Below are 487587 nucleotides of genomic sequence, written 5' to 3'. Positions count from 1 at the left end.
AGCCTGGCCAGGGCTACACCCAAGATGGAGCAAAAGTGGTCACAAAAATGGACAACTGATCACAAAGTCCCACATTTTTAGAAGTTTAGGTTAATCTGCATATTGGGGTTCATTGTCCAATTACAGCTTCAGATGATGAAGTCCCATCCTTCTTGTTTTCTTTCTTCAGTCCACCCTTGTTTATGCTTTTGGGCCTGGAACTTGTAACAATTGTCCTTGGTATCAAGATAGAAAAGGAATTGTTTTGTCTACCTACTCTGTGAAGAGAGCTCACTAACACTTAACGTGAAGTTCAAAACTACAAACGTAGGCAGCACAGAATATGAAAAATATGAAAGCTAAAACTTAAGGCAACACACCCTGAAGGGCTGTGAAACTAAATAATTTTGGAGAGGGACTGAGTAGGATTCAGTAGCATAGAGTGGTTTTGAGGAGACAGATAGAAGCCTCTCGTCTCTTTGAGTGCCAAGAAACGGAGACAATTACACCAAATAACCCCACAACTCCCAAATCCTCCGAAGTATCTCCCAGATTCCCTTGAAGCACTAGTAAAATGTGAGGCTCTAGATGCCTTTGATGAATTTGTTGATTTTTACCACTCTGTTATTTCTCTGTTTTAAATAGATGAAGATGAAGCAAAAGATAATTGAAACCAAAATAAAACGATCTCCAGCCCAGCATGTTCCCAACACAGATCACTGGGAACGTGGGTCATCAGGGCTCTGCCCAACGTGGGTCCTCCCATGGGGGATGGAGCTGGGGCAGCACACGAAGCTCTTCCGGCACTTGGGGCACTCGCAGGGCTTCCCTTACCGGTGCCTCCGTTGGTGTCTGGTCAAGTGAGAGCTCCTGGAGAAGCTCTTCCCACACTGGGGACACTCATAGGGCCTCTCCCCAGTGTGGATGCGGTGGTGCCTGATGAGGTGGGAGTTTCGCTTGAAGCCCTCCCCGCAGTCGGGGCAGCGGAAGGGCCTCTCATCTGTGTGAATCTGCTGGTGCCTGAGGAGATGGGAGCTCCTCTGAAACCTTTTCCCACACTCAGGACACTCGTAGGGCCTCTCCCCTGTGTGGATCATCTGGTGGATGGTCAGCTGGGACCTCCGGCTGAAGGTCATCCCACACTCCCGACACTCATAGGGACGTTCCCCAGTGTGGATCCTCTGGTGGCAGATCAGGCTGGAGCTGTGGCTGAAGCTCTTCCCACACTGGGGACACTCGTAGGGCCTCTCCCCAGTGTGGATGCGCCGGTGCCTGATGAGGGTGGAGTTGTGCTTGAAGCCCTCCCCACAGTCAGGGCAGCGGAAGGGCCTCTCATCCGTGTGAATCCGCTGGTGCACAAGGAGATGGGACCTGGTCTGAAACCTCTTCCCACACTCAGGACACTCGTAGGGCCTCTCCCCACTGTGGATGCGCTGGTGAATGATGAGCTGGGAGCTGCAGGTGAAGCCCTTCCCACATTCCCCACACTGATAGGCCCATTCCTCAGTGTGGATCATCTGGTGGCAGATCAGGCGGTTGCTCTGGCTGAAGCTCTTCCCACACTCCAAGCACTTGTAGGGCTTCTCCCCATCCTGAAGCTGCTCATGGACCACCAGCTCAGAGCCCTGGCTGGATCTCCGGCCACCTTCCCGGCACAGGGTGGGTCTTTCTTCCTCAGAACACCCTGGGATGGGTTTGGAGCCCCTCCTCCTGCAGGATCTCTGGGGCTTTTCCTCCCCGTTGTATTCCTGCACTGTGGAGCTGCTCAAAACAGCCTCTTCCACGAGGTTCTGCTGCGGGGATTTGTCCTCCCTGGTCTCCATCCTCAGCTCCTTGTCTGGAGGAGGAAGGACAAGGAGAGGATGGGATTTGCCTCCGTGCCAGAGGGAAGGGGAAGGAGATCCCCCCAGTGCGTCCCCGGCAGGACGGCGTCGGCAGCGGGGTTGTCCTGCAGCCGGGGGCCATGCTGGGCTGGGAGATGGAGCAGGAGAGAGGGGGAAAGGGGCACTGACTTCCTCCTCACCTGCCTGGGTGTCCTGGGGCATCTTCCTCTTCCTCGCAGCCTCCATCTCCATCCAGCCAAGGTCTGGGATTGGGAAATCCTGGTCTGGGGAGAAATACAATTCACAAGCACATTGGATTAGAGGGTTCCTCCTGCCCAACTCCATCTCTAGAAATCCCAAGCTATCCGTAAAAACCTCCCAAACACCAAGATTCAGCCCTGAAAATGCCTCCCAGGAGTTCCCCATCTCTGGTGTCTCCCCTTTTGGTGTTCAGTGGTTCCCCCCATCCCAGCTGCTGGGGGTCACGCTTGTACTGGGGGTCCCCTGTCTGCTCGGTCCCTGCCCTCCCCAGGCTGCTGGGTGTCGTTCTAATTGGGAACGGCAGGAAGAACGACACGGACTCTCAAAGGAGTCAGAACAGGAGAGAATCTCTAGTTTATTGTTACAGTCATGTTATATAGACTAGTTCGTCGAGAGTACAGAAAGGAAACTCTTATTGGTTAGTAAAGTACTACATTACCATCATTGGTCAGTGGGGTTCACCACCCCCCTGACCCTCTCCTGCAAGGAAAACACGGGAATCAGAAAACAGCACCTGCAGGCTGTTTTGTGTCTTTGAGGATTGTTTTGAATCCTCCCATGAATTTCCCAGGCTAGCTTCTTAGGCAGGGCTGGCAGGCCATGGGCCTACAGCCTGCTCCAAAGCTAGCCTCCATAGCTGGGAGTGCCAGGAATCTGAAAAGTTCCCCCTGTTTCCATCTCCCCACTCTGGGATGCTGTGACCCCCAATGTCTTCACAAGGGGCATTTTCCGGTCAGCTTTGCAGTCCTTAATTCTTAAATATCCCCCCCAAAAAAATTCAACCCAGGGACCCCCCAGGATATCTGGGCTGAGCTCCCCCTCTCGGGGCACCTGTGGGATGGGGGGTGATGATCCCACAGGTGGGGGACTGTAAATTCAGGGAGTTCTTGACCTCTTGATTCCTTCTCCTTTCCCTGATCCTCCTTTTTCCTCCTCTTCCTGTTGAAGTTCATTTAAAAAATTATGGTCTGTCCCAAGGGAAGAACTCACCCTTGGTGTTGTATAAGGTCAGTCCCTACCTAACCTCCCTTTTCTTTTCCCTATCCCATTGGCTGTAACCCCCCTGTATCCCCTGGCCACCCCCTCCCCCAAGTTTAAGAGAGCACCCGAGGAATCTCAGCCTCTTTCTTGCCCCGGGTGATCCACATACAATGAACCCAGGACCACGTCTCGTAAGTCTGAGCCTTCTTTGTCTAAAATACCTTAGGTCCATGTTGGATATATTTTGAGACCCCTTCCTGCCCGTGTTCTGTGAAGGGCGGACACATCCCCATGGGGGACAAGAATGAAGGGGTTTGTGGAGTATTTACAACATCTTCCTCCCTCTCCTCCCCTTCCATCCCTCCTCCTTCTCCTCCCTAACGCCACCTCCTGATCCTACTTCCATCCCTTCTCACTCTCCTTCTTCATCCCTCCTCTTCCATCCCTCCTCCTCCTCCCCCAGGAGCAGTGACACCCTCGGTGCCCCGTTCCCGAACCCCTCACAGCCCACGGCAGGAGCGGGGATGGAGCCGGGACAGGTCGGGATGGGCAGCGCGGGGCTCTCCGCTGCTCCCACCCGCTGGGGATGGGGGGAACCCGGCCTGGGGAAAAGGAGAGGGAAACTGGGAAAATTGGGGGCTGCAGATCCAACCTGGGGCTGGCTGGGGACCCTGGCTGGGGACTGCCAGCCCTTGGGGCTCCTCTGGGGAGATGCGGGAGGGGGGAACACAGAGAGGGCTGGGGGATCCCAGGAGTGGCAGCACTGGCAGGGACTGGTTTGTACTGGGATCATGCTGGCAGTGGCTGGGATTGCACTGGCTGTGTACTGACATCATACTGGGATCATACTGGGAGCAGCTGGGTCCATGCTGGCTGAGACTGGGATCCCACTGAGGGTGACTGGAGTCATACTGGGATTGACTGGGAGTGGCTGTGAGCAACTGGAATCATGCTGAGAGGAACTGGGAGGAGCTGGGAATGACTGGGAGCATGCTGGGGCTGACTGGGATATACTGGGAGAGACAGGGAGTCCCAGGGATCACACTGGAGGCTACTGGGGTCATACTGGCAGTGACAGGGAGCAACTGGGGCCACTGGCCTCATACTGGGAGTGACTGGAATTAGACTGTAAGCGACTAGGATCAGACTGGGAGTTACTGGGATTAGATTGTGACTGGGATGAGACTGGGAGTGTGAAGGAAACTGGAAAATTGGGGAAAAAATGGAAAAAAACCCCAGGATAAATTCAAGGAAAATGGAAGGGAAAATTCAGGGAAAAAACACAAAAATATCAGGGTACAATCCAAAAAAATTTGGGAAAAATCAGGAAAAAATTGGGAAAAATTTGGGAAAAATGGGAAAATTTGAAAAAAATTGGGGAAAATCAGAAAAAATGGGGAAAAAATCAGGAAAAAATAGGAAAAGAAGGAAAAATCATGAAAAACCAGGGAAAATTGGAAAGAATATTGGGCAAATCAGGGAAAAAACTGGGAAAGAACTTGGAAAAATTGGGGAAAATCCAGAAAAGAAAGAGGAATAAAATCTGGAAAGTAATAGGAAAAAACCCAGGAAAAATCAGGTAAAAACTAGGGAAATTTGAGAAGAAATTGGGAAAAAGCTAGAAAAAATCTGGGATAGGAAGAGAGAAGAATCAGGAAAAAATCGGAAATACATGAAAAAAATTGTGAGAAATCAGGGAAAATATCAGGAAAAAAAAGCCAAGAAGACCCTGGGAAAAATCAGGAAAAAATATTGGAAAAGTATTGGAAAAATGAAGGAAAAAACAGAAATATTTGAGAAAAAATTGCAAAAAAATAAGGAAAATAATTTGGAAAAAATCAGAGAAAAAATGTGGGAAAAAAAGAAAATCAGGGAAACAAACAGGAAAACGATAAAAAAATCTGGAAAAATCAGAAAAAAATAATGAAAAAAATCAGGAAAGAATTGGGGAAAACCAGAAAGATTAGGGAAAGGAAAAGGGAAAAATCAGGAAAAAAAATGGGATTAAAACAGGAAAAAGCACAAAAATCAAGGAAAAGTTTAAGAAAATAATGGGAAAAATTAAAAAAAAAAAATCAGAAAAATAAAAAAATAATGAAAAAAAAAATTAAAAAAATCATAAGAAAAATCAATAAAAATCAGGAAATAATGGGGAAAATCTGGAAAAATATTGAGAAAAAACTGGGAAAAATCGAGAAAAGAGAGGGAAGAAACCTGGAAAAAATCAGGAAAAATCAGTAAAAAAATTAGGAAATACAGGGAAAAATCAGGGACAAATTGTGAAAAAAAAAATGGGGAATAACCAGGAAGAAATGGTGAAAAGAAGAGGGAAAAATACGGAAAAAGTGGGGCAAAAGCAAGAAAAAAATTTAGGAAAAAAATTGGGAAAAAACAAGGAAAAATCAGGAAAAGAAAGAGGATGAAGACCGGGAAAAAATTGGGAAAAAACAAGGAAAAAAGTCAAGGAAAAAATGAGTAAAAGAAACTGGGGAAAAAAATTTTGGAAAAATGGGGAAAAAATTGGGAAAACGCCAGGAACTATCTAGGAAACAAACAGGAAAAAATCAGGAAAAATTAGGAAAAAAAGGGGAAATATTGGGACAAATCAGAGAGAAAAATCAGGAAAAAAATTTGAAAAATATGTGAAAAAAATTGTGAAAAATGAGGAAAAATAATCAGGAAAAGAAAAATGGAATAAAACCTGGAAGAAATCAGGGGAAAAAATCAGTAAAAAAAAAAGAAAAACATTGGGGAAAAATCAGGAAAAAAATGGGACAAACAGGGGAAAAAATCGGGAAAAAAATGGGGAAAACCAGGAAAATTACGGAAACATTTGAGAAAAAGTTGGGAAAAAGACAGAAAATTTTGGGAAAAGAAGAGGGAAAAACCAGGAAAAACAAAAACATCAGGAAAAAAATGGGAAAAAACTGGGAAAAATTCAGGGAAAAATGAGGGAAAAATCAGGAAAAAAATAAGAAAAAAAAAATAGAGACAAAAATTGAGGAAAATAATGCAAAATATCAGGAAAATAACAGGATTAAATCCCCCTATCTCATTTTTAAATGGAATTTTAGGAATTGCCTACCTGGGAGGTCGTAGAAGAATTTCCAGACCTGGGAATCCAGGGAGTGGGGAAAGGTGGAATTGCAGATGAGCTGGTCAAGATTTTTGGGAAGGTAGATGGCCTGGTCCTATTCCAGCTTCCAGAATGTTCAGATGAATCCCACTCCCCCTTCTGGCTAGAAATCATGGAAAAATCATGGAAAAATCATGGGAAAGCTGTGATTCAAATTCATGGAGTTTTGCCCCCAGAGCACCCTTTTTTCCCACCAAAATGTCTATTTTTCCCTGCCAAAATATTAATTTTTTGGAATAATTAAATGGGGAAGATTAGGGGGAAAAAGGGAAAAATAGGATGGAAATGGAGCAAAAATGAGGGAAATTGGAGCCAAAATGGGAAAATAATAGGGGAAAAAATGGGATAAAAATAAGGAAAAATGGGATGGAAATGGAGGAAAAATTGGGAAAAATGTGAGAAAGGAATGAAGGAAGATGGGGATAAAATGATGGAAAAATGAGATAAAACCAGGATAAAAATGGGGAAAAGCAATGAGAGAAACTGGGAGAAAAATGAAGGGAAAATGGGAATAAAAATGGTAAAAATGAAGTGAAAGTGGGAGAAAAATAGAAGAAAACGGGGAAAACAGGAGAGAACATGGGGAACAAACTGGGGAAAAATTAGAGGAAAAAGAGGGTAAAATGGGGAAATGGGGAAAAAATAGATTAAAAATGGGAAAAAAAATTGGGAAAAATTAGGACAACATGGAGAAAAAATTAAATAAAAACGCAGGAAAAAATAGGAAAAAATCAGAAAAATTAAGAAAAAATTGACGAAAAATGAGATTAAAAAAGGGGAAAATGAAGGAAAAAAAATGAGTAAAATTTTGGGGAAAAAATAAAAAATAGGATAAAAATGGGGAAAAATTATATGAAAATGGGATAAAAATGAGAAAATACAGCAAACCAGGAAAAAATAGGATAAAAATGGGGAAAAATTGGATAAAAATGGGGAAAAAATGGGATAAAATGGAGACAAATTGTACTCTAATAGGGAATGACTGGGAGTGATTTGGCTTATCGTGGGGCGCAGAGGAAACTGGAGCCACACGGGTGGAACAACCGGGTAATGCTGGGAGCAGCCACTGCCTGCACCGGGAGCCCCGAGCCCCTTTCCCGGCCATGCCGGACCCGCATCCCCCCGGCCCCTTTGCCGGGGCTCTGCCGCCACCGGGACCCCCCAAAAACACCTCCCGGGGACCCCCGGGGTCCCCCCGAGGGGCATCTGCGGCTCGGCTCTGGAGCCCTGCCATCCCCAAACATCCCCCCCAAAAACCCCAAACCCAGGGAGCCCCGGGGTATTTGGGGCGAGCTCCCCCTCCCCGGGCACCTGCGGGATGGGGGGCGATGGTCCCGAAGGAGCTGCAGATCCAGAGAGCGGGGAGCGCACGTGGAGCCTCCTCTGCCTGCTCCAGCTCTTCCTCCTCCTGCTCCTCCTCTTCCTCCTCCTCTGTCCCTCCTCTTCCTCCTCCTCTGTCCCTCCTCTGTCCCTGGGCGTGGTTCGGAGCCCTCGGGTGAGCGGGGCCGGGCCGGGACACGATGGCAAAGGGCTGGGTCCCCCCCCAAACCGAGCTGGGGGCAGCGGAGGTTTGGGGGAACAATGGGAACGGGGCGGGACAGGGGAACAGGGGGAGGTGGGAGCACTGAGGGTCCCCCAGTTCACCCCAGGACCCCCAAGCCCCGTCCCAGCCCCCCCAGTTCCCCCCGCAGCCCCGGCTGAGGGGGGCTCAGCCCAGGAGCCGCCGTCGTTCGGGGCTCCCCCGAGTGCAGGAACGGGAGAGTTCCCGGCTCGGGGAGGCCCCAGCAGAGGAGGGGATCTTGTCCCTCTTCCAGGGCCTTTCAGGGTCTTCAGGCCCCTCTCAAGAGGAGTTTTTCTCTTTTTCAGGTTTTTTGGAGGGATCCCACCACTACAGGGGTGCTTTTTCCTCCCCATTTTAAGGTGTTGGTGCGGCCGCAGCCCCACAAGCCCCTTTTGAGGGGGGGATCATGACGGCTTTAAGTGACATTTTTAGGGGTGTCCCCACTCCAAGCCCCTGTAGGGGATATTTTTTCCCCAAGGTTGGATTTTGGGGGTTCTCTCTACCATGGCCCCCGGTATTGTCGGGTCCCACTGTAACTCCTCTTAAAAGGGCAACACCACTCCCGTTGGTTCCGGCAGCGGAGCCCCGGGAGGGGTTGGGGGTCCCGGGAGGGGTTTGGGGGTACCTGGGTGATGCCAATGAAGGTGATGGGGTCCCCATGCTGGGTATAAACCTTTGTGAGGGGTTCCTGGGGGTTTTCAGAAGTTCTGGGTGGTTTTGGGGCCACGGTTGTTTTTTGGGGTTCTCAAGGGGGTTTACAGGGGTCCAGATGGGGGAATGCGGGTGATCCTGGGGGTGGAATTGGGGGTCCCAAGGCTGTTTTGGGGAACCTGCTGGTGATGGAGATGGGGACCCCATGCCAGGTATGAACCATCTCAATGTCCGTATGGGGTTTTGCGGTCTTGGGGAGTTTTTGGAGCATCCAGGGCTGTGTTTGGGATCAGGGGAGGTTGGGGTGTCCCGGGGGGTTTGGGGGTTCTTGGCAGGTTCGGGGGTACCTGGGCGATGCGGGTGGCAGTGCTGGGGACCCCGTGCCGGGTTTGAACCTTCTCACTGTGCACGGGCAGCGTCAGCGTGTTCAGGGAGATCCTGGGGGGCCCGGGGGGTCACCCCAAATCCCAGGGACCCCAAATGCTGAGGGACCCCCTGAACTGCCCTCACCGCTGGATCTGCTGCAGGCAGGGGGGCACCAGCACTCGGCCCCCACCCTCCACCATCACAGGGGGGCTGTGGAAGAAATCTGGGGGTGCACGGACAGGTTGGGTGGGACCCCAGAGTCCTGGGGGAGGGGGCACAGGGGGACTCCCAGGAATTCCCGTTGTGGGGGGATGAGGGGGGACCCAGGAAGAGTTTGGGGGGGCTGGGTGGGTCATGGGGGGACCCCCAGGAGTCTTGCGAGGGGTGGGGCGGGCAAAGAACAGGATGACCCCCAGGATGGGTTTGGGAGGGAACCAGACTGGAACTCCCATGGATCCACCTACAGAATTCCCATGGGAATGGGACAGCAGTAGAATCCATCCGTGGAGGTCTCACGGGAATGGGATGTCTGAGATCCATCCATGGAGCTTCCATGGATTTCCCACCCATGGATTTTCCCTCCCTAATCCCACATTCCCATTCCCATATTTCCATGGGAATTCTGCTCTCCCCACCATTACACTCCAGCGCCTCCTGCCCATATCTGACATATTTCCGGAGACATTCCCTGCAGCTGTGAGCCAGGGAATTTGTTAATCCCTCAGCCTGGATCTCAGGGATCCCCATGGCGGTGCCACAGTTGCCATCGCAGCCCCACAGATCCCCCAGCCCCGGCTTCCCCCGCTCAGCCCCGCTCTGGCTGTGCCGCTGCTGCAGCATCTGCAGCTCCCCGCTGGCCCCGTGCCGGTGCCGCTCCTTGTGCCGGCTCTGGCTATCCCAATATCCCAGCCCTGGCTATCCCAATATCCCAGCCCTGGCTATCCCAATATCCCAGCCCTGGCTATCCCAATATCCCAGCCCTGGCTATCCCAATATCCCAGCTCTGGCTATCCCAAGATCCCAGCCCTGGCTATCCCAATATCCCGGCTCTGGCTATCCCAATATCCCGGCCCTGGCTATCCCAATATCCCAGCCCTGGCTATCCCAATATCCCAGCTCTGGCTATCCCAAGATCCCAGCTCTGGCTATCCCAAGATCCCAGCTCTGGCTATCCCAATATCCCAGCCCTGGCTATCCCAATACCCCAGCTCTGGCTATCCCAAGATCCCAGCCCTGGCTATCCCAGTATCCCAGCTCTGGCTATCCCAATATCCCAGCCCTGGCTATCCCAATATCCCAGCCCTGGCTATCCCAATATCCCATCCCTGGCTATCCCAATATCCCAGCCCTGGCTATCCCAGTATCGCGGCTCTGGCTATCCCAATATCCCAGCCCTGGCTATCCCAATATCCCAGCTCTGGCTATCCCAATATCCCAGCTCTGGCTATCCCAAGATCCGGGCTCGGTTCCGGCCGCCATCCCCGGAGCTGCGGCTCCGCCCGGCCCCGCTCGCTGCGGCGGCGCTGGAAGGGGATCCCAGCCAGGGACCCCATGGACATGGACTGCGGGAAGCCCGGGCCGGGCTCCGACAGCGCCGCGTGCAGGGAACGCAGGGAGAGGAGAACTGGGGGGACATTTGGAGATTTGGGAGCGGGGGGATCACGGCTGAAGGAAAGGGGGAACGGGGAGAGCCGGGAAGGGCATTTGGGGATGCCAGGACTGACAAGAGGGGAGGCTGGGGCTGGCTAGATGTGGCATGGCTGGAGTTCAGGGCGTTCCTGTATCCAGGAAAGGGAGCTCCAAGGGTCCTCGGTGTCCTCATTGCCAGGACAGGGCAGGGAAAGCCGGGATGGCTGGGAATAGGGGTCCCGGGTGTCCTCAGTGCTGAGGAAAGGAGGGGCTGGGTGCAGGGAGAGGCAGGAATAGGGGTCCAGGGGGTAAATGGATCAAGGAGAAGGGGGCTCTGGGGGCTGCGAGAGGCGGGATGGCCGGGAAAGGGGTGCAGGCGTTCCTGGTGCCGGATAAGGGGGTGCAGGGTGGGACCCACGGCCGGGAATGGGAGTTCGGTGGGATGGCGGCGCCCAGGAATGGGGGTTTAGGGGCCCCTCGGCGCTCCGGAGTGGGCGATCAAAGAGCCCCTCGGCGCTCCGGAGTGGGCGATCAAAGAGTCCCGGTGCCGGGGGTCCCCCTCACCTCTCGCCGCCCCCCGGGAGCGCCCCCGGCCCCAGCGCTGGAGCCATCGCGCTGCTCCGCTGCGGCCCCGCCCACAGACCCGGCCCCGCCCCCAGAGCCGCCTCTGGCCCCGCCATTGGCGCCGCTGTTTGCTGCCCGCCAGTGGCAGCCCGAGGCTGCAGTGACGTCACCGGTCGCCGGGCAGATCCCGGCGGCGCAGGGCGGCCAAGGCGGAAGCGAAAGTGCCCGAGGGAGCGCGGGGGGAGGGTACGGGGCAATTCCAGGGAATTCCCCGGGATCCCCTCCCGGGATCCCCCGGGACCCTCCTCGGCCGCGCACTGCGGGACCCCCGGGACAAACTGGGCTCAACTCCCGGGCCCTGCGCTCAAACTCTGCCTGGAACCCGCCGGCTTCGGCCCAAAGCGGGGAAAGCCCCGGGATCCGCGGATCCCATTTTTCCTGCGGCTGCGGCTCCCCAGCCCCGGCGGAGCAGGAGCGGGCGCTGGGAGCCCGAGCCCCGATTCCCAATCTCCTTCTCTCTCTCTCTGCTGCTCTCTGCCTCTCCTTTGGGTGATCAGAAATCCCAGAGCGGCTGGAGAGCCCCGTGCCCAGCTCGGCTTTCCCTGGAAAGGGTGGCCTGGGGGTGCGGTGCCCCGGGATGGCCGGGAATGGGGCTCCGGGGGTCCCCGGGCTGACGGAACCGGGGGATCCAGGGGCTGGCAGGGGAGGATCCCCGGGAAAGGGGGTGCAGGGCGCTGTTGGTGCAGGAGAAGGGGGTGCAGGGGGTCCCGGAGCTGGGGAAGGAGATGCGGGGGGGTCCCAGGGCCCAGGAATGGGGATCCAAGGGGGTCCCAGGGGGGCTCCCCAAAGCCCCTCCCAGGGCACAGCAGGAGCTGGGTCAGGAGCTCTGGCAGAGACAAAAGGGGGTGAGCCCGGCATGGGGGGGACATGGGGGAGTCACAGGCGCTCCCAGGGGGGGACACGACCCCCGGGGACCCCTCCTCACCTTCTCCCACGCACCCCAACAGAGCCTCTAAATGGATGAGCAGAGCTCGGTGACTGCAGTATGAAACTTGTTCAGTGGCACAGGAGGATTTAGAATTGAGGACAGGGGAAGGGTTTAACCCAGCCTCCTGTTTGAACAGCCTGGAGAGGGGGCTGGGAAGAAACCCATGACTGCACTGAACTGAGAGAGATCCAGACCCGGGCTGGGAGAGATTTGAGACACACCCACCTTTGGACTTTGCTGTCCGTAACACCCTGTCACATAAAGGTAAAACCTTACAAAAGAAAGGACTTGGAAAATCATGGTTTAGGATTTGTTACGTGGGCTTAGTGTAGCTAGCAGCTGGCCTGATAAGTTCCCAGGCAAAAACATCTTGAGAATGAAAAGTTTGTTAACATAACAAACTATTCTTGGGGAGAAGAACAAGTGCACCTGTAGTAACAAGGGATCTGTCCCATGGGAATCAGTAGAGAAAGTATGTAAACATTGTTAGAGAGAAAAGTTTGGATTGACGTGTACACTCACCATTACCAACCAGTGAACTGAGTTCCCAACCAACTGGAATTAAGCACGGTGCCTTCTGATAACCATGTAAATATAAGCTGTGTGCAATAAAGCTTTGGCTGTGATGGAAGAAGAAACAGGTGTCATTGTCCATCTCTACTACGACACACCCAACCAGGACATCGGGTCCTGCCGAAGCAGAGGAAAGAAGCAGCTCTGGTGGCCAAGTGGCACGGCCCATTCCAAGTGTCCCTGAGCACAGAAACAGCCCCAGCACAGCTGAACACGGGGGGACCCCTTTCAGAATCAAGTAATGCTTTATTTCTTTAATGACACTGTTGGAGAGTTTTTGCTTTTCACAGTTTCAGTGAAAGGATTACACCATTAGAAGAATTTTTCATAATAATTCTACTTTTATATTGGCAGTTCTGTTTGGGCCAGAGGTGTGAGAATCAGTTTTTAGTCAGAGGAGAAGAAGAAGAAAACACTTGATTGCTTTCTAATTTTTGTTTCTATGTTTGTGCGTGACTCTTAGTGATAGCAAAATTATGGTATGGGTTTTTTCATGTTCACCATTAAGCTGCATTTTGAAAACTAGAAGAGTTTGAAAGGAGGCCCTTTAAAATGGAAAGAGTTAATAGAAAATCGTTAAAATAAAAAAAAAAAAAAGCAGATGGGGAGGGAGCCCTTCATGTGAGTCATCCCATGGCTCCCCAGGAAGAGAAGATTCATTCCTGGCAGCCGGGAGAGGAGCTTTAGAAATGGAAATTAACACCTCTGGGGCAAAGCCTGGACAATGTACCAGGGTCTTCCTGCCTGGGGGAGGAATTGGGCTGAATTCCTCTGCCCCTCACCCCAAGCTCTGCCTGGTGGCACAGACAGAATTTGCACAGCTAAAGGCAGAGCCCATAGTGAGGATATCTGACTCTGCAGCAGAAATCGGTTAAGCTGCAAAGGAAAACTGCAAATGGAGATTGTTGTGAAAGTTTCACTATAAAAAAATGGGGGGATCATCCCACTCCCCACCTCAACTTGTGCTCTCACTTTCTATGTTATCCAGGGTGAATTAGAGCACTGGGGTTTTTTTGGCACCCCAAGTTAAGGGAAATCAGTTGGGAATCCAAGTATGTGCTGATTTAATTAGAGAAAAGCCCAAAATTGATGCAGCCCTGGCTGGAGGGAGCACCCAAAAATGGGGAAAAGATGAACGGCCACCAGAACAAATCCTGCAACACCATGGACCAGGCCCTGGGAACCCTAACAAGTTCATATCAGGAGCCAGAGAACCCATTTATCATTTCCATGGCATAATTAGACTACAGGATGTCCTCAAAATAATACCCAACCAGACAGCTCCAGTTCCTGACTTTCTTCCCAACCAATCCACTCAGATGAGGAACACAACATTTCACCATGGGATGGAGTCAGATTATCTTTTAGCAGGAAAAGGAAGCAGAGTTTGTGAAAAATTAAATTACTCAAACTACTGTTGGCAAACAGATCACAAAGGAAAAGTGGAGAAACAGATAACAAAGGATATAAGAAAAGAGCTCATATACCGGTCCAAATGTGGGAAGGATGGGCATGGGCAACTTTTTTGTGATTCCCTGGTACACCATGGGTTAAACGAATGAAAGAGGAACATGTGGCCGGGAAATGAGGACAAAAACGAGGCCGCGTCCTCCAGCAACTGGAGAGAGCGCATGGCAAATGCCCCATGGCCTCTCCCTTTGGGCAGCAATAAAGTCACTTTCACACCACTCCTCTGGCTCCTTTGGCCACACAAACCTCTGGCGCCGGGAATTTTCCCGCCCAGCCCCGGGCACAGCGCAGCCACCTCCGGGCTACCGACACGAACCGGGACGAGCCAGCGCTGCTCCGGCACCGGCTCCTGCCGAGGCCCCAGCGGGAAGGAGACCGCGGGCAGCCGCTCCCGCAGCGCCCTCAGCCCAGGGCCAACACGGGCCGTCCACGGCACAACCCACCCGCCACAGCCCCCTGCCGCCCCCTCCCGGGCCCGCAGCGAGCCCCGAGCCCCCGCAGAACCGAGCGCGGCTCCCACCTGCGATGGCCGGGGCCGCCTCCGAGCTCCGCCGCCGCCTCACCGGGCTCCGGCCGCTGCCGCCGCTCCCGGGCCCGCACAGACGCTCCGGCAATGGCGGCTCTCCTGCCCCACGGCCGCCCTGGGGGCGCCAGCGGGGCCGGGCTTGTCCCCGCTCTGCCCAATCAGAGCGCGCCAGAACCACGAGTGACGGCAGCAGCAGCCAATCGCAGCCAGCGGCGGGCTCTGCACACGGCGCAGCCCCGCCCCTCGCCCTCAGGGCCCCCCGGGCTGTGTGAGGGGAAGGGCGGAGATGAGGAACAGCCCTGGAAAGTGCCCGGCCCGAGCTGCCATTGAGCTCCCAACACAAACAAAGTTCTCCGCAGCTCCCGGCCCGCCTTTCCCTGCCCTGGGTGTTCGGTGGCTCCAGCTCAGCGGGAAGACCTGGAGCCTCACTTCTTCCACCTGTAATTAGGAGGCATCAGTGCATAGCTCGTATTTCCCCCTAAAAGGGAAAACTGCCCCAAATCCCTGTGGATGAGTGGGGGAGCAGAGAGATTTCTTTCAGAAAACTCCAAAAACTCAGAGCAGGATCATGAGAAGTAAAGGAAGATCCTTAAAACCAGCTCCCCCCACCCCTCCCTCCTCCCAGCTGTGCCTCCTCCCCTGGCAGTGCAGGGACACAGGGAATGGGGCCATGGTCACTCCATCCCCCGGGGCTTTTCCCCCTGCTCAGGGACAGGAGTCGTTCCCCTGCTGCACCCTGGGCTCTCTGCCACCGGAGACTTCTCCAGGAACTTCTCCAAGCTGGGTCCATCCCATGGGGAACAGCCCCCTCACAGTGCTGCAGCGTGGGTCACTCTGCCACGGGCTCAGTCCTTCTGAAAAGAACAGGCAAGGAGAGCAGCTCCTTTTTAATGCCTTTATTGAGGGCAGTTCTAGGTGGGGGAGCTCAATGCTGCTCCCGATGGATGACCCAGAAGAGGAGATGTTCAGCTTTACCACAGGGCAGAGCTGGGGATTCTGTCTTCAGTAGAGTCTCTAGAAGGACTCTGGTTTACTGTAAATCTTGGGTAGTCGTGGAGAGCAAATGTTGTTTAGTTATGGTGACAAAGTCCAGAACATCAGCCAGTTGCTCAATGTTCTCCCTTGCTCATCAGTGTAGTTTGGAGTCCAGTTTGTGCCATGGCTCCCTGATTCTAGAGGTCTTTGGATGTTAATCCACTTCTCCTGGGTGCTACCCCCCATGGGAGTTGGGCTCATCTACACACTGGATGCTGCCATCGGTGCCATTGGGGGGTGCCGGGAGCAGCAGAGGCAATAGACAAGGCCAGGTGGCATTAACAAGCCTGGTACAACAACATTGGTATTTACCAAACATGACACAACATGAGGTACATTAACAAAGAAGGCCCCTTACACTGACAACATTCTACTGTTCAAACTGTAAAACATCCTTCTGTACTGATCAGGAGGTCACGATTTACTCTTTACAATCCTGATGCTGAATGTCTCCTGAGGAGGTCTGGTCACAGAGAAGAATGAGCCCCTTGTGGGCTGCCCCTGTTTGGACAACCTGCTCCTCACCCCGAGCCTCAGCATGTCTGACATCGCCTACGTGGGACTGACATCCCAAAACATTGAGAACATTTATCAATTTTTCTTTATCATTAAAATCTAATTAATTTATAAAAATAAAATTTTACTTTTTATAATAATATTATTCTGTATTCTTATAACCTTGTTTTTGCATTTATATAAAAGAATTGATACATTTTCAGGAACAAAACATTATTGTTCTCTGGCTCTAAGTACCACAATTCCCTTCATTAATTAACTGACCACTATTTCTCCCTCTTTATGCTAATTACTGCTATTTTTAGCCCGTTACTCATAATTTTGAAGTTATTCTCAGACAGGGTAAAAGGAACCACTTTGGGGTCCATGGAAACTTTTCTGGGGAACATTTGGGGCAGTTTCAGGTCTGGGAAGGGATTTAGAGGGCACCTGGGGGTCTGGAGGACACTTGGGGGAGCCGGGTGGGCACTTGGAGGGGCATTTAGGGATTCTGTGGGACAATTTGGGGTCCGGGGGAGCACTTGGGGGTCCAGGGGGGCGCTTGGAGGTCAGGGAGGAGAATCTGGGGGCCCTTCGGGGTCCGGGCGGGCACTTGGGGGGCTGTAACAGGGAATCTATGGGCCGCGGGGGATGATGGGAGTTGTAGGCGCCGGTATAATACGGTTTAATGGGGCCGCGGAGCATCACGGGAGTTGAAGGCGCAGCTCCAATGGATTCCGGTGAGCCGCGGGGCATGACGGGAGATGGAGTCCCGGCTGGAATAGCGCTCTATGGGCGCCGCGGAGCATGATGGGAGCTGTAGTCCCGGAAGTGGCTCGGAAGGCGCGTTTGGCGGTGCGGGAAAGACACTTGGAGAACACTTTTGTGTCCGAGCCGTGCTGCAGGTGCTCGGGGCGAATGTATACGGCTCGGGAGCACTTGGGGGGAGCCTGGGGAGCTGTAACCGGGCTCTTTAGGGCGCGGGGCACGGCAGGAGGTTTGGGCGTGGAACTGTGTTCCGAATGGCTCAAATAGCACGAGGGATTGAGCGGGAGATGGGGTTAGGGAAGAAGTGGAGGAGGGAGGAAGAGGGGGAGCAAGAGGAAGAGGAAGGACAAAGGAGGATCAGGGAAAGGAGAAGGAACCACGAGGTCCAGCACTCCCTCAATTCACAGCCGCCTACCTATGGGATCATCACACCCCATCCCACAGGTGACCGGGGAGGGGGACCTCAGCCCAGATATTTTAGGTGCTCCCTATTTTGGGCTGCTTGAGGGGACGTTTGGAGAATGAAGAAATCCAAACCTGAGCAGAAAATGCCCCTTGGGGGTAAATTGGGGGGTCCTGGCATCCTTAAGTGGGGAGCTGGAAACCGGGGGAACTTTTTGGATTCTTGGCACTCCCAGCAGCCTGGGGAGGGCAGGGACCGAGTAGACAGAGGACCCCCAGTGCAAGAGTGACCCCCAGCAGCTGGGACAGGGAGGAACCCCTGAACACCAAAGTGGAGAGATCAGAGACAGGGAACTCCTGGGAGACATTTTCAGGGCTGAATCTTGGTGTTTGTGAGGTTTTTATGGACTCCAGATGCCCGGTGACTTCTGGAGATGGACTTGGGTAGAGGGACCTTCAAACTCAATGTGCTCATCCCCTGTTCGCCCCAAACCAGGATTTCCCATTCCCAAACCTTGGCCAGATGGAGAAGGAGGCTGCGAGGAAGAGGAAGATGCCCCAGGCAGGTGAGGAGGAAGTCAGTGATCCTTTTCCCCTCTCTCCTGCTCCATCTCCCAGCCCAGCCTGGCCTCCGGCTGCAGGACAACCCCGCTGCCGACGCCGTCCTGCCGGGGACGCACTGGGGGGATCTCCTTCCCCTTCCCTCTGGCACGGAGGCAAATCCCATCCTCTCCTTGTCCTTCCTCCCCCAGACAAGGAGCTGAGGATGGAGACCAGGGAGGACAAATCCCCACAGCAGAACCTCGTGGAAGAGGCCATTGTGAGCAGCTCCATGGCTGAGGAATGTAATGGGGAGGAAAATCTGCAAAGATCCCGCAGGAGGAGGGGCTCCAAACCCATCCCAGGGTGCTCTGAGGAGGAAAGACCCACCCTGTGCCGGGAAGGCGGCCGGAGATCCAGCCGGGGCTCTGAGCTGGTGGTCCATGAGCAGATTCAGGATGGGGAGAAGCCCTACAAGTGCTTGGAGTGTGGGAAGAGCTTCAGCCAGAGCTCATTCCTGATCCGCCACCGGATGATCCACACTGGGGAATGGGCCTACAAGTGTGGGGAATGTTGGAAGGGCTTCAGCTTCAACTCCGAACTCATCATCCACCAGCGCATCCACACTGGAGAGAGGCCCTACGAGTGTCCTCAGTGTGGGAAAAGGTTTCAGACCAGCTCCACTCTCCTCTGGCACCAGCGCATTCACACGGATGAGAGGCCCTTCCGCTGCCCTGACTGTGGGGAGGGCTTCAAGAGAAACTCCAACCTCATCACCCACCGGCGCACCCACACTGGGGAGAGGCCCTACGAGTGTCCCCAGTGTGGGAAGAGCTTCAGTGAGAGCTGTCACTTGAGCAAACACCAACGGAGGCACCGGTAAGGGAAGCTCTGCAAATGCCCCAAAGTGCAGGATGAGCTTTCTCCACAGCTCCAGCCTCATCCCCCCTTGGAGGACCAACATAGGGCAGAGACCTGGTGATCCATGTTCCCTGTGATCCATGATGGGAAGACACCTGTCCCTTTTCTTGCCCGTGGCAATGACATGATTTGGGATCAAAGAATGTGAGAGTGTGATCATGGCCCATTATATTCAGTCCCACCTCAGGTCACTGCCAGGGGCAGGAAAAGGACTCCCTGTCTCTCACCAGAGGAGAAGGGTGTCCTTTCCTGGCAGGAGGAAATACGTGGCCAGGAAGAGCCGGTCGATGACATTTTAGTTTTCCCTGTAAATAGATTGTCTTATCCCTTCTGTTATCCAAATTGTTTCTGTACCTATTTGTTCCTTATGCCATTGCTGTTCTCAATAAATTGTTCTTATCCCAGCCTGGGATCTTTGCCTTTTCTGCTTTCCATGGGAGGTGGGAGAGAAGCGAGCGGCAGAGCCGTATTAGCAGGAACAGGAAATTGGGGAATGCCATTCCTGAAGCCCAGCCCATGGAAACCGAGCATCCCAGCTGGTGCCAGGCCTGGTTGCCATGGGCAGCAGCCTTGGGAGCGGGTCCCTGGCTGGGGGCTGTGGGAACCTCTTCCCTCTGGTGCCCAGGGACAGGAGTGGAGGGAGCGGCTGGAGCTGAGGCGGGCAGGTTTAGGCTGGATGTGAGGAAAAGGTTTTTCCCGCGAGGCTGCTGGGGCACTGAACAGGCTCCCCAGGGAAGGCTCCCAGCTCCAGGGCTGGCTGAGCTCCAGCAGCGTTTGGCCAGCGCTGCCAGGCCCAGGCTGGGATTGTTGGGGTGTCCTGTGCAGGGCCAGCAGTTGGACTGGAGGATCCCCATGGGTCCCTCCCAACTCAGCCAATTCTGTGGCTCTGTGATCCCATGAGCCTGGGGATGGGACTGCAAATGGTTGCCATGGCAATGGACTCTGGCTCCAGGCCTGAGCTGGTGTCCATGGCAACCACCCCTTGCATGGGGCCATAGCAACAGGGGCTGTGATGGTTGTCATGGAAACAGACCACAGCAGGGAGACAGCTCTGGCCAGGAGCAGCTCCTGAGCACAGCCCAGCAGGGCTGGGGCCCTGCCAGGGCAGCTCAGGGACACGAGCAGGCCCAGACAGAGCTCCCAGGGGCTCAGCACTGGCAGGGGCTGTGGGATGTCCCAGAGGGGGCTGTGTCACAGCAGCACCTCTGTGGCTGTGTCCTGGAGCCCCAGAGCAGCTGTGATGTCAGAAAGGGGCTGTGACATCACAGAGTTTGTTGTGTGAGGTCACTGTGCAGCTATGGCATCATAGAGGGGACTGTGTGACATCACAGAGAAGGCTGTGACATCATGGCATGGCTGTATGACATCATTGCACCACGTATGACATTGGTGCCGCAAAGAGCGGCGCCAATGGCGGGGCCGGAGGCGGCTCTGGGGGCGGGGCCGGGGCTGTGGGCGGGGCCGCAGCGGAGCAGCGCGGTGGCTCCAGCGCTGGGGCCGGGGGCGCTCCCGGGGGGCGGCGAGAGGTGAGGGGGACCCCCGGCACCGGGACTCTTTGATCGCCCATTCCGGAGCGCCGAGGGACCCCTAAACCCCCATTCCTGGGCGCCGCCATCCCACCGAACCCCCATTCCCGGCCGTGGGTCCCACCCTGCACCCCCTTATCCGGCACCAGGAACGCCTGCACCCCTTTCCCGGCCATCCCGCCTCCCGCAGCCCCCAGAGCCCCCCAGAGCCCTCTTCTGCTTGACCCTTTTACCCCCTGGACCCCTATTCCTGCCTCTCCCAGCAGCCAGCCCCTCCTTTCCTCAGCACTGAGGACACCCGGGACCCCTATTCCCAGCCATCCCGGCTTTCCCTGCCCTGTCCTGGCAATGGGGACACCGGGGACCCTTGGAGCTCCCTTTCCTGGGTACAGGAACGCCCTGAACTCCAGCCATGCCACATCTAGCCAGCCCTAGCCTCCCCTCTTGTCAGTCCTGGCATCCCCAAATGCCCTTCCCGGCTCTCCCCGTTCCCCCTTTCCTTCAGCCGTGACCCCCCCGATCCCAAATCTCCAAATGTCCCCCCAGTTCTCCTCTCCCTGCGTTCCCTGCACGCGGCGCTGTCGGAGCCCGGCCCGGGCTTCCCGCAGTCCATGTCCATGGGGTCCCTGGCTGGGATCCCCTTCCAGCGCCGCCGCAGCGAGCGGGGCCGGGCGGAGCCGCAGCTCCGGGGATGGCGGCCGGAGCCGAGCCGGGATCTTGGGATAACCAGGGCTGGGATCTTGGGATAGCCAGGGCTGGGATATTGGGATAACCAGGGCTGGGATATTGGGATAGCCAGAGCCGGGATATTGGGATAGCCAGGGCTGGGATATTGGGATAGCCAGAGCTGGGATATTGGGATAGCCAGGGCTGGGATATTGGGATAGCCAGAGCTGGGATATTGGGATAGCCAGGGCTGGGATATTGGGATAGCCAGAGCTGGGATATTGGGATAGCCAGGGCTGGGATCTTGGGATAGCTAGGGCTGGGATATTGGGATAGCCAGAGCTGGGGTATTGGGATAGCCAGGGCTGGGATATTGGGATAGCCAGAGCTGGGATATTGGGATAGCCAGGGCTGGGATATTGGGATAGCCAGGGCTGGGATATTGGGATAGCCAGAGCTGGGATATTGGGATAGCCAGGGCTGGGATATTGGGATAGCCAGGGCTAGGATATTGGGATACCCAGGGCTGGGATATTGGGATAGCCAGAGCTGGGATATTGGGATAGCCAGAGCTGGGATATTGGGATAGCCAGAGCTGGGATACTGGGATAGCCAGGGCTGGGATATTGGGATAGCCAGGGCTGGGATATTGGGATAGCCAGGGCTGGGATATTGGGATAGCCAGGGCTGGGATATTGGGATAGCCAGGGCCGGCACAAGGAGCGGCACCGGCACGGGGCCAGTGAGGAGCTGCAGATGCTGCAGCAGCGGCACAGCCAGAGCGGGGCTGAGCGGGGGGAGCCGGGGCTGGGGGATCTGTGGGGCTGTGATGGCAACTGTGGCACCGCCATGGGGATCCCTGAGATCCAGGCTGAGGGATTAACAAATTCCCTGGCTCACAGCTGCAGGGAATGTCTCCGGAAATATGTCAGATATGGGCGGGAGGTGCTGGAGTGTAAAGGTGGGGAGGGCAGAATTCCCAGGGAATATGGGAACGGGAATGTAGGATTTGGGAGGGCAAATCCATGGGTGAGAAATCCATGGAAATTCCATGGATGGATCTCAGACATCCCATTCCCGTGAGACCTCCAAGGATGAATTCTACTGCTGTCCCATTCCCATGGGAATTCTGTAGATGGATCTCACTGCCATGCCATTCCCATGGAATTCCATGGGCAGATCTCCCCATCCCGCAGCCATGGGAGCTCCAATCCGGTTCTCCCCCAAACCCATCCTGGGGGTCGTCCTGTTCTTTGCCCGCCCCACCCCCCACAAGACTCCTTGGGGTCCCCCCATGACACAACCAGCCCCCCCAAACTCTTCCTGGTTCCCTCTCATCCCCCACAACGGGAATTCTTGAAAGTCCCCCCGTGTCCCTGCCCCCAGGACTTTGGGGGTCCCACCCGACCTGTCCGTGCACCCCCAGATTCCTTCCACAGCCCCCCGGTAATGGTGGAGGGTGGGGGCCGAGTGCTGGTGCCCCCCTGCCTGCAGCAGATCCAGTGGTGAGGGCAGTTCGGGGGGTCCCTCAGCATTTGGGGTCCCTGGGATTTGGGGTGACCCCCCGGGCCCCCCAGGATCTCCCTGAACATGCTGACGCTGCCCGTGCACAGTGAGAAGGTTCAAACCGGGCACGGGGTCCCCAGCACTGCCACCCGCATTGCCCAGGTACCCCCAAACCTGCCGAGAACCCCCAAACCCCCCAGGACACCCCAACCTCCCCTGATCCCAAACACAGCCCTGGATGCTCCAAAAACTCCCCAAAACCGCAAAACTCCATACAGACATTGAGAAGGTTCATACCTGGCATGGGGTCCCCATCTCCATCACCAGCAGGTTCCCCAAAACAGCCTTGGGACCCCCAATTCCACCCCTGGGATCACCCAAATTCCTCCATCTGGACCCCTGTAAACCCCCCTGAGAACCCCAAAAAAACCACCGTGGCCCCAAAAACAGCCAGAACTTCCCAAACCCCCCAGGAACCCCTCACCAAGGTTTATACCCAGCACGGGATCCCCATGGCCATCATTGGCATCTCCCAGGTGGAGATCTCCCATTCGCATCTCTCCAACCCCTCCCGGGACCCCCAACCCCTCCCGGGGCTCCACTGCCGGAATCACCAGGAGTGCTGTTGCCCTTTACAGTGGTACCCAAAAATACCGGGGTCCTTAAAGCAGCCATGGTAGAGAGAACCCCCAAAATCCACCCTGGGGGACAAAACATCTCCTACAGGGGCTTGGGGTGGGGACACCCCTTAAAATGTCACTTAAAGCCGTCATGATCCCCCCTCAAAAGAGGCTTGTGGGGCTGTGGCTGCTCAAACACCTTAAAATGGGGAGGAAAAAACACCCCTGTAGTGGTGGGATCCCCCCCAAAAAACCTGAAAAAGAGAAAAACTCCTCTTGAGAGGGGCCTGAAGACCCTGAAAGGCCCTGGAAGAGGGACAAGATCCCCTCCTCTGCTGGGGCCTCCCCGAGCCGGGAACTCTCCCGTTCCTGCACTCGGGGGAGCCCCGAACGACGGCGGCTCCTGGGCTGAGCCCCCCTCAGCCGGGGCTGCGGGGGGAACTGGGGGGGCTGGGACGGGGCTTGGGGGTCCTGGGGTGAACTGGGGGACCCTCAGTGCTCCCATCTCCCCCTGTTCCCCTGTCCCGCCCCGTTCCCATTGTTCCCCCAAACCTCCGCTGCCCCCAGCTCGGTTTGGGGGGGGACCCAGCCCTTTCCCATCGTGTCCCGGCCCGGCCCCGCTCACCCGAGGGCTCCGAACCACGCCCAGGGACAGAGGAGGGACAGAGGAGGAGGAAGAGGAGGGACAGAGGAGGAGGAAGAGGAGGAGCAGGAGGAGGAAGAGCTGGAGCAGGCAGAGGAGGCTCCACGTGCGCTCCCCGCTCTCTGGATCTGCAGCTCCTTCGGGACCATCGCCCCCCATCCCGCAGGTGCCCGGGGAGGGGGAGCTCGCCCCAAATACCCCGGGGGTCCCTGGGTTTGGGGTTTTTGGGGGGGATGTTTGGGGATGGCAGGGCTCCAGAGCCGAGCCACAGATGCTCCTCGGGGGGACCCCGGGGGTCCCCGGGAGGTGTTTTTGGGGGGTCCCAGTGGCGGCAGAGCCCCGGCAAAGGGGCCGGGGGGATGCGGGTCCGGCATGGCCGGGAAAGGGGCTCGGGGCTCCCGGTGCCGGCAGTGGCTGCTCCCAGAATGAGCCCAGTTGCTCCCCCCGTGTGGTTTCAGTTTCCTCGGCAGCAGGATGAGCCAAATCACTTCCAGTACAATTTGTCTCCATTTTCCCCAAATGTTATCTCAATTTTTCCCCTCATTTTTACTCTATTTTCCCACAGTTTTATCCCATTTTCCCTCATTTTTATCTAGTTTATCCCAAATTTTCCTTATTTTTATCCGAATTTATTCCTTATTTTTGCTCTATTTTTCCTTTATCTTATTTTCATATAGTTTTCCTCCATTTTTCTCATTTTCCCTGCATTTTCCCCTTTCTTATCTCATTTTTCCTCAATTTTTTCCCAATTTTTCTGAATTTTTTTCTTATTTCTCCTCCATTTTTACTCAAATTTCCCCCATGTTTTCCTATATTTCCTCAATTTTTTCCCCATTATTAATCTATTTTTATGCATTTCCCCATTTTACCCTCTTTTTGCTCCATTTTTCCCCAGTTTTTTTGCCGTGTTCTCTCCTGTTTTACCCATTTTCTTCTATTTTTCTCCCACTTTCACTTCATTTTTACCATTTTTATTCCCATTTTCCCTTCATTTTTCTCCCAGTTTCCCTCATTTTTTTCCCTATTTTTATCCTGGTTTTATCTCATTTTCCCATCATTTTATCCCCATCTTCTTCCATTCCTTTCTCCCATTTTTCCCAATTTTTCCTCCATTTCCATCCCATTTTTCCCTATTTTTATCCCATTTTTTCCCTATTATTTTCCCATTTTGGCTCCAATTTCCCCCATTTTTGCTCCATTTCCATCCTATTTTTCCCTATTTCCCCCTAATCTTCCCCATTTAATTATTCCAAAAAATTAATATTTTGGCAGGGAAAAATAGAAATTTTGGTGGGAATAAAGGGTGTTTGGGGGCAAAACTTCATGAATTTGAATCACAGCTTTCCCATGATTTTTCCATGGTTTTTCCATGATTTCTAGCCGGAAGGAGGAGTGAGATTCATCTGAACATTCTGGAAGCTGGAAGAGGACCAGTCCATCTACCTTCCCAAAAATCTTGACCAGCTCATCTGCGATTCCACCTTTCCCCACTCCCTGGATTCCCAGGTCTGGAAATTCTTCTACAACCTCCCAGGTAGGCAATTCCCAAAATTCCATGGAAAAATTGGATAGGGGGATTTCATCCTGTTTTTTTCCTGAATTTCCCCATTATTTTCCCCAATTCTTTTCTCTCTTTTTTTTTTTTTAATTAATTTTCCTGATTTTTCCTGAATTTTTCCCAGTTTTTTCACCATTTTTTTTCCTGATTTTTTTGTTTTTCCTGATTTTTCCCTCTTTGCAAAATTTTTTTGTCTTTTCCCCAACTTTTTCTCAAATTTTTCCATAATTTTTCTGGTTTTTCCCATTTTTTTCCAATTTTTTCCCTTGTTTTTCCCATTTTTTTTCTGATTTTCCCCCAATTTTTTTCATTTATTTTCTGATTTTTTCCCTGATTTTTTCCAGGTTTTATTCCCTTTTTCTTATTTTTTTCCTGATTTTTCACAATTTTTTTCAGAATTTTTTTCACATATTTTTCAATTTTTTTTTCCTGATTTTTCCCTCTGATTTGTCCAAATACTTCCCTTTTTTTCCTAATTTTTTCTGATTTTTTCCTGTTTGTTTCCTTGATATTTCCTAGTTTTTTCCCAATTTTTTTCCCAATTTTACAAAGTTTTTCCCCACTTTCTTGTACTCTTTTTTTTTTTCCTTGATTTTTCCCAATTTTTTCCCAGTCTTCTTCCTCTTTCTTTTCCTGATTTTTCCCTGGTTTTTTCCCAGTTTTTTCCTAAATTTTTTTCTTGATTTTCCCTTAGTTTTTCCTGATTTTTCCCTCTTCTTTTCGCAATTTATTCCTGGTTATTCCCCATTTTTTTTTCACAATTTGTCCCTGATTTTTCTCTGTATTTCCTAATTTCTTTACTGATTTTTCCTGATTTTTTCCAGGTTTCTTCCCTCTCTTTTCTTGATTTTACCCAATATTTGCTCAATATTTTTCCAGATATTCCCCATTTTTTCCTGATTTTTTTTCTTTTTTTTTTTTTATTTTTCTGATTTATTTTCAATTTTTTCCCTTTTTTTTTCTTAAACTTTTCCTTGATTTTTGTGCTTTTTCCTGGTTTAATCCCATTTTTTCCCCTGTTTTTTCCCTTTTCCTTTCCCTAATCTTTCTGGTTTTTCCCAATTCTTTCCTGATTTTTTTCTTTTTTTTTTTTCTGATTTTTCCAGATTTTTTTATCCTTTTCCTGTTTGTTTCCCTGATTTTCCACTGATTCTCTTTTTTTTCCACATTTTTCCTCTGATTTTTTCCAAATTATTTTCCTTATTTTTTTTTTCAATTTTTTCTCAAATATTTCTGGTTTTTCCTTCATTTTTCCAATATTTTTCCCAATTTTTTCCTGATTTTTCCTGATTTTTCCCAGGGTCTTTTCGGCTTTCTTTTCCTGATATTTTCCCTGATTTCTCACAATTTTTCACGATTTTTTTCATGTATTTCCCATTTTTTCCTGATTCTTGTCTCTTCCTTTCCCAAATTTTTTCTAGCTCTTTCCCAATTTCTTCTCAAATTTCCCTAGTTTTTATCTGATTTTTCCTGGTTTTTTTCCTATTACTTTCCAGATTTTATTCCTCTTTCTTTTTTGGTTTCCCCCAATTTTTCCAAGTTCTTTCCCAGTTTTTTTCATGATTTCACAAATATTCTTTCCAATTTTCCCTGGTTGTTCATGACTTTTCCTTCTTTTCCTATTTTTTCCTGATTTTCTCCCCATTTTTTCTTACTTTTCCTGATTTTTCCCAGATTTTTTCCACTGTCTTTTCCTGATTTTTCCCCAATTTTTTCACATTTTTTTCCTTGAGTTTTCTCTTTTTTTTCCCCAAAATTTTTCCTGGCTTTCCCCAATTTTTTGTCAGATTTTCCCCTGTTTTTCCCATATTTTTCCCAATTTTTTCCTGATTTTTCCCTGATTTTTTTGGATTTCACCCTGATATTTTTCTGGTTTTCCCCTGAATTTTCCCTTCCATTTTCTTTGAATTTATCCTGTGCTTTTTTCCATTTTTTTCCCCAATTTTCCAGTTTCCTTCACACTCCCAGTCTCATCCCAGTCACTCCCAGTATGAGGCCAGTGGCCCCCAGTTGCTCCCTGTCAGTTCCAGTATGACCCCAGTAGCCTCCAGTGTGATCCCTGGGACTCCCTGTCTCTCCCAGTATATCCCAGTCAGCCCCAGCATGCTCCCAGTCATTCCCAGCTCCTCCCAGTTGCTTTCAGCATGATTCCAGTTGTTCCCAGCCACTCCCAGTCAATCCCAGTATGATTCCAGACACCCTCAGTGGGATCCCAGTCTCAGCCAGCAGGGACCCAGCTGCTCCCACTGTATCCCAGTATGATCCCAGTTGAGCATGATCCCAGAATAGTTGTAATTCTTCCCAGTTCCTACCAGTATGATCCCAGTTGTCCCTGGAATAGTCCCAGTCCATCTCACCATGGTCCCACTCACTCCCAGTTTCCCCCAGTGTGGTTCCAGCTGTTCCCAGTATGGTCACAGACACTCCCAGTATATCCCAGTTGCCCCAGTAAGGTTTTAGTTACCTCAGAATGATCCCATTCTTTCCCAGTTACTCCCAGTTGCTCCCAGTATGATCCCAGTTGTGGTCTCAGTCCCCTCAGCATGGTTCCAGTACCTTCCAGTTGATCCCAGTTGCTCCCAGTGTGTCCACATTTTCCTCCCTACATGGGCCCAGTAGCTCCCAGTAACCCCCAGTCAGGTTCCATTTGCTCCCACTGTAATCCCAGTGGTTCCCAGTGCTATCCCTGTAGGAGCCATTGTCACTCCCAGTATGGTTCCAGTCACTTCCAGGATGATCCCAGTCACTCCCACTACAATCTCAGTCACTCCCAGTATGAGCTGTTGCACCCAGTCACTCCCAGTACGGTTCCAGTCACTCACAGATATTCCCAGTCTGATTCCAGTCATGGCCAGAGTGACTCCCTGTCACTCCCAGGATGGGCCCAGTTGCTCCCAGTCACCTCCACCATGGTTCCAGTCCCAGACAGCACCTTTCCATTCACTCCCAGTATGATCCCAGCTAGTTCCAGCAGGATTCCAGTATGACCCCAGCATGGGCACAGCTTCTCCCAGGATTATCCAGTTGTGGTTCCAGTTGCTCCCATTTACCTGCCCTGTGGTTTCAGTCTCTCCCAGTCTATCCCAGTTGCTCCCAGCCACTCCCAGTCACCCTGAGTGCAGTCCCAGTTGCTGCCAGTATGGTCACAGTCTTGCCCAGCATGGCCCAGCTGCTCCCACAGTGATCCCAGTAGGATCCCAGTTGCCCTCAGGATGGTTCCAGTTGCTCCCTGTTCCTCCCAGTTGCCCCCAGTGTAGTCCCAGTCACTCCCACTCACTCCCAGTTGTCCCCAGCATGGTTCCAGTTGTTCCCAGTGTGTTCCCAGTCATCCCCAGAATAGTTACAGACACTCCCAGTATATCCCAGTTGCCCTCAGCATGTCCATAGCCATTCCCAGACACTCCCAGTGATCCCAGTCCAGCACTCCCTGAAATCGGAGCCCCCCACCTGTGGGATCATCACCCCCCCCTTCCCCCAATCCCAGAGGTGCCCAGGGAGGGGGAGCTTGGCCCAGATATCCTGGGGGGGTTCCTGGGTTGGGTTTTTTGGCGGGGGGGGTGATGTTGGAAGATTAAGAACTCCAAAGCTGAGCAGAAAATGCCCCTTGGGGGGACACTGGAGGATCTCACCATACCTAAGTGGGGAGATGGAAACGGGGAACTTTTGGATTCCTGGTACTCCCAGCAGCCTGGGGAGAGCAGGGACCGAGCAGACAAAGGACCCCCAGTGCAAGCATGACCCCCAGCAGCTGGGACAGGGGGGAACCCCTGAACACCGAAGGGGAGAGACCAGAAATGGGAAAGGCCTGGGAGACATTTTCAGGGCTGAATCTTGGTGCTTGGGGGTTTATATGGGCACCAGCTGCCCAGTGACTTCTAAAGGTGAGCTTGGAGAGAAGAAACCCATTAATCCTGTGTGCTCATGCACTGTGTTTTCCCCAAACCAGGATTTCCCATTCACAAACCTTGGCTGGATAAAGGGGGAGGATGTGAGGAAGAGGAAGATGCCCCAGGACACCCAGGCAGGTGAGGAGGAAGTCAGTGCCCCTTTCCCCCTCTCTCCTGCTCCATCTCCCAGCCCAGCATGGCCCCCGGCTGCAGGACAACCCCGCTGCCGACGCCGTCCTGCCGGGGACGCACTGGGGGGGATCTCCTTCCCCTTCCCTCTGGCACGGAGGCAAATCCCATCCTCTCCTTGTCCTTCCTCCCCCAGACAAGGAGCTGAGGATGGAGACCAGGGAGGACAAATCCCCACAGCAAAACCTCGTGGAAGAGGCCGTTTTGAGCAGCTCCACAGTGCAGGAATCCAATGGGGAGGAAAAGCTGCAGAGATCCTGCAGGAGGAGGGGCTCCAAACCCATCCCAGGGTGCTCTGAGGAGGAAAGACCCACCCTGTGCCGGGAAGGCGGCCGGAGATCCAGCCAGGGCTCTGAGCTGGTGGTCCATGAGCAGGTTCAGGATGGGGAGAAGCCCTACAAGTGCTTGGAGTGTGGGAAGAGCTTCAGGTTGAGCAACAAACTGATCCGCCACCAGATGATCCACACTGGGGAATGGCCTTACGAGTGTGGGGAATGTGGGAAGGGCTTCAGCTTCAGCTCCCAACTCATCATCCACCGGCGCATCCACACTGGGGAGAGGCCCTACGAGTGTGGTGAGTGTGGGAAGAGGTTTCACAGCAGCTCCAATCTCCTCCAGCACCAGCGGATTCACACGGATGAGAGGCCCTTCCGCTGCCCTGACTGTGGGGAGGGCTTCAAGCGAAACTCCAACCTCATCACCCACCGGCGCATCCACACTGGGGAGAGGCCCTACGAGTGTCCTGAGTGTGGGAAGAGGTTTCAGACCAGCTCCAGTCTCCTTGTGCACCAGCGGATTCACACAGATGAGAGGCCCTTCCGCTGCCCCGACTGCAGGAAGGGCTTCAAGCAAAACTTTCACCTCATCAGGCACCGGCGCATCCACACTGGGGAGAGGCCCTACGAGTTTCCCCAGTGTGGGAAGAGCTTCTCAGTCACGTCTAACTTCACTAAGCACCAACAGAGGCACCGGTAATGGAAGCCCTGCAAATGCCCAAAAGTGCAGGAAGAGCTTTGTGCACTGCTCCAGATTCCTCCTACCTTGGAGGATCCACATTGGGAAGAGACCTGGTGATCCATGTTCCCTGGGATCCATGCTGGGAAGACACCTGTACCATTTCCTGCCCATGTTAATGACATGATGTGAGATCAAAGAACATGAGAGTCTGACCATGTCCCTGTCATTATATTCAATCTCATCTCAGGTCATTGCCTGGGGCAGGAAAAGGACTCCCTCTGTCTCACCAGAGGAGAAGGGTGTCCTTTTCAGGCAGGAGGAAATGCATGTCCAGGACGAAACAGTCGGTGGTGTTTTAGTTTTCCCTATGAATAGTTTGTCTTATCCCTTCATTTACCAAAATTGTTTCTATTCCTGTTCATTCCTTATCTCGTTGCTATTCTCAATAAATTGTTCTTACCCCAGCATGGGATCTTTGCCTTTTGAGCTTTGCATGGGAGGTGGGAGGGAAGTGACCAGCGGCACGGTTTTAGCAGGAACAGGAAATTGGGTAATCCCATTCCTGAAGCCCAGCCCATGGAAACCGAGCATCCCAGCTGGTGCCAGGCCTGGTTGCCATGGGCAGCAGCCTTGGGAGCGGGTCCCTGGCTGGGGACTGTGGGAACCTCTTCCCTCTGGTGCCCAGGGACAGGAGTGGAGGGAGCGGCTGGAGCTGAGGCGGGCAGGTTTAGGCTGGATGTGAGGAAAAGGTTTTTCCCCCGTGGCTGCTGGGGCACTGAACAGGCTCCCCAGGGAAGGCTCCCAGCTCCAGGGCTGGCTGAGCTCCAGCAGCGTTTGGCCAGCGCTGCCAGGCCCAGGCTGGGATTGTTGGGGTGTCCTGTGCAGGGCCAGCAGTTGGACTGGAGGATCCCCATGGCTCCCTCCCAACTCAGCCAATTCTGTGGCTCTGTGATCCCATGAGCCTGGGGATGGGACTGCAAATGGTTGCCATGGCAACGGGCTCTGGCTCCAGGCCTGAGACAGGCACAGACAGGGGTTCCATGGAGACCTCCCAGGGGTTTCTGGGGATGCTGAAGAGCCGTGTGGTCAGATGCAGTCACAGCAATTCCATGGTGACATCCCAGGGGACCTTGGGCTGCAAAGGCACTGCTCTGTCACAGGCACTCCCGGGGGCTCCACGGTGACATCCCAGGAGTCCCCAGGCTGCCAAAGAGCCGGGATGTCACAGACACTCCCAGGGCTTCCTGTCATGGGCAGAGTGGGAGCTTCAGGCAAAAGCTTTATTTCTTTATTGGAGAAACTCCTGCTGAGTCATGAGGTGGAGAAATGACACCCAACAGCCACCAGGAATCCTCTAAACCCTCTAAGATGCCTAGACTTTTAAATTCCTTCTAAGAGAGGAGACTGGGGTGGCTGTCCACTCCAATTCTGGTCCCAGGCTTTGTTTATGTGTAAAAGACTTGACAGGTGGAATTGAACCATAATGCAATTTGTCCCACAGGTTTAACAATGGAATACCATCTGTCTTTTCTAATGCCCATTGCCAAAACTGGTACTCTCCCTTTAACATTTCTTTTATTCAAGGGTATCTCCCAGAAAAAACCTGCTAGCTCGGGCTGGCCTTGGCCTCTGGTGGTCACCTCACATCAGTCCCTGAAACAGTGCGGCTCTGTTCCTTCCTATGGAAAAGCTCCAGCCTCCTTGTCCAGGGACCATTTAGAATTTGGCATCCCAAATTCCATAGATCTAAGAATTGGTTCAAGACAAAAGCAGCCAGGACAGATGGGTTAGGTTGGCCTTGTCCTCTTGTGATTTTTAGACTATAAGCAGCCTGTTTTCATTTGAAAACCCCTTGGAGAGTGCCCAGAGATCTCCCAAGGTGGGGTTTTGAGGCCTCAGGCACATGATCACTCTATAGGGACAAAGGAGCTCTGTGCTCCGTGGGGTGGAGACTGAGGACAGCGGAAGAGAGCCATGAGAGTGTTTAAAGAGTGGTTTCAGAGATGGTGGATCCTTTTGACGTAGTGGAAAAGAGCCAGAGAAAGAAAGAATTGATGCCAAGTGCAGCTGGGGAGGCCCAGAGTGAACACCAGGAGGAAGGAATTTGTGTCCCAGGACAGGGCTGTGGTGCAACACATCCCCCAAAAGGAGTCTGGAGCAGCCCAAGGCTTTGTGTGGCCAGGCAGAGGCAGGCAGGACGCAGAGCTGTCAGCAAAGGAAGGGGCCAGCGAGGTGGGGCAGCCAGGGGATGACGACAGCCTGCAGGGACAGAGGCGCAGGGCATGGACACCACAGGGCAGCCTGGGCTGGAGAGGGCACAGGGATGGGCAGCAGCTGCAAGGCCCTGCCAGAGGCAACTTGTGCAGCCCTTTGGCCATGGCTGCTGGCCCTGGGCCTGAGGCCAGCAGGGGACAAGTGACCCTGGCAGCCCTGGGGCCTCATTGCCTCCTTGTCCCTGCTCAGCAGCCTGGCAGGGGCTGCCCCATGGTGCTGCCCTTGGCATTGCACATCCCCACATGCCAGTGCCCCGGGAAGAGCCCTGAGCAATGAGGGAGGGACAGCATCTGCCTTGCCAGGGGCTGGAGCTCAGCCCTTGGCCCTTGGCATTCCTGAAACACATCCAGCTTTGCTCAGCACCACAGACACCTTTCCCTTGCTTGTCCCCAGCTGCCATCAGGGCCTCCAGTCTTCTGCTCTACCTGGAACCTGGGGACGCTTTCTCACTCGTGTCTCTCATTTCAACTACAAGAAATTTCAGTGTTTCCATCTGACTTGGAGCTCTTGAGAAGTTTTTGGAGCACACTCTGAGGGACTGAGTGTGATGCCAAGAGCCCCAAAAGCCCGAGAGGGTGATGAAAGTGCTGGTGCTGTGTCTGTGCTGATGAGCTGGGCCGGACTCCTGGCCCAGAGGCAGCTCCTGGCAAGGGCAGCGCTGCAGAGAGACAGCTCTGGCCAGGAGCAGCTCCTGAGCACAGCCCAGCAGGGCTGGGGCCCTGCCAGGGCAGCTCAGGGACACCAGCAGGCCCAGACAGAGCTCCCAGGGGCTCAGCACTGGCAGGGGCTGTGGGATGTCCCAGAGGGGGCTGTTTCCCAGCAGCACCTCTGTGGCTGTGTCCTGGAGCCCCAGAGCAGCTGTGATGTCAGAAAGGGGCTGTGTGACAGCTCCGAGTGGGCTGTGTGAGGTCACGGATGGGGCTGTGACATCACAGAGTTTGTTGTGTGAGGTCACTGAGCAGCTATGGCATCACAGAGTGGAATGTGTGACATCAGAAAGCAGGGTGTGACGTCACAGTGTGGCTGTATGACATCACAGCATGGTCTGGGTGATATCACTTAGTGGGTTGTGACATCACAGAGCAGACTGTGGCACCACATGGTTGTGATATGAAATCCTAGAGTGGGCAGTGACATCATAGAAGAGCCATGTGACATCTCAGGAGAGGTTGTATGACATCACAGTGCCAACTGTGAGATCATAGAGGGAAATATGACATCAAATATTGCTGTGTGATATCACAGAATGCTATGTGACATCACGAGGTGGTTTTGTGGCATATAGGAAGAGATGTGACATCACAGAAAGGTGGTGTGACATCCTGGGGCAGGTTGTGTGACACCACTGAGTGGGCTGTGACATCCCAGGTGGCTGTGTGACATCTCGAGGTCACTGGGGAGGTCACTCTGCTCCGACCTCCCTCACTGTTTTCCCCAGAGAAGGCCAATGCTGCCCTTGCAGCAGCCTGTCTGCACAGAAACACTTCCAGGGCTCTCTGCATTTCCCTTCCCTCACTCTTGCTTCACTCACTCACCTCCCAAAAACACACTTGGTGCTTTCAGCTGCAAGGAGTTCAAAGCTTCTCTGTCCTTCAGCAGCTGCTCTAATTCTGCCTTCAGCCAACTCTGCATTTGTCTTTATTGTAGAACTCCCTGTGTGTCTGAAACATTCCTTGTGTGGTTCTGCCTTGGGGAAGGGGAACCTCCTTGGTGGCACCTTGGGCTTGGCACACACTTGAGGAGGGTGTCTGTTTTCCATGGGGAAACTCAGCAGTTTTAGATTGCTGAAATACAAGAAGGAAAACCCCTCATTGCCTGAGTGCAGCCAGTTCTGTGAGCAAAGCAGGTCCCAGGTGAGGGAGGAGAGACAGGATGGGGCTGGGGAATGTGGAGCAAGGTTGTCCCCACTGGGTCAGACCTCAAGGCACAGCTTCTCTGACCTGGCCAGACCTCCTTAGGAGAGACCCTGGATCAATATCCATCACTGAATGCTGCAATCATCTCTGCTCTAAAGAGAACAGGAATAAAAGACACCCTTTAAAATAGGAATACACATTTCTTAGAAGCTCTTTGAACTATTTCTCCATAACTATTGTAGGAAACTTTCCTAAGAACTGTACCAGACCAGAGGGAAATCAAGGCACAGCCATGGTTTGTTAGGACTTGCTTGATCCTAATGAGCCCCGTGGTGTATTTGGAGCTGAGCCCTTGAACCTCAGAGCCTGAGAGGAGATTGCACAAACCTTTCCAGGAGTCCAAGTCAGAGGAAATACCCAAAGTTTCTCAAGGCACTAATGGATCCCACTGTGGTCCATCCCAAACACAGGCTCCTCATGGACTCCTTGGAGGACAGAACTGGAGGCCAGGATAGCACAAAAACCTCCCAGAGACTCAGTGTGGAAAGGAAAATCCAAAGTAGCTGAAAAACCCCTGAGTTTTTCAGCTACTCAAAGTATTGATGAGTTTTTCAGCTACTCAAAGTATTGATGAGCCCCACTGAGTGTCAATGCAAAGCTCCCAAGGGACTCATTAAAGCAGATAATTGGGGCCCTGATTGCACAAACTTCTCAGAGACTCAGTGTGGGAAGGAAAAAGGAAAGTGCCTTAAGAACCTGAAGTACCTTGAAGCATTAATGAGCCCCACTGAGTGTTGTTACTGCCAAAGCCTCTCAAGGGACTAATTACAGCAGATAATTGGAGGCCAGGATTGCACAAAGCTCTCAGAGACTCCAATGCAAAAGCCAAAGTCCTTTGAAAAAGCTGCAGTCCCTGGGAGCATGAAGGAGCCCCCCAGGGCCATTCCTGAGCAAGGCTCCCCAGGGACTCCTTCCAGCAGATCCCTGAGGCCACTGGCATGTGGGCTAGTGGGGATGCTGAGGGCAGGCCAAGGGGGTGACAGTGGCCAGCCTTGCTGGGGCTGTGCCAGGAGGCCCCAGGGCCTCAGGACAAGGTGTCTCCTCACAGCCCTTGCTGGCACAGCACTGGCTGCTGTGGCCCAGGGCACCAAGACTTGGCTTCTCTTTGTCCCCAGCTGTCATCAGTGCCTCCAGTTCTCTGCTCTGCCTGGGGCCTGGGGACACTTTCTCAGTCACGTCCCTCAGTGGGACCCATTAAAAGTGAAAGAAACTTTGGAGTTGGATTCTGACTTGGAGCTCTTGAGAGCTTTCTTCCCCTCCCTCTCAGGGACTGATGTTCCTGGCCTCAGCACAAAGCCCCAAGAGGCTCATTAAAGTCCTGCTGCTGTGTCTGTGCTGCTGAGCTGGGCCAGGCTCCTGGCACAGAGGCAGCTCCTGGAAACCAAGAAGAGCTTCAAAAGCAAATTTCCCTTGCTGAGCAGCTCTTCTGCCAGCCCAGCAGGGCTGGGGCACTGCCTGCAGCCACCCTGGGCACAGCCCAGAGGCACAGAGAGCTTCAATCAGTCAGGGCTGGGAAGGTGCTGAGAAGTGCCTGGGGCAGAATCACTGCCAGCCCTTGACACAGGAAGCCTCTGGCTGCAGGACAATGCAGCTGCAGCTCCTGGAGGCATCTCCTCAAGCTGGAACATGCCAGTGCCTACAGACTCTGTGAGTACATTCTCTGCCTGTCCCTTGTGTAGAGCAGCCAGGGGCGCCCAGGGCTGTCCTGCAGAGCAGGGTCCTGCAGCCCAGGGCGCTGTGCTGGGGCAGGGACTCTGCTGCCTGCCAGGGACAGCTCTCAGCCGGCTCGGGGAGCTGCTCCCAGCGCTGGGGAAAAGCTGTGGGGGGAAGGAGCCACCCTGAGCAGGGCAGGTGCTGCTGCTGAGAGGGCCTGTGTGGGGCAGGGCTGCTCCCAGCTCCAGACCTGCCTGGGCACAGCTCTGGAGGACACTTCCCAAAAGAAGGTGAGACTCAGATTGCTGTCAAGATCAGGAGCTTTCCTGAGATTGTTTTGAATTTCTTGCTTTAAGCAGGGTGGGAGAGTTGAGATGATGACAAAAATATTTTTGCTTTTTATATATTTTTAATATATTTTTAGATCTGTAAACTACTATTCTATGATTATAAAATTATAATCCTTAATTAACTCTATTAAACTGCTATTATATACTTATGTAACAATTATCCTTAATTAACTCTAGTATGTTTCCTAACCTTTCTCTTAGATTTTAGAAGAATAACCTGATCTTCTGAATACATTTCTGAAATTCTATATAGTCTTATCATCCGGGAGAGGAGCTACAAGAAGAACATTTTGTTTTGTAACCAGAATGTGAGCAGTCATAACAAAAAGTGGGGCAAAGAAACCCTTGGACCTACTCCAATGGGTTGACCCAGGGGTGTGTAACTGGGGCAACTGAATCTCCTATTGAATGTTTCTGTTAAATATCCTAATTAATCAACATTAATAAATTATTGAAACAAGGGGCCGGGTGTGCCACATCCCCACTGGGACACCTGGAAACTTCCAATAAAGTTCTGGTTTCTTACTTTACTGTTCAAAAAGAGGGTTTTTTCCTCTTTTGATTATAGACAAGAGGAGGATGAGAGAAGCAGAAGAGGAATTGTAATCCCAGAATCACAGAACATTCTGAGTTGAAGGGGACACACCAGGAATATCAAAGCAATGTTGGAACATTTACAGAGATGCCAGAATTGTAAGTCTGGGTGCTCAGTCTCTCTGCTGGGAGCCTCCTAAACAGCCTAAATGCACTGCTCTGATATTGTCATTGGTATCTGGGGCTCTCAGGGAACCTCTGGCATCTGCAGCAGCTGAGTCCGGCCCTGCCCTTGGGATTGCTGCCAGGCAGGTGTGTCCATGGGAATGGGGTGTCCCAGCTTCCCTGTGACCTGTGGGGCTGTGGGCAAAGCAGTCCATGGGAAAGGGGAAGGAGCTGAGTCCCCTCCCTGAGATCCCATCATGGGCACACCTGGGGATCTCCTTGCTGTCTTTCCAAGCTCTGAGGTGCCCTCCTGGCTTCAAATCTGTGCCAGAGCCTCTCAGAGTTCCCTGAATGTCCCACAGGGAAGGGCAGAGATGCCACAGGTGAGGAAATGCTGTTGGCTCTGCCAAGGGAGCCGTGAGTGTCCTTGGCAGAGGGGGGTGCTGAGACCTTGCCCAGAGACCTTTAGAGAGGGTGAGACATTCAGGGATCCCTCTGCTCTGGGCAGGGTCTGGTTTATGCCAGGGTGACACAGGAGTGGGATTGTGCTCTGATTCCAGCCAAAGGTGCAAACCCAGGGCAGTTGGGAACAAGCCCATCCAGCCCCTCACCTTCCCTAAGCCACAGGGAATCCTTTGCCTCTCCCATCTCTCAGTGGGAAACTCTGAGTGCAGCAGAAATGCTGGGGATTTCTGACCTCAGAGAACCCAGAAAGATTTGTGGGTAGGAAAATATTCTGAAAACCAACTCCTGCTATACTTTAGAAGTGTGTGTGCAGATGGCAAGAGGCCTATCTGCATTAGGAGTAATGCCCCGACATATCCTGAATTTCCAGCCTTGTCCCTCTGCCACATGGCCACAAACTGAGGGCAGCAGGGCAGGGATGGTTCCTGGAGAGCCCCCAGGCACAGGCCTGGCTGCTCCTGGCACACTCAGACAGCAGAGCTGGAGCTCAGGCGGGGACCTGGATGAAGTTTTCCCAGAGCAGGAACAAGGGTGGGTGAGTCCCAGAGGGACAATCTACAGGGAATGGCCCAGGTTTGACTCAAAGCAGCCTCTCCTGACTTGCCACTGTCCTTTGTCCATGAACAGGTCCCCATGTGCAGCCACAGCAAATGTCCAACAGCAGCTCCATCAGCCACTTCCTCCTGCTGGCATTGGCAGACACGCGGCAGCTGCAGCTCCTGCACTTCTGCCTCTTCCTGGGCATCTCCCTGGCTGCCCTCCTGGGCAACGGCCTCATCATCAGCGCCGTAGCCTGCAGCCACCACCTGCACAGCCCCATGTTCTTCTTCCTGCTCAACCTGGCCCTCACTGACCTGGGCTCCATCTGCACCACTGTGCCCAAAGCCATGCACAATTCCCTCTGGGACACCAGAGACATCTCCTACACAGGATGTGCTGCACAGCTCTTTTTCTTTCTCTTCTTCATCTCAGCAGAGCTTTCCCTGCTGACTATCATGTGCTACGACCGCTACGTGTCCATCTGCAAACCCCTGCACTACGAGACCCTCCTGGGCAGCAGAGCTTGTGCCCACATGGCAGCAGCTGCCTGGGCCAGTGGCTTTCTCTATTCACTGCTGCACACAGCCAATACGTTTTCCCTGCCCCTGTGCCATGGCAATGCCCTGGGGCAGTTCTTCTGTGAAATCCCACAGATCCTTAAGCTCTCCTGCTCCAAATCCAGTCTCAGGGAACTTGGGCTCATTGCAGTCAGTGTCTCTTTGGTACTTAGTTGTTTTGTGTTCATTGTTTTCTCCTATGTGCAGATCTTCAGGGCTGTGCTGAGGATCCCCTCTGAGCAGGGACGGCACAAAGCCTTTTCCACCTGCCTCCCTCACCTGGCTGTGCTATCCCTGTTTATCAGCACTGGCACATTTGCCTACCTGAAGCCCCCCTCCATCTCCTCCCCATTCCTGGATCTGGCAGTGTCAGTTCTGTACTCGGTGGTGCCTCCAGCCCTGAACCCCCTCATCTACAGCCTGAGGAACCAGGAGCTCAAGGCTGCAGTGTGGAGAATGATGACTGGATGGTTTCAGAAACTGCTGGCCAATTTCTGCAAATCACTTGTAATAAAGTTATTTTTAATCACTTGTAAATGACTTGTAATAAAAGTAATCTTGGGTACTTCTTGTTGGTTTGGTTGGTTTTTTTCCATTGTTTTGGTTTTCTCATAGTGTCTGCAAAGAAATGTCATTGTTTGTGCCATTTCTCATTTTGTTTCTCTCCACAATCCCTGTGGACACAGGCTGTGTCAATGAAAGGCTGTGCTCTTGGTGGTTTTAAAGGAACTAAAGGATCTCCCAGCATAGTTTTCACCAGAGATCCCCCTTTTGTTCCCTTCTCTGGAGCTGCAGCAGCAGTGTCTGTGTGCAGAGCTGGGGGCAGATCAGTGCTGGCACAGCAGCTGTGCCCAGGAGCAGCAGCACTTGGTGTTGCCAGTGCTGCTCCCGTGCCACTGCCCCGCTGCCCTCCTGGCCCTGGTGTTGCTGCAGGGCCTGAGTGCTCTCGGGGCCGGGCACAGCCCTGGGGGTGGCAGTGCCGGGGCTGCAGCAGGGACAGGCCATGGGCACTGCTGGGGCAGCGCTGACGCCTCAGGCCAGGGCCTGGGGGCTCCAGGCTCCTTGCCCAGGCTCTCTCAAGAACACTCCCAGGCCAAAGCTCAGCACAGAAAACCCCCGTGAGCAGCCCCAGGGTGGCCGTGGGCAGGCTGGGGGCAAACAGCATGGCTGGGGCTCTGCAAGGTCCCTGGGGGAGATGGGAAGGAGCAGCAGAGCAGGGGCTGATCCATCCCCACTGTGCTGGACACCCCAGGGCAGCGTCCCAGAGCGTCCTCATGGAGCTGCCAACAACATCCCCCCTGTGCAGCCCTGGCCTCTCCCCCAGCTCAGAGAGGTGCCGCATCCTTGCAGGCACAGACACGGCAGCACTGGCCCAGGAGCCCCTGTTTGCACTGCCCAGAGCAGGCGTCAGCACCCTCATGGTGCTGCTGTGGGGAGATGAACCTGAGGGAGCACAAATGCCATCAGCCCCTGGGGCCAGGAAGGGCTGGGGGACGGGAGGGAAACCACTCAGGGTTGTCGTGGCCTCTGAAGTCACACAGAAAGTTTGTTCCCATGAGCTGTGAGTTTCCTGTGCTACTGCAGATGTTGTAGCTCAGAGCCAGGGCTGCCTGGCAGCCACCCCCAAACTGCCCTGAGCATTTTTTTTGCTTCCCTTTTGCTTTCTTTACTCTTCCTGCTCTAGATTTCTTCCAATTGCCCACCCCTGTTCCCTGCCCTGCAAACAGCCCATCCCTGTTTGCCCTTTCCTCTCTGGCCCCACTCCCCATTTCAGTTCCCCAGTTGGCACCATGGGAACATCCCTTGGGGAGCAGGATCATCCTACAAGTGCTCCAGGAATTGTCTGCAGGGTCCTGCAGTTCCCCGTGCTGCTCCCTTGCCGGAGGCAGCACAGGCCAGGGGGGCACATCTGGGCTGCTGTGTCTGGCTGTGGGGCTCCCTGTTCTGGGCAATGTGGAGGAGCTGGAGAGGCTCTGCAGGACTGACAGGATGGGCTTTGGGGCCTGTGTGGAGAAGCTGAGGGCCCTGGGCTGCTGAACCTTCTGAAGAAGAGGCCCAGGGCTCATCTTGTACCTTCTCCAAGGGTGGTTTCAGAGAATCACAGAATCAGCAAGGTTGGAAAAGACCTTGGAGATCATCAAGTCCAGCTTGTGCCCTGACACTGCCTAGTCTCCTCTGAGCCTTCTCTTCTCCAGGAAATACAATCCCAGCTCCCTCAGCTGCTCCTCACAGGACCTGTGCTCCAGACCCCTCACCAGCCTTGTTGCCCTTCTCGGGACATTCCCCAGCCTCTTCATGTCTTTCCTAAATTGGGGGCCCAGAACTGGACACAGCACTCGAGGTGCTGCCCAACCAGTGCAGAGCACAGGGGAAGAATCCCTGCCCTGCTCCTGCTGGCCACACTGTTCCTGATCCAGGCCAGGAGCCATTGGCCACCTTGGCCACCTGGGCACACTGCTGGCTCATGCCCAGCCTGCTGTCCATCAGTGCCCCAGGTCCCTTTCTGCCTGGCTGCTCTCCAGCCACTCTGTCCCCAGCCTGTAGCACTGCAGGGGTTGTTGGAGCCAAAGTGCAGGACCTGGAACTTGGACTTGTTAAACCTCACCTTGTTGGGTTTGGGCCCTAGATCCAGCCTGTCCAGCCCTCCTACCCTGCAGCACATCAACACTCCCAGCCAACTTGGTGTCACCATGGTTCCATGGGGCCCTAGAGTGTCACAATGTTGTCCAGGATTCCATGAGGCCTCCCAGGGTCATAATGTCACTTTGGTTCCATGGGACCTCTTGGTGTCACAATGTCCCTTGGATTCTTGGGCCCTGCAGTGTCCCAATGACCCAATCATGACACGAGGCCCTGCTCTGTCACAATGCTCTGCATGGTTCCACAAGGCCCTGCAGTGTCACAGGGGCCTCTTGGTTCCATGAGCCCAAGAAAGAAGAGGCAACTGTAGTGTCAAAATGCATCAGCAACCTCCAGGTGGCTGAGGATCCCTCCTCATCAGAGCAGGAAGGAACAGAAATGGGCACAGCTTTCTGGCTGGCCCAGCTTTGGGATGGGCCCTGGGCCTGGAGCAGGAGCAGCTCCTGAGGGCCCCAAGGCCGGTGCTCTTGTGCTGGCCTGGGCAGATGGGATGGCAGGAGGGGCTGCAGAGCTCTCAGCACCTCAGGGAGAGGGGAGCAGGGCACCCAGGGAGCCTCCTTTTCCCTTGGCCAAGCACCTTCCCCCATGGCTGGGGCTGAGGCCTCTCTGAGCTGCAGCTGCTGCTGTGCCCTGCAGAGGGGCTGAGGCCGTGGGGCAGTGCCCAGAGCAGCCTGCCCTGAGCAGAGCTGTGGGGCCAGAGCCGGCTGGGCTGTGCTGGGGAGAGGCCCTGGCTGCTGCCGAGAGCTCAGGGCAGCTGGGACAGCTTGGAGGGAGCTGGGCTGGGCTCAGAGAGCCTGCCAGAGAAACCAGCAGTGTCCATCTCAGCCTGCAGGACTCATTGGCTCAACAAAGCCACACATTGTCACAATGGTGTCCATGATACCATGATGCCCCACAGTGTCACAATGGACCCTTGGTCCCATGGAGCCCCCAGTGTCACTGTGGTCCCCTTGCCTCCATGAGACCCTGTTGTATCACAATGGATCCTTGGTTCCATGGAGCCACACTGTGTCAGAATGTTCTGCTTGGTTCCATTGGGCCCTGTAGTGTCACAATGGTCCCTTGGTCCCACGGGCCCTGTGCTGGTGCATTCCCCCCTCCCCTTCTCAGGCTGCCCTGCCAGCTGAGAAATGCTCCTTGGGCCTGGGCCTTGGCCAACAGCCCCTGGGCTCAGCTCCTCTGCAGCTCATCAGAAACACTGTCTGCTCCCAGGCACTGCTGCTGCCCAAGCAGCTCCTGCTTGCTTCAGGAGCAGCCCTGGGAACTGTTTCTGTTCCCTGCGTGGCACAACATCCCTGTTCTCAGCCTTGCAAAGAAAGCTGTTGATGCCAAGTGCGGCCAGGATGAAACATTGCTGTGCCTGAAGCCCCTCTCTTGGGGCCCTACAAACAGCGCTCCAAAAGGAGCCCCTTGCAGCTCTCCTGGGCCAGCCACCTCCCTCTGAGTGGGGCCTCTGTGAGCCGGGAACTCTCCCGTTTGCTGCACTCGGGGCATCCCCAAACAAGGACGGAGCCTGGGCCGATCCCCCCACTCCTCCAGGCTCAGCCCTTTGCCCACTGGGGAGATGCCAGAGCATCCGCAGGGAGCATTTCCCTGCCCTGCAGGGGAATTTCTCACAGCTGCCTTGCACTGCCTCTTTGTGTCTGTGTGCACACGCCAGTGCTGTGCCCTGGCAAATATGGCAGAAATGCTGCTCTCAGAGGGGTTGGAGTGCCTTGGAGATCTGAGTCAGTCAGGCCTGTGAGCGAGGGTAAGTCATGAGGTACAAGCTAATGGTGCTCAGTATTGTTCTTTTTTAAGTTAAGATCAATATAAGTTAGAAGCTAAGTTGAATATTGTTAAGTGTTAGTCCACTATTAAATAATAAAGTCATAGGTTATAAGTTAGGTTACCTATTGTTAAGTCCTGATTCTTTGCTAAATTGTGACATTTGAGGTATAGATTAAGGTACAGGTGAAGTCCTGTTAAGATTGAGCTCTGTTAAGCTTTTAGGCTGTATTCCTTCAATCCTTGAGCTCACTGTCCTTTGTCACACACACACACACACACACACACACACACACACATACACACACGGACAGTTCTGGGTTCATTTCTGGTTGAATTGTCTGGATTTTGTTTGGTTTTGTTGTTGCTTTGTTTCCTTGCTGTGCCTGAAGTGTCCAGTCAGGAGCAGAGTGACTCTTGCCAAGGAACTTTGTGCTGCTGGAGCTTAATATTAAACCTGGTTTTTGCTGCTCCCTTGACGGGGATTTTTTTAAGCGCTCTCAAGTCATTGTTGGTGACAGGGTGAAGGAGCCCTGGCCCAGACTTTGGCTCTGGGGGACACAGGGATGCTGCCAGGGGTTCCCTGTCCCCCTGTCCCAGGCCACACAGCACTTGACAGGCCCCACAGCACTTGACAGGTCCCAGAGCCATTCTGTGATGTCCCAGCTCCTCTGAGATGGCAGAAGTCACTCTCTGATGTCACAGCTTTATTTCTGTCATCACACACTCTCGTCTGTGATGTCACAGGCAACATGGTGATGTCACACAGCTTCTCTGTGATTTAACAGCCTGCTGTCTGATGTCACAGAGCCACCCTCTGCGATTGCTCAGTGACATCACACCCCACTCTGGGATGTCACAACACAGTTTCACAGCCCACTCCGGGATGTCACATCACCACCATGTGACTTCACAGCCTGTTCTGTGATGTCTCAGAACCAACCAGTGATGTCATAGTCCATCCTGTGGTGGCTCTGTGATGTCAAACAGCAACTCTGTGATGTCAGAATCCTCTCTGTGATGGGCATTCAACCTCTGATGTCGTAGTCCTCTCTGTGATGTCACAGCCCACTAAGTGATATCACCCATCCCACGCTGTGATGCCACACCCTGCTTTCTGATGTCACACAATCCCCTCTATGATGCCATAGCTGCTCAGTGACCTCACACAACAAACTCTGTGATGTCACAGCCCCATCTGTGACCTCACACAACCCACTCGGAGCTGTCACACAGCCCCTTTCTGACATCACAGCTGCTCTGGGGCTCCAGGACACAGCCACAGAGGTGCTGCTGTGACACAGCCCCCTCTGGCACATCCCACAGCCCCTGCCAGTGCTGAGCCCCTGGGAGCTCTGTCTGGGCCTGCTCGTGTCCCTGAGCTGCCCTGGCAGGGCCCCAGCCCTGCTGGGCTGTGCTCAGGAGCTGCTCCTGGCCAGAGCTGTCTCTCTGCAGCGCTGCCCTTGCCAGGAGCTGCCTCTGGGCCAGGAGCCCGGCCCAGCTCAGCAGCACAGACACAGCACCAGCACTTTCATCACCCTCTCGGGCCTTTGGGGCTCTTTGCATCACACTCAGTCCCTCAGAGTGTGCTCCAGAAACTTCTCAAGAGCTCAAAGTCAGATGGAAACACTGAAATTTCTTGTAGTTGAAATGAGAGACACGAGTGAGAAAGCGTCCCCAGGTTCCAGGTAGAGCAGAAGACTGGAGGCCCTGATGGCAGCTGGGGACAAGCAAGGGAAAGGTGTCTGTGGTGCTGAGCAAAGCTGGATGTGTTTCAGGAATGCCAAGGGCCAAGGGCTGAGCCCCAGCCCCTGGCAAGGCAGATGCTGTCCCTCCCTCATTGCTCAGGGCTCTTCCCGGGGCACTGGCATGTGGGGATGTGCAATGCCAAGGGCAGCACCATGGGGCGGCCCCTGCCAGGCTGCTGAGCAGGGACAAGGAGGCAATGAGGCCCCAGGGCTGCCAGGGTCACTTGTCCCCTGCTGGCCTCAGGCCCAGGGCCAGCAGCCATGGCCAAAGGGCTGCACAAGTTGCCTCTGGCAGGGCCTTTAAGCTGCACAGCCCAGAGCCCTCAGCCTCTGCCTGCTGCTAATGTGATGAGGCCTCCAAACCCCATCCTGGGAGATTTTTGGGTCCTCTCCATGGTCTGTGAAAATGGAAGCACTGGTCAAAGTTATTTTCTCCCAAATCTTGCAGTGACAGGGATGAATATCTTTAAAGTGATCAAGAGTTAATTTATATTTTTTAGAAGGAGGAAAAAATTTAATCAGGTGTTTTATGAGAGTGGCACAAAACTGCAACTGCTTTTCCAGACAAGTCGATGCCCCATCCCAAGAATGCTCCAAGAGCAGGAGCTCTGTGCAACCTGACACGATGAAAGCCCCTCCCATCCCCAAGGATGGAATTCCTGTTGTGTGGGTTCTCTGATGTGCTGGGTGACCTCACAGTGCTCCTGGCCAGAATGTCTGCTGAGGGCCAGCCAGGCTGCTGCAGTGGCAGTGACCTCACAGCCATCACCATTGCAGCCATGTCCCCTGGGCCTGGCTCTCCTCTTTCCTCTGCCCCTGCCTTGTCTCTGCTGGCATGAAGAGCTGTTTCATTATTATCTTGTCCCCAAGGTGCTGGGGCCAATTGCTTCCCAGTCAGGCTCCTGGAGCAGCAGTGGCTTTTCAGAGCCCAGCCAGAAATGAGCCCTGAAGCAGCAGCTCTGCAGTGCTGGCCACCAGGCCGGGGTGCCAAGGGAGCCTTCTGGCCATGGCCTGGAAGCAGCTGCTGCTGCCAAGGTGCCTTTGGTGCCTCAGGCTGTCCCTGGCACAGCTCCCAGCACGGCACTCTGCACTTGTGCCTGAGCCCTTCCCTGGGTTGGGGCTGGCCTGGGGCTTTTCCTGCAGCAGGATCTGCCCTGGCCATGGCACAGGAAAGGCAGTTCCTGCTGGAGCAGGAGGCCGTGCCTGGAATGGGCTCAAACAACTCCAGCAAGGCCCTGTTTACTTCAAAATTGCTTCCTAGGGCACTATAGTCTAATAATTGTTATAGCTCCTCTACTCTGGAGTAAATAACTCTATTTTATGTTTGCTCTGTAGAGTAAATAAATCCTCCTGTCTAATCATGATCAGAATTAATCACAGCTGTATTTATAGAAATACATCTGGTGTTCTATCGTTAATCCTGTTGGACAAACTGCATTATGGTTCTATTCCACCTGCCCAATGATTTATACATAAACATTTGACAACATCTGGGGCTGGGATTGGATCCTCCGGCTCCCAGTCTCCTGCCTAAGAAGGAATTTAAAAACCTAGGCATCCCGGGGAGGTTGGACAATCCATGGTGGTTGTTGAGTGTCATTTCTCCACCTCAAGTCATAGCAGGAGTTTCTCGAATAAAGCAATAAAGCTTTTGCCTGAAGCTCCCACTCTGCCCATGACAGGAAGCCCTGGGAGTGTCTGTGACATCCCAGCTCTTTGGCAGCCTGGGGACTCCTGGGATGTCACCGTGGAATTGCTGTGACTGCATCTGACCACACGGCTCTTCAGCATCCCCAGAAAACCCTGTGAGGTCTCTCTGGAGCCCCTGTCTCTTCCTGTGACATTCCAGCTCTTGAACAGCCTGGAGACTCTTGGAATGTCCCCATGGAGCTCCTCTGAGGGCCTGTAACAAATCTGATCCTTGATAGGCAACCATCACGATGACCTTTTGCTATGGTCTGTTTCCATGACAACCATCAGTAGCCCCCTGTTGCTATGGTCAGTCCCTTGGCAGCTCCATGGAGACCCCATGCCAGGGGTGGTTGCCATGGACACCAGCTCAGGCCTGGAGCCAGAGCCCGTTGCCATGGAAACCATTTGCAGTCCCATCTCCAGGCTCATGGGATCACAGAGCCACAGAATTGGCTGAGTTGGGAGGGAGCCATGGGGATCCTCCAGTCCAACTGCTGGCCCTGCACAGGACACCCCAACAATCCCAGCCTGGGCCTGGCAGCGCTGGCCAAACGCTGCTGGAGCTCAGCCAGCCCTGGAGCTGGGAGCCTTCCCTGGGGAGCCTGTTCAGTGCCCCAGCAGCCTCACGGGAAAAACCTTTTCCTCACATCCAGCCTAAACCTGCCCGCCTCAGCTCCAGCCGCTCCCTCCACTCCTGTCCCTGGGCACCAGAGGGAAGAGGTTCCTGCTGCCCCCAGCCAGGGACCCGCTCCCAAGGCTGCTGCCATGGCAACCAGGCCTGGCACCAGCTGGGATGCTCGGTTTCCACGGGCTGGGCTTCAGGAATGGCATTCCCCGATTTCCTGCTCCTGCTAAAACCGCTCTGCCGCTCACTTCCCTCCCACCTCCCATGGAAAGCAGAAAAGGCAAAGATCCCAGGCTGGGATAAGAACAATTTATTGAGAACAGCAATGAGATAAGGAACAAACAGGTACAGAAACAATTTAGATAACAGAAGGGATAAGACAAACTATTCACAGGGAAAACTAAAATGCCACCGACTGGCTCTTCCTGGCCACATAGTTCCTCCTGCCAGGAAAGGACACTCTTCTCCTCTGGTGAGACAGAGGGAGTCCTTTTCCTGCCCCTGCCAATGACCTGAGATGGGATTGAGTATAATGACAGGGACATGGTCAGACTCTCATGTTCTTTGATCTCACGTCATGTCATTTCCATGGGCAGGAAAAGCTACAGGTGTATTCCCAGCATGGATCTCAGGGAACATGGATCACCAGGTCTCCTCCTAACCTTGGTCCTCCAAGCGCAGATGAAACTGGAGCAGTGCACAAAGCTCTTCCTGCACTTGGGACACTCGCAGGGCTTCCCTTACTGGTGCCTCCATTGGTGTCTGGTCAAGTTAGATTTGACTGAGAAGCTCTTCCCACACTGGGGACACTCGTAGGGCCTCTCCCCAGTGTGGATGCGTCGGTGGTTGATGAGGGTGGAGTTGAGCTTGAAGCCCTCCCCACAGTCAGGGCAGCGAAAGGGCCTCTCATCTGTGTGAATCCGCTGGTGCAGGAGGATATTGGAGCTGCTGTGAAACCTCTTCCCACACTCACCACACTCGTAGGGCCTCTCTCCAGTGTGGCTACGCTGGTCGATGATGAGTTGAGAGCTCCAGCTGAAGCCCTTCCCACATTCCCCACACTCGTAGGGCTTCTCCCCAGTGTGGATCATCCGGTGGCAGATCAGGGTTTTCCTCTGGCTGAAGCTCTTCCCACACTCCATGCACTTGTAGGGCTTCTCCCCATCCTGAAGCTGCTCATGGACCACCAGCTCAGAGCCCTGGCTGGATCTCCGGCCACCTTCCCGGCACAGGGTGGGTCTTTCCTCCTCAGAGCACCCGAGGATGGGAGAGGAACCGCTCCTACTGTGGGATCTCTGAAGATTTTTTTTCCTCCTTGACTCCTGTGCTGTGGAGCTGCTCAAGGCGTCCACTTCCATGAGGTTCTGCTGTGGGGATTTGTCCTCCCTGGTCTCCATCCTCAGCTCCTTGTCTGGGGGAGGAAGGATAAGGAGAGGATGGGATTTGCCTCTGTGCCAGAGGGAAGGGGAAGGAGATCCCCCCAGTGCGTCCCCGGCAGGACGGCGTCGGCAGCGGGGTTGTCCTGCAGCTGGGGGCCATGCTGGGCTGGGAGATGGAGCAGGAGAGAGGGGGAAAGGGGCACTGACTTCCTCCTCACCTGCCTGGGTGTCCTGGGGCATCTTCCTCTTCCTCACAGCCTCCTTCTCCATCCAGCCAAGGTTTGGGAATGGGAAATCCTGGTTTGGGAAAAAACAAGGAATGAGCACGTTGTATTTGAAGGTCTCTCTGTCCAAGTCCCTCTCTAGAAGTCACTGAGGATCTGGGGTGTCTTAGTTTGATAGGAAAGGTATTTGCTAAGGAAAGCAGAAACCTCCATTGAATTTGATAAAAATGTAACTAACAACCCCCTCTGAATAATTACAATCTTGATTATCAAATTGCTCTCAGACAGAGATATAGGAACAGGAATAATATTTCTTTACTAAAGAAAGAAAAATGAAAATGCAGCAGTCAAGAAAAAAAAAAAAAAAGACAGCAAAAAAAAACCCCACCAACAGAATCAGAATACAACCTTATACCCTGTTGGTCAGGGTGTTGGTAGCTGTCTGATTAAATGGTGGCTGCAGTCCTCCTGGGGTGACTGATGTGGTTCTGTTGAAGCAATGATCCCACAGAATTGTATATATTACCTCTCAAGTTGTGCTGTAGATGGGTCTGGTCTCTCCTCTGGGAATCCAGTGGAGAAAGGCTGCCTGTGGTGTTCTGATGCTCAGATTATATCCATGTAGGAATGCTTGGCTCCTCCCCCTGGGTGGAGCAGCTCACAATGGAATGATGTCATTTTATCAGTCCTGCAGTGAGACTCAATGGCCCATTAACAGAAGATATCCCCCTGGAGGGAGGATGGGTGATGGAAGAGATAAAGAACACTGCCCCACCTGGTTTTAACAGCTGGCCCATTAACAGAAGACATCCCCCAGTTATGAGGGATGGGTCATGAAAGAGATAAAGAAAACTGCTCTACCAGGTTTTAACAGATGGTGATAGAATACACACTTTTGGTTACATTTTGCATTGCAACCCAAGACATGGGGTCCATAAAAACCTCCCAAACACCAAGATTCAGCCCTGAAAATGCCTCCCAGGACTTCCCCATGTCTGGTCTCTCCCCTTTGGTGTTCAGGGGTTCCTCTTTGTCCCAGATGCTGGGGGTCACGCATGTACTGTGGGTCCCCCGTCTATTCAGTCCCTGACCTCTTCTGGCTGCTGGGAGTGCCAGGAATCCAAAAATTTTCCCCTTTTTCCATCACCCCACTTAGGGATGCTGGGACCCACAGTGTCCCCCCAAAGGGCATTTTCCACTCAGCTTTGGAGTTCTTCATTTTTCAGACATCCCTCCCAGAAAACCCAACCCAGGGACCCCCCGGGATATCTGGGCTGAGCTCCTTCTGTCCGGTCACTTGTAGGATTGGGGGTGATGATCCCATGGGTGGGAGGCTGTGAATTCAGGGGGTGCTCGACCTGGTGGTTGTTTCTTTCTTTCCCTGATCCTCCTTTGTCCCTCCTTCAGGCTGAAGAAGCTGCTCAAGGAGTCAGAAACAAAACTTCAAGTCCCTTGGAGCTTCAATCGGCCCCACTGAGGGCAGGGACTGCCAAAGGCTCCCCAGGGAATGGTGAGAGCAGATCCTGGAGGCCAGAACTGCCGGGAGCCAAAGGCTCTGAGCAGGGAACTGCAATGCTGAGCCAGCCTTGGCTGGGTTGGAGGAAGCAGAAAAGCCAAGCCCTGAGCCCAGGCCTGGCACAGCAGGGCCTGTCCCTCACGGGTGGCTCGGGGCTCTTTGTGGGGCAGTGGGATGTGAGGGGCAGCAAGGACAAATGCCATAAACCTGTGTGACACTCCAGATCCTTATAGAACCAAGGGGCCAGAGTGACACCATGGGAAGTTGTGGAACCACAGGGATCATTGTGGCACTCTTGGGCCCATGGAACCAAGGGGACAGTGGGAAACTGTTAGGCCTCATGGAAACAAGAGGTCACTGTGAGCCTGCAGGGCTGTAACACCTCAGAACACTTCAATGCTGGCGTTAGCCAAAGGTTCCTGTACTTGAATTTGGTTCACAGGAGAAACACCCACCAGATCTTCTCAACATGGACAGATGCAAAGAATATTCTTGGTAGGAAGGGACCGACAAGGACCATCAAGTCCAACTCTTAAGTGAATGGCCACACAAGGATTGAACCCACAGCCTTGGTCATACTGGCACCATGATCTGACCAACTGAGCTAAGAGGTCAAAATGACACAAAATTTAACTGGCAAAATATAGACAATCAAGGAACTATGGCAAAGGGTTTAATACAACATCCAACTGAACATAAAATACTTACCATAGCATTAACTTTGCAAGCTTAGCTCCTTTAACCGAAAAGTGTTAACCTTAAGATTTTGGGAAACATTAAGATATCCAAAAATGTTCCAGGAACGTAAGATAAGAAGGAGAATAAAAGGAGACCAGAAAGACAGAAGATCTACAGAAAAATACTTCCCAGATGATCCCAGTCACTCTCACTGCAATTGCAGTCATTCCCATGAATGAGCTGTTGCACCCAGTCACCCCCAGTATGGTTCCAGTCACTCCCAGATTCTCCCAGCATGATTCCAGTCATGGCCAGAGTGACTCTCTGTCACTCCCAGGATGGGCCCAGTTGCTCCCAGTCACCTGCAGTATGGTTCCAGTCACAGCCAGCACCTTTCCATTCACTCCCAGTATGATCCCAGCTAATTCCACTAGGATCCTTGTATGTCCCCAGCATGGGCACAGCTGTTCCCAGGATTATCCAGTGTGGTTCCAGTTGCTCCCATTTACCTGCACTGTTGTTTCAGTCTCTCCCAGTCTATCCCAGTTGCTCCCAGCCATTCCCAGTCACCCTGAGTGCAGTACCAGTTGCTGCCAGTATGGTCTCAGTCCTTCCACACATGGCCCACCTGCTCCCACTGTGCTCCCAGTAGGATGCCAGTTGCCCTCAGCGTGGTTCCAGTCACTCCCTGTTCCTCTCAGTGTGATCCCAGTTGCACCCAGTTGCCCCCAGTATAGTCCCAGTCCCTCCACAGATTATCCCAGCTGCTCCCAGCACAGTCCCAGTCATGCCCAGTTGCTCCCAGTGCAGACCCAGTCACTCCCAGTTGTTCCCAGTTGTCCCCAGCATGGTTCCCATTGTTCCCAGTGTGTTCCCAGTCATACCCAGTATGGTCACAGACACTCCCAATATGTCCCAGTTGCCCTCAGCATGTCCATAGCCATTCCCAGACACTCCCAGTAATCCCAGTCAGGTGCTTGTTATCCCAGTATGATCTCACGCCCAGTATATCCCAGGGGAGCTGGGATTCACTGCCTGAATTTACAGCCCCCCATCCGTGGGATCATCACCCCCCCATCCCACAGGTGACCAGGGAGGGGGAGCTCGGCCCAGATATCCTGGGGGGGTCTCTGGGTTGGGTTTTTGAGCGTGATGATTGGAGAATGAAGAACTTCCAAAGCTGAGTGGAAAATGCCCTTTGGGGGACATTTGAGGTTCCCAGTGGCAGCTCCTGGCAGAGGCAGCCTGGAGGAGCAGAGCCCTGTGTCCCCCAGGACACCAAAATTTGGAGCCCAGAGAGGGGGAGCGCCACAATTCGCGGGAGCCTCAATTGCCTGGAGAGGGGCAGGGGGCCCTCAATGGACCCCCTGCAACCCCAAGAAGGGAATAAGGGGAGCAGGGACCCTGGGACCCCAAAATCTTTCAGCATCCCTAAATGGGGAGATGGAAATGGCGGAAACTTTTCAGATTCCTGGCACTCACAGCAGCCTGGGCAGGGCAGGGACCGCCTAGATGCGGGACCCCCAGTACAAGCGTGACTCCCAGGAGCTGGGAGAGGGGGGAAACCCTGAACACCAAAAGGGAGAGAACAGAGATAGGGAAATCCTGCGTGGCCTTTTTAGGGCTGAATTTTGGTGGTGTAAAAGTTTTAAGACCCCATGTCTTAGGTTGCAATGCAAGATGTAACCAAAAGTATGTATTCTATCACCATCTGTTAAAACCTGGTAGAGCAGTTTTTTTTATCTATTTCATGAGCCATCCCTGGGGGATGTCTTCTGTTAATGGGCCAGCTGTTAAAACCAGATGGGGCAGTGTTCTTTATCTCTTCCACCACCCATCCTCCCTCCAGGGGGATATCTTCTGGTAATGGGCCATTGAGTCTCACTGCAGGACTGATAAAATGACATCATCCCATTGTGAGATGCTCCAGCCAGGGGGAGGAGCCAAGCATTCCTGACTGGATATAATCAGAGCATCAGAACACCACAGGCAGTCTTTCTCCACTGGATTCCCAGAGGAGAGACCAGACCCATCTACAGCACCGGAACTTCAGAGGTAAGCTACAATCTTCTACGGGATCATTGCTTAAACAGAACCACATCTGTCACTCCAGGATAACTGCAGCCACCATTTAATCAAACTACTTCCAAAACCCTGACTAACAGGGTGTTAGGTTGTATTCTGACTCTGTCAGCAAGTTGTTTTTTTGTTGTTGTTTTTTTTCTTTTGTACCACTGCATTTTCATTTTCCTTCCTTTATTAAAAAACTATTATTCCCAGTCTTGTATCTTTATCTGAGAGCACTTTGATATCAAGATTATAATAATTTGGAGGGGGTTGTTGTTTACATTTTTATCAATTTCAATTGAGGCTTCTGCCTTCCTTAGCGAACACCTTTCCTTTCAAACCAAGAAACACCAGCGGCACTGGTGACTTCTAGAGAGGGACTTGGACAGAGAGACCTTCAAACTCAATTTGGTCATTCCTTGTTTTCTCCTAAACCAGGATTTCTGAATCTCAAACCTTGGCTGGATGGAGAAGGGGGCTGTGAGGAAGAGGAAGATGCACCAGGACACCCAGGCAGGTGAGGAGGAAGTCAGTGCCCCTTTCCCCCTCTCTCCTGCTCCATCTCCCAGCCCAGCCTGGCCCCCGGCTGCAGGACAACCCCGCTGCTGACGCCGTCCTGCCGGGGACGCACTGGGGGGATCTCCTTCCCCTTCCCTCTGGCACAGAGGCAAATCCCATCCTCTCCTTATCCTTCCTCCCCCAGACAAGGAGCTGAGGATGGAGACCAGGGAGGACAAATCCCCACAGCAGAACCTTGTGGAAGAGGCCGTTTTGAGCAGCTCCACAGTGCAGGAATCCAACAGGGAGGAAAATCCCCAGAGATCCCGCAGGAGGAGGGGCTCCAAACCCATCCCAGGGTGCTCTGAGGAGGAAAGACCCACCCTGTGCCGGGAAGGCGGCCGGAGATCCAGCCAGGGCTCTGAGCTGGTGGTCCATGAGCAGGTTCAGGATGGGGAGAAGCCCTACAAGTGCTTGGAGTGTGGGAAGAGCTTCAGCCGGAGCAACAGCCTGATCTGCCACCAGATGATCCACACTGGGGAATGGCCCTATCAGTGTGGGGAATGTGGGAAGGGCTTCAGCTGCAGCTCCCACCTCATCACCCACCAACGCATCCACACTGGGGAGAGGCCCTACGAGTGTCCCGAGTGTGGGAAGAGGTTTCACAGCAGCTCCACTCTCCTTGTGCACCAGCGGATTCACACGGATGAGAGGCCCTTCCGCTGCCCCGACTGTGGGGAGGGCTTCAATCGAAACTCCAACCTTATCAGGCACCAGCGCATCCACACTGGGGAGAGGCCCTACGAGTGTGGGGAATGTGGGAAGAGCTTCTACCACAGGTCCAACTTCAATACTCACAAACGTATCCACACTGGGGAAAGGCCCTACGAGTGTCCCCAGTGTGGGAAGAGCTTCTCAGTCAGCTCTAACTTGACCAGACACCAACGGAGCCACTGGTAAGGGAAGCCCTGTCAGCGCCCCAAGTGCAGGAAGAGCTTTCTCCACAGCTCCAGCTTCATCCCCCCTTGGAGGATCCACATTGGGAAGAGACCTGGTGATCCATGTTCCCTGTGATCCATGCTGGGAAGACACCTGTACCTTCTCCTGCCTGTGGCAATGTCATGATGTGGGATTAAAGAACATGAGAGTCTGGCCATGTCCTTGTCATTATATTCAATCCCGTCTCAGGTTCTTGCCAGGGGCAGAAAAAGGACTCACTGTCTCTCACCAGAGGAGAAGGGTGTCCCTTCTTGGCAGGAGGAGATACGTAGCCAGGAAAAGCCAGTCTGTGGTGGTTTATTTTTCCCTGTAATGGTTTTTCTTATCTATTCTGTTATCAAAATTATTTCTGTGTCTGTTTGTTCCTTATCCCATTGCTGTTCTCAATAAACTGTTCTTATCCCAGCCTGGGATCTTTGCCTTTTCTGCTTTCCATGGGAGGTGGGAGGGAAGCGAGCAGCGATGCAGTTTTAGCTGAAGCAGGAAATTGGGGAATGCCATTCCTGAAGCCCAGCCCATGGAAACTGAGCATCCCAGCTGGTGCCAGGCCTGGTTGCCATGGCAGCAGCCTTGGGAGCAGGTCCCTGGCTGGGGGCTGTGGGAACCTCTTCCCTCTGGTGCCCAGGGACAGGAGTGGAGGGAGCGGCTGGAGCTGAGGCGGGCAGGTTTAGGCAGGATGTGAGGAAAAGGTTTTTCCCGTGAGGCTGCTGGGGCACTGAACAGGCTCCCCAGGAAAGGCTCCCAGCTCCAGGGCTGGCTGAGCTCCAGCAGCGTTTGGCCAGCGCTGCCAGGCCCAGGCTGGGATTGTTGGGGTGTCCTGTGCAGGGCCAGCAGTTGGACTGGAGGATCCCCATGGGTCCCTCCCAACTCAGCCAATTCTGTGGCTCTGTGATCCCAGGAGCCTGGGGATGGGACTACAAATGGTTTCCATGGCAATGGGCTTTGGCTCCAGGCCTGAGCTGGTGTCCATGGCAAGCACCCCTGGCATGGGCTCTCCATGGAGCTGCCAAGGGACTGACCATAGCAACAGGGGGCTGGTTAGGGTTGCCATGGAAACAGACCATCGCAACAGGTCCTGGTGATGCTTGCCTACCAAGGACCAGATTTGCAGGCCCTCTGAGGGGTTCCATGGGGACATTCCAAGAGTCTCCAGGCTGTTCAAGAGCTGGAATGTCACAGGCAGAGACAGGGGCTCCACAGAGACCTCCCAGGGGTTTCTGGGGATGCTGAAGAGCCGTGTGGTCAGATACAGTCCCAGCAATTTTATGGTGACATCCCAGGGGACCTTGGGCTGCAAAGGCACAGCTCTGTCACAGGCACTCCTGGGGGCTCCATGGTGACATCCCAGGAGTCCCCAGGCTGCCAAAGAGCCGGGATGTCACAGACAGTCCCAGGGCTTCCTGTCATGGGCAGAGTGGGAGCTTCAGGCTAAAGCTTCATTTCTTTATTGGAGAAACTCCGTCTGAGTCATGAGGTGGAGAAATGACACCCAGCAGCCACCATGGATCCTCAAACCCCTCCAGGTCACCTACACTTTTAAATTCCTTCTAAGAGAGAAGTCTGGGAGCAGCTGGATTCAATCCCAGCCACAGAGTTTGTCAAAGGTTTATGTGCAAAGACTAAACAGGTGGAATTGAACCGTAATGCAATTTTCATTACAGGATTAACAATGGAATATCAGATATATTTATACAAATACAACTGTGCCTGATTCTGAAGATGATTAGGCAGATTTATTTACACCACAGAGTAATTAAAGAGAAAGTGTTATTTACTCCACAGTATAGGAGTTATAACAATTATTAGACTATAGTGCTCTAGGAAGCAATTTTGAAGTGAACAGGGCCTTGCTGGAGTTGTTTGAGCCCATTCCAGGCACAGCCTCCTGCTCCAGCAGGAACTGCCTTTCCTGTGCCATGGCCAGGGCAGATCCTGCTGCAGGAAAAGCCCCAGGCCAGCCCCAACCCAGGGAAGGGCTCGAGCACAAGTGCAGAGTGCCGTGCTGGGAGCTGTGCCAGGGACAGCCTGAGGCACCAAAGGCACCTTGGCAGCAGCAGCTGCTTCCAGGCCATGGCCAGAAGGCTCCCTTGGCACCCTGGCCTGGTGGCCAGCACTGCAGAGCTGCTGCTTCAGGGCTCATTTCTGGCTGGGCTCTGAAAAGCCACTGCTGCTCCAGGAGCCTGACTGGGAAGCAATTGGCCCCAGCACCCTCGGGACAAGATAATAATGAAACAACTCTTCATGCCAGCAGAGACCAGGCAGGGGCAGAGGAAAAAGGAGAGCCAGGCCCAGGGGACATGGCTGCAATGGTGATGGCTGTGAGGTCAGTGCCACTGCAGCAGCCTGGCTGGCCCTCAGCAGACATTCTGGCCAGGAGGGTTGTGAGGTCACCCAGCACATCAGAGAACCCACACAACAGGAATTCCATCCTTGGGGAGGGGAGGGGCTTTCACTGTGTCAGGTGGAACAGAGATGCTGCTGCTCTTGGAGCAATCCTGGTATGAGGCATACATTTGTCTGCAAAAGCAGTTGCAGTTTTGTGCCACTCTGATTGTACAATATTTCCTCCTTCTAAAAACAACCAAATCCACTCTAGTTCACTTTAAAGATATTCATCCTTGTTCTGTCACTGCAAGATTTGGGAGAAAATCACTTTGACCAGTGTTTCCATTTTCACAGACCATGCAGAGGACCCAAAAATCTCTCAGGATCAGGTTTGGAGGCCTCATCACATAAGCAGCAGGTAGAGGCTGAGGGCCCTGTGCCTGAGGCCAGCAGGGGACAAGTGACCCTGGCAGCCCTGGGGCCTCATTGCCTCCTTGTCCCTGCTCAGCAGCCTGGCAGGGGCCGCCCCATGGTGCTGCCCTTGGCATTGCACATCCCCACATGCCAGTGCCCCGGGAAGAGCCCTGAGCAATGAGGGAGGGACAGCATCTGCCTTGCCAGGGGCTGGGGCTCAGCCCTTGGCCCTTGGCATTCCTGAAACACATCCAGCTTTGCTCAGCACCACAGACACCTTTCCCTTGCTTGTCCCCAGCTGGCATCAGGGCCTCCAGTCTTCTGCTCTGCCTGGAACCTGGGGACGCTTTCTCACTCGTGTCTCTCATTTCAACTACAAGAAACTTCAGTGTTTCCATCTGACTTGGAGCTCTTGAGGAGTTTCTGGAGCACACTCTGAGGGACTGAGTGTGATGCAAAGAGCCCCAAAGGCCCGAGAGGGTGATGAAAGTGCTGGTGCTGTGTCTGTGCTGCTGAGCTGGGCCGGGCTCCTGGCCCAGAGGCAGCTCCTGGCAAGGGCAGCGCTGCAGAGAGACAGCTCTGGCCAGGAGCAGCTCCTGAGCACAGCCCAGCAGGGCTGGGGCCCTGCCAGGGCAGCTCAGGGACACGAGCAGGCCCAGACAGAGCTCCCAGGGGCTCAGCACTGGCAGGGGCTGTGGGATGTGCCAGAGGGGGCTGTGTCACAGCAGCACCTCTGTGGCTGTGTCCTGGAGCCCCAGAGCAGCTGTGATGTCAGAAAGGGGCTGTGTGACAGCTCCGAGTGGGTTGTGTGAGGTCACAGATGGGGCTGTGACATCACAGAGTTTGTTGTGTGAGGTCACTGAGCAGCTACGACATCACAGAGAGCAATGTGTGACATCAGAAAGCAGGGTGTGGCATCACAGTGTGGCTGTATGACATCACAGCATGGTCTGGGTGATATCACTTAGTGGGTTGTGATGTCACAGAGAGGACTGTGACACCAGAGGTTAGATGTACAACATCACAGAGAGGATTGTGACATCACAGACCAGGCTGTGAAGCCACATGGTTGTGATATGAAATCCTAGAGTGGGCAATGACATCGTAGAAGAGCCATGTGACATCTCAGGACAGGTTGTATGACATCACGGTGCCAACTGTGACGTCATAGAGTGAACTATGACATCAAATGTTGCTGTGTGACATCACAGAACGCTATGTGACATCATGAGGTGGTTTTGTGGCATTTAGGAAGAGATGTGTCATCACAGAAAGGTGGTGTGATATCCCGGGACAGGTTGTGTGATGTCACTGAGTGGGCTGTGACATCCCTGATGGCTTTGTGACATCTTGAGGTCACTGGGGAGGTCATTCTGTCCTGACCTCCCCTCACAGTTTCCCCCAGAGAAGTCCAACGCTGCCCTTGCAGCAGCCTGTCTGCACAGAAACACTTCCAGGGCTCTCTGCATTTCCCTTCCCTCACTCTTGCCTCACTCACTCACCTCCCAACAACCCACTTGGTGCTTTCAGCTGCAAGGAGTTCAAAGCTTGTCTGTCCTTCAGGAACTGCTCTAATTCTGCCTTCAGCCAACTCTGGGGTTGTGTTTATTGTAGAACTTCCTGTGTGTCTGAAACATTCCTTGTGTGGTTCTGCCTTGGGGAAGGGGAACCTCCTTGGTGGCACCTTGGGCTTGGCACACACTTGAGGAGGGTGTCTGTTTTCCATGGGGAAACTCAGCAGTTTTAGATTGCTAAAATCAAAGAAGGAAACCCCTCTTTGCCTGAGTGCAGCCAGTTCTGTGAGCAAAGCAGGTCCCAGGTGAGGGAGGAGAGACAGGATGGGGCTGGGGAATGTGGAGCAGGGTTGTCCCCACTGGGTCAGACCTCAAGGCACAGCTTCTCTGACCTGGCCAGACCTCCTTAGGAGAGACCCTGGATCAATATCCATCACTGAATGCTGCAATCACATCTGCTCTAAAGAGAACAGGAATAAAAAACACCTTTAAAATAGGAATACATATTTCTTAGAAGTTCTTTGAACTATTTCTCCATAATTATTGTAGGAAACTTTCCTAAAACTGCACCAGACAAAAGGGAAATCAAGACACAGCCATGGTTTCTCAGAACTTGCTTGATCCTAATGAGCCCCATGGTGCATTTGGAGCTGAGCCCTGGAACCTCAGGGCCTGAGAGGAGATTGCACAAACCTTTCCAAGAGTCCTAGTCAGTGGAAAAGCCCAAAGTTTCTCGAAGCAGTAATGGGTGCCACTGAGGTCCATCCCCAACATAGGCTCCTCATGGACTCCTTGGAGGAGAGAACTGGAGGCCAGGATTGCACAAAAATCTCTCAGAGATTGGCTTTCCTTCAGTGTAGAAAGGAAAATCCAAAGGAGCTGAAAAAACCCCTGAGTATCTCAAAGTATTGATGAGCCCCACTGAGTGTCAATGCAAAGCTCCCAAGGGACTCATTAAAGCAGATAATTGGGGCCTTGATTGCACAAACTTCTCAGAGACTCAGGGTGGGAAGGAAAAAGGAAAGTACCTTAAGAACCTGAAGTACCTTGAAGAATTAATGAGCTCCACTGAGTGTTGTTACTGACAAAGCCTCTCAAGGGACTAATTACAGCAGATAATTGGAGGCCAGGATTGCACAAACCTCTCAGAGACTCCAAAGCAAAAGCCAAAGTCCTTTGAAAAAGCTGCAGTCCCTGGGAGCATGAAGGAGCCCCCCAGGGCCATTCCTGAGCAAGGCTCCCCAGGGACTCCTTCCAGCAGATCCCTGAGGCCACTGGCATGTGGGCTAGGGGGGATGCTGAGGGCAGGCCAAGGGGGTGACAGTGGCCAGCCTTGCTGGGGCTGTGCCAGGAGGCCCCAGGGCCTCAGGACAAGGTGTCTCCTCACAGCCCTTGCTGGCACAGCACTGGCTGCTGTGGCCCAGGGCACCAAGACTTGGCTTCTCTTTGTCCCCAGCTGTCATCAGTGCCTCCAGTTCTCTGCTCTGCCTGGGGCCTGGGGACACTTTCTCAGTCACGTCCCTCAGTGGGACCCATTAAAAGTGAAAGAAACTTTGGAGTTGGAATCTGGCTTGGAGTTCTTGAGAGCTTTCTTCCCCTCCATCTCAGGGACTGATGTTCAGGGCCTCAGCACAAAGCCCCAAGAGGCTCATTAAAGTCCTGCTGCTGTGTCTGTGCTGCTGAGCTGGGCCGGGCTCCTGGCACAGAGGCAGCTCCTGGAAACCAAGAAGAGCTTCAAAAGCAAATTTCCCTTGCTGAGCAGCTCTTCTGCCAGCCCAGCAGGGCTGGGGCACTGCCTGCAGCCACCCTGGGCACAGCCCAGAGGCACAGAGAGCTTCAATCAGTCAGGGCTGGGAAGGTGCTGAGAAGTGCCTGGGGCAGAATCACTGCCAGCCCTTGACACAGGAAGCCTCTGGCTGCAGGACAATGCAGCTGCAGCTCCTGGAGGCATCTCCTCAAGCTGGAACATGCCAGTGCCTACAGACTCTGTGAGTACAGCTCTGAGTATTTGTGGTGGAGGGGAGGTGAATGCTCATGAAGCTCTGACATGCTGAGGGTTTCTGATCAGTCACAGAATATTTCCAAGACAAGGATTTTGATAAAAATGAGGACATTTCTTAAGACTTTGTATTCACTTTCCTGCTATTGGAGATTGGTAGGGAGAAGGGATTAATATTAAAGGTATTGTGAATTTTATCAATGCCTGAGGTATCTGAACTGTTATTTTCAGTGATCAGTAGGTTTACAGGAGATTCCTAATGTGTTTTCAGCCACTCTGCCAATGGACTGCACCAAGTAAATTATACAGGGAGCACAGCAAGTCAGGGGCTGCATAAAAGGAAAGTTTGTGCTTTTTTAATCTAGTGCTTTCGGTTTCCTGGATGGGAAATTGCACATAGATATTCATCTCTCATTTCATTTCTCTATTCAACCTCTGATGACAGGTTGCGATAAATTAAAAAAAGTAAATTCTCAGATCTTAACCAGGCAGTGACAGAAATCAGCACAGGGCCCCTTCCAGGCAGCATCAGTGCCACTTTTCCAGCCTCCTCAGGTTTGCTCTGCCATTGCCATCAGAGCCTGCAGTGCCAGAGCTTCCCCTGGGCAGTGTCCTGAGCTGGGAAGGCTCTGCAGGGCAGAGCTGAGCACCCAGGGCTGGGCTGGGCTGGGGCAGCACTGGCAGGGCCCAGCCCTGGGCACAGGGCAGCAGCTGCTGGCAGAGACAGCTCCAGGCAGCAGAGCCCTGGGCAGGCAGTGGGGGGAAAGTGCCACCAAGCTCTGCTGGGATGTTTAAAGTCTTTTCCCAGACTAACTATTCCATGATTACTTTTATACAGATCCCCATGCCAAGACACAACAAATGTCTCAATGCAAATGCCTGAGGGTGACTGTCCTGCACTGGTGCTGCCTGGCAGGGGCTGGGCAGGGCTGGGCAAGGAAAGGCTTTTCCTCAGGGCCTGGCTCTTTCTCTCCTTGCCTTGCCCAAGAGCTCCTGGCATTGCTGACAGCTCTCTGGAAATGGCAGCTCCAGCTGCAGGGTCAGGCCCAGCCCTTGGGCTCCTCCTGTGCAGGCTGGGCACAGCAATGGGATGTCCCACCTCCCTCTGCCCTGGGGAGCTCTGGGCAGGGCAGGCTGGGAGGCTGGGAATGACCCAACTCTCCTCCAGCAGTGCCATGGACAGGACCCTTGGTGTGTCCTTGGGATGCCACCCAAGCTGTGAGCTGTCTCCAGGGGACACTGGGGACAGGAGTGTCCTTGGCCAGGAGTGGGGCTGAGGCTCTGAGAAACGCTGAACCAGTTTGCTCTACTGTGGGTTCCTCTGCTCTCAGCTGAGTCAGGCTGATTTCCAGGGAAACACAGTGCCTGCCCTCGATCTCAGGGCAGCTGGGGAGAGATGGAGCAACAGAGCAGCTCCCCTCACCCTCCACTGAGTTACAGCCAATGCTCCTGCATTGCACAGTTCTCTCTGATCTCTCTGGGCACAGCAGGAAACCCTCACAAACTGCCTTTGGCCATCACCATTCCTGAGCCCTGGGACAGGAGATGCTGCCAGACTCCTCTGCCTCAGGAGCAGTTTGGGATGATGCAGTCCAAACCCAGGACCGGCCCCTGACCCCATTCCCATGACCCCACTGCTGCAGAGCAGAGCTGACTCCTCAATGTCCATGGGCAGAGCCCCTTCTCATCACGGCAACGGGACCAGATCCCAGCAGAGCTCCAGGCACGGGACTGAAGGAAGTGCTCTGAGGAAAGGAAAATGGGGTGGCACAGAGCAGCAGGAGGAGGGCTGGGAGAAGGGACTTGGTCATTATACAGCAAAGTCTCTCCTGACTTGTCACTGTCTCCTCCTTCAACAGAACTCCATGGCCAGAGTGAAGAAATGTCCAACAGCAGCTCCATCAGCCACTTCCTCCTGCTGGCATTGGCAGACACGCGGCAGCTGCAGCTCCTGCACTTCTGCCTCTTCCTGGGCATCTCCCTGGCTGCCCTCCTGGGCAACGGCCTCATCATCAGCGCCGTAGCCTGCAGCCACCACCTGCACAGCCCCATGTTCTTCTTCCTGCTCAACCTGGCCCTCACTGACCTGGGTTCCATCTGCACCACTGTGCCCAAAGCCATGCACAATTCCCTCTGGGACACCAGAGACATCTCCTACACAGGATGTGCTGCACAAGTCTTTTTCTTTCTGTTCTTCATCTCTGCAGAGCTTGCCCTGTTGACCATCATGTGCTACGACCGCTACGTGTCCATCTGCAAACCCCTGCACTATGAGACCCTCCTGGGCAGCAGAGCTTGTGCCCACATGGCAGCAGCTGCCTGGGCCAGTGGCTTTCTCTATTCACTGCTGCACACAGCCAATACATTTTCCCTGCCCCTGTGCCAGGGCAATGCCTTGGGCCAGTTCTTCTGTGAAATCCCTCAGATCCTCAAGCTCTCCTGTTCAGACGCAAACCTCAGGGAACTTGGGCTCATTGCAGTCAGTGTCTGTTTAGCACTTGGCTGTTTTGTGTTCATTGTTTTCTCCTATGTGCAGATCTTCAGGGCTGTGCTGAGGATCCCCTCTGAGCAGGGACGGCACAAAGCCTTTTCCACCTGCCTCCCTCATCTGGTTGTGGTCTCCTTGTTTATCAGCACTGCCTCATTTGCCTACTTGAAGCCCCCCTCCATCTCCTCCCCATCCCTGGATCTGACAGTGTCAGTTCTGTACTCGGTGGTGCCTCCAGCCCTGAACCCCCTCATCTACAGCCTGAGGAACCAGGAGCTCAAGGCTGCAGTGTGGACACTGATGACTGGATGATTTCAGAAACTGCTGGCCAATTCCTGCAAATCACTTGTAATAAAGTGATTTTTAATCACTTGTAAATGACTTGTAATAAAAGTAATCTTGGATACTTCTTGTTGGTTTGGTTGGGTTTTTTCCATTGTTTTGGTTTTCTCATAGTGTCTGCAAAGAAATGTCATCGTTTTGAGCCATTTCTCATTTTGTTTCTCTCCATCTTCCCTTTGGCCACAGACTGTGTCAGTGAGGAGCTGTGCTCTTGATGGCTTTAAAGGAACTAAAGGATCTCCCAGCAAAGTTTTCTGCAGAGATCCCCCTTTTGTTCCCTTCTCTGCAGCTGCAGCAGCAGTGTCTGTGTGCAGAGCTGGAGCAGATCAGTGCTGGCACAGCAGCTGTGCCCAGGAGCAGCAGCACTTGGTGTTGCCAGTGCTGCTCCCGTGCCACTGCCCCGCTGCCCTCCTGGCCCTGGTGTTGCTGCAGGGCCTGAGTGCTCTCGGGGCCGGGCACAGCCCTGGGGGTGGCAGTGCCGGGGCTGCAGCAGGGACAGGCCATGGGCACTGCTGGGGCAGCGCTGACGCCTCAGGCCAGGGCCTGGGGGCTCCAGGCTCCTTGCCCAGGCTCTCTCAAGAACACGCCCAGGCCAAAGCTCAGCACAGAAAACCCCCGTGAGCAGCCCCAGGGTGGCCGTGGGCAGGCTGGGGGCAAACAGCATGGCTGGGGCTCTGCAAGGTCCCTGGGGGAGATGGGAAGGAGCAGCAGAGCAGGGGCTGATCCATCCCCACTGCTCTGGACACCCCAGGGCAGTGTCCCAGAGCGTCCTCATGGAGCTGCCAACAACATCCCCCCTGTGCAGCCCTGGCCTCTCCCCCAGCTCAGAGAGGTGCCGCATCCTTGCAGGCACAGACACGGCAGCACTGGCTCAGGAGCCCCTGTTTGCACTGCCCAGAGCAGGCGTCAGCACCCCCATGGTGCTGCTGTGGGGAGATGAACCTGAGGGAGCACAAATGCCACCAGCCCCTGGGGCCAGGAAAGGCTGAGGGATGGGAGGGAAACCACTCAGGTTTGTCGTGGCCTCTGAAGTCACACAGAAAATTTGTTCCCATGAGCTGCGAGTTTCCTGTGCCACTGCAGACATTGTTGCTCAGAGCCGGGGCTGCCTGGAAGCCAGCCCCAAACTGCCCTGAGCATTTCCTTCGCTTCACCTTTGCCTTCTTTACTCTTCCTGCTCCAGATTTCTTCCAATTGCCCACCCCTGTTCCCTCCCCTGCAAACAGCCCATCCCTGTTTGCCCTTTCCTCTCTGGCCCTACTCCCCATTTCAGTTCCCCAGTTGGCACCATGGGAACATCCCTTGGGAAGCAGGATCATCCTACAAGTGCTTCAGGAATTGTCTGCAGGGTCCTGCAGTGCCTCGTGCTGCTCCCTTGCCAGAGGCAGCACAGGCCAGGGGGGCACATCTGGGCTGCTGTGTCTGGCTGTGGGGCTCCCTGTTCTGGGCAATGAGGAGGGGCTGGAGAGGCTCTGCAGGACTGACAGGATGGGCTTTGGGGCCTGTGTGGAGAAGCTGAGGGCCCTGGGCTGCTGGTCCTTCTGAAGAAGAGGCCTAGGGCTCATCTTGTACCTGCTCCAAGGGTGGTTTCAGGGAATCACAGAATCAGAGAGGTTGGAAAGACCTTGGAGATCATTAAGTCCAACTTGTGCCCTGACATCACCTTGTCTCTCCTGAGCCTCCTCTTCTCCAGGATAAACAATCCCAGCTCCATCAGCTTGTCCGCACAGGACTTGTGCTCCAGACCCCTCACCACCCTTGTTGCCCTTCTCTGGACATGTTCCAGCCCCTCCATGTCCTTCCTAAATTGGGGGTGGGCAGAACTGGACACAGCACTCGAGGTGCTGCCCAACCAGTGCAGAGTAGAGGGGAGGAATCCCTGCCCTGCTCCTGCTGGCCACACTGTTCCTGATCCAGGCCAGGAGCCATTGGCCACCTTGGCCACCTGGGCACACTGCTGGCTCATGCCCAGCCTGCTGTCCATCAGTGCCCAGGTCCCTTTCTGTCTGGCTGCTGTCCAGCCACTCTGTCCCCAGCCTGTAGCACTGCAGGGTTGTTATGGCCAAAGTGCAGGACCTGACACTTGGACTTGTTAAACCTCACCTTGTTGGGTTTGGGCCCTGGATCCAGCCTGTCCAGGTCCCTGTGCAGAGCCCTCCTACCCTGCAGCACATCAACACTCCCAGCCAACCTGGTGTCACCACAGTTCCATGGGGCCCTAGAGTGTCACAATGATCTCCATGATTCCTTGAGGCCTCCCAGGGTCACAGTGTCCCTTTGGTTCCATGGGACCCCTCGGTGTCACAAAGTCTCTTGGATCCTTGGGCTCTGCAGTGTCCCAGTAGATTCTTGATTCCATGAGGTCTCACAGTGCAGCAATGCTCTCCTTGGTTCCACAGTGTCACCATGGCCTCTTGGTCCCAAGGGGCACCACAGTGTCAAACAAGTTTCCTTCATTCCATGAGTCCCTGAGGAGCAACACTGGCCCCTTGGTTCCATGGGGCCCTGCAGTGTCCCAATGGCCCCACCATGACACGAAGCCCTGCTCTGTCACAATGCTCTGCATGGTTGCACAAGGCCCTGCAGTGTCACAGGGGCCTCTTGGTTCCATGAGCCCAAGGAAGAGGTGGCCTCTGGAGTATCAAAATGCATCAGCAACCTCCAGGTGGCTGAGGATCCCTCCTCATCAGAGCAGGAATGAGCAGAAATGGACTAAGCTTTCTGGCTAGTTCAGCTTTGGGATGGGCCCTGGGCCTGGAGCAGGAGCAGCTCCTGAGGGCTCCAAGGCTGGGGCTCTTGTGCTGGCCTGGGCAGATGGGATGGCAGGAGGGGCTGCAGAGCTCTCAGCACCTCAGGGAGAGGGGAGCAGGGCACCCAGGGAGCCTCCTTTTCCCTTGGCCAAGCACCTTCCCCCATGGCTGGGGCTGAGGCCTCTCTGAGCTGCAGCTGCTGCTGTGCCCTGCAGAGGGGCTGAGGCCGTGGGGCAGTGCCCAGAGCAGCCTGCCCTGAGCAGAGCTGTGGGGCCAGAGCCGGCTGGGCTGTGCTGGGGAGAGGCCCTGGCTGCTGCCGAGAGCTCAGGGCAGCTGGGACAGCTTGGAGGGAGCTGGGCTGGGCTCAGAGAGCCTGCCAGAGAAACCAGCAGTGTCCATCTCAGCCTGTGTGTGCGTGCAGGACTCATTGGCTCAACAAAGCCACACATTGTCACAATGGTGTCCATGATACCATGATGCCCCACAGTGTCACAATGGACCCTTGGTCCCATGGAGCCCCCAGTGTCACTGTGGTCCCTTTGCCTCCATGAGACCCTGTTGTATCATAAGGGATCCTTGGTTCCATGGAGCCACACAGTGTCAGAATGTTCTGCTTGGTTCCATTGGGCCCTGTAGTGTCAAAATGGTCCCTTGGTTCCATGGGCCCTGTGCTGGTGCATTCCCCCCTCCCCTTCTCAGGCTGCCCTGCCAGCTGAGAAATGCTCCTTGGACCTGGGCCTTGGCCAACAGCCCCTGGGCTCAGCTCCTCTGCAGCTCATCAGAAACACTGTCTGCTCCCAGGCACTGCTGCTGCCCAAGCAGCTCCTGCTTGCTTCAGGAGCAGCCCTGGGAACTGTTTCTGTTCCCTGCGTGGCACAACATCCCTGTTCTCAGCCTTGCAAAGAAAGCTGTTGATGTCAAGTGCGGCCAGGATGAAACATTGCTGTGCCTGAAGCCCCTCTCTTGGGGCCCTACAGACAGCGCTCCAAAAGGAGCCCCTTGCAGCTCTCCTGGCCCAGCCACCTCCCTCTGAGTGGGGCCTCTGTGAGCCGGGAACTCTCCCGTTTGCTGCACTCGGGGCATCCCCGAACAAGGACGGAGCCTGGGCCGATCCCCCCACTCCTCCAGGCTCAGCCCTTCGCCCCCTGGGGAGATGCCAAAGCATCCACAGGGAGCATTTCCCTGCCCTGCAGGGGAATTTCTCACAGCTGCCTTGCACTGCCTCTTTGTGTCTGTGTGCACACACCAGCGCTGTGCCCTGGCAAATGTGGCAGAAATGCTGCTCTCAGAGGGGTTGGAGTGCCTTGGAGATCTCAGTCAGTCAGGCCTGTGAGGAAGGTTCAGTCACGAGGTATAAGCTAAGTTAAACGCTGTGTAGTGTTTTCCTTTTGCTCCATTGTTGTTTAATATAAATTATAAGCTAATTTAAATACTGTTTAGTATTATTCCTCTGTTAATTCGCTCAGTCATAGGTTGTAAGTTAGGTTAAATACAGTAAATGCTGTTGTTTTGCTAAATTGTGACATTTGAGGTTTCAGTTAAGGTTAAGGGATAACTGAAGTCCTGTTAAGTTTGAGCTCTGTTAAGTGAGACAACTCTGGGATGTTGTCATGTGTTGTCATACAGCTGTACTGCGATGTCACAGAAGACTATGATGTCAAAAATTCAACCTGTGATGTCACAGTCTGGTCTGTGATGTCACATCCTGGTCTGTGATGTCACAGAGCCAACCTCTATGATGGCAATCTCTGCTCAATGGCCTCACACCATCCTTCATGATGTCACAGTCAGCTCTGTGATGTCATACAGATACCCTATAATGTCACTGCACATACTTTGACATCACAACCAGGTCTATGATGTCATACAGCCATGCCATGATCTCACAGCCTTCTCTGTGATGTCACACAGTCCCCTCTATGATGCTGTAGCTGCTCAGTGAACTCACACAACAAACTCTGTGATGTCACAGCCCCAGCTGTGACCTCACACAACCCACTCGGAGCTGTCACACAGCCCCTTTCTGACATCACAGCTGCTCTGGGGCTCCAGGACACAGCCACAGAGGTGCTGCTGTGACACAGCCCCCTCTGGCACATCCCACAGCCCCTGCCAGTGCTGAGCCCCTGGGAGCTCTGTCTGGGCCTGCTCGTGTCCCTGAGCTGCCCTGACTCGATCTTCTCGAGTGGCCCGGCTAGCTCAGTGATGAGGTTTCTCTTCACTCGAGTTTCGAGCCAGCATATGTTTGTGGGGTTCACTGATTTTCTTCAAGAATCCAAGTCTATAGAGCGAGTAAAGAAATCAGGGGGGGACTCTCTCTCTGGTTTGCATTCCACAGTTTATTTCTGTGAAGGGGAATCCAAAGGACGAGAGACCCAGGATTTGGGGTCTGGGGGGTTTCTTTTAACAGGGTTTCTCGGAGGGTGGGAACATCAGAGAAAGAACCAATTATTTTTCTCAGTTAGTACATCTTACAAACTTTCTACAAATCAAGGTTACACACACCAAGATAAGAAATAACAGACACCAACTTCTTCAAATGCCCACAGAGGTGTAGGAGTATTCTCCACAGAGGGACAGAGGGGGAGAGGGGGGGCTTGGTTTCCTGGCAACACAGGGGGGAAATAAAGGGAAGGTAAGCATGCCCTCCCAGCTTCCATAGCTCAGAGGCATTCTGGGACAGAAAAAACAAAGTTACAAACTTCCGTGTTGGAAAGAGGGGTCTCTCTTCTCTCAACCCCGTGCTTTCCTGGGCTAAAGAAACTTCAAGCAGCTGGAAATGCCAGCACGGTCTTCTCTTTACTCTATCCGGCCTCTCGCCGTGGGGCTGAGGAGAGAAACTTCAGTAACCATGGTAACTTGACGCCAGGTAAACAATTAAGAGAAAGAGAAGCTGGGGGGGGGGAATCACAACTAAAAGATGAGAAAAATACATTTCAGGCTATCAACTACAACATCTCCCCCTAATTTTTTCTAAAAGAAGGAAGGGAACTCGGTTTTACTTCTTCAAACCAAGGGGAAGGGGTTTGGGGTGTGTTGGGATTTGGGAAATCCACAGCATTTATCTGAGGTGCAGGAGAAATTAACTTGGTGGTGGTGGTAACACACCAACGTTACAAAACAGAAAACATAATCAAAACAACAACAACAATTGCAAAAAACCCTAAAACAGTCCGAAAAACAGAAGACAGCCATCCCGAAAATCCCCGCTGGGGATGGTTTCTTCCTAAAATACAGGTTAACAAAAAACAAAAAACATTAGCTGAATTCATCAATAAACAGATTCAACAGAGGAAAATCAGGGTAGAATGGAGAATCTGGATTTCCTTCTCCACCCAAATACCTGTTTGTTCTTTTAACTTCTGCCACTGAAATATCAGGGGGTCTTGTGGGATGTTTTTCAATGTACGGTTTTACCCACCTCTGTGGGACCCACCGTAAACCCAGGGGTGTTGATATACAAGCGTATCCTCTTCCCCATGTCACTAATTTGTAAGGACCTTCAATTTTTCCACTCTCAGGGTCTCTCATCAACACTGGTGGATGTTCCTTGAGCTTGTGTTTGCTATGAGGGGAGAAATGCTTAACCACTGGGGGGTTTTGATCTTCCATAGAACAGTTTAAAAAACTGAGAGTGAACAGGGCTTTGCATAATCTTTCTTGTGGTGTTAACTTTACTTTGTCTTTCCATTGATTTTTCAAAACTCTTTTGAGTGACTGGTGTGCTCTCTCTACTACTGCTTGACCTGTTGGAGAGTGGGGGATTCCTGTCTTGTGTCTCACTCCCCATTCTTGCAAAAATTCCTTAAACACTTTCGAAATATATGCTGGTCCATTATCTGTTTTAATTTCTTTAGGGATTCCTAGCACAGAAAAAGCTTGCAACAGGTGCTTTGTGGCATGCACACCTTTTTCTCCTGCATGGGCTAAGGCAAAAATTGCTCCTGAGAAGGTATCAATAGATACATGTACATATTTTACCTGTCCAAATTCAGGAATGTGTGTTACATCAGTTTGCCATACTTCACAGCTTTCAAGTCCCCTTGGATTGACTCCAGCACCCAGGGATGGCAGAGCTGTGCGCTGACAGTGGGGACATGTGGCCACAATGGCTTTGGCTTGATCTCGTTTCAGATTAAACTGTCGAATCAAACCTGGTACATTTTGATGAAACATTTCATGGCTTAATTTTGCCTGTTGAAACAGGTCAGGGAGTCTGGCCAGCCCAACAGGGGCAGCAGCCAGGGAATCAGCTCTGTCATTCCCTTCTGCTATGAAACCAGGTAATTCCGTGTGCGACCGGGTATGCATAACAAAATAAGGATGTTCTCGATGGGACACTGCATAAATCAATTTTGAAAGCAATTCAAACAAAGTTCTGTTTGAGATCTCCTTGAGGACTGCATTCTCTGCTCTGGAAACTACTCCTGCTACATAAGCTGAATCAGTGACCAAATTGAACGGTTCTGAAAATCTCTCAAATGCTCTAACCACTGCTGCTAACTCAGCAATTTGAGGGGATCCTTCTACATAATCAACATCTGATTCCCACTGCTGCGTCTGAGGATCCTTCCAGGTCATTACTGACCTTCCGGATGCTCCAGAAGCATCAGTAAAAACAGTCAAAGCCTCAAGGGGTTTCTGACTCCTCTTATCTTTTGGTACCAAATTAAATTTTGAATTAAACAATTTGTGTGCAGGGGCATGAACTGAAATCTGCCCAGTAAAATTCTCCAGAGCAATTTGCAGGGTCTCTTGATTCCTCAAGAGGTGCTCAAACATTTCCCTGGTCATCTTCACTGAGGAGGTTTCTTCGTCAGAGAGACTTAGGGGCAAATGTATACATGAAAAATCACAGCCAGCAAGTTCTCTCAGTCTCAGCCTGGCCTTTCCAACCAGCTGGGCCATTAATTCCTGTGGCCTTGTAATATTTTTGGATCGATGGTGACTGAGAAAGACCCACTCTATGATAATCAAATGGTCTTTCTGGTCCTTGTCCCACTGAAAAATCAACCCCTGAAGGTGTGGCAATTGCCCCATTACAATAAATTTGAAAGGCAGCTCTGGATGGCATCTATGTGCCTGTCTCTTCTCCATCATGCTGCTTACCTTCTCTAAAGCATCCCTGGCTTCTGGAGTCAGTGTCCTTGGAGCACTCAGCTCATCTCCCCCTTTCAATAAATTGAAAAGAGGGGCTAGATCATCAGTGGCAATGCCTAGCCAAGGCCTAACCCAATTCAGTGTTCCACATAGAGAGTGCAAGTCGGCTAAGGTTTTGGGATTGCTGTTAAAAGCCAATTTCTGAGGAACAATTGTTTTTGCAGTGATTTCCAGACCTAGGTATTTCCAAGGAGGTATCTTTTGTACTTTTTCCTCCTGAAGGGTGAGTCCTGCAGTTGTTAAAACTTCGGTCACCCGGTCCAGTGTGGACTGGAGCAGTTTTTCCTGGGGGGCACACACTAGCACATCATCCATATAATGCAGGATGATGGCTTCCCCCACCTCAGCTCGCACAGGGGATAACAAGGCGGCAACATACCATTGACAAATCACAGGTGAATTTTTCATCCCTTGAGGGAGGGATTTCCAATGAAACCTTCTCATTGGGGCTTCTCTGTTGAGGGAAGGCACAGAAAAAGCAAACCTGGGGGCATCGATAGAGTCTAGAGGAATTTTGAAAAAGCAATCTTTGATGTCAATCACAGCCAATTCCCAATCTTGAGGAAGCATGGCAGGAGACGGCATTCCTGGTTGAAGAGGTCCCATGTCCACAATGACTTTGTTAATTTCTCTCAGATCATGAACCAATCTCCACTTGTCTTTCCCTGGCTTTTTAATGACAAACACAGGGGAGTTCCAAGGGCTAAAAGTAGGTTCAATATTGCCTTGGGCTAATTGCTCATCTACTAACTCGTTTAGCGCCTTTAATTTCTCTTTACTCAGCGGCCACTGGGGTAACCAAATTGGGGAATCTGTGGTCCATTCTAGTTTCTGTGTCTGGCGCTTCTCAGTGGCCGCAATCAAAAATCCCGAGGTGTTTTCGGAATTTCAATGCGGACTCCCCATTGGGACATGACATCTCTTCCCCACAGGGGAACCTGGAAGTCAGTGACAATGGGGCGAATAGATGCTATTTTCCCATCAGGTCCTCTAATCTGAATGGGTTCCTTAGATATCTTGGCCAATTGGGCTCCCCCTATACCTTGGATGTGGTTAACCATCGGTTGCAGTTCCCATTGCGGTGGCCATCTCCTTTCAGGGATGACAGTCACATCTGCTCCTGTGTCTATCATGCCTGTCATTCCCATGCCTTCACTACCTTTTTTCAAATGGCATGAGATGATGGGTTTGTTTTCTCCCACTGCTTGAGCCCAGTAGATCTGAGGTGCTACATCATCTACTGGGATCCCTGATGGAATGGGAATAGCTTGAGCAATTACTTGCCCTTGTGCCAGGTAGAATGGGGGGTTGATGCACCGTGCCAAAAGGATGAGTGCATCCAAGTCAGCTGAAAGAGTGACAGGAGAAATTTCAATCTCTGGGGGTGTGTTTTTTGTGTCCCCAATAACAAGAAACTTACAATTCAGGTCAGGGGTCAGTTTTTCCCTCAGTGGGTCAACGGAAACAACCGTCCAGTGGCGAGATCTAAAAAAATGATCTTTCACAGTGAACAATTTGAGAGGTAATTTTGGCTTCCAAACCTCACAACCCTTGGTGTTATTTCGGTGGCAGAAGTCAGACCTGTGAGAAATGTCACATTTAAGAGTGTTATCGCATTCAATTTTCCCTCCACCTGTGACCTCTATTCCACTTGTGTCTCTGCGCGGAATAGACTCGCGCTGTGTATCTAGTTTTTTTGGTTCTGAGGACCCCCTCCCTTTTCCCGGTTTCCCTGCCCTTGCTTGTTAGGATATGGCACTTGGCAGAACTTTGCAAAATGTCCTGGCTGTCCACACCGATGACAGGTGAATGGTCCCTTCGGCTTGGCTGGCGATGGCAGAGTAGGTACAGCTGTGGCTGCAATCCTTCCTGGGGTTCTCTGGGAATCCTCAGTCCTTGGCATTGAAGTGCTGATTACATCCGTACACATCTCAATCAAAGTTGTCAAGGTCGGTGGTGGATCCTTCGGCAGCACCCGAATCAGTGCTTTGCAGGCTTCATTCGCATTGACCCGAGCCATTTCCAACAGCAAGTCAGAGTGCAGGGTGGTATTCTGCACTTGTCTTTCAATCTGTACCTTTAATCTATTCACAAAATCTACAAATCTTTCATCAAAACGTTGTTTAACTTGAGCATAGGGAACAACAGATTCAGAAAGAGGAATATTGAAAAATGCTTTCTCTGCAGCCTTCTGTATTTTCTCTCTAACTCCTTTTGGCACATTTTGGGCCTGGTCAATAGGTTCACTCCAATCACCTTCACCACATAAATGATTCATGGTAATTATTTTACCCCTTTCATCTAAAGCTTCAAAATCACTGCTCAGTAATTCTCCCAAAAGGGTTTTCAACAATCTTTTCCAAGCCCCTTCCCAGAGCAAATATTCTCCTGGGGATAAAAGGCAGGAAAACAAATCCTTCAAATCATGGGGGACCAATTGGTTGGAGGAGAGGGTTGCCTTTAAAAGACTCTTAAAAAATTGGCTTTCCTTTCCAAACTCTTTTGCTGCTTTGCATAATTCCATTTTCAACCGAAATGACATTGCATTCCATTCTGGTAATGCTCCTCCCCTCCCAGAAGTTACAGGTGCTGCAAAGAAGGCAGGCCTCTGTTCCTGGTTTGTCCCTTCACCCCCTCCCTTCTCCACACTGTGTGAGCTGGAGGGGGTGACCTGGGAGCCAGCAGCAGAGAGAGGGCAGGCGGGGTTGCAGGGGGGGTAGGAGGGGTCAGGGGCGGGGTGCCTTGGGAGGGAGACACCCCTGAGGGGTGGAACGGAGGCAGAGGAGGGAGGGTCTGGAGGACCAGGAGGGGGGAGGTCTTGAGGGAGGAAAGGGTTGAAGGGGGGAGGGGAAACAAAGGGATTGTGGGAAAAAGAAGCAACTTGGGGGTCGACCATGTGCTCACCACCATTTTGAAGTTCCTGGGCCCTTTGTGTAACACTTGGGGGGAGACTCACCATGTGGTCTCCTCCATCTTGTGTACCCAAAAGATCACCAGGAACAAAAGGAGAGGGACACTCAGGATAAAGAGGGGTAGGAGAGGGAGCTGGGATGGGTTTTAGGGAAAGGTTTCCAACAGCTTGGCCAGAGCTCCTGGAACAGGGGTGCTGAGAGGACTCCCCCAGCTTAGGGTAACAGGGTTGAGGTAAAGAAACAGGGTTATCAGGGTTAGGATTGGATAACCTTTTTTCTTCTTTCTCAATAAGGGTTAGTCTAATCAAAACAAACAAATGGATTACTTTCTCTGCTGAACTATCTCCAGCATTCACAGATTCAGTCAATTTTGTCCCCACTCTGTTCCAAAAGGAAACAGAAGTTACATCTGCAGGAGACACTTGAGGAAAATTTAAAAAAATCCAATTCACTAATTTTTTCACTTTTTTCTTAGAAAATGGTTTCTCTCCAATTTGCAAAATGCCAATCACTTGATTAAAAATCCCCCTTTGTGCTACAGACAGTCTTGCACCCATCTCTGTGATCTCACCTGTCCATCGCAGCTATTTCACCAACGGCTCCAAACTGCTCTGCATCCAGAAGTTTCACCTGGGATGGGACTCTTCTCTCACCCACTCCCTCTTTACCACTTCCCCCCTTTGGGGAATTCAGTCTTCAGAATGCTCCTGCTGTTGTCTCGCTCTCAAAAGCAGCCCCTCGGTGCTAAGGAGTTCTTGCTTTTCTCCCCAACACATCTTCCACTTAGAACAGCGAAGAGACGCTTCTGGGGTAGATGTCGTCCCAGCGGTGGTCAGAATCTCACCATCCGTGGTTCTTCTGTCCCCTGTATTGAGGGACAGGCCAGCCTCACGTTCTGGGTGTCACCCGACTCGATCTTCTCGAGTGGCCCGGCTAGCTCAGTGATGAGGTTTCTCTTCACTCGAGTTTCGAGCCAGCATATGTTTGTGGGGTTCACTGATTTTCTTCAAGAATCCAAGTCTATAGAGCGAGTAAAGAAATCAGGGAGGACTCTCTCTTTGGTTTGCATTCCACAGTTTATTTCTGTGAAGGGGAATCCAAAGGACGAGAGACCAAGGATTTGGGGTCTGGGGGGTTTCTTTTAACAGGGTTTCTCGGAGGGTGGGAACATCAGAGAAAGAACCAATTATTTTTCTCAGTTAGTACATCTTACAAACTTTCTACAAATCAAGGTTACACACACCAAGATAAGAAATAACAGACACCACCTTCTTCAAATGCCCACAGAGGTGTAGGAGTATTCTCCACAGAGGGACAGAGGGGGAGAGAGGGGGGGCTTGGTTTCCTGGCAGCACAGGGGGGAAAGAAAGGGAAGGTAAGCATGCCCTCTCAGCTTCCACAGCTCAGAGGCATTCTGGGACAGGAAAAACAAAGTTACAAACTTCCGTGTTGGAAAGAAGGGTCTCTCTTCTCCCAACCCCGTGCTTTCCTGGGCTAAAGAAACTTCCAGCAGCTGGAAATGCCAGCACGGTCTTCTCTTTACTCTATCCGGCCTCTCGCCGTGGGGCTGAGGAGAGAAACTTCAGTAACCATGGTAACTTGACGCCAGGTAAACAATTAGGAGAAAGAGAAGCTGGCGGGGGGGGATCACAACTAAAAGATGGGAAAAAATACTTTTCAAGCTATCAACTACAACAAAAAAATCCACAAAATTCGACAAAAATCCCACAAAACTCCCTAAATCTTAAAACCCCACCAAATTCCAGAAACATCCCACAAAATCTCCACAAAATTCCACAAAATCTAAGAAAAATCCCCAAAAATTCAAGTCTCCACAAATCCCACGAAATGCAAGAAAAATCCCACAAAATTGCAGAAATCTTCTCAAAACCCCACCAAATTCCAGAAACATCCCATAAAATCTCCACAAATTTCCACAAAATCTAAGAAAAATCTGACAGAATTCTTCAAGTCTCCTCAATATCACACAAAATTTTAAAAAAAGCCACAAAATTCTTCAAATCTTCTCGAAATTTTTCCAAAATCCAGAAACATCACACATGATCTACTCAAATTTCCACAACATTCCAAAAAAATCCCACAAAATTCCAGAAACTTCCCTCAAAATTCCAGAAAAATCCTACAAAATTCAAGAAAAATCCTACGAAATTGCAGGAAAATCCCATAATATCCCCGAAAAAACCCACAAAAATCCCTAAGAAAAATCCCATATAATTCCAGAAAAATCCCAGACAATACAAAAAAAATCCCACAAAATCCCAGGAAAATCACAAAAATTCCTTTAAATTGTCTGAAAATCTCACAAAATTCCAGAAAAATCCCACGAAATTACAGAAAAATCTCCAAATATTCCCTAAATCTTTTCATGTGTCCATAAATTTCCACAAAATTTAAGAAAAATCCCACAAAATTTTCATGTCTCCTCAAAACCTCTCAAAATTCCACAAAACCCCCCAAAAATTCCAGAAACATTGCACAAAAATCCAGAAAAATCCCACACAATTTCCTAAATGGTCTAAATACCCCACCAAATTCCAGAAACATCCCACCAAATCTCCACAAAATACCACAAAATCTAAGAAAAATCCCACAAAATTCTTGATGTCTCCTCAAGATCCCTAAAAATTCCATAAAAATCGCACAAAATTATTTAAATTTATGCAAAATCCCACAAAATTGCAAAAAAATCTCAAGAAATTGAAAAAAACTAAAAAAAAATCCCTAAATCTTCCCAAAACTCTACCAAATTCCAGAAACATCTCACAAAATTTCTTGAATATCCTAGAAAAATCAAGAAAAATCTCACAAAATTCCAGAAACATCCCTCCAAATTGCATCAATCTTCACAAAACCCCACCAAATTCCAGAAACATCTCACATCTCCAAAAAATACCACAAAATCTAAGAAAATACCTCAAAGTTCTTCATGTCTCCTCAAATTCCTCAAAATTCCACAAAACTCCCACAAAATCTCAATATCCTACAAAGTTCAAGAAAAATCCACAAATTTGCAGAAAAATCCCACAGAATTCCCGAAATGTTCTGAAAACCCAACCAAATTCCAGAAACTTCCCACCAAATCGCCACAAATTTCCACAAAATCCAAGAAATATCCCACAAAATTTTTCAAGTCTCCTCAAAATCCCACAAAACACCAGAAAATTCCACAACATTAAAAAAAATCCCACTAAATTCCAGAAACATCACACAAAATTCTTCAAGTCTCCATAAAATCCCACAAATTCCAGAAAAAAATTCCACAAAATTGCAGAAATCTACTCAAAACCCTACCAAATTCTAGAAACACCCCACCGTATCTCCACAAAACACCACCAAATCTAATAAAAGTCCTTCAAAATTCTTCAAGTCTCCTCAAAATCCCTCAAGATTTCAGAAAAATCCCACAAAATTATTTGAACTTTCGCAAAATCCCAGTCGCAAAAAAAATCTTCACAAAATTAAAAAAAAAAAAATCTAAGAAAATACTTCAAAATACTTCATATTTCCTTAAAATCCCTGAAAATTCCACAAAACTCCCACAAAATCTTCTCAATATCCTATAAAATTAAAAAAAAACCCTTCCCAAATTCCAGAAGCATCCCACCAAATCTCTACAAATTTCCAAAAAATCTAAAAAAAATCCCACAAAATTTTTCAAGTCTCGTCAAAATCCCACAAGATACCAGAAAAAAATCCCACAGAATTCCCTAAACCTTCCCAATACCCTACCAAATTCCAGAAATATCCTACCAAATCTCCACAAAATACCACAAAATCTAAGAAAATACCACAAAATGCTTTATGTCTCTTCTAAATCCCACAAAATTCCAGAAAAATCCTACAAAATTCTTTCAATTTTTTCAAAGTTCCAGAAAATTGCAGCGAAATTGCACAAAACCTCCACAAATTTCCACAAAATCTAAATCCCTCACCAAATTCTTCGTGTCTCCTCAAAAAACCTCAAAATTCCAGAAAAAAATCCAAAAATTGCCTAAATCTTCTCAAGACCCCATCTAATTCCATAAATGTCTCTTAAAATCTCCACGAATTTCCACAAAATCTAAGAAAAATCCCATAAAATCTAAAAAAAATCCCACAAAATTGCAGAAAAATCCCACAAAATTCCCTAAATCTTCTCAAAACCACACCAAATTCTAGAAACATCCCACAAAATATCCTCAAATTTCCACTAAATTCCACAAAAATTCCATAAAATTCAAGAAAAATACCACAAAATTCCAGAAAAATCCCACAAAATTATTTCATCTACATTTGTCTTGGCAGTTGTAGATCCTGGCTGCTCTTGCCCCTCTTCTGCTTGCCACTTGAATTTTAGCAGTACAGCTGCAATTGCCTCTTTCAATCAGTGCTACCCACTTTGCTTTTGTCACAGGGAACTCAGGATTTTTGTTTCAGGCATCACGATCAGTAGCAGACATCAAAATGCTCCCACGTCCCTGAGCAATAAATCAAGGAGAATTAAAGCCACACAGGTCACATTTGCAGTGCTCAAACACAGCCCTGTTGCTGCTGCTGCTGCTGAAATAGAATCAACTGACAGAGGCCATCACAGAAATTGCCTCTGCACTGGCAAATAAAAAGAAAAAATCCATCAGGAATAGGAAAAACCAGAACTTCCCAACTCACTTCATTGTTTCTTCTGAGCAGCAGAAGAAAAAGGAACAGGGCACCTTTCAGGCAGTTCCACAAGCTCAGGGTTCTCATTTCGTGGGGAATCTGAGATGCAATTTGCCTTGTTAAAAGGATAAAAGCAAAGGGAATGAATTGGGAATTATTAAGAAAAAATGACCCTTCTTACACACAAAGTTCACCAAGTCATTCCCTGCATTTCTCCTTTTCACATTCTTTCTCTCATCCACTGAGAGCTCCAGCTTATCATGTTCTGGTGCTTATCATCAGCTGATTGTGCTCTTGATTTCTACCACTGCAAGACATGTAGAATCATCTAAACTGAACACAGAAACAAAATCCCTCTGTCAGCCCATCTTCACATTCCAGATCACTTTCAAGATGTCCATGGGGCTGTTGGAATGATGAGCTCTCCACTGCTGGCTGCAGGCTCTGGAGATTCTTTCTCCACATTCAGCCAGGCTTGTATTCCCCAACAATTCCTGGTAGCCCATCATGTTTTCTTTGGCTAGAAGAGGAACAATGAAAACCTTACCAATGGCACAACTCCCCAGTGCACAAGGAAAAGAAAGAACAAGTTGTCAAGTTCTTCAGATATTTGTCCTGCTTTGCTGCAAGAGTTGTGCTGCATTCACAGTGTGGGAAGCCAAGAGAAGCTGCAGCTGGGGGCACATCTTGTGACAGGAGCTGCGCCTTGTTCTCCAGGACAGGTTTTTGGAAAGGACAGGCCTGGGGAGGAGATTCTGGGAAAATTGAAACAACTTTTTTAAGAAATGAAAATAAAATCCAAAGAAACAACCAATATGTTTTTTTCTATTTTTCTCTATTTATTTTTATGTTTCCCTTTTCCATCTTGCACTGTTTCTCCATCCCATTCATTCCAAATGGATCTCACCTCTAAGATCTGAGACTTGGCAAGTTTTAGACACTGTAAAATACCATGAGCTACACCCAGTTTGCCTTCCCCTGTTTTACTTGGAAAGCAATGCTGGAGACACAAGTGCAGTGCTTGGCTCAGGTACAAATTCTGCATTCAGGGAATGCGCTCAGACATTGTCTGACCCTCAGCAGGGACAAGGCACAGCAGCAGCCAAGGGCATTGCTGTGCCCCTGTGCAGGAGCCAAGACTCTGGCTCTTGGCTCACCAGGGCAAAGTTCCCGTGTTTGGCCAGGCTCAGGGGCTGCCCGGGGAGCGCGGGGCTCGGGGCGGGGCCGAGCGGGCAACGGACAAACGGACACGGGGACAAACGGTCCCGGTGCTTCAGTTGCAGCGGCAGCAGCGGCAGCAGCGGCAGCAGCGGCAGCAGCGGCAGCAGCAGTGGAAGCAGCAGCTTTAGAAACTTCTTTGATTCTTCTCCTCCTCTCCCTCTCCCTCTCTCGGTCTCCCTTCCCCTGCGTCCCCTCATCTCCTAGTCGAATTCTTCGACTCCCTTGAGTCCCTTGTCCCTCTCCCGTGGTCCCGCACCCTATCCCTGTCTCCCTTTCCCGGTGTCCCCCTCCTCTTCCAGTTTCCCTCTCCCCGTGCCCACCCGGGCCATGCTCCCGGTCCGCCCCCGGCCCCGGGCGGGGCTGCCCCGGCCCCGTCCCCGGCACCGAGCATCCCTCCGCGGTCTCGCCTCCGCCCAGCTCTGGCTGTGCTGGCACTGGCGCTGCTGGGCGGGCATCATTGCCTGGGGCTGGGGCAGCATCACTGCCCTTTGGCTCCGCCTGGCCCGGCCCCGGCCCCGGCCCCGGCCCCGGCCCCGGCTCCAGCTCCGGCTCCGGCTCCGACCCCGGCCCCGGCCCCGGCCCCTCCCGGGGCCCGCGGAGGACACAGGCGGCGCGGCCGCTGCCGCCACCTCCGCTGCGGCTTCCCCGGCCCGAGCTCCGCCGCTCAGCAGCGCGGCCGCCGGCCCCGAGCCGCCGCTGTCGCGTTCCAAAGAGCGAACGCCTGCGGATGCCCGGCCCGGGGAGGTCGGGGAGCGCTCGGGGGCCGTTCCTGGCCCCGGGCCGAGCACTGACGGCCGCGTCTCTTCCCCAGGGAAGGCGCAGGAGGCCCTGCAGCAGCGCTACCGAGTGGGTTCACTGCTGGGACGCGGCGGCTTTGGCAGAGTTTTCGCAGCCACTCGGCTCTCGGACGGACTCCCAATGAGCGGTGGGGCCAGCGGCGGGCGGAGGAGGAGGAGCGGGCGGAGGGGGCGGAGGATGAGGAGGGGGCGGAGGAGTAGGATGGGGCTGGACACGGCAGGCGCTGAGCTGAATCCGCTGTTCCCTTTGGCTTACAGGTGGCCATCAAAAAGGTGCCACGGAACCGCGTCCGGCACTGGGGCGAGCTGGTGAGTGAGCGGGGCCAGCGGCAGAAGCCGGGGCGTGCCGGGCGGGGATGAGCCGGGACCCGGCAGGGTGGGAGCTGCCAGGACACCTGGAGGGAGAGCGGGCATGGGGCCAGTGGAGGGCACAGAGCATCCCGGGCTGGCTGAGGGCTTCCCGAGCCCTGGCACGGCCTCAGCCCCACTGACCGCACCGTGCTCCTCCCGCAGCCCGACGGCACCAGCGCACCACTGGAGATAGTGCTGCTGGACAAGGTGTCCACAGGCTTCCCCGGTGTGGTGCAGCTGCTGGAGTGGCTTGAGCTCCCCAGCTACATTGTTATGGTGCTGGAGCGCCCAGAGCGGTGTCAGGACCTGCGGCACTTCATTCGGGCACGGAGGTTCCTGTCCGAGGAAGAGGCGCGGGAGCTGTTCCGGCAGGTCCTGGCAGCCGTGCGGCACTGCACCAGCTGCGGGGTCCTGCACCGAGATATAAAACCAGAGAATATCCTGGTAGACCTGGACACCGGCGAGGCAAAACTGATAGACTTCGGCTGTGGCACCTACCTTCAGGAGACAGCCTACACTCAATTTGCAGGTGAGCCCACACAGGGGTAGGCTTCTGGTCCCAGCATCTCCTGGCCCAACATCTCCTGGCGCAACAAGGGTGTGGCAGGAGGGATTCTCCCAGGACTGGGGCTGGGGCAGCCAGCCTGACAAAATCCTCCATGGGTAGGGGTGGCAGAGAGAGGGAGGCAGAACCTGTGCACCAGCTGGTTTGGTGTGCAGTTGAGAATGGGCTTGGACTCCTCTGCTCACCTGGTTTGCCTTGGTTCATAATGATTTTTGGGCAATGCCAGCAGGGAGGATGTGGGTATGGTTTTTCCCCAGCACTGAGTGGGTATTTCCCTTTGTGTGTCATGGTCGGGCCTTGCCAGGGTTTCTGCTGCCCTCTTCCAGCACCAGTGACTTCGTTTCCAGCCACAGATTTGTACCCAAGTCCCAGGTGCTGGCGAGAGAGCAGCAGGTCACCCCATGGGCCACTGGGGAAGCCCCCACATGCCCAGGGATGCTGGGGTCAGGCTCTGGGAGCAGCAGCATCCCCCTGATGAGCTCCATCCATATTCCATAGGAACACCATCATACAGCCCCCCGGAGTGGAACGACTTTGGGTGGTACCATGGCGAGGCAGCGACCGTCTGGACCCTGGGCATCCTGCTGCACGAGATGGTCTGCGGGGAGCACCCTTTCAGGAGGGGCAGGAACATCAGATGGGGCCAGCTCCCGCTGCCACAACGGCTCTCCCAAGGTGAATCCTCATCTCTGGGCACAGGGGGAACACCAGTGTTGGGAGACAGCAGCGGGCTCGTGAGCATCCCGCTCTGGCAGCTGCTGAGGAGGTGGCACATGTCCTGCTCTGCTGCTCTCCTCCAAAACAAAAAAAATTAATGGGAAAGTTTAGGCCCAGCTCTGAGCACATCCAGCGTGGCCTGGGCACGGGAATAGTGGGACAAAGTAGACAGGAGGCTTCTCCAACTGACCAGTGGTTTGTGGTTTCTCTCCCCAGACTGCCAGCTTCTGATCAGGTGGTGTTTATCCCTGAACTCCTTGGACAGGCCCTCATTAGAAGACCTGTTCCATGATCCCTGGATGCAGGATATTCATCAGCCCTAGAAGAAGGGAGAGAGCCACAGGCACAGTGATGCAGGGACCTGGTAAGTTACAGCTCCACACATGCCCTGGCAATCAGCAGCCAAGAAACCCAGACTTTTTTGTCCTACCTGTGTCACTGCACTGGGCTCATCAAATGGGAACACACAGCCCTTGTGCTGGAGCTGAGCTGCTCTGCCCAGCACTGGTGGGCACCATCTGAGCTGGTTTTGCTTGTCCTGGTTCACTGACAGCCGGGCCCTGGGCAGAACCCTGACAGCCTGGTGTCCCCCCAGGGAAGAAGGAGCCCCTGGAGAAGCTGTACCAGGTGGGGCTGCTGCTGCTGCTGGAGACATGGAGGAAAACAGCAAGGATGACATCCTCTTCCTCCACCTGGCCAGCGGCAGCTGGCGATGATGGACTTTGATTCTGGCACCTTCTTCAAAGCCAGGCTCCACAGTGAATTTTCAGGTAAGTCCAGACCCAGGGGGATGCTCCCAGATTTGAGCATTGGCCGGGAACCAAAGGTTTCCCCTTTGCTGGGGCAGATGCAACTGATTCCTCAGTGGCTGCCCAGCTGGTTTTTGGCAGGGCTGGGGACATGGGCTGGGGTGGTTACGAAATGGGAGTGGGATCCTGGCCCTGCCAACAGCCCCCACCACCCACCATGCCCCGGGCTGGGGCTGGGGCAGCCAGCCCGACACAAACAAACCCCCATGGCAGGAGCACAGGTGGGACTCCAGAACCTGAGCACGGCTGCTTTGCTGGGCAGGCAAGGAAGGGCTTGGGCTGCTCCACTCCCCTGCTTTGCTTTGGGATCACCGTGATTTTGGGGGACAGTGCAGGGGGAAAGGGAGAAAGCATGGGCTTCCCTCACCCATGGGTGGGTTTTTCCCCAGAATGTAGGGGTTGGGCCTTGCTCAAGCTTCTGACAGAGATAAGATTTTTTACCATTTTTCTTGTTTCCCCTTTCTGTCTGTAATCTATTTTCATTAATTTGTTGTTTGTTTTTCTAAAGGAAGCGTTCTAGGTGGGGTCCAGTCTGGATCGGGAAGTGCTTGGGACCAGCTGTGGCGTGGATGGGCCGTGCCCTTGGAGAAGACTGAGGACATCGTTTGGGACCAGCTTTTCTTCTGGCAGTGGATGGTGTGAGGTGGGTCCTCATCTCCCTGGCATGGGTGGGACAAGAGCTTTTGGGAGATGGCAGCGGGCACAGGAGCATCCCGCTCTGGGCAGCTGCTGAGGGGCTGGATCTGCCGTGGCTGGCTGCAGGCTGGGCACATGTCCTGCCCTCCTGCTCTGCTCCCAAAGGCAGCAGTGATGGGCAGCTTTGGGCCCAGCTCTGAGCACGGCCAGCATGGCCTGGGCACCGCGGCTGGCTGGGACAAGGGGACAGGAGCCTTCAGCTGACGGGCGGTTTCTGCTTTCTCTCCTTGCAGCCGGGCTCTGCGGATGCTGAGGCTGCTCTGGGCTCTGCCAGGGCTCTGCTGGGCTCAGCACCGGGCCGGGATCAGCCAAAGAAGAAACGGTGTGACCTGCAGCAGAGACTGGAGCATTTTGGCAATGCAGCTCGAGTCTGCAGAGTGTCCACCTCCAAGGGAAAACATGACACCCCCCAAAAATTAAACTTGTTCCATAAGTTCTGAAATGAAATCCATCTGGGATGACCCCAAATGACATTTTTCATCTTGCTCAAGCTGTAGCTCCGAACAGTTCTATTCTTTGAAGGAGTTCTGTCCCCCACCTACCTTTTACTTCACAACTGCTCCCTCCTTTCCCCCAGTGAGTTCCCAGCCCATCACAGTCTCCATCACACTGCAGCCTTCCTTGATTCCCCTCACCACGAGGAAGGCCAAGCCCCAGTCTCAGGGACTCATCCTGTCACTGGCTGACGAACAGCAATGTTTCAGAAGTCCGGTGGGATTTTGGTATCATTCAGAGCTGCTCTCCAGCCCTCAGCTCTCCTCACTGCTGAGTTCCCACTCCCTTTTCCTCATCCATCAGGATGAGCTCCCTGAATCCCCTTGTGATAAATGGAAATGATTCATGTTAACTAAATTGTAACTGTTTGTAAATTATTATTTGAAATTAGTTATTATTAGAAGCAATCAAGGGAATTAGTGTTACAAAGCAGATATATGTTACATGTTAAAATTAAATACAGGATGTAGTTCTAGGATAAGTAATGTCCCAAGAGAAAACTGACCGTGAGATGGATAAAGTTGGAACGGCTTTAGGCATAGGGCCTGAAAATTATCAAGTGTAATGCTAATTAGTGGAGCACAATGCTCACTTACATAACACAACACTTAGTACACACGCAGAGCCTGTAAGGTTATCCAGAGAACAACGAGGATGAGTGTAAGCCTTCGTCCAAAATAGCACTGAAAGAAGACTGAAGACCCCCTAGCAACAAGTGAAACATGCGCCATGAAGAACAGTGATGTAAAATTAAAGAATCATAAATTGGAGGAGACTTACTGGAAACATGAACAAATATGTATAAGCATATAAGTTTAGTTTGAATTGCTTTGTTTTGTACGTGAGGCAGGGTGAGAAGCCCTCCCCATACCCTGGTCAGTCTTGCTTATGCTTTAATCATACTTAATTACTGGCAAGCTACATTCATATATATGTATATATGTATATATATTTTTTCACATATATATGTATATACATATATTAATATATTCACTAAATTGAACTTTTTACTAAATTGTATTCCTTCTATATCAAATTGCTATTAAATCCACTAAATTGTATTCTTTTATTAAATTGGATTCTTGTATTCAATTCACTAAATTGTATCATTTTTTTTCTTGTTATTAAACTGCTGTTTACTCAATAGACCTAGTCGTCCAAATTTCAGTTTCATTTATGACACTGCCCTTGGGTGAGTTACAGCCACAGCGAGAGGGAGGAGGAGATGATCCCACCCATGGCTGCTGCTGGGTCCAGACATTCACTGAGATAAAGCTGAGCCAGAGCTTCAGCATCTCCCCCAAAATCACGGAATCACAGAATGCCTTGGGGTGGAAGAGACCTTAAACCTTAAGTGAACCTTATCATTCCACCAACTGCCATGGGCAGGGACACCTTCCACTATCCCAGGCTGTTCCAAGCCCCTTCCAACCTGGCCTTGGACACTTCCAGGGATCCAGGGGCAGCCACAGCTTCTCTGGGTAAGCTCTGATCTCTGCCCAGGTGAGCAGGGACAGGAGCCGAGGGAACGGCTGGAGCTGGGCCAGGGCAGGGCTGGGCTGGAGATCAGCAAAAGCTTCTTCCCCCACAGGGGGCTGGGGCACTGCCCAGGCTCCCCAGGGAATGGGCACGGCCCCGAGGCTGCCGCAGCTCCAGGAGCCTTTGGCCAGCGCTGCCAGGGATGCACAGGCTGCGATTGTTGGGGTGTCTGTGCAGGGCTGGGGGCTGGACTCCATGATCCCAATGGGTCCCAGATCCCAGCTCAGCCCCTTGTGCAACTCTCAGCCTTTGGCTCAGCCTTTGTGTCCCCTGGAGGCGCTGGCAGAGCTGATGGGGTGGGGCAGGAGCGGGGCAGCCCCAGCGTTCCCCTGGCAGTGACACCACAGCCGGGGCAGCCCCAGCGTTCCCCTGGCAGTGACACCACAGCCGGGGCAGCCCCAGCGTTCCCTCCCTGGAGATGCTCCAAGGGAAGCGTCCAGAGCCGCGTCCAGTCAGCGGAACTGAGCGGCCACTGAGCACCCCCGGCCTGGGCTGCTGTGGATTCCTCTGCAGACAGCTCGGGGAAGGTCCCCTTGGCCACCCCCACAGTGCCACAGACAAGTGTCACACACAGTTACAGAGCTCTGCCCAGAGCTGACAGGGGGAGTTAATTTAAAAAAACAAACAAGCACAGCACTGGGAAGGTCTTTGTGCACCGAGGCTTTGATGCAGCCAAGGAAAGCTCTTGGTTCAGGGTCACCTTTCCTGCTCAGCAGAGCCCCGAGTGCCCCAGCAGCAGCAGCAGCAGCAGAGAATGGCAGCATTGCCACGGGCTGGCTCAGGAAGGGGAGATTTCCCCCTCGAGAGAGGCTCCTCTGCCAGGTTTTGCATTCAGGCAGCTGCAGATCACTCAGCTCTGGTTGCACAGCAGCTGGAAATGCAAGTGCAGGAGCTCTGTTCATGGCCAGCCACAGCAGGTGACAGCAAGGACAGGGCCCTGGCAGTGTGACATTTGCAGGGAGCGGCTGCAGCAAGCGCTGGGGGCTGGAAGTGTGTGCAGAAAACAGCCCGGGGGTCTCCGGCCCGAGGCAAAAGGAACAAAGTTTCAGTTCTGGCCTCCCCAGGGAGCACCAGAATCGTTCCTTGGCACTGCGAGGTTCCACTGGCGGGTGTTGTAGGGCCCCCAGAGGAGAGCCCAGGGTGTTCCAAGTGCCTCGGCTGGAGCAGCTTTCTGTCCCGCTCCGGGGGCATTCCTGTGGGCTTGGGATCCCTGGGAAGGCGCAGGAGGAGAGGCTGGAAGCGGTCGGTTTGTGGGTTTGGGGTTTGGATTTTTTTTTGTGGGGGGGTGATGGCCGGTTGTGATTTTGGTGTTTTTGTGGGGCTGGGGGAATGTTTTTCTGTGAGCTGTGCCCAGCGGTTTGCAGCCCCGCGGGTGCGGGGAGCGCTGGCGCAGCCCCGGCCCGGGCGGGGCGGCCCCGGGCGGGCTGTGGGAGCCGGGAGCGGCCGGGCGGGCCCGGAGCCGCCGCCTTGGGCCGGGAGCCCCCCGGGCAGAGCTCTGTGCTCGGGGCCGAGGCCCGGGCAGCGCTGGGCGGCCCGTGGGCCCCCGGCACAGGCGGGTCCGTGTGGCCGGGCCGGCGCCGTGTCCGCAGCGGGCTCCGAGGGGAACGGCCCGGGCCGGCCGTGGCCGTGCGGGGCCTGGCGGGGCTCGGGGGGCCGGGCCGGGCCGGGCAGAGGCTGAGGGAGAGCGGGACAAGCGCTGGCACAGCGGCCCCGGGCTCGCCGTGCCCCCCTGGCCACGCAGCCGGGCTCGGGGGCCGCCTGGCTCAGAGGCAGCCCCGGCTGCGGGGGTCCCCGGGGGTCTCTGGGGAGGGGGCGGCAATGGGGGCTGCCGGAGCTCTGTGCCCGGGGCTGGGCGCGGCTGCCGAGGGAGCGGAGCATGCAGGCTCCCCCCGTGCTGGGGCTTGCTCTGCCCGCCTCAGGGGCTGCATTGTCAGCCCGGAGCCACATGGGGATCGCCCGGACCAGCAGGGCTGGCAGGGAAAGCGGCAATGGGGACAGCAGAAACGGGCAGTGCCAGAGCTGGGGGTGCTCCTGAAGCCTGCAGATGTTGGGAGCATGAACAAGGGGGCCCATGGATACCCCAGGAGCCTGAAACAGGGAGCGCAGACAGTGCTGACCATCCAGGACTCCTGGGATGCCAAAATGGTGAGGCCAGAGAGGGGGAACCTCCTGGCTTGCCAGGAGCCCCAGCAGACAGAGAGGGGGAACACCAATACAAACTTGACCCGCAGCAATCAAGACAGGGGAACCTCCAGGACACCAGAGTGAAGAGACCAGAGTGGGGAAAATCATGCTTGGGTGTTTTTGCTGAATCTTGGTCATTTGTGTATTTTTGGAGACTGAATCTTGCTGTTTTGTTGGTTTCTATGGGCACCAGATGCCTGGTGACTTGTTGAGATAGCTTTTGAGAGAAAGAAACACTTAACCCAATGTGTTCATGCATTGCATTTTCCTCAAACCAGGATTTCTTATTGCTAAACTTTGGCTGGATGGAGAAGGAGGCTGTGAGGAAGAGGAAGATGCCCCAGGACACCCAGGCAGGTGAGGAGGAAGTCAGTGCCCCTTTCCCCCTCTCTCCTGCTCCATCTCCCAGCCCAGCCTGGCCCCCGGCTGCAGGACAACCCCGCTGCCGACGCCGTCCTGCTGGGGACGCACTGGGGGGAATCTCCTTCCCCTTCCCTCTGGCACGGAGGCAAATCCCATCCTCTCCTTGTCCTTCCTCCCCCAGACAAGGAGCTGAGGATGGAGACCAGGAAGGAGAAATCCCCACGGCAGAACCTCATGGAAGAGGCCGTTTTGAGCAGCTCCACAGTGCAGGAGTCAAGGAGGAAGGAAAAGCTTCAGAGATCCCACAGGAGGAGCGGTTCCTCACCCATCCTAGGGTGCTCTGAGGAGGAAAGACCCACCCTGTGCCGGGAAGGCGGCCGGAGATCCAGCCAGGGCTCTGAGCTGGTGGTCCATGAGCAGCTTCAGGATGGGGAGAAGCCCTACAAGTGCTTGGAGTGTGGGAAGAGCTTCAGCCAGAGCTCATTCCTGATCCGCCACCAGATGATCCACACTGGGGAATGGGCCTACGAATGTGGGGAATGTGGGAAGGGCTTCAGCTGCAGCTCCCAACTCATCATCCACCAACGCATCCACACTGGGGAGAGGCCCTACGAGTGTCCTGAGTGTGGGAAGAGGTTTCACAGCAGCTCCACTCTCCTCCAGCACCAGCGGATTCACACGGATGAGAGGCCCTTCCGCTGCCCTGACTGTGGGGAGGGCTTCAAGCGAAACTCCCACCTCATCACCCACCAGCGCATCCACACTGGGGAGAGGCCCTACGAGTGTGGGGAATGTGGGAAGAGCTTCTACCACAGGTCCAACTTCAATACTCACAAACGTATCCACACTGGGGAGAGGCCCTACGAGTGTCCCCAGTGTGGGAAGAGCTTCTCAGTCAGCTCTAACTTGACCAAACACCAACGGAGCCACTGGTAAGGGAAGCCCTGTTAGCGCCCCAAGTGCAGGAAGAGCTTTCTACACAGCTCCAGCTTCATCCCCCCTTGGAGAATCCACATTGGGAAGAGACCTGGTGATCCATGTTCCCTGTGATCCATGCTGGGAAGACACCTGTACCTTTTCCTGCCCGTGGCAATGTCATGATGTGGGATTAAAGAACATGAGAGTCTGGCCATGGCCCTGTCATTATATTCAATCCCATCTCAGGTCATTGCCAGGGGCAGAAAAAGGACTCAGTGTCTCTCACCAGAGGAGAAGGGTGTCCCTTCTTGGTAGGAGGAGATACGTGGCCTGGAAGAGCCAGTCTGTGGTGGTTTATTTTTCCCTGTAATGGTTTTTCTTATCTATTCTGTTATCAAAATTATTTCTGTGTCTGTTTGTTCCTTATCCCGTTGCTGTTCTCAATAAATTGTTCTTATCCCAGCCTGGGATCTTTGCCTTTTCTGCTTTCCATGGGAGGTGGGAGGGAAGAGAGCAGCGATGCAGTTTTAGCTGAAGCAGGAAATTGGGGAATGCCATTCCTGAAGCCCAGCCCATGGAAACTGAGCATCCCAGCTGGTGCCAGGCCTGGTTGCCATGGGCAGCAGCCTTGGGAGCGGGTCCCTGGCTGGGGGCTGTGGGAACCTCTTCCCTCTGGTGCCCAGGGACAGGAGTGGAGGGAGCGGCTGGAGCTGAGGCGGGCAGGTTTAGGCTGGATGTGAGGAAAAGGTTTTTCCCGTGAGGCTGCTGGGGCACTGAACAGGCTCCCCAGGGAAGGCTCCCAGCTCCAGGGCTGGCTGAGCTCCAGCAGCGTTTGGCCAGCGCTGCCAGGCCCAGGCTGGGATTGTTGGGGTGTCCTGTGCAGGGCCAGCAGTTGGACTGGAGGATCCCCATGGGTCCCTCCCAACTCAGCCAATTCTGTGGCTCTGTGATCCCATGAGCCTGGGGATGGGACTGCAAATGGTTGCCATGGCAACGGGCTCTGGCTCCAGGCCTGAGCTGGTGTCCATGGCAACCACCCCTGGCATGGGGTCTCCATGGAGCTGCCAAGGGACTGACCATAGCAACAGGTGGATGTGATTGCCATGGAAACAGACCATAGCAAAAGGTCGTGGTGATGGTTGCCTATCCAGGATCAGATTTGTTACAGGCCCTCAGAGGGGCTCCATGGGGACATTCCAAGAGTCTCCAGGCTGTTCAAGAGCCGGAATGTCACAGGCACAGACAGGGGCTCCACAGAGACCTCCCAGGGGTTTCTGGGGATGCTGAAGAGCCGTGTGGTCAGACACAGTCACAGCAATTCCATGGTGACATCCCTGGGGACCCTGGGCTGCAAAGGCACCGCTCTGTCACAGGCACTCTCGGGTGCTCCATGGTGACATCCCAGGAGTCCCCAGGCTGCCAAAGAGCCGGGATGTCACAGACACTCCCAGGGCTTCCTGTCATGGGCAGAGTGAGAGCTTCAGGCAAAAGCTTTATTTCTTTATTGGAGAAACTCCTACTGAGTCATGAGGTGGAGAAATGACACCCAACAGCCACCATGGATCCTCAAACCCTTCCAGGTCACCTAGACTTTTAAATTCCTTCTAAGAGAGAAGACTGAAAGCAGCTGGATTCAATCCCAGCCCCAGACTTTGTCAAAGGTTTATGTATAAATATTGGACAGCTGGAAGTGAACCGTAATGCAATTTGTCTCACAGGATTAACAGCGGAATACCAGATATATTTATACTAATACAACTGTGACTGATTCTGAAGATGATTAGACAGATTTATTTACACCACAGAGTAAATAAAGAAAAAGAGTTCTTTACTCAACAGTAAAGGAGCTATAACAATTATTAGACTATAGTGCTCTAGGAAGCAATTTTGAAGTGAACAGGGCCTTGATGGAGTTGTTTGAGCCCATTCCAGGCGCAGCCTCCTGCTCCAACAGGAACTGCCTTTCCTGTGCCATGGCCAGGGCAGATCCTGCTGCAGGAAAAGCCCCAGGCCAGCCCCAACCCAGGGAAGGGCTCGGGCACAAGTGCAGAGTGCCATGCTGGGAGCTGTGCCAGGGACAGCCTGAGGCACCAAAGGCACCTTGGCAGCAGCAGCTGCTTCCAGGCCATGGCCAGAAGGCTCCCTTGGCACCCCGGCCTGGTGGCCAGCACTGCAGAGCTGCTGCTTCAGGGCTCATTTCTGGCTGGGCTCTGAAAAGCCACTGCTGCTCCAGGAGCCTGACTGGGAAGCAATTGGCCCCAGCACCCTGGGGATAAGATAATAATGAAACAACTCTTCATGGCAGCAGAGACAAGGCAGGGACAGAGGAAAGGGGAGAGCCAGGCCCTGGGGACATGGCTGCAGTGGTGATGGCTGTGAGGTCAGTGCCACTGCAGCAGCCTGGCTGGCCCTCAGCAGACATTCTGGCCTGGAGCACTGTGAGGTCACCCAGCACATCAGAGAACCCACACAACAGGAATTCCATCCTTGGGGAGGGGAGGGGCTTTCACTGTGTCAGGTTGCACAGAGATCCTGCTCTTGGAGCAATCCTGGTATGAGGCATACATTTGTCTGCAAAAGCAGTTGCAGTTTTGTGCCACTCTGATTGTACAATATTTCCTCCTTCTAAAAACAACCAAATCCACTCTAGTTCACTTTAAAGATATTCATCCTTGTTCTGTCACTGCAAGATTTGTGAGAAAATAACTTTGACCAGTGTTTCCATTTTCACAGACCATGGAGAGGACCCTAAAAATCTCTCAGGATCAGGTTTGGAGGCCTCATCACATAAGCAACATAAGAGCTGAGGGCTCTGGGCTGTGAAGCTGCAAGGTCCTGCCAGAGGCAACTTGTGCAGTCCTTTGGCCATGGCTGCTGGCCCTGGGCCTGAGGCCAGCAGGGGACAAGTGACCCTGGCAGCCCTGGGGCCTCATTGCCTCCTTGTCCCTGCTCAGCAGCCTGGCAGGGGCTGCCCCATGGTGCTGCCCTTGGCATTGCACATCCCCACATGCCAGTGCCCCGGGAAGAGCCCTGAGCAATGAGGGAGGGACAGCATCTGCCTTGCCAGGGGCTGGGGCTCAGCCCTTGGCCCTTGGCATTCCTGAAACACATCCAGCTTTGCTCAGCACCACAGACACCTTTCCCTTGCTTGTCCCCAGCTGCCATCAGGGCCTCCAGTCTTCTGCTCTGCCTGGAACCTGGGGACGCTTTCTCACTCGTGTCTCTCATTTCAACTACAAGAAACTTCAGTGTTTCTGCCTGTGTTTGAGTTCTTGAGAAGTTTCTGGAGCACACTCTGAGGGACTGAGTGTGATGCCAAGAGCCCCAAAGGCCCGAGAGGGTGATGAAAGTGCTGGTGCTGTGTCTGTGCTGCTGAGCTGGGCCGGGCTCCTGGCCCAGAGGCAGCTCCTGGCAAGGGCAGCGCTGCAGAGAGACAGCTCTGGCCAGGAGCAGCTCCTGAGCACAGCCCAGCAGGGCTGGGGCCCTGCCAGGGCAGCTCAGGGACACCAGCAGGCCCAGACAGAGCTCCCAGGGGCTCAGCACTGGCAGGGGCTGTGGGATGTCCCAGAGGGGGCTGTGTCACAGCAGCACCTCTGTGGCTGTGTCCTGGAGCCCCAGAGCAGCTGTGATGTCAGAAAGGGGCTGTGTGACAGCTCCGAGTTTGTTGTGTGAGGTCACAGCTGGGGCTGTGACATCACAGTTTGTTGTGTGAGGTCACTGAGCAGCTACAGCATCATAGAGGGGACTGTGTGACATCAGAAAGCAGGGTGTGATGTCACAGTGTGGGCTGGGTGATATCACTTAGTGGGCTGTGACATCACAGAGAGGACTGTGACACCAGAGGTTAGATGTACAACAACACAGAGAGGGTTGTGACATCACTGAGCAGACTGTGACACCACGTGGTTGTGATATGAAATCCTAGAGTGAGCAGTGACATCATATAATTGGCAACTGACATCTGAGGACAGATTGTATGACATCACAGTTCCAACTGTGACATCACAGAGTGAACTATGGCATCAAATGTTACTCTGTGACATCACAGGAGGCTGTGTGACGTCATGAGGTGGTTTTGTGGCATATAGGAAGAGATGTGACATCACAGAAAGGTGGTGTGACATCCTGGGGCAGGTTGTGTGACATCACTGAGTGGGCTGTGACATGCCAGGTGGCTGTGTGACATCTCCAGGTCACTGGGCAGGTCACTCTGCCCCAACCTCCCTCACAGTTTCCCCCAGAGAAGTCCAACGCTGCCCTTGCAGCAGCCTGTCTGCACAGAAACACTTCCAGGGCTCTCTGCATTTCCCTTCCCTCACTCTTGGCTCACTCACACACCTCCCAACAACCCACTTGGTGCTTTCAGCTGCAAGGAGTTCAAAGCTTCTCTGTCCTTCAGCAGCTGCTCTAATTCTGCCTTCAGCCAACTCTGCATTTGTGTTTATTGTAGAACTCCTGTGTGTCTGAAACATTCCTTGTGTGGTTCTGCCTTGGGGAAGGGGAACCTCCTTGGTGGCACCTTGGCCTTAGCACACACTTGAGGAGGGTGTCTGTTTTCCATGGGGAAACTCAGCAGTTTTAGATTGCTAAAATACAAGAAGGAAAACCCCTCTTTGCCTGAGTGCAGCCAGTTCTCTGAGCAAAGCAGGTCCCAGGTGAGTGAGGAGAGACAGGATGGGGCTGGGGAATGTGGAGCAAGGTTGTCCCCACTGGGTCAGACCTCAAGGCACAGCTTCTCTGCCCTGGCCAGACCTCCTTAGGAGAGACCTTGGATCAATATCCATCACTGAATGCTGCAATCATCTCTGCTCTAAAGAGAACAGGAATAAAAGACACCTTTAATATAGGAACAGATATTTCTTAGAAGCTCTTTGAACTATTTCTCCATAACTATTGTAGGAAACTTTCCTAAGAACTGCACCAGACCAGAGGGAAATCAAGGCACAGCCATGGTTTGTTAGGATTTGCTTGATCCTAATGAGCCCCGTGGTGCATTTGGAGCTGAGCCCTTGAACCTCAGGGCCTGAGAGGAGATTGCACAAACCTTTCCAGGAGTCCAAGTCAGAGGAAAACACCCAAAGTGTCTTGAGACATTAATGGGTGCCACTGAGGTCCATCCCCAACACAGGCTCCTCATGAACTCCTTGGAGGAGAGAACTGGAGGCCAGGATTGCACAAAAACCTCTCAGAGACTCAGTGTGGGAAGGAAAATCCAAAGTAGCTGAAAACCCCTGAGTATCTCAAAGTATTGATGAGCCTCACTGAGTGTCAATGCAAAGCTCCCAAGGGACTCGTTAAAGCAGATAATTGGGGCCATGATTGCACAAACTTCTCAGAGACTCAGGGTGGGAAGGAAAAAGGAAAGTACCTTAAGAACCTGAAGTACCTTGAAGAATTAATGAGCCCACTGAGTGTTGTTCCTGACAAAGCCTCTCAAGGGACTAATTACAGCAGATAATTGGAGGCCAGGATTGCACAAAGCTCTCAGAGACTCCAAGGCAAAAGCCAAAGTCCTTTGAAAAAGCTGCAGTCCCTGGGAGCATGAAGGAGCCCCCCAGGGCCATTCCTGAGCAAGGCTCCCCAGGGACTCCTTCCAGCAGATCCCTGAGGCCACTGGCATGTGGGCTAGGGGGGATGCTGAGGGCAGGCCAAGGGGGTGACAGTGGCCAGCCTTGCTGGGGCTGTGCCAGGAGGCCCCAGGGCTCAGGACAAGGTGTCTCCTCACAGCCCTTGCTGGCACAGCATTGGCTGTTGTGGCCCAGGGCACCAAGACTTGGCTTCTCTTTGTCCCCACCTGTCATCAGTGCCTCCAGTTCTCTGCTCTGCCTGGGGCCTGGGGACACTTTGTCAGTCATGTCCCTCAGTGGGACCCATTTAAATGAAAAGAAACTTTGGAGTTCCATTCTGACTTGGAGTTCTTGAGAGCTTTCTTCTCCTCCCTCTCAGGGACTGATGTTCAGGGCCTCAGCACAAAGCCCCAAGAGGCTCATTAAAGTCCTGCTGCTGTGTCTGTGCTGCTGAGCTGGGCCAGACTCCTGGCACAGAGGCAGCTCCTGGAAACCAAGAAGAGCTTCAAAAGCACATTTCTCTTGCTGAGCAGCTCTTCTGCCAGCCCAGCAGGGCTGGGGCACTGCCTGCAGCCACCCTGGGCACAGCCCAGAGGCACAGAGAGCTTCAATCAGTCAGGGCTGGGAAGGTGCTGAGAAGTGCCTGGGGCAGAATCACTGCCAGCCCTTGACACAGGAAGCCTCTGGCTGCAGGACAATGCAGCTGCAGCTCCTGGAGGCATCTCCTCAAGCTGGAACATGCCAGTGCCTACAGACTCTGTGAGTACAGCTCTGAGTATTTGTGGTGGAGGGGAGGTGAATGCTCATGAAGTTCTGACATGCTGAGTGTTTCTGATCAGTTATAGAATATTTCCAAGACAAGGATTTTGATAAAAATGAGGACATTTCCTAAGACTTTGTATTCAGTTTCCTACTACTGGAGAATGGCAGGGAGGGGTGGATAAATATTAAAGGTATTACAAATTTTGACAAGTGCCTGAGACATCTCAACTGTTACTTTTAGTGATCAGTAGGTTCACAGAAGATTCCTGATGTGCTTTCAGCAATTCTACCCATGAACTGCACCAAGTAAATTACACAGGGAGCATGGCAAGTCAGGGGCTGCATAAAAGGGAAGATTCTGCTTTTTTAATCTAGTGCTCTGGGTTGCCTGGATGGGAAACTGCACATTGATATTCATCTCTCATTTAATTTCTCTATTCAACCTCTGATGACAGCTTGAGATAAATAAAAAAAAAATTCTCAGATCTTAACAAACCAGGCACTGACAGAAATCAGCACAGGGCCTCTTACAGGCAGCATCAGTGTCTCTGTTCCAGCCTCCTCAAGGTTGCTCTGACATTCCCATCACAGCCTGCAGAGCCAGAGCTGCCCCTGGGCAGTGCCCTGAGCTGGGAGGGCTCTGCAGGGCAGAGCTGAGCACCCAGGGCTGGGCTGGGCTGGGGCAGCACTGGCAGGGACCAGCCCTGGGCACAGGGCAGCAGCTGCTGGCAGGGACAGCTCCAGGCAGCAGAGCCCTGGGCAGGCAGTGGGGGGAAAGTGCCACAAAGCTCTGCTGGGATGTTTAAAGTCTTTTCCCAACCTAACTATTCCATGATTACTTTTTTACAGATCCCCATGCCAAGACACAGCAAATGTCTCAATGCAAACGCCTGAGGGTGACTGTCCTGCACTGGTGCTGCCTGGCAGGGGCTGGGCAGGTCTGGGCAAGGAAAGGCTTTTCCTCAGGGCCTGGCTCTCTCTCCTTGCCTTGCCCAAGAGCTCCTGGCATTGCTGACAGCTCTCTGGGAATGGCAGCTCCAGGTGCAGGGGCAGGCCCAGCCCTTGAACTCCTCCTGTGCAGGCTGGGCACAACAATGGGATGTCCCAGCTCCCTCTGCCCTGGGGAGCTCTGGGCAGGGCAGGCTGGGAGGCTGGGAATGACCCAACTCTCCTCCAGCAGTGCCATGGACAGGACCCTTGGTGTGTCCTTGGGATGCCACCCAAGCTGTGAGCTGTCTCCAGGGGACACTGGGGACAGGAGTGTCCTTGGCCAGGAGTGGGGCTGAGACTCTGAGAAATGCTGAACCAGTTTGCTCTGCTGTGGGTCCCTCTGCACTCAGCTGTGCCAGGCTGATTTCCAGGGAAACACAGTGCCTGCCTTCAGTCTCAGAAAGGGCAGCTGGGGACAGATGGAGCAACAGAGTAGCTCCCCTCACCCTCCACTGAGTTACAGCCAATGCTCCTGCATTGCACATTTCTCTCTGATCTCCCTGGGCACAGCAGGAAACCCTAACAAACTGCCTTTGGCCATCACCATTCTTGAGCCCTGGGACAGGAGATGCTGCCAAGCTCCTCTGCCTCAGGAGCAGTTTGGGATGATGCAGTCCAACCCCAGGACTGGCCCCTGACCCCGTTCCCATGACCCCACTGCTGCAGAGCAGAGCTGACTCCTCAATGTCCATGGGCAGAGCCCCTTCTCATCACGGCAACGGGGCCAGATCCCAGCAGAGCTCCAGGCACGGGACTGAAGGAAGGGCTCTGAGAAAAGGAAAATGGGGTGGCACAGAGCAGCAGGAGGAGGGCTGGGAGAAGGGACTTGGTCATTATACAGCAAAGTCTCTCCTGACTTGTCACTGTCTCCTCCTTCAACAGAACTCCATGGCCAGAGTGAAGAAATGTCCAACAGCAGCTCCATCAGCCACTTCCTCCTGCTGGCATTGGGAGACACGCGGCAGCTGCAGCTCCTGCACTTCTGCCTCTTCCTGGGCATCTCCCTGGCTGCCCTCCTGGGCAACGGCCTCATCATCAGCGCCGTAGCCTGCAGCCACCACCTGCACAGCCCCATGTTCTTCTTCCTGCTCAACCTGGCCCTCACTGAGCTGGGCTCCATCTACACCACTGTGCCCAAAGCCATGCACAATTCCCTCTGGGACACCAGAGACATCTCCTACACAGGATGTGCTGCACAAGTCTTTTTCTTTCTGTTCTTCATCTCTGCAGAGCTTGCCCTGTTGACCATCATGTGCTACGACCGCTACGTGTCCATCTGCAAACCCCTGCACTATGAGACCCTCCTGGGCAGCAGAGCTTGTGCCCACATGGCAGCAGCTGCCTGGGCCAGTGGCTTTCTCTATTCACTGATGCACACAGCCAATACATTTTCCCTGCCCCTGTGCCTGGGCAATGCCCTGGGCCAGTTCTTCTGTGAAATCCCACAGATCCTCAAGCTCTCCTGTTCACACGCAAACCTCAGGGAACTTGGGCTCATTGCAGTCAGTGTCTGTTTAGCACTTGGCTGTTTTGTGTTCATTGTTTTCTCCTATGTGCAGATCTTCAGGGCTGTGCTGAGGATCCCCTCTGAGCAGGGACGGCACAAAGCCTTTTCCACCTGCCTCCCTCATCTGGTTGTGGTCTCCTTGTTTATCAGCACTGCAGCATTTGCCTACTTGAAGCCCCCCTCCATCTCCTCCGCGTCCCTGGATCTGACAGTGTCAGTTCTGTACTCGGTGGTGCCTCCAGCCCTGAACCCCCTCATCTACAGCCTGAGGAACCAGGAGCTCAAGGCTGCAGTGTGGACACTGATGACTGGATGATTTCAGAAACTGCTGGGCAATTCCTGCAAATCACTTGTAATAAAGTGATTTTTAATCACTTGTAAATGACTTGTAATAAAAGTAATCTTGGATACTTCTTGTTGGTTTGGTTGGGTTTTTTCCATTTTTTTGGTTTTCTCATAGTGTCTGCAAAGAAATGTCATTGTTGGTGCCATTTCTCATTTTGTTTCCCTCCACCTTCCCTGTGGACACAGGCTGTGTCAATGAGGGGCTGTGCTCTTGGTGGCTGTAAAGGAATTAAAGGATCTCCCAGCAAAGTCTTCTCCAGAGATCCCCCTTGTGTTCCCTTCTCTGGAGCTGCAGCAGCAGTGTCTGTGTGCAGAGCTGGGGTCAGATCAGTGCTGGCACAGCAGCTGTGCCCAGGAGCAGCAGCACTTGGTGTTGCCAGTGCTGCTCCCGTGCCACTGCCCCGCTGCCCTCCTGGCCCTGGTGTTGCTGCAGGGCCTGAGTGCTCTCGGAGCCAGGCACAGCCCTGGGGGTGGCTGTCGCCCTGAAAACTCAGCTTCTGAGCTTGCTGACATAGTTTTCTAAAGACTTTCCCAGGACAGTAACTGTAAACATAGATATGTGTACATTCTTTCTGTTACACGTCTTGTGATGGGCATCTCTCATGGCCAGTGCAGTGAGAAAGTGTTATCCTGACCATCCAATCCCTGGCCATGGTCAGAAACCTATAAATCCTGGGAGGAAAAATAAACTCTCTCTTTCCTTCACCACACCTCGACCTGTGTCCGCGTGATCTATTCATCTTCAGCAGCAACAGGTGGCAGTGCCGGGGCTGCAGCAGGGACAGGCCATGGGCACTGCTGGGGCAGCGCTGACGCCTCAGGGCAGGGCCTGGGGGCTCCAGGCTCCTTGCCCAGGCTCTCTCAAGAACACGCCCAGGCCAAAGCTCAGCACAGAAAACCCCCGTGAGCAGCCCCAGGGTGGCCGTGGGCAGGCTGGGGGCAAACAGCATGGCTGGGGCTCTGCAAGGTCCCTGGGGGAGATGGGAAGGAGCAGCAGAGCAGGGGCTGATCCATCCCCACTGTGCTGGACACCCCAGGGCAGCATCCCAGAGCGTCCTCATGGAGCTGCCAACAACATCCCCCCTGTGCAGCCCTGGCCTCTCCCCCAGCTCAGAGAGGTGCCGCATCCTTGCAGGCACAGACACGGCAGCACTGGCTCAGGAGCCCCTGTTTGCACTGCCCAGAGCAGGCGTCAGCACCCCCATGGTGCTGCTGTGGGGAGATGAACCTGAGGGAGCACAAATGCCACCAGCCCCTGGGGCCAGGAAGGGCTGGGGGACGGGAGGGAAACCACTCAGGTTTGTCGTGGCCTCTGAAGTCACAGAGAAAATTTGTTTCCATGAGCTGTGAGTTTCCTGTGCCACTGCAGATGTTGGTGCTCAGGACCAGGAAATCCCAACACTCTGAATTGCGCTTGGGAGAGATTCGTGGAACTGCCAGGATGACGAGGGCTGGAATGCTGGTAGAAAAGCCTGCACTTTAATTAACCCAATTTCCTATGGAAAATAATCCAGGCATTTCCTTGGAAAAGCAAGGACATGTTTTTTTAGGAGGTGTCATAGGCACTCCCAGACTGGGGGACTCCCTAACCCATCCTTTCCGGATTGAGGAATGGAAGTTCCTGGGATGAGCCAGGATTAACAAACACCTCCCTCAGGTGTGTGTTCCAGGATTTTTCTAGGTTTTCCCAGCCCAGGTGAGCCATGTGCAGCATTCCAAAGGGATTGGTTAAAACCAGGAAGGATTTTGTTCCCCATGGGAATAAAACTGGCTCCAAAACCCTCCCAGAAAGGCCAAATCCCAATTTTAGCAGCTTTTTCCACCTCCACTGGGTGAACAAAAACTGCTGGGCATGGTGTCACCCACCAACTGGTCCTTCGGGAGATCTTCTCCTCGTTCCCCAGGTGGTCCTAGGAGGGTCCCGGTGTCCCCTTGGATAGCCCTTGCTAAAACGCGAGGGGGTTTCCTCAGGGAAGTGACAGACCCGAGAGTGACTTGCTTTCTGCAGCTGGTGCTGCAGGAGACACTTCTCCCGGGAGCCAGGGAACCAGGGAACCGCTGTCAGAGCTCCCTGTTGGGGCACCACTTGTCGCAGTGAGCGGAGGTGGTCAGGGTGCCGCGACCTTCCCAGGGAAGCGTCTCCTGTGGCACTTCCCCTGGGCGCACAGGCACGCTTGCCTTGCCCCCGTGATTCAGCTGCGAGCCCTTCAAAGGGCTTTTGGAATGGCCGCTGTTCCTCGGGTGCTGCCAAAGAAAAGAGACGGGAGGCACCGTGTGGGGTTCCAAGGAGGTCTTTATTCTTCTCTCCAGAAGGGTCCCAGAGACAACAACTGGCCCGGGCTCAGTGAGAGCAGGGATTATATAGGAAAAGCAGGGGGTGGGGTGGAGCAACAGGGACAATGGTCAGAGGATTCAGGGGCGGAACAAGGGAGAAGGGCCAACAGGGTAAAAATAATATGCATACAGGGGGAAAACATGTTGGGAACCACTTAACATGTGGCTGTAAAAATAAAAGCTCCCCATCGAGGCCTTTAGCCTCTGGGGGAGAGTGGTAAGTGAAAGCGTCCTATGGGCTCTTCCTCCAGGGGAGAGTGGCTACAGTATTGGCTGCTTCCTTGGCCCCCACAGTTCCCAGTATCTAGTTAACATCTCATAGTTGTTTGCATCATTCGGGCCCAACAAAGGGTTTACAATAGGAAACAACTGGTCCACTGTACCTTGTAAGGCTCCACTAGCAGTTTCTCCCTGCACATGTGCTCTGACCATCTTCATCACCAACTTTTTATCTGTTTTCCTTAGCGCTGTCATGAAATCACCTCAGTCTGGGTCTCGGTTCTTGACTATTAACTTCAATCTTTTTGCCACTTTGCTAGGGTTTTCTCTATAATTATGAACTTCTTCCTGCCAGTTATTCAGGTCACCAGTAGAAAAGGGGATCTTCACCCACACAGCTTCTCCTGTGGGACCCACTTCTTGCCTTAAGGGGGTGACTAAAGGCAAAGCTTTCTTGGTTTTATTCCTTGAACATGTTGTCACTGGCATCCCCGCACTTGTCCCCTCACCAGGATTATTCATCTCATTCTCACTTTCATTTAATTGAGGGAGAGGAGTGGTTGCTTGAGGGGGAAGGTAGAGCTGGCCTGGAATAACTCGGCTGTGAGTCTTGGACATCTATAACAGCGTCTTCCTCGCGCTTTTTTGCCAATTTCAAACATCTCTGCCCTAAACTACACGCTGAACAACATCTCTTTATTTTCCACCTGTTATCTCTTTCCAAAGGAAGGACCAAAGTCTCCTGGGCGTCCAAATCAAAGCCATATTCTTGGTGCCACTCAGGTTTATTCTTCAGGGTAAAAAAAAGTGTCTGCACATATCACTTGGTCTCATTTGTCTTCTTTTTTTAAAAAATAACATCAACTGTAACAGTGGATGATCATTTAAAGTTCCATTAGGCATCCATTTTCACCACTTTCTAATTTTTACCAAGCCTACCATTGGTTATAGTATTTAATCAGATCACTTTGCTTCAAAAAATGACCCTCTGGGATTCCTCCCAAGTCTTTCTAATGTGCTAAAATACATTCTAGTGGACTCTTCATGCCTTGGCCCAGATGTTCCTTGTCTGTGTCACACCCTGTGCGGGTTTGGAATGGCCACCAGCCAGGATGTGTCCTAAGGAGGCCGTGCCAGCTTCTGTGCAAGGCCCCGTTCCCTTCCTGCTGTGGCTGCGTTGGCAGCCCTGGGGGCTCCTTCTGCTGCCGTGAGCCTGCAGAGCAGGGCAGCGTTTGCTGATGGTTTGAGCTGTTCCTAAAGATCCTGTCAGGCTGTCTTAGACACTTTGGGCAAGGGATTCCTTCCAACCTGGGCCACTCAGGGGGGGATGGGGGTGGCCCCAGGGCGGGTGGCAGTGTGTGCAAGGGCCCTTTGTGACACATGGTCACCATGGGATGGAAATGGACAGGGTGTCAAAGGGCCCTTTGTGACACGTGGTGACATAGGAGCTGGCGGTGACAGGGCCACACCACAGTGCTCGGTGCACGTGACGGGACACGACGCGCCAGAGCGGTGCTGTGAGGAGCCCCCGCACAGCGCTCTCGTTTGTGTCTGACCCGGAGCTTTTCTGAGCCGTCATTCCTGCAAGTACCATAAATCCAGTCCCTGCCATGGAGCAGCGACCCCCAAGAGTGCCCAAGTTGGCCTGGGTGGAGGAGGAGGAAGAAGGCGGCCCTGGAGCTGCCCCAGCACAGGAGACTGAAGAGGTGCAGGAGTTCCAGCCACTGCAGGAGGGTGAGTGGCAGAGCTGGGCCAGTTTGGCCACATCCCATCCCATCATGTCCTGTCCCTTTCTGTTCCCTCCCGCCCCTTCCCATCCCCTGGGGACGTGCCCACAGAAAGGATGGAAGAAGGCCTGGGGCTACCCCCCCAGCAGTGGCCACACTCCATCCCCTGGGGCATCCCAGGGCTGTCCCTGCCTGGGGAGTGCAGGGCTGGGCTGTGTTCTCCGGCCTCTCCCGCAGCCCCTCAGCTCTGGCTGCTCTTTGACAGATGCAGCCATGGACGGGACACAAGAGCAGGACCTTGCCGGTGGCCTCTTCCACAGAACAGCGCAGGTACCTGCAGCCATCCCTACCTGGGCTGGGCCTGCTGGCACTGCTCAGCCCAGCACCATGCTTGGAGCTCTCCATGCAATATCCCTCTCTTCCCACCCTTCCTTCTCCTGCCTAACTTGCAAATTCATCAAGTGCATTTGGCAGGAAGAGACCAGTGCCATGGGCACTGGGTCCATGGAAAACGGTGATGTCTACACCACCGACACCAGTGCTGCCATGCTGGAATTGATTTTGGAGGAGGGTGTTTCCATTCCAGAGCAAGTAAGCAGCCTGTGGCCAGGCTTTGATCCTCCAGGGATCGCTTGGCCTCCCAAGCCATGCCTGCTGATCACTCTAAGCCTTTGAGGCCATTGCAGTGTGGCGAGAAGGGAAGCACTTCTCTGGGGAAGCTGGGGACATTCCTGACTCCCTGTGGCAGCTTTCCAAGTCTCCCTGTGCCTTCTCCAGGTGCCTGCCATGGTGAGGTACATCCACCAGTGGCTCATGGCCAATGAGTCTGCTGAGCACAGGCTGGGCAGGACACTGCTGGATCTGACTGAGGCACAGCCTGCTGATGTGGTCATTGCTCTCCTGCGTGTGGCCCCAACGTGTGACAGGTACGGGGCCCACGTGCCCAGAGGGCTCAGGGCTCCCTAGCCCATCACCCTGAACAGCCTGGCCCAGGTGTCTGACCAACAGAGAGTTCCAGGGCCCTCTGGCTGCTCCCTTTCCCAGCCCTGCTACATCAGCCCCTGAGCCTGCTGCCATGCCATGCCCCCTCAGGGCCCTGTCCCCACAGGGCTGGGCTGCCTGGGTGCTGCTGCTGGTGAGGGGCAGCGGGCAGAGGCAGAGCTGGCAGCCAGTTCCCCCCCCCCACTGCTGCCCAGGCCACGGGGATGTGTCTGAGACCCCCGTGAGACAGAGCTGTCACCCCACAGAGCTGCCATGACCATGTGGAAGACGATCATGTGCTCGAGCAGGACTGTGGAGCCAGTGGTGCAGATACTCCTGGATGTGCTGGGGAACTGGCCAGAGCACAGCACGTGCACCTCCGATGGGGACAACACGGGTGTCTTTGCCCTGGCTGTGAGTTTCTGCAACTGGCCTTTGCTCACCCCATGGCCAGCCGTGTCTTCAGCAGCTCTGTTTCCTCCTTCCCCCACTGCATCTCCCTGCCTCAGGCACTGGGCTCAAACCTGGCCTAGGGGCAGCTTCAGGGGCACCAGGCCCGATGCTCCCCCTGTGTCTCCCCCAGCCTCTCCCTGCCACGCTCAGGCCCTGCCACAGAGACACCTCGGCACTGAGCGCTGTCTCAGGGTGCTTTGTCCTCTGCAGGCAACTGTGGTGATGTGGAAGTTCCTTCAGGTGCCCTGTGTCCCACGTGTAGTGAATGGGTATTTCCCCCACCTCTTTGTGCATCTGCTCTTCCAAGTGTTCTTCAGCACTTTGGATATGCCAGAGGAAGTTGATACCTTCTGGAAGAGATGCCAGAAGCAACACGGCCTTGCCACCAGCCCCAGCAGGTGCTCCATCCCAGTCCTCCTGTCCCTGCCATGTCCCCATGGCAGGAGCCCGTGCTCCCAGCGTGACGTGGGCCTTGCTGTGCACACAGGTTTGCAGTGCAGACCCTGAAGTCCCTGCTCTGCCTTCTCCGGTGTGACCATGTGGTTCTGGAAGTGGAACGCAAGTGTGGCTGGGACACGCTGCTCTGTGCTGACACCCACCACTATGCCGTGGGTCTGCTGGCCAGGTGAGACCCCCTTCTCCCCACTGCCTCTGGCATTTGTGCCCTGTGTGTCCAGGTGACCCACACCATCCCAGTGGTTGTGGGCACCAAGGAACAACCAAGGAGACTTCAAAAGGCTGGGAGAGGAGGGTGCCCCAGAGCTGCACCTCCCCAAGGGCCCACGTCCCCTTGCAGGCTGGTGGGGAAAGATCAGCCCTCTGTGAGTCATTCCTGGGAGAGCTTTACTGCTGCTGGCTCAGAGTTTTGCTTCATTTTTCCTCCATTCAGAGAAATGTGCTCTTCATCTGTACACTTGTGCTCTGGGGTAGCATTCTACCTGCTCAGCCTGCTCAGCAAAGAGATGCCATTCTGGGATTTTGCTGCCCTGGCATTCCTTGTAGAGGTGAGCCTGAAGACCAGCTGCTTTCCAGCTCTCTGCCCTCTCACAGCTGCAGCTGCCTGGGATTTGGCTGCCCGTGCTCTGTGCTGCTGCCAGGGCCCAGCTCTGTGTGGTTCCGGTCTCCTGCCAGCCAGCTCCCCTGTCACTGCCCTGTGCCTTTCAGGTCCTGGAGTGCCTGGACTTGACTGAATGCAGTGACAGCATCCTGGACATCCTGTCAAACCATCTGCAGAGCGAGTGCAGGGAGAGGCAACGCTTGGCACTCAGAGGCCTCCTAGTGCTTGGCAAGAATCCCCTGATGGTGAGAAGGGGGCAATGGCTGAAGCCATGCGGGCAACGTAGGGACGGGGAACGCAGTCCCTGGGCTTAGCTGAGCTTCAGACACTGAGGCAGCTGCTCCCAGCTCTCCTGCCTCCTGGCTCAGCTGCCCGAGTGCTTTAGGACCAGCCTTTGGCCTCTGGGCCCTGCAGCAGCAGGGTGGGGTTTCACAGACTTCTCTTCCCCACAGGCCAAGAAAATGTGGAGCCTGACTGAAAACCTGCCGGAGCTCCTGCAGGAAAATGATAGTGACGTGGTCAGGATGACCATGGTTCTACTCAAATATTTGTTCCTGTATAATAGTGCCCTGATAGCCATCCCCATAGCCCGGCAGCTGGCTGAGGTGCTCCTGCCACTGTTTGACAATGTAAGGTTCTGTGCCCTCAGCCACAGCCACTGGGTGCTGCCCAGACACTTTGTGCCCTGTGTATTCACAGGCCAGACCAAAGGCGGCCCGAAGCACCCAGTGCTGAAGTCTTTTTTCCTTCCTTTCATACAGGATGATAGCCAGGTGCAGCTGTGCTCCATGTTTGTATTTAAAAAGATGATAGATTTATTAATGGAAGAGGGAAGAAAGGCCCTGAAGTCACACGTGCGCCAGAGCCTGCTCCCACTCTTCTTCCACTGCCATGAGCAGAACCAGCATGTGGCAGAGGTGAGGACACCTGGGCTGCCGGTGGCACCCTGGGAGAGGGCTCGGCTGCCTCCTGCCCTGGCACCTCCAGGCCTTGGCACACGAATGCGGGTCCTGTGCCTGGCCTTGTGGGGCCATCTCCAGTCTCTGCTGCTCTCCAGGTGTCCCAGGAAACGCTGCATTCTTCAGCCAGATTCCTGAAGAGGAGAGATATTGAACAGATGCTGCAGCTGGATAAGAAACTCTGGAAGTTCAGCGAAGGCCTGGTAAGGACGGCCTGGACGGCCCAGCCTCAGCGTGGAGAAGCTCCCTGTCCCCGGTGCCCAGTGTGTGGGGCTGGCAGCTGCGCCCCTGCCCGGTGCTGCACCCGGGAGCAGCACGGCTTCTTCTCCAGGCTCCTGTGGCCCCGAGCTGGGTGCCGATGGAGCCCTGGCCCACTGGGGCTGCGGGGCAGGGCGGCACCGCGGCTCCCCGGGCAGCAGCCGGCCCTCTGCCCCCTCCAGAGCCCGGCGCCAGCGGCTGCTGGCCGGGCCTCAGGGCTGGGCGGGCACGGGAGGCCGGGGCTGGCCGCAGGCAGTGCCCGGCCGAGGGGCAGAGCCCGCACCAACCCTTCCCTCCTGCCGCTCTCTCCAGCTGGCACAGGACAGGAACCGAGCGGCCGAGCAGCTGCGCCGGGCCCTGCCGTACCTGCAGAGCCCACAGGAGCCCCTGCGAGAGGCGGCCATCAGGTTCATCGGTGAGCCACGAACCCGGGCTCCCTCCCCGCCCCGCCGCAGCTCGGCCCCGGCCCCGGCTGCTGCCCCGGCAGCGGCACCCGGGCCCGGCGCCCTGGAGCCCCGGCTGCCCTCGGGGCTGCTGCCGGCCTCTGGCAGCCGTGCCCTTGGGCTGAGTCAGGATGCGGCAAGGGCCCGGGCTGAGCCCTGCCGGGGCGGGAGGGCGTGTGGCCACAGGGCTGGCAGCGCCGCTGGCAGGGAGCTGTGCCGCCGGGGCCCTGACAGGCTCTGTGTTCCCAGGGATGGCCGGGGAGCACCTGAGGGGGCAGAAGAAAGAGATGCTGCTCATTTGTGAGGGTGAGTGAGGGCAGCGGGCTGTCAGCGGGGCTGTCGGGGGGAGCTGCAAGCCCTGGCCTGGCTGTGGAGGGCTCTGCTCCCTGTGTGGATGAGGGGCGGTGTGGGCAGAGCACACCGAGATTTCAGGGGCACGTGGGGCATTCGTGGTCACAGCTTCGGGCTGATCCCCTCGGTCCCTGCTCCCTGCTGGCCATGGCAAGAGCCGGCTGGGATGGCCCTGGCAGGGGGCTCTCTGTGGGCCCCCGCAGGTCTGGGATCTGACCGTGGCTCTGTCCGTCTCTCTTCCAGCCCTTGAAGACACAGCATGTGACAGCAGCCTGGAGGTTGGAAGCCTGGCACTTCAGACTTTGTGCCTTCTCAGGGCAGGAGACCACGCTCCTATTTCCACCTTCCAGAGGCTGCGAGATCAGCTCCGCAGGGCATGGAGGTCACGGCCTCGTCTGTCGGGCCTCAGCTGGCTGCGCTGCTGGAGCTCTGCAGAGAGCTGATCTGGGAGGCTGTGTCTGCTGGGGCCACATGAGCAGACAGCAGGGACTTTTTTTCCTTCAAAGATTGTTCTTTTCTTTTTTGTTTTGCTTTAGGATGTAAATAATATAGGATATGTTATAATAGACAGACTCCCAGGAGCTTTCTTTTGCTGCCCAGGGTGTGTGGGGCATAGGGGAAGAGAGGGAAAAGGGGGCTTGTGCTCTGCAAGCTGCCCAGGCATGCAGTGGTGCAGGGAAAATGGCCAGAAACCCCTTGGCCTTTGGTGGTTCTGCTGAAGCCACAAGCCCTGTCCCAGCCAGGAAGTGCCCTCTGTGTCCTCCTGCCTGTGTTGCTGCCTGGATTGCTGAGGGCTCTGTCATGATCCGCTAACACCGGCGGGAGTCATGAGAGATTCGTTTGATCTCACAGTGCAAAAGGACACAAAGGGATTTCAGTTTAAATCACAGCAATAGTGCACTTTTATTTTAGTGCCAACAACAGGAGTTCTAGCTGCTATGGTTTTTTGAAGGAAAATTGCTGTAGGTTTATGTGATTCTGGAAGGGCTCAAATTAAAGGGGTCATCATTTCACAGGTAATTGCATTGGTGATTCATAGCCAGTAGTTAATTTTCTGTCATGTATCATTTGCAAGCAGGCAGCTTTGTGCATGTCTTCCAGTAGTTGGTCAGGAGTACCAACTATAGCTACAGGGTCTCCCCTTTCCAATGGATTAAGCCCTGCTGCCCAATGAGCTGCGTGCTGAGTTAGGGACCACGGGTTACATCTGTCTCCTGCTGTTGAGAAGACCCCATGTCCCCAGTACCCACTGGCTTCTTGTTCTGTCAGTCAAATCTGATCTCCTCCGGTGAGAGATGCAGTATGTGTTCTGTCTCTGACTCGTGAGGGAGACGCCCGTGCTCCTTTTTCAGCTCAGCCAATTCAGCAGCAGTGTACGGGATTTCTTTAGTGGTTGTATGCAAATCAAGATCTTCATCATTGATATGATTATATTCTGTTTGAATTAAAGGTTTCAAGCTAGGACAGCAGTGCTCCCCACAATTTTTCATCAGTTAGTTCTTTCTGAGGGTAAATTTGATTAATGAGAAGGGTTTCCCTCTCCACTGTTTCTTTGGTGAGTAAGCATTCTTTGAATTTTTAACCCATTCCTCTCTTTGGGCCACTGGCTACAGATGGATCTCATTCCTTTCTTCATCTAATTGTTTTTGCAAAATTTCAACTAGGTTTTGAAAAGAGTCCATTCTAGTTCTTTCCTCACCTTTTTGCTTAAAGCAAGTTTCTCTAGCTGCTGTAAGACAAGCTCCCAAAACTGAGCAGAGTATACATTTTTGCCGAGTAAAAGCCTTTGGAACCCATACTGGAGATCTCCTCCTCATCCTTGTCTCCATCATGTGCCTACCAATATCCTTGTGCCGTGGAGCATTTGCTCTAAGCTGCACCTTGGGTCACCCCGCTGCCGAGTGTCACAATCCCCTAACACAAGTGGAAGTTGTGAGAGGTTCGTTTGATCTCAGAGTGCAAATAGGACACCAGGGGATTTCAGTTTAAATCACAACAGCACTAATGCACCTTTATTTTAGTGCCAGCAACAAGGGTTACGTGATAGATGAGAGAGAGAGAGAGAGGGAGAGAGAGGGGTAAAGAGCCAATGTCAAGAGAGAAAAGAGGGGGTTATAGCTACCAACAGACGAGACAGGGTCGCTGGTGTCTTCTTCCATGGGGAGATCTCTCTTGAAGAAAGTAACTTGGAAAAGTCATTTTTACAGTCTGTTTCAAAGCAAGGGGGAGCTGGCCAAGAGGTGGGGAAATTCCTCGGCTGTTGTGATGACACCCCTTGCTCTGGGAAGCAGGTGTAAGGTACAGAACAGGCCGCTCCTTACAAGTCCCTGCTCAGCAGCAGGAATGAAGGCAGTGTACCTTGACAGCACAACAAGCACACCTGCAAACCATCACCTGGCAAGCTTCCACCTCAACCAGGCCAGAACCCCTGCACAAAGTCCCTTGGGGTCTTCAGGGTCTCGGTCTCTGTTCTTGCGATGGTTGTGAGGCAGATGAGGGAAACTTTGGACTTTCTCTTACACCCTAGTAACCCCAAATGACACCAATGACCCCAAATTACCACAAATAACCCCAAATTACTCTAAAGGACTCCTCTGACCCCACACCTGACCCCAAATGACCCTTCTGGCCCCACACCTGACCCCACAGGACACAGACATTTACCCCCTGCTGAGCTTGGTCCTATACAACCCCAAATCCTTCAAAAATCCCCAAAATTTGACCCTGGGAACTTCCTGGATGAGCAGGGTCAGTTCCAGCGCAACGAGGCCTGTGTGCCCTTCTCGGCCAGTGGGCACCCCAAAAATCCCATAAATCCTTGGGGTGGGGTCCTAAATCCTTCTGGAATCCCAAAAATCCCCAAATTCCTTTGCGGTGGGGCCCTACATTCTTTTGGAATCCCAAAATTCCTTGGGGTGGGGACCCCAGACCCATTTGGGACCCCCACCCCTGAAACCCCCAGACCATTTTTGGACCCCAATCCCAAAGCTCCCAGACCCTTTAGGGACCCCCCAGACCCTTTTTGGGGTAGCCCAGACCCTTTTGGGAGCTCAGACCCTTTTGGGATCTCGTAGCCCCCAGAGTCCCCAGACCCTTTGGAATCCCCTCGGCCCTTTTGGGATCCCCAATCCCTGAAACCCCCAGCCCCTTTTGGGACTCCCAGCCCCTTTGGGACCCCAGACCCTCTGGAGACTCCCAGCCCCTTTTGGGACCCTCGGACCCTTTAGAGATCCCCCAGACCCTTTTGGGACCCCCGACCCTTTTGGGACCCCCGACCCTTTGGGGTGGGGCGGTGCTGACGCCCCCTCCCCACAGGGCAGTGGCTGTGCCTGGGGGAGGCGCTGGCGCGGGCAGAGCTGTTCCTGTTCCTGACCTCGCTGCTGCAGCGCCTGCGGCCGCGACCCCCGGCACCCCCCGAGGAGCTGCCCACGGCCCCCCTGGAGAGCGGCTTCGCCATCACCGTGCCCCGCTTCCAGCCCCTCCTGCTGCCCCAATGAGACCCCCCCCAAATTCCAGACTGCTCCCCAAATTCAGGAACTGCCCCAGGACCGGGACCCTTCCCCATGGCTGGAAAATCTCCCCCCAGATCCTCCCCAGATTCCACTCCCAACATCCCCCCCGCTTCCAGCTCAGGATGGGGCTCTGATGAGACCCCTCCCCAAATCCCATCCCCAAGATGCCTCCCCATCGCTGGAAAATCCCCCTAAATCCACCCCAAACCCCACCCCAAAATGGGGAATCCTCCCTGAGACCCCCCCCCCCCAAATTCAGGTCTCCCCAAAATGCCCCTTCTCAATGGGACTAGGACCCCTCCCCATCAATGGAAATTCCCCCAAAACCTAAAGAATCCTCCCCAAATCCCCTTCCCAAAATCAGAACCCCCCCAGGACCTCTGAATTTCCCCCCAAAACCACCAAATTCCTCCACAAAAATACCAAAATTCCTCACAAATCACCCCAAAAACCCCAAAACCCCTATACTCCCCCCAAAGTCCCAAATCCACCCAAGACTCAAAATCCCACCCCAACACTCCAAATTCCCTCCCAAACCCAAATTTCCCCTCAAAACCCCAGAATTCATCAAAACCCCCAAAATTTCCCCGGACCCCCAAATTTCCCCCAAAACCACCAAATTTTCCCCCCAAACCCCAACTTGTTTCCCAAACCCCCAAATCCTCCCCCTAAGAAACCCAAAGTTCTCCCTAAAACCCTAAATTTTCCCCCCAAACCCCCAAATTCCCCCTAATTTCCCATATTCCACCCCAAAACTCGGGAGATCCCCTGCAAAAAACCAGTGACCCCTCCCAAGAAGCCCCCCAAAATTGCAACTCCTTCCCCAAAAAATCACCAAAAAGCTGAGAATGTAAATTTTTTATTTCACATTTTTCACACTTTGGGTAGGGGAATCCCAGAATTCCCAGGATTTTTCCCGTTTTTTTGAGGAGGGGAGTGCCACCAACTTTTCCAGCACCCTGGGAGACACCTCTCCAAAATTCCTGCCCCTCAGCCCCCCCAAATTAAGTGCACATAAATAAAAAGAGGGGGAAAAAAGGGAGGGGATAAAAAGGTAAAAATAAAAAAAAAAAAAGAAAAAAAAGACCACCCCCACCCATATTTGGGGAAAGGGGGACAGAGGAAAACTTGAGGGAGGGGGTGATTCCCCTCGAAGAAACTGAGGGACCCCTCAAAAAAATTGTGGAAACCCCCTCCAAAGAAAGCCCACTTTGAAGAATGCCAAAGCCACCAAAAAATAGGAAAAAAAACCACCAAAAAACAAAAAAGGATAAAATTTGGGGGAGAACCCCCAAAAAATGTGTCAAAAATGGGGGAACTCCTCCTTGAATCCAAAGAATTTTTGAAATTTTTTTTCCCAAAAGCAGCAGGTTTTTGGGAGTGGCAGGGGAGGAGAGACCCCCTCCAAATTCCTGGGGCTGTCCCTGAGATCCAGCCAAGGCACCTGGTCCTGGAGGGGGACAAAAAGGGCATTTTAAGGAAATTAAAGGAATTTTGGGGGACTTGGGTGAATTTTAGGGAATTCTGGGGGGCTCTGGGGGCAGGTCTCAATTTTGTGGGGTCTTGCTTTCTGGGGCTGCAACATCATGTCTACGGAGGCCACAGTTACCAGGGACAGGCATGGGACACCAACGAGATGGGATTCTGCTCAGGAAAACATTTATTCAGCTCAGGAACAAACTCAGATCCAGAGACAGCCCCAAACAGAGGCAGGGAGATGGGGTTTGAGAACCAGGGTGGAGTTCAAGGTCAGGGACCACTGGGAACACAGCAAGGGAGAAACCCCAGGGGCCCAAACCCAATCAGAAATCCCTGGGCTGCCTCCCCACGAGGGGCCCAGGGTGAAGTTTGTTCCTGGGCTTACAGGGCCAAACCTTCGAGGCAGAGGCTTCCCTTACCAGTGTCTCTGTTGGTGTTGGGTCAAGTTAGAGATCTGTGTGAAGCTCTTCCCACACTGGGGACACTTGTAGGGCCATCTCCAGTGTGAATGCGCCGGTGCCTGACAAGGGTGGAGTTGTGCTTGAAGCCCTTCCTGCAGTCGTGGCAGCGGAAGGGCCTCTCATCCGTGTGAATCCGCTGGTGCACGAGGAGATCAGAGCTGGTCCGAAACCTCTTCCCACACTCAGGACACTCGTAGGGCCTCTCCCCAGTGTGGATCATCTGGTGGGTGGTCAGATGGGACCTCCGGCTGAAGGTCATCCCACATTCCCCACACTCATAGGGACGTTCCCCAGTGTGGATGCGCCGGTGGATGGACAAGTTAGAGCTATTTCTGAAGCTCTTCCCACATTTCCCACATTCGTAGGGCCTCTCCCCAGTGTGGATGCGCCGGTGGGTGACAAGGGTGGAGTTGTACTTGAAGCCCTCCCCACAGTCAGGGCAGCGGAAGGGCCTCTCATCCGTGTGAATCCGCTGGTGCTCGAGGAGATGGGAGCTGATCCGAAACCTCTTCCCACACTCAGGACACTCGTAGGGCCTCTCCCCAGTGTGGATGCGCTGGTGGATGATGAGTTGGGAGCTGCAGCTGAAGCCCTTCCCACATTCCCCACACATGTAGGCCCATTCCCCAGTGTGGATCATCTGGTGGCGGATCAGTTTGGTGCTCCGGCGGAAGCTCTTCCCACACTCCAAGCACTTGTAGGGCTTCTCCCCATCCTGAAGCTGCTCATGGACCACCAGCTCAGAGCCCCGGCTGGATCTCCGGCCGCCTTCCCGGCACAGGGTGGGTCTTTCCTCCTCAGAGCACCCTGGGATGGGTTTGGAGCCCCTCCTCCTGCGGGATCTCTGAAGCTTTTCCTCCCTGCTTGACTCCTGCGCTGTGGAGCTGCTCAAAACGGCCTCTTCCATGAGGTTCTGCTGTGGGGATTTGTCCTCCCTGGTCTCCATCCTCAGCTCCTTGTCTGGGGGAGGAAGGACAAGGAGAGGATGGGATTTGCCTCCGTGCCAGAGGGAAGGGGAAGGAGATCCCCCCAGTGCGTCCCCGGCAGGACGGCGTCGGCAGCGGGGTTGTCCTGCAGCCGGGGGCCAGGCTGGGCTGGGAGATGGAGCAGGAGAGAGGGGGAAAGGGGCACTGACTTCCTCCTCACCTGCCTGGGTGTCCTGGTGCATCTTCCTCTTCCTCACAGCCTCCTTCTCCATCTGGCCAAGGTTTGGGAATGGGAAATCCTGGTTTGGGGAAAAATACAGTTCATGAGCACATTGGGTTAGGGCGTTCCTCCAGCCCAAGTCCATCTCTAGAAGTCACCGGTCATCTAGGGTCCATAAAAACCTCCCAAACACCAAGATTCAGCCCTGAAAATGCCTCCCGGGAGTTCCCCATCTCTGGTCTCTCCCCTTTGCTGTTCGGGGGTACCCCCCTGTTTCAGCTGCTGGGGGTCATGCTTGCACTGGGGGTTCCTCACCTACTCAGTTCCTGCCTTCCCCAGGCTGCTGGGAGTGCCAGGAATCTGAAGAGTTCCCCCCATTTTCACTTCAACACGTAGAGATGGTGGGGGGTTTTGGAGTTCCAGTGTCGCTTCTCCCCTTATTCTCTGCTTCGGGCTGCAGGCAGTACAAGGAGTCCCCCCTTCCCCTCTCCAGGCTGTTGAGGGTCCCGTGAATTGTGGCACTCCCCCTCTCTGGGCTCCCCACTTTGGGGTCCTGGGGGTCACAGGGCTCTGCTCCTCCCGGCTGCCTCTGCCAGCAGCTGCCACCAGGGCTCCCAAGGGGCATTTTCCGCTCAGCTTTGGAGTTTTTCATTCCCCAAACATACCCCCTAAACAACCCAACCCAGGGACCCCCCAGGATATCTGGGCCAAGCTCCCCCTCCCCGGCCACCTGTGGGATGGGGGATGATGATCCCATGGGTGGGGGACTGTGAATTCGGGGAGTGCTTGATATAGTGGTTCCTTCTACTTTCCCTGATCTTCATTTGTCCCTCCTCTTCCTCCCGCTCCTCCTCCCTAACTCCACCTTCTTCTGCCACTTCCATCCCCTCTCTCTCTCTCCTTCATCCCTCCTCTTCCATCCCTCCTCCTCCTCCTCCCCCAGGAGCAGTGACACCCTCGGTGCCCCGTTCCCAAACCCCTCACAGCCCACGGCAGGAGCGGGGATGGAGCCGGGACAGGTCGGGATAGGCAGCGCGGGGCTCTCCGCTGCTCCCACCCGCTGGGGACGGGGGGAACCCGGCCCGGGGAAAAGGAGAGGGAAACTGGGAAAATTGGGGGCTGCAGATCCAACCTGGGGCTGGCTGGGGACCCTGGCTGGGGACTGCCAGCCCTTGGGGCTCCTCTGGGGAGATGCGGGAGGGGGGAACACAGAGAGGGCTGGGGGATCCCAGGAGTGGCAGCACTGGCAGGGACTGGTTTGTACTGGGGTAACTGGAACCCTACTGGGACAACTGGGAATCCTTGGGAATGAGCACAAGCATGCTGAGGGCAGCTGGGATATACTGGGAGTGACAGTGACCATACTGGGGAAATTGAAATTACGCTGGGAACAACGGGAACCATGCTGGGGACAACTGGGAGCGAGTGGAAGTGACTGGGACTATACTGGGGGCAACTGGGATCAACTGGAAGGTACTGGAACCATGCTGAGGGGACTGAGGCAACAGCTGGGATCTTACTGGGAACAACTGGGAGTAACTGGAAAAGAATGGTATCATTCTGAAGTAACTAAAACCTTACTGGGGCAGCTGGGATATACTGGGAGTGTCTGTGACCATACTGGGAACAGTTGGAACCACACTGGGGACACCTGGGGGTGAGTGGGACCATGCCGAGATGGACTGGGATTATTCCAGGGACAACTGGGATCATACTGGTAGGAACTGGGAAGAATTACAACTATTCTGGGATCATACTCAACTGGGATCATACTGGGATCACAGTGGGAGCAGCTGGGTCCATGCTGGCTGAGACTGGGATCCCACTGAGGGTGACTGGAATCATACTGGGATTGACTGGGAGTGGCTGTGAGCAACTGGAATCATGCTGAAAGCAACTGGGAGGAGCTGGAAATGACTGGGAGCGTGCTGGGGCTGACTGGGATATACTGGGAGAGACAGGGAGTCCCAGGGATCACACTGGAGGCTACTGGGGTCATACTGGAACTGGCAGGGAGCAACTGGGGCCACTGGCCTCATACTGGGAGTGACCGGGATTAGACTGGGAGTGTGAAGGAAACTGGAAAATTGGGGAAAAAATGAAAAAAAAAAAAAAACAGGATAAATTAAAGGAAAACGGAAGGGAAAATTCAGGGAAAAAACAGAAAAATATCAGGGTGAAATAAAAAAAAATTGAGGAAAAACCAGGAAAAAATTGGGAAAAATTTGGGAAAAACAGGGGAAAATCTGACAAAAAACTGGGGAAAACCAGGAAAAAATTTTGGGAAAAAAAAGAGAAAACTCAAGGAAAAAAATGTGAAAAAATTGGGGAAAAATCAGGAAAAGAAAGTGGAAAAAATCTGGGAAAAATCAGGAAAAGTCAGAAAAAATGGGGAGAAAATCAGGAAAAAATAGGAAAAGAAGGAAAAGTCATGAAAAACCAGGGAAAATTGGAAAGAATATTTGTGAAATCATGAAAAAAACTGGGAAAGAACTTGGAAAAATTGGGGGAAACCAAAAAAGAAAGAGGAATAAAATCTGGAAAGTAATAGGAAAAAAACCAGGAAAAATCAGATAAAAACTAGGGAAATTTGAGAAGAAATTGGGAAAGAGCTAGAAAAAATTTGGGAAAGGAAGAGACAAGAATCAGGAAAAAATGGGAAATACATGAAAAAAATCGTGAAAAATTGTGAGAAATCAGGGAAAATATCAGGAAAAGAAGCCGAAAAGACCCTGGGAAAAATCAGGAAAAATCAGGAAAAAATTGGGAAAAATATTGGAAAAATGAAGGAAAAAACAAATATTTGAGAAAAAATTGAAAAAAAAATAAGGAAAATAATTTGGAAAAAATCAGAGGAAAAATGTGGAAAAAAAAGAGAATCAGTGGAAAATCAGGGAAACAAACAGGAAGAGGATAAAAAAATCTGGAAAAATCAGAAAAAAAAAAAAGAAAAAAATCAGGAAACAATTGGGAAAAACCAGAAAGATTAGGGAAAGGAAAAGGGAAAAAACAGGGAAAAAAATGGGATTAAACCAGGAAAAAGCACAAAAATCAAGGAAAAGTTTAAGAAAAAAAAAGGGAAAAAATTGAAAATAAATCAGAAAAATAAAAAAAAAAAAGAAAAAAAATCAGGAAAAATCAGGAAAAAATGGGGAATATCTGGAAAAATATTGATCAAATATTGGGTAAAATCAAGAAAAGAGAGGGAAGAAACCTGGAAAAAATCAGGAAAAATCAGTAAAGAAATTAGGAAATACAGGGAAAAATCAGGGACAAATTGTGACAAAAAAATGGGGAATAACCAGGAATAAATTGCGAAAAGAAGAGAGAAAAATCAGGAAAAACTAAGGGAAAATCAAGAAAAAAATTTAGGAAAAAACAGGGAAAAAAACAGGGAAAAATCAGGAAAAGAAAGAGGAAGAAGACTGGGAAAAAATTGGGAAAAATCAAGGAAAAAAAAAATGAGGAAAAGAAAGTGGGGAAAAACTTTGTAAAATTGGGAAAAAAATTGGGAAAAAACTAGGAAATATCAAGGAAACAAACAGGAAAAAATCAGGAAAAATTAGGAGAAAAAGGGAAGTATTTGGACAAATCAGAGGGAAAAATCAGGAAAAAAAAATTGAAAAATATGTGAAAAAAATTCTGAAAAAAATTGTGAAAAATCAGGAAAAAAATAAGAAAAAGGGAATAAACCTGGAAAAAAACAGGGAAAAAATCAGAAAATAAATGAAAAAAATTGGGGGAAAATCAGGAAAAAAATGGGAAAAACAAGGGAAAAAAATGGGAAAAACCAGAAAAATTATGGAAAAATTTGAGAAAAAGTTGGGGAAAAGACAAAAAAATTTTGGGAAGAGGGAAAAATCAGGAAAAACAAAAAAATCAGGAAAAAAATGGTGAAAAAACTGGGAAAAATTCAGGAAAAATCAGGAAAATTAATTAAAAAAAAAAAAAAGAGAGAAAAGAATTGGGGAAAATAATGGGGAAATTCAGGAAAAAAAACAGGATGAAATCCCCCTATCCCATTTTTCCATGGAATTTTGGGAATTGCCTACCTGGGAGGTTGTAGAAGAATTTCCAGACCTGGGAATCCAGGGAGTGGGGAAAGGTGGAATTGCAAATGAGCTGCTCCAGATTTTTGGGAAGGTAGATGGCCTGGTCCTATTCCAGCTTCCACAATGTTCAGATGAATCCCACTCCTCCTTCTGGCTAGAAATCATGGAAAAATCATGGAAAAATAATGGGAAAGCTGTGATTCAAATTCATGGAGTTTTGCCCCCAAAGCACAGTTTTTTCCCGCCAAAATTTCTATTTTTCCCCCCCAAAATATTAATTTTTTGGAATAATTAAATGGGGAAGATTAGGGGGAAATAGGGAAAAATAGGGTGGAAATGGAGCAAAAATGGGGGAAATTGGAGCCAAAATGGGAAAATAATAGGGAAAAAATGGGATAAAAATAAGGAAAAATGAGATGGCAATGGAGGAAAAAATGGGAAAAATGGGAGAAAGGAATGGAAGAAGATGGGGATAAAATGATGGAAAAATGAGATAAAACCAGGATAAAAATGGGGAAAAAATGAGGGAAACTGGGAGAAAAATGAAGGGAAAATGAGAATAAAAATGGTAAAAATGAAGTGAAAGTGGGAGAAAAATAGAAGAAAATGGGGAAAACAGGAGAGAAGATGGGGAACAAACTGGGGAAAAATTAGAGGAAAAAGAGGGTAAAATGGGGAAATGGGGAAAAAATAGATTAAAAACGGGAAAAAAATTGGGAAAAATTAGGACAACATGGAGAAAATATTGACTAAAAATGCAGGAAAAAATAGGAAAAAAATTCAGAAAAATTAAGAAAAAATTGAGGAAAAATGAGATTAAAAAGGGGAAAATGAAGGAAAAAAAATGAGTAAAATTGTGGGGAAAAAATAAAAAATAGGATAAAAATGTGGAAAAATTATATGAAAATGGGATAAAAATGAGAAAATACAGCAAACCTGGGAAAAAATAGGATAAAAATGGGGAAAAATTGGATAAAAATGGGGAAAAAATGGGATAAAATGGAGACAAACTGTACTCTAATAGGGAATGACTGGGAGTGATTTGGCTTATCCTGGGGCGCAGAGGAAACTGGAGCCACACGGGTGGAACAACCGGGCAATGCTGGGAGCAGCCACTGCCGGCACCGGGAGCCCCGAACCCCTTTCCCGGCCATGCCGGACCCGCATCCCCCCGGCCCCTTTGCCGGGGCTCTGCCGCCACCGGGACCCCCCAAAAACACCTCCCGGGGACCCCCGGGGTCCCCCCGAGGGGCATCTGCGGCTCGGCTCTGGAGCCCTGCCATCCCCAAACATCCCCCCCAAAAACCCCAAACCCAGGGAGCCCCGGGGTATTTGGGGCGAGCTCCCCCTCCCCGGGCACCTGCGGGATGGGGGGCGATGGTCCCGAAGGAGCTGCAGATCCAGAGAGCGGGGAGCGCACGTGGAGCCTCCTCTGCCTGCTCCAGCTCTTCCTCCTCCTGCTCCTCCTCTTCCTCCTCCTCTGTCCCTCCTCTGTCCCTGGGCGTGGTTCGGAGCCCTCGGGTGAGCGGGGCCGGGCCGGGACACGATGGGAAAGGGCTGGGTCCCCCCCAAACCGAGCTGGGGGCAGCGGAGGTTTGGGAGAACAATGGGAACGGGGCGGGACAGGGGGACAGGGGGAGGTGGGAGCACTGAGGGTCCCCCAGTTCACCCCAGGACCCCCAAGCCCCGTCCCAGCCCCCCCAGTTCCCCCCGCAGCCCCGGCTGAGGGGGGCTCAGCCCAGGAGCCGCCGTCGTTCGGGGCTCCCCCGAGTGCAGGAACGGGAGAGTTCCCGGCTCGGGGAGCCCCCAGCAGAGGAGGGGATCTTGTCCCTCTTCCAGGGCCTTTCAGGGTCTTCAGGCCCATCTGAAGAGGAGTTTTTCTCTTTTTCAGGTTTTTTTGGGGAGATCCCACCACTACAGGGTGTTTTTTCTTCCCCATTTTGGGGTGTTTGTGCAGCTGCAGCTCCACAAACCTCTTTTGAGGGGGGGATCATGATGGCTTTAAGTGACATTTTTAGGGGTGTCCCCACCCCAAGCCCCTGTAGGAGATGTTTTGTCCCCAAGGTTGGATTTTGGGGGTTCTCTCTACCATGGCCGCTTTAAGGGCCCCCGGTATTGTCGGGTCCCACTGTAACTCCTCTTAAAAGGGCAACACCACTCCCGTTGGTTCCGGCAGTGGAGCCCCGGGAGGGGTTGGGGGTCCCGGGAGGGGTTGGGGGTCCCGGGAGGGGTTTGGGGGTACCTGGGTGATGCCAATGAAGGTGATGGGGGATAATGCTGGGTATAAACCTTTGTGAGGGGTTCCTGAGGGTTTTCAGAAGTTCTGGGTGGTTTTGGGGCCACGGTTGTTTTTTGGGGTTCTCAAGGGGGTTTACAGGAATCCTGATGGGGGAATTTGGGTGATCCTGGGGGTGGAATTGGGGGTCCCAAGGCTGTTTTGGGGAACCTGCTGGTGATGGAGATGGGGACCCCATGCCAGGTATGAACCATCTCAATGTCTGTATGGGGTTTTGCAGTTTTGGGGAGTTTTTGGAGCATCCAGGGATGTGTTTGGGATCCCGGGGAGGTTGGGGTGTCCTGGGGGGTTTGGGGGTACCTGGGCAATGCGGGTGGCAGTGCTGGGGACCCCGTGCCGGGTTTGAACCTTCTCACTGTCCACGGGCAGCGTCAGCGTGTTCAGGGAGATCCTGGGGGGCCCGGGGGGTCACCCCAAATCCCAGGGACCCCAAATGCTGAGGGACCCCCCGAACTGCCCTCACCGCTGGATCTGCTGCAGGCAGGGGGGCACCAGCACTCGGCCCCCACCCTCCACCATCACAGGGGGGCTGTGGAAGAAATCTGGGGGTGCACGGACAGGTCGGGTGGGACCCCCAAAGTCCTGGGGGAGGGGACACAGGGGGACTCCCAGGAATTCCCGTTGTGGGGGGATGAGGGGGGACCCAGGAAGAGTTTGGGGTGGATGGGTGGGTCATGGGGGGTCCCCCAGGATGGGTTTGGGGGGAACTGGATTGGAGCTCCCATGGCAGTGGGATAGGAAGATTTGCCCATGGAATTCCATGGGAATGGCATAGCAGTGAGATCCATCTACAGAATGGGACAGCAGCGGGATCCATCCGTGGAGGTCCCGTGGGAATGGGATGATGTCTGAGATCCATCCATGGCATTTCCATGGGAATTCAAATGTTCCCAAATTTTACCCTCCCCGATTCCACATTCCCATTCCCATATCCCCTGGGAACTCTGTCCTCCCCACCTTTACACTCCAGCGCCTCCCGCCCATATCTGACATATTTCCGGAGACATTCCCTGCAGCTGTGAGCCAGGGAATTTGTTAATCCCTCAGCCTGGATCTCAGGGATCCCCGTGGCGGTGCCACAGTTGCCATCGCAGCCCCACAGATCCCCCAGCCCTGGCTCCCCCCGCTCAGCCCCGCTCTGGCTGTGCCGCTGCTGCAGCATCTGCAGCTCCCCGCTGGCCCCGTGCCGGTGCCGCTCCTTGTGCCGGCTCTGGCTATCCCAATATCCCAGCCCTGGCTATCCCAATATCCCAGCCCTGGCTATCCCAATATCCCAGCCCTGGCTATCCCAATATCCCAGCTCTGGCTATCCCAATATCCCAGCCCTGGCTATCCCAATATCCCAGCCCTGGCTATCCCAAGATCCCAGCCCTGGCTATCCCAATATCCCAGCTCTGGCTATCCCAATATCCCAGCCCTGGCTATCCCAATATCCCAGCTCTGGCTATCCCAATATCCCAGCCCTGGCTATTCCAATATCCCAGCTCTGGCTATCCCAATATCCCAGCCCTGGCTATCCCAATATCCCAGCCCTGGCTATCCCAATATCCCAGCTCTGGCTATCCCAATATCCCAGCTCTGGCTATCCCAATATCCCAGCTCTGGCTATCCCAATATCCCAGCCCTGGCTATCCCGATATCCCAGCCCTGGCTATCCCAATATCCCAGCCCTGGCTATCCCGATATCCCAGCCCTGCTATCTCAATATCCCAGCCCTGGCTATCCCAATATCCCACCTCTGGCTATCCCAATATCCCAGCTCTGGTTATCCCAATATCCCAGCCCTGGCTATCCCAATATCCCGGCTCGGCTCCGGCCGCCATCCCCGGGGCTGCGGCTCCGCCCGGCCCCGCTCGCTGCGGCGGCGCTGGAAGGGGATCCCAGCCAGGGACCCCATGGACATGGACTGCGGGAAGCCCGGGCCGGGCTCCGACAGCGCCGTGTGCAGGGAACGCAGGGAGAGGAGAACTGGGGGGACATTTGGAGATTTGGGATCGGGGGGGTCACGGCTGAAGGAAAGGGGGAACGGGGAGAGCCGGGAAGGGCATTTGGGGATGCCAGGACTGACAAGAGGGGAGGCTGGGGCTGGCTAGATGTGGCATGACTGGAGTTCAGGGCGTTCCTGTACCCAGGAAAGGGAGCTCCAAGGGTCCTGGGTGTCCCCATTGCCAGGAGAGGGCAGGGAAAGCCGGGATGGCTGGGAATAGGGGTCCTGGGTGTCCTCAGTGCTGAGGAAAGGAGGAGCTGGGTGCTGTGAGAGGCAGGAATAGGGGTCCAGGGGGTAAATGGGTCAAGGAGAAGGGGGCTCTGGGGGCTGCGGGAGGCGGGATGGCCGGGAAAGGGGTGCAGGCGTTCCTGGTGCCGGATAAGGGGGTGCAGGGTGGGACCCACGGCCGGGAATGGGGGTTCGGTGGGATGGCGGCGCCCAGGAATGGGGGTTTAGGGGCCCCTCGGCGCTCCGGAATGGGCGATCAAAGAGTCCCGGTGCCGGGGGTCCCCCTCACCTCTCGCCGCCCCCCGGGAGCGCCCCCGGCCCCAGCGCTGGAGCCATCGCGCTGCTCCGCTGCGGCCCCGCCCACAGCCCCGGCCCCGCCCCCAGAGCCGCCTCCGGCCCCGCCATTGGCGCCGCTCTTTGCTGCCCGCCAGTGGCAGCCCGAGGCTGCAGTGACGTCACCGGTCGCCGGGCAGATCCCGGCGGCGCAGGGCGGCCAAGGCGGAAGCGAAAGTGCCCGAGGGAGCGCGGGGGGAGGGAACGGGGCAATTCCAGGGAATTCCCCGGGATCCCCTCCCGGGATCCCCCGGGACCCTCCTCGGCCGCGCACTGCGGGACCCCCGGGACAAACTGGGCTGAACTCCCGGGCCCTGCGCTCAAACTCTGCCTGGAACCCGCCGGCTTCGGCCCAAAGCGGGGGAAGCCCCGGGATCCGCGAATCCCATTTTTCCTGCGGCTGCGGCTCCCCAGCCCCGGCGGAGCAGGGGCGGGCGCTGGGAGCCCGAGCCCCGATTCCCAATCTCCTTCTCTCTCTCTCTGCTGCTCTCTGCCTCTCCTTTGGGTGATCAGAAATCCCAGAGCGGCTGGAGAGCCCCGTGCCCAGCTCGGCTTTCCCTGGAAGGGGAGGCCTGGGGGTGCGGTGCCCCGGGATGGCCGGGAATGGGGCTCCGGGGGTCCCCGGGCTGACGGAACCGGGGGATCCAGGGGCTGGCAGGGGACGATCCCCGGGAAAGGGGGTGCAGGGCGCTGTTGGTGCAGGAGAAGGGGGTGCAGGGGGTCCCGGAGCTCGGGAAGGAGATGCGGGGGGGTCCCAGGGCCCAGGAATGGGGATCCAAGGGGGTCCCAGGGGGGCTCCCCAAAGCCCCTCCCAGGGCACAGCAGGAGCTGGGTCAGGAGCTCTGGCAGAGACAAAAGGGGGTGAGCCCGGCATGGGGGGGACATGGGGGAGTCACAGGTGCTCCCGAGGGGGGACACGACCCCTGGGGACCCCTCCTCACCTTCTCCCACGAACCCCAACAGAGCCTCTAAATGGATGAGCAGAGCTCGGTGACTGCAGTATGAAACTTGTTCAGCAGCACAGGAGGATTTAGAACTGAGGACAGTGGAAGGGTTTAACCCAGCCTCCTGTTTGAACAGCCTGGAGAGGGGGCTGGGAAGAAACCCATGACTGCACTGAACTGAGAGAGATCCAGACTCGGGCTCGGAGAGATTTGAGACACACCCACCTTTGGACTTTGCTGTCCGCAACACCCTGTCACATAAAGATAAAACCTTACAAAAGAAAGGACTTGAAAAATCATGGTTTAGGATTTGTTACTTGGGCTTAGTGTAGCTAGCAGCTGGCCTGATAAGTTCCCAGGCAAAAACATCTTGAGAATGAAAAGTTTGTTAACATAACAAACTATTCTTGGGGAGAAAAACAAGTGCACCTGTAGTAACAAGGGATCTGTCCCATGGGAATCAGTAGAAAAAGTATGTAAACATTGTTTACATTGAGAAAAGTTTGGATTGACGTGTACACTCACCATTACCAACCAGTGAACTGAGTTCCCAACCAACTGGAATTAAGCACGGTGCCTTCTGATAACCATGTAAATATAAGCTGTGTGCAATAAAGCTTTGGCTGTGATGGAAGAAGAAACAGGTGTCATTGTCCATCTCTACTACGACACACCCAACCAGGACATCGGGTCCTGCCGAAGCAGAGGAAAGAAGCAGCTCTGGTGGCCAAGTGGCACGGCCCATTCCAAGTGTCCCTGAGCACAGAAACAGCCCCAGCACAGCTGAACACGGGGGGACCCCTCAGCCTCGGCTCAAGGGCTCTGAAGCCCCGGAGATTTGGATTTCCCGGCTGCAGCAGGAGGATGGGAGGCCGCCCCCGAGCCTGCACTGAAGGCAAGGCAGCAGCAGCCAGGGCTCCCCAGTGGGGGAAGCCCCTGGGCCTGCCCACAGATCCTCTGCTCAAATCCTCGGCCTGGGCACCCTCCTTTGGCATCTCCAGCCCCTGCGGGACAATCCTGGCTGGCACTGCTGGAGCTTCAGGGCTTTCTGTGCCTGCCCTCGCCACAGCTGCTGGGGAAGGCACCGGGAGAATTCCACTCTGGCTCTCAATTACACTCTGGGCTGGCTGGGATTAGAGTATTGGAAAATAGACCAAGTGTAAAATTATTTTTTATTGGATTTCTGCAGTCAGGCTTCGTTTGCATTTGCCTTGGGGAAAGGAATTTTAAAGGTTTTTTTTAAGGGATGTTCCACCACTCAGCAGAGATGAGCTTAACATCTCAACAGACTGGGAAGAGCCCAAAAGATTCCCACAAAGACAACGACCATCAACAAAACACCAAGGCCCAGCAGCAAACATCAACCAACATCTACCCCAGACACTGCCCTGGCACAGCTGGAGACACCTGGTCTGGAAAAGGCTGAGCAGGAAATGCAGGAGTGCAGACCTAATTCACATCAGAGACACAGAAATCCGGGTGCAACAGGAAACCAAACACTAGAACTCCACAACTTGGAAACAATGAATATTAAACCCATGGATTTCTATAGGTTCAGACTGTATAAAGTTTAGGAAACATCTGGTAAAACTCACATGTCATGGAATGATTTTCTCTGCACATGCAGACTATGTGTGGTTGAAATGATTCTGTTCAGAATCAAGTAATGCTTTATTTCTCTAAAGACATTGTTGGAGAGTTTTTGCTTTTCACAGTTTCAGTGAAAGGATTACACCATTAGAAGAATTTTTCATATTAATTCTACTTTTATATTGCAAGTTCTGTTTGGGCCAGGGGTGTGAGAATCAGTTTTTAGTCAGAGGAGAAGTAAAAGAAAATACTTGATTGCTTTCTAATTTTTGTTTTTATGTTTGTGCGTGGCTCTTAGTGATAGCAAAATTATGGGATGGGTTTTTCCATGTTCACCTTTAAGCTGCATTTTGAAAACTAGAAGGGTTTGAAAGGTAGCCCTTTAAAATGGAAAGAGTTAATAGAAAATTGTTAAAAAAAAAAAAAAAAAAAAAAAAAGCAGATGGGGGAGGGAGCCCTTCATGTGAGTCATCCCATGGCTCCCCTGGAAGACAAGATTCATTCCAGGCAGCCAGGAGAGGAGCTTTAGAAATGCAAATTAACACCTCTGGGGCAAAGCCTGGACAATGTACCAGGGTCTTCCTGCCTGGGGGAGGAATTGGGCTGAATTCCTCTGCCCCTCACCCCAAGCTCTGCCTGGGGGCACAGACAGAATTTGCACAGCTGAAGGCAGAGCCCATAGTGAGGATATCTGACTGACACAGAAATTGGTTAAGCTGCAAAGGAAAACAGCAAATGGAGATTGTTGTGAAAACTTCACTATAAAAAATGGGCGGGAATCATCCCAGTCCCCACCTTAACTTGTGCTCTCACTTTCTGTGTTATATAGGGTGAATTAGAGCACTGGGGTTTTTGTTACCCCAAGGGAAATCAGTTGGGAATCCAAGTATGAGCTGATTTAATTAGAGAAAAGCCAAAAATTGATGGAGCCCTGGCTGGAGGGAGCACCCAAAAATGGGGAAAAGATGAACGGCCACCAGAACAAATCCTGCAACACCATGGACCAGCCCCTGGGAACCCTGACAAATTCATATCAGGAGCCAGAGAACCCATTTATCATTTCCATGGCATATTTAGATTACAGGATGTCCTCAAACTAATACCCAACCAGACAGCTCCAGCTCCTGACTTTCTTCCCAACCAATCCACTCAGATGAGGAACACAACATTTCACCATGGGATGGAGTCAGATTATCTTTAAGCAAAAAAAAGAGACAGCTTGTGAAAAGTTAAATGACTCAAACTGCTGTTGGCAAATAGATCACAAAGGAAAAGAGGTGAAACAGATAACAAGGAAATAAGAAAGCAGCCCGTGTACTGGTCCAAACATGGAACAGATGGGAATAGAACACATCTCCATGTTTCCCTGGCAGACCATGGGTTAAACGAATGCACTTTCTCCTCTTATGTTCTACAGCAACTCTCATCTTTTCACCATGCAGGACACCTTGCTGAGTGCAGCTCATTCAGCAGCTGAGCAAGGGGATGCAGGGGGCAGCCAGGCCTCCTGAGCCACAAACAGCTACAAAAGGACAGCGAATGAGGGCACTGAGAGCAATCCCAAAACCAAAGAACACCCAGGAAGAAAAAACAGAGTCAGTGAGTGAATCTGCTTGCAGATATGGATTTGTACATAAGGAAGCAATGGGAGAAAGCATCAGTTTCAGAAAATGTTACTAATTGACAAGGATTGCTGCTCTGACAAAGTCCCGCTAAATTCCTGAACTTCCAGAAGAACAAAGACTTAACAGAGCCATCAATATCGGATGTTATACAAAAGCGGGGGGTACCGGGACATGCAGGAGGCAGATCGGGAAGTCTGAACCTTCCAAGCACCTCCGCCAGTGGGGAAAGGGACAGGGACACGCGGCCGGGAAATGAGGACAAAAACGAGGCCGCGTCCTCCAGCAATAGGAGAGAGCGCACGGCAAATGCCCCATGGCCTCTCCCTTTGGGCAGCAATAAAGTCACTTTCACACCACTCCTCTGGCTCCTTTGGCCACACAAACCTCTGGCGCCGGGAATTTTCCCGCCCAGCCCCGGGCACAGCGCAGCCACCTCCGGGCTACCGACACGAACCGGGACGAGCCAGCGCTGCTCCGGCACCGCCTCCTGCCGAGGCCGCAGCGGGAAGGAGACCGCGGGCAGCCGCTCCCGCAGCGCCCTCACGCCAGGGCCAACACGGGCCGTCCACGGCACAACCCACCCGCTACAGCCCCCTGCCGCCCCCTCCCGGGCCCGCAGCGAGCCCCGAGCCCCCGCAGAACCGAGCGCGGCTCCCACCTGCGATGGCCGGGGCCGCCTCCGAGCTCCGCCGCCGCCTCACCGGGCTCCGGCCGCTGCCGCCGCTCCCGGGCCCGCACAGACGCTCCGGCAATGGCGGCTCTCCTGCCCCACGGCCGCCCTGGGGGCGCCAGCGGGGCCGGGCTTGTCCCCGCTCTGCCCAATCAGAGCGCGCCAGAACCACGAGTGACGGCAGCAGCAGCCAATCGCAGCCAGCGGCGGGCTCTGCACACGGCACAGCCCCGCCCCGCGCCCTCAGGGCCCCCCGGGCTGTGTGAGGGGAAGGGCGGAGATGAGGAACAGCCCTGGAACGGGCCCGGCCCGAGCCGCCATTGAGCTCTGGATACAAACAAAGTTCTCCGCAGCTCCCGGCCCGCCTTTCCCAGCCCTGGGTGTTCGGTGGCTCCAGCTCAGCGAGAAGACCTGGAGCCTCACTTCTCAGCAGCGCTAATTAGGAGGCATCAGGGCATCGCTCGGATTTCCCCCTAAAAGGGAAAACTGCCCCAAATCCCTGTGGATGAGTGGGGGAGGAGAGAGATTTCTGGCAGAAAACTCCAAAAACTCAGAGCAGGATCATGAGAAGTAAATGAAGACCCTTAAAACCAGCTTCCCCCCACCCCTCCCTCCTCCCCTGGCAGTGCAGGGACACAGGGAATGGGGCCATGGTCACTCCATCCCCCGGGGCTTTTCCCCCTGTTATGAACGGGGGAAAAATGGGCCAGGAGACCGGCTCATTTTAAAAAGGCCTTTATTAAACAGGACAGCTCTGGGGTGGGGGCCCAAGGGGTCACGCACACCGCCACTGCTCCCAGAACACCGCAGAAGAGGAGGATCCGTGCAGTTTTGTCACTGGGACAGAGCTGGGCCTTCCGTTCTCACAGGAGTCCCTAGGAAAATTGCTTTCACGGGCTCGTAGTCCAGGGGGTCAGTCCTTTCTATCTCTTTGCGGTCATGGTGACCACTTCTAAGCATGTTCAGGTGGTGTAGAAAGATGGTCCTCCTTCTTACTACATCAGGATATGTTCTCTTGGTCCTTTATTTTCCTTTTGGCTCGTTGTTGTTTGGGGTTTTTGTTTCCCGGCAGCACTCAGTCCAGCCCCATTTGCGTGCAGCCTCAGGCGCCATTTTGGGGAGCAGTGGCGTCACTACCCAAGGGAAGGGGATACAATGTGAGGGAGAAATAACCACGGGTGAAGCACGGAGAAAGCAACCAGGGGTAAAGGCACTAAAAACTCCAGCAATTGATCAGTCAAATATTAACAACAACCAGCTCTTAATTTAACAACTAATAACCTCAGAACTCCATTTCCCACAAGATGTTTCTGGAATTTAGTAGAGTTTTGAGGACATTTCTGCAATTTTGTGGGATCTTTCTGGAATTTTGTGGGATCTTTCTTAAATTATGTGGGATTTTGTGAGGCCTTGAAGAATTTTGTGCGATTTTGCTTAGATTTTGTGGAAATTTGTGGAGATTTGGTGGGATGTTGTGGAAATTTGATAGGGTTTTCTCAACAATCAGGAAATTCTGTGGGATTTTTCTGGAATTTTGTGGAATTTTCTGGAATTTTGTAGGATATTGAAAAGATTTTGTGGGATTTTTGTGGAATTTTTTCAGGGATTTAGAGGAGACATGAAGAATTTTCAGGTATTTTCTAAGATTTTGTGGAAATTTGTAGAGATTTGGTGGGATGTTTCTGGAATTTGGTGGGCTTTTGAGAAGATTTCTGCAATTTTGTGGGATTTTATGGGATTTTTCTTGATTTTTGTGGGATATTGAGGAGATTTTGTGAGATGTTTCTGGAATTTGGTAGGGTTTTGAGAAGATTTCTGCAATTTTGTGGGATTTGTCTTGAATTTTGTAGGATATTGAGAAGATTCTGTGGGAGTTTTCTGGAATTTTGAGGGATTTTTAGGAAACATGAAGAATTAGGGGGTATTTTCCTAGATTTTGTGGAAATCTGTGGGGATTTTGTGGGATGTTTCTGGAATTTGGTGGGCTTTTGAGAAGATTTAGGGAAATTTTGTGGGATTTTTCTTGAACTTTGTGGGATTTTGTGGAGACTTGATGAATTATGAGGTATTTTTCTTAGATTTTTTTGGAATTTTGTGAACATGTTCTGGGATGTTTCTGGAATTTGGTAGGATTTTGAGAAGGTTTTGTGGGATTTTTTAAAATTTTTTGCACTTATGTGGGATTTTTTGGGAATTTTGTGGCATTTTTCTTGATTTTTGTGGGATATTCAAGAGATTTTGTGAGATGTTTCTGGAATTTGGGAGGGTTTTGGGAAGATTTAGGCCTTTTTTTTTAGTTTCTCTCAATTTCATGAAATTTTTTTTCAATTTTGTGGGATTTTGCAAAAGTTTAAATATTTTTGTGGGATTTTTTTCTGGAATCTTGAAGCATTTTGAGGAGAGTTGGAAAATTTGGTGGGATTTTTCTTAGATTTTGTGGAAATTTGTGGCGATTTGGTGGGATGTTTCTGGAATTTGGTGGGGTTTTCAGAACATTTAGGGAGTTGTGTCAGATTTTACCGCAAATTTGTGGGATTTTTCTTGAATTTTGTAGGATATTGAGGAGATTTTGTGGGAGTTTTGTGGAATTTTTTGGCATTTTGAGGAGACATGAAGAATTTTGAGGTATTTTCTTAGATTTTGTGGTATTTTGTGGAGATGTTGTGATATGTTTCTGGAATTTGGTGGTATTTTGAGAAGATTTCTACAATTTTGTTGGATTTTGTGGAATTATGTGGTATTTTTCTTAGATTTCTCTAGGATATTCAAGAGATTTTGTGCCATGTTTCAGGAATTTGGTAGTGTTTTGGGAAGATTTAGGGATTTTTTTTATTTCTTTGCAATTTTGTAGGATTTTTTTGCACTTTTGTGGGATTTTGCAAAAGTTTAAATAATTTTGTGGGATTTTTCTGGAATCTTGAAGGATTTTCTGGAGACTTGAAAAATTTTGTGGGATTTTTCTTAGATTTTGTGGAAATTTGTGGCGATTTGTTGGGATGTTTCTGGAATTTGGTGAGGTTTTCAGAACATTTAGGGAATTGTGTGGGATTTTTTCTGCAGTTTGGTGGGTTTTTTCTTGAATTTTGTAGGATATTGAAAAGATTTTGTGGGAGTTCTATTAAATTTAGAGGAAGTTGAGGAGACATGAAGAATTTTGAGGTATTTTGTTAAGATTTTGTGGAAATTTGTGGGGATTTTTTGGGATGACACTGGAATTTGGTGGCATTTTGAGAAGATCTCTGCAATTTTGTGGGATGTTTCTGGAATTTTTGTGGGATTTTTCTTGATTTTTCTAGGATATTCAAGAGATTTTGTGAGATGGTTCCGAGATTTGGTAAGGTTTTGGGAAGATTTAGGGATTTTTGTTTTTGTTTTTTCAATTTTGTGCGATTTTTTTGAGTTTTGTGGGATTTTGCATAAGTTTCAATAATTTTGTGCAATTTTTGTGGAATTTTGAGGGATTTTGAGGAGACATGAAGAATTTTGTAGGATTTTTCTGGAATTTTATCGAAATTTCTAGGGATTTTGTGGGATGTTTCTAAAATTTCGTGGGGTTTTGGGAAGATTTCTGCAATTTTGTGGGATTTTTCTTGGATTTTGTGGGATTTTGTGGAGACTTGAAGAATTTTGTGGGATTTTTATTGGATTTTGTGGAGATTTGGTGAGATGTTTCTGGAATTAGGTAGGGTTTTGAAAAGATTTAGGGAATTTATGGAATTTATGGAACAAGTTTAATTTTTGGGAGGTGTCATGTTTTCCCTTGGAGGTGGACACTCTGCAGACTTGAGCTGCATTGCCAAAATGCTCCAGTCTCTGCTGCAGGTCACACCGTTTCTTCTTTGGCTGATCCCGGCGCGGTGCTGAGCCCAGCAGAGCCCTGGCAGAGCCCAGAGCAGCCTCAGCATCCGCAGAGCCCGGCTGCAAGGAGAGAAAGCAGAAACCGCCCGTCAGCTGAAGGCTCCTGTCCCCTTGTCCCAGCCAGCCGCGGTGCCCAGGCCATGCTGGCCGTGCTCAGAGCTGGGCCCAAAGCTGCCCATCACTGCTGCCTTTGGGAGCAGAGCAGGAGGGCAGGACATGTGCCCAGCCTGCAGCCAGCCACGGCAGATCCAGCCCCTCAGCAGCTGCCCAGAGCGGGATGCTCCTGTGCCCGCTGCCATCTCCCAAAAGCTCTTGTCCCTCCCATGCCAGGGAGATGAGGACCCACCTCACACCATCCGCTGCCAGAAGAAAAGCTGGTCCCAAACGATGTCCTCAGTCTTCTCCAAGGGCACGGCCCATCCACGCCACAGCTGGTCCCAAGCACTTCCCGATCCAGACTGGATCCCACCTAGAACGCTTCCTTTAGAAAAACAAACAACAAATTAATGAAAATAGATTACAGACAAAAAGGGGAAACAAGAAAAATGGTAAAATATCTTATCTCTGTCAGAAACTTGAGCAAGGCCCAACCCCTACATTCTGGGGAAAAACCCACCCATGGGTGAGGGAAGCCCATGCTTGCTCCCTTTCCCCCTGCACTGTCCCCCAAAATCACGGTGATCCCAAAGCAAAGCAGGGGAGTGGAGCAGCCCAAGCCCTTCCTTGCTTGCACAGCAAAGCAGCCGTGCTCAGGTTCTGGAGTCCCACCTGTGCTCCTGCCATGGGGGTTTGTTTGTGTCGGGCTGGCTGCCCCAGCCCCAGCCCGGGGCACGGTGGGTGGTGGGGGCTGTTGGCAGGGCCAGGATCCCACTCCCATTTCGTAACCACCCCAGCCCATGTCCCCAGCCCTGCCAAAAACCAGCTGGGCAGCCACTGAGGAATCAATTGCATCTGCCCCAGCGAAGGGGAAACCTTTGGTTCCCGGCCAATGCCCAAATCTGGGAGCATCCCCCTGGGACTGGACTGACCTGAAAATTCACTGTGGAGCCTGGCTTTGAAGAAGGTGCCAGAATCAAAGTCCATCATCGCCAGCTGCCGCTGGCCAGGTGGAGGAAGAGGATGTCATCCTTGCTGTTTTCCTCCATGTCTCCAGCAGCAGCAGCAGCCCCACCTGGTCCAGCTTCTCCAGGGGCTCCTTCTTCCCTGGGGTGACACCAGGCTGTCAGGGTTCTGCCCAGGGCCCGGCTGTCAGTGAACCAGGACAAGCAAAACCAGCTCAGATGGTGCCCACCAGTGCTGGGCAGAGCAGCTCAGCTCCAGCACAAGGGCTGTGTGTTCCCATTTGATGAGCCCAGTGCAGTGACACAGGCAGGACAAAAAAGTCTGGGTTGCTTTGCTGCTGATTGCCAGGGCATGTGTGGAGCTGTAACTTACCAGGTCCCTGCATCACTGTGCCTGTGGCTCTCTCCCTTCTTCTAGGGCTGATGAATATCCTGCATCCAGGGATCATGGAACAGGTCTTCTAATGAGGGCCTGTCCAAGGAGTTCAGGGATAAACACCACCTGATCAGAAGCTGGCAATCTGGGGAGAGAAACCACAAACCACTGGTCAGTTGGAGAAGCCTCCTGTCTGCTTTGTCCCACTATTCCCGTGCCCAGGCCACGCTGGATGTGCTCAGAGCTGGGCCTAAAGTTTCCCATTAATTTTTTTGTTTTGGAGGAGAGCAGCAGAGCAGGACATGTGCCACCTCCTCAGCAGCTGCCAGAGCGGGATGCTCACGAGCCCGCTGCTGTCTCCCAACACTGGTGTTCCCCCCGTGCCCAGAGATGAGGATTCACCTTGGGAGAGCCGTTGTGGCAGCGGGAGCTGGCCCCATCTGATGTTCCTGCCCCTCCTGAAAGGGTGCTCCCCGCAGACCATCTCGTGCAGCAGGATGCCCAGGGTCCAGACAGTTGCTGCCTCGCCATGGTACCACCCAAAGTCGTTCCATTCCGGGGGGCTGTATGATGGTGTTCCTATGGAATATGGATGGAGCTCATCAGGGGATGCTGCTGCTCCCAGAGCCTGACCCCAGCATCCCTGGGCATGTGGGGGCTTCCCCAGTGGCCCATGGGGTGACCTGCTGCCCTCTCGCCAGCACCTGGGACTTGGGTACAAATCCGTGGCTGGAAACGAAGTCACTGGTGCTGGAAGAGGGCAGCAGAAACCCTGGCAAGGCCCGACCATGACACACAAAGGGAAATACCCACTCAGTGCTGGGGAAAAACCATACCCACATCCTCCCTGCTGGCATTGCCCAAAACATATTTTGAACCAAAGCAAACCAGGGAAGCACAGCAGTCCAAGCCCATTCTCAACTGCACACGAAACCAGCTGGTGCACAGGTTCTGCCTCCCCCTCTCTGCCACCCCTACCCATGGAGGATTTTGTCAGGCTGCCTGCCCCAGCCCCAGTCCTGGGAGAATCCCTGCTGCAACACCCTGGTTGGGCCAGGAGATGCTGGGACCAGAAGCCTACCCCTGTGTGGGCTCACCTGCAAATTGAGTGTAGGCTGTCTCCTGAAGGTAGGTGCCACAGCCGAAGTCTATCAGTTTTGCCTCGCCGGTGTCCAGGTCTACCAGGATATTCTCTGGTTTTATATCTCGGTGCAGGACCCCGCAGCTGGTGCAGTGCCACACGGCTGCCAGGACCTGCCGGAACAGCTCCCGCGCCTCTTCCTCGGACAGGAACTTCCGTGCCCGAATGAAGTGCCGCAGGTCCTGACACCGCTCCGGGCGCTCCAGCACCATAACAATGTAGCTGGGGAGCTCAAGCCACTCCAGCAGCTGCACCACACCGGGGAAGCCTGTGGACACCTTGTCCAGCAGCACTATCTCCAGTGGTGCGCTGGTGCCGTCGGGCTGCGGGAGGAGCACGGTGCTGTCAGTGGGGCTGAGGCCGTGCCAGGGCTCGGGAAGCCCTCAGCCAGCCCGGGATGCTCTGTGCCCTCCGCTGGCCCCATGCCCGCTCTCCCTCCAGGTGTCCTGGCAGCTCCCACCCTGCCGGGCCCCGGCTCATCCCCGCCCGGCACGCCCCGGCTTCTGCCGCTGGCCCCGCTCACTCACCAGCTCGCCCCAGTGCCGGACGCGGTTCCGTGGCACCTTTTTGATGGCCACCTGTAAGCCAAAGGGAACAGCGGATTCAGCTCAGCGCCTGCCGTGTCCAGCCCCATCCTACTCCTCCGCCCCCTTCTCCTCCTCCGCCCCCTCCGCCCGCTCCTCCTCCTCCGCCTGCCGCTGGCCCCACCGCTCACCGGGAGTCCGTCCGAGAGCCGAGTGGCTGCGAAAACTCTGCCAAAGCCGCCGCGTCCCAGCAGTGAACCCACTCGGTAGCGCTGCTGCAGGGCCTCCTGCGCCTTCCCTGGAGAAGAGACGCGGCCGTCAGTGCTCGGCCCGGGGCCAGGAACGGCCCCCGAGCGCTCCCCGACCTCCCCGGGCCGGGCATCCGCAGGCGTTCGCTCTTTGGAACGCGACAGCGGCGGCTCGGGGCCGGCGGCCGCGCTGCTGAGCGGCGGAGCTCGGGCCGGGGAAGCCGCAGCGGAGGCGGCGGCAGCGGCCGCGCCGCCTGTGTCCTCCGCGGGCCCCGGGAGGAGCCGGGGCCGGGGCCGGGGCCGGGGCCGGGGCCGGGGCCGGGGCCGGGGCCGGGGCCGGGCCAGGCGGAGCCAAAGGGCAGCGATGCCGCCCCAGCCCCAGGCAATGATGCCCGCCCAGCAGCGCCAGCGCCAGCACAGCCAGAGCTGGGCGGAGGCGAGACCGCGGAGGGATGCTCGGGGACGGGGCCGGGGCCGGAGCCGGGGCCGGGGCAGCCCCGCCCGGGGCCGGGGGCGGACCGGGGGCATGGCCCGGGTGGGCACGGGGAGAGGGAAACTGGAAGGGAATGAGACACAGGAAAAGGGAGACCGGGATGGGGTGCGGGACAGTGGGAGAGGGAGAAGAGAGACAGGGAATTGATAAATTCGCTGCTTTTGCTGCTTTCTCTGCTGCCGCTGCTGCTGCTGCCGCCGCTGCCGCTGCAACTGAAGCACCGGGACCGTTTGTCCCCGTGTCCGTTTGTCCGTTGCCCGCTCGGCCCCGCCCCGAGCCCCGCGCTCCCCGGGCAGCCCCTGAGCCTGGCCAAACACGGGAACTTTGCCCTGGTGAGCCAAGAGCCAGAGTCTTGACTCCTGCACAGGGGCACAGCAATGCCCTTGGCTGCTGCTGTGCCTTGTCCCTGCTGAGGGTCAGACACTGTCTGAGCACATTCCCTGAATGCAGAATTTGTACCTGAGCCAAGCACTGCACTTGTGTCTCCAGCATTGCTTTCCAAGTAAAACAGGGGGAGTAAAACTGGGTGTAGCTCATGGTATTTTACAGTGTCTAAAACTTGCCAAGTCTCAGATCTTAGAGGTGAGATCCATTTGGAATGAATGGGATGGAGAAACAGTGCAAGATGGAAAAGGGAAACATAAAAATCAATAGAGAAAAATAGAAAAAAACATATTGGTTGTTTCTTTGGATTTTATTTTCATTTCTTAAAAAAGTTGTTTCAATTTTCCCAGAATCTCCTCCCCAGTCCTGTCCTTTCCAACAACCTGTCCTGGAGTACAAGGCACAGCTCCTGTCACAAGATGTGCCCCCAGCTGCAGCTTCTCTTGGCTTCCCACACTGTGAATGCAGCACAACTCTTGCAGCAAAGCAGGACAAATATTTGAAGAACTTGACAACTTGTTCTTTCTTTTCCTTGTGCACTGGGGAGTTGTGCCATTGGTAAGGTTTTCATTGTTCCTCTTCTAGCCAAAGAAAACATGATGGGCTACCAGGAATTGTTGGGGAATACAAGCCTGGCTGAATGTGGAGAAAGAATCTCCAGAGCCTGCAGCCAGCAGTGGAGAGCTCATCATTCCAAATGCCCCATGGACATCTTGAAAGTGATCTGGAACGTGAAGATGGGCTGACAGAGGGAGTTTGTTTCTGTGTTCAGTTTAGATGATTCTACATGTCTTGCAGTGGTAGAAATCAAGAGCACAATCAGTTGATGATAAGCACCAGAACATGATAAGCTGGAGCTCTCAGTGGATGAGAGAAAGAATGTGAAAAGGAGAAATGCAGGGAATGACTTGGTGAACTTTGTGTGTAAGAAGGGTCATTTTTTCTTATTTTGTGGAATTTTTCTTTATTTTTGTGGGATATTCAGGAGATTTGATGGAATGTTTCTGGAATTTGATAGGGTTTGGAGAATTTTTATGGATTTTTTTTTAATTTTTTGAAATTTCATTGGATGTTTTTCCAATTTTGTGGGATTTTGCAAAAGTTTAAATATTTTGTGTGATTTTCATGAAATCTTGAAGGATTTTGAGTAGAGCTGAAGGATTTTGAGGAATTTTTCTTGATTTTAAGGTATTTAGTGGAGATTTGGTTGGGTGATTCTGGAATTTGGTAGGGTTTTCAGAACATTTAGGGAACTGTGTGGGATTGTTCTGCAATTTTCAGGGATTTTGTAGAGACTTGAAGAATTTTGAGATATTTTCTTAGATTTCATGGAAATTTGTAGGGATTTGGTGGGGTGTTACTGGAATTTGGTGAGGTTTTGAGAAGATTTCTGCAATTTTGTGGGACTTTTCTGCAATTCTGCGGGATTTTGTGGAGACTGGAAAAATTGAGAGGGATTTTTCTTAGCTGTTTTGGAAATTTGTGGAGATTTTGTGGGATGTTTCTGGAATTTGGTAGTGATTTCAAAACATTTAGGGAATCGTGTGGGATTTTTCTGCAATTCTGCGGGATTTTTCTTGAATTTTGGAGGCTATTGAGGAGATTTTGTGGGAGTTTTGAGGGATTTTGAGCAGACATGAAAGATTTTGAGGTATTTTCTTAGGTTTTGTGGAAATTTGTGGAGGTTTTGTGGGATGTGACTGGAATTTGTTGGGGTTTTGAGAACATTTAGGGAATTGTATGGGATTTTTCTGCAATTTTTTGGGATTTTTCTTGAATTTTGTGGGATATTGAGGAGATTTTGTGGGAATTTTGAAGGATTTTGGGGAGACATGAAGCATTTTGAGGTAGTTTCTTGGGTTTTGTGGAAATTTGTGGGGGTTTTGTGGAATGTGACTGGAATTTGGTGAGGTTTTGAGAAGCTTTCTGCAATTTTGTTGGAGTTTTTTCTGGAATTTGGTGGGATTTTGTGGAGACTTGAAGCATGTTGAGGGATTTTTCTTAGATTTTGTGGTATTTTGTGGAGATTTGGTGGGATGTTTCTGGAATTTGCTGGGGTTTTCCGAACATTTAATGAATTGTATGGTATTTTTCTGAAATTATGAGGGATTTTGTGGAGACTTGAAGCATGTTGAGGGATTTTTCTTAGATTTTGTGGTATTTTGTGGAGATTTGGTGGGATGTTTCTGGAATTTTGTGACATTTTATTGTACAGGTGTGGAATGTTCTCATATTTTGTGGGATTTTGAAGAGACTTGAAGAATTGTGAGGGATTTTTCTTAGCTTCTTTGGAATTTAGTGGCGATTTGATGGGATGTTTCTGGAATTTGGTAGGGTTTTGGGAAGATTTAGGGAATTTTGTGAGATTTTTTCCTGGAATGTTTAGGGATTTTGAGGAGACTGGAAGAATTGTGAGGAATTTTTCTGATATTTTGTGGAAATTTGTGGCAATTTGGTGGGATGTTTCTGGAATTTGGTAGTGATTTCAGAACATTTAGGGAATCGTGTGGGATTTTTCTGCAATTTTTGGGGATTTTTCTTGAATTTTGTAGGATATTGAGGAGATTTTATGGGTGTTTTGTGGAATTCTGAATGATTTTGAGGAGAGATGAAGAATTGTGAGGGATTTGCTTAGATCTTGTGGAAATTAGTGGGGATATTTTGGGATGTTTCTGGAATATGGTACGGTTTGGGGAAGATTTCTGCAATTTTGTGGCATTTTTCTGCAATTTTGAGGGATTTTTCTTGATTTTGTGGAATTTTTTGGAGATTTGGTGGGATGTTTCTGGAATTTGGTCGGGTTTGGGGAAGGTTTAGAGAATTTTGTGAGATTTTTTTCCTGGAATCTTGAGGAATTTTGAGGAGACTTGAAGAACTTTGTGGGATTTTTCTTACATTTTGTGTCATTTTCTGGAGATTTGGTGGGATGTTTCTGGAATTTGATAGGGTTTTGAAAACATTTAATGAATTGTGTTGGATTTTTCTTGAATTTTGCAGGATATTGGGGAGATTTTGTGGGAGTTTTGTGGAATTTTGAGGGATTTTGAGGGGACATGAAGGATTTTGAGGTATTTTCTTAGATTTTGTGCAAATTAGTGGGGGTTTTGTTGGATGTTTCTGGAATTTGGTAGGGTTTTGAGAACATTTAGGGAACTGTGTGGGATTTTTCTGCAATTTTGTGGGATTTTTCTTGAATTTTGTAGGATATTGAGAAGATTTTGTGGGAGTTTTGTGGAATTTTGTGGGATTTTGAGGCAGCATGAAGGATTTTGAGGTATTTTCTTAGATTTTGTGGAAATTAGCGGGGATTTGGTGGGATGTTACTGGAATTTGGTGAGGTTTTGAGAAGATTTCTGCAATTTTGTGGGACTTTTCTGCAATTCTGCGGGATTTTGTGGAGACTGGAAAAATTGAGAGGGATTTTTCTTAGCTGTTTTGGAAATTTGTGGAGATTTCGTGGGATGTTTCTGGAATTTGGTAGAGATTTCAAAACATTTAGGGAATCATGTGGGATTTTTCTGCAATTTGTTGGGATTTTTCTTGAATTTTGGAGGATATTGAGGAGATTTTGTGGGAGTTTTGTGGAATTTTGAGGGATTTTGAGCAGACATGAAGCATTTTGAGGTATTTTCTTAGGTTTTGTGGAAATTTGTGGGGGTTTTGTGGGATGTGACTGGAATTTGTTGGGGTTTTGAGAACATGTAGGGAACTGTATGGGATTTTTCTGCAATTTTGTGGGATTTTTCTTGAATTATGTGGGATTTTGTGGGGACTTGAAGAATTTTGAGAGATTTTTCTTAGATTTTGTGGTATTTTGTGGAGATCAGGTTGGATGCTTCTGGAATTTGCTGGGGTTTTCAAAACATTTAATGAACTGTATGGGATTTTTCTGCAATTTGTTGGGATTTTTCTTGAATTTTGTAGGATATTGAGAAGATTTTGTGGGAGTTTTGTGGAATTTTGTGGGATTTTGAGGCAGCATGAAGGATTTTGAGGTATTTTCTTAGATTTTGTGGAAATTAGCGGGGATTTGGTGGGATGTGACTGGAATTTGGTGAGGTTTTGAGAAGATTTCTGCGATTTTGTGGGAATTTTCTGCAATTCTGCGGGGTTTTGTGGAGACTGGAAAAATTGAGAGGGATTTTTCTTAGCTGTTTTGGAAATTTGTGGAGATTTTGTGGGATGTTTCTGGAATTTGGTAGAGATTTCAAAACATTTAGGGAATCGTGGGATTTTTCTGCAATTCCGCGGGATTTTTCTTGAATTTTGGAGGATATTGAGGAGATTTTGTGGGAGTTTTGAGGGATTTTGAGCAGACATGAAGGATTTGGAGGTATTTTCTTGGGTTTTGTGGAAATTTGTGGGGGTTTTGTGGGATGTGACTGGAAGTTGTTGGGGTTTTGAAAAGCTTTCTGCAATTTCGTTGGAGATTTTCTGGAATTTTGTGGGATTTTGTGGAGACTTGAAGAATTATGAGGGGTTTTTTTTTAGATTTTGTGGTATTTTGTGGAGATTTGCTGGGATGTTTCTGGAATTTGGTAGTGATTTCAAAACATTTAGGGAATCATGTGGGATTTTTCTGCAATTTTTTGGGATTTTTCTTGAATTTTGGAGGATATTGAGGAGATTTTGTGGGAGTTTTGTGGGAGTTTTGAGGGATTTTGAGCAGACATGAAGGATTTGGAGGTATTTTCTTGGGTTTTGTGGAAATTTGTGGGGGTTTTGTGGGATGTGACTGGAATTTTGTGGGGTTTTGAGAACATTTAGGGAATTGTATGGGATTTTTCTGCCATTTTGTGGGATTTTTCTTGAATTTTGTGGGATATTGAGGAGATTTTGTGGGAATTTTGAGGGATTTTGGGGAGACATGAAGCATTTTGAGGTAGTTTCTTGGGTTTTGTGGAAATTTGTGGGGGTTTTGTGGAATGTGACTGGAATTTGGTGGGGTTTTGAGAAGCTTTCTGCAATTTTGTTGGAGTTTTTTCTGGAATTTGGTGGGATTTTGTGGAGACTTGAAGCATGTTGAGGGATTTTTCTTAGATTTTGTGGTATTTTGTGGAGATTTGGTGGGATGTTTCTGGAATTTGCTGGGGTTTTCCGAACATTTAATGAATTGTATGGTATTTTTCTGAAATTTTGAGGAATTTTGTGGAGACTTGAAGCATGTTGAGGGATTTTTCTTAGATTTTGTGGTATTTTGTGGAGATTTGGTGGGATGTTTCTGGAATTTTGTGGCATTTTATTGTACAGGTGTGGAATGTTCTCATATTTTGTGGGATTTTGAAGAGACTTGAAGAATTGTGAGGGATTTTTCTTAGCTTCTTTGGAATTTAGTGGAGATTTGGTGGGATGTTTCTGGAATTTGGTAGGGTTTTGGGAAGATTTAGGGAATTTTGTGAGATTTTTTCCTGGAATGTTGAGGGATTTTGAGGAGACTTGAAGAATTGTGAGGGATTTTTCTGCTATTTTGTGGAAATTTGTGGCAATTTGGTGGGATGTTTCTGGAATTTGGTAGTGATTTCAGAACATTTAGGGAATCGTGTGGGATTTTTCTGCAATTTTTGGGGATTTTTCTTGAATTTTGTAGGATATTGAGGAGATTTTATGGGTGTTTTGTGGAAATCTGAAGGATTTTGAGCAGACATGAAGAATTGTGAGGGATTTGCTTAGATCTTGTGGAAATTAGTGGGGATTTTTTGGGATGTTTCTGGAATATGGTACGGTTTGGGGAAGATTTCTGCAATTTTGTGGCATTTTTCTGCAATTTTGAGGGATTTTTCTTGATTTTGTGGAATTTTTTGGAGATTTGGTGGGATGTTTCTGGAATTTGGTCGGGTTTGGGGAAGGTTTAGAGAATTTTGTGAGATTTTTTTCCTGGAATCTTGAGGAATTTTGAGGAGACTTGAAGAACTTTGTGGGATTTTTCTCACATTTTGTGTAATTTTCTGGAGATTTGGTGGGATGTTTCTGGAATTTGATAGGGTTTTGAAAACATTTAATGAATTGTGTTGGATTTTTCTTGAATTTTGCAGGATATTGGGGAGATTTTGTGGGAGTTTTGTGGAATTTTGAGGGGACTTGAAAGATTTTGAGGTATTTTCTTAGATTTTGTGCAAATTAGTGGGGGTTTTGTGGGATGTTTCTGGAATTTGGTGGGGTTTTGAGAACATTTAGGGAACTGTATGGGATTTTTCTGCAATTTTGTGGGATTTTTCTTGAATTATGTGGGATTTTGTGGGGACTTGAAGAATTTTGAGAGATTTTTCTTAGATTTTGTGGTATTTTGTGGAGATCAGGTTGGATGCTTCTGGAATTTGCTGGGGTTTTCAAAACATTTAATGAACTGTGTGGGATTTTTCTGCAATTTGTTGGGATTTTTCTTGAATTTTGTAGGATATTGAGAAGATTTTGTGGGAGTTTTGTGGAATTTTTTGGGATTTTGAGGCGGCATGAAGGATTTTGAGGTATTTTCTTAGATTTTGTGGAAATTAGCAGGGATTTGGTGGGATGTTACTGGAATTTGTTGGGGTTTGAGAAGATTTCTGCAATTTTGTTGGATTTTGTGGAATCTTGTGTGATTTTTCTTGATTTTTGTAGGATATTCAGGGGATTTTTGGAGATGTTTCTGGAATTTGGTAGGGTTTTCAGAAAATTTAGGCAATTGTGTGGGATTTTTTTCTTGAATGTTGTGGGATTTTGAGGACACTTGAAGAATTTTGTGGGATTTATCTTAGATTTTTTGGAAATTTGTGGCAATTTGGTGGGATGTTACTGGAATTTGGTGAGGTTTTGAGAAGATTTCTGCGATTTTGTGGGAATTTTCTGCAATTCTGCGGGGTTTTGTGGAGACTGGAAAAATTGAGAGGGATTTTTCTTAGCTGTTTTGGAAATTTGTGGAGATTTTGTGGGATGTTTCTGGAATTTGGTAGAGATTTCAAAACATTTAGGGAATCGTGGGATTTTTCTGCAATTCTGCGGGATTTTTCTTGAATTTTGGAGGATATTGAGGAGATTTTGTGGGAGTTTTGAGGGATTTTGAGCAGACATGAAGGATTTGGAGGTATTTTCTTGGGTTTTGTGGAAATTTGTGGGGGTTTTGTGGGATGTGACTGGAAGTTGTTGGGGTTTTGAAAAGCTTTCTGCAATTTCGTTGGAGATTTTCTGGAATTTTGTGGGATTTTGTGGAGACTTGAAGAATTATGAGGGGTTTTTTTTTAGATTTTGTGGTATTTTGTGGAGATTTGCTGGGATGTTTCTGGAATTTGGTAGTGATTTCAAAACATTTAGGGAATCATGTGGGATTTTTCTGCAATTTTTTGGGATTTTTCTTGAATTTTGGAGGATATTGAGGAGATTTTGTGGGAGTTTTGTGGGAGTTTTGAGGGATTTTGAGCAGACATGAAGGATTTGGAGGTATTTTCTTGGGTTTTGTGGAAATTTGTGGGGGTTTTGTGGGATGTGACTGGAATTTTGTGGGGTTTTGAGAACATTTAGGGAATTGTATGGGATTTTTCTGCCATTTTGTGGGATTTTTCTTGAATTTTGTGGGATATTGAGGAGATTTTGTGGGAATTTTGAGGGATTTTGGGGAGACATGAAGCATTTTGAGGTAGTTTCTTGGGTTTTGTGGAAATTTGTGGGGGTTTTGTGGAATGTGACTGGAATTTGGTGGGGTTTTGAGAAGCTTTCTGCAATTTTGTTGGAGTTTTTTCTGGAATTTGGTGGGATTTTGTGGAGACTTGAAGCATGTTGAGGGATTTTTCTTAGATTTTGTGGTATTTTGTGGAGATTTGGTGGGATGTTTCTGGAATTTGCTGGGGTTTTCCGAACATTTAAGGAATTGTATGGTATTTTTCTGAAATTTTGAGGGATTTTGTGGAGACTTGAAGCATGTTGAGTCATTTTTCTTAGATTTTGTGGTATTTTATGGAGACTTGGTGGGATGTTTCTGGAATTTTGTGACATTTTATTGTACAGGTGTGGAATGTTCTCATATTTTGTGGGATTTTGAAGAGACTTCAAGAATTGTGAGGGATTTTTCTTAGCTTCTTTGGAATTTAGTGGAGATTTGGTGGGATGTTTCTGGAATTTGGTAGGGTTTTGGGAAGATTTAGGGAATTTTGTGAGATTTTTTCCTGGAATGTTTAGGGATTTTGAGGAGACTGGAAGAATTGTGAGGAATTTTTCTGATATTTTGTGGAAATTTGTGGCAATTTGGTGGGATGTTTCTGGAATTTGGTAGTGATTTCAGAACATTTAGGGAATCGTGTGGGATTTTTCTGCAATTTTTGGGGATTTTTCTTGAATTTTGTAGGATATTGAGGAGATTTTATGGGTGTTTTGTGGAAATCTGAAGGATTTTGAGCAGACATGAAGAATTGTGAGGGATTTGCTTAGATCTTGTGGAAATTAGTGGGGATTTTTTGGGATGTTTCTGGAATATGGTACGGTTTGGGGAAGATTTCTGCAATTTTGTGGCATTTTTCTGCAATTTTGAGGGATTTTTCTTGATTTTGTGGAATTTTTTGGAGATTTGGTGGGATGTTTCTGGAATTTGGTCGGGTTTGGGGAAGGTTTAGAGAATTTTGTGAGATTTTTTTCCTGGAATCTTGAGGAATTTTGAGGAGACTTGAAGAACTTTGTGGGATTTTTCTCACATTTTGTGTAATTTTCTGGAGATTTGGTGGGATGTTTCTGGAATTTGATAGGGTTTTGAAAACATTTAATGAATTGTGTTGGATTTTTCTTGAATTTTGCAGGATATTGGGGAGATTTTGTGGGAGTTTTGTGGAATTTTGAGGGGACTTGAAAGATTTTGAGGTATTTTCTTAGATTTTGTGCAAATTAGTGGGGGTTTTGTGGGATGTTTCTGGAATTTGGTGGGGTTTTGAGAACATTTAGGGAACTGTATGGGATTTTTCTGCAATTTTGTGGGATTTTTCTTGAATTATGTGGGATTTTGTGGGGACTTGAAGAATTTTGAGAGATTTTTCTTAGATTTTGTGGTATTTTGTGGAGATTAGGTTGGATGCTTCTGGAATTTGCTGGGGTTTTCAAAACATTTAATGAACTGTGTGGGATTTTTCTGCAATTTGTTGGGATTTTTCTTGAATTTTGTAGGATATTGAGAAGATTTTGTGGGAGTTTTGTGGAATTTTTTGGGATTTTGAGGCGGCATGAAGGATTTTGAGGTATTTTCTTAGATTTTGTGGAAATTAGCAGGGATTTGGTGGGATGTTACTGGAATTTGTTGGGGTTTTGAGAAGATTTCTGCAATTTTGTTGGATTTTGTGGAATCTTGTGTGATTTTTCTTGATTTTTGTAGGATATTCAGGGGATTTTTGGAGATGTTTCTGGAATTTGGTAGGGTTTTCAGAAAATTTAGGCAATTGTGTGGGATTTTTTTCTTGAATGTTGTGGGATTTTGAGGACACTTGAAGAATTTTGTGGGATTTATCTTAGATTTTTTGGAAATTTGTGGCAATTTGGTGGGATGTTACTGGAATTTGGTGAGGTTTCGAGAAGATTTCTGCAATTTTGTGGGACTTTTCTGCAATTCTGCGGGATTTTTTGGAGACTGGAAAAATTGAGAGGGATTTTTCTTAGCTGTTTTGGAAATTTGTGGAGATTTTGTGGGATGTTTCTGGAATTTGGTAGAGATTTCAAAACATTTAGGGAATCGTGTGGGATTTTTCTGCAATTCTGCGGGATTTTTCTTGAATTTTGGAGGATATTGAGGAGATTTTGTGGGAGTTTTGTAAAATTTTGAGGGATTTTGAGCAGACATGAAGCATTTTGAGGTATTTTCTTGGGTTTTGTGGAAATTTGTGGGGGTTTTGTGGGATGTGACTGGAATTTTGTGGGGTTTTGAGAACATTTAGGGAATTGTATGGGATTTTTCTGCAATTTTGTGGGATTTTTCTTGAATTTTGTGGGATATTGAGGAGATTTTGTGGGAATTTTGAAGGATTTTGGGGAGACATGAAGCATTTTGAGGTAGTTTCTTGGGTTTTGTGGAAATTTGTGGGGGTTTTGTGGGATGTGACTGGAATTTGGTGAGGTTTTGAGAAGCTTTCTGCAATTTTGTTGGAGTTTTTTCTGGAATTTGGTGGGATTTTGTGGAGACTTGAAGCATGTTGAGGGATTTTTCTTAGATTTTGTGGTATTTTGTGGAGATTTGGTGGGATGTTTCTGGAATTTGCTGGGGTTTTCCGAACATTTAATGAATTGTATGGTATTTTTCTGAAATTTTGAGGAATTTTGTGGAGACTTGAAGCATGTTGAGGGATTTTTCTTAGATTTTGTGGTATTTTGTGGAGATTTGGTGGGATGTTTCTGGAATTTTGTGGCATTTTATTGTACAGGTGTGGAATGTTCTCATATTTTGTGGGATTTTGAAGAGACTTGAAGAATTGTGAGGGATTTTTCTTAGCTTCTTTGGAATTTAGTGGAGATTTGGTGGGATGTTTCTGGAATTTGGTAGGGTTTTGGGAAGATTTAGGGAATTTTGTGAGATTTTTTCCTGGAATGTTGAGGGATTTTGAGGAGACTTGAAGAATTGTGAGGGATTTTTCTGCTATTTTGTGGAAATTTGTGGCAATTTGGTGGGATGTTTCTGGAATTTGGTAGTGATTTCAGAACATTTAGGGAATCGTGTGGGATTTTTCTGCAATTTTTGGGGATTTTTCTTGAATTTTGTAGGATATTGAGGAGATTTTATGGGTGTTTTGTGGAAATCTGAAGGATTTTGAGCAGACATGAAGAATTGTGAGGGATTTGCTTAGATCTTGTGGAAATTAGTGGGGATTTTTTGGGATGTTTCTGGAATATGGTACGGTTTGGGGAAGATTTCTGCAATTTTGTGGCATTTTTCTGCAATTTTGAGGGATTTTTCTTGATTTTGTGGAATTTTTTGGAGATTTGGTGGGATGTTTCTGGAATTTGGTCGGGTTTGGGGAAGGTTTAGAGAATTTTGTGAGATTTTTTTCCTGGAATCTTGAGGAATTTTGAGGAGACTTGAAGAACTTTGTGGGATTTTTCTCACATTTTGTGTAATTTTCTGGAGATTTGGTGGGATGTTTCTGGAATTTGATAGGGTTTTGAAAACATTTAATGAATTGTGTTGGATTTTTCTTGAATTTTGCAGGATATTGGGGAGATTTTGTGGGAGTTTTGTGGAATTTTGAGGGGACTTGAAAGATTTTGAGGTATTTTCTTAGATTTTGTGCAAATTAGTGGGGGTTTTGTGGGATGTTTCTGGAATTTGGTGGGGTTTTGAGAACATTTAGGGAACTGTATGGGATTTTTCTGCAATTTTGTGGGATTTTTCTTGAATTATGTGGGATTTTGTGGGGACTTGAACAATTTTGAGAGATTTTTCTTAGATTTTGTGGTATTTTGTGGAGATCAGGTTGGATGCTTCTGGAATTTGCTGGGGTTTTCAAAACATTTAATGAACTGTGTGGGATTTTTCTGCAATTTGTTGGGATTTTTCTTGAATTTTGTAGGATATTGAGAAGATTTTGTGGGAGTTTTGTGGAATTTTTTGGGATTTTGAGGCGGCATGAAGGATTTTGAGGTATTTTCTTAGATTTTGTGGAAATTAGCAGGGATTTGGTGGGATGTTACTGGAATTTGTTGGGGTTTGAGAAGATTTCTGCAATTTTGTTGGATTTTGTGGAATCTTGTGTGATTTTTCTTGATTTTTGTAGGATATTCAGGGGATTTTTGGAGATGTTTCTGGAATTTGGTAGGGTTTTCAGAAAATTTAGGCAATTGTGTGGGATTTTTTTCTTGAATGTTGTGGGATTTTGAGGACACTTGAAGAATTTTGTGGGATTTATCTTAGATTTTTTGGAAATTTGTGGCAATTTGGTGGGATGTTACTGGAATTTGGTGAGGTTTTGAGAAGATTTCTGCGATTTTGTGGGAATTTTCTGCAATTCTGCGGGGTTTTGTGGAGACTGGAAAAATTGAGAGGGATTTTTCTTAGCTGTTTTGGAAATTTGTGGAGATTTTGTGGGATGTTTCTGGAATTTGGTAGAGATTTCAAAACATTTAGGGAATCGTGGGATTTTTCTGCAATTCTGCGGGATTTTTCTTGAATTTTGGAGGATATTGAGGAGATTTTGTGGGAGTTTTGAGGGATTTTGAGCAGACATGAAGGATTTGGAGGTATTTTCTTGGGTTTTGTGGAAATTTGTGGGGGTTTTGTGGGATGTGACTGGAAGTTGTTGGGGTTTTGAAAAGCTTTCTGCAATTTCGTTGGAGATTTTCTGGAATTTTGTGGGATTTTGTGGAGACTTGAAGAATTATGAGGGGTTTTTTTTTAGATTTTGTGGTATTTTGTGGAGATTTGCTGGGATGTTTCTGGAATTTGGTAGTGATTTCAAAACATTTAGGGAATCATGTGGGATTTTTCTGCAATTTTTTGGGATTTTTCTTGAATTTTGGAGGATATTGAGGAGATTTTGTGGGAGTTTTGTGGGAGTTTTGAGGGATTTTGAGCAGACATGAAGGATTTGGAGGTATTTTCTTGGGTTTTGTGGAAATTTGTGGGGGTTTTGTGGGATGTGACTGGAATTTTGTGGGGTTTTGAGAACATTTAGGGAATTGTATGGGATTTTTCTGCCATTTTGTGGGATTTTTCTTGAATTTTGTGGGATATTGAGGAGATTTTGTGGGAATTTTGAGGGATTTTGGGGAGACATGAAGCATTTTGAGGTAGTTTCTTGGGTTTTGTGGAAATTTGTGGGGGTTTTGTGGAATGTGACTGGAATTTGGTGGGGTTTTGAGAAGCTTTCTGCAATTTTGTTGGAGTTTTTTCTGGAATTTGGTGGGATTTTGTGGAGACTTGAAGCATGTTGAGGGATTTTTCTTAGATTTTGTGGTATTTTGTGGAGATTTGGTGGGATGTTTCTGGAATTTGCTGGGGTTTTCCGAACATTTAAGGAATTGTATGGTATTTTTCTGAAATTTTGAGGGATTTTGTGGAGACTTGAAGCATGTTGAGTCATTTTTCTTAGATTTTGTGGTATTTTATGGAGACTTGGTGGGATGTTTCTGGAATTTTGTGACATTTTATTGTACAGGTGTGGAATGTTCTCATATTTTGTGGGATTTTGAAGAGACTTCAAGAATTGTGAGGGATTTTTCTTAGCTTCTTTGGAATTTAGTGGAGATTTGGTGGGATGTTTCTGGAATTTGGTAGGGTTTTGGGAAGATTTAGGGAATTTTGTGAGATTTTTTCCTGGAATGTTTAGGGATTTTGAGGAGACTGGAAGAATTGTGAGGAATTTTTCTGATATTTTGTGGAAATTTGTGGCAATTTGGTGGGATGTTTCTGGAATTTGGTAGTGATTTCAGAACATTTAGGGAATCGTGTGGGATTTTTCTGCAATTTTTGGGGATTTTTCTTGAATTTTGTAGGATATTGAGGAGATTTTATGGGTGTTTTGTGGAAATCTGAAGGATTTTGAGCAGACATGAAGAATTGTGAGGGATTTGCTTAGATCTTGTGGAAATTAGTGGGGATTTTTTGGGATGTTTCTGGAATATGGTACGGTTTGGGGAAGATTTCTGCAATTTTGTGGCATTTTTCTGCAATTTTGAGGGATTTTTCTTGATTTTGTGGAATTTTTTGGAGATTTGGTGGGATGTTTCTGGAATTTGGTCGGGTTTGGGGAAGGTTTAGAGAATTTTGTGAGATTTTTTTCCTGGAATCTTGAGGAATTTTGAGGAGACTTGAAGAACTTTGTGGGATTTTTCTCACATTTTGTGTAATTTTCTGGAGATTTGGTGGGATGTTTCTGGAATTTGATAGGGTTTTGAAAACATTTAATGAATTGTGTTGGATTTTTCTTGAATTTTGCAGGATATTGGGGAGATTTTGTGGGAGTTTTGTGGAATTTTGAGGGGACTTGAAAGACTTTGAGGTATTTTCTTAGATTTTGTGCAAATTAGTGGGGGTTTTGTGGGATGTTTCTGGAATTTGGTGGGGTTTTGAGAACATTTAGGGAACTGTATGGGATTTTTCTGCAATTTTGTGGGATTTTTCTTGAATTATGTGGGATTTTGTGGGGACTTGAAGAATTTTGAGAGATTTTTCTTAGATTTTGTGGTATTTTGTGGAGATTAGGTTGGATGCTTCTGGAATTTGCTGGGGTTTTCAAAACATTTAATGAACTGTGTGGGATTTTTCTGCAATTTGTTGGGATTTTTCTTGAATTTTGTAGGATATTGAGAAGATTTTGTGGGAGTTTTGTGGAATTTTTTGGGATTTTGAGGCGGCATGAAGGATTTTGAGGTATTTTCTTAGATTTTGTGGAAATTAGCAGGGATTTGGTGGGATGTTACTGGAATTTGTTGGGGTTTTGAGAAGATTTCTGCAATTTTGTTGGATTTTGTGGAATCTTGTGTGATTTTTCTTGATTTTTGTAGGATATTCAGGGGATTTTTGGAGATGTTTCTGGAATTTGGTAGGGTTTTCAGAAAATTTAGGCAATTGTGTGGGATTTTTTTCTTGAATGTTGTGGGATTTTGAGGACACTTGAAGAATTTTGTGGGATTTATCTTAGATTTTTTGGAAATTTGTGGCAATTTGGTGGGATGTTACTGGAATTTGGTGAGGTTTCGAGAAGATTTCTGCAATTTTGTGGGACTTTTCTGCAATTCTGCGGGATTTTTTGGAGACTGGAAAAATTGAGAGGGATTTTTCTTAGCTGTTTTGGAAATTTGTGGAGATTTTGTGGGATGTTTCTGGAATTTGGTAGAGATTTCAAAACATTTAGGGAATCGTGTGGGATTTTTCTGCAATTCTGCGGGATTTTTCTTGAATTTTGGAGGATATTGAGGAGATTTTGTGGGAGTTTTGTAAAATTTTGAGGGATTTTGAGCAGACATGAAGCATTTTGAGGTATTTTCTTGGGTTTTGTGGAAATTTGTGGGGGTTTTGTGGGATGTGACTGGAATTTTGTGGGGTTTTGAGAACATTTAGGGAATTGTATGGGATTTTTCTGCAATTTTGTGGGATTTTTCTTGAATTTTGTGGGATATTGAGGAGATTTTGTGGGAATTTTGAAGGATTTTGGGGAGACATGAAGCATTTTGAGGTAGTTTCTTGGGTTTTGTGGAAATTTGTGGGGGTTTTGTGGGATGTGACTGGAATTTGGTGAGGTTTTGAGAAGCTTTCTGCAATTTTGTTGGAGTTTTTTCTGGAATTTGGTGGGATTTTGTGGAGACTTGAAGCATGTTGAGGGATTTTTCTTAGATTTTGTGGTATTTTGTGGAGACTTGAAGAATTATGAGGGATTTTTCTTAGATTTTGTGGTATTTTGTGGAGATTTGGTGGGATGTTTCTGGAATTTTGTGGCATTTTATTGTACAGGTGTGGAATGTTCTCATATTTTGTGGGATTTTGAAGAGACTTGAAGAATTGTGAGGGATTTTTCTTAGCTTCTTTGGAATTTAGTGGAGATTTGGTGGGATGTTTCTGGAATTTGGTAGGGTTTTGGGAAGATTTAGGGAATTTTGTGAGATTTTTTCCTGGAATGTTGAGGGATTTTGAGGAGACTTGAAGAATTGTGAGGGATTTTTCTGCTATTTTGTGGAAATTTGTGGCAATTTGGTGGGATGTTTCTGGAATTTGGTAGTGATTTCAGAACATTTAGGGAATCGTGTGGGATTTTTCTGCAATTTTTGGGGATTTTTCTTGAATTTTGTAGGATATTGAGGAGATTTTATGGGTGTTTTGTGGAAATCTGAAGGATTTTGAGCAGACATGAAGAATTGTGAGGGATTTGCTTAGATCTTGTGGAAATTAGTGGGGATTTTTTGGGATGTTTCTGGAATATGGTACGGTTTGGGGAAGATTTCTGCAATTTTGTGGCATTTTTCTGCAATTTTGAGGGATTTTTCTTGATTTTGTGGAATTTTTTGGAGATTTGGTGGGATGTTTCTGGAATTTGGTCGGGTTTGGGGAAGGTTTAGAGAATTTTGTGAGATTTTTTTCCTGGAATCTTGAGGAATTTTGAGGAGACTTGAAGAACTTTGTGGGATTTTTCTCACATTTTGTGTAATTTTCTGGAGATTTGGTGGGATGTTTCTGGAATTTGATAGGGTTTTGAAAACATTTAATGAATTGTGTTGGATTTTTCTTGAATTTTGCAGGATATTGGGGAGATTTTGTGGGAGTTTTGTGGAATTTTGAGGGGACTTGAAAGATTTTGAGGTATTTTCTTAGATTTTGTGCAAATTAGTGGGGGTTTTGTGGGATGTTTCTGGAATTTGGTGGGGTTTTGAGAACATTTAGGGAACTGTATGGGATTTTTCTGCAATTTTGTGGGATTTTTCTTGAATTATGTGGGATTTTGTGGGGACTTGAAGAATTTTGAGAGATTTTTCTTAGATTTTGTGGTATTTTGTGGAGATTAGGTTGGATGCTTCTGGAATTTGCTGGGGTTTTCAAAACATTTAATGAACTGTGTGGGATTTTTCTGCAATTTGTTGGGATTTTTCTTGAATTTTGTAGGATATTGAGAAGATTTTGTGGGAGTTTTGTGGAATTTTTTGGGATTTTGAGGCGGCATGAAGGATTTTGAGGTATTTTCTTAGATTTTGTGGAAATTAGCAGGGATTTGGTGGGATGTTACTGGAATTTGTTGGGGTTTTGAGAAGATTTCTGCAATTTTGTTGGATTTTGTGGAATCTTGTGTGATTTTTCTTGATTTTTGTAGGATATTCAGGGGATTTTTGGAGATGTTTCTGGAATTTGGTAGGGTTTTCAGAAAATTTAGGCAATTGTGTGGGGTTTTTTTCTTGAATGTTGTGGGATTTTGAGGACACTTGAAGAATTTTGTGGGATTTATCTTAGATTTTTTGGAAATTTGTGGCAATTTGGTGGGATGTTACTGGAATTTGGTGAGGTTTCGAGAAGATTTCTGCAATTTTGTGGGACTTTTCTGCAATTCTGCGGGATTTTGTGGAGACTGGAAAAATTGAGAGGGATTTTTCTTAGCTGTTTTGGAAATTTGTGGAGATTTTGTGGGATGTTTCTGGAATTTGGTAGAGATTTCAAAACATTTAGGGAATCGTGTGGGATTTTTCTGCAATTCTGCGGGATTTTTCTTGAATTTTGGAGGATATTGAGGAGATTTTGTGGGAGTTTTGTAAAATTTTGAGGGATTTTGAGCAGACATGAAGCATTTTGAGGTATTTTCTTAGGTTTTGTGGAAATTTGTGGGGGTTTTGTGGGATGTGACTGGAATTTTGTGGGGTTTTGAGAACATTTAGGGAATTGTATGGGATTTTTCTGCAATTTTGTGGGATTTTTCTTGAATTTTGTGGGATATTGAGGAGATTTTGTGGGAATTTTGAAGGATTTTGGGGAGACATGAAGCATTTTGAGGTAGTTTCTTGGGTTTTGTGGAAATTTGTGGGGGTTTTGTGGAATGTGACTGGAATTTGGTGAGGTTTTGAGAAGCTTTCTGCAATTTTGTTGGAGTTTTTTCTGGAATTTGGTGGGATTTTGTGGAGACTTGAAGCATGTTGAGGGATTTTTCTTAGATTTTGTGGTATTTTGTGGAGATTTGGTGGGATGTTTCTGGAATTTGCTGGGGTTTTCCGAACATTTAATGAATTGTATGGTATTTTTCTGAAATTTTGAGGAATTTTGTGGAGACTTGAAGCATGTTGAGGGATTTTTCTTAGATTTTGTGGTATTTTGTGGAGATTTGGTGGGATGTTTCTGGAATTTTGTGGCATTTTATTGTACAGGTGTGGAATGTTCTCATATTTTGTGGGATTTTGAAGAGACTTGAAGAATTGTGAGGGATTTTTCTTAGCTTCTTTGGAATTTAGTGGAGATTTGGTGGGATGTTTCTGGAATTTGGTAGGGTTTTGGGAAGATTTAGGGAATTTTGTGAGATTTTTTCCTGGAATGTTGAGGGATTTTGAGGAGACTTGAAGAATTGTGAGGGATTTTTCTGCTATTTTGTGGAAATTTGTGGCAATTTGGTGGGATGTTTCTGGAATTTGGTAGTGATTTCAGAACATTTAGGGAATCGTGTGGGATTTTTCTGCAATTTTTGGGGATTTTTCTTGAATTTTGTAGGATATTGAGGAGATTTTATGGGTGTTTTGTGGAAATCTGAAGGATTTTGAGCAGACATGAAGAATTGTGAGGGATTTGCTTAGATCTTGTGGAAATTAGTGGGGATTTTTTGGGATGTTTCTGGAATATGGTACGGTTTGGGGAAGATTTCTGCAATTTTGTGGCATTTTTCTGCAATTTTGAGGGATTTTTCTTGATTTTGTGGAATTTTTTGGAGATTTGGTGGGATGTTTCTGGAATTTGGTCGGGTTTTGAGAAGGTTTAGAGAATTTTGTGAGATTTTTTTCCTGGAATCTTGAGGAATTTTGAGGAGACTTGAAGAACTTTGTGGGATTTTTCTCACATTTTGTGTAATTTTCTGGAGATTTGGTGGGATGTTTCTGGAATTTGATAGGGTTTTGAAAACATTTAATGAATTGTGTTGGATTTTTCTTGAATTTTGCAGGATATTGGGGAGATTTTGTGGGAGTTTTGTGGAATTTTGAGGGGACTTGAAAGATTTTGAGGTATTTTCTTAGATTTTGTGCAAATTAGTGGGGGTTTTGTGGGATGTTTCTGGAATTTGGTGGGGTTTTGAGAACATTTAGGGAACTGTATGGGATTTTTCTGCAATTTTGTGGGATTTTTCTTGAATTATGTGGGATTTTGTGGGGACTTGAAGAATTTTGAGAGATTTTTCTTAGATTTTGTGGTATTTTGTGGAGATCAGGTTGGATGCTTCTGGAATTTGCTGGGGTTTTCAAAACATTTAATGAACTGTGTGGGATTTTTCTGCAATTTGTTGGGATTTTTCTTGAATTTTGTAGGATATTGAGAAGATTTTGTGGGAGTTTTGTGGAATTTTTTGGGATTTTGAGGCGGCATGAAGGATTTTGAGGTATTTTCTTAGATTTTGTGGAAATTAGCAGGGATTTGGTGGGATGTTACTGGAATTTGTTGGGGTTTTGAGAAGATTTCTGCAATTTTGTTGGATTTTGTGGAATCTTGTGTGATTTTTCTTGATTTTTGTAGGATATTCAGGGGATTTTTGGAGATGTTTCTGGAATTTGGTAGGGTTTTCAGAAAATTTAGGCAATTGTGTGGGATTTTTTTCTTGAATGTTGTGGGATTTTGAGGACACTTGAAGAATTTTGTGGGATTTATCTTAGATTTTTTGGAAATTTGTGGCAATTTGGTGGGATGTTACTGGAATTTGGTGAGGTTTCGAGAAGATTTCTGCAATTTTGTGGGACTTTTCTGCAATTCTGCGGGATTTTTCTTGAATTTTGGAGGATATTGAGGAGATTTTGTGGGAGTTTTGTAAAATTTTGAGGGATTTTGAGCAGACATGAAGCATTTTGAGGTATTTTCTTAGGTTTTGTGGAAATTTGTGGGGGTTTTGTGGGATGTGACTGGAATTTTGTGGGGTTTTGAGAACATTTAGGGAATTGTATGGGATTTTTCTGCAATTTTGTGGGATTTTTCTTGAATTTTGTGGGATATTGAGGAGATTTTGTGGGAATTTTGAAGGATTTTGGGGAGACATGAAGCATTTTGAGGTAGTTTCTTGGGTTTTGTGGAAATTTGTGGGGGTTTTGTGGAATGTGACTGGAATTTGGTGGGGTTTTGAGAAGCTTTCTGCAATTTTGTTGGAGTTTTTTCTGGAATTTGGTGGGATTTTGTGGAGACTTGAAGCATGTTGAGGGATTTTTCTTAGATTTTGTGGTATTTTGTGGAGATTTGGTGGGATGTTTCTGGAATTTGCTGGGGTTTTCCGAACATTTAATGAATTGTATGGTATTTTTCTGAAATTTTGAGGAATTTTGTGGAGACTTGAAGAATTATGAGGGATTTTTCTTAGATTTTGTGGTATTTTGTGGAGATTTGGTGGGATGTTTCTGGAATTTTGTGGCATTTTATTGTACAGGTGTGGAATGTTCTCATATTTTGTGGGATTTTGAAGAGACTTGAAGAATTGTGAGGGATTTTTCTTAGCTTCTTTGGAATTTAGTGGAGATTTGGTGGGATGTTTCTGGAATTTGGTAGGGTTTTGGGAAGATTTAGGGAATTTTGTGAGATTTTTTCCTGGAATGTTGAGGGATTTTGAGGAGACTTGAAGAATTGTGAGGGATTTTTCTGCTATTTTGTGGAAATTTGTGGCAATTTGGTGGGATGTTTCTGGAATTTGGTAGTGATTTCAGAACATTTAGGGAATCGTGTGGGATTTTTCTGCAATTTTTGGGGATTTTTCTTGAATTTTGTAGGATATTGAGGAGATTTTATGGGTGTTTTGTGGAAATCTGAAGGATTTTGAGCAGACATGAAGAATTGTGAGGGATTTGCTTAGATCTTGTGGAAATTAGTGGGGATTTTTTGGGATGTTTCTGGAATATGGTACGGTTTGGGGAAGATTTCTGCAATTTTGTGGCATTTTTCTGCAATTTTGAGGGATTTTTCTTGATTTTGTGGAATTTTTTGGAGATTTGGTGGGATGTTTCTGGAATTTGGTCGGGTTTGGGGAAGGTTTAGAGAATTTTGTGAGATTTTTTTCCTGGAATCTTGAGGAATTTTGAGGAGACTTGAAGAACTTTGTGGGATTTTTCTCACATTTTGTGTAATTTTCTGGAGATTTGGTGGGATGTTTCTGGAATTTGATAGGGTTTTGAAAACATTTAATGAATTGTGTTGGATTTTTCTTGAATTTTGCAGGATATTGGGGAGATTTTGTGGGAGTTTTGTGGAATTTTGAGGGGACTTGAAAGATTTTGAGGTATTTTCTTAGATTTTGTGCAAATTAGTGGGGGTTTTGTGGGATGTTTCTGGAATTTGGTGGGGTTTTGAGAACATTTAGGGAACTGTATGGGATTTTTCTGCAATTTTGTGGGATTTTTCTTGAATTATGTGGGATTTTGTGGGGACTTGAAGAATTTTGAGAGATTTTTCTTAGATTTTGTGGTATTTTGTGGAGATTAGGTTGGATGCTTCTGGAATTTGCTGGGGTTTTCAAAACATTTAATGAACTGTGTGGGATTTTTCTGCAATTTGTTGGGATTTTTCTTGAATTTTGTAGGATATTGAGAAGATTTTGTGGGAGTTTTGTGGAATTTTTTGGGATTTTGAGGCGGCATGAAGGATTTTGAGGTATTTTCTTAGATTTTGTGGAAATTAGCAGGGATTTGGTGGGATGTTACTGGAATTTGTTGGGGTTTTGAGAAGATTTCTGCAATTTTGTTGGATTTTGTGGAATCTTGTGTGATTTTTCTTGATTTTTGTAGGATATTCAGGGGATTTTTGGAGATGTTTCTGGAATTTGGTAGGGTTTTCAGAAAATTTAGGCAATTGTGTGGGATTTTTTTCTTGAATGTTGTGGGATTTTGAGGACACTTGAAGAATTTTGTGGGATTTATCTTAGATTTTTTGGAAATTTGTGGCAATTTGGTGGGATGTTACTGGAATTTGGTGAGGTTTCGAGAAGATTTCTGCAATTTTGTGGGACTTTTCTGCAATTCTGCGGGATTTTTCTTGAATTTTGGAGGATATTGAGGAGATTTTGTGGGAGTTTTGTAAAATTTTGAGGGATTTTGAGCAGACATGAAGCATTTTGAGGTATTTTCTTAGGTTTTGTGGAAATTTGTGGGGGTTTTGTGGGATGTGACTGGAATTTTGTGGGGTTTTGAGAACATTTAGGGAATTGTATGGGATTTTTCTGCAATTTTGTGGGATTTTTCTTGAATTTTGTGGGATATTGAGGAGATTTTGTGGGAATTTTGAAGGATTTTGGGGAGACATGAAGCATTTTGAGGTAGTTTCTTGGGTTTTGTGGAAATTTGTGGGGGTTTTGTGGAATGTGACTGGAATTTGGTGGGGTTTTGAGAAGCTTTCTGCAATTTTGTTGGAGTTTTTTCTGGAATTTGGTGGGATTTTGTGGAGACTTGAAGCATGTTGAGGGATTTTTCTTAGATTTTGTGGTATTTTGTGGAGATTTGGTGGGATGTTTCTGGAATTTGCTGGGGTTTTCCGAACATTTAATGAATTGTATGGTATTTTTCTGAAATTTTGAGGAATTTTGTGGAGACTTGAAGAATTATGAGGGATTTTTCTTAGATTTTGTGGTATTTTGTGGAGATTTGGTGGGATGTTTCTGGAATTTTGTGGCATTTTATTGTACAGGTGTGGAATGTTCTCATATTTTGTGGGATTTTGAAGAGACTTGAAGAATTGTGAGGGATTTTTCTTAGCTTCTTTGGAATTTAGTGGAGATTTGGTGGGATGTTTCTGGAATTTGGTAGGGTTTTGGGAAGATTTAGGGAATTTTGTGAGATTTTTTCCTGGAATGTTGAGGGATTTTGAGGAGACTTGAAGAATTGTGAGGGATTTTTCTGCTATTTTGTGGAAATTTGTGGCAATTTGGTGGGATGTTTCTGGAATTTGGTAGTGATTTCAGAACATTTAGGGAATCGTGTGGGATTTTTCTGCAATTTTTGGGGATTTTTCTTGAATTTTGTAGGATATTGAGGAGATTTTATGGGTGTTTTGTGGAAATCTGAAGGATTTTGAGCAGACATGAAGAATTGTGAGGGATTTGCTTAGATCTTGTGGAAATTAGTGGGGATTTTTTGGGATGTTTCTGGAATATGGTACGGTTTGGGGAAGATTTCTGCAATTTTGTGGCATTTTTCTGCAATTTTGAGGGATTTTTCTTGATTTTGTGGAATTTTTTGGAGATTTGGTGGGATGTTTCTGGAATTTGGTCGGGTTTGGGGAAGGTTTAGAGAATTTTGTGAGATTTTTTTCCTGGAATCTTGAGGAATTTTGAGGAGACTTGAAGAACTTTGTGGGATTTTTCTCACATTTTGTGTAATTTTCTGGAGATTTGGTGGGATGTTTCTGGAATTTGATAGGGTTTTGAAAACATTTAATGAATTGTGTTGGATTTTTCTTGAATTTTGCAGGATATTGGGGAGATTTTGTGGGAGTTTTGTGGAATTTTGAGGGGACTTGAAAGATTTTGAGGTATTTTCTTAGATTTTGTGCAAATTAGTGGGGGTTTTGTGGGATGTTTCTGGAATTTGGTGGGGTTTTGAGAACATTTAGGGAACTGTATGGGATTTTTCTGCAATTTTGTGGGATTTTTCTTGAATTATGTGGGATTTTGTGGGGACTTGAAGAATTTTGAGAGATTTTTCTTAGATTTTGTGGTATTTTGTGGAGATTAGGTTGGATGCTTCTGGAATTTGCTGGGGTTTTCAAAACATTTAATGAACTGTGTGGGATTTTTCTGCAATTTGTTGGGATTTTTCTTGAATTTTGTAGGATATTGAGAAGATTTTGTGGGAGTTTTGTGGAATTTTTTGGGATTTTGAGGCGGCATGAAGGATTTTGAGGTATTTTCTTAGATTTTGTGGAAATTAGCAGGGATTTGGTGGGATGTTACTGGAATTTGTTGGGGTTTTGAGAAGATTTCTGCAATTTTGTTGGATTTTGTGGAATCTTGTGTGATTTTTCTTGATTTTTGTAGGATATTCAGGGGATTTTTGGAGATGTTTCTGGAATTTGGTAGGGTTTTCAGAAAATTTAGGCAATTGTGTGGGATTTTTTTCTTGAATGTTGTGGGATTTTGAGGACACTTGAAGAATTTTGTGGGATTTATCTTAGATTTTTTGGAAATTTGTGGCAATTTGGTGGGATGTTACTGGAATTTGGTGAGGTTTCGAGAAGATTTCTGCAATTTTGTGGGACTTTTCTGCAATTCTGCGGGATTTTTCTTGAATTTTGGAGGATATTGAGGAGATTTTGTGGGAGTTTTGTAAAATTTTGAGGGATTTTGAGCAGACGTGAAGCATTTTGAGGTATTTTCTTAGGTTTTGTGGAAATTTGTGGGGGTTTTGTGGGATGTGACTGGAATTTTGTGGGGTTTTGAGAACATTTAGGGAATTGTATGGGATTTTTCTGCAATTTTGTGGGATTTTTCTTGAATTTTGTGGGATATTGAGGAGATTTTGTGGGAATTTTGAAGGATTTTGGGGAGACATGAAGCATTTTGAGGTAGTTTCTTGGGTTTTGTGGAAATTTGTGGGGGTTTTGTGGAATGTGACTGGAATTTGGTGAGGTTTTGAGAAGCTTTCTGCAATTTTGTTGGAGTTTTTTCTGGAATTTGGTGGGATTTTGTGGAGACTTGAAGCATGTTGAGGGATTTTTCTTAGATTTTGTGGTATTTTGTGGAGATTTGGTGGGATGTTTCTGGAATTTGCTGGGGTTTTCCGAACATTTAATGAATTGTATGGTATTTTTCTGAAATTTTGAGGAATTTTGTGGAGACTTGAAGAATTATGAGGGATTTTTCTTAGATTTTGTGGTATTTTGTGGAGATTTGGTGGGATGTTTCTGGAATTTTGTGGCATTTTATTGTACAGGTGTGGAATGTTCTCATATTTTGTGGGATTTTGAAGAGACTTGAAGAATTGTGAGGGATTTTTCTTAGCTTCTTTGGAATTTAGTGGAGATTTGGTGGGATGTTTCTGGAATTTGGTAGGGTTTTGGGAAGATTTAGGGAATTTTGTGAGATTTTTTCCTGGAATGTTGAGGGATTTTGAGGAGACTTGAAGAATTGTGAGGGATTTTTCTGCTATTTTGTGGAAATTTGTGGCAATTTGGTGGGATGTTTCTGGAATTTGGTAGTGATTTCAGAACATTTAGGGAATCGTGTGGGATTTTTCTGCAATTTTTGGGGATTTTTCTTGAATTTTGTAGGATATTGAGGAGATTTTATGGGTGTTTTGTGGAAATCTGAAGGATTTTGAGCAGACATGAAGAATTGTGAGGGATTTGCTTAGATCTTGTGGAAATTAGTGGGGATTTTTTGGGATGTTTCTGGAATATGGTACGGTTTGGGGAAGATTTCTGCAATTTTGTGGCATTTTTCTGCAATTTTGAGGGATTTTTCTTGATTTTGTGGAATTTTTTGGAGATTTGGTGGGATGTTTCTGGAATTTGGTCGGGTTTGGGGAAGGTTTAGAGAATTTTGTGAGATTTTTTTCCTGGAATCTTGAGGAATTTTGAGGAGACTTGAAGAACTTTGTGGGATTTTTCTCACATTTTGTGTAATTTTCTGGAGATTTGGTGGGATGTTTCTGGAATTTGATAGGGTTTTGAAAACATTTAATGAATTGTGTTGGATTTTTCTTGAATTTTGCAGGATATTGGGGAGATTTTGTGGGAGTTTTGTGGAATTTTGAGGGGACTTGAAAGATTTTGAGGTATTTTCTTAGATTTTATGCAAATTAGTGGGGGTTTTGTGGGATGTTTCTGGAATTTGGTGGGGTTTTGAGAACATTTAGGGAACTGTATGGGATTTTTCTGCAATTTTGTGGGATTTTTCTTGAATTATGTGGGATTTTGTGGGGACTTGAAGAATTTTGAGAGATTTTTCTTAGATTTTGTGGTATTTTGTGGAGATTAGGTTGGATGCTTCTGGAATTTGCTGGGGTTTTCAAAACATTTAATGAACTGTGTGGGATTTTTCTGCAATTTGTTGGGATTTTTCTTGAATTTTGTAGGATATTGAGAAGATTTTGTGGGAGTTTTGTGGAATTTTTTGGGATTTTGAGGCGGCATGAAGGATTTTGAGGTATTTTCTTAGATTTTGTGGAAATTAGCAGGGATTTGGTGGGATGTTACTGGAATTTGTTGGGGTTTTGAGAAGATTTCTGCAATTTTGTTGGATTTTGTGGAATCTTGTGTGATTTTTCTTGATTTTTGTAGGATATTCAGGGGATTTTTGGAGATGTTTCTGGAATTTGGTAGGGTTTTCAGAAAATTTAGGCAATTGTGTGGGATTTTTTTCTTGAATGTTGTGGGATTTTGAGGACACTTGAAGAATTTTGTGGGATTTATCTTAGATTTTTTGGAAATTTGTGGCGATTTGGTGGGATGTTACTGGAATTTGGTGAGGTTTTGAGAAGATTTCTGCAATTTTGTGGGACTTTTCTGCAATTCTGCGGGATTTTGTGGAGACTGGAAAAATTGAGAGGGATTTTTCTTAGCTGTTTTGGAAATTTGTGGAGATTTTGTGGGATGTTTCTGGAATTTGGTAGAGATTTCAAAACATTTAGGGAATCGTGTGGGATTTTTCTGCAATTCTGCGGGATTTTTCTTGAATTTTGTAGGATATTGAGGAGATTTTATGGGTGTTTTGTGGAAATCTGAAGGATTTTGAGCAGACATGAAGAATTGTGAGGGATTTGCTTAGATCTTGTGGAAATTAGTGGGGATTTTTTGGGATGTTTCTGGAATATGGTACGGTTTGGGGAAGATTTCTGCAATTTTGTGGCATTTTTCTGCAATTTTGAGGGATTTTTCTTGATTTTGTGGAATTTTTTGGAGATTTGGTGGGATGTTTCTGGAATTTGGTCGGGTTTGGGGAAGGTTTAGAGAATTTTGTGAGATTTTTTTCCTGGAATCTTGAGGAATTTTGAGGAGACTTGAAGAACTTTGTGGGATTTTTCTCACATTTTGTGTAATTTTCTGGAGATTTGGTGGGATGTTTCTGGAATTTGATAGGGTTTTGAAAACATTTAATGAATTGTGTTGGATTTTTCTTGAATTTTGCAGGATATTGGGGAGATTTTGTGGGAGTTTTGTGGAATTTTGAGGGGACTTGAAAGATTTTGAGGTATTTTCTTAGATTTTGTGCAAATTAGTGGGGGTTTTGTGGGATGTTTCTGGAATTTGGTGGGGTTTTGAGAACATTTAGGGAACTGTATGGGATTTTTCTGCAATTTTGTGGGATTTTTCTTGAATTATGTGGGATTTTGTGGGGACTTGAAGAATTTTGAGAGATTTTTCTTAGATTTTGTGGTATTTTGTGGAGATTAGGTTGGATGCTTCTGGAATTTGCTGGGGTTTTCAAAACATTTAATGAACTGTGTGGGATTTTTCTGCAATTTGTTGGGATTTTTCTTGAATTTTGTAGGATATTGAGAAGATTTTGTGGGAGTTTTGTGGAATTTTTTGGGATTTTGAGGCGGCATGAAGGATTTTGAGGTATTTTCTTAGATTTTGTGGAAATTAGCAGGGATTTGGTGGGATGTTACTGGAATTTGTTGGGGTTTTGAGAAGATTTCTGCAATTTTGTTGGATTTTGTGGAATCTTGTGTGATTTTTCTTGATTTTTGTAGGATATTCAGGGGATTTTTGGAGATGTTTCTGGAATTTGGTAGGGTTTTCAGAAAATTTAGGCAATTGTGTGGGATTTTTTTCTTGAATGTTGTGGGATTTTGAGGACACTTGAAGAATTTTGTGGGATTTATCTTAGATTTTTTGGAAATTTGTGGCAATTTGGTGGGATGTTACTGGAATTTGGTGAGGTTTCGAGAAGATTTCTGCAATTTTGTGGGACTTTTCTGCAATTCTGCGGGATTTTTCTTGAATTTTGGAGGATATTGAGGAGATTTTGTGGGAGTTTTGTAAAATTTTGAGGGATTTTGAGCAGACATGAAGCATTTTGAGGTATTTTCTTAGGTTTTGTGGAAATTTGTGGGGGTTTTGTGGGATGTGACTGGAATTTTGTGGGGTTTTGAGAACATTTAGGGAATTGTATGGGATTTTTCTGCAATTTTGTGGGATTTTTCTTGAATTTTGTGGGATATTGAGGAGATTTTGTGGGAATTTTGAAGGATTTTGGGGAGACATGAAGCATTTTGAGGTAGTTTCTTGGGTTTTGTGGAAATTTGTGGGGGTTTTGTGGAATGTGACTGGAATTTGGTGAGGTTTTGAGAAGCTTTCTGCAATTTTGTTGGAGTTTTTTCTGGAATTTGGTGGGATTTTGTGGAGACTTGAAGCATGTTGAGGGATTTTTCTTAGATTTTGTGGTATTTTGTGGAGATTTGGTGGGATGTTTCTGGAATTTGCTGGGGTTTTCCGAACATTTAATGAATTGTATGGTATTTTTCTGAAATTTTGAGGAATTTTGTGGAGACTTGAAGAATTATGAGGGATTTTTCTTAGATTTTGTGGTATTTTGTGGAGATTTGGTGGGATGTTTCTGGAATTTTGTGGCATTTTATTGTACAGGTGTGGAATGTTCTCATATTTTGTGGGATTTTGAAGAGACTTGAAGAATTGTGAGGGATTTTTCTTAGCTTCTTTGGAATTTAGTGGAGATTTGGTGGGATGTTTCTGGAATTTGGTAGGGTTTTGGGAAGATTTAGGGAATTTTGTGAGATTTTTTCCTGGAATGTTGAGGGATTTTGAGGAGACTTGAAGAATTGTGAGGGATTTTTCTGATATTTTGTGGAAATTTGTGGCAATTTGGTGGGATGTTTCTGGAATTTGGTAGTGATTTCAGAACATTTAGGGAATCGTGTGGGATTTTTCTGCAATTTTTGGGGATTTTTCTTGAATTTTGTAGGATATTGAGGAGATTTTATGGGTGTTTTGTGGAAATCTGAAGGATTTTGAGCAGACATGAAGAATTGTGAGGGATTTGCTTAGATCTTGTGGAAATTAGTGGGGATTTTTTGGGATGTTTCTGGAATATGGTACGGTTTGGGGAAGATTTCTGCAATTTTGTGGCATTTTTCTGCAATTTTGAGGGATTTTTCTTGATTTTGTGGAATTTTTTGGAGATTTGGTGGGATGTTTCTGGAATTTGGTCGGGTTTGGGGAAGGTTTAGAGAATTTTGTGAGATTTTTTTCCTGGAATCTTGAGGAATTTTGAGGAGACTTGAAGAACTTTGTGGGATTTTTCTCACATTTTGTGTAATTTTCTGGAGATTTGGTGGGATGTTTCTGGAATTTGATAGGGTTTTGAAAACATTTAATGAATTGTGTTGGATTTTTCTTGAATTTTGCAGGATATTGGGGAGATTTTGTGGGAGTTTTGTGGAATTTTGAGGGGACTTGAAAGATTTTGAGGTATTTTCTTAGATTTTATGCAAATTAGTGGGGGTTTTGTGGGATGTTTCTGGAATTTGGTGGGGTTTTGAGAACATTTAGGGAACTGTATGGGATTTTTCTGCAATTTTGTGGGATTTTTCTTGAATTATGTGGGATTTTGTGGGGACTTGAAGAATTTTGAGAGATTTTTCTTAGATTTTGTGGTATTTTGTGGAGATTAGGTTGGATGCTTCTGGAATTTGCTGGGGTTTTCAAAACATTTAATGAACTGTGTGGGATTTTTCTGCAATTTGTTGGGATTTTTCTTGAATTTTGTAGGATATTGAGAAGATTTTGTGGGAGTTTTGTGGAATTTTTTGGGATTTTGAGGCGGCATGAAGGATTTTGAGGTATTTTCTTAGATTTTGTGGAAATTAGCAGGGATTTGGTGGGATGTTACTGGAATTTGTTGGGGTTTTGAGAAGATTTCTGCAATTTTGTTGGATTTTGTGGAATCTTGTGTGATTTTTCTTGATTTTTGTAGGATATTCAGGGGATTTTTGGAGATGTTTCTGGAATTTGGTAGGGTTTTCAGAAAATTTAGGCAATTGTGTGGGATTTTTTTCTTGAATGTTGTGGGATTTTGAGGACACTTGAAGAATTTTGTGGGATTTATCTTAGATTTTTTGGAAATTTGTGGCGATTTGGTGGGATGTTACTGGAATTTGGTGAGGTTTTGAGAAGATTTCTGCAATTTTGTGGGACTTTTCTGCAATTCTGCGGGATTTTGTGGAGACTGGAAAAATTGAGAGGGATTTTTCTTAGCTGTTTTGGAAATTTGTGGAGATTTTGTGGGATGTTTCTGGAATTTGGTAGAGATTTCAAAACATTTAGGGAATCGTGTGGGATTTTTCTGCAATTCTGCGGGATTTTTCTTGAATTTTGGAGGATATTGAGGAGATTTTGTGGGAGTTTTGTAAAATTTTGAGGGATTTTGAGCAGACATGAAGCATTTTGAGGTATTTTCTTAGGTTTTGTGGAAATTCGTGGGGGTTTTGTGGGATGTGACTGGAATTTGTTGGGGTTTTGAGAACATTTAGGGAATTGTATGGGATTTTTCTGCAATTTTTTGGGATTTTTCTTGAATTTTGTGGGATATTGAGGAGATTTTGTGGGAGTTTTGTAAAATTTTGAGGGATTTTGAGCAGACATGAAGCATTTTGAGGTAGTTTCTTGGGTTTTGTGGAAATTTGTGGGGGTTTTGTGGAATGTGACTGGAATTTGGTGGGGTTTTGGGAAGCTTTCTGCAATTTTGTTGGAGTTTTTTCTGGAATTTGGTGGGATTTTGTGGAGACTTGAAGCATGTTGAGGGATTTTTCTTAGATTTTGTGGTATTTTGTGGAGATTTGGTGGGATGTTTCTGGAATTTGCTGGGGTTTTCCGAACATTTAATGAATTGTATGGTATTTTTCTGAAATTTTGGGGAATTTTGTGGAGACTTGAAGAATTATGAGGGATTTTTCTTAGATTTTGTGGTATTTTGTGGAGATTTGGTGGGATGTTTCTGGAATTTTGTGGCATTTTATTGTACAGGTGTGGAATGTTCTCATATTTTGTGGGATTTTGAAGAGACTTGAAGAATTGTGAGGGATTTTTCTTAGCTTCTTTGGAATTTAGTGGAGATTTGGTGGGATGTTTCTGGAATTTGGTAGGGTTTTGGGAAGATTTAGGGAATTTTGTGAGATTTTTTCCTGGAATGTTGAGGGATTTTGAGGAGACTTGAAGAATTGTGAGGGATTTTTCTGCTATTTTGTGGAAATTTGTGGCAATTTGGTGGGATGTTTCTGGAATTTGGTAGTGATTTCAGAACATTTAGGGAATCGTGTGGGATTTTTCTGCAATTTTTGGGGATTTTTCTTGAATTTTGTAGGATATTGAGGAGATTTTATGGGTGTTTTGTGGAAATCTGAAGGATTTTGAGCAGACATGAAGAATTGTGAGGGATTTGCTTAGATCTTGTGGAAATTAGTGGGGATTTTTTGGGATGTTTCTGGAATATGGTACGGTTTGGGGAAGATTTCTGCAATTTTGTGGCATTTTTCTGCAATTTTGAGGGATTTTTCTTGATTTTGTGGAATTTTTTGGAGATTTGGTGGGATGTTTCTGGAATTTGGTCGGGTTTGGGGAAGGTTTAGAGAATTTTGTGAGATTTTTTTCCTGGAATCTTGAGGAATTTTGAGGAGACTTGAAGAACTTTGTGGGATTTTTCTCACATTTTGTGTAATTTTCTGGAGATTTGGTGGGATGTTTCTGGAATTTGATAGGGTTTTGAAAACATTTAATGAATTGTGTTGGATTTTTCTTGAATTTTGCAGGATATTGGGGAGATTTTGTGGGAGTTTTGTGGAATTTTGAGGGGACTTGAAAGATTTTGAGGTATTTTCTTAGATTTTGTGCAAATTAGTGGGGGTTTTGTGGGATGTTTCTGGAATTTGGTGGGGTTTTGAGAACATTTAGGGAACTGTATGGGATTTTTCTGCAATTTTGTGGGATTTTTCTTGAATTATGTGGGATTTTGTGGGGACTTGAAGAATTTTGAGAGATTTTTCTTAGATTTTGTGGTATTTTGTGGAGATTAGGTTGGATGCTTCTGGAATTTGCTGGGGTTTTCAAAACATTTAATGAACTGTGTGGGATTTTTCTGCAATTTGTTGGGATTTTTCTTGAATTTTGTAGGATATTGAGAAGATTTTGTGGGAGTTTTGTGGAATTTTTTGGGATTTTGAGGCAGCATGAAGGATTTTGAGGTATTTCTTAGATTTTGTGGAAATTAGCAGGATTTTGGTGGGATGTTACTGGAATTTGTTGGGGTTTTGAGAAGATTTCTGCAATTTTGTTGGATTTTGTGGAATCTTGTGTGATTTTTCTTGATTTTTGTAGGATATTCAGGGGATTTTTGGAGATGTTTCTGGAATTTGGTAGGGTTTTCAGAAAATTTAGGCAATTGTGTGGGATTTTTTTCTTGAATGTTGTGGGATTTTGAGGACACTTGAAGAATTTTGTGGGATTTATCTTAGATTTTTTGGAAATTTGTGGCAATTTGGTGGGATGTTACTGGAATTTGGTGAGGTTTTGAGAAGATTGCTGCAATTTTGTGGGACTTTTCTGCAATTCTGCGGGATTTTGTGGAGACTGGAAAAATTGAGAGGGATTTTTCTTAGCTGTTTTGGAAATTTGTGGAGATTTTGTGGGATGTTTCTGGAATTTGGTAGAGATTTCAAAACATTTAGGGAATCGTGTGGGATTTTTCTGCAATTCTGCGGGATTTTTCTTGAATTTTGGAGGATATTGAGGAGATTTTGTGGGAGTTTTGTAAAATTTTGAGGGATTTTGAGCAGACATGAAGGATTTTGAGGTATTTTCTTAGGTTTTGTGGAAATTCGTGGGGGTTTTGTGGGATGTGACTGGAATTTGTTGGGGTTTTGAGAACATTTAGGGAATTGTATGGGATTTTTCTGCAATTTTGTGGGATTTTTCTTGAATTTTGTGGGATATTGAGGAGATTTTGTGGGAATTTTGAAGGATTTTGGGGAGACATGAAGCATTTTGAGGTAGTTTCTTGGGTTTTGTGGAAATTTGTGGGGGTTTTGTGGAATGTGACTGGAATTTGGTGGGGTTTTGAGAAGCTTTCTGCAATTTTGTTGGAGTTTTTTCTGGAATTTGGTGGGATTTTGTGGAGACTTGAAGCATGTTGAGGGATTTTTCTTAGATTTTGTGGTATTTTGTGGAGATTTGGTGGGATGTTTCTGGAATTTGCTGGGGTTTTCCGAACATTTAATGAATTGTATGGTATTTTTCTGAAATTTTGAGGAATTTTGTGGAGACTTGAAGAATTATGAGGGATTTTTCTTAGATTTTGTGGTATTTTGTGGAGATTTGGTGGGATGTTTCTGGAATTTTGTGGCATTTTATTGTACAGGTGTGGAATGTTCTCATATTTTGTGGGATTTTGAAGAGACTTCAAGAATTGTGAGGGATTTTTCTTAGCTGTTTTGGAAATTTGTGGAGATTTTGTGGGATGTTTCTGGAATTTGGTAGAAATTTCAAAACATTTAGGGAATCGTGTGGGATTTTTCTGCAATTTTTCGGGATTTTTCTTGAATTTTGGAGGATATTGAGGAGATTTTGTGGGAGTTTTGTGGAATTTTAAGGGATTTTGAGCAGACATGAAGGATTTTGAGGTATTTTCTTAGGTTTTGTCGAAATTTGTGGGGGTTTTGTGGAATGTGACTGGAATTTGGTGGGGTTTTGAGAACATTTAGGGAATTGTATGGGATTTTTCTGCAATTTTGTGGGATTTTTGTTGAATTTTGTGGGATATTGAGGAGATTTTGTGGGAATTTTGAGGGATTTTGGGGAGACATGAAGCATTTTGAGGTAGTTTCTTGGGTTTTGTGGAAATTTGTGGGGGTTTTGTGGAATGTGTCTGGAATTTGGTGGGGTTTTGAGAAGCTTTCTGCAATTTTGTTGGAGATTTTTCTGGAATTTGTTGGGATTTTGTGGAGACTTGAAGAATTATGAGGGATTTTTCTTAGATTTTGTTTTATTTTGTGGAGATTTGGTGGGATATTTCTGGAATTTTGTGACATTTTATTGTACAGGTGTGGAATGTTCTCATATTTTGTGGAATTTTGAAGAGACTTCAAGAATTGTGAGGGATTTTTGTTAGCTTCTTTGGAATTTTGTGGCGAATTGATGGGATGTTTCTGGAATTTGGTAGTGATTTCAGAACATTTAGGGAATCGTGTGGGATTTTTCTGCAATTTTGGGGGATTTTTCTTGAATTTTGTAGGATATTGAGGAGATTTTATGGGTGTTTTGTGGAATTCTGAATGATTTTGAGGAGACATGAAGAATTGTGAGGGATTTGCGTAGATCTTGTGGAAATGAGTGGGGAATTTTTGGGATGTTTCTGGAATATGGTAAGGTTTGGGGAAGATTTCTGCAATTTTATGGCATTTTTCTGCAATTTTGAGGGATTTTTCTTGATTTTGTGGAATTTTTTGGAGATTTGGTGGGTTGTTTCTGGAATTTGGTAGGGTTTTGAAAACATTTAATGAATTGTGTTGGATTTTTCTTGAATTTTGCAGGATTTTGTGGGAGTTTTGTGGAATTTTGAGGGATTTTGAGGGGACATGAAGGATTTTGAGGTATTTTCTTAGATTTTGTGCAAATTAGTGGGGGTTTTGTTGGATGTTTCTGGAATTTGGTGGGGTTTTGAGAACATTTAGGGAACTGTATGGGATTTTTCTGCAATTTTGTGGGATTTTTCTTGAATTATGTGGGATTTTGTGGGAACTTGAAGAATTTTGAGAGATTTTTCTTAGATTTTGTGGTATTTTGTGGAGATCAGGTTGGATGCTTCTGGAATTTGCTGGGGTTTTCAAAACATTTAATGAACTGTGTGGGATTTTTCTGCAATTTGTTGGGATTTTTCTTGAATTTTGTAGGATATTGAGAAGATTTTGTGGGAGTTTTGTGGAATTTTTTGGGATTTTAAGGCGGCATGAAGGATTTTGAGGTATTTTCTTAGATTTTGTGGAAATTAGCAGGGATTTGGTGGGATGTTACTGGAATTTGTTGGGGTTTTGAGAAGATTTCTGCAATTTAGTTGGATTTTGTGGAATCTTGTGTGATTTTTCTTGATTTTTGTAGGATATTCAGGGGATTTTTGGAGATGTTTCTGGAATTTGGTAGGGTTTTCAGAAAATGTAGGCAATTGTGTGGGATTTTGTTCTGGAATGTTGTGGGATTTTGAGGAGACTTGAAGAATTTTGTGGGATTTATCTTAGATTTTTTGGAAATTTGTGGCAATTTGGTGGGATGTTACTGGAATTTGGTGAGGTTTTGAGAAGATTGCTGCAATTTTGTGGGACTTTTCTGCAATTCTGCAGGATTTTGTGGAGACTGGAAAAATTGAGAGGGATTTTTCTTAGCTGTTTTGGAAATTTGTGGAGATTTTGTGGGCTGTTTCTGGAATTTGGTAGTGATTTCAAAACATTTAGGGAATCGTGTGGGATTTTTCTGCAATTTTTTGGGATTTTTCTTGAATTTTGGAGGATATTGAGGAGATTTTGTGGGAGTTTTGAGGGATTTTGAGCAGACATGAAGGATTTTGAGGTATTTTCTTAGGTTTTGTGGAAATCTGTGGGGGTTTTGTGGGATGTGACTGGAATTTGGTGGGGTTTTGAGAACATTTAGGGAATTGTATGGGATTTTTCTGCAATTTTGTGGGATTTTTCTTGAATTTTATGGGATATTGAGGAGATTTTGTGGGAATTTTGAGGGATTTTGAGGAGACTTGAAGCATTTTGAGGTAGTTTCTTGGGTTTTGTGGAAATTTGTGGGGGTTTTGTGGAATGTGACTGGAATTTGGTGAGGTTTTGAGAAGATTGCTGCAATTTTGTGGGACTTTTCTGCAATTCTGCGGGATTTTGTGGAGACTGGAAAAATTGAGAGGGATTTTTCTTAGCTGTTTTGGAAATTTGTGGAGATTTTGTGGGATGTTTCTGGAATTTGGTAGAGATTTCAAAACATTTAGGGAATCGTGTGGGATTTTTCTGCAATTCTGCGGGATTTTTCTTGAATTTTGGAGGATATTGAGGAGATTTTGTGGGAGTTTTGTAAAATTTTGAGGGATTTTGAGCAGACATGAAGGATTTTGAGGTATTTTCTTAGGTTTTGTGGAAATTCGTGGGGGTTTTGTGGGATGTGACTGGAATTTGTTGGGGTTTTGAGAACATTTAGGGAATTGTATGGGATTTTTCTGCAATTTTGTGGGATTTTTCTTGAATTTTGTGGGATATTGAGGAGATTTTGTGGGAATTTTGAAGGATTTTGGGGAGACATGAAGCATTTTGAGGTAGTTTCTTGGGTTTTGTGGAAATTTGTGGGGGTTTTGTGGAATGTGACTGGAATTTGGTGGGGTTTTGAGAAGCTTTCTGCAATTTTGTTGGAGTTTTTTCTGGAATTTGGTGGGATTTTGTGGAGACTTGAAGCATGTTGAGGGATTTTTCTTAGATTTTGTGGTATTTTGTGGAGATTTGGTGGGATGTTTCTGGAATTTGCTGGGGTTTTCCGAACATTTAATGAATTGTATGGTATTTTTCTGAAATTTTGAGGAATTTTGTGGAGACTTGAAGAATTATGAGGGATTTTTCTTAGATTTTGTGGTATTTTGTGGAGATTTGGTGGGATGTTTCTGGAATTTTGTGGCATTTTATTGTACAGGTGTGGAATGTTCTCATATTTTGTGGGATTTTGAAGAGACTTCAAGAATTGTGAGGGATTTTTCTTAGCTGTTTTGGAAATTTGTGGAGATTTTGTGGGATGTTTCTGGAATTTGGTAGAAATTTCAAAACATTTAGGGAATCGTGTGGGATTTTTCTGCAATTTTTCGGGATTTTTCTTGAATTTTGGAGGATATTGAGGAGATTTTGTGGGAGTTTTGTGGAATTTTAAGGGATTTTGAGCAGACATGAAGGATTTTGAGGTATTTTCTTAGGTTTTGTCGAAATTTGTGGGGGTTTTGTGGAATGTGACTGGAATTTGGTGGGGTTTTGAGAACATTTAGGGAATTGTATGGGATTTTTCTGCAATTTTGTGGGATTTTTGTTGAATTTTGTGGGATATTGAGGAGATTTTGTGGGAATTTTGAGGGATTTTGGGGAGACATGAAGCATTTTGAGGTAGTTTCTTGGGTTTTGTGGAAATTTGTGGGGGTTTTGTGGAATGTGTCTGGAATTTGGTGGGGTTTTGAGAAGCTTTCTGCAATTTTGTTGGAGATTTTTCTGGAATTTGTTGGGATTTTGTGGAGACTTGAAGAATTATGAGGGATTTTTCTTAGATTTTGTTTTATTTTGTGGAGATTTGGTGGGATATTTCTGGAATTTTGTGACATTTTATTGTACAGGTGTGGAATGTTCTCATATTTTGTGGAATTTTGAAGAGACTTCAAGAATTGTGAGGGATTTTTGTTAGCTTCTTTGGAATTTTGTGGCGAATTGATGGGATGTTTCTGGAATTTGGTAGTGATTTCAGAACATTTAGGGAATCGTGTGGGATTTTTCTGCAATTTTGGGGGATTTTTCTTGAATTTTGTAGGATATTGAGGAGATTTTATGGGTGTTTTGTGGAATTCTGAATGATTTTGAGGAGACATGAAGAATTGTGAGGGATTTGCGTAGATCTTGTGGAAATGAGTGGGGAATTTTTGGGATGTTTCTGGAATATGGTAAGGTTTGGGGAAGATTTCTGCAATTTTATGGCATTTTTCTGCAATTTTGAGGGATTTTTCTTGATTTTGTGGAATTTTTTGGAGATTTGGTGGGTTGTTTCTGGAATTTGGTAGGGTTTTGAAAACATTTAATGAATTGTGTTGGATTTTTCTTGAATTTTGCAGGATTTTGTGGGAGTTTTGTGGAATTTTGAGGGATTTTGAGGGGACATGAAGGATTTTGAGGTATTTTCTTAGATTTTGTGCAAATTAGTGGGGGTTTTGTTGGATGTTTCTGGAATTTGGTGGGGTTTTGAGAACATTTAGGGAACTGTATGGGATTTTTCTGCAATTTTGTGGGATTTTTCTTGAATTATGTGGGATTTTGTGGGAACTTGAAGAATTTTGAGAGATTTTTCTTAGATTTTGTGGTATTTTGTGGAGATCAGGTTGGATGCTTCTGGAATTTGCTGGGGTTTTCAAAACATTTAATGAACTGTGTGGGATTTTTCTGCAATTTGTTGGGATTTTTCTTGAATTTTGTAGGATATTGAGAAGATTTTGTGGGAGTTTTGTGGAATTTTTTGGGATTTTAAGGCGGCATGAAGGATTTTGAGGTATTTTCTTAGATTTTGTGGAAATTAGCAGGGATTTGGTGGGATGTTACTGGAATTTGTTGGGGTTTTGAGAAGATTTCTGCAATTTAGTTGGATTTTGTGGAATCTTGTGTGATTTTTCTTGATTTTTGTAGGATATTCAGGGGATTTTTGGAGATGTTTCTGGAATTTGGTAGGGTTTTCAGAAAATGTAGGCAATTGTGTGGGATTTTGTTCTGGAATGTTGTGGGATTTTGAGGAGACTTGAAGAATTTTGTGGGATTTATCTTAGATTTTTTGGAAATTTGTGGCAATTTGGTGGGATGTTACTGGAATTTGGTGAGGTTTTGAGAAGATTGCTGCAATTTTGTGGGACTTTTCTGCAATTCTGCAGGATTTTGTGGAGACTGGAAAAATTGAGAGGGATTTTTCTTAGCTGTTTTGGAAATTTGTGGAGATTTTGTGGGCTGTTTCTGGAATTTGGTAGTGATTTCAAAACATTTAGGGAATCGTGTGGGATTTTTCTGCAATTTTTTGGGATTTTTCTTGAATTTTGGAGGATATTGAGGAGATTTTGTGGGAGTTTTGAGGGATTTTGAGCAGACATGAAGGATTTTGAGGTATTTTCTTAGGTTTTGTGGAAATCTGTGGGGGTTTTGTGGGATGTGACTGGAATTTGGTGGGGTTTTGAGAACATTTAGGGAATTGTATGGGATTTTTCTGCAATTTTGTGGGATTTTTCTTGAATTTTATGGGATATTGAGGAGATTTTGTGGGAATTTTGAGGGATTTTGAGGAGACTTGAAGCATTTTGAGGTAGTTTCTTGGGTTTTGTGGAAATTTGTGGGGGTTTTGTGGAATGTGACTGGAATTTGGTGAGGTTTTGAGAAGATTGCTGCAATTTTGTGGGACTTTTCTGCAATTCTGCGGGATTTTGTGGAGACTGGAAAAATTGAGAGGGATTTTTCTTAGCTGTTTTGGAAATTTGTGGAGATTTTGTGGGATGTTTCTGGAATTTGGTAGAGATTTCAAAACATTTAGGGAATCGTGTGGGATTTTTCTGCAATTCTGCGGGATTTTTCTTGAATTTTGGAGGATATTGAGGAGATTTTGTGGGAGTTTTGTAAAATTTTGAGGGATTTTGAGCAGACATGAAGGATTTTGAGGTATTTTCTTAGGTTTTGTGGAAATTCGTGGGGGTTTTGTGGGATGTGACTGGAATTTGTTGGGGTTTTGAGAACATTTAGGGAATTGTATGGGATTTTTCTGCAATTTTGTGGGATTTTTCTTGAATTTTGTGGGATATTGAGGAGATTTTGTGGGAATTTTGAAGGATTTTGGGGAGACATGAAGCATTTTGAGGTAGTTTCTTGGGTTTTGTGGAAATTTGTGGGGGTTTTGTGGAATGTGACTGGAATTTGGTGGGGTTTTGAGAAGCTTTCTGCAATTTTGTTGGAGTTTTTTCTGGAATTTGGTGGGATTTTGTGGAGACTTGAAGCATGTTGAGGGATTTTTCTTAGATTTTGTGGTATTTTGTGGAGATTTGGTGGGATGTTTCTGGAATTTGCTGGGGTTTTCCGAACATTTAATGAATTGTATGGTATTTTTCTGAAATTTTGAGGAATTTTGTGGAGACTTGAAGAATTATGAGGGATTTTTCTTAGATTTTGTGGTATTTTGTGGAGATTTGGTGGGATGTTTCTGGAATTTTGTGGCATTTTATTGTACAGGTGTGGAATGTTCTCATATTTTGTGGGATTTTGAAGAGACTTCAAGAATTGTGAGGGATTTTTCTTAGCTGTTTTGGAAATTTGTGGAGATTTTGTGGGATGTTTCTGGAATTTGGTAGAAATTTCAAAACATTTAGGGAATCGTGTGGGATTTTTCTGCAATTTTTCGGGATTTTTCTTGAATTTTGGAGGATATTGAGGAGATTTTGTGGGAGTTTTGTGGAATTTTAAGGGATTTTGAGCAGACATGAAGGATTTTGAGGTATTTTCTTAGGTTTTGTCGAAATTTGTGGGGGTTTTGTGGAATGTGACTGGAATTTGGTGGGGTTTTGAGAACATTTAGGGAATTGTATGGGATTTTTCTGCAATTTTGTGGGATTTTTGTTGAATTTTGTGGGATATTGAGGAGATTTTGTGGGAATTTTGAGGGATTTTGGGGAGACATGAAGCATTTTGAGGTAGTTTCTTGGGTTTTGTGGAAATTTGTGGGGGTTTTGTGGAATGTGTCTGGAATTTGGTGGGGTTTTGAGAAGCTTTCTGCAATTTTGTTGGAGATTTTTCTGGAATTTGTTGGGATTTTGTGGAGACTTGAAGAATTATGAGGGATTTTTCTTAGATTTTGTTTTATTTTGTGGAGATTTGGTGGGATATTTCTGGAATTTTGTGACATTTTATTGTACAGGTGTGGAATGTTCTCATATTTTGTGGAATTTTGAAGAGACTTCAAGAATTGTGAGGGATTTTTGTTAGCTTCTTTGGAATTTTGTGGCGAATTGATGGGATGTTTCTGGAATTTGGTAGTGATTTCAGAACATTTAGGGAATCGTGTGGGATTTTTCTGCAATTTTGGGGGATTTTTCTTGAATTTTGTAGGATATTGAGGAGATTTTATGGGTGTTTTGTGGAATTCTGAATGATTTTGAGGAGACATGAAGAATTGTGAGGGATTTGCGTAGATCTTGTGGAAATGAGTGGGGAATTTTTGGGATGTTTCTGGAATATGGTAAGGTTTGGGGAAGATTTCTGCAATTTTATGGCATTTTTCTGCAATTTTGAGGGATTTTTCTTGATTTTGTGGAATTTTTTGGAGATTTGGTGGGTTGTTTCTGGAATTTGGTAGGGTTTTGAAAACATTTAATGAATTGTGTTGGATTTTTCTTGAATTTTGCAGGATTTTGTGGGAGTTTTGTGGAATTTTGAGGGATTTTGAGGGGACATGAAGGATTTTGAGGTATTTTCTTAGATTTTGTGCAAATTAGTGGGGGTTTTGTTGGATGTTTCTGGAATTTGGTGGGGTTTTGAGAACATTTAGGGAACTGTATGGGATTTTTCTGCAATTTTGTGGGATTTTTCTTGAATTATGTGGGATTTTGTGGGAACTTGAAGAATTTTGAGAGATTTTTCTTAGATTTTGTGGTATTTTGTGGAGATCAGGTTGGATGCTTCTGGAATTTGCTGGGGTTTTCAAAACATTTAATGAACTGTGTGGGATTTTTCTGCAATTTGTTGGGATTTTTCTTGAATTTTGTAGGATATTGAGAAGATTTTGTGGGAGTTTTGTGGAATTTTTTGGGATTTTAAGGCGGCATGAAGGATTTTGAGGTATTTTCTTAGATTTTGTGGAAATTAGCAGGGATTTGGTGGGATGTTACTGGAATTTGTTGGGGTTTTGAGAAGATTTCTGCAATTTAGTTGGATTTTGTGGAATCTTGTGTGATTTTTCTTGATTTTTGTAGGATATTCAGGGGATTTTTGGAGATGTTTCTGGAATTTGGTAGGGTTTTCAGAAAATGTAGGCAATTGTGTGGGATTTTGTTCTGGAATGTTGTGGGATTTTGAGGAGACTTGAAGAATTTTGTGGGATTTATCTTAGATTTTTTGGAAATTTGTGGCAATTTGGTGGGATGTTACTGGAATTTGGTGAGGTTTTGAGAAGATTGCTGCAATTTTGTGGGACTTTTCTGCAATTCTGCAGGATTTTGTGGAGACTGGAAAAATTGAGAGGGATTTTTCTTAGCTGTTTTGGAAATTTGTGGAGATTTTGTGGGCTGTTTCTGGAATTTGGTAGTGATTTCAAAACATTTAGGGAATCGTGTGGGATTTTTCTGCAATTTTTTGGGATTTTTCTTGAATTTTGGAGGATATTGAGGAGATTTTGTGGGAGTTTTGAGGGATTTTGAGCAGACATGAAGGATTTTGAGGTATTTTCTTAGGTTTTGTGGAAATCTGTGGGGGTTTTGTGGGATGTGACTGGAATTTGGTGGGGTTTTGAGAACATTTAGGGAATTGTATGGGATTTTTCTGCAATTTTGTGGGATTTTTCTTGAATTTTATGGGATATTGAGGAGATTTTGTGGGAATTTTGAGGGATTTTGAGGAGACTTGAAGCATTTTGAGGTAGTTTCTTGGGTTTTGTGGAAATTTGTGGGGGTTTTGTGGAATGTGACTGGAATTTGGTGAGGTTTTGAGAAGCTTTCTGCAATTTTGTTGGAGATTTTTCTGGAATTTGTTGGGATTTTGTGGAGACTTGAAGAATTATGAGGGATTTTTCTTAGATTTTGTTTTATTTTGTGGAGATTTGGTGGGATATTTCTGGAATTTTGTGACATTTTATTGTACAGGTGTGGAATGTTCTCATATTTTGTGGAATTTTGAAGAGACTTCAAGAATTGTGAGGGATTTTTGTTAGCTTCTTTGGAATTTTGTGGCGAATTGATGGGATGTTTCTGGAATTTGGTAGTGATTTCAGAACATTTAGGGAATCGTGTGGGATTTTTCTGCAATTTTGGGGGATTTTTCTTGAATTTTGTAGGATATGGAGGAGATTTTATGGGTGTTTTGTGGAATTCTGAATGATTTTGAGGAGACATGAAGAATTGTGAGGGATTTGCGTAGATCTTGTGGAAATGAGTGGGGAATTTTTGGGATGTTTCTGGAATATGGTAAGGTTTGGGGAAGATTTCTGCAATTTTGTGGCATTTTTCTGCAATTTTGAGGGATTTTTCTTGATTTTGTGGAATTTTTTGGAGATTTGGTGGGTTGTTTCTGGAATTTGGTAGGGTTTTGAAAACATTTAATGAATTGTGTTGGATTTTTCTTGAATTTTGCAGGATTTTGTGGGAGTTTTGTGGAATTTTGAGGGATTTTGAGGGGACATGAAGGATTTTGAGGTATTTTCTTAGATTTTGTGCAAATTAGTGGGGGTTTTGTGGGATGTTTCTGGAATTTGGTGGGGTTTTGAGAACATTTAGGGAACTGTATGGGATTTTTCTGCAATTTTGTGGGATTTTTCTTGAATTATGTGGGATTTTGTGGGGACTTGAAGAATTTTGAGAGATTTTTCTTAGATTTTGTGGTATTTTGTGGAGATTAGGTTGGATGCTTCTGGAATTTGCTGGGGTTTTCAAAACATTTAATGAACTGTGTGGGATTTTTCTGCAATTTGTTGGGATTTTTCTTGAATTTTGTAGGATATTGAGAAGATTTTGTGGGAGTTTTGTGGAATTTTTTGGGATTTTGAGGCGGCATGAAGGATTTTGAGGTATTTTCTTAGATTTTGTGGAAATTAGCGGGGATTTGGTGGGATGTTACTGGAATTTGTTGGGGTTTTGAGAAGCTTTCTGCAATTTTGTTGGATTTTGTGGAATGTTGTGTGATTTTTCTTGATTTTTGTAGGATATTCAGGGGATTTTTGGAGATGTTTCTGGAATTTGGTAGGGTTTTCAGAAAATGTAGGCAATTGTGTGGGATTTTGTTCTGGAATGTTGTGGGATTTTGAGGAGACTTGAAGAATTTTGTGGGATTTATCTTAGATTTTTTTGAAAGTTGTGGCAATTTGGTGGGATGTTACTGGAATTTGGTGAGGTTTTGAGAAGATTTCTGCAATTTTGTGGGACTTTTCTGCAATTCTGCGGGATTTTGTGGAGACTGGAAAAATTGAGAGGGATTTTTCTTAGCTGTTTTGGAAATTTGTGGAGATTTTGTGGGATGTTTCTGGAATTTGGTAGAGATTTCAAAACATTTAGGGAATCGTGTGGGATTTTTCTGCAATTCTGCGGGATTTTTCTTGAATTTTGGAGGCTATTGAGGAGATTTTGTGGGAGTTTTGAAGGATTTTGAGCAGACATGAAGGATTTTGAGGTATTTTCTTAGGTTTTGTGGAAATTCGTGGGGGTTTTGTGGGATGTGACTGGAATTTGTTGGGGTTTTGAGAACATTTAGGGAATTGTATGGGATTTTTCTGCAATTTTTTGGGATTTTTCTTGAATTTTGTGGGATATTGAGGAGATTTTGTGGGAATTTTGAAGGATTTTGGGGAGACATGAAGCATTTTGAGGTAGTTTCTTGGGTTTTGTGGAAATTTGTGGGGGTTTTGTGGAATGTGACTGGAATTTGGTGGGGTTTTGAGAAGCTTTCTGCAATTTTGTTGGAGTTTTTTCTGGAATTTGGTGGGATTTTGTGGAGACTTGAAGCATGTTGAGGGATTTTTCTTAGATTTTGTGGTATTTTGTGGAGATTTGGTGGGATGTTTCTGGAATTTGCTGGGGTTTTCCGAACATTTAATGAATTGTATGGTATTTTTCTGAAATTTTGAGGAATTTTGTGGAGACTTGAAGAATTATGAGGGATTTTTCTTAGATTTTGTGGTATTTTGTGGAGATTTGGTGGGATGTTTCTGGAATTTTGTGGCATTTTATTGTACAGGTGTGGAATGTTCTCATATTTTGTGGGATTTTGAAGAGACTTCAAGAATTGTGAGGGATTTTTCTTAGCTGTTTTGGAAATTTGTGGAGATTTTGTGGGATGTTTCTGGAATTTGGTAGAAATTTCAAAACATTTAGGGAATCGTGTGGGATTTTTCTGCAATTTTTCGGGATTTTTCTTGAATTTTGGAGGATATTGAGGAGATTTTGTGGGAGTTTTGTGGAATTTTAAGGGATTTTGAGCAGACATGAAGGATTTTGAGGTATTTTCTTAGGTTTTGTCGAAATTTGTGGGGGTTTTGTGGGATGTGACTGGAATTTGTTGGGGTTTTGAGAACATTTAGGGAATTGTATGGGATTTTTCTGCAATTTTGTGGGATTTTTCTTGAATTTTGTGGGATATTGAGGAGATTTTGTGGGAATTTTGAGGGATTTTGGGGAGACATGAAGCATTTTGAGGTAGTTTCTTGGGTTTTGTGGAAATTTGTGGGGGTTTTGTGGAATGTGACTGGAATTTGGTGGGGTTTTGAGAAGCTTTCTGCAATTTTGTTGGAGTTTTTTATGGAATTTGTTGGGATTTTGTGGAGACTTGAAGAATTATGAGGGATTTTTCTTAGATTTTGTTTTATTTTGTGGAGATTTGGTGGGATATTTCTGGAATTTTGTGACATTTTATTGTACAGGTGTGGAATGTTCTCATATTTTGTGGAATTTTGAAGAGACTTCAAGAATTGTGAGGGATTTTTGTTAGCTTCTTTGGAATTTTGTGGCGAATTGATGGGATGTTTCTGGAATTTGGTAGTGATTTCAGAACATTTAGGGAATCGTGTGGGATTTTTCTGCAATTTTGGGGGATTTTTCTTGAATTTTGTAGGATATTGAGGAGATTTTATGGGTGTTTTGTGGAATTCTGAATGATTTTGAGGAGACATGAAGAATTGTGAGGGATTTGCGTAGATCTTGTGGAAATGAGTGGGGAATTTTTGGGATGTTTCTGGAATATGGTAAGGTTTGGGGAAGATTTCTGCAATTTTGTGGCATTTTTCTGCAATTTTGAGGGATTTTTCTTGATTTTGTGGAATTTTTTGGAGATTTGGTGGGTTGTTTCTGGAATTTGGTAGGGTTTTGAAAACATTTAATGAATTGTGTTGGATTTTTCTTGAATTTTGCAGGATTTTGTGGGAGTTTTGTGGAATTTTGAGGGATTTTGAGGGGACATGAAGGATTTTGAGGTATTTTCTTAGATTTTGTGCAAATTAGTGGGGGTTTTGTTGGATGTTTCTGGAATTTGGTGGGGTTTTGAGAACATTTAGGGAACTGTATGGGATTTTTCTGCAATTTTGTGGGATTTTTCTTGAATTATGTGGGATTTTGTGGGGACTTGAAGAATTTTGAGAGATTTTTCTTAGATTTTGTGGTATTTTGTGGAGATTAGGTTGGATGCTTCTGGAATTTGCTGGGGTTTTCAAAACATTTAATGAACTGTGTGGGATTTTTCTGCAATTTGTTGGGATTTTTCTTGAATTTTGTAGGATATTGAGAAGATTTTGTGGGAGTTTTGTGGAATTTTTTGGGATTTTGAGGCGGCATGAAGGATTTTGAGGTATTTTCTTAGATTTTGTGGAAATTAGCAGGGATTTTGTGGGATGTTACTGGAATTTGTTGGGGTTTTGAGAAGCTTTCTGCAATTTTGTTGGATTTTGTGGAATGTTGTGTGATTTTTCTTGATTTTTGTAGGATATTCAGGGGATTTTTGGAGATGTTTCTGGAATTTGGTAGGGTTTTCAGAAAATGTAGGCAATTGTGTGGGATTTTGTTCTGGAATGTTGTGGGATTTTGAGGAGACTTGAAGAATTTTGTGGGATTTATCTTAGATTTTTTGGAAATTTGTGGCAATTTGGTGGGATGTTACTGGAATTTGGTGAGGTTTTGAGAAGATTGCTGCAATTTTGTGGGACTTTTCTGCAATTCTGCGGGATTTTGTGGAGACTGGAAAAATTGAGAGGGATTTTTCTTAGCTGTTTTGGAAATTTGTGGAGATTTTGTGGGATGTTTCTGGAATTTGGTAGAGATTTCAAAACATTTAGGGAATCGTGTGGGATTTTTCTGCAATTCTGCGGGATTTTTCTTGAATTTTGGAGGCTATTGAGGAGATTTTGTGGGAGTTTTGAAGGATTTTGAGCAGACATGAAGGATTTTGAGGTATTTTCTTAGGTTTTGTGGAAATTCGTGGGGGTTTTGTGGGATGTGACTGGAATTTGTTGGGGTTTTGAGAACATTTAGGGAATTGTATGGGATTTTTCTGCAATTTTTTGGGATTTTTCTTGAATTTTGTGGGAATTGAGGAGATTTTGTGGGAATTTTGAAGGATTTTGGGGAGACATGAAGCATTTTGAGGTAGTTTCTTGGGTTTTGTGGAAATTTGTGGGGGTTTTGTGGAATGTGACTGGAATTTGGTGGGGTTTTGAGAAGCTTTCTGCAATTTTGTTGGAGTTTTTTCTGGAATTTGGTGGGATTTTGTGGAGACTTGAAGCATGTTGAGGGATTTTTCTTAGATTTTGTGGTATTTAGTGGAGATTTGGTGGGATGTTTCTGGAATTTGGTAGGGTTTTGGGAAGATTTAGGGAATTTTGTGAGATTTTTTCCTGGAATGTTGAGGGATTTTGAGGAGACATGAGGAATTGTGAGGGATTTTTCTGCTATTTTGTGGAAATTTGTGGCAATTTGGTGGGATGTTTCTGGAATTTGGTAGTGATTTCAGAACATTTAGGGAATCGTGTGGGATTTTTCTGCAATTTTTGGGGATTTTTCTTGAATTTTGTAGGATATTGAGGAGATTTTATGGGTGTTTTGTGGAAATCTGAAGGATTTTGAGCAGACATGAAGAATTGTGAGGGATTTGCTTAGATCTTGTGGAAATGAGTGGGGATTTTTTGGGATGTTTCTGGAATATGGTACGGTTTGGGGAAGATTTCTGCAATTTTGTGGCATTTTTCTGCAATTTTGAGGGATTTTTCTTGATTTTGTGGAATTTTTTTGAGATTTGGTGGGATGTTTCTGGAATTTGGTCGGGTTTTGAGAAGGTTTAGAGAATTTTGTGAGATTTTTTTCCTGGAATCTTGAGGAATTTTGAGGAGACTTGAAGAACTTTGTGGGATTTTTCTCACATTTTGTGTAATTTTCTGGAGATTTGGTGGGATGTTTCTGGAATTTGATAGGGTTTTGAAAACATTTAATGAATTGTGTTGGATTTTTCTTGAATTTTGCAGGATATTGGGGAGATTTTGTGGGAGTTTTGTGGAATTTTGAGGGGACTTGAAAGATTTTGAGGTATTTTCTTAGATTTTGTGCAAATTAGTGGGGGTTTTGTGGGATGTTTCTGGAATTTGGTAGGGTTTTGAGAACATTTAGGGAACTGTATGGGATTTTTCTGCGATTTTGTGGGATTTTTCTTGAATTATGTGGGATTTTGTGGGGACTTGAAGAATTTTGAGAGATTTTTCTTAGATTTTGTGGTATTTTGTGGAGATTAGGTTGGATGCTTCTGGAATTTGCTGGGGTTTTCAAAACATTTAATGAACTGTGTGGGATTTTTCTGCAATTTGTTGGGATTTTTCTTGAATTTTGTAGGATATTGAGAAGATTTTGTGGGAGTTTTGTGGAATTTTTTGGGATTTTGAGGCGGCATGAAGGATTTTGAGGTATTTTCTTAGATTTTGTGGAAATTAGCAGGGATTTGGTGGGATGTTACTGGAATTTGTTGGGGTTTTGAGAAGATTTCTGCAATTTTGTTGGATTTTGTGGAATCTTGTGTGATTTTTCTTGATTTTTGTAGGATATTCAGGGGATTTTTGGAGATGTTTCTGGAATTTGGTAGGGTTTTCAGAAAATTTAGGCAATTGTGTGGGATTTTTTTCTTGAATGTTGTGGGATTTTGAGGACACTTGAAGAATTTTGTGGGATTTATCTTAGATTTTTTGGAAATTTGTGGCGATTTGGTGGGTTTTTACTGGAATTTGGTGAGGTTTTGAGAAGATTTCTGCAATTTTGTGGGACTTTTCTGCAATTCTGCGGGATTTTGTGGAGACTGGAAAAATTGAGAGGGATTTTTCTTAGCTGTTTTGGAAATTTGTGGAGATTTTGTGGGATGTTTCTGGAATTTGGTAGAGATTTCAAAACATTTAGGGAATCGTGTGGGATTTTTCTGCAATTCTGCGGGATTTTTCTTGAATTTTGGAGGATATTGAGGAGATTTTGTGGGAGTTTTGTAAAATTTTGAGGGATTTTGAGCAGACATGAAGCATTTTGAGGTATTTTCTTAGGTTTTGTGGAAATTCGTGGGGGTTTTGTGGGATGTGACTGGAATTTGTTGGGGTTTTGAGAACATTTAGGGAATTGTATGGGATTTTTCTGCAATTTTGTGGGATTTTTCTTGAATTTTATGGGATATTGAGGAGATTTTGTGGGAATTTTGAGGGATTTTGAGGAGACTTGAAGCATTTTGAGGTAGTTTCTTGGGTTTTGTGGAAATTTGTGGAGGTTTTGTGTGATGTGACTGGAATTTGGTGGGGTTTTGTGGAGACTTGAAGAATTATGAGGGATTTTTCTTAGATTTTGTTTTATTTTGTGGAGATTTGGTGGGATATTTCTGGAATTTTGTGACATTTTATTGTACAGGTGTGGAATGTTCTCATATTTTGTGGAATTTTGAAGAGACTTCAAGAATTGTGAGGGATTTTTGTTAGCTTCTTTGGAATTTTGTGGCGAATTGATGGGATGTTTCTGGAATTTGGTAGTGATTTCAGAACAATTAGGGAATCGTGTGGGATTTTTCTGCAATTTTGGGGGATTTTTCTTGAATTTTGTAGGATATTGAGAAGATTTTATGGGTGTTTTGTGGAAATCTGAAGGATTTTGAGCAGACATGAAGAATTGTGAGGGATTTGCTTAGATCTTGTGGAAATGAGTGGGGATTTTTTGGGATGTTTCTGGAATATGGTAAGGTTTGGGGAAGATTTCTGCAATTTTGTGACATTTTTCTGCAATTTTGAGGGATTTTTCTTGATTTTGTGGAATTTTTTGGAGATTTGGTGGGTTGTTTCTGGAATTTGGTAGGGTTTTGTGAAGATTTAGAGAATTTTCTGAGATATTTTTCCTGGAATCTTGAGGAATTTTGAGGAGACTTGAAGAACTTTGTGGGATTTTTCTTACATTTTGTGTAATTTTCTGGAGATTTGGTGGGATGTTTCTGGAATTTGATAGGGTTTTGAGAAGCTTTCTGCAATTTTGTTGGATTTTGTGGAATGTTGTGTGATTTTTCTTGATTTTTGTAGGATATTCAGGGGATTTTTGGAGATGTTTCTGGAATTTGGTAGGGTTTTCAGAAAATGTAGGCAATTGTGTGGGATTTTGTTCTGGAATGTTGTGGGATTTTGAGGAGACTTGAAGAATTTTGTGGGATTTATCTTAGATTTTTTTGAAAGTTGTGGCAATTTGGTGGGATGTTACTGGAATTTGGTGAGGTTTTGAGAAGATTTCTGCAATTTTGTGGGACTTTTCTGCAATTCTGCGGGATTTTGTGGAGACTGGAAAAATTGAGAGGGATTTTTCTTAGCTGTTTTGGAAATTTGTGGAGATTTTGTGGGATGTTTCTGGAATTTGGTAGTGATTTCAAAACATTTAGGGAATCGTGTGGCATTTTTCTGCAATTCTGCGGGATTTTTCTGCAATTTTGGAGGATATTGAGGAGATTTTGTGGGAGTTTTGTAAAATTTTGAGGGATTTTGAGCAGACATGAAGGATTTTGAGGTATTTTCTTAGGTTTTGTGGAAATTCGTGGGGGTTTTGTGGGATGTGACTGGAATTTGGTGAGGTTTTGAGAACATTTAGGGAATTGTATGGGATTTTTCTGCAATTTTGTGGGATTTTTCTTGAATTTTGTGGGATATTGAGGAGATTTTGTGGGAATTTTGAGGGATTTTGGGGAGACATGAAGCATTTTGAGGTAGTTTCTTGGGTTTTGTGGAAATTTGTGGGGGTTTTGTGCGATGTGACTGGAATTTGGTGGGGTTTTGAGAAGCTTTCTGCAATTTTGTTGGAGTTTTTTCTGGAATTTGGTGGGATTTTGTGGAGACTTGAAGCATGTTGAGGGATTTTTCTTAGATTTCGTGGTATTTTGTGGAGATTTGGTGGGATGTTTCTGGAATTTGCTGGGGTTTTCCGAACATTTAATGAATTGTATGGTATTTTTCTGAAATTTAGAGGGATTTTGTGGAGACTTGAAGCATGTTGAGGGATTTTTCTTAGATTTTGTGGTATTTTGTGGAGATTTGGTAGGATGTTTCTGGAATTTTGTGACATTTTATTGTACAGGTGTGGAATGTTCTCATATTTTGTGGGATTTTGAAGAGACTTCAAGAATTGTGAGGGATTTTTGTTAGCTTCTTTGGAATTTTGTGGAGATTTGGTGGGATGTTTCTGGAATTTGGTAGTGATTTCAAAACATTTAGGGAATCGTGTGGCATTTTTCTGCAATTTTTCGGGATTTTTCTTGAATTTTGGAGGATATTGAGGAGATTTTGTGGGAGTTTTGTGGAATTTTGAGGGATTTTGAGCAGACATGAAGCATTTTGAGGTATTTTCTTAGATTTTGTGGAAATTAGCAGGGATTTGGTGGGATGTTACTGGAATTTGTTGGGGTTTTGAGAAGATTTCTGCAATTTTGTTGGATTTTGTGGAATCTTGTGTGATTTTTCTTGATTTTTGTAGGATATTCAGGGGATTTTTGGAGATGTTTCTGGAATTTGGTAGGGTTTTCAGAAAATTTAGGCAATTGTGTGGGATTTTTCTGCAATTTTTTGGGATTTTTCTTGAATTTTGGAGGATATTGAGGAGATTTTGTGGGAGTTTTGAGGCATTTTGAGCAGGCATGAAGGATTTTGAGGTATTTTCTTAGGTTTTGTGGAAATCTGTGGGGGTTTTGTGGGATGTGACTGGAATTTGGTGGGGTTTTGAGAAGCTTTCTGCAAGTTTGTTGGAGTTTTTTCTGGAATTTTGTGGGGTTTTGTGGAGCCTTGAAGAATGTTGAGGGATTTTTCTTAGATTTTGTGGTATTTTGTGGAGATTTGGTGAGATGTTTCTGTATTTTCCTGGGGTTTTCAGAACATTTATTGTATTGTATGGGATTTTTCTGCAATTTTGTGTGGTTTTTCTTGGATTTTGTAGGATATTAATGAGATTTTGTGGCAGTTTTCTGGATTTTTGAGGGATTTTGAGTAGACATGAAGAGTTTTGAGGGATTTTTCTTAGATTTCGTGGAAATTTATTTAGATTTTCAGGGATGTTTCTGGACTTTAGTGGGGTTTTGAGAACATTTAATGAATTATGTGATATTTTTCTGCATATTTGTGGGATTTTTCCTGGATTTTGTAAAATATTGAGGAGATTTTGTGGGAGTTTTTTGGAATTTTGTGGGATTTTGAGGAGACATGAAGAATTATGAGTGATTTTTCTTAGCTTCTTTGGAATTCTGTGGAGATTTGGTGGGATGTTTCTGGAATTGGTTAGGATTTTTGGAAGATTTAGGGAATTTTGTGAGATTTTTTCTGGAATTTGTTGGGCTTTTGAGAATATTTCTGCAAATTTTTTGGGATTTCTTGAATTTTGTGGGATTTGGTGGAGAGTTGAAGAATTGTGAGGGAGTTTTCTTAGATTTTGTGGAAATTTGTGGCGATTTGGTGGGATGTTTCTGGAATTTTTGGGGATTTTTTTGTACTGTTGTGGAATTTTCTGGAATTTTGTGGGATTTTGAGGAGACTTGAAGAATTGTGAGAGTTTTTCTTAGATTTTGTGGAAATTTGTTTAAATTTTGTGGGATTTTTCTGCAATTTTGTGGGATTTTCCTTGAATTTTGTAGGATATTCATGAGATTTTGTGGGAGTTTTATAGAATCTTGAGCGATTTTGAGGAGACATGAAGAATTTTGTGGGATTTTCTTAGGTTTTGTTGAAATTTGTTTAGATATTCTGGGATGTTTCTGGAATTTGTTGGGCTTTTGAGAATATTTCTGCAAATTTTTTGGGATTTCTTGAATTTTGTGGGATTTGGTGGAGAGTTGAAGAATTGTGAGGGAGTTTTCTTAGATTTTGTGGAAATTTGTGGCGATTTGGTGGGATGTTTCTGGAATTTTTGGGGATTTTTTTGTACTGTTGTGGAATTTTTTGGTATTTTGTGGGATTTTGAGGAGACTTGAATAATTGTGAGGGATTTTTCTTAGATTTTGTGACATATTTGTGGTGATTTGGTAGGATGTTTCTGGATTTTTCTGGGGTTTTCAAAACATTTTTGGAATTGTATGGGATTTTTCTTGAATTTTGAAGGATATTGATGGGATTTTGTGGTAGTTTTCTGGAATTTTGAGGGATTTTTAGGAGACATGAAGGATTTTGACCTATTTTCTCTAATTTTTCAAGTTTGTTTATATTTTCTGTGATGTTTCTGGAAATTGGAAGGGTTTTGAGAAGCTTTCTGCAATTTTGTTGGAGTTTTTTATGGAATCTTGTAAAATTTTGTGGAGACATGAAGAATTTTGAGGGATTTTTCTTAGATTTTTTGGTATTTTTTTTTGAGAGTTTGTGTGATGTTTCTGGTATTTTGTGGGATTTTTCAGAACATTACTGTAATTGTATGGGATTTTTCTGCAAGTTTGTGGGATTTTTCTTGGATTTTGTAGGATATTGTGGAGATTTTGTGTGTGTTTTGTGGAATTTTGAGGGAATTTGAGGAGACATGAGGAATTTGGAGGTATTTTCTTAGATTTTGTGGAAATTAGTGGGGATTTTCTTTGATGTTTCTGGAATTTGTTGCGCTTTTGAGATTTCTGCCTTTTTGTGGGATTTTTCTTGAATTTTGTGGAGACTTGAAGAATTATGAGGGATTTTTCTGGAATTTTGTAGAAATTTTTTTGAGATTTGGTGGGATGTTCCTGGAATTTGCTGGGGTTTTCAGAACATTTAATGAATTGTGTGGGATTTTTCTGCAATTTGGTTGGATTTTTCTTGGATTTTATAGGATATTGGGGAGATTTTGTGGGTGTTTTGTGGAATTTTGAGGGAATTTGAGGAGACATGTAGAATTTTGAGGTATTTTCTTAGATTTTGTGGTATTTTGTGGGGATTTTCTGGGATGTTTCTGGATTTTGGTAAGGTTTTGAGAAGATTTAGGGATTTTTGTGGGTTTTTTGTTGAATTTTGTGGATTTTTTCTGGAACTTTGTAGGATTTTGTGAGCATTTGGAGCATTTTTTATGAAGAGTTTGTTGAAAAAATCAGGAAAATAAAAGGAGTAAATCTGCTGAAATTTCCGTAAACAAAAGTGAAAAGCAAAACCATCCAAAGTTACCTGAACTCCGCGTTAAATCCGCACGCTTTGGCCTAACATCAGCCAAATGGGGTTAAAATCATCCCAAGGGGTCCAAAGTGCAACCAAAAGGGCATAAAAATGCCCAAACTGGTGTAAAACCCACTCCAAATGGCCTAAAATCACCCTTGAATCTCCCAAATGGGTGCAAGATCCACCCTGAAAGTCACTGGTTTTGCCTCAAATCACCCAAAGGGCCCCAACATCCCCCAACCTGGCTTGAAACGCCCAAAAGGGACCTGAAATCACCCGAAAAGGGCTCGGTTCGAGCGGCACCGGGACTGGGAGCGAGACTGAGACTGAGACTGAGACCGAGACTGAGACCGAGAGCGGGCCTGAGACTGGGAGTGAATCCGGCACCGACACCGAGACCGGCACCGCTCCGGGACCGGGACTGAGACCGGGACCGGGACTGAGACCGGGACCGGCACCGCTCCTCCATTGAGATCGACACTGAGACCGGAATCGGCTCCGGGAGTGCCCCGGGACTGCTCTGAGACTGAGACCGAGGCCAGCACAGGGACTGGGATCAACACCAGGAGCGCTCTGAGACCGAGACTGAGATCAGAACTGGGATTAGCACTGGGATCACTCCAGGACCAGCACTGGGGTCAGTACTGGGATCACTCCTGGAGCAGCACTGGGGTCGTCAGTACTGGGATCACTCCTGGAGCAGCACTGGGATTAGCACTGGGATCACTCCTGGAGCAGCACTGGGATCAGCACCGGGATCACTCCAGGACCAGCACTGGGATCAGCACTGGGATCACTCCTGGAGCAGCACCGGCATCAGCACCAGGATCACTCCAGGACCAGCACTGACACTGGGACAGGAACAGCTCCAAGGCCAAGACTGAGACCAGGACTGAAACCAGCCCTGGCACCGGCACTGAGACTGGCACCACTCCGGGACCGAGACCGGGACTGAGAGTGAGATGGAGACAAAGACTGGGAATGGGAGCGCTCTGGGACTGACACTGGGACCACCACAGCTTCGGGACAGAGATCGACACCGGGACCGGAATCAGCTCTGGGATCGCTCCGGGACCACCGCGTTCACTCTGGGCAGTTTTGGCCCTGCCCCCGGGCGAGACTGGGAAGGGCTGGGAGGGACTGGGAAAGAACTGGGAGGGAACTGGGAGGGAACTGGGAGGGAGCCCTGGGCAGGGCAGGACCGCCTCGGTTCGCATCGTTCTGGTGCAGCCATCCCGGTCCATGTGGTCCCGGTCCATGTGATCCCAATCTCTGGTGCTGATCCATACGGTCCCGGTCTGTGCAATCCCAGTCTGTGCAATCCCAGTCTGTGCAATCCCAGCCCATGGATCCCAGTCTGTGTGGTCCTGCATGGCACACACTCCAAGAGTCTGGAATTCCAGTTCCCAGCAAGGAAAAGCTGTTCCTGCCCTTGAAGGCAAAGCTCTTGAGAAGGGGCCGAGAGCCAAGTGCAGCAAGATCTTACAGTGACATTTCCCTGCCAGCCCCCAGAACTTCACCCATGCTTGTTGTAGCTCCTGGACTGGGAATTAAATCAGGGGAGGGTCTCTGGTGGGAGCTGCCCTGGGTGCAGGGAGATGCTGATGTCAGCGTTCAGGAACACACATAATCACAGATTGATTATATGCAGATGCTTGATTGAAGCACACGGGAATTAGGGGTATCAGCAACCCAAATCTAGCTCCATCATCTTTGTCCAAAGTGCACATATTTATACAATTTCAGCTGTAGCAGTAATCACTATAACAACCTTATCAATATTGCCTCATTAATATTGCTTGATTAGCTTTATCAATATTGCTTCATGAGAGTTAGCTCATCCTTGTATGAACATGTATGAATCTTATCTCTGGGTGGGTATCTTGGAATTCCCAAGTACCAGTTCCCGTTACCGTAAACATTTCAGCTTGCTAGACCATCCCCAATACCAGACATTCTTGTGGCCTACTTCTTCATGGTTTTAAGAAACATTTTCAGAAACATTTAACCTCATAATAACAAGGCTTTCACTGCTGTGGTGTCACAGACAGTGGAACACCGGGGCTGTCACTGCTGTGGTGTCACAGAGAGGGGAGCACTGGGGGTGTCACTGCTGCGGTGTGTGATAGATTGACATTTAAGTGAAAAAGAGAAACAGCTAAAGAATTTAAGGTTGCTGGAGGCTGATGGAAGTTTTTTCTCCTGGCCTATAACTGGTCATTTCCGAGAACTGACAGTAGTTTTGACCATTGAAAAGTGGTATCAACCTGTGAACATCACCCTTTGAATCTTAAGCCCGGGAATTTCTCTTTTTCTTTGGTTTCTGGCTTTTGAAGAGCTAACAGGGCTCTGGTTCATCCTCCTCCCCCCCAGGTCGGACAAGGCCACAGGGAGAGTGGGGCTGGCTGGAGTTCTGCAGTTCCTGGTGGGGGATAGAGACTGTGAAGTGACAGGAGCCCCTTCCCAGAGGGAAGTACTCCCATCTGTCCTACTGGTCTGGTCTTAATGTAAATCTTTGAGTTCATCAAAGGGTCATTGCTAAACAAAACCTTGGTTTTGCCTGCTGACATTGCTGGTCAGGCGGTGTCCCAGGAGATGCTCTTGATGGTTGCCTCTTTTCCTGGGCATGGCACTGGAGGAGGTCCAGGCCCAGGTGATGCCACTGAAGGAAATGTGCCCTCATCCCAGGGATGCTCAACACAGACTCCCCCAGCCCCTCAGTGCCCTGCCGCTGGTCACAGCAGCCCCTGCCTGGCTCCTGCCTGCCCACACCATGGTCAGCCCTGCCTGCTCCTGGACATGGAGCTCAGCCAGGGCTGGTGCTGTGTGGGCTTTGCTGGTGGTACCAGCCAGACACTGGGGTGAGAGCTCCATCTCTTTATTGGAACAGAAGAGCTGTGCTGGGCCCTGCCCTGGCAGGAGGGACCCACCTTCAGTCCAGGCCACAGAGCAGGGCGGGTCCCTTCAGGGACACAGGGCCTTGCTTTGGCTGGTGGCAGCATCTGCACAGCAGCAAGCTGGTAATGCAGCTGTGACAGGGACATCACGTATGGGCATGGAGATGTGAAATGTGTGGTGCAGGTGTCCCTGAGGGAGGTGTTTGGCTGGACTTGTGAAGCTGCAGAGGGGAACCTGTTGAGAGAGGAGATGGCTGAGGCCCCAGCTGCAGCTGGCACACAGGGACCCTCTTGCACACTGGGAGATTCTCACTGTGCTCAAAGTTTCCCTCTGAAGACTAAGAGGTGAATGTGGATGGGCTTAGCAGCTGATCTGCTGGCCAAACAATTGAGTTAGCAAAAGAAGAAATTGAGAAAATACAAGTTTATCCATAGCAAGGAGGAAAGCAAGGCCATTAGCATGGAAACCAATAAAAAGGTTCATAAGGGGTATTTGCAGTTGTAATAAATGGAATTGGTTCGTGCTAACTAAATTGTAATTGTTATTAAAGTTATTATTAGAAACAATCAAGAATCAGTGTTACAAAGCAGATGTACCCCTTTGCAGATGTTACATGTCAAAATTAAGGTACAGGATGCAGTTTAGAAGATAAATGGTGTCTCAAGGCCAAAATGGCCTTGAGATGGACCAAAATTAGAACAAATTTAGGCATTGGGCCTAAAGATTAGTAAACATAAGGCTAATTAGTAGACTAACATAACACAAGGCTTAGTTCGCATGCGCAAACCTGTAAGGTTATCCAAAGGACAATGAGGAAGAGGAGAAGCCTTTGGCAAAAGACCACCAGAAGAAGACTGAAGACCTCCTAACAACAAGTGAGGCGTGCGCTGTGAGGAATAGTGACGTAAAGTCAGAAAAATCGGAAATAGGAGGAAACTTACAGGAAATATTAATGAATATGTATAAGCATACAGTATATAAGTTTAGCTTAAAGTGCTTTGTTTTCTATGTGAGGCAGGGTGGGAAGCCTCTGTACCCTGGTTGGTTTTTCTTATGCTTTAATCATACTTAATTACTAGCAGATTATATATAAATTTTAAATTTTATTAAACTGTATTATTTTACTGAACTGTATTCTTTTATACCACATTACTCTTCAATTTAGTAAATTGTATTCATTTTTAATTAAACTGCCATTAACCAAAGGGACCTAGTTGTCAAAATTCTAATTTAATTTATAACAATATTTTAACAAAGAAGGCTGGTACAACAACATTTTTTATTTAACAAACATGACACAACATGAGGTATATTAACAAAGAAGGCCCCTTACGGTGACAACATTCTACTGTTCAAACTGTAAAACATCTTTGTGTACTGATCAGGAGGTCACGATTTACTCTTTACAATCCTGATGCAGAATGTCTCCTGAGGAGGTCTGGTCACAGAGAAGAATGAGCCCCTTGTGGGCTGCCCCTGTTTGGACAACCTGCTCCTCACCCCGAGCCTCAGCATGTCTGACATCGCCCACCTGGGACTGACATCCCAAAGAATTGAGACCATTTATAAATTTTTCTTTATAATTAATATCTAATAAATTAATTAAAATAAAAATTTAATTTTTACAATAATATTATTCTGCATTTTTATAACCTAATTTTTATATTTATATGAAAGAATTGATACAATTTTAGCAACTAAAAACATTATCGCTCCTTGGTTCAAAGTACTACAATCCCCTTCATTAACTGGTCACTATTTCTCCCTCTTTATCCTAATTACACCTATTTTTAGTCTTTTGAGCATATTTTTTTATAATTTTCTCAGACAGGGTAAAAGGGGCCACTTTGGGGTCCATGGAGACTTTTCTGGGCAACATTTCGGGCAGTTTTGGGTCTGGGGAGGGAATTTAGAGAGAACTTGGGGGTCTGGAGGACACTTGGGGGAGCCGGGAGGGCACTTGGAGGGGCACTTAGGGATTCTGTGAGACAATTCGGGGTCCGGGGGAGCACTTGCGGGTCCAGGGGGGCACTTGGAGGTCAGGGAGGGGAATCTGGGGGCCGTTCGGGGTCCGGGCGGGCACTTGGGGGGCTGTAACAGGGAATCTATGAGGCGCAGGGGATGATGGGAGTTGTAGGCGCCGGTATAATACGGTTTGATGGAGCCGCGAAGCATCACGGGAGTTGAAGGCGCAGCTCCAATGGATTCCGGTGAGGCGCGGGGCATGACGGGAGATGGAGTCCCGGCTGGAATAGCGCTCTATGGGCACCGCGGAGCATGATGGGAGCTGTAGTCCCGCAAGTGGCTCGGAAGGCGCGTTTGGCGGTGTGGGGAAGCGCTTGGAGAAAACTTTTGCGTCCGAGCCGTGCTGCAGGTGCTGGGGGCGAATGTATACGGCTCGGGAGCACTTGGGGGGAACCTGGGGAGCTGTAACCGGGCTCTTTAGGGCGGGGGGCACGGCAGGAGGTTTGGGCGCGGAACTGTGTTGTGGGATGATGGGAGATGAATTCCCAGGAGTGGCTGGAAGGGGAATCTGTGGGGTCGGGAGAATTCAGGGATCCAGGGACGCTTTGGGGGGTCCCGAACGGGCAATGAGGGGGCACTCGGGGATCCTGAAGGGTTTGGGGGAGACTTATGGGACCTATGGGGGGCGATACCGGGGTTCTGGGGAGCGCAGGGCATATTCCCAGTTCCTCACAACCTGGTCTCAATTGCCCCCTGGAGGCTCCTGCTCACTGCCAGTATGATCCCAGTATGATCCCAGTATGATGTCAGTACACAGCCAGTGCAATCTCAGCCACTGCCAGGATGATCCCAGTACAAACCAGTCCCTGCCAGTGCTGCCACTCCTGGGATCCCCCAGCCCTCTCTGTGTTTCCCCCTCCCGCATCTCCCCAGAGGAGCCCCAAGGGCTGGCAGTCCCCAGCCAGGGTCCCCAGCCAGCCCCAGGTTGGATCTGCAGCCCCCAATTTTCCCAGTTTCCCTCTCCTTTTCCCCGGGCCGGGTTCCCCCCGTCCCCAGCGGGTGGGAGCAGGGGAGAGCTCCGCGCTGCCCATCCCGACCTGTCCCGGCTCCATCCCCGCTCCTGCCGTGGGCTGTGAGGGGTTCGGGAACGGGGCACCGAGGGTGTCACTGCTCCTGGGGGAGGAGGAGGAGGGATGGAAGAGGAGGGATGAAGAAGGAGAGTGAGAAGGAATGGAAGTAGGAGAAGAAGCTGGTGTTAGGGAGGAGGAAGAGGAGGAGCCAGAGGAAGAAGAAGAGGAGGGACAAAGGAGGATCATGGAAAGGAGGAGGAAACACCAGGTCGAGCACTCCTGAATTCACAGCCCCTCACCTATGGGATCCCACCCGTGGGATCATCACCCACCATCCCAGCAATGACCAGGGAGGGGGAGCATGACCCAGATATCCTGGGGGGTACCTGGGTTGGGTTTTTCTGGGGGAATGTTTGGAGAATGAAGAACTCCAAAGCTGAGCAGAAAATGCCCCTTGGGGGGGACATTGGGGGGTCCTGGTGGTGGCTGCTGTCAGAGGCAGCCTGGAGGAGCAGAGCCCTGTGTCCCCCCAGACCCCAAAGTGGGGAGCCCAGAGAGGGGGAGCGCCACAATTCACGGGACCCTCAACAGCCTGGAGAGGGGCAGGGGAGACTCCTTGGACCTTCTGCACCCCAAAGCAGAGAATCATGGGACAAGGGACCATAGGAATCCAAAAAGCCCCATCATCCCTAAATGAGGAGATGGAAACAGGGGGAACTTTTTGGATTTCTGGCACTCCCAGCAAGCTGGGGTGGGCAGGGAGCAAGCCGACAGGGGGACCCCAGTGCAAGCATGACCCCCAGCAGCTGGGACAGGGGGGAATCCCTGAACTGCAAAAGGGAGAGAACAGAGATGGGGAACTCCCGGGAGGCATTTTCAGGGCTGAATTTTGGTGTTTGGGAAGTTTTTATGGGCCCCAGATGCCCGGTAACTTCTAGAGATGAACTTGGTCAGGAGGAACACCCTAACCCAATGTGCTCATGCATTGTATATTTCCGCAAACAAGGATTTCTCATTCCCAAACCTTGGCCAGATGGAGAAGGAGGCTGCAAGGAAGAGGAAGATGCCCCAGGACACCCAGGCAGGTGAGGAGGAAGTCAGTGCCCCTTTCCCCCTCTCTCCTGCTCCATCTCGCAGCCCAGCCTGGCCCCCGGCTGCAGGACAACCCCACTGCCAACGCCGTCCTGCCGGGGATGCACTGGGGGGATCTCCTTCCCCTTCCCTCTGGCACGGAGGCAAATCCCATCCTCTCCTTGTCCTTCCTCCCCCAGACAAGGAGCTGAGGATGGAGACCAGGGAGGACAAATCCCTGCAGCAGAACCTCGTGGAAGAGGCTGTTTTGAGCAGCTCCACAGTGCAGGAATCCAACGGGGAGGAAAAGCTGCAGAGATCCCTCAGGAGGAGGGGCTCCAAACCCATCCCAGGGTGCTCTGAGGAGGAAAGACCCACCCTGTGCCGGGAAGGCGGCCAGAGATCCAGCCAGGGCTCTGAGCTGGTGGTCCATGAGCAGCTTCAGGATGGGGAGAAGCCCTACAAGTGCTTGGAGTGTGGGAAGAGCTTCAGCCAGAGCAACAGCCTGATCTGCCACCAGATGATCCACACTGGGGACTGGCCCTACGAGTGTGGGCAATGTGGGAAGGGCTTCAGATGGAGCTCCGAACTCATCCGTCACCAGCGCATCCACACTGGGGAGAGGCCCTACGAGTGTCCCGAGTGTGGGAAGAGGTTTCAGACCAGCTCCAGTCTCCTGCGGCACCAGTGCATTCACACGGATGAGAGGCCCTTCCGCTGCCCCGACTGTGGGGAGGGCTTCAAGCAAAACTCCCACCTCATCAGTCACCAGCGCATCCACACTGGGGAGAGGCCCTACAAGTGTGGGGAATGTGGGAAGAGCTTCAGCCAGAGCTTTAGCCTGATCATCCACCAGAGGACCCATACCGGGGAATGTCCCTATGAGTGTGAGGAATGTGGGAAGGGCTTCAGTCAGAGGTCCCAACTGACCATCCACCAGCGCATCCACACTGGAGAGAGGCCCTACGAGTGTCCTGAGTGTGGGAAGAGGTTTCGCAGTAGCTCCAATCTCCTCCTGCACCAGCGGATTCACACGGATGAGAGGCCCTTCCGCTGCCCTGACTGCAGGAAGGGCTTCAAGCACAACTTCACCCTCATCATCCACCGGCGCATCCACACTGGGGAGAGGCCCTACGAGTGTCGCCAGTGTGGGAAGAGCTTCTCCTGGAAATCTAGCTTGACCCAACACCAACGGAGGCACCGGTAAGGGAAGCCCTACAAGTTCCCCAAGTTCAGGAAGAGCTTTGTGCACTGCTCCATCTTCATCCTGCCTTGGAGGACCAAGGTTAGGAAGAGACCTGGTGATCCATGTTCCCTGTGATCCATGCTGGGAAGACACCTGTACCTTTCCCTGCCCATGGCAATGACATGATGTGAGATCAAAGAATGTGAGAGTCTGACCATGTCCCTGTCATTATATTCAATCCCATATCAGGTCATTGCCAGGGGCAGGAAAAGGACTCCCTCTCTCTCACCAGAGGAGAAGGGTTTCCTTTCCAGGCAGGAGGAGATACGTGGCCAGGAAAAGCCAGTCTGTGGTGGTTTATTTTTCCCTGTAATAGTTTTTCTTATCTATTCTGTTACAAAGATTATTTCTGTGTCTGGTTTTTCCTTATCCTCTTGCTGTTCTCAATAAATTGTTCTTTATCCCAGCCTGGGATCTTTGCCTTTTCTGCTTTCCATGGCAGGTGGGAGGGAAGCGAGCAGCGATGCAGTTTTAGCAGGAACAGGAAATTGGGGAATGCCGTTCCTGAAGCCCAGCCCGTGGAAACCGAGCATCCCAGCTGGTGCCAGGCCTGGTTGCCATGGCAGCAGCCTTGGGAGCGGGTCCCTGGCTGGGGGCTGTGGGAACCTCTTCCCTCTGGTGCCCAGGGACAGGAGTGGAGGGAGCGGCTGGAGCTGAGGCGGGCAGGTTTAGGCTGGATGTGAGGAAAAGGTTTTTCCCGCGAGGTTGCTGGGGCACTGAACAGGCTCCCCAGGGAAGGCTCCCAGCTCCAGGGCTGGCTGAGCTCCAGCAGCGTTTGGCCAGCGCTGCCAGGCCCAGGCTGGGATTGTTGGGGTGTCCTGTGCAGGGCCAGCAGTTGGACTGGAGGATCCCCATGGGTCCCTCCCAACTCAGCCAATTCTGTGGCTCTGTGATCCCAGGAGCCTGGGGATGGGACTGCAAATGGTTGCCATGGCAATGGGCTCTGGCTCCAGGCCTGAGACAGGCACAGACAGGGGCTCCATGGAGACCTCCCAGGGGTTTCTGAGGTTCAAGAGCCGTGTGGTCAGACGCAGTCCCAACAATTCCCTGGTGACATCCCAGGGGACCTTGGGCTGCAAAGGCACCGCTCTGTCACAGGCACTCCCGGGGGCTCCACGGTGACATCCCAGGTGTCCCCAGGCTGCCAAAGAGCCGGGATGTCACAGACACTCCCAGGGCTTCCTGTCATGGGCAGAGTGGGAGCTTCAGGCTAAAGCTTTATTTCTTTATTGGAGAAACACCTGCTGAGTCATGAGGTGGAGAAATGACACCCAACAGCCACCATGGATCCTCAAACCCTTCCAGGTCACCTAGACTTTTAAATTCCTTCTAAGAGAGAAGACTGAAAGCAGCTGGATTCAATCCCAGCCCCAGACTTTGTCAAAGGTTTATGTGTAAAGATTGGACAGCTGGAACTGAACCGTAATGCAATTTGTCTCACAAGATTAACAGCGGAATACCAGATATATTTATACTAATACAACTGTGACTGATTCTGAAGATGATTAGACAGATTTATTTACACCACAGAGTAAATAAAGAAAGAGTTATTTACTCAACAGTAAAGGAGCTATAACAATTATTAGACTATAGTGCTCTAGGAAGCAATTTTGAAGTAAACAGGGCCTTGCTGGAGTTGTTTGAGACCATTCCAGGCACAGCCTCCTGCTCCAGCAGGAACTGCCTTTCCTGTGCCATGGCCAGGGCAGATCCTGCTGCAGGAAAAGCCCCAGGCCAGCCCCAACCCAGGGAAGGGCTCGGGCACAAGTGCAGAGTGCCGTGCTGGGAGCTGTGCCAGGGACAGCCTGAGGCACCAAAGGCACCTTGGCAGCAGCAGCTGCTTCCAGGCCATGGCCAGAAGGCTCCCTTGGCACCCCGGCCTGGTGGCCAGCACTGCAGAGCTGCTGCTTCAGGGCTCATTTCTGGCTGGGCTCTGAAAAGCCACTGCTGCTCCAGGAGCCTGACTGGGAAGCAATTGGCCCCAGCACCCTGGGGACAGGATAATAATGAAACAACTCTTCATGGCAGCAGAGACAAGGCAGGGGCAGAGGAAAGGGGAGAGTCAGGCCCAGGGGACATGGCTGCAGTGGTGATGGCTGTGAGGTCAGTGCCACTGCAGCAGCCTGGCTGGCCCTCAGCAGACATTCTGGCCAGGAGCACTGTGAGGGCACCCAGCACATCAGAGAACCCACACAACAGGAATTCCATCCTTGGGGAGGGGAGGGGCTTTCACTGTGTCAGGTTGCACAGAGATCCTGCTCTGGGAGCAGTCCTGGGATGGGGCATCCATTTCTCTGGAAAAGCAGTTGCAGTTTTGTGCCACTCTGATTGTAAAATATTTCCTCCTTCTAACAAATCTAAATCCATTCTTGTTCTGCTTAATGATATTGATCCCTGTCAATGCAAGACTTGGTAGAAAATAACTTTGACCAGTGTTTCCATTTTTACAGACCACGGAGAAGACTAAAAAATCTCCCAGGATGGGGTTTGGAGGCCCCATCACATAAGCAGCAGGTAGAGGCTGAGGGCTCTGGGCTGTGCAGCTGAAAGGCCCTGCCAGAGGCAACTTGTGCAGCCCTTTGGCCATGGCTGCTGGCCCTGGGCCTGAGGCCAGCAGGGGACAAGTGACCCTGGCAGCCCTGGGGCCTCATTGCCTCCTTGTCCCTGCTCAGCAGCCTGGCAGGGGCCACCCCATGGTGCTGCCCTTGGCATTGCACATCCCCACATGCCAGTGCCCCGGGAAGAGCCCTGAGCAATGAGGGAGGGACAGCATCTGCCTTGCCAGGGGCTGGGGCTCAGCCCTTGGCCCTTGGCATTCCTGAAACACATCCAGCTTTGCTCAGCACCACAGACACCTTTCCCTTGCTTGTCCCCAGCTGCCATCAGGGCCTCCAGTCTTCTGCTCTACCTGGAACCTTGGGACGCTTTCTCACTCGTGTCTCTCATTTCAACTACAAGAAATTTCAGTGTTTCCATCTGACTTGGAGCTCTTGAGAAGTTTTTGGAGCACACTCTGAGGGACTGAGTGTGATGCCAAGAGCCCCAAAGGCCCGAGAGGGTGATGAAAGTGCTGGTGCTGTGTCTGTGCTGCTGAGCTGGGCCGGGCTCCTGGCCCAGAGGCAGCTCCTGGCAAGGGCAGCGCTGCAGAGACAGCTCTGGCCAGGAGCAGCTCCTGAGCACAGCCCAGCAGGGCTGGGGCCCTGCCAGGGCAGCTCAGGGACACCAGCAGGCCCAGACAGAGCTCCCAGGGGCTCAGCACTGGCAGGGGCTGTGGGATGTGCCAGAGGGGGCTGTGTCACAGCAGCACCTCTGTGGCTGTGTCCTGGAGCCCCAGAGCAGCTGTGATGTCAGAAAGGGGCTGTGTGACAGCTCAGAGTGGGTTGTGTGAGGTCACTGAGCAGCTACGGCATCATAGAGGGGATTGTGTGACATCAGAAATCAGGGTGTGGCATCACAGTGTGGGCTGGGTGATATCACTTAGTGGGCTGTGACATCACAGAGAGGACTATGACATCAGAGGTTGAATGCATGACATCACAGAGTGGGTTGTGACATCACAGAGTTTCTGTATGACATCACAGAGCCACCACAGGGTGGGCTGTGACATTACTGAGTGGGCTGTGAGGTCACAGAGCAGATACCACAATCCCTGAGGGCAGCTCTGTGACAACAGACAGCAGATTGTGACATCACAGAGCAGCTGTGTGACATCAGAGAGAAGAGTGTGTGATGTCAGAGAGAAGGCTGTGACATCAGAGAGTAGGTTCTGTTATCTCAGAGGGGCTGGGACATCACAGTCCAGACTGGGACATCACAGAATAGCTGTGGGACATCCCAAGGTCTGTGGGGCATGGGACAGGGGGACAGGGAACCCCCGGCAGCATCCCCATATCCCCCAGGGCCAGAGCCTGGGCCAGGGCTCCTTCACCCTGTCACCAACGAGGGCTTGAGAGCGCTTAAAAAATCCCCAGCAAGGGAGCAGCAAAAACCAGATTTAATATTAAGCACCAGCAGCACAAAGTTCCTTGGCAAGAATCACTCTGCTCCTGACTGGACACTTCAGGCATAGCAAGGAAACAAAGCAACAACAAAACCAAACAAAATCCAGGCAATCCAAATCCAACCAGAAATGAACCCAGAACTGTCCGTATGTGTGTGTGTCTGTGACAAAAGGACAGTGAGGTCAAGGATAAAAGGAATATGGCCTAAGAACTTAACAGAGGTCAAACTTAACAGGACTTCACTTATACCTTAACCATTAATTGATACCTTCAACTTCACAGTTTAGCAAAAGAACAGCAGTTATACAGTATTTAATCTAATTTTTAACCTATGACTTTTTGATTTAACAGAGGAATTACACTTAGAAATATTCAAATTAGCTTCTAATTTATATTAAAAGTGACAGTTTATGTTGGGGAAGATGAAACAGGGAAACCTTGCGAATATGATTGTTTAACAACAGATTCTGAAGGTATGAAGCCTAGAATTGAAATAGAAATGAAAGCTTGCTTTGAGTCATAAGATACTGAGTACTAGTTACTATATGACCAAAGAACAATAGCCTAGCCAGCTAAAGGAGAATCCCTGATTGGTAAAACAATGTCCTTCTGCTGATAGAAAGTCCAAAGGTCAAGAAACAAGGAAAGAACTTGTAAAGCTTTTTAGAGTTTAAAATGCAACACTCTATGTTAAATGGGGAAGTGTGGGTACGGAGGAGCCCGCTGGGCCCGAGATACTGGCTCTCCCCTGGCGAGGAGATACTTCTCTGTAATAGCGACACGATGTCGCTCCCAGGGGTCTTTGAGTTAGTTATGTTAAACTGTTGTGTTTCATTGGTGTTCCCCCCTGCTGTCCCACCCCGATACAGGTATCTCGGGCTTCCCCCCGCCCCTCTCCTTCCCCATAAATATCCCGAGTTTTCCTCTGTTCGAGAGATTCGCTGTTACCGGCACCCTTTGCCGAAGCTTTGCCTGAATAAAGGCTTGTGCCTCGGTGGAACGCTGGACCAGCTGTCTCGTCCCTGCTTCCTGTGTTGCCTGCCGCCGCCGCTGCCGAGCTGAGCTGAGCTGAAATCACTATACTATTACTGAGCTGATCTGGAATCACTATACTATTACTGAGCTGAGCTGAAATCACTATACTATTACTGAGCTGAGCTGGAATCACTATACTATTACTGAGCTGAGCTGAAATCACTATACTATTACTGAGCTGAGCTGGAATCACTATACTATTACTGAGCTGAGCTGAAATCACTATACTATTACTGAGCTGAGCTGAAATCACTATACTATTACTGAGCTGAACTGGAATCACTATACTATTACTGAGCTGAGCTGAAATCACTATACTATTACTGAGCTGAGCTGGAATCACTATACTATTACTGAGCTGAGCTGGAATCACTCGACTGCTCGAAGCTGCTCGCATGCGCTTCGGGCCAGCCTTTCTCAAGGCTGCTTCTGGAGAAGTCGCGGTGCTCCGGGCTTTCCGCCGCCGCGGCAAGAAAACCCTATCAGATTTCTACGACATCCCACAAAATCTCCACAAATTTCCACAAAATCTAAGAAAAATACCACAAAATTCTCCAAGTTTCCACAAAATCCCACATAATTTAAGAAAGATCCCACAAAATTCCAGAAAAATACCACAACATTGCAGTAATCTCCTCAAAACCCTACCAAATTCCAGAAACATCTCACAAAATCTCCTCAATATCCTACAAAAATCAAGAAAAAACCCTATCTAATTCCAGAAACATCCCAGCAAATCGCACAAATTTCCAAAAATCTAAGAAAAATCCCACAAAATTCTTCAAGTCTACACAAAATACCACAAAATTCCACAAAAATCACACAAAATTATTTAAACTTTTGCAAAATCCCACAAAACTCAAAAAAAATCGCAAAAAATTGAAAAAACAAAACACAAAAACCCCTTAATCTTCCCAAAACCCTACCAAATCCCAGAAACATCTGACAAAATCTCTTGAATATCCTAGAAAAATCAAGAAAAATCCCACAAAATTCCACAAAATCCCACAAAATTGCAGAAATCTTCACAAATACCCACCAAATTCAAGAAACATCCCACAAAATCCCCACGAATTTCCACAAAATCAAACAAAATACCTCAAAATTCTTCACGTCTCCTCAAATTCCCTCAAAATTCCACAAAACTCCCACAAAATCTCATCAATATCCTACAAAATTAAAGAAAAAACCCACCAAATTGCAGAAAAAATCTGACACAATTCCCTAAATGTTCTGAAAACCCCACCAAATTCCAGAAACATCCCACCAAATCGCACAAATTTCCAAAAATCTAAGAAAAATCCCACAAAATTTTTCAAGTCTCCAGAAAATCCTTCAAGATTCCAGAAAAATCCCACAAAATTATTGAAACTTTTGCAAAATCTCACAAAATTGCAAAAAAGTCCCACAAAATTGCAAAAAACTAAAAAATACCCCTAAATCTTCCCCAAACCCTACCAAATTCCAGAAACATCTCACAAAATCTCTTGAATATCCTAGAAAAATCTAAGAAAAATACCACAAAATTCCACAAAATCTTACAAAATTGCAGAAATGTTTACAAAATGCCACCAAATTCCAGAAACATCTCACAACATCTCCACAAAATACCACAAAATCTAAGAAAATACCTCAAAATTCTTCATGTCTCCTCAAAATGCCAAAAAATTCCACAAAACTCCCACAAAATCTCCTCAATATCCTACAAAATTAAAGAAAAATCCCACAAATTTGTGGTAAAATCTGACACAACTCCCTAAATGTTCTGGAAACCCCACCAAATTCCAGAAACATCCCACCAAATCGCCACAAATTTCCACAAAATCTAAGAAAAATCCCACCAAATTTTCCAAGTCTCCTCAAAATCCCTCAAGATTCCAGAAAAAAATCCCACAAAAATATTTAAACTTTTGCAAAATCCCACAAAATTGCAAAAAAATCCCACGAAATTGAGAGAAACTAAAAAAAGGCCTAAATCTTCCCAAAACCCTCCCAAATTTCAGAAACATCTCACCAAATCTCCTGAATATCCCACAAAAATCAAGAAAAATGCCACAAAATTCCCAAAAAATCCCACATAAGTGCAAAAAATTTAAAAAAATCCCACAAAATCTTCCCAAAATCCTACCAAATTCCAGAAACATCCCAGAACATGTTCACAAAATTAAAAAAAAATCTAAGAAAAATACCTCATAATTCATCAAATCTCTACAAAATCCCACAAAGTTCCAGAAAAGTCCCACAAAATTTCCCTAAATCTTCTCAAAAGCCCACCAAATTCCAGAAACATCCCACAAAATCCCCACAAATTTCCACAAAATATAAGAAAATACCCCATAATTCTTCATGTTTCCTAAAAATCCCTCAAAATTCCAGAAAACTCCCACAAAATCTTCTCAATATCCTACAAAATTCTAGACAAATCCCACAAAATTGCAGAAATCTTCTCAAAACCCTACCAAATTCCAGAAAAATCTCACAAAATCTCCTCAGCATCCCACAAAAATCAAGAAAAATCCCACAAAATTATTTCAATTTTCTGAAAATTCCAGAAAATTCCAGCGAAATCACACAAAACCTTCACAGAATTCCACAAAATCTAAGAAAAATCCCTCACCAAATTCTTCTTGTCTCCTCCAAAGCCCTCAAAATTCCAGAAATATTTCACAACATCTCCTCAATATCCCACAAAAATCAAGATCCCACAAAAATCCAGAAAAAAATACCACAAAATTGCCTAAATATTTTCAAAACCCCGTGAAATTCCAGAAGCAGTACACAAAATTCCAGAAGCATCCCACAAAATTGCAGAAATCTTCTCAAAACCCCAACAAATTCCAGAAACCTCACAAAATCTTTACATATTTCCACACAATTTAGGAACAATACCACAAAATTCTTCAAGTCTCCTCCAAATCCCTCAATATTTCCAAAAAACATCCCACAGAATTCCAGAAAAATCCCTTAAAGTTCCACAAAACTCCACCAAATTCCAGAAACATCCCACAAAATCCTTTCAAATTACTACAGCATCTAAGAAAAATACCATCATTATATCATCCATATCCCACAAAATTCCAGAAAAATCCCTCAAAATTCCACAAACATCCCACACAATTCCCTAAATCTTCTCAAAACCCCACCAAATTCCAGAAACATCCCACAAAATCTCCTCCAATTTGCACACAATTAAAAAAAAAATCTTTCAAAATTGTTCAAGTCTCATCAAAATCCCTCAAAATTCCAGAAACATGCCACAAAATTCCAGAAAAATCCCACAAAATTCCAGAAACATAGCAACAAACTCTCTAAATCTTCTCAAAATCCTCCCAAATTCCAGAAACATCCCATAAAATCTTTACAAATTACCACACAATCTAAGAAAAATACCTCAAAATTTTTCATGTCTCCACAAAGTCCTTCAAAATTCCAGAAACATGCCACAAATTTCCACAAAAATTGCACAAAATTCCAGAAAAATCCCTCAAAATTCCACAAACATCCACAAAATTCCACAAACACCCCACACATTTCCCTAAATCTTCTCAAAACCTCACCAAATTCCAAAAACATCCCACAAAATCTTCTCCAATTTGCAGACAATCTCAGAAAAATACCTCAAAATTCTTCAAGTCTTGTCAAAATCCCTCAATATTCCAAATAACATCCCACAAAATTCCAGAAAAATCCACAAAATTCCACAAATAAACCAACAAATCCTCTAAATCATCTCAAAACCCTACCAAATTCCAGAAACATCCCACAAAATCTTGAAAAATTTCCACACAATCTAGGAAAAACTACTCAAAATTCTCCAAGTCTCCTAAAAATCTCACCAAATCCCAGAAAATTCCACAACATTCCAAAAAAATTGCACAAAATTCTAGAAAAATCCCTCAAAATTCCACAAAAATCCCACGAAATTCCAGAAACGGTCCACAAAATACCAGAAGCATCCCACAAAATATCAGAAATCTTCTCAAAACCCCACCAAATTCCACCAACATCCCACAAAATCTTTATATATTTCCACACAATTTAGGAACAATACCTCAAAATTCTTCAAGTTTCATCCATATCCCACAAAATTCCAGAAAAATACCACAAAATTCCACAATCATCCCACCAAATACTCTAAATCTTCTCAAAACCCCACCAAATTCCAGAAATTTCCCACAAAATCTCCTTTAATTTCCACACAATCTAGGAAAAATCCCTCAAAATTCTTCAACTCTCCTCAATATCCCAGAAAATTCCATAAAAATCCACAAAATTCAAGAAAAAAATCCCTCAAAATTCCCTACATCTTCTCAAAACCCCACCAAATTCCAGAAACATCCCACAAAAATCCCTTCCAATTTCCACAAAATTTAAGAAAAACTTTTCAAAATTCTTCAAGTCTCGTCAAAATCCCACAAAATTCCAGAAACAGCCCATAAAATGCCACAAACATCCCACAAAATTGCAGAAATCTTCTCAAAACCCCACCAAATTCCAAAAACATCCCACAAAATCTTTACAAATTTCCACACAATCTAAGAAAAATCCCACCAAATTCTCCATGTCTCCTCAATATCCCAGAAGATTCCACAAAAATCCACAAAATTCAAGAAAAAAATCCCTCAAAATTCCCTAAATAATCTCAAAACCCCACCAAATTCCAGAAACATCCTACAAAATCTTTACAAATTACCACACAATCTAGGAAAAATCCCTCAAAATTCTTCATGTCTCCTCCAAATCCCTCAATATTCCAAAAAAAATCCCACAAAATTCCAGAAAAATCCCACAAAGTTCCACAAACATCCCAACAAATCCTCTAAATCTTCTCAAAACCCTACCAAATTCCAGAAACATGCCACAAAATCTTTACAAATTACCACACAATCTAAAAAAAACTCCTCAAAATTCTTGAAGTCTCCTCAAAATCCCACCAAATTTCAGAAAATTCCACCACATTCCAAAAAAATTGCACAAAATTGCACAAAAATCCCTCAAAATTCCACAAAAGTCTACAAAATTCCGCAAACATCCCAGAAAATTGCAGAAATCTTCTCAAAACCCCAGCAAATTCCAGAAACATCCCACAAAATCTTTACAAATTGCCACACAATCTAGGAAAAATCCATTAAAATTCTTCAAGTCTCCTCAATATCCCAGAAAATTCCAGAAAATTCCACAACATTCAAAAAAAATTGCACAAAATTCCAGAAAAATCCCTCAAAGTTCCACAAAAATCCCACGAAATTCCAGAAACAGCCAACCAAATTCCAGAAAAATCCCTCAAAATCTTTAGAAATTTCCACACAAACTAAAAAAAAAAAATCCCTCAAAATTCTTCAAGTTTCATCCATATCCCACAAAATTCCACAAACATCTCACAAAATTCCACAAACATCCCAGCAAATCCTCTAAATCTTACTAAAACCCTGACAAATTAAGAAACATCCCACAAAATCTTTACAAATTACCACGCAATCTAAGAAAAATCCCTCAAAATTCTTCATGTCTCCTCAAAGTCTTTCAAAATTCCGGAAACATCCCACAAAATTTCACAAAACTCCCACTGAGTTCCACAAACATCCCACCCAATTCCCTAAATCTTCTCAAAACCCCACCAAATTCCAGAAACATCCCACAAAATCTTTACAAATTTCCACGCAATCTAGGAAAAATCCCTCAAAATTCTTCAAGTGTCATCCATACTCCACAAAATTCCAGAAAAATCCCTCAAAATTCCACAAACATCCCACACAATTCCCCAAATCTTCTCAAAACCCCACCAAATTCCATCAACATCCCACAAAATCTTTATATATTTCCACACAATCTAGGAAAAATACCTCAAAATTCTTCAACTCTCCTCAATATCCCAGAAAATTCCACAAAAATCCACAAAATTCCACAAACATCGCAACAAACTTCCTAAATCTTCTCAAAACCCTACCAAATTCCAGAAACATCCTACAAAATCTTTACAAATTTCCACACAATCTAAGAAAAATACCTCCAAAATCTTCAAGTCTCCTCAAAATCCCAGAAAATTCCACAAAAATCCACAACATTCAGGAAAAAACCCTCAAAATCCCCTAAATCTTTTCAAATCCCTACCAAATTCCAGAAACATCCCACAAAATCTTTACAAATTGCCACACTATCTGAGTAAAATACATCAAAATTCTTCAAGTCTCCTCAAAATCTTACCATATTCCAGAAAAGTCCACAACATTCCAAAAAAATTGAATAAAATTCCAGAAAAATCCCTCAAAATTCCACAAAAATCCCACAAAATTCCAAAGCCAGCCCACAAAGTCTTAGAAACATCACACAAAATTACAGAAATCTTCCCAAAACCCCACCAAATTCCAGAAACATCCCACAAAATCTTTACAAATTGCCACAAAATCTAGGAAAAATACCTCAAAATTCTTCAAGTTTCATCCATATCCCATAAAATTCTACAAACGTCCCACAAAATTCCACACACATCCCACCAAATCCTCTAAATCTTCTCAAAACCCTACCAAATTCCAGAAACATCCCACACAATCTTTACAAATTACCACACAATCTAAGAAGAATACCTCAAAATTCTTCAAGTCTCCTCATTATCCCACAAAATTCCACAAAACTCCACAAAACTCAATCAAAAACCCCTCAAAATTCCCTAAATCTTCTCAAAACCCCACCAAATTCCAGAAACATCCCACAAAAATCCCCTCCAATTTCCACAAAATTTAAGAAAAATTTTTCAAAATTCTTCAAGTCTCGTCAAAATCCCACAAAATTCCAGAAACAGCCCATAAAATGCCACAAACATCCCACAAAATTGCAGAAATCTTCTCAAAACCCCACCAAATTCCAAAAACATCCCACAAAATCTTTACAAATTTCCACACAATCTAAGAAAAATCCCTCCAAATTCTTCATGTCTCCTCAAAGTGCTTCAAAATTCCGGAAATATCCCACAAAATCTCCTCCAATTTGCACACAATCTCAGAAAAATACCTCAAAATTCTTCAAGTCTCCTCCAAATCCCTCAATATTTCCAAAAAACATCCCACAAAATTCCAGAAAAATCCCACAAAGTTCCACAAACATCCCAACAAATCCTCTAAATCTTCTCAAAACCCTACCAAATTCCAGAAACATCCCACAAAATCTTTACAAATTACCACAAAATCTAGGAAGAACTCCTCAAAATTCATCAAGTCTCCTCAAAATCTCACCAAATTCCAGAAAATTCCACAACATTCAAAAAAAAATTGCACAAAATTGCACAAAAATCCCTCAAAATTCCACAAAAGTCTACAAAATTCCACAAACATCCCAGAAAATTGCAGAAATCTTCTCAAAACCCCAACAAATTCCAGAAACATCCCACACAATCTTTACAAATTACCACACAATCTCAGAAAAATACCTCAAAATTCTTCAAGTCTCCTCCAAATCCCTCAATATTTCCAAAAAACATCCCACAAAATTCCAGAAAAATCCCTTAAAATTCCACAAAACTCCACCAAATTCCAGAGACATCCCACAAAATCCTTTCAAATTACTACAGCATCTAAGAAAAATACCTCAAAATCCTTCAAGTCTTTTCAATATCCCACAAAATTCCACAAACGTCCCACAAAATTCCACAAACATCCCAGAAAATTGCAGAAATCTTCTCAAAACCCTACCAAATTCCAGAAACATCCCACAAAACCTTTACAAATTACCACACAATCTAAGAAAAATACCTCCAAATTCTTCATGTCTCCTCAAACTCCTTCAAAATTCCAGAATCATCCCACAAATTTCCACAAAAATTCAACAAAATTCCAGAAAAATACCACAAAATTCCACAAACATCCCAACTAACTCCCTAAATCTATTCAAAACCCTACCAAATTCCAGAAACTTCCCACAAAATCTTTACAAATTACGACACAATCTAAGTAAAACTCCTCAAAATTCTTCAAGTCTCCTCAAAATCTCACCAAAATCCAGAAAATTCCACAACATTCCAGAAGAATTGCACAGAATTCCAGAAAAATCCCTTAAAATTTCACAAAAATCCCACGAAATTCCAGAAACAGCCCACAAAATTCCACAAAAATTCAACAACATTCCAGAAAAATACCACAAAGTTCCACAAACATCTTACAAAATTCCCTACATCTTTTCAAAACCCTACAAAGCTCCAGAAACATTCTACAAAATCTCCTCCAATTTGCACACAATCTAGGAAAAATCTCTAAATTTTTCAAGTCTCCACAATATCCCACAAAATTCCACAAAAATCCACAAAATTCATTAAAAAATACCGCAAAATTCCCCAACTCTTCTCAAAACCACATCAAATTCCAGAAACATCCCAAAAAATCTCTACAAATGTCCAGACAATCTAAGAAAAATCTTTCAAAAATACTCAAGTCTGCTCAGAATCCCACAAAATCCCAGAAAAATTCCACAACATTCCAAAAAAATCCGACAAAATTCTAGAAAAATCCCACCAAATTATTTAGATTTTCTCAAAATGCCACAGAGTTCCAGAAAAATCCCACAAAATTCTAGAAATGTCCAAGAAAATTTCCACAAAATCCCACAAAATTCAAGAAACATCCCACATAATTCCACAAAAATCCCATGAGATTCCAGAAACACCCCAACAAATTCCCAAAATCTTCTCAAAATTCTACCAAATTTCAGAAACATCCCACAAAATCCCCACAAATTTCTACAAAATCTAAGAAAAATCCCTCAAAATTCTTCAAGTGTCCCAAATATCTCACAAAATTACAGAAAAATCCCACAAAATTCTTGAAAAGCATCACAAAATAGTGAAAAAATCCAACAAAATTCCCTGAATCTTCTAAAAACCCTACCAAATTCCAGAAACATCCCACAAAATCCCAACAAATTTCCACACAATCTAAGAAAAATCTTTCAAAAATTACTCAAGCCTTCTCAAAATCCTACAAATCCCAGAAAATTTCACAACATTCCAAGAAAATCCTAAAAAATTCCAGAAAGATCCCACAAAATCTCCACAAATTTCCACAAAATCCCAGAAAAATCAAGAAAAATTTTTCACGTCTCTTCAAAACACCCCACAAAATTCCACAAAATTCCACAACATTCCTAAAACATCCACAAAATTCCAGAAACATCCCACAAAATTCTTTAATTTTTCTCAATATCCCACAAAATTCAATAAAAATCCCTCAAAATTTAAGATAATCCCACAAAATCCAAGAAAAATCCCACAAAATTATTTAAATTTTCTCAAAATCTCATTAAATTCCAACAAAATCCCATGAAATTGCTGAAGAATTAAAAAAAAACCCTAAATCTTCTCAAAACCCTATCAAATTCTAAAAACATCTTACAAAATGTCAAAAAATCCCCACAAAATGTAAGAAAAATCCCTCAAAATTCTTCAAATCACCTCAAAATCCCACAAAATTCCAGAAACATCCCACAAAATCTCTTCAATGTCCCACAAAATTCTACAAAAATTCCACAAAATTCCACAAGTATTTCACAAAATTCCAGTAAAATCTGATGAAATTGTTAGCATTCAGGAACACACATAATCACGAATGATTATATGCAGGTGCATTATTAAGAGATCTGGGTGTCAGGGGTACAAAGACCCAAATCTGACCCATCTTGGTTTGGAACTGAACATGTTTTATGCTCTATCATTATGTAACTCACATATTAATTATTAAACTTACATTGTTCTATTGTATGCATTGTTTTTACCCAAGCATGGATTTCTCGTGATCCCCCCCAGCCCCCTAACATTGTTCCTCATGTTCTTTAAACAATAATTATATCCAATCATATCTAACAATTGTATCATGATCATCTACTGATTACTCAGGTGCAGTTTGACCTGATCTTTAGCAAATACAAGGCCTAACATTTCCCAGGGCCTACTTTTCCAAGGCCTTTCCAAACCTAACTTTCTTTCTAAGTCCCCGAATTTTCTAAGATTTTGAGACCTTTTACTATCGCTTACAGGACTTGTGCTCCAGACCCCTCACCAGCCTTGTTGCCCTTCTCTGGACACGCTCCAGCCCATCCATGTCCTTCCTAAATTGGGGGCCCAGAACTGGACACAGCACTCGAGGTGCTGCCCAACCAGTGCCAAGCACAGGGGAGGAATCCCTGCCCTGCTCCTGCTGGCCACACTGTTCCTGATCCAGGCCAGGAGCCATTGGCCTTCTTGGCCACCTGGGCACACTGCTGGCTCATGTCCAGCCTGCTGTCCATCAGTGCCCCAGGTCCCTTTCTGCCTGGCTGCTCTCCAGCCACTCTGTCCCCAGCCTGTAGCACTGCAGGGTTGTTATGGCCAAAGTGCAGGACCTGGAACTTGGACTTGTTAAACCTCACCTTGTTGGGTTTGGGCCCTGGATCCAGCCTGTCCAGGTCCCTGTGCAGAGCCCTCCTACCCTGCAGCACATCAACACTCCCAGACAACCTGGTGTCACCACGGTTCCATGGGGCCCTAGAATGTCACAATGGTCTCGAGGATTCCATGAGGCCTCCCAGCAATCCAATTTTGGATCATACTGGGAGTGACTGGACTCATACTGGGAGTATCTGAGGGTGACTGGGAACACACCATGCACATCATTCCCCATACTGGGGGTGACTGGGAGCAACTGGGAGCATGCTGGGAGCCAATGGCATCATACTGGGACTGACTGGGTTGATCTAGCCAGAGGCAACTGGGACCATCCTGGGAGTGCTGCCATGTGAAAAGGATCATACTGGAGCTTACTGGGCTCATATTGGTGTTGAAAGGGAAAAACTGGGATCTCTGAACACCAAAGGTTCCTTTCCTGCTCACTGAAGAAGGAGCTTCCCAGTGTCCATGTGTGAGGGGACCTTCACCTGAACCAGATGCTGTTAGGAGAAAAAGCTGCCTGTGCTGGAAAATCCCACACAACAAGTCAATGCCAAGAGAGAGCATTTTGCTTTCACAACTTCCCTCCTGGAGCCACAGTCCTTTTGGATCACACAGCAAGCAAGAGAACAGCACAAAATACAAGGCTGTGTCCAGTTTTTGGCTGGATGAGCAAACAGAGGGAATGCCAGGGTTCACTGCCACAGACTCTCCTCTTGAGGAACAGAACCTCCCCAGGCTACATTCCAAATGCTGTGCACACCCTGCTGGCTAAAAACAACCCTTTTTTAAAGAAGTTGTTGGCAGGAGCTCTCCCAAATAATTGGAATCTTAATGGAAATATTCTTTCAAAATCAACTCCATTCCAAATGAAGAACAATGAGCCCACAGCAATCCCAAAGGCACATATGGTGCACCTGGGGAAATCTTCGACTTAGGGGCCCAGTGGGTTAAAAAATACCCATAAGAAGCCACAGAGTCCAGAGTGCAAACTGCAGCAACCACTTGCTGGATCATTTTGGCTGTGCTGCACACATCTGCAGACTGTCTGTCCCCCTGCAAGGACAGAAGGACACCCGTCAGGGGCTGAGCTGGCTGCTGAGAATGCCTCAGGCAGGAGGATCCTCAGGCAATGAGCAGGTGCCCAGAGCCGCTCTGACACTGAGGCCTCTGTGCCCCACAGCAACGGGAACACCACAAGGACACGGCAACGTTCCTGTGACATCACAGCAGCAGCTCCCCCAAAAACTGCCTGGAAGGTTCTTCTGGGTCACCAAGGAGCACAAAGGATCTTCAGAGGGCACAACCTATTGCTCAAAGGACACAAGAGGAACTCAGAAAATGCAGCAAATGAGGACACCCCACAGCCCAGCCTGAACACTGAGAAGGAACAAAGATGTGACCAAACCAAAGGAAACACAACTTTTGGGCACTAATGCTTCTGACTAAAACCAGTGTCTCGGTTCTAGAAGACAGGTGTCTGCTAGGGAAAGCAGGAGCCTCCACTGGAATGAAAATGTAGACCCCCTCCCTTTGAATTAGTATAATTCTGAAATCAAGGGGCAGTCAGGCAGAGATCTGGGGATAGGAATAACAGTTCTTTATTAGTATTTATAACCAGGCAAACAAACAACAATAACTACAGCATAAGCAAGAAAACCGAACCAGGGGCCCCGTGACAGCTTTCTTGGCTGAGACGGGATGGAGAAGAGGCTTTGTTTCACAAACCCCCTCGGGCGGGCATTCCCGGTGCTCCTGCAGGGCTCTGAGGAACACTCAGCTGGAACAGCAGGGACGAGCTGAGATCCTGGGCTGGTGGCTGAGGTGTATCAGCAGCTCTGCAGCGGTGGCTGGCACTGCCACACGTCCCGGCAGGACAGGGGGTGTGAGGCCACCAACAAAGAGGGAAGGAGGAGAAGAAGCAGCAGCTCCGTCTGGGTGATGGCAAAATTCCCTTGTCTCCACTGCAACAGCTCTGCGACCAAAGTGTCCTTCTCTGAAGCAGAAGAAAAGTCCACCAAACTGTCCCCACCCTCCTCCTTTCCTGCCCCCTTCCTCCCCTGGGCACAGCCAAACTCTTTGTCTTTTGTCAATCACCCACCAAGTACCCACAGTTAGGTTGTCCCCGCAACTAAGGGGTAAAAAATCCACAGGCAAGCCAGAATAAAAAAAAAAAAGACACCTAATCCCCAATACCTGCCCCTGGCAACGATCTGAGATGGGATTGAATATAATGACAGGGCCATGGCCAGACCCTCATATTCTTTAGTCCCACATCATGACATTGTCATAAGCAGGAAAAGGTACAGGTGTCTTCCCAGCATGGATCACAGGGAACATGGATCACCAGGTCTCTGCCAAACTTGAATTTTCCAAGGGGGAATGAAGCTGGAGCAGTGCACAAAGCTCTTCCTGTACTTTGGGGCATTTGCAGAGCTTCCCTTACTGATGCCGCCGTTGGTGTTGGGCCAGGGTACATCTCCAGGTGAAGCTCTTCCCACACTGGGGACACTCATAGGGCCTCTCCCCAGTTTGGAGGCGTTTGTGAGTATTGAGGCTGGAGCTGCAGCTGAAGCTCTTCCCACATTCCCCACACTCGTAGGGCCTCTCCCCAGTGTGAATGCGCCGGTGGGTGATGAGGGTGGAATTGTGCTTGAAGCCCTCCCCACAGTCGAGGCAGCAGAAGGGCCTCTCATCTGTGTGAATCCGCTGGTGTACGAGAAGATTGGAGCTGCTGTGAAAGCTCTTCCCACACTCAGGACACTCGTAGGGCCTCTCCCCAGTGTGGATGCGCTGGTGGATGACGAGTTGGGAGTTGAAGCTGAAGCCCTTCCCACATTCCCCACACTCGTAGGCCCATTCCCCAGTGTGGATCATCCGGTGGCGGATCAGGGTATTCCTCTGGCTGAAGCTCTTCCTACACTCCAAGCACTTGTAGGGCTTCTCCCCATCCTGAAGCTGCTCATGGACCACCAGCTCAGAGCCCTGGCTGGATCTCAGGCCGCCCTCATGGCACAGGGTGGGTCTTTCCTCCTCAGAGCACTCTGGGATGGGTTTGGAGCCCCTTCTCCTGCGGGATCTCAGAAGCTTTTCCTCCCCATTAGATTCCTGCACTGTGGAGCTGCTCAAAATGGCCTCTCCCATGAGGTTCTGCTGTCGGGATTTGTCCTCCCTGGTCTCCATCCTCAGCTCCTTGTCTGGGGGAGGAAGGACAAGGAGAGGATGGGATTTGCCTCCGTGCCAGAGGGAAGGGGAAGGAGATCCCCCCAGTGCGTCCCCGGCAGGACGGCGTCGGCAGCGGGGTTGTCCTGCAGCCGGGGGCCATGCTGGGCTGGGAGATGGAGCAGGAGAGAGGGGGAAAGGGGCACTGACTTCCTCCTCACCTGCCTGGGTGTCTCGGGTCATCTTCCTCTTTTTTGCAGCCTTCTCATCCATCTGTCCAAGGATTGGGATTAGGAAATCCTGATTTGGAAGAAAACAAGGAATGAGTACATTGAATTTGAAGGTCCCTCTGTCCAAGTGGCCGTCTAGAAATCGCTGGGTATCTGGAGTGTCTTGGTTTGAAAGGAAAGGTGTTTGCTAAGGAAAGCCACCATTGAAATTGATAAAAATGTAAGCAACAACCCCCTCTAAATTTTTATAATCTTGATATCAAAGTACTGTCAGATAAAGATATAGGAATAGAAATAATAGTTCTTTACTAAAGAAAGGAAAATGAAAATGCAGCAGTACAAAAGAAAAAAACCCACAAAATCCAACTTGCTGAGAGAGTCAGAATACAACCTGACACCCTGTTGGTCAGGGTGTTGGTAGCAGTCCGATTAAATGGTGGCTGCACTCCTCCTGGAGTGACAGATGTGGTTGTCTTGAAGCAATGATCCCATAGAAGATTGTAGCTTACCTCTGAAGTTCCAGTGCTGTAGATGGGTCCGGTCTCTCCTCTGGGAATCCAGTGGAGAAAAACTGCCTGTGGTGTTCTGATGCTCTGATTATATCCAGTCAGGAATGCTTGGCTCCTCCCCCTGGGTGGAGCATCTCACAATGGGATGATGTCATTTTATCAGTCCTGCAGTGAGACTCAATGGCCCATTAACAGAAGATATCCCCCTGGAGGGAGGATGGGTGATGAAAGAGATAAAGAACACTGCCCCACCTGGTTTTAACAGCTGGCCCATTAACAGAAGACATCCCCCAGTTATGAGGGATGGGTGATGGAGGAGATAAAGAAAACTGCTCTACCAGGTTTTAACAGATAGTGATAGAATACATACTTTTGGTTACATCTTGCATTGCAACCCAGGACATGAGGTCCATAAAAATTTTGCGCCACAAATATTCAGCCTTGAAAATGCCTCCCAGGAGTTCCCCATCTCTGTTCTCTCCCTTTTGGTGTTCAGTGTTTCCCTCCTGTCCCAACTGCTGGGGGTCACGCTTGTACTGGGGGTCCCCTGTCTATTCGGTCCCTGACCTCTCCAGGCTGCTGGAAGTCCAAGGAATATGAAAAGTTCCTCCCATTTCCATCTCAACACTTTGGGATGCTTGGGGTTTTTGGGGTTCCGGTGTCAATTCTCCCCTTATTCTATATTTTGGAGCGCAGGGGGTCCAAGGAGTCTCCCCTGCCCCTCTCCAGGCTGTTGAGGGTCCCACAAATCGCGGTGCTCCCCCTCTCTGGGCTCCCCACTTTGGGGTCCTGGGGGTCACAGGGCTCTGCTCCTCCAGGCTGCCTCTGCCGGCAGCCACCACTGGGACGCCACAGTGTCCCCCCAAAGGACATTTTCTACTCAGCTTTGGAGTTCTTCATTCTCCAAACATCCCCCCCAAAAAACCCAACCCAGGAACTCCCCCAAGATACCTGGGCTGAGCTCCCTCTCCCTGGTCACCTCTGGGATGGGGGTGATGATCCCACGGGTGGGGAGCTGTGAATTCAGGGAATGCTCAACTGGGATATACTGGGAGTGACTGAGATCATAGTGGGATAACAAGCACTTGACTGGGATTACTGGGAGTGTCTGGGAAGGGCTATGGACATGCTGAGGGCAACTGGGATATACTGGGAGTGTCCGTAACCATACTGGGGATGACTGGGAACACATTGGGAACAATGAGAACCATGGTTGGGACAACTGGGACCTCATGCTAACGACAACTGGGAGCGAGTGGGAGTGACTGGGTCTGCACTGGGGGCAACTGGGCATCACTGAGACCATGCTGGGAGCGGCTGGGATCATCTGGGGTGGGACTCGGACTATACTAGGGGCAACTGGGTGCAACTGGGATCATACTGGGAGCAACAGGGAGCAACTGGATCCATGCTAAGGGCAACTGGCATCCTACTGGGAGCACAGTGGGAGCAGCTGGGCAATTCTGGGCAAGACTGGGACCATATTGGCAGCAACTGGGACTGCACTCAGGGTGACTGGGAGTGGCTGGGAGCAACTGGGATCAGCCTGGAAGCACCTGAGGAGTGACTAGGAGCAACTGGGATAGACTGGGAGAGACTGAAACCACAGTGCAGGTAAATGGGATCCACACTGGATAATCCTGGGAGCAGCTGTGCCCATGCTGGGGTCATACTGGGATTCTACTGGAAGTAGCTAGGATAATATTGGATGTGATGCAAAAGGGGCTGGCTGTGACTGGAACTGTGCTGGAGGTGACTGGGAGCAACTGGGCCCATCCTGGGAATGATAGGGAGTCACTCTGGCCATGACTGGAATCATACTTGGAGGATCTGGGATTGACTGGAACCACACTGGGGGTGACTGGGTACAACAGCTCATACTGGGAGTGACTAAGATTGTAGTGGGAGTGACTGGGATCATCCTGGAAGTATTTTTCTGTAGATCTTCTGTCTTTCTGGTCTCCTTTTATTCTCCTTATTATCCTATGTACCTGAAACATTTTTGGATACCTGAATATTACCAAAAATCTTAAGGGTTAATGGTTTTTAGGTTAAATAAGCTAATTTTGCAAAGTTAATGCTATGGTAAGAGTTTTATGTTCAACTGGATGTTGTATTAAACCCTTTGCGAAAGTACCTTAATCATCTATATTTTAACAGTTAAATTTTGTCTTATTTTGACCTCTTAGCTCAGTTTTTAGAACATGGTGCCAGTATCATGGAGGCTGTGGGTTCAATCCTTGTGTGGGCCATTCACTTAAGAGTTGGACTTGATGGTCCTTGTGAGTCCCTTCCTACCAAGAATGTTCTTTACATCTGTCCACAATGAGAATATCTGGTTGGTGTTTCTCCTGTGCACCAAACTCAAGCACAGGAACATTTGGTTACCACCAGCATTGAAGTGTTCTGGGGTGTTACAGCCCTGCAGGCTCACAGTGGCCTCTTGTTTCCATGAGGCCCCAGAGTGTCCCACTGGTCCCTTGGTTCCATGGGCCCAAGAGTGCCACAATGATCCCCTTGGATCCACAACTTCCCATGGTGTCACACTGGCCTCTTGGTTCCATAAGGATCTGGAGTGTCACACAGGTTTATGGCATTTGTCCTTGCTGCCCCTCACATCCCACTGCCCCACAAAGAGCCCCGAGCCACCCATGAGGGACAGGCCCTGCTGTGCCAGGCCTGGGCTCAGGGCTTGGCCTTTCTGCTTCCTCCAACCCAGCCAAGGCTGGCTCAGCATTGCAGTTCCCTGCTCAGAGCCTTTGGCTCCCGGCAGTTCTGGCCTCCAGGATCTGCTCTCACCAGTCCCTGGGGAGCCTTTGGCAGTTTCTGCCCTCAGTGGGGCCGGTTGAAGCTCCAAGAGACTTGGAGTTTTGCTTCTGACTCCCTGAGCAGCTTCTTCAGCCTGAAGGAGGGACAAAGGAGGATCAGAGAAAGGAGAAGGAACCATGAGGTCAAGCAGTCCTTGAATTCACAGGCCCCCACCCATGGGATCATCACCACCCAATCCCACAGGTGACCGGGGAGGGGGAGCTCGGTCCAGATATCCCGGGGGGTCCTTCTTGGGTTGTGTTTTTCGAGGGGGACGTTTGGAGAATGAAGAACTCCAAAGCTGAGTGGAAAATGCCGCTTGGAGGGATAGTGGAGGGTCCCAGCATCCCTAAGTGGGGAGATAGAAACAGGGGGAACGTTTTGGATTCCTGGCACTCCCAGCAGCCTGAAGAGGTCAGGGACCGAGTAGACAGGGGACCCACAGTACACACGTGGCCCCCAGCAGCTGGGACAGGGAGGAAGCCCTGAAGACCAAAGGAGAGAGACCAGAGATGGGGAAGTCCTGGGAGGCATTTTCAGGGCTGAATCTTGGTGTTTGGGAGATTTTTATGGACTCCATGTCCTGGGTTGCAATGCAAGATGTACCCAAAATTATGTATTCTATCACTATCTGTTAAAACCTGGTGGTGCAGTTTTCTTAATCTCCTCCATCACCCATCCCTCACAACTGGGGGATGTCTTCTGTTAATGGGCCAGCTGTTAAAACCAGGTGGGGCAGTGTTCTTTATCTCTTTCATCACCCATCCTCCCTCCAGGGGGATATCTCCTGTTAATGGGCCATTGAGTTTCACTGCAGGACTGATAAAATGACATCATCCCATTGTGAGATGCTCCACCCAGGGGGAGGAGCCAAACATTCCTGACTGGATATAATCAGAGCATCAGAACAACACAGGCAGTCTTTCTCCACTGGATTCCCAGAGGAGAGACCAGACCCATCTACAGCACCGGAACTTCAGAAGTAAGCTACAATCTTCTATGGGATCATTGCTTCAACAGAACCACATCTGTAACTCCAGGAGGAGTGCAGCCACCATTTAATCAGACTGCTACCAACACCCTGACCAACAGGGTGTCAGGTTGTATTCTGACTCTCTCAGAGAGTTGTTTTTTTGTTGTTTTTTTTTGTTTTGTACTGCTGCATTTTCATTTTAATTTTTTTAGTAAGAATTATTACTTCTATTCCTATATCTTTATCTGAGAGCACTTTGATATCAAGATTATAATAATTCGGAGGGGGCAGGTTGCTTACATTTTAATATATTTCAGTGTAGGTTTCTGTCTTCCTTAGCAAACACCTTTCCTTTCAAACCAAGACACCCCAGATGCCCTGGTGACTTCTAGAGAGGGACTTGAACAGAGAGACCTAAAAACTCAATGTGCTCATTCCTTGTTTTCTCTCAAACCAGGATTTCCTAATCCCAAACCTTGGCTAGATGGAGGAAAATGCTGCAATGAAGAGGAAGATGCACCAGGACACCCAGGCAGGTGAGGAGGAAGTCAGTGCCCCTTTCCCCCTCTCTCCTGCTCCATCTCCCAGCCCAGCATGGCCCCCGGCTGCAGGACAACCCCGCTGCTGACGCCGTCCTGCCGGGGACGCACTGGGGGATCTCCTTCCCCTTCCCTCTGGCACGGAAGCAAATCCCATCCTCTCCTTGTCCTTCCTCCCCCAGACAAGGAGCTGAGGATGGAGACCAGGGAGGACAAATCCCCACGGCAGAACCTCATGGGAGAGGCCGTTTTGAGCAGTTCCACAGTGCAGGAGTCAAACTGGGAGGAAAAGCCCCAGAGATCCCACAGGAAGAGGGGCTCCAAACCCATCCCAGGGTGCTCTGAGGAGGAAAGACCCACCCTGTGCCATGAGGGCGGCCTGAGATCCAGCCAGGGCTCTGAGCTGGTGGTCCATGAGCAGCTTCAGGATGGGGAGAAGCCCTACAAGTGCTTGGAGTGTGGGAAGAGCTTCAGCCACAGCAACCGCCTGATCTGCCACCAGATGATCCACACTGGGGAATGGCCCTACGAGTGTGGGGAATGTGGGAAGGGCTTCAGCTTCAACTCCCAACTCGTCATCCACCAGCGCATCCACACTGGGGAGAGGCCCTACGAGTGTGGTGAGTGTGGGAAGAGGTTTCAGACCAGCTCCACTCTCCTCAGGCACGAGCGGATTCACACGGATGAGAGGCCCTTCCGCTGCCCTGACTGTGGAGAGGGTTTCAAGCACAACTTTAACCTCATCAGGCACCGGCGCATCCACACTGGGGAGAGGCCCTACGAGTGTCCCCAGTGTGGGAAGAGCTTCAGCCGGAGCTCTCACTTGACCCGACACCAACGGAGGCACCGGTAAGGGAAGCCCTGCAAGTGCCCCAAGTGCAGGAAGAGCTTTGTGCACTGCTCCATCTTCATCCCCCCTTGGAGGACCGACATTGAAAAGAGACCTGGTGATCCATGTTCCCTGGGATCCGTGCTGGGAAGACACCTGTCCCTTTTCCTGCCCATGGCAATGTCATGTTGTGGGATCAAAGAACGTGAGGGTCTGGCCATGGCCCTGTAATTAGATTCAATCCCATCTCAGGTTGTTGCCAGGGGCGGGAAAAGAACTCCCTCTCTCTCACCGGAGGAGAAGAGTGTTCTTTCTTGGCAGGAGGAAATATGTCGCCAGGAAGTAACTGTGAGTGGTGGTTTAGTTTTCCCTGTAAACAGTTTTTCTTATCTATTCTGTTACCAAAATTATTTCTGTTCCTGTTTGTTCCTTATCCTGTTGCTGTTCTCAATAAATTGTTCTTATCCCAGCATGGGATCTTTGCCTTTTGTGCTTTCCATGGGAGGCAGGAGGGTAGTGAGTGGCAGCGCGATTTTAGCAGGAGCAGAAAATTGGAAAATCCCATTCCTAAAACCCAGCCCGTGGAAACCGATCATCCCAGCTGGTGCCAGGCCTGGTTGCCATGGCAGCAGCCTTGGGAGCGGGTCCCTGGCTGGGGGCTGTGGGAACCTCTTCCCTCTGGTGCCCAGGGACAGGAGTGGAGGCAGCGGCTGGAGCTGAGGCGGGCAGGTTTAGGCTGGATGTGAGGAAAAGGTTTTTCCCGCGAGGCTGCTGGGGCACTGAACAGGCTCCCCAGGGAAGGCTCCCAGCTCCAGGGCTGGCTGAGCTCCTGCAGCGTTTGGCCAGCGCTGCCAGGCCCAGGCTGGGATTGTTGGGGTGTCCTGTGCAGGGCCAGCAGTTGGACTGGAGGATCCCCATGGGTCCCTCCCAACTCAGCCAATTCTGTGGCTCTGGGATCCCAGGAGCCTGGGGATGGGACTGCAAATGGTTGCCATGGCAATGGGCTCTGGCTCCAGGCCTGAGCTGGTGTCCATGGCAACCACCCCTGGCATGGGGTCTCCATGGAGCTGGCAAGGCACTGACCATAGCAACAGGGGGCTACTGATGGTTGCCATGGAAACACACCATAACAATGGGGCAGATGTTGCCATGGGAACAGACCACAGCAGAGAGACAGCTCTCGCCAGGAGCAGCTCCTGAGCACAGCCCAGCAGGGCTGGGGCCCTGCCAGGGCAGCTCAGGGACACGAGCAGGCCCAGACAGAGCTCCCAGGGGCTCAGCACTGGCAGGGGCTGTGGGATGTGCCAGAGGGGGCTGTGTCCCAGTGGCACCTCTGTGGCTGTGTCCTGGAGCCCCAGAGCAGCTGTGATGTCAGAAAGGGGCTGTGTGACAGCTCCGAGTGGGTTGTGTGAGGTCACAGATGGGGCTGTGACATCACAGAGTTTGTTGTGTGAGGTCACTGAGCAGCTATGGCATCATAGAGGGGACTGTGTGACATCACAGAGCAAGCTGTGACATCATGGCATGGCTGTATGACATCATAGACCTGGTTGTGAGGTCAAAGTACGTGCTGTGACATTACAGGGTATCTGACATCACAGAGATGGTTGTGTGACATCACTGATGGGGTTATGACATCACGGAGTTGGCTGTGACTTCATAAATGATGGTGTGAGGCCATTGATCAGAGACTGCCATCATAGAGGGTGGCTCTGTGACATCACAGACCAGGATGTGACATCACAGACCAGACTGTGACATCACAGGTTGAATTTTTGACATCATAGTCTTCTGTGACATCACAGTACAGCTGTATGACAACACATGATAACATCCCAGAGTTGGCTCAGTAAACAGAGCACAAACTTAACAGGACTTCAGTTATACCTTAACCTTAACTGAAACCTCAAATGTCACAATTTAGCAAAACAACAGCATTTACTGTATTTAACTAACTCACAACCTATGACTTAGCAAATTAGCAGAGGAATAATACTAAACAGTATTTAAATTAGCTTATAATTTATATTAAACATAACAATGGAGCAAGAGAAGAACACTAGGCAGCATTTAACTTAGCTTATACCTCATGACTTACCCTCACTCACAGGCCTGACTGACTGAGATCTCCAAGGCACTCCAACCCCTCTGAGAGCAGCATTTCTGCCACATTTGCCAGGGCACAGCGCTGGTGTGTGCACACAGACACAAAGGGGCAGTGCAAGGCAGCTGTGAGAAATTCCCCTGCAGGGCAGGGAAATGCTCCCTGCGGATGCTTTGGCATCTCCCCAGAGGGTGAAGGGCTGAGCCTGGAGGAGTGGGGGGATCGGCCCAGGCTCTGTCCTTGTTCGGGGATGCCCCGAGTGCAGCAAACGGGAGAGTTCCCGGCTCACAGAGGCCCCACTCCGAGGGAGGTGGCTGGCCCAGGAGAGCTGCAAGGGGCTCTTTTTGGAGCGCTGTTTGTAGGGCCCCAAGAGAGGGGCTTCAGGCACAGCAATGTTTCATCCTGGCCGCACTTGGCATCAACAGCTTTCTTTTCAAGGCTGAGAACAGGGATGTTGTGCCACGCAGGGAACAGAAACAGTTCCCAGGGCTGCTCCTGAAGCAAGCAGGAGCTGCTTGGGCAGCAGCAGTGCCTGGGAGCAGACAGTGTTTCTGATGAGCTGCAGAGGAGCTGAGCCCAGGGGCTGTTGGCCAAGGCCCAGGCCCAAGGAGCATTTCTCAGCTGGCAGGGCGGCCTGAGAAGGGGAGGGGGGAATGCACCAGCACAGGGCCCATGGAACCAAGGGACCATTGTGACACTGTGGGGCACCATGAAATAAACAAAGCATTGTGACACTGTGAGGCCTCATGGAACCAGTGAGACCACTGTGGTCCCCACAGAACCAAGAGGACCATTGGGATACTGTGGGGCCTCGTGAAACCAAGAGACCTTTGTGACACTGCAGGGCCCAATGGAACCAAAGGTCCATTGTGACATTGAGGGGCTATAAGAAACGGTCTGAAAATTCCCTCATCTGTCTCACAACCATCTCAAGGACAGAGACTGAGACCCTGAATATCACAAGGGACTTGGTTTGGGGGTTTGGGCCTAGCTGAGGTGGATGTTTGCTAAGTGATTGTTTGCAGGTGGTTGCACGGTACACTGCTCTCGTTCCTGCTGGCGAGCAGAGGTTTGTGTGTGGTACCCTGTGCAATGGGTTTCTACGACTCATGGCCCTCATTCCTGCTGGTGGACAAAGGCTTGCAAGGTGTGGTTTGCTCTGTACCCTACACCTGCCCCCTGCACCATGGAATTCATCACAATGCTCATCAAACTCCTCTGGTTTTGGCCCTGCGCCCCTCGCTTTGCGAAAGACTATAAAATTATACCCCAAACTTACCTTCCTTTGAGATCTCCCCAACAAACAGAAGATTCTGTGTCGTTGGATGGCTGAGTGGACTTCAACTCTGGTAGCTATAATCCGCTTACTCTCTGTTCCTTATGCTTTGCTTTCTCTTCTTTTAGCTCTATTGCATATTAGTGTTGATGAGCACTCAATAAAGTGTGTTTTCTTGTTTAAGTCCCTGGTTTGCTGATAATCTTTTGTACTCTAAGATCCAATAAAAGAATCCCACTTTGCAGATTGTGACGGGGCCACTGTGGCACCGTGGAGCTACATGGAAGCACAGAGTCCATGGTGACAGTGGGGGTCCTCGTGGAACCACAGAGGCCACTGTGACACTGCTGGGCCTTGTGGAACCAAGGGGCCACTGTGGAACCAAGGAGACCCTGGTGAGACCCTGCTGGGGCCCAGTGGGATCAAGGGGCCATTGTTCCATTGCAAGGACTGCTGGAACTAAGGGAACACCTGTGACACTGTGGTGTCCCATGGAACCAAGTGACACTGCAGGATCTTGTGTAACCAGGCCCCATGTCCTGGTGACACTGCAGGATCTTGTATAACCAGGGCTCCATTGTGGCACTGCACCACCAAGGAATTCATTGTGACACTCTGAGACCTCATGGAACCAAGAGGCCCCTGTGACACTGCAGGGCCTTGTGGAACCATGCAGAGCATTGTGACAGAGCAGGACCTCGTGTCATGATGGGGCCATTGGGACACTGCAGGGCCCCATGGAACCAAGGGGCCAGTGTTGCTCCTCAGGGACTCCTGGAATGAAGGAAACTTGTTTGACACCGTGGTGCCCCTTGGGACCAAGAAGCCATGATGACACTGTGGAACCAAGGAGAGCATTGCTGCACTGAGAGACATCATGGAACCAAGGATCCACTGGGACACTGCGGAGCCCAAGGATCCAAGAGACTTTGTGACACTGAGGGGTCCCACGGAACAAAAGGGACACTGTGACCCTGGGAGGCCTCATGGAATCCTGGAGACCATTGTGACACTCTAGGGCCCCATGGAACTGTGGTGACACCAGGTTGTCTGGGAGTGTTGATGTGCTGCAGGGTAGGAGGGCTCTGCACAGGGACCTGGACAGGCTGGATCCAGGGCCCAAACCCAACAAGGTGAGGTTTAACAAGTCCAAGTGTCAGGTCCTGCACTTTGGCCCCAACAACCCCTGCAGTGCTACAGGCTGGGGACAGAGTGGCTGGACAGCAGCCAGGCAGAAAGGGACCTGGGGCACTGATGGACAACAGGCTGGGCATGAGCCAGCAGTGTGCCCAGGTGGCCAAGAAGGCCAATGGCTCCTGGCCTGGATCAGGAATGGTGTGGCCAGCAGGAGCAGACTTCAGTACCACCCCTGACTTGCCCCCAGCTCTGCACACAAATATTGCTGCTGCAGCTCCAGAGAAGGGAACAAAAGGGGGATCTCTGGAGAAAACTTTGCTGGGAAACCCTTTAGTTCCTTTAAAGCCACCAAGAGCACAGCCCCTCATTGGCACAGTCTGTGGCCAAAGGGAAGATGGAGAGAGAAACAAAATGAGAAATGGCAGAAACAATTATATTTTATTTTGGACAAAATCTAAAAATTAAAACAAAGAAAACATCCAAAATGAGACCAACAAGAAGTATCAAAAATGAATTTTATTACAAGTGATTTGCAGAAATTGGCCAGAAGTTTAATGTTTCTGAAACCATCCAGTCATCAGTGTCCACACTGCAGACTTGAGCTCCTGATTCCTCAGGCTGTAGATGAGGGGGTTCAGGGCTGGAGGCACCATTGAGTACAGAACTGACACTGTCAGATCCAGGGATGGGGAGGAGATGGAGGGGGGCTTCAGGTAGGCAAATGTGCCAGTGCTGATAAACAGGGAAACCACAGCCAGGTGAGGGAGGCAGGTGGAAAAGGCTTTGTGCCGTCCCTGCTCAGAGGGGATCCTCAGCACGACCCTGAAAATCTGCACATAGGAGAAAACAATGAACACAAAACAGCCAAATACCAAGCAGGCACTGACTGCAATAAGCCCAAATTCTCTAGTGTAGGAATTGGAGCAGGAGAGCTTGAGGATCTGTGGGATTTCACAGAAGAACTGGCCCAGGGCATTGCCCTGGCACAGGGGCAGGGAAAATGTATTGGCTGTGTGCAGCAGTGAATAGAGAAAGCCACTGGCCCAGGCAGCTGCTGCCATGTGGGCACAAGCTCTGCTGCCCAGGAGGGTCTCATAGTGCAGGGGTTTGCAGATGGACACGTAGCGGTCGTAGCACATGATGGTCAGGAGGAAATACTCTGTTGCAGCACAGAAAACCAAAAAAAATACTTGGGCAGCACATCCTGTGTAGGTGATGTCTCTGGTGTCCCAGAGGGAATTGTGCATGGCTTTGGGCACAGTGGTGCAGATGGAGCCCAGGTCAGTGAGGGCCAGGTTGAGCAGGAAGAAGAACATGGGGCTGTGCAGGTGGTGGCTGCAGGCTACGGCGCTGATGATGAGGCCGTTGCCCAGGAGGGCAGCCAGGGAGATGCCCAGGAAGAGGCAGAAGTGCAGGAGCTGCAGCTGCCGCGTGTCTGCCAATGCCAGCAGGAGGAAGTGGCTGATGGAGCTGCTGTTGGACATTTGCTGTGGCTGCATATGGGGACCTGTTCATGAGGAAAAAGAGCAGTGACAAATCAGGAGAGACTGGGATTCACCCACCTTTGTTCCTGTGCTGGGAAAATCTTCACCCAGGTCCCTGTCTGAGCTCCAGCTGTGCTGTCTGACTGTTCCAGGAGCAGCCAGGCCTGTGCCTGGGGGCTCTCCAGGAGCCATCCCTGTCCTGCTGCCCCGGGTTTGTGGCCATGCAGGAGAGGGACATGGCTGGAAATTCAGGATTTGTCAGAGGATTCACTCCTAATGCAGAAAGGTTTGTTGCCATCTGCACACACACTTCTAAATTATGGCAGGAGTTGCTTTTAGGAATTGTCTTCTTACCCACAAATCATTCCTGCTTCTCTGAGGTCAGAAATCCCCAGCATTTCTGCTGCACTCAGAGTTTCCCACTGAGAGATGTGAGAGGCAAAGGATTCCCTGTGGCTTAGGGAAGGTGAGGGGCTGGATGGGCTTGTTCCCAACTGCCCTGGGTTTGCACCTTTGGCTGGAATCAGAGCACAGTCACACTCCTGTGTCACCCTCGCATAAACCAGACCCTGCCCAGAGCAGAGGGATCCCTGAATGTCTCACCCTCTCTAAAGGTCTCTGGGCAAGGTCTCAGCACTCCCCTCTGTCAAGGACACTCACAGCTCCCTTGGCAAAGCCAACAGCATTTCCTCAGCTGTGGCATCTCTGCCCTTCCCCATGAGACATTCAGGGAACTCTGAGAGGCTCTGGCACAGATTTGCAGCCAGGAGGGCAGCTCAGAGCTTGGAAGGACACAGCAAGGAGATCCCCAGGTGTGCCCATGATGGGATCTCAGGGAGGGGACTCAGCTCCTTCCCCTTTCCCATGGACTGCTTTGCCCACAGCCCCACAGGTCACAGGGAAGCTGGGACACCCCATTCCCATGGACACACCTGCCTGGCAGCAATCCCAAGGGCAGGGCCTGACTCAGCTGCTGCAGATGCCAGAGCCTCCCTGAGAGCCCCAGATACCAATGACAATATCAGAGCAGTGCATTTAGGCTGTTTAGGAGGCTCCCAGCAGAGAGACTGAGCACCCAAACTTACAATTCTGGCATCTCTGTAAATGTTCCAACATCACTTTGATATTCCTGGTGTGTCCCCTTCAACTCAGAATGTTCTGTGATTCTGGGATTACAATTCCTCTTCTGCTTCTCTCATCCCCCTGTTATCTAAAATAAAAAGAGAAAAAACCTCTTTGCAACAGTGTTAGAACAGTAAAGTAAGAAACAGACTTTTATTGGAAGCTTCCAGGTATCCAGTGGAGATGTGGGACACCCGGCCCCTTATTTCAACAATTAATTAAGGTTGACTAATTAGGATATTTAACAGAAACATTCAATAGAAGATTCAGTTGCCCCAGTTACACACCCCAGGGTCAACCCACTGGAGCAGGTCCAAGGGTTGCTTTGCCCCACTTTCTGTTATGACTGTTCATATTCTGGTTAAAAAACAATATGTTCTTCTTGTAGCTCCTCTCCCTGATGATAAGACTATTTAGTATTTCAGAAATGTATTTAGAAGATGAGATTATTGTTCTAAAATCTAACAGAAAGGTTAGGAAACATACTAGAGTTAATTAAGGATAATAGTTATATAAGTATATAATAGTAGTTTAATAGAGTTAATTAAGGATTATAATTTTATATCTATATAACAACAGTTTACAGATCTAAAAATATATTAAACATATATAAAAAGCAAAAATCTTTTTGTCATCTTCTCAACTTTCCCACCCTGCTTAAAGCTAGAAATTGAAAACAGTCTCAGGAAAGCTCCTGATCTTGACAGCAATCCCAGTCTCACCTTCTTTTGGGAAGTGTCCTCCGGAGCTGTGCCCAGGCAGGTCTGGAGCTGGGAGCAGCCCTGCCCCACACAGCCCCTCTCAGCAGCAGCACCTGCCCTGCTCAGGGTGGCTCCTTCCCCCCACAGCTTCTCCCCAGCGCTGGGAGCAGCTCCCCGGGCCGGCTGAGAGCTGTCCCTGGCAGGCAGCAGAGTCCCTGCCCCAGCACAGCGCCCTGGGCTGCAGGACCCTGCTCTGCAGGACAGCCCTGGGCACCCCTGGCTGCTCTACACAAGGGACAGGCAGAGAATGTACTCACAGAGTCTGTAGGCACTGGCATGTTCCAGCTTGAGGAGATGCCTCCAGGAGCTGCAGCTGCATTGTCCTGCAGCCAGAGGCTTCCTGTGTCAAGGGCTGGCAGTGATTCTGCCCCAGGCACTTCTCAGCACCTTCCCAGCCCTGACTGATTGAAGCTCTCTGTGCCTCTGGGCTGTGCCCAGGGTGGCTGCAGGCAGTGCCCCAGCCCTGCTGGGCTGGCAGGAGAGCTGCTCAGCAAGAGAAATGTGCTTTTGAAGCTCTTCTTGGTTTCCAGGGGCTGCCTCTGTGCCAGGAGCCTGGCCCAGCTCAGCAGCACAGACACAGCAGCAGGACTTTAATGAACCTCTTGGGGCTTTGTGCTGAGGCCCTGAACATCAGTCCCTGAGAGGGAGGGGAAGAAACCTCTCAAGAACTCCAAGTCAGAATCCAACTCCAAAGTTTCTTTTCCTTTTAATGGGTCCCACTGAGGGACATGACTGAGAAAGTGTCCCCAGGCCCCAGGCAGAGCAGAGAACTGGAGGCACTGATGACAGCTGGGGACAAAGAGAAGCCAAGTCTTGGTGCCCTGGGCCACAGCAGCCAGTGCTGTGCCAGCAAGGGCTGTGAGGAGACACCTTGTCCTGAGGCCCTGGGGCCTCCTGGCACAGCCCCAGCAAGGCTGGCCACTGTCACCCCCTTGGCCTGCCCTCAGCATCCCCCCTAGCCCACATGCCAGTGGCCTCAGGGATCTGCTGGAAGGAGTCCCTGGGGAGCCTTGCTCAGGAATGGTCCTGGGGGGCTCCTTCATGCTCCCAGGGACTGCAGCTTCTCCAAAGGACTTTGGCTTTTGCTTTGGAGTCTCTGAGAGCTTTGTGCAATCCTGGCCTCCAATTATCTGCTGTAATTAGTCCCTTGAGAGGCTTTGTCAGTAACAACACTCAGTGGGGCTCATTAATGCTTCAAGGTACTTCAGGTTCTTAAGGTACTTTCCTTTTTCCTTCCCACCCTGAGTCTCTGAGAAGTTTGTGCAATCAGGGCCCCAATTATCTGCTTTAACGAGTCCCTTGGGAGCTTTGCATTGACACTCAGTGGAGCTCATCAGTACTTTGAGATACTCAGGGTTTTTCAGCTACTTTGGATTTTCCTTCCCACACTGAGTCTCTGGGAGGTTTTTGTGCAATCCTGGCCTCCAGTTCTCTCCTCCAAGGAGTCCATGAGGATTCTGTGTTGGGGATGGACCTCAGTGGCACCCATTACTGCGTCAAGAAACTTTGGGCTTTTCCACTGACTTTGACTCTTGGAAAGGTTTGTGCAATCTCCTCTCAGGCCCTGAGGTTCCAGGGCTCAGCTCCAAATGCACCACGGGGCTCATTAGGATCAAGCAAGTCCTAACAAACCATGGCTGTGCCTTGATTTCCCTCTGGTCTGGTGCAGTTCCTAGGAAAGTTTCCTACAATAATTATGGAGAAATAGTTCAAAGAACTTCTAAGAAATATGAATTCCTATTTTAAAGGGTGTCTTTTATTCCTGTTCTCTTTAGAGCAGAGATGATTGCAGCATTCAGTGATGGATATTGATCCAAGGTCTCTCCTAAGGAGGTCTGGCCAGGGCAGAGAAGCTGTGCCTTGAGGTCTGACCCAGTGGGGACAACCTTGCTCCACATTCCCCAGCCCCATCCTGTCTCTCCTCACTCCCCTGGGACCTGCTTTGCTCACAGAACTGGCTGCACTCAGGCAAAGAGGGGTTTTCCTTCTTCGATTTTAGCAATCTAAAACTGCTGAGTTTCCCCATGGAAAACAGACACCCTCCTCAAGTGTGTGCCAAGCCCAAGGTGCCACCAAGGAGGTTCCCCTTCCCCAAGGCAGAACCACGCAAGGAATGTTTCAGACACACAGGGAGTTCTACAATAAACACAAATCCAGAGTTGGCTGAAGGCAGAATTAGAGCAGCTGCTGAAGGACAGAGAAGCTTTGAACTCCTTGCAGCTGAAAGCACCAAGTGGGTTGTTGGGAGGTGAGTGAGTGAGGCAAGAGTGAGGGAAGGGAAATGCAGAGAGCCCTGGAAGTGTTTCTGTGCAAACAGGCTGCTGCAAGGGCAGCGTTGGACTTCTCTGGGGGAAACTGTGAGGGAGGTTGGGGCAGAGTGACCTCCCCAGTGATCTAGAGATGTCACACAGCCACCTGGGATGTCACAGCCCACTCAGTGGTGTCACACAACCTGCCCCGGGATATCACACCACCTTTCTGTGATGTCACATCTCTTCCTATATGCCACAAAACCACCTCGTGATGTCACATAGCGTTCTGTGATATCACACAGCAATATTTGATGTCATATTTCCCTCTATGATCTCACAGTTGGCACTGTGATGTCATACAACCTGTCCTGAGATGTCACATGGCTCTTCTATGATGTCACTGCCCACTCTAGGATTTCATATCACAACCATGTGGTGTCACAGTCTGCTCAGTGATGTCACAACCCTCTAAGTGATATCAGCCAGACCATGCTGTGATATCATACAGCCATACTGTGGTGTCACACCCTGCTTTCTGATGTCACAGAATCCCCTCTATGATGCTGTAGCTGCTCAGTGACCTCACACAACAAACTCTGTCATGTCACAGCCCCATCTGTGACCTCACACAACCCACTCGGAGCTGTCACACAGCCCCTTTCTGACATCACAGCTGCTCTGGGGCTCCAGGACACAGCCACAGAGGTGCTGCTGTGACACAGCCCCCTCTGGGACATCCCACAGCCCCTGCCAGTGCTGAGCCCCTGGGAGCTCTGTCTGGGCCTGCTCGTGTCCCTGAGCTGCCCTGGCAGGGCCCCAGCCCTGCTGGGCTGTGCTCAGGAGCTGCTCCTGGCCAGAGCTGTCTCTCTGCAGCGCTGCCCTTGCCAGGAGCTGCCTCTGGGCCAGGAGCCCGGCCCAGCTCAGCAGCACAGACACAGCACCAGCACTTTCATCACCCTCTCGGGCCTTTGGAGCTCTTGGCATCACACTCAGTCCCTCAGAGTGTGCTCCAGAAACTTCTCAAGAACTCAAACACAGACAGAAACACTGAAGTTTCTTGTAGTTGAAATGAGAGACACGAGTGAGAAAGCGTCCCCAGGTTCCAGGGAGAGCAGAAGACTGGAGGCCCTGATGTCAGCTGGGGACAAGCAAGGGAAAGGTGTCTGTGGTGCTGAGCAAAGCTGGATGTGTTTCAGGAATGCCAAGGGCCAAGGGCTGAGCCCCAGCCCCTGGCAAGGCAGATGCTGTCCCTCCCTCATTGCTCAGGGCTCTTCCCGGGGCACTGGCATGTGGGGATGTGCAATGCCAAGGGCAGCACCATGGGGCGGCCCCTGCCAGGCTGCTGAGCAGGGACAAGGAGGCAATGAGGCCCCAGGGCTGCCAGGGTCACTTGTCCCCTGCTGGCCTCAGGCCCAGGGCCAGCAGCCATGGCCAAAGGGCTGCACAAGTTTCCTCTGGCAGGGCCTTTCAGCTGTACAGCCCAGAGCCCTCAGCCTCTGCCTGCTGCTAATGTGATGAGGCCTCCAAACCCCATCCTGGGAGATTTTTTAGTCTTCTCCGTGGTCTGTGAAAATGGAAACACTGGTCAAAGTTATTTTCTCCCAAATCTTGCAGTGACAGAACAAGGATGAATATCTTTAAAGTGAACTAGAGTGGATTTGGTTGTTTTTAGAAGGAGGAAATATTGTACAATCAGAGTGGCACAAAACTGCAACTGCTTTTGCAGACAAATGTATGCCTCATACCAGGACTGCTCCAGGAGCAGGATCTCTGTGCAACCTGACACAGTGAAAGCCCCTCCCCTCCCCAAGGATGGAATTCCTGTTGTGTGGGTTCTCTGATGTGCTGAGTGCCCTCAGAGTGCTCCTGGCCAGAATGTCTGCTGAGGGCCAGCCAGGCTGCTGCAGTGGCACTGACCTCACAGCCATCACCACTGCAGCCATGTCCCCTGGGCCTGGCTCTCCTCTTTCCTCTGTCCCTGCCTTGTCTCTGCTGCCATGAAGAGTTGTTTCATTATTATCTTGTCCCCAAGGTGCTGGGGCCAATTGCTTCCCAGTCAGGCTCCTGGAGCAGCAGGGGCTTTTCAGAGCCCAGCCAGAAATGAGCCCTGAAGCAGCAGCTCTGCAGTGCTGGCCACCAGGCCGGGGTGCCAAGGGAGCCTTCTGGCCATGGCCTGGAAGCAGCTGCTGCTGCCCAGGTGCCTTTGGTGCCTCAGGCTGTCCCTGGCACAGCTCCCAGCATGGCACTCTGCACTTGTGCCCGAGCCCTTCCCTGGGTTGGGGCTGGCCTGGGGCTTTTCCTGCAGCAGGATCTGCCCTGGGCATGGCACAGGAAAGGCAGTTCCTGCTGGAGCCGGAGGCTGTGCCTGGAATGGGCTCAAACAACTCCATCAAGGCCCTGTTCACTTCAAAATTGCTTCCTAGAGCACTCTAGTCTAATAATTGTTATAGCTCCTCTACTCTGGAGTAAATAAATATTTTTTTTATTTACACTGTGGTGTAAATAAATCATGTTCAGAATCAGTCACAGTTGTATTTGTATAAATAAAACTGATATTCCATTGTTAATCATGTGGGACAAATTGAATTACGGTTCAATTCTACCTGTCCAATATTTAGACATAAACCTTTGACAAACTCAGGCTGCGATTGAATCCAGCTGCTCCCAGGTTCCTCTCTTAAAAGGAATTTAAAAGTCTAGGCATCCTGGAGGGGTTTGAGGATCCATGGCGGCTCTTGGGTGTCATTTCTCCACCTTATGACTCAGCAGGACTTTCTCCAATAAAGAAATAAAGCTTTTGCCTGAAGCTCCCACTCTGCCCATGACAGGAAGCCCTGGGAGTGTCTGTGACATCCCGGCTCTTTGGCAGCCTGGGGACTCCTGGGATGTCACCGTGGAGCCCCCGGGAGTGCCTGTGACAGAGCGGTGCCTTTGCAGCCCAAGGTCCCCTGGGATGTCACCACAGAATTGCTGTGACTGCATCTGACCACACGGCTCTTCAGCATCCCCAGAAACCCCTGGGAGGTCTCTGTGGAGCCGCTGTCTATGCCTGTGACATTCCGGCTCTTGAACAGCCTGGAGACTCTTGGAATGTCCCCATGGAGCCCCTCTGAGGGCCTGTAACAAATCTGATCCTTGGTAGGCAACCATCACCAGGACCTGTTGCTATGGTCTGTTTCTATGGCAACCATCACAGCCCCTGTTGCTATGGTCAGTCCCTTGGCAGCTCCATGGAGACCCCATGCCAGGGGTGGTTGCCATGGACACCAGCTCAGGCCTGGAGCCAGAGCCCATTGCCATGGCAACCATTTGCAGGCCCATCCCCAGGCTCATGGGATCCCAGAGCCACAGAATTGGCTGAGTTGGGAGGGAGCCATGGGCATCCTCCAGTCCAACTGCTGGCCCTGCACAGGACACCCCAACAATCCCAGCCTGGGCCTGGCAGCGCTGGCCAAACGCTGCTGGAGCTCAGCCAGCCCTGGAGCTGGGAGCCTTCCCTGGGGAGCCTGTTCAGTGCCCCAGCAGCCCCACGGGAAAAACCTTTTCCTCACATCCAGCCTAAACCTGCCCGCCTCAGCTCCAGCCGCTCCCTCCACTCCTGTCCCTGGGAACCAGAGGGAAGAGGTTCCCACAGCCCCCAGCCAGGGACCCGCTCCCAAGGCTGCTGCCCATGGCAACCAGGCCTGGCACCAGTTGGGATGCTCGGTTTCCACGGGCTGGGCTTCAGGAATGGCATTCCCCAATTTCCTGCTCCCGCTAAAACCGCGCTGCTGCTCGCTTCCCTCCCACCTCCCATGGAAAGCAGAAAAGGCAAAGATCCCAGGCTGGGATAAAGAACAATTTATTGAGAACAGCAAGAGGATAAGGAAAAACCAGACACAGAAATAATCTTTGTAACAGAATAGATAAGAAAAACTATTTACAGGGAAAAATAAACCACCACAGACTGGCTCTTTCTGGCCACGTATCTCCTCCTGCCTGGAAAGGACACTCTTCTCGTCTGGTGAGAGAGAGGGAGTCCTTTTCGTGCCCCTGGCAATGACCTGATATGGGATTGAATATAATGACAAGGACATGGTCAGACTCTCACATTCTTTGATACCACATCATGACATTGCCATGGGCAGGAAAAGGTACAGGTGTCTTCCCAGCATGGATCCCAGGGAACATGGATCACCAGGTCTCTTCCTGACCTCGGTCCTCCAAGGCGGGATGAAGATGGAGCAGTGCACAAAGCTCTTCCTGTACTTGGGGCATTTACAGGGCTTCCCTTACCGGTGCCTCCGTTGGTGTTTGGTCAAGCTAGATTTCCAGGTGAAGCTCTTCCCACACTGGGGACACTCGTAGGGCCTCTCCCCAGTGTGGATGCGCTGGTGCCTGATGAGGTGGGAGTTTTGCTTGAAGCCCTTCCTGCACTCGGGGCAGCGGAAGGGCCTCTCATCCGTGTGAATCCGCTGGTGCAGGAGGAGAGTGGAGCTGGTCTGAAACCTCTTCCCACACTCAGGACACTCATAGGGCCTCTCCCCAGTGTGGATCATCTGGTGGATGGTCAGCTGGGACTTCTGGATGAAGCTCTTCCCACATTCCCCACACTCATAGGGATATTCCCCAGTGTGGGTCCTCTGGTGGATGGTCAGGGAGGAGCTGTTTCTGAAGCTCTTCCCACATTCCCCACACTCGTAGGGCTTCTCCCCAGTGTGGATGCGTCGGTGGGTGATGAGGGTGGAGTTTCGCTTGAAGCCCTCCCCACAGTCAGGGCAGCAGAAGGGCCTCTCATCTGTGTGAATCCGCTGGTGCCTGAGGAGAGTGGAGCTGCTCTGAAACCTCTTCCCACACTCGGGACACTCGTAGGGCCTCTCCCCAGTGTGGATGCGCTGGTGGGTGATGAGTTTGGAGATGAAGCTGAAGCCCTTCCCACATTCCCCACACTCGTAGGCCCATTCCCCAGTGTGGATCATCTGGTGGCGGATCAGGGTTTTCCTCTGGCTGAAGCTCTTCCCACACTCCAAGCACTTGTAGGGCTTCTCCCCATCCTGAAGCTGCTCGTGGACCACCAGCTCAGAGCCCTGGCTGGATCTCTGGCTGCCTTCCTGGCACAAGGTGGGTCTTTCCTCCTCAGAGCACCCTGGGATGGGTTTGGAGCCCCTCCTCCTGCAGGATCTCTGGGGATTTTCCTCCCCATTTGACTCCTGTGCTGTGGAGCCCCTCAAAACGGCCTCTTCCATGAGGTTCTGCTGTTGGGATTTGTCCTCCCTGGTCTCCATCCTCAGCTCCTTGTCTGGGGGAGGAAGGACAAGGAGAGGATGGGATTTGCCTCCGTGCCAGAGGGAAGGGGAAGGAGATCCCCCCAGTGCGTCCCTGGCAGGACGGCGTCGGCAGCGGGGTTGTCCTGCAGCCAGGGGCCATGCTGGGCTGGGAGATGGAGCAGGAGAGAGGGGGAAAGGGGCACTGACTTCCTCCTCACCTGCCTGGGTGTCCTGGGGCATCTTCCTCTTCCTCACAGCTGCCTCCTCCATCCGGCCAAAGGTCTGGGAATGGGAAATCCTGGTTTGGGGAAATACAAGGGATGAGCACATTGAGTTCATGTCCCACACTGTCCACACATTGATGTCCCTCTGCCAAAGTCCATCTCTAGATGTCACCGAACATCTGGGGTCTATAAAAACCTCCCAAACACCAAGATTCACCCTGAAAATGCCTCCCAGGAGTTCCCCATCTTTCCTCTCTCCCCTTTGGTGTTGAGGGGTTCCCCATGTCCCAGCTGCTGGGGGTCACGCTTGCACTGGGGTACCCTGTCTGCTCTGTCCCTGCCCTCCCCAGGCTGCTGGGAGTGCCAGGAATCCAAAAAGTTCCCCGTTTTTATCTCCTCACTTTAGCATGCTGGGACCTCCCAATATCCCAAGGGGCATTTTCTTCTCAGCTTTGGAGTTTTTCATTCTCCAAACATCCCCCCCAAAAAACCCCAACCCAGGAACCCCCCAGGATATCTGGGCTGAGCTCCCCTTCCTCGGTCACCTGTGGGATGGGGGATGATGATCCCATGGGTGGGGGGCTGTGAACTCTGGGAGTGCTCGACCTCATGGTTCCTTCTACTTTCCCTGATCTTTATTTGTCCCTCCTCTTCCTCCTGCTCCTCCTCCCTAACTCCACCTTCTTCTTCTACTTCCATCCTTTCTCTCTCTCCTTCTTCATCCCTCCTCTTCCATCCCTCCTCCTCCTCCCCCAGGAGCAGTGACACCCTCAGTGCCCCGTTCCCGAACCCCTCACAGCCCACGGCAGGAGTGGGGATGGAGCCGGGACAGGTCGGGATGGGCAGCGCGGGGCTCTCCGCTGCTCCCACCCGCTGGGGACGGGGGGAACCCGGCCCGGGGAAAAGGAGAGGGAAACTGGGAAAATTGGGGGCTGCAGATCCAACCTGGGGCTGGCTGGGGACCCTGGCTGGGGACTGCCAGCCCTTGGGGCTGCTCTGGGGAGATGCGGGAGGGGGGAACACAGAGAGGGCTGGGGGATCCCAGGAGTGGCAGCACTGGCAGGGACTGGTTTGTACTGGGGTAACTGGAACCCTACTGGGGTAACTGGGAATGACTGGGAATGAGCACAAGCATGCTCTGGGCAGCTGGGATATACTGGGAGTGACTGTGACCATAACTGGGAACAGCTGGAATCACAGTGGGAGAAACTGGGAGTGAGTGGGACCATGCTGTGATGGACTGGGACTATTCCAGGGACAACTGGGATCATACTGGTAGGAACTGGGAAGAATTGCAACTATTCTGGGATCATACTCAACTGGGATCATACTGGGATCACAGTGGGAGCAGCTGGGTTCCTGCTGGCTGAGACTGGGATCCCACTGAGTGTCACTGGAATCATACTGGGATTGACTGGGAGTGGCTGGGAACAACTGGAATCATGCTGAGAGGAACTGGGAGGAGCTGGGAATGACTGGGAGCGTGCTGGGGCTGACTGGGATACACTGGGAGAGACAGGGAGTCCCAGGGATCACACTGGAGGCTACTGGGGTCATACTGGAACTGACAGGGAGCAACTGGGGGCCACTGGCCTCATACTGGGAGTGACTGGGATCAGACTGGGAGTTACTGCGATCATGCTGGGAGTGTGTAGAAAGCTGGAAAATTGGGGAAAAATGGGAAAAAAACCAGGATAAATTCAAGGAAAATGGAAGGGAAAATTCAGGGAAAAAACAGAAAAAATATCAGGATGAAATTCAAAAACATCAGGGAAAAATCAGGAAAAAATTGGGAAAAATTTGGGAAAAACAGGGGAAAATTTGATAAAAAATTGGAGAAAACCAGGAAAAATTTGGGGGAAAAAAAAGAGAAAACTCAAGGAAAAAAATGGGAAAAAATTGGGGAAAAATCAGGAAAAGACAGTGGAAAAAATCTGGGAAAAATCGGGAAAAATCAGGAGAAAATGGGGAAAAAATCAGGAAAAAATAGGAAAAGAAGAAAAATCATGAAAAACCAGGGAAATTTGGAAAAAATATTGGGGAAATCAGGAAAAAAACCTGGGAAAATCAGGAAAGAACTTGGAAAAATCAGGGAAAATCCAGAAAAGAAAGAGGAATAAAATCTGGAAAGAAATAGGATAAAACCCAGGAAAAATCAGGGATAAACTTGGGAAATTTGAGAAGAAATTGGGAAAAAGCTAGAAAAAATTTGGGAAAGTAAGAGAGAAGAATCAGGATAAAATGGGAAATACATGAAAAAAATTGTAAAAAATTGTGAGAAATGAGGGAAAATATCAGGACCAGAAAGCCAAAAAGACCCTGGGAAAATCAGGAAAAATCAGGAAAAAATTGGGAAAAATATTTGAAAAATGAAGGAAAAACCAGAAATATTTGAGAAAATTTGCAAAAAAATCAGGAAAATAATTGGGAAAAAATCAGAAAAAAAATGTGGAAAAAAAGGAAAAATCAGGGGAAAACCAGGGAAAAAACAGGAAAAGGATAAAAAAATCTGGAAAAATCTGAAAAAAACAATGAAAAAAATCAGGAAAAAATGGGGAAAACCAGAAAAATTAGGGAAAGGAAAAGGAAAAAATCAGGGGAAAAAATGGGATTAAAAACAGGAAAAAACACAAAAATCAAGGAAAAGTTTGAGAAAAAAAATGAAAAAATTTTGAAAAAAACCCCCACAAAAATAAAAAAAATAATGAAAAAAAATCGGGAAAAATCAAGAAAAAATCGGGACTATCAGGAAAAAGATTGAGAAAAAATTGGGTAAAATTGAGAAAAGAGAGGGAAGAAACCTGGGAAAAATCAGGAAAAATCAGTAAAAATTTAGGAAATACACGAAAAAATCAGGGACAAATTGTGAAAAAAAATGGGGAATAACCAGGAAGAAATGGTGAAAAGAAGAGGGAAAAATCCAGAAAAAGTGGGGGAAAATTAAGAAAAAAATTTAGGGAAAAAATTGGGAAGAAACAGGGAAAAATCAGGAAAAGAAAGAGGATGAAGACCGGGAAAAAAGTGGGAAAAAACAAGGAAAAAAGTCAAGGAAAAAATGAGTAAAAGGAAGCGGGGAAAAAATTTTTGGAAAAATGGAGAAAAAATTGGGAAAACGCCAGGAACTATCTAGGAAACAAACAGGAAAAAATCAGGAAAAATTAGGAAAAAAAGGGGATATACTGGGACAAATCAGAGAGAAAAATCAGGAAAAAAATTTGAAAAATATGTGAAAAAAATTGTGAGAAATGAGGAAAAAAAATCAGGAAAAGAAAAATGGAATAAAACCTGGAAGAAATCAGGGAAAAAAAGCAGAAAAAAAAAATTAAAAATATTGGGGAAAAATCAGGAAAAAAATGGGAAAAACAGGGGAAAAAATTGGGAAAAAAATGGGGAAAACCAGGAAAATCACGGAAACATTTGAGAAAAAGTTGGTGAAAAGACAGAAAATTTTGGGAAAAGAAGAGGGAAAAACCAGGAAAAACAAAAACATCAGGAAAAAACTGGGAAAAAACTGGGAAAATTTCAGGGAAAAATGAGGAAAAAATCAGGAAAAAATAAGAAAAAAAAAAATAGAGACAAAAATTGGGGAAAATAATGCAAAAAATCAGGAAAATAACAGGATGAAATCCCCCTATCTCATTTTTAAATGGAATTTTAGGAATTGCCTACCTGGGAGGTCGTAGAAGAATTTCCAGACCTGGGAATCCAGGGAGTGGGGAAAGGTGGAATTGCGGATGAGCTGCTCCAGATTTTTGGGAAGGTAGATGGCCTGGTCCTCTTCCAGCTTCCAGAATGTTTGGATGAATCCCACGCCTCCTTCTGGCTGGAAATCATGGAAAAATCATGGGAAAGCTGTGATTCAAATACATGGAGTTTTTCCCCCAAAGCACCCTTTTTTCCCGCCAATATTTCTATTTTTCCCCCCCAAAATATTAATTTTTGGGATACTTAAATGAGGAAGATTAGGGGGAAATAGGGAAAAGTAGGATGGAAATAGAGGAAAATTGGCAAAAAGTTGGGGAAAACTAGAAAAAAATGCAGGAAAAGAGAGAAAAATGGGAGGAAAAATAGGAGAAAAATGGGGGGAAATGGAGTGAAAATGGTAAAAAAAATAGGGGAAAAAGTGGGATAAAAATAGGGAAAAATGGGATGGAAATGGAGGAAAAATTGGGAAAAATGGGAGAGAAAAAATGGATGAAAATAAAGATAAAAAGATGGAAAAATGAGATAAAACCAGGATAAAAATGGGGGGAAAAATGGGGGAAACTTGGAGAAAAATGGGGGAAAAATGGGAATAAAAATGGTAAAAAAATGAAGAGAAAGTGGGAGAAAAATGGAATAGGGGAGAACATGGGGGAAAAATGAGGAAAAATGGAGCAAAAAGAGGGTAGAATAAAGAAATGCATAAAAATAGATTAATAATGGGAAAAAAATTGGGAAAATGTAGGAAAACAGAGGAAATTTGAGTAAAAATGGAAGAAAAATAAGAAAAAATTCAGAAAAATTGGGAAAAAATTGAGGAAAAATGAGATAAGAAAGGGGAAAATGCAGGAAAAATGAGAAAAATGGGGGAAAATGATATGAAAATAAGATAAAAATAAGGAAAAATAGAGCAAAAATAAGGAATAAATTGGGATAAAAATAATGAAAATTTCGGATAAACTGAATAAAAATGAGGGAAAATGGGATAAAATTGGGGGAAAATAGAGTAAAAATGAGTGAAAAAATGGAGATAACATTTGGGGAAAATGGAGACAAATTGAACTCTAATAGGGAATGACTGGAAGTGATTTGGCTCATCCTGCTGCCGAGGAAACTGAAACCACACGGGGGGAGCAACTGGGCTCATGCTGGGAGCAGCCACTGCCGGCACCGGGAGCCCCGAACCCCTTTCCCGGCCATGCCGGACCCGCATCCCCCCGGCCCCTTTGCCGGGGCTCTGCCGCCACCGCCACCGGGACCCCCCAAAAACACCTCCCGGGGACCCCCGGTGTCCCCCCGAGGAGCATCTGCGGCTTGGCTCTGGAGCCCTGCCATCCCCAAACATCCCCCCCAAAAACCCCAAACCCAGGGACCCCCGGGGTATTTGGGGCGTGCTCCCCCTCCCCGGGCACCTGCGGGATGGGGGGCGATGGTCCCGAAGGAGCTGCAGATCCAGAGAGCGGGGAGCGCACGTGGAGCCTCCTCTGCCTGCTCCAGCTCTTCCTCCTCCTGCTCCTCCTCTTCCTCCTCCTCTGTCCCTCCTCTTCCTCCTCCTCTGTCCCTCCTCTGTCCCTGGGCGTGGTTCGGAGCCCTCGGGTGAGCGGGGCCGGGCCGGGACACGATGGGAAAGGGCTGGGTCCCCCCCAAACCCAGCTGGGGGCAGCGGAGGTTTGGGGGGAACAATGGGAACGGGGCGGGACAGGGGAACAGGGGGAGGTGGGAGCACTGAGGGTCCCCCAGTTCACCCCAGGACCCCCAAGCCCCGTCCCAGCCCCCCCAGTTCCCCCCGCAGCCCCGGCTGAGGGGGGCTCAGCCCAGGAGCCGCCGTCGTTCGGGGCTCCCCCGAGTGCAGGAACGGGAAAGTTCCCGGCTCGGGGAGGCCCCAGCAGAGGAGGGGATCTTGTCCCTCTTCCAGGGCCTTTCAGGGTCTTCAGGCCGCTTTAAAGAGGAGTTTTTCTCTTTTTCAGGTTTTTTGGGGGGATCCCACCACTACAGGGTGTTTTTTCCTCCCCATTTTAGGGTGTTTGTGAGGCCGCAGCTCCACAAACCCCTTTTGAGGGGGGATCATGACGGCTTTAAGTGACATTTTTAGGGGTGTCCCCACCCCAAGCCCCTGTAGGGGATGTTTTTTAGGGGTGGGTTGTTTTGGAGAACCTGCTGGTGATGGAGATGGGGACCCCATGCCGGATATGAACCTTCTCAATGTCTGTATGGGGTTTTGCGGTTTTGGGGAGTTTTTGGAGCATCCAGGGCTGGGTTTGGGGTCAGGGGAGGTTGGGGTGTCCCCGGGGGGTTTGGGGATTCTCGGCAGGTTTGGGGGTACCTGGGCGATGCGGGTGGCAGTGCTGGGGACCCCGTGCCGGGTTTGAACCTTCTCACTGCGCACAGGCAGCGTCAGCGTGTTCAGGGAGATCCTGGGGGGCCCGGGGGGTCACCCCAAATCCCAGGGACCCCAAATGCTGAGGGACCCCCGAACTGCCCTCACCGCTGGATCTGCTGCAGGCAGGGGGGCACCAGCACTCGGCCCCCACCCTCCACCATCACAGGGGGGCTGTGGAAGAAATCTGGGGGTGCCCGGACAGGTCGGGTGGGACCCCCAAAGTCCCTGGGAAGGGGATACGGGGGGACTCCCAGGAATTCCCGTTGTGGGGGGATGAGGGGGGACCCAGGAAGAGTTTGGGGTGGATGGGTGGGTCATGGGGGGTCCGCCAGGATGGGTTTGGGGGGAACCGGATTGGAGCTCCCATGGCAGTGGGATAGGAAGATCTGCCCATGGAATTCCATGGGATTGGCATAGCAGTGAGATCCATCTACAGAATGGGACAGCAGCGGGATCCATCCGTGGAGGTCCCGTGGGAATCGGATGATGTCTGAGATCCATCCATGGAATTTCCATGGGAATTCAAACGTTCCCAAATTTTGCCCTCCCCGATCCCACATTCCCATTCCCATATTCCCATGGGAATTCTGCCTTCCCCACCTTTACACTCCAGCGCCTCCCGCCCATATCTGACATATTTCCGGAGACATTCCCTGCAGCTGTGAGCCAGGGAATTTGTTAATCCCTCAGCCTGGATCTCAGGGATCCCCATGGCGGTGCCACAGTTGCCATCGCAGCCCCACAGATCCCCCAGCCCCGGCTCCCCCCGCTCAGCCCCGCTCTGGCTGTGCCGCTGCTGCAGCATCTGCAGCTCCCGGCTGGCCCCGTGCCGGTGCCGCTCCTTGTGCCGGCTCTGGCTATCCCAATATCCCAGCCCCGGCTATCCCAATATCCCAGCCCCGGCTATCCCAATATCCCAGCCCTGGCTATCCCAATATCCCAGCCCTGGCTATCCCAATATCCCAGCCCTGGCTGTCCCAATATCCCAACCCTGGCTATCCCAATATCCCAGCTCTGGCTATCCCAATATCCCAGCCCTGGCTATCCCAATATCCCAGCTCTGGCTATCCCGATATCCCAGCCCTGGCTATCCCAATATCCCAGCTCTGGCTATCCCAATATCCCAGCCCTGGCTATCCCAATATCCCAGCCCTGGCTATCCCAAGATCCCGGCTCGGCTCCGGCCGCCATCCCCGGCGGCTGCGGCTCCGCCCGGCCCCGCTCGCTGCGGCGGCGCTGGAAGGGGATCCCAGCCAGGGACCCCATGGACATGGACTGCGGGAAGCCCGGGCCGGGCTCCGACAGCGCCGCGTGCAGGGAACGCAGGGAGAGGAGAACTGGGGGGACATTTGGAGATTTGGGATCGGGGGGGTCACGGCTGAAGGAAAGGGGGAACGGGGAGAGCCGGGAAGGGCATTTGGGGATGCCAGGACTGACAAGAGGGGAGGCTGGGGCTGGCTAGATGTGGCATGGCTGGAGTTCAGGGAGTTCCTGTACCCAGGAAAGGGAGCTCCAAGGGTCCCCGCTGTCCCCATTGCCGGGACAGGGCAGGGAAAGCCGGGATGGCTGGGAATAGGGGTCCCGGGTGTCCTCAGTGCTGAGGAAAGGAGGGGCTGGGTGCTGGCAGAGGCAGGAATAGGGGTCCAGGGGGTAAATGGGTCAAGGAGAAGGAGGCTCTGGGGGCTGCGAGAGGCGGGAGGGCCGGGAAAGGGGTGCAGGCTTTCCTGGTGCCGGATAAGGGGGTGCAGGGTGGGACCCACGGCCGGGAATGGGGGTTCGGTGGGATGGCGGCGCCCAGGAATGGGGGTTTAGGGGCCCCTCGGTGCTCCAGAATGGGCGATCAAAGAGTCCCGGTGCCGGGGGTCCCCCTCACCTCTCGCCGCCCCCCGGGAGCGCCCCCGGCCCCAGCGCTGGAGCCATCGCGCTGCTCCGCTGCAGCCCCGCCCACAGCCCCGGCCCCGCCCCCAGAGCCGCCTCCGGCCCCGCCATTGGCGCCGCTCTTTGTGGCACAAATGTCATACATGGCGAAATGATGTCATACAGCCATGCCATGATGTCACAGCCTTCTCTGTTATGTCACACAGTCCCCTCTATGATGCCATAGCTGCACATGACGTCACACAACAAACTCTGAGCTGTCACACAGCCCCTTTCTGACATCACAGCTGCTCTGGGGCTCCAGGACACAGCCACAGCGGTGCTGCTGTGACACAGCCCCCTCTGGGACATCCCACAGCCCGTGCCAGTGCTGAGCCCCTGGGAGCTCTGTCTGGGCCTGCTGGTGTCCCTGAGCTGCCCTGGTAGGGCCCCAGCCCTGCTGGGCTGTGCTCAGGAGCTGCTCCTGGCCAGAGCTGTCTCCCTGCTGTGGTCCGTTCCCATGGCAACATCTGCACCATTGTTATGGCCTGTTTCCATGGCAACCATCAGTAGCCCCCTGTTGCTATGGTCAGTCCCTTGGCAGCTCCATGGAGACCCCTGCCAGGGGTGGTTGCCATGGACACCAGCTCAGGCCTGGAGCCAGAGCCCGTTGCCATGGCAACCACTTGCAGTCCCATCCCCAGGCTCATGGGATCACAGAGCCACAGAATTGGCTGAGTTGGGAGGGACCCATGGGGATCCTCCAGTCCAACTGCTGGCCCTGCACAGGACACCCCAACAATCCCAGCCTGGGCCTGGCAGCGCTGGCCAAACGCTGCTGGAGCTCAGCCAGCCCTGGAGCTGGGAGCCTTCCCTGGGGAGCCTGTTCGGTGCCCCAGCAGCCTCGCGGGAAAAACCTTTTCCTCACATCCAACCTAAACCTGCCCGCCTCAGCTCCAGCCGCTCCCTCCACTCCTGTCCCTGGGCACCAGAGGGAAGAGGTTCCCACAGCCCCCAGCCAGGGACCCGCTCCCAAGGCTGCTGCCATGGCAACCAGGCCTGGCACCAGCTGGGATGCTCGGTTTCCATGGGCTGGGCTTCAGGAATGGCATTCCCCAATTTCCTGCTCCCGCTAAAACTGCATCGCTGCTCGCTTCCCTCCCACCTCCCATGGAAAGCAGAAAAGGCAAAGATCCCATGCTGGGATAAGAACAATTTATTGAGAACAGCAACGGGATAAGGAACAAACAGGAACAGAAACAATTTAGATAACAGAAGGGATAAGACAAATTATTTACAGGGAAAACTAAAACACCACTGAGTGTTTCTTCCTGACCATGTATTTCCTCCTGCCTGGAAAGGACACCCTTCTCCTCTGGTGAGAGAGAGGGAATCTTTTCCTGCCCCTGCCAATGCCCTGAGATGGGATTGAATATAATGATGGGGACATGGTCAGACTCTCACATTCCTTGATCCCACATCATGACATTGCCACGGGTAGGAAAAGGTACAGGTGTCTTCCCAGCATGGATCCCAGGGAACATGGATCACCAGGTCTCTTCCCAATGTGGATCCTCCAAGGGGGGATGAAGCTGGAGCAGTGCACAAAGCTCTTCCTGCACTTAGAGCACTCACAGGGCTTCCCTTACTGATGCCTCTGTTGGTGTCTGGTCAAGTTAGAGCTGACTGAGAAGCTCTTCCCACACTGGGGACACTCGTAGGGCCTCTCCCCAGTGTGGACACGTTTGTGGGTATTGAGGTGGGAGCTGCAGCTGAAGCTCTTCCCACATTCCCCACACTCATAGGGCCTCTCCCCAGTGTGGATGCGCCGGTGGGTGATGAGGTGGGAGTTCTGCTTGAATCCCGCCCCACAGTCAGGGCAGCGGAAGGGCCTCTCATCTGTGTGAATCCGCTGGTGCAGGAGGAGATTGGAGCTGCTGTGAAACCTCTTCCCGCACTCAGGACACTCGTAGGGCCTCTCCCCTGTGTGGCTACGCTGGTGGATGATGAGTTGAGAGCTCCACCTGAAGCTCTTCCCACACTGGGGACACTCATAGGGCCATTCCCCAGTGTGGATCATCTGGTGGCAGATCAGGCTGTTGCTCCGGCTGAAGCTCTTCCCACACTCCAAGCACTTGTAGGGCTTCTCCCCATCCTGAAGCTGCTCATGGACCACCAGGTCAGAGCCCCAGCTGGATCTCAGACCGCCTTCCTGGCACAGGGTGGGTCTTTCCTCCTCAGAGCACTCTAGGATGGGTGAGGAACCGCTCCTCCTGTGAGATCTCTGAAGCTTTTCCTTCCTCCTTGACTCCTGTGCTGTGGAGCTGCTCAAAACGGCCTCTTCCATGAGGTTCTGCTGCAGGGATTTCTCCTCCCTGTTCTCCATCCTCAGCTCCTTGCCTGGGGGAGGAAGGACAAGGAGAGGATGGGATTTGCCTCCGTGCCAGAGGGAAGGGGAAGGAGATCCCCCCAGTGCGTCCCCGGCAGGACGGCGTCGGCAGCGGGGTTGTCCTGCAGCCGGGGCCATGCTGGGCTGGGAGATGGAGCAGGAGAGAGGGGGAAAGGGGCACTGACTTCCTCCTCACCTGCCTGGGTGTCCCGGGGCATCTTCCTCTTCCTTGCAGCCTTCTTATCCATACAGCCAAGGTTTGGGAATGGGAAATCCTGGTTTGGGAGAAAACAAGGAATGAGCAACAATCAGTTTGAAGGTCCATTTTTCCAAGTCCATCTCTAGAAGTCACCGGATATCTGGTGTGTATTGGTTTGAAAGGAAAGGTGTTTCCTAAGGAAGGCAGAAATCTCCACTGAAATTGATAAAAATGTAAACAACCCACCCCCTCTGAATTTTTATAATCTTGATATCAAAGTGCTCTCAAATAAAGATATATGAATAGAAATAATAATTCTTTATTAAAGAAATTAAAATGAAAATGCAGCAGTACAAAAAACAAGAACAACAACAACAAAAAATAAAAAAAAAAAACCCAGAAACAACCCACTGACAGAGTCAGAATACAACCTTACATCCCATTGGTCAGGGTTTTGGAAGCACTCCGATTAAAAAGTGGCTGCACTCCTCCTGGAGTGACTGATGTGGTTCTGTTTAAGCAATGATCCCGTAGAAGATTGTAGCTTACCTCTGAAGTTCTGGTGCTGTAGATGGGTCCAGTCTCTCCTCTGGGAATCCAGTGGAGAAAGACTCCCTGTGGTGTTCTGATTCTCAGATTATATCCAGTCAGGAATGCTTGGCTCCTCCCCCTGGGTGGAGCATCTCACAATGGGATGATGTCATTTTATCAGTCCTGCAGTGAGACTCAATGGCCCATTAACAGAAGATATCCCCCTGGAGGGAGGATGGGTGGTGGAAGAGATAAAGAACACTGCCCCACCTGGTTTTAACAGCTGGCCCATTAACAGAAGACATCCCCCAGTTCTGAGGGATGGGTGATGAAAGAGATAAAGAAAACTGCTTTACCAGGTTTTAACAGATGGTGAAGAATACTTTTGGTTACATCTTGCATTTCAGCCCAAGACATGGGGTCCATAAAAACCTCCCAATCACCAAGATTCAGCCCTGGAAATGCCTCCCAGGACTTCCCCATGTCTGTTCTCTCCCCTTTGGTGTTCAGGGGTTCCTCCCTGTCCCAGCTGCTGGGGGTCCGGCTTGTACTGGGGGTCCCCTGTGTATTCAGTCCCTGACCTCTTCTGGCTGCTGGGAGTGCCAGGAATCCAAAAATTTTCCCCCATTTCCATCTCTCCACTAAGGGATGCTGGGACCCCACAGTATCCCCCAAGGGGCATTTTCCACTCAGCTTTGGAGTTCTTCATTTTTCAGACATCCCTCCCAGAAAACCCAACCCAGGGATCCCCCGGGATATCTGGGCTGAGCTCCTTCTGTCCGGTCACTTGTGGGATTGGGGGTGATGATCCCATGGGTGGGAGGCTGTGATTTCAGGGGGTGCTCGACCTGGTGGTTGTTTCTTTCTTTCCCTGATCCTCCTTTGTCCCTCTTTCAGGCTGAAGAAGCTGCTCAAGGAGTCAGAAGCAAAACTCCAAGTCCCTTGGAGCTTCAATCGGCCCCACTGAGGGCAGGGACTGCCAAAGGCTCCCCAGGGAATGGTGAGAGCAGATCCTGGAGGCCAGGATTGCCGGGAGCCAAAGGCTCTGAGCAGGGAACTGCAATGCTGAGCCAGCCCTGGCTGGGTTGGAGGAAGCAGAAAGGCCAAGCCCTGAGCCCAGGCCTGGCACAGCAGGGCCTGTCCCTCACGGGTGGCTCGGGGCTCTTTGTGGGGCAGTGGGATGTGAGGGGCAGCAAGGACAAATGCCATAAACCTGTGTGACACTCCAGATCCTTATGGAACCAAGAGGCCAGTGTGACACTGTGGTAAGTTGTGGAACCACGGGGATCATTGTGGCACTCTTGGGCCCATGGAACCAAGGGGACAGTGGGACACTGTTAGGTCTCATGGAAACAAGAGGTCACTGTGAGCCTGCAGGGCTGTAACACCCCAGAACACTTCAATGCTGGTGGTAACCAAAGGTTCCTGTGCTTGAATTTGGTGCACAGGAGAAACACCCACCAGATCTTCTCAACATGGACAGATGCAAAGAATATTCTTGGTAGGAAGGGACCCACAAGGACCATCAAGTCCAACTCTTAAGTGAATGGCCTGAAAGGATTGAACCCACAGCCTTGCTGATACTGGCACCATGGTCTGACCAACTGAGCTAAGAGGTCAAAATGACACAAAATTGAACTGGCAAAATATAGACAATCAAGGAACTATGGCAAAGGGTTTAATACAACATCCAATTGAACATAAAGCTCTTACCATAGCATTAACTTTGCAAGCTTAGCTCCTTTAACCCAAAAGTGTTAACCCTTAAGATTTTGGGAAACATTAATATATCCAAAAATGTTCCAGGTACGTAAGAGAAGAAGGAGAATAAAAGGAGACCAGAAAGACAGAAGATCTACAGAAAAATACTTCCCAGATGATCCCAGTCACTCTCACTGCAATTGCAGTCATTCCCATGAATGAGCTGTTGCACCCAGTCACCCCCAGTATGGTTCCAGTCACTCCCAGATCCTCCCAGTATGATTCCAGTCATGGCCAGAGTGACTCCCTGTCACTCCCAGGATGGGCCCAGTTGCTCCCAGTCACCTGCAGTATGGTTCCAGTCACAGCCAGCACCTTTCCATTCCCTCCCAGCTAATTCCACTAGGATCCTTGTATGTCCCCAGCATGGGCACAGCTGCTCCCAGGATTATCTTGTGTGTTTCCAGTTGCTCCCATTTACCTGTGGGACTGTGGTATCAGTCTCTCCCAGTCTATCCCAGTTCTTCCTACTCACTCCTCAGGTGCTTCCAGCGTGATCCCAGTTGCTCCCAGCCACTCCCAGTCACTCTGAGTGCAGTCCCAGTTGCTGCTGGTATGGTCCCAGTCCTTCCATACATGGCCCAGCTGCTCCCAGTTGCTCCCAGTAGGATGCCAGTTGACCTCAGCGTGGTTCCAGTCACTCCCTGTTCCTCTCAGTGTGATCCCAGTTGCACCCAGTTGCCCCCAGTACAGTCCCAGTCCCTCCACAGATTATCCCAGCTGCTCCCAGCACAGTCCCAGTCATGCCCAGTTGCCCCCAGTGCAGACCCAGTCACTCCCAGTTGTTCCCAGTTGTCCCCAGCATGGTTCCCATTGTTCCCAGTGTGTTCCCAGTCATCCCCAGGATGGTCACAGATATTCCCAGTATATCCCAGTTGCCCTCAGCATGTCCATAGCCATTCCCAGACACTCCCAGTAATCCCAGTCAGGTGCTTGTTATCCCAGTATGATCTCACGCCCAGTATATCCCAGTGGAGCTGGGATTCACTGCCTGAATTTACAGCCCCCCATCTGTGGGATCATTACCCCCCATCCCACAGGTGACCAGGGAGGGGGATCTTGGCCCAGATATCCTGGGAGGGTCCCTGGGTTGGGTTTTTGAGCGTGATGATTGGAGAATGAAGAACTCCCAAAGCTGAGTGGAAAATGCCCTTTGGGGGACATTTGAGGTTCCCAGTGGCAGCTCCTGGCAGAGGCAGCCTGGAGGAGCAGAGTCCTGTGTCCCCCAGGACACCAAAATTGGGAGCCCAGAGAGGGGGAGCGCCACAATTCGCGGGAGCCTCAATTGCCTGGAGAGGGGCAGGGGGCTCTCAGTGGACCCCCTGCAACCCCAAGAAGGGAATAAGGGGAGCAGGGACCCTGGGACCCCAAAATCTTTCAGCATTCCTAAGTGGGGAGATGGAAATGGGGGAACTGTTTAGATTCCTGGCACTCCCAGTAGCCTGGGCAGGGCAGGGACCGAGTAGATGGGGGACCCCCAGTACAAGAGTGACTCCCAGGAGCTGGGACAGGGGGGAAACCCTGAACACCAAAAGGGAGAGAACAGAGATAGGGAAATCCTGCGTGGCCTTTTTAGGGCTGAATTTTGGTGGTGTAAAAGTTTTATGGACCCCATGTCTTAGGTTGCAATGCAAGATGTAACCAAAAGTATGTATTCTATCACCATCTGTTAAAACCTGGTAGAGCAGTTTTCTTTATCTATTTCATGACCCATCCCTGGGGGATGTCTTCTGTTAATGGGCCAGCTGTTAAAACCAGGTGGGGCAGTGTTCTTTATCTCTTCCACCACCCATCCTCCCTCCAGGGGGATATCTTCTGTTAATGGGCCATTGAGCCTCACTGCAGGACTGATAAAATGACATCATCCCATTGTGAGATGCTCCACCCAGGGGGAGGAGCCAAGCATTCCTGCCTGGATATAATCTGAGAATCTAAACACCACAGGCAGCCTTTCTCCACTGGATTCCCAGAGGACAGACCAGACCCATCTACAGCACCAGAACTTCAGAGGTAAGCTACAATCTTCTATTGCTTCAACAGAACCACATCTGTCACTGCAGGAGGACTGCAGCCACCATTTAATCGGACTACTTCCAAAAGGATGACCAATGGGGTGTAAGGTTGTATTCTGACTCTGACAGTAGGTTGTTATTTTTTTGTTGTTGTTGTTTGGATTTTTTTGTACCTCTGCATTTTCATTTTTCTTTCTTAAGTAAAGAACTATTATTCCTATTCCTATATCTTTATTTGAGAGCACTTTGATATCAAGATTATTATAATTCAGAGGGGATTGTTGCTTACATTTTTATCCATTTCAATGGAGGTTTATGTTTTTTTTAGCAAACACCTTTCCTTTCACACCAAGACATTCCAGATGCCCGAGTGCCTTCTAGAGAGGGACTTGGGCAGAGGGACCTTCAAAGAAAATATGCTCATTCCATGTTTTTTCCCAAACCAGGATTTCTTAATCCCAAACCTTGGCTGGATGGAGAAGGAGGCTGTGAGGAAGAGGAAAATGCCCCTGGACGCCCAGGCAGGTGAGGAGGAAGTCAGTGCCCCTTTCCCCCTCTCTCCTGCTCCATCTCCCAGCCCAGCATGGCCCCCGGCTGCAGGACAACCCCGCTGCCGACGCCGTCCTGCCGGGGACACACTGGGGGGATCTCCTTCCCCTTCCCTCTGGCACGGAGGCAAATCCCATCCTCTCCTTGTCCTTCCTCCCCCAGACAAGGAGCTGAGGATGGAAACCAGGGAGGACAAATCGCCACAGCAGAACCTCATGGAAGAGCCTGATTTGAGCAGTACCGGGGCACAGGAATCCAATAAGAAGGAAAATCCCTGGAGATCCCGCAGGAGGAGGGGCTCCAAACCCATCCCAGGGTGCTCTGAGGAGGAAAGACCCACCCTGTGCCGGGAAGGCGGCCGGAGATCCAGTCGGGGCTCTGAGCAGGTGGTCCATGAGCAGGTTCAGGATGGGGAGAAGCCCTACAAGTGCTTGGACTGTGGGAAGAGCTTCAGCCGGAGCAACCGCCTGATCTGCCACCAGATGATCCACACTGGGGAATGGGCCTACGAGTGTGGGCAATGTGGGAAGGGCTTCAGCTGCAACTCTCAACTTGTCATTCACCAGCGCATCCACACTGGGGAGAGGCCCTACGAGTGTGGTGAGTGTGGGAAGAGGTTTCAGAGCAGCTCCACTCTTCTCAGGCACCAGCGGATTCACACGGATGAGAGGCCCTTCCGCTGTCCCGACTGTGGGGAGGGCTTCAAGCACAACTTTACCCTCGTCAGGCACCGGCGCATTCACACTGGGGAGAGGCCCTACGAGTGTGGGGAATGTGGGAAGAGCTTCAGCTGCAGCTCCAGCCTCATTACCCACAAACGTGTCCACACTGGGGAGAGGCCCTACGAGTGTCCCAAGTGCAGGAAGAGCTTCTCAGACAGGTCTAACTTGACCAGACACCAACGGAGGCACCACTAAGGGAAGCCCTGCGAGTGCCCCAAGTACAGGAAGAGCTTTGTGCCCTGCTCCAGCTTCATCCCCCCTTGGAGGACCTAGGTTAGGAAGAGACCTGGTGATCCATGTTCCCTGGGATCCATGCTGGGAAGACACCTGTACCTTTTCCTGCCCATGGCAATGTCATGATGTGAGATCAAAGAATGTGAGAGTCTGATCATGGCCCTGTCATTATATTCAATCCCATCTCAGGTCATTGCCAGGGGCAGGAAAAGGACTCCCTCTCTATCACCAGAGAAGGGTGTCCTTTCTTTGCAGGAGGAAATACGTGGCCAGGAAGAAACAGTCAGTGGTGTTTTAGTTTTCCCTGTGAATAGATTGTCTTATCCCTTCTGTTATCTAAATTGTTTCTGTTCCTGTTTGTTCCTTATCCCGTTGCTCTTCTCAATAAATTGTTCTTATCCCAGCATGGGATCTTTGCCTTTTGTGCTTTCCATGGGAAGTGGGAGGGAAGAGAGCGGCAGCACGGTTTCAGCGGGAGCAGGAAATTGGAAAATCCCATTCCTGAAGCCCAGCCCGTGGAAACCGAGCATCCCAGCTGGTGCCAGGCCTGGTTGCCATGGCAGCAGCCTTGGGAGCGGGTCCCTGGCTGGGGGCTGTGGGAACCTCTTCCCTCTGGTGCCCAGGGACGGGAGTGGAGGGAGCGGCTGGAGCTGAGGCGGGCAGGTTTAGGCTGGATGTGAGGAAAAGGTTTTTCCCGCGAGGCTGCTGGGGCACTGAACAGGCTCCCCAGGGAAGGCTCCCAGCTCCAGGGCTGGCTGAGCTCCAGCAGCGTTTGGCCAGCGCTGCCAGGCCCAGGCTGGGATTGTTGGGGTGTCCTGTGCAGGGCCAGCAGTTGGACTGGAGGATCCCCATGGGTCCCTCCCAACTCAGCCAATTCTGTGGCTCTGTGATCCCATGAGCCTGGGGATGGGACTGCAAATGGTTGCCATGGCAATGGGCCCTGGCTCCAGGCCTGAGCTGGTGTCCATGGCAACCACCCCTGGCATGGGGTCTCCATGGAGCTGCCAAGGGACTGACCATAGCAACAGGGGCTGTAATGGTTGCCATGGAAACAGACCATAGCAAAAGGTCATGGTGATGGTTGCCTATCCAGCATCAGATTTGTTACAGGCTCTCAGAGGGGCTCCATGGGGACATTCCAAGAGTCTCCAGGCTGTTCAAGAGCTGGAATGTTACAGGCAGAGACAGGGGCTCCACAGAGACCTCACAGGGGTTTCTGGGGATGCTGAAGAGCCGTGTGGTCAGACGCAGTCCCAGCAATTCCATGGTGACATCCCAGGGGACCTTGGGCTGCAAAGGCACCGCTCTGTCACAGGCACTCCCGAGGGCTCCATGGTGACATCCCAGGAGTCCCCAGGCTGCCAAAGAGCCGGGATGTCACAGACACTCCCAGGGCTTCCTGTCATGGGCAGAGTGGGAGCTTCAGGCAAAAGCTTTATTTCTTTATTGGAGAAACTCCAGCTGTGTCATGAGGTGGAGAAATGACACCCAACAGCCACCATGGATCCTCAAACCCTTCCAGGTCACCTAGACTTTTAAATTCTTTCTAAGAGAGAAGACTGAAAGCAGATGGATTCAATCCCAGCCCCAGACTTTGTCAAAGGTTTATGTGTAAATATTGGACAGCTGGAACTGAACCGTAATGCAATTTGTCTCACAGGATTAACAGCGGAATACCAGATATATTTATACTAATACAATTGTGACTGATTCTGAAGATGATTAGACAGATTTATGTACACCACAGAGTAAATAAAGAAAAAGAGTTATTTACTCAACAGTAAAGGAGCTATAACAATTATTAGACTATAGTGCTCTAGGAAGCAATTTTGAAGCAAACAGGGCCTTGCTGGAGTTGTTTGAGCCCATTCCAGGCACAGCCTCCTGCTCCAGCAGGAACTGCCTTTCCTGTGCCATGGCCAGGGCAGATCCTGCTGCAGGAAAAGCCCCAGGCCAGCCCCAATCCAGGGAAGGGCTCGAGCACAAGTGCAGAGTGCCGTGCTGGGAGCTGTGCCAGGGACAGCCTGAGGCACCAAAGGCACCTTGGCAGCAGCAGCTGCTTCCAGGCCATGGCCAGAAAGCTCCCTTGGCACCCCGGCCTGGTGGCCAGCACTGCAGAGCTGCTGCTTCAGGGCTCATTTCTGGCTGGGCTCTGAAAAGCCACTGCTGCTCCAGGAGCCTGACTGGGAAGCAATTGGCCCCAGCACCCTGGGGATGATATAATAATGAAACAACTCTTCATGGCAGCAGAGACAAGGCAGGGGCAGAGGAAAAAGGAGAGCCAGGCCCAGGGGACATGGCTGCAATGGTGATGGCTGTGAGGTCAGTGCCACTGCAGCAGCCTGGCTGGCCCTCAGAAGACATTCTGGCCTGGAGGGTTTTGAGGGCACCCAGCACATCAGAGAACACACACAACAGGAATTCCATCCTTGGGGAGGGGAAGGGGCTTTCACTGTGTCAGGCTGCACAGAGCTCCTACTCTGGGAGCAGTCCTGGCATTCGGCATCCATTTCTCTGGAAAAGCAGTTGCAGTTTTGTGCCACTCTCATTGTAAAATATTTCCTCCTTTTAACAAATCCAAATTTACTCTAGTTCACTTTAAAGATAGTCATCCTTGTTCTGTCACTGCAAGATTTCTGAGAAAATAACTTTGACCAGTGTTTCCATTTTCACAGACCATGGAGAAGGCCCAAAAATCTCTCAGGATCAGGTTTGGAGGCCTCATCACATAAGCAGCAGGAAGAGGCTGAAGGCTCTGTGCTGTGCAGCTGAAAGGCCCTGCCAGAGGCAACTTGTGCAGCCCTTTGGCCATGGCTGCTGGCCCTGGGCCTGAGGCCAGCAGGGGACAAGTGACCCTGGCAGCCCTGGGGCCTCATTGCCTCCTTGTCCCTGCTCAGCAGCCTGGCAGGGGCCGCCCCATGGTGCTGCCCTTGGCATTGCACATCCCCACATGCCAGTGCCCCGGGAAGAGCCCTGAGCAATGAGGGAGGGACAGCATCTGCCTTGCCAGGGGCTGGGGCTCAGCCCTTGGCCCTTGGCATTCCTAAAACACATCCAGCTTTGCTCAGCACCACAGACACCTTTCCCTTGCTTGTCCCCAGCTGCCATCAGGGCCTCCAGTCTTCTGCTCTACCTGGAACCTGGGGACGCTTTCTCACTCGTGTCTCTCATTTCAACTACAAGAAACTTCAGTGTTTCCATCTGACTTGGAGCTCTTGAGAAGTTTCTGGAGCACACTCTGAGGGACTGAGTGTGATGCCAAGAGCTCCAAAGGCCCGAGAGGGTGATGAAAGTGCTGGTGCTGTGTCTGTGCTGCTGAGCTGGGCCGGGCTCCTGGCCCAGAGGCAGCTCCTGGCAAGGGCAGCGCTGCAGAGAGACAGCTCTGGCCAGGAGCAGCTCCTGAGCACAGCCCAGCAGGGCTGGGGCCCTGCCAGGGCAGCTCAGGGACACCAGCAGGCCCAGACAGAGCTCCCAGGGGCTCAGCACTGGCAGGGGCTGTGGGATGTGCCAGAGGGGGCTGTGTCACAGCAGCACCTCTGTGGCTGTGTCCTGGAGCCCCAGAGCACCTGTGATGTCAGAAAGGGGCTGTGTGACAGTTCAGAGTGGGTTGTGTGAGGTCACAGATGGGGCTGTGACATCACAGAGTTTGTTGTATGAGGTCACTGAGCAGCTACAGCATCATAGAGGGGACTGTGTGACATCAGAAAGCAGGGTGTGGCATCACAGTGTGGGCTGGGTGATATCACTTAGTGGGCTGTGACATCACAGAGAGGACTATGACATCAGAGGTTGAATGCATGACATCACAGAGTGGGTTGTGACATCACAGAGTTTCTGTATGACATCACAGAGCCACCACAGGGTGGGCTGTGACATTACTGAGTGGGCTGTGAGGTCACAGAGCAGACACCACAATCCCAGAGGGCAGCTCTGTGACATCAGACAGCAGATTGACATCACAGAGCAGCTGTGTGACATCAGAGAGAAGAGTGTGTGATGTCAGAGAGAAGGCTGTGACATCAGAGAGTAGGTTCTGTTATCTCAGAGGGGCTGGGACATCACAGTCCAGACTGGGACATCACAGAATGGCTGTGGGACATCCCAAGGTCTGTGGGGCATGGGACAGCAGGACAGGGAACCCCCGGCAGCGTCCCTGTGTCCCCCAGGGCCAGAGCCTGGGCCAGGATTCCTTCACCCTGTCACCAACGAGGGCTTGAGAGCGCTTAAAAAATCCCCAGCAAGGGAGCAGCAAAAACCAGATTTAATATTAAGCACCAGCAGGACAAAGTTCCTTGGCAAGAGTCACTCTGCTCCTGACTGGACACTTCAGGCACAGCAAGGAAACAAAGCAACAACAAAACCAAACAAAATCCAGGCAACTAAACCAGAAATGAACCCAGAACTGTCCTTGTGTGTGTGTGTGTGTGTGTGTTTGAGCTTAACAGAGTTCAAACTTAACAGGACTTCACTTATGCCTTAATTTATACCTCAAACATCACAATTTAGCAAAAGAACATAACAGTAGTTAAGCTAACTTACAACATATGACTTCAGGATTTAACAGTGGAATAACACTTAACAATATTCAACTTCGTTTACTGTTGTAATCACAGGCACTGAGAGTGTGCCCTTATCTCTGATACCTGGCTCTGACATCCAAGAAAACTCTGAATTTCATATAACACCCTGAAAACAACTGTTAAATAGAAAAACCAGGAGTGTAAGTGTGTAGATTAAAGAGATTTCTTATGTCACTGCATGAAGAAGTTAAAGTTTGGAGTTTAAACTAGTTTAGAAAATAGAGGACAAGATGGAGGATTCAGGGTGTTGTCTCTTGTCCTTCTTTCTTCTTCATCTTCTTCTTCTAGAGGTTTTTGGGTAGTAGTAGGTGATTGGATAGAGAATGCTGCAGTGCAGCACACAAGTGTTGGGTCATTGGGTCACTAAGAAAAATAATTTCCTTGGCATTTGTTAATTGGGTAAATGAACATATAAAAAACCTTGAAGAAGATCTTTGTTAGTCATTTTGCACTTTTCTATCTTAGTGCACATAGCTGCTTGTGGCTCCTTGTACCCTGTATACATGTAATGGAGATAAAAGAAGAATAAACAACCAAGTCCAAACAAGAGAAAACTGCCTCTCTCTCGTCAATCTTCAGTCCAAGGGGGAAAAAGAACCCAACCACAAGTGTCCCATCAGGACACCAGGGCCACACTGCACCACTGCAGATGGGAGCAAACCCTTGTGGACTGCGTGCCTTACAAATCTGCTAAACCCATGTCACACACATCCCTGAATTCAGACATTTAAAATATGTACATTTATCCATAGATACCTTTCATCAGCAATATGGGCTGTAAAACACACAAGAGAAAAGGGTCGGGATGCCATTGCACACTGGCAGTCAGCCTTTGCTGTTTTGAGCATCCCTCATAGCATCAAAACAACACACATCTCACAGAAAACAAAACATTTCCTGCAGCCCTGGAGTGTAACACACCACACTGGCGTTCCTCAAATAACAATAAAACAGGCCATTGTGGAAAGAGCACATGGCACTTGAACAGGAATTACCGAAAAACAAAAGGGAGGAATGTGTGGTGGGACCCCAGAAAGCAAAGTAGCTAAGGCTGTTCATGCAATAAATCATTCAGCAGTATCAGAAGATCCCCAAACCCAGGCTCGCTTGAACTCTGCAATTCTAACACAAGTGAAAGACTTAGCAATGTGAGCTCTAACAAAAATTACCAACTTGTCAGTGCCAACCCAAAGCTATTCAAGTAGAAGACAAAACCCCCATGAGCTATATATGCAGTGAAGCAAGGGGTCAATTAATGCTACAATTGGCATGAGATAATGCAAACCAAGACTGTAGAAAAATTATAGCTGCATTACCTCAAGAGAATCCATCCCTGGAGGAGATGATTACAGCATGTGCTAAGGTTGGGACTGGATCTCATCACATGGATATGCTAGCCAATTCTATTACAGCTGCTGTTAAACTCACACCCCATTGCTACAAGTGTGGACAACAAGGCCACGGGAAAATAAACTGTCCATTCCACAAAGCCCATTCCACAGGGGACAGCTCAGGGAGAAAGAAGTGATAATGCAAGCTGCAACCAATGTGAAAGAGTGAAACATACAGCCAAAGACCACAAACAACACCCTCCTGACAGCACCTCTACAGATGTGACGGAGCAGATTAAAGAAGAGTAACCAGAACAACTTATTCACCATGAAAATCAGACTCTTGAAAAGACAGTTCATTTAAAAACTGTTTGTTTACAAATTGTTTTTCTGCTAAGTTGGGTTTTTCTCACGGTTCTAAATGTTGAATGTTTTTTGTTTCTTGCTTATAGAGTTCAGGATAATCCCAGTTCTAAATACTTTCTTGTTTTTTAATGTTAAGTTGTAACTTTTAACTATGAGTAGTTAACCTGTGGCTTGTTAGCTTAAAGGACTGTGATCCTGTCTGCCAGCTCCTGGAAGTGAGCGTTGCAAACTCAATTTAGTACACAAAGCATATTGCTAGCTGAAGAGAATTAATTGTGTCAAATTAATTAGAAAACTTCATTCAAATTAAACCCATGCTGTCCCTGTTATCATGTCTGCAAAGGGCCCTTGCAGATAGGATAACAGAGAGCATTTTATATTTTTTAATTTAACCAAAAACGGTGAATTGTCAGAGTATGGTCACAGTAGAGCTGCTCAGGACTGGACAAAGTAAATTTAGACATAACACAAATCTAATTTAGCAGTAAATCTACTTTAGCCATAACACAAATCTAATTTAGCGAGCCTAATTCATGTCTGAACCACTGCACACTACTGGCCAGGATGCAGGGCAGGGAGGGAAGTATCAGCCAATGGCTGTCTAGCTTGGGAAATTTGAATTTGGTATTCAAATGAGATCTGAATAATAAACGAGGCTGTTTTGTCTGATGAGCACCTGGAGCACGAGTCGTGGATTTTGTCTCTCCACCCAGGACCAGCATGTTACAGATACACCTTGGGCAGTACAAGAGCCTGGCCAGGGCTACACCCAAGATGGAGCAAAAATGGTCACAAAAATGGACAACTGATCTCATACTTTTAGAAGTTTAGGTCCATCTGCATATTGGGGCTCATTGTCCAGTTACAGCTTCAGATGATCAAGTCCCATCCTTCTTGTTTTCTCTCTTCAGTCCACCCTTGTTTATGCTTTTGGGCCTGGAACTTGTAACAATTGTCCTTGGTATCAAGCATGGAAAGGAATTGTTTTGTCTACCTACTCTGTGAAGAGAGCTCACTAACACTTAATATGAAGTTCAAAACTACAAACGTAGGCAGCACAGAATATGAAAAATATGAAAGCTAAAACTTAAGGCATCATACGCTGAAGGGCTGTGAAACTAAATAATTTTGGAGAGGGATTGAGTAGGATTCAGTGGCATAGGTAGGTTTTGAGGTGACAGATAGAATCCTCTCGTCTCTTTGAGTGCCAAAAAATGGAGACAATTACACCAAATAACCCCACAACCCCCAAATCCTCCCAAGTATCTCCGAGATTCCCTTGAAGCACAAGTAAAATGTGAGGTTTTAGATGCCTTTGATGAATTTGTTGATTTTTACCACTCTGTTATTTCTCTGTTTTAAATAGATGAAGATGAATCAAAAGATAATTGAAACCAAAATAAAATGACCTCCAGCCCAGTGTGTTCCCAACACAGATCACTGGGAACGTGGGTCATCAGGGCTCTGCCCAATGTGGGGCCTCTAATGGGGGATGGAGCTGGAGCAGCACATGAAGCTCTTCCTGCACTTGGGGCACTCGCAGGGCTTCCCTTACTGGTGCCTCTGTTGGTGTCTGGTCAAGGTAGAGCTCTGGGTGAAGCTCTTCCCACACTGGGGACACTCGTAGGGCCTCTCCCCAGTGTGGATGCGCCGGTGGGTGATGAGGTTGGACTTTTGATTGAAGCCCTTCCCACAGTCGGGGCAGCGGAAGGGCCTCTCATCCGTGTGAATCCGCTGGTGCAGGACGAGATTGGAGCTGCTCTGAAACCTCTTCCCACACTCAGGACACTCGTAGGGCCTCTCCCCAGTGTGGATCATCTGGTGGATGGTAAATTGGCACCTCTGGCTGAAGGTCATCTCACATTCCCCACACTCATAGGGTCTCTCCCCAGTGTGGGTCCTCTGGTGGATGATCAGGCTGTAGCTCCGGCTGAAGCTCTTCCCACATTCCCCACACTCGTAGGGCCTCTCCCCAGTGTGGATGCGCTGGTGGGTGATGAGGTGAGAGTTTTCCTTGAAGCCCTCCCCACAGTCAGGGCAGCAGAAGGGCCTCTCATCCGTGTGAATCCGCTGGTGCCTGAGGAGAGTGGAGCTGCTGTGAAACCTCTTCCCACACTCAGGACACTCGTAGGGCCTCTCCCCTGTGTGGATCATCTGGTGGATGATGAGTTGGGACCTCTGGCTGAAGGTCATCCCACACTCCCCACACTCATAGGGACGTTCCCCAGTGTGGATCCTCTGGTGGCAGATCAGGCTGGAGCTGTGGCTGAAGCTCTTCCCACATTCCCCACACTCGTAGGGCCTCTCCCCAGTGTGGATGCGCCGGTGGATGATGAGGTGGGAGTTGTACTTGAAGCCCTCCCCACAGTCAGGGCAGAGGAAGGGCCTCTCATCCGTGTGAATCCGCTCGTGCCTGAGGAGAGTGGAGCTGATCCGAAACCTCTTCCCACACTCAGGACACTCGTAGGGCCTCTCCCCAGTGTGGATGCGCTGGTGGGTGATGAGGTTGGAGCTGCAGCTGAAGCCCTTCCCACATTCCCCACACTCGTAGGCCCATTCCCCAGTGTGGATCATCTGGTGGCAGATCAGGCTGTTGCTCTGGCTGAAGCTCTTCCCACACTCCAAGCACTTGTAGGGCTTCTCCCCATCCTGAAGCTGCTCACGGACCACCAGCTCAGAGCCCTGGCTGGATCTCCGGCCGCCTTCCTGGCACAGGGTGGGTCTTTCCTCCTCAGAGCACCCTGGGATGGGTTTGGAGCCCCTCCTCCTGCGGGATCTCTGGGGCTTTTCCTCCCCGTTGCATTCCTGTGCTGTGGAGCTGCTCAAAACGGCCTCTTCCACGAGGTTCTGCTGTGGGGATTTGTCCTCCCTGGTCTCCATCCTCAGCTCCTTGTCTGGGGGAGGAAGGACAAGGAGAGGATGGGATTTGCCTCCGTGCCAGAGGGAAGGGGAAGGAGATCCCCCCAGTGCGTCCCAGGCAGGACGGCGTCGACAGCGGGGTTGTCCTGCAGCCGGGGGCCAGGCTGGGCTGGGAGATGGAGCAGGAGAGAGGGGGAAAGGGGCACTGACTTCCTCCTCACCTGCCTGGGTGTCCTGGAGCATCTTCCTCTTCCTCGCAGCCTTCCTCTCTATCCAGCCAAGGTTTGGGAATGGGAAATCCTGGTTTGGGGAAATACAAGGGATGAGGACATTGAGTTTGCAGGTCCCTCTGTCCAAGCTCATCTCTAGAAGTCACTGGACATCTGGGGTCCATAAAACCTCCAAAAAACACCAAGATTCAGCCCTGAAAATGCCTCCCAGGAGTTCCCTATCTCTGGTCTCTCCTGTTTGGGGTTCAAGGATTCCCCCCTGTCCCAGCTGCTGGGAGTCACGCTCGTACTGGGGGTCCTTTGTCTGCTCGGTCCCTGCCATCCCCAGGCTGCTGGGAGTGCCAGGAATCTGAAAAGTTCCCCATTTCCATCTCCCGACTTAGGGATGGTGAGACCCCCCAAAGTCCCCCCAAGTAGGATTTTCCACTCAGCTTTGGAGTTCCACATTCTCCAAACATCCCCCCCCAAAATAAACCCAACCCAGGGACCCCCCCAGGATATCCGGGCAAAGCTCCCACTCCCCGATCACCTGTGGAATGGTGGGTGATGATCCCACAGGAGAGGGCTATGAATTCAGGGAGTGCTTGACCTCTTGGTTCCTTCTCCTTTCCCTGATCCTACTTTGTCTGTCCTCTTCCTCCCTCTCCTCCCCTTCCATCCTTCCTCCTCCTCTTCCTCCCTAACCCCACCTCCTTCTCCTACTCTCCTACCATCTCCTCTCTCTCTCCTTCTTCATCCCTCCTCTTCCATCCCTCCTCCTCCTCCCCCAGGAGCAGTGACACCCTCGGTGCCCCATTCCCGAACCCCTCACAGCCCACGGCAGGAGCGGGGATGGAGCCGGGACAGGTCGGGATGGGCAGCGCGGGGCTCTCCGCTGCTCCCACCCGCTGGGGACGGGGGGAACCCGGCCCGGGGAAAAGGAGAGGGAAACTGGGAAAATTGGGGGCTGCAGATCCAACCTGGGGCTGGCTGGGGACCCTGGCTGGGGACTGCCAGCCCTTGGGGCTGCTCTGGGGAGATGCGGGAGGGGGGAACACAGAGAGGGCTGGGGGATCCCAGGAGTGGCAGCACTGGCAGGGAGTTGTTTTGTACTGGGATCATCCTGGCAGTGGCTGAGATTGCACTGGCTGTGTACTGACATCATACTGGGATCATACTGGGATCATACTGGCAGTGAGTAGGAGCCTGCAGGGGGCAACTGAGACCAGGTTGTGAGGAACTGGGAATATGCCCTGCGCTCCCCAGAACCCCGCGATCGCCCCCCATAGGTCCCATAAGTCTCCTCCAAACCCTTCAGGATCCCCGAGTGCCCCCTCAGCGCCCGTTCGGGACCCCCCAAAGCGTCTCTGGATCCCTGAATGCTCCCGATCCCACAAATTCCCGTTCCAGCCACTGCTGGGAATTCATCTCCCATCATCCCACAACACAGTTCCGCGCCCAAACCTCCTGCCGTGCCCCGCGCCCTAAAGAGCCCGGTTACAGCTCCCCAGGTTCCCCCCAAGTGCTCCCGAGCCGTATACATTCGCCCCCAGCACCTGCAGACACGGCTCAGACGCAAAAGTTTTCTCCAAGCGCTTCCCCACACCGCCAAACGCGCCTTCCGAGCCACTTCCGGGACTACAGCTCCCATCATGCTCCACGGCGCCCATAGAGCGCTATTCCAGCCGGGACTCCATCTCCCGTCATGCCCCGCGCCTCACCGGAACCCATTGGAGCTGCGTCTACAACTCCCGTGATGCTCCGCGGCTCCATTAAACCGTATTATACTGGCGCCTACAACTCCCATCATCCCCTGCGCCCCATAGATTCCTTGTTACAGCCCCCCAAGTGCCTGCCCGGACCCCAAAGGGCCCCCAGATTCCCCTCCCTGACCTCCAAGTGCCCCCCTGGACCCCCAAGTGCTCCCCCAGACCCAGAATTGTCCCACAGAATCCCTAAGTGCCCCTCCAAGTGCCCACCCGGCTCCCCCAAGTGTCCTCCAGACCCCCACGTTCTCTCTAAATTCCCTCCCCAGACCCAAAACTGCCCCAAATGTTCCCCAGAAAAGTCCCCATGGACCCCAAAGTTGCTCCTTTTACCCTGCCTGAGAAAAATTTAAAAATTATGACCAAAGGACTAAAAATAATAATTAGCATAAAGAGGGAGAAATAGTGGTCAATTAATTAATGAAGGGAATTGTGATACTTTGAACCAAGGATCGATAATATTTTTAGTCACTAAAAATTTATCAATTCTGTTATAGAGATATAAAAATTAGGTTATAAAAATACAGAATTATTATAAAAAGTAAAATTTTATTTTTATTAATTGATTAGATTTTAATGATAAAGAAAAATTGATAAATGTTCTCAATATTTTGGGATGTCAGTCCCAGGTGGGCGATGTCAGACATGCTGAGGCTCGGGGTGAGGAGCAGGTTGTCGAAACAGGGGCAGCCCAAAAGGGGCTCATTCTTCTCTGTGACCAGACCTCCCAAGGAGATTTTCAGCATCAAGATCACTTGGGGAATGCTTCTGTCACCTCTTCTCTCAACTAAAAAATAAAAAAAATATCTCCTTGATTGTAAAAAAAAACAAAAAGTGGTGGATTTTCAAATCTTCCTCCTTAACAGAACTCCAAACTGACTCCAAGCAGCTGCACAAGCCTTGGACTTGAAGACAGTGGAAGGAAGAGAAAGAGCCCCCGAGGCTTTCTGTATTTTAATGAACCCCAGGCTGGATTTGGGGCTGAGTCCAGGACCCCCAGGCACTGAGAGAAGGTTGAAGGAGCTGCTCAAGGAGTCAGAAGCAAAACTCCAAGTCCCTTGGAGCATCCCTGGGCCCCACTGACTGCCGGCTCCTGGCACACTCAGCCATGGCATGGTCCAGTCTCACGCTGGGACACCTCCTGCACCAAAATTCTACCCTGGCAGGGACTTTTCTTTCTCCTCCCCTCCAGGCTGAACCTGCCAAGCTGCACTTTGGGGAGGTTTCCTTCTCTTGCCACTGCCCAGGAAAGCTGTGTCTCCTGGTGTTCACAAACAGAGAAGGGCTGCTGGGGGATGTGGGGGTTGGAGGCTGCCTGGGGTACAGTGACCATGAAATCATCGAGTTTTGAAATATTCTGTGAAAGAAGGAGGGGCATCAACAAAACTCCTACACTGGACTTACAAAGGGCAGACTTCAGCTGATTAAGGATGCAGATTTGGGGAGTACCAAATCAGATAGTGAGTTTTTTAAGGGCAACAGCCTTTTAAATCAAAGCATTCTGGGAAGGATAGACACACTTCAAGAAAGAAATCTTGAAGGAGCAGGAACAGCCTGAACTTCTCTGATGAAAAATGAGCTAGTGAGGAAAATGATTGGCCTGAGTGGGCAGGGAGCTTTTGGAGGAACTCAAGGGAAATATGAGGATGAATCACCTTTGGACAGAGGGGCAGGGAAATCAGGAAATGTTTAAGGATGTCATTAGGTCATGCAGAAAGAAAAGGAGAGAGGTGAAAGCTCAATTAGAACTTAACCTGGATCCCTCTATGAAGGATAATAAAAATGTTTTTATAAATACATTAATGGCAAAAGGAAGGCTATGGACAACCTCCATTCCTTATTGGGGGGGATATGGTTACCAAAGATGAGGAAAAGGCTGAGGTACTTAACCCCTTCTTTGCCTCAATATTTAATAAAACATAAACATAAAATTTTAAATATTTAATAAAGATTAAATAAATAAAACCACCTTTTCAACATCAAGACAGGTTTTCCTCAGGACAAGTGTTCTCCTGAGCTGGTAGATGGGGACAGGGAGCAGAAGAGCCCCCTGTAATCCAGGAGGAAGCAGTCACAGACCTGCTGAGCCACTCAGATGCTCACAGGTGGATGGGATGGGATGGAATCCATGCTAGGGGGATGAGGGAGCTGGTGGATGAGCTCCCCAAGCTGCTCTCCATCATTTCTCCTCATCAGTCCTGGCTCACTGGGGAGGTCCCAGAGGACTGGAGGTGCCAGTGTGAGCCCATCCCCAAGAAGGGCTGGCAGGAGGCTCTGGGGAACTGCAGGCCTGTCAGCCTGAGCTCGGTGCCTGGTGAGGTTTTGGAACAGATCCCCTTGAGTGCCATCCCACGGCACCTCCAGGATGGCCCAGGGCTCAGACCCAGCCAGCGTGGCTTTAGGAGGGGCAGGTCCTGCCTGACCAACCTGATCTCCTTTTATAACCAGCTGAGCCGCCTGGTGGGTGCGGGAAAGGCTCTGGATGTGTCGAGCTGGACTTCAGCAAGGCCTTGGACACGGAGAACCACAGCATTCCCTGGAAAAGCTGCAGCCCACGGCTTGGACAGGAGCACTCTTTGCTGGCTGCAGAACTGGCTGGAGGCCGGGCCCAGAGAGTGGTGGGGATGGTGCTGCATCCAGCTGGTGTCCAGTCCCTGGTGGTGTCCCCAGGGATCTGTGCTGGGCCCAGTCCTGGTTAATATCTTCACTGAGGGTCTGGCTGAGGGGGTCGAGTCCAGCACTCACAAATTGCAGATGACACCAAGCTGGCTGCGAGTGGGGATCTGCTGGAGGGCAGGACAAGGAGACACAGCCTTAAGCTGCACCAGGGCAGGTTTAGGCTGGACAATAGGAAGGAGTTCTTCCCAGAAAGGCTGATTGGGAATTGGAATGGGCTGGCCAGTGGGGAGGTGACAGAGTCACTGTCCCTCTCCAGTGGAGTGCGGGAGTGACATCAATCTGTGCTTAATAACTGATTTTGCTTTAAAACAATTGCTTCAGAATTGCTTCCTGTTACACCCTGAATGTCTGTGGTGGTTTTGTATTAGTTGATATTTGGTGAAGAGAGAAGAAGCCACCCATGCAAATGATTTTTCTAGGAGGGGGCTGCTAAGAGCTTCCTCTGTGCTTAGCAAAAGCAACAGCTGGCTGGCTCTGAGAATTGACAACCTATGAAACCATTTAGAAGCTGGATCCACCTCTGTGAAATCCCCATTTTAAAGACAGGCAAGCCCAGGAAAGCTCTCTGCTGTTTCCAGCTGTGAAGAGTTAACTGGGTGCTGGTCAGGCCGGCCCTGCTCCAGCCTGGCCTGCACCGAGCCGGGCTCCGCCAGGCCCCGGGAGCGGCTCTGGGCTGGGCCAGGCCCCTTCACCACGGCCCGCGCGGCCCCAGCGGCTGCCGGGCACAGGGAGGGGAAGCCATCGGCCCGCAGCTGGAATTGAAGGGAGCAGGGGCCTGGGACCAGCCATGGGGGCAGAACAGCCACGACTGTTCTGGCTGGGCCCCCTGAGATCTTGGCACAGCCCCAGCACTGCTTGAAATCCATCACCATGACTGCTTCGGCCACTGCCCAGCAGAAACCATCATGAGCATCTGCAGGTCTGGGTGAGATATTAACTCTTTCTGTGCACAGATGAGACCTGCAGACCTCGATCCTCCCCTTGGGTGAGAGGAAAGGACAGAGTGGGAGACTAATGCCACAAGTATGGTAGGCTACACCTGTCTTCATATGTCATTGAATTAGAGAAAAACTCTCTCCAGGGCAAATTATGCAACACTTTGCCTCACAATCCATCAACCTTAATTAAAGTGAGAGGTAGGTCTTAATTACAATCCAATTAGAGCAAATCAACATTGTGTGAATGGCAAGAAGAATTTGCTTGTCAACAGATGAATATGTCCCACTCAAGAATGAACAAAATCTGCCTTTACTTGGAAGAAAGTAGACATGGAGCAATGCAGTATTTGGGTTTTATCCAGTGATAAATGGGGCAAGAAGCTGTAACAACTCATCTGTTTTGCAGAACACAAGTACTGATACAGCCAATAGTGCACCCACATTGAAGGGATCTTCAGGACATTCCTTTATTTTTTAGCAAGGAATGGGCAGCAAAATGATGGCATTTATCTGAACTGGAAGCCATGTTCCTCTCGTGTTTCTCCTTGAGCACACTGTTCTTTGTAGACTTCACTGTGCAGCCCATCAATCCTCTCTTGGCCAACAGCTAAATGGCACAACTACCAAAACACAGGTGCCAGCATCATCACCCCAGCATTATTCCAGCGCTGCTCTGCTGGTGCACAGGAGCACAGAATGGCTTGGCTTGGAAGGGACATTTAAAGGCCATCTAGTGCAGTGACCTGCAGAGAGCAGGGACACCTTTAGATCAGGTTGCTCAGAGCATGAGCTTGAATGTCAGCAGGGATGGATGCCCACCTCTCTGGGCAACCTGTGCCAGGGTTTCAAAACCCCCAGTGTAAAAAATGTGAGTTTCTTTCTTATATCTAGTCTGAGGCTATTGTCTTTTAGATTGAGAACATTCCCCCTCAGTCTTGTCACAACAGGCCCTACTAAAAATTCTGTCCTGTCTTTTTTACAAGCCCCCTTAAAGTACTGAAAGGTAGCAATCAGGTCTCTGTGGAGCCTTCTCTCTTCCAGGCTGAACACCCCCAGCTGTCCCAGCCTGTCTCCAAAGTAGAGGGGCTCCAGCCCTCAGAGCATTTTGTCCCTCCTCTGGACCAGCTCCAACAGGACCATGTCCTTCCTGTGCTGGGCACCCAGAGGTGGATGCAGTACTCCAGGTGGGCTCACACCAGAGCAGAGGGGTGGTGGAATCACCTCCTTCAAGCTGCTGGGCACCCTCCTTTGGAGGCACATGGCTGGCTCATGTCCAGCCTCTCACCTTGCAGCAGCCACAAGTCCTTCTCAGCAGGGCTGCTCTCCATCCCTTCATCCCCCAGCCTGTGAGATCAGCTGGGCTGGGACCCTGTCATAGCCCTTGGACAGAGCTGCAGGGCAGGATGAGCTCCCTAGTGAAGAAGGCAGATCCCACTCCCCACACAATTCCACCCTGGCCATGAGGTCACAGCAGCCTGTGGGGTGACAGCAGGCTGAGGTGACAGTAGGCTCTGAGGTCACAGAGGTCCCAGAGCCCCGTGGTTGCACAGCACCACAAGGACCGAGCAGTCAGTCCTTGACCACGACTGTTGTGGCAGCAGCGGCGGCGGCAGCAGCGGTGCTGACATTGGGACAGCGGTGTCAGGACAGTGGTGGCAGCAAGAGCTGCAGGACTGGCAGAGGACAAGGCACCATGGCCTTTGCTCTGCGCCTCCTCCTCCTGCTCCTCCTGGCAGTGGCCCTGCCTGACAGGGCTGCCCAGGCTGCTCCGTGGCGAGCAGGGCGAGCAGGTGACCTGGCGGCCTGGCTTCCCTTGCTTCGGGCAGTGCTCCCTTCTCCCTGGGAAGTGTTGGGGATGGTTTTCCCCAGGGCTTTAGGGAGGGTTTCCTCTGTGGGAGGGAGAGAGGCCTCAGGGGCCCGGGGCAGGTCCTGCCACCCATCCAGGGATGTTGCACGGGGCCTGCAAAGATGTTGGAGAGTGTCCAGAGCCAGCCCAGAGCTCCTCAGGCCCCTCTGCTGCTTTGGCCATGTCCATTGACATCTGGCCCCCACAGCCTTACCTGACCCCCTTGCAGTGCCCAGTTCCCTAAAACAGAATGGGATCCCAGCACACCATGGAATGGTTCTGATCTGTGCTCCCTTCTAGATTGGGATCGTGACATGGAGCATCTGGAAGCCTTGGCACATAATGGTTTGAGATCCATGGAGAATGTTGGAGGCAAGTTTTCAATGTCCCTTTCTGCACAGAACAATCAGTGTCAAGGTGGCAAGAGCTCACTCACGTGCCATTTCCCTTAAGAGTCTGAAGGTTGATGGATTCTGGAAACCTCACTCTGCTCCCTTCTGGAGCCCTGAGTGATCCCACAGCATCGCTGTCAGTGGGAGGAAGGAGCATTTAGCTGTCAATCTTCTTCCCATGTGCAATGCCAGGGTCTCCTTCCGTGTGCTCTTTACAGCCACGGAGAAGAACAGAGAGGGAGGGGCCGGGCCCAGGGCTGTGCCCCGGGGCTGTGCCTTGTGTGGCTCCTTTCTGGCTTCAGGGAGCCTGAGCTGTTCTGGCTGCCACTGCCAAGCCCTGGCCCTGCCTGGGGCTCAGTTCAGAGCTGCTGGCAGCTCCAGGGAGTCCTTTCTCGCCTGACTGCCATGCAAGGGGCTCCTTCCATCCCATTGTGGGGCCACTGCAGGCACGTGGTCCCCCTGCTCCTGCTCCTGAGTAGAAGGTGGAGAGGACGGAGTGCCTTGGAGGGCACCAGTCACCCAGGTGCACTCACTGCCACTCTGGACTGAAGGAGAAATGGAACTACTTTCCATTAAGGTCCTCCTAGATGGAAGAACCAAGACACAGAAGACAAGAAATCCCTGGAGGCATCCCAACTTCTGGATAAGATGCTGAGTGATCTGGAGAGACACCGTGGTGGGTTCATGTCCCTCAGCCTTCTCCTGAGACTCAGCAGCCGGGGGCTTTCCCTGCACATCTGGACATGCCATGCCCAGCACAGCAGGAAGAGATCCATGGCAGCCTCGCTGCCCCGCTGCTGCTTTCATGCCCTACAGGGCTGTTTCCCAGCCTGGCCTGGCTGCAGCTTCCCCCCTGCCTCTGCAGGAAGGCATTTGGTATCAGCTGACAGGGAGCCCAAACTGCAGCAGGGGTCATAAATAACCTGAGATCCCCTGCAATTTCCCGGTCTTGGGCTAGATTGGGTGCAGGGGCTGTTTGGAGGAGGGAGGGCCCTGGCCCAGCCTCAGGAACCTGGGTGTTTTCCTTGTCCTTATCCATGATTTGACAAGTACTGCCTCCTGAAGATACCACCTCACCTAATGGTGAACAGTTCTATCTTATCCAGCTGTCCCTTTTCCTTTCTCAAGTGCTGGAGCAAATGTCTGTGCAGACAATGGCTAGAGGAAGCAATGTCTCTGTGCCAGCTCCTGATGCAGGAAAGGAGGAGATGCCAGGCCCAGGCACAGGAGGTAATTGCTGTGCTGGGCTCAGCCCTCAGTGGGGCTGTGTGCCAGCAGCTCTTCCCACAGGGCCTCTCCTTGCATGGCCCAGCAGCAGCCAAAGCTGGAGGCGCCTCAGCTTCCAGGCCTCTGGAGCTCGTTCCCAGCCCCTGGGAAACGGGACTCGTGCACTGATGTCCATCCCACTGCAGCTGCTCCCAGAGCTGGCCCTAAGCATCCAGAGGCACAAGACTCAGGAGCAGCCCCGAGCAGGAGCCCTGCCACGAGCCCAGGGCCACAGCCAGCCCTGGATCCCAACTGGGCAGGGGCTGCACTGGCCCCTGACAGGGCCTGGCTCTGTCCCCTTGGGCTGGGGGAGCTGTCACAGAGCAGGGAGGGTCAGGGGTGGCAGTGGCTGCTCAGGGATGGGTTTGGCCCCTGTCCCTGGAAGGAGCCACTGCCCAAGCAGCTGCGCTGTCCCTGGGCTCTGCTCCCGGCTTTCTGGGCTTTGTTGGGTGGCACAGCCCATGCCAAGGGGTGGCAAGGTGCCTGCAGGCCCCAGCTCTGGGGGAAACAGAGAATGTCCTGGCCGTATCCAGTGTGCTGCCAGCTCAGCAGTGGAGCACAGCACAGGCTCACGCTGCCCATTGCTCCCACAGAAGCACTTGGCAAGTCAAATATAAATGCTGAGAATCCACCGAGCACCCCAAGAGTGTCCTGCCCGCAGGATGTGCGCAAGTCCTGCATGATAGGCACAGTAGTGATACTGTTCACAGTGCCACTTTCCATGGTCCTCTGCTGTGTTGGATTCCGGAGGTGGAAGGACAAGAAACGGTAAGTTGTTGTTCATCCCCACCCTCCAGCTTCTTGAAAGGCTGCTCACAGCCAGGAAACATTCTCAGTGAGGCTGCTGTGGACTTGTGGATAGTCCTTGGTTGCCCAAATAACTGCTGAGAATTCTGCAGCTGCCCAGGCCTTTCATTAGCCTCTTAATTGCTGGGCCTTGTCCTGGGGAGCCCGCTGGGGCTGCAGCCAGTGCTGGCTGCCACTGAGGCTGCCTGGCCAAGAGCAGCCCCAGGAGCAGCGGGCAGAGGCAAAGCAAGGTGAGCAGGAGAAAGAGCGGGGACAAGACTGTCCTTGACAGGCAGAGGTGCTCTGGGCCCCGCTCCTGGCCAGGGACCCTGCCCAGAGCCATCCCCTGCTCTCCAGGGCCTTGAGGGGCAGCTGTCCAGCTGGGCCAAGTTGTGCCAGCAGCTCCAGCCGTGCTGGGGAGCCTTGGCAGCTCTGGGCCCTGCCGTGCAGGAGGGTCCCTGTGTGCCAGTGGCAGCTGGGGGCCTCAGCCACCTCCTCTCTCCACAGTCTCCCTGCTGCAGCTCCACCTTCCCGGCCAAGAAGGCGCAACTCTCCCTTGCCCCCAGGGAGCCCAAAGACTGTTCGGTTTGACAGCTCTCAGACATGGCCTCAGAAGGAGGAATCATTCCAGAAAGCAGAACAGCAGCACTCCGTGCCTCCTCCACGGCCCCCCAGCCCGGCTGTGAAGCAGAAGCCCCCTGAGATCCCCCCACCTCCTCCCCTCCCGAGCCGGCCACCCTGGTCCAGTTAGGACTGAAAGTGGGCCAGCCACGGCAGGGCTTGGGCATCTGCTCTTGGCTACAAATAACAGGTTACCTGTGGGTAACAGCCAGAGGCAGTTTTCCTACTCTTTTACCTTCAGCAGGAAAGGCTGAAGATTCTTCCCATGCCCTGTCTCATCCTTCACTCTTTTGATTCTCATATAGCTAGGTGCTTGCTGAATCTTTTCAAAGAACTTTATTAACACTTCATGTTTAACCCCACCTACCAAGGGAAAAAAAGAAAAATTAAAAAAATTCTTCAATTTAGACTTCATTTTTACTGTGCTTGGGCCTCTCAAATTTTGAGCAATTGATTTTCCATGGTACCTCTTCCCTTTTCCTTCCTATCTACCAAAAGTTCATCTGGACATGAAAATCAACAGAATTACTGAGATTCACCTCAAAACCCATAGGAGAATCTGTCACAAAATATTCTCTATGTGTACTGCACAACAAGAAATATACAGAGGAATATACTGTGGGAGCTGAAGCTCGTGGAGCTCCCAGAATCCTGAGCCTGCAGAGGAGGCAAACAGCCCTGGCAGTGGCTGAGGGGAATTCTCCTCACAGCCTCCTCGGAAAGTGTGTCACTTCAGGAGGGGAAAGCTTTTAAACTTTGCCTTACCTTCCTCCTGTGCTAAAATGTAAGGCTCCTCCTGAGAAAATACTGAGCTACAAACAATTCTCTATTCCTCAACAAAGATACTCAGGTGCTCAACTTAAAGAGTAAAACTAAATGTGGTCAGAAATTTCCCATCAAAGCCCATTTGCAGAGAAACCCCACCATATGTGAGCAAATATTTATTAGCACCGGTTCACTCTAAAGATTGCTCCTTTTTCATCCCAGAGAGAATATTAGAACCATTTGCTCTTGACAGGACTCCTTGGGTGGCCCCCAGACCTGGCTCCTCACCAGGCCATGCCTGGGCTGTTCACGCAGCCGGGTAGCACCACCTGACTTTGCCACCCTGTTCAGACCTTGGGCATGGCTGGTGCCAGGGTCTTCTCTGGTGCCACGGTCCCCTCTGGTGCCACGGTCCCCTCTGGTGCCACGGTCCCCTCTGGTGCCATGGTCCTCTCCTGGCTCGTGGCGTGTCCTTGCTGCTGGAGGAGCCCTGCTCGTGCTGCTGCCGGCGTTCAACAAGGCCGGTGCTACTCCCCAGACAAAGAGAGACTAAAGTCACTGCTTTTGGCAGCTCATTGGAACAAGTTCAACACTTCCTCATCTCTATCACAGATGAAAACCCACATACTCCTAAAACCTACATACCAGCATTATAAACTCACCTCATCTACAGAGGTGAGGAGGCCTGAGTGAACAGAAGGTCGGCTTTCAAGCACATTTTTAATTTAGTGGAAGCACTCAGTCGTTCAAACTGGACTGTGCGATGCTATTCTCTTCCTTGTGTTAAAGAGGAGCCAGGGAGAAATTAGCTAAGAAACCTGAAACAGTTGAAGCTCAGGCCTGGCACACAAATGGAGCAGGGTGGCACCTGCCCGCTTTTCCCACATCCCTTTTCCTGACAGACAAAAGGCGGACGTGGCTCCACTGGGGGCACCATGGAAAGGGTTCTGATCCGTGCTCCCATCTAGATTGAGATCAGAACATGGATTATCTGGAAGCTCTGGCACATGACAGTTTGAGATCCATTTGGAGAATGCTGGAGGCAAGTTCTCAGTGTCCCTTTCCACATAGAACAATCAGTGTCAATGTGGCAAGAACTCACTCACATGCCATTGCCTCTTGAAGATGCCACCTCCTGTAATGGTTAACAGTTCTGTTGTTGTGGTGTGTTTTGTTTGAGTGGTTTCACCTGTTATTCCCCTAAGTCATTGGTTTGCGCCTAGTTTGTATCCTTCTACCCACCTATCAAATTCTGCCTGAACCCTAGCCCTTGTTTTCTCATGTTCCCCATCTGTCATTACACCCATTTGTCAGTCTTCCCTTAGGCCAGCCTCCTACCTGAGTCACCCCTTTGGAAATCCCCTGATCTCCAATTCCCCATTGGCCCATGTGACCCACTCTGCTCCCCTTGTTTCCCCTATTGTATTGTTGAATGGAACCTTCCACTCCTCCCATAGCTTCTTCCTATCGGTTAAAATTTTGTACCCTCCCTCTGGACTCCCCTATACAAAAACCCCCCACAAAGTTGTGTTCTTGGTCTTCAGTCCATGGACCCTCCAGTGGAGTAAAAGCCTTTGGAACCCATACTGGAGGTCTCCTCCTCATCCTTGTCTCCACCATGCACCTACCAATATCCTTGTGCCGTGGAGCATTTGCTCTAAGCCACACCTTGGGTCACCCCGCTGCCGAGTGTCACAATCCCCTAACACAAGTGGGAGTTGTGAGAGGTTCATTTGATCTCAGAGTGCAAAAAGGACACCAGGGGATTTCAGTTTAAATCACAACAGCACTAATGCATCTTTATTTTAGTGCCAGCAACAAGGGTAATGTGATAGATGAGAGGGAGAGAGAGAGATGGAGAGAGGGCTAAAGAGGCAAAATGCAAAGAGAATAAAAGGGGGGGTTATAGCTACCAATGGACAAGACAGGGTCGCCGGTGTCTTCTTCCATGGGGAGATCTCTCTTGAAGAAAGTAACTTGGAAAAGTCATTTTTACAGTCTGTTTCAAAGTGAGGGGCAGCTGGCCAAGAGGTGGGGAAATTCCTCGGCTATTGTGATGAGCCCCCTTGCTCTGGGAAGCAGGTGTAAGGTACAGAACAGGCTGCTCCTTACAAGTCCCTGCTCAGCAGCAGGAATGAAGGCAGTGTACCTTGAGAGCACAACAAGCACACCTGCAAACCATCACCTGGCAAGCTTCCACCTCAACCAGGCCAGAACCCCTGCACAAAGTCCCTTGGAGTCTTCAGGGTCTTGGTCTCTGTTCTTGCGATGGCTGAGGCAGGTGAGGGAAACTTCGGACCATCTCTTTACACCCTAGTAACCTTAAATGACTCAAATGAACCCACACCTGACCCCACAGGACACGGACATTTACGCCCTGCTAAGCTCATCCTAAACAGCCCCAAATCCTTCAAAAACCCCCAAAAGTTCAAACCTGGGAGCTTCCTGGACGAGCAGGGTCAGTTCCAGCGCAAGGAGGCCTTTGTGCCTTTCTTGGCTGGTGGGCACCCCAAAACCATGAAAAATCCCATAAATCCTTGGGGTGGGGCTCAAAATCCTTCTGGAATCCCAAAAAACCCCAAATTCCTTTGGGGTGGGGCCCTAAATCCTTTTGGAATCCCAAGAATCCCATAAATCCTTTGTGGAGGGGCCCTACATCCTTTTGGGATCCCCTAAATCCTATAAATCCTCTGGGTGGGTACTCCAGACCCATTTGGGACCCCCACCCCTGAAACCCCCAGACCATTTTGGGACCCCAATCCCAAAGCTCCCAGACCCTTCAGGGACCCCCCAGACTCTGAAGCTCCCAGACCCTTTAGAATCCCCTAGGCCCTTTTGGGATCCCCAACCCCTGAAACCTCCAGCCCCTTTTGGGACCCCAGACCCTTTAGAGATCCCCAGCCTTTTTGGGACCCTTAGCCCCTTTTGGGACCCCCAGTCCCTCTAGAGACCCCCAGCCCCTTTGGGACCCCCGACCCTTTGGGGTGGGGCGGTGCTGACGCCCCCTCCCCACAGGGCAGTGGCTGTGCCTGGGGGAGGCGCTGGCGCGGGCAGAGCTGTTCCTGTTCCTGACCTCGCTGCTGCAGCGCCTGCGGCCGCGACCCCCGGCACCCCCCGAGGAGCTGCCCACGGCCCCCCTGGAGAGCGGCTTCGCCAACATCGTGCCCCGCTTCCAGCCCCTCCTGCTGCCCCAATGAGACCCCCCCAAATTCCAGACTGCTCCCCAAATTCAGGAACTGCCCCAGGATCGGGACCCTTCCCCATGGCTGGAAAATCTCCCCCCAGATCTTTCCCAGATTCCACTCCCAACATCCCCCCCGCTTCCAGCTCAGGATGGGGCTCTGATGAGACCCCTCCCCAAATCCCACCCCCAAGATGCCTCCCCATCACTGGAAAATCCCCCTAAATCCACCCCAAACCACACCCTAAAATTGGGAATCCCCCCCTGAGACCCCTCCCCAAATTCAAGCCTCCCCAAAATGCCCCTCCTCACTGGGATCAGGACCCCTCTCCATCAATGGAAATTCCCCCAAACCAAAAAAATTCTCCCCAAATCCCCTTCCCAAAATCAGAACCCCCTCAAGACCCCAGAATTTCCCTCTTAAACCACCAAATTCCTCCCCCAAAATCCCAGCATTCCCCACAAATCTCCCCAAAAACTGAAAAACCCCCATACCCCCCCAAAAGTCCCAAATCCTCTCAAGACTAAACCCCCCCCAAAACTCAAAATTTCCCCAAAAATCCCAAATTTCCCCCCAAACTCCTTAAAACCCCCAAAATTCTCCCCACCTCCCAAATTTTCCCCCCAAAACCACCAAATGCTCCCAAAATCCCAAACCCCCCCTCAAGATTCTCGAATGACACCTCAAATCACCAAAATTTTCTCCCCCAAGAATCCCAAATACCTCCCCAAAAATATGGGGGGGTGCCCCTAAGCAACCAAATCCCTTCTCCCCAAAATTCCCCCTAGACCCCAAATTCCCCCCAAAACCCCCAAATTTTCTCCCCCAAACCCAGGTTTTTTTCCCAAAATCCCAAATCCTCCCCTAAAAGAACCAAAATTCTCCCCAAAACCCCAAATTTCCCCCAAACCCCCAAATTCCCCCCAAATTCCCAAATTCCACCCCACAACTCAGGAGATCCCGCCCAAGAAACCAGTGACCCCTCCTGAGAAGCCCCCAAAAATTGCAACTCCCTCCCCAAAAATCACCAAAAAACCTGAGAACATGAATTTTTTACTTCACATTTTTCATACTCTGGGGGGGGAGGAAAACCTCAGAATTCCCGGGAATTTTTACCGTTTTTTGGGGAGGGGGTTGTCCCCAACTTTTCCAACACCCCCCAGGCGACCCCTTCCCAAAATTCCTGTGCCTCAGCCCCCCAAATTAATTGCACATAAATAAAAAGAGTGAAAAAAAATAGGGAGAAAAAAAGGTAAAAATAAAAAAAAAGAACCCCTCCAACCCAAATCTGGGAAAAGTGGCACAGAGGAAAAATTGAGGGAGGGGATGATTCCCCCCTAAAAAAATTGAGGGACCCCTCAGAAAATTGGGGGAACCTCCTCCAAAAAAACCTCACATGCCAAAACCATCAAAAAATAGCAAAAAAATGGAAAAAACCCATGAAAGATTTGGGGGAGAATTCCCCAAAATTGTGTCAAAAATGGGGGACCTCCCCCTTGAATCCAAGGAATTTTTGGGAAAATTTTTTTCCCAAAATGGGTTTTTGTGGGTGGCAGGGGAGGAAAGATCCCCTCCAAATTCCTGGGGGTGTCCCTGAGATCCAGTGGAGGCACCTGGTCCTAGAGGGGGACAAAAAGGGAATTTTAGGCAAATTAAGGGAATTCTGAGGGATTTGGGTGAATTTTAGGGAATTTTGGGATTTTTGGGGGGGTTTGGGGGCAGGTCTCAATTTTGTGGGGTCTTGCGTTCCGGGGCCGCAGGATCATGTCCAGGGAGGCCACAGTTACCAGGAACAGGCATGGGACACCAACGAGATGGGATTCTGCTCAGGAAACCATTTATTCAGCTCAGGAACAAACTCAGACCCAAAGACAGCCCCAAACAGAGGCAGGGAGATGGGGTTTGAGAACCAGGGTGGAGTTCAAGGTCAGGGACCACTGGGAACACAGCAAGGGAGAAACCCCAGGGGCCCAAACCCAATCAGAAATCCCTGGGCCGCCTCCCCATGAGGGGCCCAGGGTGGAGTTTCTCCCTGGGCTTGCAGGGCCCAACCTCTGAGGCAGAGAGATGGAATTCCCTCTTGCCCACTCCTCTCATTTTAACAATATTAATTTGAACCTAAATCCTTGCCTCCCTGGGCAGGGGCACCTCACACAAAACTCACTCAGTAATGGGCTCCCCCTCCCTTCATCATCCCCAAACTTTGGCTGTCTCATTGCAGACTCCACCCCACCTCCCCAGTCCCAACCCCATCCCATCCCTGCTGGACATCAAGACCCCCTTCCCAAGCCCGATTTCCCCCATTTCACACCTCCCAAACTCCATCCCACCCATCCTGCCCCACCCAATGCCCATCTCACCCCACCCTGATTTGCATCCCACTTCACCCAATCCACTTCCAACCCCATTCCACCTGATGCCTTCAGAAGGCTGACCTAGAACAGAGGCTGGACAGAGTTAAGAATAAAGTTTATTAGAAGAATTTAAATACACCATGGGCAGTACAAGAGCCAGGCCAGGGCTACAGCCAAGATAGACCAGAAATGGTCACAAAAATGGACAAGTGATCACAAGGTCTCACATTTTTATAAGCTGAGGTCAATCTGCAGATTTGGGTTCATTGTCCAGTTACAGCTTCAGATGATCAAGTCCCATCCTTCTTGTTTTCTCTCTTCAGTCCACCCTTGTTTACGCTTTTGGGCCTGAAACTTGTAACAACTGTCCTTGGTATCAAGCTAGAAAAGGAATTGTTTTGTCTACCTACTCTGTGAAGAGAGCTCACTAACACTTAATAGGAAGTTCAAAGCTACAAACCTAGGCAGTGCAGAATATGAAAGATGTGAAAGCTAAAACTTGAGGCATCACACCCTGAGGGGCTGTGGAATCCAGGAATTCTGGGTGGGAATGAGTACTTTTCAGTGGCATAGAGTGGTTTTGAGACATATTGAACCCTCTCATCTCTTTGAGTGCCAAGAGATGGAGAAAACTACAACAGATACCCCCACAATCCCCAAGTCCTCCCAAGTATCTCCTTGAATCCCAGATTCCCTTAAAGCACTAGTGAAAAGTGAGGCTTTAGATGCCTTTGACGAATTTGTAGACTTTTACCCCAATTTTGTCTGTTTTAAAGGGATGAAGATTAATCAAAAGATAGAACCAAAATAAAATGGCCTCCAGCCCAGTGTGTTCCCAACACAGATCACTGGGAACGTGGGTCATCAGGGCTCTGCCCAACGTGGGTCCTCCCATGGGGGATGGAGCTGGAGCAGTGGACAAAGCTCTCCCTGCACTTGGGGCACTCGCAGGGCTTCCCTTACCGGTGCCTCCGTTGGTGTCTGGTCAAGTGAGAGCTCCTAGAGAAGCTCTTCCCACATTGGGGACACTCGTAGGGCCTCTCCCCAGTGTGGATGCGCTGGTGCCTGATGAGGTGGGAGTTTTGCTTGAAGCCCTTCCTGCACTCGGGGCAGCGGAAGGGCCTCTCATCCGTGTGAATCCGCTGGTGCAGGAGGAGAGTGGAGCTGGTCTGAAACCTCTTCCCACACTCAGGACACTCATAGGGCCTCTCCCCAGTGTGGATCATCTGGTGGATGGTCAGCTGGGACTTCTGGATGAAGCTCTTCCCACATTCCCCACACTCATAGGGATATTCCCCAGTGTGGGTCCTCTGGTGGATGGTCAGGGAGGAGCTGTTTCTGAAGCTCTTCCCACATTCCCCACACTCGTAGGGCTTCTCCCCAGTGTGGATGCGTCGGTGGGTGATGAGGGTGGAGTTTCGCTTGAAGCCCTCCCCACAGTCAGGGCAGCAGAAGGGCCTCTCATCCGTGTGAATCCGCTGGTGCCTGAGGAGAGTGGAGCTGCTCTGAAACCTCTTCCCACACTCGGGACACTCGTAGGGCCTCTCCCCAGTGTGGATGTGCTGGTGGATGATGAGTTTGGAGATGAAGCTGAAGCCCTTCCCACATTCCCCACACTCATAGGCCCATTCCCCAGTGTGGATCATCTGGTGGCGGATCAGGCGGTTGCTCTGGCTGAAGCTCTTCCCACACTCCAAGCACTTGTAGGGCTTCTCCCCATCCTGAAGCTGCTCGTGGACCACCAGCTCAGAGCCCTGGCTGGATCTCCGGCCGCCTTCCCGGCACAGGGTGGGTCTTTCCTCCTCAGAGCACCCTGGGATGGGTTTGGAGCCCCTCCTCCTGCAGGATCTCTGGGGATTTTCCTCCCCATTTGACTCCTGTGCTGTGGAGCCCCTCAAAACGGCCTCTTCCATGAGGTTCTGCTGTTGGGATTTGTCCTCCCTGGTCTCCATCCTCAGCTCCTTGTCTGGGGGAGGAAGGACAAGGAGAGGATGGGATTTGCCTCCGTGCCAGAGGGAAGGGGAAGGAGATCCCCCCAGTGCGTCCCCGGCAGGACGGCGTTGGCAGCGGGGTTGTCCTGCAGCTGGGGGCCATGCTGGGCTGGGAGATGGAGCAGGAGAGAGGGGGAAAGGGGCACTGACTTCCTCCTCACCTGCCTGGGTGTCCTGGGGCATCTTCCTCTTCCTCACAGCTGCCTCCTCCATCCGGCCAAAGGTCTGGGAATGGGAAATCCTGGTTTGGGGAAATACAAGGGATGAGCACATTGAGTTCATGTCCCACACTGTCCACACATTGATGTCCCTCTGCCAAAGTCCATCTCTAGATGTCACCGAACATCTGGGGTCTATAAAAACCTCCCAAACACCAAGATTCACCCTGAAAATGCCTCCCAGGAGTTCCCCATCTTTCCTCTCTCCCCTTTGGTGTTGAGGGGTTCCCCATGTCCCAGCTGCTGGTGGTCACGCTTGTACTGGGGTACCCTGTCTGCTCTGTCCCTGCCCTCCCCAGGCTGCTGGAAGTGCCAGGAATCCAAAAAGTTACTTGTTTTTATCTCCTCACTTTAGCATGCTGGGACCTCCCAATATCCCAAGGGGCATTTTCTGCTCAGCTTTGGAGTTTTTCATTCTCCAAACATCCCCCCCAAAAAACCCCAACCCAGGAACCCCCCAGGATATCTGGGCTGAGCTCCCCTTCCTCAGTCACCTGTGGGATGGGGGATGATGATCCCATGGGTGGGGGGCTGTGAACTCTGGGAGTGCTCGACCTCATGGTTCCTTCTCCTTTCCCTGATCTTTATTTGTCCCTCCTCTTCCTCCTGCTCCTCCTCCCTAACTCCACCTTCTTCTTCTACTTCCATCCTTTCTCTCTCTCCTTCTTCATCCCTCCTCTTCCATCCCTCCTCCTCCTCCCCCAGGAGCAGTGACACCCTCGGTGCCCCGTTCCCGAACCCCTCACAGCCCACGGCAGGAGCGGGGATGGAGCCGGGACAGGTCGGGATGGGCAGCGCGGGGCTCTCCGCTGCTCCCACCCGCTGGGGACGGGGGGAACCCGGCCCGGGGAAAAGGAGAGGGAAACTGGGAAAATTGGGGGCTGCAGATCCAACCTGGGGCTGGCTGGGGACCCTGGCTGGGGACTGCCAGCCCTTGGGGCTCCTCTGGGGAGATGCGGGAGGGGGGAACACAGAGAGGGCTGGGGGATCCCAGGCGTGGCAGCACTGGCAGGGACTGGTTTGTACTGGGGTAACTGGAACCCTACTGGGGTAACTGGGAATGACTGGGAATGAGCACAAGCATGCTCTGGGCAGCTGGGATATACTGGGAGTGACTGTGACCATAACTGGGAACAGCTGGAATCACAGTGGGAGAAACTGGGAGTGAGTGGGACCATGCTGTGATGGACTGGGACTATTCCAGGGACAACTGGGATCATACTGGTAGGAACTGGGAAGAATTGCAACTATTCTGGGATCATACTCTACTGGGATCACAGTGGGAGCAGCTGGGTCCCAGCTGGCTGAGACTGGGATCCCACTGAGGGTGACTGGAATCATACTGGGATTGACTGGGAGTGGCTGTGAGCAACTGGAATCATGCTGAGAGGAACTGGGAGGAGCTGGGAATGACTGGGAGCGTGCTGGAGCTGACTGGGATATACTGGGAGAGACAGGGAGTCCCAGGGATCACACTGGAGGCTACTGGGGTCATACTGGCACTGACAGGGAGCAACTGGGGCCACTGGCCTCATACTGGGGGTGACTGGGATCAGACTGGGAGTGCAAAGGAAACTAGAAAAATGGGGAAATAATGGGAAAAAAACCAGGGTAAATTCAAGGAAAATAAAGGGGAAATATCAGGGAAAAAACAGAAAAAAAAACCCAGGGCGAAATCAAAAAAATTTGGGGAAAAAGCAGGGAAAAAATGGGAAAAATTTGGGAAAAACAGGGAAAAAATTGACAAAAAGTTGGCAAAACCAGGAAAAATTTGGGGGAAAAAAAAAGGAGAAACCTCAAGGAAAACTCAGGGAAAAAAATCAGGAAAGAAAGCAGAAAAAAACTGGGAAAATCAGGAAAAATCAGAAAACATGAGGAAAAATCAGGAAAAATAGGAAAAGAAGGAAAAAATCAAGAAAAAACAGGAAAAATTTGGGTAAAATGGGAAAATCAGGAAAAAAAACTGGGAAAGAACTGGGAAAAATCGGGGAAAATCAGGAAAAGAAAGAGGAATAAAATCTGGTAAAATGGGAAAAAAATGGGAAAAACCAGGAAAATTTGAGAAGAAACTGAGAAAAACCTAGAAAAATTTGGGAGAAGAAGAGGAAAAAATCAGGAAAAAATGGGAAAAGCATGAAAAAAATTGGGAAAAATCAGGGACAATATCAGGAAAAGAAAGACAAAAAGACCCTGGGAAAAAAATCAGGGAAAAATTTGGAAAAAAATTGAAAAAATCAAGGGAAAGCCAGAAATATTTGGGGAAAAACTGCATAAAAATCAGAAAAAGAATTAGGAAAAAAATCAGAAAAAATTGTAAAGAAAAAGGAAAATCAGGGAAAAAAATCAGGAAAAGGATAAAAAAACCTGGAAAAATCAGAAAAAAATAATGAAGAAGAATCAGGAAAAAACTGGGGAAAACCAGAAAAATTTGGGAAAGGAAAATGGAAAAATCTAGGGAAAAAAATGGGAACAAAACCGCAAAAAATCAAGGAAAATTTAAGAAAAAACTGGGAAAAAATTGGGAAAAAAATCAAAAAAAGAAAGAGGAAAAATCAGGAAAAGAAATCAAGTAAAATCAGGAAAAAATGGGGAAAATCAGGAAAAAATTGGGAAAAATTGGGAAAAATCAAGAAAAGAGAGAGGAAAGAGACTTGGAAAAAAATCAGGAAAAAAAATTAGGAAATACAGGGAAAAATCAGGGGAAAATTTAGAAAAAAATTAGGGAATAACCTGGAAAAAACTGGGAAAAGAACAGGGAAAAATCAGGAACAAATGGGGGAAAATCTGGGAAAAAATGGGGGGAAAAATTGGGAAAAAACAGGGGAAAATCAGGAAATGAAAGAGGAAGAAGACCAGGAAAATTTTGGGAAAAAATCCAGGAAGAAATCAGGGAAAAAATGAGGAAAAGAAGGAGGGGAAAAAAACCCATGGAAAACGGAAAAAAATTGGGAAAAAGCCAGGAAATATTTAGGTAAAGAATAGGCAAAAATCAGGAAAAAATGGGGAAAAATTGGGACAAATCAGAGGCAAAAATCAAGAAAAAAATGGGAAAAAATTTGAAAAAAATTGTGAAAAATGAGAGAAAAATCAGGAAAAGAAAAAGGAAAAGAAACCTGGAAAATAACAGGAAAAAAATTGGAAAAAAATAGGGAAAAATCAGGAAAAATGGGAAAAAAGGGAGGAAAAAAATTGGGGAAAATATTGGGAAAAATGGGAAAAAATCAGGGATTAGGTGAGGAAAAGAAAGAAAAAAATAATCTGAAAAAGCTGGAAAAAATGGGAAAAAAGAGAGAAAAATGGAGGAAAAATGAAGCAAAAATGAGAGAAAAATGTGGAAAATGCTATAAAAATAGTAAAAAAATGCTGGAAATGGGAAAGAAATGGAGGAAATATTGGGAAAAAATGGAGAAAAAAATGGAAGAAAATTGGGAAAAATGGGGAAAAATGAGAATAAACTGGGATAAAAATGGGGAAAAAAGGAGGAAACTGGGAGAGAAATGGAGGAAAATGGGAATAAAAATGGTAAAAGTGAAGGAAAAATGGGAGAAAAATGGCAGAAAATGGAGACAATAGGAGAGAACATAAGGAAAAAATTGGGGGAAAATGGAGCAAAAGTGGTGTAAAATGGGGAAATTGAGAAAAAGTAGATTAAATATGGGGAAAAAACTGAAAAAATGAGAAAACATGAGGAAAAAGTTAAGGGAAAGTGGAGGAAAAATGGGGAAAAAAATAGGGAAAAATAGAGAAAAAAATGAGATAAAAATAGGGGGAAACGGAGGAAAAAAGGAGAAAAATGGGGGAAAATGGGGGAAAAAATAGGATAAAAATGGGGAAAAATTATATGAAAATGGGATAAAAATGAGGAAAAATGGAGAAAAAATAGGGAAAAAATGAAATAAGAATGTGAGAAAATTGGGGAAAAAATAAATAAAACTGTGCAAAAATGTGAATAAATTGGGGGAAAATGGAGCAAAAGTGGGGGAAATAATTGAGACAGCATTTGGGGAAAATGGAGACAAGTTGTACCCTAATAGTGAATGACTGGGAGTGATTTGGCTCGTCCTGCGGTGCCGAGGACACTGGAACCACACGGGGGGAGCAACTGGGCTCCCACTGCCGGCACCGGGAGCCCCGAACCCCTTTCCCGGCCATGCCGCCCCTCCAGCCTCAGCACCCCCCGGGGTCCCGGCAATCCCAGGGGTCCCCCCCATCTCCGGGTCCCCGCTTTGCGGCTCTGGGGCTCTCCTCTCTCTGGGGTCCCGCTGAGGGAAGCCGCGGCTCTCCCGGGGCTCCCCAAAACCGGGTTCCCCCCGCACCCGCGGCCCCGGCAGAGCTCGGAGGGCCCGGCCCGGGAGGCCCAACCCCCACCGCGGGGGGACCCGCATCCCCCCGGCCCCTTTGCCGGGGCTCTGCCGCCACCGGGACCCCCCGAAAACACCTCCCGGGGACCCCCGGGGTCCCCCCGAGGGGCATCTGCGGCTCGGCTCTGGAGCCCTGCCATCCCCAAACATCCCCCCCAAAAACCCCAAACCCAGGGAGCCCCGGGGTATTTGGGGCGACCTCCCCCTCCCCGGGCACCTGCGGGATGGGGGGCGATGGTCCCGAAGGAGCTGCAGATCCAGAGAGCGGGGAGCGCACGTGGAGCCTCCTCTGCCTGCTCCAGCTCTTCCTCCTCCTGCTCCTCCTCTTCCTCCTCCTCTGTCCCTCCTCTTCCTCCTCCTCTGTCCCTCCTCTGTCCCTGGGCGTGGTTCGGAGCCCTCGGGTGAGCGGGGCCGGGCCGGGACACGATGGGAAAGGGCTGGGTCCCCCCCAAACCGAGCTGGGGGCAGCGGAGGTTTGGGGGAACAATGGGAACGGGGCGGGACAGGGGAACAGGGGGAGGTGGGAGCACTGAGGGTCCCCCAGTTCACCCCAGGACCCCCAAGCCCCGTCCCAGCCCCCCCAGTTCCCCCCGCAGCCCCGGCTGAGGGGGGGCTCAGCCCAGGAGCCGCCGTCGTTCGGGGCTCCCCCGAGTGCAGGAACGGGAGAGTTCCCGGCTCGGGGAGGCCCCAGCAGAGGAGGGGATCTTGTCCCTCTTCCAGGGCCTTTCAGGGTCTTCAGGCCCCTCTCAAGAGGAGTTTTTCTCTTATTCAGGTTTTTTGGGGGGATCCCACCACTACAGGGGTGTTTTTTCCTCCCCATTTTAGGGTGTTTGTGCGGCCGCAGGTCCACAAGCCCCTTTTGAGTGGGGATCATGACGGCTTTAAGTGACATTTTTAGGGCTGTCCCCACCCCAAGCCCCTGTAGGGGATGTTTTGTCCCCCAGGGTGGATTTTGGGGGTTCTCTCTACCATGGCCGCTTTAAGGACCCCGGTATTTTTGGGTACCACTGTAACTCTTAAAAGGGCAACACCACTCCCGGTGATTCCGGCAGTGGAGCCCCGGGAGGGGTTGGGGGTCCCGGGAGGGGTTTGGGGGTACCTGGGTGATGCCAATGAAGGTGATGGGGTCCCCATGCTGGGTATAAATCTTTGTGAGGGGTTCCTGAGGGTTTTCAGAAGTTCTGGGTGGTTTTGGGGCCACGGTTGTTTTTTGGGGTTCTCAAGGGGGTTTACAGGAATCCTGATGGGGGAATTTGGGTGATCCTGGGGGTGGAATTGGGGGTCCCAAGGCTGTTTTGGGGAACCTGCTGGTGATGGACATAGGGACCCCATGCCAGGTATGAACCTTCTCAGTGTCTGTATGGGGTTTTGCCATTTTGGGGAGTTTTCGGAGCATCCAGGGATGTGTTTGGGATCCCGGGGAGGTTGGGGTGTCCTGGGGGGTTTGGGGGTTCTCGGCAGGTTTGGGGGTACCTGGGCAATGTGGGTGGCAGTGCTGGGGACCCCGTGCCGGGTTTGAACCTTCTCACTGCGCACGGGCAGCGTCAGCGTGTTCAGGGAGATCCTGGGGGACCCGGGGGGGTTACCCCAAATCCCAGGGACCCCAAATGCTGAGGGACCCCCCGAACTGCCCTCACCGCTGGATCTGCTGCAGGCAGGGGGGCACCAGCACTCGGCCCCCACCCTCCACCATCACAGGGGGGCTGTGGAAGAAATCTGGGGGTGCACGGACAGGACGGGTGGGACCCCCAAAGTCCTGGGGGAGGGGACACGGGGGGACTCCCAGGAATTCCTGTTATAGGGGGATGATGGGGGACCCAGGAAGAATTTTGGGGGGAACCGGATTGGGTCATGGGGGGACCCCCAGGAGTCTTGTGGGGGGGTGGGGAGGGAAAGGAACAGGGCAACCCCCAGGATGCGATTGGGGGGGAACCGGATTGGAGCTCCCATGGCTGCGGGATGGGGAGATCTGCCCATGGAATTCCATGGGAATGGCATGGCAGTGAGATCCATCTACAGAATTCCCATGGGAATGGGACAGCAGTGGGATCCATCCTTGGACGTCCCATGGGAATGGGATGTCTGAGATCCATCCATGGAATTTCCATGGATTTCCCATCCATGGATTTGCCCTCCCAAATCCCACATTCCCATTCCCATATTCCCATGGGAATTCTGCCCTCCCCACCTTTACACTCCAGCACCTTCCGCCCATATCTGACATATTTCCGGAGACATTCCCTGCAGCTGTGAGCCAGGGAATTTGTTAATCCCTCAGCCTGGATCTCAGGGATCCCCATGGCGGTGCCACAGTTGCCATCGCAGCCCCACAGATCCCCCAGCCCCGGCTCCCCCCGCTCAGCCCCGCTCTGGCTGTGCCGCTGCTGCAGCATCTGCAGCTCCTCGCTGGCCCCGTGCCGGTGCCGCTCCTTGTGCCGGCCCTGGCTATCCCAATATCCCAGCTCTGGCTATCCCAATATCCCAGCTCTGGCTATCCCAATATCCCAGCCCTGGCTATCCCAATATCCCAGCCCTGGCTATCCCAATATCCCAGCCCTGGCTATCCCAATATCCCAGCCCTGGCTATCCCAATATCCCAGCCCTGGCTATCCCAATATCCCAGCTCTGGCTATCCCAATATCCCAGCCCTGGCTATCCCAATATCCCAGCCCTGGCTATCCCAATATCCCAGCCCTGGCTGTCCCAATATCCCAGCCCTGGCTATCCCAATATCCCAGTCCTGGCTATCCCAATATCCCAGCTCTGGCTATCCCAATATTCCAGCCCTGGCTATCCCAATATCCCAGTCCTGGCTATCTGTCATAAAGTTCCTTTACCTTTAAGAAAGTTAAAGTTGCTGGGGTCTCCTGGGAGTCTTTTCTCTTGACCAATTATCGGTCATTGCTGAGAATTGACAGCAGTTTTAGCCATTGAAAAGTAGAATCAACTCGTGAACCCCACCTTAAAGTGTACACCCAGAAGTCTGTGGTGCTCCTTTGTTTTCCTGACTGTAAAGCGTGGCGGAGCTCCGGCTGGCCTCCGGTTCCCTGCCCAAGCCATGTGGCCTGGGTGGGGGCCGGGCCGGGCCCGCCGCGTCTCTCGTCTCCCGGCCGGGAGATGAGGCTTGCCCCGAGCTAGGTCGGGCTGGGCCGGGCTCGGCCCGATCTCTGGTTCAGCTGGAGGTTTTGCTGTAACTACATTCACTAGAAAACTGCTGAGTGAAAGAAGAAAGAAACTCTGAGCCTGCAGCAAGCAAAGACAGAGACCACGCTCTCTGAAAGCAGCTATGAAGAACTTTCCAGCGCAGACAGCTCTAGCTCCTGTTCAGCAGAGATCACCGAACCATCTACAAAAGCTTGGGCAAGATTTTAACTCTTTCTTATCCAGATGAGACTTGCGGATTAATCTTTTCATTCAGAGAGAGAAAAGGAAAGTGATCAACATGAAAAGAGACTTTATAAACTACTAGTGGCAAGAAAGAAAAGAGACTTCAAGAAAGGTAGAGAATTAAAGAGATGCTTTAATTAAGCTGAAATATCTTTCTGTTAAAACTATGGAAATGGACAATGAAGTCTTGAGAAAAACCCCTTTAATTCATAATAGAGTATGGAGAGGAATAAGGTGTTCAAAGTGTAAATTTAAGTAATAAGTGAAGTAATTGTGGTATAGTGAAGTGCTGAGAAATTTGAAGCCTTGAGAGGCAATGAGAAAAACTGTTTCTTAGTGAAGCTCACAGAAGCAGATGAAGAATACTTTTTTGCCTTTGACTAACTTATCCTTAAAAATGCTATCTTCAAACTCATGACCCATAACACATTTTCAGTGATGTAAAATGGGAGGGGTGGGCTTTAATAACAGTAGCTCTGAGCAGCTGATATCAGAGAAACGAGAAACTATAACAAAAATAGTTTTCTTGTGACAAACTCCATAAATTAACAGAAAGGAACTTCTGTTTCTCTACAGAAACTGAGGAAAAGACTATAAAAAGAATTAGAACTGTTTAAACCATCAAAATTATACAGTTTTTGTCTCTGTTGTCATGTAAACAAAAGAATAGTGAGCAGTGAGAAATGAAAAGGTTTTTCTAAAAGTTTATTCTGGTGTTCTTATTCTTGTAGTTTGTCAATAAACTCTTCTTTATTCCTTTTAAGTTTTATGCCTAGTTTGCTCTTATTTTAATCCATATCTCACAGCAAAAAATAAATAATTCCTTTTTTCCCCTTTTTGTTAATTACTAGTTTAAAACCACGACACTATCCCAATATCCCAGCTCTGGCTATCCCAATATCCCAGCTCTGGCTATCCCAATATCCCAGCCCTGGCTATCCCAATATCCCAGCCCTGGCTGTCCCAATATCCCAGCCCTGGCTATCCCAATATCCCAGTCCTGGCTATCCCAATATCCCAGCTCTGGCTATCCCAATATCCCAGCCCTGGCTATCCCAATATCCCAGCCCTGGCTGTCCCAATATCCCAGCCCTGGCTATCCCAATATCCCAGTCCTGGCTATCCCAATATCCCAGCTCTGGCTATCCCAATATTCCAGCCCTGGTTATCCCAATATCCCAGCTCTGGCTATCCCAATATCCCAGCCCTGGCTGTCCCAATATCCCAGCCCTGGCTATCCCAATATCCCAGCTCTGGCTATCCCAATATCCCAGCCCTGGCTATCCCAATATCCCAGCTCTGGCTATCCCAATATCCCGGCCCTGGCTATCTCAATATCCCAGCCCTGGCTATCCCAATATCCCGGCTCTGGCTATCCCAATATCCCAGCCCTGGCTATCCCAAGATCCCAGCTCTGGCTATCCCAAGATCCCAGCCCTGGCTATCCCAATATCCCAGCCCTGGCTATCCCAATATCCCAGCCCTGGCTATCCCAAGATCCCGGCTCGGTTCCGGCCGCCATCCCTGGGGCTGCGGCTCCGCCCGGCCCCGCTCGCTGCGGCGGCGCTGGAAGGGGATCCCAGCCAGGGACCCCATGGACATGGACTGCGGGAAGCCCGGGCCAGGCTCCGACAGCGCCGCGTGCAGGGAACGCAGGGAGAGGAGAACTGGGGGGACATTTGGAGATTTGGGATCGGGGGGGTCACAGCTGAAGGAAAAGGGGAACGGGGAGAGCCGGGAAGGGCATTTGGGGATGCCAGGACTGACAAGAGGGGAGGCTAGGGCTGGCTAGATGTGGCATGGCTGGAGTTCAGGGCGTTCCTGTACCCAGGAAAGGGAGCTCCAAGGGTCCCCGGTGTCCCCATTGCCAGGAGAGGGCAGGGAAAGCCGGGATGGCTGGGAATAGGGGTCCCGGGTGTCCTCAGTGCTGAGGAAAGGAGGGGCTGGCTGCTGGGAGAGGCAGGAATGGGGGTCCGGGGGGTAAATGGATCAAGGAGAAGGGGGCTCTGGGGGCTGCGAGAGGCGGGATGGCCGGGAAAGGGGTGCAGGCGTTCCTGGTGCCGGATAAGGGTGTGCAGGGTGGGACCCACGGCCGGGAATGGGGGTTCGGTGGGATGGCGGCGCCCAGGAATGGGGGTTTAGGGGCCCCTTGGCGCTCCAGAATGGGCGATCAAAGAGTCCCGGTGCCGGGGGTCCCCCTCACCTCTCGCCGCCCCCCGGGAGCGCCCCCGGCCCCAGCGCTGGAGCCATCGCGCTGCTCCGCTGCGGCCCCGCCCACAGCCCCGGCCCCGCCCCCAGAGCCGCCTCCGGCCCTGCCATTGGCGCCGCTCTTTGCTGCCCGCCAATGTCATCCATGGCGCTATGATGTCATACAGCCATGTCATGATGTCACAGCCTTCTCCATGATGTCACACAGTCCCCTCTATGATGCTGTAGCTGCACAGTGACGTCACACAACAAACTCTGTGATGTCACAGCCCCATCTGTGACCTCACACAACCCACTCGGAGCTGTCACACAGCCCCTTTCTGACATCACAGCTGCTCTGGGGCTCCAGGACACAGCCACAGAGGTGCTGCTGTGACACAGCCCCCTCTGGGACATCCCACAGCCCCTGCCAGTGCTGAGCCCCTGGGAGCTCTGTCTGGGCCTGCTCGTGTCCCTGAGCTGCCCTGGCAGGGCCCCAGCCCTGCTGGGCTGTGCTCAGGAGCTGCTCCTGGCCAGAGCTGTCTCCCTGCTGTGGTCTGTTTCCATGACAACCATCACAGCCCCTGTTGCTATGGTCAGTCCCTTGGCAGCTCCATGGAGACCCCATGCCAGAGGTGGTTGCCATGGACACCAGCTCAGGCCTGGAGTCAGAGCCCGTTGCCATGGCAACCATTTGCAGTCCCATTGCCAGGCTCATGGGATCACAGAGCCACAGAATTGGCTGAGTTGGGAGGGACCCATGGGGATCCTCCAGTCCAACTGCTGGCCCTGCACAGGACACCCCAACAATCCCAGCCTGGGCCTGGCAGCGCTGGCCAAACGCTGCAGGAGCTCAGCCAGCCCTGGAGCTGGGAGCCTTCCCTGGGGAGCCTGTTCAGTGCCCCAGCAGCCTCACAGGAAAAACCTTTTCCTCACATCCAGCCTAAACCTGCCCGCCTCAGCTCCAGCCGCTCCCTCCACTCCTGGCCCTGGGCACCAGAGGGAAGAGGTTCCCGCTGCCCCCAGCCAGGGACCCGCTCCCAAGGCTGCTGCCCATGGCAACCAGGCCTGGCACCAGCTGGGATGCTCGGTTTCCATGGGCTGGGCTTCAGGAATGGCATTCCCCAATTTCCTGCTCCTGCTAATACAGCTCTGCCGCTCGCTTCTCTCCCACCTCCCATGGAAAGCAGAAAAGGCAAAGATCCCAGGCTGGGATAAGAACAATTTATTGAGAACAGCAATGGGATAAGGAACAAATAGGTACAGAAACAATTTGGATAACAGAAAAGATAAGACAATCTATTTACAGGGAAAACTAAAATGTCATCGACCGGCTCTTCCTGGCCACGTATTTCCTCCTGCCAGGAAAGGACACCCTTCTCTGGTGAGAGACAGGGAGTCCTTTTCCTGCCCCTGGCAGTGACCTGAAGTGGGACTGAATATAATGGGCCATGATCACACTCTCACATTCTTTGATCCCAAATCATGTCATTGCCACGGGCAAGAAAAGGGACAGGTGTCTTCCCATCATGGATCACAGGGAACATGGATCACCAGGTCTCTTCCCAATGTCGGTCCTCCAAGGGGGGATGAGGCTGGAGCTGTGGAGAAAGCTCATCCTGCACTTTGGGGCATTTGCAGAGCTTCCCTTACCGGTGCCTCCGTTGGTGTTTGCTCAAGTGACAGCTCTCGCTGAAGCTCTTCCCACATTGGGGACACTCGTAGGGCCTCTCCCCAGTGTGGATGCGCTGGTGCCTGATGAGGTTGGAGTTTCGCTTGAAGCCCTCCCCACAGTCGGGGCAGCGGAAGGGCCTCTCATCCGTGTGAATCCGCTGGTGCCTGAGGAGAGTGGAGCTGCTGTGAAACCTCTTCCCACACTCAGGACACTCGTAGGGCCTCTCCCCAGTGTGGATGCGCTGGTGGATGATGAGCTGGGAGTTGAAGCTGAAGCCCTTCCCGCATTCCCCACACTGATAGGCCCATTCCCCAGTGTGGATCATCTGGTGGCGGATCAGGCTGTTGGTCCGGCTGAAGCTCTTCCCACACTCCAAGCACTTGTAGGGCTTCTCCCCATCCTGAAGCTGCTCATGGACCACCAGCTCAGAGCCCTGGCTGGATCTCCGGCCGCCTTCCCGGCACAGGGTGGGTTTTTCCTCCTCAGAGCACCCTGGGATGGGTTTGGAGCCCCTCCTCCTGCGGGATCTTTGCAGATTTTCCTCCCCATTACATTCCTCAGCCATGGACCTGCTCACAATGGCCTCTTCCACGAGGTTCTGCTGTGGGGATCTTTCCTCCCTGGTCTCCATCCTCAGCTCCTTGTCTGGGGGAGGAAGGACAAGGAGAGGATGGGATTTGCCTCCGTGCCAGAGGGAAGGGGAAGGAGATCCCCCCAGTGCGTCCCCGGCAGGACGGCGTCGGCAGCGGGGTTGTCCTGCAGCTGGGGGCCAGGCTGGGCTGGGAGATGGAGCAGGAGAGAGGGGGAAAGGGGCACTGACTTCCTCCTCACCTGCCTGGGTGTCCTGGGGCATCTTCCTCTTCCTCGCAGCCTCCTTCTCCATCCAGACAAGATTTGGGAATGGGAAATCCTGGTTTGGGGCGAACAGGGGATGAGCACATTGAGTTTGAAGGTCCCTCTACCCAAGTCCATCTCCAGAAGTCACCGGGCATCTGGAGTCCATAAAAACCTCCCAAACACCAAGATTCAGCCCTGAAAATGTCTCCCAGGAGTTCCCCATCTCTGGTCTCTCCACTTTGGTGTTCAGGGGTTCCTCTCTGTCCCAGCTGCTGGGGGTCACTCTTGCACTGGGGGTCCTCTGTCTACTCGGTCCCTGCCCTCCCCAGGCTGCTGGGAGTGCCAAGAATCCAAAAAGTTCCCCCGGTTACCAGCTCCCCACTTAGGGATGCCAGGACCCCCAATTTACCCCCAAGGGGCATTTTCTGCTCAGGTTTGGATTTCTTCATTCTCCAAACGTCCCCTCAAGCAGCCCAAAATAGGGAGCACCTAAAATATCTTGGCTGAGGTCCCCCTCCCCGGTCACCTGTGGGATGGGGTGTGATGATCCCATAGGTAGGCGGCTTTGAATTGAGGGAGTGCTGGACCTCGTGGTTCCTTCTCCTTTCCCTGATCCTCCTTTGTCCCTCCTCTTCCTCTTGCTCCCCCTCTTCCTCCCTCCTCCACTTCTTCCCTAACCCCATCTCCCGCTCAATCCCTCGTGCTATTTGAGCCATTTGGAACACAGTTCCACGCCCAAACCTCCTGCCGTGCCCCGCGCCTTAAATGTGATAAACAGAGACCCTTTTGTTCGACTAAACATGCAGATATGATACCCTGTAATGTTATGTTCTGTAAAATCAAGATTGTTATTTACCCCTTACTTACTTACGATAGTTACTTACGTATGCATAGTAACTGATGCTTGTATAGCTACTGACGTTTATCATGTCCTTGCTAAGATTCCTTGCATTCCAAAAAATTACTGAGCTAAGCCTTTACAGAGAACAGTGAAGAAAAGTTAAAGGAAGATAAGGTAAAGACTGAACGATCGGACCCCTAGACCGATGAAGGCGCATGCGCAGAAAGACCCGAGGAAGGACACGTCACAGGAGAGCCCGGAGAGCCGAACTGATTAAAAGGAGACACACGAAAAACGGAAGCACGGCCGCGGCAAAGCGGGATCGCTTCCCGGCTGTCCAGCGCTGTCTTTTGCTTATTGCTTGCTTGCTATAATTAATAAAACTTCCCTTTATTAAACTTTAACACTCTCTCGAGTGAATTTATAACAATTTGGTGCCGTGACTCGGATGCAATTCGTAGGACGGATCGGCACTTCCGGGGGGCGCCCCGCTCTAAGGTTTAGCGGCCCGGGGGGGCCGGTTCCTGCCTCGATTGCACCGACGAACCTAAAATTAAGGCAATAAGCAAAAGGGAGACCGGTTGACCCCTTAAATTCTGTGCACAGAGTCCGGACGAAGACGCGGGACGTGGGACGCGTGAGTATAACGGGGATCCGTCTGGGCGGGGTCGGGATCGAGGAGTGTGGTGAGTGTGTGTGTCTGAGAAGGGAACCGGCAGCTGGATTCCCCGAGCAAGAGCGGTACGAACGAGGGGAAGCGAAAGGAATTGTGTGATTGAAGGCACTCCGGAAGAATGGGACAGGGGAAGAGCAAGCCTCCTGTACCTGTTAAACTCCCACTGATACCTAAAGATAGTCCGTTGAGTTTTATACTAGATAATTGGAAACATTTCCCGGGGACAGAAAATAAAGATAGGGCAAAAATGATTTTGTGTAGTAATTATTGTGTAGTAATATAGAGAGGGAAAGAAATTTCAAAGAATGTATTTTGGCCTATATTTGGATCAACCGAAGAGTGGGTTAAACAAAAATTAAATTCCTGGGAACAAAGGATCCCCTTTAACCCAGAGGAAAGTGCTTATGCAAAGACCTGAGTAGAAAATCCACTAGGATTTTGATCTACTAAGATCCACTAGGACCAAGAAGTATTTAAATCTTCCTACCTTTGGTAGTTCTGTGAAGTCAATTTGAATATTTGCAAAGGGTCTTTTGCTAAGGGTCTCCCTCCATAAGGTAATTTTCAGAGATTTTTCCTATTTGTTTTTAAACATGGGAGGCAGCTTCTAGTAATTTGCTTAGCTAAGTTTCGAATACCTGTGCTCATATACTTTGCTGCAAAATAATCTATTAACCCTTGTGCTCCCCAATGTGTTCTTTGATGTATTTTTCTAATATTCTTTGAGCTATGGCTTTTGGTAGTACTTCCCGGCCATCTGGGAGAGGCTATCTCCCCTCTGAGTTTTCTATTGCTCCTGTCTCTGGGAGTTTTGGCCTTTCTTCCTCAGTAAATCTACTTCTTAAGTCACTATTCTTATGTTCTAAAGTTTCTTCCTGTCCCTCCCTTTTTTTTTCTTTTATGACCATTGTTTGTAATGCCGCCTGTTTTGCCTCCTAATCAGCAGCATTATTTCCTCTACTCCTCAAGTCTATTCCCTTCTGGTGTCCTTTCAAATAAAACACTGCTAACCTCTTGGGCCTTCTCAGGGCCTTTAATACTGCAATTATAAGTTTTTGATGAACCAAATCTTTCCCTTGAGAGTTTATTAAACCTCTTTCTTCCCACAGTTTACCAAACATATGCACCACCCCATAACTATATCTGGAATCTGTATATATTGTCCCCTCCTTTCCTTCTAGTGATTTCAATGCCCTTAATGCTGCATACAATTCACAGGCTTGGGCTGACCAAGATTTGTCTAATGGACCTGATTCTAAAACTTGAATATCAGGTCCTCTTATTATAGCATAGCCTGTTTTCCTCTTTCCTTCTATCACTCTGGAGGACCCATCCACAAACAGCTTTTCTCCGCTTTCTAATTCCTCTTCTTCCAGATCAAGTCTAATTTTGGTTTGTTCCTCAATTGTAGTTATACAGTCATGTGTCAAAGATTTACTTTCAGGTTCTCCATACAAAAGGCAGCCGGGTTTTGTACAGTTGTGGTTTTTAATATTAAGTTTAGGGCTTCAGTTGGAATTCCTTCATGTTTTAAAAGTCTAGCATCTGAAATCCATTTTTCCGCTTTTTGTTGTAGCACACCCCGAATGTTATGAGGGGACATTATCTTCAAATTGCTATTAAAGGTGATTTTGCTAGCTTCTTCTACCAGTAAGGTACATCCTGCTACTACTTGTAAACAGGCTGGCCAGCCTTTACTCACAAGGTCTAAGATCTTTGATAAATACCCTATTAGCTTCTTCCTCCCTGCCCACTCCTGAGTTAGGACTCCAGAGGCGACCCTATTTTCTACATTTACAAACAAGTAAAAGGGTCTCTTTAAATCTGAGAGACTCAAGACAGGAGCATGAATTAAACTTTCTTGTAGTTCCCGGAATTTTTCTGTATCTTCTAAACTCCATTTTATTACTCCCTCCTGTGTCAATTTTTGATATAAAAATTATACTTTACTACTATAGTTTTCAATCCACTGTCTACGATACCCTGTTAATCCCAAGATTTGACGTATCTGTCTTTTATTTTTAGGAATTAGTAGTGACAAAATTCCTTGTATTTTTTTCAGAGTCTATTTTTTTTCCCCTTTTCTAAAGTAATGGCCTAAATATTTTACTTCTTTTCCACAAATTGGAGCTTTGCCTTAGATACTTGCAATCCTTTTAAACCCAGGAAATTTAACGATTTAATACTCTCTCTCCTTACATCTTCCTCCTCTTTCCAGCTAAAAGCAAATCATCCACGTATTGTATCAGAGTCACTCCTGGGTCTGTCTGATAATCCTGTAGAATCTGTTCTAGTGCTTGTCCAGGCAAGTTGAGAGGTTCTGTAAATCCCTGGGGCAATAGTGTCCATCTCAATTGTTGTCTCCTCTCTGTGTCTGGATCTTCCCATTCAAATGTAAAATAATTTCGACTAGTCTCATCAAGAGATGAGACCAAGGCCCAAAATGTATCCTTTAAATCTATAACACTGTACTGTAGACTGTCAGGTCCCAATTTGCTTAATGATGTATACGAATTTGCTATTACAGGGAACCGTGCCACTGTACGTTTATTAAATTCTTATTAATTTCTCTTAAATCTTGTACCAAACGATAAGTCCCATCTGGCTTCTTTACTGGCAGTATGGGTGTGTTAAAAAGTGACATACATGGTTCTAATAGTCCCTTACTTAACAATCTATCTATTTCTGGTTTCAACCCTCTTCGTCCCTCAAGTGACAAGAGATACTGTTTTATTCTAACTGAGATTTCTGAGTTTTTAATAGTGACCGAGAATGGAGTTATCTTCAACTGCCCTACACTCTCAGGTACAACCCGGAGAGTAAGCGCTGATAAGAAACTAGAAAGAAAATCCCTAACACCGAAGTGAAAAAAGCCGTACCAAGTGTTATTAACAACTGACTCTGTAGTTCGAACAGCTGAAAAGGAGTGGACACATGCCAGTCGTATAAAGAGACCTGTGAAGCCACAAAAGACTAATAACTGAGAAGTGGTTAGCCCGGCTGGGAACCTGAGACTTAAGATATCCCGAACAAAGTAACATCCAAGGACTATTAACCGGCTTAAAAACTTATAAATAGTAAATTTCATAAAGATTTTTTATATAGAATATAAAATACCCCCATCTAGTAGTAAAGAAATATATAATAGAAGTGTAAAAATAGGCTGTACTTTATGTCAGAATTGTTATCTTTTTGTTTGTTTTAAATGTATAATATGTAAAGAACATTAGTGGACCCACTGTCATAGAGGCTACCCACTAAGAGGGGTGTGTAGATCTTGCTACACTGCCCAGAGAAAACTCACGGATTGGCCCTTAATAACTAGAATACGAGCAAAAAAAAAATTTGAGACAAAATCAGAGGAGTGGTGGACTATTTATGCCAGAGGAGTTAACCCCTTGTATTATTACCATCCAAACGAACCTGCACCTTTTATAGTAAATATAGTAGCTGGGTTGTGCAGACAGTGTCTCCAGGAATTGAGGTGTAATACCCCTTTAGTAAAGCATAAAAGTTGAAAAAAATACATACAAAGAATTAATAAGAGAAGGAGTAATTTCCCTCCCGAAGAATACTCTTGCTGCCGAGAAGATGGTACACCCCGTGTCCCGTGGCAACCGGGTCGACGACGGGAGAGGCAGAGGAGTAATAAACTGTGGAGGGAAACACTCCAATATACATGGGACCAAGAGGTCATGGACCAGGAAATGGCACAAGAATGGAAATGATACAACCCAGCGAAATAATTTTTGGAAAATCAAAACTAACACTATACAAAAGAAAAGCCTCTATTATAGCAGGGGAAGCTAATGCTCATTAAAGAAGTTAATAACATTTACAATCTTAATTAGCACATTTAACATTTGTATAAGTAAAACTCACGAACCCTTTTAATTAGTCTTTAATCCAATAGGAAGACCAGGCTATTATTCAATCACAGATCACCTTTGGGGCCCCTAGTTTTCAAGTTACACTAGATTTTCTTATTAAGTAAAAGAATATTAATCATATCCTGCCCAGACGTAAAGTACTATATATGTGCCCAGCTTCTAATCCAGGCAGAGAATATTGTAATTACCCTGGGGAATTTTACTATAAATATTGAGGCTGTGAAACAATTTCCATAGAGTAAAAAGTACAGAACCCAGATAAGTATTTAAAGGTTGAACAGAGTCCACATAGATGTATAAAGCCCTGGATAAGCCCCTCAAGGGAAGTAACATATACTGAAACTTGCAAATTTCATTACATCAATATTACACAGTCCCAAGACCCTGGGTGGTTACTGGGACGAACCTGGGGTCTCAGGGTATGGGAACCCAGAAAAGATCGGGGAGTGCACGTTCTTATAAAGAAAGAGATGGTTCCACATGATTTGGGATCTGTTGGACCAAATCCAGTGGTGTGGGGAGCAGAAGACCCCAAAGTAAGAAATCAGAATAACCATTCAGAAAAATTAGAAAATAGCACACAAGTAACAACCACAGTAGAGACACCCCAAGAATATGGAAATGAAGTTCTTTGGAAAATATTGCAAGCTACCTTTAAAGTATTAAATGATTCACACCCAAATTTAACCAGAGAATGTTGGTTATGCTATAACATTAACCCACCCTTTTATGAGGCCATAGGCTCCATAGCAGAACCAAAAAGAGTAAATGGCACTAATCCTGCTGCCTGCTTATGGAAATCGGGAAGGGAAGACACTCCAGGAATAACATTATCTAGAGTCACTGGAAAAGGGAAATGTGTGGGAAATGTGCCCCCAGATAAGAAACATTTATGTCAAATAAAAATACAGATTGATGACCCTCGCAAGCCAGCTCAGTAGCTGATTCCAGCACCTAATACTAAATGGGTTTGTAACACTTTAGGAGTAACCCCATGTGTCTCTGTAACAGCCTTTAATGAAACCTATGAATTTTGTATACAAGTTATAATAGTTCCCCGAATTATTTATCATTCTGAAGAATATATGTATACACAATACCAAAACTCAGAACACCATTTGGTAAAACGAGAACCCCTCACAGTATTAACAATAGCCGTATTACTAACCATAAAAGGAGCTGGATTAGGAACAGGTGTAGCATCCTTAGTTAATCAATACCAGGGGCTTAAAGAGCTTAAAATTTCAGTAGATGAAAATTTAAGAAGAATTGATGAATCCATAAAAGACCTCACAGACTCCTTAGACTCACTGGTTGAAGTAGTCTTGCAAAATAGAAGAGGATTAAACTTATTATTTTTACAACAAGGGGGCCCGTGTACTACACTTAAAGAAGAGTGTTGTGTATATGTAAATAAAAGCGGGATAGTAAGAGAAACCATGGCCAAATCACAGAAAGAACAGGAAAAGAGAAAGAAAGAACAAATGCAACAGAGTTGGTACGAATCCTAGTTTAATTATTCTCCCTAGCAAACAACTTTACTATCTACTATAGCAGGACCACTAATTTTACTAATCTTAAGACTTACTTTTAGCCCTTGCATTCTTAATAAAGTTATTAACATTGTAAAAAGCAAGTTAGAAGCAGCTCACCTTAAATGAGGCAGAAACCGAAGATTATTTAGAACTAAGTAAAAAAGAATTGCAAAGATTTAGCGAACAAAAGTAGGGAATAGAAAAAGGGGGGATTGTGATAAACAGAGACCCTTTTGTTCGACTAAACATGCAGATATGATATCCTGTAATGTTATATTCTGTAAAATCAAGATTGTTACTTACCCCTTACTTACTTACGATAGTTACTTACGTATGCATAGTAACTGATGCTTGTATAGCTACTGACGTTTATCATGTCCTTGCTAAGATTCCTTGCATTCCAAAAAATTACTGAGCTAAGCCTTTACAGAGAACAGTGAAGAAAGGTTAAAGGAAGATAAAGTAAAGACCAAACGACCGAACCCCTAGACCGATGAAGGCGCATGTGCAGAAATACTCGAGGAAAGACACGTCACAGGAGAGCCCGGAGAGCCGGACTGATTAAAAGGAGACACACGGAAAACGGAAGCACGGCCGCGGTGAAGCGGGATCGCTTCCCGGCTGTCCAGCGCTGTCTTTTGCTTATTGCTTGCTTGCTATAATTAATAAAACTTCCCTTTATTAAACTTTAACACTCTCTCGAGTGTATTTATAACAATATTCACTAAATTGTACTATTTTATTAAATTGTATTCCTTCTATATCAAATTGCTATTCAATCCACTAAATTGTATTCTTTTATTAAATTGGATTCTTGTATTCAATTCACTAAATTGTATCATTTTTTTTCTTGTTATTAAACTGCTGTAAACTCAATAGACCTAGTTGTCCAAATTTAATTTATGACACTGCCCTTGGGTGAGTTACAGCCACAGCGAGAGGGAGGAGATGATCCCACCCATGGCTGCTGCTGGGTCCAGACATTTGCTGAGATAAAGCTGAGCCAGAGCTTCAGCATCTCTCCCAAAATCACAGAATCACAGAATGCCTTGGGGTGGAAGACACCTTAAATCTTAAGTGAACCTTATCATTCCATCAACTGCCATGGCAGGGACACCTTCCACTATCCCAGGCTGTTCCAAGCCCCGTCCAACCTGGCCTTGGACACTTCCAGGGATCCAGGGGCAGCCACAGCTTCTCTGGGCAAGCTCTGATCTCTGCCCAGGTGAGCAGGGACAGGAGCCGAGGGAACGGCTGGAGCTGGGCCAGGGCAGGGCTGGGCTGGAGATCAGCAAAAGCTTCTTCCCCCACAGGGGGCTGGGGCACTGCCCAGGCTCCCCAGGGAATGGGCACGGCCCTGAGGCTGCCGCAGCTCCAGGAGCCTTTGGCCAGCGCTGCCAGGGATGCACAGGCTGCGATTGTTGGGGTGTCTGTGCAGGGCCGGGGGCTGGACTCCATGATCCCAATGGGTCCCAGATCCCAGCTCAGCCCCTTGTGCAACTCTCACCCTTTGGCTCAGCCTTTGTGTCCCCTGGAGGCGCTGGCAGAGCTGATGGGGTGGGGCAGGAGCGGGGCAGCCCCAGCGTTCCCCTGGCAGTGACACCACAGCCGGGGCAGCCCCAGCGTTCCCCTGGCAGTGACACCACAGCCGGGGCAGCCCCAGCGTTCCCCTGGCAGTGACACCACAGCCGGGGCAGCCCCAGCGTTCCCCTGGCAGTGACACCACAGCCGGGGCAGCCCCAGCGTTCCCCTGGCAGTGACACCACAGCCGGGGCAGCCCCAGCGTTCCCTCCCTGGAGATGCTCCAAGGGAAGCGTCCAGAGCCGCGTCCAGTCAGCGGAACTGAGCGGCCACTGAGCACCCCCGGCCTGGGCTGCTGTGGATTCCTCTGCAGACAGTTCGGGGAAGGTCCCCTTGGCCACCCCCACAGTGCCACAGACAAGTGTCACACACAGTTACAGAGCTCTGCCCAGAGCTGACAGGGGGATAATTATAAAAAAAAAACAACAAAAAAATCACCACGAAAAAGAGAGCTCCTACCTGGCAGAGCTGTTCTACCCTTCAGTTGAGAAACCTGCATGCACACAAGACCTGGGGATGCAAAAAATGAGGCTTCATAGGCACATTTGCAGGAAAAACGGGTTTAGGACAGGCTATCAGCAGAACTCTTCTCAGCTGGGTGAAAAAGGCCCCTTTGGCAGCTGCAGGGCCATTTAAAATGCAGACCCTCAGGCTATGGGGGAGAAAAGGGCTCTGAATTCCCCTCCCCTGACACACAAACCCTGCTCCCAGGCTGCTCCCCACACAGGATTCTACTGGAGGACTGTGCAAAGCTGAGAGTTGGCTCTGGCTTCTCTATGTTCCATGTCCTAAAACTGCCTGGGAGAAGAAATTTAGGGTCAACTCTACTGGCACAATCCCTCCTGGCGCAGGGCACAGCCCCAGGAAGGTCTTTGCTCCTCCCTCGGCCCTCCCTGAGGAGGCTGGCAGGGCTTGCAGGTTTCTGGCATTTGTCCTTGCTGCCCCTCACATCCCACTGCCCCACAAAGAGCCCCGAGCCACCCGTGAGGGACAGGCCCTGCTGTGCCAGGCCTGGGCTCAGGGCTTGGCCTTTCTGCTTCCTCCAACCCAGCCAGGGCTGGCTCAGCATTGCAGTTCCCTGTGCTGTGCCCCAAGCTCGCTCAGGCCCTGCTGGAAAGGGACCTGAGGTACCTCGATCCCCTCGGGCAGTGCATGGGAGAAAACAACAAACTTCTCAGGAGGATGGGAAACAAACTTTTACTTGAAAACTTTAGAGAGTGAGGTACTCGGGAAATCATAAATCTGCATGCAATTAGAGGAAATCACTTCACTAAGCACTGACTGAGCCAACTCGTCCAACCCATCCAACTTCCAGCCATCCAGATTTTGAAAACTGGAAGTAAGGGAAGGAGAGAGAGGGACAGAGATCCACAGTCAGCCTTGGATCCAGTGCCATCTCAGCTGCTGTGAGCTCCAGGGCAGTGGCACATGTCAGTGTCACACCCGTGTCACAGCCTCACCTGCTCTGCTCCCTCTCCCAGCTGGGGTTTTCGGGGTGCCAGGGGCTTGGCAGCCACTTTGGGGCTGGAGCAGAGGCTGCAGTGGCTGGGCTGGGGCAGTGACTGCCCCACCTAGGCAGAACTTGCTCTGCCCCCCAAACACACCCTGGAGATGTCTGGGGCTGTTCATCATTTCTCTGCTCTCCAGCACCGAGGCAACGCACTCTGGCTACAGCTCTGAGCTCGAGCCCATGGCAACCAGCCCTGGCAATGGAGCTCCATGGAGCTGCTCTCAGGAACACCCCAAGAGCTGGGGAGTGCCCCAAAACCTCCTGAGAAATGTGAGATACCTTAAAATCTCGTTGGGAACATGGAATATCCAAAACTCACTAACGGGTTTCCCCTCCCTTCACCATCCCCAAACTTTGTCTATCTCATTCCAGACCCCACCCCACCTCCCCAATCCAAACCTCAACCCATCCCATTCCTGCTGGACATCAAGACCCCATTCTCAAGCCCTATTTCCCCCATTTCACACCTCCCAAACTCCATCCCAACCATCCTGCCCCACCCAATGCCCATCTCACCCCTCCTGATTTGCATCCCACTTCACCCAATCCCCTTCCAACCCCATTCCACCTGATGCCTTCAGAAGGCTGATCTAAAACAGAGGCTGGACAGTTAAGAATAAAGTTTATTAAAAGGCCTTAAAGGATACGCCTTGGGCAGTGCAAGAACCTGGCCAGGGCTACACCCAAGATGGACCAGAAATGGTCACAAAAATGGACAACTCATCATGAGGTCTCACATTTTTAGAAGTTTAGGTCCATCTGCAGATTGAGGTTCATTGTTCAATTACAGCTTCAGAGGATGAAGTCCCGTCCTTCTTGTTTTCTCTCTTCAGTCCACCCTTGTTTATGCTTTTGGGCCTGAAACTTGTAACAGCTGCCCTTAGTATCAAGGTAGAAATTGTCTACCTACTCTGTGAAGAGAGCTCACTAACACTTATCAGGAAGTTCAAAAATACAAACCTAGACAGTGTAAAATATGAAAGATATGAAAGCTAAAACTTGAGGCATCACACCCTGAGGGACTGTGGAATCCAATAGTTTTGAGTGGGACTGTGCAGTTTTCAGTGGCATTGAGTGGTTTTGAGGTGACAGATCAAACTCTCATTGCTTTGAGTGCCAAAAAATGGAGAAAACTACACCAAATACACCCACAACCCCTAAGTATTTCCCTGAATACCAGATTACCTTGAAGCACTAGTAAAATGTGAGGCTCTAGATGCCTTTGATGAATTTGTAGACTTTTACCCCAATTGTGTCTGTTTTAAAGGGATGAAGATGAATCAAAAGATCATCGGAACAAAAGAAAATGACCACCAGCCCAGTGTCTTCAAAACGCAGATCACTGGGAACGTGGGTCAACAGGGCTCTGCCCAACGTGGGTCCTCTGATGGGGGATGGAGCTGGAGCAGAACATGAAGCTCTTCCTGCACTTGGGGCACTCGCAGGGCTTCCCTTACCGGTGCCTCCGCTGGTGTTGGGTCAAGTTAGATCTCTGGGTGAAGCTCTTCCCGCACTGGGGACACTCGTAGGGCCTCTCCCCAGTGTGGATGCGCCGGTGTTTGATGAGGTTGGAGTTGTCCTTGAAGCCCTTCCTGCAGTCAGGGCAGCGGAAGGGCCTCTCATCCGTGTGAATCCGCTGGTGCGTGAGGAGATGGAAGCTGGTCTGAAACCTCTTCCCACACTCAGGACACTCGTAGGGCCTCTCCCCAGTGTGGATCATCTGGTGGATGGTCAGCTGGGACCTCTGGCTGAAGCTCTTCCCACATTCCTCACACTCGTAGGGCCTCTCCCCAGTGTGGATGCGCCGGTGGGTGACAAGGGTGGAGTTGTACTTGAAGCCCTCCCCACAGTCGGGGCAGCGGAAGGGCCTCTCATCCGTGTGAATCCGCTGGTGCACGAGCAGATGTGAGCTCCTCTGAAACCTCTTCCCACACTCAGGACACTCGTAGGGCCTCTCCCCAGTGTGGATGCGCTGGTGGACAATGAGTTGGGAGTTGCAGCTGACGCCCTTCCCACATTCCCCACACTCGTAGGGCCATTCCCCAGTGTGGATCATCTGGTGGTGGATCAGGGTTTTCCTCTGGCCAAAGCTCTTCCCACACTCCAAGCACTTGTAGGGCTTCTCCCCATCCTGAAGCTGCTCATGGATCACCAGCTCAGAGCCCTGGCTGGATCTCTGGCCTCTTTCCCGGCACAGGGTGGGTCTTTCCTCCTCAGAGCACCCTGGGATGGGTTTGGAGCCCCTCCTCCTGTAAGATCTCTGAAGCTTTTCCTCCCCGTTGCATTCCTGCACTGTGGAGCTGCTCAAAACAGCCTCTTCCACGAGGTTCTGCTGTGGGGATTTGTCCTCCCTGGTCTCCATCCTCAGCTCCTTGTCTGGGGGAGGAAGGACAAGGAGAGGATGGGATTTGCCTCCGTGCCAGAGGGAAGGGGAAGGAGATCCCCCCAGTGCGTCCCCGGCAGGACGGCGTCGGCAGCGGGGTTGTCCTGCAGCCGGGGGCCAGGCTGGGCTGGGAGATGGAGCAGGAGAGAGGGGGAAAGGGGCACTGACTTCCTCCTCACCTGCCTGGGTGTCCTGGGGCATCTTCCTCTTCCTCGCAGTCTCCTTCTCCATCCAGCCAAGGTTAGGAAATGGGAAATCCTAGTTTGGGGAAAAATACAGTTCATGGGCAGATTAGGTTAGGGGGCTCCCCCTGTGCAAGTTCATCTCTAGAAGTCACCAGGCATCTGGAGTCTATAAAAACTGCCCAAACACCAAGATTCAGCCCTGAAAATGTCTCCCAGGAGTTCCCCATCTCTGGTCTCTCCACTGCGATGTTCAGCGGTTCCCCCCTGTCCCAGCTGCTGGGGGTCACGCTTGTACTGGGGGTTCCCCTGTCTGCTCAGTCCCTGTCCTCCCCAGGCTGCTGGGAGTGCCAGGAATCTGAAAAGTTCCCTGTTTCCATCTCCCCACTTAGGGATTGTGGGACCCCCCAATGTGCCCCCAAGGGGCATTTTCTGCTCAGCTTTGGAGTTCTTCATTCTCCAAACATCCCCTCCAAAAAACCACCCCAGGAGCCCCCCAGGATATCTGGGCCAAGCTCTCCCTCCCTGGGCACCTACAGGATGGGGAGGGGGTGATGATCCCATGGTTGGGGGGCTGTGAATTTGGGTAATGCTCAACCTCGTGGTTCCTTCTCCTTTCCCTGATCTTCATTTGTCCCTCCTCTTCCTCCTGCTCCTCCTCCCTAACTCCACCTTCTTCTCCTACTTCCATCCCTTCTCTCTCTCCTTCTTCATCCCTCCTCTTCCATCCCTCCTCCTCCTCCCCCAGGAGCAGTGACACCCTCGGTGCCCCGTTCCCAAACCGCTCACAGCCCACGGCAGGAGCGGGGATGGAGCTGGGACAGGTCGGGATGGGCAGCGCGGGGCTCTCCGCTGCTCCCACCCGCTGGGGACGGGGGGAACCCGGCCCGGGGAAAAGGAGAGGGAAACTGGGAAAATTGGGGGCTGCAGATCCAACCTGGGGCTGGCTGGGGACCCTGGCTGGGGACTGCCAGCCCTTGGGGCTCCTCTGGGGAGATGCGGGAGGGGGGAACACAGAGAGGGCTGGGGGATCCCAGGAGTGGCAGCACTGGCAGGGACTGGTTTGTACTGGAATGATACTGGAACCTTACTGGCTTAACTGGGAACGATTGGGAATGAGCACAAGCATGCTCTGGGCAGCTGGGATATACTGGGAATGACTGTGACCACACTGGGAACAGCTGGAACCACAGTGGGAGAAACTGGGAGTGAGTGGGACCATGCTGAGATGGACTGGGACTATTCCAGGGACAACTGGGATCATACTGGTAGGAACTGGGAAGAATTACAATTATTCTGGGATCATACTCTACTGGGATCATACTGGGATCACAGTGGGAGCAGCTGGGTCCCTGCTGGCTGAAACTGGGATCCCACTGAGGGTGACTGGAGTCATACTGGGATTGACTGGGAGTGGCTGTGAGCAACTGGAATCATGCTGAGAGGAACTGGGAGGAGCTGGGAATGACTGGGAGCATGCTGGGGCTGACTGGGATATACTGGGAGAGACAGGGAGTCCCAGGGATCACACTGGAGGCTACTGGGGTCACACTGGAACTGACAGGGAGCAACTGGGGGCCACTGGCCTCATACTGGGAGTGACTGGGATTAGACTGGGAGTGTGAAGGAAACTGGAAAATTGGGGAAAAAATGGAAAAAAGCGCAGGATAAATTCAAGGAAAATGGAAGGGAAAATTCAGGGGAAAACCAGAAAAATATCAGGGTGAAATCCAAAAAAATCAGGGAAAAATCAGGAAGAAATTGGGAAAAATTTGGGAAAAACAGGGGAAAATCTGACAAAAAATTGGGGAAAACCAGGAAAAATTTTGGGGAAAAAAAAGAGAGAACTCAAGGAAAAAAATGTGAAAAAATTGGGGAAAAATCAGGAAAAGACAGTGGAAAAAATCTGGGAAAAATCAGGAAAAGTCAGAAAAAATGGGGAGAAAATCAGGAAAAAATAGGAAAAGAAGGAAAAATCATGAAAAACCAGGGAAAATTGGAAAGAATATTTGCGAAATCAGGAAAAAAACTGGGAAAGAACTTGGAAAAATTGGGGAAATCCAGAAAAGAAAGAGGAATAAAAACTGGAAACTAATAGGAAAAAAAACAGGAAAAATCACGTAAAAACTAGGGAAATTTGAGAAGAAATTGGGAAAAAGCTAGAAAAAATTTGGGAAAGGAAGAGAGAAGAATCAGGAAAAACTAGGAAATACATGAAAAAAATTGTGAAAAATTGTGAGAAATCAGGGAAAATATCAGGAAAAGAAAGCCAAAAAGACCCTGGGAAAAATCAGGAAAAAATTGGGAAAAAAATTTGAAAAATGAAGGGAAAACCAGAAATATTTGATAAAAAATTGCAAAAAAATCAGGAAAATAATTGGGAAAAAATCAGAAAAAAATATGGAAAAAAAGGAAAAATCGGGGGAAAACCAGGGAAAAAACAGGAAAAGGATAAAAAAATCTGGAAAAATCTGAAAAAAATAAGGAAAAAAATCAGGAAAAAATGGGGAAAACCAGAAAGATTAGGGAAAGGAAAAGGGAAAAATCAGGGGAAAAAATGGGATAAAAACAGGAAAAAACACAAAAATCAAGGAAAAGTTTGAGAAAAAAAAATGAAAAAAATTTGAAAAAAAACCCCACAAAAATAAAAAAAATAATGAAAAAAATCGGGAAAAATCAAGAAAAAATCGGGACTATCAGGAAAAAGATTGAGAAAAAATTGGATAAAATCGAGAAAAGAGAGGGAAGAAACCTGGAAAAAATCAGGAAAAATCAGTAAAAATTTAGGAAATACACGAAAAAATCAGGGACAAATTGTGAAAAAAAATGGGGAATAACCAGGAAGAAATGGTGAAAAGAAGAGGGAAAAATACGGAAAAAGTGGGGGAAAATCATGAAAAAAATTTAGGAAAAAAATTGGGAAAAAACAAGGAAAAATCAGGAAAAGAAAGAGGATGAAGACCGGGAAAATTTGGGAAAAAACAAGGAAAAAAGTCAAGGAAAAAATGAGTAAAAGAAAGTGTGGAAAAAAATTTTGGAAAAATGGGGAAAAAATTGGGAAAATGCCAGGAACTATCTAGGAAAAAAAAAGGAAAAAATCAGGAAAAATTAGGAAAAAAAGGGGAAATATTGGGACAAATCAGAGAGAAAAATCAGGAAAAAAAATTTGAAAAATATGTGAAAAAAATTGTGAAAAATGAGGAAAAATAATCAGGAAAATAAAAATGGAATAAAACCTGGAAGAAATCAGGGAAAAAAATCAGCAAAAAAAAAAAGAAAAACATTGGGGAAAAATCAGGAAAAAAATGGGAAAAACAGGGGAAAAAATCGGGAAAAAAATGGGGAAAACCAGGAAAATTACGGAAACATTTGAGAAAAAGTTGGGAAAAAACCAGAAAATTTTGGGAAAAGAAGAGGGGAAAAACCAGGAAAAACAAAAACATCAGGAAAAAAATGGGAAAAAACTGGGAAAAATTCAGGGAAAAATGAGGAAAAAATCAGGAAAAAAATAAGAAAAAAAAATAGAGAGAAAAATTGGGGAAAATAATGCAAAAAATCAGGAAAATAACAGGATGAAATCCCCTTATCTCATTTTTAAATGGAATTTTAGGAATTGCCTACCTGGGAGGTCGTAGAAGAATTTCCAGACCTGGGAATCCGGGGAGTGGGGAAAGGTGGAATTGCAGATGAGCTGCTCCAGATTTTTGGGAAGGTTGATGGTCTGGTCCACTTCCAGAATGTTTGGAGGAATCCCACGCCTCCTTCTGGCTGGAAATCATGGAAAAATCATGGAAAAATCATTGGAAAGCTGTGATTCAAATTCATGGAGTTTTTCCCCAAAAGCACCCTTTTTTCCTGCCAATATTTATATTTTTCCCCCCCAAAATATTAATTTTTGGGATACTTAAATGGGGAAGATTAGGGGGAAATAGGGAAAAGTAGAATGGAAATGGAGGAAAAATGGCAAAAAGTTGGGGAAAACTAGAAAAAAATGCAGGAAAAGAGAGAAAAATGGGAGGAAAAATAGGAGAAAAATGGGGGGAAATGGAGTGAAAATGATTAAAAAAAATAGGGGAAAAAGTGGGATAAAAATAGGGAAAAATGGGATGGAAATGGAGAAAAAATTGGGGAAAATGGGAGAGAAAAAATGGACGAAAATAAAGATAAAAAGATGGAAAAATGAGATAAAACCAGGATAAAAATGGGGGAAAAAATGGGGGAAACTGGGAGAAAAATGGGGGGAAAATGGGAATAAAAATGGTAAAAATTAAGAGAAAGTGGGAGAAAAATGGAAGAAAATGTGGAAAATAGGGGAGATCATGGGGAAAAAAATGAGGAAAAATGGAGCAAAAAGAGGGTAGAATGGGGAATGCATAAAAATAGATTAATAATGGGAAAGAAATTGGGAAAATATAGGAAAATGGAAGAAATTTGAGTAAAAATGGAAGAAAAATAAGAAAAAATTCAGAAAAATTGGGAAAAATGGAGGAAAAATGAGATAAGAAAGGGGGAAATGCTGGAAAAAAATGAGAAAAATGGGGAAAAATGGGGAAAATTTATATGAAAATAAGATAAAGATAAGGAAAACAGAGCAAAAATAAGGAATAAATTTGGATAAAAATAAGGAAAATTTGGGATAAACTGGATAAAAATGAGGGAAAATGGGATAAAATTGGGGGAAAATAGAGTAAAAATGAGGGAAAAAATGGAGATAACATTTGGGGAAAATGGAGACAAATTGTACTCTAATAGGGAATGACTGGAAGTGATTTGGCTCATCCTGGTGCCGAGGAAAGTGAAACCACATGCGGGGAGCAACTGGGCTCATTCTGGGAGCAGCCACTGCCGGCACCGGGAGCCCCGAACCCCTTTCCCGGCCGTGCCGGACCCGCATCCCCCCGGCCCCTTTGCCGGGGCTCTGCCGCCACCGGGACTCCCCAAAAACACCTCCCGGGGACCCCCGGGGTCCCCCCGAGGGGCATCTGCGGCTCGGCTCTGGAGCCCTGCCATCCCCAAACATCCCCCCCCAAAAACCTCAAACCCAGGGAGCCCCGGGGTATTTGGGGCGAGCTCCCCCTCCCCAGGCACCTGCGGGATGGGGGGCGATGGTCCCGAAGGAGCTGCAGATCCAGAGAGCGGGGAGCGCACGTGGAGCCTCCTCTGCCTGCTCCAGCTCTTCCTCCTCCTGCTCCTCCTCTTCCTCCTCCTCTGTCCCTCCTCTGTCCCTGTGCGTGGTTCGGAGCCCTCGGGTGAGCGGGGCCGGGCCGGGACACGATGGGAAAGGGCTGGGTCCCCCCCAAACCGAGCTGGGGGCAGCGGAGGTTTGGGGGAACAATGGGAACGGGGCGGGACAGGGGAACAGGGGGAGGTGGGAGCACTGAGGGTCCCCCAGTTCACCCCAGGACCCCCAAGCCCCGTCCCAGCCCCCCCAGTTCCCCCCGCAGCCCCGGCTGAGGGGGGCTCAGCCCAGGAGCCGCCGTCGTTCGGGGCTCCCCCGAGTGCAGGAACGGGAGAGTTCCCGGCTCGGGGAGGCCCCAGCAGAGGAGGGGATCTTGTCCCTCTTCCAGGGCCTTTCAGGATCTTCAGGCCCCTCTGAAGAGGAGTTTTTCTCTTTTTCAGGTTTTTTGGGGGGATCCCACCACTACAGGGGTGTTTTTTCCTCCCCATTTTAGGGTGTTGGTGCGGCCGCAGCCCCACAAACCCCTTTTGAGGGGGGATCATGATGGCTTTAAGTGACATTTTTAGGGGTGTCCCCACCCCAAGCCCCTGTAGGAGATGTTTTGTCCCCCCAGGGTGGATTTTTGGGGTTCTCTCTACCACAGCCGCTTTAAGGGCCCCCGGTATTGTTGGGTCCCACTGTAACTCCTCTTAAAAGGGCAACACCACTCCCGTTGGTTCCGGCAGTGGAGCCCCTGGAGGGGTTGGGGGTACCTGGGTGATGCCGATGGTGTCCATGGGGATCCCATGCTGGGTATAAACCTTGGTGAGGGGTTCCTGGGGGATTTTGTAAGTTCTGGGTGTTTTTGGGGCCATGGTGGTTTTTGGGAGTTCTCAAGGGGGTTTACAGGAGTCCCGAGGAGGGAATTTGGGCGATCCCAGGGGTGGAATTGAATCCCAGGGGGATCTCAAGGCTGTTTTGGGGAACCTGCTGGTGATGCAGGTAGGGACCCCATGCCAGGTATGAACCTTCTCAATATCTGTATGGGGTTTTGCGATCTTGGGGAGTTTTTGGAGCATCCAGGGATGTGTTTGGGATCCCGGGGATGTTGGGGTGCCCCGGGGGGTTTGAGGGTTCTCGGCAGGTTTGGGGGTACCTGGGCAATGCGGGTGGCAGTGCTGGGGACCCCGTGCCGGGTTTGAACCTTCTCACTGTGCACGGGCAGCGTCAGCGTGTTCAGGGAGATCCTGGGGGGCCCAGGGGGGTCACCCCAAATCCCAGGGACCCCAAATGCTGAGGGACCCCCCGAACTGCCCTCACCACTGGATCTGCTGCAGGCAGGGGGGCACCAGCACTCAGCCCCCACCCTCCACCATCACAGGGGGGCTGTGGAAGAAATCTGGGGGTGCACGGACAGGTCGGGTGGGACCCCCAAAGTCCTGGGGGAGGGGACACAGGGGGACTCCCAGGAATTCCTGTTATGGGGGGATGAGGGGGGACCCAGGCAGACTTTGGGGGGCTGGTTGTGTCATGAAGGGACCCCCAGGAGTCTTGTGGGGGATGGGGCGGGCAAAGAACAGGGCGACCCCCAGGATGGGTTTGGGGGGGAACCGGACTGGAACTCCCATGGCTGCGGGATGGAAAGATCTGCCCATGGAATTCCATGGGAATGGCATGGCAGTGAGATCGATCTACAGAATTCCCATGGGAATGGGACAGCAGTAGAATTCATCCTTGGAGGTCTCACGGGAATGGGATGTCTGAGATCCATCCATGGAATTTCCATGGATTTCTCACCCATGGATTTGCCCTCCCAAATCCTACATTCCTGTTCCCATATTCCCTGAGAATTCTGCCCTCCCCACCTTTACACTCCAGCGCCTCCCGCCCATATCTGACATATTTCCGGAGACATTCCCTGCAGCTGTGAGCCAGGGAATTTGTTAATCCCTCAGCCTGGATCTCAGGGATCCCCATGGCGGTGCCACAGTTGCCATCGCAGCCCCACAGATCCCCCAGCCCCGGCTCCCCCCACTCAGCCCCGCTCTGGCTGTGCCGCTGCTGCAGCATCTGCAGCTCCCCGCTGGCCCCGTGCCGGTGCCGCTCCTTGTGCCAGCCCTGGCTATCCCAATATCCCAGCCCTGGCTATCCCAATATCCCAGCCCTGGCTATCCCAATATCCCAGCCCTGGCTATCCCAAGATCCCAGCCCTGGCTATCCCAATATCCCAGCCCTGGCTATCCCAATATCCCAGCCCTGGCTATCCCAATATCCCAGCCCTGGCTATCCCAATATCCCAGCCCTGGCTATCCCAATATCCCAGCCCTGGCTATCCCAATATCCCAGCCCTGGCTATCCCAATATCCCAGCCCTGGCTATCCCAATATCCCAGCCCTGGCTATCCCAATATCCCAGCCCTGGCTATCCCAATATCCCAGCCCTGGCTATCCCAATATCCCAGCTCTGGCTATCCCAATATCCCAGCTCTGGCTATCCCAAGATCCCAGCTCTGGCTATCCCAATATCCCAGCCCTGGCTATCCCAATATCCCAGCCCCGGCTATCCCAAGATCCCGGCTCGGTTCCGGCCGCCATCCCCGGTGGCTGCGGCTCTGCCCGGCCCCGCTCGCTGCGGCGGCGCTGGAAGGGGATCCCAGCCAGGGACCCCATGGACATGGACTGCGGGAAGCCCGGGCCGGGCTCCGACAGCGCCGCGTGCAGGGAACGCAGGGAGAGGAGAACTGGGGGGACATTTGGAGATTTGGGATCGGGGGGGTCACGGCTGAAGGAAAGGGGGAACGGGGAGAGCCGGGAAGGGCATTTGGGGATGCCAGGACTGACAAGAGGGGAGGCTAGGGCTGGCTAGATGTGGCATGGCTGGAGTTCAGGGCGTTCCTGTATCCAGGAAAGGGAGCTCCAAGGGTCCCCGGTGTCCTCATTGCCAGGACAGGGCAGGGAAAGCCGGGATGGCTGGGAATAGGGGTCCCGGGTGTCCTCAGTGCTGAGGAAAGGAGGGGCTGGCTGCTGAGAGAGGCAGGAATAAGGGTCCAGGGGGTAAATGGGTCAAGGAGAAGGTGGCTCTGGGGGCTGCGGGAGGCGGGATGGCCGGGAAAGGGGTGCAGGCGTTCCTGGTGCCGGATAAGGGGGTGCAGGGTGGGACCCACGGCCGGGAATGGGGGTTCGGTGGGATGGCGGCGCCCAGGAATGGGGGTTTAGGGGACCCTCAGCGCTCCGGAATGGGCGATCAAAGAGTCCCGGTGCCGGGGGTCCCCCTCACCTCTCGCCGCCCCCCGGGAGCGCCCCCGGCCCCAGCGCTGGAGCCATCGCGCTGCTCCGCTGCGGCCCCGCCCACAGCCCCGGCCCCGCCCCCAGAGCCGCCTCTGGCCCCGCCATTGGCGCCGCTCTTTGCTGCCCGCCAATGTCATCCATGGCGCTATGATGTCATACAGCCATGTCATGATGTCACAGCCTTCTCTGTGATGTCACACAGTGCCCTCTATGATGCCATAGCTGCACAGTGACGTCACACAACAAACTCTGTGATGTCACAGCCCCATCTGTGACCTCACACAACCCACTCGGAGCTGTCAGACAGCCCCTTTCTGACATCACAGCTGCTCTGGGGCTCCAGGACACAGCCACAGAGGTGCTGCTGTGACACAGCCCCCTCTGGCACATCCCCCAGCCCCTGCCAGTGCTGAGCCCCTGGGAGCTCTGTCTGGGCCTGCTCGTGTCCCTGAGCTGCCCTGGCAGGGCCCCAGCCCTGCTGGGCTGTGCTCAGGAGCTGCTCCTGGCCAGAGCTGTCTCCCTGCTGTGGTCTGTTTCCATGGCAACCATCACCAGCCCTCTGTTGGTATCCTGTTTCCCTGACAACCATCACAGCCCCTGTTGCTATGGTCTGTTTCCATGGCAACCATCATCAGCCCCCTGTTGCTATGGTCAGTCCTTTGGCAGCTCCATGGAGACCCCATGCCAGGGGTGGTTGCCATGGACACCAGCTCAGGCCTGGAGCCAGGGCCCATTGCCATGGCAACCATTTGCAGTCCCATCCCCAGGCTCCTGGGATCACAGAGCCACAGAATTGGCTGAGTTGGGAGGGACCCATGGGGATCCTCCAGTCCAACTGCTGGCCCTGCACAGGACACCCCAACAATCCCAGCCTGGGCCTGGCAGCGCTGGCCAAACGCTGCTGGAGCTCAGCCAGCCCTGGAGCTGGGAGCCTTCCCTGGGGAGCCTGTTCAGTGCCCCAGCAGCCTCGCAGGAAAAACCTTTTCCTCACATCCAGCCTAAACCTGCCCGCCTCAGCTCCAGCCGCTCCCTCCACTCCTGTCCCTGGGCACCAGAGGGAAGAGGTTCCCACAGCCCCCAGCCAGGGACCCGCTCCCAAGGCTGCTGCCATGGCAACCAGGCCTGGCACCAGCTGGGATGCTCGGTTTCCATGGGCTGGGCTTCAGGAATGGCATTCCCCATTTTCCTGCTCCTGCTAATGCAGCTCTGCCGCTCGCTTCCCTCCCACCTCCCATGGAAAGCAGAAAAGGCAAAGATCCCGGGCTGGGATAAGAACAATTTATTGACAACAGCAATGGGATAAGGAACAAATAGGTACAGAAACAATTTGGATAACAGAAGGGATAAGACAATCTATTTACTGGGAAAACTAAAATGTCATTGACCGGCTCTTCCTGGCCACGTATTTCCTCCTGCCAGGAAAGGACACCCTTCTCCTCTGGTGAGAGACAGGGAGTCCTTTTCCTGCCCCTGGCAGTGACCTGAGGTGGGACTGAATATAATGGGCCATGATCACACTCTCACATTCTTTGATCCCAAATCATGTCATTGCCACGGGCAAGAAAAGGGACAGGTGTCTTCCCATCATGGATCACAGGGAACATGGATCACCAGGTCTCTGCCCTATGTTGGTCCTCCAAGGGGGGATGAGGCTGGAGCTGTGGAGAAAGCTCATCCTGCACTTTGGGGCATTTGCAGAGCTTCCCTTACCGGTGCCTCCGTTGGTGTTTGCTCAAGTGACATCTCTCACTGAAGCTCTTCCCACATTGGGGACACTCGTAGGGCCTCTCCCCAGTGTGGATACGCTGGTGCCTGATGAGGTTGGAGTTTCGCTTGAAGCCCTCCCCACAGTCGGGGCAGCGGAAGGGCCTCTCATCCGTGTGAATCCGCTGCTGCCTGAGGAGAGTGGAGCTGCTGTGAAACCTCTTCCCACACTCAGGACACTCGTAGGGCCTCTCCCCAGTGTGGATGCGCTGGTGGATGATGAGCTGGGAGTTGAAGCTGAAGCCCTTCCCACATTCCCCACACTCATAGGCCCATTCCCCAGTGTGGATCATCTGGTGGCAGATCAGGCGGTTGCTACACCTGAAGCTCTTCCCACACTCCAAGCACTTGTAGGGCTTCTCCCCATCCTGAAGCTGCTCATGGACCACCAGCTCAGAGCCCTGGCTGGATCTCCGGCCGCCTTCCCGGCACAGGGTGGGTCTTTCCTCCTCAGAGCACCCTGGGATGGGTTTGGAGCCCCTCCTCCTGCGGGATCTCCGGGGATTTTCCTCCGCATTGGATTCCTCTGCCGTGGAGCTGCTCAAAACAGCTTCTTCCATGAGGCTCTGCCACAGGGATTTGTCCTCCCTGGTCTCCATCCTCAGCTCCTTGTCTGGGGGAGGAAGGACAAGGAGAGGATGGGATTTGCCTCCGTGCCAGAGGGAAGGGGAAGGAGATCCCCCCAGTGCGTCCCTGGCACGACGGCGTTGGCAGCAGGGTTGTCCTGCAGCCGGGGGCCATGCTGGGCTGGGAGATGGAGCAGGAGAGAGGGGGAAAGGGGCACTGACTTCCTCCTCACCTGCCTGGGCATCCTGGGGCATCTTCCTCTTCCTTGCAGCCTTCTCCATCCAGCCAAGATTTGGGAATGGGAAATCCTGGTTTGGGGAGGTTTGAGTTTGAAGGTCCCTCTACCCAAGTCCATCTCCAGAAGTCACCGGGCATCTGGAGTCCATAAAAACCTCCCAAACACCAAGATTCAGCCCTGAAAATGCCTCCCAGGAGTTCCCCATCTCTGGTCTCTCCACTTTGGTGTTCAGGGGTTCCTCTCTGTCCCAGCTGCTGGGGGTCACTCTTGCACTGGGGGTCCTCTGTCTACTCAGTCCCTGCCCTCCCCAGGCTGCTGGGAGTGCCAAGAATCCAAAAAGTTCCCCTGGTTACCAGCTCCCCACTTAGGGATGCCAGGACCCCCAATTTACCCCCAAGGGGCATTTTCTGCTCAGGTTTGGATTTCTTCATTCTCCAAACGTCCCCTCAAGCAGCCCAAAATAGGAAGCACTTAAAATATCTTGGCTGAGGTCCCCCTCCCCGGTCACCTGTGGGATGGGGTGTGATGATCCCATAGGTAGGCGGCTGTGAATTGAGGGAGTGCTGGACCTCGTGGTTCCTTCTCCTTTCCCTGATCCTCCTTTGTCCCTCCTCTTCCTCTTGCTCCCCCTCTTCCTCCCTCCTCCACTTCTTCCCTAACCCCATCTCCCGCTCCATCCCTCGTGCTATTTGAGCCATTCGGAACACAGTTCCGCACCCAAACCTCCTGCCGTGCCCCGCGCCCTAAAGAGCCTGGTTAGAGCTCCCCAGGCTCCCCCCAAGTGCTCCCGAGCCGTATACATTCGCCCCCAGCACCTGCAGCCACGGCTCGGACACAAAAGTTTTCTCCAAGCGCTTCCCCACACCACCAAACGCGCCTTCCGAGCCACTTCCGGGACTACAGCTCCCATCATGCTCCGCGGCGCCCATAGAGCGCTATTCCAGCCGGGACTCCATCTCCCGTCATGCCCCGCGCCTCACCGGAACCCATTGGAGTTGCGCCTACAACTCCCGTGATGCTTCCCGGCACCATTAAACCGTATTATACCGGCGCCTACAACTCCCATCATCCCCCGCGGCCCATAGATTCCCTGTTACGGCCCCCCAAGTGCCCGCCCGGACCCCGAAGGGCCCCCAGATTCCCCTCCCTGACCTCCAAGTGCCTCCCTGGACCCCCAAGTGCTCTCCCGGACCCCGAATTGTCCCACAGAATCCCTAAGTGCCCCTCCAAGTGCTCACCCGGCTCCCCCAAGTGTCCTCCAGACCCCCAAATTCTCTCTAAATTCCCTCCCCAGACCCAAAACTGCCCGAAATGTTGCCCAGAAAAGTTTCCATGGACCCCAAAGTGGCCCCTTTTACCCTGTCTGAGAATAATTTCAAAATTATGAATAACGGGCTAAAAATAGGAGTAATTAGCATAAAGAGGGAGAAATAGTGGTCAGTTAATTAATGAAGGGAATTGTGGTACTTAGAGCCAGAGAACAATAATGTTTTGTTCCTGAAAATGTATCAATTCTTTTATATAAATGGAAAAACAAGGTTATAAGAATACAGAATAATATTATTATAAGAAGTAAAATTTTATTTTTATAAATTAATTAGATTTTAATGATAAAGAAAAATCTATAAATGTTCTCAATGTTTTGGGATGTCAGTCCCAGGTGGGCGATGTCAGACATGCTGAGGCTCGGGGTGAGGAGCAGGTTGTCCAAACAGGGGCAGCCCAAAAGGGGCTCATTCTTCTCCATGACCAGACCTGCTAAGGAGACATTCAGCATCAGGATTGTAAAGAGTAAATCGTGACCTCCTGATCAGTACACAAAGATGTTTTACAGTTTGAACAGTAGAATGTTGTCACTGTAAGGGGCCTTCTTTGTTAATGTACCTCATGTTGTGTCATGTTTGGTAAATACCAATGTTGTTGTACCAGCCTTGTTAATGTCACCTGGCCTTGTCTATTGCCTCTGCTGCTCCCGGCACCCCCCAATGGCACCGATGACAGCACCCAGTGTGTAGATGAGCCCAACTCCCATGGGGGGTAGCACCCAGGAGAAGTGGGATTAACATCCAAAGACCCCTAGAATCAGCAAGCTGTGGCACGAAACAGACTCCAAACTACACTGAGGAGCAAGGGAGAACATTGAGCAACTGACTGATGTTCCGGACTTTATCACCATAACTAAACAACATTTGCTCTCCATGACTACCCAAGATTTACAGTAAACCAGAGTTTTTCTAGACGCTTTCCTGAAGACAGAATCCCCAGCTCTGCCCTGTGGCAAAGCTGAACATCTCCTCCTCTGGGTCATCCATCGGGAGCAGCATTGAGCTCCCCCACCTAGAGGTGCCCTCAATAAAGGCATTAAAAAGGAGCTGCTCTCCTTGCCTGTTCTTTTCAGAAGGACTGAGCCTGTGGCAGAGTGACCCACGCTGCAGCACTGTGAGGGGGCTGTTCCCCATGGGATGGACCCAGCTTGGAGAAGTTCCTGGAGAAGTCTCCGGTGGCAGAGAGCCCAGGGTGCAGCAGGGGAACGACTCCTGTCCCTGAGCAGGGGGAAAAGCCCCGGGGGATGGAGTGACCATGGCCCCATTCCCTGTGTCCCTGCACTGCCGGGGGAGGAGGCACAGCTGGGAGGAGGGAGGGGTGGAGGGAAGCTGGTTTTAAGGGTCTTCCTTTACTCCTCATGATCCTGCTCTGAGTTTTTGGAGTTTTCTGACAGAAATCTCTCTCCTCCCCCAGTCATCCACAGGGATTTGTGGCAGTTTTCCCTTTTAGGGGGAAATCCGAGTGATGCCCTGATGCTCCTAATTAGAGGTGGGAGAAGTGAGGCTCCAGGGCTTCCCCCTGAGCCGGAGACACCGAACACCCAGAGCAGGGAAAGGCGGGCCGGGAGCTGCGGAGAACTTTGTTTGCGTTGGGAGCTCAATGGCGGCTCGGGCCGGGCCCGTTCCAGGGCTGTTCCTCATCTCCGCCCTTCCCCTCACACAGCCCGGGGGGCCCTGAGGGCGCGGGGCGGGGCTGTGCCGTGTGCAGAGCCCGCCGCTGGCTGCGATTGGCTGCTGCTGCCGTCACTCGTGGTTTTGGCGCACTCTGATTGGGCAGAGCGGGAACAAGCCCGGCCCCGCTGGCGCCCCCAGGGCGGCCGTGGAGCAGGTGAGCCGCCATTGCCGGAGCGTCTGTGCGGGCCCGGGAGCGGCGGCAGCGGCCGGAGCCCGGTGAGGCGGCGGCGGAGCTCGGAGGCGGCCCCGGCCATCGCAGGTGGGAGCCGCGCTCGGTTCTGCGGGGGCTCGGGGCTCGCTGCGGGCCCGGGAGGGGGCGGCAGGGGGCTGTGGCGGGTGGGTTGTGCCGTGGCCGGCCCGTGTTGGCCCTGGCGTGAGGGCGCTGCGGGAGCGGCTGCCCGCGGTCTCCTTCCCGCTGGGGTCTCGGCAGGAGCCGGTGCCGGAGCAGCGCTGGCTCGTCCCGGTTCGTGTCGGTAGCCCGGAGGTGGCTGCGCTGTGCCCGGGACTGGGCGAGAAAATTCCCGGCGCCAGAGGTTTGTGTGGCCAAAGGAGCCAGAGGAGTGGTGTGAAAGTGACTTTATTGCTGCCCAAAGGGAGAGGCCATGGGGCATTTACCATTCGCTCTCTCCAGTTGCTGGAGGACGCGGCCTCGTTTTTGTCCTGATTTTCCCGGCCGCGTGTCCCTGTCCCTTTCCCCACTGGCGGAGGTGCTTGGAAGGTTCAGACTTCCCCATCTGCCTCCTGCATGTCCCGGTTAATATGTACCCCCCGCTTTTGTATAACATCTGATATTGATGGCTCTGTTAAGTCTTTGTTCTTCTGGAAGTTCAGGAATTTAGCGGGACTTTGTCAGAGCAGCGGTCCTTGTCAATTAGTAACATTTTCTGAAAATGATGCTTTCTCCCATTGCTTCCTTATGTACAAATCCATATCTGCAAGCAGATTCACTCACTGACTCTGTTTTTTCTTCCTGGGTGTTCTTTGATTTTGGGATTGCTCTCAGTGCCCTCATTCTCTGTCCTTTTGTAGCCGTTTGTGGCTCAGGAGGCCTGGCTGCCCCCTGCATCCCCTTGCTCAGCTGCTGAATGAGCAGCACTCAGCAAGGTGTCCTGCATGGTGAAAAGATGAGAGTTGCTGTAGAACATAAGAGGACAAACTGCATTCCTTTAACCCATGGTCTGCCCGGGAAACATGGAGATGTGTTCTATTCCCATCTGTTCCATGTTTGGACCAGTACACGGGCTGCTTTCTTATTTCCTTGTTATCTGTTTCACCTCTTTTCCTTTGTGATCTATTTTCCAACAGCAGTTTGAGTCATTTAACTTTTCACAAGCTGTTTCTTTTTTTTGCTTAAAGATAATCTGATCCCATCCCATGGTGAAATGTTGTGTTCCTCATCTGAGTGGATTGGTTGGGAAGAAAGTCAGGAACTGGAGCTGTCTGGTTGGGTATTAGTTTGAGGACATCCTGTAATCTAAATATGCCATGGAAATGATAAATGGGTTCTCTGGCTCCTGATATGAATTTGTCAGGGTTCCCAGGGGCTGGTCCGTGGTGTTGCAGGATTTGTTCTGGTGGCCGTTCATCTTTTCCCCATTTTTGGGTGCTCCCTCCAGCCAGGGCTCCACCAATTTTTGGCTTTTCTCTAATTAAATCAGCTCATACTTGGATTCCCAACTGATTTCCCTTGGGGTAACAAAAACCCCAGTGCTCTAATTCACCCTGGATAACACAGAAAGTGAGAGCACAAGTTAAGGTGGGGACTGGGATGATTCCCGCCCATTTTTTATAGTGAAGTTTTCACAACAATCTCCATTTGCTGTTTTCCTTTGCAGCTTAACCAATTTCTGTGTCAGTCCGATATCCTCACCATGGGCTCTGCCTTTAGCTGTGCAAATTCTGTCTGTGCCCCCAGGCAGAGCTTGGGGTGAGGGGCAGAGGAATTCAGCCCAATTCCTCCCCCAGGCAGGAAGACCCTGGTACATTGTCCAGGCTTTGCCCCAGAGGTGTTAATTTGCATTTCTAAAGCTCCTCTCCTGGCTGCCTGGAATGAATCTTCTCTTCCTGGGGAGCCATGGGATGACTCACATGAAGGGCTCCCTCCCCCATCTGCTTTTTTTTTTTTTTTTTTTTTTTTTAACAATTTTCTATTAACTCTTTCCATTTTAAAGGGCTACCTTTCAAACTCTTCTAGTTTTCAAAATGCAGGTTAAAGGTGAACATGGAAAAACCCATCCCATAATTTTGCTATCACTAAGAGCCACACACAAACATAAAAGCAAAAATTAGAAAGCAATCAAGTATTTTCTTTTACTTCTCCTCTGACTAAAAACTGATTCTCACACCCCTGGCCCAAACAGAACTTACAATATAAAAGTAGAATTATAACGAAAAATTCTTCTAATGGTGTAATCCTTTCACTGAAACTGTGAAAAGCAAAAACTCTCCAACAATGTCTTTAGAGAAATAAAGCATTACTTGATTCTGAACAGAATCATTTCAACCACACATAATCTGCATGTGCAGAGAAAATCATTCCATGACATGTGAGTTTTACTAGATGTTTCCTAAACTTTATACAGTCTGAACCCATAGAAATCCATGGGTTTAATGTTCATTGTTTCCATGTTGTGGAGTTCTTAGTGTTTGGTTTCCTGTTGCACCTGGATTTCTGTGTCTCTGATGTGAATTAGGTCTGCACTCCTGCATTTCCTGCTCAGCCTTTTCCAGACCAGGTGTCTCCAGCTGTGCCAGGGGCAGTGTCTGGGGTAGATGTTGGTTGATGTTTGCTGCTGGGCCTTGGTGTTTTGTTGATGGTCGTTGTCTTTGTGGGAATCTTTTGGGCTATTCCCAGTCTGTTGAGATGTTAAGCTCATCTCTGCTGAGTGGTGGAACATCCCTTAAAAAAAACCTTTACAATTCCTTTCCCCAAGGCAAATGCAAACGAAGCCTGACTGCAGAAATCCAATAAAAAATAATTTTACACTTGGTCTATTTTCCAATACTCTAATCCCAGCCAGCCCAGAGTGTAATTGAGAGCCAGAGTGGAATTCTCACGGTGCCTTCCCCAGCAGCTGTGGCGAGGGCAGGCACAGAAAGCCCTGAAGCTCCAGCAGTGCCAGCCAGGATTGTCCCGCAGGGGCTGGAGATGCCAGAGGGTGCCCAGACCGAGGATTTGAGCAGAGGATCTGTGGGCAGGCCCAGGGGCTTCCCCCACTGGGGAGCCCTGGCTGCTGCTGCCTTGCCTTCAGTGCAGGCTCAGGGGCGACCTCCCATCCTCCTGCTGCAGCTGGGAAATCCAAATCTCCGGGGCTTCAGAGCCCTTGAGCCGAGGCTGAGGGGTCCCCCCGTGTTCAGCTGTGCTGGGGCTGTTTCTGTGCTCAGGGACACTTGGAATGGGCCGTGCCACTTGGCCACCAGAGCTGCTTCTTTCCTCTGCTTCAGCAGGACCCGATGTCCTGGTTGGGTGTGTCGTAGTAGAGATGGACAATGACACCTGTTTCTTCTTCCATCACAGCCAAAGCTTTATTGCACACAGCTTATATTTACATGGTTATCAGAAGGCACCGTGCTTAATTCCAGTTGGTTGGGAACTCAGTTCACTGGTTGGTAATGGTGAGTGTACACATCAATCCAAACTTTTCTCTCTAACAATGTTTACATACTTTTTCTACTGATTCCCATGGGACAGATCCCTTGTTACTACAGGTGCACTTGTTTTTCTCCCCAGGAATAGTTTTTTATGCTAAAAAACTTTTCATTCTCAAGATGTTTTTGCATGGGAACTTATCAGGCCAGCTGCTAGCTACACTTAGCCTACGTAACAAATCCTAAACCATGATTTTCCAAGTCCTTTCTTTTGTAAGGTTTTACCTTTATGTGACAGGGTGTTGTGGACAGCAAAGTCCAAAGGTGGGTGTGTCTCAAATCTCTCCCAGCCCCGGTTGGGATCTCTCTCAATTCAATGCAGGCATGGGTTTCTTCCCAGCCCCCTCTCTTGGCTGTTCAAACAGGAGGCTGGGTTAAACCCTTCCCGTCCTCAATTCTAAATCCTCCTGTGCCACTGAACAAGTTTCATACTGCAGTCACCGAGCTCTGCTCATCCATTTAGAGGCTCTGTTGGGGTACGTGGGAGAAGGTGAGGAGGGGTCCCTGGGGGTCGTGTCCCCGCCTGGGAACGCCTGTGACCACCCCATGTCCCCCCCCATGCCGGGCTCACCCCCTTTTGTCTCTGCCAGAGCTCCTGACCCAGCTCCTGCTGTGCCCTGGGAGGGGCTTTGGGGAGCCCCCCTGGGACCCCCTTGGATCCCCATTCCTGGGCCCTGGGACCCCCCCCGCATCTCCTTCCCCAGCTCCGGGACCCCCTGCACCCCCTTCTCCTGCACCAACAGCGCCCTGCACCCCCTTTCCCGGGGATCCTCCCCTGCCAGCCCCTGGATCCCCCGGTTCCGTCAGCCCGGGGACCCCCGGAGCCCCATTCCCGGCCATCCCGGGGCACCGCACCCCCAGGCCTCCCTTTCCAGGGAAAGCCGAGCTGGGCACGGGGCTCTCCAGCCGCTCTGGGATTTCTGATCACCCAAAGGAGAGGGAGAGAGCAGCAGAGAGAGGGAGAAGGAGATTGGGAATCGGGGCTCGGGCTCCCAGCGCCCGCTCCTGCTCCGCCGGGGCTGGGGAGCCGCAGCCGCAGGAAAAATGGGATCCGCGGATCCCGGGGCTTTCCCCGCTTTGGGCCGAGGCCGGCGGGTTCCAGGCAGAGTTTGAGCGCAGGGCCCGGGAGTTCAGCCCAGTTTGTCCCGGGGGTCCCGCAGTGCGCGGCCGAGGAGGGTCCCGGGGGATCCCGGGAGGGGATCCCGGGGAATTCCCTGGAATTGCCCCGTCCCCTACCCCCGCGCTCCCTCGGGCACTTTCGCTTCCGCCTTGGCCGCCCTGCGCCGCCGGGATGTGCCCGGCGACCGGTGACGTCACTGCAGCCTCGAGCTGCCACTGGCGGGCAGCAAAGAGCGGCGCCAATGGTGGGGCCGGAGGCGGCTCTGGGGGCGGGGCCGGAGCTGTGGGCGGGGCCGCAGCGGAGCAGCGCGATGGCTCCAGCGCTGGGGCCGGGGGCGCTCCCGGGGGGCGGCGAGAGGTGAGGGGGACCCCCGGCACCGGGACTCTTTGATCGCCCACTCCGGAGCGCCGAGGGGCCCCTAAACCCCCATTCCTGGGCGCCGCCATCCCACCGAACCCCCATTCCCGGCCGTGGGTCCCACCCTGCACCCCCTTATCCGGCACCAGGAACGCCTGCACCCCTTTCCCGGCCATCCCGCCTCCCGTAGCCCCCAGAGCCCCCTTCTCCTTGACCCATTTACCCCCGGACCCCCATTCCTGCCTCTCCCAGCAGCCAGCCCCTCCTTTCCTCAGCACTGAGGACACCCGGGACCCCTATTCCCAGCCATCCCGGCTTTCCCTGCCCTCTCCTGGCAATGGGGACACCGGGGACCCTTGGAGCTCCCTTTCCTGGGTACAGGAACGCCCTGAACTCCAGCCATGCCACATCTAGCCAGCCCCAGCCTCCCCTCTTGTCAGTCCTGGCATCCCCAAATGCCCTTCCCGGCTCTCCCCGTTCCCCCTTTCCTTCAGCCATGATCCCCCCGATCCCAAATCTCCAAACGTCCCCCCAGTTCTCCTCTCCCTGCGTTCCCTGCACGCGGCGCTGTCGGAGCCCGGCCCGGGCTTCCCGCAGTCCATGTCCATGGGGTCCCTGGCTGGGATCCCCTTCCAGCGCCGCCGCAGCGAGCGGGGCCGGGCGGAGCCGCAGCCCCGGGGATGGCGGCCGGAGCTGAGCCGGGATCTTGGGATAGCCAGGTTGGCTCCGGGGTTGGGGCCGATGAATATCTCGGCTGGGCTTCTTTCTTTGTCTAGTTTGATTGCTCCCCAACTGTAGCTTGTCAGGTGGGGTGTTCAGGTCTGGTGATGAGTATCTCGTCCGGGCTCGTTTCTTTTGTCCAGCCTGATGGCCCGTGTCCTGCTTATTCTTTTAGGTTGATGGGGGCTGGCTAGGATCATTATCCCGATGCCGGTAGAATTGTTATCTCTAGAATGGATGTTTGCGGCTGGATCTAGGGAGGAATCCTTGGCCACACTATATTTTATATTTTCTCATGTTATTATACTACAGATATATTTATTTAGGTCTTTATGAATTTTTATTCATAACTACATTTATTACATTGGGATAGCCAGGGCTGGAATACTGGGATAGCCAGGGCTGGGATATTGGGATAGCCAGGGCTGGGATATTGGGATAGCCAGGGCTGGGATATTGGGATAGCCAGAGCTGGGATATTGGGATAGCCAGGGCTGGGATATTGGGATAGCCAGGGCTGGGATATTGGGATAGCCAGGGCTGGGATATTGGGATAGCCAGAGCTGGGATATTGGGATAGCCAGGGCTGGGATATTGGGATAGCCAGAGCTGGGATATTGGGATAGCCAGGGCTGGGATATTGGGATAGCCAGGGCTGGAATACTGGGATAGCCAGGGCTGGGATATTGGGATAGCCAGAGCTGGGATCTTGGGATAGCCAGGGCTGGGATATTGGGATAGCCAGAGCTGGGATATTGGGATAGCCAGGGCTGGGATATTGGGATAGCCAGGGCTGGGATATTGGGATAGCCAGGGCTGGGATATTGGGATAGCCAGAGCTGGGATATTGGGATAGCCAGGGCTGGGATCTTGGGATAGCCAGGGCTGGGATATTGGGATAGCCAGGGCTGGGATATTGGGATAGCCAGGGACGGCACAAGGAGCGGCACCGGCACGGGGCCAGCGGGGAGCTGCAGATGCTGCAGTAGCGGCACAGCCAGAGCGGGGCTGAGCGGGGGGAGCCGGGGCTGGGGGATCTGTGGGGCTGCGATGGCAACTGTGGCACCGCCATGGGGATCCCTGAGATCCAGGCTGAGGGATTAACAAATTCCCTGGCTCACAGCTGCAGGGAATGTCTCCGGAAATATGTCAGATATGGGCGGGAGGTGCTGGAGTGTAAAGGTAGGAGGACAGAGTTCCCAGGGGATATGGGAATGGGAATGTGGGATCGGGGAGGGCAAAATTTGGGAACATTTGAATTCCCATGGAAATTCCACGGATGGATCTCAGACATCATCCCATTCCCACGGGACCTCCACGGATGGATCCTGCTGCTGTCCCATTCTGTAGATGGATCTCACTGCCATGCCATTCCCATGGAATTCCATGGGCAGATCTCCCCATCCCACTGCCATGGGAGCTCCAATCCGGTTCCCCCCAAACCCATCCTGGGGGACCCCCCATGACCCACCCATCCACCCCAAACTCTTCCTGGGTCCCCCCTCATCCCCCCACAACGGGAATTCCTGGGAGTCCCCCTGTGTCCCCTCCCCCAGGACTTTGGGGGTCCCACCCGACCTGTCCGTGCACCCCCAGATTTCTTCCACAGCCCCCCTGTGATGGTGGAGGGTGGGGGCCGAGTGCTGGTGCCCCCCTGCCTGCAGCAGATCCAGCGGTGAGGGCAGTTCGGGGGGTCCCTCAGCATTTGGGGTCCCTGGGATTTGGGGTGACCCCCCGGGCCCCCCAGGATCTCCCTGAACACGCTGACGCTGCCCATGCACAGTGAGAAGGTTCAAACCCGGCACGGGGTCCCCAGCACTGCCACCCGCATTGCCCAGGTACCCCCAAACCTGCCGAGAACCCCCAAACCCCCCGGGACATCCCAACCTCCCCTGATCCCAAACACAGGCCTGGATGCTCCAAAAACTCCCCAAGACTGCAAAATCCCATACAGACATTGAGAAGGTTCATACCCGGCATGGGCTCCCCATCTCCATCACCAGCAGGTTCCCCAAAACCACCCACCCCTAAAAATGTCACTTAAAGCCGTCATGATCCCCCCTAAGAAGGGGTTTGTGGAGCTGTGGCCGCACAAACAGCCTAAAATGGGGAGGAAAAAACCCCTCTAGTGGTGGGATCCCCCCAAAAAACCTGAAAAAGAGAAAAACTCCTCTTGAGAGGGGCCTGAAGACCCTGAAAGGCCCTGGAAGAGGGACAAGATCCCCTCCTCTGCTGGGGCCTCCCCGAGCCGGGAACTCTCCCGTTCCTGCACTCGGGGGAGCCCCGAACGACGGCGGCTCCTGGGCTGAGCCCCCCTCAGCCGGGGCTGCGGGGGGAACTGGGGGGGCTGGGACGGGGCTTGGGGGTCCTGGGGTGAACTGGGGGACCCTCAGTGCTCCCACCTCCCCCTGTCCCCCTGTCCCGCCCCGTTCCCATTGTTCCCCCAAACCTCCGCTGCCCCCAGCTCGGTTTGGGGGGGACCCAGCCCTTTCCCATCGTGTCCCGGCCCGGCCCCGCTCACCCGAGGGCTCCGAACCACGCCCAGGGACAGAGGAGGGACAGAGGAGGAGGAAGAGGAGGGACAGAGGAGGAGGAAGAGGAGGAGCAGGAGGAGGAAGAGCTGGAGCAGGCAGAGGAGGCTCCACGTGCGCTCCCCGCTCTCTGGATCTGCAGCTCCTTCGGGACCATCGCCCCCCATCCCGCAGGTGCCCGGGGAGGGGGAGCTCGCCCCAAATACCCCGGGGGTCCCTGGGTTTGGGGTTTTTGGGGGAGATGTTTGGGGATGGCAGGGCTCCAGAGCCGAGCCGCAGATGCTCCTCGGGGGGTCCCCGGGAGGTGTTTTTGGGGGGTCCCGGTGGCGGCAGAGCCCCGGCAAAGGGGCCGGGGGGATGCGGGTCCCCCCGCGGTGGGGGTTGGGCTTCCCGGGCCGGGCCCCCCGAGCTCTGCCGGGGCCGCGGGGGCTGGGGGACCCCGGTTTTGGGGAGCCCCGGGAGAGCCGCGGCTTCCCTGAGCGGGACCCCAGAGAGAGGAGAGCCCCAGAGCCGCAAAGCGGGGACCCGGATAGGGGGGGACCCCTGGGATTGCCGGGACCCCGGCGGGGGGTGCTGGGGCTGGAGGGGCGGCACGGCCGGGAAAGGGGTTCGGGGCTCCCGGTGCCGGCAGTGGGAGCCCAGTTGCTCCCCCCGTGTGGTTCCAGTGTCCTCGGCACCGCAGGACGAGCCAAATCACTACCACTCATTCACTATTAGGGTACAATTTGTCTCCATTTTCCCCAAATGTTGTCTCAATTATTTCCCCCACTTTTGCTCCATTTTCCCCCAATTTATTCCCATTTTTCCACAGTTTTATTTAATTTTTCCCCAATTTTCCCCCATTTTTATTTCATTTTTTCCCTATTTTTTCTCCATTTTTCCTTATTTTTATTCCATTTTCATATAATTTTCCCCCATTTTATCCTATTTTTTTAGTTTTCCCCAAGTTTTTCCCCATTTTTCTCCTTTTTTCCTCCATTTCCCCCTTTTTTTATCTCATTTTTTTCTCTATTTTTCCCTATTTTTCCCCCCATTTTTCCTCCACTTTCCCTTAACTTTTTCCTCATATTTTCTCATTTTTTCAGTTTTTTTCCCCCATATTTAATCTACTTTTTCTCAATTTCCCCATTTTACACCACTTTTGCTCCATTTTTCCCCATTTTTTTCCTTATGTTCTCTCCTATTTTCTCCATTTTCTGCCATTTTTCTCCCATTTTTCCTTCACTTTTACCATTTTTATTCCCTTTTTCTTCCATTTCTCTCCCAGTTTCCTCCTTTTTTTCCCCATTTTTATCCCAATTTATTCTCATTTTTCCCCATTTTTCCCAATTTTCTTCCATTTTTTTCTCCATTTTTTCCCCAATTTTTCCTCCATTTCTCTCCCATTTCCAGCATTTTTTCCTATTTTTATAGCATTTTCCCCATTTTTCTCTCATTTTTGCTCCATTTTTCCTCCATTTTTCTCTTTTTTCCAGTTTTTTCCAGCTTTTTCCAGATTATTTTTTTCTTTCTTTTCCTCACTTAATCCTGGATTTTTTCCCATTTTTCCCAATATTTTCCCCAATTTTTTTCCTCCCTTTTTTCCCATTTTTCCTGATTTTTGCCTATTTTTTTCCCAAATTTTTCCTGGTTTTTTCCTGTTTTTTTTCTTATTTCTTTTCCTGATTTTTCCCTCATTTTTCACATTTTTTTTCAATTTTTTCCCATTTTTTTCCTGATTTTTGCCTCTGATTTGTCCCAATTTTTCCCCATTTTTTCCTGATTTTTGCCTGTTCTTTACCTAAATATTTCCTGGCTTTTTCCCAATTTTTTCCCATTTTCCAAGGGTTTTTTTCCCCGCCTTTTTTTCCTCATTTTTTCCCTGATTTCTTCCTGGATTTTTTCCCAGATTTTTCCTGGTCTTCTTCCTCCTTGATTTCCTGATTTTTCCCCTGTTTTTTCCCAATTTTTTTCCCCCATTTTTGTCCAGATTTTCCCCCATTTTTTCCTGATTTTTCCCTGTTCGTTTTCCAGGTTATTCCCTAATTTTTTTCTAAATTTTCCCCTGATTTTTCCCTGTATTTCCTAATTTTTTTCCTGATTTTTCCTGATTTTTTTCCAAGTCTCTTTCCTCTCTCTTTTCTTGATTTTCCCCATTTTTTTCCTGATTTTTCTTGATTTCTTTTCCTGATTTTTCCTCTTTCTTTTTCTGATTTTTTCCCAATATTTTCCCAATTTTTTCAAAAATTTTCCTTGATTTTTTTGTGGTTTTGTTCCCATTTTTTTCCCTAGATTTTTCCATTTTCCTTTCCCAAATTTTTCTGGTTTTCCCCAAATTTTTCCTGATTTTTCTTCATTATTTTTTTTTTTGATTTTTCCAGGTTTTTTTATCCTTTTCCTGATTTTTTTCCCCTGATTTTCCTTTTTCTTTACAATTTTTTCTGATTTTTTTCCCAATTCTTTTTCTGATTTTTATGCAGTTTTTCCCCAAATATTTCTGGCTTTCCGTTGATTTTTTCAATTTTTTTCCAAATTTTTCCCTGATTTTTTTCCCAGGGTCTTTTTGTCTTTCTTTTCCTGATATTGTACCTGATTTTTTCCCAATTTTTTTCATGCTTTTCCCATTTTTTCCTGATTTTTTCCTCTTCTTCTCCCAAATTTTTCTAGTTTTTTCTCAGTTTCTTCTCAAATTTTCCTGGTTTTTCCCATTTTTTTCCCCATTTTACCAGATTTTATTCCTCTTTCTTTTCCTGATTTTCCCCGATTTTTCCCAGTTCTTTCCCAGTTTTTTTTCCTGATTTTCCCATTTTCCCCAAATTTTTCCTGTTTTTTCTTGATTTTTTCCTTCTTTTCCTATTTTTCCTGATTTTTCCTCATGTTTTCTGATTTTTCCTGATTTTCCCATTTTTTTTCTGCTTTCTTTCCTGATTTTTTTCCCTGAGTTTTCCTTGAGGTTTCTCCTTTTTTTTTCCCCCAAATTTTTCCTGGTTTTGCCAACTTTTTGTCAAATTTTTCCCTGTTTTTCCCAAATTTTTCCCATTTTTTCCCTGCTTTTTCCCCAAATTTTTTTGATTTCGCCCTGGGGTTTTTTTCTGTTTTTTCCCTGATATTTCCCCTTTATTTTCCTTGAATTTACCCTGGTTTTTTTCCCATTATTTCCCCATTTTTCTAGTTTCCTTTGCACTCCCAGTCTGATCCCAGTCACCCCCAGTATGAGGCCAGTGGCCCCCAGTTGCTCCCTGTCAGTTCCAGTATGACCCCAGTAGCCTCCAGTGTGATCCCTGGGACTCCCTGTCTCTCCCAGTATACCCCAGTCAGCCCCAGCACGCTCCCAGTCATTCCCAGCTCCTCCCAGTTCCTCTCAGCATGATCCCAGTTGTTCCCAGCCACTCCCAGTCAATCCCAGTATGATTCCAGTCACCCTCAGTGGGATCCCAGTCTCAGCCAGCAGGGACCCAGCTGCTCCCACTGTGATCCCAGTATGATCCCAGTTGAGTATGATCCCAGAATAGTTGTAATTCTTCCCAGTTCCTACCAGTATGATCCCAGTTGTCCCTGGAATAGTCCCAGTCCATCTCAGCATGGTCCCACTCACTCCCAGTTTCTCCCACTGTGATTCCAGCTGTTCCCAGTTATGGTCACAGTCACTCCCAGTATATCCCAGCTGCCCTCAGCATGCTTGTGCTCATTCCCAATCATTCCCAGTTACCCCAGTAGGGTTCCGGTTACCCCAGTACAAACCAGTTCCTGCCAGTGCTGCCACTCCTGGGATCCCCCAGCCCTCTCTGTGTTCCCCCCTCCCGCATCTCCCCAGAGGAGCCCCAAGGGCTGGCAGTCCCCAGCCAGGGTCCCCAGCCAGCCCCAGGTTGGATCTGCAGCCCCCAATTTTCCCAGTTTCCCTCTCCTTTTCCCCGGGCCGGGTTCCCCCCGTCCCCAGCGGGTGGGAGCAGCGGAGAGCCCCGCGCTGCCCATCCCGACCTGTCCCGGCTCCATCCCCGCTCCTGCCGTGGGCTGTGAGGGGTTCGGGAACGGGGCACCGAGGGTGTCACTGCTCCTGGGGGAGGAGGAGGAGGGATGGAAGAGGAGGGATGAAGAAGGAGAGTGAGAAGGGATGGAAGTAGGAGAAGGGGGTGGGGTTAGGGAGGAAGAGGAGGAGGAAGGATGGAAGGGGGGGAGGAGAGGGAGGAAGAGGAGGGACAAATGAGGATCAGGGAAAGGAGAAGGAACCACGAGGTCAAGCACTCCCCGAATTCATAGCCCCTCACCCCCCCATCCCACAGGTGACCGAGGAGGGGGAGCTCAGCCCAGATATCCTGGGGGGTCCCTGGGTTGGATTTTTTCAGGGGGGATATTTAAGAATTAAGGACTCCAAGGCTGAGCGGAAAATCCTACTTGGGGGGACATTGGGGGGTCCCAGCATCCCTAAGTGGGGAGATGGAAACAGGAGGAACTTTTCAGATTCCTGGCACTCCCAGCAGCCTGGGGAGGGCAGGGTCTGAGTAGGTGGGGAACCCTCAGTACAAACAGGACCCTCAGCAGCTGGGACAGGGGGGAAGCCCAGAACACCAAAGGGGAGACACCAGAGATGGGGAACTCCTGGGAGGCATTTTCAGGGCTGAATCTTGGTGTTTGGGAGGTTTTTATAGGCCAGTTCTCCGGGTGAAGCTGGTGACTTCTAGAGATGGACTTGGGTTGAGGGACCTTCAAACTGAAGATACTCTTCCCCTGTTTTACCCAAACCAGGATTTTGCATTCCCAAATCTTGGCCCGATGGAAAAAGAGGCTGCGAGGAAGAGGAAGATGCCCCAGGACACCCAGGCAGGTGAGGAGGAAGTCAGTGCCCCTTTCCCCCTCTCTCCTGCTCCATCTCCCAGCCCAGCCTGGCCCCCGGCTGCAGGACAACCCCGCTGCCGACGCCGTCCTGCCGGGGACACACTGGGGGGATCTCCTTCCCCTTCCCTCTGGCACGGAGGCAAATCCCATCCTCTCCTTGTCCTTCCTCCCCCAGACAAGGAGCTGAGGATGGAGACCAGGGAGGACAAATCCCCACAGCAGAACCTCATGGAAGAGGCCGTTTTGAGCAGCTCCACAGTGCAGGAAACCAATGGGGAGGAAAATCCCCAGAGATCCCGCAAGAGGAGGGGCTCCCAACCCATCCCAGGGTGCTCTGAGGAGGAAAGACCCACCCTGTGCCGGGAAGGCGGCCGGAGATCCAGCCAGGGCTCTGAGCTGGTGGTCCATGAGCAGCTTCAGGATGGGGAGAAGCCCTACAAGTGCTTGGAGTGTGGGAACAGCTTCAGCCGGAGCAACAGCCTGATCCAGCACAAGATGATCCACACTGGGGAATGGCCCTACGAGTGTGGGGAATGTGGGAAGGGCTTCAGCTTCAGCTCCCAGCTCATCATCCACCAGCACATCCACACTGGGGAGAGGCCCTACGAGTGTCCTGAGTGTGGGAAGAGGTTTCAGAGGAGCTCCCATCTCCTCGTGCACCAGCGGATTCACACGGATGAGAGGCCCTTCCGCTGCCCTGACTGTGGGGAGGGCTTCAAGCAAAACTCTCACCTCATCACCCACCGGCGCATCCACACTGGGGAGAGGCCCTACGAGTGTCCCCAGTGTGGGAAGAGCTTCAGAAACAGCTCTAATTTGACCATTCACCAGAGGACCCACACTGGGGAACATCCCTATGAGTGTGGGGAATGTGGGATGACCTTCAGATGGAGGTCCCAGCTGACCATCCACCAGATGATCCACACTGGGGAGAGGCCCTACGAGTGTCCTCAGTGTGGGAAGAGGTTTCAGAGCAGCTCCACTCTCCTCAGGCACCAGCGGATTCACACGGATGAGAGGCCCTTCCGCTGCCCTGAGTGCAGGAAGGGCTTTAAGCGAAACTCCCACCTCATCACCCACCAGCACATCCACACTGGGGAGAGGCCTTACAAGTGTGGGAAATGTGGGAAGAGGTTTCAGACCAGGTCCAGTCTCCTCCAGCACCAGCGGATTCACACGGATGAGAGGCCCTTCCACTGCCCCGAGTGAAGGAAGGGCTTCAAGGACAACTCCCACCTCATCACCCACCGGCGCATCCACACTGGGGAGAGGCCCTACGAGTGTCCCCAGTGTGGGAAGAGCTTCATCCAGAAATCTCACTTGACCCAACACCAACAGAGGCACCAGTAAGGGAAGCCCTGTGAATGCCCCAAGTGCAGGAAGAGTTTCGTGCGCTGCCCCAGCTCCATCCTCCATCAGAGGACCTTTGTTGGGCAGGACCTGATGACCCACGTTCCCAGTGATCTGTGGTGGGCAGACACTGAGCTGGTGGTCTTTATATTTTGGTTTCAATTATCTTTTGATTAATCTTCATCCCTTTAAAACCAACAAATAGTGGTAAAAATCAAGAAATTCATCAAAGGCATCTAAAGCTTCACATTTTACTAGTGCTACAATGGAATCTGGGAGATACATGGGAGTATTTGGGGGTATTTGGTGTAGTTGTTTCCATTTCTTGGCACTCAAAGAGACGAGAGGGTTTGATCTGTCACCTCAAAACCACTCAATGCCACTGAATCCTACTCAGTCCCTCTCCAAAATTATTCAACTCCACAGCCCCTCAGGGTGTGATGCCTTAAGTTTTATATTTTTCGTATTCTGCGCTGCCTAGGTTTGTAGCTTTGAACTTCATATTAATTGTTAGTGAGCTCTCTTCACAGAGTAGGTAGACAAAACAATTCCTTTTCTAGCTTGATACCAAGGACAATTGTTAGAAGTTTCAGGTCCAAAAGTATAAACAAGGGTGGACTGAAGAGAGAAAACAAGAAGTACAGGAGTTCATCATCTGAAGCTGTAATTGGACAGTGAACAGATTGCAATATCCAGATGGACCTAAACTTCTAAAAATGTGAGACCTTGTGATCAGTTGTCCATTTTTGTGACCATTTCTTGTTCATCCTGGGTGTAGCCCTGGCCAGGTTCTTGTACTGCCCAAGGTCTGTCTTTAAGGCCTTTTAATAAACTTTATTCTTAACTCTGTCCAGCCTCTGTTCAAGGTCAGCCTTCTGAAGGCATCAGGTAGAATGGGGTTGGAAGGGGACTGTGTGAAGTGGGATGCAAATCAGGAGGGGTGAGATGGGCATTGGGTGAGGCAGGATGGGTGGGATGGAGTTTGGGAGGTGTGAAATGGGGGAAATAGGGATTGGGAAGGGGTCTTGATGTCCAGCAGGAGTGGGATGGGTTGAGGTTGGGACTGGGGAGGTGGGGTGGGGTCTGCAATGAGACAGCCAAAGTTTGGGGAAGATGAACGGAGGGAGAGCCCATTACTGAGTGAGTTTTTGTGTGAGGTGCCCCTGCCCAGGGAGGCAAAGATTGAGTTTCAAATGAACATTGTTAAAGTGAGAGGTGTGGGCAAGAGGGAATTCCATCCCTCTGCCTCAGAGGTTGGGCCCTGCAAGCCCAGGAAGAAACTCCACCCTGGGCCCCTCGTGGGGTGGCAGCCCAGGGATTTCTGATTGGGTTTGGGCCCCTGGGGTTTCTCCCTTGCTGTGTTCCCAGTGGTCCCTGACCTTGAACTCCACCCTGGTTCTCAAACCCCATCTCCCTGCCTCTGTTCAGGGCTGTCTCTGGGTCTGAGTTTGTTCCTGAGCTGAATAAATGGTTTCCTGAGCAGAATCCCATCTCGTTGGTGTCCCATGCCTGTTCCTGGTAACTGTGGCCTCCCTGGACATGATCCTGCAGCCCCAAAATGCAAGACCCTGCAAAATCAAGCCCCCCACCCCCTCAGACCCCCCAAATATCAAAAAATTCCCATAAATTTTCCCAAATTCCCCAAAATTCCCTTAATTTTTCCTAAATTATTCTTTTTGTCCCACTCCAAGACTAGGTGCCTCCACTGGATCTCGGGGACACCCCCAGGAATTTGGAGGGGGTCTCTCCTCCCCTGCCACCTCCAAAACCCCACCGCTTTTGGGAAAAAAAAACCCAAACAAAATCCCTTGGATTCAAGGGGGAGTTCCCCAATTTTTAATGTATTTTTTGGGTGTTCCCCAAAAATGTTTCAGTTTTTTTTTCATTTTTTTGCCAGTTTTTTTTGGTTTTGGCATTTTTCAAAATGAACTTTTTGGGGGGGGGGGGGGTTCCCCCAATTTTTTTGGGGGGGGTCCCTCAATTTTTTTCTGGGAATTCAACCCCTCCCTCGATATATCCTTTGTCCCCCTCCCCCCAAATTGGGTTGAGGGGATTTTTTTTTTTCTGTTTTTCTTTATTTTTACCTTTCCCCCCCCTTTTTTTCTTTTTTCCTCTTTTAATTTATTTGTACTTAATTTGGGGGGCTGAGGGGCAGGAATTTTGGGGAGGGGTCGCCTGGGGGGGGCTAGAAAATTTAAGGAGATGCCCATCCCCCCAAAAAACAGGAAAAATCACAGGAATTCTGGTGTTTTCCCCCCATCCCAAGGTGTGAAAAATATGAAATAAAAAATTTACATTCTCAGCTTTTCTGGTGATTTTTGGGGAGGGAGTTGCGATTTTGGGGGGTTGGGTTGGGGAGGAGTTGCTGGTTTTTTGCGGGGGAGTCTCCCAGGTTTTGGGGTGGAATTTGGGAATTTGGGGGGAATTTGGAGGTTTGGGGGGAAATTTGGGGTGTTGGGGAGAAACTTTGAGGGTCCTGGGGAAATTTCAAGGTTTTAGGGCAGAAATTTTAGGATTTTTTTTGTAACATTTGGGTGTAGGTGGAGGAAACTTGGGGTTTTAGGGAGAACTTTGGGTTTCTTAGGGGGAGGATTTGGGGTTTTGGGAAAGAAAATGGGGTTTGGGGGGGAAATTTGGTGGTTTTGGGGGAAATTTGGGGGGGGTGGGGAAATTTTGGAGGTTTTGATAAATTTTGGGGTTTTGAGGGGAAATTTGGGGTTGGGAGGAAATTTGGAGTTTTGGGGTGGGATTTTGAGTCTTGGGTGGATTTGGGACTTTGGGGGGAGTATAGGGGTTTTGGGGTTTTTGGGGTGATTTGTGAGGAATTTTGGTATTTTTGGGGAGGCATTTGGTGGTTTTGGGGGGAAATTCAGGGGTCTTGGGGGGGGTTCTGATTTTGGGAAGGGGATTTGGGGAGAATTTGGGTTTTGGGGGAATTTCCATTGATGGGGAGAGGTCCTAATCCCATTGAGAAGGGGCATTTTGGGGAGGCCTGAATTTGGGGGGGGGTCTCAGGGGGGATTCCCGATTTTAGGGCAGGGTTTGAGGTGAACTTGGGGGGATTTTCCAGCAATGGGGAGGCATCTTGGGGGTGGGATTTGGGGAGGGGTCTCAACAGAGCCCCATCCTGAGCTGGAAGCGGGGGGGATGTTGGGAGTGGAATCTGGGGAGGATCTGGGGGGAGATTTTCCAGCCATGGGGAAGGGTCCCGATCCTGGGACAGTTCCTGAATTTGGGGAGCAGTCTGGAATTTGGGGGGGGTCTCATTGGGGCAGCAGGAGGGGCTGGAAGCGGGGCACGATGTTGGCGAAGCCGCTCTCCAGGGGGGCCGTGGGCAGCTCCTCGGGGGGTGCCGGGGGTCGCGGCCGCAGGCGCTGCAGCAGCGAGGTCAGGAACAGGAACAGCTCTGCCCGCGCCAGCGCCTCCCCCAGGCACAGCCACTGCCCTGTGGGGAGGGGGCATCAGCACCGCCCCACCCCAAAGGGTCGGGGGTCCCAAAAGGGTCGAGGGGTCCCAAAAGGGTCTGGGGGTTTCAGGGATTGGGGATTCCAAAAGGGCCGAGGGGATTCCAAAGGGTCTGGGGACTCTGGGGGCTACGGGATCCCAAAAGGGTCTGGGGTCCCAAAAGGATCTGGGCTACCCCAAAAAGGGTCTGGGGGGTCCCTAAAGGGTCTGGGAGCTTTGGGATTGGGGTCCAAAAATGGTCTGGGGGTTTCAGGGGTCGGGGATCCCAAATGGGTCTGGGGTCCCCACCCCGAGGAATTTTGGGATTCCAAAAGAATGTAGGGCCCCACCACAAAGGAATTTGGGGATTTTTGGGATTCCAGAAGGATTTAGGACCCCACCCCAAGGATTTATGGGATTTTTGGGGTGTGCCCACTGGCCGAGAAGGGCACAAAGGCTTCGTTGCGCTGGAACTGACCCTGCTCATCCAGGAAGTTCCCAGGGTCAAATTTTGGGGGTTTTTGAAGGATTTGGGGTTGTATAGGACTGAGCTCAGCAGGGGGTAAACGTCTGTGTCCTGTGGGGTCAAGTGTGGGGCCAGAAGAGTCATTTGGGGTCAGGTGAGGGTTCAGAGTTGTCCTTTAGAGTAATTTGGGGTTATTTGTGGTAATTTGGGGTCATTGGTGTCATTTGGGGTTACTAGGGTGTAAGAGACAGTCTGAAGTTACCCTCATCTGCCTCACAACCATCGCAAGAACAGAGACCAAGACCCTGAAGACCCTGAGGGACTTTGTGCAGGGGTTCTGGCCTGGTTGAGGTGGAAGCTTGCCAGGTGATGGTTTGCAGGTGTGCTTGTTGTGCTCTCAAGGTACACTGCCTTCATTCCTGCTGCTGAGCAGGGACTTGTAAGGAGCGGCCTGTTCTGTACCTTACACCTGCTTCCCAGAGCAAGGGGGCTCATCACAATAGCCGAGGAATTTCCCCACCTCTTGGCCAGCTGCCCCTTGCTTTGAAACAGACTGTAAAAATGACTTTTCCAAGTTACTTTCTTCAAGAGAGATCTCCCCATGGAAGAAGACACCAGCGACCCTGTCCCATCCGTTGGCAGCTATAACCCCCCTTTTTTTCTTTTTGCATTTTGCCTCTTTATCCCTCTCTCCATCTCTCTCTCTCTCTCTCCTCTATCACATAACCCTTGTTGCTGGCACTAAAATAAAGGTGCATTATTGCTGTTGTGATTTAAACTGAAATCCCCTGGTGTCCTTTTTGCACTCTGAGATCAAACAAACCTCTCACAACTCCCACTTGTGTTAGGGGATTGTGACACTCGGCAGCGGGGTGACCCAAGGTGTGGCTTAGAGCAAATGCTCCACGGCACAAGGATATTGGTAGGCACATGGTGGAGACAAGGATGAGGAGGAGACCTCCAGTATGGGTTCCAAAGGCTTTTACTCGGCAAAAATGTATACTCTGCTCAGTTTTGGGCGCTTGTCTTACAGCAGCTAGAGAAACTTGCTTTAAGCAAAAAGGTGAGGAAAGAACTAGAATGGACTCCTTTCAAAACCTAGTTGAAATTTTGCAAAAACAATTAGATGAAGAAAGGAATGAGATCCATCTGTTGCCAGTGGCCTGAAGAGAGGAATGGGTTAAAAATTCAAAGAATGCTTACTCACCAAAGAAACAGTGGAGAGGGAAACCCTTCTCATTAATCAAATTTACCCTCAAAAAGAACTAACTGATGAAAAATTGTGGAGAGCACTGCTGTCCTAGCTTGAAACCTTTAATTCAAACAGAATATAATCATATCAATGATGAAGATCTTGATTTGCATACAACCACTAAAGAAATCCCGTACACTAGTGCTGAATTGGCTGAGCTGGAAAAGGAGTACGGGCGTCTCTCTCACGAGTCAGAGACAGAACACATACTGCATCTCTCACCGGAGGAGATCAGATTTGACTGACAGAACAAGAAGCCAGTGGGTACTGGGGACATGGGGTCTTCTCAACAGCAGGAGACAGATGTAACCCGTGGTCCCTAACTCAGCACGCAGCTCATTGGGCAGCAGGGCTTAATCCATTGGAAAGGGGAGATCCTGTAGCTATAGTTGGTACTCCTGACCAACTACTGGAAGACATGCACAAAGCTGCCTGCTTGCAAATGATACATGACAGAAAATTAACGACTGGTTATGAATCACCAATGCAATTACCTGTGAAATTATGACCCCTTTAATTCGAGGCCTTCCAGAATCACATAAACCTACAGCAATTTTCCTTCAAAAAACCATAGCAGCTAGAACTCCTGTTGTTGGCACTAAAATAAAAGTGCACTATTGCTGTGATTTAAACTGAAATCCCTTTGTGTCCTTTTGCACTGTGAGATCAAACGAATCTCTCATGACTCCTGCCTGTGTTAGCGGATCATGACAGAGCTCTCAGCAATCCAGGCAGCAACACAGGCAGCAGGACACAGAGGGCACTTCCTGGCTGGGACAGGGCTTGTGGCTTCAGCAGAACCACCAAAGGCCAAGGGGCTTCTGGCCATTTTCCCTGCACCACTGCACGTCTGGGCAGCTTGCAGAGCACAAGCCCCCTTTTCCCCCTCTTCCCCTGTGCCCCACACACCCTGGGCAGCAAAAGAAAGCTCCTGGGAGTCTGACTATTATAACATATCCTATATTATTTACATACTAAAGCAAAACAAAAAAGAATAGAACAATCTTGAAGGAAAAAAAGTCCCTGCTGGCTGCTCATGTGGCCCCAGCAGACAGAGCCTCCCAGATCAGCTCTCTGCAGAGCTCCAGCAGCGCAGCCAGCTGAGGCCCGACAGACGAGGCCGTGACCTCCATGCCCTGCGGAGCTGATCTCGCAGCCTCTGGAAGGTGGAGATAGGAGCGTGGTCTCCTGCCCTGAGAAGGCACAAAGTCTGAAGTGCCAGGCTTCCAACCTCCAGGCTGCTGTCACATGCTGTGTCTTCAAGGGCTGGACGAGAGACGAACAGAGCCACGGTCAGATCCCAGACCTGCGGGGGCCCACGGAGAGCCCCCTGCCAGGGCCATCCCAGCCGGCTCTTGCCATGGCCAGCAGGGAGCAGGGACCGAGGGGATCAGCCCGAAGCTGCGGCCACGAATGCCCCACGTGCCCCTGAAATCTCGGTGTGCTCTGCTCACACCGCCCCTCATCCACACAGGGAGCAGAGCCCTCCACAGCCAGGCCAGGGCTTGCAGCTCCCCCCGACAGCCCCGCTGACAGCCCGCTGCCCTCACTCACCCTCACAAATGAGCAGCATCTCTTTCTTCTGCCCCCTCAGGTGCTGCCCGGCCATCCCTGGGAACACAGAGCCTGTCAGGGCCCCGGCGGCACAGCTCCCTGCCAGCGGCGCTGCCAGCCCTGTGGCCACACGGCCTCCCGCCCCGGCAGGGCTCAGCCCGGGCCCTTGCCGCATCCTGACTCAGCCCAAGGGCACGGCTGCCAGAGGCCGGCAGCAGCCCCGAGGGCAGCCGGGGCTCCAGGGCGCCGGGCCCGGGTGCCGCTGCCGGGGCAGCAGCCGGGGCCGGGGCCGAGCTGCGGCGGGGCGGGGAGGGAGCCCGGGTTCGTAGCTCACCGATGAACCTGATGGCCGCCTCTCGCAGGGGCTCCTGTGGGCTCTGCAGGTACGGCAGGGCCCGGCGCAGCTGCTCGGCCGCTCGCTTCCTGTCCTGTGCCAGCTGGAGAGAGCGGCAGGAGGGAAGGGTTGGTGCGGGCTCTGCCCCTCGGCCGGGCACTGCCTGCGGCCAGCCCCGGCCTCCCGTGCCCGCCCAGCCCTGAGGCCCGGCCAGCAGCCGCTGGCGCCGGGCTCTGGAGGGGGCAGAGGGCCGGCTGCTGCCCGGGGAGCCGCGGTGCCGCCCTGCCCGACAGGCCAGCTGGGCCGGGGCTCCATGGGCACACGGCTCGGGGCCACAGGGGGCTGGAGTAGAGCCCGCGGGGCCCAGGGAAGGGAGCAGCGTGTGGGGCACAGGCTGGCGCCCCTGGGTGCGGCACTGGGCAGGGCACAGCTGCCAGCCACACACACTGAGCTTCTCCAGCCTGGGGCTGGGGCTTCCAGCCCGCCCTTACCAGGCCCTCGCCGAACCTCCAGCTCTGATCCACCCGCAGCATCTGCTGGAGATCCTTCCTCTTCAGGAATCGGGCGGAACAGAGCAGTGTTTCCCGGGAGGCCTGGAGAGCAGCAGAGACCCAGAGATGGCACCACAGCCCAGGGCGCAGGACCCATGTCCCTGGACCAAGACCAGGAGGGAGCTGCAGCCTGCGAGGCAGCAGAGCAGGAGGCACTGAGCGCCCTGCCAGGGAGCCACAGCAGCTGCCGAGTCCTCACATCAACCACGCGCTGGTTCTCGTCATGGCAGTGCAAGGAGAGTGGGAGCAGACTCTGCTGCACGTGGGACTTCAGGGCCTTTTTTCCCTCCTTTGGCAATAAATCCATCATCTCTTGAAAGATGAACATGGAGCACAGCTGCACCTGGCTATCATCCTGTAGGAAAGGAAGAAATAAAGACCTCAGCATCAGCTGCTTCAGGCCCACCTGGGCACAGCCTGAAAATGCACAGGGCACAGTGCCTAGGCAGCAGCCAGCGGCCATGGCTGGAGACACAGAGCCTTACATTGTCGAAGAGCGGCAGGAGCGCCTCAGCCAGCTGCAGGCCGAGGGGGATGGTTATCGGGCCAGCGTTGTACAGGAACAAACGGCTGAGGAGAGCGATGCTCATCCCAAGCACATCGCTGTCATCTTCCCACAGGAGCTCCACGAGCCTTTCATGCAGGCTCCACATTCTTTTGGCCTGTGTGGAACACAAGTGTGTGAAATGCCACCCTGCTGCCACAGGGCCCAGAGGCCAAAGGCCTGTGCCAAAGCCCTGGGGCAGGAGGCAAGAGGCAGGAGGCAGGAGAGCTGGCAGCAGCTGCCTCAGTGCCCAAAGGCCAGCCAAGCGCAAGCCACTGCCTTCCCCAGCCCCACGCCGGCAGCCGCTGCCCCCTTCTCACCATGGAGGAATTCTTGCCGAGCACCACAAGGCCTCTGAGTGCCAAGCGACGCCTCTCCCTGCACTCGCTCTGCAGTTTGTTTGATGTGATCTCCAGGACGCTGTCACGGTATTCACTCGAGTCCAGGCACTCCAACATCTGAAGAGCACAGGCCGGTGATGGGGCAGCACCGCACAGGGCTGGGCCCAGGCAGCAGCACAGGGCGTGGGCACCGTCCCGGGCGGCTGCGGCACCGAGAGGGCAGAGAGCTGGGAGACAGCTCAGCGAGGCAGCGCTGGCCTTCAGGCTCACCTCCACAAGGAATGCCATGGCGGCCAAATCCCCGTGTGCCATGTCTTTGCTGAGCAGCCCGAGCAGGTAGAATGCAATCGCAGAACACAAGGGTAGGGACACGTGACGCATTCCTCTGACGGGAGGAAAAAGGAACCAAGACCCTGAGCCAGCGGGACAAACCTCTCCATGGACTGACTCACAGGAGGAGCTTGGCCCTTCTCCACCACCCTGCAAGGGGACCCAGGCCCTTTGGGAGGCAGCTGCTCTTGGGCACCCTCCTCTCTCAGGCTTTTGTAGTGTCCTTGGCCATCCCTTGGTGACAAGGCCCTCTGGCCCATGACCACGGGGACTGTGTGGGGCACCCCAGGCACAGGGCACAAACGCTGTTTGGGGGCAGCTCACCTGGCCAGCACAGCCACGGCACAGTGGTGCGTGCCAGCACAGAGCAGCGTGTCCCAGCCACACTCGTCTTCCACTGCCGCCACCACATCCTCACAGTGCAGTCGGCAGAGCAGGGCCTTCAGGGTCTGCACTGCAAACCTGTGTGCACAGCAAAGCCCAGGTGATGCTGGGAGCACGGGCTCCTGCCCTGGGGACATGGCAGGGACAGGAGGACTGGCATGGAGCACCTGTTGGGGCTGATGGCAAGGCCGTGTTGCTCCTGGCATCTCTTCCAGAAGGTATCGACCTCCTCTGGCATATCCAGTGTGCTGAAGAGCACTTGCAAGAGCAGATGCACCAAGAGGCGGGGGAAATACACTGCCACTGCATGTGGGACACAGGGCAGCTGCAGCATCTTCCACATCACCACAGTTGCCTGCGAAGGACAGAGCAGCCCGAGTCAGCGCTCAGTGCCCAGGTGTCCATGTGGCAGGGCCTGAGCATGGGAGGGAGAGGCCAGTGGAGATGTAGGGACAGCAGCCAGCCTGGTGGCCCTGGAGCTGCTCCTAGGCCAGGTTTGAGCCCAGTGCCTGAGGCAGGGAGATGCCATGGGAGGAGGGAGGATGGAGACCTGAGGGAGAGGTGACCTTGGGGTGAGCAAAGGTCAGTTGCAGAAACTCACAGCCAGGGCAGGGACAGCCGTGTGGTCCCCATCAGAGGTGCACATGCTGTGCTCTGGCCAGTTGCCCAGCACATCCAGGAGTATCAGCATGGCCGGCTCTGCAGCCCTGCACGAGCACATGATGCTCTTCCACATGGTGGTAGCAGCTCTGTGGGGTCAGAGTTCTGTGTCAGGGGGGTCTGGGACACATCACCGTGGCCTGGGCAGCAGCAGGGAGCTGAACTGGCTGCCAGCCCTGCCTCTGCCCCCTGCCCCTCAGTGGCAGCCCAGCCCTGTGGGGACTGGCCCCTGAGGGCAGCAGGCTCGGGGGCTGCTGTGCCAGGGCTGACAAAGGGAGGAGCCACAGGGCCCTGGAATCCTCTGTTTGTCAGACACCTGGGCCAGGCTGTGCAGGGTGATGCCCTGAGCCCTCTGGGCACGTGGGCCCTGTACCTGTCACACGATGGGGCCACACGCAGGAGAGCCATCACCACGTCAGCAGGCTGTGCCTCTGTCAGATCCAGAAGGGGCCTGCACAGATTGTACTCAGGAAACTCATTAGCCTCGAGCCACTGGTGGATGTACCTCACCATGCTGGGCACCTGGAGAAGGCACAGGGAAACTTGGAAAGCTGCCAGCGGGAGTAATGTGCCCAGCTTCCCAGAGAAGTGCTTCCCTTCCCACCACACTGCCACGGCCTCAAAGGCTCACCGTGAGCAGCTGGCGTGGCCAAGCAATTCCTGGGAGGATGGAAGCCAGGCCACCGGCTGCTTACTTGCTTTGGACTGGAAGGACCCTCCTCCACAAGCATGTCCAGCAGGGCAGCACAGGTCTTGGTTTTGAAGATGGGAGAGTATGCTCTGACCACAGTGCCCATGGCACTGGTCTCTTCCTCCCGAATTCTCTTCATGAATTTGCAAATCATCTGCAGCAGAAGGGCAAGAAATGAGGGACATTGCATGGAGTGCTCCAAGCGTGGTGCTGGGCTGAGCAGGGACAGCAGGCCCAGCCCAGCTGGGGATGGCTGCAGGTACCTGCGCTGTTGTGCGGAACAGGCCACGGCTGCGTCCCTGCTCTCGAGTGCGCTCCATGGCTGCTCCTGGCAAAGAGCGAGCGCAGCCAGAGCTGAGGGGCTGCGGGAGAGGCCGGAGAACACAGCCCAGCCCTGCACTCCCCAGGCAGGGACAGCCCCGGGATGCCCCAGGGCACAGAGTACAGCTCCAGGGTGTCTGCCCCAGCCCCACTTCTGTCCTGTCCATGGGCGTGTCCCCAGGGGATGGGATGGGATGGGATGGGATGGGATGGGATGGGATGGGATGGGATGGGATGGGATGGGATGGGATGGGATGGGATGGGATGGGATGGGATGGGGCGAGGCCAAGCTGGCTGCAGGCACCAGCCCTGTGGCCCAGGTCTGCCGCTCACCCTCCTGCGGTGGCTGGAATTGCTCCAGCTCTCCAGGCTGCTGTGCTGGGGCAGTCCCAGGGCCTTCTTTCTCCTCCTTCACCCCGGTCACCTTGGGGACACTTGGAGGTCTCTGCTCAACAGCACTGCCTGGATTCATGGCTACTTGCAGCAGAGGTGGCTCGGAAAAGGTCTGAGTTGTCAAGTCCTGCAGCCGTGCCTGGAAGGCACCTGCAGGAGTGAAGTCTTGGCAAGGCTGCAGGACAGCAAGTCCTGCACTCAGGTCTCAGGGGCTCGTGCCACAAGGACAGGAGACTCCTCGTCAAGGACCGTGGTGAGGAAATGCCACGGTCTGGCCTCGAGCACACCTGAGAAGTGTGGTGCTTCACCTCACCAGAAGTGAAGCCTCGGGAAGGCTGCAGGTCACCGAGTGCTGTGGTCTGGCCTCGAGGTGACCTGCAGGAGTAACGCCTCGGAAAGGCTGTGGGTCAGCAAGGAATGAGTGCGCCGTGCGGGGGCTCCTCACAGCACCACTCTGTCCCGTCCTGCCCTGTCACGTGCACCAAGCACTGTGGCGTGGCTGTGTCACTGCCAACACTAATGTCACCCCATGTCACAAAGGGCCCTTGGACACCCTGTCCCGTTCCATTCCACGGTTACCATGCTGCACCGTGTCACCAAGGGCCGGTTGCACACGCTGCCCCCTGCCCTGGGGCCACACCCAGCCCAGCCAGAGTGGCCCAGGTTGGAAGCAATGCCTTGGCCCAAGTGTCTCAGACAGCCCAACAGGATCTTTAGGAACAGCTCAAACCATCAGCAAAGGCTGCCCTGCTCTGTGGGCTCAGGGCAGCAGAAGGAGCCCCTGGGCTGCCGATGCTAAATTTGCTGATTTCCAAAAAATTCTTCATTCACATACCCTTTTCCAAAGTAACTAATTCTTTCTGCATCCAGCTTTTTGCATAGCTGAAGCATTATCTCACTGCCTCGGCACCAGCGTGCCTGGTGTCCAGCCTAGTGTCAAACTAGGACACTCCAATAAAATGGAACAAGCCAGTGTTGGTACCTCCAACACAAGAGTGGCAGTAGAAAACAGGGCTGTTGTTATCCCAAGCCAACCATTTGTGTGTATCCACTGGAGTCACAGAAGCACCTGAGCATTTCTGCAGCTCATTTAGGATACAACTGGGAGGCTCCAACCAAAGTAGCAGGGCTGCAGTTGATTTGTGCCCTGCTCTAGGAACATCTGAAGCCACGGATGGCTGCTGAGGAGATGGGGCTGTGATGCTCGCGTGCAGCCAGGAGAGCAAGAGCAGCACCTTTGCAGGGTGTGAAAGGGCTACAGAGAAGTGGGAGAGTGACTCTTTGTCAGGAACTGTAGTGACAGGACAAGGGGAAATGGGTTCCAATGGAGAACAGGAGTGGATTTGATGTTAGGAAAATATTCTTTGGTGTGAGGGGGGTGAGGCCCTGGCCAGGCTGTGCAGAGAGGCATTAAAGGACAGGCTGAACAGGGCCCTGAGCAACCTGGTGAGGTGGGAGGTTGCTCAGGGCTGAACAAGAGGACCTTTAGGGTCCCGCCCAAGCCAAACCATTCCAGGATTCCATCATTCCAGGCCCTAATGGAAGTGGTCCCAGGACTCCTGTAACATCACTGCCCCCAGAGTTGTGATGTCTCAGCCCGTGTTCCAACAGCAGAAACGCAAGCAGGGCAGGATCCCCTCACTTGGCTTTTGTCCCTTGAACAATCTGAGCACGGGGCAATGCAAAGCAGAGGAGGGCCAGAGCTTTTGGGGGCTCCAAGCCCTTAATATCAGCCCCTGCAGCTGCAAAAGCTGCTCCCCAGATGCTGGCTCCAGCAATTCCCAAGGCCATAAAGGCCTTCAGAGCCTGAATGTGGATTTTGCATCCCTGCAGCTTGATGCCAGCTCTCAGCCCAGGAGTCCCTGTGGCTGCAGCAGGAAGGGTGGCAGAAGGTTTCCTGCCTGCTTTGCATTGCTGCAGGGGCTGCTCCTGTCAGAGCCCCCTCTCTGCTGGTGACAGCTTTGCTCTTGGGGACAGCGCTCTGCAGCAGCCCAGGAACACGAGCGGTGCCCAGTGCTGGGAGCGCCGCCAGTGGTTCCCTCCTGTGCTCGGGGACCCAGCCCCAGGGTGGCTGTGCCAGCACCCCCAGGGACCTCCAGCCTCAGGAACCCAGGGCAAGGGGAAACCACAACTGTGCAAATGCTGCCTGTGCCCAAAGCAAATGCAAAGACAGACAGCCTGTGAGAAACAAGGACAATTTATTTACACAACAGCACCACCAACAACAACAAACTACAGAATGTATTTACTTTATAAGAACCTTCATAGCAACAATCTATAAAATGTATTTACAAATTAAAGGACCTCTATAACAATTGCAAGCTAAGAAATGTATTTACAGAAGAATCTAACTACGGCCTATAGAACATACATACTGAAGGGACTGTGTCCATCATCTCTGTTATTCCTGCAAGAGAAGGAGGCATCCTGGCCACTCCAGCCCAGCCCTGAGGGCTGTTCCTGTGCACGCTCTGCTGCTGTTTCTGCGCTGTCCAGAGCCGCTTCAGCAGCAGCGACTCAGCAGCGCTGCTCGAGGAGACATCACCACCCTCCCCATGGAGGCAGAAGCTGTGCAGACACAGAGCTCTGTGTCAGGGGAGCCTCGGTCTCAGCACCGTGGCCTGGGCAGGCGTGGGGGCCTGGGCTGGCCGCCAGCCCTGCCTCTGCCCACTGCCCCTTATCGCAGGCACCCAGTGGCCGTGGCCTGGCAGGGCCTCCTTGCCCTCCTTGTCCCCAGCCAGCCCAGCCTGGGCACCTCGGGGCTGCTGAGGCCCAGCCTCGAGGGCTTCTGCCGCAGGCATGGCAGTCTCTCAGGGGAAGCACCAGAGCAGCGGGTGGCAGGAACAAGGCGACTGCCTGGGGGCTGCTTGTGGCCTCTGACACCCAATTCCTCAGGGCTTTGTCTTGGTTCTAGAAGACAGGTGTCTGCTAGGGAGAGCAGGAGCCTCCCTTGGGATGAAAGAATGTAGACCCCCTCCCTCCGAATTATTGTAATTTTGAAATCAAGGGGCTTTCAGGCAGAGATCTGGGGATAGGAATAACAGTTCTTTACTAGTATAACCAGGCAAATAAACAAACAATAACTACAGCAAAAACAAGAACACAGATCCAGGGACCCCGTGACAGCTTTCTCGGCTGAGACGGGATGGAGGAGAGGTTTTGTTTTCACAAACCCCTTGGGCAGTCAGTCCCGGTGCTCCTGCAGGGCTCTGACGAACACTCAGCTGGAACAGCAGGGACGAGCTGAGATCCTGGGCTGGTGGATGAGGTGGATCAGCAGCTCCACGGCGGTGCCTGGCACTGCCACACGTCCCGGCAGGACAGGGGGTGCGAGGCCACCAACGAAGAGGGGAGAAGGAGAAGAAGCAGCAGCTCCGTCTGGGTGTTGGCGAAATTCCCTTCTCTCCACCACAGCAGCTCCGCGACCCAGCACACAAACGTCCTTCCCCGAAGCCGAGGAAAAGCCAGCTAAAAACTGTCCCCACCCTCCTTTTCTGCCCCCTTCCCCCCCCACCCTGGGCCCGACCACTCTTTGTCCTTTGTGAGCACCCCTAAGTACCAGTAGTTAGGTTGTCCCAGCACATAATGGGTAAAAATTCCCTGCGCAGGCCAGAACACAAAATAAAACAAAAAAAAGAACACCTAACCCTCAACACTATCCACCCCGAATTTTTTCCCATACCAAAATGTTACATCAAATATTAAACCTTTAAATTATACACAAACACATACTACTTTAACTATATACATATGTACATACAGATACAGATACAAGCACAGTGTCATGGGTAGTTCACCCTAAAACCAGGTCCCCTTGGGGTATGCATCAGGTCTCTCCATCTTTTTGCATCACCCACCAAGTGCAACCCGGTCCCTGAGCAAAAACAACCCCATGGATTGGATTGTCTTTGCTGGAGGCAGAATTAACCCAAACAGTTTTTCCCAGCATACCTCTCATATGTACCACTGGAACCTTATCTCCATCTGTCGTTCTAAAGGGCTCAGATTGGGCAGGGCCTGCTTGGTTAGTGGAACCTCGGGTGTTCACCAACCATGTGGCTTTTGCTAAATTAATCTCCCAGTTCTTGAATGTTCCCCACCCAGTGCCTTCAAGCTGGTTTTCAGCAGGCCATTGCACCGTTCAACTTTTCCAGCAGCGGGTGCATGGTAGGGGATATGGTACACCCACTCAATGCCATGTTCCCTAGCCCAGCTGTTTATAAGGCTGTTCTTGAAATGAGTCCCATTGTCTGACTCAATCCTCTCAGGGGTGCCGTGCCTCCAAAGGACCTGCTTTTCAAGTCCCAGGATGGTGTTCCGGGCTGTAGCATGAGGCACAGGGTAGGTTTCCAACCATCCAGTGGTGGCTTCTACCATGGTGAGCACGTAGCGCTTGCCTTGGCGGGTTTGGGGCAGTGTGATGTAGTCAATCTGCCAGGCCTCCCCATACTTGTATCTGGACCACCGCCCACCGTACCAGAGGGGCTTCAACCGCTTGGCCTGCTTGATCGTGGCACACGTCTCACAGTCATGGATAACCTGGGAAATACTGTCCATGGTTAGATCCACCCCTCGGTCTCGTGCCCACTTATAGATGGCATCTCTACCCTGATGGCCTGAGGCATCATGGGCCCATCGAGCTAGGAACAACTCTCCCTTGTGTTGCCAATCTAAGTCTGTCTTTGACACCTCTATCTTTGCAGCCTGATCCACCTGCTCATTGTTTCGGTGCTCTTCATTAGCCCTACTCTTGGGGACATGGGCATCTACATGACGGACCCTCACAGACAGTTTCTCTACCCTGGTGGCGATGTCTTTCCACTCATCAGCAGCCCAGATGGGCTTTCCTCTGCGTTGCCAGTTGGCCCTTTTCCACCTTTCCAGCCATCCCCACGGAGCATTGGCTACCATCCATGAATCCGTGTAGAGGTAGAGCTTTGGCCACCTCTCTCTTTCAGCAATGTCCAGGGCCAGTTGAACAGCTTTGAGTTCCGCAAGTTGGCGTGATCCACCTTCTCCTTCAGTGGCCTCCGCGACCTGTCGTGTGGGGCTCCATACGGCTGCTTTCCACTTCCGGTTCATCCCTACGATGCGACAGGAACCATCAGTGAACAGAGCGTAGCGTGTTTCTTCTGCTGGCAGTTGGTTGTATGGTGGAGCTTCTTCAGCCCGTGTCACTTGTTCCTGCTCCTCTTCATCAGTGAGACCAAAGTTTTCACCTTCTGGCCAGTTTGTAATTATCTCCAAAATCCCAGGGCGATTTGGGTTTCCAATACGGGCGCGCTGCGTGATGAGGGCGATCCACTTGCTCCATGTAGCGTCGGTGGCGTGGTGGGTAGAGGGAACCTTTGCTTTGAACATCCACCCCAGCACTGGCAGTCGGGGTGCCAGGAGGAGTTGTGCTTCTGTGCCAATCACTTCTGAGGCGGCTTGAACTCCTTCATAGGCAGCTAAGATTTCCTTCTCTGTGGGAGTGTAGTTGGCTTCGGACCCTCTGTAGCTTCGGCTCCAGAATCCCAGTGGTCGGCCTCGAGTCTCCCCAGGCACTTTCTGCCAAAGGCTCCAGGACAAACCATTGTTCCCAGCTGCAGAGTAGAGCACGTTCTTCACGTCTGGTCCTGTCCTGACTGGGCCAAGGGCTACTGCATGAGCAATCTCCTGTTTGATCTGAGCAAAGGCTTGCTGCTGTTCAGGGCCCCAGTGGAAATCATTCTTTTTTCGGGTAACCAGGTAGAGAGGGCTCACTATCTAGCTGTACTCAGGAATGTGCATCCTCCAAAAACCTATGGCACCTAGGAAAGCTTGTGTTTCCTTCTTGTTGGCTGGTGGAGACATTGCAGTGATCTTATTGACAACCTCAGTGGGAATCTGACGCCGCCCATCTTGCCACTTTACTCCCAGGAACTGGATCTCTCGAGCAGGTCCTTTGACTTTGTTCTTCTTGATGGCAAAGCCGGCTTCTAGCAGAATCTGGATGATCTTTTCTCCTTTCTCAAATACTTCCACTGCTGTGTTCCCCCACACAATGATGTCATCAATGTACTGCAGATGTTCTGGAGCCTCACCCTTTTCCAGGGCAGCCTGGATCAGTCCATGGCAGATGGTGGGGCTGTGCTTCCACCCCTGGGGCAGTCGGTTCCAGGTGTACTGCACTCCCCTCCACGTGAAGGCAAACTGAGACCTGCATTCTGCTGCCAGGGGAATGGAGAAAAATGCATTGGCAATGTCAATAGTGGCGTACCACTTCGCTGCCTTGGACTCCAGCTCGTACTGGAGCTCCAGCATGTCCGGCACGGTAGCGCTCAGTGGTGGAGTCACTTCATTCAATGCACGATAGTCCACAGTCAATCTCCATTCTCTGTCAGACTTGCACACAGGCCAGATGGGGCTGTTGAAGGGTGAGTGGGTTTTGCTGAGCACCCCTTGGCTCTCTAGTTCTCGGATCATCTTGTGCATGGGGATCACAGCATCTCGATTTGTCCTATACTGTCGGCGGTGCACTGTCGAGGTGGCAATTGGCACTCGCTGTTCTTTTACCTTCAGGAGTCCTACTGCAGATGGGTTCTCTGATAGTCCAGGCAAGGTGTTCAATTGCTTAATGTCCTCTGCCTCCACAGCAGCTATTCCAAAAGCCCACCTGAGTCCCTTTGGGTCTTTGTAATAGCCATTTCGAAGGAAGTCCATGCCCAGAATACACGGGGCCTCTGGGCCAGTCACAATGGGATGTTTCTGCCACTCCTTCCCAGTCAGGCTCACCTCAGCTTCCAACAGAGTCAACTGCTGCGATCCCCCCGTCACCCCAGCAATGGAAACAGGTTCTGCCCCCACATGTCCTGATGGCATTAGGGTACACTGTGCACCAGTATCAACTAAAGCTTCGTATTTTTGTGGCTCTGATGTGCCAGGCCATCGGATCCACACCGTCCAAAAGACCCGGTTTTCCTGTGCCTCTTCCTGGCTAGAGGCAGGGCCCCTCTAGCACTGGTCATCCTCTCCTCCCTGGGCATACATGCTAGAGGTTCCTTCAAGGGGATCACCCTCTTTTCTGTAATATCTGGCAGTTTCGTCACGGGAGGCTGAGGCTACCTTCACTTTAGTGGAACCTTTCTGGTTACTGGTTCCCTGCCTGAGTTGACGCACTCGTGCTGCCAGGGCAGAAGTGGGTTTCCCATCCCACTTTCCTATGTCTTCCCCATGGTCACGTAGAAAGAACCACAGCTCAGTTCGTGAGGTGTACCCTCTCTCTCTAGCTGGGGGACGTGGGGCTTGGAGTTTTGGGCTTGTGACCCGCACTGGTGCCATATGGGAACTGCTCTTCCTCATCTCTTCCCTCATTTCCCTCATCTCCTTTTTGAGTTCCTTAATCACAGCAGAAATCTTAGCCTGATGTGGGCCATGGACCATACTGTCATAATTTCTAAGCCTGGTGGCAACAGAACCCACCGTCTCTCGGCTGTTATCGGCATTAATCGTTGCAATATAGGTGGTGTAGTCACGTGGCCCTAAATTTGCCAGACTCCACAACATCTGCCCAGTGCACCTGACTTTGTCGGGGTCATTATCATGCTGTCCACCCCTTCCAAAAAGGACCTCTAATATCGCCACTTCTCTCAGCTGTTGGATCCCTTCCTCAATGGTTTTCCATTCCCTTCTATGATAGTGCTCTTCCATTCTCTCTCTGTGGACAAACCTCTCTCTTACACTCATCAAAAGCCGCTCCCAGAGGGAAAGGGGCCCTTGCTCCCTGACAAATACCTGATTCACACCTGAGTCCTGCGTCAAGAGTCCCACATTCCTTGCCTCACCACCATCCAGCTGCATGCCTGTACCCATAAGGTCCCAGACCCGAAGTAACCAGGTGGTATAAGGCTCACGCCCCCGCCTCACAATGTCTTTTTGTAACTTACGGAGACTGTCATATGTCAGAGACTCAGTGATAATTTCAACTTCTGGCTCCCCTGTGGGTTGTGAGGACCCTCCTTTCTTATCCTTATCAGCAGAGTGCTGTGATTTCATCTTAGACTTCCTCATTTCCACAGGGGCAACAGCTGCTGGCTGTGACTGCCCTTGTGGTTCAGCTGGAACCTGGACGGTTGTAACATCTGTGGGTTCCACTGCTGCACCATCAGACTCTCCCTCTTTGGGGCAGGGGGAGGGTTTCCCAGCAGCTGAGGAAATGCACTCCTTTAGCATCTGGCCCATCTCATGCATCTCCTTCACCAGCACCCCCACCCACCCTGGGTGGTTCATTTCTGAGGTGGGCTGTGGGGCAGGGGCAGGCTCTGGAGCAGCACTCCCTGGGGCAGGGGCAGGCTCTGGAGCAGCACTCCCTCGCTCTGGGGCTGTGCCAGGCTCTGGAGCAGCACCTCCGGTCTCTTTCCCTTTGTCTCTGAAGGCTAAGTAGAACAGGCCTATCAGCAACACCAGCCACTGTATGATGTCATTAGCATCCAGAGAAGATTTTAACCCTTTGAAAACTGGCGGGGTAGGCCCAAGGAACTGGGTGAAAGGTTGGGAGAAAATTTCCCCAGCTATCTTTTTCTCCCAGTAGGTACCATTATTAAAGTAACCTGCAAACCATCCAGTTAGTGTGTGACAGCTCTGAATCCATGAGCCCGCCGTCCAGAGGACGTTAAACATCCATGAATTCCTCACCTTATCAACCCACAAAACAAACTGGATAGTAGCCACAGTAGCCTTAGTTATAGGACCCATATTTAGGTAAGGTGCAGCAAATGGGAGAAATATAGCTGTGACCACATGGCCCACGAACCTGGGTAAGCTAAACAACATGGTTCTACCTAACAAGGTTTCTAAATCCAGCACACAAAAGTCAGGTTATTTAAGAACTGTTATTCCTTTTTTGCCCTTTTTCCCTCAGTGCCCCACGATGGGCACCAAAATCTGTCTTGGTTCTAGAGACAGGTGTCTGCTAGGGAGAGCAGGAGCCTCCCTTGGGATGAAAGAATGTAGAACCCCTCCTTACGAATTATTATAATTTTGAAATCAAGGGGTTTTCAGGCAGAGATCTGGGGATAGGAATAACAGTTCTTTACTAGTATAACCAGGCAAACAAACAAACAATAACTACAGCAATAACAAGAACACAGAACCAGGGACCCCGGGACAGCTTTCTCGGCTGAGATGGGATGGAGGAGAGGCTTTGTTTTCACAAACCCCCTTGGGCAGTCAGTCCCGGTGCTCCTGCAGGGCTCTGAGGAACACTCAGCTGGAACAGCAGGGACGAGCTGAGATCCTGGGCTGGTGGATGAGGTGGATCAGCAGCTCCGCGGCGGTGCCTGGCACTGCCACACGTCCCGGCAGGACAGGGGGTGCGAGGCCACCAACGAAGAGGGGAGAAGGAGAAGAAGCAGCAGCTCTGTCTGGGTGATGGTGAAATTCCCTTCTCTCCACCGCAGCAGCTCCGTGACCCAGCACACAAACGTCCTTCCCCGAAACCGAGGAAAAGCCAGCTAAAAACTGTCCCCACCCTCCTTTTCTGCCCCCTTCCCCCCCCCACCCTGGGCCCGGCCACTCTTTGTCCGTTGTGAAGCACCCCTAAGTACCGGTAGTTAGGTTGTCCCAGCACATAATGGGTAAAAATTCCCTGAGCAGGCCAGAACACAAAAATGAAACAACAAAAAAAAAGAACACCTAACCCTCAACAGCCGAGAAAGCTGTCATGGGATCCCTGGTTCTGTGTTCTTGTTATTGCTGTAGTTATTGTTTGTTTGTTTGCCTGGTTATACTAGTAAAGAACTGTTATTCCTATCCCCAGATCTCTGCCTGAAAGCCCCTTGATTTCAAATTTATAATAATTCAGAGGGAGGGGGTCTACATTCTTTCATCCCAAGGGAGGCTCCTGCTCTCCCTAGCAGACACCTGTCTTCTAGAACCAAGACAAAGCCCTGAGGAATTGGGTGTCAGAGGCCACAAGCAGCCCCCAGGCAGTCGCCTTGTTCCTGCCACCCGCTGCTCTGGTGCTTCCCCTGAGAGACTGCCATGCCTGCGGCAGAAGCCCTCGAGGCTGGGCCTCAGCAGCCCCGAGGTGCCCAGGCTGGGCTGGCTGGGGACAAGGAGGGCAAGGAGGCCCTGCCAGGCCACGGCCACTGGGTGCCTGCGATAAGGGGTAGTGGGCAGAGGCAGGGCTGGCGGCCAGCCCAGGCCCCCGCGCCTGCCCAGGCCACGGTGCTGAGACCGAGGCTCCCCTGGCACAGAGCTCTGTGTCTGCACAGCTTCTGCCTCCATGGGGAGGGTGGTGATGTCTCCTCGAGCAGCGCTGCTGAGTCGCTGCTGCTGAAGTGGCTCTGGACAGCGCAGAAACAGCAGCAGAGCGTGCACAGGAACAGCCCTCAGGGCTGGGCTGGAGTGGCCAGGATGCCTCCTTCTCTTGCAGGAATAACAGAGATGATGGACACAGTCCCTTCAGTATGTATGTTCTATAGGCCGTAGTTAGATTCTTCTGTAAATACATTTCTTAGATTGCAATTGTTATAGAGGTCCTTTAATTTGTAAATACATTTTATGGATTGTTGCTATGAAGGTTCTTATAAAGTAAATACATTCTGTAGTTTGTTGGTGGTGGTGGTGCTGTTGTGTAAATAAATTGTCCTTGTTTGTCACAGGCTGTCTGTCTTTGCATTTGCTTTGGGCACAGGCAGCATTTGCACAGTTGTGGTTTCCCCTTGCCCTGGGTTCCTGAGGCTGGAGGTCCCTGGGGGTGCTGGCACAGCCACCCTGGGGCTGGGTCCCCGAGCACAGGAGGGAACCACTGGCGGCGCTCCCAGCACTGGGCAGCGCTCGTGTTCCTGGGCTGCTGCAGAGCGCTGTCCCCAAGAGCAAAGCTGTCACCAGCAGAGAGGGGGCTCTGACAGGAGCAGCCCCTGCAGCAATGCAAAGCAGGCAGGAAACCTTCTGCCACCCTTCCTGCTGCAGCCACAGGGACTCCTGGGCTGAGAGCTGGCATCAAGCTACAGGGATGCAAAATCCACATTCAGGCTCTGAAGGCCTTTATGGCCTTGGGAATTGCTGGAGCCAGCATCTGGGGAGCAGCTTTTGCAGCTGCAGGGGCTGATATTAAGGGCTTGGAGCCCCCAAAAGCTCTGGCCCTCCTCTGCTTTGCATTGCCCCGTGCTCAGATTGTTCAAGGGACAAAAGCCAAGCGAGGGGATCCTGCCCTGCTTGCGTTTCTGCTGCTGGAACACGGGCTGAGACATCACAACTCTGGGGGCAGTGATGTTACAGGAGTCCTGGGACCACTTCCATTAGGGCCTGGAATGATGGAATCCTGGAATGGTTTGGCTTGGGCGGGACCCTAAAGGTCCTCTTGTTCAGCCCTGAGCAACCTCCCACCTCACCAGGTTGCTCAGGGCCCTGTTCAGCCTGTCCTTTAATGCCTCTCTGCACAGCCTGGCCAGGGCCTCACCCCCCTCACACCAAAGAATATTTTCCTAACATCAAATCCACTCCTGTTCTCCATTGGAACCCATTTCCCCTTGTCCTGTCACTGCAGTTCCTGACAAAGAGTCACTCTCCCACTTCTCTGTAGCCCTTTCACACCCTGCAAAGGTGCTGCTCTTGCTCTCCTGGCTGCACGCGAGCATCACAGCCCCATCTCCTCAGCAGCCATCCGTGGCTTCAGATGTTCCTAGAGCAGGGCACAAATCAACTGCAGCCCTGCTACTTTGGTTGGAGCCTCCCAGTTGTATCCTAAATGAGCTGCAGAAATGCTCAGGTGCTTCTGTCACTCCAGTGGATACACACAAATGGTTGGCTTGGGATAACAACAGCCCTGTTTTCTACTGCCACTCTTGTGTTGGAGGTACCAACACTGGCTTGTTCCATTTTATTGGAGTGTCCTAGTTTGACACTAGGCTGGACACCAGGCACGCTGGTGCCGAGGCAGTGAGATAATGCTTCAGCTATGCAAAAAGCTGGATGCAGTAAGAATTAGTTACTTTGGAAAAGGGTACGTGAATGAAGAATTTTTTGGAAATCAGCAAATTTAGCATCGGCAGCCCAGGGGCTCCTTCTGCTGCCCTGAGCCCACAGAGCAGGGCAGCCTTTGCTGATGGTTTGAGCTGTTCCTAAAGATCCTGTTGGGCTGTCTGAGACACTTGGGCCAAGGCATTGCTTCCAAGCTGGGCCACTTTGGCTGGGCTGGGTGTGGCCCCAGGGCAGGGGGCAGCGTGTGCAACGGCCCTTGGTGACACGGTGCAGCATGGTAACCGTGGAATGGAACGGGACAGGGTGTCCAAGGGCCCTTTGTGACATGGGGTGACATTAGTGTTGGCAGTGACACAGCCACGCCACAGTGCTTGGTGCATGTGACAGGGCAGGACGGGACAGAGTGGTGCTGTGAGGAGCCCCCGCACGGCGCACTCATTCCTTGCTGACCCACAGCCTTTCCCAGGCGTTACTCCTGCAGGTCACCTCGAGGCCAGACCACAGCACTCGGTGACCTGCAGCCTTCCCGAGGCTTCACTTCTGCTGAGGTGAAGCACCACACTTCTCAGGTGTGCTCGAGGCCAGACCGTGGCATTTCCTCACCGCGGTCCTTGACAAGGAGTCTCCTGTCCTTGTGGCACGAGCCCCTGAGACCTGAGTGCAGGACTTGCTGTCCTGCAGCCTTGCCAAGACTTCACTCCTGCAGGTGCCTTCCAGGCACGGCTGCAGGACTTGCCAACTCTGACCTTTTCCGAGCCACCTCTGCTGCAAGTAGCCATGAATCCAGGCAGTGCTGTTGAGCAGAGACCTCCAAGTGTCCCCAAGGTGACGGGGGTGAAGGAGGAGAAAGAAGGCCCTGGGACTGCCCCAGCACAGCAGCCTGGAGAGCTGGAGCAATTCCAGCCACCGCAGGAGGGTGAGCGGCAGACCTGGGCCACAGGGCTGGTGCCTGCAGCCAGCTTGGCCTCGCCCCATCCCATCCCATCCCATCCCATCCCATCCCATCCCATCCCATCCCATCCCATCCCATCCCATCCCATCCCATCCCATCCCCTGGGGACACGCCCATGGACAGGACAGAAGTGGGGCTGGGGTAGCCACCCTGGAGCTGTACTCTGTGCCCTGGGGCATCCCGGGGCTGTCCCTGCCTGGGGAATGCAGGGCTGGGCTGTGTTCTCCGGCCTCTCCCGCAGCCCCTCAGCTCTGGCTGCGCTCGCTCTTTGCCAGGAGCAGCCATGGAGCGCACTCGAGAGCAGGGACGCAGCCGTGGCCTGTTCCGCACAACAGCGCAGGTACCTGCAGCCATCCCCAGCTGGGCTGGGCCTGCTGTCCCTGCTCAGCCCAGCACCACGCTTGGAGCACTCCATGCAATGTCCCTCATTTCTTGCCCTTCTGCTGCAGATGATTTGCAAATTCATGAAGAGAATTCGGGAGGAAGAGACCAGTGCCATGGGCACTGTGGTCAGAGCATACTCTCCCATCTTCAAAACCAAGACCTGTGCTGCCCTGCTGGACATGCTTGTGGAGGAGGGTCCTTCCAGTCCAAAGCAAGTAAGCAGCCTGTGGCCTGGCTTCCATCCTCCCAGGAATTGCTTGGCCACGCCAGCTGCTCACGGTGAGCCTTTGAGGCCGTGGCAGTGTGGTGGGAAGGGAAGCACTTCTCTGGGAAGCTGGGCACATTACTCCCGCTGGCAGCTTTCCAAGTTTCCCTGTGCCTTCTCCAGGTGCCCAGCATGGTGAGGTACATCCACCAGTGGCTCGAGGCTAATGAGTTTCCTGAGTACAATCTGTGCAGGCCCCTTCTGGATCTGACAGAGGCACAGCCTGCTGACGTGGTGATGGCTCTCCTGCGTGTGGCCCCATCGTGTGACAGGTACAGGGCCCACGTGCCCAGAGGGCTCAGGGCATCACCCTGCACAGCCTGGCCCAGGTGTCTGACAAACAGAGGATTCCAGGGCCCTGTGGCTCCTCCCTTTGTCAGCCCTGGCACAGCAGCCCCCGAGCCTGCTGCCCTCAGGGGCCAGTCCCCACAGGGCTGGGCTGCCACTGAGGGGCAGGGGGCAGAGGCAGGGCTGGCAGCCAGTTCAGCTCCCTGCTGCTGCCCAGGCCACGGTGATGTGTCCCAGACCCCCCTGACACAGAACTCTGACCCCACAGAGCTGCTACCACCATGTGGAAGAGCATCATGTGCTCGTGCAGGGCTGCAGAGCCGGCCATGCTGATACTCCTGGATGTGCTGGGCAACTGGCCAGAGCACAGCATGTGCACCTCCGATGGGGACCACACGGCTGTCCCTGCCCTGGCTGTGAGTTTCTGCAACTGACCTTTGCTCACCCCAAGGTCACCTCTCCCTCAGGTCTCCATCCTCCCTCCTCCCATGGCATCTCCCTGCCTCAGGCACTGGGCTCAAACCTGGCCTAGGAGCAGCTCCAGGGCCACCAGGCTGGCTGCTGTCCCTACATCTCCACTGGCCTCTCCCTCCCACGCTCAGGCCCTGCCACATGGACACCTGGGCACTGAGCGCTGACTCGGGCTGCTCTGTCCTTCGCAGGCAACTGTGGTGATGTGGAAGATGCTGCAGCTGCCCTGTGTCCCACATGCAGTGGCAGTGTATTTCCCCCGCCTCTTGGTGCATCTGCTCTTGCAAGTGCTCTTCAGCACACTGGATATGCCAGAGGAGGTCGATACCTTCTGGAAGAGATGCCAGGAGCAACACGGCCTTGCCATCAGCCCCAACAGGTGCTCCATGCCAGTCCTCCTGTCCCTGCCATGTCCCCAGGGCAGGCCCGTGCTCCCAGCATCACCTGGGCTTTGCTGTGCACACAGGTTTGCAGTGCAGACCCTGAAGGCCCTGCTCTGCCGACTGCACTATGAGGATGTGGTGGCGGCAGTGGAAGACGAGTGTGGCTGGGACACGCTGCTCTGTGCTGGCACACACCACTGTGCCGTGGCTGTGCTGGCCAGGTGAGCTGCCCCCAAACAGCGTTTGTGCCCTGTGCCTGGGGTGCCCCACACAGTCCCCGTGGTCATGGGCCAGAGGGCCTTGTCACCAAGGGATGGCCAAGGACTCTGCAAAAGCCTGGGAGAGGAGGGTGCCCAAGAGCAGCTGCCTCCCAAAGGGCCTGGGTCCCCTTGCAGGGTGGTGGAGAAGGGCCAAGCTCCTCCTGTGAGTCAGTCCATGGAGAGGTTTGTCCCGCTGGCTCAGGGTCTTGGTTCCTTTTTCCTCCCGTCAGAGGAATGCGTCACGTGTCCCTACCCTTGTGTTCTGCGATTGCATTCTACCTGCTCGGGCTGCTCAGCAAAGACATGGCACACGGGGATTTGGCCGCCATGGCATTCCTTGTGGAGGTGAGCCTGAAGGCCAGCGCTGCCTCGCTGAGCTGTCTCCCAGCTCTCTGCCCTCTCGGTGCCGCAGCCGCCCGGGACGGTGCCCACGCCCTGTGCTGCTGCCTGGGCCCAGCCCTGTGCGGTGCTGCCCCATCACCGGCCTGTGCTCTTCAGATGTTGGAGTGCCTGGACTCGAGTGAATACCATGACAGCGTCCTGGAGATCACATCAAACAAACTGCAGAGCGAGTGCAGGGAGAGGCGTCGCTTGGCACTCAGAGGCCTTGTGGTGCTCGGCAAGAATTCCTCCATGGTGAGAAGGGGGCAGCGGCTGCCGGCGTGGGGCTGGGGAAGGCAGTGGCTTGCGCTTGGCTGGCCTTTGGGCACTGAGGCAGCTGCTGCCAGCTCTCCTGCCTCCTGCCTCTTGCCTCCTGCCCCAGGGCTTTGGCACAGGCCTTTGGCCTCTGGGCCCTGTGGCAGCAGGGTGGCATTTCACACACTTGTGTTCCACACAGGCTAAAAGAATGTGGAGCCTGCATGAAAGGCTCGTGGAGCTCCTGTGGGAAAATGACAGCGATGTGCTTGGGATGAGCATCGCTCTCCTCAGCCGTTTGTTCCTGTACAACGCTGGCCCGATAACCATCCCCCTCGGCCTGCAGCTGGCTGAGGCGCTCCTGCCGCTCTTCGACAATGTAAGGCCCCGTGTCTCCAGCCATGGCCGCTGGCTGCTGCCTAGGCACTGTGCCCTGTGCATTTTCAGGCTGTGCCCAGGTGGGCCTGAAGCAGCTGATGCTGAGGTCTTTATTTCTTCCTTTCCTACAGGATGATAGCCAGGTGCAGCTGTGCTCCATGTTCATCTTTCAAGAGATGATGGATTTATTGCCAAAGGAGGGAAAAAAGGCCCTGAAGTCCCACGTGCAGCAGAGTCTGCTCCCACTCTCCTTGCACTGCCATGACGAGAACCAGCGCGTGGTTGATGTGAGGACTCGGCAGCTGCTGTGGCTCCCTGGCAGGGCACTCAGTGCCTCCTGCTCTGCTGCCTCGCAGGCTGCAGCTCCCTCCTGGTCTTGGTCCAGGGACATGGGTCCTGCGCCCTGGGCTGTGGTGCCATCTCTGGGTCTCTGCTGTTCTCCAGGCCTCCCGGGAAACGCTGCTCTGTTCCGCCCGATTCCTGAAGAGGAAGGATCTCCAGCAGATGCTGCGGGTGGATCAGAGCTGGAGGTTCGGCGAGGGCCTGGTAAGGGCGGGCTGGAAGCCCCAGCCCCGGGCTGGAGAAGCTCAGTGTGTGTGGCTGGCAGCTGTGCCCTGCCCAGTGCCGCACCCAGGGGCGCCAGCCTGTGCCCCACACGCTGCTCCCTTCCCTGGGCCCCGCGGGCTCTACTCCAGCCCCCTGTGGCCCCGAGCCGTGTGCCCATGGAGCCCCGGCCCAGCTGGCCTGTCGGGCAGGGCGGCACCGCGGCTCCCCGGGCAGCAGCCGGCCCTCTGCCCCCTCCAGAGCCCGGCGCCAGCGGCTGCTGGCCGGGCCTCAGGGCTGGGCGGGCACGGGAGGCCGGGGCTGGCCGCAGGCAGTGCCCGGCCGAGGGGCAGAGCCCGCACCAACCCTTCCCTCCTGCCGCTCTCTCCAGCTGGCACAGGACAGGAACCGAGCGGCCGAGCAGCTGCGCCGGGCCCTGCCGTACCTGCAGAGCCCACAGGAGCCCCTGCGAGAGGCGGCCATCAGGTTCATCGGTGAGCCACGAACCCGGGCTCCCTCCCCGCCCCGCCGCAGCTCGGCCCCGGCCCCGGCTGCTGCCCCGGCAGCGGCACCCGGGCCCGGCGCCCTGGAGCCCCGGCTGCCCTCGGGGCTGCTGCCGGCCTCTGGCAGCCGTGCCCTTGGGCTGAGTCAGGATGCGGCAAGGGCCCGGGCTGAGCCCTGCCGGGGCGGGAGGGCGTGTGGCCACAGGGCTGGCAGCGCCGCTGGCAGGGAGCTGTGCCGCCGGGGCCCTGACAGGCTCTGTGTTCCCAGGGATGGCCGGGCAGCACCTGAGGGGGCAGAAGAAAGAGATGCTGCTCATTTGTGAGGGTGAGTGAGGGCAGCGGGCTGTCAGCGGGGCTGTCGGGGGGAGCTGCAAGCCCTGGCCTGGCTGTGGAGGGCTCTGCTCCCTGTGTGGATGAGGGGCGGTGTGGGCAGAGCACACCGAGATTTCAGGGGCAGGTGGGGCATTCGTGGCCGCAGCTTCGGGCTGATCCCCTCGGTCCCTGCTCCCTGCTGGCCATGGCAAGAGCCGGCTGGGATGGCCCTGGCAGGGGGCTCTCCGTGGGCCCCCGCAGGTCTGGGATCTGACCGTGGCTCTGTCCGTCTCTCTTCCAGCCCTTGAAGACACAGCATGTGACAGCAGCCTGGAGGTTGGAAGCCTGGCACTTCAGACATTGTGCCTTCTCAGGGCAGGAGACCACGCTCCTATCTCCACCTTCCAGAGGCTGCGAGATCAGCTCCGCAGGGCATGGAGGTCACGGCCTCGTCTGTCGGGCCTCAGCTGGCTGCGCTGCTGGAGCTCTGCAGAGAGCTGATCTGGGAGGCTGTGTCTGCTGGGGCCACATGAGCAGCCAGCAGGGACTTTGTTTCCTTCAAGATTGTTCTTTTATTTTTTGTTTTGCTTTAGTATGTAAATAATATAGGATATGTTATAATAGTCAGACTCCCAGGACCTTTCTTTTGCTGCCCAGGGTGTGTGGGGCATAGGGGAAGAGAGGGAAAAGGGGGCTTGTGCTCTGCAAGCTGCCCAGGCATGCAGTGGTGCAGGGAAAATGGCCAGAAGCCCCTTGGCCTTTGGTGGTTCTGCTGAAGCCACAAGCCCTGTCCCAGCCAGGAATTGCCCTCTGTGTCCTGCTGCCTGTGTTGCTGCCTGGATTGCTGAGAGCTCTGTCATGATCCGCTAACACAGGCGGGAATCATGAGAGATTCGTTTGATCTCCCAGTGCAAAAGGACTCAAAGGGATTTCAGTTTAAATCACAGCAATAGTGCACTTTTATTTTAGTGCCAACAACAGGAGTTCTAGCTGCTGTGGTTTTTTGAAGGAAAATTGCTGTAGCTTTATGTGATTCTGGAAGGGCTCGAATTAAAGGGGTCATCATTTCACAGGTAATTGCATTGGTGATTCATAGCCAGTAGTTAATTTTCTGTCATGTATCATTTGCAAGCAGGCAGCTTTGTGCATGTCTTCCAGTAGTCGGTCAGGAGTACCAACTATAGCTACAGGGTCTCCCCTTTCCAGTGGATGAAGCCCTGCTGCCCAATGAGCTGCGTGCTGAGTTAGGGACCACGGGTTACATCTGTCTCCTGCTGTTGAGAAGACCCCATGTCCCCAGTACCCACTGGCTTCTTGTTCTGTCAGTCAAATCTGATCTCCTCCGGTGAGAGATGCAGTATGTGTTCTGTCTCTGACTCGTGAGGGAGACGCCCGTGCTCCTTTTTCAGCTCAGCCAATTCAGCAGCAGTGTACGGGATTTCTTTAGTGGTTGTATGCGAATCAAGATCTTCATCATTGATATGATTATATTCTGTTTTAATTAAAGGTTTCAAGCTAGGACAGCAGTGCTCCCCACAATTTTTCATCAGTTAGTTCTTTTTGAGGGTAAATTTGATTAATGAGAAGGGTTTCCCTCTCCACTGTTTCTTTGGTGAGTAAGCATTCTTTGAATTTTTAACCCATTCCTCTCTTTGGGCCACTGGCAAGAGATGGATCTCATTCCTTTCTTCATCTAATTGTTTTTGCAAAATTTCAACTAGGTTTTGAAAGGAGTCCATTCTAGTTCTTTCCTCACCTTTTTGCTTAAAGCAAGTTTCTCTAGCTGCTGTAAGACAAGCTCCCAAAACTGAGCAGAGTATATATTTTTGCCGAGTAAAAGCCTTTGGAACCCATACTGGAGGTCTCCTCCTCATCCTTGTCTCCACCGTGCGCCTACCAATATCCTTGTGCTGTGGAGCATTTGCTCTGAGCCACACCTTGGGTCACCCTGCTCCCGAGTGTCACAATCCCCTAACACAAGTGGGAGTTGTGAGAGGTTTGTTTGATCTCAGAGTGCAAAAAGGACACCAGGGGATTTCAGTTTAAATCACAACAGCACTAATGCACCTTTATTTTAGTGCCAGCAACAAGAGTTATGTGATAGAGGAGAGGGAGAGAGAGATGGAGAGAGGGATAAAGAGGCAAAATGCAAAAAGAAAATAAGGGGGGTTATAGCTACCAAGGGATGAGACAGGGTCGCTGGTGTCTTCTTCCATGGGGAGATCTCTCTTGAAGAAAGTAACTTGGAAAAGTCAATTTTATAGTCTGTTTCAAAGCGAGGGGCAGCTGGCCAAGAGGTGGGGAAATTCCTCGGCTATTGTGATGAGACCCCTTGCTCTGGGAAGCAGGTGTAAGGTACAGAACAGGCCGCTCCTTACAAGTCCCTGCTCAGCAGCAGGAATGAAGGCAGTGTACCTTGACAGCACAACAAGCACACCTGCAAACCATCACCTGGCAAGCTTCCACCTCAACCAGGCCAGAGCCCCTGCACAAATTCCCTCAGGGTCTTCAGGGTCTCGGTCTCTGTTTTTGCAATGTTTGTGAGGCAAATGAGGGAATCTTCAGACTGTCTCTTACACCCTAGTAACCCCAAATGACACCAATGACCCCAAATTACCACAAATAACCCCAAATTACTCTAAAGGACCCCTCTGACCCCACACCTGACTCCAAATGACCCCAATGACCCCACACCTGACCCCACAGGGCACAGACATTTACCCCCTGCTGAGCTCGGTCCTAAACAACCCCAAATCCTTCAAAAATCCCCAAAATTTGACCCTTGGAACTTCCTGGATGAGCAGGGTCAGTTCCAGCGCAACGAGGCCTTTGTGCCCTTCTCGGCCAGTGGGCACCCCAAAAATCCCATAAATCCTTGGGGTGGGGTCCTAAATCCTTCTGGAATCCCAAAAAATCCCCAAATTCCTTTGGGGTGGGGCCCTACATTCTTTTGGAATCCCAAAATTCCTCGGGGTGAGGACCCCAGACCCATTTGGGACCCCCACCCCTGAAACCTCCAGACCATTTTTGGACCCCAATCCCAAAGCTCCCAGACCCTTTAGGGACCCCCCAGACCCTTTCTGGGGTAGCCCAGACCCTTTTGGGACCTCAGACCCTTTTGGGATCCCGTAGCCCCCAGAGTCCCCAGACCCTTTGGAATCCCCTCGGCCCTTTTGGGATCCCCAACCCCTGAAACCCCCAGCCCCTTTTGGGACCCCCAGCCCCTTTTGGGACTCCCAGCCCCTCTTGAGACCCCCAGACCCTTTTGGGACCCCCGACCCTTTGGGGTGGGGCGGTGCTGACGCCCCCTCCCCACAGGGCAGTGGCTGTGCCTGGGGGAGGCGCTGGCGCGGGCAGAGCTGTTCCTGTTCCTGACCTCGCTGCTGCAGCGCCTGCGGCCGCGACCCCCGGCACCCCCCGAGGAGCTGCCCACGGCCCCCCTGGAGAGCGGCTTCGCCAACATCGTGCCCCGCTTCCAGCCCCTCCTGCTGCCCCAATGAGACCCCCCCAAATTCCAGACTGCTCCCCAAATTCAGGAACTGCCCCAGGATCGGGACCCTTCCCCATGGATGGAAAATCTCCCCCCAGATCCTCCCCAGATTCCACTCCCAACATCCCCCCCGCTTCCAGCTCAGGACTGGGCTCTGTTGAGACCCCTCCCCAAATCCCACCCCCAAGATGCCTCCCCATCGCTGGAAAATCTCCTTAAATCCACCCCAAACCCTGCCCCAAAATGGGGAATCCTCCTTGAGACCCCCCCCAAATTCAGGCCTCCCCAAAATGCCCCTTCTCAATGGGATCAGGACCCCTCTCCATCAATGGAAATTCCACCAAAACCCAAAAAATTCTCCCCAAATCCCTTTCCCAAAAATCAGAACCCCCCCAAGACCCCTGAATTTCCCCCCAAAACCACCAAATGCCTCCCCAAAAATACCAAAATTCTTCACAAATCACCCCAAAAACCCCAAAACCCCCATACTCCCCCCAAAGTCCCAAATCCACCCAAGACTCAAAATCCCACCCCAAAACTCCAAATTTCCTCCCAACCCCAAATTTCCCCTCAAAACCCCAGAATTTATCAAAACCTCCAAAATTTCCCCACCCCCCCAAATTTCCCCCAAAACCACCAAATTTCCCCCCCAAACCCCAATTTCTTTCCCAAAACCCCAAATCCTCCCCCTAAGAAACCCAAAGTTCTTCCTAAAACCCCAAATTTCCTCCACCTACACCCAAATGTTACAAAAAAAATCCTAAAATTTCTGCCCTAAAACCTTGAAATTCCTCCAGGACCCTCAAAGTTTCTCCCCAACACCCCAAATTTCCCCCAAACCTCCAAATTCCCCCCAAATTCCCAAATTCCACCCCAAAACCTGGGAGACTCCCCCACAAAAAAACAGCAACTTTTCCCCAACCCAACCCCCCAAAATCGCAACTCCCTCCCCAAAAATCACCAGAAAAGTTGAGAATGTAAATTTTTTATTTCATATTTTTCACACCTTGGGATGGGGGGAAAACACCAGAATTCCTATGATTTTTCCTGTTTTTTGGGGGGATAGGCATCTCTCCAAATTTTCTAGCCCACCCAGGCGACCCCTCCCCAAAATTCCTGCCCCTCAGCCCCCCAAATTAAGTGCAAATAAATTAAAAGAGGAAAAAAGAAAAAAAAAAGGGGGGTGGGGGGGAAAAGTAAAAATAAAGAACAACAGAAAAAAAAAAAAAAAAATACCCCTCAACCCAATTTGGGGGGAGGGGGACAAAGGATATATCGAGGGAGGGGTCGAATTCCCAGGAAAAAATTGAGGGACCCCCCCAAAGAAAACTGGGGGACCCCCCCCCCCAAAAAAAATTTCATTTTAAAAAATACCAAAATAAAAAAAAAACTGGCAAAAAAAAGACAAAAAAAACCTGAAAAATTTGGGGGGAACTCCCCCTTGAATGAAAGGGATTTTGGGGAATTTTTTTCCCAAAAGCAGCAGGTTTTTGGTGGTGGCAGGGGAGGAGAGACCCCCTGCAAATTCCTGGGTGTGTCCCCAAGACACCATCTGCGGAGGCAGCGGAGGGGAACAAAAAGGCCATTTTAGGGAAATTAAGGGAATTTGGGGAGATTTGGGCAAATTTTAGGGAATTTTGGGCTTTTTGGGAGGTCAAGGGTGGGTCTCGAGTTTGCAGGGTCTTGCATTCCAGGGCTGCAGGATCATGTCCAGGGAGGCCACAGTTACCAGGAACAGGCATGGGACACCAACGAGATGGGATTCTGCTCAGGAAAACATTTATTCAGCTCAGGAACAAACTCAGATCCAGAGACAGCCCCGAACAGAGGCAGGGAGATGGGGTTTGAGAACCAGGGTGGAGTTCAAGGTCAGGGACCACTGGGAACACAGCAAGGGAGAAACCCCAGGGGCCCAAACCCAATCAGAAATCCCTGGGCTGCCACCCCACAAGGGATCCAGGGTGGAGTTTCTTCCTGGGCTTGCAGGGCCCAACCTCTGAGGCAGAGGGATGGAATTCCCTCTTGCCCACACCTCTCACTTTAACAATGTTCATTTGAAACTAAATCTTTGCCTCCCTGGGCAGAGGCACCTCACACAGAAACTTAGTAATGGGCTCCCACTCCCTTCATCATCTCCAAACTTTGGCTGTCTCATTGCAGACCCCACCCCACCTCCCCAATCCCAACCTCAACCCATCCCATTCCTGCTGGACATCAAGACCCCCTTCCCAATCCCTATTTCCCCCATTTCACACCTCCCAAACTCCATCCCACCCATCCTGCCCCACCCAATGCCCATCTCACCCCTCCTGATTTGCATCCCACTTCACCCAGTCCCCTTCCAACCCCATTCCACCTGATGCCTTCAGAAGGCTGACCTTGAACAGAGGCCGGACAGAGTTAAGAATAAAGTTTATTAGAATAATTTAAATACACCATGGGCAGTACAAGAGCCAGGCCAGGGCTACACCCAAGATAGACCAGAAATGGTCACAAAAATGGACAAGTGATCACAAGGTCTCACATTTTTAGAAGTTTAGGTCCATCTGCATATTTGGGTTCATTGTCCAGTTACAGCTTCAGATGATCAAGTCCCATCCTTCTTGTTTTCTCTCTTCAGTCCACCCTTGTTTTTGCTTTTGGGTTTGAAACTTCTAACAACTGTCCTTGGTATCAAGCTAGAAAAGGATTTGCTTTGTCTACCTACTCTGTGAAGAGAGCTCACTAATACTTAATATGAACTTCAAAACTACAAACCTAGGCAGTGCAGAATATGAAAAATATGAAAGCTAAAACTTAAGGCAACACACCCTGAGGGGCTGTGGAATCCAGGAATTCTGGGTGGGAATGAGTACTTTTCAGTGGCATAGAGTGGTTTTGAGGTGACAGATTGAACCCTCTCATCTCCATGAGTGACAAAAAATGGAGAATACTACAACAGATACTCCCACAATCCCCAAATCCTCTCAATTATCTCCTTAAATCCCAGATTCCCTTAAAGCACTAGGAAAAAGTGAGGCTTTAGATGCCTTTGATGAATTTGTAGACTTTTATTCAAATTTTATCTGTTTTAAAGCGAAGAAGATGAATTAAAAGAATATCAGGGCCAAATCAAAATGACCTCCAGCCCAGTGTGTTCCCAATGCAGATCACTGGGAACGTGGGTCATCAGGGCTCTGCCCAACGTGGGTCCACTGATGGGGGATGGAGCTGGGGCAGCACACGAAACTCTTCCTACACTTGGGGCATTCACAGGGTTTCCCTTAGTGGTGCTTTTGTTGGTGTTGGGTCAAGTGAGATTTCTGGATGAAGCTCTTCCCACACTGGGGACACTCGTAGGGCCTCTCCCCAGTGTGGATGCGTTGGTGGGTGATGAGGTTGGACTTTTGCTTGAAGCCCTTCCTGCACTCGGGGCAGCGGAAGGGCCTCTCATCCGTGTGAATCCGCTGGTGCAGGAGGAGATGAGAGCTGGTCTGAAACCTCTTCCCACACTCAGGACACTCATAGGGCCTCTCCCCAGTGTGGATCATCTGGTGGATGGTCAGCTGGGACTTCTGGCTGAAGCTCTTCCCACATTCCCCACACTCATAGGGATATTCCCCAGTGTGGGTCCTCTGGTGGATGGTCAAGTTAGAGCTGTTTCTGAAGCTCTTCCCACACTCAGGACACTCATAGGGCCTCTCCCCAGTGTGGATGCGCCGGTGGGTGATGAGGGTGGAGTTTCGCTTGAAGCCCTCCCCACAGTCGAGGCAGCAGAAGGGCCTCTCATCCGTGTGAATCTGCTGGTGCCTGAGGAGAGTGGAGCTCCTGTGAAACCTCTTCCCACACTCAGGACACTCGTAGGGCCTCTCCCCAGTGTGGATGCGCTGGTGGGTGATGAGTTTGGAGTTGAAGCTGAAGCCCTTCCCACATTCCCCACACTCGTAGGCCCATTCCCCAGTGTGGATCATCTGGTGGCGGATCAGGCTGTTGCTCTGGCTGAAGCTCTTCCCACACTCCAAGCACTTGTAGGGCTTCTCCCCATCCTGAAGCTGCTGATGAACCACCAGCTCAGAGCCCTGGCTGGATCTCTGCCCACCTTCCCGGCACAGGGTGGGTCTTTCCTCCTCAGAGCACCCTGGGATGGGTTTGGAGCCCCTCCTCCTGCGGGATCTCTGGGGCTTTTCCTCCCCATTTGACTCCTGTGCTGTGGAGCCCCTCAAAATGGCCTCTTCCACAAGGTTCTGCTGTGGGGATTTTTCCTCCCTGGTCTCCATCCTCAGCTCCTTGTCTGGGGGAGGAAGGACAAGGAGGATGGGATTTGCCTCCGTGCCAGAGGGAAGGGGAAGGAGATCCCCCAGTGCGTCCCCGGCAGGACGGCGTCGGCAGCGGGGTTGTCCTGCAGCCGGGGGCCAGGCTGGGCTGGGAGATGGAGCAGGAGAGAGGGGGAAAGGGGCACTGACTTCCTCCTCACCTGCCTGGGTGTCCTGGGGCATCTTCCTCTTCCTCGCAGCCTTCTCCTCCATCCGGCCAAAGGTCTGGGAATGGGAAATCCTGGTTTGGGGAAATACAATGGATGAGCACATTGAGTTGATGTCCCACATTGTCCACACATTGATGTCCCTCTGCCAAAGTCCATCTCTAGATGTCACCGAACATCTGAGGTCTATAAAAACCTCCCAAACACCAAGATTCACCCTGAAAATGCCTCCCAGGAGTTCCCCATCTTTCCTCTCTCCCTTTTGGTGTTCAGGGGTTCCCCCTGTCCCAGCTGCTGGGGGTCACGCTTGCACTGGGGTACCCTGTCTGCTCTGTCCCTGCCCTCCCCAGGCTGCTGGAAGTGCCAGGAATCCAAAAAGTTCCCCGTTTTTATCTCCTCACTTTAGCATGCTGGGACCTCCCAATATCATCCCAAGGGGCATTTTCTGCTCAGCTTTGGAGTTTTTCATTTTCCAAACATCCCCCCCAAAAAAACCCCAACCCAGGAACCCCCCAGGATATCTGGGCTGAGCTCCCCCTTCTCGGTCACCTGTGGGATGGGGGATGATGATCCCATGGGTGGGGGGCTGTGAACTCTGGGAGTGCTTGACCTCATGGTTCCTTCTACTTTCCCTGATCTTCATTTGTCCCTCCTCTTCCTCCTGCTCCTCCTCCCTAACTCCACCTTCTTCTTCTACTTCCATCCTTTCTCTCTCTCCTTCTTCATCCCTCCTCTTCCATCCCTCCTCCTCCTCCCCCAGGAGCAGTGACACCCTCGGTGCCCCGTTCCCAAACCCCTCACAGCCCACGGCAGGAGCGGGGATGGAGCCGGGACAGGTCGGGATGGGCAGCGCGGGGCTCTCCGCTGCTCCCACCCGCTGGGGACGGGGGGAACCCGGCCCGGGGAAAAGGAGAGGGAAACTGGGAAAATTGGGGGCTGCAGATCCAACCTGGGGCTGGCTGGGGACCCTGGCTGGGGACTGCCAGCCCTTGGGGCTCCTCTGGGGAGATGCGGGAGGGGGGAACACAGAGAGGGCTGGGGGATCCCAGGAGTGGCAGCACTGGCAGGGACTGGTTTGTACTGGGGTAACTGGAACCTTACTGGGGTAACTGGGAATGACTGGGAATGAGGACAAGCATGCTGAGGGCAGCTGGGATATACTGGGAGTGACAGTGACCATACTGGGAACAGTTGGAACCACAGTGGGAGAAACTGGGAGTGATTTGGACCATGCTGAGATGGACTGGGACTATTCCAGGGACAACTGGGATCATACTGGTAGGAACTGGGAAGAATTGCAACTATTCTGGGATCATACTCAACTGGGATCATACTGGGATCACAGTGGGAGCAGCTGGGTCCCTGCTGGCTGAGACTGGGATCCCACTGAGGGTGACTGGAATCATACTGGGATTGACTGGGAGTGGCTGTGAGCAACTGGAATCATGCTGAGAGCAACTGGGAGGAGCTGGGAATGACTGGGAGCGTGCTGGGGCTGACTGGGATATACTGGGAGAGACAGGGAGTCCCAGGGATCACACTGGAGGCTACTGGGGTCATACTGGAACTGACAGGGAGCAACTGGGGCCCCCTGGCCTCATACTGGGAGTGACTGGGATTAGACTGGGAGTGTGACGGAAACTGGAAAATTGGGGAAAAAATGGAAAAAAGCCCAGGATAAATTCAAGGAAAATGGAAGGGAAAATTCGGGGAAAAAACAGAAAAATATCAGGGTGAAATTCAAAAAAATCAGGGAAAAATCAGGAAGAAATTGGGAAAAACAGGGGAAAATCTGACAAAAAATTGGGGAAAACCAGGAAAAATTTTGGGGAAAAAAAAGAGAGAACTCAAGAAAAAAAATGTGAAAAAACTGGGGAAAAATCAGGAAAAGACAGTGGAAAAAATCTGGGAAAAATCAGGAAAAGTCAGAAAAAATGGGGAGAAAATCAGGAAAAAATAGGAAAAGAAGGAAAAATCATGAAAAACCAGGAAAAATTGGAAAGAATATTTGCGAAATCAGGAAAAAAACTGGGAAAGAACTTGGAAAAAATGGGGAAATACAGAAAAGAAAGAGGAATAAAAACTGGAAAGTAATAGGAAAAAAACCAGGAAAAATCAGGTAAAAACTAGGGAAATTTGAGAAGAAATTGGGAAAAAGCTAGAAGAAATTTGGGAAAGGAAGAGAGAAGAATCAGGAAAAAATGGGAAATACATGAAAAAAATTGTGAAAAATTGTGAGGAATGAGGGAAAATATCAGGAAAAGAAAGCCGAAAAGACCCTGGGAAAAATCAGGAAAAATCAGGAAAAAATTGGGAAAAATATTGGAAAAATGAAGGAAAACCCAGAAATATCTGAGAAAAAATTGCAAAAAAATAAGGAAAATAATTTGGAAAAAATCAGAGGAAAAATGTGGAAAAAAAAAGAGAATCAGTGGAAAATCAGGGAAACAAACAGGAAAAGGATAAAAAAATCTGGAAAAATCAGAAAAAATAATGAAAAAAATCAGGAAAGAATTGGGAAAAACCAGAAAGATTAGGGAAAGGAAAAGGGAAAAATCACGGAAAAAAATGGGATTAAAGCAGGAAAAAGCACAAAAATCAAGGAAAACTTTAAGAAAAGAAATGGGGAAAAATTGAAAATAAATTAGAAAAATAACAAAATAATGAAAAAAAATCAGGAAAAAAATCAGGAAAAAAATCAGGAAAAAAATCAGGAAATAATGGGGAAAATCTGGAAAAATATTGATCAAATATTGGGTAAAATCAAGTAAAGAGAGGGAAGAAACCTGGAAAAAATCAGGAAAAACCAGTAAAGAAATTAGGAAATACGGAGAAAAATCAGGGACAAATTGTGAAAAAAAATGGGGAATAACCAGGAATAAATTGCGAAAAGAAGAGGGAAAAATCAGGAAAAACTAAGGGAAAATCACGAAAAAAATTTAGGAAAAGAATTGGGAAAAAAACAGGGAAAAATCAGGAAAAGAAAGAGGAAGAAGACTGGGAAAAAATTGGGAAAAATCAAGGAAAAAAAAAAATGAATACAAGAAAGTGGGGAAAAACTTTGTAAAATTGGGGAAAAAAAATTGGCAAAAAACTAGGAAATATCAAGGAAACAAACAGGAAAAAATCAAGAAAAATTAGGAAAAAAAGGGAAGTATTTGGACAAATCAGAGGGAAAAATCAGGAAAAAAAAATGAAAAAAATGTGAAAAAAATTCTGAAAAAAATTGTGAAAAATCAGGAAAAAAATAAGGAAAAGGGAATAAAACCTGGAAAAAATCAGGGAAAAAAATCAGAAAAAAAAATGAAAGAAATTGGGGGAAAATCAGAAAAAAAAATGGGAAAAACAAGAGAAAAAATTGGGAAAAAATGGGAAAAACCAGGAAAATTATGGAAAAATTTGAGAAAAAGTTGGGGAAAAGACAAAAAAATTTTGCAAAGAGGGAAAAATCAGGAAAAACAAAAAAATCAGGAAAAAAATGGTGAAAAAACTGGGAAAAATTCAGGAAAAATCAGGAAAATTAATTAAAAAAAAAAAAAAGAGAGAAAAGAATTGGGGAAAATAATGGGGAAATTCAGGAAAAAAACAGGATGAAATCCCCCTATCCCATTTTTCCATGGAATTTTGGGAATTGCCTACCTGGGAGGTTGTAGAAGAATTTCCAGACCTGGGAATCCAGGGAGTGGGGAAAGGTGGAATTGCAGATGAGCTGCTCCAGATTTTTGGGAAGGTTGATGGCCTGGTCCTCTTCCAGCTTCCAGAATGTTCAGATGAATCTCACTCCTCCTTCCGGCTAGAAATCATGGAAAAACCATGGAAAAATCATGGGAAAGCTGTGATTCAAATTCATGAAGTTTTGCCCCCAAACACCCTTTATTCCCACCAAAATTTCTATTTTTCCCTGCCAAAATATTAATTTTTTGGAATAATTAAATGGGGAAGATTAGGGGGAAATAGGGAAAAATAGGATGGAAATGGAGCAAAAATGGGGGAAATTGGAGCCAAAATGGGAAAATAATAGGGAAAAAATGGGATAAAAATAGGGAAAAATGGGATGGAAATGGAGGAAAAATTGGGAAAAATGGGAGAAAGGAATGGAAGAAGATGGGGATAAAATGATGGGAAAATGAGATAAAACCAGGATAAAAATAGGGAAAAAAATGAGGGAAACTGGGAGAAAAATGAAGGGAAAATGAAGTGAAAGTGGGAGAAAAATAGAAGAAAATGAGTAAAACAGGAGAGAACACGGCAAAAAAACTGGGGAAAAATGGAGCAAAAAGAGGGTAAAATGGGGAAATGCATAAAAATAGATTAATAATGGGGAAAAAAATTGAGGAAATATAGGAAAACATGGGGGAAATTTGAGTAAAAATGGAGGAGAAATAAGAAAAAAATTCAGAAAAATTGGGAAAAAATTGAGGAAAAATGAGATAAGAAAGGGGAAAATGCAGGAAAAATGAGAAAAATGGAGGAAAACTATATGAAAATAAGATAAAGGAAAAATAGAGCAAAAATAAGGAATAAATTGGGATAAAAATAAGGAAAATTTGGGATAAACTAGATAAAAATGAGGGAAAATGGGATAAAACTGTGGGAAAATAGAGTAAAAATGAGGGAAAAAATTGAGATAACATTTGGGGAAAATGGAGACAAATTGTACTGGAAGTGATTTGGCTCATCCTGCTGCCGAGGAAACTGAAACCACACGGGGGGAGCAACTGGGCAATGCTGGGAGCAGCCACTGCCGGCACCGGGAGCCCCGAACCCCTTTCCCGGCCGTGCCGCCCCTCCAGCCCCAGCACCCCCCGGGGTCCCGGCAATCCCAGGGGTCCCCCCCTCTCGGGGTCCCCGCTTTGCGGCTCTGGGGCTCTCCTCTCTCTGGGGTCCCGCTCAGGGAAGCCGCGGCTCTCCCGGGGCTCCCCAGAACCGGGGTCCCCCCGCCCCCGCGGCCCCGGCAGAGCTCGGGGGGCCCGGCCCGGGAAGCCCAACCCCCACCGCGGGGGGACCCGCATCCCCCCGGCCCCTTTGCCGGGGCTCTGCCGCCACCGGGACCCCCCAAAAACACCTCCCGGGGACCCCCGGTGTCCCCCCGAGGAGCATCTGCGGCTCGGCTCTGGAGCCCTGCCATCCCCAAACATCCCCCCCAAAAACCCCAAACCCAGGGACCCCCGGGGTATTTGGGGCGAGCTCCCCCTCCCCGGGCACCTGCGGGATGGGGGGCGATGGTCCCGAAGGAGCTGCAGATCCAGAGAGCGGGGAGCGCACGTGGAGCCTCCTCTGCCTGCTCCAGCTCTTCCTCCTCCTGCTCCTCCTCTTCCTCCTCCTCTGTCCCTCCTCTTCCTCCTCCTCTGTCCCTCCTCTGTCCCTGGGCGTGGTTCGGAGCCCTCGGGTGAGCGGGGCCGGGCCGGGACACGATGGGAAAGGGCTGGGTCCCCCCCAAACCGAGCTGGGGGCAGCGGAGGTTTGGGGGAACAATGGGAACGGGGCGGGACAGGGGGACAGGGGGAGTTGGGAGCACTGAGGGTCCCCCAGTTCACCCCAGGACCCCCAAGCCCCGTCCCAGCCCCCCCAGTTCCCCCCGCAGCCCCGGCTGAGGGGGGCTCAGCCCAGGAGCCGCCGTCGTTCGGGGCTCCCCCGAGTGCAGGAACGGGAGAGTTCCCGGCTCGGGGAGGCCCCAGCAGAGGAGGGGATCTTGTCCCTCTTCCAGGGCCTTTCAGGGTCTTCAGGCCCCTCTCAAGAGGAGTTTTTATCTTTCTCAGGTTTTTTGGGGGGGATCCCACCACTACAGGGGTGTTTTTTCCTCCCCATTTTAGGGTGTTTGTGAGGCCGCAGCCCCACAAGCCCCTTTTGAGGGGGGATCATGACGGCTTTAAGTGATATTTTTAGGGGTGGGTTGTTTTGGGGAACCTGCTGGTAATGCAGATAGGGACCCCACGCCAGGTATGAACCTTCTCAATGTCTGTATGGTGTTTTGCAGTTTTGGGGAGTTTTTGGAGCATCCAGGGATGTGTTTGGGATCCCGGGGAGGTTGGGGTGTCCCGGGGGGTTTGGGGGTTCTCGGCAGGTTTGGGGGTACCTGGGCAATGTGGGTGGCAGTGCTGGGGACCCTGTGCCGGGTTTGAACCTTCTCACTGTGCACGGGCAGTGTCAGCGTGTTCCTGGGGGGCCCGGGGGGTCACCCCAAATCCCAGGGACCCCAAATGCTGAGGGACCCCCCAAACTGCCCTCACCGCTGGATCTGCTGCAGGCAGGGGGGCACCAGCACTCGGCCCCCACCCTCCACCATCACAGGGGGGCTGTGGAAGAAATCTGGGGGTGCACAGACAGGCCGGGTGGGACCCCCAAAGTCCTGGGGGAGGGGACACAGGGGGACTCCCAGGAATTCCTGTTATAGGGGAATGAGGGGGGACCCAGGAAGAATTATGGGGGGAACCGGATTGGGTCATGGGGGGACCCCCAGGAGTCTTGTGGGGGGGTGGGGAGGGCAAGGAACAGGGCAACCCCCAGGATGCGATTGGGGGGGAACTGGATTGGAGCTCCCATGGCTGCGGGATGGGGAGATCTGCCCATGGAATTCCATGGGAATGGCATGGCAGTGAAATCCATCTACAGAATTCCCATGGGAATGGGACAGCAGTAGAATCCATCCTTGGAGGTCTCACGGGAATGGGATGTCTGAGATCCATCCATGGAATTTCCATGGATTTCCCACCCATGGATTTGCCCTCCCAAATCCCACATTCCCATTCCCATATTCCCATGGGAATTCTGCCCTCCCCACCTTTACACTCCAGCGCCTCCCGCCCATATCTGACATATTTCCGGAGACTTTCCCTGCAGCTGTGAGCCAGGGAATTTGTTAATCCCTCAGCCTGGATCTCAGGGATCCCCATGGCGGTGCCACAGTTGCCATCGCAGCCCCACAGATCCCCCAGCCCCGGCTCCCCCCACTCAGCCCCGCTCTGGCTGTGCCGCTGCTGCAGCATCTGCAGCTCCCTGCTGGCCCCATGCCGGTGCCGCTCCTTGTGCCGGCTCTGGCTATCCCAATATCCCAGCCCTGGCTATCCCAATATCCCAGCTCTGGCTATCCCAATATCCCAGCTCTGGCTATCCCAATATCCTAGCTCTGGCTATCCCAATATCCTAGCTCTGGCTATCCCAATATCCCAGCCCTGGCTATCCCAATATCCCAGCTCTGGCTATCCCAATATCCCAGCCCTGGCTATCCCAATATCCCAGCTCGGTTCCGGCCGCCATCCCCGGGGCTGCGGCTCCACCCGGCCCCGCTCGCTGCGGCGGCGCTGGAAGGGGATCCCAGCCAGGGACCCCATGGACATGGACTGCGGGAAGCCCGGGCCGGGCTCCGACAGCGCAGCGTGCAGGGAACGCAGGGAGAGGAGAACTGGGGGGACATTTGGAGATTTGGGATCGGGGGGGTCACGGCTGAAGGAAAGGGGGAACGGGGAGAGCCGGGAAGGGCATTTGGGGATGCCAGAACTGACAAGAGGGGAGGCTGGGGCTGGCTAGATGTGTCATGGCTGGAGTTCAGGGCGTTCCTGTACCCAGGAAAGGGAGCTCCAAGGGTCCCCGGTGTCCCCATTGCCAGGACAGGGCAGGGAAAGCCGGGATGGCTGGGAATAGGGGTCCCGGGTGTCCTCAGTGCTGAGGAAAGGAAGGGCTGGCTGCTGGGAGAGGCAGGAATAGGGGTCCAGGGGGTAAATGGGTCAAGGAGAAGGGGGCTCTGGGGCTGCGAGAGGCGGGATGGCCGGGAAAGGGGTGCAGGCGTTCCTGGTGCCGGATAAGGGGGTGCAGGGTGGGACCCACGGCCAGGAATGGGGGTTCGGTGGGATGGCGGCGCCCAGGAATGGGCGATCAAAGAGTCCCGGTGCCGGGGGACCCCCTCACCTCTCGCCGCCCCCCGGGAGCGCCCCCGGCCCCAGCGCTGGAGCCATCGCGCTGCTCCACTGCGGCCCCGCCCACAGCCCCGGCCCCGCCCCCAGAGCCGCCTCCGGCCCCGCCATTGGCGCCGCTCTTTGCTGCCCGCCAATGTCATCCATGGCGCTATGATGTCATACAGCCATGTCATGATGTCACAGCCTTCTCTGTGATGTCACACAGTCCCCTCTATGATGCCATAGCTGCACAGTGACGTCACACAACAAACTCTGTGATGTCACAGCCCCATCTGTGACCTCACACAACCCACTCGGAGCTGTCACACAGCCCCTTTCTCACATCACAGCTGCTCTGGGGCTCCAGGACACAGCCACAGAGGTGCTGCTGTGACACAGCCCCCTCTGGGACATCCCCCAGCCCCTGCCAGTGCTGAGCCCCTGGGAGCTCTGTCTGGGCCTGCTCGTGTTCCTGAGCTGCCCTGGCAGGGCCCCAGCCCTGCTGGGCTGTGCTCAGGAGCTGCTCCTGGCCAGAGCTGTCTCCCTGCTGTGGTCTGTTTCCATGACAACCATCACAGCCCCTGTTGCTATGGCCCCATGCCAGGGGTGGTTGCCATGGACACCAGCTCAGGCCTGGAGCCAGGGCCCATTGCCATGGCAACCATTTGCAGTCCCATCCCCAGGCTCCTGGGATCACAGAGCCACAGAATTGGCTGAGTTGGGAGGGACCCATGGGGATCCTCCAGTCCAACTGCTGGCCCTGCACAGGACACCCCAACAATCCCAGCCTGGGCCTGGCAGCGCTGGCCAAACGCTGCTGGAGCTCAGCCAGCCCTGGAGCTGGGAGCCTTCCCTGGGGAGCCTGTTCAGTGCCCCAGCAGCCTCGCGGGAAAAACCTTTTCCTCACATCCAGCCTAAACCTGCCCGCCTCAGCTCCAGCCGCTCCCTCCACTCCTGTCCCTGGGCACCAGAGGGAAGAGGTTCCCACAGCCCCCAGCCAGGGACCCGCTCCCAAGGCTGCTGCCATGGCAACCAGGCCTGGCACCAGCTGGGATGCTCGGTTTCCACGGGCTGGGTTTCAGGAATGGCATTCCCCAATTTCCTGCTCCTGCTAATACAGCTCTGCCGCTCGCTTCTCTCCCACCTCCCATGGAAAGCAGAAAAGGCAAAGATCCCAGGCTGGGATAAGAACAATTTATTGAGAACAGCAATGGGATAAGGAACAAATAGGTACAGAAACAATTTGGATAACAGAAGGGATAAGACAATCTATTTACTGGGAAAACTAAAATGTCATCGACCGGCTCTTCCTGGCCACGTATTTCCTCCTGCCAGGAAAGGACACCCTTCTCCTCTGGTGAGAGACAGGGAGTCCTTTTCCTGCCCCTGGCAGTGACCTGAGGTGGGACTGAATATAATGGGCCATGATCACACTCTCACATTCTTTGATCCCAAATCATGTCATTGCCACGGGCAAGAAAAGGGACAGGTGTCTTCCCATCATGGATCACAGGGAACATGGATCACCAGGTCTCTGCCCTATGTTGGTCCTCCAAGGGGGGATGAGGCTGGAGCTGTGGAGAAAGCTTATCCTGCACTTTGGGGCATTTGCAGAGCTTCCCTTACCGGTGCCTCCGTTGGTGTTTGCTCAAGTGACAGCTCTCACTGAAGCTCTTCCCACATTGGGGACACTCGTAGGGCCTCTCCCCAGTGTGGATGTGCTGGTGCCTGATGAGGTGGGGGTCTTTCTTGAAGCCCCTCCTGCAGTCGGGGTAGTGGAAGGGCCTCTCATCCGTGTGAATCGGCTGATGCTGTAGGAGAGTGGAGCTGGTCTGAAACCTTTTCCCACACTGGGGACACTCGTAGGGCCTCTCCCCAGTGTGGATCATCTGGTGGATGGTCAGCTGGGACCTCCGGCTGAAGGTCATCCCACATTCCCCACACTCATAGGGCCGTTCCCTGGTGTGGATCCTCTGATGGATGGTGAGGTGGGACCTCTCTGGCTGAAGCTCTTCCCACATTCCCCACACTCATAGGGCCTCTCCCCGGTGTGAATACGCTGGTGCTTGATGAGGTTGGAGTTTCGCTTGAAGTCCTCCCCACAGTCAGAGCAGCGGAAGGGCCTCTCATCCGTGTGAATCCGCTGGTGCCTGAGGAGAGTGGAGCTGCTGTGAAACCTCTTCCCACACTCAGGACACTCGTAGGGCCTCTCCCCAGTGTGGATGCGCTGGTGACGGATGAGGTGGGAGCTGCAGCTGAAGCCCTTCCCGCATTCCCCACACTCGTAGGCCCATTCCCCAGTGTGGATCATCTGGTGGCAGATCAGGCTGTTGCTCCGGCTGAAGCTGTTCCCACACTCCAAGCACTTGTAGGGCTTCTCCCCATCCTGAAGCTGCTCATGGACCACCAGCTCAGAGCCCCGGCTGGATCTCCGGCCGCCTTCCCAGCACAGGGTGGGTCTTTCCTCCTCAGAGCACCCTGGGATGGGTTTGGAGCCCCTCCTCCTGCGGGATCTTTGCAGATTTTCCTCCCCATTACATTCCTCAGCCATGGAGCGGCTCACAATGGCCTCTTCCACGAGGTTCTGCTCTGGGGATCTTTCCTCCCTGGTCTCCATCCTCAGCTCCTTGTCTGGGGGAGGAAAGACAAGGAGAGGATGGGATTTGCCTCCGTGCCAGAGGGAAGGGGAAGGAGATCCCCCCAGTGCGTCCCCGGCAGGACGGCGTCGGCAGCGGGGTTGTCCTGCAGCCGGGGGCCATGCTGGGCTGGGAGATGGAGCAGGAGAGAGGGGGAAAGGGGCACTGACTTCCTCCTCACCTGCCTGGGTGTCCTGGGGCATCTTCCTCTTCCTCGCAGCCTCCTTCTCCATCCAGACAAGATTTGGGAATGGGAAATCCTGGTTTGGGGCGAACAGGGGATGAGCACATTGAGTTTGAAGGTCCCTCTACCCAAGTCCATCTCCAGAAGTCACCGGGCATCTGGAGTCCATAAAAACCTCCCAAACACCAAGATTCAGCCCTGAAAATGTCTCCCAGGAGTTCCCCGTCTCTGGTCTCTCCACTTTGGTGTTCAGGGGTTCCTCTCTGTCCCAGCTGCTGGGGATCACTCTTGCACTGGGGGTCCTCTGTCTACTCGGTCCCTGCCCTCCCCAGGCTGCTGGGAGTGCCAAGAATCCAAAAAGTTCCCTTGGTTACCAGCTCCCCACTTAGGGATGCCAGGACCCCCCATTTACCCCCAAGGGGCATTTTCTGCTCAGGTTTGGATTTCTTCATTCTCCAAACATCCCCTCAAGCAGCCCAAAATAGGGAGCACCTAAAATATCTTGGCTGAGGTCCCCCTCCCCGGTCACCTGTGGGATGGGGTGTGATGATCCCATAGGTAGGAGGCTGTGAATTGAGGGAGTGCTGGACCTCGTGGTTCCTTCTCCTTTCCCTGATCCTCCTTTGTCCCTCCTCTTCCTCTTGCTCCCCCTCTTCCTCCCTCCTCCACTTCTTCCCTAACCCCATCTCCCGCTCAATCCCTCGTGCTATTTGAGCCATTCGGAACACAGTTCCACGCCCAAACCTCCTGCCGTGCCCCGCGCCTTAAATGTGATAAACAGAGACCCTTTTGTTCGACTAAACATGCAGATACGATACCCTGTAATGTTATGTTCTGTAAAATCAAGATTGTTATTTACCCCTTACTTACTTACGATAGTTACTTACGTACTTGTATACAAGCTATGATGCTTGTATAGCTACTGACGTTTATCATGTCCTTGCTAAGATTCCTTGAATTCCAAAAAATTACTGAGCTAAGCCTTTACAGAGAACTGTGAAGAAAGGTTAAAGGAAGATAAGGTAAAGACCGAACGATCGGACCCCTAGACCGATGAAGGCGCATGCGCAGAAAGACCCGAGGAAGGACACGTCACCGGAGAGCCCGGAGAGCCGAACTGATTAAAAGGAGACACACGAAAAACGGAAGCACGGCCGCGGCAAAGCGGGATCGCTTCCCGGCTGTCCAGCGCTGTCTTTTGCTTATTGCTTGCTTGCTATAATTAATAAAACTTCCCTTTATTAAACTTTAACACTCTCTCGAGTGAATTTATAACAATTTGGTGCCCGTGACTCGGATGCAATTCGTAGGACGGATCGGCACTTCCGGGGGGCGCCCCGCTCTAAGGTTTAGCGGCCCGGGGGGGCCGGTTCCTGCCTCAATTGCACCGACGAACCTAAAATTAAGGCAATAAGCAAAAGGGAGACCGGTCGACCCCTTAAATTCTGTGCACAGAGTCCGGACGAAGACGCGGGACGTGGGACGCGTGAGTATAACGGGGATCCGTCTGGGCGGGGTCGGGATCCCGGAGTGTGGTGAGTGTGTGTGTCTGAGAAGGGAACCGGCAGCTGGATTCCCCGAGCAAGAGCGGTACGAACGAGGGGAAGCGAAAGGAATTGTGTGATTGAAGGCACTCCGGAAGAATGGGACAGGGGAAGAGCAAGCCTCCTGTACCTGTTAAACTCCCACCGATACCTAAAGATAGTCCGTTGAGTTTTATACTAGATAATTGGAAACATTTCCCGGGGACAGAAAATAAAGATAGGGCAAAAATGATTTTGTGTAGTAATTATTGTGTAGTAATATAGAGAGGGAAAGAAATTTCAAAGAATGTATTTTGGCCTATATTTGGATCAACCGAAGAGTGGGTTAAACAAAAATTAAATTCCTGGGAACAAAGGATCCCCTTTAACCCAGAGGAAAGTGCTTATGCAAAGACCTGAGTAGAAAATCCACTAGGATTTTGATCTACTAAGATCCACTAGGACCAAGAAGTATTTAAATCTTCCTACCTTTGGTAGTTCTGTGAAGTCAATTTGAATATTTGCAAAGGGTCTTTTGCTAAGGGTCTCCCTCCATAAGGTAATTTTCAGAGATTTTTCCTATTTGTTTTTAAACATGGGAGGCAGCTTCTAGTAATTTGCTTAGCTAAGTTTCGAATACCTGTGCTCATATACTTTGCTGCAAAATAATCTATTAACCCTTGTGCTCCCCAATGTGTTCTTTGATGTATTTTTCTAATATTCTTTGAGCTATGGCTTTTGGTAGTACTTCCCGGCCATCTGGGAGAGGCTATCTCCCCTCTGAGTTTTCTATTGCTCCTGTCTCTGGGAGTTTTGGCCTTTCTTCCTCAGTAAATCTACTTCTTAAGTCACTATTCTTATGTTCTAAAGTTTCTTCCTGTCCCTCCCTTTTTTTTTCTTTTATGACCATTGTTTGTAATGCCGCCTGTTTTGCCTCCTAATCAGCAGCATTATTTCCTCTACTCCTCAAGTCTATTCCCTTCTGGTGTCCTTTCAAATAAAACACTGCTAACCTCTTGGGCCTTCTCAGGGCCTTTAATACTGCAATTATAAGTTTTTGATGAACCAAATCTTTCCCTTGAGAGTTTATTAAACCTCTTTCTTCCCACAGTTTACCAAACATATGCACCACCCCATAACTATATCTGGAATCTGTATATATTGTCCCCTCCTTTCCTTCTAGTGATTTCAATGCCCTTAATGCTGCATACAATTCACAGGCTTGGGCTGACCAAGATTTGTCTAATGGACCTGATTCTAAAACTTGAATATCAGGTCCTCTTATTATAGCATAGCCTGTTTTCCTCTTTCCTTCTATAACTCTGGAGGACCCATCCACAAACAGCTTTTCTCCGCTTTCTAATTCCTCTTCTTCCAGATCAAGTCTAATTTTGGTTTGTTCCTCAATTGTAGTTATACAGTCATGTGTCAAAGATTTACTTTCAGGTTCTCCATACAAAAGGCAGCCGGGTTTTGTACAGTTGTGGTTTTTAATATTAAGTTTAGGGCTTCAGTTGGAATTCCTTCATGTTTTAAAAGTCTAGCATCTGAAATCCATTTTTCCGCTTTTTGTTGTAGCACACCCCGAATGTTATGAGGGGACATTATCTTCAAATTGCTATTAAAGGTGATTTTGCTAGCTTCTTCTACCAGTAAGGTACATCCTGCTACTACTTGTAAACAGGCTGGCCAGCCTTTACTCACAAGGTCTAAGATCTTTGATAAATACCCTATTAGCTTCTTCCTCCCTGCCCACTCCTGAGTTAGGACTCCAGAGGCGACCCTATTTTCTACATTTACAAACAAGTAAAAGGGTCTCTTTAAATCTGAGAGACTCAAGACAGGAGCATGAATTAAACTTTCTTGTAGTTCCCGGAATTTTTCTGTATCTTCTAAACTCCATTTTATTACGCCCTCCTGTGTCAATTTTTGATATAAAAATTATACTTTACTACTATAGTTTTCAATCCACTGTCTACGATACCCTGTTAATCCCAAGATTTGACGTATCTGTCTTTTATTTTTAGGAATTAGTAGTGACAAAATTCCTTGTATTTTTTTCAGAGTCTATTTTTTTTCCCCTTTTCTAAAGTAATGGCCTAAATATTTTACTTCTTTTCCACAAATTGGAGCTTTGCCTTAGATACTTGCAATCCTTTTAAACCCAGGAAATTTAACGATTTAATACTCTCTCTCCTTACATCTTCCTCCTCTTTCCAGCTAAAAGCAAATCATCCACGTATTGTATCAGAGTCACTCCTGGGTCTGTCTGATAATCCTGTAGAATCTGTTCTAGTGCTTGTCCAGGCAAGTTGAGAGGTTCTGTAAATCCCTGGGGCAATAGTGTCCATCTCAATTGTTGTCTCCTCTCTGTGTCTGGATCTTCCCATTCAAATGTAAAATAATTTCGACTAGTCTCATCAAGAGATGAGACCAAGGCCCAAAATGTATCCTTTAAATCTATAACACTGTACCATAGACTGTCAGGTCCCAATTTGCTTAATGATGTATACGAATTTGCTATTACAGGGAACCGTGCCACTGTACGTTTATTAAATTCTTATTAATTTCTCTTAAATCTTGTACCAAACGATAAGTCCCATCTGGCTTCTTTACTGGCAGTATGGGTGTGTTAAAAAGTGACATACATGGTTCTAATAGTCCCTTACTTAACAATCTATCTATTTCTGGTTTCAACCCTCTTCGTCCCTCAAGTGACAAGAGATACTGTTTTATTCTAACTGAGATTTCTGAGTTTTTAATAGTGACCGAGAATGGAGTTATCTTCAACTGCCCTACACTCTCAGGTACAACCCGGAGAGTAAGCGCTGATAAGAAACTAGAAAGAAAATCCCTAACACCGAAGTGAAAAAAGCCGTACCAAGTGTTATTAACAACTGACTCTGTAGTTCGAACAGCTGAAAAGGAGTGGACACATGCCAGTCGTATAAAGAGACCTGTGAACCCACAAAAGACTAATAACTGAGAAGTGGTTAGCCCGGCTGGGAACCTGAGACTTAAGATATCCCGAACAAAGTAACATCCAAGGACTATTAACCGGCTTAAAAACTTATAAATAGTAAATTTCATAAAGATTTTTTATATAGAATATAAAATACCCCCATCTAGTAGTAAAGAAATATATAATAGAAGTGTAAAAATAGGCTGTACTTTATGTCAGAATTGTTATCTTTTTGTTTGTTTTAAATGTATAATATGTAAAGAACATTAGTGGACCCACTGTCATAGAGGCTACCCACTAAGAGGGGTGTGTAGATCCTGCTACACTGCCCAGAGAAAACTCACGGATTGGTCCTTAATAACTAGAATACGAGCAAAAAAAAAAAAATTTGAGACAAAATCAGAGGAGTGGAGGACTATTTATGCCAGAGGAGTTAACCCCTTGTATTATTACCATCCAAACGAACCTGCACCTTTTATAGTAAATATAGTAGCTGGGTTGTGCAGACAGTGTCTCCAGGAATTGAGGTGTAATACCCCTTTAGTAAAGCATAAAAGTTGAGAAAAATACATACAAAGAATTAATAAGAGAAGGAGTAATTTCCCTCCCGAAGAATACTCTTGCTGCCGAGAAGATGGTACACCCCGTGTCCCGTGGCAACCGGGTCGACGATGGGAGAGGCAGAGGAGTAATAAACTGTGGAGGGAAACACTCCAATATATATGGGACCAAAAGGTCATAGACCTGGAAATGCCACAAGAATGGAAATGATACAACCCAGCAAAATAATTTTTAGAAAATCAAAACTAACACTATACAAAAGAAAAGCCTCTATTATAGCAGGGGAAGCTAATGCTCATTAAAGAAGTTAATAACATTTACAATCTTAATTAGCACATTTGACATTTGTATAGGTAAGACTCACGAACCCTTTAATTGGTCTATAATTCGATGGGAAGACCAGGCTATTATCCAATCACAGATCACCTCTGGAAACCCTAGCTTTCAAGTTACACTAGATTCTCCTATTAAATGGAAGAGTACTAGTAATATCCCGCTCGGGCGAGTACTATATATGTGCCCAGCTTCTAATCCAGGCAGAGGATATTGTAATTATCCTGGGGAATTTTACTGTAGATATTGGGGCTGTGAAACAATTTCCATGGGGTGGAAAGTACAAAACCCAGATAAATATCTAAAGGTTGAACGGGGTCCACATGGATGTATAAAGCCCTGGATAGGCCCCTCAGGGGAAGTAACATATACTGGGACTTGCAAATTTCATTACATCAATATTACACAGTCCCAAGACCCTGGGTGGTTACTGGGACGAACCTGGGATCTCAGGGTATGGGAACCCAGAAAAGATCGGGGAGTGCACATTCTTATAAAGAAAGAAATGGTTCCACATGATTCGGGATCTGTTGGACCAAATCCAGTGGTGTGGGGAGTAATAGATCCCAAAGTAAGAGATCAGAGTAACTATTCAGAAAATTTAGAAAATAGCACACAAGTAACAACTACAGTAGAGACACCCCAAGAATATGGAAATGAAGTTCTTTGGAAAATATTGCAAGCTACCTTTAAAGTATTAAATGATTCACACCCAAATTTAACCAGAGAATGTTGGTTATGCTATAACATTAACCCACCCTTTTATGAGGCCATAGGTTCCATAGCAGAACCAAAAAGAGTAAACGGCACTAATCCTGCTGCCTGCTTATGGAAATCGGGAAGGGAAGACACTCCAGGAATAACATTATCTAGAGTCACTGGAAAAGGGAAATGTGTGGGAAATGTGCCCCCAGATAAGAAACATTTATGTCAAATAAAAATACAGATTGATGACCCTCGCAAGCCAGCTCAGTGGCTGATTCCAGCACCTAATACTAAATGGGTTTGTAACAGTTTAAGAGTAACCCCATGTGTCTCTGTAACAGTCTTTAATGAAACCTATGAATTTTGTATACAAGTTATAATAGTTCCCCGAATTATTTATCATCCTGAAGAATATATGTATACACAATACCAAAACTCAGAACACCATTTGGTGAAACGAGAACCCCTCACAGTATTAACAATAGCCGTATTACTAACCATAAAAGGAGCTGGATTAGGAACAGGTGTAGCATCCTTAGTTAATCAATACCAGGGGCTTAAAGAGCTTAAAATTTCAGTAGATGAAAATTTAAGAAGAATTGATGAATCCATAAAAGACCTCACAGACTCCTTAGACTCACTGGTTGAAGTAGTCTTGCAAAATAGAAGAGGATTAAACTTATTATTTTTACAACAAGGGGGCCCGTGTACTACACTTAAAGAAGAGTGTTGTGTATATGTAAATAAAAGCGGGATAGTAAGAGAAACCATGGCCAAATCACAGAAAGAACAGGAAAAGAGAAAGAAAGAACAAATGCAACAGAGTTGGTACGAATCCTAGTTTAATTATTCTCCCTAGCAAACAACTTTACTATCTACTATAGCAGGACCACTAATTTTACTAATCTTAAGACTTACTTTTAGCCCTTGCATTCTTAATAAAGTTATTAACATTGTAAAAAGCAAGTTAGAAGCAGCTCACCTTAAATGAGGCAGAAACCGAAGATTATTTAGAACTAAGTAAAAAAGAATTGCAAAGATTTAGCGAACAAAAGTAGGGAATAGAAAAAGGGGGGATTGTGATAAACAGAGACCCTTTTGTTCGACTAAACATGCAGATATGATATCCTGTAATGTTATATTCTGTAAAATCAAGATTGTTACTTACCCCTTACTTACTTACGATAGTTACTTACGTATGCATAGTAACTGATGCTTGTATAGCTACTGACGTTTATCATGTCCTTGCTAAGATTCCTTGCATTCCAAAAAATTACTGAGCTAAGCCTTTACAGAGAACAGTGAAGAAAGGTTAAAGGAAGATAAAGTAAAGACCAAACGACCGAACCCCTAGACCGATGAAGGCGCATGTGCAGAAATACTCGAGGAAAGACACGTCACAGGAGAGCCCGGAGAGCCGGACTGATTAAAAGGAGACACACGGAAAACGGAAGCACGGCCGCGGTGAAGCGGGATCGCTTCCCGGCTGTCCAGCGCTGTCTTTTGCTTATTGCTTGCTTGCTATAATTAATAAAACTTCCCTTTATTAAACTTTAACACTCTCTCGAGTGTATTTATAACAATATTCACTAAATTGTACTATTTTATTAAATTGTATTCCTTCTATATCAAATTGCTATTCAATCCACTAAATTGTATTCTTTTATTAAATTGGATTCTTGTATTCAATTCACTAAATTGTATCATTTTTTTTCTTGTTATTAAACTGCTGTAAACTCAATAGACCTAGTTGTCCAAATTTAATTTATGACACTGCCCTTGGGTGAGTTACAGCCACAGCGAGAGGGAGGAGATGATCCCACCCATGGCTGCTGCTGGGTCCAGACATTTGGTGAGATAAAGCTGAGCCAGAGCTTCAGCATCTCTCCCAAAATCACAGAATCACAGAATGCCTTGGGGTGGAAGACACCTTAAATCTTAAGTGAACCTTATCATTCCATCAACTGCCATGGCAGGGACACCTTCCACTATCCCAGGCTGTTCCAAGCCCCGTCCAACCTGGCCTTGGACACTTCCAGGGATCCAGGGGCAGCCACAGCTTCTCTGGGCAAGCTCTGATCTCTGCCCAGGTGAGCAGGGACAGGAGCCGAGGGAACGGCTGGAGCTGGGCCAGGGCAGGGCTGGGCTGGAGATCAGCAAAAGCTTCTTCCCCCACAGGGGGCTGGGGCACTGCCCAGGCTCCCCAGGGAATGGGCACGGCCCCGAGGCTGCCGCAGCTCCAGGAGCCTTTGGCCAGCGCTGCCAGGGATGCACAGGCTGCGATTGTTGGGGTGTCTGTGCAGGGCCGGGGGCTGGACTCCATGATCCCAATGGGTCCCAGATCCCAGCTCAGCCCCTTGTGCAACTCTCACCCTTTGGCTCAGCCTTTGTGTCCCCTGGAGGCGCTGGCAGAGCTGATGGGGTGGGGCAGGAGCGGGGCAGCCCCAGCGTTCCCCTGGCAGTGACACCACAGCCGGGGCAGCCCCAGCGTTCCCCTGGCAGTGACACCACAGCCGGGGCAGCCCCAGCGTTCCCCCGGCAGTGACACCACAGCCGGGGCAGCCCCAGCGTTCCCCTGGCAGTGACACCACAGCCGGGGCAGCCCCAGCGTTCCCCCGGCAGTGACACCACAGCCGGGGCAGCCCCAGCGTTCCCCTGGCAGTGACACCACAGCCGGGGCAGCCCCAGCGTTCCCTCCCTGGAGATGCTCCAAGGGAAGCGTCCAGAGCCGCGTCCAGTCAGCGGAACTGAGCGGCCACTGAGCACCCCCGGCCTGGGCTGCTGTGGATTCCTCTGCAGACAGCTCGGGGAAGGTCCCCTTGGCCACCCCCACAGTGTCACAGACGAGTGTCACACACAGTTACAGAGCTCTGCCCAGAGCTGACAGGGGGATAATTATAAAAAAAAAACAACAAAAAAATCACCACGAAAAAGAGAGCTCCTACCTGGCAGAGCTGTTCTACCCTTCAGTTGAGAAACCTGCATGCACACAAGACCTGGGGATGCAAAAAATGAGGCTTCATAGGCACATTTGCAGGAAAAACGGGTTTAGGACAGGCTATCAGCAGAACTCTTCTCAGCTGGGTGAAAAAGGCCCCTTTGGCAGCTGCAGGGCCATTTAAAATGCAGACCCTCAGGCTATGGGGGAGAAAAGGGCTCTGAATTCCCCTCCCCTGACACACAAACCCTGCTCCCAGGCTGCTCCCCACACAGGATTCTACTGGAGGACTGTGCAAAGCTGAGAGTTGGCTCTGGCTTCTCTATGTTCCATGTCCTAAAACTGCCTGGGAGAAGAAATTTAGGGTCAACTCTACTGGCACAATCCCTCCTGGCGCAGGGCACAGCCCCAGGAAGGTCTTTGCTCCTCCCTCAGCCCTCCCCGAGGAGGCTGGCAGGGCTTGCAGGTTTATGGCATTTGTCCTTTGTGCCCCTCACATCCCACTGCCCCACAAAGAGCCCCGAGCCACCCGTGAGGGACAGGCCCTGCTGTGCCAGGCCTGGGCTCAGGGCTTGGCCTTTCTGCTTCCTCCAACCCAGCCAGGGCTGGCTCAGCATTGCAGTTCCCTGTGCTGTGCCCCAAGCTCGCTCGGGCCCTGCTGGAAAGGGACCTGAGGTACCTCGATCCCCTCGGGCAGTGCACGGGAGAAAACAACAAACTTCTCAGGAGGATGGGAAACAAACTTTTACTTGAAAACTTTAGAGAGTGAGGTACTCGGGAAATCATAAATCTGCATGCAATTAGAGGAAATCACTTCACTAAGCACTGACTGAGCCAACTCGTCCAACCCATCCAACTTCAAGCTATCCAGATTTTGAAAACTGGAAGTAAGGGAAGGAGAGAGAGGGACAGAGATCCACAGTCAGCCTTGGATCCAGCACCATCTCAGCTGCTGTGAGCTCCAGGGCCATGGCACATGTCAGTGTCACACCCGTGTCACAGCCTCACCTGCTCTGCTCCCTCTCCCAGCTGGGGTTTTCGGGGTGCCAGGGGCTTGGCAGCCACTTTGGGGCTGGAGCAGAGGCTGCAGTGGCTGGGCTGGGGCAGTGACCGCCCCACCTAGGCAGAACTTGCTCTGCCCCCCAAACACACCCTGGAGATGTCTGGGGCCGTTCATCATTTCTCTGCTCTCCAGCACCGAGGCAACGCACTCTGGCTACAGCTCTGAGCTCGTGCCCATGGCAACCATCCCTGGCAATGGAGCTCCATGGAGCTGCTCTCAGGAACACCCCAAGAGCTGGGGAGTGCCCCAAAACCTCCTGAGAAATGTGAGATACCTTAAAATCTCGTTGGGAACATGGAATATCCAAAACTCACTAACGGGTTTCCCCTCCCTTCACCATCCCCAAACTTTGTCTGTCTCATTCCAGACCCCACCCCACCTCCCCAGTCCAAACCTCAACCCATCCCATTCCTGCTGGACATCAAGACCCCATTCTCAAGCCCTATTTCCCCCATTTCACACCTCCCAAACTCCATCACACCCATCCTGCCCCACCCAATGCCCATCTCACCCCTCCTGATTTGCATCCCACTTCACCCAATCCCCTTCCACCCCCATTCCACCTGATGCCTTCAGAAGGCTGACCTAGAACAGAGGCTGGACAGAGTTAAGAATAAAGTTTATTAAAAGGCCTTAAAGGATACGCCTTGGGCAGTGCAAGAACCTGGCCAGGGCTACACCCAAGATGGACCAGAAATGGTCACAAAAATGGACAACTCATCATGAGGTCTCACATTTTTAGAAGTTTAGGTCCATCTGCATATTGAGGTTCATTGTTCAATTACAGCTTCAGATGATGAAGTCCCGTCCTTCTTGTTTTCTCTCTTCAGTCCACCCTTGTTTATGCTTTTGGGCCTGAAACTTGTAACAGCTGCCCTTAGTATCAAGGTAGAAATTGTCTACCTACTCTGTGAAGAGAGCTCACTAACACTTAACAGGAAGTTCAAAAATACAAACCTAGACAGTGTAAATTATGAAAGATATGAAAGCTAAAACTTGAGGCATCACACCCTGAGGGACTGTGGAATCCAATAGTTTTGAGTGGGACTGTGCAGTTTTCAGTGGCATTGAGTGGTTTTGAGGTGACAGATCAAACTCTCATTGCTTTGAGTGCCAAAAAATGGAGAAAACTACACCAAATACACCCACAACCCCTAAGTATTTCCCTGAATACCAGATTACCTTGAAGCACTAGTAAAATGTGAGGCTCTAGATGCCTTTGATGAATTTGTAGACTTTTACCCCAATTTTGTCTGTTTTAAAGGGATGAAGATGAATCAAAAGATCATCGGAACAAAAGAAAATGACCACTAGCCCAGTGTCTTCAAAACGCAGATCACTGGGAACGTGGGTTAACAGGGCTCTGCCCAACGTGGGTCCTCTGATGGGGGATGGAGCTGGAGCAGAACATGAAGCTCTTCCTGCACTTGGGGCACTCGCAGGGCTTCCCTTACCGGTGCCTCCGCTGGTGTTGGGTCAAGTTAGATCTCTGGGTGAAGCTCTTCCCGCACTGGGGACACTCGTAGGGCCTCTCCCCAGTGTGGATGCGCCGGTGTTTGATGAGGTTGGAGTTGTCCTTGAAGCCCTTCCTGCAGTCAGGGCAGCGGAAGGGCCTCTCATCCGTGTGAATCCGCTGGTGCGTGAGGAGATGGAAGCTGGTCTGAAACCTCTTCCCACACTCAGGACACTCGTAGGGCCTCTCCCCAGTGTGGATCATCTGGTGGATGGTCAGCTGGGACCTCTGGCTGAAGCTCTTCCCACATTCCTCACACTCGTAGGGCCTCTCCCCAGTGTGGATGCGCCGGTGGGTGACAAGGGTGGAGTTGTACTTGAAGCCCTCCCCACAGTCGGGGCAGCGGAAGGGCCTCTCATCCGTGTGAATCCGCTGGTGCACGAGCAGATGTGAGCTCCTCTGAAACCTCTTCCCACACTCAGGACACTCGTAGGGCCTCTCCCCAGTGTGGATGCGCTGGTGGACAATGAGTTGGGAGTTGCAGCTGACGCCCTTCCCACATTCCCCACACTCGTAGGGCCATTCCCCAGTGTGGATCATCTGGTGGTGGATCAGGGTTTTCCTCTGGCCAAAGCTCTTCCCACACTCCAAGCACTTGTAGGGCTTCTCCCCATCCTGAAGCTGCTCATGGATCACCAGCTCAGAGCCCTGGCTGGATCTCTGGCCTCTTTCCCGGCACAGGGTGGGTCTTTCCTCCTCAGAGCACCCTGGGATGGGTTTGGAGCCCCTCCTCCTGTAAGATCTCTGAAGCTTTTCCTCCCCGTTGCATTCCTGCACTGTGGAGCTGCTCAAAACAGCCTCTTCCACGAGGTTCTGCTGTGGGGATTTGTCCTCCCTGGTCTCCATCCTCAGCTCCTTGTCTGGGGGAGGAAGGACAAGGAGAGGATGGGATTTGCCTCCGTGCCAGAGGGAAGGGGAAGGAGATCCCCCCAGTGCGTCCCCGGCAGGACGGCGTCGGCAGCGGGGTTGTCCTGCAGCCGGGGGCCAGGCTGGGCTGGGAGATGGAGCAGGAGAGAGGGGGAAAGGGGCACTGACTTCCTCCTCACCTGCCTGGGTGTCCTGGGGCATCTTCCTCTTCCTCGCAGTCTCCTTCTCCATCCAGCCAAGGTTAGGAAATGGGAAATCCTAGTTTGGGGAAAAATACAGTTCATGGGCAGATTAGGTTAGGGGGCTCCCCCTGTGCAAGTTCATCTCTAGAAGTCACCAGGCATCTGGAGTCTATAAAAACTGCCCAAACACCAAGATTCAGCCCTGAAAATGTCTCCCAGGAGTTCCCCATCTCTGGTCTCTCCACTGCGATGTTCAGCGGTTCCCCCCTGTCCCAGCTGCTGGGGGTCACGCTTGTACTGGGGGTTCCCCTGTCTGCTCAGTCCCTGTCCTCCCCAGGCTGCTGGGAGTGCCAGGAATCTGAAAAGTTCCCTGTTTCCATCTCCCCACTTAGGGATTGTGGGACCCCCCAATGTGCCCCCAAGGGGCATTTTCTGCTCAGCTTTGGAGTTCTTCATTCTCCAAACATCCCCTCCAAAAAACCACCCCAGGAGCCCCCCAGGATATCTGGGCCAAGCTCTCCCTCCCTGGGCACCTACAGGATGGGGAGGGGGTGATGATCCCATGGTTGGGGGGCTGTGAATTTGGGTAATGCTCAACCTCGTGGTTCCTTCTCCTTTCCCTGATCTTCATTTGTCCCTCCTCTTCCTCCTGCTCCTCCTCCCTAACTCCACCTTCTTCTCCTACTTCCATCCCTTCTCTCTCTCCTTCTTCATCCCTCCTCTTCCATCCCTCCTCCTCCTCCCCCAGGAGCAGTGACACCCTCGGTGCCCCGTTCCCAAACCGCTCACAGCCCACGGCAGGAGCGGGGATGGAGCTGGGACAGGTCGGGATGGGCAGCGCGGGGCTCTCCGCTGCTCCCACCCGCTGGGGACGGGGGGAACCCGGCCCGGGGAAAAGGAGAGGGAAACTGGGAAAATTGGGGGCTGCAGATCCAACCTGGGGCTGGCTGGGGACCCTGGCTGGGGACTGCCAGCCCTTGGGGCTCCTCTGGGGAGATGCGGGAGGGGGGAACACAGAGAGGGCTGGGGGATCCCAGGAGTGGCAGCACTGGCAGGGACTGGTTTGTACTGGAATGATACTGGAACCTTACTGGCTTAACTGGGAACGATTGGGAATGAGCACAAGCATGCTCTGGGCAGCTGGGATATACTGGGAATGACTGTGACCACACTGGGAACAGCTGGAACCACAGTGGGAGAAACTGGGAGTGAGTGGGACCATGCTGAGATGGACTGGGACTATTCCAGGGACAACTGGGATCATACTGGTAGGAACTGGGAAGAATTACAATTATTCTGGGATCATACTCTACTGGGATCATACTGGGATCACAGTGGGAGCAGCTGGGTCCCTGCTGGCTGAAACTGGGATCCCACTGAGGGTGACTGGAGTCATACTGGGATTGACTGGGAGTGGCTGTGAGCAACTGGAATCATGCTGAGAGGAACTGGGAGGAGCTGGGAATGACTGGGAGCGTGCTGGGGCTGACTGGGATATACTGGGAGAGACAGGGAGTCCCAGGGATCACACTGGAGGCTACTGGGGTCACACTGGAACTGACAGGGAGCAACTGGGGGCCACTGGCCTCATACTGGGAGTGACTGGGATTAGACTGGGAGTGTGAAGGAAACTGGAAAATTGGGGAAAAAATGGAAAAAAGCGCAGGATAAATTCAAGGAAAATGGAAGGGAAAATTCAGGGGAAAACCAGAAAAATATCAGGGTGAAATCCAAAAAAATCAGGGAAAAATCAGGAAGAAATTGGGAAAAATTTGGGAAAAACAGGGGAAAATCTGACAAAAAATTGGGGAAAACCAGGAAAAATTTTGGGGAAAAAAAAGAGAGAACTCAAGGAAAAAAATGTGAAAAAATTGGGGAAAAATCAGGAAAAGACAGTGGAAAAAATCTGGGAAAAATCAGGAAAAGTCAGAAAAAATGGGGAGAAAATCAGGAAAAAATAGGAAAAGAAGGAAAAATCATGAAAAACCAGGGAAAATTGGAAAGAATATTTGCGAAATCAGGAAAAAAACTGGGAAAGAACTTGGAAAAATTGGGGAAATCCAGAAAAGAAAGAGGAATAAAAACTGGAAACTAATAGGAAAAAAAACAGGAAAAATCACGTAAAAACTAGGGAAATTTGAGAAGAAATTGGGAAAAAGCTAGAAAAAATTTGGGAAAGGAAGAGAGAAGAATCAGGAAAAACTAGGAAATACATGAAAAAAATTGTGAAAAATTGTGAGAAATCAGGGAAAATATCAGGAAAAGAAAGCCAAAAAGACCCTGGGAAAAATCAGGAAAAAATTGGGAAAAAAATTTGAAAAATGAAGGGAAAACCAGAAATATTTGATAAAAAATTGCAAAAAAATCAGGAAAATAATTGGGAAAAAATCAGAAAAAAATATGGAAAAAAAGGAAAAATCGGGGGAAAACCAGGGAAAAAACAGGAAAAGGATAAAAAAATCTGGAAAAATCTGAAAAAAATAAGGAAAAAAATCAGGAAAAAATGGGGAAAACCAGAAAGATTAGGGAAAGGAAAAGGGAAAAATCAGGGGAAAAAATGGGATAAAAACAGGAAAAAACACAAAAATCAAGGAAAAGTTTGAGAAAAAAAAATGAAAAAAATTTGAAAAAAAACCCCACAAAAATAAAAAAAATAATGAAAAAAATCGGGAAAAATCAAGAAAAAATCGGGACTATCAGGAAAAAGATTGAGAAAAAATTGGATAAAATCGAGAAAAGAGAGGGAAGAAACCTGGAAAAAATCAGGAAAAATCAGTAAAAATTTAGGAAATACACGAAAAAATCAGGGACAAATTGTGAAAAAAAATGGGGAATAACCAGGAAGAAATGGTGAAAAGAAGAGGGAAAAATACGGAAAAAGTGGGGGAAAATCATGAAAAAAATTTAGGAAAAAAATTGGGAAAAAACAAGGAAAAATCAGGAAAAGAAAGAGGATGAAGACCGGGAAAATTTGGGAAAAAACAAGGAAAAAAGTCAAGGAAAAAATGAGTAAAAGAAAGTGTGGAAAAAAATTTTGGAAAAATGGGGAAAAAATTGGGAAAATGCCAGGAACTATCTAGGAAAAAAAAAGGAAAAAATCAGGAAAAATTAGGAAAAAAAGGGGAAATATTGGGACAAATCAGAGAGAAAAATCAGGAAAAAAAATTTGAAAAATATGTGAAAAAAATTGTGAAAAATGAGGAAAAATAATCAGGAAAATAAAAATGGAATAAAACCTGGAAGAAATCAGGGAAAAAAATCAGCAAAAAAAAAAAGAAAAACATTGGGGAAAAATCAGGAAAAAAATGGGAAAAACAGGGGAAAAAATCGGGAAAAAAATGGGGAAAACCAGGAAAATTACGGAAACATTTGAGAAAAAGTTGGGAAAAAACCAGAAAATTTTGGGAAAAGAAGAGGGGAAAAACCAGGAAAAACAAAAACATCAGGAAAAAAATGGGAAAAAACTGGGAAAAATTCAGGGAAAAATGAGGAAAAAATCAGGAAAAAAATAAGAAAAAAAAATAGAGAGAAAAATTGGGGAAAATAATGCAAAAAATCAGGAAAATAACAGGATGAAATCCCCTTATCTCATTTTTAAATGGAATTTTAGGAATTGCCTACCTGGGAGGTCGTAGAAGAATTTCCAGACCTGGGAATCCGGGGAGTGGGGAAAGGTGGAATTGCAGATGAGCTGCTCCAGATTTTTGGGAAGGTTGATGGTCTGGTCCACTTCCAGAATGTTTGGAGGAATCCCACGCCTCCTTCTGGCTGGAAATCATGGAAAAATCATGGAAAAATCATTGGAAAGCTGTGATTCAAATTCATGGAGTTTTTCCCCAAAAGCACCCTTTTTTCCTGCCAATATTTATATTTTTCCCCCCCAAAATATTAATTTTTGGGATACTTAAATGGGGAAGATTAGGGGGAAATAGGGAAAAGTAGAATGGAAATGGAGGAAAAATGGCAAAAAGTTGGGGAAAACTAGAAAAAAATGCAGGAAAAGAGAGAAAAATGGGAGGAAAAATAGGAGAAAAATGGGGGGAAATGGAGTGAAAATGATTAAAAAAAATAGGGGAAAAAGTGGGATAAAAATAGGGAAAAATGGGATGGAAATGGAGAAAAAATTGGGGAAAATGGGAGAGAAAAAATGGACGAAAATAAAGATAAAAAGATGGAAAAATGAGATAAAACCAGGATAAAAATGGGGGAAAAATGGGGGAAACTGGGAGAAAAATGGGGGGAAAATGGGAATAAAAATGGTAAAAATTAAGAGAAAGTGGGAGAAAAATGGAAGAAAATGTGGAAAATAGGGGAGATCATGGGGAAAAAAATGAGGAAAAATGGAGCAAAAAGAGGGTAGAATGGGGAATGCATAAAAATAGATTAATAATGGGAAAGAAATTGGGAAAATATAGGAAAATGGAAGAAATTTGAGTAAAAATGGAAGAAAAATAAGAAAAAATTCAGAAAAATTGGGAAAAATGGAGGAAAAATGAGATAAGAAAGGGGGAAATGCTGGAAAAAAATGAGAAAAATGGGGAAAAATGGGGAAAATTTATATGAAAATAAGATAAAGATAAGGAAAACAGAGCAAAAATAAGGAATAAATTTGGATAAAAATAAGGAAAATTTGGGATAAACTGGATAAAAATGAGGGAAAATGGGATAAAATTGGGGGAAAATAGAGTAAAAATGAGGGAAAAAATGGAGATAACATTTGGGGAAAATGGAGACAAATTGTACTCTAATAGGGAATGACTGGAAGTGATTTGGCTCATCCTGGTGCCGAGGAAACTGAAACCACATGCGGGAAGCAACTGGGCTCATGCTGGGAGCAGCCACTGCCGGCACCGGGAGCCCCGAGCCCCTTTCCCGGCCGTGCCGGACCCGCATCCCCCCGGCCCCTTTGCCGGGGCTCTGCCGCCACCGGGACCCCCCAAAAACACCTCCCGGGGACCCCCGGGGTCCCCCCGAGGGGCATCTGCGGCTCGGCTCTGGAGCCCTGCCATCCCCAAACATCCCCCCCAAAAACCCCAAACCCAGGGAGCCCCGGGGTATTTGGGGCGAGCTCCCCCTCCCCGGGCACCTGCGGGATGGGGGGCGATGGTCCCGAAGGAGCTGCAGATCCAGAGAGCGGGGAGCGCACGTGGAGCCTCCTCTGCCTGCTCCAGCTCTTCCTCCTCCTGCTCCTCCTCTTCCTCCTCCTCTGTCCCTCCTCTTCCTCCTCCTCTGTCCCTCCTCTGTCCCTGGGCGTGGTTCGGAGCCCTCGGGTGAGCGGGGCCGGGCCGGGACACGATGGGAAAGGGCTGGGTCCCCCCCAAACCGAGCTGGGGGCAGCGGAGGTTTGGGGGAACAATGGGAACGGGGCGGGACAGGGGAACAGGGGGAGGTGGGAGCACTGAGGGTCCCCCGGTTCACCCCAGGACCCCCAAGCCCCGTCCCAGCCCCCCCAGTTCCCCCCGCAGCCCCGGCTGAGGGGGGCTCAGCCCAGGAGCCGCCGTCGTTCGGGGCTCCCCCGAGTGCAGGAACGGGAGAGTTCCCGGCTCGGGGAGGCCCCAGCAGAGGAGGGGATCTTGTCCCTCTTCCAGGGCCTTTCAGGGTCTTCAGGCCCCTCTGAAGGAGTTTTTTTCAGGTTTTTTGGGGGGGATCCCACCACTACAGGGGTGTTTTTTCCTCCCCATTTTAGGCTGTTTGTGCGGCCGCAGCCCCACAAACCCCTTTTGAGGGGGGGATCATGACGGCTTTAAGTGACATTTTTAGGGGTGGGTGGTTTTGGGGAACCTGCTGGTGATGGAGATGGGGACCCCATGCCAGGTATGAACCTTCTCAATGTCTGTATGGGGTTTTGCAGTTTTGGGGAGTTTTCGGAGCATCCAGGGATGTGTTTGGGATCCCGGGGAGGTTGGGGTGTCCTGGGGGGTTTGGGGGTTCTCGGCAGGTTTGGGGGTACCTGGGCAATGTGGGTGGCAGTGCTGGGGACCCCGTGCCAGGTTTGAACCTTCTCACTGCGCACGGGCAGCGTCAGCGTGTTCAGGGAGATCCTGGGGGACCCGGGGGGGTTACCCCAAATCCCAGGGACCCCAAATGCTGAGGGACCCCCTGAACTGCCCTCACCGCTGGATCTGCTGCAGGCAGGGGGGCACCAGCACTCGGCCCCCACCCTCCACCATCACAGGGGGGCTGTGGAAGAAATCTGGGGGTGCACGGACAGGACGGGTGGGACCCCCAAAGTCCTGGGGGAGGGGACACGGGGGGACTCCCAGGAATTCCTGTTATAGGGGGATGATGGGGGACCCAGGAAGAATTTTGGGGGGAACCGGATTGGGTCATGGGGGGACCCCCAGGAGTCTTGTGGGGGGGTGGGGAGGGCAAGGAACAGGGCAACCCCCAGGATGCGATTGGGGGGGAACCGGATTGGAGCTCCCATGGCTGCGGGTTGGGGAGATCTGCCCATGGAATTCCATGGGAATGGCATGGCAGTGAGATCCATCTACAGAATTCCCATGGGAATGGGACAGCAGTGGGATCCATCCTTGGACGTCCCATGGGAATGGGATGTCTGAGATCCATCCATGGAATTTCCATGGATTTCCCATCCATGGATTTGCCCTCCCAAATCCCACATTCCCATTCCCATATTCCCATGGGAATTCTGCCCTCCCCACCTTTACACTCCAGCACCTTCCGCCCATATCTGACATATTTCCGGAGACATTCCCTGCAGCTGTGAGCCAGGGAATTTGTTAATCCCTCAGCCTGGATCTCAGGGATCCCCATGGCGGTGCCACAGTTGCCATCGCAGCCCCACAGATCCCCCAGCCCCGGCTCCCCCCGCTCAGCCCCGCTCTGGCTGTGCCGCTGCTGCAGCATCTGCAGCTCCCCGCTGGCCCCGTGCCGGTGCCGCTCCTTGTGCCGGCTCTGGCTATCCCAATATCCCAGCTTGGGCTATCCCAATATCCCAGCCCTGGCTATCCCAATATCCCATCTCTGGCTATCCCAATATCCCAGCTCTGGCTATCCCAATATCCCATCTCTGGCTATCCCAATATCCCAGCCCTGGCTATCCCAATATCCCAGCCCTGGCTATCCCAATATCCCAGCCCTGGCTATCCCAATATCCCAGCCCTGGCTATCCCAATATCCCAGCCCTGGCTATCCCAATATCCCAGCTCTGGCTATCCCAATATCCCAGCCCTGGCTATCCCAATATCCCAGCCCTGGCTATCCCAGTATCCCAGCCCTGGCTATCCCAAGATCCCAGCTCTGGCTATCCCAATATCCCAGCTCTGGCTATCCCAATATCCCAGCCCTGGCTATCCCAAGATCCCAGCTCTGGCTATCCCAATATCCCAGCTCTGGCTATCCCAAGATCCCAGCTCTGGCTATCCCAATATCCCAGCCCTGGCTATCCCAATATCCCAGCCCTGGCTGTCCCAATATCCCAGCCCTGGCTATCCCAATATCCCAGTCCTGGCTATCCCAATATCCCAGCTCTGGCTATCCCAATATCCCAGCCCTGGCTATCCCAATATCCCAGCCCTGGCTGTCCCAATATCCCAGCCCTGGCTATCCCAATATCCCAGTCCTGGCTATCCCAATATCCCAGCTCTGGCTATCCCAATATTCCAGCCCTGGTTATCCCAATATCCCAGCTCTGGCTATCCCAATATCCCAGCCCTGGCTGTCCCAATATCCCAGCCCTGGCTATCCCAATATCCCAGTTCTGGCTATCCCAAGATCCCAGCCCTGGATATCCCAATATCCCAGCCCTGGCTATCCCAATATCCCAGCTCTGGCTATCCCAAGATCCCAGCTCTGGCTATCCCAATATCCCAGCCCTGGCTATCCCAATATCCCAGCCCTGGCTATCCCAAGATCCCAGCCCTGGCTATCCCAAGATCCCGGCTCGGTTCCGGCCGCCATCCCTGGGGCTGCGGCTCCGCCCGGCCCCGCTCGCTGCGGCGGCGCTGGATGGGGATCCCAGCCAGGGACCCCATGGACATGGACTGCGGGAAGCCCGGGCCAGGCTCCGACAGCGCCGCGTGCAGGGAACGCAGGGAGAGGAGAACTGGGGGGACATTTGGAGATTTGGGATCGGGGGGGTCACAGCTGAAGGAAAAGGGGAACGGGGAGAGCCGGGAAGGGCATTTGGGGATGCCAGGACTGACAAGAGGGGAGGCTAGGGCTGGCTAGATGTGGCATGGCTGGAGTTCAGGGCGTTCCTGTACCCAGGAAAGGGAGCTCCAAGGGTCCCCGGTGTCCCCATTGCCAGGAGAGGGCAGGGAAAGCCGGGATGGCTGGGAATAGGGGTCCCGGGTGTCCTCAGTGCTGAGGAAAGGAGGGGCTGGCTGCTGGGAGAGGCAGGAATGGGGGTCCGGGGGGTAAATGGATCAAGGAGAAGGGGGCTCTGGGGGCTGCGAGAGGCGGGATGGCCGGGAAAGGGGTGCAGGCGTTCCTGGTGCCGGATAAGGGGGTGCAGGGTGGGACCCACGGCCGGGAATGGGGGTTCGGTGGGATGGCGGCGCCCAGGAATGGGGGTTTAGGGGCCCCTTGGCGCTCCAGAATGGGCGATCAAAGAGTCCCGGTGCCGGGGGTCCCCCTCACCTCTCGCCGCCCCCCGGGAGCGCCCACGGCCCCAGCGCTGGAGCCATCGCGCTGCTCCGCTGCGGCCCCGCCCACAGCCCCGGCCCCGCCCCCAGAGCCGCCTCCGGCCCTGCCATTGGCGCCGCTCTTTGCTGCCCGCCAATGTCATCCATGGCGCTATGATGTCATACAGCCATGTCATGATGTCACAGCCTTCTCCATGATGTCACACAGTCCCCTCTATGATGCTGTAGCTGCACAGTGACGTCACACAACAAACTCTGTGATGTCACAGCCCCATCTGTGACCTCACACAGCCCCTTTCTGACATCACAGCTGCTCTGGGGCTCCAGGACACAGCCACAGAGGTGCTGCTGTGACACAGCCCCCTCTGGGACATCCCACAGCCCCTGCCAGTGCTGAGCCCCTGGGAGCTCTGTCTGGGCCTGCTGGTGTCCCTGAGCTGCCCTGGCAGGGCCCCAGCCCTGCTGGGCTGTGCTCAGGAGCTGCTCCTGGCCAGAGCTGTCTCCCTGCTGTGGTCTGTTTCCATGACAACCATCACAGCCCCTGTTGCTATGGTCAGTCCCTTGGCAGCTCCATGGAGACCCCATGCCAGAGGTGGTTGCCATGGACACCAGCTCAGGCCTGGAGTCAGAGCCCGTTGCCATGGCAACCATTTGCAGTCCCATTGCCAGGCTCATGGGATCACAGAGCCACAGAATTGGCTGAGTTGGGAGGGACCCATGGAGATCCTCCAGTCCAACTGCTGGCCCTGCACAGGACACCCCAACAATCCCAGCCTGGGCCTGGCAGCGCTGGCCAAACGCTGCTGGAGCTCAGCCAGCCCTGGAGCTGGGAGCCTTCCCTGGGGAGCCTGTTCAGTGCCCCAGCAGCCTCACAGGAAAAACCTTTTCCTCACATCCAGCCTAAACCTGCCCGCCTCAGCTCCAGCCGCTCCCTCCACTCCTGGCCCTGGGCACCAGAGGGAAGAGGTTCCCGCTGCCCCCAGCCAGGGACCCGCTCCCAAGGCAGCTGCCCATGGCAACCAGGCCTGGCACCAGCTGGGATGCTCGGTTTCCATGGGCTGGGCTTCAGGAATGGCATTCCCCAATTTCCTGCTCCTGCTAATACAGCTCTGCCGCTCGCTTCTCTCCCACCTCCCATGGAAAGCAGAAAAGGCAAAGATCCCAGGCTGGGATAAGAACAATTTATTGAGAACAGCAATGGGATAAGGAACAAATAGGTACAGAAACAATTTGGATAACAGAAAAGATAAGACAATCTATTTACAGGGAAAACTAAAATGTCATCGACCGGCTCTTCCTGGCCACGTATTTCCTCCTGCCAGGAAAGGACACCCTTCTCTGGTGAGAGACAGGGAGTCCTTTTCCTGCCCCTGGCAGTGACCTGAGGTGGGACTGAATATAATGGGCCATGATCACACTCTCACATTCTTTGATCCCAAATCATGTCATTGCCACGGGCAAGAAAAGGGACAGGTGTCTTCCCATCATGGATCACAGGGAACATGGATCACCAGGTCTCTTCCCAATGTCGGTCCTCCAAGGGGGGATGAGGCTGGAGCTGTGGAGAAAGCTCATCCTGCACTTTGGGGCATTTGCAGAGCTTCCCTTACCGGTGCCTCCGTTGGTGTTTGCTCAAGTGACAGCTCTCGCTGAAGCTCTTCCCACATTGGGGACACTCGTAGGGCCTCTCCCCAGTGTGGATGCGCTGGTGCCTGATGAGGTTGGAGTTTCGCTTGAAGCCCTCCCCACAGTCGGGGCAGCGGAAGGGCCTCTCATCCGTGTGAATCCGCTGGTGCCTGAGGAGAGTGGAGCTGCTGTGAAACCTCTTCCCACACTCAGGACACTCGTAGGGCCTCTCCCCAGTGTGGATGCGCTGGTGGATGATGAGCTGGGAGTTGAAGCTGAAGCCCTTCCCGCATTCCCCACACTGATAGGCCCATTCCCCAGTGTGGATCATCTGGTGGCGGATCAGGCTGTTGGTCCGGCTGAAGCTCTTCCCACACTCCAAGCACTTGTAGGGCTTCTCCCCATCCTGAAGCTGCTCATGGACCACCAGCTCAGAGCCCTGGCTGGATCTCCGGCCGCCTTCCCGGCACAGGGTGGGTTTTTCCTCCTCAGAGCACCCTGGGATGGGTTTGGAGCCCCTCCTCCTGCGGGATCTTTGCAGATTTTCCTCCCCATTACATTCCTCAGCCATGGACCTGCTCACAATGGCCTCTTCCACGAGGTTCTGCTGTGGGGATCTTTCCTCCCTGGTCTCCATCCTCAGCTCCTTGTCTGGGGGAGGAAGGACAAGGAGAGGATGGGATTTGCCTCCGTGCCAGAGGGAAGGGGAAGGAGATCCCCCCAGTGCGTCCCCGGCAGGACGGCGTCGGCAGCGGGGTTGTCCTGCAGCTGGGGGCCAGGCTGGGCTGGGAGATGGAGCAGGAGAGAGGGGGAAAGGGGCACTGACTTCCTCCTCACCTGCCTGGGTGTCCTGGGGCATCTTCCTCTTCCTCGCAGCCTCCTTCTCCATCCAGACAAGATTTGGGAATGGGAAATCCTGGTTTGGGGCGAACAGGGGATGAGCACATTGAGTTTGAAGGTCCCTCTACCCAAGTCCATCTCCAGAAGTCACCGGGCATCTGGAGTCCATAAAAACCTCCCAAACACCAAGATTCAGCCCTGAAAATGTCTCCCAGGAGTTCCCCATCTCTGGTCTCTCCACTTTGGTGTTCAGGGTTTCCTCTCTGTCCCAGCTGCTGGGGGTCACTCTTGCACTGGGGGTCCTCTGTCTACTCAGTCCCTGCCCTCCCCAGGCTGCTGGGAGTGCCAAGAATCCAAAAAGTTCCCCCGGTTACCAGCTCCCCACTTAGGGATGCCAGGACCCCCAATTTACCCCCAAGGGGCATTTTCTGCTCAGGTTTGGATTTCTTCATTCTCCAAACGTCCCCTCAAGCAGCCCAAAATAGGGAGCACCTAAAATATCTTGGCTGAGGTCCCCCTCCCCGGTCACCTGTGGGATGGGGTGTGATGATCCCATAGGTAGGCGGCTGTGAATTGAGGGAGTGCTAGACCTCGTGGTTCCTTCTCCTTTCCCTGATCCTCCTTTGTCCCTCCTCTTCCTCTTGCTCCCCCTCTTCCTCCCTCCTCCACTTCTTCCCTAACCCCATCTCCCGCTCAATCCCTCGTGCTATTTGAGCCATTCGGAACACAGTTCCACGCCCAAACCTCCTGCCGTGCCCCGCGCCTTAAATGTGATAAACAGAGACCCTTTTGTTCGACTAAACATGCAGATACGATACCCTGTAATGTTATGTTCTGTAAAATCAAGATTGTTATTTACCCCTTACTTACTTACGATAGTTACTTACGTACTTGTATACAAGCTATGATGCTTGTATAGCTACTGACGTTTATCATGTCCTTGCTAAGATTCCTTGAATTCCAAAAAATTACTGAGCTAAGCCTTTACAGAGAACTGTGAAGAAAGGTTAAAGGAAGATAAGGTAAAGACCGAACGATCGGACCCCTAGACCGATGAAGGCGCATGCGCAGAAAGACCCGAGGAAGGACACGTCACCGGAGAGCCCGGAGAGCCGAACTGATTAAAAGGAGACACACGAAAAACGGAAGCACGGCCGCGGCAAAGCGGGATCGCTTCCCGGCTGTCCAGCGCTGTCTTTTGCTTATTGCTTGCTTGCTATAATTAATAAAACTTCCCTTTATTAAACTTTAACACTCTCTCGAGTGAATTTATAACAATTTGGTGCCCGTGACTCGGATGCAATTCGTAGGACGGATCGGCACTTCCGGGGGGCGCCCCGCTCTAAGGTTTAGCGGCCCGGGGGGGCCGGTTCCTGCCTCAATTGCACCGACGAACCTAAAATTAAGGCAATAAGCAAAAGGGAGACCGGTCGACCCCTTAAATTCTGTGCACAGAGTCCGGACGAAGACGCGGGACGTGGGACGCGTGAGTATAACGGGGATCCGTCTGGGCGGGGTCGGGATCCCGGAGTGTGGTGAGTGTGTGTGTCTGAGAAGGGAACCGGCAGCTGGATTCCCCGAGCAAGAGCGGTACGAACGAGGGGAAGCGAAAGGAATTGTGTGATTGAAGGCACTCCGGAAGAATGGGACAGGGGAAGAGCAAGCCTCCTGTACCTGTTAAACTCCCACCGATACCTAAAGATAGTCCGTTGAGTTTTATACTAGATAATTGGAAACATTTCCCGGGGACAGAAAATAAAGATAGGGCAAAAATGATTTTGTGTAGTAATTATTGTGTAGTAATATAGAGAGGGAAAGAAATTTCAAAGAATGTATTTTGGCCTATATTTGGATCAACCGAAGAGTGGGTTAAACAAAAATTAAATTCCTGGGAACAAAGGATCCCCTTTAACCCAGAGGAAAGTGCTTATGCAAAGACCTGAGTAGAAAATCCACTAGGATTTTGATCTACTAAGATCCACTAGGACCAAGAAGTATTTAAATCTTCCTACCTTTGGTAGTTCTGTGAAGTCAATTTGAATATTTGCAAAGGGTCTTTTGCTAAGGGTCTCCCTCCATAAGGTAATTTTCAGAGATTTTTCCTATTTGTTTTTAAACATGGGAGGCAGCTTCTAGTAATTTGCTTAGCTAAGTTTCGAATACCTGTGCTCATATACTTTGCTGCAAAATAATCTATTAACCCTTGTGCTCCCCAATGTGTTCTTTGATGTATTTTTCTAATATTCTTTGAGCTATGGCTTTTGGTAGTACTTCCCGGCCATCTGGGAGAGGCTATCTCCCCTCTGAGTTTTCTATTGCTCCTGTCTCTGGGAGTTTTGGCCTTTCTTCCTCAGTAAATCTACTTCTTAAGTCACTATTCTTATGTTCTAAAGTTTCTTCCTGTCCCTCCCTTTTTTTTTCTTTTATGACCATTGTTTGTAATGCCGCCTGTTTTGCCTCCTAATCAGCAGCATTATTTCCTCTACTCCTCAAGTCTATTCCCTTCTGGTGTCCTTTCAAATAAAACACTGCTAACCTCTTGGGCCTTCTCAGGGCCTTTAATACTGCAATTATAAGTTTTTGATGAACCAAATCTTTCCCTTGAGAGTTTATTAAACCTCTTTCTTCCCACAGTTTACCAAACATATGCACCACCCCATAACTATATCTGGAATCTGTATATATTGTCCCCTCCTTTCCTTCTAGTGATTTCAATGCCCTTAATGCTGCATACAATTCACAGGCTTGGGCTGACCAAGATTTGTCTAATGGACCTGATTCTAAAACTTGAATATCAGGTCCTCTTATTATAGCATAGCCTGTTTTCCTCTTTCCTTCTATCACTCTGGAGGACCCATTCACAAACAGCTTTTCTCCGCTTTCTAATTCCTCTTCTTCCAGATCAAGTCTAATTTTGGTTTGTTCCTCAATTGTAGTTATACAGTCATGTGTCAAAGATTTACTTTCAGGTTCTCCATACAAAAGGCAGCCGGGTTTTGTACAGTTGTGGTTTTTAATATTAAGTTTAGGGCTTCAGTTGGAATTCCTTCATGTTTTAAAAGTCTAGCATCTGAAATCCATTTTTCCGCTTTTTGTTGTAGCACACCCCGAATGTTATGAGGGGACATTATCTTCAAATTGCTATTAAAGGTGATTTTGCTAGCTTCTTCTACCAGTAAGGTACATCCTGCTACTACTTGTAAACAGGCTGGCCAGCCTTTACTCACAAGGTCTAAGATCTTTGATAAATACCCTATTAGCTTCTTCCTCCCTGCCCACTCCTGAGTTAGGACTCCAGAGGCGACCCTATTTTCTACATTTACAAACAAGTAAAAGGGTCTCTTTAAATCTGAGAGACTCAAGACAGGAGCATGAATTAAACTTTCTTGTAGTTCCCGGAATTTTTCTGTATCTTCTAAACTCCATTTTATTACTCCCTCCTGTGTCAATTTTTGATATAAAAATTATACTTTACTACTATAGTTTTCAATCCACTGTCTACAATACCCTGTTAATCCCAAGATTTGACGTATCTGTCTTTTATTTTTAGGAATTAGTAGTGACAAAATTCCTTGTATTTTTTTCAGAGTCTATTTTTTTTCCCCTTTTCTAAAGTAATGGCCTAAATATTTTACTTCTTTTCCACAAATTGGAGCTTTGCCTTAGATACTTGCAATCCTTTTAAACCCAGGAAATTTAACGATTTAATACTCTCTCTCCTTACATCTTCCTCCTCTTTCCAGCTAAAAGCAAATCATCCACGTATTGTATCAGAGTCACTCCTGGGTCTGTCTGATAATCCTGTAGAATCTGTTCTAGTGCTTGTCCAGGCAAGTTGAGAGGTTCTGTAAATCCCTGGGGCAATAGTGTCCATCTCAATTGTTGTCTCCTCTCTGTGTCTGGATCTTCCCATTCAAATGTAAAATAATTTCGACTAGTCTCATCAAGAGATGAGACCAAGGCCCAAAATGTATCCTTTAAATCTATAACACTGTACTGTAGACTGTCAGGTCCCAATTTGCTTAATGATGTATATGAATTTGCTATTACAGGGAACCGTGCCACTGTACGTTTATTAAATTCTTATTAATTTCTCTTAAATCTTGTACCAAACGATAAGTCCCATCTGGCTTCTTTACTGGCAGTATGGGTGTGTTAAAAAGTGACATACATGGTTCTAATAGTCCCTTACTTAACAATCTATCTATTTCTGGTTTCAACCCTCTTCGTCCCTCAAGTGACAAGAGATACTGTTTTATTCTAACTGAGATTTCTGAGTTTTTAATAGTGACCGAGAATGGAGTTATCTTCAACTGCCCTACACTCTCAGGTACAACCCGGAGAGTAAGCGCTGATAAGAAGCTAGAAAGAAAATCCCTAACACCGAAGTGAAAAAAGCCGTACCAAGTGTTATTAACAACTGACTCTGTAGTTCGAACAGCTGAAAAGGAGTGGACACATGCCAGTCGTATAAAGAGACCTGTGAAGCCACAAAAGACTAATAACTGAGAAGTGGTTAGCCCGGCTGGGAACCTGAGACTTAAGATATCCCGAACAAAGTAACATCCAAGGACTATTAACCGGCTTAAAAACTTATAAATAGTAAATTTCATAAAGATTTTTATATAGAATATAAAATACCCCCATCTAGTAGTAAAGAAATATATAATAGAAGTGTTAGAATAGGCTGTACTTTATGTCAGAATTGTTATCTTTTTGTTTGTTTTAAATGTATAATATGTAAAGAACATTAGTGGACCCACTGTCATAGAGGCTACCCACTAAGAGGGGTGTGTAGATCTTGCTACACTGCCCAGAGAAAACTCACGGATTGGCCCTTAATAACTAGAATACGAGCAAAAAAAAAATTTGAGACAAAATCAGAGGAGTGGTGGACTATTTATGCCAGAGGAGTTAACCCCTTGTATTATTACCATCCAAACGAACCTGCACCTTTTATAGTAAATATAGTAGCTGAGTTGTGCAGACAGTGTCTCCAGGAATTGAGGTGTAATACCCCTTTAGTAAAGCATAAAAGTTGAAAAAAATACATACAAAGAATTAATAAGAGAAGGAGTAATTTCCCTCCCGAAGAATACTCTTGCTGCCGAGAAGATGGTACACCCCGTGTCCCGTGGCAACCGGGTCGACGATGGGAGAGGCAGAGGAGTAATAAACTGTGGAAGGAAACACTCCAATATACATGGGACCAAGAGGTCATGGACCAGGAAATGGCACAAGAATGGAAATGATACAACCCAGCGAAATAATTTTTGGAAAATCAAAACTAACACTATACAAAAGAAAAGCCTCTGTTATAGCAGGGGAAGCTAATGCTCATTAAAGAAGTTAATAACATTTACAATCTTAATTAGCACATTTGACATTTGTATAGGTAAGACTCACGAACCCTTTAATTGGTCTATAATTCGATGGGAAGACCAGGCTATTATCCAATCACAGATCACCTCTGGAAACCCTAGCTTTCAAGTTACACTAGATTCTCTTATTAAATAGAAGAGTATTAATAATATCCCGCTCGGGCGAGTACTATATATGTGCCCAGCTTCTAATCCAGGCAGAGGATATTGTAATTATCCTGGGGAATTTTACTGTAGATATTGGGGCTGTGAAACAATTTCCATGGGGTGGAAAGTACAAAACCCAGATAAGTATCTAAAGGTTGAAAGAGGTCCACATGGATGTATAAAGCCCTGGATAGGCCCCTCAGGGGAAGTAACATATACTGGGACTTGTAAATTTCATTACATCAATATTACACAGTCTCAAGACGCTGGGTGGTTACTGGGACGAACCTGGGGTCTCACGGTATGGGAACCCAGAAAAGATCGGGGAGTGCACATTCTTGTAAAGAAAGAAATGGTTCCACATGATTCGGGATCTGTTGGACCAAATCCAGTGGTGTGGGGAGTAATAGATCCCAAAGTAAGAGATCAGAGTAACTATTCAGAAAATTTAGAAAATAGCACACAAGTAACAACTACAGTAGAGACACCCCAAGAATATGGAAATTAAGTTCTTTGGAAAATATTGCAAGCTACCTTTAAAGTATTAAATGATACACACCCAAATTTAACTACAGAATGTTAGTTATGCTATAACATTAACCCACCCTTTTATGAGGCCATAGGCTCCATAGCAGAACCAAAAAGAGTAAACGGCACTAATCCTGCTGCCTGTTTATGGAAATCGGAAAGGGAAAACACTCCAGGAATAACATTATCTAGAGTCACTGGAAAAGGGAAATGTGTGGGAAATGTGCCCCCAGATAAGAAACACTTATGTCAGACAAAAATACAGATTAATGACCCTCGCAAGCCAGCTCAGTGGCTGATTCCAGCACCTAATACTAAATGGGTTTGTAACACTTTAGGAGTAACCCCATGTGTCTCTGTAACAGCCTTTAATGAAACCTATGAATTTTGTATACAAGTTATAATAGTTCCCCGAATTATTTATCATCCTGAAGAATATATGTATACACAATACCAAAACTCAGAACACCATTTGGTGAAACGAGAACCCCTCACAGTATTAACAGTAGCCATATTACTAGGCATAGGAGGAGCTAGATTAAGAACAGGTATAGCATCCTTAGTTAATCAACACCAGGGACTTAAAGAGCTTAGGATTTCAGTAGATGAGGATTTAAAGAGAATTGATGAATCCATAAAAGACCTCACAAACTCCCTAGACTCACTAGTTGAAGTAGTCTTGCAAAATAGAAGAGGATTAAACTTATTATTTTTACAACAAGGGAGCCTGTGTACTACACTTAAAGAAGAGTGTTGTGTATATGTAAATAAAAGCGGGATAGTAAGAGAAACCATGGCCAAATCACAGAAAGAACAGGAAAAGAGAAAGAAAGAACAAATGCAACAGAGTTGGTACGAATCCTAGTTTAATTATTCTCCCTAGCAAACAACTTTACTATCTACTATAGCAGGACCACTAATTTTACTAATCTTAAGACTTACTTTTAGCCCTTGCATTCTTAATAAAGTTATTAACATTGTAAAAAGCAAGTTAGAAGCAGCTCACCTTAAATGAGGCAGAAACCGAAGATTATTTAGAACTAAGTAAAAAAGAATTGCAAAGATTTAGCGAACAAAAGTAGGGAATAGAAAAAGGGGGGATTGTGATAAACAGAGACCCTTTTGTTCGACTAAACATGCAGATATGATATCCTGTAATGTTATATTCTGTAAAATCAAGATTGTTACTTACCCCTTACTTACTTACGATAGTTACTTACGTATGCATAGTAACTGATGCTTGTATAGCTACTGACGTTTATCATGTCCTTGCTAAGATTCCTTGCATTCCAAAAAATTACTGAGCTAAGCCTTTACAGAGAACAGTGAAGAAAGGTTAAAGGAAGATAAAGTAAAGACCAAACGACCGAACCCCTAGACCGATGAAGGCGCATGTGCAGAAATACTCGAGGAAAGACACGTCACAGGAGAGCCCGGAGAGCCGGACTGATTAAAAGGAGACACACGGAAAACGGAAGCACGGCCGCGGTGAAGCGGGATCGCTTCCCGGCTGTCCAGCGCTGTCTTTTGCTTATTGCTTGCTTGCTATAATTAATAAAACTTCCCTTTATTAAACTTTAACACTCTCTCGAGTGTATTTATAACAATATTCACTAAATTGTACTATTTTATTAAATTGTATTCCTTCTATATCAAATTGCTATTCAATCCACTAAATTGTATTCTTTTATTAAATTGGATTCTTGTATTCAATTCACTAAATTGTATCATTTTTTTTCTTGTTATTAAACTGCTGTAAACTCAATAGACCTAGTTGTCCAAATTTAATTTATGACACTGCCCTTGGGTGAGTTACAGCCACAGCGAGAGGGAGGAGATGATCCCACCCATGGCTGCTGCTGGGTACAGACATTTGCTGAGATAAAGCTGAGCCAGAGCTTCAGCATCTCTCCCAAAATCACAGAATCACAGAATGCCTTGGCTTGGAAGAGACCTTAAATCTTAAGTGAACCTTATCATTCCATCAACTGCCATGGCAGGGACACCTTCCACTATCCCAGGCTGTTCCAAGCCCTTTCCAACCTGGCCTTGGACACTTCCAGGGATCCAGGGGCAGCCACAGCTTCTCTGGGCAAGCTCTGATCTCTGCCCAGGTGAGCAGGGACAGGAGCCGAGGGAACGGCTGGAGCTGGGCCAGGGCAGGGCTGGGCTGGAGATCAGCAAAAGCTTCTTCCCCCACAGGGGGCTGGGGCACTGCCCAGGCTCCCCAGGGAATGGGCACGGCCCCGAGGCTGCCGCAGCTCCAGGAGCCTTTGGCCAGCGCTGCCAGGGATGCACAGGCTGCGATTGTTGGGGTGTCTGTGCAGGGCCGGGGGCTGGACTCCATGATCCCAATGGGTCCCAGATCCCAGCTCAGCCCCTTGTGCAACTCTCACCCTTTGGCTCAGCCTTTGTGTCCCCTGGAGGCGCTGGCAGAGCTGATGGGGTGGGGCAGGAGCGGGGCAGCCCCAGCGTTCCCCTGGCAGTGACACCACAGCCGGGGCAGCCCCAGCGTTCCCCTGGCAGTGACACCACAGCCGGGGCAGCCCCAGCGTTCCCCTGGCAGTGACACCACAGCCGGGGCAGCCCCAGCGTTCCCTCCCTGGAGATGCTCCAAGGGAAGCGTCCAGAGCCGCGTCCAGTCAGCGGAACTGAGCGGCCACTGAGCACCCCCAGCCTGGGCTGCTGTGGATTCCTCTGCAGACAGCTCGGGGAAGGTCCCCTTGGCCACCCCCACAGTGCCACAGACAAGTGTCACACACAGTTACAGAGCTCTGCCCAGAGCTGACAGAGGGATAATTATAAAAAAAAAACAACAAAAAAATCACCACGAAAAAGAGAGCTCCTACCTGGCAGAGCTGTTCTACGCTTCAGTTGAGAAACCTGCATGCACACAAGACCTGGGGATGCAAAAAATGAGGCTTCATAGGCACATTTGCAGGAAAAACAGGTTTAGGACAGGCTATCAGCAGAACTCTTCTCAGCTGGGTGAAAAAGGCCCCTTTGGCAGCTGCAGGGCCATTTAAAATGCAGACCCTCAGGCTATGGGGGAGAAAAGGGCTCTGAATTCCCCTCCCCTGACACACAAACCCTGCTCCCAGGCTGCTCCCCACACAGGATTCTACTGGAGGACTGTGGAAAGCTGAGAGTTGGCTCTGGCTTCTTCATGTTCCGTGCCCTAAAGCTGCCTGGGAGAAGAAATTTAGGGTCAACTCCACTGGCACAATCCCTCCTGGCCCAGGGCACAGCGCCAGGAAGGTCCTTGCTCCTCCCTCAGCCCTCCCTGAGGAGGCTGGCAGGGCTTGCAGGTTTATGGCATTTGTCCTTGCTGCCCCTCACATCCCACTGCCCCACAAAGAGCCCCGAGCCACCCGTGAGGGACAGGCCCTGCTGTGCCAGGCCTGGGCTCAGGGCTTGGCCTTTCTGCTTCCTCCAACCAGGGCTGGGCTTGCTCAGCATTGCAGTTCCCTGTGCTGTGCCCCAAGCTCGCTCGGGCCCTGCTGGAAAGGGACCTGAGGTACCTCGATCCCCTCGGGCAGTGCATGGGAGAAAACAACAAACTTCTCAGGAGGATGGGAAACAAACTTTTACTTGCAAACTTTAGAGAATGAGGCACTTAAGAAATCTGAAAGAAAGATGGAATTACAGTGAATCACTTCACAAAACACTGACTGAACAAACACTAACCCATCAAAATTGTCCAGATTTGGAGAAGAGGAAGTCAGGAGAAGAGAGAGAGGGACAGAGATCCACAGTCAGCCTTGGATCCAGCACCATCTCAGCTGCTGTGAGCTCCAGGGCCGTGGCACATGTCAGTGTCACACCCGTGTCACAGCCTCACCTGCTCTGCTCCCTCTCCCAGCTGGGGTTTTTGGGGTGCCAGGGGCTTGGCAGCCACTTTGGGGCTGGAGCAGAGGCTGCAGTGGCTGGGCTGGGGCAGTGACCGCCCCACCTAGGCAGAACTTGCTCTGCCCCCAAAGACACCCTGGAGATGTCTGGGGCTGTTCATCATTTCTCTGCTCTCCAGCACCGAGGCAACGCACCCTGGCTACAGCTCTGAGCTCGTGCCCATGGCAACCAGCCCTGGCAATGGGGCTCCATGGAGCTGCTCTCAGGAACACCCCAAGAGCTGGGGAGTGCCCCAAAACCTCCTGAGAAATGTGAGATACCTTAAAATCTCGTTGGGAACATGGAATATCCAAAACTCACTAACGGGTTTCCCCTCCCTTCACCATCCCCAAACTTTGTCTATCTCATTCCAGACCCCACCCCACCTCCCCAATCCAAACCTCAACCCATCCCATTCCTGCTGGACATCAAGACCCCATTCTCAAGCCCTATTTCCCCCATTTCACACCTCCCAAACTCCATCCCACCCATCCTGCCCCACCCAATGCCCATCTCACCCCTCCTGATTTGCATCCCACTTCACCCAGTCCCCTTCCAACCCCATTCCACCTGATGCCTTCAGAAGGCTGATCTAAAACAGAGGCTGGACAGTTAAGAATAAAGTTTATTAAAAGGCCTTAAAGGATACGCCTTGGGCAGTGCAAGAACCTGGCCAGGGCTACACCCAAGATGGACCAGAAATGGTCACAAAAATGGACAACTCATCATGAGGTCTCACATTTTTAGAAGTTTAGGTCCATCTGCATATTGAGGTTCATTGTTCAATTACAGCTTCAGAGGATGAAGTCCCGTCCTTCTTGTTTTCTCTCTTCAGTCCACCCTTGTTTATGCTTTTGGGCCTGAAACTTGTAACAGCTGCCCTTAGTATCAAGGTAGAAATTGTCTACCTACTCTGTGAAGAGAGCTCACTAACACTTAACAGGAAGTTCAAAAATACAAACCTAGACAGTGTAAAATATGAAAGATATGAAAGCTAAAACTTGAGGCATCACACCCTGAGGGACTGTGGAATCCAATAGTTTTGAGTGGGACTGTGCAGTTTTCAGTGGCATTGAGTGGTTTTGAGGTGACAGATCAAACTCTCATTGCTTTGAGTGCCAAAAAATGGAGAAAACTACACCAAATACACCCACAACCCCTAAGTATTTCCCTGAATACCAGATTACCTTGAAGCACTAGTAAAATGTGAGGCTCTAGATGCCTTTGATGAATTTGTAGACTTTTACCCCAATTTTGTCTGTTTTAAAGGGATGAAGATGAATCAAAAGATCATCGGAACAAAAGAAAATGACCACTAGCCCAGTGTCTTCAAAACGCAGATCACTGGGAACGTGGATCAACAGGGCTCTGCCCAACGTGGGTCCTCTGATGGGGGATGGAGCTGGAGCAGAACATGAAGCTCTTCCTGCACTTGGGGCACTCGCAGGGCTTCCCTTACCGGTGCCTCCGCTGGTGTTGGGTCAAGTTAGATCTCTGGGTGAAGCTCTTCCCGCACTGGGGACACTCGTAGGGCCTCTCCCCAGTGTGGATGCGCCGGTGTTTGATGAGGTTGGAGTTGTCCTTGAAGCCCTTCCTGCAGTCAGGGCAGCGGAAGGGCCTCTCATCCGTGTGAATCCGCTGGTGCGTGAGGAGATGGAAGCTGGTCTGAAACCTCTTCCCACACTCAGGACACTCGTAGGGCCTCTCCCCAGTGTGGATCATCTGGTGGATGGTCAGCTGGGACCTCTGGCTGAAACTCTTCCCACATTTCCCACACTCATAGGGCCTCTCCCCAGTGTGGATGCGCCGGTGGGTGACAAGGGTGGAGTTGTACTTGAAGCCCTCCCCACAGTCAGAGCAGCGGAAGGGCCTCTCATCCGTGTGAATCCGCTGGTGCACGAGCAGATGTGAGCTCCTCTGAAACCTCTTCCCACACTCAGGACACTCGTAGGGCCTCTCCCCAGTGTGGATGCGCTGGTGGATAATGAGTTGGGAGTTCCAGCTGACGCCCTTCCCACATTCCCCACACTCGTAGGGCCATTCCCCAGTGTGGATCATCTGGTGGCGGATCAGGGTTTTCCTCTGGCCAAAGCTCTTCCCACACTCCAAGCACTTGTAGGGCTTCTCCCCATCCTGAAGCTGCTCATGGACCACCAGCTCAGAGCCCTGGCTGGATCTCCGGCCGCCTTCCCGGCACAGGGTGGGTCTTTCCTCCTCAGAGCACCCTGGGATGGGTTTGGAGCCCCTCCTCCTGCGGGATCTTTGCAGATTTTCCTCCCCATTACATTCCTCAGCCATAGAGCTGCTCACAATGGCCTCTTCCACGAGGTTCTGCTGTGGGGATTTGTCCTCCCTGGTCTCCATCCTCAGCTCCTTGTCTGGGGGAGGAAGGACAAGGAGAGGATGGGATTTGCCTCCGTGCCAGAGGGAAGGGGAAGGAGATCCCCCCAGTGTGTCCCTGGCAGGACGGCGTCGGCAGCGGGGTTGTCCTGCAGTCGGGGGCCAGGCTGGGCTGGGAGATGGAGCAGGAGAGAGGGGGAAAGGGGCATTGACTTCCTCCTCACCTGCCTGGGTGTCCCGGGGCATCTTCCTCTTCCTCACAGCCTCCTTCTCCATCCAGCCAAGATTTGGGAATGGGAAATCCTGGTTTGGGGAGGTTTGAGTTTGAAGGTCCCTCTACCCAAGTCCATCTCCAGAAGTCACCGGGCATCTGGAGTCCATAAAAACCTCCCAAACACCAAGATTCAGCCCTGAAAATGTCTCCCAGGAGTTCCCCATCTCTGGTCTCTCCACTTTGGTGTTCAGGGGTTCCTCTCTGTCCCAGCTGCTGGGGGTCACTCTTGCACTGGGGGTCCTCTGTCTACTCGGTCCCTGCCCTCCCCAGGCTGCTGGGAGTGCCAAGAATCCAAAAAGTTCCCCTGGTTACCATCTCCCCACTTAGGGATGCCAGGACCCCCAATTTACCCCCAAGGGGCATTTTCTGCTCAGGTTTGGATTTCTTCATTCTCCAAACGTCCCCTCAAGCAGCCCAAAATAGGGAGCACCTAAAATATCTTGGCTGAGGTCCCCCTCCCCGGTCACCTGTGGGATGGGGTGTGATGATCCCATAGGTAGGCAGCTGTGAATTGAGGGAGTGCTGGACCTCGTGGTTCCTTCTCCTTTCCCTGATCCTCCTTTGTCCCTCCTCTTCCTCTTGCTCCCCCTCTTCCTCCCTCCTCCACTTCTTCCCTTACCCCATCTCCCGCTCAATCCCTCGTGCTATTTGAGCCATTCGGAACACAGTTCCGCACCCAAACCTCCTGCCGTGCCCCGCGCCCTAAAGAGCCCGGTTTGAGCTCCCCAGGCTCCCCCCAAGTGCTCCCGAGCCGTATACATTCGCCCTGAGCACCTGCAGCCACGGCTCGGACACAAAAGTGTTCTCCAAGCGCTTCCCCGCAACGCCAAACGCGCCTTCCGAGCCACTTCAAGGACTACAGCTCCCATCATGCTCCGCGGCGCCCATAGAGCGCTATTCCAGCCGGGACTGCATCTCCCGTCATGCCCCGCGCTTCACCGGAACCCATTGGAGCTGCGCCTTCAACTCCCGTGAAGCTCCGCGGCCCCATTAAACCGTATCATACCGGCGCCTACAACTCCCATCATCCCCCGCGGCCCATAGATTCCCTGTTACAGCCCGCCAAGTGCCCGCCCGGACCCCGAAGGGCCCCCAGATTCCCCTCCCTGACCTCCAAGTGCCCCCCTGGACCCCCAAGTGCTCCCCTGGATCCCGAATTGTCCCACAGAATCCCTAAGTGCCCCTCCAAGTGCTCACCCGGCTCCCCCCAAGTGTCCTCCAGACCCCCAGGTTCTCTCTAAATTCCCTCCCCAGACCCAAAACTGCCCCAGATGTTCCCCAGAAAAGTTTCCATGGACCCCAAAGTGGCCCCTTTTACCCTGTCTGAGAATAATTTCAAAATTATGAATAACGGGCTAAAAATAGGAGTAATTAGCATAAAGAGTGAGAAATAGTTGTCAGTTAATTAATGAAGGGAATTGTGGTACTTAGAGCCAGAGAACAATAATGTTTTGTTCCTGAAAATGTATCAATTCTTTTATATAAATGGAAAAACAAGGTTATAAGAATACAGAATAATATTATTATAAGAAGTAAAATTTTATTTTTATAAATTAATTAGATTTTAATGATAAAGAAAAATTGATAAATGTTCTCAATGTTTTGGGATGTCAGTCCCAGGTGGGCGATGTCAGACATGCTGAGGCTCGGGGTGAGGAGCAGGTTGTCCAAACAGGGGCAGCCCACAAGGGGCTCATTCTTCTCAGTGACCAGACCTCCTAAGGAGACATTCAGCATCAGGATTGTAAAGAGTAAATCCTGACCTCCTGATCAGTACAGAAGGATGTTTTACATTTTGAACAGTAGAATGTTGTCACTGTAAGGGGCCTTCTTTGTTAATGTACCTCATGTTGTGTCATGTTTGGTAAATACCAATGTTGTTGTACCAGCCTTGTTAATGCCACCTGGCCTTGTCTATTGCCTCTGCTGCTCCCGGCACCCCCCAATGGCACCGATGACAGCACCCAGTGTGTAGATGAGCCCAACTCCCATGGGGGGTAGCACCCAGAGGGAGTGGGATTAACATCCAAAGACCCCTAGAATCAGCGAGCTGTGGCACGAAACAGACTCCAAACTACACTGAGGAGCAAGGGAGAACATTGAGCAACTGACTGATGTTCCGGACTTTATCACCATAACTACACAACATTTGCTCTCCATGACTACCCAAGATTTACAGTAAACCAGAGTTTTTCTAGACGCTCTCCTGAAGACAGAATCCCCAGCTCTGCCCTGTGGCAAAGCTGAACATCTCCTCCTCTGGGTCATCCATCGGGAGCAGCATTGAGCTCCCCCACCCAGAGCTGCCCTCAATAAAGGCATTAAAAAGGAGCTGCTCTCCTTGCCTGTTCTTTTCAGAAGGACTGAGCCCGTGGCAGACTGACCCACGCTGCAGCACTGTGAGGGGGCTGTTCCCCATGGGATGGACCCAGCTTGGAGAAGTTCCTGGAGAAGTCTCCGGTGGCAGAGAGCCCAGGGTGCAGCAGGGGAACGACTCCTGTCCCTGAGCAGGGGGAAAAGCCCCGGGGGATGGAGTGACCATGGCCCCATTCCCTGTGTCCCTGCACTGCCGGGGGAGGAGGCACAGCTGGGAGGAGGGAGGGGTGGGGGGAGCTGGTTTTAAGGGTCTTCCTTTACTTCTCATGATCCTGCTCTGAGTTTTTGGAGTTTTCTGCCAGAAATCTCTCTCCTCCCCCACTCATCCACAGGGGTTTGGGGCAGTTTTCCCTTTTAGGGGGAAATCCGAGTGATGCCCTGATGCTCCTAATTAGAGGTGGGAGAAGTGAGGCTCCAGGGCTTCCCCCTGAGCTGGAGCCACCGAACACCCAGGGCTGGGAAAGGCGAGCCGGGAGCTGCGGAGAACTTTGTTTGTGTTGGGAGCTCAATGGCGGCTCGGGCCGGGCCCGTTCCAGGGCTGTTCCTCATCCCCGCCCTTCCCCTCACACAGCCCGGGGGGCCCTGAGAGCGCGGGGCGGGGCTGTGCCGTGTGCAGAGCCCGCCGCTGGCTGCGATTGGCTGCTGCTGCTGTCACTCGTGGTCCTGACGCGCGCTGATTGGGCAGAGCGGGGACAAGCCCGGCCCCGCTGGCGCCCCCAGGGCGGCCGTGGGGCAGGAGAGCCGCCATTGCCGGAGCGTCTGTGCGGGCCCGGCAGCGGCGGCGGCAGCGGCCGGAGCCCGGTGAGGCGGCGGCGGAGCTCGGAGGTGGCCCCGGCCATCGCAGGTGGGAGCCGCGCTCGGTTCTGCGGGGGCTCGGGGCTCGCTGCGGGCCCGGGAGGGGGCGGCAGGGGGCTGTGGCGGGTGGCTTGTGCCGTGGCCGGCCCGTGTTGGCCCTGGCGTGAGGGCGCTGCGGGAGCGGCTGCCCGCGGTCTCCTTCCCGCTGCGGCCTCGGCAGGAGCCGGTGCCGGAGCAGCGCTGGCTCGTCCCGATTCGTGTCGGTAGCCCGGAGGTGGCTGCGCTGTGCCCGGGGCTGGGCGGGAAAATTCCCGGCGCCAGAGGTTTGTGTGGCCAAAGGAGCCAGAGGAGTGGTGTGAAAGTGACTTTATTGCTGCCCAAAGGGAGAGGCCATGGGGCATTTGCCATGCGCTCTCTCCAGTTGCTGGAGGACGCGGCCTCGTTTTTGTCCTGATTTTCCCGGCCGCGTGTCCCTGTCCCTTTCCCCACTGGCGGAGGTGCTTGGAAGGTTCAGACTTCTCTATCTGCCTCCTGCATGTCCCGGTTAATATGTACCCCCCACTTTTGTAGAACATGCGATATTGATGGCTCTGTTAAGTCTTTGTTCTTCTGGAAGTTCAGGAATTTAGCAGGACTTTGTCAGAGCAGCGGTCCTTGTCAATTAGTAACATTTTCTGAAAATGATGCTTTCTCCCATTGCTTCCTTATGTGCAAGTCCCTGGCCATATCTGCAAGCAGATTCACTCATTGCCTGTGTTTTTTCTTCCTGGGTGTTCTTTGGTTTTGGGATTGCTCTCAGTGCCCTCATTCGCTGTCCTTTTGTAGCTGTTTGTGGCTCAGGAGGCCTGGCTGCCCCCTGGATCCCCTTGCTCAGCTGCTGAATGAGCTGCACTCAGCAAGGTGTCCTGCATGGTGAAAAGATGAGAGTTGCTGTAGAACATAAGAGGAGAAACAGCATTCCTTTAACCCATGGTCTGCCAGGGAAACACGGAGATGTGTTCTGTTCCCATCTGTTCCATGTTTGGACCAGGACACGAGCTGCTTTCTTATATCCTTTGTTATCCGTTTCACCATTTTTGCTCTGTGATCTATTTGCCAACAGCAGTTTGAGTCATTTAATTTTCCACAAACTCTGCCTCCTTTACCTGCTAAAAGATAATCTGATCCCATCCCATGGTGAAATGTTGTGTCCCTCATCTGGGAAGAAAGTCAGGAACTGGAGCTCTCTGGTTTTATTTTGAGGACATCCTGTAATCTAATTATGCCATGGAAATCGTAAATGGTTTCTCTGGCTCCTGATATGAATTTGTTAGGGTTCCCAGGGCCTGGTCCATGGTGTTGTTCTGGTGGCCGTTCATCTTTTCCCCATTTTTGGGTGCTCCCTCCAGCCAGGGCTGCATCAATTTTGGGCTTTTCTCTAATTAAATCAGCACATACTTGGATTCCCAACTGATTTCCCTTAACTTGGGGTACCAAAAAAAGCCTCATTGCTCTAATTCACCCTGGATAACATAGAAAGTGAGAGCACAAGTTGAGGTGGGGACCGGGATGATTCCACCCCCATTTTTTGTAGTGAAATTTTCACAACATTGTCCATTTGCAGTTTTCCTTTTCAGCTTAACCAATTTCTGCTGCAGAGTCAGATATCCTCACTATGGGCTCTGCCTTTAGCTGTGCAAATTCCCCCTGTGCCCCCAGGCAGAGCTTGGGGTGAGGGGCAGAGGAATTCAGCCCAATTCCTCCCCCAGGCAGGAAGATCCTGGTACATTGTCCAGGCTTTGGCCCAGGGGTGTTAATTTCCATTTCTAAAGCTCCTTTCCTGGCTGCCTGGAATGAGGCTTCTCTTCCTGGGCAGCCATGGGATGACTCACATGGAGCATCCCTCACCCCCCCATTTTGTTTTCAAAATGCAGCTTAAAGGTGAACATGGAAAAACCCATACCATAATTTTGCCATCACTAAGAACCACACACAAACATAAAAACGAAAATTAGAAAGCAATCAAGTATTTTCTTCTCCTCTGACTAAAAACTGATTGTCACACCCCTGGCCCAAAGAGAACTGACAATAGAAAAGTAGAATTATTACAAAAAATTCTTCTAATGGTGTAATCCTTTCACTGCAACTGTGAAAAGCAAAAACTCTCCAACAGTGTCTTTAGAGAAATAAAGCATTACTTGATTCTGAACAGAATCATTTCAACCACACATAGTCTGCATGTGCAGAGAAAATCATTCCATGACATGTGAGTTTTATTAGATGTTTCCTAAACTTTACATAGTCTGAACCCATAGAAATGCATTGGTTTAATGTTCATTGTTTCCAAGTTGTGGCGTTCTTAGTGTTTGGTTTCCTGTTGCACCCGGATTTCTGTGCCTGTGATGTGAATTAGGTCTGCACTCCTGCATTTCCTGCTCAGCCTTTTCCAGACCAGGTGTCTCCAGCTGTGCCAGGGCAGTGTCTGGGGTAGATGTTGGTTGATGTTTGCTGCTGGGCCTTGATGTTTTGTTGATGGTCGTTGTCTTTGTGGGAATCTTTTGGGCTATTCCCAGTCTGTTGAGATGTTAAGCTCGTCTCTGCTGAGTGGTGGAACATCCCTTAAAAAAACCTTTAAAATTCCTTTCCCCAAGGTAAATGCAAACCAAGCCTGACTGGAGAAATCAAATAAAAAGTAATTTTACACTTGGTCTATTTTCCAATACTCTAATCCCAGCCAGCCCAGAGTGTAATTGAGAGCCAGAGTGGAATTCTCACGGTGCCTTCCCCAGCAGCTGTGGCGAGGGCAGGCACAGAAAGCCCTGAAGCTCCAGCAGTGCCAGCCAGGATTGTCCCGCAGTGGCTGGAGATGCCAAAGGAGGGTGCCCAGGCCGAGGATTTCAGCAGAGGATCTGTGGGCAGGCCCAGGAGCTTCCCCCGCTGGGGAGCCCTGGCTGCTGCTGCCTTGCCTTCAGTGCAGGCTCAGGGGCGGCCTCCCATCCTCCTGCTGCAGCCGGGAAATCCAAATCTCCGGGGCTTCAGAGCCCTTGAGCCGAGGCTGAGGGGTCCCCCCGTGTTCAGCTGTGCTGGGGCTGTTTCTGTGCTCAGGGACACTTGGAATGGGCCGTGCCACTTGGCCACCAGAGCTGCTTCTTTCCTCTGCTTCGGCAGGACCCGATGTCCTGGTTGGGTGTGTCGTAGTAGAGATGGACAATGACACCTGTTTCTTCTTCCATCACAGCCAAAGCTTTATTGCACACAGCTTATATTTACATGGTTATCAGAAGGCACCGTGCTTAATTCCAGTTGGTTGGGAACTCAGTTCACTGGTTGGTAATGGTGAGTGTACACGTCAATCCAAACTTTTCTCTCTAACAATGTTTACATACTTTTTCTACTGATTCCCATGGGACAGATCCCTTGTTACTACAGATGTACTTGTTTTTCTCCCCAAGAATAGTTTGTTATGTTAACAAACCTTTCATTCTCAAGATGTTTTTGACTGGGTACTTATCAGGCCAGCTGCTAGCTACACTTAACCCAAGTAACAAATCCTAAACCATGATTTTCCAAGTCCTTTCTTTTGTAAGGTTTTACCTTTATGTGACAGGGTGTTGTGAACAGCAAAGTCCAAAGGTGGGTGTGTCTCAAATCTCTCCCAGCCCCGGTCTGGATCTCTCTCAATTCAATGCAGGCATGGGTTTCTTCCCAGCCCCCTCTCTTGGCTGTTCAAACAGGAGGCTGGGTTAAACCCTTCCCCTGTCCTCAATTCTAAATCCTCCTGTGCCACTGAACAAGTTTCATACTGCAGTCACCGAGCTCTGCTCATCCATTTAGAGGCTCTGTTGGGGTGCGTGGGAGAAGGTGAGGAGGGGTCCCCAGGGGTTGTGTCCCCCCTCGGGAGCGCCTGTGACTCCCCCATGTCCCCCCCATGCCGGGCTCACCCCCTTTTGTCTCTGCCAGAGCTCCTGACCCAGCTCCTGCTGTGCCCTGGGAGGGGCTTTGGGGAGCCCCCCTGGGACCCCCTTGGATCTCCATTCCTGGGCCCTGGGACCCCCCGCATCTCCTTCCCCAGCTCCGGGACCCCCTGCACCCCCTTCTCCTGCACCAACAGCGCCCTGCACCCCCTTTCCCGGGGATCCTCCCCTGCCAGCCCCTGGATCCCCCGGTTCCGTCAGCCCGGGGACCCCCGGAGCCCCATTCCCGGCCATCCCGGGGCACCCCACCCCCAGGCCTCCCTTTCCAGGGAAAGCCGAGCTGGGCACGGGGCTCTCCAGCCGCTCTGGGATTTCTGATCACCCAAAGGAGAGGGAGAGAGCAGCAGAGAGAGCGAGAAGGAGATTGGGAATCGGGGCTCGGACTCCCAGCGCCCACTCGTGCTCCGTCGGGGCTGGGGAGCCGCAGCCGCAGGAAAAATGGGATCCGCGGATCCCGGGGCTTCCCCCGCTTTGGGCCGAAGCCGGCGGGTTCCAGGCAGAGTTTGAGCGCAGGGCCCGGGAGTTCAGCCCAGTTTGTCCCGGGGGTCCCGCAGTGCGCGGCCGAGGAGGGTCCCGGGGGATCCCGGGAGGGGATCCCGGGAAATTCCCTGGAATTGCTCCGTCCCCTCCCCCGGCGCTCCCTCGGGCACTTTCGCTTCCGCCTTGGCCGCCCTGCGCCGCCGGGATCTGCCCGGCGACCGGTGACGTCACTGCAGCCTCGGGCTGCCACTGGCGGGCAGCAAAGAGCGGCGCCAATGGAGAGGCCGGAGGCGGCTCTGGAGGCGGGGCCGGGGCTGTGGGCGGGGCCGCAGCGGAGCAGCGCGATGGCTCCAGCGCTGGGGCCGGGGGCGCTCCCGGGGGGCGGCGAGAGGTGAGGGGGACCCCCGGCACCGGGACTCTTTGATCGCCCATTCCGGAGCGCCGAGGGGCCCCTAAACCCCCATTCCTGGGCGCCGCCATCCCACCGAACCCCCATTCCCGGCCCTGGGTCCCACCCTGCACCCCCTTATCCGGCACCAGGAACGCCTGCACCCCTTTCCCGGCCATCCCGCCTCCCGCAGCCCCCAGAGCCACCTTCTCCTTGACCCATTTACCCCCTGGACCCTTATTCCTGCCTCTCCCAGCACCCAGCCCCTCCTTTCCTCAGCACTGAGGACACCCGGGACCCCTATTCCCAGCCATCCCGGCTTTCCCTGCCCTGTCCTGGCAATGGGGACACCGGGGACCCTTGGAGCTCCCTTTCCTGGGTACAGGAACGCCCTGAACTCCAGCCATGCCACATCTAGCCAGCCCCAGCCTCCCCTCTTGTCAGTCCTGGCATCCCCAAATGCCCTTCCCGGCTCTCCCCGTTCCCCCTTTCCTTCAGCCGTGACCCCCCCCGATTCCAAATCTCCAAATGTCCCCCCAGTTCTCCTCTCCCTGCGTTCCCTGCACGCGGCGCTGTCGGAGCCCGGCCCGGGCTTCCCGCAGTCCATGTCCATGGGGTCCCTGGCTGGGATCCCCTTCCAGCGCCGCCGCAGCGAGCGGGGCCGGGCGGAGCCGCAGCCCCGGGGATGGCGGCCGGAACCGAGCCGGAATATTGGGATAACCAGGGCTGGGATATTGGGATAGCCAGGGCTGGGATATTGGGATAGCCAGGGCTGGGATCTTGGGATAGCCAGAGCATGGATACTGGGATAGCCAGGGCTGGGATATTGGGACAGCCAGGGCTGGGATATTGGGATAGCCAGGGCTGGGATATTGGGATAGCCAGAGCTGGGATATTGGGATAGCCAGAGCTGGGATATTGGGATAGCCAGGGCTGGGATATTGGGATAGCCAGAGCTGGGATATTGGGATAGCCAGAGCTGGGATATTGGGATAGCCAGGGCTGGGATAGCCAGGGCTGGGATACTGGGATAGCCAGAGCCGGGATCTTGGGATAGCCAGAGCTGGGATATTGGGATATCCAGGGCTGGGATACTGGGATAGCCAGAGCTGGGATATTGGGATAGCCAGGGCTGGGATATTGGGATAGCCAGGGCTGGGATATTGGGATAGCCAGGGCTGGGATATTGGGATAGCCAGAGCTGGGATATTGGGATAGCCAGAGCTGGGATATTGGGATAGCCAGGGCTGGGATATTGGGATAGCCAGAGCTGGGATATTGGGATAGCCAGGGCTGGGATCTTGGGATAGCCAGGGCTGGGATCTTGGGATAGCCAGGGCTGGGATATTGGGATAGCCAGGGCTGGGATACTGGGATAGCCAGGGCTGGCACAAGGAGCGGCACCGGCACGGGGCCAGCGGGGAGCTGCAGATGCTGCAGCAGCGGCACAGCCAGAGCGGGGCTGAGCGGGGGGAGCCGGGGCTGGGGGATCTGTGGGGCTGCGATGGCAACTGTGGCACCGCCATGGGGATCCCTGAGATCCAGGCTGAGGGATTAACAAATTCCCTGGCTCACAGCTGCAGGGAATGTCTCTGGATATATGTCAGATATGGGCGGGAGACACTGGAGTGTAAAGGTGGGGAGGACAGAGTTCCCAGGGGATATGGGAATGGGAATGTGGGATCGGGGAGGGCAAAATTTGGGAACATTTGAATTCCCATGGAAATTCCATGGATGGATCTCAGACATCATCCCATTCCCACGGGACCTCCACGGATGGATCCCGCTGCTGTCCCATTCTGTAGATGTATCTCACTGCTATGCCATTCCCATGGAATTCTATGGGCAGATCTTCCTATCCCACTGCCATGGGAGCTCCAATCCAGTTCCCCCCAAACCCATCCTGGGGGACCCCCCATGACCCACCCAGCCACCCCAAACTCTTCCTGGGTCCCCCCTCATCCCCCCACAGCGGGAATTCCTGGGAATCCCCCCGTGTCCCCTCCCCCAGGACTCTGGGGGTCCCACCCGACCTGTCCGTGCACCCCCAGATTTCTTCCACAGCCCCCCTGTGATGGTGGAGGGTGGGGGCCGAGTGCTGGTGCCCCCCTGCCTGCAGCAGATCCAGCGGTGAGGGCAGTTCAGGGGGTCCCTCAGCATTTGGGGTCCCTGGGATTTGGGGTGACCCCCCCAGGCCCCCCAGGATCTCCCTGAACACGCTGACGCTGCTCGTGCACAGTGAGAAGGTTCAAACCCGGCACAGGGTCCCCGGCACTGCCACCCGCATTGCCCAGGTACCCCCAAACCTGCCGAGAACCCCCAAATCCCCAGGGACACCCCGACCTCCCCTGATCTCAAACACATCCCTGGATGCTCCAAAAACTCCACAAAACCGCAAAACCCCATACAGACACTGAGAAGGTTCATACCTGGCATGGGGTCCCCATCTCCATCACCAGCAGGTTCCCCAAAACAGCCTTGGGACCCCCAAACTCCACCCCCAAGATCGCCCAAATTCGCCCATCGGGACTCCTGTAAACCCCCTTGGGAACCCCAAAAAAACACTGTGGCCCCAAAACCACCCAGAACTTACAAAAACCCTCAGGAAACCCTCACGAACTTCTATACCCAGCCTGGGGACCCCATCACCTTCATCGGCATCTCCCAGGTACCCCCAACCCCTCCCAGGACCCCCAACCCCTCCCGGGGCTCCACTGCCGGAACCAAAGGGAGTGGTGTTGCCCTTTTAAGAGGAGTTAGAGTGGGACCCGACAATAGCGGGGGCCCTTAAAGCGGCCGTGGTAGAGAGAACCCCCAAAATCCACCCTGTTGGGACAAAACATCTCCTACAGGGGCTTGGGGTGGGGGCACCCCTAAAAATGTCACTTAAAGCCGTCATGATCCCCCTCAAAAGAGTCTTGTGGGGCTGTGGCTGCTCAAACACCTTAAAATGGGGAGGAAAAAACACCCCTGTAGTGGTGGGATCCCCCCCAAAAAACCTGAAAAAGAGAAAAACTCCTCTTGAGAGGGGCCTGAAGACCCTGAAAGGCCCTGGAAGAGGGACAAGATCCCCTCCTCTGCTGGGGCCTCCCCGAGCCGGGAACTCTCCCGTTCCTGCACTCGGGGGAGCCCCGAACGACGGCGGCTCCTGGGCTGAGCCCCCCTCAGCCGGGGCTGCGGGGGCAACTGGGGGGGCTGGGACGGGGCTTGGGGGTCCTGGGGTGAACTGGGGGACCCTCAGTGCTCCCACCTCCCCCTGTTCCCCTGTCCCGCCCCGTTCCCATTGTTCCCCCAAACCTCCGCTGCCCCCAGCTCGGTTTGGGGGGGACCCAGCCCTTTCCCATCGTGTCCCGGCCCGGCCCCGCTCACCCGAGGGCTCCGAACCACGCCCAGGGACAGAGGAGGGACAGAGGAGGAGGAAGAGGAGGGACAGAGGAGGAGGAAGAGGAGGAGCAGGAGGAGGAAGAGCTGGAGCAGGCAGAGGAGGCTCCACGTGCGCTCCCCGCTCTCTGGATCTGCAGCTCCTTCGGGACCATCGCCCCCCATCCCGCAGGTGCCCGGGGAGGGGGAGCACGCCCCAAATACCCCGGGGGTCCCTGGGTTTGGGGTTTTTGGGGGGGATGTTTGGGGATGGCAGGGCTCCAGAGCCAAGCCGCAGATGCTCCTCGGGGGGACCCCGGGGGTCCTCGGGAGTTTTTTTTGGGGGGTCCCGGTGGCGGCAGAGCCCCGGCAAAGGGGCCGGGGGGATGCGGGTCCCCCCGCGGTGGGGGTTGGGCTTCCCGGGCCGGGCCCCCCGAGCTCTGCCGGGGCCGCGGGGGCGGGGGGACCCCAGTTCTGGGGAGCCCCGGGAGAGCCGCGGCTTCCCTGAGCGGGGACCCCGAGATGGGGGGACCCCTGGGATTGCCGGGACCCCGGGGGGGGGTGCTGGGGCTGGAGGGGCGGCATGGACGGGAAAGGGGTTCGGGGCTCCCGGTGCCGGCAGTGGGAGCCCAGTTGCTCCCCCCGTGTGGTTCCAGTGTCCTCGGCACCGCAGGACGAGCCAAATCACTCCCAGTCATTCACTATTAGGGTACAATTTGTCTCCATTTTCCCCAAATGTTGTCTCAATTATTTCCCCCACTTTTGCTCCATTTTTCCCCAATTTATTCCCATTTTTGCACGGTTTTATTTAATTTTTCCCCAATTTTCCCCCATTTTTATTTCATTTTTTCCCTATTTTTTCTCCATTTTTCCTCATTTTTATCCCATTTTCATATAATTTTTCCCCATTTTTATTCTATTTTTTTTTATTTTTCCCCGTTTTCCCACATTTTTCTCCTTTTTTCCTCCATTTCCCCCTTTTTTTATCTCATTTTTTTCTCTATTTTTCCCTATTTTTTCCCCAATTTTCCTCCACTTTCCCTTAACTTTTTCCTCATGTTTTCTCATTTTTTCACAGTTTTTTCCCCATATTTAATCTACTTTTTCTCAATTTCCCCATTTTACACCACTTTTGCTCCATTTTCCCCCAATTTTTTTCCTTATGTTCTCTCCTATTTTCTCAATTTTCTGCCATTTTTCCTTCACTTTTACCATTTTTATTCCCATTTTCCTCCATTTCTCTCCCAGTTTCCTCCTTTTTTTCCCATTTTTATCCCAGTTTATTCTCATTTTTCCCCATTTTTCCCAATTTTCTTCCATTTTTTTCTCCATTTTTTTCCCAATTTTTCCTCCATTTCTCTCCCATTTCCAGCATTTTTTTCCTATTTTTATAGCATTTTCCCCATTTTTCTCTCATTTTTGCTTCATTTTTCCTCCATTTTTCTCTCTTTTTTCCCATTTTTTCCAGCTTTTTCAGATTATTTTTTTCTTTCTTTTCCTCACTTAATCCCTGATTTTTTCCCATTTTTCCCAATATTTTCCCCAATTTTTTTCCTCCCTTTTTTCCCATTTTTCCTGATTTTTCCCTATTTTTTTCCAATTTTTTTCCTGTTTTTTTCCAGGTTTCTTTTCCTTTTTCTTTTCCGAAATTTTTCTCTCATTTTTCACAATTTTTTTCAAATTTTTTCCCATTTTTTTCCTGATTTTTGCCTCTGATTTGTCCCAATTTTTCCCCATTTTTTCCTGATTTTTGCCTGTTCTTTACCTAAATATTTCCTGGCTTTTTCCCAATTTTTTTCCATTTTCAAAGGGGTTTTTTCCCCTCCTTCTTTTCCTCATTTTTTCCCTGATTTCTTCCTGGATTTTTTCCCGAATTTTTCCTGGTCTTCTTCCTCTTTCATTTCCTGATTTTCCCCTGTTTTTTCCCAATTTTTCCCCCCATTTTTTCCCAGATGTTCCCCCATTTGTTCCTGATTTTTCCCTGTTCTTTTCCCAATTTTTTCCAGGTTATTCCCTAATTTTTTTCTAAATTTTCCTCTGATTTTTCCCTGTATTTCCTAATTTTTTTTTCCGGATTTTTCCTGATTTTTTTCCAAGTCTCTTTCCTCTCTCTTTTCTTGATTTTCCCCATTTTTTCCTGATTTTTCTTGATTTCTTTTCCTGATTTTTCCTCTTTCTTTTTCTGATTTTTTCCCAATATTTTCCCAATTTTTTCAAAAATTTTCCTTGATTTTTTTGTGGTTTTGTTCCCATTTTTTCCCCTAGATTTTTCCATTTTCCTTTCCCAAATTTTTCTGGTTTTCTTCAAATTTTTCCTGATTTTTCTTCATTATTTTTTTTTGATTTTTCCAGGTTTTTTTATTCGTTTCCTGATTTTTTTCCCTTATTTTCCTTTTTCTTTACAATTTTTTCTGGTTTTTTTCCCAATTCTTTTTCTGATTTTTATGCAGTTTTTCCCCAAATGTTTCTGGCTTTCCCTTGATTTTTTAAATTTTTTTCCAAATTTTTTCCTGATTTTTTTCCCAGGGTCTTTTCGTCTTTCTTTTCCTGATATTGTCCCTGATTTTTCCCAATTTTTTTCATGCTTTTCCCATTTTTTCCTGATTTTTTCCTCTTCTTCTCCCAAATTTTTCTAGGTTTTTCTCAGTTTCTTCTCAAATTTTCCTGGTTTTTCCCATTTTTTTCCCATTTTACCAGATTTTAATCCTCTTTCTTTTCCTGATTTTCCCCGATTTTTCCCAGTTCTTTCCCAGGTTTTTTTCCTGATTTTCCCATTTTCCCCAAATTTTTCCTGTTTTTTCTTGATTTTTTCCTTCTTTTCATATTTTTTCCTGATTTTTCCTCATGTTTTCTGATTTTTCCTGATTTTCACAGTTTTTTTCTGCTTTCTTTCCTGATTTTTTTCCCTGAGTTTTCCTTGAGATTTCTCCTTTTTTTTTTTTTCCCCAAATTTTTCCTGGTTTTGCCAATTTTTTGTCAAATTTTTCCCTGTTTTCCTAAATTTTTCCCATTTTTTCCCTGCTTTTTCCCCGATTTTTTTTTTATTTCTCCCTGAGGTTTTTTTTCTGTTTTTGCCCTGATATTTCCTCTTTATTTTCCTTGAATTTACCCTGGTTTTTTCCCATTATTTCCCCATTTTTCTAGTTTCCTTTGCACTCCCAGTCTGATCCTGGTCACTCCCAGTATGAGGCCAGTGGCCCCCAGTTGCTCCCTGTCAGTTCCAGTGTGACCCCAGTAGCCTCCAGTGTGATCCCTGGGACTCCCTGTCTCTCCCAGTATATCCCAGTCAGCCCCAGCACGCTCCCAGTCATTCCCAGCTCCTCCCAGTTCCTCTCAGCATGATTCCAGTTGTTCCCAGCCACTCCCAGTCAATCCCAGTATGATTCCAGTCACCCTCAGTGGGATCCCAGTCTCAGCCAGCAGGGACCCAGCTGCTCCCACTGTGATCCCAGTATGATCCCAGTTGAGCATGATCCCAGAATAGTTGCAATTCTTCCCAGTTCCTACCAGTATGATCCCAGTTGTCCCTGGAATAGTCCCAGTCCATCTCACCATGGTCCCACTCACTCCCAGTTTCTCCCACTGTGGTTCCAACTGTTCCCAGTATGGTCACAGACAATCCCAGTATGGTCACTGTCACTCCCAGTATATCCCAGCTACCCTCAGCATGCTTGTCCTCATTCCCAGTCATTCCCAGTTACCCCAGTAAGGTTCCAGTTACCCCAGTACAAACCAGTCCCTGCCAGTGCTGCCACTCCTGGGATCCCCCAGCCCTCTCTGTGTTCCCCCCTCCCGCATCTCCCCAGAGGAGCCCCAAGGGCTGGCAGTCCCCAGCCAGGGTCCCCAGCCAGCCCCAGGTTGGATCTGCAGCCCCCAATTTTCCCAGTTTCCCTCTCCTTTTCCCCGGGCCGGGTTCCCCCCGTCCCCAGCGGGTGGGAGCAGCGGAGAGCCCCGCGCTGCCCATCCCGACCTGTCCCGGCTCCATCCCCGCTCCTGCCGTGGGCTGTGAGGGGTTTGGGAACGGGGCACCGAGGGTGTCACTGCTCCTGGGGGAGGAGGAGGAGGGATGGAAGAGGAGGGATGAAGAAGGAGAGTGAGAAGGAATGGAAGTAGGAGAAGAAGCTGGTGTTAGGGAGGAGGAAGAGGAGGAGCCAGAGGAAGAAGAAGAGGAGGGACAAAGGAGAATCATGGAAAGGAGGAGGAAACACGAGGTCGAGCACTCCTGAATTCACAGCCCCTCACCAATGGGATCCCACCCATGGGATCATCACCCCCCATCCCAGCAATGACCAGGGAGGGGGAGCGTGACCCAGATATCCTGGGGGGTACCTGGGTTGGGTTTTTCTGGGGGAATGTTTGGAGAATGAAGAACTCCAAACCTGAGTGGAAAATGCCCCCTGGGGTGGACATTGGGGGGTCCTGGTGGCGGCTGCTGGTAGAGGCAGCCTGGAGGAGCAGAGCCTTGTGTCCCCCCAGACCCCAAAGTGGGGAGCCCAGAGAGGGGGAGCGCCACAATTCACGGGACCCTCAACAGCCTGGAGAGGGGCAGGGGTGACTCCTTGGACCCCCTGCACCCCAAAGCAGAGAGTAAGGGGAGAAGGGACCATAGGAATCCAAAAAGCCCCATCATCCCTAAATGAGGAGATGGAAATGGGGGGAACTTTTTGGATTTCTGGCACTCCCAGCAACCTGGGGTGGGCAGGGACTGAGTAGACAGGGGGCCCCCAGTGCAAGCATGACCCCCAGCAGCTGGGACAGGGGGGAACCGCTGAACACCACAGTGGAGAGACCAGAGATGGGGAACTCCTTGGAGGCATTTTCAGGGCTGAATTTTGGTGTTTGGGAGGTTTTTATGGGCCCCAGATGCCCGGTGACTTCTGGAGATGAACTTGGTCAGGAGGAACACCCTAACCCAATGTGCTCATGCATTGCATATTTCCGCAAACAAGGATTTCTCATTCCCAAACCTTGGCCAGATGGAGAAGGAGGCTGTGAGGAAGAGGAAGATGCCCCAGGACGCCCAGGCAGGTGAGGAGGAAGTCAGTGCCCCTTTCCCCCCTCTCTCCTGCTCCATCTCCCAGCCCAGCCTGGCCCCCAGCTGCAGGACAACCCCGCTGCCGACGCCGTCCTGCCGGGGACGCACTGGGGGGATCTCCTTCCCCTTCCCTCTGGCACGGAGGCAAATCCCATCCTCTCCTTGTCCTTCCTCCCCCAGACAAGGAGCTGAGGATGGAGACCAGGGAGGACAAATCCCCACAGCAGAACCTTGTGGAAGAGGCCGTTTTGAGCAGCTCCACAGCACAGGAATCCAACACGAAGGAAAATCCCCAGAGATCCCGCAGGAGGAGGGGCTCCAAACCCATCCCAGGGTGCTCTGAGGAGGAAAGACCCACCCTGTGCCGGGAAGGCGGCCAGAGATCCAGCCAGGGCTCTGAGCTGGTGGTCCATGAGCAGCTTCAGGATGGGGAGAAGCCCTACAAGTGCTTGGAGTGTGGGAAGAGCTTCAGCCAGAGCAACAGGCTGATATGCCACCAGATGATCCACACTGGGGAATGGCCCTACAACTGTGGTGAATGTGGGAAGGGCTTCAGCTGCAGCTCCAAGCTCATCCGTCACCAGCGCATCCACACTGGGGAGAGGCCCTACGAGTGTGGTGAGTGTGGGAAGAGGTTTCAGACCAGCTCTGCTCTTCTCCTGCACCAGCGGATTCACACGGATGAGAGGCCCTTCTGCTGCCCCGACTGTGGGGAGGGCTTCAAGCACAACTCCACCCTTGTCAAGCACCGGCGCATCCACACTGGGGAGAGGCCCTACGAGTGTGGGGAATGTGGGAAGAGCTTCAGCCGGAGATCCCACCTGATCTGCCACCAGAGGATCCACACCGGGGAACGTCCCTATAAGTGTGGGGAATGTGGGATGACCTTCAGCCAGAGGTCCCAACTGACCATCCACCATCTCATCCACACTGGGGAGAGGCCCTACGTGTGTCCCCAGTGTGGGAAGAGGTTTCAGAGCAGCTCCAGTCTCCTCCAGCACCAGCGGATTCACACGGATGAGAGGCCCTTCCGCTGCCCTGACTGCGGGGAGGGCTTCAAGCGAAACTCCACCCTCATCACCCACCGGCGCATGCACACTGGGGAGAGGCCCTACGAGTGTCCCCAGTGTGGAAAGAGCTTCAACCAGAGCTCTCACTTGACCCGACACCAACGGAGGCACTGATAAGGGAGGCCCTGTAAATGCCCCAAGTGCAGGAAGAGCTTTGTGCATTGCCCCAGTGTCATGGGGTAGCTTCACCTTTAAGACAGATTGTAAAGAGGGGAAGTTGAATCTGCTGGTGGCTGATGGGAGTTTTTTCCTCCTGACCAATTATCAGTCATTTCCAAGAATTGACAGGAGATCTGACCATTAAAAAGTGAATTCAACTTGTAAACACCCCCTTAAGAGGTACATTCCGAGCTGTCTCGCTCTCTTTGATTTCCGACTGCTGACCAGGTAACAAGCTCTGTCTTGGCTTTCCCCCCGCCTCCCAGGCTGGAACGAGGCCGCAGGGAAGTAGGGGCGGGGGGGAAGCAGAGCTGGTCAGCCGAGCTTGGTTTTCAGTTTCTGCTGCTGGACTGAAACCTGACACCATGAAGTTTTGCAGCTTTTCTAAAGCTTGTAATTCTTTTACTACCTGGATAAACAAACCGATTACTCCTTTTCCTTAGAAAAGACAGAGAAAGAGAGACAATCAACATGTAAGACATCATAAAACCACCAAAAACAGTGAAGAAAAGAGTTTAGTTTAAATAAGAGAGAAAGAAGATGCTTGCCGCTGAAATGTCTTTCTGTTACAGCTATGGAGATGGACACTAGTAGTTTAAAGACTCCTTTAATTCATGACTAGAGTATGGGAGGAATAGAGTATTCAAAGTGTGGACTTTAGAGAAAAGAGAGAGTGGTTGTGATACTGTGAGTTGCTGGAAATTACGAGTAAAGTGAAGATTTTAAAGCCTTGAGGGGGCAAGGGGATGGCTGTTTTCCAGGAAGTCTCACAGAAACAAATGAAGAAGATTTCTACCTATGAATAACTTACCCTTAAAAATAGCATCCCTGGACTCAATTTGACCCATGCACACCTTGGATGGGAGGAGTGGACTCTAGAAACTCCATAGATTGGCAGAAAGAGACTTCTGTTTCTCTACGGGGACTGATGAAAAGACTCTAGAAATTGAGACTGTTTTTGACCACCAAGATTCTAAAATTTTTTTGTCTCTATGTTGTTATGTGTACAAAGAAATAATCAAGTAGTGAGAAGTAAAAGGGTTTTCTGAAAGTTTATTTTGGTATTCTTATTCTAATAGTTTGTTTATAAACTGTCTTTATTCCTTTTAAGTTTTAAGCCTGTTTTACTCTTATTTTAATCCATATCTCACAGCAAAAAAAATAAGTAATTTTTGTTACTAGTTTAAAACCACAACACCCCCATTTTTGCAACATTTTTACCATTTTTATTCCCATTTTTATCCCAGTTTTCCCCATTTTTTCCCCCATTTTTATCCTGGTTTTATCTCATTTTTCGACAGTTTTATCCCAATTCTCTTTCCTTTCTTTCTCCCATGTTTCTCAATTTTTCCTCCATTCCCATCCTATTTTCCCCAATTTTTTACCTATTTTTAGCCCATTTTTCCCTATTTTTCTCCCCATTTTGGCTCAATTTTCCCCCATTTTTGCTCCATTTTTCCTCCCATTTTTCTCACTTTTCCGCCATATTTTTGTAGTTTTCCCCAACTTTTCCCCATTTTTTCTCCATTTCTATCCTATTTTTCCCCATTTCCCCCTGTCTTCCCCATTTAATTATTCCAAAAATTGAAACTTGGGTGAAAAATAGAAATTTTGGTGGGATAAAACAGTGCTTTGGGGGCAAAACTCCATGAGTGTGAATCACAGCTTTCCCGTGATTTTTCCATTATTTTTCCTTGATTTCCCCATGATTTCCAGCCGGAAGGAGGCGTGGGATTCATCTGAACATTTTGGAAGCAGGAAGAGGGCCAGGCCATCAACCTTCCCAAAAATCTTGACCAGCTCATCTGCAATTCCACCTTTCCCCACTCCCTGGATTCCCAGGTCTGGAAATTCTTCTACGACCTCCCAGGTACACAATTCCCAAAATTCCATGATAAAATGGGATAGGGGGATTTAATCCTGGTTTTTTCCTGATTTTCCCCAATTTTTTCTCTCTTTTCTTTTTTTTTTCTTTATTTTTCCTGATTTTTCCCTCATTTTTCCCTGAATTTTTCCCAGTTTTTTCCCCATTTTTTTCATGGTTTTTCCATTTTTCCGCATTTTTTCCTCTTCCCAAAATTTTCTGTCTTTTTCCCAACTTTTTCTCCAATTTTTCCATAATTTTTCTGTTTTTCCCATTTTTTTCCCATTTTTTTCCCCAATTTTTTCCCAATTTTTTCCCCCGTTTTACCCATTTTCTTTTCCTGATTTTCCCGCATTTTTCTTCTTTTTTTTTTCTGATTTTTTTCCCTGATTTTTTCCAGGTCTTATTCCCTTTTCCTTTTCCTGATTTTTTTCCTCATTTTTCACAATTTTTTTCAAATATTTTTCAAATTATTTTCCTGATTTTTTTCCTCTGATTTTTCCCAATATTTTCCCTTTTTTTCCTAATTTTTCCTGATGTTTTCCTATTTGTTTCCGTGATATTTCCTGGTTTTTTCCCAATTTTTTCCCATTTTTCCAAAGTTTTTTTCCTCACTTTCTTTTCCTCATTTTTCCCTTGATTTTTTTCCTTGATTTTCCCCATTTTTTCCCCAGTCTTCTTGCTCTTCCTTTTTCTGATTTTTCCCTGTTTTTTCCCAATTTTTTTCCTAATTTTTTTTCTTGATTTTCCCCCGTTTTTTCCTGATTGTTCCCTCTTCTTTTCGCAATTTATTCCTGGTTGTTACCCATTTTTTTTCACAATTTGTCCCTGATTTTTCCCTGTACTTCCTAATTTTTTCCTGATTTTTCCTGATTTTTCCCAGGGTCTTTTTGGCTTTCTTTTCCTGATATTTTCCCTGATTTCTCACAATTTTTCACAATCTTTTTCATGTATTTCCCATTTTTTTCTGATTCTTCTCTCTTCCTTTCCCAAATTTTTTCTAGCTTTTTCCCAATTTCTTCTCAAATTTCCCTAGTTTTTACCTGATTTTTCCTGTTTTTTTTTTCCTATTACTTTCCAGATTTTATTCCTCTTTCTTTTCTGGATTTTCCCCAATTTTTCCAAGTTCTTTCCCAGTTTTTTTCCTGATTTCACAAATATTCTTTCCAATTTTCCCTGGTTTTTCATGATTTTTCCTTCTTTTCCAATTTTTTCCAGATTTTTTCCACTGTCTTTTCCTGATTTTTCCCCATTTTTTCACATTTTTTTCCTTGCGTTTTCTCTTTTTTTCCCCCAAATTTTTCCTGGTTTTCCCCAGTTTTTTGTCAGATTTTCCCCTGTTTTTCCCTAATTTTTCCCAAATTTTCCCAATTTTTTCCTGATTTTTCCCTGATTTTTTTTTATTTCACCCTGATATTTTTCTGTTTTTTCCCCGAATTTTCCCTTCCATTTTCCTTGAATTTATCCTGGGCTTTTTTCCATTTTTTTCCCAATTTTCCAGTTTCCTTCACACTCCCAGTCTAATCCCAGTCACTCCCAGTATGAGGCCAGTGGCCCCCAGTTGCTCCCTGTCAGTTCCAGTATGACCCCAGTAGCCTTCAGTGTGATCCCTGGGACTCCCTGTCTCTCCCAGTATATCCCAGTCAGCCCCAGCACACTCCCAGTCATTCCCAGCTCCTCCCAGTCGCTTTCAGCATGATTCCAGTTGCTCACAGCCACGCCCAGTCAATCCCAGAATGATCCCAGTCACCCTCAGTGGGATCCCAGTCTCAGCCAGCAGGGACCCAGCTGCTCCCACTGTGTCCCAGTATGATCCCAGTTGAGTATGATCCCAGAATAGTTGCAATTCTTCCCAGTTCCTACCAGTATGATCCCAGTTGTCCCTGGAATAGTCCCAGTCCATCTCAGCATGGTCCCACTCACTCCCAGTTTCTCCCACTGTGGTTCCAGCTGTTCCCAGTGTGGTCACTGTCACTCCCAGTATATCCCAGCTGCCCTCAGCATGCTTGTCCTCATTCCCAGTCATTCCCAGTTACCCCAGTAGGGTTCCAGTTACCCCAGTACAAACCAGTCCCTGCCAGTGCTGCCACTCCTGGGATCCCCCAGCCCTCTCTGTGTTCCCCCCTCCCGCATCTCCCCAGAGGAGCCCCAAGGGCTGGCAGTCCCCAGCCAGGGTCCCCAGCCAGCCCCAGGTTGGATCTGCAGCCCCCAATTTTCCCAGTTTCCCTCTCCTTTTCCCCGGGCCGGGTTCCCCCCGTCCCCAGCGGGTGGGAGCAGTGGAGAGCCCCGCGCTGCCCATCCCGTCCTGTCCCGGCTCCATCCCCGCTCCTGCCGTGGGCTGTGAGGGGTTTGGGAACGGGGCACCGAGGGTGTCACTGCTCCTGGGGGAGGAGGAGGAGGGATGGAAGAGGAGGAGCAGTAGGAAGAGGAAGGACAAAGGAAGGTAAGGGAAAGGAGAAGGCACCACAAGGTCCAGCACTCCCTGAATTCACAGCCCCCACCCGTGGGATCATCATCCCCTATAGAGAGCTTTTTAGCAGATGGGGGACATGATATATTGGTAAAAGCCTGTCTGCACAAACCAGCCTCTGGGTTAAGCCGCAATATTAAAGGCTAAAATCCTTGAAACTTGCCTGTAGAAAGCAAAACAATGTTCCTGTGTACCAAGACAAGAATGTAAACCTGTGTGTACCAACCAATAGTAGTTTGCTTTGCCCGCGGACCCTGTAAAACCCTATAAAAGTGTGCTAAAGATAAAAATAAATTGGCATTCACAATTACTTCTGTGAAGAGTGGTGAACAGCTCGGGGGTCTCTCAACATTTGGCGCTCCGACCAGAGACACCCCTGCGGGCAGAGGGGCTTTGGAGTCAGCGGAGTGGATCTGGGCGCTGCGTTGTGGGCTTGGATCGGCACCAAATAGGCAGCCTGAGCGCGGTGAGATGCGGAGCCGTTAGACGTGGAAGTAGGGCTGCTGGGGGGGGGCCAGGAAGGCAAGGGCGTTGTAGAGGGGTCGCGACCTTCCCCCTTGCAGGGTGCCGTCGGCATGGAGACAGAGTTTGCGGCGGCGAAAAAACTGCTTCTCGGTATCCTCATTAAACGAGGTGAAGCAGCCAGGGAAAAGGACCTGGATAAGCTCATTATATGGGCGAAAAATCGTGGGCATTTTGCAGTGCCCTCAATGCTTTTTGCAGTGGAAGAGTGGATTGATGTCGGGAATCTGATGTGGGACACGGCAATTACGGGAAAGAGTAAAGACGTAGTAGCCCTCGGTTCGGTTTGGAAACTTGTGTTAAATGCCTTACGGGATATGAAAGCAGAGTCCTCAGTAGCAGCGGCTGCTATAGACGCCATGGCGCCGCCCGAGACAGACGCGCCGCAATCACCCCCTGCCGAGTCCGCGAGTCGTTTGAGCGCATTTTTCGGGGTGGGGCATGTCCGGCCAGCGAAGGGGCTTACAGGGAGGCAGTGTAGCACCGTGGCGGAACTTTTAAAATCCCAGGGGTGCGCCGATGCGGCTCCGGCTGCGCCGGCGGAGCACTCCGCAGTTCCGGCCGTGCAGGCGGAGCACGCTGCCGCTCCAGCCACGCCGGCAGAGCCTAAGCCGGAAGTTACCCTGCCGAATGCGGATGTAAAAATGACGGCTCCCCCGGAAGGACCGGGCGCCAGCTCCAGCCAGGCGGAGCCTGATACGTCAGCAGAAATAAGAGCCGCAAAGTGCAAACCGAAGATCTACCCTTCGATGCCATCTACCGTTCACTGGGGAAGACCGCAGGACATCCCTCTCCCCTCCGATGACGACATCTCTATGCACTCCGATGACGGACGGCTTGCAGCGGGAGCCAAGCCAACTAATGACAGCGCAGCGACAAAGAAGGAGCTACTGGGATGGCAACATCAAATAGAGCAGCTTGTACAGCAGCTCCAAGCTCGAATTGAGCAAACCCTATGTATAAATAAAGCGCAGCCTCAACAAGAGAAAGCAGCTCTGCAGCAAACACCCAGACAAGGAGCAGAGTCAGTCCAACAGCTACAGGATATGCTGCATCCTGAACCATCTGCTCCACCTTTGGAGACACTGTCAACACCACAGCCTTGTTCTAGTTCTATCACCATGGAGGAAGAGAACAGAAAGCACAGAGCACAGCAGAGGTGGTCCGGCATCATTCGAGATGCAGTTCTCGAAGGAGAGTGGCAAGCAGCAGGGACAATTGCTTGTCCCATTTTGTATGACCAGCAGAATCCACGCTATGAACAGCATGACTGGAAGATCTTGCAACAAGCCAAGAAGACAGTCACCGAGAATGGCATCAAATCTGAAGCTGCAAACACTGCATTGGACTGGCTGTTCACTTCTGATGTGAACAGTCCCATAGACAGCCAGAATCTCGCTCGTCTGCTTTTAACCCCATCACAGCTTATGGTGTGGGAGAAGGAATGGAAGAGGTTAGCAATCCTAGAAGCTAATCGACCTCGAGATCCAAATGATGTATTGCATGGACTTAATCCTGACATGCTCACCGGTTCAGGAGTTTACAGTCATATGACTGTACAACTAAACTACCCTCTCGCAATGCATCACTTGTCTGCACAGCTCGCTCGACAAGCCTTTAACGCTGTGCCTGATTCCAAACCTCATCCTTCCTTCACAACAATACGGCAAGGTCTCACAGAACCATATTCTCACTTCATCGATCGTCTGTCAGCAGCCCTTAAAGCTCAGAATGACATAACTGAAGAGGCAAAGCAGAACATGTTTAAACTGCTGGCTTTTGAGAACGCCAACTCGAAGATAAAGCCTATCCTTGCCACACTCCCAAAGCAAGCAGACGTGGGAGACATGCTAGATATTGCCCTGCGAGTAAATCAAACGCAGCAAGGACAGCTAGTAGCCAACGCTGTTGCAGAAGCCATCAAACCAACCACAAATCTGATTGCTGCCACTGTTGGCAAGCTAGGGAGTGGAGGCAAACCCTTCCCCACACCTCCAGCCATCTGTTTTCGATGTGGCAGCAGAGGGCACTTGCGAAAATCTTGCCCAGCTACTGTGTGGTGTGATCACTGCCAGAACAGCAAGCATGCTACCTCGGTATGTCGCTTTGCAAAAAACATGAGCAAGAGCGCGGAGAGCCGCCGCGCGAAGACACAAGTTGCCGGCCCAACTCTATTCAACAGCTCAATCCACCAGCAACCCGAGGGAGCCTGGGACTCGATCTGGCAGCAGCAGTAGACGTCACATTCATCAACACCAGTGTCCGCAAAATTCCAACCGGAGTTACAGGACCTGTTTACTCTGCTACCAGTGCACTTGGTGCTTTGTTGATTGGAAGATCATCTGCTGGAATGGCAGGACTTATTGTTCTCCCAGGAGTCATCGATGCTGATTACACGGGTGAAATCCAAGTGTGTGCCTACACTCTGGCTCCTCCACTTACAATCAAAAAGGGAACAAGAATTGCTCAATTGGTGTTGCTTCAAAAAGTGGCAACTGAAAAAGACATTTTTCGAAGTGCTCCTGCACGTGGAGCCAAAGGTTTTGGATCAACAGGAGACACCGTGGTGAACCTTGTTCAACAGATGAGTCATCGACCGGTAATTGAAATCACCCTGTGCCACGGATCAAAGCAACAAAGAGTCAAGATGATGCTAGACAAGGGAGCTGATGTTACCATCGTCAGCCAAGTCTGGTGGCCAAGAGAATGGCCTCTCCACAGAGCCTTAAGCTCGGTACAAGGTGTAGGGGGATACTCCACGCCACTGAGAAGTGTACACCCAGTCCAGTTTCGATTTCCTGAAGGACAGACCGCCACCTTATGTCCATACGTCATGCCTTTACCTGGAACCCTTGGAGGGCTCGTTGGTCAAGATGTTCTCAGCCAGCTCGGAGCAACGCTAACTATCCCCAATTAATCGCCTTTTTAGTAGTCGCCACTGCTGACAGGCCGCCTACCCCAAGGATTCAGTGGAAATCTAATGAGCCTGTGTGGGTTGAGCAGTGGCCTCTATCCCAAGAGCGACTGGCAATTGCACATAAGCTTGTCAAGGAACAGCTACAAGCAAAACATATCCAACCATCTCTCAGCCCATGGAATACTCCAATTTTTGTCATCCCAAAAAAGTCCGGAAAATGGCGATTGCTGCATGATCTACGCAAGGTCAATGACCAAATGTGGGCAATGGGCGCGTTACAGCCAGGGATGCCCTCTCCCACAATGCTGCCACAAGAATGGCATCTTCTAATCATAGATTTGAAAGACTGTTTCTTCACAATACACCTGCAGAAGGAAGACACAGTGAGATTTGCCTTCACTTTGCCGTCAATCAACAAAGAAAGTCCATCTCAGAGATTTGAATGGGTGGTTCTTCCACAGGGGATGAAAAATTCTCCAACAATGTGCCAACTGTTTGTGCACTGGGCACTGACACCTGTGCGGGCCAAGCTCTCCCAGACAATTATTTATCACTACATGGATGACATCTTGTTTTGTCAACGTGATCCATTTCAAGATGAAGATCTCACATTTATCATCACCCAGCTTGCAGCAAAAGGCTTGGTGGTTGCCCCAGAAAAAATCCAGAAACAAGCCCCCTGGAAGTACCTAGGGTGGATTCTGACATCCTCATCAGTCCACCCGCAAAAATTAGAATTAACTACCAAGATCAACACTCTCAATGATGCACAAAAACTTATTGGAGATCTGCAATGGGTACGATCTATTGCCGGTATCCGAAATGATGAGATAGCACCCTTAATGAGCCTTTTGAAAGGTACAGACCCGCAAGCCCCGATTACTCTTTCAGCAGATCAAAAGAGCTGTCTCATTTATCTGGGAAAGAAACTACTTTCAACACTAGCAGATAGAAGATTGCCAGATGTGCCTTTGGGACTTTTGGTTTGTAACCTCTCTGTTGCACCATTTGCCATCATATTTCAGTGGCCTGCTTGGCAAAAAGAGAAAGGGGGAGAAGGCCCATCTAAGAAGAGCCGTCGAAGTGCCAAGCAGCCTGCCAAGAAGCCAATGTTAGTGCAATTAGCGAGGAAAAGTGCAGAACCTTTAGCGATCCTTGAGTGGATCTTTACACCACATACGCCGCCGATGAGTATCTGGCAGAGGACAGAAGCAATTGCTTATCTCATCAAAAAAGCAAGAACACGAATAGTGGAGATTAGTGGTGCTGAACCAGAACATATCAGTTTACCAATAACGATAGAGAATCTTGAGTGGATGCTGAGACACTCAGAACCAATTCAATTAGCGCTGCTCAACTATCCAGGAACTGTACACAACAAGCAACCTAGCGACCCGCGCCTGCAAATTGTTCTAAAACAGCGGTGGTTACAACAGCCTAAAGTTGTGAAGCAGCCAGTGAAAGGCCCTACAGTGTATACAGATGCAGGAAGTCGACGAAAGAAAGCAGCCTGTACCTGGCAAGAAGACTCGAGCTGGAGAAGTAAAGTTATAGATGGAGATGCACACGACTCACTGCAGACGTTAGAACTCACAGCTGTCGCATGGGCACTGTCTCATTGGCGAGACAGTAAACTAAACATTGTATCAGATTCATTGTACGTGGTAGGAGTGGTACAACGTATTGAAGATGCCCTCATCAAACCGCCAGATAATAAGCGATTGTGTCAACTATTTTTTCAGATCAAAAGGGCTATAGAGGACAGAAACGAGCCCTGCTGCATCATTCACATTCGCAGTCATCAAACAGAATTCGGTCTCGGAGAAGGCAATGCGAAAGCTGACACGCTTGTCAGTCCTGTTGTAGCAGCACCGAGAGACTCTTTTGCAGCTGCAAGAGAGAGTCACACTCTCTTTCATCAAGCCGCAAAAGCCTTGCAGAGACAATTTAACATCAGCTTAACAGATGCACAAGGCATTGTAAAATCCTGCCCACAATGCAGTCAATATGGAACCACTCTAGGCTTAGGTGTTAACCCTAGGGGTCTTCAAGCCTGTGAAATTTGGCAAATGGACGTAACACACGTACCTGAATTTGGTCGCCTCAAATACGTACATGTTACAGTAGATACCTTTTCAAAAATGGTTTGGGCCACTGCACAAGTAGGGGAAAAAAGCATACATGTAATTCGGCATTTAGTAGCATGCTTTGCTGTAATGGGAGTTCCAAAAGAAATAAAAACAGACAATGGGCCTGCATATGTAGGAACACGAGTATCTCACTTCTTACAAAAATGGGGAGTCAAACATGTAACTGGAATTCCCCACGTGTCAACTGGACAAGCCATTGTAGAGAGAGCCCATAGAACTCTAAAAGAGTACTTGAATAAACAAAAAACACCAGAACAGTTAGACCCTACCATTCGATTGCAGCAAGTGTTATTCACCCTAAATTTCCTCAGCTTAGTTGGAGATTTAGAGCAGCCCCCAGTGGTCATTCACAATAGCCAAATAAAGATGCAAGCTACCCCAGAGATTAGGTTATACTACAAAAACCCAAAAACAGGTATCTGGGAGGGACCGAGTCCATTGCTATTTAACGGGCGTGGTTACAGTTGTGTTTCCACAGATACTGGACCGTTGTGGGTGCCTAGCCGATGGACCAAACCAGCCACGAAAGATCTGAAGAACAATCAAAACGTTGATGCCCTCAGTCAATCCCTGATCGGCTGTCAGCTGACACCACGAGAACAACAAATGTTTCAAGACTAAGCTGTGTCAAATCGTGGTCTGTTCGTGAGAAATTTCTGTGAAGATCTGAGAAGAGTGCAGAGACTCTATCTAGTTGTGTACAAAACAAATTTTAGTTGTGTGTTTATCCTTTTGCAAATTGCTTTTACGCTTAGATTATATATATATATATTAGAGCACGTGTGTTAAAGTAGATAGATAAGAGTTAAGATAAGAAGTTTAGCGTGTGTAGTAATTACTATATTAGTATAAGGTATAAGCATTCCCCCTTCAAAAGCTAGCGTAAGCATCCTTGGAAGTTCACTTAACGATCAAAGTTTTAGCCGTGAAATTGCAAACATGACGCCACTTGCATGGAACAAACTGTTTATAGTAATTGTGCTGTGTATAGCCCCAACCAGCTGTTTGCTGACTGATATCCAAAAGCGACAAAACATATGGGTCACCTTAGCACACCTGACTGGTCAAAAATCAATGTGTTTGAGCCTAGCTACCCCTGGAGATCCTTTTCGCACCTGTCTCGTAGGAGTCCCTGAATGGGATCCTCCAGCCTTTAAAGGTTTAGTTAGCAACGAGACTCAACTAAATCGATCAATAATGCTGCAGGAGTGCAACCGCACCATTGGCCTTACATCTAGGCAACTTGATGCCTGCTGGCAAGCGAAAATTATTGAGGTTCTCAATGTCACCATGAGACCCCCAGAAGAGTTAGATCTGCTAGGTTCTACCAATACCTCAGGTGGGTGGATGATGTTTGAGCCCCCAACAAAAAATCGTTTTGACAAAACAACACAGTACTGGGCTACAGTTAACCCCATAGTTGATCTCACTACTGACACTGAGAAGACAGCCTTTTATTCACGATGCAATCTCACAGGACGATTACCAAAGCGCTTGCCTAATTCCATCTTCCTAGTCTGTGGGGATAGGGCATGGAATGGAATTCCTGCTAGTCCACATGGAGGGCCGTGTTATCTTGGGAAACTTACCTTGTTCCATCCAAGCCTACATCAATTGATGAATGTGACTAACAAAATGAAAATCAATAGACGGTCCAAGCGAAGCCTAAATGAGTTACAGTGTGATGATGTTAAAAACCCAGACTTTTGGAATCGCGGTGTAATCTGGGCAACCTCCTTCTTCGTTCCAGGAGCAGCTGCAGCCAGGAGTCTAGCCACCCTAAAAAGGCTCGCTTGCTGGACTAGGAAAGAATTAAATTTAACATCCACAATGTTAAGTGAGCTTTCAGCCGATGTGAGTAGTGTACGTCATGCAGTATTACAAAACCGAGCTGCAATTGACTTTTTGCTTCTAGCACAAGGGCATGGTTGTGAAGAGTTTGAAGGCATGTGCTGCTTGAATCTTACTGACCACTCAGTTTCCATCCATAAGCAGCTCCGCCAGCTACAAGATGGGTTACATGCTCTGAAAGAAGATAGTAACCCCATTGAGAGTTGGTTTGCCAGCTGGGGCATTACTGGATGGTTGAAGTCTCTTGTGCTAGAGGGGGGACGAATGCTATTTATAGGGGTAATGGTAATAATGTTAGTAAGTTGCATGCTATCTTGTGTTCGTAGAAGTGTAGTTCGAGCTGTATCCAAAGTCTGGCTTGTGCAAAAAGGAAACGGGGGAATTATAGAGAGCTTTTTAGCAGATGGGGGACATGATATATTAGTAAAGGCCTGTCTGCACAAACCAGCCTCTGGGATAAGTCACAATATTAAGGGCTAAAATCCTTGAAACTTACCTGCAGAAAGTTAAACAATGTTCTTGTGTAACGAGACAAGAATGTAAACTTGTGTGTGTTAACCAATAGTAGCTCGCTCTGCCTGCAAACCCTGTAGAACCCTATAAAAGTGTGCTGATAATAGAAATAAACTGGCGTTCACAATTACTTCTGTGAAGACTGGTGAATTGCTCGGGGGTTCTTCAACAGGGCACAGAGGCCTCAGTGTCAGAGCGGCTCTGGGCACCTGCTCATTGCCTGAGGATCCTCCTGCCCGAGGCATTCTCAGCAGCCAGCCCAGCCCCTGACGGGTGTCCTTCTGTCCTTGCAGGGGGACAGACAGTCTGCAGATGTGTGCAGCACAGCCAAAATGACCCAGCAAATGGTTGCTGCAGTTTGCACTCTGGACTCTGTGGCTTCTTATGGGTATTTTTTAACCCACTGGGCCCCTAAGTCGAGGATTTCCCCAGGTGCACCATATGTGCCTTTGGGATTGCTGTGGGCTTTCTGTTCTTCCTTTGGAATGGAGTTGATTTTGAAAGAAAATTGCCATTAAGATGCCATTTATTTGGGAGAGCTCCTGCCAACAGCTTCTTAAAAAAGGGGTTGTTTTTAGCCAGCAGAGTGTACACAGCATTTGGAATGGAGCCTGGGGGGGTTCTGTCCCCCAAGAGGAGAGTCTGTGGCAGCAGATCCTGGCATTCCCTCTGTTTGCTCATCCAGCCAAAAACTGGACACAGCCTTGTATTTTGTGCTGTTCTCTTGCTTGCTGTGTGATCCAAAAGGATTGTGGCTCCAGGAGGGAAGTTGTGAAAGCAAAATGCTCTCTCTTGGCATTGACTTGTTGTGTGGGATTTTCCAGCACAGGCAGCTTTTTCTCCTAACAGCATCTGGTTCAGGTGAAGGTCCCCTCACACATGGACACTGGGAAGCTCCTTCTTCAGTGAGCAGGAAAGGAACCTTTGGTGTTCAGAGATCCCAGCTGTTCCTTTTCAACACCAGTATGAGCCCAGTAAGCTCCAGTATGATCCTTGTGACATGGCAGCACTCCCAGGATGGTCCCAGTTTCCTCTGGCTAGATCAACCCAGTCAGTCCCAGTACAATGCCATTTGCTCCCAGCATGCTCCCAGTTGCTCCCAGTCACCCCCAGGATGGGGGATGATGTGCATGGTGTGTTCCCAGTCATTCTCAGATACTCCCAGTATGAGTCCAGTCACTCCCAGTATGATCCAAAATTGGATTGCTGGGAGGCTTCATGGAATCCTGGAGACCACTGTGACACTCTAGGGCCCCATGGAACCGTGGTGACACCAGGTTGGCTGGGAGTGTTGATGTGCTGCAGGGTAGGAGGGCTCTGCACAGGGACCTGGACAGGCTGGATCCAGGGCCCAAACCCAACAAGGTGAGGTTTAACAAGTCCAAGTTCCAGGTCCTGCACTTTGGCCCCAACAACCCCTGCAGTGCTCCAGGCTGGGGACAGAGTGGCTGGACAGCAGCCAGGCAGAAAGGGACCTGGGGCACTGATGGACAGCAGGCTGGGCAGGAGCCAGCAGTGTGCCCAGGTGGCCAAGAAGGCCAATGGCTCCTGGCCTGGATCAGGAACAGTGTGGCCAGCAGGAGCAGGGCAGGGATTCCTCCCCTCTACTCTGCACTGGTTGGGCAGCACCTCCAGTGCTGTGTCCAGTTCTGCCTGCCCCCAATTTAGGAAGGACATGGAGGGGCTGGAGCATGTCCAGAGAAGGGCAACAAGGGTGGTGAGGGGTCTGGAGCACAAGTCCTGTAAGTGATAGTAAAAGGTCCCAAAATCTTAGAAAATTCAGGGACTTAGAAAGAAAGTTAGGTTTGGAAAGGCCTTGGAAAAGTAGGCCCTGGGAAATGTTAGGCCTTGTATTTGCTAAAGATCAGGTCAAACTGCACTTGTGTAATCAGTAGATGAAAAATTATACAATTGTTAGATATGATTGGATATAATTATTGTTTAAAGAACATGAGGAACAATGTGAGGGGGCTGGGGGGGGATCACGAGAAATCCATGCTTGGGTAAAAACAATGCATACAATAGAACAATGTAAGTCTAATAATTAATATGTAAGTTATATAATGATAGAGAATAAAACATGTTCAGTTCCAAACCAAGATGGGTCAGATTTGGGTCTGTGTACCCCTGACACCCAGATTTCTTAATAAAGCACCTGCATATAATCATTTGTGATTATGTGTGTTCCTGAATGCTAGCAATTTCATCAGATTTTACTGGAATTTTGTGAAACACTTGTGGAATTTTGTGGGCTATTGAAGAGATTTTGTGGGATGTTTCTGGAATTTTGTGGGATTTTCAGGTGATTTGAAGAATTTTGAGGGATTTTTCTTACATTTTGTGGGAATTTTTTGACATTTTGTGGGATGTTTTTAGAATTTGATAGGGTTTTGAGAAGATTTAGGTTTTTTTTTTAATTCTTCAGCAATTTCATGGGATTTTGTTGGAATTTAATGAGATTTTGAGAAAATTTAAATAATTTTGTGGGATTTTTCTTGAATTTTGTGGGATTATCTTAAATTTTGAGGGATTTTTATTGAATTTTGTGGGATATTGAGAAAAATTAAAGAATTTTGTGGGATGTTTCTGGAATTTTGTGGATGTTGTAGGAATGTTGTGGAATTTTGTGGGGTGTTTTGAAGAGACGTGAAAAATTTTTCTTGATTTTTCTGGGATTTTGTGGAAATTTGTGGAGATTTTGTGGGATTTTTCTGGAATTTTTTAGGATTTTCTTGGAATGTTGTGAAATTTTCTGGGATTTGTAGGATTTTGAGAAGGCTTGAGTAATTTTTGAAAGATTTTTCTTAGATTGTGTGCAAATTTGTTGGGATTTTGTGGGATGTTTCTGGAATTTGGTAGGGTTTTTAGAAGATTTAGGGAATTTTGTTGGATTTTTTCACTATTTTGTGATGCTTTTCAAGAATTTTGTGGGATTTTTCTGTAATTTTGTGAGATATTGGGGACACTTGAAGAATTTTGAGGGATTTTTCTTAGATTTTGTAGAAATTTGTGGAGATTTTGTGGGATGTTTCTGGAATTTGGTAGAATTTTGAGAAGATTTTGGGAATTTGTTGGGGTGTTTCTGGAATCTCATGGGATTTTTGTGGAATTATGTGGGATGTTTCTTGAATTTTGTGGGATTTTGTGGAAATTTTCTTGGACATTTCTAGAATTTTGTGGGATTTTTCTGGAACTCTGCGGCATTTTGAGAAAATCTAAATAATTTGGTGGGATTTTTCTAGAATTTTGTCAGATTTTTTTGGAATGTTGTGGAATTTTTCTGGGATTTTGTGGGATTCTGAGCAGACTTGAGTATTTTTGAAAGATTTTTCTTAGATTGTGTGGACATTTGTGGAGATTTTTTGGGATGTTCCTGGAATTTGATATGGTTTTGAGAAGAGTTGGGGAATTTTGCGGTATTTTTTCATGAATTTTGTGGATTTTTGTGGAATTTTGTGGGATATTGTGGAGACTTTAAAAATTTAGAGATTTTTCCTAGATTGTGTGCAAATTGGAGGAGATTTTGTAGAATGTTTCTGGAGCTTTGTAGGGTTTTGAAAAGATGTAGGGAATTTTGTAAGATGTTTGTGGAACTTTGTGGTATTTTTCTGGAATTTTGTTGAATTTTCGTGGAATTTTGTGGGATGTTTCTGGAATTTTGTGGGATTTTTCTGGATTTTTAAGGGATTTTTCTGGAATTCTGTGCAATTTTTCTGGAATGTTGTGGAATTTTCTGGATTTTTGTGAGATTTTGAGGAGACTTGAAGAATTTTGAGGAGTTTTACTTAGATTGTGTGGAAATTTATAGAGATTTTGTGGGATGTTTCCGGAATTTGGTAGGGTTTTGAGAAGATATAGGGAATTTTGAGGGATTTTTTCTTGAATTTGGTGGATTTTTGTGGAATTTTCTGGGATTTTGAGGAGACTTGAAGAATTTTGAGGGATTTTTCCTAGATTGTGGGGAAATTTGTAAAGATTTTATGGGATGTTTTTGGAATTTGGTAGGGTATTGAGAAGATATAGAGGATTTGGTGGGATGATTGTGGAATTTTGTAAGATTTTCTGGAATTTGGTAGGGTTTTGAGAAGATTTAGGGAGTTTGTTGGGATGTTTGCGGAATTTTGTGGGATTTTTCTGGAATTTTGTGGCATGTTTCTGTAATTTTGAGGGATTTTGACGAGACTTGAAGAATTTTGAAAAATTTTTCTTAAATTGTGTGGAAATTGGAGGAGATTTTTGAAGGATGTTTCTGCAATTTGGAAGGATTTTGAGAAGATTTAGGGAATTGTATGGGATGTTTGTGGAATTTTGAGGGATTTTTCTGGAATTTTGTGGAGTATGGATGACACTTGAAGAATTTTGATGGATTTTTCCTAGATTGCGTGGAAATTTGTAAAGATTTTGTGGGATGTTTCTGGAATTTGGTGGGGTTTTGAGAAGATTTAGAGAATTGGGTGGGATGTTTGTGGAACTTTGTGGGAGTTTTGTGAAATTTTGTGGCATGTTTTCGGAATTTTGAAAGACTTTGAGGAGACATGAAGAATTTTGAGGTATTTTTCTTAGATTGCGTGGTAATTTGTAAAGATTTTGTGGGATGTTTCTAAAATTTGGTAGGGTTTGGGGAAGATTTCTGCAATTTTGTGTGGTGTTTATAAAATTTTGTGGGCTGTTTTTGGAATTTTGTGGGATTTTTGTGGAATTTTGAGGGAATTTTTTGGAATTTTATTCAATTTTTTTGGAATGTTGTGGACTTTTCTGGAATATGGTAGGATTTTGAGGAGACTTGAAGAATTTTGAGGTATTTTACTCAGATTGTGTGGCAATTTGTAAAGATTTTGTGGGAAGTTTCTGGAATTTGGTAGGGTTTTGAGAAGATTTACGGGATTTTGAGGTTTTTTTTCTTGAATGTTGTGGATTTTTGTGGAATTTTCTGGGATTTTGAGGAGACTTGAAGAATTTGGAGGTATTTTTCTTAGATTGTGTGGAAATTTGTAAAAATTTTGTAAGATGTTTCTGGAATTTGGTAGGGTTTTTAGAAGATTTAGGGAGTTTGTTGCGATGTTTGTGGAATTCTGTGGATTTTTGTGGAATTTTCTGAGATATTGAGGAGAGTTGAAGAATTTCGAGGGATTTTTCTGAGATTGTGTGGAAATTAAAGGAGATTTTGTGGGAAATTTCTGGAATTTGATGGGGTTTTGAGAAGATTTAGGGAATTGTGTGGGATGTTTGCGGAATTTTGTGGGATATGGATGAAACTTGAAGAATTTTGAGGTATTGTTCCTAAATTGTGTGGAAATATATAAAGATTTTGTGGGATGTTGGTGGAATTTGGTGGGGTTTTGAGAAAATTTCTGCAATTTCGTGGGATGCTTCTGGTATTTTGTGGACCGTTTCTGGAATTTCGTGGGATTTTTGTGGAATTTTGAGGGATTTTTCTAGAATTTTGTGCAATTTTTTTGGAATGTTGTGGAATATTCTGGAATTTTCTGGGATTTTGAGAAGACTTGAAGAATTTTGAGTAGTTTTTCCTAGATTGTATGGTAATTTGTAAAGATTTTGTGGGATGTTTCTGGTATTTGGTGGGGTTTTGAGATGATTTAGAGGATTTGTTGGTTTGTTTGTGGAATTTTGTGGATTTTTCTGGAATTTTGTGGGATTTTTTTGGAATATTGAGGGATTTTGACAAGACTTGAAGAATTTTGAGGTATTTTTCTGAGATTGTCTGCAAATTGGAGATTTTGTGGGATGTTTTTGGAATTTGGTGAGGTTTTGAGAAGATTTAGGGAAATGTGTGGGGTGTTTGTGGAATTTTGAGGGATTTTTCTGGAATTTTGTGCAATTTTTGTGGAAATTTGTGGCATGTTTCTGGAATTTTGAAGGACTTTGTGGAGACATGAAAAATTTTGAGGTATTTTTCTTAGATTGTGTGGTAATTTGTAAAAATTTTATGGGATGTTTCTGGAATTTGGTAGGGTTTTGAGAAAATTTAGAGGATTTGGTGGGATGTTTGTGGAATTTTGTGGGATGTTTCTGGAATTTCCTAGGATTTTGAGAAGATTTAGGGAGTTTGTTGCTATGTTTCTGGAATTTTGTGGGGTTTTTCTGGAATTTTGTGGCATGTTTATGGAATTTTGAGGGATTTTGATGAGACTTGAGGAATTTTGAAAGATTTTTTTTTAATTGTGTGCAAATTGGAGGAGATTTTGTGGGACGTTTCTGGAATTTGGTAGGGTTTTGAGAAGATTTAGGGAATTGTGTGGGATGTTTGTGGAATTTTGAGGGATTTTTCTGGAATTTTGTGGGATATGGATGATACTTGAAGAATTTTGTGGTATTGTTCCTAGATTGTGTGGAAATATGTAAAGATTTTGTGAGATGTTGGTGGAATTTGGTGGGGTTTTGAGAAGATTTCTGCAATTTTGTGGGATGCTTCTGGAATTTTGTGGACTGTTTCTGGAATTTCGTGGGGTTTTGAAAAGATTTAGGCCATTTTGTGGTATTTTTTTCTGGAATTTTGTGGGATCTTGATTTTTGTGGGATATTGAGGAGATGTTGTGAAATATTTCTGGAATTTTTGAGGGCTTTGGAGGAGACAAGAAGAATTTGGTGAGGGATTTTTCTTAGATTTTGTGGAATTCTGAAGGTTTTGTGTGATTTTGCTGGGATTTTCTGGCATTTTGAGAAAATGGAAAAAATTTTGTGGGATTTTTCTTGATTTTTGTGGGATATTGAGGAGATTTTGTGAGATGTTTCTGGAATTTGGTAGGGTTTTGAGAAGATTTCTGCAATTTTGTGGGATTTGTCTTGAATTTTGTAAGATATTGAGAAGATTTTGTGGGAGTTTTCTGGAATTTTGAGGGATTTTTAGGAAACATGAAGAATTAGGGGGTATTTTCTTCGATTTGGTGGAAATTTGTGGGGATTTTGTGGGATGTTTCTGGAATTTGGTGGGCTTTTGAGAAGATTTAGGGAAATTTTGTGGGATTTTTCTGGAACTTTGTGGGATTTTGTGGAGACTTGATGAATTATGAGGTATTTTTCTTAGATTTTTTTGGAATTTTGTGAACATGTTCTGGGATGTTTCTGGAATTTGATAGGATTCTGGGAAGATTTTGTGGGATTTTTTTTAATTTTTTGCACTTATGTGGGATTTTTTGGGAATTTTGTGGCATTTTTCTTGATTTTTGTGGGATATTCAGGAGATTTTGTGAGATGTTTCTGGAATTTGGGAGGGTTTTGGGAAGATTTAGGCCTTTTTTTTAGTTTCTCTCAATATTGTGGGATTTTTTTGCAATTTTGTGGGATTTTGCAAAAGTTTAAATATTTTTGTGGGATTTTTTTCTGGAATCTTGAGAAATTTTGAGGAGACTTGGAAAATTTGGTGGGATTTTTCTTAGATTTTGTGGAAATTTGTGGCGATTTGGTGGGATGTTTCTGGAATTTGGTGGGGTTTTCAGAACATTTAGGGAGTTGTGTCAGATTTTTTCTGCAATTTGGTAGGTTTTTTCTTGAATTTTGTAGGATATTGATGAGATTTTGTGGGAGTTTTGTGGAATTTTGAGGGAATTTGAGGAGACGTGAAGAAATTTGAGGTATTTTGTTTGATTTTGTGGAAATTCGTGGGGATTTTGTGGGATGTTTCTTGAATTTGGTGGGTATTTGTGAAGATTTCTGCAATTTTGTGGGATTTTGTGGAATTTTGTGGGATTTTTCTTGATTTTTCTAGGATATTCAAGAGATTTTGTCAGATGTTTCTGGGATTTGGTAGGGTTTTGGGAAGATTAAGGGGTTTTTGTTTTTTGTTTTTTCAATTTTGTGCAATTTTTTTGAGTTTTGTGGGATTTTGCATAAGTTTAAATAATTTTGTGAGATTTTTGTGGAATTTTGTGGTATTTTGTGTAGGCTTGAAGAATTTTGTGGGATTTTTCTTAGATTTTGTGGAAATTTATGGAGATTTTGTGGGATGTTTCTGGAATTAGATAGGGTTTTTTCTTGATTTTTGTAGGATATTGAGGAGATTTTGTGAGATGTTTCTGGAATTTGGTAGGGTTTTGAGGAGATTACTGCAATGTTGTGGTATTTTTCTGGAATTTTGTGGGATCTTTCTTAAATTATGTGGGATTTTGTGGAAACTTGGAGAATTTTGTTGGATTTTTCTTAGATTTTGTGGAAATTTGTGGAGATTTTGTGGGATGTCGTAGAAATCTGATAGGGTTTTCTTGCCGCGGCGGCGGAAAGCCCGGAGCACCGCGACTTCTCCAGAAGCAGCCTTGAGAAAGGCTGGCCCGAAGCGCGTGTGAGCAGCTTCGAGCAGTCGAGTGATTCCAGCTCAGCTCAGTAATAGTATAGTGATTTCAGCTCAGCTCAGTAATAGTATAGTGATTCCAGCTCAGCTCAGTAATAGTATAGTGATTCCAGCTCAGCTCAGTAATAGTATAGTGATTCCAGCTCAGCTCAGTAATAGTATAGTGATTTCAGCTCAGCTCAGCAATAGTATAGTGATTTCAGCTCAGCTCAGTAATAGTATAGTGATTTCAGCTCAGCTCAGTAATAGTATAGTGATTCCAGCTCAGCTCAGTAATAGTATAGTGATTTCAGCTCAGCTCAGTAATAGTATAGTGATTTCAGCTCAGCTCAGTAATAGTATAGTGATTCCAGCTCAGCTCAGCTCAGCTCGGCAGCGGCGGCGGCAGGCAACACAGGAAGCAGGGACGAGACAGCTGGTCCAGCGTTCCACCGAGGCACAAGCCTTTATTCAGGCAAAGCTTCGGCAAAGGGTGCCGGTAACAGCGAATCTCCCGAACAGAGGAAAACCCGGGATATTTATGGGGAAGGAGAGGGGCGGGGGGAAGCCCGAGATACCTGTATTGGGGTGGGACAGCAGGGGGGAACACCAATGAAACACAACAGTTTAACATAACTAACTCAAAGACCCCTGGGAGCGACATTGTGTCGCTATTACAGAGAAGTATCTCCTCTCCAGGGGAGAGCCAGTATCTCGGGCCCAGCGGGCTCCTCCGTACCCACACTTCCCCATATTAACATAGAGTGTTGCATTTTAAACTCTAAAAAGCTTTACAAGTTCTTTCCTTGCTTCTTGACCTTTGGACTTTCTATCAGCAGAAGGACATTGTTTTACCAACCAGGGATTCTCCTTTAGCTGGCTAGGCTATTGTTCTTTGGTCATATAGTAACTAGTACTCAGTATCTTATGACTCAAAGCAAGCTTTCATTTCTATTTCAATTCTAGGCTTCATACCTTCAGAATCTTTTGTTAAACAATCATATTCGCAAGGTTTCCCTGTTTCATCTTCCCCAACATAAACTGTCGCTTTTAATATAAATTAGAAGCTAATTTGAATATTTCTAAGTGTAATTCCTCTGTTAAATCAAAAAGTCATAGGTTAAAAATTAGATTAAATACTGTATAACTGCTGTTCTTTTGCTAAACTGTGAAGTTGAAGGTATCAATTAATGGTTAAGGTATAAGTGAAGTCCTGTTAAGTTTGACCTCTGTTAAGTTTTTAGGCCATATTCCTTTTATCCTTGACCTCACTGTCCTTTTGTCACAGACACACACATACGGACAGTTCTGGGTTCATTTCTGGTTGGATTTGGATTGCCTGGATTTTGTTTGGTTTTGTTGTTGCTTTGTTTCCTTGCTATGCCTGAAGTGTCCAGTCAGGAGCAGAGTGACTCTTGCAAAGGAATTTTGTGCTGCTGGTGCTTAATATTAAATCTGGTTTTTGCTGCTCCCTTGCTGAGGATTTTTTAAGCGCTCTCAAGCCCTCGTTGGTGACAGGGTGAAGGAATCCTGGCCCAGGCTCTGGCCCTGGGGGACACAGGGACGCTGCCGGGGGTTCCCTGTCCTGCTGTCCCATGCCCCACAGACCTTGGGATGTCCCACAGCTATTCTGTGATGTCCCAGTCTGGACTGTGATGTCCCAGCCCCTCTGAGATAACAGAACCTACTCTCTGATGTCACAGCCTTCTCTCTGACATCACACACTCTTCTCTCTGATGTCACACAGCTGCTCTGTGATGTCACAATCTGCTGTCTGATGTCACAGAGCTGCCCTCTGGGATTGTGGTGTCTGCTCTGTGACCTCACAGCCCACTCAGTAATGTCACAGCCCACCCTGTGGTGGCTCTGTGATGTCATACAGAAACTCTGTGATGTCACAACCCACTCTGTGATGTCATGCATTCAACCTCTGATGTCATAGTCCTCTCTGTGATGTCACAGCCCACGAAGTGATATCACCCAGGCCATACTGTGATGCCACACCCTGCTTTCTGATGTCACACAGTCCCCTCTATGATGCCATAGCTGCTCAGTGACCTCACACAACAAACTCTGTGATGTCACAGCCCCATCTGTGACCTCACACAACCCACTCGGAGCTGTCACACAGCCCCTTTCTGACATCACAGCTGCTCTGGGGCTCCAGGACACAGCCACAGAGGTGCCACTGTGACACAGCCCCCTCTGGCACATCCCACAGCCCCTGCCAGTGCTGAGCCCCTGGGAGCTCTGTCTGGGCCTGCTGGTGTCCCTGAGCTGCCCTGGCAGGGCCCCAGCCCTGCTGGGCTGTGCTCAGGAGCTGCTCCTGGCCAGAGCTGTCTCTCTGCAGCGCTGCCCTTGCCAGGAGCTGCCTCTGGGCCAGGAGCCCGGCCCAGCTCAGCAGCACAGACACAGCACCAGCACTTTCATCACCCTCTCGGGCCTTTGGGGCTCTTTGCATCACACTAAGTCCCTCAGACTGTGCTCCAAAAACTTCTCAAGAACTCAAACACAGACAGAAACACTGAAATTTGTTGTAGTTGAAATGAGAGACACGAGTGAGAAAGCGTCCCCAGGTTCCAGGTAGAGCAGAAGACTGGAGGCCCTGATGGCAGCTGGGGACAAGCAAGGGAAAGGTGTCTGTGGTGCTGAGCAAAGCTGGATGTGTTTCAGGAATGCCAAGGGCCAAGGGCTGAGCCCCAGCCCCTGGCAAGGCAGATGCTGTCCCTCCCTCATTGCTCAGGGCTCTTCCGGGGGCACTGGCATGTGGGGATGTGCAATGCCAAGGGCAGCACCATGGGGCGGCCCCTGCCAGGCTGCTGAGCAGGGACAAGGAGGCAATGAGGCCCCAGGGCTGCCAGGGTCACTTGTGCCCTGCTGGCCTCAGGCCCAGGGCCAGCAGCCATGGCCAAAGGGCTGCACAAGTTGCCTCTGGCAGGGCCTTGCAGCTGCTGCCCATCCCTGTGCCCTCTCCAGCCCAGGCTGCCCTGTGGTGTCCATGCCCTGCGCCTCTGTCCCTGCAGGCTGTCGTCATCCCCCGGCTGCCCCACCTCGCTGGCCTCTTCCTTTGCTGACAGCTCTGTGTCCTGCCTGCCTCTGCCTGGCCACACAAAGCCTTGGGCTGCTCCAGACTCCTTCTGCGGGATGTGTTGCACCACAGCCCTGCCCTGGGACACAAATTCCTTCCTCCTGGTGTTCATACTGGGCCTCCCCAGCTGCACTTGGCATCAATTCTTTCTTTCTCTGGCTCTTTTCCACTATGTCAAAAGGATCCACCATCTCTAAAACCGCTCTTTAAACAATCTCATGGCTCTCCTCCACTGTCCTCAGTCTCCACCCCACGGAGCACAGAGCTCCTTTGTCCCTATAGAGTGGTCATGTGCCTGAGGCCTCAAAACCCCACCTTGGGAGATCTCTGGGCCCTCTCCAAGGGGTTTTCAAATGAAAACAGGCTGCTTATAGTCTAAGAAAATCACAAGAGGAAAAGGCCAACCTAACCCCTCTGTCCTGGCTGCTTTTGTCTTGTAGCAATTCTTAGATCTATGGAATTTGGGATGCCAAATTCTAAATGGTCCCTGGACAAGGAGGCTGGAGCTTTTCCATAGGAAGGAACAGAGCCGCACTGTTTCAGGGACTGATGCGAGGTGACCACCAGAGGCCAAGGCCAGCCAGAGCTAGCAGGTTTTTTCTGGGAGATACCCTTGAATAAAAGAAATGTTTAAGGGAGAATACCAATTTTGGCAATGGGCAACAAAAAAGATGGATGGTATTCCATTGTTAATTCTGTGGGACAAATTGCATTACGGTTCAATTCCACCTGTCCAGTCTTTTACACATAAACAAAGCCTGGGACCAGGATTGGAGTAGACAGCCACCCCAGTCTCCTCTCATAGAAGGAATTTAAATGTCTAGGCATCCTAGAGGGTTTTGAGGATTCCTGGTGGCTGTTGGGTGTCATTTCTCCACCTCATGACTCAGCAGGAGTTTCTCCAATAAAGAAATAAAGCTTTTGCCTGAAGCTCCCACTCTGCCCATGACAGGAAGCCCTGGGAGTGTCTGTGACATCCTGGCTCTTTGGCAGCCTGGGGACTTCTGGGATGTCACCGTGGAGCCCCCGGGAGTGCCTGTGACAGAGCGGTGCCTTTGCAGCCCAAGGTCCCCTGGGATGTCACCATGGAATTGCTGGGACAGTGTCTGACCACACGGCTCTTCAGCATCCCCAGAAACCCCTGGGAGGTCTCCATGGAACCCCTGTCAATGCCTGTGACATTCTGGCTCTTGAACAGCCTGGAGATTCTTGAAATGTCCCCATAGAGCCCCTCGGAGAGCCTGTAACAAATCTGATTCTTGGCAGGCAACCATCACCAGGACCTGTTGCTATGATCTGTTTCCATGGCAACCATCACCAGCCCCCTGTTGCTATGGTCAGTCCCTTGGCAGCTCCATGGAGACCCCATGCCAGGGGTGGTTGCCATGGACACCAGCTCAGGCCTGGAGCCAGAGCCCGTTGCCATGGCAGCCATTTGCAGTCCCATCCCCAGGCTCCTGGGATCACAGAGCCACAGAATTGGCTGAGTTGGGAGGGACCCATGGGGATCCTCCAGTCCAACTGCTCGTCCTGCACAGGACACCCCAACAATCCCAGCCTGGGCCTGGCAGCGCTGGCCAAACGCTGCTGGAGCTCAGCCAGCCCTGGAGCTGGGAGCCTTCCCTGGGGAGCCTGTTCAGTGCCCCAGCAGCCTCGCGGGAAAAACCTTTTCCTCACATCCAGCCTAAACCTGCCCGCCTCAGCTCCAGCCGCTCCCTCCACTCCTGTCCCTGGGCACCAGAGGGAAGAGGTTCCCACAGCCCCCAGCCAGGGACCCGCTCCCAAGGCTGCTGCCATGGCAACCAGGCCTGGCACCAGCTGGGATGCTCGGTTTCCATGGGCTGGGCTTCAGGAATGGCATTCCCCAATTTCCTGCTCCTGCTAAAACTGTATCGCTGCTCTCTTCCCTCCCACCTCCCATGGAAAGCAGAAAAGGCAAAGATCCCAGGCTGGGATAAGAACAATTTATTGAGAACAGCAATGAGATAAGGAACAAACAGACACAGAAATAATTTTGATAACAGAATAGATAAGAAAAACCATTACAGGGAAAAATAAACCACCACAGACTGGCTCTTCCAGGCCATCTCCTCCGGCCAAGAAGGGACACCCTTCTCCTCTGGTGAGAGACAGTGAGTCCTTTTTCTGCCCCTGGCAAGAACCTGATATGGGATTGAATATAATGACAGGGCCATGGCCAGACTCTCATGTTCTTTAATCCCACATCATGACATTGCCACGGGCAGGAAAAGGTACAGGTGTGTTCCCAGCATGGATCACAGGGAACATGGATCACCAGGTCTCTTCCCAATGTGGATTCTCCAAGGGGGGGATGAAGCTGGAGCAGTGCACAAAGCTCTTCCTGCACTTGGGGCGCTAACAGGGCTTCCCTTACCAGTGGCTCCGCTGGTGTCTGGTCAAGTTAGAGCTGACTGAGAAGCTCTTCCCACACTGGGGACACTCGTAGGGCCTCTCCCCAGTGTGGATACGTTTGTGAGTATTGAAGTTGGACCTGTGGTAGAAGCTCTTCCCACATTCCCCACACTCGTAGGGCCTCTCCCCAGTGTGGATGCGCCGGTGGGTGATGAGGTTGGAGTTTCGCTTGAATCCCTCCCCACAGTCAGGGCAGCGGAAGGGCCTCTCATCCGTGTGAATCCGCTGGTGCACGAGGAGATGGGAGCTGGTCTGAAACCTCTTCCCACACTCACCACACTCGTAGGGCCTCTCCCCAGTGTGGATGCGCTGATGCGTGATGAGGTGGGAGCTGCAGCTGAAGCCCTTCCCACATTGCCCACACTTGTAGGCCCATTCCCCAGTGTGGATCATCTGGTGGCAGATCAGTTTGGTGCTCTGGCTGAAGCTCTTCCCACACTCCAAGCACTTGTAGGGCTTCTCCCCATCCTGAAGCTGCTCATGGACCACCAGCTCAGAGCCCTGGCTGGATCTCTGGCCGCCTTCCCGGCACAGGGTGGGTCTTTCCTCCTCAGAGCACCCTGGGATGGGTTTGGAGCCCCTCCTCCTGCGGGATCTCCGGGGATTTTTCTCCCCATTGGATTCCTGCACTGTGGAGCTGCTCAAAACGGCCTCTTCCACGAGGTTCTGCCGTGCGGATTTGTCCTCCCTGGTCTCCATCCTCAGCTCCTTGTCTGGGGGAGGAAGGACAAGGAGAGGATGGGATTTGTCTCCGTGCCAGAGGGAAGGGGAAGGAGATCCCCCCAGTGCGTCCCCAGCAGGACGGCGTCGGCAGCGGGGTTGTCCTGCAGCCGGGGGCCAGGCTGGGCTGGGAGATGGAGCAGGAGAGAGGGGGAAAGGGGCACTGACTTCCTCCTCACCTGCCTGGGTGTCCCGGGGCATCTTCCTCTTCCTCACAGCCTTCCTCTCCATCTGGCCAAGGTTTGGGAATGGGAAATCCTGGTTTGGGGAAATACAAGGGATGAGGACATTAGGTTAGATGTTTCTTTCTCTCAAAAGCTATCTCAAGAAGTCACTGGGCATCTGGTGCCCATATAAACCACCAAAACAGCATGACTCAGTCTCCAAAAATATACAAATGGCCAAGATTCAGCAAAAACACCCAAGCATGAATTTCCCCACTCTGGTCTCTTCACTGTGGGGTCCTGGAAGCCGCCCCTGTCTGGATTGTTGTGGGTCAAGTTTGTATTGGTGTTCCCCCTCTCCGTCTGCTGGAGCTCCTGGCAAGCCAGGAGGTTCCCCTTCTCTGGCCTCACCACTTTGGCATCCCAGGAGTCCTGGGTGGTCAGCACTGTCTGGGCTCCCTGTTTCAGGTTCCTGGGGTATCCCTGGGCCCCCTTGTTCATGCTCCCAACATCTGCAGGCTTCGGGAGCACCCCCAGCTCTGGCATTGCCCGTTTCTGCTGCCCCCATTGCCGCTTTCCCTGCCAGCCCTGCTGGTCCGGGCGATCCCCACACGGCTCTGGGCTGACAATGCAGCCCCTGAGGCGGGCAGAGCAAGCCCCAGCACGGGGGGAGCCTGCATGCTCCGCTCCCTCGGCAGCCGCGCCCAGCCCTGGGCACAGAGCTCCGGCAGCCCCCATTGCCGCCCCCTCCCCAGAGACCCCCGGGGACCCCCGCAGCCGGGGCTGCCTCTGAGCCAGGCGGCCCCCGAGCCCGGCTGCGTGGCCAGGGGGGCACGGCGAGCCCGGGGCCTCTGTGCCAGCGCTTGTCCCGCTCTCCCTCAGCCTCTGCCCGGCCCGGCCCGGCCCCCCGAGCCCCGCCAGGCCCCGCACGGCCACGGCCGGCCCGGGCCGCTCCCCTCGGAGCCCGCTGCGGACACGGCGCCGGCCCGGCCACACGGACCCGCCTGTGCCGGGGGCCCACGGGCCGCCCAGCGCTGCCCGGGCCTCGGCCCCGAGCACAGAGCTCTGCCCGGGGGGCTCCCGGCCCGAGGCGGCGGCTCCGGGCCCGCCCGGCCGCTCCCGGCTCCCACAGCCCGCCCGGGGCCGCCCCGCCCGGGCCGGGGCTGCGCCAGCGCTCCCCGCACCCGCGGGGCTGCAAACCGCTGGGCACAGCTCACAAAAAAACATTCCCCTAGTCCCAGAAAACACCAAAATACCGATCGGCCATCACCCCCCACAAAAAAAATCCAAACCCCAAACCCACAAACCGACCGCTTCCAGCCTCTCCTCCTGCGCCTTCCCAGGGATCCCAAGCCCACAGGAATGCCCCCGGAGCGGGACAGAAAGCTGCTCCAGCCGAGGCACGTGGAACACCCTGGGCTCTCCTCTGGGGGCCCTACAACACCCGCCAGTGGAACCTCGCAGTGCAAAGGAACGATTCTGGTGCTCCCTGGGGAGGCCAGAACTGAAACTTTGTTCCTTTTGCCTCGGGCCGGAGACCCCCGGGCTGTTTTCTGCACACACTTCCAGCCCCCAGCGCTTGCTGCAGCAGCTCCCTGCAAATGTCACACTGCCAGGGCCCTGTCCTTGCTGTCACCCGCTGTGGCTGGCCATGAACACAGCTCCTGCATTTGCATTTCCAGCTGCTGTGCAACCAGAGCTGAGGGATCTGCAGCTGCCTGAATGCAAAACCTGGCAGAGGAGCCTCTCTCGAGGGGGAAATCTCCCCTTCCTGAGCCAGCCCGTGGCAATGCTGCCATTCTCTGCTGCTGCTGCTGCTGCTGGGGCACTCGGGGCTCTGCTGAGCAGGAAAGGTGACCCTGAACCAGGAGCTTTCCTTGGCTGCATCAAAGCCTCGGTGCACAAAGACCTTCCCAGTGCTGTGCTTGTTTGTTTTTTTAAATTAACTCCCCCTGTCAGCTCTGGGCAGAGCTCTGTAACTGTGTGTGACACTTGTCTGTGGCACTGTGGGGGTGGCCAAGGGGACCTTCCCCGAGCTGTCTGCAGAGGAATCCACAGCAGCCCAGGCCGGGGGTGCTCAGTGGCCGCTCAGTTCCGCTGACTGGACGCGGCTCTGGACGCTTCCCTTGGAGCATCTCCAGGGAGGGAACACTGGGGCTGCCCCGGCTGTGGTGTCACTGCCAGGGGAACGCTGGGGCTGCCCCGGCTGTGGTGTCACTGCCAGGGGAACGCTGGGGCTGCCCCGGCTGTGGTGTCACTGCCAGGGGAACGCTGGGGCTGCCCCGGCTGTGGTGTCACTGCCAGGGGAACGCTGGGGCTGCCCCGCTCCTGCCCCACCCCATCAGCTCTGCCAGCGCCTCCAGGGGACACAAAGGCTGAGCCAAAGGGTGAGAGTTGCACAAGGGGCTGAGCTGGGATCTGGGACCCATTGGGATCATGGAGTCCAGCCCCCGGCCCTGCACAGACACCCCAACAATCGCAGCCTGTGCCTCCCTGGCAGCGCTGGCCAAAGGCTCCTGGAGCTGCGGCAGCCTCGGGGCCGTGCCCATTCCCTGGGGAGCCTGGGCAGTGCCCCAGCCCCCTGTGGGGGAAGAAGCTTTTGCTGATCTCCAGCCCAGCCCTGCCCTGGCCCAGCTCCAGCCGTTCCCTCGGCTCCTGTCCCTGCTCACCTGGGCAGAGATCAGAGCTTGCCCAGAGAAGCTGTGGCTGCCCCTGGATCCCTGGAAGTGTCCAAGGCCAGGTTGGAAAGGGCTTGGAACAGCCTGGGATAGTGGAAGATGTCCCTACCCATGGCAGTTGATGGAATGATAAGGTTCACTTAAGGTTTAAGGTCTCTTCCACCCCAAGGCATTCTGTGATTCTGTGATTTTGGGGGAGATGCTGAAGCTCTGGCTCACCTTTATCTCAGCAAATGTCTGCACCCAGCAGCAGCCATGGGTGGGATCATCTCCTCCTCCCTCTCGCTGTGGCTGTAACTCACCCAAGGGCAGTGTCATAAATGAAATTGAAATTTGGACAACTAGGTCTATTGAGTTAACAGCAGTTTAATAACAAGAAAAAAAATGATACAATTTAGTGAATTGAATACAAGAATCCAATTTAATAAAAGAATATAATTTAGTGGATTGAATAGCATTTTGATATAGAAGGAATACAATTTAATAAAATAGTACAATTTAGTGAATATATTCATATATATATACATATGTATGTATACACATATACATATATATACATATACATACATACACACACACACACATATATATATATATATATATATATATATATATATATGAATATAGCTTGCCAGTAATTAAGTATGATTAAAGCATAAGCAAAACTGGTTGGGGTATGGAGAGGGCTTCTCACCCAGCCTCATGTACAAAACGAAGCAATTCAAACTAAACTTATATACTGTATACTTACACATATTCATTCATGTTTCCAGTAAGTCTCCTCCAATTTCTGATTCCTTAATTTTACATCACTATTCTTCATGGTGCATGCTTCACTTGTTGCTAGAGGGTCTTCTGTCTTCTTTTGGTGGTATTTTGGATGAAGGCTTACAGTCATCCTCATTGTTCTCTGGATAACCTTACAGGCTGTGTGTGTGTCCTAAGCGTTGTGTTATGTAAGTAAGCATTGTGCTCCACTAATTAGTCTTATGTTTTATAATTTTCAGGCCCTATGCCTAAAGTCATTCCAACTTTATCCATCTCAAGGTCGATTTTGTCTTAGGACATTTCTTATCTCAAAACTACATCCTGTACCTTAATTTTAACATGTAACATCTGTAGAGGGCTACATCTGCCTTGTAACACCAATTCCCTTGATTGCTTCTAATAATAACTTTCCAAATAGTTACAATTTAGTTAGCACTAATCATTTCCATTTATTACAGGAAGGTGTGAAAACAGGAGCATTGTTTGGTGTGGCCTCCTCTCTGCCTTTCACACCTTTCAGTGCTTTGACCCAGCCAAGAGCTTTCTCCAAGAGTGCAATGAAGCAGCTGTTCCTGCTCCCAGCTCTGGCTTTTCCCAGTCTCTGACCCTGACTGGTTTTGTCCCTCTTGCTGTGCCCTCTGTTCCCCCAGGGGCTGCCCCAGGCTGAGGGATCAGATCCAGGCACTGCTGCTGCTCCCTCGGGACCAGCCCCAGTTTGGTTGTTGCTGTCAGTGCCAGCAGAAGCGGTGGCTGGAGCAGCGGGTGCTGACAGTGCCCCAAGGCCCGGGGCTGGAGGGGTCCCTGGGCTGGGGCTGGGAGGGAGCTGCCCCTTGTTCTCCCTCTGCCTCACGCAGAGCTGGGCCGGGCACAAGTGGGGCAGCAGAGCCAACAGGGAGCCTGCGAGTCTCTTCCAGCCGTGCCTGCTCAGAGTTTGGCCTTGGAGCTTCAGGTGGGCAAAGGCAGCTGCTCTGCTCCCTCTGCGTGTGCCCGTGTTCAGCAGTGCTGCTCCATCAGTCTGTGCCCAGCAACGGGGAAAAGCCTCAGCCCTGCAGGGCCAGGAGCTGCCGGGCTCTGCCTGAGCAGCTCAGCCAGCGGGAAGGGAGCTGCTCCACACGGGAACCAGGAGCAAAGGACATGCCTTTTCTAGGACATGTTTTCTGTAAACAAACAAACAAACAAACACGAAAAAAATATGAAAGATAAAAATTACTACCAAATGTGTAGTGAAAAATCTATAACTCTGGAGTAAGAAAGAGGTAACTGATCCTTTGAAAAAGAGAACTCAGCTTTGATTTTAGTTAGTTTGTACATGTGCTAGTGGAAAGGATCCATTAGCTGCCTTCCTTTACAGATTTGATGGATGTTTTCCAATATTAAGATATTTTACACTGCAGTTAAAGGAATAGGAAATTGAAATACATGTTCTTCATGACTGTGTCTTGAGTGTAAAAATTTTGCAGTTTGAAACTTGGACCTAAAGTGTTGCAAATGGAAGTGATAAATCCCAATGGACTGAGTGAATGCAGCTTTTCCTATGGGATGTGCAGCACTCCAAGGACTTCCTCAGTGGGGCTGTGGGTGCTTGGAGCTTTGTCCTGTGCCACTCCGGGATGTCATGAAATGGGACTTCACCTGCCACCAGCCCAGGTCACGCTCTGCCACCCCAGCTCCTTGGACCTTGTGTCCCCAAAGAAGACACAAGGTGTTTCTGCTGCTCCACCTTTGCACAGATCCACAGAGAGCTGGGATTATCCCAAGTCTCATGTCTCCATTGTGCCATATTCCTAAAGAACCAGCAGCCCATCCTGGCGAATATGGTGAGTTACGTGTATGGTTGTCAGCTCCTTTTCCTGCCTAGAAATCCTGAAACTGCTTCTAAATACTGTTCCCTTCAGCTCTTGGACACCTACTCACACAGAGCTGGGAAAAAAATGCCCTGGCCATGGCTTACAAGGTGAGTTATGCCAAAGTTAGAGCTCTGTGGGAAATCTCTATCCATCCATATCCTTTTAATGTATCTGTACGTGGGGGTGTGCATGGATGTGTCTTGTATGGAAAGGAAGGAGTGTGCAAACAATGTGACTGACACTTTCACTCTCTGTGTTCATTCCATACTCATGGGTACCAAGATATTATGGAAACCTTTGCAAGGACAGACCTTCTGTCCATGGATACAGAGACATCCAAGAGCCCCTGGCACAGACAGACCCTTCTGTCCATGGATACAGAGACATCCAAGAGCCCCTGGCACAGACAGACCCTTCTGTCCATGGATACAGAGACATCCAAGAGCCCCTGGCACAGACAGACATTGCTGCTCTTCAGCCACGGACAGGATGAGTCCCTGAGACTGGGGCTTGGCCTTCCTCATGGTGAGGGGCATCAAGGAAGGCTGCAGTGTGATGGAGACTGTGATGGGCTGGGAACTCACTGGGGGAAAGGAGGGAGCAGTTGTGAAGTAAAAGGCAGGTGGGGGAGAGAACTGTTCAGAGAAGGGCTGAGCTACAGCTTGAGCAAGATGAAAAATGGCATTTGGGATCATCCCAGATGGATTTCATTTCAGAAGTTATGGAACAAGTTTAATTTTTGGGAGGTGTCATGTTTTCCCTTGGAGGTGGACACTCTGCAGACTTGAGCTGCATTGCCAAAATGCTCCAGTCTCTGCTGCAGGTCACACCGTTTCTTCTTTGGCTGATCCCGGCCCGGTGCTGAGCCCAGCAGAGCCCTGGCAGAGCCCAGAGCAGCCTCAGCATCCGCAGAGCCCGGCTGCAAGGAGAGAAAGCAGAAACCGCCCGTCAGCTGAAGGCTCCTGTCCCCTTGTCCCAGCCAGCCGCGGTGCCCAGGCCATGCTGGCCGTGCTCAGAGCTGGGCCCAAAGCTGCCCATCACTGCTGCCTTTGGGAGCAGAGCAGGAGGGCAGGACATGTGCCCAGCCTGCAGCCAGCCACGGCAGATCCAGCCCCTCAGCAGCTGCCCAGAGCGGGATGCTCCTGTGCCCGCTGCCATCTCCCAAAAGCTCCTGTCCCACCCATGCCAGGGAGATGAGGACCCACCTCACACCATCCGCTGCCAGAAGAAAAGCTGGTCCCAAACGATGTCCTCAGTCTTCTCCAAGGGCACAGCCCATCCACGCCACAGCTGGTCCCAAGCACTTCCCGATCCAGACTGGATCCCACCTAGAACGCTTCCTTTAGAAAAACAAGCAACAAATTAATGAAAATAGATTACAGACAAAAAGGGGAAACCAGAAAAATGGTAAAAAATCTTATCTCTGTCAGAAGCTTGAGCAAGGCCCAACCCCTACATTCTGGGGAAAAACCCACCCATGGGTGAGGGAAGCCCATGCTTGCTCCCTTTCCCCCTGCACTGTCCCCCAAAATCACGGTGATCCCAAAGCAAAGCAGGGGAGTGGAGCAGCCCAAGCCCTTCCTTGCCTGCCCAGCAAAGCAGCCGTGCTCAGGTTCTGGAGTCCCACCTGTGCTCCTGCCATGGGGGTTTGTTTGTGTTGGGCTGGCTGCCCCAGCCCCAGCCCGGGGCACGGTGGGTGGTGGGGGCTGTTGGCAGGGCCAGGATCCCACTCCCATTTCGTAACCACCCCAGCCCATGTCCCCAGCCCTGCCAAAAACCAGCTGGGCAGCCACTGAGGAATCAGTTGCATCTGCCCCAGTGAAGGGGAAACCTTTGGTTCCTGGCCAATGCACAAATCTGGGAGCATCCCCCTGGGTCTGGACTGACCTGAAAATTCACTGTGGAGCCTGGCTTTGAAGAAGGTGCCAGAATCAAAGTCCATCATCGCCAGCTCCCGATGGCCAGGTGGAGGAAGAGGATGTCATCCTTGCTGTTTTCCTCCATGTCTCCAGCAGCAGCAGCAGCCCCACCTGGTCCAGCTTCTCCAGGGGCTCCTTCTTCCCTGGGGTGACACCAGGCTGTCAGGGTTCTGCCCAGGGCCTGGCTGTCAGTGAACCAGGACAAGCAAAACCAGCTCAGATGGTGCCCACCAGTGCTGGGCAGAGCAGCTCAGCTCCAGCACAAGGGCTGTGTGTTCCCATTTGATGAGCCCAGTGCAGTGACACAGGCAGGACAAAAAAGTCTGGGTTTCTTTGCTGCTGATTGCCAGGGCATGTGTGGAGCTGTAACTTACCAGGTCCCTGCATCACTGTGCCTGTGGCTCTCTCCCTTCTTCTAGGGCTGATGAATATCCTGCATCCAGGGATCATGGAACAGGTCTTCTAATGAGGGCCTGTCCAAGGAGTTCAGGGATAAACACCACCTGATCAGAAGCTGGCAATCTGGGGAGAGAAACCACAAACCACTGGTCAGTTGGAGAAGCCTCCTGTCTGCTTTGTCCCACTATTCCCGTGCCCAGGCCACGCTGGATGTGCTCAGAGCTGGGCCTAAACTTTCCCATTAATTTTTTTGTTTTGGAGGAGAGCAGCAGAGCAGGACATGTGCCACCTCCTCAGCAGCTGCCAGAGCGGGATGCTCACGAGCCCGCTGCTGTCTCCCAACACTGGTGTTCCCCCTGTGCCCAGAGATGAGGATTCACCTTGGGAGAGCCGTTGTGGCAGCGGGAGCTGGCCCCATCTGATGTTCTTGCCCCTCCTGAAAGGGTGCTCCCCGCAGACCATCTCGTGCAGCAGGATGCCCAGGGTCCAGACGGTCGCTGCCTCGCCATGGTACCACCCAAAGTCGTTCCATTCCGGGGGGCTGTATGATGGTGTTCCTATGGAATATGGATGGAGCTCATCAGGGGATGCTGCTGCTCCCAGAGCCTGACCCCAGCATCCCTGGGCATGTGGGGGCTTCCCCAGTGGCCCATGGGGTGACCTGCTGCCCTCTCGCCAGCACCTGGGACTTGGGTACAAACCCAGGGCTGGAAAAGAAGCCACTGGTGCTGGAAGAGGGCAGCAGAAACCCTGGCAAGGCCCAACCATGACACACAAAGGGAAATACCCACTCAGTGCTGGGGAAAAACCATACCCACATCCTCCCTGCTGGCATTGCCCAAAACATATTTTGAACCAAAGCAAACCAGGTGAGCAGAGCAGTCCAAGCCCATTCTCAACTGCACACGAAACCAGCTGGTGCACAGGTTCTGCCTCCCCCTCTCTGCCACCCCTACCCATGGAGGATTTTGTCAGGCTGGCTGCCCCAGCCCCAGTCCTGGGAGAATCCCTCCTGCCACACCCTTGTTGCGCCAGGAGATGTTGGGCCAGGAGATGCCGGGACCAGAAGCCTACCCCTGTGTGGGCTCACCTGCAAATTGAGTGTAGGCTGTCTCCTGAAGGTAGGTGCCACAGCCGAAGTCTATCAGTTTTGCCTCGCCGGTCTCCAGGTCAACCAAGATGTTCTCCGGTTTTATATCTCTGTGCAGGACCCCGCAGCTGGTGCAGTGCCGCACGGCTGCCAGGACCTGCCGGAACAGCTCCCGCGCCTCTTCCTCGGACAGGAACTTCCGTGCCCGAATAAACTGCCGCAGGTCCTGACACCGCTCCGGGCGCTCCAGCACCATAACAATGTAGCTGGGGAGCTCAAGCCACTCCAGCAGCTGCACCACACCGGGGAAGCCTGTGGACACCTTGTCCAGCAGCACTATCTCCAGTGGTGCGCTGGTGCCGTCGGGCTGCGGGAGGAGCACGGTGCTGTCAGTGGGGCTGAGGCCGTGCCAGGGCTCGGGAAGCCCTCAGCCAGCCCGGGATGCTCTGTGCCCTCCGCTGGCCCCATGCCCGCTCTCCCTCCAGGTGTCCTGGCAGCTCCCACCCTGACGGGTCCCGGCTCATCCCCGCCCGGCACGCCCCGGCATCTGCCGCTGGCCCCGCTCACTCACCAGCTCGCCCCAGTGCCGGACGCGGTTCCGTGGCACCTTTTTGATGGCCACCTGTAAGCCAAAGGGAACAGCGGATTCAGCTCAGCGCCTGCCGTGTCCAGCCCCATCCTACTCCTCCGCCCCCTTCTCCTCCTCCGCCCCCTCCGCCCGCTCCTCCTCCTCCGCCCGCCGCTGGCCCCACCGCTCACCGGGAGTCCGTCCGAGAGCCGAGTGGCTGCGAAAACTCTGCCAAAGCCGCCGCGTCCCAGCAGAGAACCCACTCGGTACCGCTGCTGCAGGGCCTCCTGCGCCTTCCCTGGGGAAGAGACGCGGCCGTCAGTGCTCGGCCCGGGGCCAGGAACGGCCCCCGAGCGCTCCCCGAGCTCCCCGGGCCGGGCATCCGCAGGCGTTCGCTCTTTGGAACGCGACAGCGGCGGCTCGGGGCCGGCGGCCGCGCTGCTGAGCGGCGGAGCTCGGGCCGGGGAAGCCGCAGCGGAGGCGGCGGCAGCGGCCGCGCCGCCTGTGTCCTCCGCGGTCCCCGGGAGGAGCCGGGGCCGGGGCCGGGGCCGGGGCCGGGGCCGGGGCCGGGGCCGGGGTCGGAGCCGGAGCCGGGGCCGGGGCCAGGCCAGGCGGAGCCAAAGGGCAGCGATGCTGCCCCAGCCCCAGGCAATGATGCCCGCCCAGCAGCGCCAGCGCCAGCACAGCCAGAGCTGGGCGGAGGCGAGACCGCGAAGGGATGCTCGGGGCCGGGGACGGGGACGGGGCAGCCCCGCCCGGGGCCGGGGGCGGACCGGGGGCATGGCCCGGGTGGGCACAGGGAGAGGGAAACTGGAAGAGGAGGGGGACACCGGGAAAGGGAGACAGGGATGGGGTGCGGGACCACGGGAGAGGGACAAGGGACTCAAGGGAGTCGAAGAATTCGACTAGGAGATGAGGGGACGCAGGGGAAGGGAGACCGAGAGAGGGCGAGGGAGAGGAGGAGAAGAATCGAAGAAGTTTCTAAAGCTGCTGCTTCCACTGCTGCTGCCGCTGCTGCTGCTGCTGCTGCTGCAACTGAAGCACCGGGACCGTTTGTCCCCGTGTCCGTTTGTCCGTTGCCCGCTCGGCCCCGCCCCGAGCCCCGCGCTCCCCGGGCAGCCCCTGAGCCTGGCCAAACACGGGAACTTTGCCCTGGTGAGCCAAGAGCCAGAGTCTTGACTCCTGCACAGGGGCACAGCAATGCCCTTGGCTGCTGCTGTGCCTTGTCCCTGCTGAGGGTCAGACACTGTCTGAGCACATTCCCTGAATGCAGAATTTGTACCGGAGCCAAGCACTGCACTTGTGTCTCCAGCATTGCTTTCCAAGTAAATCAGGGGAAGGCAAACTGGGTGTAGCTCATGGTATTTTACAGTGTCTAAAACTTGCCAAGTCTCAGATCTTAGAGGTGAGATCCATTTGGAATGAATGGGATGGAGAAACAGTGCAAGATGGAAAAGGGAAACATAAAAATCAATAGAGAAAAATAGAAAAAAACATATTGGTTGTTTCTTTGGATTTTATTTTCATTTCTTAAAAAAGTTGTTTCAATTTTCCCAGAATCTCCTCCCCAGTCCTATCCTTTCCAAAAACCTGTCCTGGAGAACAAGGCACAGCTGCTGTCACAAGATGTGCCCCCAGCTGCAGCTTCTCTTGGCTTCCCACACTGTGAATGCAGCACAACTCTTGCAGCAAAGCAGGACAAATATTTGAAGAACTTGACAACTTGTTCTTTCTTTTCCTTGTGCACTGGGGAGTTGTGCCATTGGTAAGATTTTCATTGTTCCTCTTCTAGCCAAAGAAAACATGATGGGCTACCAGGAATTGTTGGGGAATACAAGCCTGGCTGAATGTGGAGAAAGAATCTCCAGAGCCTGCAGCCAGCAGTGGAGAGCTCATCATTCCAAATGCCCCATGGACATCTTGAAAGTGATCTGGTACGTGAAGATGGGCTGACAGAGGGAGTTTGTTTCTGTGTTCAGTTTAGATGATTCTACATGTCTTGCAGTGGTAGAAATCAAGAGCACAATCAATTAATGATAAGCACCAGAACATGATAAGCTGGAGCTCTCAGTGGATGAGAGAAAGAATGTGAAAAGGAGAAATGCAGGGAATGACTTGGTGAACTTTGTGTGTAAGAAGGGTCATTTTTTCTTATTTTGTGGGATTTTTCTTGATTTTTGTGGGATATTCAGGAGATTTGATGGAATGTTTCTGGAATTTGATAGGGTTTGGAGAATTTCTATGGATTTTTTTTAAATTTTTTGAAATTTCATTGGATGTTTTTCCAATTTTGTGGGATTTTGCAAAAGTTTAAATATTTTGTGTGATTTTCATGAAATCTTGAAGGATTTTGAGTAGAGCTGAAGGATTTTGAGGAATTTTGTTGGATTTTGGGGTATTTTGTGGAGATTTGGTTGGGTGATTCTGGAATTTGGTAGGGTTTTCAGAACATTTAGGGAACTGTGTGGGATTGTTCTGCAATTTTCAGGGATTTTGTAGAGACTTGAAGAATTTTGAGATATTTTCTTAGATTTCGTGGAAATTTGTAGGGATTTGGTGGGGTGTTACTGGAATTTGGTGAGGTTTTGAGAAGATTTCTGCAATTTTGTGGGACTTTTCTGCAATTCTGCGGGATTTTGTGGAGACTGGAAAAATTGAGAGGGATTTTTCTTAGCTGTTTTGGAAATTTGTGGAGATTTTGTGGGATGTTTCTGGAATTTGGTAGTGATTTCAAAACATTTAGGGAATCGTGTGGGATTTTTCTGCAATTCTGCGGGATTTTTCTTGAATTTTGGAGGATATTGAGGAGATTTTGTGGGAGTTTTGAAGGATTTTGAGCAGACATGAAGGATTTTGAGGTATTTTCTTAGGTTTTGTGGAAATTTGTGGGGGTTTTGTGGGATGTGACTGGAATTTGTTGGGGTTTTGAGAACATTTAGGGAATTGTATGGGATTTTTCTGCAATTTTTTGGGATTTTTCTTGAATTTTGTGGGATATTGAGGAGATTTTGTGGGAATTTTGAAGGATTTTGGGGAGACATGAAGCATTTTGAGGTAGTTTCTTGGGTTTTGTGGAAATTTGTGGGGGTTTTGTGGAATGTGACTGGAATTTGGTGGGGTTTTGAGAAGCTTTCTGCAATTTTGTTGGAGTTTTTTCTGGACTTTGGTGGGATTTTGTGGAGACTTGAAGCATGTTGAGGGATTTTTCTTAGATTTTGTGGTATTTTGTGGAGATTTGGTGGGATGTTTCTGGAATTTTGTGGCATTTTATTGTACAGGTGTGGAATGTTCTCATATTTTGTGGGATTTTGAAGAGACTTCAAGAATTGTGAGGGATTTTTCTTAGCTTCTTTGGAATTTTGTGGCGATTTGGTGGGATGTTTCTGGAATTTGGTAGGGTTTTGGGAAGATTTAGGGAATTTTGTGAGATTTTTTCCTGGAATGTTGAGGGATTTTGAGGAGACATGAAGAATTGTGAGGGATTTTTCTGCTATTTTGTGGAAATTTGTGGCAATTTGGTGGGATGTTTCTGGAATTTGGTAGTGATTTCAGAACATTTAGGGAATCGTGTGGGATTTTTCTGCAATTTTTGGGGATTTTTCTTGAATTTTGTAGGATATTGAGGAGATTTTATGGGTGTTTTGTGGAAATCTGAAGGATTTTGAGCAGACATGAAGAATTGTGAGGGATTTGCTTAGATCTTGTGGAAATGAGTGGGGATTTTTTGGGATGTTTCTGGAATATGGTACGGTTTGGGGAAGATTTCTGCAATTTTGTGGCATTTTTCTGCAATTTTGAGGGATTTTTCTTGATTTTGTGGAATTTTTTGGAGATTTGGTGGGATGTTTCTGGAATTTGGTCGGGTTTTGAGAAGGTTTAGAGAATTTGGTGAGATTTTTTTCCTGGAATCTTGAGGAATTTTGAGGAGACTTGAAGAACTTTGTGGGATTTTTCTCACATTTTGTGTAATTTTCTGGAGATTTGGTGGGATGTTTCTGGAATTTGATAGGGTTTTGAAAACATTTAATGAATTGTGTTGGATTTTTCTTGAATTTTGCAGGATATTGGGGAGATTTTGTGGGAGTTTTGTGGAATTTTGAGGGGACTTGAAAGATTTTGAGGTATTTTCTTAGATTTTGTGCAAATTAGTGGGGGTTTTGTGGGATGTTTCTGGAATTTGGTGGGGTTTTGAGAACATTTAGGGAACTGTATGGGATTTTTCTGCAATTTTGTGGGATTTTTCTTGAAATATGTGGGATTTTGTGGGGACTTGAAGAATTTTGAGAGATTTTTCTTAGATTTTGTGGTATTTTGTGGAGATTAGGTTGGATGCTTCTGGAATTTGCTGGGGTTTTCAAAACATTTAATGAACTTTGTGGGATTTTTCTGCAATTTGTTGGGATTTTTCTTGAATTTTGTAGGATATTGAGAAGATTTTGTGGGAGTTTTGTGGAATTTTGTGGGATTTTGAGGCGGCATGAAGGATTTTGAGGTATTTTCTTAGATTTTGTGGAAATTAGCAGGGATTTGGTGGGATGTTACTGGAATTTGTTGGGGTTTTGAGAAGCTTTCTGCAATTTTGTTGGATTTTGTGGAATGTTGTGTGATTTTTCTTGATTTTTGTAGGATATTCAGGGGATTCTTGGAGATGTTTCTGGAATTTGGTAGGGTTTTCAGAAAATGTAGGCAATTGTGTGGGATTTTTTTCTTGAATGTTGTGGGATTTTGAGGAGACTTGAAGAATTTTGTGGGATTTATCTTAGATTTTTTGGAAATTTGTGGCAGTTTGGTGGGATGTTACTGGAATTTGGTGAGGTTTTGAGAAGATTTCTGCAATTTTGTGGGACTTTTCTGCAATTCTGCGGGATTTTGTGGAGACTGGAAAAATTGAGAGGGATTTTTCTTAGCTGTTTTGGAAATTTGTGGAGATTTTGTGGGATGTTTCTGGAATTTGGTAGAGATTTCAAAACATTTAGGGAATCGTGTGGGATTTTTCTGCAATTCTGCGGGATTTTTCTTGAATTTTGGAGGATATTGAGGAGATTTTGTGGGAGTTTTGTAAAATTTTGAGGGATTTTGAGCAGACATGAAGGATTTTGAGGTATTTTCTTAGGTTTTGTGGAAATTTGTGGGGGTTTTGTGGGATGTGACTGGAATTTGTTGGGGTTTTGAGAACATTTAGGGAATTGTATGGGATTTTTCTGCAATTTTTGGGGATTTTTCTTGAATTTTGTGGGATATTGAGGAGATTTTGTGGGAATTTTGAAGGATTTTGGGGAGACATGAAGCATTTTGAGGTAGTTTCTTGGGTTTTGTGGAAATTTGTGGGGGTTTTGTGGAATGCGTCTGGAATTTGGTGGGGTTTTGAGAAGCTTTCTGCAATTTTGTTGGAGTTTTTTCTGGAATTTGGTGGGATTTTGTGGAGACTTGAAGCATGTTGAGGGATTTTTCTTAGATTTTGTGGTATTTTGTGGAGATTAGGTTGGATGCTTCTGGAATTTGCTGGGGTTTTCAAAACATTTAATGAACTGTGTGGGATTTTTCTGCAATTTGTTGGGATTTTTCTTGAATTTTGTAGGATATTGAGAAGATTTTGTGGGAGTTTTGTGGAATTATGTGGGATTTTGAGGCGGCATGAAGGATTTTGAGGTATTTTCTTAGATTTTGTGGAAATTAGCAGGGATTTGGTGGGATGTTACTGGAATTTGTTGGGGTTTTGAGAAGATTTCTGCAATTTTGTTGGATTTTGTGGAATGTTGTGTGATTTTTCTTGATTTTTGTAGGATATTCAGGGGATTTTTGGAGATGTTTCTGGAATTTGGTAGGGTTTTCAGAAAATGTAGGCAATTGTGTGGGATTTTTTTCTTGAATGTTGTGGGATTTTGAGGACACTTGAAGAATTTTGTGGGATTTATCTTAGATTTTTTGGAAATTTGTGGCAATTTGTTGGGATGTTACTGGAATTTGGTGAGGTTTTGAGAAGATTTCTGCAATTTTGTGGGACTTTTCTGCAATTCTGCGGGATTTTGTGGAGACTGGAAAAATTGAGAGGGATTTTTCTTAGCTGTTTTGGAAATTTGTGGAGATTTTGTGGGATGTTTCTGGAATTTGGTAGAGATTTCAAAACATTTAGGGAATCGTGTGGGATTTTTCTGCAATTCTGCGGGATTTTTCTTGAATTTTGGAGGATATTGAGGAGATTTTGTGGGAGTTTTGTAAAATTTTGAGGGATTTTGAGGGGACATGAAGCATTTTGAGGTATTTTCTTAGGTTTTGTGGAAATTTGTGGGGGTTTTGTGGGATGTGACTGGAATTTGGTGGGGTTTTGAGAACATGTAGGGAACTGTATGGGATTTTTTTGCAGTTTTGTGGGATTTTTCTTGAATTATGTGGGATTTTGTGGGGACTTGAAGAATTTTGAGAGATTTTTCTTAGATTTTGTGGTATTTTGTGGAGATTAGGTTGGATGCTTCTGGAATTTGCTGGGGTTTTCAAAACATTTAATGAACTGTGTGGGATTTTTCTGCAATTTGTTGGGATTTTTCTTGAATTTTGTAGGATATTGAGAAGATTTTGTGGGAGTTTTGAGGGATTTTGAGCAGACATGAAGGATTTTGAGGTATTTTCTTAGGTTTTGTGGAAATTTGTGGGGGTTTTGTGCGATGTGACTGGAATTTGGTGGGGTTTTGAGAACATTTAGGGAATTGTATGGGATTTTTCTGCAATTTTTTGGGATTTTTCTTGAATTTTGTGGGATATTGAGGAGGTTTTGTGGGAATTTTGAGGGATTTTGAGGAGACTTGAAGCATTTTGAGGTAGTTTCTTGGGTTTTGTGGAAATTTGTGGGGGTTTTGTGGAATGTGACTGGAATTTGGTGGGGTTTTGAGAAGCTTTCTGCAATTTTGTTGGAGATTTTTCTGGAATTTGTTGGGATTTTGTGGAGACTTGAAGAATTATGAGGGATTTTTCTTAGATTTTGTTTTATTTTGTGGAGATTTGGTGGGATATTTCTGGAATTTTGTGACATTTTATTGTACAGGTGTGGAATGTTCTGATATTTTGTGGAATTTTGAAGAGACTTCAAGAATTGTGAGGGATTTTTGTTAGCTTTTTTGGAATTTTGTGGCGAATTGATGGGATGTTTCTGGAATTTGGTAGTGATTTCAGAACATTTAGGGAATCGTGTGGGATTTTTCTGCAATTTTGGGGGATTTTTCTTGAATTTTGTAGGATATTGAGGAGATTTCATGGGTGTTTTGTGGAATTCTGAATGATTTTGAGGAGACATGAAAAATTGTGAGGGATTTGCGTAGATCTTGTGGAAATGAGTGGGGATTTTTTGGGATGTTTCTGGAATATGGTAAGGTTTGGGGAAGATTTCTGCAATTTTGTGGCATTTTTCTGCAATTTTGAGGGATTTTTCTTGATTTTGTGGAATTTTTTGGAGATTTGGTGGGTTGTTTCTGGAATTTGGTAGGGTTTTGTGAAGATTTAGAGAATTTTGTGTGATTTTTTTCCTGGAATCTTGAGGAATTTTGAGGAGACTTGAAGAACTGTGGGATTTTTCTTACATTTTGTGTAATTTTCTGGAGATTTGGTGGGATGTTTCTGGAATTTGATAGGGTTTTGAAAACAATGAATTGCATTGGATGTTTCTTGAATTTTGCAGGATATTGGGGAGATTTTGTGGGAGTTCTGTGGAATTTTGAGGGGACATGAAGGATTTTGAGATTTTCTTAGATTTTGTGCAAATTAGTGGGGTTTTGTGGGATGTTTCTGGAATTTGGTAGGGTTTTGAGAACATGTAGGGAACTGTATGGGATTTTTCTGCAATTTTGTGGGATTTTTCTTGAATTATGTGGGATTTTGTGGGGACTTGAAGAATTTTGAGAGATTTTTCTTAGATTTTGTGGTATTTTGTGGAGATTAGGTTGGATGCTTCTGGAATTTGCTGTGGTTTTCAAAACATTTAATGAACTGTGTGGGATTTTTCTGCAATTTGTTGGGATTTTTCTTGAATTTTGTAGGATATTGAGGAGATTTTATGGGTGTTTTGTGGAATTCTGAGGAGACATGAAGAATTGTGAGGGATTTGCGTAGATCTTGTGGAAATTAGTGGGGATTTTTTGGGATGTTTCTGGAATATGGTAAGGTTTGGAGAAGATTTCTGCAATTTTGTGGCATTTTTCTGCAATTTTGAGGGATTTTTCTTGATTTTGTGGAATTTTTTGGAGATTTGGTGGGTTGTTTCTGGAATTTGGTAGGGTTTTGTGAAGATTTAGAGAATTTTGTGAGATATTTTTCCTAGAATCTTGAGGAATTTTGAGGAGACTTGAAGAACTTTGTGGGATTTTTCTTACATTTTGTGTAATTTTCTGGAGATTTGGTGGGATGTTTCTGGAATTTGATAGGGTTTTGAGAAGCTTTCTGCAATTTTGTTGGATTTTGTGGAATCTTGTGTGATTTTTCTTGATTTTTGTAGGATATTCAGGGGATTTTTGGAGATGTTTCTGGAATTTGGTAGGGTTTTCAGAAAATGTAGGCAATTGTGTGGGATTTTTTTCTGGAATGTTGTGGGATTTTGAGGAGACTTGAAGAATTTTGTGGGATTTATCTTAGATTTTTTGGAAATTTGTGGCGATTTGGTGGGATGTTACAGGAATATGGTGAGGTTTTGAGAAGATTGCTGCAATTTTGTGGGACTTTTCTGCAATTCTGCGGGATTTTGTGGAGACTTGAAAAATTGAGAGGGATTTTTCTTAGCTGTTTTGGAAATTTGTGGAGATTTTGTGGGATGTTTCTGGAATTTGGTAGTGATTTCAAAACATTTAGGGAATCGTGTGGGATTTTTCTGCAATTTTTGGGGATTTTTCTTGAATTTTGGAGGATATTGAGGAGATTTTGTGGGAGTTTTGTGGAATTTTAAGGGATTTTGAGCAGACATGAAGGATTTTGAAGTATTTTCTTAGGTTTTGTCGAAATTTGTGGGGGTTTTGTGGGATGTGACTGGAATTTGGTGGGGTTTTGAGAACATTCAGGGAATCGTGTGGGATTTTTCTGCAATTTTTTGGGATTTTTCTTGAATTTTCGAGGATATTGAGGATATTTTGTGGGAATTTTGAGGGATTTTGAGCAGACATGAAGCATTTTGAGGTAGTTTCTTGGGTTTTGTGGAAATTTGTGGGGGTTTTGTGGAATGTGACTGGAATTTGGTGGGGTTTTGAGAAGCTTTCTGCAATTTTGTTGGAGTTTTTTCTGGAATTTGGTGGGATTTTGTGGAGACTTGAAGCATGTTGAGGGATTTTTCTTAGATTTTGTGGTATTTTTTTGAGATTTGGTGGGATATTTCTGGAATTTGGTAGTGACTTCAAAACATTTAGGGAATCGTGTGGGATTTTTCTGCAATTTTTTGTGATTTTTTTAGAATTTTGTAGGATATTGAGGTGTGATTTTATGGGTGTTTTGTGGAAATCTGAAGGATTTTGAGCAGACATGAAGAATTGTGAGGGATTTGCTTAGATCTTGTGGAAATGAGTGGGGATTTTTTGGGATGTTTCTGGAATATGGTACGGTTTGGGGAAGATTTCTGCAATTTTGTGGCATTTTTCTGCAATTTTGAGGGATTTTTCTTGATTTTGTGGAATTTTTTGGAGATTTGGTGGGATGTTTCTGGAATTTGATAGGGTTTTGAAAACATTTAATGAATTGTGTTGGATTTTTCTTAAATTTTGCAGGATATTGGGGAGATTTTGTGGGTGTTTTGTGGGATTTTGAGGTATTTTCTTAGATTTTGTGCAAATTAGTGGGGGTTTTGTTGGATGTTTCTGGAATTTGGTAGGGTTTTGAGAACATTTAGGGAACTGTGTGGGATTTTTCTGCAATTTCGTGGGATTTTTCTTGAATTATGTGGGATTTTGTGGGGACTTGAAGAATTTTGAGAGATTTTTCTTAGATTTTGTGGTATTTTGTGGAGATTAGGTTGGGTGCTTCTGGAATTTGCAGGGGTTTTCAAAACATTTAATGAACTGTGTGGGATTTTTCTGCAATTTGTTGGGATTTTTCTTGAATTTTGTAGGATATTGAGAAGATTTTGTGGGAGTTTTGTGGAATTTTGTGGGATTTGGAGGTGACATGAAGAATTTTGAGGTATTTTCTTAGATTTTGTGGAAATTAGTGGGGATTTGATGGGATATTACTGGAATTTGTTGGTGTTTTTAGAAGATTTCTGCAATTTTGTTGGATTTTGTGGAATCTTGTGTGATTTTTCTTGATTTTTGTAGGATATTCAGGGGATTTTTGGAGATGTTTCTGGAATTTGGTAGGGTTTTCAGAAAATGTAGGCAATTGTGTGAGATTTTGTTCTGAAATGTTGTGGGATTTTGAGGAGACTTGAAGAATTTTGTGGGATTTATCTTAGATTTTTTGGAAATTTGTGGCGATTTGGTGGGATGTTACTGGAATTTGGTGAGGTTTTGAGAAGATTTCTGCAATTTTGTGGGACTTTTCTGCAATTTTGTGGGATTATGTGGAGACTTGAAAAATTGAGAGGGATTTTTCTTAGCTGTTTTGGAAATTTGTGGAGATTTTGTGGGCTGTTTCTGGAATTTGGTAGTGATTTCAAAACATTTAGGGAATCGTGTGGGATTTTTCTGCAACTTTTTGGGATTTTTCTTGAATTTTGGAGGATATTGAGGAGATTTTGTGGGAGTTTTGAAGGATTTTGAGCAGACATGAAGGATTTTGAGGTATTTTCTTAGGTTTTGTGGAAATTTGTGGGGGTTTTGTGCGATGTGACTGGAATTTGGTGGGGTTTTGAAAACATTTAGGGAATTGTATGGGATTTTTCTGCAATTTTGTGGGATTTTTCTTGAATTTTGTGGGATATTGAGGAGATTTTGTGGGAATTTTGAGGGATTTTAAGGAGACATGAAGCATTTTGAGGTAGTTTCTTGGGTTTTGTGGAAATTTGTGGGGGTTTTTTGTGATGTGACTGGAATTTGGTGGGGTTTTGAGAATCTTTCTTCAATTTTTTTTGGAGTTTTTTCTGGAATTTTGTGGGATTTTGTGGAGCCTTGAAGAATTATGAGGGATTTTTCTTAGCTTCTTTGGAATTTTGTGGAGATTTGGTGGGATGTTTCTGGAATTTGGTATGGTTTTGGGAAGATTTAGGGAATTTTGTGAGATTTTTTCCTGGAATCTTGAGGGACTTTGAGGAGACTTGAAGAATTGTGAGGGATTTTTCTGATATTTTGTGGAAATTTGTGGCCATTTGTTGGGATATTTCTGGAATTTGTTGGGGTTTTTTTGTACTGTTGTTGGAATTTTCTGGTATTTTGTGGGATTTTGAGGAGACATGAAAAATTGTGAGGGATTTCTCTTAGATTTTGTGGAAATCTGTGGGGATTTGGTGGGATGTGACTGGAATTTGGTGGGGTTTTGAGAAGCTTTCTGCAAGTTTTTTGGAGTTTTTTCTGCAATTTTGTGGGGTTTTGTGGAGCCTTGAAGAATGTTGAGGGATTTTTCTTAGATTTTGTGGTATTTTGTGGAGATTTGGTGAGATGTTTCTGGATTTTCCTGGGGTTTTCAGAACATTTATGGAATTGTATGGGATTTTTCTGCAATTTTGTGTCATTTTTCTTGGATTTTGTAGGATATTAATGAGATTTTGTGGCAGTTTTCTGGATTTTTGAGGGATTTTGAGTAGACATGAAGAGTTTTGAGGGATTTTTCTTAGATTTCGTGGAAATTTATTTAGATTTTCAGGGATGTTTCTGGACTTTAGTGGGGTTTTGAGAACATTTAATGAATTATGTGATATTTTTCTGCATATTTGTGGGATTTTTCCTGGATTTTGTAAAATATTGAGGAGATTTTGTGGGAGTTTTTTGGAATTTTGTGGGATTTTGAGGAGACATGAAGAATTATGAGTGATTTTTCTTAGCTTCTTTGGAATTCTGTGGAGATTTGGTGGGATGTTTCTGGAATTGGTTAGGATTTTTGGAAGATTTAGGGAATTTTGTGAGATTTTTTCTGGAATTTGTTGGGCTTTTGAGAATATTTCTGCAAATTTTTTGGGATTTCTTGAATTTTGTGGGATTTGGTGGAGAGTTGAAGAATTGTGAGGGAGTTTTCTTAGATTTTGTGGAAATTTGTGGTGATTTGGTGGGATGTTTCTGGAATTTTTGGGGATTTTTTTGTACTGTTGTGGAATTTTTTGGTATTTTGTGGGATTTTGAGGAGACTTGAATAATTGTGAGGGATTTTTCTTAGATTTTGTGGCATATTTGTGGTGATTTGGTAGGATGTTTCTGGATTTTTCTGGGGTTTTGAGAACATTTATGGAATTGTATGGGATTTTTCTTGAATTTTGAAGGATATTGATGGGATTTTGTGGTAGTTTTCTGGAATTTTGAGGGATTTTTAGGAGACATGAAGGATTTTGACCTATTTTCTCAAACTCTGTGGAAATTTGTTTAGATTTTCTGTGATGTTTCTGGAATTGGGAAGGGTTTTGAGAAGCTTTCTGCAATTTTGTTGGAGTTTTTTATGGAATCTTGTAAAATTTTGTGGAGACATGAAGAATTTTGAGGGATTTTTCTTAGATTTTTTGGGGGTTTTTTTTGAGATTTTGTGGGATGTTTCTGGTATTTTGTGGGATTTTTCAGAACATTAATGTAATTGTATGGGATTTTTCTGCAAGTTTGTGGGATTTTTCTTGGATTTTGTAGGATATTGTGGAGATTTTGTGGGTGTTTTGTGGAATTTTGTGGGAATTTGAGGAGACATGAGGAATTTTGAGGTATTTCCTTAGATTTTGTGGAAATTTGTGGGGATTTTCTGGGATGTTTCTGGAATTGGTTGCACTTTTGAGAAGATTTCTGCAATTTTGTGGGATTTTTCTTGAATTTTGTGGAGACTTGAAGAATTATGAGGGATTTTTCTGGAATTTTGTAGAAATTTTTTTTCAGATTTGGTGGGATGCTTCTGGAAATTGGGAGGGTTTTGAGAACTTTAAGGGAATTGTATGAGATTTTTCTGCAATTTTTTGGGATTTTCCTTGAATTTGGTGGGATTTTGTGGAGACTTCAAGAATTATGAGGGTATTTTCTTAGATTTTGTGGAATTTTGTGGAGATTTGGTAGGATGTTCCTGGAATTTCCTGGGGTTTTCAGAACATTTAATGAATTGTGTGGGATTTTTCTTGGATTTTATAGGATATTGGGGAGATTTTGTGGGTGTTTTGTGGAATTTTGAGGGAATTTGAGGAGACATGAGGAATTTTGAGGTATTTTCTTAGATTTTGTGGAGATTTGTGGGTATTTTCTGGGATGTTTCTGGAATTTGTTGCGCTTTTGAGAAGATTTCTGCAATTTTGTGGGATGTTTCTTGAATTTTGTGGGATTTTGTGGAGACTTGAAGAATTATGAGGGATTTTTTTTAGATTTTGTGGAAATTTGTGTCAATTTGGTGGGATGTTTCTGGAATTTTGTGGGATTTTTTAATACTGTTGTGGAATTTTCTGGTATTTTGTGGGATTTTGAGGAGAGTTGAAGAATTTTGTGGGATTTTTCTTACATATTGTGGAAATTTGTGGAGATTTTGTGGGATTTTTCTGGAATTTGCTGGGGTATTCAGAACATTTACTGAACTGTGTGTGATTTTTTTTGAATTTTGTAGGATATTGGGGAGATTTTGTGTGAGTTTTGTGGAATTTTGAGGCATTTTGAGGAGACATGAAGGATTTTGAGTTATTTTCTTAGATTTTGTGGAAATTTGTGAGGGTTCTGTGAGATGTTTATTGAAGTTGTAAGGGTTTTGAGAAGATTTCTGCAATTTCGTTGGATTTTTCTGGATTTTGTTGGATTTTTCTGGAATTTTGTGGGACGTTCTGGAGATTTGGTGGGATGTTTCTGGAATTTGTTGGTCTTTTGAGAATAGTTCTGCAATTTTGTGGGATTTTTTTGAATTTTGTGGGATTTTGAGGAGACAAAGAATTATGAGGGACTTTTCTTAAATTTTGTGGAAATT

At 49.7% G+C, this 487587-nt stretch overlaps 6 protein-coding genes and 1 pseudogene across 6 annotated transcripts; 4 read left to right on the top strand and 3 right to left on the bottom strand.

Annotated features, from left to right (window-relative positions):
- Window positions 1-821: 821 nt before the first annotated feature.
- Window positions 822-382631, bottom strand: LOC131586330 (uncharacterized; the record flags this gene model as incomplete). The annotated part of the gene is given in 15 exon segments (XM_058853155.1): window positions 822-1604; window positions 47930-48350; window positions 113212-113846; window positions 215883-216377; window positions 234416-234422; window positions 236896-237690; window positions 247634-248221; window positions 262214-263376; window positions 274024-274038; window positions 281287-282010; window positions 294173-294609; window positions 306527-307236; window positions 317816-318130; window positions 371534-372272; window positions 382227-382631. Coding segments are annotated over 15 exon segments (8220 nt in total), but the record flags the coding sequence as incomplete, so codon positions are not given.
- LOC131586226 (olfactory receptor 14J1-like) lies at window positions 38229-39215 on the top strand. Its single transcript, XM_058853122.1, has one exon. The coding sequence runs from the start codon at window positions 38229-38231 to the stop codon at window positions 39213-39215; it is 987 nt and encodes a 328-aa protein (XP_058709105.1).
- On the top strand, window positions 62639-63560 carry LOC131586395 (olfactory receptor 14J1-like). Its single transcript, XM_058853226.1, has one exon. The coding sequence runs from the start codon at window positions 62643-62645 to the stop codon at window positions 63558-63560; it is 918 nt and encodes a 305-aa protein (XP_058709209.1). The 5' UTR covers window positions 62639-62642.
- LOC131586224 (olfactory receptor 14J1-like) lies at window positions 97951-98868 on the top strand. Its single transcript, XM_058853121.1, has one exon. The coding sequence runs from the start codon at window positions 97951-97953 to the stop codon at window positions 98866-98868; it is 918 nt and encodes a 305-aa protein (XP_058709104.1).
- LOC131586223 (zinc finger protein 239-like) lies at window positions 195814-198049 on the top strand. The gene is made up of 3 exons (XM_058853120.1): window positions 195814-195842; window positions 197138-197371; window positions 197456-198049. The coding sequence occupies exons 1-3, from the start codon at window positions 195814-195816 to the stop codon at window positions 197952-197954; spliced, it is 762 nt and encodes a 253-aa protein (XP_058709103.1). The 3' UTR covers window positions 197955-198049.
- LOC131586410 (olfactory receptor 14A16-like) lies at window positions 227553-228485 on the bottom strand. The gene has a single exon (XM_058853239.1). The coding sequence runs from the start codon at window positions 228483-228485 to the stop codon at window positions 227553-227555; it is 933 nt and encodes a 310-aa protein (XP_058709222.1).
- Window positions 382632-395004: 12373 nt separating the features above from the next.
- LOC131586329 (zinc finger protein 883-like) lies at window positions 395005-427869 on the bottom strand (annotated as a pseudogene).
- Window positions 427870-487587: the final 59718 nt, after the last annotated feature.

Source organism: Poecile atricapillus, chromosome 19 (genome assembly GCF_030490865.1).
Source record: "Poecile atricapillus isolate bPoeAtr1 chromosome 19, bPoeAtr1.hap1, whole genome shotgun sequence".
In the NCBI taxonomy this organism is placed as follows: domain Eukaryota; kingdom Metazoa; phylum Chordata; class Aves; order Passeriformes; family Paridae; genus Poecile; species Poecile atricapillus.
Note: the sequence above shows the minus strand (reverse complement) of the source record. Positions and strands in the feature narration are given on the sequence as shown.

Bases quoted from the DNA above. Each gene is read 5' to 3' on its own strand.
- LOC131586224 (XM_058853121.1), top strand. From the start codon at position 97,951: ATGTCCAACAGCAGCTCCATCAGCCACTTCCTCCTGCTGGCATTGGGA.
- LOC131586395 (XM_058853226.1), top strand. From the start codon at position 62,643: ATGTCCAACAGCAGCTCCATCAGCCACTTCCTCCTGCTGGCATTGGCA.
- LOC131586223 (XM_058853120.1), top strand. From the start codon at position 195,814: ATGAAGAAGGAGAGTGAGAAGGAATGGAA. The intron at 195,843-197,137 runs GTAGGAGAAGAA...CCTGTGCCGGGA, and splicing joins GAGAGTGAGAAGGAATGGAA to AGGCGGCCAGAGATCCAGCC. The intron at 197,372-197,455 runs GCCCTACGAGTG...CACGGATGAGAG, and splicing joins CGCATCCACACTGGGGAGAG to GCCCTTCCGCTGCCCCGACT.
- LOC131586226 (XM_058853122.1), top strand. From the start codon at position 38,229: ATGTCCAACAGCAGCTCCATCAGCCACTTCCTCCTGCTGGCATTGGCA.
- LOC131586410 (XM_058853239.1), bottom strand. From the start codon at position 228,485: ATGTCCAACAGCAGCTCCATCAGCCACTTCCTCCTGCTGGCATTGGCA.